This window comes from Pseudopipra pipra, chromosome 1 (assembly GCF_036250125.1).
Source record: "Pseudopipra pipra isolate bDixPip1 chromosome 1, bDixPip1.hap1, whole genome shotgun sequence".
NCBI classification, from domain to species: domain Eukaryota; kingdom Metazoa; phylum Chordata; class Aves; order Passeriformes; family Pipridae; genus Pseudopipra; species Pseudopipra pipra.
Window position 1 is genome coordinate 71,305,630 of NC_087549.1, and position 556,740 is coordinate 71,862,369.

Sequence of the window (556,740 nt, forward strand, 5' to 3'; positions counted from 1 at the left end):
ATTTGGCACCCTGTATAGAAACATGATTAAATTTGCATGTTAGTGAGGAAAAGATAACTTAACAGAAGGTCTTCACATCACTTTGTGGCATTTGATGTTGGGGTGTTCTTCACCTAAAGATTCCCTTGGGTTAGGGGCATGAATGCCCCACACCATTACCAACAGAGACTGGACACCAATGCAGTTCAGCCCATCCAAAATAAACTTATCCCATGTTGGAACCATTAGTTAAGAGATTCAAATTGAATGAAATCAATATGATTAAGGTACTTAAGCTATGAGCTAAGGCTTCCTAAGCAGTCATTAGAAAGGAATAGGCTTCCTCAGAGGAAGAGATTGCAGACCAAATTGAGATCACATGTCTACAAAGACAAGGAGGAAAGGCTCTTGGGCACTTGTAGTGAATGTATTTACCACATAATGAGAGTTTATTTTTTTCTTTACTTCCTCGCTGGAAGAAGTAATTTTCATCATGAAATACATCTGTCATATTTCTGAAAAAAGGTTGACTTTTGCTACACAGAAAAATATATCCGTGTGATCAGAAGACCACGAACACATGAAACTCAGATTTGGTTAAGGGAGAAATGTGTTCTTGACTCTTGTATGCAAGAGATTTTTACTTATCATTCCTGTGAGATTACATATGTCCTATCCTTACAAAATGAAGTACTAACTCCCTGGCAGCGAATGAATCATGCCCACAGACAGGCTTTACTCTCTATTGCTGTTCAATCAAAAGATGCAAAAACATAAAATCATATTATATTGAAAGGTTAATCCTTTCTCCTTCAAGAAGGATATGTGGGAGGTGATTAACAGGTTATAGTCACATGTGATAAAGGAAAAGAAGTAAACTGTTTGACTGACATATCTACTTAAAACAATGTAAAAGGTTAAATGAAGATTTTCTCAGCATCTGATTGACTAAGGTTTTTATGTTTAAATTATCATAAATAAAGCAATACAGTATCAGTTGTGACCAGTGAACAGCAGAAATATGGCAGGTTTTTTAACTATCTATACACTGATGTGAGATACATATCAAACTTAACTCAATTGTCCAAAGGACTTACTATAAAGAGGAAAAGGAGGGTAACAAACATGTAAATATTAGTTCAGTTGATTAATTAGTTAAAAAAGAATATTTCATCCCTGCAAGCCCCAGCAGTCATATTTAACACTGGTCTAAGATCATAATGTAAAGATCTGGCTGTTTGCCAGATGAACTATGAATGCTTCACTAATAATATCCACTTTACAGTTCTTCAACATACCTGATCAGTGCCTGTGAGAGTTACTTTATATGTGTATTCCATTCCTGCAACATTTTGTGTTTCTGGCTGTTCAGTGTATTTGGTCAAAAGTTGGACTTGATGATTTTGGATGTCTTTTCCAATCTTAACGATTCTATGATTTGATATGCAAACAGGAATAAACATGAGGTAGCCTGCTCATACAAGAGCAACACTAGGGGTGAGGGTTGGAGGGGATAGAGGAAAGATCTTTCTTTACTGTACACTGACAGAACAGTAGAAATGACAGGTTAAAATGCAAGTCTGACAAAAAGGGTCAGACCCTGTTTTTGCTCTCAGTGTTTGTGCTGTGGAAAACAGATATCTGAATATCTGTATTTGAAAATTTCCTCTAGCATATGAAATATAGTGCATTTAATTGTCAGCTCCTACCTAAGGCAAATTACTCTGAGTTCTCTTCAATTTTGTAGAAGAGAAATGCTAATTTACAGCAACTAGGGTGCCAGTGCAAAAAAATCTTAGTTACATGCTTGCTAGAGGAATCATGTTTTGTCTCTAGCTTGAAGGGTCTAGAACACACTTTTGATTCAAAAGTTCAAAGCTCAAGTATTATTCAATTATCTGTGCATTTAGAGTGACTTGTCATAAAAAAGAGAGCAGGCAGCATGAAAATAAAAAGAGAGCAAACCCAACATGAAGATGCAAGGCAAGGTAAATTGATACAAAGAGACTAAAAAGAGACCAGGAAAAAGATTAAATAAAAATACCCAAAAACTCTAACCAACAATAATGACAGACATGATACCAACTCCACTGTTCTACCGAGAGTTTAGGAGAAGGTAGGGCTTTATCTGCTAACATGAAAGAATAGCCCTAGATAAATAAAAATGAGTCCATAATGCACAAAAATAGGTATACCATCACTGAGAGCCTCATCCCACATAAAAGATTTTTGCTTTACAAAAGTCAATCATTCCTTAAACAAACACAGAAATACCACCACTGAAGTTACATTATGTCACTTTCTCATTTTAATATGGCTATTACTTGGAAAATGTTTAAGCTGCTAAGGTGCAAAATCTTTTTTTTTCCCCCTCTCAATCTGACTGGAAATAACTCACATGCAAGCTAAACTCTAAGGAAAGTGCTGAAGTTAGAGGACACTTTTCAATCACGATTTATCATACACACTGATCACCAACAGCGATGGAAAGGAAAATCTCTATAAAGAACTCTCTTGTCCTCCTGAGATTAAGACAGACAAATCACAACATTTATTTTTGTAGCCTTCAGGACCTAAACCACAGAAAAAATATTTTTCCATGGTTACAGAAAAGATGTCATATTTTGCCACAGTGGATTTTCCAGTAACAAACACTTCTACTGGTTTAGCCTTATCTTTAGAGAGCTAGTGTCCTCTACTCTTTCCTAGGCAAGTGTTATGGTCAGATGGAGGACATTGAGTTGCCTAAATCTTTCAGGCTAGTCCAGCATTGACAGTTTTACATTCTAACACCTTAGAAAGGCAAGAGGGGGCAGGGGCATTGATTCTAATCCAGTATGGGTGAAAACTTAAAAACGTGTAAAAAGTTAGATTCTTAATATTCATTGTTTCTCACAGATGCCAGAATTAGGCAGCAATCAAGGAAATGACCAGTCAGCAGGTTTGCAACAAAGGACAAGAAACATTTTCACAGGCTGTCTTTAACACGGCCATCATTTATTTAAATGCTGAAGTGTTCCAAATATTTCAGAGCAGATAAAGGCTTCAACTCACATTAATTTCTCATTACTTTCTTATGTCAATCAAGAGAACAGCTATTCTACACACAGCTTTTTGAGCAAGCTTGCAGTAGAAGAGTCTTTTTTTGATTTCCTGCTATTAGTGAGGGCAGAGGTCCTATTATTGGCACACAATCCATTTCATGTTCTTTCCCCTTTGGTACATGGTGAACAACTGGGACATTGACAGACAAAACGTTAAAATGGGTAATTATTCTAGAAAAAGTGTCACAGAAGAATGAAAAGGATCTGTGCTTGAGGCAGGTCATTATGAGGCATACTATCACTTAGATACTGTAAAAAGTTTCACAATTTCATACAAAATGGAAAGATAATTTATAAGCACAATTAGAATCCAGAAAAAGAATGCACACTGAATTGCAACATCTTTAGAACTACATTTTATGCCAGAAAATAATACACTTTCCATTTAACTGTAATTTCAAATGCAAATACCAATGTCCTTAGAATGAAGCAGATGTTGTGCTTTTTATTCAGTAGAATGAGCAGTTGTTCATCTCTGAATCCTTGTCTTCTGGGGAAATATTTCAATGCCTTAATGAATGAAAGACAGACATTGCAGGGTTTTGCAACACAGTCCCTGGAAGCCAATTTTAGCTCCATCTTTGGAGCAATTATTGAAAAGTTGTAGACTGTTACAGTGATAATTCCAGATTAGTGTCAAGTTAGGGAAGGGTTTGGGGGTTTTTTTATTGTTCTGGGAGAAGATTTTACTACACTTGACTGTAAATTGCTCTGACAGTGAATAGAGGAAAGACAGATGCTGCCACACATAAGTTGGAAGTTGCTTTGGCAAGTACCTGGAATATAAAGTCCTCTGGGGTGAAAATCCTACTTTATTAATCTAACTGTAAAGGCAGCTACTGGTTGGGTTTCAGGTACCACTGGAGAAAACAATACATGGCTGACAGAAAAATCCTACTCTCCTGCAGATCTAGGCTTTCTTTTCCATTCTCCCTCACCCTGCAGCACAAACACATGTATATATATTGTGTGTCCCCCACCAACAGGGAAAAACCAAGCAGGGCCAGGGAGATGGTAGCGACAGGGTTCATGTTAACAACAACTGAAAATACTCGGGAGTTCACATAATGCAGAGGGCCTGACATCCTGTTCTGTTTGTGATTTTTGCCATTTAGTTTGTTTTCTTCCCTAATACGACTGTAACACCACCTTATTTGCTAAAGGGTATTTCGTGGTATGGCACATCCTTTTCACTGTACCAGTTGGCACTTTGGGGTGAACATTGATTGGTTTCACCCTGGGAGATGTCACCAGTAGCATCCTGTGATGGGCACAACAGCCAGGGGAGGTGAGTTCCATACCAGGTGGTTTGGAGCAGCTGGAGCAGGTTGCAATGTCTGGAATGGAAAAGGCACAGAGAGACAAAGAAAGAAATGACTGAAGCATGAGTTTCTGGTAAGCAAGTAGTTATTTTAAAGACTTTTCATAGGGATTGAGTAGGAAGAGAGACTGCGTGGACTGTGTTGCAAAAACAAAGGAGGCTCAAAGACCATTTGAGCTGTGCATAGGTGGACCAAGACCTCACTCAAGAACACACAGCGCACAACTGTGCAGGTATGGAGCTCCATTTAGGGGGTAATTCTGCTTTACTGAACAGCAATGATTTTGCTGTCTTAATTAGAACTGAGGGCCAGTCTTTGATATTTGATTATAATAAAATTGTTTCCTCCCTTCCTTTTTGATCATTTAGAAAATCAACATAGAAAAAAAAACCCCAAACTCAAATTCCTCCTACCCAAATTCTCTCCTGAAATAAACTGACATGCATCACTTGAACCAGTGATTCTTCATCTGTTTGAATAATTGTAGAAATTGGCTCAGTGGGTTTTAAGAGATTTCAAAGAAAAGTTAAAATTATTTATGATAATCAAGCTATACAAAGTAGAAAATCAAAACACCAGAAAATGCCATGCACAATCTTGTTAGATGAAATGAAAGGACTTTTTCCAAAAGCTCTTTTACAAATACCAAAAACTGACCAAATATACATTTAATGATTTGTTTAATACAATGTATATACTATTTTTGGATTATATATCAGAATATAAAGCCAAGTGAAAACAAAAGAATATTAAACAAAACAAAATTCCTTGTAACTTTTCACTCTGCGATTGAGACGGATTACTCAATATATGAGCATCCAGACCCTCAGCAGCCATTTAGCAATGTCCCTTTCACTTCTGCAAAGTGAAAACAACATTGGCTTGAGGCAAGAAACGTAGAGTGAACCCTAGATTTGGAATAAATTTAGTACTAGGCTTCATGTTCTGGTCTTGAAATATGAATAATATTTAGGCTTTGAGCATTCAAAGAAATGCATTTCCTTTGCAGGTTTACAGATGTATTGTGTTTCCATGGCAAGGGGCTACAGGGCTGGCTTCTGTGAGAAGCTGCTTGATGCTTCCCCCATGTCTGACAGAGCCAATGCCAGCTGGCTCCAAAATAGAACTGCCACTGGCCAAAGCTGAGCACAGCAGTGACAGTGGCCACGCCTCTGGGATAACTTGTGAAGGGGGAAAAGAAAACTGTAAGGTAGCAGCAGTCAGAGAGAAGTGAGAATATGTGAGAAAAAACAGCTCTGCAGTGCAGAAGGAGGGTAAGGAGGTGCTCCAGGCACCAGAGTGGAGTTTCCCCTGCAGACCATGATGCAGACCATGGTGAGGCAGGCTATCCCCCTGCAGCCCATGGAGATCCATGGTGAAGCAGAGATACGCCTGCAGCCCATGGAGCAGGTGGATGCCCAAAGGAGGCTGTGACCGTGTGGGAAGCCTGCACTGGAGCAGGCTTGTGGCAGAACCTGCGACCCTGTTGAGAGAGGGTCATGAGCTCATGCTGGAGTAGGTTTGATGGCAGGACTCGTGACCCCGTGGGGGAGCCACACTGGAGAAGCCTGTTCCCGAAGGACTGTACTCCATGGAAGGGACCCACACTGGAGCAGTTTGGGAAGAACTGCAGCCTGTGGAAAGGGCTTGTGTTGGAGAAGTGTGTCTCTCATAGGAAGGAGCCCATGCAAGAGCAGGGGAGGAGTGTAAGGAGTCCTCCCCCCGAGGAGGAAGGAGCAGCAGACATGATGTATGATGAACTGACCACAGCCCCCATTCCTTGTCCCCCTGCACTGCTGGCAGCAAGGAGAGAGAGAAAATCGGTGGGAGTGAATTTCAGCCCAGGAAGAAGGGAGGGGTGGGGGGAAGGTGTTTTTAGGATTTGGTTTTATTTCCCAACTCTGATTTGATAATATAACATTAACTGATTTCTGCCAGTCAAGTCTGTTTTGTCCATAACAGTAACTGGTGAGTGATCTCTCCTTGACCTTATATCCCACTAACCTTTTGTTGTATTTTCTCTCCCCTGCCCAGCTGAGGAGGGAAGTGATAGAGTGGCTTTGCTGAACACATGGCATCCAGCCAGGGTCAGCCCCCAACAAAACATTGAACAATGTGCTGTTGTATCTTTTTGAAACATATCTTGGAGCTGTACAGTGACAATGCAGCTACACCTGTCAGGTTTGCATTCCTGAATAAAGTACTGCGAATTCTCTGCCCAGTCTATAAGCCAAAATTTTGATCATCAACCAACAGCAGATAGAAACAGTTTGATAACACAAACTATAATGTTATTCACTTAAAAAAAAAACAAAACCAAGGGCAAAACTTGGCTTCTGTACAAGAAAACTATTTTAAGGAACTCATGGACAAAGGTCCTGAACTTAAAAACTACTTTTAAACCTAAATTCACAAGAATTATTTCAGCTAACCTTGATATACTAAGAGAAGGATTTTTTGTATTTTGTTTCATTATCTAACTATAATAATATCTTTTTCTCCATGCTGTTTTGTAGCTGGTGTTTTTTATGAGAAATCCTTGAAAATAACAGTATCCTTTTTCATCACATAGTGTAGATGCATGACTGACAGTCCTCGTGGAAAGAGAGGACTTCATGGGAGATAGAAGGCAATACAATATAAATAAAATACATGAGTCAAGAATGCATTTTTGTCTCATTACAGCTGGGATAAGCCTGAATGTACAGAGCAAGAAATTTACATTCTTTATTTATGAAAAGAGCAAGTTTAGACTTGCTAGTCACAAGGCCTGGGAAGGAAAGTAAAACCTGGGACCAAAACCCACTTTCAGTCCTCTGTGCTCCTGCTACCATCATGGGAGAAAATGATAGATGCAAGAATGAGATACTTCCTGGGGAAAAAACCCTGTTGTTTCATAACCTAAAGGAAACCTCATGAAAGAATTTTCTCTGCATCTGGATTCTTGGAAGTGTCACTTATCATTTCCAAAGGGATAGATATTGCTGCTTGAATTGAGTGTGTGAAAGCACACACACATGCTTGTGTCTGCAGGTGTGGCAGGCATTGGATCAAGGCTGCATACTCACAGGTAACCTGTTTGTCTTGATTGGACCGGAAAGTGAACCAGAGGTCTCAGAAAAGAGGAAAATTTAGTATGCTTAATGCCAGACCTGCATAATGAGACAGGGCTGTGTTTCTTTCTTCCTGTTTATTTTTTTTTCTCTTTTTCTCAGTTTTGTCACAGTACTGACTGACACAATGCAGGGAAAGATTTTTTTAAAAAGAAAGGCCCTCTCCAATAAAAACCTCACAACAACTGTCAAAACTGGAGTGGGTGAACTTCAGTGGGAAAAATTTCCCTGTTTGCATAGTTTAACAAACAATTTTTAACATTGTGTGCATACACTACCACTCTCTATTCGCAAATACCTCACCATTTCTTAAACTAATAATCAACCTGTGTAACAGTCAAACACACAATCATGGCTTTAAGGAGACTGAGAGCCAAGTAATTTCATTGTGTTGTGGTAAAAGTGGTTTAAACCATCTTTGCTGGAGACTTAATTGCCTTTTTCCTGCACATTTTATTTTCTGGACCCATCCTACAGTTGACACCTACCTTTTTTCATAACTTCAGATAAGGCATGTGACTTACCTTTCCTTGGCAGTCAGTCCAGTACCTTCTGCTCCTGCCCTGTCAGTACTTGAGACACAAATAAGTGCGCTTCCAATACTGAGATGTTCCTGTATAAGTTCTTTAAGGAATCATGTATTGCTTCTTCTAATCAAAAATTGCTATAGTGATGGCATCAGACATTTTTTGTTATGATCCAAATTCTAATTTATGACTTTCACACCTTCTAGCACAAGAGCCCCACTTGTTGCCTTTGCCTATAAATTTTAACAAGTTTTGGAGATGGGCCTGAAGATTTTCCAGCTGAGTTTCCTCACTGAGGTCTTCTGAAACACTGGGAGTACTTGACAGCTCTCATGATCTTCATAAAATCCCCTAGTCCTTCATTATTCCTGATAATGATCTATTTCTGTGATCTGACATCATAGTACAAAATAATTTTATCTGTGGTGGTGTTAAGCTTTATATGAATAATATATTAACTCTGAAGACCCATACATAATTCACCTCTTTCTCTTCCACACAGTGGCGATGGCTAGATTGGTTTTGCTTTTGTTTTTTTTGTTGGTTTTTGTTTGTTTGTTTTAACATAGTCTTATTAATCACTTCTTCAGCAGCACAATATACCCTAAATTAGATCAAAGCTTTGTTGCATTAGCCCAACTTACTAACTACTTCCTAAATCTAACTAAAACCACTGTTATTAAACTATTCTTCCCTAGAAGTGTTTCACTTTGTCAATATCTTGCCAAATTATTTCTGATTTATTATTGGTGTTTAATTCCATGGTGTATCTAGGTCTCACACTTGGGCAACTCTTACCTCTCTTGCCTGATTCTCACACCAAACCTGTATCTTGTGGAAAGAATCTTGTTATAACAGCTTCAGCTTTGCTAGTGGAGACTGTAGTGATGATGCTGGCTTGTTTGGCTTCAGACTTGGCTATCCAAAGATGATTTCATTGCTTCCTTATGCTATGATGTAGGGCTACTTAGCCGTATGTATTCCCCAGGGGAATATGAAGGTAATGCTCTTATCTGTTATATTGGTAAAGATGTCTTCCTCTTCTCTCCTTGCAAGGGTCACTATATCTGTTAGTGTGGGGGCTGTATGAAGCCCTTCAGATACTCCTTGACATGCATCTTACAGTTCCTGGGATACCATTTGTAGCTGGATAGGTGTTATACTGCATTTTTCATCATTATCCTTGCTTGATTTGCAGATATATCCACCTCACATTGCTGCATCCCAGTCCTCAGCAGGAACTGCCACTCAGGCTTCCCAGACCTGTTCCCATGTGACTGGGTTTTTTTCCTGCACTGGCCTCTCATCTCAGCCTGCCAGGTTTTCCCAGCCTCAGTGCACTCAGCAGCTGCCTGTAAACATGTTCACTTTTCTTTATAGCCAGCCACACATCCCTTTGGCTGCCAAACTTCACCCTCCCCTTTTATAATTACCTCACTCCCCTCTGAGTGCAGCCAGCAATTGTCACACAAATAGCTACACTAAGCAGAAACAGTGAGTTTTCTCAGTGTTCTTTGCTTCAGCTAATTCAGGATGTAATTTTCTCCCTATCATACCATACAAGTCCTATTTGGTCCTTGTCCCAGGAACTGGGATTATGATTTTTCATGGTTACTTTAATTTGTCCCATGGCTGGGGCTAGCAGGAAGTCAGTGTTGACCCCTTATTCCCTCCTGCCTTGCTCTTCTACCATGTGCCATTCTGCTAACACACCAGAAGCACCAGTAATACAGCTATGCACATATTTTTTTTTACAAATTATTGGCCTAGAAGCCAGTAAGTACTTAAGTTCATGACCCAAACCTTTATTGATCCAAATCAGTTCAAGAGAATGCCTACTTTGTTCAGCAAAAATTTGCCACAAGGAAAAACCTTCGTAGTTCACATAGTTTAACCAAATCCGGATTGTGGTGGTTTATTGATTTATTAACTGCATTTAAAGCATTTTATTTTTTTACAGGTTGCCCAGAGAGGTGGTAGATTCCCCATCCCTGGAAACTTCAGGTTGGACAGGGCTCTGACCAACCTGATCTAGTGGAAGATATTTCCTGATCTAGTGGAAGATACTTCCAACCCAAACCAACATATGATTTGATGATAATTAACTGGCAATCAGTGAACTACAATTTATGTAATGCTAATAAACACAACTTTTGAAACAGCTTTCTAGGATCAATCACAAAAAGCTCTAATACCATATACACAGAGGTGCTCGCACTGCTGTGGCCACACACCCCATCTGCATGCACCTGCAGCTGTGGGTGGCAGGTTCCCATTCTTATGTTAGGGAGGATGAGTTGCCGCCCCATTTTTGCCCTCTCTCCTATGGCTGATGTGTGCCCTCCAGTCCTGCGTATGATCTGGCAGCTCCACACACTGTGAATGGTGAGAAAGTCCCCATGACCCCAGACAATTCAAAGTGGGGGTGCCATCTGCTGCCCCATACTGGCAGTCCCTGGCTGGATGTGACATTTACGGGGAGGCTACTCCATCAAGGATCTGCTGCCACTCCAAGGTTTCTCGCCCTCCGATACCATGCCTCTTTTTTATTTCTTTTTAGGCTAACTTCACTTTGTTTCAAAAGTTCTGTCTAATGCCCTGCAACTATTTCTGTGATGATATTGGCCCCAAATAATCATGAACATGCTTCTATGTTGCAAAAATCTTAAATCTTTGCTCTATCATATGCTTGACCTGTCTTTCTCATGCAGGTATAAAACTGAATTTGCTTTTCTAATGCCAAGAAGTATTAATTATTGTTGCTTATCAGGTTGCTCAGGAAAAAAGCTTCTGTTCTGTATTTCCAAATAATTTTCCGTATCATTACCAAGAACTTTACCCTGACATTTAACAACTGTAGCTCTTAGTATTTCCTGCAAGAGCCACAGGTTAAAGCATTTACATTTTTTTCTTTTCTGTTGATGGCAAGGGATTCACTGTCTTAACAGTGGGCCAAATATTGAATATCTCCTTTGGCTGCAATTCCTAATAAAATGTAAAACTCAAAATGATAGGCAATTTGGCTGGAGAAAAAACAGAAACAAACAAAGTTGCCAGCTGTCATTCTGACAAGAGACAATTTCTCTATGCCCGGACATTGGCTTATTTCTCTTGGTCAGAGCAATCATTTTTGTTTTCTCCAATTACTTGTATCTGTTTACGCTTCTGTAGCATCTGTTTGATTATTTCACTTAGGAATCTAACTTGAAATATTCTCCTTAGTAAACTCCATTCTTATTCATATGTTTTGTTGGCTAAACCTGCAAAGCCAGAATAAAATGCACTTTGAAAGATACAGAGAGCAGTATTTTCCTAATTTCTTCAAGAAAATTGCCTGTTTCTTCCTCTGCTAGCAAAATGAGGTACCTTGCTATAAAACATGAGTGATAGCTCTCTCAGATTTTGATTTGGTATCATATTATTATTGTATGTAAGGAGAAATATAGGATAGACTCTTCCTTGTTTGGAGAGTTGTGGTGGGGAAAAAAGGTGTATTTTTCCCTCGGAGTTAAAAAAATGGTAACCCCTGAGGGGGTGGTGTCTCTCTTGGTGTTGACTCAATCAGCACCCCTGCAAATTTTAAACATATCACACCAGACCGGAAAAGAAGGATGATGAGGTAGTTGGAGAAGAAGTGGCCATGTTCTGAAGCCGCGAGGAGAAGGGGCAGGAGCCCTGCTGGGGGGCTGCAGAAACTTGGATGTTTAGCAGTGTTAAACTGCGCCAAGTACTGTAGCTAAGAGCTGGGGGAAGTTTCTCCACTGCTAGCAGCAGCAGGAGATACTGAAAGCAGTGGCAGAGCAGCAGTGAACAGAGAGACTATGGCAGAAAGCCAAGGAGATAAGAAACAAGCATGCAGCTAAGCAGAGAGACAGAGGGATGTCTGAAGGAGAGAGAGAGCCAGCAACAGAGCAGGACTAAGCTCTACAGAGAGAGTTTTGGGGTAAGAACTGAATCAAACCCCCCAAACCCTTGTGAGACCCCTCCTAGGAGGAGGCGGTGGACCCCTACTTGAGGGGAGTCTTGGAATGCAGCAGTACCAGAGAGAGGAGCTGATAAGCTCAAGACGTCCTGGAAGCTGGACCGGGACAGCCAGACGGAATGCAGAGGGGGTAACCTTGCTCCCCCGCTGCTGCTGTCAGGCTGGCAGCCTGAGATAGAGCACAGGAGCTCTGGTAGAACTCTTGAGGCAAAGACTTTCAACTGAAAGCTGCCCGAGACGTTCTGACTCAGAGGTAAACCCCCTGAGGAAAGGGACCGTCATGAAGACCCCGGCACTTCGTGATATGACGTGGTGAGGCGAACCTTTGTCCCGGTTATCGCAGTCCACGGGAGAGAGACCTTCGCTGGAGTTGAAGGGCTGAGAAGGGGTGAGAGGAGACCCCCGCTTGTGTGTAGTGGAAGGAGATCCAGCTACAACTTCAGCTATGACTGCTGCATGGAAGAAGAGAGACGCTGTTGTTCTGAGAGTGGAAAGGATCTTTTCCTTCTTCCCTTCTGGACTTTTATTGGAGGGAGAAGAGATTTGATCCATTGTAAATACTGCTTTATCATAGGAAAGATAATTAGGATTGTATATATAATATATTATAATATTTATTTGTGTAGTGATTGTAATATAATTCCCTTCTCCCCATAGTGAGTCTTGTATTGTGCCTGGAAAACCCCTCTCACGCTGGAGTGAGTTTTGGGAGAGGGGCTTGGACTTGGGAATTGGATTTTGGGGGTCTCAAACCACTACAAGAGTTTTATTAACCTTTCAGGCAAAATTATGGAAAAAACCTGATGCCACTTTGGAAGGTGATAATAAAGGTTCTGATGCATTAAATGCTGCTGTTGTTTGGACTCTAACATTCTTAAGGTATGTATTTTATGTTTTTTACTCCTGACAAGATGCACCAAACCAGAACGTTATGATTATGGGAAGGTATTTTCTCTTAATAGATGTTTGATGTCCCACCATTTTTAGTCTCTCTTTTTAAGGCAGTTGCTCCACTTTCTTGACCATTTATTTGTCATTTCTGCACCTTCTTTTACTATCCTGTGTCCTTCAGATGCAGTACTTGAGAGACGGTGACTTGAGGTTCTTTACAGTGGCAAAATGATTGTTCCTGGGTTTTTTCCTTATACTGTCATAAAGATGTCCACAATTTTTCTGGCCTAATTTTGCACAATATGCTAAGAAAACACCAAGATCCTGAACTGTAATCATCAATACTGAGTTCAGCCACAGGTAAGCAGAGTTTAGATTACTTTCCCTTTGCCTTACATTTGACTACACTGAAGCTCATCTGACACTTCTTTCTTGATGGAATTCTACTTTATCAAAGAGGGATTTTCTGCAGCTCTTTTGAAGGAATTTGATTGCTTGAGAGATCTCTGCATCCTCTCAGATTCTGAGATTTCATTGCTGGTGTATTTTCCAGGTCACTAATGGTGCTTCAGTAATGGTAATTCAAGAAATCCACTTCCAGCACTGATCCTTCTGAACCCCATTTCTGATCCTTCACCACTGTGAAAGACAATGTTTAAGACCTACCTTTTGCTTCCTACCTGTTAATAAACTTTGGTCAATAAAACAATTTTTCTTCCAGTCCCATGGCAATTTAACAACCCTGAATAAAACTTGTGTTCAAAGGCTTTTTGAGAAGACAAATATATTAACTCCACTAGATCCCTTTTTGTCTCCATGCTCACTGACATCTATCAGGACACTGCCTGTGCGTGAGGCCTCTAAATTGTTGGGGAAGAGGAGGAGAAGGGAAGAATCCAGGGCCCTGACAGTAACCTCCTGGGACTCCTGTGGGTTAGCCAGGCAGCATTTCTCTCTACAGAAGCCTTGTGGACTCTTTCCTGACATACTGTGCTTATTCATGACCTCAGTTCTTGGAGATAAACTGGATCTTACCACCAGGGATGGAAGTCAGGCTCATGTGTAATGCCTAGCTTCTGGATATCATGTTTAATAACTGACTTTCAAAATGCTCACAAAATAAAAAGTCATTTTGAATTCAGCCTGCTCTAACATGCCTCTACCTGTATGACAAGTGAGACAAATTTTCCCTAAATATAGGAAAAAGGCAATTCCCTTGGGCACCTTCTAGAGACATTATGATATGTCTAGGACACAGTTTCTCAAGCTGTGCTTGAAGTTCGGTCTTTTTACCCCCTGCTCTTTGCTAATGTCACCCCTTTTGATTTGAGGTTGTCAGAAGTGCATCTCTTATCTGATTGTTCCAGGATTATCTTTCTTAAGCCTCTGTGTGCTTTATATATTGTGGCCAGAAGTGTTTTTGGTCACACTCAGTCTGAAGTCACTCTTACCTGGGTTTATCATTCACCTCAATTTATAGCTAGGGTCTATGACTCACAATGAGCTGAAATAACCTACTGCATGTCAAGCCCAGAATTTCAAATGCTGGGTAAAGAATCCAGATTTAGAATCACAGACTGGTTTGGTTTGAAAGGGACCTTGAAGATCATCTCATTCCAACCCCTCTGCCATGGAAAGGAACACCTTTCACTAGACCAGGTTGCTCAAAGCCCCATCCAACCTGGCCTTTGTGGTTTTTTCCCATGCTGATGCTTTGAAAAAAATGAAGCCAGATTACAAATTCTGAACATGGATGCTCCTCATGTATGACTTGCTACCTCCCCCTGAAAGGCCTGTTTGTTGTGCATCTCACCCACAAAGTGCTCCCAGCACCATGAAAGCATCATGCTTACAGTTTTGTCATATTGGACTACAGTATGTTACGAAAATTTTCTGGATAAAGGCTGACTCCCCTCAACCTAGAAGCTGGTTTTCCATCCTCCCCCAGATATATCTCTGACTATATAACAAAACCAAGAAGTGAGGTTGGAGGCTCATATATAAAGCAAGCCTATTAGAAAATTTCTGAAAGCAATGAAAATTTGTGACAACTTAGTGACTAAGCAGGCTATGCTTGCTGGTATGGATTCTTGTGCTTCCAGTTGTTAAATGGTTCCTGCCACAGGAAGCAATGATTCCCTCTGAGCTCTGCCACATCTCTGTACCTCACAGGGTTGTTTCATTTCTTTAGATAACATCATATCAAAGATATATTTGGGCAGAAAAGTCCCATTTGTCTCCCCTGTACTGGTGAGATCTTTCCAAATGCTTGAGTGGCAGACATGCAAAGGATCTGTATCCCTTAAATGCTTCTGTCATGGTTTCAGTAATAAAGTCCATTGTGTCCTCTCAGTATCTGGCCTATAATTGTGCATCCTTGCACACCAAACACCAGGCTCCTTAGTCATAACTGTTCCATCAGGTCACAATCCATTTAGTGTGTTTGCATTAACAGTTTTTGTTTCTGTTTTTCCACACTGAGGTATAGAACTCCTCATCTGTTTAGAACATACCAGGCAGTGTTTGTTTGCATGAAAGAACGAGATGATCTTTTAATCAATAATTTTACTTTATAGTTTTCCCCCTTAAGGTAGCCACTTTTGGACAATCAAAGTCTACAGAAAGTATCTGTCTTGCCACTTTCTTCCCATTTTAATTTCCAAATTTCTTGACACAGTCACAAAATCTTACACTTCCAAAGTCATTCATAGTTCATTTGCAGCTCCAAAGTTCTGATGCAAACTTTTATTCATCAGAAAGAAAATCTCACTGTAAAACTACTAGGGGCAACTACAGGTAATGTAGCGATACATCCTATCAACCCGCACATTCATTCTTCTTCTGCAATAAAGCTGTTGGGCAGGGGTTCAATTGCTCTACTGGATACCAGGGATGGAGTATGAGGAGATACAAAACTCCAACAAGAATGAAGCAAAATCTGTTTCAGGGTAAAAAACAATCAGTTTCAGTTAGCATAAAATGCCACAGACAGCCATGGGCAGAAATGTGCATTCCATAGAAATGTGTGGCTATTTTGTTTCTTTTTCTTTCCAGACTGAAAATGCTATTATCCATCCCTATTTCAGTGTCTGTTTTATTGATTATATTGTTTTTAGGCAGGCATTTTATAGATTTTACACAGCAAAGGCAAAGTATTACCCTCAGGAAAGTCTTCTCCTGAATCAAAGAAATTTATTATTCTGACTTTTGGGCACACTGCACGATCCAAAGTAAGCAATGACAAAAGACTATAGCAATAGAAAATCTCATGAAAAAATAGATTTTTCTTTTTTTTTTCTGGATGGAACAATATCATGGCTTGCCTAGTGCTACTTTATCCAGAAACAGAGTAATTATGAGTGAAATATATGCAAAGATTGTACATTAGAGGGATGTTAAACTTGTTGTAACTTGTAACTTGCTAACGTGCACATGAAGTGGGTTATTCTGTGACCCTGAGCAATTTCACATATTTCCCAGGCTAGATTATATTTCCATATAATTGAAATAAAAATTAATGTAGTGAATTACTTTAACTACTCTTCTCCTATCACTTCAAATTTGATATATCATATTACCTCTGGAAATCTGGCACCCAAGCACAAGTATCTATAAAACTGTCCAGAGATAAAAAGGAAGAAAGGATCTATTCAAATAAGCATTTATCTCATAAGAATGCATTGTCAATCTTGGGGGAAAAAAACCCACCCTGCTGTAGCTCATTCAACCAGCTCATATGCAGTATTACTACTACCTCGACTGGAATATATGCAACATTAACCCCATTTAATGGATTGTGTTTCAAAGCTGGTGACCTATACCTGAAAATTTATGCGGCAAATCAGATGAAGAAAACCTCACGAAAAACAAACAAACAAAAAAAAAGAGACTTTTCTTCAACTCCAAATGCAACTTGTTAAGAGATGTTCACACACGTTTTGTGGAAATCTTTCTCAGTAGCCATATGGTGGACATTGGAGTGATGCACTGTGAATTTTCCCTGAAAATGCACCAGAATAAGAATAATTTGTGAAGTTGGCAAGAGACAGGGTCAGCGTCAAAACTTACCATTCAAAATAATTTTTCTCAGCAGCTGATTACAGTATATAAACAAACCCTGAAGTTTTTATGCCTTGTTAGACTCACCTGCAGGTCTAACCTGCATGGAAATCAATGTGGATCTTTCCAGATATTTTTCAATACCCTGGAATATGAAGTATTGGAAAAGTAATTTTTCTTTTTATTTGCTAATCTTTACTACAAGGAAGCAAGAATTTGGAGCCAATCTGTTTAGATTTTCTTCAGGAGCTAACGGGTTAGCTTGTCCTCTAAGAAAAAATATTCACCTGTAGGATAGGGTCTAACTAGTAACTGCATCACACAGCTGACCACCTGTTAGATACATGATTGTTATCCAGAAAATTTATGATTATTTAGTCTGGTTCTTCCTCAGTGGTTTTAAGAAAGATTTAAAAAGCAGTCTCTATACATCTCTCATGTATTAGACACATTTTCTGACTATAGGCAAGTATGTTTCTAGAAGCAGAAATACCTAAGAGCTTTGATCTCTTTTAAAACCACTGAATGTGGTTTATCTGAAGTTGCACAAACATGGATAATCTTCCTGGCTTTAAATATGTTCCAGCTGAGATCCTTCTTATGTCTTTAATGGATGTCAGTAAGTCTTTATTAGCTAATGACTTAGTCCCCAAGAACATAGAAAAAAGATCAAGTAGCTCTGGAGCGATACTACAGTTCATAATTGTGTAACATGGTGGAAATAATCTTAAACCATGAACCTCAGTTAAGGAATGGAGCTACCAGCAGCTCTGCCATGCTGCCTTTTATTTACATATGCAGGAGGAGAAAAGAAGCAAATGTTTCTTAGGATGTCAAAATTTCTAAGTACCTACCAAGCTCCTGTCTATCTTCAAGACTGCTGACATACCCCGAACAAGGCTAGCAGAAACTTGCCTGTGAAGTAAGTTACACCTTCCATGTAGTCCTTTGTAGGCTCCTCCGTGAACACTTTGACCTGTGCTGCTCCAGGACTCTTCTCAGATTCAAGTGTTGTCGTAGTTTCCTGTATTGGTCCGTGTAAAAATAACTTTGGAGAAGAACAAGGAAATTAATATGGTACAAATCTAATACATTCTTTACTGTATTTGTGTCTTTGTTGCTCACCACTGTTGTATCTAAACATTTAATGCATTTATTCTCACAACCCCCCTGTATTATTTATGTGTCTCTTCTAGCAAACCACCAGGGAAATTAATGTACTGCAAAATTAAAGCTCCACATCCTGCCAAATACTAATGGAAAGCACACTGTGGGACAAAAGACCACAGAGAACCTGCAACCCTTCCCCTTGAGAAACTGTATAAGGCCAGGCAGGATTTCAGCCCCTAAACATGGTGATGATTTTCCCATTATTCATACTTGCAGCAGACTTTCTAAGGAGAGGGGAGGCAGCAGGCACTGCCTCTGCTTCTTCTTTCTCTCTCTGGGTCTTACCAGGCCACAAGGCACGAGCACTCGGCTCTTCAGATCCAGACAACTCTTCGTGGGCCGAAACTGTGGAGGGTTGAGGGAAGGCGGCATTCAAATATTGCCAAAGGCATTCAAGAACTGCATGCAGTGGAGCTCACCTCCTCTGCCCAGGGTGTTGGGCATTCAAAATGCCACAGCCTGGTACTGGAAAAATAAAAGATAAAGGAAAGGAAACAATGGCCTTTGGAGATCAGTGGACTGAAGTACCTCACAAAGAAGTCTAGTTCTGACTGACTAAAAGCACAGATATGTAACAGAATTTCTTGAAGTTTGAAGTAAAGATACACCACCCAGCGCAAGGTCATGGACACCATATGGCAGCTTACAGGTTGGTGTCTCTGAACCACTCTGAAACTATCAGGGTTGACAGCAGGTCTGTCAGCAGCCTGGCACCTATCAATGAAGCAATCGACATTGACCAGATTACAGCATACCCCTGAAAGAATACAACATGCAGAGGAATGTGGGCAACTTTCGGACAGGAAGAAAATGGAGGACAGAAATGGACTTCCTGTACTTTCTGCAAGTCAGGATGACTTGACAAAACCTGTGTTTACTAGTTTGCAACCAATCCTGGTGTGTGTATACATGAAAGTACCAATAGCAGGTTGATATGTGGATGGCCTGATGGCCTGATGTACATATACCAATAGCAGAACGACATGCATATAGCCTGATATATGTTTATATGAAGACACCAATAGAAAGTCAACATGTGTGATATGTGAAAAGTATAAATGTTTGCAACCTGTTACAATAAAGTGATTACAGCCTTCTTGTAATCCTACCCCTACTTTGGAAGAAGATTCTATGTCGCATTGGCCGTCCCCAGCTTTAACAGCGACATGAAACTGGAAACACCAGACTGGAAACACCAGAAGTGATTCTGGAAAGCAAATATTCATCTCCATAACAACAAAAATCAAAACTTTGCATGTCCAGGCAAGCCCTCAAGAAACAAACCTAGCAGGATGCTCCATTGGATATTGTACAATAAAAAACAATTTCCTATATGAGTTCTGCTTTCTGGAACTGCTCATCTGTTTGTGTGACATTTTCCGCTGTTTCCAAATGCACCAAGGGAACAATCTTCCTATGCTCTTTCACAACTGTTTCTGCAGTAGCTCTAGCTCAAACAAGCTAGTTCTTAACAACTTCTCAGAATGAATTACAGTGCAAAAGAGGAACATCTCTTGGAAAAATCATTGCAGTACATGTGAATTTAAAAAAGACTGTGTGAGCCCTTGCTGCCTAGTCCTGTAAAGGACCTCACTATCACAAATGATTCTCTTTGATGACTGAAAAGGAGAAAAACTCATGAACAATCAAGACTACCCTCTGTTTTTGCTGCGAGACTCCTTTTAGCTGTTTAATGACACAGCTGCTGAAGCATCTGGATTTGTTCTTTATTTCTTGCTTTTTAGTGATCCTTTCTGATTATCTCTTGATGTTATATTCTCTTTTAAATGTTTCTCTAAATCAGATTTACTATAATTTCTCTGCCTAAATACCAAGGTAGTCATGTTTCCTTTTCTGGAAATGAAAATACACAACATCCTGAGACAGCCTCTTACACTTTCCCGATGAACCTCTGCCTTCCCCCTCCACATACTCAATCTAAAACACTCCAGTCAAAAATCAAAAATTGTTTCTCCTAGTTCTCTTTAAGGAGACCTGTTACTAGTTTCTTATTAAAATTTGCCACATGGCTACCAAATTTATTAGTACTTTGACTTTCAATTTTTTTTTTAGTTCTGAGTATCGCATGCGTGACACACACAAAGTTACACAGATGTGAAATTATCAACAGAGAGAGTGATCTTAGTTTGGGGAAGTCCCACATTCAGCTTATGTAGTAATTAGAAGTGACTGATCATTACTTGAAAAGCATACTAGATTGTCATCGTAACATTTGACAAATAAAGTTTTAGTGGGTGGTTGAATAAGGAAAGAAATGTTAACTAGCGCATCTGAGGAGCAATGGAATTTGTTTTCCAAATGCATTATTGAGGAAGTAATTTTTTAGTCAGTGTTAGAGGTGATATTTGGCAAAGGACAGGAAAAAATATTGTTCATTGTTAAGGCATAGTTTGGTATTTTTGCTGTTTTGCAAATTTGTCATTCTGTTGTGTATTTGAAAAGTTCTGTGAACAGAGCCTGAGGCTGCCAAACTTTGTTTTTTAGAGCTGCTCATTTTTCATCCAGTCTGAGGATGGTTTTATAATTCAAAAAAATGCCGAGACTATTACCGTTCTGAAAAGGTTATTTGTACACCAGCCACAGAAATACCTTGTGTTTTGCTTGTTTCTGAAAACACTTTCAGTATCAGGTAAGGAAAAAAAAACCATGAATGTTTTGTGTTCATCCTAGTGTAAAATGTCAGAACAAAAGTCAAGAAGTGTGAGATGCTCCGCTAAAACATTCTGACATTAACAATTTTTGATTTTATGAATATATGCCCTATAGCTTATAGATTTTTTCCACTTCTTTGTTTTGTTGTACTTATTTTTTTCTCTTATTTAGCACTCATCCAGGTGAAGAGGAGTGCATTTGTAGTCAATTTTGTAAGCTGTTTTAATCAGAGAATTTGATTCTTAGAAGTTCTGGCAGTTATTTGGTGGTTGCTTGAAAAACACTGTGTCAGACCCCCTGTCAATCAGAGATTAAATGCTTGCTCTAAATGCTGATAACCAGCACATTCCTGATTTAGTTGCTGGCAGAGCTAGCTCTGGGCTTCTCAGCAGACAATGACATTTTGCTGCTCAAGGACCTGACAGTCCTAGGCATAAGACATATTGACTAAAAGAAGGGGTAGAGTTTAAACGGAAAAGCATTGCACAGTCTTGTCATCTTGACCACATTTGTGGGCACAGGAAAATTGAGGGATAAGGGACACTAGATAGAATGGCCCTCCCCTAGCAGTTACCACTGACCTAACCATCCCTCCTGGAACATTTTGTAAACAATAGCCATAGCTACACTGAGCATCCTAGGCTTTGACAAATTTAGGCAGTGGGACAGCAGATGACCTTCTTCCCACAGTTACATATTCCTCATGTCAAGAAGCAGTGCTGTTCAGTGCTGAGGCTGAAATACCCGATTTGGAAGAAGTACTTTCCTTTTGTGGTGCTTCTCTGCCTTTGACAGTTATAACCAACATGGATAGTTTTGATCTTCTTCCCTGAATCTATAAGCTTCTTCTACATACCACCTTATTTATGGCAGCCTTTGTTCCTTGATATAACAGCTTCTTGAATATCACTGCTACATCAAGTCTCAAGTTGTACTAAAAAACCTTAAAGAGTGCCCTTTGAAAACATAATCAAAGTGATTAACTGTATACAAGTGACTGAAGAAGACACAAACATTGAAAATGAGTGCTCAGCAGATAACATACTTCATCTTCTCTACGACAAATTACTTAACATGTATGTCTGACTGTTCTCCAGTTTAACTCCTGCCATTTCCCTATCCTAAGCTTCATTTCCTTCATATTAATACAGTAGTTGATACTGGACAGAGGATTTCCCTGGAAGGTCTGAGGCTTTTCACAAGGCAGAGGTATCACTTGCGACTTTCTGATTGCCATGGATGACATCCTTTAGGTGACAAGGGGTATGAAGGGATTGCTCCATGTATCATCGTTCCCAGCTGGAATGATCCGGAAACAGCAGTCCTGATCAACCACTTCCTCATATTGCCGAATTACTTCTTTGCTAAATGCAAATTGACAGAATTTAAAAGATGAGGCCTATTTGTTCTGGTCAGGTCAACATATATCATTTTAATCTAGCCCTTCTTCTGATGTTGGTCAAAATCTTGAGGCTGAAATACAATAGAGATGAACAGAAACTGTTCTGTGGTTTTAATATACACAGACATTTCTTAGCCAGAATATAATCAGAAATTTCACTGATTATTAAGATCTGGTTGATGTTTATATTATAGTCTGTATTATGTAATAATGAAGTAATTATTTAATAATACAGTTATGATTTTCTGATATATTATATTATAATAATGCTAATATATTTATATTAATTATATTATATTAATATCAGAGGGCTTGTATGATATAATAATATAAACAATATAATAACATATAATCGTTTTATAATAATAATAGAGTAATAATTTTGTCAGCAGCTCCCAGAATTGCAACTGATTGATTTGATGACATGATAAACTGCAGATGATAAGTAATATACACTCAGATTTCATGCAACCACAAATAAAACTATAAGCTATGATAAATTTGTGGTATCTTACATCACAGCTGGCTTTGCCTCACGTGAGCAGTTTAAAAGAATGAAAAAGTTCCTTATTTTGATCATGAGTTATAAACACACCAGTTTGAATTTACAGTTAGTTGGTAGTACCATTTTGATTTTGCTGATGCTCAGCAGGTCTCTACTTCGTATAAATTAAGTCAAAATAGAGATTATTTACAATGTTCTGACACTCTACAATATCTAATGTGAAAATACATCAATTCTCAGTAAACCTCCTTGCATATAAATATAAACATTATTATAACCAGCAAAATATATGAAAATTTTTTTTTCATCCTTGTTTCATCAGTCTGGTCCATCATTTAGTTCTGAATATTAATTATTTTGCACAATTTTTAGTACTTTGACCCTAGACTGTTATGATCAACAGTACTTCTTACTAAAATCAAATCCAGTTGAAAAATACTTAATGCCTTTTTGGAAATGTCAATTTCTTCAGTGATGCTAGGGCATGAAAGTCTTTGTATTTAAAAGGAATATTTCAGGTGTTTCTGGTTTCAAATAAAAATCTGAAAGATGAAAACTAAATAAGTATATGAGTTTGTATATGCAAGTCATATGTTTCCATTATACTAATTTATGACATCTGAATGCTACGCTTAAGGTAACCCACACAACCTGATTTCCCAGTAACACCATGTTCTCATTAAATCTGAATATATTTAACCATGTTTTGTGAATATCATTTATTTCACACAAAAACATCTTCTTGTTTCAATATAAACTATTTTGTGTCATTATTGCAATATGTTTTGTCATTAAAAAAGACCAAATGAAATTTCATTACAGTATCTGAAACATTATCATGTTTGCTTTCCTTCCCTTCACTTGATCTGCTAAACAGCCCTTTATCATCACTACTTGAAAAAGATTATTAAGAAGCATGAATAAGAATGGGTGCTTACCTTGAAAATGGACTCCAGCTGCTTTCCTGTGGTGACAACTTTTGTTATGTGTTCATGGTTTCTTGTTCAAACAACAAACAAATTGCTAGAACTCCTTCACTAGTACTTCCATTGTCACAGACTTGGGCAAAATGCATTTTGTACCATCCATGGTAAATTTTTATTGTAGCAATCTAGAGGTCTTGTACACAGATATGAAAGTTTAATAATGTAAAAATGTTTGAAGAATTGAAGATAACATCCAAGAAGAATGAGACTACTGCATTTCTGACTACTTCTACTGTGCACTGGCATTACAGTGGCTAGAAATGTTCTTATACTTGAGATGTGTGAAATGTCATTCCTGTGTCCATACAAGGTGGGTATAAAGCAAAGCCAAAGCAGACCAAAACTTCAGGTGTAGCTGCTCCCTAGAAAATATCTGAGTGCCTTACCACCCTTTCTTGTCCAGTTACAGATTGGAGATGCATCTCATTCTTTAGTTGTAACTCCTAAAATGTACAGATGAATAGCATCTGGGTACATCCAAAGAAGCAAGTGCAGGGCGAGATGAGAGAGATTCTTGAAGTGTCAAACATGCTGCCACTTCTGGAACACATAAGCTATAAAATGGGCTTGACTCAGTCATCATCCCAAAACATAGGTATAAACATACTAGTACCCTATATATAATATAGTAGTATATATGTAGTATATAAAATACTATAAATATACTAGTTTGTATGCCATTTATATAATAACCATCTTGATGTTTCAGGTGCTTATTTTGTATGGTTTGTAAATAAAGTTATCATGAGGTGCTCTGTGACAGCTGTCCTGTCATAGCTTTTTAGGGCAAATGTTTGCAGAGATGTCAAGTATCCTAGTATGAAGAAGTTATCAAGAGAACCGTTCTTATTTTTCTCTTGTTGTTCATTTTTTTCCTAGGTTAAACAAAACTAGTCAACTTAAAAAAATGCACCTGGTCTGGAAAGCTGTAATGTCATTAAATGCCTTATGTCTTGACACTGTGTGCAACAAATTGGCATAACTTTTTAGTCCCATATTTGGGTGTATTTCATTCCCATCTGCTTATTTTCTTTGATGTTCCCAGTAATAACTGACAGTCACTTGGGTCTCTTAGCTATCATCTGCACAAACAAAACCTGACACTGCTTTCATAATATAATGTCAGTAGTATATCAAATTCTCCAACATATTCCCCACACAGCTGCACCAAGTGACAGAAGCAAAAACTGCCTTCAAACATAATTCATAAAATCATAAAAGCAGCAAACTGTTCTTCTTTTAAAAGCAAAGCTTAGCTAACTTGTAAACAAGATGACAAATCATGAGGAGGTTGGTTTAGGTGTTTTTTTTCCAGAACAGGAAAGGTCATGAGAAACACTTTTTTTCTCATCTTGCACCTTCTTACCAGAGGCAGCAACATAAAAAGCATAAATAATCAGTGAAAAGACTCATCATTAAACACAAAAATATGTTTTTACGCCTCCCACAATTTAGAAACAAAGATACAGAAGCAGAGGGAGAGAGATCCAAGTGCTTTACAAATATGACAGGTTTTATTCTCTTTTCCATCTGGTATCTGCTGTTTCTGATTAAGTACAGACAAAACTTAGGCATCAGTTACAGTAGTATTTGGGATCTTCTAATGCTTAACATGTCCTCCCTATAGCTAGAGAACTGCCATATCAGTTTAGACTTCTTTTGTACCTTCTTTGCCCCGTACAAGGTCATGTTTTGGTAACACATGCAAAAAACCCAAACAAAAAAACCAACCAAACAAAAAACAATGAAGAAACCCAAACCAGAAAAACTTTGATTTCCTCACCTGTATTTCAGATGAAATACCATCATGCTCTAGCAGATAGTTTAGAATCAGTCTGGGTTCTGTCAGTCAGTTGTCTTCTCTAAGCCAAATTCTCTTTTATATAAAAAAAGATAAGAAATCTCTACACTTCCAAAGCAAGCATCATTAGCCTTTTACAAAAAACCAGCAATTAATTAAAGATCCATTAAATACAGCAAATGACTAGACTGTAAGCTAACATTTTTGAAACCTAAGAAATATTTTAATATATGTAAACTGAAGTAATTTTAAGCCATGAAAAAGTGAGCCAATTAGCTCACTAGAAAATATTAAATACTTGTAAAACTTTGAAAATTTTGATTTTTGACACACTTTAAGCAAAGATGGTACAGTAAAAGCATGCAACACAAAATCATAAGGATGACGTCCATTTGCTTTTACTCAAATTGTCAGCTATCAATTGGTATATTTTAAAGGAAGCTGAGAAACCAAAGGTTTCAAACGAGTTATTATTACAGAATATCAAAATCCACAGTTTAGTATTCATATATAGACCAGCATCACATGTTAGAAGTGGAGGTAAGGGAGCAGTGGCTGAATCTTTCTGTATCATTGCACTTGTAATGAAAAGAAACATTAAAATATTTTGGGCAAAACACTGGAAATGTCAATACTTTTTGAAAATTATATGTGTACGCTTATCTTGGAAGATCTATGTAGTTGTATAGACATATAAATTACTAAAAAGTCATGGAGTGGGACTCTTACAATGGTTGCTGAACCGCTACTCAAAGCAGTCTTGACTGTGGACCATGTGCTACAGCTATGCCTTAACAGTATTTATTTATTTTAAATAGAAAATCAAATTGCCTTTTTCTTTATGAGGTAAGAATTTCTAAAATGTTAAGAAAGGATGTAGGAAGACTAGAAGAACGTAGAAAAAGTACATCTGTGGTCACCTCAATGGTTTACACAAATAGCTAAATGCTAAGGGGACTGTGTCTTGCCTTCACCCAAGGATCCGAAGACATGATGGTTACATCCCTGGAATCTCCTAGAACATCCTTAATGTTGAGCAGTTCTGAACTCCCTCTTACAGTATGATTTCACCAGTCATAGTGAGACCCTGATCTTAGTTTGAGTTTCCATACTTCACTGAGATGCAAATAATTATTAGGAATAATAACAAGCAACTTGCTTACTGCTACTCATGACAAAGAGAGAATTGGAATTTAGATAAAAAAATAATATGCCAGCAGCCCATATGAGCCTTTAAGAGCAACATACATTTCACCTTTGATTTGTAAGACATGATTACTTACTTACATTGCAATGTGCCATATTTGTAAAGTCAACTGTTAAATAGTATGTACAGTGACTAATGTAGGAGTATACAAAGAATGCTTGTTTGTACAAGTGTCTTGCAATGTTAAGATTTATCGACAATTTGGAATTTTGAACACAAGGAAAATTAGAGAGGAACTGTGATGAACTATTTCTGTATGGACTGACAATTATGCTGAAGCTTCAGCAGATGTTCTTTAGCTCTTAAAAATACTTTATGAGGTAGCATAGCTCTTGGTTTGGTTTTTTTTATTGTTCTCTTTCTCCAAAACTGGGCAGAACACTGTTCACAGATTCCGTATTTCAACTATAAATTTGGCATCATGTTAATTTCTCAGTGTGAAGTGGTGGAATTACAGTGATCAATTACTTAGGAGTAATCTACATCCTGAGGCCCAGTAGATAGCATTAATCTTGACTGGTTGGCTCAGTTAGGGACTGTGACTCCAAAACTTATTACCTTCTCTCCCTTCAAGAGATGAAGTAATTTTGCATCCATTTTGAGCTGATGACATAATTTTTCTATGTAGCCAGTGAGTTTTGGCAGCCATTCTATGCGTTTCTGTTATCCTCTTGAGGAACAAAAGGTATAAGACAGCCTTGTTATTAACAGAATACACCAAAGAAGCTGGAGACGAAACCTTTGAATTGGGAAGGCAAAATCATACTTCAATATAACAGTTTAAAATGCTGCAGCTGGTGCTTTAAAATCTTTCTCTCTGAGGTGTGACTCTTTCAGATTTTTAAAACTAAAGAAGTATATAGTTACATTTTGCTGGTTTATATGGTACCTAATTGCAGCATGCTGATATTGTGGCACAGCGGATAAGTGACACTGAGGTATTTCTTCATCTCCACAGTCCCTTACCAGCTTCAGCATCCTGTGGTCCATGAGACAATATATCAGTAAAGGCTGTTAGGATAAGGCCTTTCTAGGTTCTACCATCTCTACAGATCGGCCAGACAAGCTCCTGTCAAGCATGGCATGAGAGAGGAGTAGCAGATTCTGTCTATGGGCAGAGAATAAGGACTTGATAACCCTCATTTCCACAAGCCTCTGGCTAGTATGACACTGTTGCTTGAATGGTATGATCTGTATTCACTTTTTAATCTTCAACATATTCTTTAGGCTTTTTTATGATAATAAATACCAATAAAACTTTCTAAGTCTTATTTGTTATGCCTGCCTTCCTCAAGAAAGCAACAGTAGTTCTCACAGATTAATAATGCAAGGAAAATAAGGAAAGACTGGAAATTTATATTAGATGAACTACTGTAATCACATATAAGATGGTTCATGACAGCTGGGCAAAGTTTAAACATCAAAAAAAAAAATAAATTTTCTGAGTACTACAGATTCACATGTTAGGTAGCAACTGGTGTGCATTCAATTAATATCTACCTGCTAGAACTGGACATGATTAGATGAATTAAAGTCCATGACACTAAAACTATCCTTTTAAGTTTTCAATATCTTTTTGTCCATACATTCTGACAATGTGCTTTAGTTGCTATGTTTCCTATCATAATATTTCCCTTGGCTACATGAAGAGTGGCTAGTCTTAAAAGGGTTTTTTGAATATTTGCCAAGTTAACACATTTCATCATTATTATTTCCATGATTTTAAGTCTAGCACAAAAGTCTCATATGGAGCTGCTGTTATTGGTTTTGAAATTCTTTTTTCCCCATAAATTGTCAAACATGGTCTGATTTTGCAAAAAGCTGAATGTCACAAACAGTCTCTGAGGGTTCAAATCTCCTTCTAGGCATCCAGTTGCATCCTTCAGAACATGGCTTAGCCAGTAGCAGATTGACCTATAAGCAAATTACTATAAATCATAGCATACTCATTGAACGTGCTTATTGATAGCTGTATAATTGTAAAATATCATCTTACATTAGATATAGAATTAAACTGTATACAGAACTTGGCTAGTATCCTAAAACAAAACAAAAAAGTGAAAAAGAATACAGATTCAGGGCACCTCAGTCAGACATAGAGAATATCCACTATACATTTATAAAACAACTTCTTTATACCCTGTGAAAAACAACTAGGCATCCAGGATAAATTGTGGCACAATAGCACATCTCATACTCATATTTAGCTGTACCCTAATTTCATCATCATCATCATGGCTAGGCTTTGTGAACAAAGATTTGGGAAGGGCTCTACCCACATTTGCTACAAGCGTGCTGGTGGCTAAAGAGGCCAATGTGAGATAGATAAGACCAGTTGCAAAAGGCACAGCAGAAAGACTCCTTGCATGGTATCAGCAAGACACAATTCTATCTGCGTTGTCTTTTCTCTTCAATGGTGATCCTGCGTGCGTTCTCAAAGGCAGCAGCGTTATGGGTAGTGTGTCTCCAGAATTCCTGATTGGAGGCCAGAGTAGACCAGTGATGAAGATCAATATGGCCAAGGCTGAGATGTTGTTTCAAGGAGTCCTTGTATCTTCTCTTCGGGGCTCCTCTCTTGTGGCAGCCAGTGGCAAGTTCATCATAGAGCACGATCATGGGGAGGCGGTGGTCCTTCATCCTTGAGATGTGCCCTGCCCAACACAGCTGTGTTCTCAGCAACATGGTCTCGATACTTGTAACTGCTGCCTGTTCTAGAACAGATGTGTTCGTTACATAATCTGACCAATGGATGTTTAGGATTGCGTGGAGACAGTGTTGATGGAAGTGTTCTAGGAGTTGAAGGCAGTGGAGGTAAATGACCTATGATTCGGACCCACATAAAAGAGTAGACAGCTACCGCCCTCTTAAAGATCATGTAGACTTTCTAGAATGTTTCATTTTACCTTATCCTTGTCTGTTACCATTACTGCATGTTTTTTAATCCTTCACTGCAGCCAGCTCCTTGCACTCTAAGCAACAACTGCTAATTACCCGAGGCAGAGCTTTTCAGTCCACTCAGTTACTAAGTTCTGTGGCTGTTCTCCTGTAAACATCCCCATTGTGTGCACTCCAGATAATTTCTCTGAGTTTCACTGATTTATGTAAATAAGTCAGATATTAAAATTAACCATCATTTATGTATTATTCTCTACATATACCTGCATAAATACATATTCCTAGGCTTAAAATACATCAGTTATTTCTTTAATATAACTGATGACATAACAGAGACCCATCACTCATCTTGAGCTCATAAGTTTAGCATACCTTAATTTAAAGTAATTATTTTTGCCCTCTACATTCTACCCTGTTATTATCTATTCATTGGAGATACCTCGTACAGTTGCCAGTATTGGAAATGTGTACTTTTTCCATGTATTTATATTCACTGGGTGTTTTCCAGAGAAAGATCTCCATGGTTTTTTCTCTTCCCTTTTTTTCTGTTCTCTGTTTTGACCCTGCTTCCTCCCCTGTCACAGTTGTGGGACTTACTGGAGTCCTCATCCCTCAAACCCAGACCGGATAAAGTTCTGAGTAACCACGTGTGATCTGAGCCCTGATCCTGCTTTGAGCAGGCGGCTAGATGAGATGACTTCAAGAGATCTTTTCCTGTAGGAGTCAGGTTACAGGAAAGATGCTAGATGAGGCATCCTGGGAAATGAAGTCCCAAGTACTCCCACACATGGGCAGTGAGATGCCCTTGGTAATTGGTCAAGGAAGTCACATGTTACTTTGAGGTGCATATAAAAGGTGTCGTTTCATTTGGATAAAGAGGATTTGGTGTTGACCCCCAACAAGCTAGCTGGGTCTATGTAATTCATTTACCTATTATATTAATACACCACACCTTCCAACCTGAATTATCATGTGATGTTATGATCCAAGTCACTTCAATCCTTCATGCAAAGAAAGCCATCCAACTTTTTAGTCAAGTTAAGGAGTTATAACATTACAGAGCACATGATCTAAATGACAGTAGCAGCAGGGACTGGAGAAGGCCTCCTCTGTGCCACCTGGCAGATGGCCTCTCAGCACTGCGTGGAACTGCAGTGTGATGTGCAACTATGCTGGGATACAGGATGTCATCCTTGATCGCTCTTTAATAAAATTCCCGTCTCATTCAGGGCCTTACACACAGAGGGCTCTCTGCATCTTGTCTTTCTTGCTATTATGCTGCATGTGACTCTAGCCTCAGTTTAAGCCTTCCTCTGGAGATAAAACAATTATTGTCTAAGCTTAAGCTTTTCTGTCTGTAGTGCTCAAATGTACACTATGTGCTAGAGACTGTAATGTAGCATAAATCTTATATGTGTATTTCTATAACATTCAACACTACATAGCCTGCTAAAGACAGCTTTGAGGCAATCCTTAGAACAAACATGACTGTGGCTTTTGTGCAGCATTCAACACTACAGTGTGCATTAATTCCCTCATAAGAAAGCCCTTTAGAATACATTCGTCTCCTATATAAGAAGAGAATACAGACAAGTAAATTCTTGAATGAGTATAAACACATGGTGCCTTCCACCATCCTGGCACCATAGGCTCTGCCCTATGTCACCTACACAGAGGAATAGAGGTGCCCTCCAGCTCTTCAACCCATATCAGAGGCCTCTTGTTTTCCCCGGTGTTTTCCAGAAGGCTGGTGATATCGATAAAAAAATGAGGCTATAATTTTGGTTGCAAGGCAAAAACGGGTTTATTAATGCTAACAAGCAAAAGCGGCCAGCCGGGCGACCGGGGGAAACCCTTGCTCCACCACAGTCAGCAAAATGGGGAACCGAAACAGCAACAATTATACCCTTGGTTGACACCACCCCCCTGAGTCATGTCAATAGTCCATTGGTTGGGGTTTCACAGGCTGCTCCCTGTTTGGTTCCTCTTTTGTGGGCAGATCTGTGGTTGGTTTTTCCAATCGCGGGGGTCGGCCATTGCTGAGGGGTTTCCACCAATAATGTTAAAGTCATTAGTCCCTATGAGGTCGTGGTTCTGGAACTTTCCATCCGGAGATGTCATCTAATCACAAGACTCCACATGACTCCTCGTGGCTTGCCCCTTTACATTAGTCCACATCAATATACCTATAACAAACAACTTCAAAAACACTGAATCACTCTGCATTGTGTTCTGCAGTAGACAAACTTGTAGTTAAGGATTTCATAATCACTCTACTCATGACTTTTAATAAAAAGTGGTTAGTAAAACATAGCAACTTCATTAACCCTTTTCTTGAGCAGCAAATTTCCTTGGTTTACCTATAACAGCTGGCATGCCCTTTTCTTCTCCTCACCCTTGTGCTACAGGAGAGCCAGATTAAACAGTACAATGCTGTTTAATCCCTTAGAAGACCTACCTCTCCATACACCACACAGGTAAGAGGGGTCCTTTCTTGTCTTTCTTCAGACAGGAACAGAAAAGGGAACCTTAACGAGGGAACGAATCCATTCAACCCCTTGCAGTTGCAGTTAGCTACGTTATCACTGTCATGGTTTGAGAGCCCCAAAATCCAATTCCCTAGTCCAAGCCCCCCTCCCACATCTTACCTCAGTGTGAGATGGGTTTTCCAGACACCACACAAGACTCAAAATGGGGGGAAGGGATTACATATTACAATGACTGTACAAAATAAATAGTATAATACATCATATACAATCTTAACTATCTCTACCATGATAGAACAGTATTTACAATGGATCAAATCTCTTCTCTCTCCAAATAAAAGTCCAGGAGGGAAGAAGGAAGAGATCCTTTCCACTCTTAGAGCAGCAGTGTCTCTAGGGCAGCAGGCTCTCTTCTTTCATGCAGCAGCTGTAGCTGTATCTCTGCCAGTACACACGAGGGGGGTATCCAAGCCCCTCGGCCCTTCGACTCCAAGCGAGGGTCTTCCTCTTCCATGGGCTGTGTTCACCCGGACAAAGGTCGCTTCACCACATCATATCAATGACGTGCAGAAGCCTTTGTGACGGTCCTTATCTTCAGGGGATTCAAGCCCCCTTTGCAGAGCTACCGTGCTCTGTCTCAAAGCAGTGGGGGGCAAAGCCCTCCTTCGCATTCCTTTGGCTGTCCCGGTTCAGCTCCGGGAAGCCCTGAGCTTTTCAGCTCCTTTCTGCAGTGCTGTAGCACTCCAAGACTCTTCTCAAGTAAGAGTCCATCATCCTCCTCTCTCTAGGAGGTCTCAGAGGGGTTTGGGGAGTTCTTACCCAAACTCTCTCTCTCTCTGTAGAGCTTAGTTCTGCTCTCTCTGCTGCTGGCTCTCTTTCTCTTCAGACAACTCTGTGTCTCTCTTCCTTGGCTGCAATGCCTGTTTGCTGCTCCTTATCTTCTGCTGGCTCTCTGCCACTGTTTCTCTGGTCAGTGCTGGTCTGCCGCTGCTTTCAGTATCTCTTGCTGCTGCTCACAGTGGAGAAACATCCCCCAGCTCTTAGGTACAGATACTTAGTCCAGCTTAACACTGTTCCAAGTCCCTGCAGTCCCCCAGCCGGGGGCTGGGGTGGGGGCAGAGCCCCAGTGGGACTCCGGGCTCCTCAGCTCATGGCTTCACAACATGGCCACCACTCTCCAACAACAACAACTACAACTACAACAATCACATAACACAATGCCTAAAAATATTTTTCATAACTGCCACTGTTCAATTTCATTAGCTACCAGTACTCAGAAATCTCTAGGTAATTTTCTTTAGTAGAAAGCTGAAAAGTCTTCAATCATTCTCATATATTGCAGCATGCTATTTTACAATTCTAAGGCTCTAACTTTAAAATATTGGCCTACAGAGCTTTGACACTAACACTTATAATACGTGCTGAAAACTCTGAAAGGAACACCACTTTCACAAGTAAAAAGAATGTTAACAAAAGGTTGTATTTTTATAATACATTTTAACCAGTTTAAGGGTTGGCTGGTGCTGGAAGAATTATACACCACAGCATATCTCTTGCCTTTGGCAAAAGAACTGGAACTTCTGCATCAAAGAGTGGAACCTCAAAAGATTTGGTTATGCTTAGATAATGATCATCTTAATGATTCAGTGGTTGCTCTACTTCAGGCATGGCCGTAGAGCTGGATCCCTTTGGATCCCAACTGGATCTACACGTTTACTTGTTCAGAAGGTGAGTTGAAAGAAACACTTCCTCCACCTTTAGAAACTTTCACTGGTGGTTTTTTTTTTTTTTTTGTTTTTTTTTTTTTTTTTTTTGTTTTTGTTTTTTTTTTTTGCTTTGTTTTGTTTTTAGGGTGAAAGAACAAGCTGAGGAGTAACCTATTGATTTCCAGGTAAACCTTTATGAGATATATTTCCCAGAACAGTTATTTTAGAATTCATTTCACGTAAATTGAACATCTGCACATCAGAAAACAAATAAGCCCTGAGTTAACACTTTCTTGTGAAAATCAAAGCAGCTATCTAGCAACTATCTTTACCATTTTCTACTTGGTAAGACAAGATTATTTTAAAGAAATCATCTTGGGAAGAAGCAGCTCTTACAAGTGTCTATTCATACCTACTTCACAGAGCCATTTTTTTCAGCTAAGGTTAGTCTAACACAGTTCAAAAGTTTTAGTCTCTGTTAAATGTTAGTTCTATAAAATGACAACAAATATACTCCAGAGATATTGACTAGATTTTGTTAATAACAGAGTTCAGCTTTTTAGGCACTAGGCACAGACACACCTACAATATTTAGTCTGTATACCTGCCAACTCAGAAAGCCAAAATATTTACATCTTTTATTCGCAGACTAGCACAAAGCTATACTTTTTTTTTTCTTTGATTAGCATAGCATTACATTAACATCTTCTAGTCAAAGAAAAACTACTATAAATCTTATACATGTTTAATAAACATTATAAAGTACATGTATTGCACATGAACTATGTAGCATGTATGACTTAAGGCATGGATGTGTAGTCTGCTTGTTATAGTGATTCAGGAAATAGACTGGAGGATTGTGTAAACATCCTTGTTGCCTATGCTTTGGTTTTCTCTTCATAAAAACTGTATGTGCTTGTGTGTTGAAGAGACGAGAAGACCACCAGTGTGCATCACTGGATCTCCTTCCAGGAAGACCCTGATTTTCATCAGAAAGATAGAAATTTGGGAAAAGTCTCTGGGTGCATAATGGTTAAAACTTTAAAAGAAGGAAAAGGTTTCTACAAAATCTCATGCCTTCCCTGGACTTCCGGTTGGATTGCTTAAAGAGAAATCAAAATTATTGACTAAGGGGGATGGGGGTGGGGAGGTGGGTGGGGTGTAAATCCTAATTTGATTTGATCTTGTCCACAAACTGAAATGGTCACCTCAGTCTGAAATCAAATGAGAGACGGGTATTTCCTAATTAGACAGTGTAAATTGTGAAAAGTCCTTCCAGGGGATATTTTCTTAGAAACTCAATCAAATGTACTTAGTAAGGCTGAGAAAACTTGGTTTGTTCAGCCTGGAAAAGAGAAGGCTTAAGGGTCACCTAACTGCAGCCTTCCAGTACCTGAAGGGAGCCTGCAAGAAAGATAGAGAGGGACTTTTTACAAGAGCATGCAGTGACAGGACAGGGTGGAATGGATTAATTCTAGAAGAGAGTAGGTTTGCTCAATGAACTTGTGGATGCCCCAGTCCTAGAATAATTCAAGGCCAGGTTGGATGGAGCTCTGAGAAACCTGGTCTAGTGAAAAGTGTCCCTGTGTATGGCAGGGGTTTGGAACTAGACGATCTTTAAGGTCCCTTCCAACTGAAACTATTCTACGATCTGTGAACAAATTATTTGGACATTTAAATTTTTTTTTTTTTTAAAAAGGCAACCTCTGGTTTTTGTTTTCTTTCAAAGAAAAACTGAAATGCATAATGATTAGAGCTGATCTGTGAATGATGATGTTCGTAATTATACATTTGCTGAACTCAACAACCTTTCAAGTAAGGATACAAGACTGTAATGTGATTGAACCAAAAGGTCAATAATGTCGAAGATCCTTTGCCCAGGGTTACTAGATCTAATGAGCCTGTAAGTACTAATAGATCAAAGTCTAGTTGTAGCTGGGCCTGAAAAGCTGAGGCAATTTACTTAATGAAACAACAGACATCCCTAGACTTACACTACAGCAGATGATAATATATCTGGCTCAAAATTTCAGCTAATTCCATGTATAAGACAACCTCCCACAAAAAAGCTAAACTGGGAGAAAATAGCAGTTAGCGTCTGATAAATGCAGATTGGTTAGGGTAACAAACAAACAAACTCATAAGAAGAAACTGAGTAACTTTTTTCTGCCTTGATTATCTGTGGGCTGTTGATGTGGTGAGACTTTCCCTTATGATTTGAATGACAAAAGTAGGTTCAGTGGAGCAATTTCTTCTAACCTTATGGTTTTAAATTCGTAACTTAACTTCTCATCACCCTTCTCAAGATGATCTTGTTCCCTGCCCATACGCAAAAGGCAGGAATTGAAAGCCATGTGTCTGGTCAAACCCACAGAATGCTTCACACTCCTACATAATACATGGTTTTCTCCAATACGTGTCCAGGTGGCTGCATCAGTATGTGCAGCACAGGAGAGTTGGTAGGAGTGACAGAGAAGATCATTCTCTCTTTCACACTTTCTCCTTTCAGACCAAGTACCAAAGCAGTGCAGGTTACTGCCAGCTGTCTCCACAGGGACTTCTGCAGCTTTTCCCCCGCTCCAGGAACTGCGGCAGTCCTGACACACCATCTTGTGAAACAGTCACTGAAGCTAATTGTCAAGAATAAGTAGATGGATCACAGAAGGAATTAAAGTTACTTATATCTCTTATAACACTTATTTCTGTTCAGTAGTCATTGATATGCTACTCCTTATATAACAAAATTGAAATTGGTCCCTCTTTAGGTGTACAGTTGCATTTTATTTCAAGACATGACAGAGTAATTTGAATAAGTTTCTTAAAATTATTTTCCTATTTCCCAGGTGAAAGTAATTCAAGGGACTTTCCTACTTAAAACCAAACTTTAAAGCATACTTCAACATTCTTGCCCCATAATCTGATGATTTAAAGTCTCTCAACACTACCACTCTCTAGTGGTAAAATATTTCCTCTAATAAACCTTATGCAAGGGGCAAAACAACAAAGAGCTCTTCAGAATCCACTGCTATCCCTAACTGAAGTTGAAATACACACATACAAACAAAAATTATCATGAGATAGTGAACAGTAATACTTACACGTCAAGAAACAAAACCTTCCTCTAATGTATCCCTTTTTATTGAAAGGCAGCTTGTAGTTATTATCCCTTAAAAATTACGAATGTCAATCACTAGCTTTCAGCTGAAATTATTTTAGCAGGTAAGGTTATTCTAGTCGTATGGGGTCAACAACAGCAGTTGAAAATCATTTACTGAAAGAACATCCAGTCTTTCATCCCTGAAGAAAACCCTAAAGGAAAAAAAAGCAACATTAAAAATGTAAGCACCAAAGGTAATGACAATAACAGTTTTCCCTTATAAATTAACATTTCTGGGACTTCTTAATATTAGTATGCTAAAGAAACAGATTTTATTAAGAAAAATCTGGTAAACTTTTTTTTAAAATTATATATTTAAGAAAGTTGTTCTTATTTTTTTGTTATCAGTCGGCACAGGGAGCTGCCAATGACAATTCCACATGGCTGTTGTTTCTTGACTTGTATGCTATTGCATGAAGCCAAAGCAGGTCAGGAGAAAAAAAAAGGAAAGAAAACATCAATCAAGAAAGAAGTAATTTTAGTACTTCTAAGGTAATTTTCCATTGTGAAAATCTAAAGTTGTCTCAATCAACATTTGACTTCTTTGAAAGGAAGCTGGTGTTGGCAGGCATGAATAAAAGGTCAACAGAAGCCACAGATCCAGAAGAATCAAAGAAATTGCAACTTGGAGGGAAGTGGGCCATGTAAAGATGAAAAAGCATAGACTACCATAGTTGGCATCCCCACTCCTTGTTCTTCTTTTGTCCAAAGTAAGAAATAACTTTACCGATTGTGCCACTAGAGATTGCTTCTTTATATCCACTGATTCAGTGGCACTGTATCATTCTCACCTGCATAAAAGAGGGAAAAAACACTTTATTCAGCTAGCTTTCATTTTATCACAAGTTTAATAATCGGTTGGACTAAATATATAAGGAATAATGACGATCACTTGTCTTAGTAGGCCTGAAAGAACGATCTGGAGCAGGACATCTTCTAAAACCATTCATGAGAAGTACTAGTCAGAGACTTAAATGGAATTTCTGCAATCTGAGTAGTCCAAGTTATCTTTCGCCATATCTTTCCCCTTATCACAATAGATCACTACATTTTCAAAACTGACTTTGGTTCTTGTGTGCTTTTCTTAGACTCATGCATCTGTGAATATTTAGAAGATTATTTAAGTAGGAGTTTGAGAGTTTGAATTTCTGTTTTGTTGATTAGTAATTTTAATATATGAACAGTCGAAATGTTGAATCTTGCATGACATCATTTCTGTAACTCCAAGATAGACAGGACTTATTTGAAGTTGAAAAGACTGTTATTTCATTTGGGAAAAGATAAATACCCAAGAAAGTGCTGAGCTATCAAAACAATTCTGAGATACAAATTACATCCTGAGCTAATCATTCGCATTCACTGCCAAAAGCATCTTCCTTCCTTGTTTGCTTACAGTATTAGAAGTAGCAGCTGCTGTTGAACTCTCCCCTGGAGATTGTTAGGATATCCATGAGGAGAAGCTTTTCAATGGTGCCCAATTTCAATAAGTCACAACTGCAAATTTATTGTAGGTGATAATTTGTAGATAATGATGCAGAAAGGTGGCACCTATTTGCATACATGTCAGCCAGTGTTGATCTTTCTCAGTAGATGTAACTACCCATCTATCATGGCAAATCACTGTATATTGTACTTCTGCACTAATGGCAAGCTCCATTTCTCCCACTCCCACAGGTTAGTACACCAGGGGCTCACTGCAAGACATAAGGTATTGACTGTAAGACATTATTACCCTTACAGCACTACTGCTGAGGTCAAATATCCTTCTAGATGACTTCAGAGACATACTTTGGTTCCCAGCAAAGTAAATGAGGAACTCTTAATTCAGGTCCATTTATGTGATTGTTTATAAATACACATTGCCTTTCCCAAGGCCACAAACTCTGTGAAAATAGATTGATGTGCATAAACCACAATGTACATAAACCTTGCACTGCAGGGGTTGAAGGAATGATTTTTATTGCTGTAAGATTTTTTCAAACAACCTTCATTCACTGAATGGCAGGGGAAATGCATTTTAGATGCAAATAGCACAAAAAATAAAGGAAGTGCAGAGGTTTCCATTGAAGGTTGTTTTCTGGTATCTTAGTCGATCTCCTAAAATCAAACATTTAAACAACAGCTTTGGAAAATGCTGCTCATACTTATGTTTGTGCAATTAAGGTCAGAGATGCTTTAATCATTGCTTGCTTTAAGCAGAGCATCCAAATAAACTTCTCTATGATAAATTAAATATTGACAAAGAATAGGGTATTTCTGAGCAGGCATCAGTAACAATAAGAAAAGTCTGTTTAAAAATAAAAAAGGTGGCCAATAGACCAGCTTAAAGAAGTCTGTTGTCTTTTAAAACCAGGTTATTTATGAAAGTTCCTGTGCTTTCTTTTTTGACTCTTATGTCCTTGTTTTGGCAGGTTTAATGAAGAGTAATAGCCAGTTTAACATATCTTATACTACTGATTTAAAATTTAAAGAAGGGTACAAAAACCTCAGTGTTTTCTTTTCCATCTCCAAACTGTTATCTGTGGAAACCACTCTGTATTATAAGAAGAACAGTTTATAGCTTCAGCAAATTTTTATGAAATGAGTAATTATTAATATACTGCTTGTTTTCCTTGCTTTGTATCTGATTATTATATATTCTACCTGGTCATCAATTCTTAAAGTATAGTAATGAGAAGAGGTAGTAAATATCTCTGAATTATGGAGTAGATAGGAAAATGTAGCTTAATTATAAAAATATATAAAGGGAAAATATTAATAACATCAAAATTACTGGTAATTTCTCATATCATTCAACACATAAAGAAATAGGAAATTTTCCACTTTTGTATTTATTCCTGAATACTGTATTTTTAATTAAAAAAAAACCTCACTGAAAATATAATTCCAGCGAAATATCTTTACAAAACCAAATATCATCAATTATCTAAACGTTAATATTAAAACACTGGAGAATCTACCATAGGTAGGAGATGGAATATATTTTATCTATTTCTTCTCCAATTACTGTATACTTTCTCTTACGTAAGTCCAAATCTTTGGATGACAAGATGAGCACCTGAAACTTCTCTTGTGGTGTGACTTCGATTCAGTTAGTTTTGCCCTCTTATGCCATGCATCTCCTGAGGGAGAACAGAAGTGCTGTTCTGGGAATTAAGCTATTCAGATCTCTGTCCATTGGCATTCAAAATTATCTACTCTACTTTCATTCTCTGAATATGTTACTTGAAAAGCAAAGCGACAGGAGTTAGAATTTACTGAAGAAAAACCTAAGTGGTTTGCCAGGATACTCTGTTTATATTGACTTAGTGAAAATATTCACATCCAGCACAATCCCCGCTTAGCTGTTAGCATAGGCTTCCCCATATTAATAACATCTTGTTTGAGCTTGCTACTCATCTCACATTAGTCAAAACCTGGATCAAAGCCAAATGAAGTTAACAGATTTACTCTAGTATAAATCTACTGTAAAAGAAATTATTTTTTCATGCAGATTGACTTGTCTTGCTTTTCAGATTTCTTTGCCCATGCATGTAAAACAAGCCACTTTATATGCTGCTCAAGGATAAAAACCTATCATGCAGAAATTGAAATTTACATCCAATTTCTTTTTACCCAGTAGATCCTATGTGTCAAAAAAGTAAAACATAAACAGTTCCTATTTCTTCCCAAATAGATCTTTTGAGTTCTGTATTCTTCTATGTCTGAAATGATTTTGTGCCTGCCTTTCCGTATGTCAACTTACTAGAAATTTTAGCTATATATCTGTTACAAACATAATACCTTATCATACAGAATTATAGGTCAACTTCTGTGTTTTAGCAAGCTGTGCTTTCCCAGTAAATAATGCTATCTGATACAAGAAATAAAAGAAAACAAATGCTACAAAATTATACCAATATAGTAGTGTAATATTCCTAAAAAAGTTGCAGTCACATACATTTTCCAAACCTATTTAAACGAACCATTTGGATTGATTCACTGGTGTCAGTATCAACAGAAGTGGAATCTTTCAGTAATATTTGAGAAAAAATATATTTTGATTGCTTTATATTTGAAATTACTATACAGAGGGTGAAAAAAAATCAAATTATTTGAAAAATAAAAAGTTAAAAATACTCTGTCACATAAAGAAAAAGTGAAATAATTTTCAAAGATTGAATTTGACAAACACTGATTCATGCCTATCCACCAGTGATAATGGATATTTAGTGTGGTAAGAGTGTAAATTTCTATGAAAGGAAGGAAAAGAAATGCAATTCCTTTATTAAAAGAATTTAATATGAAAGAATCTCAAAAGTTGCAAGTAATATACACTTCAGAATCCAATGCTTAAAAATTATATTGTGAAAAAATCTATTATGTTAATCTTGTACTTCCTAAATAAAAATCAGTTGGTTCAGTACAGTGATTTAGACACCCTGTGGATACTGTATCACTGCTTGCATTGTCTTAGCCCATATAATTCCTGGCTGCACCCATACAGAAAAGAACTGGATTTTTACTGTGCATAAAACCACTGGAAATGAAATCACGCCTTAGGTCAGCCAAAATTATTGCAGAAGCACACAACACTGTGTACGTGCTCTCAGTAAAATACAACTCCCTTTCCCAGTACCAGGGGATATTTTTAAATATTAGCATAAGTGCCTGGAGAGAGTTTACCATTACTGAAAAGCTCACACTTAAGTTAGATATGGAAAGTAGGAGAATTGCTCTTCAATTTCTCATGAACTTCAGTGTAGCCAACGTTTCACTTCATGTACTGGATACGCAAATGGCTCAGGATAGAAGGAAGACTGTGGCAAATCTGTTTGGTAAAATAATTTACTTGATAAATGGAACAATGCAACAAAGGAAGTGTTCAGATCATTACATGGTTACTCACTGGACTGAAAAAAAAAGATAATGCGATACAGTCAGAAGAACACTATATGCAACTAATAAAGTGGGACTGATTCCCAGATGACACCTGTTACAATTTCATTGTAGTTATAAGCTATGTGGAGCTTCATTGATTTATGACACCTGAAGGCATAGCTTAATTTCTGTATATTTCCAAAAAGAAATTATTCCTACCAAATTGCCAACAGTATTCTGAATTTTCAGGTACAGTGCTTTCAAAAATGGGAAGTTTGTGCCTCTATTAATTATGTCATGCATGCCTTAGAAATTTTAGATTGAAAAGGATGAGTTAACTTAAAAACAATGTCATAATAATAACAGTCTGAAGAGACTGATAGGTAGGTACCTAGATGCAGAAATAGGCTATCAATCATACGTGAATGAAAGATACCCTTAGTTATGACTTAAAATATTCCAAATATAAATTATGTATTTCTTAGGTAAATAATCTTGTTAAATTCATAATGAGCAGACATTTACTTAGCAACTACTGAATTCAGAGCATCATAGCTGAAAATATAGTGTCATAAAATAGTGTCATTCCACTTCATGACAGTCTGTGTATTTCTCTTATTAGTTATTTTGAAGCCAAGTACACTATAGAACATGCAGTTTCCATAGTCAATGTACCTTATGGACATGTACATGACAGGAAAAAAAGTAGGATAAACCAAGAAGACTAATAAAAATAACATTTTATATTTGATTTTTAAAAAATGTCCTTGCTTTTCTGCCTGTAGCAGATCCAGTGAAAATATATATAGAATACAGAATAAATTGTAGACTGCAAAAAAAGATGGAAGTTGTGAAAATAGAAAAACAAAAAGAAGAAAGAATGGAGGCAAAAGTGAAGCTAACAAACCCTTACAATTTGAAACTCAGAACTGAAAAATATGAGCATTTCTATCTAAATTTCAGTTTTCACTGACTGATTTTGCAAACTTACCTGTGCAAGACAGGCAACAGAAAACTTAATAGCTTGTACAGTTGTTTAAACAAAGTTATTTATACTATATTATGCTTCTGCAGGCCATTTCCCTGATGGCAATGCCTGCTTATGCTACTGCACTAATTGTTCACCGTTACTCTTATGGTATTAGGCTCCCACCATTTTCCTAGTTCTTTCATATTGCTGTAGAAGATCATCAACGGTGCTGTGCAACACTGCTGCTAATGAGGCCTGGTTCACATAAAACAAAATGAAGTTATTTGTAGTCAAGATCAGTTCCTCTATTTAACTTCTGGTGCATCATCATGAAACAAACAAACTGAAAAACCCAACAGGGCTGAGAAAAACAGAGATGGCAGCATAGGGGTGGCAACAGATGACTGACAAAGATGAGGAGACAGGTGTGAATTGCTTTAATCCAGAATCACTTCAAAGGAAATGGTTCTGCTCTCCAAGACTGCAAGAAACCGTAAATGACAAAAAAACCTCTGAAGCATAAGAAAAGAGAAAGCCAACACTGGGGAGATCAGAGGCAGAGTGGATTTGTAAACAGAAATAGCAAGTTTTGTGGGGAGGTGAAGCAATCTTATGAGTAAACAGCACTGTTCTTTCACAGTTCACCTGCTTCATGTGACTCAGGGAGTGCAGCAAAGTCTGCAGCAACTCTGCAGAAGGAGTGGGGGATGAGTAAGCAGCTTATACAACTCAGAGGAGGAGATGCAAATTAGTCGTCTGTGGGACAAATAAAGAAATAGCAGTCAAAGATCATAACCATAAAGCACAGAGCAAGACAAGAATTATAGGGTTAGTGGCTAGAATCAAATCCAACACAATGTGTAAAGGCAATAAGACAAGGAAAATATAATTCCAGGAAGTGAGAAGAGAAATGCTGAGCAATTTGCTGGATATTTATTCTTGACACTAAACAAGGGCACTAATGAGGCCATATTTGAAATGTTGCATTGATTTTCTGTCTGATTCATTATCCTATAGATAAATATGACTATGGAAAAGCTACAGCTTTGGCAGACAGCTACATACATATCTGTGAAGTAAACAAGACCAGGAAAGGCGTTGTAGCCTAGTGTTTGAATATCCACACTTTAACCCTTAGCTTGCTTTCTGGCACTGTACTGTCCAGGAATTCAGCTGACTAATTAAGGTCCAGCTTGACATTAGCACAGCTATTAGACTTTGCCACTGTTTCACTAAGAAAACTGGTAAAAACCTGTGATGGAGTCCATTAATTACAACAATGCAGATCAGAAAAGCAAAAATTCACAAGTTAAATAATTCAGGTGATGATGCTCATTGCCTCTTTCAAAGATCCATTTCAGCTTCCACCCATGCCAATTTATTTACTCTCTCCCAGTCTACATACATACTTGATTTCCTGGGCAACCTTTTAGTTATATGCAAGTTCCTTTCCGAGATCTCAAACCCCTTTAGAAACCTAGTAAACCTTGCTGTCCTAGGGAGCATGGAGTTAGCCTTCATGCAGCAAAAGTGAAGTATTGTTTGAGCATCTGGAAAACAGGTTGTGAATACGTGTACTGGCATAAATTCCTGAACTGTTGGTCCCTTAGTCAACAATAAATGACTGCAAAATGTACAGATAGACTTTTAGAGTCAGAAGCGGTTTTGGATGGATACATTTTAAAGAATATAAGAATATGCCATGGTCTTTTAAAGGCAATTCTGTGTTTGCACCAGGTATAAGAAGCTTGGCAGAAACAAACTAGAGAAACTTTGCAATTGCATTAAATGAAAGACCAGAGACCAAAGATTCAGACTACATAAAGAAAGGACACATAACAGTTTAGGAATGGACTTATTAAAATACTAATTCTCTCTTCAGTCTATATATTTGAATAATATTTCATTTGTATCATTTTTCTGAGAAGAAAATCATGTTTTGAAAACTTGAGAGTCTGTGTGATAGCACTGTAACATAGATCTTAAGTGGGTGATGTGAAATAGCCATAGTAAAAATGAAATGCATAAAATATTTGTCTATTGGCCATTCACCAGTGGACATGTGCTTTTAAAGGCCTTGTGACACTGAGGATAGAAAGAATATGGAGGGGGGGAAAAAAAACCCCGAGATCACACTTTGTAAAGTCTGCTTAGGAATTTCTTGAGCACAAGGATAATGAGATTTTCCCCTGTGGAAACAGCTTTCATGAAGGCATTTACACATTCTAGGTAAATTCTAATTAAATTCCACTTGCACATGCATGAACTAATGACCTCTACTGGGTAGATGTTATCCAAAGATGACTATAAAGAAAATATATTCAGATTATCCTATGCCTGGAATGACTGGTTTCCTATACTTTCTCTGAATTCACTGTCCATATCTGAATGACCCATACCCAAATGGCATATAACTTTTACTAATGGGAGACTAATTGAGTCTCTTTAATAAGAATATTAATGATTTCTAGAAAAGAAAAGGCAATGCAAAAAACCATTTTCCTCTATTTAAAACATTTTAAAATAATTGGAGATTTCCCTCTCTTACTACACAACAGCTCCTCCAGTAATTTAATGTCAGTCCTGTTTATCCTTGACAAGGTAACAAACCATGAAAGTCAGCATTATTACCTTGGTAAAGCCATGAAATCCTTCATCTGCTACCATGATCTGTACAAGCCAGTTTAAGGAAGAGTATTAGAGTAGTGGCAAGTCATTTGAAGCCCTGTGAACTTAGTTCCTGCATGCATAAAGAGGAGACCAAGTTTATTTATATCATCTGCCCAAAGGGTGTGTCCCAGGGTCCCTGCACCCAAATTTTAGCTCACTTTCTTCTATGGCCTTCACTGGTGATGGTAGGAAAACCATTTGTTTCAGTCAAGCAACACCTGAGGTTTCTGGATCAAATTAACCTTTTGAAGCTGCCAGCTACATCATTGGCCCTAATGTGTTTAACATGGCAATATATAGCACATAACCACACATTTTGTGGGAATAGCTCACAAGTCATCTATAAAATAAGTTCTGATAATCAATTGCAAGGCAAATTATTCTACCTGTGGTCAGCGCTTAACCAAAGAGGACCTCAGTTTCCAATTTCGTGCTCTCTGTTTTCTGTTAGCTCCCCTGCTTCAACCTCCACAGCATCAGAAGCAGTGAGGTAGTGTTGGTAATGTGATGACTCACTCCTAGAGCACCTTGTGCTTTTAAATAGGGCCACTTCATAGAAGTAGAGTAGAATGAAGCACAAACTCACAATCTTTTAAGTTCCTTTAAATTCTGACCACAGTTAAATTTGGTTGAAAAGGGAAAGAATCTACTAAAGGAAAAGAAAAAACCCTATTAAAGTACATGTGATTCTATGGAGGAAATATATATATAAACAATTCTAAAATAAAATGTTTCATCTTCTTTTCCTCAAGGATGAAAGACCTGGTCTCAACTTTTTAGCTATTATTTTCACATGAGAAATCCTACATATATGTTAGCTCTTATACAAGCTTTTCTTTGAGACTTGAACAAATTCTGAAAGCTTCATGACCTTTCTGCAGAAGCTTGATTTTTCACCTGTGACATTCATAAGCAAATGCAAGCTCTTGTTCTAAAAAAGATATAATTAAAGATGTCTTGTGTTTAGCCCCAGCCAGCAACCAAGTACCACGTAGCCACTCACTCACTCCCCCACCAGCAGGATCTGGAAGAGAGTCAGAAGAGGAAAAGTGAGAAAACTCGTGGGTTGAGATAAATACAGTTTAATAGGGAAAGCAAAAGTCATGCATGCAAGCAAAGCAAAACAAGGAATTAGTTCATTGCTTCCTATGGGCAGGGAGGTGTTCGCCACCCTCAGGAAAGCCAGGTTTCATCATGTGTAATGTGACTTGGGAAGACAAATGGCATAACTCTGAATGTCGCCCCATTCCTCCCACTTTATATACTAAGCATGATGATCTAGAATAAATATGATATAGAATATCCTTTGGGTCAGTTGGAGTCCCAGCTGTGTCTCCTCCCAGTTTCCCACAAACCCTCAGCCTCCTTGCCAACATGGCAGTATGAAAAGCACTGACTCTGTCATTTCTTACAGCAGACTGTAAGCACTGCTCAGCAATAACATAAACATCCCTGCATTATCAACGCTGTTTCCAGCACAAATCCAAAACACAGCCCAATACCAGCCACTGTGAAGAAAATTAACGCCACCCCACCAAAAACTAGTGCAATTGCCCGCAGTATTTATTAGGGTTTTTTCAACTGATGAGAACAATAAATAAACCGTGTACCACTTATTTTAAAATAATAGATATCATAGGTTCTTTTTCAAGAGGGATACAGTCGTTCTTTGTCATGTAATGGTGGTTTAAACTTTCATAAAAAGAGAATCATAGAAAGGCTTGTGTTGGAAGCGACCCTAAAGATCATTTATTTCCAACCCCTTGCTGCTCATCCACTGGATGAGGTTGCTCAGAGCTCCATCCAATTTGACCTTGAGCATTTCCAGGGATGGGGCATCCACAACTGCTCTGGGCAAACCATTGCCGTGCTTCATTAAGAGGGTTTATATCTCAATTTTCAACATGCTGCAGGGGTATAAAGTAGTATTACTAAGTATATTACAACAGCTACAAGTCACATACGCATATTTAGATGACAAACTAAACCAGCTGCATGTAATTTTTATCTGGTAGAAATAAAAACACCACCTGGCTCTTCCTCTCTGTTAAAAGCATTTCAGGAATAGACATATCATAGGGTATGTGACAAATTGATTTTTACAGCTTTTGGATTTATTGCTTGGTGTCCTTTATTCCATTATGAAGTCTTTTAAAGGCCTATGATTAACATAAAGCAACATATGAAGTATTATTTTATACAGAGGTTTGTTCAAAGACATTTGCTGGTCTAAACCCTATGTCCTGCACTGATTTGAGACTATGTAATCCTCAGGGCTGCTTGTGATTCTCTGCCTGCCTGCAACCATCTTCCTTCCCCACTTCCCCTGCCCCCCTTTACTAACTACCAGCAACTTCTCTCATTTACCTAATTCTGTTCATGACCCCAGAAGAGATCATTGGTCCCAAACTGGCAACACCCTTTGGGCTCCTGATAGTACTCTCCAGCTCCCCCAAGACCATTAGATTGGCTAGTGTTAGAAATGTTAGAAATGTTAGAAATCCACTATCTGCAGTATGTGCAATTCCCTGCTTGTCAGGAAAATAAACAGGAGGTGTGCCCTGTTCAGTGTGAGGGACCTGCAATAATAAAAGGTCTGTAACTAATAGCTTTTCCTAAAAATAAATAAAGAAAAAGGAGCAGCAAACTATGTTATCTAGACATTAGATAAAGGGGGCGAGGGGGCAGGGGACGAAGGGAATCCTAACAGATGCTCTCCCTTTGACTTAATTCGAAGTTTGAACTAAAGTGCAGACATGTTCGTGACTTATTCATATCAGGTCGTATGGGTGAAAGTAATGTCTTATTCCTGAAATCAAGATATTACGCAAATGTACCTCTTTACTTAACTCTTGTTAAAAAAGTTGATGTGACAATTCATAACTACAAACTAGATGATTTCGGTGTATACTTGCAGCTATCAAATCTAGATCTCTTTGAGCCTGAGATGCTGGTGGTGTTGAGAAAATAGCATTAACAGGAAAAACTAATTTTTTTTTTACAATTAATAACTTACAAATATGGACAGATACTTAGATGAACTTTTTTTTCATTTAATTTAGGAATAATAGCACCAAGTCTAAATCAAGGACATCTCCACTGCTCCAAGTGATTAAAATATCCAGTGCCAGAAAGACTAATTTATCAGTACAACTACTTTCAGCCATACTATAAGAGCTAATGCTTTTTTTAATATGCTATTGCTGTTATAAAAATTCAAACCACTCTTTAACTGTCTGTAACAATTTTTATGGATTTATTGCTTAATTAGGTTTGTACCTTTATTTGACAGAGGTTATTAAATACAGCATATACTCCTCTCAAGTCCATGTAAAAGCCCAAGTCAGTTTTTATGGGAACCTATATTAAAATGCAATTCAGTGGAAAAATAAAATCTCTTAATTCACTTCAGGGAGTCTTCTTATGGCCTATTATAACAAGTATCTATTTATTTACATGCTTTCATAATTTTTTTCTGACATTTTTTCTGATTAAAAAAAATATGTTTTTAAATACTAAATGATGATTTTTCTCCCTCAAACACCCATCTGCTCCTTCTCTGTGGTGCTGTGGTTAAACAATGTTGGATTTATGGTACCTTCCTCAGGGAAAGATGGTGGATACTATGAATGTCACAGTCCCATTTCTCTTAAGCCCAGGGAAGCTGTGCATGCCCCAACCCTGTGAGTGTTCAAGGCCAGATTAGATTGGGCTTTGAGCAACCTGATCAACTGGAAGGGGAGTTGGAACTAGATAACCTTTAATTTCCCTTGAAACTCAAACCATTATATAATTCTATGATTCTTCTGGGACAAGCAGGAAGGGAACACTCTTTGTCAGTGGACATCTAATCCAACTTCTGACTTCAAAAGGTAACCGTAATGGACCAAAATAAATATTTTCCCAAATGCGTACAAAGAGCAAAGAGAATCATCCAGAAAAATATCTGAAGGAAGCAAAATTAGTTGTGCTGATTTTGTTTTTGGTATGAGATTTAACTATGTCTTGATAATAAAATGTCAAGGAGAATTAGTAGTTAGACAAATTGACCTCAATTCTGCATGTCATGCTCAACATGTATTACTGCACTGAAGTGAACACGGTGTAGGTTTTACCTCCAGCAATGGCTGTCCTGTCCCACCTGTGCAAATAACCACTTGCCATGTGGGACAAGACCCTGTTATTCAATCTGTCCAAAGATCCTGCAGCTAGTTTAGTGTCAGCCCAGTGTATTGCCATGGAAGAGTCGCTGGCTTTTCTCACTTAGCAGACATGCCTGTAATGCGGGCACAGAAACAGAGGTCTCATAAGCATTTCCAAGTCTCATGGAATTATCCTAGCCAATATGATATTTCTGGCTGGCAAAATAGTGTACTTCTCACATGAATTTTATTGACCCTGGCATGTAGAAGGAGAAACACAGATAATAAAGTTACAGAGGATATGAAAACTATGAGGGAGAAACACAGGGATTAATGACAAACTGGCAAGCCTTCAAAGTGCTCTGAGGTCTCTGGTGCTTAGAATGAAATTCAGTCCTACTGAGGGCACAACAAAATGTCTATGCTTCACTGTAACTTTGTTTAGAAAGCTTAAAACTCTTTCTTATGCTTCCCCTAGCATGGGCATGAATTTCCAACTTCAATACATAGTCTGAAAAGACTTTTTTTAAAAAAAAAGCTGAGTGAGAAAAAAGAACCAAAGAAACTAATTTAAATAATTTTGCACTTTAAAAAACCCACTGAAAGTGCTTTGAAATCTCCAGTCTAAAAGAAAAGATTTATATAAAGCCAACAGAAGTGGCAAGCAGTTTCAGGGCAAAACAAATATGCATAGTTTTCAACACAGATCTAATATTTAGGAATAGGAATAGCTGAAAAGAGAGACTAATTGTCATAACTACGCCTAACAAATGTTTGTGGGAATATATTTATGGGCCTAAAAAAAAGGTAATAAGGTTGAAAACTCATCACATTTCAAAAAGATTGGTTTTTGTGTTTCTTTAGTCAGACAGAGGTCCTTGGGAAGCAGAAACATTTAGAAAATTGTTACTGGTGTGTAGACATTGGGGCTTCCAAAGCACAAAAGAAACAAGAATGTAAGAAGCCATACATTTCAACCTTAGAAACTATAAATAAATGAAAATACTGAATGATAAAAACTTACAGGTAACAAGGATTTCAGACGAACCTGTAACAGGCTAATGACAAGCAAACTCACCTACAACTGGACAAAAATATTTCCATTATTGTCCTACTGGACTGGGTGTTATGAAGTGGTATTTGACTGAAATTGTAACACCAGGCTAGACTGTCTCTCTCCTTGGAAACCAGGTTTGAGAGCAATATTTTCAGTAATCTGTTGGTAACATTTTTCCAAATGTAATCCAGAGAGATATGACAACAGCCTGTTAGGGCCTAGGCTGTATTTCTGTGTCCTCAAGGAGAGGATCTTGGAATTATGAATGCAAAGACCTGGCTGTTTCTCTCCCTTGTATGCTCCCCTCCTAAAAGCTCCTAGTTCTCTTCTCCTACAACTATAAGTAGCAGACAAGATATTTTTTTCTCTCCCATCCCAACTGCTGTTGCCTCCATGTCTGCCATACTCTGTTTTCTATTATCCACCTCAGACACAGGAAAGAAAGCATAAAGAAAGGAGAGATGTTGGCCGACACATGGGCAGCAGTGTCCCCGTGTGCACATGGGTTTTAGGGACAGAGGTTTTAGCCTATCATCTCTCCCTCGACTTGGAATCTGCTGTAACATAGACTGTCAGTTGCATTTAGTGAGATTATTCTAGTGCATGAATTTACTGCCACAAACACTGGTAAACATGAAACTGTGAAGGTATTGAAGTAAAAAATAAGTCATGTCAGTATAATGATGGTACAAACGAGGATGAGCCTAGAGTTGCTGCTAAAGGGGACTAACTCACACTTTGGTTTTATCAACATTTTTTTTTCCACCTTCCCAATCTGGTATTCAGTATCCTCTATCCTTTTGTGAGGAGCCCTTTAAAGATGCAATAGATTTCAGAGCCTAAAAATGCACTATGTCAGTTATGATTACATTTCCAAAAATAAAGTTCCAAAGGAATTTTTTTCCTAAATTTGGCACCATTACTTGATAATTTTGAAGGCTCTTACACAGAGATGATTAAGTTTTAGCCTACATAAGGGCATTACAAAGAAATCATACCTGCAGCTTACCTCTATCACTGACAGGGCATGGACTTGTAAGTCTATATCCACAGGACAGGATCACATCAAGACTAGCATCCTAACAAAAAAGGATTTTAAAATTTTAAAAGGCAAATGGCTTTAAAGAGAGAACAGTAGCAATTTGAAATAGGTGGAGCCTGCCTAGTATCCATTCAAACATAGAAACACTGCACAGCTTTCAAACCACTTCTTAGTTGCTTTTGCAGACATTCCTCATGTTATTTGCAACACTGAGGGAAAAAAAATATATAGAAGAATAATTAATGACATTAGCACATCTATTAGTAATGTTGATGAGCAAATAGTTATTCCTTAGAATTCTGTTCATTGGTACATACATAACATATTTTTTATTTTTAATTTACAGATTTTTGCCAGTCCACCACAATTTCTCAGGTAGATACATAAATAATAATACTTTTAGTCCTTGACTGGACAGGTGCAATTATAGAGCTGATGAACCACCAATTCCTTTAAATGGAGGAAACAGATAAATGGCATTAGAAATTGGAAAAAAAAAAAAAGTCTCTTTCCCATTGTGTTCATTGCTTGAGGCAAGATTCCTTGAAAAATTAGACTTTTGCAAAATTTATTGACTATGCTATGCTGGAATTTTAAATTTAATTTTGTCTCATCACATTCTTATAAAGTAATTCTTCATGTCTGGTCTTAACTGCAACAATGAAGCTAGATATTTGTGTGACTTATCTTGTCTAAACTGGCATAGAGAACAAAGGCTTCGGAGGCCTTCTGGCCCACATGTTTTATATTGTTTCAGTATGCATGAGCTTAAAATAAAGTATCAGTTGCACATGAAAGTTTAAAATTTACCCTCTATGATCATATATTTGTTTAAAATTTATTGGAATGCACATATAAATTTGGAGCAAATATACCTAAAGCACATGGATCATTTTTGTGAATTCTCCAGACTAGTTTTTATATCAGGAGCTCAACACTCATTTATTCTTTCAAAAATACCCTTTCTGACCTGTCAGACTCCAGCACTCTGCTTTCAAGACTCCCTCTGGATCTATTCTACACACTTGACCCAGCTTATTTGGGAAGCCATAATCTTTTATGCTCAACTCTTAGATCTCTTAAGGCCAGAAGGGACCTCTATGGCTGTGTCATCTGTCTGCCCAAATATAAGCACAGAAGCCTCCCCCCATAATTTCTGCCTTAAGCCCATCGCTTTCATCTGAATGGTAACTTCTCTTTTACAGAAGACACGTAATCCTGAAAGTCAAAATAGGCTGTAAAAGTGGGCATTGTCAAATCTCCCTGAAGCCTCTAGCAAACTATTTAATCAGAGGATTCCAGCACTGCAGCTGTTGTTTAGGAACAATTGCATTTTCTGCCACATACTACATGATCCAGAATTTGCTGTTCCTTCTCTCGCATTGCTTGAATAGTTTCCACTGGACACATTTTAGTTCATCTCAGAGCAAGCAATAAATGCCTTTGAACCACCTCTCATGATGGGTTCTGCATATCATGGCAGGAAGTAACGTATAAGAACTTTCTCTTAACAACACCTAACACTTTCTCACAGGACGGAAATTTTCTCCTGATCTTCTAATACTCCCTTCAGTGTCAAGGTGGGAAGGGATAGATGACTAGCAGGACTGCCCTTTGTATATATGTGGTGTGTTTCCACACAGTGTGATTATGTGGCTACTTTTTGTTTTGCTGCCTGACAGGAGCCTCTGTTCTGCCTTATGAAGCATCTCAGAATGAAGGGAAAGAGCAATGTCACCAGGGAAAGAGGCTGAAATTACAGTAAGGCAAGTGTACCTGGTTTGTCTATACTGTCAAGTAGCTGCTGCAAGAGAGAGAAGAGAGGTTTTAGTCTCCCATGTGCTGAATGCTCTAGCTTTTATGCTGGATTACTTTTAGACATGTTAAGCATCATCATAGCCTTCAAAAGGATAATGACTGTCCTAAAACTTTACCTTCCTCTTTTTTCCACTCATGAGGTTATTTACATGATTATGGCATTTAGCATTTGACCCAGTTATAAATTAAGGGTACATGTCTTTACTGTGTAATAGGAACAGAGAGAAAACAGAGCAGTCTAGAGAAGATTTTCACACTTGCCAGAATGAGAGCACATGCAAGCCTAGTAATGTGAATCTTCCTCACCCCACGGGTTGGGTTTATCTCACAACTTTTCTACAATTCACTTCACCTATGACTTCCCACACCATCCCTACAGACTTGAAAGGTATCAAAGACAATATTGTATAAGACATTTCTCTTCAGTTAGCATTTGTCATTCATGTAATGCACAAATTTTCCTTCTAGAAAGGACGTTTGTTGTCTATAAGGATAATTGTACTATAAATTTCACCTGTTATGTCATATACGAAGCCCATCTTCAATTTCTAAAACTCTACAAGGTTCAACCCAGAAGCAAGACCTACCTTTACCATGTTCCTTAAACATATCTAACAAACCCCTATCTACAAATAGCTCACAGATAGAAGGGGTTATAAATCTAAAGACAGGATGAAGAAGAAGAGCTATGAAATAGAGACCCATCAGGTAAAACAATGAAGTTTACTTGTAATATATCTACATTAGGCATTGCTAATTAATGAATTAATTTCCAAATATTTCTAGGGGTTTTTGATAAAATGGGCTATATCTTTAAGTTTTCATTGATGAGTGTTGAAAATTTGTAAGCAATAAAAAATATTGCCATCTACAAGATAAGCAATTTTTCCCTCATTAAAGGAAAAGTAGCTGAGCCTTATAAGCATAGAACAGATGTCTACTTTATTCTATGCCTTAGGAAGATTATTTGACAAATAATACAACTGGGAAAACCATCCCTTAGTGTTTACACTGCCTGTATACACTGCCTGTTAAGTACAGCACTGATGTTACCATTCCTTGCTTACAGCTGTTGACAAGTTTACACAGTACATTGTGATGTTCTGGATGATGTCTCAGAAAGCAAACTGAAGAGCTTAAGCAAATACACATCAGAGTCAAAGAAATTACAAGAACATTTAGTGGTTGTGTTTTGGGGGCTTGGGGGTTACTTTTCTGCAGGAGAAATAATCTGTTTTTTGTTAGATTTGTAATGAGCAGATTCATAGTAAGAATAGATAAAAATCTTTCTAATCTAACAACTACAGAATACCCTTGATAATAACTGAACAACTGTTAATGAATTCATTAGCATATAACAAAAGAAAATAATAGCCTCATTTAGCCATTTCGCACATTATTTCTGTGCAGTTTCAGCAACCTTTTAAAATGTGTGAAAATGAGGCAAATCTTGGATTTTAAGTAATATATTAATAATCTTCACTACATTAAAAAGTATTAAAATACACCCTTTTTCAAAAATATAACCAGCTATTCTCTTGGCTTGTTACCAAATAAATCAAAAGTGATGGAAGGAGAGTCCCAAAGAGCCCACAGTTTGAATTTGGAATACATTTTTTAAAAATCCAATTTTGTAGCTAAAACGTTTTAGGTCATGGCATGGACAGTATCTGATAGTTTTTTAAGATGTAAGACTGAGGGCCTCTTGTTACTGGAATAGAGATTCTGATGATGCTGTAATGGTATATCTAGAAAGGGAATGGGCAATACAGGCTAAAGAACACTTTGTTATTTGGATACCACTCACTCATGCAGTTAGTCTAAGCAGAGAACTCAAGAATCCCATTTCACTTCTTTCACATAGCAATGAAGAGTGAGTGGACAGTTTTGCCCTTTGTATTACACAACAAACTGCATTTCATGTCCACTTACTTTGTTTATCTTTCCCAAATTCTGTCACACGTGTCCTTCATTATTATTGCTTGTAATGTACTTATGAGAGGTAGGACCCCAGTTACCTAGAGTAGCTCATGAAACTCCTTTTGATTTTAAGTGTCTTGAGATATGCTGTTTTGTTGATGTTAATAAGGAAGTTCCAGTCTGTTCCTGATGATCTTATTAGCCGCATCCCATCAGTAGACACAATTATTTGGGATCTTTCCCCAGCCCTCAATGAAGCATCAATGTCAGGACTTTCCTAAATGCAGCAGCCAGCCATTATGATCAATAAAGAATGAAGAAAAATCGACTGCTTGTGAATGGCACATCTGAGCAATCTATGTGAAGGTTTAGAAGGTAAATAGAAGATAAAGTACTATGATTCTGACAAAGACCAGAAAATGTTTACACTTCACCTTTCACTCTACTTCATGAGCTTTAAAAGGTCAGCAGCCTGTTTACACAAGGGAAACACTTCTGGTTTGTGGGTATCTATGAAATATTGCAAACACTTAAAGTTGCTTTTTCCTATCAGTAAGGTGCTATTTTCCTTCTCCAATAAAGGACAAAATATGTGAAATTTTAGATTTAATTATAATTTAAACTCAAGGGGAAAACATGGTTCTCCTTTCAAATATGTCTGATTTTAAATATTAAAAATTATGTCTAATTAGGGATGATATTTAAGTAGAATTTACAAATGTATTTGTATATGCACCAATTTATACATATAAATATACGCATATGCACTCCAGATACAGGTGCTGTGCAAATTAAACAATGTTGTCTTGTAAGTATACACAAATATACATGACTTTGATTTGCCCGACAAAGAGTATTATAGAAATACAGGTATAAAGAGTGAAAGAGTATGCCTAGTCATGTGGCCAGCACACACCCATTGTTCAGTAATTCAAAGAGAAAAAAATATAAAAAATTTCTCCTTTCCTCCAGAATTAGCAATATAAATGGCTTGCCTTGAATGCAGAAACTTCGCAACACAAGGAAGCTGTAGAGGATGTATTCACTCTTCCAGAGGGCTTCAAAGCTTAGAGATATAGTAAATTCATCTGAATCAGCCAGTAGATAGGAAATGTGATCTCAGAATTGCCTTAAGTGGAGGAAACCGCAATTTAAAAAATCCCTTCTCCTCCACCGAGGTGTGTGTATGTACATAGCAAGTAAGGCATAGAATGAAGTGATAAACACTTTTTTTTTCCGTATTACATAACCATTGTCTTCTCTACTCTCCGGTGAGCAGTGACAGGACCTGAGGAAACGGCATGAAGCTGTGTCAGGGGAGGTTGTTTGAATATTAGGAAAAAGTTTTTCACCCAGAGGGTGGCTGAGCACTGAAACAGACTCCCGAGGGAAGTGGTCAAAACACCAAGCCTGACAGAGTTCAGAAAGTGTTTGGCCAATGCTCTCAGGCACATGTTATGATTCTTGGGGAGGTCCTGTGCAGGGCCAGGAATTGGACTTCCATGATCCTCTGCTGGACTGATTCTGTCACGAAGAAAGCTTACTATGGAAAAGTATTAGCCTTTTGTAACCTTTCATAATCTTGAATTGTGTTTCAGAAGCGATTATTCTGAAAGGGAAATTTCGATGAGAAAACCAAACTTTTACCCCATTTGAACTCAAGATAAGAAATGTGAAAGGTGGGAGAAGAAAAATCATCATGGCATAATATGCCCACTGAAATGCACAGTGGTTTTACCTCTGAGAGCACATTTGGAAAGCCTGACTACTTCTGCTGACTCTGGAAAATCTCACCCAAAATGCAGATTCTTGTAAAGCAAACCATCAGTCAAACAAGTGAGAAGATACTAATTCCCTTGTACCACTGAATGACTTCAATACAATTTTGTAGCAAAGTGCTACTGGTGAATCAGGCAGATTAGTTATATGTGTGTGTACACAGTTTATTGGCTAGAGAAAAAGAATTTCAAATTACTTGAAACACATGCTTTTGCTTTGTATCTGTGTGAAATACCAGTCTTCATGGAACTAAAATTTTGGATGTAAACTGCCAGAATTCTTCACATAAATTATTCACAGTTGATAATTTCACTGGCTCTGGTACCAAGAACAAATAACACACTTTAAATACACTGCAACATTATATGAGCCAAAAGAGTGATGCTTCCAGCAACAAAATCACTGACAGTCTTGTAAAGACTGTTTGACTAGCCCTTTAATGTTATTACCACCAGTACATCCTCTGAGAGCTTTGACTGGACAGGTCACCTGGCTGGTGACAAATTGTGGCACTTCAGCCCAATTTGCAGATTTTTATTCAACTCTGTTTTAAGCAGCCTTGTCCAGGAGGCCAGCACTGTCATGCAATATGTGCAGTGAAGCACATCAATAAAAGGATGGTATGACTGGACTGAGTGATGAATAGAGATCAGTTTGTATTGATGGACAGTATTTGTGCAGACACTGGAAGTTTGTCTCTATCCTTCAGGAAATCATAAGAGATGGCTGGAGGGACACAATATGGTTCTCAACACAAAGTTCCTATAGACAGTGAAAAGGTCACTTTTTCTCCATTCACTACTTTTTTTTTTGTATTTACTACAGTCCTTAAGATTTCAGTTCAGAAGTATGAAAATCTTGTCATTTTTTGCTTCCAAAAGTTCAAATCGCTACATTCCCATAAGTAATGCTTCTGATTTTATCTCATCTCTTGCTATCATTAGAAAGGACTTCCAGTTTGCAGCCACATCTTAGCAGAGGCCCAAACTGGGATCTTGGCCAGTAAAATGGTTTTTTATTACTATTTTCTAACACCAGATATACTTTAGGTCCAGAACAGAAACCTGTTTTAGCTTGTCAATCCTTCAAGATGTCTTCTGGTGAAATAAAATTTTGAAGTCAGTAATAAAACTCACACTTATTCTAATGGGACTATGATTTTCCTGATAATGAGGGCTGAAAGTATCAGAAGTAAATACATTCTTCTAAGGTTTCCCATCAACTCATCAGCACAGGAGGGTTAATCAGCTCAGATAAGTATCCAAAAGGAACTGGCTGCCTAGCTGAGTGAATTCTGAATGTTAATTCTCTGCAAGGAAAAAAAAATATAATAGGTTAAGTTCATAACCTCGTCTCTTGATTGAATTAGGTAAAATATTATGATGAGGTGATTTATAGCAATTGAAACTCTACTCCTATGGAGTGCAAGGATAGCAAAGATTGGTGAAGTAGCATGTTTTTAAGTATTAATCAAGGGTAATAAAACTGATTCCACTGTACAGATACAAATGATAAAGAAATTTAGGTAAAACATATTTTTTCTTCATTAGAGCACACATTAATCTCTACATGTTTTGGGGGAAAAATACTAAGATGTGTACGTCAAAAAACTAACTAAATAAATATGAACCAGAAGCAACTGCTCAGTGCGTTTTCAAAGACTCTTTTGCACAGTATTTATGTTTGGCAGATCACCAGACAGCACAGCCATCAACAAACACTGAGAAACTGCCAACATCAAGATTAAAGAATTAAACAGCCCAAATGCACCAAACTCTCTTCTTTGAAGGTTTATTAAACTTTAAATAAGTTCACTGGAAATTAGAAATCCCATTTGTTCTGAGCCTTTTTGTGTCATGCTCCCAGACAAATGCAACACACCATCTTTGAAAGGCAGGTATACTAGACAGCCCTGATCCACAAAGTTAGTTGCACTAATTTTGCTCTACCATGTGTCTTTGCAGCAATCATGACTGCCTTTGGTCCTGAAGAGCCCACCTATTCTTAAAGGCATGTCAGGGAGGTTCAACATGCTCTATATCTCACAGCATCAATCCTTTTCTCTCTCTTTCTGTCTCAATAACTTGACCTTCTCTAGAGCTATGTAAGCTCCCTCAGTCAGGGTGTAATTATCCACTTAGTGAGTGGATAATCTTCAATGAATTAATATCCTCTGTTGCATCTGTTTGTATACACTTATGATGTCTTGTCCCACGTTCCTCCTCAGGAGAAAAAAACAACTCTGAAAACCTAACTGGTGCATGATTCTAATACATTGAAATGAAAGCCTGTCATGACAGAACTCACCAAGAAATGCTGATCCCACTGAAATCAGCAGAATGTGCCCTGCAATGCAAAAGAAAATCATAAGGGGCGTTTTAGGTTAATACACAAACATCACTTTCTGCTGAGTTAAGGCTGTGTTTACCTTAAGGCAGGGCTGTCTGTAGGTAAACTGTACTCAGCCTGATAAGGCACCAGCAATTCTAAAGGCTCTTGCATTGCTGGAGAGCCTCCCGCGATTCTGCTTTTTCCTGTGAACTGTCAGACTGTAGTTGCAGAGCAATCGTGCCGCATTTCATGGATGAAAAGAGAGCATACAGAACTAAACCTGGCAATGCTAGAGGTGGCATCTTGCTTCCTACTGATCAGACTTCAGTAAAATTAGCAGATTTCCATCAAATCACCTTGTGTCCTCAGTTAAAGTTAATTGCAAACCCTTGTCAAAGAATGAAGATGCTATCATAATGGACCTGTACCAGCATCTAAAATTAATGATAATATACCCTGTTCAGTGCCAGAAAAAATTAATATTACTGTGGTAACAGTTAAAGGCTTTCTCAGAACCATTAATTTCTACATCTACATAGTTTATTATTTTTTCAATTGATTTTTTTCCCCAACATCTTGTAAACAGATCCTGAGATCTGATTGAAGTGCAAAATATTCTTTTCTGCATGTTTAGTCATTGAGAAGTCCCTCCTTTTGCTCCAGATGAAATCTTGTCGCTGCATAAGTGAGTGTCAAAATTAGCGTTGAGTTCATTGTGACTTTGAATTTCAGTGCTAGTCTAATTATGCACAAAATGCTGGCATTTATAAAATATGGCGTAAACTGTAGAGCTAAAAGTGATGACTGACAAGACTTTGCATGTGGGAAAAACAAAACGTAATATATCAGAAAGCAAATACAGTGCTTTGGAAGTTTATTTGTTTGGTCATTATAACCCAGAATTTATTTAATCACTTGTACCTTTGTATTTGTTGGTTATGCTAAAAAAAAAAAAGAAAACTTTTGGCTGTTTCTCAAATGAAGAGGTAATGTTCCAACATTCATTTTCAGCCAATTTGGTCTGGGTCTCTTGTTGGTACAGAGGTTAGCCAGGACTGTAAAATCTGTTTGCACTGAAGTAATATTCATATTAATGAGAATCAGTCGAATCTGTCTGGAGAAAATAACTTCTAAAATGTGCACAGGTTGGTACTATTAATTTCAGTAACAGCAAAGTAATACTGAAATACTTTCCTTGAGAAAAAATAGGTTAGATCTCATTAGAAAAATTAAGACTGTATAGAAGCATCTACATAATGTGAGCATTGTTTAATCTGTACTACCAGATGTGCAAACAATTTCACATAAGATGCTGCTCCTCCAAGCAGTTCAGATGTATGAGTGTATTAGAAATTTTAGACTTGCTGGCTTCAAGCCATCTATTGTTTTCAATAAATTGGATAGAAATGGAAGGCAGTTTCATCTTTCACTAACCTTTTACAGTGTTTCTCGCCCTCTTGCGAATTCAGTGAACCTTCAACTGGCTACTATAAATTATCCAACTTTCTGCATTCATTTTCAGAACTCTCAAAGATTGTACCTCTCATTTTCAGAAGAAAATGTACCTTTCATCTTAAAGCTCATACCTTTCATCAACTACTGCATCATCACACGTTATTTCAGTGATTAAGTACAGTTATGAACCAGGACATGTTACAAAAGGCCACCAGAGCATTTAAAAATTGAGCAACTTGAAGGAAATTTATAATAAGATAGTCACACAATAAAGGCTTTTATTAATTTAATCATAAAATTCCCTTATTTTGCATGTTATTGGGGTACAGAAAGCAGATTCAATTTGAAAGTAAGTTATAAGTAAAGTGATAAAGTAGTAATGAAAACAAAGCATTTCAAGTTACAATATGTAATAGCATTTTATCAGGTTGTTAGACAGACCTATGGATTTTATTACAGGTTATATTCCTAGCCACCGCTTGTCGTTGGAAATGCGATGGGCTTGTTCCGTTATTCTTACTATAATGTTTTGCTCTTTTCTTTTTTAATGCATTCTCAAGTTTTATCAACATATACAATAAATACAGTGGCTCTCCTAATTTCTTATCTAGTACTAAGTTTTTTTTTCTAAGGACCTCCAGGAAAGTTGTGTATTGTTTTCCGTGAACCTCAGACTTCTTAATTAGACTTACACTTAGAAAACAGTTTTTTATTTTTCACCTTCACAACAGTGTTGAAATTTGATAAAGATAGAATATGCTGATATAGAAATAAGAAATAGAAATTAGCCAATTACATGCTGATAATGGAAAAAGAAGGTACCTTCTATAGATATCAAATATTTAGCTTCTCCTCTCATTCTCATTGCATGGTCAACATCTTCTTATGCTAAAATTTTTGTAAGTAAAATGTCAAAAGTGTAACTTACATGTTTTATATCTGTGCATTACCACAAATGATTATTTTTAATGTATTATTTAATCAATTAAGTATTAATGAAAAAATAGATACCTGTGAAACAGTATGGTTACTTGGACAGATGTGATGGCAATTGAGAGAACATATAAAATTGAATGAAACACATGAAGCCTCCCTTAGAGTACACATGGAATCAAAGAGCATGACAAATCAAGCTGGGTGAGAAAACTAAAAACATTCGAGTTAGTCACCCATAGCTAAGAGCACACACTGTGTTGGACATATGAAAACAAGAAGGAAAGTAAATAGAATTAAAGAAAGGGAAGCAATTTCTGAAGGCACTCGTTTTGATGTCTAGAAGGTGCTGCTGAAGGACTGGTAATTTTCTATGACTGAAAATATGTTCGAGAAACTACAATTTGACATTTTCCACCCCACTCCATCTCACACATTTCTGCCTGTTGGTTCATATACCTGTAGCAGATTTCCTTTTGGCCTTGGAAACACTAATAATGCAAATACTTCAAAAAGAAGCACCCAGCACTAGAGGTTTCAGTAAGATCACCTCTCTATAAAAGTGGTTTCTTAATTTTTCTCCCCTCAAAATCATACCCAACATCCTGGCCATTCAGTAATCTAGTCCACCTCAATACTGTGCACAGAAGTTATGAATATATATTCAATTTGGTGTATAAAAATCACAACATGTTATGACCAAGTTGACTTTTGTCAAGCATTAGCGTAACCAGTGAGTTCTGCCTGTCTTCTCTCCAGAAGAAGAGTAGGTCTATTCTGTTTGGTCCACAAACATACAGGGATTTGTAAGACTTCTACCTTTTCCTCAAATTTGATAAAAACTAGTGAATAGGTCTCACAGTTTTTGGAAAGAGAGGGAAAGTTCATGAAGCTGGTTAATGAACGTCCTGCCAGCACTATCACAATAAATATTACTCCTTTAGGAAATCAGGTTAGAAGTACAAAAGGACACAAAATTTTGGAGGGAGAAATCGTCCCAGTGTTTACCCGCACCTGGTTTAAGGTTGTATGTGTTGCCTATCTTGTTTAATGGGTGGGGAATATGGAGCTGAAGAGAAACACTCCTCACACACACCACTGTCAGTCAGAATAACCTTAATGCTGAGTATGGCATTTTTTTCTTTACAGCTGCAATTTCTATTCCTGCTGGGTTAATTTGTTGTTTGGAAATGTCTTTTGCATGAACGAGCATTTTGCTAGTAGAGAATGATTGTGCCCTAGAGCTCTGCCTCTCTGCATTTCGTCATATTATGTAACTACTTCATGTCTATAAAAGCTATCTTCCCGTGCAGTGTGTACATACCTCTTCTTCCCCCCCGAGGAAACAATTCCCTCCTTTGCTGACAGCTTTTTACCATTTGCACCATGATTCCTTCCCTCTTTTCCATTTAAGCTGGATCTATCTCATCCTTCTAGTCTTGTCATCCCTTCAGAATGTGAGCAGGCCTACCTAGAAAATTTCCTTAAATTCATTTAGTAGTTCTGTTGCTTCTGCTGCCTTATCGAGAAATAGAGATTTTCTTGGCAAGACAAGTATTTTCAGGACTAGATATGAGTCATGAAGTTAATGAGCAAAAACAGCATAACGTCCTTATTATAAGGCATTACAAATAAAACAGTGGTCATCCTTCAAAAATTCTGGAAAACATATATAAATTTTATTTTTCCTTCTCTCAAAGTTAGACACCATGAAGTGAGAAAAGTGGATGTAGGAAGCTGATAAAATCTACCATTCAAAAGCAAGTGGAGATGCATATTCATTAAGAAAACATCATTGCCTGAAGTATTCAAGGAACTAGTAGCCATGATTCCCTTGATATTGCTGTCTCACAAATACATAAAGACAGTTAATGAATGAATTTGGCTGTCTGGTTTTAGGACATTTTTAACCACTAACTATTTGCTAATAACTCAGTGCTGGAAGAGATAACATTGCCAATGGCATAAATCAAAATCTAGTTATGAAGAATATTTCCAATATGCTACCCTTTATTTGAAATCAAAATTATTACTCTGCTTTCCTTAGGCTAAAGCTTGATATTCAGCCACAAGATAGAAACACAACCCAAAAGTAAATATTAAATGTATTGGAATGCCAACCTTCTATTTATGAAGACAGAATGAGAAGGAACAGCACCTGGGTTTTTGCCACGGTTGTATTTCTTGTTAGCCAAGGAGGAAGAACGTGGAAGAGAACAATATTCTTGAGTGAGTTTAATTCCTATGGAGCTGGGTGTTTTCCACAAACAGGGGTGGTGTTTGGATAATAATGGTAGTTTGTAACAGCAGATTGCTAATATATGACTGATACAGTATCTCCTTTGGGATGCTGGAGGCAGAAGTGCAATTTTAAGAGATTCTTTCATGCGGATTTAGGAAGAAAGCTGCTCTTAGCTCCTGGGATTTGGAAAATCTTAAACACAAACCTAACTCCTCTGTTTGAGCTCTTTTTAGGGGAAAGAGCAGGCATACAGATGTTATGTTTTTCCATGCCACTTATAGCTGATCATTAGGGTAGCAAATTTACTTATTTCCCTCCTTCCCCTGCGCAGCCATAAGTGGGTCACAGTCTGAGGAAAATGTTCCAGGGTGTGAATTCAGCCACTTGTATAAGATTTTGTCTATGCAGGGCAAAAATCTGAGCTTTATGTAATTCGTACAGGGAGTAAAAATTTGTTGCATTGGGAATATTTGTGAAGAACTCCAAAACCTCCTGGATTAACTGGCAATCTTATAACACTCTGTCTCTGCAGAAAAGCTTAATCATTAAAATCCTCAAAGCACAATCTATGTGAAAACACAAGCTGAGAGGGAAGGGGTTGATTGAAATGGAGACAGGCACACCTCAGCAGTCAAACTAGATTAGGACTCTAGCTAGTCTAGTAACATGCCTGCAGGAATAATCAACACTGGTGGCCTCCCATAACTCCCCCTACAACTATCCCTGGAAGATACCTCTTGGCAATGTGCAACAGTTCACGTTTGTCCTGGCATCCAACTGTCATTATTTTTGAAGACACTCATTTGCAAAGAATCCCAAGGGGCTGCTTGTGTCATGCTGGCACTGCAGCCCAAGTGCTGGCCTTCAGCATCAAGGTCCCTCCTAGCTGCACCATTAGGAGTTCTTTTCAAGATTACACAATGAAAAATTTTAAACACAAGAAAACAAGAAAAAAAGAGTAAAAGTGCTTTACTCTTTTCTGGCACTTTTGTGACTGCATCTTGTCTCCTCTGTCCCCTCCTGGTCTCCTCAGTCCAGGAAGGACACTGATGGGTGAGGTGTGGGCCTAGCTCAGTGCCTTTGGGATGGTGAGGGGCTGGGGCACACAATTACCAGAGGGTAGGCTGAGGAAGATGTCTCTAGGGCATCTCTAGGGCAGTGAGGAAGTGGAACAGGTTGCCTGGAAAAGTTGTGGATGCCCCATCTATTGAAGTGTTCGAGGCCAGGTTAGATGGGGCTCTGAGCAACCTGATCTAGTGGAATGTGTCTCTGCCTGTGGCAGGGGGTTGGAATTAGATGACTTTTAGGGTCCCTTCCAACCCTAACCTTTCTATGATTCTATGATTTTTATGTCAGGGATTTTTTTTTCTAGCCTAGATTATAATATCAGGAAGTGACTTCTGATGCTAATAGTCACATAATACTGATCTGTGCCTTGTTACAACATCTCTAGATGAAACTAAAGAAGGTCATTAGCCTCTTTCCAATGCTCGCCTGTGAAAATAAGCTTTTGAGGCAATAGATTTGGACTGATGCATAACCTAATGCGATTAATGTGCTGCACTGTGGATGCATTAGTGAATGTGGCACCAAGGGCAATGCATGCTGAAATTTTGTGAACCATAAGTCAGATTTGTTCAAGTTTCTCACTTCTGTTGCACTGCCTGAAATTGTCATGCTTCACTCAGGCATGGTAATGGCTAAGAGAGTTGTGCTGTAATGTTTTGAATAGCTGACATGAGTAATGGCCTTCAATATAATCACATGAGGTAAAGTACTTGCAGTTCTTTGTGATGTTATGGTATTGGTCTGCATCTCATTTATCTACAGCAAGCCAGGCTGCTTACAGGGAGCACTGCACTGCTCTTGACAAGAGCACCTCATAAGAGCTAATTTGCATGTCTATACACTTTTGCCATACATTAGCAGGAACTACGTAAAGCATTGTTCAGAGGTTTGCACACAGAAAGCCTTCGTATTGAAAGCCCTGGAATTGCATTGCTATTTCTCTTTTAATTTCTATAAATGAAACAAATGGAAGAACCTCTTCATGAACTCAAATGAACTAAAACTATATTTTTCTCACGTTATAAGAAATAAACAGTATCCTAATATAGATTGTTAAATCTTGCCATCAGACAAGCAATCATTAGCACATCTGACCGTTGTATTTCACAAGGATGATTCAAAATCAGAATCTGGGTGGAAAATTCCCACTTTAGAAACTCCAGATTTTTAATAAACTTTCAGTGTAAATTTGAATCGCTTGCAAAATCAGTGAGTTTAAAAAAGATTTAACAGTGGAGTCAAACTAGAGTTCTGCAAAACTAAAATTCAGGTGTGACCATAAAAGTTATGATGAAACTAGGATTTTAATACTAGAGTTAAAAGTCATACAGCCTTGGTTTTAACTGTTATTACTCAAGTCTTAATTCTGTGTTACTGACCAGCTGCTCAGAATATTGCAAGCACTAACAGCGTGCTTCTGATGTATATTTGTCTATTTGTCTTTCTTTTCCTAATTGTAATCCACATATTAAATTTGATTCGTCTTCTTTTAATCCAACTCCTCTTCAATGTGTGATCACAGATTTCCATACAGTTTATACTTAAATGTTTTGTTTGATTTGTTTGTCAATGGTCTTTATGCATTTAGTTGAGTAGAATAGAATAGAACAGAAGTCTTCTCTTGTATTAATTGTTCATGCTTGCATCATGCTTTCATTTTTGCATTTCTAAAGAAGGCATAATACAATGAATAATGTGCTTTTTGCTCTTATTGTCTTATGCCTTTAAATACTCATATTCTTAATAAGGCACATTATTTAATATAGAAATAATCTCTTTCATCTAAAAATATCACTTACTCATTGGTGCCATGCTAGAATTTTGTAGCTTTAATAACTACATAGCAAAATTAAATCAATAACCTAATCCAGCGATTCTCATTAAATATTTAATATGTCATAAAAAAGCTGATAAAAGCTGACTATGACAAGAATGTGATAAATAAACTTGAGAATATACCTCAAGATTTTTGGAGGGAAGGAGGTTGATTTTATTGAAGCTTTATGAAATTTCTTCCTTCATTTTGCTTTACAATCAAACCAACCCTTTAAGAAAAATATTTCTACCCTATCACTATGTCATAACTACCCTTTTCCAAAGATTAATATTTTCCAGTGATTAATGCTTAAATTCCTAGTGAGAAAGGGCAACAATTTCAACTATGATACTTACTTAAGAGGCCAGTCTTAATTCCTTCCTCTATTGAGAGCAGATACCACAGACTCAAACTTGAGTATTCCATATGCCAAGTAACTGTACCTGTCATTCAACTGCTTTTCTCCTTAAATTTTGACCACAAACAGCATCCTAGATCCTAGGATCTAGGATCTTTCTGTCAAATGGCATGTCTATCCTGCAGAGTAAGTTTTGACTGCAATAATTCAGCACTCAATGGAAGCAATGGCTAAAATTTCCAAATAGAGGATTTTTAGCAAAGTAAGTGGACACGATTTGTTTGGGTTTGGTTTGGAGGGGTTTTTAGGTTTTTTTTAAAAATGCTCCTTGATCCAATTCTGTGGTCATATGCATAGTGTCCCATAATGATATATTGGATTTTGTTCTCAATAATGTTAAAAAATAATGTTAAAAAATAATGTTGTCTAATACATAGTTGCTCTGATTTTTTGTTGTACCCTGGATCTACTTTGGAAACCCTTCATTTTTGGGGTAAATGTATACATCAGGCATAGCTTTTTGGTTTCTGAAATGCAACATAAACATACTTAGGGCAGTCACACGAATTTTAAAGCATTCTTTGAATGTGAACGGATTTTCCAGGTCAAGAATGGAGCGGATATTTTCTTAACAAAATTGAAATTGAAAATCACATTCCTTTGACTGGTTTGACTGCTATTATCAAGGCTTACCTCTTGAAATGTTACAGCACATGCCTTATGACATGCCTGTCATCTGGGCCCAAGTAATTTAAATAAATGATTGAATTTACAAACACACATTCGCATCTTTAAAAATATGAAGGCAGAAAAATATCTTCTGAATCTTTATCCAGATTGCAGCTAGTAGGATTTATCTGAAGGAAGTTTTTTGAGGCATGTTTGTTCATTTTTTTTAAGAAATTACCATCTCAGACAGAATTTTTTTACTTAACTTTTATCACATTGTTTCCTCAATTGGAGAGTGAAATTTCCAGCCAAATGAGAGGACAGTGCTTGTTGTGTCAGTATCATAGTAAAAAATCCAGCTCAGTTCCTGAAAATCTCAGGAAGGACATTTGGACAAAGTACTGTAGAACTACCTTTGTACATCATTCTCTGTTGAAATAGCTCCTCTGTATGCTAACAGGTAATTATGCATTGATAGGAGAATCAGTCTTAGAAGAAAAACTTCGCTTCATTCTCACTCAACACACAACAGCACCATAATCTTTTGGTTCTCAGTTCTTCTGCTGTTTGAAAGAGTCTCTGTCTGTGAGATTTGGTGAGGGAGAAGAATTGCAAAAGTTTCACTCACAGATTGATGTGGAACCAAAATGAACACAGAAACACTAAGACCCTTGCAAGTGGAATTCAGGGAACTGTTTGACTTGTTTGGGCTTTTGTAGAGGAGAAAATAATGATAACAGCAAGCAAACAAAAAAAATCAACCCAGCTTTTCCTCTAGCAAAAGGAAAGAGAACCTCTAGCTTAAGTGTCCTTGCAAATGCCAGCCCTCAACTTTTCATGTTCTCATACGAAAACCCCTTCATACTTTAAAAAATGCTCACCTAACAATTACATACTGTTTGTTTTTGCTGTTGTTAGTACTGTCAAAACAATGTAGACACAGATAATTTTCTTCCCCTGCAGCTTTTATTTCTACATGTCATTTGTTTATGATTTAGTTTACTAAATCTTTCTGAGAAGATATAAGAACATCCCAAGAACCATGTGGTGCTTCAACAGGTTTTAGACATGTTATTTTCAAATGTCACAAAATTCCCCTATAGTCAGTATTCAGCTATCCTTGCCTCTGTTAACATTCCTTAATCTGCCTTGGCATCCTGACCTTGCAATGTTTTGTCTGATAATTTTCAGCTTTTCTCTCTTTCAATCTTAATTGCCTCTGCTCTGTGAGTTTTCTTACACACCACTTCTTATAGCACTCGAGGCAGAACTGGCAGAGATGTCACTGCTACACAATAGGGGTTTCAGCTGCTTCTAATTTGCTCCCTCATATACAGAAGTGTTTTCCAGAGGCACTATTTCTCACCATTATGTAAAAATATGATTTGTCTAATGGAAATAAGCGAATGACAAACATTACTTTCCAACATTAGAATAGATAACTTGTAATAGTGAAATAATTAATTCCTTTGTAACATTTTATTTCTATATTCCAATTATAATGTTAAAAAAATCAATACTCAGCATTTATTTTACATTTAAAATGGAGTTATGAAGTAATACTTGATGTTCTCTAGAGCCAAGATTTGGAATACAGGGACCCTGTTTGATAGATGTCTTATCTCTGAGCTTTATACTTATAAATCTAAATAAAAAAATTGACCCATTGAACTAAAAGAAAGACAAAACCTTTTCAGGAAATGCAGCACTTTCTGTGGAAAAAAATATTGGAAAACTATTAAATTATAGTCAGGTTCAAGTCTTAGTTCCTCTGTCTATGATGTCACCATGTCTTTTAAGACTAGAGTGTTTTATTTTTTTGGAATACTTTTAATTGCATTTGCTTGACATTAAAGACATGCTTTTTGTAGATATCTGCAACAATTTGAAAATCAGCAAAAATTGTTGCTTTTTCCTCTTGTTTTTATTTACATAAGAGAAATGGGAGCTTTATGTCACACACATACTTATTAATTCTAAAAAAGAAAAACTAGGTTCCTTGTTACAAAGTCATGTATCAAGTATAACAATATGTCCTTCCACTGTTATTATTTGTGTGTTTATTTTCTGCATTATAACAATCAAAACTGGTGTTGCCATCAATAATAACACTGTTATTTACAATACATTGGATTTAAGAACATTGCTGAAATCTCATAAATAAATCAGATTGCCAGGAAAGCTCAAAAGAGAAAATTAGAACACACTGCATTGCAAAAGAGTAGCTGCCAGTTTAATGTTAAGATGTTAAGATGTATGGGGTATGAAAACAGGCCACAGAGAAGAGATTAGGACAAGCCAGAATCCATAGTCAGAATACTGAGTATCCTAGGAAACAAGTGATTTGTTAAGGTTGTAATCAGATCTGAACTCTGGGAAAACTGAGAGATTCTACATTAATTACTGAGAGGGTTAGTTGAAGGCAAATGTCATGTAAGGCTAAAGGTTAGAGAGGCAGAGAAACTAAGCAGTAGAGCATATTTTTTCAGAGGAAAAATAAGGCCAAAGACAAACACCAGTGCAGGGCCCTTGGACAGGTGCGAGGAATTGTAATAAGGTCAGAGCTGGCATCCAAGCTAAGACCAGAGCAAAGAAAACACAAAGAACAGGAATCTGACAAAGCCACAGCATTTAAACTACATCACGAAATTGGTAGAATTCCTTCATTTCTAGATAAGAAATAAAGGGAGTGATCCCTGTATTAATGAACATTGTGGAAAAAGATTGGAATATCATTGCCGAGGTGGGTCTGACACAGGCTGACAATCATGGCTCTGAAGTCTTTACTTTCAAAAAACTTGGGAGCAGCCATTCTGTTTTAATTTGAAATTCTAATCTGCTGCTCCACTTCTTGTAAACGGATGCAGATATTCCTTGCCACTCAGTCAGCAAATACTCGTCTAATTACATCCAGTTACCAACACAGATAAACTTTCTTCCATGCACAGACATTCCCCATGATGAAATGATCTCGTATTTTTCATAGCAATTAAAAGACCTCCAAGTTTCACAAACCGTCAACAAGAGACACAAAAGGGAAATAATAAAATGGATGAGAAATATATAATCTCTGTTAACTGTCGTGATTCCTACCTTCTGGAAGATGGACAAAGATATTCTTCCTTCTTACTTAGATAAAGCAAGGACCTTTGTAGCCCGGCTTGTCCCAAGAAGTTCTGAATAGAGAATTAAACCAACAGAAAATAATGAGCAAAAAACCAATTGAAGTTTGGTTGTATATTGATTTTAAGGGTTTTTGCTTCATCTATGAGCATCCCTGTGACAAGTCCAACCGTCTGAGTACTTTCTAAACCCTTCTGAATTATTAGCCCCCTCCTGGAGGTGGCATGTGCCTGAGTCACATAGTAACCAGCTGGGAAGAGGTGGCATGTGTTGTGATTATGCCAGGGGGTTGCAAGGATGCTAGTCTCTCTCCTTTATCCACCATCAATTTTCAACGATCTTAAGAAATTCAGTGTCTTTGATCGTGGTTGAACATGGCCAGCAGGCATAAACATCCCTGCAGGAGAAGTGGAAGATTGAAAAGCTGGCAGATGGACAGTACAATTCCACATGCCACATTTCCTTAGAAAAGAAGGCCAAAAAATATTCCAAATCCAACTCTGAAATGTTAATTGTGCAAACAAAATCTGCTCTTAAGAAGCTGAGTGTAGCTTGCTGTATTATTAAAAAAACCAAAGCAAAGCAAAGCAAAACAAAACAAATCCACAAAACCCCAAACTGTTACTTTTTGCCTGTCTCCCTTTATTCCTCTTTAGCTCTTGTAACTCACTCATATTTTGTACGGATCAAAAGAAAAGCTGAGTGTTTCACTTCAATTACAACTTGGGTCAGTACCCATATCAAGTCTAACAATAACTACACAATGGGAAAACAGCAATGGACTGAAAGAAAACTGCAACTGCAGAATACTTATGTACCTGTTTTCAATATTTTATGTAACGCTGCAATGTAAGGCTGCATATGTAACCTCCTATTTCCAGCTTCCTGATGATAAACTCTATGACATTCCTTTCAATGTTTTAATTATCTTATTTGTCCTATTCTATGATCATACAGGGGCTATACACATCCGCTTTTAGGCAGATGTTGATGTGGACAGAAAAGTTTTGTCACACACATGCAAAAAGACATATTTGTTTATAAATAATAATGGCATAAGATAATTTTTTTTAATCTTATTCATAGTGATAGCCTCTTTTCTAAAGTAAGAAGAGAGTGAAAGGGAAATATTTGAGAGTTCATTTCTCATGTTAGCAGAAAGTTTGCCTTATTCTGTTAATCAATCTAAGTGGTATTCTAAATGACTATTTGCAGCACTGGATGATTTCTCTAACCATTAAAAGAGACCCGTAGTTCTATCCTAAGCTGTGGAAATATCATCAGAAGCAAACAAACATTATTTGGCCTGATATCATCCCCATCTATTATTTGCTCAAATGTTGCTGCAGCTAGGGAAATAGGGGCTAACCTGACAGATATTAGGACAACATCATTGCTTAAAGGTCTTGTTTTTCAGTAGTTATTAATTCCATCTCATTTTGAGCTCTTTGGACAATGTAGGGGAAAGGTCACTCTGTAACCTTGTTTGGGAATAGATTTCCCAGAGCTAAGGGACTGACTGTTTTAAAAACTGTCCAATTTCAAAGATTATATTTTTCCAACTGTCAAGTTCAATACTTTCCTTCACAGAATAAATAATATTTTGTTCATTGTGGAGGAAAAAAAAGTTAAGTAAGTATATAGGCAAGGATATGCTCAAAACAAAGTTCCAAGGTAGCCTATAAAAAACCCCAAATTAATAAAGAAGTTCTCCTACCCTAAAATAAAGGTTCAAGCACTCCTTTTTCCAGGTGGCAGGTACATTTTTCTGGAAGTCACAATCGAAAAACCAGGTAAAACGCAGATGTCTAGTATGGTAATCCACAGAAATGCAGCTATAACATCACTGCAGGTTACTGCTATAACTTGCTTCCTTCTAGCCTTATGAGTGCAGAGTCAACGTGACTCATCTTGTTTATGCCTCCTTTACACCAGAGCTATGGCCTGTTAAAGGAGAGCACAAACATGCAAAGTACAAAGTGCTCTCTACCATGTGCAAGACGAGTCTGCACACTCGGTGCACAACATACAGATCTGTGTTAAGTAGCACCAATGTGCTTTGAGACGTAGAACCACTGGTGTGATATGAAGTCCCCCTGCCTGCTGAGTCATAACCTCCTTGGGAAGAAAAGGGAGTATCCACATGATGCTTTGCAACCAGCATGGTAGAGAGGTCATGCAACCACTTTTTATGAGGGAATGAGGGAAATATACTTAAATGGGTTAGCAGGAAGAAAGCAAAGGGAGAAAGTGGCCTATAGTCTCCTTTGCGCCCCTCAATGATGTCCATACCTGCAGGTACAAGATATGAAATCTGCCTTTAAATACTTTATTGCCAAGGTATTTATCTAACACTTGGCACCTGTATCCCAATCAGACTCTATTGTTCCATAAACCGTGAAGGCATCAGTAGGATTTTAGAGAGCTTTCATGTGTGTACATTATGTATTTTGCATATGAAGAATGACAGACTGGTTTAAGTGCTGGCTGGGATTTGGCCTATGTCAGGGAGCACTCTGTCAGCATGTAAGTAACCCTCCCCTGTGGTCTGTGCTTTGCCATAAAGAGACAACTTTCCAATCTGTGACAGGAGTTCATTCTCTTCTCTTGGACATAGGACAGTTGACTAAGGCTGAGTCTGTCAAAAGGTGTTGTTACCATTTATTAAACATCAATAAAAAGTCAGTTTAGTGGCCAGTGGCATCCTGGCACTTTCAGGAAAGGTTTAATTAAGGCTGTTATAATCATATATGTATCAATCCATTCCTCACAGCGTGAATGCTGATTTGACTTCCAAATTCTCACCCCCTCATGGCCAAAACCTGTTATTTTATCAAATAGTTCTCTATATGCTTCCTGCAGTTGTGTGTCTCAGAACTTTGTTCCACCTCACGGCAGATGATCCCATTCTCTTTTTGGAAATACCGGTGTTTAGAATCTTTAGGATCACTGTTTGCTTTAAAAGAAATTGAGGGCTAAAGTGGTATATGATAACAATAAAGACTTTTTTATGATAATTACCTCCACTCTAGATTTTCAGGAAGTGACTGCACACTCCCCCAAAAGGAAAGAAGGCACTCTGAAAAGAAGCTACCCTGTCTTCATCAGGAATTTTATCTGCAAGAAAAAAAAGTAGAGTTAGTCCTACAATGTCTCAGAATTCATTATATGCCTGGATAAGCTTCTAGAAGTCACTTTGTTAAATTATCAGTATTACACTCTCTTATTCAAAGTGATTAAATGTCAATAATGTAGAGATGGGATGCTATAAGGGAGAAGTCTGAAAGGGCTTCTAATAGGACAGGGACTGTCACTGCTATCAGACAAAATCAGTTGTTCAGTTGAAGTAGTTTTCATCTAGCAATTGTCTCTGTAATTAGAGAGATGACTTCTGTCAACTGAGATAAAGCTCATAGCACTGAGATGTATCTTTATTTCTTGTTCTGCTCAAATTCTCATCTCTTATTAAAATTCCTCCAGGTTCCAGATAAAATAGATATAATAACAATTCTTAGTTTGTTCCATGTTTGAACTTTCCAGCTTTCTCCTCACTCTGCTGTCACACTCTTCTTCTGCCTACTTTTTCCCTTGCAGTTCCTTGCAGATGGTACCTCCTAGCTGACAGATGCTTCATCCCTCTCCCAGAAGAAAAACAGGAAAACAAGAAGCATTTATAAAGAACTGGGCTGGATGTGTTGTTTTAGCCATGAAAAACAAACAAAAAACCAAAACAAATACCACAACCGAAGATCCTATACATCGCAGAAAAAAACCCCAAAAGACTTCAGTGAAGTTTCCTGAAGCTGAAAGGAGAGTTGCTAAAACAAGGCAGACCCTCAACTTTGGGAACTCTATTCCCAAACAAGGTTACACAGTGACCTTTTCCCCCAAACTGTCCAAAGAGCTCAAAATGAAACGGAATTAATAACTACAGAACAACAGGGCGTTTAAGCAATATAGAGCACAGGCTATATTATGTACTTGGTTATCATTTAATACATGTAGAATGTGCAAATGTCATCACTTAATGTAGATTGATGAAAAGTCTAAATCATACTAAGAAAACAGTTTTATAGCAACAGTAGGTTGCCTACAATTTGCTTCTATTGAACTAATGCTAACGGGAAACTGTAGACACCTGGTTCCTTGAAAACAGATGTATTTATTTGCAAATGTCTAAAAGGCATCCACCAAACTTAGGCTTTGGTAACTACGGCGGATTGGGGATATTTTGGGGGAGACCTCCAAGCCCTATGCTGCTTGCCCCATTACCTGCGAGGTGAATGCCCTTCCCCCCACCCCTGCACGTGGCCCGGTGACCCCGCAAGGAGCACACACAGACCACCTGGGAGGGACGGACGAAAGAGGAAGTTTATTGTGGGGTTTTGGTTTATAAGGCTTTTAGGAGGGTCAAAGGGGACCAATCACAAGTTCAGGGTCACACAAAAGAAACCATCAGGTAAGGGGTCAACAACCAATAGGAAGGGGTTAACAGGGGACCAATGGGACACCTCAGGACACCTTGGGTGGGAGACAATAGCTTCACAGGGGGGTGTTGGGAAGAGGGAGGCAGTGACACTGCAGAAAATACACAAACATGTTGAGACATGTTTAAACTACAGTAAAAGCTTCTGTTTCCATAGGGTTAGAGCTGTTTTCCTCACCAGTCCATCTCTGACAGGACTTTTTCCATACAGCATATGGCAAGTTCATTGCCACAGGTAACTGCTGGTAATAAATGGCAGCAGTTCTGAGATATTAGCTATCACAAGACTGAGCTTTTAGAAAGTGCCTGCATACTTTTGGACCAAGCTGGCTTAGCCACACAAATATCTCAGTAAAACCCTGGCCCTATATAGGCTGCATCTGAGCCCTAAGAATGGTGATTTCTCGTTTGTTTTATTCACTTTTCATCAAACTCGGCAATTTTCAGGAAACAACAAATTTGTTGAATCAGATCCCTGAACTTTCATTGGCTCTAACCAGGGGGTTGTTAACAACTAAATTAAGTTTGGCAACATAGCCAGCTTTAGTGTTTCTACCATTATCACTTGCTCTGTAACTGAGTGTAAACAGCTGTTTTGTGAACCCAGGAATTAAAAAAGAAAGAAAAATAAAATTAATAGAGCATATGCAGATAATTGGGACCCAATGTTTTAGCTACCCTTAACATTTAACATCCTCATACACACTGTGACAGATGACTGTTTTTACTGACTCAAGTGTCAAAATTGTGTGATGAGAAGATAATAAAGCAGAAAGTCATCAAGAGCACTCACTGTAAATTTGCAATACTTCTTTATAGATCTCTGAGCAACAGTATGATGAAGAAGATGGTCTTAAGTTGGAAATCAAGTTGCAAAACAGAAATGCCACATAAATGCCTACCAATTTTATCTTCTTATTTACAATAAAGTCATTCTGCCTGAGTCATTACAGTCAAAACTATCCTGCCAATTTATCACCTACTGAACCAGGATCAAAAAACTGTATTACTGTCTGCCTCTGTTCCCTGTGCAGCTCATTCCATATTGTACAAATGCACAGGAACATACAAAATACAAATCTGGCAAAAATACAATTTCAGGCTCCATTTAATTTTAAAAATATTGCAGTAGGAGCTTACCTCCTCTCTATAGAGTACTCTTTAAGGAAAACTGAGACTGGTTTTAGGCTTCCCAAAGAAACCAACCTCAGCTTTTTACCTGCAAAGAGGCAAACTGGCACCTCCTTCAGCCCAGCAGGGTGAAATAATAATCCAAATGAAGTTTACATTAAATTTTGTGGTGTTTTCTATCCAACAGTGCTCTTCCAAGATGTAACAAAGAACTGAAAACTCTGAACCAGGAAGGCAATATAACAGAGGACATAACTCAACTGAGACAGAGAAATCTTCCTTATAAAATATACAGTTTCTGCAGGTTATCTCAAGATAATATTTGTTCATAATATCTTCTTGCAGAAAAAGAATGAAACATTTTTTACTGTTTCCTGATTCAGTGCTGCAACTTTTAGACTGCAGCATACTAACAGAAATGGAGATAATCTACTCCAATGGCCTTTCTTTCTACTTCAGTTGTCAATTCAAGCCCTTAAAAATAAAAAGGAAATAACTGCCTTTCTGAGAGAGTTCAGGGCCATAGTAGGAGTGATACTAATTTCCTATATGAGTTTTCATAGGGGTAATATTCAGAGATAATTCCTCAACCTCGAGCTTTTATGCTATCTCACACCATATACCTCTACATACCACTATACACCAAGAGAGTTGACCAGGTGATACTCTACTGAATATGCTGCCTTTTGGGGGTCCCACTAGAGATATCCAAGTTTCCCAATATATAAGAGGCCTAAGAGATAACTTGGATTCTTCTGCTTCAGTCAGACATTTAAAAGAGTGGTGGTGTTTTATCTAACATTTACATTTAGCAATGCCCTCCAAGCCTGACCCAAAGGCCATAGGGTGCTCCTTCTCTCAGCAGCTCAGGTTCCAAATAATTCCCAATGAAGTCATTGGGTACAAAGACAAGAGAGTTGTGCTCTAGTTTTTCTGCACCTCATAAAATCTTCCCAGAACTTAGTCAATCTATGAACATCCAGAATTATCAGTCAAGGAAATAAAATCAATTGCTGTTTTTAAGACACACAAGTTTGTAAAGTGATTCTGGTTCCATTTGTACATGAGAGGGAAAGGAAGATGTTTAAAATGTTTAAAAGCATTCAGTTACTATCTATCTCATTATATGGAAAACTAAAGGTCTAATGACTTCCTCTGAGTTGCAATATTTGTATTGATTATTAGTTTCTGGATGGGTTATTTAATTGCACTGACATTAAACTGGGCATATCATCATATACAATGTATCTTAGATTTATCTATTAAAAAAGTCAGGAAATTATGATTCATGGGTGTTTTAATGTAACTCATCATACTTCAATCAGTTTTACATATAGTTGGAGAGATTTTGATAATCCTTTTCTCTTGATAGTCACTAATGAAATTCAGGACAAGCCCTCAATAAGACAGAATTATCTGTCTATAGCAACAAGAAATATTTCCTATCAAGTTGTTTTGGTGAACATTTCTGAGCTGCTCTAATTCTGAAGAGATCACCAGAAAGGAAAAGTTATGCTGCCAAACATAACTATTTGAGAGTTTAGGAAGGCAAAAGAGCAAAATTTAATCACAAGGATTAAATATGCAAGAATATATCCAAAAGACAATTTTGACAGGCTATCTGAATAAGTAAACAAAAGTGACTAAAACTGGAACAAACTGATAAACCAGCTCCCATTTTTTCATGGGTTGCATTAATAGGGCCATTAGTTCTAACACTCAACAAGCATTTCTCGTTGTTGAGAAAATGGTAGTTAGGATATAGCATTAAAATGGTGGCTGGAACCTGTGGTTTCAACAACTCCTAACTAGCTAGAGAGAGACTTCGTAGTTCCTAAAGTGAGCCTAATACTTTTTCTTTACCTCATTGATTCTGGGCCCCCATGGAAGATAGGAGTGAATAAAAATTAAAAGCCTTTCCATTCAAATCCCAAAGCTAACCTTAGCTAAATCCAGAGGATTAAGAGAACAGCCCTCCGCTTCTACGATGTCTTTTTCCCCATAAGGAGAAATAACACAGACCATCTGAAGGTTTGAAAATTCTAGGCTGAATATGCATGATAGAAAATCCCAGGACACCTGCTGTGCGTTTATGTATGGATGAAAAGTACAGGCTGTGAGTTGTGCAGTCATTTTCTTAGAGATATTAAGATCTGCTGCTAAAGAGCAGGAAAATGCACTCACAGAGCCCACAGACCACAGTTCTTCTATTGATGAAGAACTTGTTTTTTTTCAGAGGCTTGTTTTCTAGAAGGAAAGAAGCAGAAAGGAGGGAAGGGATTGACATGATGGCTCAGTTAGACTAGAACAAATTCATATCTGGGTGTTTGGGTTTTTTTTGGAGGGAGTGGTGATGAAGAAATAACGAGGTTTGTGATCATGAGGAGAGGATGAGACATTAAAACTGCCTGAGCTCTCTCTGGGTCAGCGTGGATGTCAGAGCAGTCTGCATGTCAGGAAGCAAAGGGATCTACAGGGAGCTGAAGTTATAACTGTTATAAGATAAAATTGTGATAGATATGTCAATGGAGATAAAATTGCATAATTCTACTTGTGTTTTGAGCCAAGACAGAGGGAGAGACTCAAAAATTTCAGTGGAGTCCCTCCTTGCATTCACCCAAGCAATTCAGTGTTGGAATCCGAAACTCTACTATCAGCAGAGAAGGAGCTGGTGAGATTATGTAGCAGACCATGGACAGCAGGATCTGAGAGAAACTCCTTACTCTGAGGAGCTTCATCACAAGACTTGTTAATATTTAGCTTTGTTGATTGTCCTGTCTCCTCCAGCAAGATATGGAAAGACTTTGTGATCATGTTATCAGACCATGTAGAAACCCCTTTGTTCTTTTCCCCCCATGTAATCCTTGATATGGGAAATATTAACCAATTGTGTAACTGTAGCAGAAATTTCTGTAATCCCCTAGTTATAATCCATCCCCTAGTTAGCATAACCTGTCCTCCTCATTAACAGGTCCTGCCCCCAAGACCCTTAAATTATGTTTCATGCGTTCAATACGGATTCCAGTTTTCACCCCCAAATCTGGGATCGGATAGTTATTGACCTCTTCAGTCCAGTGCAATTGCATCCCACATAGCTGATGACATAGCCATTCCCTTTGCTGGCTGAAACACCTTGGGCAAGTACAGTAGCATGTTTTCTGGTAAACACAGTATCAGAAATAAGGCCTAGGAGAAATGACAGAAAGCTTCACTGGTCTGTTAGATCTGTTCTCTTCGTGTTAAAAAATTGTTTCCTTTGATACTTCAAAAACCCAGTAGGAGAGTAGACATCAGTTGACTAGATACAAGCCAAGCGCAACTCTAGATGTACTCACGGAGGGACAGGAGGAAACTCTAAGCTGGGAGGGCATCACATCTCCCAGACAAAGAATTCTTGATTCCATGCCTCATATATTGTCCCCTCCAAAGTGAACTCGCTTTTCTCTCCTGCTCAGTGTCTGTCAGAACTTTAGATTTAATTTAGGCTACAATAGATCAAGAAAGGCTTCAAAATATTTGTGAAGCATTCATCGATTAACCAGAAACCAAAATGTCACACTCTTTAATTAATAATTCCAGGACAGAGCTGTCTGTTACTGGTGTAATTTAAATTTTCATTTAGTGTGACAGCACTTCTTCATACTCTTGTTTAATTTACCTTCAATTAGGATGTTCTTATAATTAAATTCCATCAGAATTATTGGATTATATCTCAGCCGAATACAGTGAGGGATTTATACAGCAAAAGCAGAAGGAAAAAAGATGTAAATAATTCACCTCACTTCTTTGCTTAAAAAAATTAGTATGTAAATAGCTTTGGCACAGGCACACGTTACATCTTCTAGGGAAGTGCATGTACACACAGAAATCATCATTGACTAAGGCTGCTGACAGCTCAGAATGTGCTGGCTGAGTCTTGTTTTATGACTTCTCATCCATGTTTGCTTCCTTCTCAGATTTAACCACCTGGGGTAGCTTTTCAGCAGAAAGGTAAGCCATGAAGCTTAGTTAATATGCTACTGGTGGCGCAGCTTTCTTTTCCTGGTGAACAATTTGTTGGACAACTGAAATATGCCTAAGTGGAGTGTCACTCAGGTACAAAATTATTACTTGTTTTTTTACTGTTTCATTTTGATTATTACATTCTTTCTGTATAGATCTTTTTAATCATTAATAGTCTGCTAAACACATTCTCCTCATTAATACCTAGGAAGCTCTGGAATGACTATAATCAGGTGGCTCTTGCAGAGACAGGTGATCTGATTAGCTGGAGAGAATCTCACCGCTGCAGAATCAACAGAGATTATAAAGTTCTTGTTAATTTAGCATGGATTTTGGATTACTCTCTCATATTGTTAGATATATTCAATGAATACAGGTCATTGTCCTACTGTGGGATTCAAACACAAATGTCTTTAAGCACCAGGATATACAATCAAAGTAAAGTGAAGCCTACTTTACATATTATAACTTGTTAAAAATGAGAGAAAGAGAAGAAAAACTATAATTTTAAGGTCAGAACCAGGATTTTAGTGTGGTGGTCCCTTATGTTCATTGGCAAGACCCACAGCTTATTCTCATACATCTATCTTCCAGAAATGTGAGGGACTGATTGCTAAAGGTTTAATTGGAAAAGTACTGTGAAATGGACTGCACTCATTTTTTTCTTCTACCACGTACTGCCAGGAGAGAACACAAGTGAATTGCACTTGCAGAATTGTGTCTCTAGCAAAACAATAGTTTAAACAGGACTAATGAATAAGACAGTGCAGTTGTTAAAAAAATAAATTTCTAACTCACTATAGGACAAAGCACTGAAGATCTTTTCAGATCATACAAATTATATATATGTGGTATCTGTGGCATCTCTGAATTGATGTATTTGGAAAAAAAAAAACAGAAGTAAGGAACTGCAAGGTAAGTCATGTAGCATTTAGCTAGTGCTAATGATATATAGCCTCCCTTTAATTTTCATGACCTAGTGGAAAATTTTAGGTTTGGATTTTTATGTGAAAGAAGTAGAAGTATTTTTCCCTTAATCTCATTCTGTTATGTTCAATAATTTATTACATTTTGTGAATTTGTCCAGCATTTTCTTATGTCAAAATTATTTCCAACAAATCACCCAACAAATACAGGTGAACTTGATGGTGGGTCTAATATTGTGTGGAAGCTATTCTATTAGTTGAAAAGCTTATATTGCTCTTTTTTACTGGGCAGAATGCAAAGAAACAATGTTTCTGTTAAAATAGAATATTTGTATTGGTTGCTAGGATAAATTTACTAGTAATCCATCTATAGCACTAAGTTTTAATAAAATTATGACTCATTGTGGTAAATAGTGCTTGTATAAATTCTATCTAAATATCAATACTTATTTCATCAGATATGTACTGCAGATTCTAAAAGTCTGGTTAAGAAATGCTTCATGTCTGAAAATGTACATCAGATTATAAATAGAAGGTATATTTAAGTTTACAATTCTTTGGAATTTTTCCTAGGGGGAGAAAAACTGCCCCAACAACGTGTCAGTCATCAGGCTAAAACAAAAAGTATAGCAGGTAATACACAAGAAAACAAGGGGTTTTTTTCTTTTTTTTTTTTTAATAACTAAGAATTCAATACTGATTTTTATTTTACAAATAACTTGTATTGGTTTCAGATCAGATAATAATAATAGAATAAAAGAATAATAGAATAATAGAATAAAAGACTAGAACATGTTTGCTATGTCTTATTTAAATCAAGCTCCTCTGGTAGGTGTGCATTTATTTGAGCTGCATGCGCCAACGAGAAACCTCAAGTCTTTTGGGTAGACCTCACTTCTGCATGTTACCATTAAATAAAGACCACTTTCAGAACCATCTAAATGTCACACTTCATAAGACCCCTCTCTCTCACACAAGTTTTGAAATCAGCAGGGACCAATTTGACAGAGGAAAGAAACCACACTGGGATCATAAGTCATTTATTTTTTCCCGATTCAAGTCTTTGCAGTTTTAATATGATTTATCAGAATATGGTTGATTAAGAATATGTGGCATATTTATTTATTACATTAATATTAGAATTTAGTGACCACAAATATCACATTTAATATTGATAATCATGATATATTCTGATGTTGCTTCTTTAATGTAAAAATGATAACTATTTTGGTCTACTTTGTAGTATGGACTTTCTTCTAGAGGCTAACTCTAAGTAATAGCAGATTTAGCAGATTCTTTTCATTACTTGTAGAAAAATGTGGATATTTGATCAGATAAAAATGCTTTTTCTGAATCCAAAGAATTTGTATTGGGACTTACAATGTGCCAAAGATAATTTGATACCATTCATATTTGATTGCTTTGTTAGCTTGAGTTTGAAAGGAAAACAACATCTGCCTGTTGCCGAAGTCCATTCCCTTTGAACCACGCTTGGATAAAGCCCACAGCTGAAGCAATTTACATAATGAAAAAAAAAATCCCTATTGTCTTACTTGTAGAATAGTTTTTTGTACCTTTCATAGTTTGTACTGTGCTTAAAATAGTGAAAACAATATTAGATTTCTCTCTGAGTATCAAGCTCTTCCTGTTTAAAAGTAACTTTATAATTGTAAGTTAATATTCAATATACTTGAACACTAATAGCATGGGAAGCCAAAACTGGTGCCTGAAAACTGTGTATGGCTCAACATCACAGGAAGGTCACAAAATTGCAGAGTCAGAGAATCACAGAATATGCTGAGTTTGAAGGGATGCACAAGAATCATTGAGTCTAACTCCCTACATAGGGCCATCCCCAAGAGTCCCACTATGTGCCTGAGAGCATTGTCCAAATGCTTCTTGAACTCTGTTAGTGCTGTGACCACTGCCCTGGGGAGCCTGTTGAAGTGCTTGACCACCCCTCTCCAAATAGAAAAAAATCTTAAACACAGCACAGTCTTTCTGTGGGGCACCCTTTCAGTAAGCATTAAAGATCATGGAAGCTTGGGATGATTTGTTTATCTCTGTGATTAACAAATTCATGACCTTCATTACTGTGCAGTGAATGTGTCACCTTATGACTGTTACTTCCCCATCTCGAACCTGTCTGCATTCAGATTGCACCTGCCTGACCCAAAGCTCCATGACTGTAACACCCTGAAAGGTCAGCCCATAGCTCTACTCCCATGTTTTCTTCCATTATGTTACCAATAAAGACGGCTACAGACAACAGCAAAATTATACTAAAGAGAGCCATAGTACCATATAGAGCTTCTTACCTTTAAATAATTCAGGTACTGATGACTGTGACCAAAATTCATAGCCATCTGTCAGTAAGTAGATTTAATTTAGTTAAACACAGTAATCCCTTCCTACTAGACAGCTGGCCACATAAACCATACCACCAGTTGGAAAATCTCAGCAAAAAGACCAGTAAGTGAATGAACATGGAGTTTTATCCCTATCCAGAAACAATTAAGAATACATACATTTCAATTTTTATGTAGATATATCTACTATATATATATATAATTAATATATATGTATACTGAACAAAATATTTTCTCATATTTTAGGAGCACATACTTCATGGAAATTATAGTTTAATAATTATGACCTAGTTTTTTATTATACCAATATCTCGAAATGCAGACATCACACATAGCTAGATTAATAAAAATCTCAACCCCCCTACATTTCCCAAAAATTACCAAAACTTTTGTATTTTCCATTCAAAACCAAGTTCTTTGAACAGCACAAATGACGGAGAGGAATTTGTCAGTTACAAGGACCTGATCAAAGCTATGTATGTTAAAAGCTATGTAAGTTTGACTGGATGGATACAACACAAATATTGAATAAAAAAAAAATATTTATTCTAACAACCTTTCAAGATATCTTTTAAATTTACATGAAGTTTGTTATCACTCTTGTGTGTTAATATCTCAGATCTGCAGAAGCAGAACAATCCATAGTCAATGGATAAAACAAGGTACTTTACTGAATACATTCAAATTACAACAGAGAGCAGAAAATCTCTTTTTGCTGGTAGTTGAGGAGAAGAGAGACTCAAGTTACTACTATAAATCACCATAATCACCCAAGCAACCTCTTCTCTTTAGCAGTATCAGTTTCATATTTGAACTTAGGGATTTGGTAAATGCCCTTCCTCTAGCAAAGAACCCTGAAGTTCATAGAATCATAGAATTACAGAATGGTTTGGGTTGGAAGGGACCTTACAGATCATCTAGTTCCAACTCCCCTGGCATGGGCAGGGTCACCTTTAACTAGATCACATTGCTCAATGCCCCAGTCAATCTGTCATTGAATGCTTCCAACAACGTTTCCAGCGATGGGGCAAAGCTTTTCGTGGCAGATTAAAAATTCTTGTCATTTTATATTTTCACACATAACCTTATGAATTCCATTACTCATACCATTTGCTTTGGAGTAATCCATAAAGTATTCAAAGAAGACAATGGTGTAAGTCTTATGGTTCATCAGGTATAGTTAAAGGATGACATAGACAGATCAACCTGACTGACTTGTAAATGCAAGTAACAAAGGAGGGAGGAAAAGAGCACACTGAAATGGAAATTCTTACTCCCTTTGACTTCTCAATTTATTGTCAATAAGCATCTGTGTTTGACCCTGGTCTTTACAAGGAAATAGGTTCTGAACTGAATGGCAGCATCAAACAAAAGCATGTAAAGATCATTGTCATTAGGAGGTGTTTTAAGGTGAAAAATTTTAAGTTAGTAATGCTGACAGCTAGCTAACAAATTATTGCATATATGTAGGTGAATGCACATACATAGCATGTGAATGAAAGAAAAGTGACATGATTCCAGTCTGCCAGTTGATTAAGAGGTGAGAACTGCCAACCAGGAGTCTCGTCACACATTGTGCTTTTGCACAGGGACTATTTCGATCAGGAAACTGAGGGTTTGAATTCTGGAAAGAAGAGCAGGTGTGAAAAAGAAGGGTTCCCAAAAAGAGGAAGCAGTCTTTGAAAGATGAAGGTGCAGGATCCTGGAGTTCAGACTATTGAGTGGAAATCCATGCCAGTTGAGCAATCAGAGACCTTGCCCACTAACACCCAAAACTGGTGACTGAGCAGTGGAGAGCATGAAGTGGCATGACTTTCTGCCCATTCTTCCTGGATTGACCTCCCTGCAGGGAAGGAAACTTGAGACCTCAGAATAAAGCCCAGGGTAAAGCAAGGGAATCAGTGTGTGGGACAAACAAGCAGGGTAAAAGATTTAGTCTTGCTGGTTCATAAATAAATGGCAGCATCCAGATCCATTATGGCTTGCAATTTGCTTTGTTTCACTTGCAACAGAAGAAAAATAATTTCTATAATTTATTTCTAGAAGTGTTTTTTATTATCCCAAGATGGCATAATTTTTTTTGGTTTAGGGTGGAAAAAATAAATTGCAGACATAACTTAGAAAATGTGATGCTTTGAGACAGACCCTCTCCTTCCTCACTCCTAAATGGCAAATTAAATTAACAGGAAAAGACCTTGGAATAGAAGTGCAGAAGGATTAAAAAACCCTTGTAGTGAGCTACTTTTTTTTAATTGCTGTTACACATCTTTTTACTTAATGGGAAATTGTTTGGGCTGGCTGTGTTTCAATTGCTTTGGGGAATAAGATGGATTACTCAGCAGAAAAAATAATCAAGTAGTGCACCACAATGTGACTTGTTAGCAACGAAAACTTACATTGGAGCAACCCCAGGAGCCCCTATGACCTAGAACAGGTCTCTGAGCAGGGTATATACTGCCTGCATGTAGCCACCTAACTTAGGGCTCTGAGCCATCTGTAAGAGACACCTGTTCTCTCCATTTGCTCTACAGGTAATTAATAACACCAGCATTAGATACCTAATAAACCTGACATAGATAGCTTGGAAAACTCTGTGCTTCCTTCCTGTCTCTTAGGAACAGTAAGATATGGCTTGCTTTTCCTCACAGACTTACTGCTGTACACAGTGACTGAAGTCCAAACCACAGGTACTCCAGCAGAACAAGGAAGGGAGCGTCTCTTTTCTCCAGTCTGACTGCCATGCATATCTGCCAGTTCAAGAACCAACCCCATCCACAGAAAAAATACATTAAAGGATTTTTTTAGACATCTTGGCCCATCTGTGCTGATTTTTGAGCTTGTAACATAAGCAGAATATCCCATATAAATATTTTGGCTATAGAAATATACCAAGCGGATACACTTTGTAACTTTACACCTCCTAACACAGGGTATAAAATTAAGATGTAAAAGTGCAACTGCTGTGTGAACAAAACCAGTGAAATTAAATAAGTAAAGAAACCACGTTTTTCTCTGCATTTATCTCTCTCAAGAGGAGAGAACGTGCTCTGAATTACTTCATGAGGATACACAATCTTGACAGTCAAGTTTTGTCAAGGATAATTCTTTTTGCTGTTAAAATAATGTGAATTCTTTCATGGATAAGTAGAAAAACAATGGTTCCTTTGTTAAATTATTTTGATTAAGCTTTTCATTCAATTAATTCCCCGTGTCTTGCAAACATAAGAAGGCAATTGTTACATGACTCGTAGCTTGAGAGGCAAAAATTGCTGTGTCCTTCTACCAGCTATCTGAGTAGCTCAGGGCAGTCTTATACACATCAACAAATAGCTATAAATGTACTCCCCTGCCCACACTCCGTAAAACTAGGCCATAGACTTCTGGAGCCAAGAAAGGTGATTATGGTTTAGAAACACTGCATTTAGAGTATAGAGAGCAGAGGAGGTTCAGTGCTTCATGGAAATTTCACTAGGATAAGAGTATCACATCATAAAATCCTAGATAACCTTTTGGAGTTTGCTGAATCTCCTCTCAACACACTATTGGGCAGACACAGAGCTGACTCTTTGCTGGGTACACTGCTCCAGTGGGAGCAACATGGACAAGAAAACTAGCCAGTTCTCACTCAGAGCCTGGCAATTCCTGAAGTGATTATATGGTGTAAGAAGGGACTGGAACAGTATAAGTTTCTCAAAGTCCTGTTTAAGCATCATAGCAATAAAAAAATTTTAAAAAAGGGAGTGGGGGGGAAGATAAAAATGTACTTATATTTAGCATGCAGACATATCTGAGACCACTGCCTCCCTGCTGTACTACAGTAATATTCTCACTCAAGCAGTGTGGTTTGGTTTAACACAGGCAATGCATATCACTTCCAGACAAGTCTGCTTGATCTTTTCTTTACAGTAGCAAGGGTAAGATCATAGGACATAAACAGAGTATGTGTGTTCAGCCTTCAGTGTAAGACAGAAAATATTTTTTGCTGATTACAGAATTCCAGCTAGGCCCCCATGTTTTTGCTTAGGTTTTCTTTAGAAGCAAAGAAGACTGTCAAAATATTTATTAAATACCCTCAACAAACCCACAATATTTTAGTGCTTTTAAAAGCTATTCACTTGTTCCTGAAATAAAGCAATAATTCCTGTCAGCCTTTTATCTTAAGCTCTTTTAGCTTTCAGTATGTAAAACTAGTCATAGACTTGGAACACAAATTTCTATGTGTATAAAAGCTCTTTGTATTAAATGCAGATAAGTATTGTTGCAGCTGTATGCCTACACTTGTTTAAAAAAAAAATCTTCAAACTGCATTAGCATTCACTAGTCAACTCACATTTTAATGTAAGTATACATGAGACTGTGTGTATACTTTTAAAAAAGATTACTTATAATGTTGGTACTGAAACAGACATAGAAAAATATATTAGACTGATGAGACAGTAAATTGAGAGTCTTAAATGCGTTTTTCATTTAGCATTAGAGATGCAAAAATTAATATTATAAACATTATTACAGGCATATTTTATAACAGATATGAATAAATTACCTCATAGCATTGCCTACTAAGAATGCGTAGTCTTATACAAAACTAAAACAAAATCCTCCCCTCCATTTTGATTAACCTAAGAAACAAGAAAACATTTATGTAGCTGCACTGATCTTGAACAGAACTTGCCTGAGTTGGAGCTTTAACAAATTTAAATTTCAAAACACAATGCTCAACTTTTAAGAAATAAAAAAATATTCAGAATGACATTACTTACCAAAAGCTTGATGAGTAAGTCATGCCTACTTCTGCTCTGGCCTTTGGAGCAATGTCCAGTCTTGAGAAACAACAGAGGTTAGAGGTAGGTCACACATTTTTTAGGCTTTCTGAAGCCATTCATGAAAGTTTCATATCACTGGACATTGCTGTTTCTTGAAGCTGTAAAACAGAAAGTAAATCAATGTGACTGAAAATTTCCCTACAGGAAAGAGGATGCCTACTAAGCAAAGAGCTTGGTAGTTTCAAAGTGACCATGAAGAGCAGGCATCAGAGTGAAAGGTCCTCAGGCCTTGCTCCTCTAGCACAGCATTGCCAATGCTTCTTCCTCATGCTAGGTTAGAAATGCATAATACATGATTCTCTTACTCCTAGCATAGGACTTATCATGCAGCCAGGCAGACCAATCTTTTTTTTTTTTTTTGGAAATGAGTCATCATGAATGTATTCTTCACTTTTATACATTCGTCAAGGCAGAGGTTATTTGCTAAAAAATTTCAAAACCCTTAAAAAAAATAAACTAAAAAAAAAAACTCCTGCTCCTTTGCATTGGAATGCAATCACTGTAAGGTGTGCAGCTTTGAGCCAAATCAAGGAGCAGGTCAAGCAATCAATTCTTCAGTAAAAATCCCCATTCACAGCACTAAGGATTTCTATAGGGAAAAAAAATCAATTCTTAACTATTGCCCCAGATTCTACTGAGTAATGTGTGCTGGCTACTGTAAGATGAGGCACTATTGTTAAGAAAATGTGGCTATTGCTTTCACAGGTTTGAAAATCCCCTGAGAGGAGAAGTTAGATAAAGGCCACAAAGGCAGAGAGGTAGAAAAATAAAAATAAAATAAAAAAAAAGAAAACAAAAGAAAATAAAGAAAAGAAACAAAATATGCTTTTAGAACTTCACCACTGGCAGGCATTTGACTGGTATAAATTTACAAAACTCCACTTGTGATGCTGGACCTGACATCAGCTGAGAATCAAAGCTGTGAAGAGGAGAGATTTTTTCCCATATTATGACTACTGAAATAGTATTCCCACTGTGTCTATCTGGTTTTGTGACACTATAATGTCCATGTCATGTCCATGCTGCAGCATAAAAATTGAATGGCTTTTTAGCTACAATATTAATTGGACTTTCATCCCACATAGTATATGCTCATTAATACTAAATAGACTAATTTTGATAAAAACCTTACCATAAATAATATAGAGATTAATAATTTAACATCTACAAAAGTATTCCCATTTTTCATAGAATCTTATACATAAAGCTTACCTAATCACCATTTGCATTGTCCAGAAAATTCCAGGCACAGTTACCCAGGGTTTGCAGTGCCCTTGTTTTGCACATTGAAAGCTCCTGTTACACTAATTTAGTTCCTAGGAATGTGACCAGCTCTGCCTGGTGCAGCCTTGCACCTGAAGATTACATAATCATTGAGAGGTTCCCACTGTAGGAAGTGACTCTATGATAGATTCGTTGTCGTTAGTAAATGTTTCATCTCCAAGTCACAATACAGGTTTCAATCCTGAATCTAGACCACGTCTAACTGTATGAGTGACTTTATGCATAGGAAAAGACTTTTTACATGAATGTCAGATATTCTCTGACACTGATATCTTACTGCTTATTTGGAAATGCCTAAGAGAAATTATTTTAGTTATTGGTTTGTATGCCTGGGTGAAATTGTCTATCTGTTTATTCCTCATTCTGTGAAAAACTAATGGCTATTAATTTTTCTTCCAGTCATCATCCATCTTCACTATTTAGAACATAAACTGAAAGCTGAGGAGGTAATGGGGAGGGATCTAGGCATGTCCTGTTGTCCTTCTTCTCCCTAAGCATCCTTTTCTGTTTGCTGTCATAGGGTGCAGGGTTCTGTGTAGCTTTGGTCTACCTAGTTTGGCCTTAAACTGAAAGAGGATGGGTTTAGATGAGATATTAGAAAGAAATTCTATACTGTGATGGTAGTGAGGCACTGGAACTGGTTGCCCAGAGAAGCTGTGGATGTCTCATTCCTGGAAATGTTCAAGGCCAGGTTGGATAGGGTTTTGAGCAACCTGGTCCAGTGGAAGTTATCCCTGCCCACTGCAGGGGGGTTGGAACAATATGATCCTTAAGATCACTTCCAACCCAAATGATTCTATGATTTTATGACTCTAGTACAAAGCTGCATGTCTGAAAAACACAAAATAAATATTGGCCTTGCATTCAAAGAAAGAAATGAAGGGAAAAAAAAGAATTTGGAAGATGAGGATCTGGGACTTTGTGCCACCTGGATTGAAAGCAAAACAAACCTGATGGAAATCAGAAATGAATTTTCCTCCCAGTGGTATACATGACATAGAGTTATTAGTTATAACAACATAGTTTTCCAGAAGTACATTCGCACAAAACCAGCAGGACTGGAGCTCAAGATAACACATGCACAAAATCCATTAGTAATTTGTAAGAGCTGAACCATGCTGACAGACTAATTTTTCTAAACAACAGTTCTGGGCTGAGCTGTACAGCATTTGCCACAGCATTTCACTGTGCAGCACTGGCAGACTTGGCACCACCTGCAACAAGCACCTCCAGAAATGTCAGTAAATAACACCCTTTTTTCTGCTGCTGCTGACAGAGCGCCCAAAGAGCTCAGACGGGAACAGGTCCTATGTGTATTATATACATCAACATTTAACATGTCAAAGGGTAAGGGAGGTGATGACTAGTGTCTTCCTATACATACTCAAGCACTACCTCTCTCTTTCCTTCTCTCTGGAGGGAATAATGCTCTCCACCTTGTGGCTCTGCCCCCGCTGCCAGGAACAACTAAGGCTGGAGACAGGTGTCCTCCTCATCCTATAGCCGGGCCAGCAGTGCTGTCCTCCCTGCTCCACAACCTGCAGGGGATGGAGGATGGAGAGCAGGGGATAACAGCAAGTCTGAGAGGCCAATGAATCAAAAATAATTTTAATGTTTTTGACAGAAACGCAACATAATTTTCTGACAAAAAACCCCATATGCTCTAGCCAGTTGAAATATACTAGTAATATCTCTGTAGGTGTACATTACAAAAATAGCATGGATTTCCTGTAGACATATGACAAGCAGTTTAGCTGAACTACACTGTTCAGCTAATGAGTGTGAAGGAAGATCCACAGATCCCAAAAAACAGCGGAAATTGACATAATGGCCAACGGTTTCAAAATCAAGGCACAAGTCAAGATTTGGTAAGAGATTTTGATTTCTTGATGTGCCAAGCATGTCTGAAAATCAAGCTCCTTCACAGTACTTCAAGCTGGGCAATAAGAATCAGAGGGCCCTAAAGTCAACCTAACTACAATTCATGTCAAATTTCACCTTTTTAGCCTAGCTGCTACCTAATTCATACAACTATCACTAGCACTACATTCACTGAGAGACAAGAAAAAGAAATTTAAAATACAGCAGTATTGTCTTTCTGCTTTGCTTTATTAGTCTCATAAAGTAATACTAATTTTTTATTATTCTCATATAAAAATCCAAAGGCTTTCTGTTACAAAGGTAATCTCCTTTTTAAAGCATAGATTATACTCCAATTAATATAGAATTACTGTGCTCTGATAAAATACGTGATGTGCAATATGTAATAAAAGAGGATTATTGCAAAGATAGTAGTAATAATAACCATACAATATGTCACAGTATTTTTCATTATTCTAAAAGAGTTGTTTTAGCTATTTTTTCAATAGCTAAAGTAAATCTTCTGAGACAGGCAACTAGAATGTGACTGCAGTTACACTGTTCTTGTTTGTGCAGGCGCATTAATTCATTATTGCAGAGTTGTTAGTGACCAGTAAGTTTGTAATACTACCCTTCCCCTTCCAATAAAGGAGAATTGGAACATTTTGTTTAAGCACCCTATATACCCAAATAATTATTCAAATATTGTGCCAAGACATAGGCCTCAGATACAGAGCTTAAGAAAGAAACAATGTTTTAAAGGTAAAAAACTTCTAAAATTTTCTGTAACTTTAATATCATTGTAGCTAAATCTTCAGTGAATTATGCAGCCGCAGTGTAACACAAACAGTAAAATAAAGATTTTATCTTGGACTGCGTGACAGAAAAAAAAAAAAAGAAATAGAGAAAAAAAGTGCTCACCTGCTTTACAAGAGAATATCCAAATCCTTAATAGTATTTCTATCAAATCTTTGAGCTTTTCTCACAGAATCACAGAATCAACTGGGTTGGAAAAGATCTCTGACATCACCAAGTCCAACCTTTGACCTAACTCCACCCTGTCTAATAGACCATGGCAGTAAGTGACTCTACCACCTCCCTGGGCAATCCATTCCAGTGCCCAATCACCCTTTCTTTGAAGAACTTCTTCCTAATGTCCAACCTAAACCTCCCCTGGCACATCTTAAGACTGTGCCCTCTTATCCTATTGCTAGCTGCTATGGAGAAGAGACTGATGCCCACCTGGCTACAACCTCCTGTCAGGTAGTTGTAGAGAGAGACAAGATCTGCCCTGTGCTTCCTCCCCTCCAGGCTGAACAACTCCAGCTCCCTTAGCCTCTCCTCACAGGACTTGTGAAAATCTAGAATATAAAATGTAGCTGTGTTTTGTGCAGTGCGAGTACAAAGACGGAATAGAGAGTTTGGAAGCAGATACATGAGATGGTCCTTTACCACATGCAACGTGGGATTTGGAAGCAAATGTTTCTAACAACACCAACAGAACAAGGCTACCTTACATTTCTCATTTTCTTTTCTTTTCCCAGGGAAATTTCCTGCGATTGTTGAATTGTCTGTTTTGAATATTAGTAAAATGAACTTAGAGGGTCAAAAAAATCTTTCATTCAGGGTTTTTTTTTATTCTTTTACTTTGTTAGATACCTCTAAGTAAATTAATTCTTCCCAAAATGTCCCGAATACCTTTTCAACTTAATGGTACATTCCTGTCATTATTTATTTTTGTTTCAGCTTTAATTCTGGTTTTGTAGGCTTTTTTGCTTCTCTTTCCCTCTCTTCTGAATAAGACTTTACTTTTATCTGTCAGACATTTATCCAGGTTAGGAAAATAGTTTCTCAAGTTTACTCTATTTGCTATTAAAAATATTTGTTTCACCTTTTATTTCAGGGTGCACAGAAAAAGTGTGAAATAAACCCCTATGAAACAGACATTTCTACACATTTTCTTACTAGATCCTAAGACAATGTAGTGTAAGAAGGGTATGTGCGCTTAGACCAAAATTTTTTAGCTCTTTTCTCAGCATTCCATAACTTAGAACTGAGGAAAATGCTACCATATACATGGCAGAGAAGATGAACTGCAATTCTTGTCTAGCAGTTCAAGGATACCTCTTTTGACTACAGAGAATGCAGATAACATTTTGAAGCTCTCAGAATTTAGAATATAGCAATGGAACTGCAAGTAGCAGGCAGGTGTCCATTGCACAGGTTTTAGAGCACATGACCATAAACACACATGACGTTTGTCTGTGTACATTATCTGAAGCAGGTGTAGAAAGGGCACTTTCTTGCAATGGACTGTATCAGGTTTGTGTGGCAAAGTTTTGGTCATGGAAACCCCGAAGCAAATATTCCCCTACAGCCTGTGGTGCAGACCACGGTGAGGCAGCTGTGCCCCTGCAGCCCATGGAGGTCCATGGGGGAGCAGAGATCAACCTTCAGCCCTTGGAGAACCCCATGCCAGAGTGGATGGATGCTTGAAGGAGGCTGTGACCTCGTGGGAAGGAGCAGGGTCTTGTCAGGACCTGTGGACTCATGGATAAAGGAGATCACACTGCAGCAGGTTTCCTGGCAGCATGTGTGACCCCACCAGGGGACCTACACTGGAGTAGCCTCTTCCTGAAGGACTGCAGCCCACGGAAGGGAACCATGCTGGAGCAGTTCACTGAGAACTGCAGCCTTTGGGAAGGACTCACACTGGAGAAGTTCATGGAGGACTGAATTCTGTGGGAGGGACCCCATGTTGGAGTAGGGGAAGAGTGTGAAGAGTCCTCCCCCTGAGAAGGAAGGAGTGGCAGAGACAACACATGATGAACTGTCCAAAGCCCCAATTCCCTCTTCTCCTGCTCTACTACAGGGGAGGAGGGAGAGGAATTGTGAGTGTCATTGAGCCCAGGAAGAGAGGAGGCATAGAGGGAAAGTGTAACTGGTGAGTGATCTCTACCTGCCCTTATCTTGTCCCACGAACCTGTCCTTATATTTTCTCTCCCCTGTCCAGCCGATGAGGGGAGTGACAGAGTGGCTTGGATGGGCACCTGGCATCCAGCCAGGGTCAACCCACCACAAGGGCTCTTTTTGGGACACCAAAGGCTGGTTCAACTCAGGAAAACAGGGAAAGTGCTGGGCTACAAAGCAAGGCTGGAGAATGAAGTGATCCTGCCCAGACACAGTGGACCTGGGGAAAATTTATTTTTACAGCTTCATTTAGCTTCTCTGTTTCCAGAATTATTTTGTTTTGGTAATATGTTTACGTCCTAATAAACCAACCTTTAATAATTAGGAAGCATTTTGTTGGGTTTGGTTGGCTCACTTTAGAAAAGCAAAGCATTTGTTTCACTTCAGGACCAGAGCTGTCTCCTGGCCCCTTTAAACAAACAGACAATAACCCCAGTCCACCTCGAGGGACACAGATAAATACTAAAGAGGGACTCATGGTTGTTTTAGAACAAAAGTAGAAATGAATGGAATATGTTACCTAGGCAACAAAACGTCTGAGCAGAGGTAAGCGATAGAAAAAGCTGGCCAGCAGGGAATGAGTCTGGTGACAATGTCAGAGAAAGAAGCAAGACTTCCTCTGTAAGAGAAACAGAAGAAAACAGAATATTCCAGAATTGAGCAAACATTTCAGAAACAACTCCCTGCTAATTTTATCTAGATGTAAAAAGGTATAAAGCTTACTTCCCCACATTGTTTTACAGCTGGATCTATAATGATGTGAGACTAGTTTTGAAGGACGCCCTTCTACATTTTTGTTTTCATCAACTCACAGTCCTTTCAGGATGCTCACCAGTGGTATGCATGGCTTCTGATACTGAGAGAGGTGTGTGCAGAAATAGTATAATCTAAATACTATGTTCCTGATGAAGTCAATGCTGAAGTTCACACTGATTTTAGTTAGGTGAAGGTATTGTTACTTTAAGACCAAATTTAAAGTCACGAAGCTGTGGGGAGGGTTTGCATTTGGGAAGGCTGGCTTTGCCAGTATTGATGTAGGCCATAGCTGAAAATAAGTTCCTTCCTATAATACCCTTTTACAGTATCAGGAGGGGTTAAATTAACATACAGACTTAACATAAATAAACTTCTGAATATTTTCTAAATTTATACCTTTCAAATGAGTACAGAAAAGCAGTTTTAAAACAACAACATCAAAACATCTCATTATGGAGGGGAAAAGGAGTTTCTATGGCTAAGAAATGAAAAGTTTTCATACATCAAGTCACTTGCATATATAATGAGACTGCAGAAAATAAAAAGGCAAAATTTATTTTACCTTGGCATTGAAGCTGAAGAACTACTTGAATAGAAGAGCAATGACATATTTAGTGTCACATTTGTTTATCTGTATGTGGTAATCTAAGGGGCTTGTCAGTGCTGTGTGTCAAGACTTTATATATGTGTGTTCGTGGATGTGTGGGTGAGGTGTGTATATATACAATAAGAATGATAAGAGGAACAGAAGAAGAGAACCAAAGAGCTTCAGATGCATAACATGGATAATGTGATTGACAAAGAATAAGATAACCAAAGGATAGAGAAATCAAATTGACATAATTTTTCTATTTACCACATTCAAAAATAACCCATTTTCATGTGAGAATGAGATTGTAGAAATGGAGACAGATAAAAAACAGCCTGTCACTTGATGGCATAGACAGGTAAGTTAAGAGTTTATGAATTTTAATAAATGTGTTGGCCTTGTACAAATTCTATTTAAGATAGTGACAAACTTTCTGAAAGGAAATAAGATGACATTTTTCATACTGATTATATTGCTTAGAATTAGGTATATGCCAACCCTCCCTTTCTTCATCACCCCCCCACCAGAACCCCAATCAAAACAAAATGAAATCTGGCATTATTCTGCATATAAAAATGTTCATTACTAGCAGGTAGGCAGAGATTACAGATGACTCTTTTGTCCTTTATGTCCACTTATAGTACTTCTTGTTAGGCTAGAGAGACCATTTTGAGGTGGTGTACAAAGTGACAGCTGAGAGGTTGTTAGTCACACTGAGCTCTTCAGTTGAATTTTTTGCAATAGCAGTATGGAAGCAAAATTGGTGCTGTGTCAGCTCACTGAATGTTAATCATACTGAAAGAAAGAAAGTGTTGTTATAATGCAACCCTTGGGAATAGAGAAGGTCAGAGAGGAGGCAAGAAAAAATTCTAACAAGTATGGAATGAGCCAACTTTCTAATCTTGCAGAATCTAAAGTGGCCTCCTTAATAAGTAACTCCTGTACTGTGTCATTCTTGGACAAATCCATGTGACCTGACTCTGAAGTCAAGGACATTTAGCTATTTTGTGGACCCTCTTTTTTTCCCTCCCTTTTCTGAGAGAGGACTTGGGTTTGGGGAAGGTGAGGAAGAAGGGGTTGACAGACAAGCATAAAATCATAAAGGTCTGCCTTTTTTTTTTTTTTTTTTATTGGGCAGATGGTATCTTTGTGAAAGAATTTGCCTGTTACTTTTTGACCCATTGACAGATAACTAAATGGATTCCTTGGCCATTTCCAAGACTATCCCATTCAGCAAAGAAATCATGTACCAAAATATGGATACTAAACACAGCTCAAAAATTGTTGAATACAGAGTAGGACTTTCTACTAAATCAGAGCTCTCCATATCTGGCCCAATATGACATAAGTAAATGAGTATTAAAAACTAGATGCAGTAATTATTCCTAAAAAAAGTAGTTGTCTAAATATCTACTTTATTGTTTATAAATGCTGTATGTCTCTCATAAGGTCCTGACCTCACTGGGAAACCTGTTTTCAAGGAGATGTGTGTAAATGACAAAGGATCTTGAATGAAGTGATTGTAAATACATTATTCATTTCTAGTCATTACTGATGACTTATGTATAACTTTTCAGTGACAGAGCTATGAATGACTGTTGTGAGATCATCAATCAAGGGCATCTTGATTATTAATTCTGCATTAATTCTGCACCTACAAGTACGTCATTGCAAATCTTGTTTAGTATAACCACACTCTTTCAATATTTATGATTTTTGTAATTCAGTATTTTTCTAAATTTAAGTATACTGCCTTGAGCAATGTGAGACAGAAAATATATCAACAGGTTTTCATCTAAGCATGTTCTTTATACCCAGAACCCTGAGACATCAGAGTGTTGTTGGTCTTCGTATTCTGGGAGGGGAGAGATTATGCCTATAGCAAACTGTATTTATGCTAATAGAAACTGTGACATTGAATTTTAAAAAAAGACAGTGTCTCTGAATTTAGAGTAATCCATGTATTTGGGAGCAGCTTTTAAAAACAAGTTTATGAAAAAAAGATCTTTTTTTTTATTTCTATAAGAAACACTATTAGAGAATTAAAATTATTATAGTATTTGATAATTTTTAATTTACTAACGTATAACTTAAATACTTTCTTAGTGCACCATGCAGTAAATTATTTCATATTAAGAAGTAATCTCTTGTGTATCAAGAAAAACCTGCTCTAACATTAATGATGAATTCCTGATGGAAGAAACACTTTTGCCCTTGAAAACTGCTTCAACCACAGATGAAGATTTGTCTGTACTAAAACTCAGAGAAGTTATTCAAAATAAAGAAAGCTCAATTGATTAGATAGATAGGTAGATAGACAGACAGATAGACAGAAAGAACCATACAAAATTAATGGAATTAATTGTCACTATGGACACAAGTTGAATCCCTTGCACATAGAAAGACTTCAAAAACTTAATTTATATTACCTAAAAAAAGACATAGTGCTAAGCAAGTAGAAGTAGATTATTTCAATCAAGTTGTACAAATATGAATACTCTAGGTAAGAACTCACATGGCTTATGGCAATATATTGAAGCCTTGTTCTGACTGAAGATATTTATGGAGAAATTTAATACAAATTCACTAATCAAGTAAAAGTATTTTTAATATATTTTACTGATACTCCTCCTAAAGGTAATGCTCCAGCTAAACCATATTGTGGTCAAGTTTTCCTTAAAATGCAATTGATGTCCTCTATAATTTAGATTTATCTGGATAGTATGTGTAAATCTTGATATGCACGCAGGTAATCCCAGGCACCAGGCTGAGGCTAAAGCTTTAAATAAAATTTATTTTAACAGTTGAGAACACTGCAATATATATCTAAATGATCAATACAGCTGGCTAAGAAGGTGAAAATGGAAACCTGTTTTGAAGCTTTTATAACAACACCTTTCGCATGCGCAATAAAACCCCAGGCTGAGTTCTCCCCCTGTGCTTTATGGCCTGCCTTGCCCCTCTGCAGGGGCTTCCATACATGTCTTTGAGAATTTTTTCACTTGTAGCAAGAAGTTACCTCTCGCCAGACAGATAAAGAGAACATACGCAGCATCCTGCATGAGAACGAATTCCTTCCCATGTTAAAGCTTTTCCCGGGCAGCAGAAGTTTCCTTGAATGGGTGCTAAGCTCTCCCTCCTCGCTACTTCTTTCAAAGGTCTTCTGCTCCTACAGTGTGTAAAGAAGGCTTTAATGTCCAGCCTGTTGAAAGTCTGGCTTCTAGACTGAGGCATTGTGCAGATTTCTCTTCTGCAGTTGTTCCTCTAGTGTCCTAGTGGAACTCGTACACATCTCAAGAAATTTTTCAGCTGAAGCTAATGATTTAAGTGGCTCAAAATATCCTCCACAAATTTCAGGTTGCAAAATCCTGTGTCAAGCAAAACTCAGATCCTCTGAGGCTTTATTAGGAAACTTGCAATTGAGAAAAGCTTACCAAAAGACATTTCAAATGAACTTAAGCTAAATAATGTAAAGATATGAAAGCATTTGACTTTCATACTCATAGCTGTGCAAAGCAGGGCTCAGCTGAAATGAGAGCTTGTTTGAGACGAACATTCAAAAAATCACAACTAGAGACAATGCTCACCCACGCCCTGGTGGAAAGAAGCTACTGCACACCAAGAACCTTGACTCAGCAGCAGTGGGTGCAGTCAGCTGCACTTCAGTGCCGGTAGCAAACTACCCTTTCGTTTCTACAGGACCAATGTTAAATATATAATAATTCATTACTGGAATTATTTAAAAAATATGAAAGTTTGTCTTTATATCTCATAATTTTTATTGATAAACCAAAACACATCAAGCAGTAAATAGGCAAACAAAATCTAAGAAAACTCATCACAGTATTCCAGTACTTAAAGGGCAGTTACAAAGAGGACAGAAGCCCTCTTTTCCTTCACAGGGGCAGACAAGGGGCAGTAGGTACAAGTTGCATGAGGAGAGGTTTCATCTTGGTATAAGAAAGAAAATTTTTACAGTGAGAACAATCTCCCACTGGAAAAACATCCCCAGAGATGTGGTGGAGTCCCCATCACTGAAGGCTTTCAAGATGTGATCGGACAGAGTGCCAGACAATCTCATCTAGGCTCTCTTTCCCACAAAATCTTGGACCAGATGATCTTCTGAAGTCCTTCAAACCTGGGCTAGACTCATTTTATTATTCTATCACTATCTCAACTCATCAGACAGAACTTCTTCAACCAATTTTCATTAACATTTAAAACCCCACCATAATTCCCCAATTCTTTGGTTTCTCAGAAAACTATCTAATAAACATTATTTTAAATGTATTTGGTTTTGTTTGTTATAATTTTTGGAGATTAAGGAAAGTAAATTTATAAGCAGTATTCCCCACAAAAACTCAATAAATAAAACTGCAAAGATATTTCTTGTCAAGTTGCTTTAATTTTTTGGTTTCTGGTCTCTATCTGTTCTTTTGTTTGTTATTTGGCTTAAAATGAAAATCAAAAAGTCAAAAAATACTTGGATTGGACTATTCAATTAACTACAGTAGCAGCATTTAAAACTGATTCTCTTGCCACAGAAGTTTAAGCAAGATTCTACCCAAAATCAGCTTTCTTTTTTTTTTTTTTTAATTTGAACTTTTTTAACCTGATTCCTGCACAATTCCCCTGTAACATCATCGGAATCACCCTTCTGTGCCCTGCTTCAAGTAGCTAGAATGATTTAGGTACCTCAGTTTGCCCATTAGGGTTGGCTTGTAGTGATCAGAGCCGTCTGGATTTGTTTCATGAGACATAGTTAATTTTCTATATATATTTTCAGAGGAAAAAGAAATTACAGATCCAAAAATCACACTTCAAAGTAGACAAAAAACCCATCCTGAAATAACTAAATTCTCTGTAAAACAAAAAGCACAGCTATTGCAGTGAGCAAGAATGTTTACTGAAACACCATTCTCATTGGTAGGTCTTTTTTGTATCCTTCTCTTTAAAACTTTTTTTCATTTTTTTTTCATTTTTTTTTTCTTAAGAACAATACATATAGTGACTTCTATATCTTTCATATTTAATTTGGAAAAGTAGTTTTGTTTCTCCATGTTTACAGAGAGCAGAGCAACCATACAGTTCAAAGCTTGGCACAACTTATTAGCAACTAGAAAATGCATATTGTACCACATCTCTCAATAGACACACTTCTCAGAGTCAATTCAAAGTGAAGACTGTGGCCTTTCCTTACTGAAACCCTAATGGGAAAAATCTTTTCATCATATGCAGCTGTAGCAGCTGCAGCAACAACAGTGGTGAAAATGTGCATTCATTCAAACTCCACCTACGAAACTTTGAGATTACAATTGTTCAGAAGCTTCACAAAATGTTCTTGTATTTAGATTAATCTGTGGAGGCCATCTCTGGATAAAAAGCAATCTCATCTTCAAATCCAGTGGGTACCACAACAAAAAGCGTAAACAAACAAATCGAAAACAGAATAAAGAGAGGGAAAGATATAAACTTCTGGAGATAAATCTGGCATTACACCAAAGGACTAAGAGTTTCAACATGAAATAGATCTACACAGTGAAACAACGATTGTTTCTTTTAGCTACTTCCTCCCCTTTTCATATTGAATATACTTCCTGGGGGAAAAAAAAACCCTCTTCCTGCTCTTCTGCTTCACTGAAGAACTCTATGTTGTCCAAGTAACACCTAAATCAAAAGCGAATAAGGCCTATATATAGCAAACTATGTCTCAATATGTAATGCATATACGCTCAAAATATGCATATACAGTTTTGTCATACTCTTGGTAAATACAAATGAGGGCTTAGAATAAAATATATATGGCCAGATACTCAAATTGAATAACAAGTATAACTCCACCAAAGTCAATTTGACACACGATGAGGAACGGGTTTGGTTTCTCAGAGTTCAGTAGGAATAGAAGCTAGGAGTAGTGAGGGGGTTTACTACAGCAGTTATTATGACTGCATTTTGATTATGGACACTGTACACAATATTAAATAGCTCCTAATATTTTCTCTTGTTAAAAAAACAAGACAAAACCAATACCCCAAAAAACAAACCCATAATCAAATTCAACTACCCCCATCCCACCCCCAAACAACAAAAACAGCAACACCTGTTTTGTTCTAGTACAGAAGCATTCAAAGTTTCATGAATTACTAAAGACTTTCTCTCTATAAAATCTTTGTCTGGTATCCTTATTTGAGAAGATGTCATACTGTCTCCTTTGGATGCAAATATCTTCTGGACTTGAGGGGTTTTTTCATTTTCTGCAGTGAAAATCTTAACAGTGGTAGAAAGCACAGGTAACCTGGGGGACTCACATCCTTTCTCAGACTTGTAACTGCCCTTCCAGATGTAAACTGGAGGGGGGGGGGGGGTGCAAAAGACTTCTTTGGTTTGTTTGGAAAGGTGAGCAAATTGCTCAGAGTGCAAGTGTCACTTGGAAGTCAGTTATCTGTGGAACACAGTAGCCGTGACTTATAAAGCTACTGAGTAAGTCAAGGTACACAACTGAGACTATAAAGTTCAGGACTAATGCCTTTTACTTGTCATACTTCTGCCTAATATGAATATTCTAGAATATTAACTTCTTTTTAAGACTTCAAATAATACTTTAACCATGGTCCTAGACATTCATGTTTTCATGTAAACTTTGTCAGTTTTGTCTTGTATGTACATGCATGAGTGCTGTCGACACTTAGTAAAATGGCAAGTATTGAAGTACCTTGATACCCCTCTAAGCTATCTGTTTACTTATTTGACAGAGGCAAAGGTAGAAAAACAAAAATCACCCTCACAAAGATGGTACAGTGATTACACATCAAGACACATTATTAAAATCCAGGTATTCTGTTGTTCAGTGTTTCACTCTTAACTAACAGTCCCCTCCCTTTCTGTCTGCATTATACTAATTCACTGCATTAGTATAATGTAATCATCCCAAAGTACTCATACAATTAGACACTTTTAACTTCATTATTACTGATGGAATTTGGACTAATTAATAATTCTCAAAAGAACACTTAGCATAGTCTACATTTTGACAATAGAGCATGAAAATTAAAAGAACAAATATATGCATATTTCCAGCCATCTTTGAATTTGATGGTGACATTAATAATTTGTTATATTCATTGCTCAGCATTTATCAAAACTGCTCATAGAGCAAGATAAACATAATTAAAATTAATGAAACCTAAAGAATACACAGAGGATCAGAAGTCAATGTCAATTGTATTTGCTGCTTGCAGAGAACTCTGAAGTAGAAAGTTTGCTTTTGAGATTTATATGATTGATAGTTGACTGGTGTATGATTAATTGATACAAGTCAGCTTTCTTATCTTACTGCTACTGAAATGCTACTAAGAGGTTACCAAAATGAAAGCAATTATTTATGAAACAATTCTGTGGTAACTTTTGCATGTACTCCAAAGTAGTTCTTGTCTGATGGAACATATAAAACTTTGATATCTTGCAATGAAATTCTCCTCACTGTTCTGACAACACTGTAACTTCAATTTTAATTAAAAGTAGAAAAGCTGGCATGTATATAATACATGATCATTTTAGCTGTATGTTTATTATGTAGTCTCTAAAATCAACTTTGGGTGCTTATCTTAGATATTTCAAAGGTTTTTTCTTAAATTACATTCTGTAACGTTAGTAAATTCCTTGGATATAGGTTTTGAATTCCAAGCTTAGAACAATATGCTTAAAGCTTGTGGCTTTAAATTTGTGCCTTGCCTATAACTGGAAAGTAGAAGACCATTATCTAAGAGTTTGCAGCACAATAGTATTTCCTCATGCTATAAAATGTATTATTTGGCTTCGACTTCACTTGAATTAATCGTTTCCAAGGACGGGCTTGTCAGATGTTATGGAAACCTTATACTGTTTACGGGAAAGGCTTAAATTTATGAAAAATGTTAGTTACATCACAAGATTTAAAAAGAATTATGCAGTAGAACTATGTCAAATCACTTCAGCTGAGATTATAGCCTAAATTAATCACTGGAGGCCAAGAATCAGGGCTGCTGATGTTTCACTACCAAGTTTAAACTTGCCAGTTCTAATACTGACCTTCGTCATTTGCTTTATAACTACCTACTGTCTGGAGAAGCAATTGAGCTGTTACATAAAACACACCCCAGTGAACAGAAGAAATATCTGGCTGATGTTATATGGTTTGCTTTTCTCCTCTTTTTTAACTGTTGTCCTTAGTTAACACCATAGTGCTGGATACAGATAAATAGGATCCTACAGAGCATCTAGCCCATGAAGTAGTTAATTGTACATGATTTTGCATAGAGGAAGTCCAGGTAACTTTTCAGTTTGTATGAACAGTTCTGGATACTCACTGATATTTCAGGGGGTGTTACCTGGCAAACCTGTGTCCCTTGATTCCACACTGAGAGTTTTAACTACGAATTTTTTTTCTCATTCAAATCTTTTTTTGCAATTTCAAAGAGCTAATGATGTTGCAATAAACAAACAGCATCTTCATAATTTTAACTGCCAATAGAGGCTTCTAAAATATTGTGTCTTGAATAGTTTTAATCTTGTTTCCCACTCATATTTCTGATTTCTTCCTATGAAATAACACAAGAAAAATTTAACTTTTTTTTCCTCAGGTGACCTCAGCAAAAAAGCAGCAGACTAGTAGGGTTACATGTCACATATGTTTCTTTGCTGATAAAACTCACCCAACTGTAGTATACCATATTAGCTGACAATTTGAAATGATATGCTCACCCTCCCAACCCTGTTCATTGGTAGTGGAGGACAACAAAACATGACATCTAGTCTACTTTGCACTGTTTTCTGGGATGGTAAACTTCCTTTTGGTCACCTTTTACCCTGCAGTTCTAATACATCACACTGAGCCTAACTCCTACCTGACTTGTGCTAGGCCAGCCCTGTATGATCCCAAACCAACATATCTTTTTCCGTTTTCTCTACAACCCTATGCAGTAGAAACTGAAAATAAAATGTAGACTATCTCTATCAGGCACTTTGGAAGTCTAGCTGATCTGGATGTAAATGATCACATTCTGAATGTAAGAGGCTTAAACTACCCAAAAATTCTATTTGACCTTAACTTGGATTCAGTTCATATACTGCATATGAAGAAGGCAGAGAGAGAGAGAATTGTTGTAGTATCGTTTTGAAAGATAAACATATATATGTATACATGAGAAAACAACTAACCACTGATAAGCAATGACAGAAAGATAGAAAACAAGGATGCAAAGAAGGAATTATATCGCTTCATCAGAGCTTTACTTTTTATCTCCTGTTTTTCCAAGTTCTGATCTAGGATGTCCTTTTCAGACTGTTTTGTCTCTTGGCATATATGTACGGCAGAATTTTATATAGCTCGGCAAAAAAAATTATGAAGTCAGAAAAAGTAGCTCCAAAAATAATCCACAAGTGGCTCCAAAAAAAGACTATCTTCCCATTTAGGAAATGGGTACATTAAGAACCATTTTAACTATGGTCTATTATTAAATTCAACTTTCATCTGAAGGGCTTGATTACTCTCATTGGCAACTTTTGAAATTACAATCCTGTATACAAAATTGCATTTGCAGAGGACTTGTTCTTTTATTTTTGAACACTTCCTTCCCCACGGTTGAGTGCAAATCAAACATGTTTTTCACCAAAATTTTGCCTTTCTTTTTTTTTTTTTTATAAGCAAGCAACAACAACAGCGTATGCAGATAAATCCTGAAGCTGTACACGCACCCTTCTAAAATCTGACTCACAAGTATAGGCAAGTAACATATTGATCTACATCAACACTGTATTTCTCTGGATTGTTAGCTGCTATTGCCTTCTTGAACAGCCACACATTTATCACATCAAACTGTATGAGAAAGAGACTTGCTGATATTGAATGATGGCTCAAAAATCAGCTGACATGCAGTCCTATGAGACCTCTGATGTTCATGGCAAGTATCATTTTCAACATGAATGGAAATGTAAGTATACGGCACATTACTTTAATCGATAATACACCAAGATGTGCTGCAGATTTAATAAAGAGATCACCACAGTTCATATAACTGAATAAATGGAGGTAATTTCTATGATTCTACAATTCCACACAATTCATTTATTGCTTGCAAATTTATGTGGTCTTGACTTAAATTGTCATTATTGTTTTGCTCAATTGCCCAATGTAAAGGACTCTTCATTTTGCTACCAGAGCTTTCATAAATAACGCCATAATGTTTTTTCCTAATGAATGGTGAAACTGTGCAAATCTAGATTTCAGTGAAATTGAAATTATCTTCTGGAAGCTACTTTACCTCATTTCTTCAAGCCAGTGAAGAAACTCATTATTCTATCTTAATAATCATATACTTTCACAAATGATTTTGCAAGCCCTCACATTTACAAGCTCGCTTTTCAAACTGGTTTCCCTGCAGTACTAACCACCCTGAACAACATCCTCTGCTTCACCCCTACCTGAAAGCCTAAGATTCTGAATACAACTCCAGATTGCTCTATAGTTCCTGCTGGAAAAACAAAGCAAAACAAAAACCGTAACAAAAAGGAAGCACTGAAAGTCCTCTAGATTCATAAATATTTAACAAATTTAAAAAGAAAAAAAAAAGTGAATGCTGTCACTGTTTCTCAAAAGGTTTTGAAATAAAAAGAAATACTAGAAAGAAGAGGAAGGAGCAGGGGAGGAGGGGACAGGGTGCAGAAGGGGTATGGGGGCAATGGATTGGAAGAGACAGGCAAAAAGAGAAAGAAAAGTTCTGCAGATAAAACTTGAACTGAGGCTCTCCTTCTTGAACTTGGGTTCTGTGATCCTCTATTTATTTTTAAATGCTCTGTCAGAACTAATACTACTCTGCTCATTAGAATTGCATTTTGTTTGTTAGTGATTTAGATATTGAGCCAAAATGCCAAGATACACATAGACAACAGCTGTAGAGAGAGTACTTCTCTTGACAAAGCAGTCACAGATAGATGCTTTTCTTGATGCTTTACTGTCAATCAACATAATGAATGAGCTAACCATCAATGGTTTCTGGAGCATGCCTGAATCCATATAAAGCCACTGACACAAGTACAAAGAGATTCTTAGTTCTGAATTGGGTCATTCATTTGTCTTGTTTTGAAAAGAATTGTGAAAAAAACATAGTAATTTCATTGCCTACAGGTGCAGAGATGCTTGAAAGAGAATACCTGTTGTTATCAGTGCATGTATAAATCATGAGTGATCTGCTCTGAAGTGTTACTTACTGACTTACTAAGAAAAAGCCTAGGTGCTGCCACAGGCAATACGTTGACCACAACAGAGTGGAATAGAGGATTCCATTCCTTGCTAAAGCTCATTCCATTTAGTGCTTCATTCTATGCAGACTACCTCTCAGAACTTACACCAGAAAATGTATGGTTTCTTTGCATGTCTTGAATCTCATGCAGAAGGAGAGTGGCCAGCAATTTTTGTGGTCTTCAGAGTAGAAAAATACTTCAATCAAGAAGTATACTTTTGTAACCAAGATACTGAACAATGTTTTTGTTAAAGGGCTCCTAGTTGTTTCACCAAGTCAAGTCTGTTTTGCCAATGACAATAATGGGTGAGTGATCTCTCCCTGTCTGTATGTCAACCCATGACCCTTTTTTCACATTTTCCTCCCCCTCTCCAGCTGGGGAGGGGAGTGACAGAGCAGCTTTGGTGGGCACCTGGCATACAATCAGTGTCAACTCACCACAAGGGCATAAAACTGACATTAAAAAACTGCCACAGTGCTTTTTACTTACTAAATTTTTATTTATAATAGGTCAAACAATGAGATCTCTGTAGGGGGAAATGGATGACATTACTCAGGATCTAATCAACATGAAAAGAAAAGTCAGCAAAGATTTCAAAATCTTTCTGCATGTTGTTGTTGGAGGGGTTTTTGTGTTGTTTTTTTTTTTTAAGAAAAAGGGAAGTTTCCTGTGACAATTCAATACTTCCAAAATGAAAATAACTGTTTAAGAGTCAAACTCTGACTGAACACAGTCCTGAGCAATCTCCTTTAGCTGCCCCTGCCTGAATAGAGAAGGTAAGCTGGACTAGATGACCTCCAGAGGTCTTTTCCAACCTCAGTGATTCAGTGAGTCTATGAATGTATTTTCTACTTTTCAAACAACTTCTGCAGAACCAATCTAACAAACTCTACTTTTGCACCAGTCTCTCACCAGTAGCGAAAGGAGAATATCATTAGATCTTATTTTGGGCTTTTTGACTCCATGTCCTTTAAGGAGAAACCAGGAATAACTAGAAACCTTATGACTGCGGGCTGTAACACCAATTATTCTTAAACATACAACTATGACAGAAAGAAAAAACAATGTAGATATCAGATGATTTGGAGCCCTGCTGTGTCCACATGCAAACTTCAAGAATTATTTTACAATCTCAAACTTCCTCCTGAAATGCTGTCAAGTTTGAACGGATTTTTCCTTTCTGGATGTTGTGAAGGGCTGGGAAGAAATGTAGAACTTTCAAAAAAACCACAGTTTTCTTTCAAAGTAGATTATGTTGTTTCTAAATGCTCTCACTTAGGAAAAGACTTTCTTGCAACTGTTGTTGGCGAAAGAAGACTGGTCTTTTCTGTATCATTTCAACCCATGTGAAGCAAAACCCCATGAGATGTAACAGGTGAACCAGCTACAAAAGGTATGATGTAAGATCAGGGCTCTAGATGAAAAACTTTGCCTTAGTTGGGCTGTCAAGAGAATTTAATTTTTTTCACATAAACCCTTTCTCCCATTTTAATATTTTTTAGTTTGCATCATGTAATAACAGTGATAAAATTCATCTCTCCTTAGGAGATATATACTCCAACAGTAAATCCAGAATGTGACTGAGCATTAAGCACTTAACAGTAGAATATATAATGTTCTTTAACTAATGGCATTTTTCTCCAATTTTATGCCACATGCTTATCATTGCAGTATGCAATATCATTACAGTAGTGAACTTGAGACCCAAAAAGAATATGTATAAATTAATTAGTAGATATTAAGATTATTAAGAACTCAAAAGCTGGTTTATATTTAAATTATATATTTTTAATTATTTAAATGTCGCAGGATATACATTATAAAATATACTAACTTAAAAAGATTCATAATTTAAGCAACAATTCCTATATGGTGGAAATGGGAAAATAATACTCAGCAAAAATAATATGACCATGGAACAGTTAAAATAATATTGCTTGACAAAGTTGTTTTTTTTTTTTTTTTACTTTGATGATATTTACAGGAGAAGTTTAACTTTATTAAAAAGTGAATCTGGGTGGATGTATGTGTGCATACATGAGAGAGGAATATTGACTAAAATAATCCCTACCTTGGGAAAAGCATTTGATTAATTAACATATAAGTAATTTATTTAAATAGTTTGAATTATTTCATATTTCTAAGTTAAGAGATAGTGTTTTATTAGACTGTCATGGAAACTGTCATATGTGATCTGATTAGTATTTAACAATGACTTATTATAAGAATATATAGTCCCTATACAGTAACAAAATCATAACACCAGAGGAGAGAATTAGAGATAATTATCTCATTTTTCGATGAGAGTGAATTGAATTATTAGGCATTAAGTCCTCCTGAAAATAAATCATGACTACTTGATTTTAAATTCCTACAGCTAGCGTTACTATTATCGGCATCCAGTCTCACACTGATTACTCTAATAGAATGTCTGACTTCCAAAGTTAATTTCTAGAAGTTCTGCTAAGCCTTGAAGTTTGGCTTATTTTGTGTTGCCAACTACACAAAACTTAAATATTTGACCTTTTGCTCTCCCATCACATACCTGTTAGAGACATAATGCTCTCTCAAAACCAGAGTATTTACTACATACAGTACCAGCTCTGGAGTCAGGGTGTGATTATAGGGGCAAAATGTGTAAATGGATACTGAAGGAAGGGCAATCTGCCTGCAGCCATAATCGGTCCGCTCCACAAAAGGTCTTACCAAATCCATGCAAAGTGCTTTGGGCTTGGTCCTGCTGCTATGCTTTTAGAAGCAAAAGATTAAATGGGGAGGGAGAACAAGGACAATTGTATGCTTCAGAGTTCAGAAGCAGCATCCAAGCATTGAGTGGTTGGGACTGGCAGGTCTCAGACAACCATGGCACTCCTCTCCAGTTAACACAGACAAGTCAGTTAAGAGAATAATTCTCACTCTCAGGCAGCTGAAGAAAGAGAATTAGCAACTCTCACTCCTGTTGCATAGTGCTGACTACCACAGTAGAGCTCAACTGCAGCACTACCAGAAAAAAAGAGTCCTAGATCCTAAGGACTGGCTAGGCAAACAGTCCTCCGGCATGGAATCCTTTTCTATAGCGACCCCCAGCCTGGGCCAATTAAAGCCTAATCTGCAAGCTGGACAAACTCCAGCCTGGCTTGACTAAAACAGAATATATTGTGCAGAAGGAAAGCACACCTAAACTCAGCAGAGAAGAGCATGGTCACCTCACTGGCATAACAATGCTTCTCTAAGTACAATTGCACAGTGCCATAACCACCCACTGCTATTTTCCAGGGAGTGAGGAAGGGGGAGAAGGAGTCTTAGAGGATGATAAGCTTATAGGAATAGGACAAATTCCTTCAAACTAGCACTGATTTCAAGCACCGGAGCACATTTCTGTGCTGTGTTCTGTAAAGGTGGGTGCAGTTGTCTACCAAGCAGGGAAAAAATAGTGCTAGAGGGTGAATGAGCATTAGCACAAACAACAAGGCCTAAAGTTCTAAGCATAGGAGAGTACTGATCAGCAGCAAAATGAGGAAGAAAAACCAGGACTCCCTGGACTTGAATATTCTCCATAAAACCATTTTCTCTATTTAACTTTATTGTCTTACAATTGACTCAATCATGAGATGTATGAAAAACTCAAAACTGGGCAAGTTCTGTCACTACCCTGTTTGATGAAAATGAACAAGTAATTTCTCTTATGTTCTTCCTTAGTTTTATGGCCCACAATATCGGCAAAATGATGCCTACTCTCTGTTTTGAGCATATTGAGTCCAACAGAGATCTACATTATTCATGTTTCCCATATTTTAAGGACTTCTTGTACCGATGGATGTTCTTAGCTCTATTTTTATAGAGTTCCATTTTTAATCTACACATTTCTCTCTCTTCATTGCCTGGGTGATCCTGATTTATAAGCACTGTAGGTCAACTATAAAAAAATGTTTTGATTTCCTGAGATCTCTTTGAAAATGAAATGGCTGTTTTGAGGAGTAAAATCTGGCATAGAGCAGAGAAAAAAGTGGAGCACATATAAATAAACACATCCTTGTAGTCATAGAGGGATGATGATGAGGGTTATCAAAACTATAAATGACCTTTATTCCCTCTGCTTCTGGCAATTTCTGAAAACTAGAAAACTTTGCTGCAGTTACAGTAGAAAACCCAAAGGCATATATATATATAACTATTATAGTGTTTCCATACTGAGATGTTCCAAAGCTAGGAAAGTTTTTATTGAACTGAAATTTTAGAATTAAACTAAAAAAAATTAATGTTTGCACACTGAAGAAGAATTTAAAGAAACATAACAGGTCTTGAAAATCAAAGATGAGGCAACTTGGGCAGATCTCATCTGCATGTGTGCATGGCACAATAAAACAACGATTCTGATTGCAAGATGTCTCAAAGCAAATAATGATTATGGTGCTACATGTGATTAGAAAAGAATGCATGCAATGACCATTTTAATATCATGCTGAGCCAGTAGGATATTGCCTGAACCTCTAACCTTCTTAAATATTTCCCAATTCCTCCAGCAATTTCCTCTTATTTTTTACTAGTTTTACTTTCACCTTCAATTAGGTCATTCTGATCAAAAGTAAAATTAAAATACTGAGTCTAAACAGCTTCTAAAATATTTGGAGAATTTCCGTAGTGAAAAAAATTAAAGACAGAATATATGCAATGGTCTTCATCAGACTTTGTTTTCCACATAAGTACAAAAATTAATAATATGTTATCTTAGATGACATGGAAATGATCTTTGCCAGAACTACTCATTTTAAAAGACTTTATTCTTTATTATGAATTACTGATCTGTTAATTGTAGATGTCCATCTTTAATGCTGAACTGGAGGCATATTCTGAAGCATAAACCTTATTAAATGTAACTGAGAGTGCTCAGAATCATTTACTTGTCTTCTTTCTATAATAAACCAGTTATTTTCTCAAAAGTGATTTTATGTTTTAATCTCCCACACATAGTAGAAAAGCTGTGAGTAGGTAAGGAAGTGCTCCCTCCCACTTTTGCTCTCCATTCCACAGGGACGCTATGACTAGCAAGGGAAAAGGAGAGGAAGAGCCACCATGCCAAAGGTCTGTGCATTTCAGCTGGGAAAATAAAAAGAGTTAAAAATGCAGTATATAAAAAGAGTCTTGTGACTTACATTGTTGTGTGGCTCAGTTACTGTCTTCTGAGAGGAGAAATGGAAAATTAGCCAGAAATCATTTTACTATGGTTAGATGGAATTTCATAAACTACATACAGAGATAACAATAAATATTTTAATAAGGAATTATTGAAAAACTACCTCAGCCTAACCCAAGAAGTTACCTTTATGAATCAAACACCTTTATGACTCCAGAAAGTATGCCAAAAGGTTAGATACTGTTGCATCTTTGGGTATATTGCACCAATTGATGATAAACTCTTGTCATTAGCTCAAAAACTTTTGATGGTTTAACTTAATATAAGCTGTTTCTAATCAAAATTGTTATCACCTCTCGGCACCAAATGATTTCACACCATATTAGGTATTTCTCATTTTCTTGACATGATTTGAAACAAAAATATAATTAATACAGGCAGCATGCTACATTTAAGCAAAGATTAAAGCAAAAAATATTAGTTTGGTCCATGTCTGCCTGGCCCAAACTAATACTGCTGCATTTTTTAGCACAGATTTAGTATTAATAGTCCTGGCACTACAACATCAGGAAAAATATTTATAAGTGCTAAAAGGAAGTATAAGCAAGGTGTACTTTATCTGTGTAAAGACTGCTGTAATATTTCAGTGTCCTACCTGTTGAATGTAAAGTTTGTTTTCTTGTTTACACAAAATAGTAAGAAAGGGTTTGGAAGAAATCAAAATCAAACAGACTATGTTGCAAAATAGACAATAATGCAGCAAGAAATTAAACAAAGAAAAACAAGAATGAAGATAAATCCAAGTTGTATCAGCTACAGTAGAAAAACAATACAGACATGAACTTTAGAAAGAACACACCTTTCATAGCACAATATAAGAAAAAGTCACAGTTCCACAGATAACTCAAAAAAGTAACAAAAATGTAATAGCTAATCACTGAAGACCTAGATCAAACAAAGTCCCAGTATATCTATTCTGAATCCAACCAGTAACAGTTTTACGGAAAAAGGTGTAGAAAAAATAGAGAAGTCTTGGCCTTCCAGGAAGTTATTGCATACATATGTATTATCCCTGCAACAAATGAGAATTCTCACCATTGGTTTCCTGCATTTTGTCCCCTTTGTGTTTGACCACTGATGCCAACAATTTTCTCCGACTCTACAGGTGCTGAACATATTCTCTCTTTGAAGTTGCTAGGATTTTGTGAGAAGTAGAATTTATACTTGTGCAAATTAAATAGATTCATTTTTCTTGATAAACGTACAACAAAAAATCAAACTCCAATTCTCTGTGTTTTAATGTAAAAATTTAACAAAATATCTGTAGCTAACTTTAAGAAAAACGAAAAGACAGAGCTATAATGATGTCTTGCCTTGTGTCTGCAGGTATCAGTTGTTCTCTGGAAAAAGATTCTCACATTTCACTAGAAAAGAGTGCAGTAAATTATAATTGGGAAAAAATTTATATCCCTTAATAGCGGTTTCATTGTGAAAAAGGAGGAGCATAGCATGCTGTACACATCCTACCACACATTATATGAATTGTCCAAAATGACTTATGAGCTTCTCTTATTGAGCTAAGGTAATGTGCAGGCACAGGACACTACGTATATTTGGAAGCAAAGCCCTTAAAAGAAACAATGCTGGGAACCAATCAGGAAAATTGGCTATAAGACAAGAAAAAAAAAAGATATAAAAAAGGAGCCTTTTCCTTCAGATGGGGTTCGGCATTCACAGTCTACAGCAATCTCTCCCTTTGTGTACCCAGGAGAACTGATGAGCCAGCCTACTCTGCTGGCAGTGAGAATCACTCTTGCTCTATATCGCAAATCAAACACACACACACACACACGTGGGCCATACTGAAGATGAAAACCAACATGCCTTAAAAGGAAACAGAAGTAATTAGTATATTAAAAATAATAATGCATAATAATTATACTCCTTAAACTCCTCAAGTTTGAGGAAGGCTTTTGCAATCTCAGTGGAATCTATGAATTTTTCTCTCCCAAATGTAAGTATAACCATTTGGTTTTGCATTGTGTAGAACTCACCCTTTTCATTTTTCCAGTTTAAAGACAAGAAAATGACTTTTTTCTTAGTAGTACAGAGAAGTGTAATCAGTACTTCCCTCCACAGTCTCAAATTCAGCTGAATGAAGGGAAGATTAATCACCAGTGGGAAAGAATCAGGGAATACACTCAAATTATCACAATCTCCACAGCCTTATTTTACAGTTATTCCTACTGAAGAACCTTTTCTAAGGATGCTAAACCAGACAGATTTGAGAACTCAAATCATTGCATGACACATGTAGTCAGCATCAGCTTGCAATGAACCCAGCACAAAGGACTTTGTGGTTACACAAACACTGAAAAAGTTGTTTTCAACCTCATGAGATTCAACTTTGTAAAGAACAAAAAAAGTAATTAAAAATGTTTTTATTAATTTAGACACTAAGGTAAAAGGAAAAAAACAGCAAACAAAACTCACAAAAAACACAGCTGCAGCTGCTTTAGGATGTGATATCTTTTTCCTTTGAAATAAGAAAAGGTAGAGAAAGAAAACTGTTTCAAATAGAACAGAATAGATACTGCTTCATTTTCACTGCTGCATTCAATAGGTCCTCACAAAGGAGGTTATAATTGTTCCAACATCAGCAGCTCCTTATTCTGCTTTTCATAGAGATTTATAAACATAACCAAGAGGAAGGCAATCTAGTATCTACACTGATCCTCATTAAGATCTTTGAAACACAATCAGAATCAAACTGCTACACAAGTGATGAAAACACCACTTGTGAAAATACTCACTGAAATTCTTTTAGCCCAGTTTGGATTCCTCTTGTTTCCAGGTTAATATTTGGTTCTGCAAAACAGTTTCTCCCTTTCCTCTGCTCTGCAATTACTGTTCTGCAACATGACACGAATTCATCATATGCCATGCATATTCTTTGTGGATGTTACTGAAAAAAGACTCTATCAATTGTCTGTAGATGGAGGCAGGTCCATGAAGGTAGGTCAGATATTAAGAAGATAAATGCTTTTCATCAGGAGCCACTTTCTCCCCATTGATTAGAAAGAGCATCTACAGTGACTACACACCTAACTGTGGTACTTCAGCTGTCCAGGGTTGATGTAGACTGCCTATTTACATACTTAAAATATAAGGCTCATTTCCGTGTATTAAAAAAAACATATATATACTAGGCTTAAATTGTTTTTATTAATTATTTTTCAAGTGGGAATGATAACTTTGGATGTATATTCTGGAGTGCTAAATTTGTGTAGGAAAAGAAGCAAGGCTATAGGAAATCAGGTTGTCAAGGATAAAACGCCACCATTAACTTTTGGTTAAGTTAACTCTGCAGTGCAAAGTTTCCTTTTTAGTACAAGTTATCACTAGCCTTATCAACACCTCAACATTTAAGTAACCAAAATTAAAAGCAGCTAAACTTCAGTTTTATTTGTCCTCATGCAACTGCTACCGACCTCAGTTTGACACAAACAAAATCGACACTGCCTTTTTATGAGGGCACAACCTTGCCTCTGTACCTCCAACTACCCCTTTACCTGTAACATGGCTTCGCAAAACATCAAAACTACGGCAAAATGCAATTTTCTCTGAACAGCAGCCTACAAAAGAAAAAAAGGATTTGATTAGGGGAGACAAAGAGATGAGCTGTCAGTTCCCATTTTGAAATGAGCTATCAAGAGACACCACTTGAGGAGAGAGATTGAATGAGCATATTTCAGTTCTAGCAGGTTTACTCCCTCCGATGCTACTAAACAATAATTATAACATATAGTAAGTGATCCAGGGAGGGACTGTATAAATAGAAAAAGCCCACAATTCAAAAGGGGCAGGAGCTAACGCCTCCTTCAGTTACTGTAATTTGTGTTAGTAGAGGGCCTCCTAACTTGTTTGTTAGGTAGCTCAGGCACCTGAAAATTAAACACATTGCACAAAGAGGATTAGATCATGCCAGATTTATTTGACAAATGCCCTGCCCTTGTTTTGCATATTTTTACAGTTTAAAAAATCGTATTATATACTGGCTTTCTTTTGTCACTTCATGGCACAGCTTTTATAGTGACAGATGTGCCATTTTGGCAAGCTGCAAACATGGCTCAGCCCTTTCATTATCAAGACCCATTTTAAGGGGGTTGTAACATAGCTTGGAATTAAAGCCTTTTCTGTATAAAGGAGTCAGTCTCAAGCACAGAAGGAAAACAAACAAAGAGAAAACCACAACACCCCCCCCCCCCCCCCCCCTCCGCCATATAACTCCTACAGAAGACAAAATATTTTCTTTTCCCAAGCTTTCAGAACTATGTGGTATAGAAGTGAATAGATGGTATGTTTCTCTGAAAGACTTCAGTCATGTCTTTGTTACTTCTACTGTCATGAAATCAATGCCTTCTGACCAGGAGAGAAACATCCCACCAGTGATTTTCGCTTGAACTCATGCACTGGGCTCCTGGACTTGTTATAGGCTAAACATTCACTTATATAAAAATGTGACCCTTGTCACTAACAAGTAATTCGCAAACTGATTTAGATAGTCATTTCTTCATCCTTTCTCCTTCTTGCAGAGAACAGTACCTTTTTCATCTATAATTTATGCTGAATCACAGTATGCAATTTAACTCATGACTGGAATTATGTTTTATTAAATATGCACAACTTTGTTTAGTGAAAAACAAATGAGAATTTTTTTACTGTAGTATTATAAGAAAGGACACTCCAGGAGATTTTTGTGCCCATTCATGTGTCTAATTTTGATTTATATGTTTCATTTTGTGCTTTTGAGCAGTCACATGCACTTCAAATTGCAGCCACTTTACTGTGGTACCTTGCAATTTTCCTGTTATGCACAAAGCAATCCAAGTGATGAGATTACTCGCACTTAGAAACCTTACATGATCATGGCTAGGCTTCGCAAACGAAGATTTAGGAAGGCTCTATCCACATTTATTACAGGCACGCTGGTGGCTAATGAGGCCAATACGAGATAGACATATTCGACTGCAAAAGGCACAGCAGAAAGACTCCTTAGATGGTGTATTCTGCAAGACTCAATTCTTTCTGCGTTGCCTTTTCTCCTCAAGAGTGATCCTGTGTGTGTTCCCAAAAGCATCAGCAGCGTTATAGATGGTGTGTCTCCAGGCCTCCCGATTGGAGGCCAGAGTAGACCAGTTATGTTGGTCAATATGGCCAAGGATGAGATGTTGTTTCAGGGAGTCCTTGTATCTTTTCTTCGGGGCTCCTCTCTTGCGGCAGCCAGTGGCAAGTTCACCATAAAGCAAGATCTTAGGGAGGCGGTGGTCCTTCATCCTGGAGACGTGCCCTGCCCAAGGCAGCTAACAGTCCATCAGAAATTAATCCTCTAGCTAAAATCTTCACATTTTTGAACAATTGGAGCATTATGGGTGATTATAAGGCATATTCAAATTTTGAAACCAAAAATTATATTAAGATTCCCTGGAAAATAAAAATAATAAAATTACTGAAATCTATTGCAATAATTATGTCAATGAGGGAAGGGAGAGTAAAACCCTGAGCAACTTGGTCTAATCTCACAGCTGCCCTTGCTTTGAACAAATTGTACCAGAGACCCTGAAGTCCCTTCCAACCTGAGGTTTTCTATGGTTCTATGGAGAAAGAAGTCATCACTTAAAATGCCAGCCAGGGTTTCACTTAGGAAACCCAGAAGGTATGGCATTAAAAATTAGAAACTGAAGATCCAAGAAAGAGAACAAGTTATTTCATAAGACCCACATTTGATATTCACAAAAACAAAAATCACACCCTAATACAACTTATGCCAATTAAAATCACCAGGGGAGAAACCTCTGTGGCCACACAGTTGGACTGCACTGAAATCTTGGTACAACCGATATCAGAAACAGTTGCAAGAATAATAATACTGAAGGTAATGGGCAAATCTAAGAAGACACAATGCACTGGATAAATTCCAAAGCAATAGAGCCTTTAGCAAGAGGAAAGGAGAAATGTCAGAGAAAGATAGATCTATTTGAAAACTAATGTTCTGTTTTGTAGAAATGTTCAATGATGTTCACTTTCAGATAGATCAGAAAATTTCTTATTTAAAAGCAAGCACAACACTTTCTTGGAGAAATGACAGGGTGCTTTTATTGGTATTTTAAAAAATGCTTTGTATTTCTTTACACAAGCTGGCAACAATAATAGATCTTTATATGAGAAGCACAAATAAGCACTGTGCAACCACATACTCCTATTCAGAACAATTTTTTTTTTTTTGCCTAATCAGACAGATGTGCCCCTCCTCCCAAAAATACACTCAAAATAAGAGAAAATTTCTGAGAAGGCAACACTTTGGTCCACTTTTCTATGCTCAGCTCCAGACAGTACTTTTCAGAGGACCACAAGTTCTTTAAACTGCAGTGGATTTAAGCATTCACAGCTTAATTTCAGTTGATTTCTATTACAATTGATTTCTATTTTCTTTTTGAAGTTCTAGGATGTTTGCAATTTCTTATGCTGACCTGCTGGTTTGGCTTCAGTAAATTTTTGTCACATCAACTCACACTGAATTTTCTTCAGTCCCACACTGAATTTTTGTACAACTAAATATGACATAAACTATACTATTTCAGCATTTCAAAAGGAACCAGGATTTTATTATTTGAAACATGGTCATTGCTCTTATTGAAGCATTTTCTAAAAATTACTTGTAATTGAACAAAGATAAAGGATTGAAGACCGTCACAGCATCTAAGTCTTGATTTCTTTCTTTAGACTCCAGACTAAAAGAAAATCTCAGTAACATTATAGTCTTTTGTATAACACTTACAAATAATGCTCAGTATGAATTTTTCCACTTTTCCCTTGTGTACTTTTTTGGCTTTGAGACTCTCATCAAATGCACTGAATGACTTTATTTTGAGAACTGGAACAAAAGTGATGTAACTATCAAAATTTCATGCATATATTTTCCCTTTATAGAATGGAACTTTCCATCTTAAATATTTCAGTTTAGCATTTGCGAGATCATTTTTCTCTCCCCTTTTTTATTTGGTTGGTTGTTTGGACCCATTCCCCTTAACATGGAAAACAAACTGTTTAAGTAGAGAGAATAGTGTCAGGCTGGTATACAGACAGCGATTTTGTTCCTGTGTTTAAAACATAGGACAATCATCTCCAGCATTCTCTTATTCCAGTCTTACATCAGTTATAGGAATGTTATTGCCAAACCAGCAAATGTGTAATAGAGTGGCAACTGAGAACAGGAGCGTATGGATGCCTCTGAATAGGCACATCCTTGCTCCTGAGGAAGGAAAGAAGTGGGAATTTGCTGATTACTACCAGTGAATTTGAGGCCTTCGCTTTCTATCCTTGTCTCTGTGTTGACACTCAACTACAGTTTGAGCTACCCAGATCTGCTCAAACTGCAGTACATTTAGAGCAAATTCTGCTGAAGAACGTTGCTGTATTTCCTACCAGGAAAAGAATACTAAATCTACACTCTTGCATGTGCCTAAACTTCTCCTTATGTGGACATGCTAAGATCAGTAGGAAAATCCAAAAAAAACAGAGTAATTTGCTGGCAATGATGAGAAGTTTACTTTTGTTCTCATCTATAATTCTGGGTCAATTAACTAAGGACATAAATATGTCATTATTTCATTGAATAAAATCTACCCAATTCAATACATCTGGCAAAATTTTGGAGCAATTTGTGACCATTTGGAAAAAAGAAAGGAATGTGTGATAACTAACACAATAATAAAGAATACATCTCAAGACAAACTATTTACTTATTTTGAAGATACAGTAGAGAAACCATAAATCTTAACTAAAGCTATTGAAACTGCCTCAAGGTGATTTTCTGAAAGATAATTTGGTTGATGAAATTTCTATATTGTGGATAAAAACTTCACAAAGTAGCTGAAGTGTAAGATAGACAAGGCAAATGGGCTGAGGCAGAAATACAGAGAGTCATGGAGGGACCCTTCTGCTTTACTCAGCATTGTCATGGCTTCAAGCATGGAGGTTTTATTTCAGGTCAGGTAGGAAGTGCTATGTTTGCATAACCAAAACAGAACTGAAAACAAAATCAGGAGAAGGGAAAGTATTGCATCAGTATTTTTGAAAGAGAAAATAATTATACAAGTCCTTTGATCTTCCATTATCTTGCTGTTTAGATTTCTGCTGTTGTAAAATTAACATTGGCATAAATCTCAACTTTTCAGTCATTATAAACAGGAGTATAGTTTTATTCTAAATTATATTTAAGAAGACATTGAAGATACAAGAAAATTACAGAAAAATCCAGAGATGTACAGCCTGAATTTGAACACCATTTTTAGTTAATTCGCAAGAGTTCACTCAGGTCTAGGGAAAGGTACTTAAAGATATTTCAGAAATAACCTTTCATTTTCTATCTCTGAGATACTTTAACAAACAAAAAGGGCTTAATACAAAATAAAGGTAGCAAGCTGCTATTAAACAGCTAATCATTTTCGAGAAGGGAGTATATTTGCTACTGGCATGGTAAAAGAACATTACTTAAATAGTAAGTGACTGATGAGAAAGTTAATAGGAGAGTAATATATTTTTACATGTTTTTCACAGGTTTTGTCTGAAGTTTATTGTTACAGTCTGTACATTTATGAGATATGATGAAAGACTTGTTAAAGATGATGTTTATGATGCAGAATATCTTGACATCTTGAAGAAAACTGGGAACACTATAGAAACATGATGCTAGACAAGAGACTCTGGTGTCCTTCCAGCCAAACCATAATAGTTACTAGCAGCTATAACTGTAAAGGTAGAAGAACTTGTTAGTGCTGTAACTCTTTTGTATATAGTAAAATGAGGGAGGACTGACAGAGTTGATACATTCAGGATACTTAGTTCTAAGAAAATGTATAGAATAGTTTTATACATTGCAAGAATAACAATGTGGATATACAATTTTTATATGGATATACAATAATATTACTGAAAATCTGAAAGCTTAGCAAGGAATATCTAAACTAGTGCTATGAATAGTCTTGCAAATAATGGGAGGAGACAGTTGCTGAATGCATGTCATTCTTTTTCAGTGCAGAAATTCCAAAATGTTTAGAGAAATGGGCCTGATGACTCAATAAATAGCACATTTCCTACTTTAGCTGGCAATAAATATGTAACTCGTTGATGTATCAGATTCCCTACAGTATTTTACATATATTTTATTAAAAGTCCCTTCAGAAAAAGTAAAATGTCAACATCGTTAACTACTCTACTGTTGATCATAGGTCTCTACTGACTGTACTCTCTAGAAGATATTTTCACCATAGACTGAGTTAAGATAGGGTATTACTTTTTTACATTCTGAGTCGTGTATGTGTTTGGATGAGGTTTCCATCCCTTCAAAGACAAAACCAGCCAAAGATGACTTACTGTTTGCATTTTGAGATACCTTGAGGCTAAAATAGCAGCTTAACAGGATATTCAAAAAATTGACACGAGGCTGTAAGTTTACTAGTAACTAATCTGTTCTAAAATTTAAACTACTACCTGCAACTACAGTCATATAATTACTGACTCCTTTCCACTTCTGTTTTACAGAAAACTCTGCATGGGGAAATTTTAAAGAACAAATTTTTTTTAAATGGTTAAAAAAAATAATTCGAACAAAAATTCAAACCAAAAAATTAAAACTCCAGGTTTAGAATTACCACAGCAACACTACAAATTACTTGGGTTGTGTGCAATAAAAACCAGAAGGACTATGTCATTTATATTAAGTACCTGGACTACTGTATGGCAAATGCAATTTTACTGCAGATGAATGTGTACCTATTTTAGAATAGTTACAATATCTTAATAAATCTATCTGCAAAGATTCAAGAGAGAGAAAATAAATTACACTAAATGGAAGAATGATACAGCATAATGACTTAAAAAGGGCCTCCAGCATCTCAATCAAGTATGCAATTTGTTTCATTTTCCCTGCCTGCAATTCCCCATGCAATTTCAAATGTCTGTGATATTTATCTTCACTTCTTCTCCTAAACACTTTCAACCAATATTTAGGAAATAGGCAATTCACACATTTCTAAGGACTGAACACCTCATGGGTGAACAAAGATTCCACCTAAAATATTTAATTATTAATCAACTACAGTTTTCTGCAATTAGGAAACAATTCAAAGCGTTAACACCGGTGGGGGAGACTGCAAGCCATAGGGGATACATTTTCCTTACAAATGCATTCTGTGCAAGACCAGAGAAACTAGTAGAATTCAGAGTCGGCAAAGCTTTGTAAGGCAGAGCATGGTGGAGACATATATGCCTAAGAATTCCCCACTATACACTGAATGGTGACAGTGGTTATCGTACAGCAGAAACTCATAAAATATTTAGGAGAAAGGGAAGTGAACTAACATTGAGCCTGCACCCCTCAGGCACCCAGGCACAGAAAGTGACAATGTACGCTCTCCTACATTGTCCACCGCAATGTCGAGCAGATCAGTCAGAAAAGCAGTAACTTGACCTAAAATGCTAAGCACTGGCTTCTGAAACTGCCTTTATCTTAAACCTCAGTGAAAGAGATTACAGTATACACATTTTACCTATGAATGTCATGTAAGTCATAAGAAAACAAGGCCTTCCTCTAGTTGTTCACTCCAAACTGTTAGGAAGCTAGGGTAAAATTGTCGATTTATCATATTTTAAGAGATATCACATGTAGCAGTTGCAGCTACACTCAAATCTTTCTATGAGACTTTTTATTTAATGAGAGATAAAAATGGAAATATTTACTGAATGGCATTCTCATCATTTATCATTGGTGCTTCTTTGGCAATGTGACTAGGCCTCCAATGTCCAGAGACAGGATGAAGAGTTGTTTATTTAGATAAAGAGTGTGACAGGAAATAGAATTACAATTAAATATAAATTTATTGAACATTAGTTAGGCATTTCAGAATAGATGGCATTGCTAGTACAACGAAATGTAAAAGGCTTAATGTAAAAAATATTGTGACCCTATCAGAACAGAGTGCTTTTTGTCCCTATGCACTCACAGAAATGCAGAAAAAATAAACAGTTTTCAAGTGTGCAAAATAGCATCCTGTACCTGGGTCTCTTGCCCATTGTTATTAGTTACTGCTATCAGGGCAAAGACGTGCTTGAAGGTAGGATTGTAAATCAATTTTTAGTCCCAAAGACATGATTACCATGGACACAAACTAATTACAAGAGAAAAAATTGGGGGGGCGCCAACCTGTATCCTACTTAGGAAAGCTAAAAATGTTTATGTCTTCAACCCATTCGCATTCCAGATAATCATCGGTAGTAATCATGACGGACACCCTAGTGACTTAATGGAAGTAATAAGATAAAATACAAGGCCCAGTGGTACTGTGTCTTTCTTTCCACATACATTTTCCTCCTAAGTTTGCTGCCTAATAGGTTTGGTTTTTACTCCAAGAAGTAATATTATGTATAAAACTAATTCAACTTTGGCTTGCCCGTGTCATTTGCCCTTTACAAAACATTGTATCACCAGAGTAGGAGGATCTTCAGCTTGACAGAACAAAATAAGCAATTTTTTTCTTTTGTTAATATTTTTTGTTACCTAAACATTTTGCTTCATTTCCTATTAGGCTGGATTTCTTCTACTTCCTCACTTCCATTTTGTATCAGACCAAAACCAAAATTTCAGCTGAAGTTCAAGTGTCACTGTCAGTTCATTATTAGGAACAGTGATTTTCTCATTCAATATCACGTTCATTATACTTATTGTCAATGAAACATATTCACATCATATTATAATGACATTCAAATAAAGAACTATGGGCAGTTCTTCAGTTCAAAAATAGATTATCAGATGGGAAACCAAGAGGTTCTCTCTGGTTCTGTGCCAGACTACTCAAGTGACCACAGGGAAATCACCTATGATGGATAGAAATCTTGTCTCTCATGCCACTCCATCGCTATTCCAGTCCATATGAACTTTCTGTGATTTTCATACAAGGAATTTCATTGTGCTGACCCCACTTCTGTTAAACACAAGTATTGCTCACCCACCTTTGAAAACTACAGATTAGCAATGCAGTATAAATATCCAAGCAAATCATTGTAATTCTCAGATTCTTGCAATATTTTCTTTTAAATCTCAGTTTCTTGCAATATTTTCTTTGCAAGAGTTATATTAATGCTTTATTTACATGGCTGTCTATCATCCAGGGACAGCTGACACGCAGTTTTCTTGGAAATGAGCACAAAACCTCAAGGATACATGCTTCTTTAAAAGGTAAGATGTACATTCTCTAGAACTACAGCCCAGAGAAAACTTACCTCCCTTAACAGAAAACCTGTTCTTTATGGCATAAGAAGGTTGTTTATGATATAAATTCAGTTGAAGAAGTATAAGGGAAGTGCCACGGTCCGAGGGGGGATAGGGCCGTGACACAGCAGGGATAGATCCGGAAACAAGGTAGGGTGCAGATGAGATGCTTTATTGAGGCGTGCACGGGATTTTTTATCAGTTCAGGCGGGGAAAGGACCAGAACATGCGGTGGAGCATGAGACAGACAAAAGGGGGAACAAATTGGGATAGGGATACAGGCAAAAGGGGGAAGAACGTGGGAGGAGCCGGGGAAGGAAAGGGCGAATGGTGTCTGTCTTCTCTCTGCAGCTTCTCCAGCCAATCAGAGAGGGGAGCAGGGAAGCAGGGAGCAGGGAAGCAGGCATGTCTGGGCACGCCCGGGAAATATAAATATGGGGCAACATACAAGGTATATATTTATAAGCACATAAAAACTGTAAAGTCCATATAATAAAGTCCTGTCAATTGCTGTATATCTTCCTCCATGCCTGGAACTGTTCCCATCCTGAATCTTGCTCCTTCACAGGGAAGCATATTTTTCTGAGTAGGAGTGGCTGTTTAAAACACATTTTAAGGCTTTTGAATTTTAAAACTATTGTATAGGAGCAGACAAACAATGAGCCCATGAAACAGCTGAACCATATTTGTTCCTAGGTTCTCATGAGGGACTGTCCTTTGGTCACAGTTGTATAGCATAAGGGAGCAGGACTCAGAGATACTAAGTTTGTGGTGATCAGTGTCATTACAGCACTTCAGTCTTGACAATACACTTTAATTCCAAATAGATCTGTGATCTGGTAAATCTATTAACCTATTCCTTATTTAGGAGAGTCTATATTAATGGTGTTTTCCTGTTGATGGGATCTGAATTGCTTTTCATTGTGTAGACTTCACAGCCTGATGGGCAGTACCTTGAACACTTCCAAGCCACCTAGGCAGGGTCTTTTATCAGTCTTCAATTGATGGAAATCTTTTTGCTAGGAGTAGCAACAAAGATCCTGTCTAATAACTCTCTCAGTGAATTAAAAGTCTTGTGCATTTCAGTTTCTGGATCTACAATATTTTCTCTTCTGCCTTCCAGTTCCTACAAGTCTCTTCATAATAAGTCTTGATCTTTTGTCTGGAAAAGGTGAAACATCTGTTCATATCACATAAGGAAAAAGTCTCAAGCAGTTGTAAATACAATAGGACCTTGTTTATTGACTCTACTTCCAGAACTCAGATATGATATCTCATTGCAAAACTCATGGGTCACAAATCCCCACTCAGAAAATACTTTAGTCATGACTAGAATGTGAGTTAATTCAAGAGCTGTGTTTTAAATTAGGTCATTTGCCATGACATGTGAATACTTTTATTAAAGTCTTGCTCCCCATTGTCCAATTACTATAGTGAAAAGTCATTTCTTTAATCTAAAAATATATTTCCCCACCAAAACTGCAAGACAAGTAATAGTAACCGCATCTGTATTGTTCTTGTTTTCAAAAAGCAATGTTTTATGATTCTTATAATGTCATCAATTATGCAAATATTATAAGGATTTTAGATCTCATGGGCTCAAAGCAACAGACAGTTATTTTGTATACAGTTCATAGAACAGAATACTTTAAGAGAAAGTATAGTTATTATTTTTATGATTTCAGCAATGAGTGGAGTTCTATGAAAGTGATGATATCTACTCTTAATAACATTTTAGTTTACTTTGTAAAATTATATCCCTTTTCAAATATTACTGCAGAGAAAAATGGCAAATGGATTTGATAATAAAAATATTATTATAGCTGAACTATCTCATCTTCTGTCATATACTTTCTGTGTACCAAAGCCGAGAGGAAATCAGAAGGAAAACGAGTGAGCAGTTCAGGGGAGGGGAAAATCTGGGGTTTTTTTTAAGTAGAGAGATAAAATATTCAATTAAAAATTACAATAATTTTCAATTATTATTCCAAACAGTCATGGAAAGGATTATTGCAAGTTGTGCCCTTTTGACTATAACAAGCAATATAATATACATAAACTACAAAAATTTTTGAGGATTCGTTCTACAAGTTGTCTATTTATATAATAAAATGTGAAATGCAGCTTGATTCTGTCAAAGAAAAATTGATATCAAAGTATAAGTAATTGGAATTAGAAAGAAACAAAATGTTTTTGGATTCTCGGATAAATGATTTATTGTTTTATAGTACTGAAGAGTAGGGCTGTGCTGCACATTTTCCAAATATCAGATTTCACTGTTCTGAAAAGAAAAATATTGATCAAGCAAGTTCCTTGAAAGACTTAGCAAGAGCAGGATAAAAAGTTGGGGTCATAAGAATTATTAAACTGGAGAGAAATTCTGCTTATTTTAACAGAATTATTTATTATTTAAATTCTGTTTATAAACACTTTATTACATATCAGTTTAGATGCTTTTTTTTTTAGAATTTACATGTAGTGTGTATTTTACCTCACGTTTTTAGTGTCATGTTTATATTAGTTTCTCTAAGAGTATCACCATATGATATAAAGAATATTTAGACATGCTGTTCATTTTTATTTATACACTCATGTGATTTTATATTAATTCTAAAAAAAAAAAAAAAAAAGCCGAGAGCATGTATGGTTTACATGGGAACAATCCTATAGATGCCTGAGTAACCACTAAAGCATACTGAGGGAAAGATTTTTCAGACAAGAGAAAATAATTGTTAGAGGGAAATTAGAGTGTAGTAAGATAACAAGATATTAATAAATCCTATCTAATAGATGCAAGGATTATCTGTTTTCATTGTAGTTCTATAATAAAATTAAAGATTATCTACTTTTAATTGCAATCCTCTTTTGAAAAGCAAAAACAAATCCTTCTTATTGGTTTCCTTGTTTATTACCTCTCAGCAATTGATTTCCCTACTGAGAAGTGCTCATTTCACATACAAAAGCATATTTCCTAACTTCAAACACTCTTCACATCCTGTCATTTTTTTTGTTCCAAATATTGCTGTTATTAGTGCAACTACAGGTCGAAGAGCAAACAACACTTGAGAAACTGCTGTGAATGTATGATTATTGGCTTTATACTTCTAACATCAGCATTCATTTCAATGCCTCTGTAGACAAGAGCAATAGGCTTGAGTGGTTAATCAGACAATGTTCCACTCCTAATCTAAGTAATAACCTAGAAGAGATTTTTTTCTCTTCATCATTTATAGCCTCAAAAAACTAGTTTTCTGGTACTAACTTGGTTAGACAATGAAAATAATACAATTAACAGTATTGGTAAGGATGTTGAAACCTGGTTCAGTTTCAACTTTGTTATTTTGGGGGTTTGTTTGTTGTGGGCTTTTTTTTAAAGTCAAAAAACTAACCATTAATTTCTGAGACATGACCCAACAGAAGACCCAATATAGTTTTGCAAATTCATTAAAGAGGGAAAAAACTGTTACCAGTAAAAGGGTGAGCAAAACATTTAGCTGGCACTTTCTCTACACTCCAGCTCACTGTCAAGATGTATAAAAGAGTGTCTTTTACAGAGAAGGCCGTTCAAATTGTCTGACTTGTGAAGGTTAAGAAATAGGCCTATAAAAAATAGGAGTGCTATTTAAATAGGATGCGAAGTGGACCAAAATGCATGCTTTAACACCAGTGTTAAAAATCTAAGAAATATAAGAGTGGAAAAAGGAAAATCTAGCTGAGAACGAATAAGTATACTTATCCAAGGACAAGAACTGAGAAGAAGCCAGCAGCCAGGTTCAAATCCAACAGAAAGAGGAAATGCTTCATGAGAGAGATGTTAGAGAGAGAATATGCAGGCTCAAGTTCACAGAAATAAATTATTGATAAGTACTGTATAGATATAGATAACAATGAGATAAGCAGTCTAAAGGACTATTAAATAAAGAATGTCTGCCGAATCTTACTTTTTCTCCATGCTCATAAACACTGTTAGAAACAGGGTACAGAGGGACACGATCCTTTGGTGCAATTTAGTGCAGTTCTTTTCCCAATTGTAATGTGAGGAATGTTTTATTCACAATTAGGTACTTGTTATGTGTTTTTGATCACTGTCCTCATAGGTCATTACCTCTGCTTTTCAGGTCAATCCCTGAAGGAATGAAAAATTAATCCCCATGAAGTCTGCTTCCAAGCTCAAGTTCAAATATGTTCTCCTAGATGGATCTAAATTTCTATAATCACAGGAAAGAAGAGATGTGAACAACTCTCCCATTTATTATTTTCTCATATTTTTCCTGAGTCTTTCTTTATAGGCTTCCTCAAATCTCCCTTTCATCATGGGCGATGGTCACCACAGATTCATAGTCATTGAGACTTTGATACAATTGTGATACCCTTCTGAATTTCAAAGAAAAATAGTAACTCCATCACGATAAGAGCCAAGCTTTCCATCACAGGACCACATATCTATATGCCCCCATGTTTGTATTTTTTTGATGATTGTAAACCACAGTTAACTTTGGTTTAACATCTATTCCCTTAGAAAACTGACTTTATGAAGATACTGCTGAAATACCAGAGAAACTGGTAAAACACTATGAATGGAAGGATTAAGATGGGGCACTGAAATATAAACTGTACTAATAATGCTATAAATCAAAATAATGCAATGCTGACTTCTGGTGGTGAGGTATTAAGAAGAGCAAATTCCCTCTAAGTCACTATAATAGGGCAAATGCATCAACATAATCTTGCTGGTACTGTACAATCAGCCACAGAAATAATTGCAGACAATTTAGTTCTCCAACCCTTCTATCTCCTCAGTACTACAAAAGCTCTGTGTTTTCACCCTTTTCAGACTCAGTTCTTGACTGCTGTTATACAGATGACTTATTCTCTCTCTCTAACATAATCTTTTATTTATATGCAAGAGACTCTATTACAACAACTTGGAACAAAGCCTGATTTCGTCAAGTAGTTGATTTAAAGGATTTGCATTTCTAAATATTCTGTATGCATTTTAATGCACATAAATAAGAAAACCATGTGTGCATTTCTTTCTTTATTTGAAACTATGCTTGGCAAACAATCATTACAATTATAAGTAGCATACCATTAAGCATATGGTTAAATGACAACGTATTTGCTTATTTCAAGATCAATCCTCTTGAAAACATTGCTTTGTTTAATATTAAAATTTATAAATCAAAGTTTTATAATAATAAAAGGCATCTATCCATAAAATAATGTTGCTTTACCTCAGGAGAAAATTCATGACCATTGTGTCTAGAGGTTTAGAGCTGTACATAAAGTTAGGTTCTTGGCACAGTTCAACATCCCGCTTGGCCTCTTGCTCAAGGGAACATTTGTTAAATTCTGACAATCTCAGACACTGTGCCTGGAAAATATTTACCACTTCTGTATGAACTTAAGGAGACCTCATCTGAGCTGCAATATGTATTACTGCAGTTCTTGCCAACCCATAATGAAATGTCACAGTCCTCAGACAAAAGATACTGTATGAATATATGCGATATCCCACTTCCTCCCAATCATCTTTTACTCCCAGGATACAAAACAAATAACACACAAGAGATCAGGCCTTATATAAAAAAGGAGCTTGTGTATAAAATTAAGCAATTTAGAGGCTTAGGTCCCCTTTAACATTCAATCCTTCTCACTGTTTTATGGAAGATGACAAAGTCTGCCTGTGAATGCCCAAAAAAAAAATTGTGCATTATTTCTCAAGTCTTGAAAAAAAATATGCTTTAATTTGAATTAAAAATATCATTTTATGAGGCTGGTTGACCTGTAAATTCAGCATGGGATTTGATATTTAGACTACACTTTTTTTTGCTCCAGGATCACTCCCAGGCTAATATTTTCTGTTAAATAATTGGATGAGTGATGCATGAGCTGAAAGTTTCCAACATACTGTCTCAACAACACATTTATTCAGCAGAATGAACATGAAAACATATGGAGGTAAGAGAAGAAAATGGATTTAATACTGTCTAGTCTCAGTTAACTGTATAAGGTAGTGTTGTGTTTTCTTGATTAAACTCTTTGTATGTAAAAATTATAATAAATTAACAGAAGTATATACAGACATTATTTCCTTTGGACAGAGCTGAACAAACTCCTCTATAAAACACCTCATTCTGCTTTACCAGTGAGGGTGTGTAGCAATGAACCACAAGGTGCCAGCTTCAACCTGGCAAGAAAATATGTATGGAAAAATAAAAACATTGGAAGGTCAAAGTATGAGAGGAAGTGATACATCTGAAATTTTTGGTCCTGAAACTCCAATTAGAAAGTATACACCTGCCACAATCATAAAAGCTGGAGGAAGACTATGGAGTTTTGAAAGGGCCATCTGGAGACATCAAGTAACATAAGCAATATGGTACTTGTTTATTAGTTACTAGGAACAAAAATAGATCAGATCATGTTCTCTTTTTGTGTAATTTTCCAGAGGAGACAAATGCACAGCTGATGTAAAGCAGAGGTAATACTTTGCATATTTAGGATTTAAAATCTACTCTGGTGAAGGGCACTTGCAGTTTTCCATCAACTCAGTGATGGGATAGGGCACAAGTGGATCTTCCCTCACGAGGTTTTTTGTACATAGAGAGCAAGAGAAAACATTTTTCAAGATCAATGCAGGAGAGCTTGAGCGAGTCAGCTCACTCAAGTAAATTGATACAGCTTTTTTCCTTTTACTTACTTTCTCCGTGCTTTTCAGTGGAAGAACAAGCCTTTCTGTGCTCTTTACTCTTGCTCTGATCAATCTTCTAAACTTAGCAAACCATATGGAAAATGGATTTTTTATTTGTGACAGCATGAAGGCAAGGTATCGACTAAATTTCTGCTCCTTTCCTGTCCTCTGAAAATGTATTTAATTTTATCAATCTTAGTAGGAGAATCCAAGAAGCCACCTTCAGGCTTTGCTATAGCTACCAGATGAGAGTGTTACTCTGGCATGCAAGTCATGAGTTTAGACCCTTATCAAATCCAGTAGACATCCTAACTCAAACAAAATTCCACTATGATGTTTGATTAGAGATCTATCTTATAAATACCTGCATAAGGACAACAAATAAAATGTACAATATTTGGCCTGTTTTTCCTGTAAATTAGTTCTCTTAACCCACTGTAGCCTCACAGTTGCTCTACGCTGCTTTTCACTGCCCTGCATATTTTTTCCGTAGCCTCCTTCGTAAAACCTTAGCAGAAATTCCATCTAGTTGTGGAGACTTGATAGTTTTCATTTGTGTTAAATTACTAAATGCTTTCGCCTCACTGGTCACAAAATCATTCAGAGTACTGAATCTGTGCATACACAAATTGGTGTGTCAGATGGCATATTTCTCCTGGTCTCTCAAGTAAATACACTGGAGAAGCATCCTTGTAATTGTATGCTTTATCATTCCATCTATCTTCTTTTCTAATCCCCTCCTCTGATATTTTAATTTCTTTCTTCAGTGAATTCTGGGGTTTTTTTACCTAAAAACAAGTCTTGTATATGTGTTTCTTCAGGTCTGCTTTTAGTTCTCCTGGCATTGCTAATGCATTCTTTTTATAGTATTCAGTATTTTGGTTAAATTCTTTTCATGATTTATGTTTTCTTCTGTTGTTGCTTACAGTTTTCACATAGTTAATGACTTGTATTCTTGTCTAAATTGGTCTAGTGATTTTATGCTGTAGTCTTATGCTGAATAGATATTTATATAAAATAGGATATTTGTTACTGAGTCCTTCATATTTCACTCAAGTTCATTTCAGTTCACTAGGAACTTTCAGATGTTTGTTTTGGTTAATGTTACAAATAATTATTGTGTCAAATTTAAGCCTGAAGTAAAGGAAAAATAGTAATGTCCTGAATCCTAGATGTGATCTAGAGGTCCCATCTTCCCTACACCAATTATGTTTCCTTAGTATTGACAAGTTCACTTTCTATTATAAACTAATTTAAAATTTTATTCGGCATTTATTGTTTCACCATCTCCAAGAGTGACAAATAGCAATATTGTGCCCTTTGGATGAGCCAGGCAGGACAAGTAGCCTTTAGGACTGTCTCTGTCACAAGCCCAATTTCCTAGTCTAGGATGCAGGAGGCAGGAGATTTGTAATATACAGCAACAATTCAGAAAATTCAATTCTGCCTTCTGTGCCACAGGCATCGTTGTGGAGAACTCAGAGGCAACAAAGATGCTCTGTGTCCAGAATTAGTCTTCTCTGCACAGCTAGGATAAAAGGTTTCTAAATGAACAATGGATCAGGCCTTGGGGGAAGATTTTATGTAAACTGTAAATTATAACAGTTTAGACTCCTTCAAGCTAATCTCTGATGTTGGCCATTAGTCCTTTTCTGCTATAATGTGAGCCATAATAGTTTCATTCACTTTGCTCTTTTAATTATACACATCTAATGAATATTACTAGGCTTTGTTTCCCCATTGTATTCTGTCTTTTTGAAATATTGTGTGACCTGAACTTACAACCTCAATGATGGATCTTTAATGATCTGTAGGCAATGAGCCTCATAACTTTCTCTTGCCAAATAAGCTTTCATTTCAGACAATTTTATTACTCCTTAGCAATATAAACACAAGTATGCCTGTTTTGTTTATGAGAGTTTCCATTCTTGGTGTTTTATCCATCCCTCATTCATTGCATTTCTGCAGTTATCATAGCTTTTTCAGTCTAAATACCCAAATAGAACACCCTTTAGAATGAACAATTGAACTGGCCAGCACACTGACTCATGTGGGGTATTCAAAAGCACATGTTATGTGGATGAAATTTTACAATGTTTAAAATTATCTTGCATTGCAATGAGAACATCAGTATCTGATCTTAGCTGGCATAAGGGTTTCTTGCTCCCAAAGAAGCATAAGGATCTTCATTTACCTCTGCATATTGCGTGCTTCTAAAGGACTTTCCCTTTCATGTCTCATACTGGGAAAGGCTAGTACCCTACAAAGGTCTCCTCCTTACAGTTAGTTTATTTCCTTTCCCATCCAAAGCACACACTGGGAACACAGGTCTTGGGATGTTTGCTTCACCCTATCACCCTCTGCTAACTGAGAAAAGTTTGTGATTACGACAGGCATAGCTGAAAAAAAAACAAATGGAAGTTTCCTGCTGACCCTAAGGCTGAATTAGGTAGAGAGGATGAAACACTATTAAGCACTTCTGTGTTGAGTCGTTGGACAATTTCTGTCAAGGCTGATAGCTATGTTGAAATAGCTATGTTAAAATCAGTGTTGCGGCCCCACTGCAAGTCATAGGGCTGGATATAATTCTATTATACTTGCAACAGGACTTACTCAGGCTGTTAATGATGCCAGATATTGGATCCAGGTGTTAGAATAGATGTTCCTAGAACCATAGAATAAAATCATAGAATCGTCAAGGTTGGAAGAGACCTTTGAAATCATCAGGTCTAACTTTCAACCCAGCACTGTCACTGTATCCCCTGAACTCCCAAATCATATTACCCAGTGCTAGACCCAGACAAGTCTTAAACACCTCCAGGGATGGTAACTCCACCACCTCCTTGGGAAATCTATTCCAATGCCTGATGGGCCTAAGAGTGAATTTTTTCTTTCCAATATGTAATCTGAAACTCCCCTGTCTCAGTTTAAGGCCGTTTCCTCTTGTCCTTTAACTATAGCCATGGTAGAAGGGATCAGTCCCCACAACAACCTCCTTTCAGGTAGTCACAGAAAGAAATGAGGTCCCCCCTAAGCCTCTTCTCAAGACTAAACAAATCCAGCTACCTCAGTCCTTCATCATAAGACATGTTCTATAGTCCTTTCATAAGCTTTGTTGCCCTTTGCTGGACATGCTTCCGCACCCCAATGTGCTTTTTACAGTGAGGGGACCAGAACTGGACTCAGTATTCAAGGTGTGGGCTCACCAATGCAAATACAGGAGGATGATCTCTTCCTTAGTGCTGCTGACTACACTTTTCTTCGCATAGGCCGAGATGCCATTGGCCTTCTTGGTCATCTGGGCACACTTAACCAGCAACCCCAAGTCCCTTTCTGCCAAACAGCTCTGGAGCCACTCCTCCTGAAGCCTCCTCTAGCACCCCTCCTGAGTGCTTTTAAGTAGGAACCTTCCTCACATTTCCTAGTATCCTTCAAGGGTGGAGATGAGAAGATGTCACTGATTATTCAAACCAGTAAGGTGGTGAGAGGGAAACACAAAGATACGGGAAACCATGCATCGTGTAAGATTTCAGAGCAGATTTTGTCTTCTGGAGAGGATGATTTTTTTCTGTATTTTCAGCATTAACTAAGCACACATGTGCACATTCTGGTCTAAGCTGAAATATTCCATCTCACCTGCTACAGGGTGTTGATTTGTATGGTTAATTTCTCCTACAACCAGCTGTACTACTGAAAAAATATAATATCATTACTCACAGAAGTTACCTTAGAATTTTTCTTTGGAGCTATTTACTATGCTCCTCTGTTATCATGCAAAAGAATTACAGGGTGTACTCATAGCTTCCTTTGATACCATCAAGAGGACAGCAAAGCTAATAACCAGGTATTCCTCTAAGCTCTAAAAACAGATCTTTGAAAGCCATAAAAGTCTGCCACAGTTCAATTACAGGAACAGACTTCACTAAAAATATCTGTCCACAGAAATCTAAGAAAATACATAAGAACATTTGCAACAACCCCTGCTGTCTTTTCAATGGATAATTGCAGTACCGACTTTCTTGAGCATCAATATATGAATAATACAGGATAAAAAGGAGTAACGAATGTAGAAATACTGCTGACTTGCTATTGCCAGATGTCAGATTTGTTCTACTAGATAGGGAACAAAGAAAATAAGCAGTAAAATGTCTTTGATATGTCTTGATTGTTTAACAGTTTGTTCCTGCCAGCAACCTCCTAGAAACTTCATTGCAGTGAAGTAGCTGTTCCCCAGAGATAGTTGATAATATGTTTGTTTGGTTGGGAATCACAAAGTTTTTTGTGCTGTAGGTATGCAATATCATCCAGCAGAGGAATCTATTTTTTTACTCTGATTACACCTGCAGCCCTGACTCCAGAATGCTCTGCAGTCTCTCCAACACAGCCTTCTTTGATCTGTGCTGATGTAGGAAGGCACAGTAGTATGGCAAAAATTTTCAACGAGAAGCACTATTCATTGTGATATCAATACCCATAAATAGAACTGTTGCCTTCTTTTGGTCAATGAATATCTGTTAGATTAAAGCTGTACCTGGATTTGTATATGCTAAGGGAGAACTTTTTTTACAAAAGAAAACACTAACTGAAAATTGTAGCAAATATAAATTGAAATCAGAGAGAAGAGAGGAAGACCATACATGGCTTTGAGGCACAATCATTTATCTAGAAGCACAATCATTTATCCAGAAATTATGGTCATAAATAAAACTAGGACTTTTCGTACTCCCATCATTGATGAATCCATCCAGTTTTACATATTTATCAGATAGTAATGAATTATGCATATACATGCAAGACTTTTAATTAAAGTACTCTTTTTAATATAAATAAAATGTTTATATATTTAGATAGAAATCTACTGCTGTATAGAGAAAGGCTAACTTTACCTGTGGGTGAAGAAGACCTATTTACTGTATTTTGTCTTCTTTTATAAAAAATGCAGAAACACAGAACTACTAGACTCAAACAGCAGGAGAGTAGGATGCACTATTACCTTTCTTTACAAGTTCACTAAAGTTTAAAGTCCTATACTACCTCTTCTGAATACCCCTGTTTACTATTTACTGCTTAATAATATTACTGGCACATTCTCATTCAAGGAGATTGCTGTCAAATGTCACTGTCAGATCACAGTAAAACAAACAAACAAACAAACGAACAAAAAAACCCTTGCAATTTGTGGTACCACAAAATAGTATATTCTGATATATTTTTAGTGAGATAAAAATGCTATATAATTTCTTACAGATCGCAGAAAGAAAGCAGCTTTTATTTAAAAGTTTTTTTAAAAAATTCTGTAACATGCACTCTGAAACCTTGATCAATAGTGTCTTCAAGAACGTAAGTCTAGAATTAACAATAATTTTATTTGAGCTTTCCAGTTCACTTTTATAAAATATTTTCGAACCAGCAATTAGTGGAGTACAACAGCTAGTCTGAGTACTCACAGATGTCATCTACTGGGAGATGTAATGATTTCAGTTAACATTGTCTCATGTGGAAAAGAGCATTCTTTTGACTGAACAGCCTCCTATGAAAATCTCATAAAAAACAACCCACAACAACAATTATTTATCGTGTATGGATAAATAGCACTTAAATTGTCTAGAAGAACATTTTACAACTACTACTAGTTGAATTATTTCTTGCAGGTAAAAATAAAGCCCTGGCCTGGATAATTTCACAGAATCATAGAATGTTAAGGGGTTGGAAGGGACCTTAAAGACCAACCAGTCCAAACTATCCCTGCCATGGGCAGGGACACCCTCCACTAGACCAGATTGCTCCAGGCCTTATCCAACCCAGCTTTGAACACTGACAGGGATGGGACATTCACAACCTCCTTGGGCAACCTGTTTCAGTGTCTCACCACCTTCACAGTAAAGAATTCCTTCCTTACAGCTAACTTCAATTTCACCTATTTGTACCCATTACTCCTTGTCCTATCCCTACAGTTCCTGAAGAAGAGTCTTTCTCTGGCTTCCCTGTAGGCTCCCTTCAGATACTGGAAGGTTGGTATGAGGTCTCCACACTGCCTTCTCTTCTCCAGGGTGAACAGCCCCAACTTTCTCAGCCCGTCTTCTTCGGGGAGGTGCTCTGGTCCTGCTATAAAATTTGTAGCCCTCCTCTGGACTTGTACCAACAGTTCCATGTTCTTCTCATGTTGGGGGGCATTTTTTTCAACTTTCTTGACTTTGCATAGAAAACCTCGCATTACATTACTATGCAATATTTTTCATAAACTGTGTTATACAAATCATGAGGCACAGTGACCAATTTAATATTTTTATTTTATCCCTAATAATGGGATATCCATAATAATGGGAAAAGCACTCATTCATAGTTGCTGCTAATAATTCAATGTTCAGTATATGTTTCTAGGCCACTGGTACCTAATGTTACACCTACAATAAGGTACTTGAAGACAACAGGGTCACTCAAGGGATTGGGAACAAAGCAGGACAGTAGCTTAAGGTGCAATTCTGCTGCCTTTAGTTGCAGCAAGCATTGAAAATCTGTACTTCCCCATAACCTCTATGTGTGCTATATGACATCCCTCAGAGGTTGTCTATCTTAAATCAATCAACAACTCATAAAGTTGTTCAAAAGAAACAGTTAGGCCGTCATTACAAACTGTTCACTGACTTCCATGAGAAACCAAAGAATCATCAAGGAAGCTTCCCAAATTCTTTTTAAGCTGTAGTCAGCTACGGTCAGACCTGCAGTGGAGGATAGAGAATATAATAAAACTCCTAGCAAATTATATGTAAATTTAGAATCCTGCAGACATATAAAGCACTATTTCACCAGAGGATGCAAATGAAAATCTTAGACATATAGATCTGCTCAGCTGTGCATGGAGTGGCATGTACTCATTGAAGATAAAACAATGGTGGGGAAAAAAGGATTAATAGTTACTGAAAGTTTTCAAGGCACTGAAGTAAAACCCATCTTGATGGAGTTGTCAAACCACACAATTGAAAGAGAAGTGGGTAGGTCAAATACAGGAGCCATATTCAGTTGTCAGTTTTTAAGTTCCCTATGATAACATTGGAATTTTCTTTATGTGCCCTCGGGAACTTGATGATAGTCGTTCAAGCACACATTCTTTTCTATATAACTCATTTATGCAGAAACACAGAATGTGAAAATGCTCTGAAAAAATCCTACTGCTTCACGAAGATTCTTTTAGATTTAAACATTTTGTTCATTCATCAAAGTTAAACTGAGGATCTCCGAAGTCCAAATTGCCCTTCAAAATTCTGAAAAACCAACAGTGATATTTGCTCCTGCTCAGAATAATTTCTCTGGAGCAACAATCTGTCTCACAGACCCTAAAGTCTATGTTAATAATGATCATAATTGCCAATAAGAAAACACAGGGGCTGTGAATTACTGACTTTCAGGCTTGAAACTCCTATTTTATTTTATGAAATATTAAAGTGCTGTTCAGACTGTGTAAAAACTAGAGAAACCTGTGGTGATGTATTTATAATGATTGCAGCTTGCCAATGCCTTTTAACTACTTCATTGCAAGAAAGATAAGTTGCGTAAAAATGCAAATTTCCCTTTTCTTGTTGCTTCTTAATGCACTGGAACATCTGTATCTAAGACATCAATCTAAAAACTAGATTATCAAAGACTAGATTTAATAAAAAATATTAGTTCAGGAACATAAACTTGAGATTATTGAGAAGGTTGTTTTGAACAGTCAGACCTGTGCTATGTCTGAATTCAAAGCTGTTTTGGCTGCAATGTGTACTGCTGTGAAATTGAAGCAGGTAGTATCTTCAGATAGAGATAAAAATAAATAAAAAGTGTTGAAAACTACAAATTGGAAAACTTATTTGTCATATAACATCCCCTATTACATCATCCCAAGAGACATGCAAGCCTGAAACTATTTCAGAGGTGGTAATGGCATAAACCATAATTCTGAGAGATGATTAACAAGAACATCTGATTTATGTTCTATATTTCACACATTACTCCTGATTCGATCACCAGTGGGGACATCCGTGTCTTCTCTATAACTGCATGGTCCTGGGATTTTCAATCTTTCTTAACACAAAGAATTTTCTCCTTTGTTTTGTTTGGTTTTTTTGTCTGTTTTCCAAGTTCCTGCATTCCTAACGTTTTTAAGAAGGACTATTACAGAAGGTAGCATCTGCAGGAGGGCATACTACTGATTTATATAAAGACAGCCTAACAGTTTGATTTTGATCTGTTACTTTATGTTACAGGCACCAAAATTCTACAAGTTGAGTTCAACTGCTTTGTCTACAACAGAGTATATATCCACTAGGCTGTCCAGGGTGGGACTGAAGCTTGTGTGTGTATAACACATCTGACCTACCTGTAGATGTGCTTCTTTGGGTAAGGAAGGTAGAGTGGTTCAGCATGGGCTATAAAGCCCTCCTGAGAAGCATACATACATACATACATACATACATACGTACGTTTATATATATATACACACACACATACATACATATATATATATATATATATATATATATATATATATATGTATTCAGGCAATTAGGTTGAGCATTGTTTTACCGTGACCACGCTGCCAGGAGTACCTGAACCAGCTTTTTTAAAATGAGCTTGGGCAACACACATGGGCTGGAGTTGCTGCAACCTTGCCAGGTAGCCCAGTCCAATCAAGACGGTGCAGAGAACAAAAGGGAGCAACCTCATCTCTGTGTCCTTTGTTATCTGTCCTGTAACATGCAGCTGGAAAATAGGAGGCTTTAATTTTTTCAAGTAGATTCTACCTAATTGGGCTTTCCGGAAACAGAAGCTTCCATACGTCAACAAGGGCAGTGCATGTACTCAACAGACAACACAGAGTATGTGTACGTAGCAGGATACACAAGGAATGTTATGCTTTATGTCCAGGTATCTGAAACTGCACTGTTTTTTTTGAAAATAAGGTCACACATATAGATATATAAATAAGGAAATGAAAACTTAATATTATCCATCCACTTTCTGTAATATTTTTATTTCAACTCTAGTCCTCATGACGGATGTTAAATTCTAAGTCCTGTGTCAGACTGAATGTCATGTTTGTTTTCTGAGATACATAATAAGGCTGAAGATAAACTCTGAAAAAAACTGTGTCAAGAGGAAAAGCTTAATTATGGGTGTTTCTGTGAAATATGACATTTAAGATATTCTTCCTCAGCATGTGTGATGAATTATTTACTGAGAGTCCAGTGTAAAAGTAATTTATTACCTGCATATCTTTGCTATAGAAAATTTTTAAAAATGCATGTTATGCAAGTGTAGCAATCTATTGTTTAATGATATCTTCTTCTGTGATTTAGATGTCTACAAGAATATAAACCTTAGAGGAAAGGGCACAAGGATTAATTCTGAGCAAAACATCAAAGTCTGAAATATCCAATTTAGATCCATACAGAGGAGAAAAGAAAAAAAAGGTGAAAATCCAAACCATTTCAAGTTATGTTTCCTAGGGTGTATAAAAGTGTCTCATATTTTAACTATCATGCAGGAGGAATACTTGGAATTATACTGTGATGTCAATAATTGTAGGGCAGAAGTTGTAATATACCTTGTTTTCAAGCATTATGAAAATGTTTACAGGGAGAAAGTCAAGTGGACATAGTACATAACTGAAAAATGAGAGGTGACAAGGATTGCATAATTGGATCCACAAAGGTGGGGTATTTACATAAGGATTCAGGTCAAGGATGGATGGAGATCGGCCATTTTGGGACTAATCAGCTATCTATAGTGGTAGCATGTAATGTTGAAATATCCATTCAGTCAGGAGGAAAAAAAAAACCTACCATCTGGTTTTGCTAAATTACCTGTTTATTCTGCTTCTACAAATACAGTAGTATGACTGTAAATATAAGGTTGGTGTGATACCTATTGATATAATTCTGAATATGACAGTAGTATCTAGAAACTGCAATTAAGAGGGAAGCAAGATTGTACTTGGATATTGCACAAACACTTTACACAACAGACTTCTGCCCAAGGAGCTCAGCTGTATACAGGAGAGAGAAAAGTTGGGAAGAAGCAAACACTGATGCCCCATTTTCTGAATGGGTAACATGTCAGACAAAAACTTAATGATTGCTATGTGCAGTGAATAATGTCAAAGGAACTTAGGTTTCAAATGACTTTGAAACTCTAGACTGAAATTCTGTGTCCTAGTCTGCAGCTAATTAAGGAACCAAATCCTAACCTGCTGAAAACTCGGTTGAGAGTTTTAGCTGAAATACATTCAAAATCTGTCAAAACCAAAAAACACCAAACATAGAATCATAAAATGGTTTGGTTTGGAAGGGACCATTATAGGTCATCTAGTTCCAAACCCCCTGCCATGGACAGGGTCATCTTAAACCAGATCAGGCTGCTCAAAGCCTCATCCGACCTGGGCTCGAATACTTCCTGGAACAGGGCATCCACAACTTCTTTGGCAGCCTCTTCCAGTACCTCATCACTCCTGTTGCAAAAAACTGCTTCCTTACATCTAATCTAGATCAATCCTTCTTCAGTTTAAAACCATTGCCTGTTGTCCTATCACAACAGACCCTGCCGAAATGCATGTCCTCATCTTTGTTATAGACTCCCTTCAGAAACGGGAAGGCTGCTATAAGGTCTCCCCAGAGCCTTCTCTTCCTCAGGCTGAATTATCCCAACTCTCTCAACCTGTCTTCATAGGAGAGGCGCTTCATCCCTCTGATCATCTTTGAGACCCTCCTCTGGACTGCTCTAACAGGTCCATGTCTTTCTTGTTCTGAGGCCCCAGAGCACTCCAAGTGGGGTCTCACCAGAGTAGAGGGACAGAATCCCCTCCCTTGACCAGCTGCCTACGTTGTCTGATTTCTGGCACCTGGAGATCACTGGTTTTTGTGCTCTATGGAAAGAGTCCCTAAAAATCTGCCAGTTCTGTTCTGCTCCCTTGTCACCAAAGGCAGTTTCCTAGGGCATCCTATTGACTAGCTCCTTGAAGAGCTGGAATTTTGAGTTCCTAAAATTCCTGTTCCTGACTTCACCCTTTGCCTGAACCATATCCCTCCAGACTGCAAACTCCACCAGGGCTTGATTAGTGCAGCCCAGGCTGCCTCCAGTCTTGACATCCCAAATTAAGTCATTTATGTTGGTGACTGTCGGGTACAACATTGCGTCCCCTTTGTTAGGGTTGTTTATTACCTGGCTTAGGATATTATCCTCCACGCATTTTAGGAGTGTTCTGGATTGTCTACAACTCACTCTGCTACCTTCTCAGCAGAAGTCTGAGTGGTTGAAGTCCCTCAGCAGGATGAGACCCTGTGAGCCTGTTGCCTCCTGTAGCTGGAGCAAGAAGACTTTGTCAATAGGTTCCCCTTTGTCAGGCAGCCCCTAGTGGACACCAACCACAAGGTTCCCTTTGTTGCCTCAGTCTCTGATTCTTAATCACAAGCTTTCAACCTGCTCATGGCCAGCCTTCAGACACATTGTCCCACCTGTTCATCCTCAAAACTCAGAAGAAACTCACCAGCACTTGTATTGGAATTTCATTGTCTCCTTTGTGTTTCAAAAGATAACACTAGCGACACACTGATTGATACAGTGCGTTTTTGTTTGTTTTGAATTCATTTGAGACAGGTAGTAAATGTTTGATTTTGGTTTTGTTTTGTATCTTTTGTATTCAAAGAGTAAGAGCTGTCATTTCCAAGAGGATCCACAATGGGGACATAATTTCTATTTTAAAAAATGTTTAAAACCCCCTTCTTATATATCATTGCTTTGAACTGCTGGTTTAGGAAGTCAGCCTTGATGATATAATAATAAACAAAGCCTTCAAGCTTAAAAGGTGTCTTCATCTTCTGTTGAACAGAGTACAGTCTGAATTTTAAATCCAAAGAGGTGGGGCTATGCAGTCGTATTGGCAACAAATCTAATTTTCAAACAGCCCTCTGGTGCCAAAACCAAGAATATTTGAAAGGACTATGCAGAGGATTACTGTCTGATCCCTGTTTCAAGCTCAGGATTTGCACTATCCTCCACTCCCTGTTGATAAACATCTCAAACATCTTTGTAGGCAAAGCCAGGCACTTTACCTTATGACTCCAAATGCCTTCCTGGAGATTAGGTGAGCTCGCAGGGACCAGGATGCAGCTCAGAGGATGTCAAGACATGAAAGGGACACAAAGAACAGTTGGAACACCATCTTCACTTTTATGCTATGATTTCTCTTTTTTTTTGTTATTAACTTTATTTCAACCAGAAGCACCAAGGAGATGAACATACAGTGTGAGAACAAAAGCAGGTCAGTTTGAAAATAGGAAAAATGTAATGAGGCTTAGAAGGAGTGTCTGAGACACAAAAGAAGGATAAGATTTATATCTTACTCCATGTATTTAGGAGCTATTTGATTTTGTACATTTTCTACTGTTAATACTATGTCTTCATTGCTTCCATGACACCAATAACATCCCTTTTGTATTTATCAGGAAATTAAATGTTTCCTCTCTCAAAATTGGTATAAAGGGAAGAGGAAGAAACAGGGAACAGGTCATCTTTGCACCATATAACACTGTTTTTTATGTAAAGTATTTCTTTAGTACTTCAAATTTAAATATTATGGGAGACAATGAGACTATTCTTAGACTATTCTGACTATTCTCAGACCAGGCTTGTGACAATAATTTACACAAGAGCAACATGAGTTACAGAAAAAAAAGAACATTAATGAAAAGTTAGGCCTATTAATATTCATATCCTATAGATCAACATTTTTTTTGAAAACTACACAAATGATCTTTCCTTTTTTCTGCTTATTTTTACCAGTGATTGTGTTTGGGATTTTTTTTATATATCTTAATTTTACATATAGCTTTGCTTTACACATAGTTGAGATCTAGATTAAAACAGCGTTGCTTCCTTACCTTAAGAAATAAATTTAAACAAGACCAATCAATTAATTGCATTTTGTTGATGATTATAATTGTTTCTGTAGATTATTCTAGCAATTACTTGTACTGCAATTTGAACTCAGAGACCTATGAATATTAAATCAAGATTTCAGGACTTAACATTTAAGAATGATAAGAAAAAATACACAGCGAATATTTTCTACCTTCCGTGTTACTGCTTATAATGGAAATATGTGAAATATGTGAATTGGTGAAAGAAGACCAAACTTGTCTGTAGTTCATCAAAATAAGTCTGATTATTAACTTTTGGCTACTTTTCAAGATTGTCATATTAAGTCAAAAACCTAAAAGCTGTCTCTTCTGTCTAGCAATATATGAACAGTTTTAATTTATATAATTTATATATACAAGCATGCACATATGTGCATACATCCACTGTAAGCATTATTGTTGGCTGGAAGACAGAAGGGGAAGAAAAGACTTTAAAGACTGTTTTCAAGCTCAACTCTAAAGAGACAAAATTCTCTCAGCAGCTGTTGCTATTCATTGAAAAATACTGTTCATAGCAGTCAAAAAATGTGCTGTTCTTCACTGGACATTCAAGAGAAATCCTTTGCAGAAAACACAGAATTGGCTATGACAAAAGGAGAAAGCTTATAGTGAGCAGAAATGGTAAGGGCTCAAGCAACATCTCAAGTAGCTTTCATAAGCTCTAATAAATAAAATTATTTAATAAGAAGCATACTTTCTTCTCCCTAGATGTTCTAGGTCCAGGAATTCTATTCTTACTGAGAAGACAAACTTCGTATTTTGTCTGTGAACATAATAGGATTCCTATAATCATTCAATTCCATGACAAACAGAGAAAAAAATTTGACTGGACAGAAAAATTGCCTATATAGAAGGACTTTTGAAGCTAAGACAACCCTCTCTACAAGAGTTACAAACTTCATTGGCAACCTAAAGTGACAGTCACTGTAATTAAAGAGACATAGGTTAGAATCAATGATTAAAATTTAAAGTGCTAATCAGAGCTATAGTGTTGATCGATCCTGAACAATTTTAACCCTACTTATCAAATGATCTGGACTGATAATTACTAAAGCATTAAAATAATGAGTTCAGGAAGAAACAAAGGGTATTGATCAGAAACAGGGAGGGGAAGCAAAGAAGAAAAGGCAGAATACATAAATTTCAGAATAAAAAATATTTCTTAGGTGAGGGAGACACAAGTTCATCACTGCCTAAACATGCATAATAAACAAAAGTTTAATCGGAAAAAAAAAAGCCCTATTAAGTTTAGATGAATGCTGCAATAGAATAGTGGCAATGGGAGTTATTCATGGTGAATAATGTATTCAGAACTAATAAATGTTTCTGGCTGAACATAAATTATCCAAACAGCATGCATATGCACAGATATTATCTAGACATTATTAGAAGCATGGTAGTCTTTGGAGTACTGCAGTGATATTTTCTGTGAGTTTACTGATGTCATTGGCCACCTCTCATTCAGTGCTCCTATTGGGCAAACACTATGTTTTCAACGTATTTCCTTGTGCAAAGGGAACTTGAGGGGCCCGAGATCTGCCCTACAAAAATTTATTGCCATTTGCCATCATTAAAGTAGCTCAAAGCAACTGCAAGCATAAGAAGAGGGAAGTGTCTTGATTTCCACTGCCCAAAAAAAGCATACGTATGTGAAGCAAACATCTATCAGAGACAAGACAAACAAGTAACGGCATCTGAATGCTCAAAGAGAGAAACTTAATTTAGAACCACTGAAACAGTTCAAGTAGGGAATGTGCACATTAGGACACTTTCCTTCAAACTGTTGTATGTCCACTCAATACGATGCCCTGACTGATGCTGTCATTTGAAACAATATGCTGTGAATACAAATAAACCCTAAATAGCAGCAGATCTGGATTCCTTCACAGACTTTGAGTGCTTACAAACTGAAGAGTGAGGTTTAAAAATACAGCCTTAAACCCAAATTACATCCATGAGTCATCCCTGTCTGTCCTACTAAAAACAGAAGTCATCAGCAGCTTTGAGGAAAAGATTTTCAAAATCTTCAGCAGCATTACCACACCATATGAATGACACCATCCTAAAAAAGACTCATTTTTCACAGGACCAGACCAGCTATTTGTGGGCAAACACCAATTCAACTACTCTTTCGTCATCATATATATTGGAAAGTGACTGACTAAGAAGAAGGGAACAAATAGTGTCCTACAAGCTATACACTGTAGCTTTCTTCTTTCAAACTCAACTGCAGACATACATTGCCCTCGTTTATATCTCTGTAATGCAAACAGGCTTCAAACCACTCAATGCTTCTTCCACTTTCAGATCTATTTTTTACTGGCTTTGTAGGAAAAAGCTCTTCATGGAAATGACAGAGCCTCTAGTACACGCATCAGTTATTCTCTGGCTGCATCAGTAGAATCATCTCTGACCTACTTTCCCTTATTTTTTCCATTTGCACTTTAGATTATGTTCCTATATACAGGGCTACCACTTGATGCCTTTCATTTCTTGTTTGAAAATATCTCATATATGGGAAATATTTTCTGCTACTGACTTTTCCATTCCATTACTTTGAGACTTCCCCACATGTTATTACAAATAATCATGCCATTTAAGTTAGTGATTAATAACAAACCCAGAACAGGACAGCCCTGTAACAGACTATCAAACAGAAAAGGAAAATGTACAACTGCCAAGTCTGAAGATTTAGATATCAAGCCACTGCTGAAATCATTCCCCTTAACATTCTATTTTAAAAAGAAAGGAGGAGACTATAGATTAACCAAATGCAATACTGTGGGCAAGTTGTTCAGATACACCTCAGATGGTGCAGAATGTTTTGAAGCATCTATAAAAAGAGATTAGCCAAAAGAACAGGAACTGGTGGTACAGGCTGAGTGCTACTTTTCATGAACTGATGGTAGATAACACTTTCAGAATGCATATCTTCTTTTTTTTTTTTTTTCTTTTGCATATCAGTGAGCTATAAAACCACAGAGTCCTTTTTCTGAGTTCAGAAGTCTCAATATGTGCTCAAAAAACCCCATTTGACAAAGTCAGTGAAGGTAGACAGTCACTACGGACACAATTTGGTTAAATCAATTTTCCCTCTCCAGTCTAAATTAATCATTTATGCTTCCTTTAGAGATGACAGAGACATTCTACACCTTTACAGACAATGATTAATCCTATCTGTTTTATGATGGAAAGCAAGCATCTTGAAAGAAATTTAGTACAAAGAAAAGTAGCATGACTAAAAGAATCTTACTCCTAATTTGCATATTCAGAAAATAAGGCAAATAAAGGAGAGAGATCCATAGATTATACTGGCTGAAACAACAAACAAACAAAAAATGTCCCAATGTAACAACACACATGGGAAAAATAAATAACTTTAAGAGCATTCTTGGGATACAGCATAGCCAATGGCAGCATCCCAATTTTCATTTACATATTTATCTAAGACATAATGCAAAATCCTCAGCTGCTATAAACTATCATTATTCCATTTAAGTCAATAAGACTTCATTAATTTACACTAGTAGGATGTTTGCTTAATAAAATTTACGGTCAAAGGAAAAATTAGAGCTTTGGGAGGCAGAAACTAAGGGCTTCTGTGAATTTAGCTAAAATAGAGAATGTGAAGAAAGAATGGCTTTATTCTTTGAAAAATAAACTAATGGACTTCATTCAGAAAATGAAGGAGTAGGGACAAATGCTTCAACATCATTTGAACCATTATCACATGAAAGAACCCAGGATAGAGAGCAAAATGTAAGGAAGCTTTAGTACTTAAAACCAGAAACATATACTTTCCTTCAGGGGACCATTTAAAAGACAAGTATATACTTGCACAAATCTATACAGACTTTTCTCCAGCTGGTTCTTGTATCCCCAACCCTACCTGTCCTTTTTGAATCCTCACACAACTGTGCTATTGTACTTTCACGGAACACTGGAATGTTAGCCTTAGTTTTCTTTCACAAATTAAAGATACTAACATAAATCACTCAAAACTGGGTGTCAAACTGCTGTGCCTTCACAGGTTTTCCTTGGGTCTCCTCCTCCTTCCTATCAGTTCTGCCTTCCTGAGTCTTCATGTCTTCTCAATTTCTTTGGCAAACAAGACAAGACAACACGGTATTTGTCTCTGTGGACAGGATATAACCTTTCAAATTCCCCTTCTGCCCAATGCCGATGTTGCCACTTAAAACACACTTTCAAGATGAAAAACCTATAGAAAGCCAGCACACACTACAGAATTTCTTTTCTGTTGCCGACTGCAAAATATAAAGCATCACAAGCAACAAACTGTATGCAGAAGTGCTGCAGTTACAGAGACACTTTCCCTTGTGATGTCATCTATCACAATAGTACTTTATGGATCCGATTAAATCCAGCCAATTATTGTCTATTCTGAACGTGCCAGCAGCTCCAAAGAGTATTCTTAAATGCCCAGAATTAATTGCCAATGGTTCTTACATGTGTGAAGAATGAAACTTACAAAACCCAGTTACTGATCACGTTAAGTTGTATTTTATGCTGACAAACAGAAAATCTGAAGTGGAAAACATCTCAATGCCTAAGAATTACTCATAGATCTTGCCAAAAAAAACCAATGCAGTAAAACTTGCCAGTTGTAGAATAGGATAGTTTGCAATTTAACAAAGTACTGAAGAAATGGTTTCAGAGAAGAGAAAGGCTCTCATTATTTGGAGAAAGACTTGCCACTAGACTGGAATAAAGAATTTTCCTCCTCCTGATATCTATAAGATTCCTTGAGAACATATGAAAATACCTAAACTGATAAGAAAGCTGTTGTCAGAACATGCATTTGTCAGAACATGCATTTGTCAGAACAGCCAGCAGGAGAAATAGACTATTCATGTATATTCTACAATATAGATGTAGAATTGTGGCCCAGCCTGGTGTCACTGGATTTTCAGAATGGTTCCTTCTCTTCTTTTCCATAATAGATTTTCAGAACCAGATGCTTAGGCAAAAAGGAATTGGCTATTTCCAATAATAGGTGCATCCCTCCAAGTCAGAGGTAGCAAAGAAGTAGAAATATTCCTGTTGGTGCAAAAGTATAGAGGGCAAGTACAGAATGATCTTAGAAGTAAAATCTTATCTGTGTAGCATCTCTTTCCCTGCCTCAGTATTCTCAAAGTTTCTAACTACGCTGACATTATTGGGATAAGGCCTTAAAATATTTTTTAAAAATCATTTATTTAACATCAGAATATAGCAGAAAAAGAGTTGCTTCCTCACACTGAATCACTTCAACGGGAAGAAATTACACAGTCTACTAGAGCAACTGAGGACTGAGGAACACACAGGCAAGTCTCAATGCCAGAGGCACAATTGTTGCTGCCAGCAGAGTTTTAATGAAAACACTTCCTGAGATTTTTCGCTCCTTAACATTGAGAGTTTCTTTAACTTCATTTAAAGGAATAAATGAGAAAAATACAACTATGTGTTAGTGTCACTTCCTTTCCTAAGTAAGCTGTAAAGAGAAAATAAAGAGCAATGTTTGAACATTAGCCCAGAGGGAGGATGATTAACTGAGTGAAAAAAATTACCACTACTAAAGTTAAGCTGAACTCGTTCAGTTTAAACCAAGAGACTTTCTTTGTCACACTGTAGGCATGCAGCCTGAGACCACTGATGCACTTTATGAGAAATATTATGCCTTCAAGTAGTGCCACAGAATTTGCTAAAATTTAGATATTTTTAGGCTTACCTTTGAGTTCAGATATAAAGAACTAATAATGCCCAGTGGTAGCTACTAGTGTGTTACAATTGCAAATATTTTTATGGATAGGTATCCTATGTGCACTAGGGGACAGCTGTTTGTATCATCTCTTGTGTTTTTCCAATAAGGAATAACACAAAAATTCTCTTAAGAAGATATTACTGCTGAAAGGACTAGTCATCAAGTATACTTGCAGTCTTGCACATTCTGATAATTCCTGGGGCTTATGCAATGAGGATTATGGGATTCTGCAAGGACCTGATTTTCTTTTGTTTTTTTGTCTAAATAATTCAGAGATGTGTGACATCAAATAGAGAAACAACATGTATGATGTTGGATTCACTTGTGTTCTACCAAAGCATAGGGCAGTGCCAAATCTTGTTCTGTGAAAAGAGTATTAATTTGTCTTTAGATGATAACAAAAGTTACACTATACTTACATATGGCAATTTACATTATAGCTTCAAATTAAACTAGCAAGAGGAGAAACAAGACTATTTGCTACATTTAATGTAACAGTTCCAAAAAGTATATTGTATATGGCACACAACATGCTCTTGCTTTCTTGAAATTTCATCAATTTTCTTTTGAATTCAGAAGCTCAGCTGACCAAGGCACTAGGATAGTTGGACAGGAAAAAACAATGGAATCAAACTAGCAAAAACACATCTTGCATTAGGTTGGGAAAAATTCACCATTAGGAGTTAAGAGATGCAGCATCTTAGAATGAAGGCTCAGAGCTGACCTCATAAATTCTCCTCATGCTTTTCTGCATGGGATTTATGTGGGATTTATCACAAACAGCCTAATATTGCTAGACTTTAACTCATGTACCATCAGTATCCTGAAAACAACAGAACTTCTTACCTCACAAAGTTGTTAGAACTGGATGCTGGGTGACAATGCACTGAAGTCTGGATGCTCTTTTACATCAGATCTACTGCTTCCCTTATTCCTACATCTGAATTGACCTACCCTGGCTATAATTATTTTGGAAACATCAAGTAACACCCAGAGGCTGCACTTTATATCAGCTTTGCACTTCTACGATGCACTAAGCATGAAAAGATGAGAGCACCTGCCATAGACCACTTTGTCAGTTCAAGAGAGATTTGCACCTCACCTAAAGCCTTCTCAGGCAAAACTTTTACACATATAAATCCTGTCTTTTTCCCTTACCCAAAGTAGGCTGTAAGACAACTTTCCTCTTTGCAGGTTTTCTCTTGAAGCTTTTCGTTTCAGCTGTATTCAATAGTCTTTTACAGTAAATATCAGTACTTACTCCCAGCTGTCACTGCTTCCTGCATTACCATGGCCACATAACTAGTAAGCATATACCTCTAAAAAAGGTCTATCTCTACAGAACAAAACTGTACCTTAAAGTCCATTGATGCACTTTTCCTGAGTTGTTATCTCTGTTTCCACTCAGTTCTGAAGCCCAAAGCAAGGGAATGGGAAGCCAAGGGAATGTGCTGAATTTAGTGTACTGAAGTGGTGTCTTGAGGGCTCCTGATATCCCCTTCTGGCCAATCACACCTGTGCAATAACTCTTGGGCTTGCACATTTTTGAGCTTCTTGAGCATTTAATGACTTCCAGTCAGAAATTAATTACAATAACAGAAAATTAAAAGCTGCTCAATGAATTTTTTGCCTATCAAAATATAACTTTTTTTCTCCCTACCCCCACACCCCGGCACCACATCTTTCAAGAATATACTAAAAGAAGCAGAAAAAAATCCTGAATCTTTCAAGGATCTGACAGAGATCTGAAATCATTTGTAACTCCCTATTTGCAACAATTATTGCCCAAGATTGAATGAAAACATGGACACGTTTACTTCAGTGAAACACCAGTATAGGAGCCTAACTATACCAAATTCACTATAATAGCAACAGACAGATAAAGAGAGATGAGCTGAATCATTCCTGAGATGTGCTTATCTCCTTGTACTGATTACAAGCCAGCCTAAGGTTACCACACCTCTAACTCAAGTTTTGCAGCTGTGTCAATTACATTAGATGAATCTGAGCCAGAGAAAGATGTCAAGTTTTCTAATATTACCAGATTAGCACATAATCAAGAGGCAGGTAGAAATCCATATGAAATGTCTCTGATGTGAGGGGTCATGTGGAGCATAGCCTCTGCTCCTTTTGGTCAAGTGATTTAAAGCTGTACCAGTTGTGGAACATGTAAGCATGTGTAGGATGCAGGTGATCTTTTGTGTGCACTAAAGATTATACAAAACTCCTTGATTATGCAGTGAAGAAAACACCTCTTTTTAGGAATGTGTTAGCCACACAGATTAAATTTAATTTGAAATAGCATGTGAGACTCAAATATAAGCAACAGGAGAAAAAACAACAACAAAACAACAAAAAGAAAAGATTACTTTATTGGTCAACAAAGCATGTATTTACCTTGCTGGTGTGACTCACTGTCTTTTTCTCTTACATTAGGCTATACAGTCTCAAATTCATTATTTAAGGACTGCAAATTTCAGTAAAACAAATATTGTAGTTTTGGTTAAATGGGAAGTATTTACAATTAATATTTCATATCACCACGTAATTTGGGAGCGTGGGGACCACCCCCATCCGAGCTGTCTCCGGGGGTCTCAAGACCTGCCAGAAAGGTGGTTCCCTGGAGTGAAGCACTACGGGAATTCAGGAGACAGGAGATAAAAAGCAGGCGCGGCCGAACCTGCTCTCTTTGTACCCGGCTTCTTTGCCCGCTGGAGCACCGTGGATTCTCCGAGCCTTTGCCGGGGCGCTCAGCCATTCCAGTCCAGCCAAGCCCAGACTCAGGGGAACTTTTTTTCGGAGCACTTTTGGAGCTATTTCGCAATAGCCCGGGAGCCGCTGCCGCAGCAGCTCCCCCTCGGGAGTCAGCACCGTGTCAGCCGCAGCTGTTTCGCTCTCTCTCCCGCACAGAGCGCTGCTGTCCCGCAGCCCGAGCTCGCTCGGCCCCGCTGGGCCCCAGCACCGCGCCGGGTCAGCTCCGGCCCCGCCACCAACACACTCACGGGGTTGCTACGCCGGAACCCACAACAGCATCTCAGAAGCATAAGACTTTTGGGCAAAATATCCTTCCAGGTTTTGTTTTAACCTAGGGGGAGGGGGATAGCTAGGTAATATTTTCTGATACTGTCGGGATTTTTTTTGGTTTCTTTCCCTTTTTAGTAAGACTGTTATATTTTCCTTCTCCGTTCAGACTCCTCGTAGTTTTTACCTTCTCTTTATTGAGGGGAGGGAAGTAGAAAAGGAGTGTTCGTCTCATAAGAGGGCCCATCTCCTGAATATATTGCCAATAAACCAAGACAACAAAAAAGACAGAAGAACTAAAAGTATACAATACCTTCAGTACTACTGCTGAAGGTATCTTGAAGGGCAGGCCATGTTTGACTCTCAAGTCATCTCCTACCTACTGAGTTCAAAACCCCTAGACTGAGTTCAAGACAGAGCTATAATCTTAACTATTGTGCACTCAAGGCAGGTACAGCAAAGATGAAAGAAATAACCCTAGTGTTCTTTATGGTTAGTTCCTAACACATTCGACTTGTTATGAACTTCAATTCAAAGAGTAGCTGGGTGAAGCAGCTCCCTGGGCAAGACATCATTCTTTATAATTGTTTGGCCTACAGGTTCTATCTAAAACCAGCCAAATAAGAAATCCTCTCCTCAGTCTTAAACTATGATTAACTCAGAAGGAGCATTTATTAACAAACAAACCCATTACTTGTTTATGGCTCTGAGTTGTTTCCACTGAAATAGCTGCTAAAAGAGTTAAATGTTTAAATGATCAGGATTAGAGAGCCATGGTTAATGGATCATATGCTGCCTGAAGGCCAGAAACAAGTGGAGTATCACAAGAATTTATCCTGGGACCTGTCCTTAATGACCTGGAGGAGGCAACAGACTGCACTCTCATAAGGTTTTGAGATGACACTATAGTGGAGGGACGACATGAAATGTTTGAGATCAGAGCTGTCATTAAGAGGGACCCAGAGAGGCTGGAGGAGTTGGCCAACAGAAACACCTTGCAATTCAACATTGTGGAAAAAATGCCCAGCCCCACATGAGGGAGAGAAGACCCTCTGCAACGACAGAGCCTGGCAATGAACTTGCTGGGGAGCAGCTGTGTGGAAAAGACCCTAGAGGTCATGGCAAATGGCAAGCTGCTCATGGGCCAGCAGCGTGCCCTGGCACTAAAGATGGCCAGCTGCATTCTAGGCTGTATGAACAGCAGTGTAGGCAGGGAATCACAGATAGGGATCATACCTCTTACTCATCCACAGCTAGATATTGCATCCAGTTTTTGTGCCTTCAGTCAGAACAAGAGAGGTAGGCAATGGTAAATTCAGGGAAGAGCCCCCAAGATGGCTGGGAGCTGGAGCACTTTACCTGGGAGAGGATGACTGACCAGGACTTATCTATTGTGGGGAAGAGATGGCTTCAGTGAGAGGGTACCTGATAGCAGTCCCCCAGTATCTACAGGGGAAACAAACCCAGGCTCTTGATGTCAGTGCATACTGCAAAGAAGAGGCAGATCAGGCACAAATTTAAGGAAGAAAGGTTCAAACCACATGTAAGGAAAAGCTTTTTCGTGGTGAGGACACTCAGATGTTAAAGTAAGGTGCCCAGAGAGGCTATTCATACTTCATCCTTGCAGGTTTTCAAATCCTAACTGAAACAGTCTTAAGTAACCTGGCCTGACCTAGCTGGTTCTGCTTTGATCAGGAGATTGGACTAGAGATGTCCTGAGGTCTTTTTCAACACAAATTAGGTCCTGAAATATAAGTGCAGAAAAATAAGAATAGACACAGCAGGATGGGAGGAACTGCATGTCAAAATAAAATGAATCTGGAGCAGTAAAAATGTAACCTAAAAGGCATTTAACAGACATTCTTTAGAAGTCAGGCATACAAGTCTCGTCTTCATAGGCTACATTTCAAAAGTTTCTCCCTTGCACACATGAAAGGCATCCTCCTCCCAAACCTTCCTTCTTCTATCACGAGGGATGCACCCTTGACAGTCAGAGGATTACAGAGAATTTAACAGCAATTATTCTTACTGACACATTGAGTCCTCTTACAGATATTCACAAATCAGTAATTTTATCACAAAATGAGTTTCTCGTTATAGTAGGAACTGTCTTTCCAAATATTTCATGATGCAATCCCTTAGTAACTATTTTGCAAGATCCCTGAACAGAACAGGCAGCTAATCAATTACACACAAAGCTACTATAAGAAAAAAGAGCTTTAAGGCATTAGACCTGAACAGTGCTTCCAAGCATTACCTTGTTGAGGTTTGATCTCTGTTAACTCGATTCACACATGTAAGTGAAATTGCTGTCACAAAGAAACCCTCCTTTAATTCCTCAGTGCTCAGCTTTGTAACGATAAAACTGTTTCAAACATGAAAGGTAAACAGATTCAAAGAATGGGTCAGGTTGGAAAGGAACACAGTGGGTCATCTGGTCCAACCTCCCTGCTTAAGCGGGGTTATCCTAGAGCATGTGGCACAGTATTGCATCCAGACAGTTCTTGAATATCTCCAGCGAGGGAGACTCCACAACCTCTCTGGGCAGCCTGATTCAGTGCATGGTCACCTGCACAGTAAAGAAGTTCTTCCTCATGTTCAGATGGAACTTCCTGTACATCAGTTTCTGCCTGTTGCCTCTTGTCCTGTTGCTTGGCATCACCAAGAAGAGCCTGGCTCCCTCCTCTTGACTCTCTCCCTTCAGATATATATAGACATTGATGAGGTCCCCCCTCAGTTGCCTCTTCTGGAGGCGAACATGCCCAGCTCCCTCAGCCTTTCCTTATTAGAGAAATGCTCCCATCCCTTAATCATCTTTTTTGCCCTCTGGTGGACTTGCTCCAGGAGCTCCACATCTCTCTTGTACTGAGGAGCCCAGAATTGGACGTGGCACTCCAGATGTGACCTCACTAGGGCTGAGTAGAGGGGAAGGACACCTCCCTCAACCTGCAGGAAATGCTCTTTCCAATGCACCCCAGTGCATGCAGAGTTGGGCTGTGCAGGAGCCAGTGAAGGTCCCAAGCAAAGGAATGGCCCTGGGAGGTCTTCCCTGATCAAGTCAGTCTCACACACTGGAAGACAGACAGACGATGCTATCAGACTTAATCCAGCAAGGACTCATGCAGCATCAGTCAGGCTTCATAGAATTGTTGTGATTGCTGTCTCTCTTAAAATACTTTGTTCATACAGAACTGCAATAACCATCTTGAAACTGACACAAGAGAGTGCCTCCAAGCCTGTCAGAATTGTTACTTTTCAGAGAGAACAGAAAATTATTCTTTTCTTAATGATCTTGTTCCATCATGGAGGCAAGCTACGTGAAAAACACTTTGACAGGCAAAGCAACTTTGTATCTTGCAAGTATCTTCATGTAATTGGATCATTTTGATATTATACTGCATTTTCCCTTTGATATGCTTAGATGGTTTCATTTCCAGTCTTTCCAAAGTTTATTTTTCCTTCTCAAACCACTTCTGCATAGAAACTCCTGCTAAAAAATCTCCACGATATTCTGTTTACTATAGAAACAGATATCTTTTTTAATTGAAATCATAATGGCTTACCCCAAAAAGCTCTTTCAGGCTCCCACTCCACCTTTCTTCAATTCCTCTCTGAGTTTTTTCAATTATTCTGTCTTGAAATTATGATCAATAAAATTCTGTTATAAAATGTTAGAATTTCACCTCTAAGGTTTCTTTTTTTATGATGACAAGAAGAAAAAAAATACTCCTTTAAAAGTAGAATTGTTTATTTAATAATTTCTGAGATCAGGGTGTTTTCTGTGTTTTTTGTACCAATGTTGTTCACTTAATTGTTCCTCAACTATTTTAGTATCATGTTCTTGATAAAGGTTTTATAGATGCAGCAAAAATATCTCCATCATATACACAGCATCATTGTTAAGCAGACGGCAAAGTTTCACAGATGCCAGTTAGCTGTTGCAAAATAAAACATCCTGGGGGATTTCCACACCATTCACTGTGAGTAACTTTGGCACAGTTCAGAATCTAAGATCTGAGTATTTGAAGAGAAAAGGTAGGTGCCTGGATAGAGTATGTAGGTACTCAGAATGCAGCATGTTTTAGTTGGAGGCCAGTGAAGCCATCTGAGTATTCCCACAATATCACAGAAGTGTTTCAAAACACCACTAATCCCAGAAAGGTTTTTTTTTCAAGACATGTCTAGGTGTGAGGATGACTTTTCTAGGAAATAAGGGTAATAAAAGTAAACGAACAACTCATGTCCTTTGTCCAGCTAATTCACACGTGGAGCTACAAAAAAGAATCTTGTCTTTAACTTTTGCAAATTAATTAACTGAGGATTCAATGTATCTTTACAAACTTGATGAGGAAGCTCTTTTAAAGGTATGTAGTTATTTTTTTTAATCTCTAAAACTCTAGGCACATGCAAGCAAAAATAAGTCAGAGCAAATTCGTTTTCACCTCTCCTATGTAGACCTGAATTCTTCATACCCCATACCTACTGGTGCCTAAATGCACCAAATCCACTAATTGTGTAAGTCCTTAACATTAACAGTAGTGAGCCAGAGACAGCTTATAGGAGACAAGTAGGCAGCTGCTCTTCTAACCTGGGCACTCCCTGGTACAGTACCCTTTTTAAGGTTGACTGAAATCCTGGGATATATTTAGTATCTTCAGACTGTGATGACCCTTGTCAGAATCATCAGGGGGTGATTCCCAAAATCAGCACTCCAGCCCATCTGAAAATTTTTTTCTGAGCATGATCGGTAGGAAGCAAGCTGATAGATAAGCATGTACTTAATCAACAAAATTCAAGATGCTCAGTTTAGCTTTAGTTAAGTCCCACATTTAATTGTAGCAGATGCATATGCATTGCCACTGGTCAACTAGGGAAACAAAGTGTTTCAGGTTTGCTCTGATCCGCTGGGTGCTGAGTCTGTTGGCATTTACCCCTCTAGTTACTCACAGGCCTTCAGTGCAACTCCTCCCACTCTCATTGTAATAACTGGAGAGAAGAAAGGGGAAGCTATTGGGAACTCCAGTTTCATTAACTAAACTACTGAAATAAAACTGAAAGTATGATTTCACTTCATAATGGAGGGCTGTCCACTACAAACTATGGTAAAAATATACACAAAATCAGTCTAAGAACACTGATGTGACTTTAAGCTATTTGCAAGCAATATTCTATGACTTCCTTTCTGCAAATTTGTAAAAGACACTCTTTCCCAATCACAACTAGACTGATGATCAGTTAAATGAAAAGCAAACTTTTATCTTCAAATAACTATAAACTTATGGTTCTAGATATCTCTTCATTTTTAAGACTGTTTTTTAAAATCATACATGAAAGTATTCAAAAAAACCCTAACATTCTAAGTTGTCATTTTCATTCAAAATTGTTAAAGTAAACTGAAATTTTGAAACGTTTCACTGATGGTTAAGTGTTATGTCATACTAATCTGATGAGCTTGAGGAACTGTGAGGAACATTAAGAGATCAAAGGTATTGGCAATCACCTTTAGCAAAAGTGGGGAAAAAAACCCACTAATGATCCTGCTCAAAATGAAACACTTTCTTTAGTGAAAACACTTCTTCAGATTGCACCTTCTTTGACGTCAAAATCAGAGTTCAGGATAAATTGCTACTTGCCTTTTATTGTCAAGGTAATTGGTACATATTGTTTACAGAATATTTATCAATGCTCCCATTGTATAGTGTACCATCATGAGAGAAAGCAAATACAAAATATAATACACATTACTAGCAATTTTGAGGATTTTTGCTGGCACTAGGTAAATAATAGGCTATTACACAACAGCAACAGTAAGTGTAATATATCAAAGTCTCTGCCTATGCTTAGAAGTCTTCATAGCTACAGGAAAAACACAGCACCCAGACCTGACTCACTCAGAGAGATCCAACTGTGGAGGCAAAGCTATTCTTTGTGCAGCTGAAACACTTCACCCCCACTTTGAAGAAGCTTTTCACCGGGGTACATGCATTTGCACTTGGGCCTTGAACATCTCATTCTGCTTGGGCGTACTGGCAGAGCTTAGAATTTAAAAGAGAGTATAAGATACCTGAAGTATAAGACAAATAAACCCAAAGCTTGACTATTTTCTATGACAAATAGTGCAAATCTGCAGTGATGGATGACACAGCATCTGAAAGCCAAGACAGTTCTGTGCTTTAAATTGTGGGTATTGTACAGAGAAATTGTGCTCTCAACACTTTGTGAACAGTTTAAGCACTGCAACCCGCTTTATCCTGGGACTGGCACAGATGAGCCACATGTTTAATTTCCATGAGCTGAGCTGAGTATAAAGGGCTCTGCATTTTAAATTAGCAGCAGTGCTGTCTCTCTGGGGTGCTGTGTGCTGCATATCTCAGCTTCTCACTCACTTCCATTCACTCCTTTCATATATCAAAGTGAGGCAGCAAGAAAAGTAAAATTTTTAAAAGACATACTCAACTATTGTCTCAAGCAACAAAAGGCAGCACCTAGAATACTTACTTTGTTAAAGTGAGGATCTTCTTTAAGTAAAAAGCTATCCATTTGCCAGCTTGCCAAAAGCAAGTGCCAGAGGAAGGAAACATTTCTGACAACAAATATTCAACAGAACTAAGCTAATCCTATCCATAGCTACCTATATACATACAAAAGAAATCAAGAGCCTTTCCTTTCTCTTTCAAAAATTCGAAAGAAGGGCACTGGGCTGGAATCTTTGAAGTCTGTTGCAAAACTTTATTCAATATCATGTAGAGGTAAAATGGCTGAGCATGTTTTAGATGAATTGCCTGACTTTAATAAGTGCTAAACACCTGCAGCTTTTATGCAAGTGGAGACTGTCTTTGACAATAGATATGTAATTATCAAAACAGCAGCCTATCTGGAATATCAATATGATAAGCTAAAATGTTGCCCATTTTTAAGAAGCCTTGTTCATTTAATCATTGCTCTTTGAGTGCATAAAAGGATTACACAAAACCATAAGTAATTTACCCAATAGATCCACTTCATTTATTGCTTCTGTGGCTCCTTGGTGCAAGTAGGGGAGCAATAAATTGAGGGCATGTGAGCAACTTTCCTAATTTCCATGAATTTCAATAAAAAGAAATTTCTCCCTAGCACAACTTTTATCTTCAGACTTTTCCAGCCTTCAACATTATGTAAATGTAGAATTACTCCAGAGTTAGCAACTGCTATGAGTTCATACCAGGACAATTGAAAAGTCTTCTGTTTTTCTTTTATAATCAAAACATCTGAAAGTAAAATGTGATTCCTTTTTCCTATATGAGAAATAGATAATTAAAAAAACCCATGCACTTGTGAAAAAATATGTAATTAAAATTATAATGAAAATGCATAAAGCAAATGTATTCTCTGGCTTTGAAAAAAGTATGAGAGTCTGTAAGTATATTCAAGTAGGGAGTCTTTTATTATTACCCTGGATAATATACAAATATTGAGACTTATTTCATTTAGGGCTTCTTGTCCAATGATTTCAAACACTTCATTTGGAAAACTGCGGGGAAGATAAGATCTGTTTCATAGAAAAACAGCATACAGTATACAAGTATTTCTAGAGGTTGCCTCTAAGAATAGTTGGAATTCCAGAAACCCTCAGAAAACAGAAGGGAAACTAAAAATATTAAAAAGGAAAGTTCTTATCATTTTAACTGCATCAAGACTTTGAAAGAGTGGAAGACAGCAAAGAAAAAGTAAAATAGCAGAAAAGTTAGAGACATTCACAGTCTGTGTTAAGCTGGTGCTGTGAACACAGAAGGTAATTAGAGACTGAGAGCTCACCCAACAGCTTGGCTGCTCATTCACTCCTAAGTGTGGGCCACTTAGGTGGCTTCTTTTCCCTGTGGTCTGCTCTGATTCAACATATTAAACGGGCTTGGTGTGAAAAGTTGAGCTCTGATTTTCGGAAGCCAGATGAGATGATCAAAACAGTTGTAAAACAGCCCACAGCCTGTGAACCTGGGGCAGCTTTGGCCTCTCACTGAAGAGAGTTTGGCTTCAGAAGAAGACAATGGATGGCAGTAAATGCCTCTGGAGTCTTGCATACAGCTAGATAACCATCCAAAGGTGGATTAAGGTCCTTCTCATTTGGGAAAACATTTTAAGCACGTTAGATTTCAGGCATGCATCAAATTCTCATTTATCTCAAAGAGATTTAAGTATTATGATTAAATATCCCTTTCAGTGTTGTCTTCAGGAGGATATTTTGCTAAACTGGGAAATGTAGTGACTAAGTGTCCTGGTTCTGGACAGGACAGGGTTAATTTTTGCAGTAGTCAGGAAGGGGCATGGCTAGGGGGAAACAGGGGAAGGAGTCATTTCCAGGTTGGGGTAGAGTGGTGGAAGGAGCAGTAGGAGAGTTTTGCGGTTTCCACAGGGTTTAGTAATTCTTTTCTTGTATACTCTGTCATTAGTATTGGCACTGCTACTATTAATTTTATTATCTCATTGCTGCTTCCAGAAAATTGTTCTTATCTCAACCTGTGATCTTTACCTTTTGTGCCTCCAATGATCCTCTCCAGAGCTCTGCAGGGGAGGCTAGGGGGAGAGTGAGCGAGTGGTGTATGGCTTAGAGTGGTTTCAGTAGGAATACTAATTTGGAGAATACCACTTCCAAACCACAACACTAAGTTAATCTTTAGGGGCAATCTTGTCTTGTTAGAGTACACTGGGGAGGAATATATTTCTGTACAAAACTTTTTATAAGTAATAACAGTACTGCTTCTGGCCTTACCTCCTCAAACACCTCTACTTCCTAAATAGTTTACGCCTCAAATTAAGCATCAAAAACTTTCTTAATATCTTACTTCCCAGAGATACCTCAGACTTGATTTTGAAATAAATTTTTGTTTTCATAAATAAGGATACTTAGAAATAAATATTTAAGTGCTATCAGAGGAAAGTGCTTAAGAATGTCCACCAAAGTTGTAAGCATCAGAAAGAGTCCTGCAGAGTGAATTTCCAGCTCAATGGAAGAACTCTGTTCACAGGGATGATCCTGTCACTGCAGTAGCTCTCACTCTGCAGCAGGAGTCACTGAGCACATGCCTGCAACCAGCTCAGCATATCATCTCTTCACCCCATCATGGGGTGGGTTACAGTAAAATCAGAGATTTGGTGTAAATTTACTTACTTTTGGTTACTGTAAAAATAGCAGCAAAGAAAACTGAGGTACAACAAAGATATCAGCAAATATAGTCAAGAAATAAACTGAACTTTATGCAAAGGGTTGGCACTTTTTTTAATCTTCAAGGGAAAACTTAATTGCAAGGCAGATGATATTACAACAAAATTACAAGTGCACAAATATTGAAGCAAAATGGGCTATCTGCATGCTATAGGGAACCATTAAAGAAAGCTCCACATCTCACTATGCACTGGTTTTCATGCCAACTGTGGGTGAGAGGTGCCATTGCTGCCTGATATATTGTTAGTATATTTAACAGAAATATTGCAAAAGCAGGGCCAATACATTCAACATGGAAGTCTTGAAGTGACTACTGCGTAAATGTATCAGATAAAGGAAAGCATGCAGTGAGTTTCTCCCCACTTCACCCATAAAAGAAGCAACTGCATATTGGAATCTGTCCTCTCTCTTGCTGACAGTGGTGTAGAGTGCAAACAAAGCATCTCTCAGCAAGCTGGGAAAGTCCAGTTCTCTGTACTGGGTACCGCCTGCTACAGATACTGCCTCTAACAGTATTCCTCTAGCAAGGGTTGCGGCCACCTGTCCATCCCCAGCTCCCCCTAAACTTAGGAGCTGGTGTCACCCTACACTGGCCTCAGGCTGTGCATGAGTAGGCAGATGTCCTAGACTAAGCAGCTCCAAAATTGTCCTGCTTTTCGTTTATCCAAAACACTGCTTTAAGATTCCTAGAAATATAGAGGAAAACAGGAAAGAGAGCATTTAAATTATTTACTGTCATAATGCTTGTGGTGCCACATGAAAAATGGACTTTTTCAGCATTGTAGAGTTGCATTTAAAATTCATTGTACTGGCAATGTTTACAAATCCCAGGAGGAATCAGCCAATAATATCCAACACACTAAGATGAGAATATTCCTCCAAATGTCTTTGACTCTCCAAGGCTACTGGCAGATTATTATTTAGAAGAACATGCAAGTAGGCTAATCCACTTAGGTAAAACATCTATTTATAGGCTCAGGGTCATTTCTGTGAATAATCACAATGAAATGCTGTGCTCGCCAGAATTTATTATCATATTCCAGAGATAGTTAATATCAGTGGGCAAGGGGAACATTAGAGAAAATATTCCCCTGTATGCAATAGCTCTCAGCGCATACTATTTTTTTCTTTTTCTTTTTTTTTTTTTCCTTGGCATAGAAAGATTTAGGTTGGAAAATATTGTTCATGGAAAACAACTAGTTCATTTGCAAATCCTCCTTGGAATGCACATGCTCTTGGCAGGTTAACATTTGCCTAAAGGAGTCTCTGATGAGGAGAAACAAGGACTTCTGTTTCCATCAGACCCAGCCTCTTAGCATTAGCCTAGATCAGCATACACTCAGCCATCAGAGACATGACAACAAAAGCATCCCCTTAAACAGTAAAAAAAATGGGAGGTGGGGAGGAAAGAATGCTTGTGTATGTGGGGGGAACAGCAATAACAACAAAAACACCACAAACAAAAAATCTCCAAAAAAACCATGTAAGATATCATTTTAGTTTTGGTTATGATTTGTGTTTTGTTGGGGTGTTTTAATGGTGTAATAGCCTCCTTTATTTACCTGCCTGGTAGGGCAAACTTCCTCTCTAAGGATTCAACCCCCGAAGAGGTAGCTGCTCTTTCAAGAACTTTACCTTCTTGCTCCCTCTAGTGCTCCGAGAAATCCTGCACAGTTTTACCTAGCCCTAACCAGAATGTTTTTCTCATTGTTTCCTTTCCCATCACATGTAACCAAACTAACTTGATAAGAAAGGACCAAGACTGAATATATTATGGTGATAATTTGAAATGTAAACCTTCACCTGGCATGCTGCCAAGCAATCCAAATTATTGTAAAGTCCTTTCCATTGCTCAGATTAGTCTTATCTTTTGCAGATGAAGCAATATTGGGATTTGAGAAAAGAAGTACAAATATATGCATTGCTACAACTGTTTTTGAACACTTTTTGAAATTTGTGTCATAGACCCAAGTTGTGATCAGCAATTAAACATTCCTATAAGCAAAGAAAAAATGTGTCTGCATGCTGTACTTAGCTGCTTGTCTGTATCATGGTGTAGACCCATAAAGCTAGCCCCTATCAGCTTTGAGAAAACAAGTTTCTAAGCTTAACAGAAAAGTCAACTTCCACTAGCTGTCACCATTAACACTTGCATCCCTACACCCTGCTATAGATGGCAACATGCCTGAGCTACTTGATTATACATGAGAAGCATCACTGCTATGTTTGCACAGGACAGCAAGTAGCAAACTCATACTATTCCCCAAACACCACTGTTTCTACATTTTAAGAAGTTAACCTTTTTTTTGAAAAAAAGCTGCAAAGCTTGTGTTTGAAACATGAACAGAGCACAACATACTGACTGCCCGTAACTGCAATCAACCTAAAGCAATGCTGCTCCCAGGCACCTCAGTGGAACAAGTTAAAGTCCAAAATGCCAAGTTAGCAAGACAAGACTGTGCTAATTAGCTTTCTGAGGATTAGAAGTACTTGCAGTATAGGCATCTGCAGAATCTACAGCAGAAAACATTATTCTGTGATACAAACATGGGCAGAACCTAGAAAACTAGTACTTGTAGTTTTTCCAGTATGACTTCTGATCATCGTGAATCAGAAAGATATTCAAATAAAACCTTTTCTTCTTTTTTTTTTTTTTAATATCTACAAATCACTGTATCAAGCTTGCCATGGGGAACACTGATTTTAATACATAAATATTATTTCAAGTTCCCATGTCCAATAGACTGTCATATTCTTTAATGATACATCGTGAGGACAACATTTTTCACTTGCAAACTTCAACTGAAATTCTGTCTACTTCACTATGCTATGTGCCTAAGTCCTGGGGGGAAGATTTAACTTCTATGCTATAACATCTATGTAGGAGGAAAAACTATAACATAACAACGAATACTGGAGAAAGTTTTAGCTACATGTCTAATGCTGATACAATGACAGATTTTTTGATACACACCTGTACTTTTTGAGAAATCATCTCCAAACATTTTAAACAGTCCACATAATTCTGTCTCAACAAACAAAGTCATATTCATTTCTTTAGAAAATCTATTCAATGTGAATCAAGAAAATGAGTCATCCTTTTTCCTTCAAGTCTTTAATGTTTCTGGTTGCTCGTGGTTTGGTTTCAGATCAAAGCAAGATAAAAGTGAATTAAAGATTCTTCTAATCTGTTATTCATATCTGATTAAAATATATTTCCTTTTACCTATTGCATAATATGTCATATTTTGTTTTATTGTGTTTTGGTAAGAAAATGAAATACAATATGTTTGATTTAGAAAATACTTTTAGATTTAGAAAATACTTTATCTGCATTTAGAAGGTGAAAACACAAAATCTCTACAGAGGTAAGTAAATAAGTTACAACAATCATTAATGTATCTGTCACCAAAATATGTAGTTGGTCATATTTTTATGGTAAAAAAGAAGAGCATTTTCAAAAGCATCTAAGGGACTAATTGTCATTTAGGAGACTAAAAAAAAGAGTATAGGCTTAACAGCCTTTTAAAAGATCTGCTTAACTGGTTTGAAAAACTTCAAAGGTATTTTCTTCATCCACTTCTGCACCCAACATTCTACTTTCCCACATGGAAAAAGAAGATAAAAAGCAACAAATTCTACACAAAACAAAACACATATACCACCCCTAAAAAAACCAAACCAAAACAAAAACAAGGACAAAAAATAGCAGGAAGGAGAATAACACAAAAACCCGAGAAGAATGGCTTATATTTTACTGGTTTCTTATCAAAGACTATTTGTTATTCTTTGTAACAGATAACTGTCAATGCTTTTCAGTAGATAACTTTCAATAATTGCAGACCAGATATGCCTTTAAAAAGAACATATTACAATATATTAGAAGTCCATGTAAGGATTTTTCCTTTCCCCAAATCAAATAATAGAGAAAAAAACTCTGTTGTATCCTCAACAGTCAGAGTACTGTCTTTGTAATGCCACTAGCTGACATAAATGCTTCTGCTGGAAGACACTGGATGAAACAACTGGTTCTTGGTTTCTTCATGCTTGCTGGTATACTGCCATTGTTCTCACGCATTTCTCTGTCTATTTTACATCTAGCATAGGGGCTTTTGTGGGTAGGTATTGTCCTTTTGAGATGGCTCTTGCCATCAGACTTTGCCTTCATAATATAATTGACTTAGACTGTTGCACCCACTCTGGGCTTCGTTAATGCCAAAGGGCAACATGTAAACATACTATTTGCTTGTACGTCACTTTATATTATTGTGATCTAAATCAGTGTCATGACTGTTTTATATGCTGCTTGGCAACAGAGGCAGAAACTTCAGCAGCTGGGGTCACCTGCAGCGTTTTGTACATGTCTGCATGTCCCATTCATTTCCGAAGGAAAGGGCTGACCCGAGGACACCAGTCAGACTGGCAACTGCAGCACTATGTATTCCAGCATCAGAAGATTCAAACATTGAACAGAAAAAAGTAATAGAAGATTTCCCAATTCTGCTCGGACTCACCAAAAAAGCCCTAAAAGCTGACTGTAACTTTGAGATTTACTATTTGGACTCTTGATTATGTCAACAAGGATCTCTCTGAGACATCCACATTTTTCAACCATTTTCAAAATTACATGAAGAAAGGCTGATAGTCAAACTGACATTTTTCGTCAGCTCATGAAACCAAATAAAACTCTAATTTCTAGAAGTGTCAATGAAAATTAGCTGCCAAAAGCCCTCCGCAATTTTCTGCAGTTATTGAAGAAGCATATTTGAACCCCAGTACTGATCCAGCACATAGATTAAATCACACTCTTACCTTGAATATTGAACGTTGGCACTAATAGACTCAAAACATTCTTTTTTGAATAATATCTAAAGTTTGTGAACAGCTGCTGTTCTTGTGAACACAGCTTCTAGGGAACATTCTCTAATAAATGGACCTCCACGTGCATATTTTTGAAAATAATACATAAGTGTCTGTTTTCTTTCAGGTCTTCCTGAACAAGGTGTTTTTTCACCTGACACCTACTGATGCACTCTCAGATGGAAGACATGGAATTGTTGGAGCAAGTCCAAATGAAGGGCACAAAGTTGATAAGGGAACTAGAGCACCTTCCCTATGAAGGCAAGCTGAGAAAGTTGAGGCTCTTTAGTCTGGAGAAGAGAAGGTTATGTGAAGACCTCATAGCAACCTTCCAGTATCTAAAAGAGGCTTACAAGGGCCTACAAGGAAGAGGGACTCTTCATCAGCAACTGTAGTAATGGGCCAAGGGGGAATTATTTCAAATAGAAAGATTAGATTAGATTTTACTGTGAGGGCAGTGAGGCACTGGAACAGGTTGCCCAGAGAAGTTTTGGATGCCCCATCCCCAGAAGTGTTTAAGGATGGATTGGATGGGGCTTTGAGCAACCTGATCTAGTGGAAGGTGTCCCTGCCCATGGCAGCAGGGCTTGAACTAGGTGATCTTTAAGGTTGCTTCCAACCCAAACCATTCTATGATTCTAAGATGCCAACTAAGATCAAGTGTGAGATCTGGTATTGAGCAGAGTAGAAGCAAGATGTCTGAAAGCAGTAAATCTATTTAGAGGAAATGCCATGATGATTTAGCAGAAGTGAAACAGAAAAAGTCCCAGCTCTTCAGTATTCCCTACAAAAACAACTTAGGGGAAGACTTTCACATCCAAGATCTGGCAACCTGTATAGTGAACAAATGGCAAAGCAGATACTAAGGGAAACATTTCCCTCAGATGCTGAGGCTATTTCAGTTGGAGTATATTTGAAGACCTGTGTAACATAAAGTACCAAAAAACCATGAAGTGAGTTATTGCTTGACAGCAGTGGGGTAAAAGATAACAGCCTACTAAAAGAATAATAATCTTAAGCAAAGTCCTAGCAAATGTAAATCTCATCCTTCCTGGAAACTTGTGGCAGCTTCTTTGCTACATCTATATATGTGCAGTCAAAGGTATTAATAAGAGAGCAAGACTCACAACAAGAAGCTTTTCAATTCTTCATACAGTCAATACCTTGAAGTGGTTAAAAAGAGGGCTCTTCACACTTTCTAGAGACATGCACCCTTCAGACACAGAGTAACATTAGATATCTGCTGTCAGACTCCGTCCCTGAGTTCAGACATGTAGCAGAAGCTCAGTGCTCCTGCTACTCTCAGCTGAAGGTGTGAGGTACAGAAGTCAAAGAAAGGAGAAAGTGCACAGAGGATGGGAAAAATCCAAGCTGAATCAGCTTACTGAACAAGCTCAAAGCCATGGTACTCTAATTCTTTCTCCTCTCAGACTTTTCATTTCTGACACCCTTGTTGAGAGTGTGCCTCAGAGAACCCATGTTTTATTGTTCTCATGAAGCTACTTCAGTGAACTGTAAATGCAAATGAATAATTGAGAGCTTGTTAGTGTTTGGGAAAGTTGGATGTTGCTAGTCTTTTTGCCCTCTATTCATTTCCACTATACCTTTTTTCATAACACAACCGTAGCATCTAGTTAGCTTTTAATAATAGCTGTGTAGTCAGTTCTTTCACGAAAAACAGATCACATTTCTTCATTCTTTTAAGGCAAAAAGTCACCTCCAAATTCAGGAACAGTATCACAATATAAATCAAATTTAACTGTCAGAATTCTCAAGTTGTGGAATTTAAAAAATGGAAATAGTTATGTTTTTCTTACGGTTATCATGAATTAGCTTGGATGAATGACAAAATGGTAGAATTAGAAGTGTCCAAATGGTTTCAAGCTAAATCTATCCATTTCATAATTAGAAACATATAATTACAGACATCTTTATTTGCACTTAGGTTTAAGATATAAGTCCATATAATATATGCACACAGTAACTCTTAAATTTCTATCACATTTCTGCAAATACTGTTCTCAAAATTTATTTAAAGCAAAATTTTATATATGGAAATACTTAAATACTTCTATGTTACTCAGTTGCTAGACATCTAGAAAATCTATTTTTAATTGCACAACTTGCAATGACTTCAAAATACAATTTTATGCATTAACCTTTTCTACTAGTTCATCTTAAACATGAAGTTAGGTAAAAAGAGATTACTAAGTGACCGGCACGTAAATAGTCTCAGCTCCGGGCCATCAATAAGAATTTTCAGTGACTAGTTGGCCACTGACAATTAGAAGTGCCACTTCTAATGACTTAGTTAACTTAGGGAAAATAAACCCCAGAAAGACAACACTCCAACATGCTGTGTATGACCTTTATTCTTACCTTTCACATACTGAGAATACTCTCTTAGGTAGATTCCACCTATTTTGTATTCACACATTGCTAACAGAATTATTCATAATAACAAAATTCTAAGAAAATAATTTCAGGTTCTTATGATTAGACAATTATCATTAGCTACAAAGTATTAGATGACTACAACTCCTCAGCTAGGTCACCACATGCATATTCCATTTGATTCAGCATAAATGTCACATGCTCCTTCACTCAAGATCTCAGCTATAATTTTAGTCTTAAGAATTAGCTCTGAATAAAATTAAAGAAAAAAACCAAACCAACAGCATGAGCTTTCACAATTTTAAGAAGCTAAATCACATTCCCCAAATATTTTAGTCTGAGAGAAACACTGTTTTTTTGGGAGGTCTAGTTATTACATATAGTGAGGTATGTAGATCAGGAAATAAGAATGGTGTCAAAATGATATATGGAATAAAGTTTGCAATTTCTGTGTCAGTACAAGATAAAGAAAAAAGTGATTTTGATACTTTTCTTGAATTATATGCATTACACTTAATTATTAACTAGCATTTATTGCCTCAATATGAGGGTGGAAGGACTCCTGTTTGATCTTACCTTATACTGCTGCACATTAGAAGATCCTGGCTTTTCCTGCCTCACAACCAGCTGAATCCCGAGGCACTTCTTTCAATTGCCCATGGCATACACAGGCAGCAAAATAATGTATGTATGGTGTTCTACAGCTGGAATAAATTAGTAGCACATGGAAATCTCACCTATTGACTTTTGCTTATATAGCTTATATTTCCTTTTTCTCCATTTGTACTTCGTGGGAAAGCCGATATGGATCTTGGTGCTTTGGTCTGCCTAAGCTAAAGATGTGCATACACCTCTACAGTGCAAAGTCTCTGATCACGACTTTTACAGGGTCATTGTGAAAGGAGTCAGAATTTATCCCTACACATAGTTTCATATAGCAATAGGTGTGAGAGCACTGCTGGAACAATATTCATTGTGATACAAAAATTTAATAAAGAAGAAAGGTGTTTTGATTTCTTTCAGTGATCCATATAATTATTCAGCATGAAGAATACATCTGTTAAAACATTCAGCAGTACCTGGCCTGTTGATAGCAGCAGACTGCTGCTTTCTTTGCAAGAATGAGACAACTGTGATTTCTGCTCTACCTGCTGCCCACCTCCATTGCACTTGCCACAGCATCGGTTTTATTAGTAATGTAAGTATCTAATACACAACTCAGGGAAGCATTTTCTCTTTAGCTGTTGTGGGTCTCAGGAAAGCTGTCTGAGCTAGTCAGCTCTCAATCACTTCAAGTGAGATCTAGCTTTGATCTCCCTATTCTTGAAAAAGAAAAATTGAAAGTGCTGACATAAAAAGATTAGATCATATTAAACTGAATCAAAGCAGTGTCAGCTTTACTACTTCCTAGAAAAAGGCCAGGAAAGCAATATTCTTACCTAAATTGGATTTAGACAGATCTAAGAGTTCAACAGTTCCAGTAAGAGTCAAATTCAACTCCCTAATTTATGAGATTTCAGACCCAGTGGTTCAGATTTCACAAGGACAAGCAAGCTCAAAAGGTGCCGAGTTCCTCTGCTGGAAATCCCATTATACATCTTCCACTACCCTTCATGGCTGAACCAAACCAGAGAAATAAGCTCTTTCTTTCCAGGAGAAAATTCTGTACAGAAATTTAATATGTAGACAGATTCAAAATGACAATTCATGAGGTTTGCCATCCTGTCCACTACTACAATTACCCCGTCACCTTCACCTGAATTTGTGATGTTTTGATTTAAGGTTCAAACCTACAGTTTATTTTTGTTCACATCATTTTGTAACTGTATGAAATTTAAAATAGGGCCTGAGACAATCTTCTGAAAGTTTAGTGTAAGCTCTTCTTTTGCCTTAGACCATGGAATAATCCCTTAAAAATATGAATATAATCTCCCCAGTTTTGGTGTTTAGCATTTCAGATATTCAGTTGATGTTGTAATTTTCAGCTTAACTCTAGTTTATCATGCAGGGTGAAGGGCACACTTTCATAGCCAGAGAAATTTCCAGTTGAAACAAAATTAAACTTTCCTAACAAAAATCTCACAAGAGAAGTTATTGGTTAGAGTCCTCAGTTGTGTTTCATTCCAAATCCAGAGATGTTAAGAGATATTTGTGTGACTTATGAATTCAAGGATTCTTGCATCATTAACATATAAATGATCATTCCCATCCAGACTCCTAAGTTTAGTAATTTATTTTGATAAATAAATAAAAGAAATCTTCAAAATACTTTTGTTGAAATTTGCATACTTACAGGAATGTTGCAAGTCAAGGAAAGGGAAAATATCCTCTGAGACAGAACCTAGTACACTGGCACTCAATTAGATTTTGACCTTCTTCACTCATTAAGGATTGGTAGACAAACATTGTTTGCTACTTGCTTGAATGAAATTGGGTCTCCTGAGATGCATATGAAGTAATTTAAAAAAAGAAAAACACTGTTAACTGAATCTACTCAACCATCACTCTGAAGAAAACCTTATTTACTGTATTAATCTATTAAACTAATATAATCTTTCATATTTTAATCAGAAAAAAATGACATTTAATTAGTGTTACACAGTCAAGTCTTAAAAAAGCTCCCCTATCTGAGCATTCAGCTAGGCTACCATTTTTCAGCCTCACCACCATGAGTCTTGTATGCTTTTATGCTTCCCTTGGTCTAAGCAAACTGCAGGACTGTTTTATTAATTCAACTCCCTGGTACACTTTCTCAGCAGGAATAGGCACTCTTCAGAATTTCACACAGATGAGACCTTTTGGCTCAGCTGCCTTACATACCAAGAACTGGCACCATCTCCTTTCCCAAAACCCCAAACTTCTTGTGTATATTTCAGTATTTTTTAAGGACTTGTGATGGTTGACATATTAATTTATAAAAACCAATCAAAAACCAAAGACAATCAATCATAATATCATCAATCTACAGACCTAGACATATCAACAAAAATAAAAGAAAAAAAGCCCAAATCCATATGCACATGTTCTTGCCATGCCTTCCCCCTTTTTTTTTTTTTCCCAACTAAGCAAGAGCTGCAGAAATATTCTCCTGTGGAGTGGTTTCAGACTAGGAATCAGAGATCCTTGGCTGTTCCTTGTATACACAGTTTCTCCCGCCCTGAGATTCTGACATTAAGCAGGATACTTCTATGCTGATGTACTCCTGTTTCTGCCCAAGTTTCCTGCATGTGCTTTCTTTTTTCTTTCACCTCCACTACTTCTCTTACACCTTCTCTTCTTCTCTGCTTTGTAATGTTGGCCCTTTTTTTGTTCTAAGAGGGGACCTTAGAAACTTTCCACTCCCAGCCTCATGCAGAAATTAAAGATAACTGTTTCCACATCAAACATGGTCATCTCATTGTGCTGGTATTTCTACCAGGATGGTGGCTGTTGGGGCTTAATGGTTCTTAGGTGCTTTGGATCTTGAGAAGCCTGGCAGAGTTCTGATGTTATGCAGCAGACTGTGTATACCAAGCCATTCTAATGATAAAGCAGTTTCATATGCTCACTAACTCTGACCCATATGTACATGCAGACAAAACCTGTAAATCTTCAGGTTTTAATTTATTTTTCAAGGATTTAATTTCATCTTTATAGAAATAGGCAAAATGAATTTCTGACTTTAAAAAGCATAATGGGCCAAAACCACAGCAACAAATCAAGCCTCAATAAACAGTCATCTGAGTGAGCTTGCAAAGCCTAAAACACAAATATGTGTTTTTTAATATTTCATCATTGTACAGCAGGGAATTATAGCAGCAGCACTGCAAAACTGGCCATTTAAAATCAAATTCTTCCATCTCCAAGTACACTTTCTTCTCCCCTGCCCACCGAAAATCGTATTGTAGCAATTAACTTCTAAGTCACTGGTTCTTCAATTTCAACTCTTTGACAGTGTAGTCCAATAAAAGTGGCATCAGCTAACTTCACAGGAGACTTAAAGGCTTGTTTTGGATGAGGCAGCCATTTACTACAAAAAAAATTTTATATTTTTTTTTCTTATAGCACAACATGCAAGGAGTTATTATGCATTAAGTGTTCACTTCTTTTACACAAGTATAGGTTGAAGGTTGTGCCCTTGTCTGAAGTATCCAGCATCATAATATATTTATTGAGAAGTTTATTGATCAATGTCTGAATGTTTATCTTATTTCCTTTAACATTCCCATTAAACATTCTTCTCTTTTTTACATTTTTTTTTTGAAAAAAAAATATGAGAAAAACAAAATAGGTCATTAAAATATATTTGAGAATACTTCCAGCAGCAACCCACAGGCATAAGGGAAAACTCATTGTCAAATATGATCTATAGAAACTTGTTAAATATACTTAAGATAACTGGGAGGCAGACTAGTACATTAATAACCTCTTTAACATAAAGCCTTATGGAATACAGTGCATCCTTTATACAATAAAAAGGCTAATTTAGCTTGTCACAACACAGAGCTGAATTAATAGGGAAGCCAAAAGGCTCTCGATTTGTGTTATTAAATACAAATATTGGGTGACAGTCTAGCTACTGCTATCATTCAATGGTTTTTTCTTGACTTGTCATGTAAAAATTAGATATTAAATGTGCATGCGAGAGAGTACTGTACCCAAATCAATGCAATCACCACAAAAAAAAATCTACTATGCACTGACATTTCAGATCATTTTTTTCCTCTGCATTAATTAGGCCATTTATATTTAAAAATTCCAGTTAATTTTTACCTTTTGGCAGATTTTTGGTCTGCATATAACCAGTTTCTTGTTTAACCAAGAACTGGTACCGTTCCTTCTGGCCTTCAAATGCAAATTCACCTCTGCTTCTATTATTTGTTTCTCATACACAAATTGTTCACAGCTGAAAAATTATTGCATGTAACTTGTGTGTATATGTACACGCAAACATACACACACATATATGTGCTGCTGAAGCTTTATCCTGTTCTGAGCCTAGAGTGCAAGGTGGTCATGATGCTCAACAGGAGATCCTGGTGAAGAATGTGAGACTCCTTGCTGCTGTGTAGCAAAATTAATGAATACCTGTAAGACATGAGAAAAAGTAGGATTTTCAAAATAATAGTACTCGAATTTAATCTTTGGGGACATAGGTGATGATATTTTTCAGTTGCTTTCCTAAGCTTTTGCTTATTAATTAATTGCTTATGTTGAGGGAACCCATCTAGAGATATGTTTTGTAAATTAGAAATAATCCCTCTTCACCTCTCCAGCTAAGACAAGGATTGTTAATTATAAAAATAGTGGTAAAATGTGTTATTGAGATATGAAAATTATTTTTTATTCCTGCACAAGTTAGTGTGAAACAATGGTTTTAATTGCCTTTGAAATGACATAGCTAAAGAAGCCAAATCGGTTGTTTCTGTCAATAACCATCACAGATAAGGGTCCAAATATTTCAAGGTGAAAACACACTTCTGAAAATTGCAGTGATGATTGAACAACTAATGTGTCTCCTTGAGTAGTGGTTGGTTTTTTTTTTTAAACAGATCTTACTATAGAAAGGCTTGTTTCCTTTTTATTCACACAATTATTTGACAGCAAGGAATGTAGAGGGAAAGGGCTATTTTTTATTCAAATGATCCTATTCATATGCAAACACACTCAGGGTGCATGTTTGTTACAGGGGAGGACTATTTTCCTGTTTAAAACTGATACTCAGTTAGTCCGGGAGAGAAAGCAAGGGTGGGTGACTGAGGTGATGCATCATCATGAATAATGGAGGAAGTAAGCTTGAGTGAACAATGCCTGAACAATCAACAGGCTGTAATTGCCAGTATATGCGTCCATTCAGTGAATAGATAATTTACAAGCAGTTAGTAGATCAGTACAGATAAGTTCTTCAATAAAGTACTTCAATAATGGTTTGTGCATGGGAAAAAGGAACAAGTTCACACCACCTATCCTAGAAAACCAGTATTTTGACTATATGTGACTCTCATGTAGTATGCATACCAAGAAGTTGTATGTGAAGATGCTGTAACACACCAGGATCACCCAGAAAACCCATCCTTGCCATCAATGTGTTGTTCTCTTTATCAAAATGGGGTTTCACTGTTTTTAGTGTGGAATCTCTTCTGTCTGCTTGTGCACTTAAAAGCCTCAAAGGAAAATGTACTGAAAATTTAAGGTATACCACGATTTACAGAGATTGGTTCAGCCTTTTCGAGGACACTGGTAAGATCCCAACTCTTGGATTGTGGAGGTGGCAGTTCACAGTCCCGCTTTCTCATGCCACACATCTAAATGTATCTAAGCACAGATTATGTTTGTGCACACTACATGTGATTTACTGTGATGCTATTACTGTGATCACCTCCAGTGCAAAAGAAATATAAAAGCAGAAATTACTGTGTGACCTGAGATGGCTTGGAACTGCTGGCTTATTGCATATATTTGGGTATCCTAGCAAATAACAGATTATTTTACTACATCAATAACTGCTGTATGCAGCATGTTTAGAACAAAAAAAAAAAGGGAGGCGGGGAGGGGGGCATGGGAAGAAAAGAAATAAAAATAATAAAATACCTGCTCTAATGTGGTTTGGCTAATGGAATAGTGTTTGATTTGGAGAAAAACTTTGTGATTCTCTAGGACTCTGAAGAGCTCTGCTAAACATCCCTGACTTCGTGGTACGTGGTACTCAAGCAGATTGAGATGTTGTCCCTGAAAACAAGTAAAAATTATAAAAACAGATAAAAGTGAATGCACATCATTGCTTATAATTGGTCTAGCTACAATGGGCTCTTATTGCAGATTAACAGAGAAAATATGATCTTTTAAAAAAGAACATATGCATTGGTAGCACAAAGAACTGCTCATACTCAAAGCACAAATTTTGTGCGTGTTCTGAGATGGCACTTTGTTAATCTCATAAAATATATAAAAATTTAGGACAATTTTAAGCTACAGGTTTTTCATCCAACAGACTACTGCTGTTACAATGCAGTCTGGGAAAAGGCTGAGCACAGAGCTGGCTGAGCACAGTACAGATTTATAAACATATACACAAACACGTTCGTATCTAAGATAGTTGTTGTTTTCCATGATTCTTGTCCTAAACACAGTTAAAGTTTAAAATAAAAAATAAGAATTAATGGCCTTTCAGAGTTTTTCTTGAAATGTAGTTGCTACAGATCTTCTGTAAGGCTTTGTATTAAGTCAAAGAATCTCAATAAAGGCTGAGACTTATCATTTCTGGACCATTTCAGAAAGCAATCAAAGCAAATACTCTTGGTAACTACACTGTAATCCTACTTCAGGAGAACACAAATGTGAGTTCAACTTCATCAATAATAAAAGCAAAAGGAAATTTTCACTCAGAGAAAGGGCCTTTTTTTTTACATTGCCTAAATGCCTGTTTGGAGTTAATTTAACCAGTATCACAACTCAGATTTTTGTGAAATGCTTAAAAGAAAAATAAAAGGGATATTCATATGTACTTTACCCAAGATGATCAATATAACCAATCATGTAAATATTCAAACATGGATATACTGTTCTTACCAGCCCAAACTTAATCCTGCCATATACTGCAACAGGGAGTTTTAGCTGTACCTTAAACTGTGTTCCAGGAAAGTGCAGTTGTAGGCAGTCCAAAATAATTCTTCGATAGCTTGTTTCTTTGCTAAGCCAAACCTTGACTGAATAACCATCTCCAAACCTGAGAATGAGACAAAAAACATAAGTTCATTTGTCTACACTGTGAGGACAGGAAGAACATTTAGTTTTATTGATTTTCCTATGATTATGTTAAATGACATCATGTATGCCTACTGCATTATAGTGATTTTAGCATTACACTATTGAATAGTAGAATTTCAATGAAAAATTGTTAAATTAATAAGTGAAACAAAAAAAGTGTTATGCCTACATTTTAGTTACTACGAGATATTTCACTGTCCAATACACCTGAATTTATATTAACTATGTTTTAATTGCTATACCGCTTTGAGTCGTCAGCAAAAAGTTATGATTACCAATCACATATACAGAAGAAAACAAACAAAAAAACTTTTCTAATGAGAAAAATGGGTATGTAGTTCTATTTTTCATATCTGTTAACAAAACTGCACATTCAAATTCAGATTTCATCAATGTGACTGCAACTATGTTTTACAGATAGGCAAAGGCTAGTATAGGGATATTTAGGAAGGTGGAAAAGTTAACAATTTTCTTTGGTTTTATGGCCATGCAATCTCTCAGAATATTTTAGGAAATAAACTTCTCTTTCTCAACACTCCCACATCTGTCACTCCAGGATGACTTCCTTTTTTTCATTCTCCAGCTTTGCGATTACTCATTGCCAAATCCTTTACTCCAGTTGTTTGGTTTCCAGTGAGTACCCTCTGTAAGAATCCCTTGTGCCAAAACCCTCCTCTCCCATGTCTTTTCTGTGTACAACTTGTGATTCAGGGCAGCAGCTGGGTTAATTGGGTCTGACCTGTGTGAGGCACATTTTCACATGATCAAAGCAGAAGGATGTATCACAGCACGCTATATGATTGTGCCCTATTCCTATATATAAAAAGAAAAAGCTACAGATTATCGATCAAAAGGTAATAAAAGATAGAACTATTCTGCTATATATGTCCAGTTTAACCAGTGCCTGAGTGGCTCCCAGCAAAATATTTCACACAAAACGCTACATGTTCCTCAGCTATAAAAAATATATAGCAGTGTAAGTGCTTTAACTTTTATCGTGTCGGATCAGAACCTCTGTTCTTATAAAGCAATAAAGTCTTCATTTATTTCAGAGCACTGCAAGTTTCCACGATGAAAAAGACTATACTGCAGATTTTATTCTATTAAGAATTTCACATGAGTTCAAAATATCTTTTCCAAAAATTTCAGGCATCAATCCTAATTTTTTGTGTAGAATAAAACAGTAGTTGCTACACTTCAGGTACGACAATGGCAGTTTCTGCATAAAAACTTGCACTGTATGAAAAGCCCCATTACAAATAAATTAGTGTAGGGTTTTTTAACCTTTGGTTGGGGTTTTTTGTTTATTTTTTATTGCAGTCAAATGCAACCACTGAACTGCTTGAAATTGATTAAGAAGGAGCATTCCTGACAGTGTCCTGTCTGTTGGTTCCTGAAGGATGCTACACGAATCAAATTGTATTGGGTCGAAGCTACAGGGTACAAAATATCTACTGGACAGTGTAGCCTGACAGATGAACAGTGTTGTTACATCAAAGAGATCCAGAATAAGGTGGAATCCAAAGCAGTGTCTGGTAGATTTGCTTTGCAATGATTTACTAAGACATAAATAGATCTTTAATTACATGTTTTAAATGCATAACATCATCCCTGAAAAAATACATGTGACGATAAAAAAAGTTGTTACAAAGATTGATATAGTTGACAAGGGTATTCAATTTAGTTGACAGCTAACCTGAGGCAACATTTTACAAGAGATCATTGATTCTAATCAGTTTTCTGGCGTTTCTATACAGCCACCATTGAATTATAGTTTGAAAAATGCTGGCTTATGGACATATTCAACAGTCTCATAAAATGAAATTGCTGTATGCAATGAAGTTTCCAAAGAAAATGAATCAAAATTCTGATTAACAAAGACAGAGAAGTCTGTGGAACTTTGGTTTAGTTCTAAATTGTGAATGACATAAACACCAGCATGGCGATGATAAAAAGCTTTAAAGGATTTTCCTCTTTTGGCTCGTCAAATTATGATGCTTCTATATCTAGATTTTATAACTCATTTTAATACAAGAGCTCCCCATATAAACTAAGTTGATCAGCAGTAAACATTTCCCCCTGCTATAATCAGCAAGCTGCTTTTGGTAGCACACTGAGGCAATGGAAATTGAGTTGACCATTTTTTTTTTTGCTCTGTTTTATTATATTCAGACAATATAATTAGTTCAGAAACCCGAAGTGGAATTACAGAGAAAAGCACAATCTGGTTTGATTAGCACTGTTAGGGTCAAACTTTTAGCATCTGATAGTTCAAGACTAAGGAGGAAAACATTATCATTAAAATGGCATGAGTTGAGCCAGGACACTCATTCAGTAGTCATCTGCTGCAAAATAATCATCGTCTTTTCAAAGCTATTAGACAAAGATATTTTCCACTCCCACGTTACTTTAAAAACACCTGCATTTGTGTACAAACACACACACAAAAACACATATTCTCACAAAATAAAATATTTTTCCTCTCTCAATCCTTCCTCTTTTTCCTCAGTCAAACCAGTTGTTCATGCTTGACTTTCCCCTTATTAGTGGGTCTGGGAGTATTACTTATTGAGTACCAGTTTTACCTGCTGAAAGGCCACCATGAGACTGAAACTAAAATCTAAATTCCCAAATTTGTTGTAAACTATTTAACATAAGTATTTAACAATAGCATCAGCTGCAGAAGCATCAGCTGCAGAAGTATGAGCTTAGCATGGACTACAAAAATACACTTTTAATTTACATAGGTCCTCAAGATACCTGAGCCACTCAGATAACAAGGGAACTAAAGGAACATAAAATGGCAACAAGGAATGGAACAATTTCCATACCAGGAATTAGTAAATAGGCTAAAACTTTTCAGCATCAAAGAAAGATGACGGGTGGTTGAAAGGTGTTTTTAACAAGCTCAGAATCATGACTAAGCAGTGTAACTAAGAAAGAATTCTTCACTCTCCTATGTTTCTCATGCAAGAGCAGGGAACATCAAATTAAATTATAGGAAACACAATGCCAAATCAGTAAGATGAAGTAATTTTCCTTACAGTACCTAGGGAAACTGCACACTCATCAACATGGGATGTGCTGGATGCCAGAACTTGACATGAGTTGAATAGGAGACTAGAGAAATTCATGATAGGGATGCACTAAAAGCACCTCTAGCTTAGGAAGCCTCTAAGAAAGAAATTGCTGAAGGTGATTGAGCAATGTGGAAAAGTAACTGCATGTGCTTATCTTGTTCTTGTACTTTTTCCTCCTGGCTGCTGTCAGAGAGAGAATAGTGTGCTAGATAGGTCTTTGATCTGACCTTAGTGTTGTTTTGATATAAATATCACAAAGAGGAGGTCAGCCTGTGCAGGTCACCCAAAAGGTTCCTCAGTTCTCAGAAGGGTTTTGCAGCCTGTGATAAAGTTCCACAGCCATACTGCCAGCAGTACAAAAATAGATTATGTAAATTTACGTCAGATATGTGTCTACACAAGCCACCGTCATGGAATAAAGTGTAGCCAGATCTATACTGATGAGGAAGACTCCTAGATGCTTCCCTGGTGCTCTTTCTGGCCTTGCAAAGGGAATGGAAATAGATTTAGTCGCCCAAAGTCTGAAAATTCTCATAAATATCAAGGAGAGCTGCCACTTGGGGCAGAGCAAATTTTCAATATTCCCTTCTGCCCATTTCTGGGAGATCCTGGTTCAGAGGCTTGAATGGGGACAAGAAGAGATGTTGCTGAAACACAAAGCCTTTTAGGCATACAGATAAGCCTAAACTGGGCTGGTCGCACAAGGGTCCCTAGGGGGGCTAACACAATGTTTTTTTGAAGCTTGACCCATGAAATCCTTTTTTTATGAAGGATAAAAAAGAAAGTACATTATCAGTGGACTTCTATTTGGAAAAAAAAATAAAAAAAAAATCTGTGGTTTCATTTAAAAGCCCTAGGAGTTAGCTTGTCTACAAATTAACAAAACCAAACCTAGAAACCACTGTTTTAACTTACAGCAGGTCCAGAATGACCAGCTCATCAAATCCCACTCTTCCCAAATCCAATTTACCAACTCTTCTTTCCCCCAGTCAAAATTGCTGAACGCAACCTCAGGAAATCAAGAACATGGCCCTATATCCTAAACTATGATGAATAAGAAAAGCATCTAATCACCCATATGCTTTTTTCCCACTAATCAAAGAGTATATTTCCTGGAGAATGTTGTGCTATATATATACATCCAAAAATTACAGCTCCCAGAAAGTTTACTGGTGGAAATATAATGTGCATACTTTGTGTATGTACTAGTTTGATCAAAAGATTACTTCAAAATTACGTTATTGGATAACAAAAAAGTAGTAAAGAGAACACTGGCACTTAATGTCTGCAAGAAACTGCATCTTTTAGAATATATGCCATAAATTCCCAAAGAGGGAATAATTTGCTACTGTGCTGTTTGTCCCTCTGCTTTGTTTTGCATTCATTTGCAGACAGATATAGTTCTACTTTCCCTAAGAGAACAGAATCATTATATTGTTTAGGTTGGAATAGGCCCCATCTAGGCAAGATAACTTGGTTATGCCAGTATGATTGCTGAAGCACAGGATCCAGATCCAGGTTATTCCTCTTACAGCCTTAGACACAAGCACAGTTTACAAACAGAACTAAGCTTGAACAACATTGAAAACAAAACACTTTGAAAAACACTGAAAAATAAACAAAAATTGAAATGAAATTATCAAAATGAACACATCACAATTTAAGACAATCTTATATCACACAATCTATTTAATTATTTCATCTATTAAGTAGCAGATAAAGGCAATACATAGGAATGAAAAAAGTTATTAATTTTTAAATACTCATGTTTTTTTTTAAAAAAAGCTAAAATCAAATGCAAATACACTGTCACATGCAAAATATGATTTCCTTCTACAATTATTCAGAATCTCAGCATTGCTGAAGAGACAAACTTGATTATTTGCAACAAACAAACAGACATAAATAAATTATAAAATCTCTCTTCTACCTACTAGCCATAGATTTTGTTTCATCATTTTTTAAGTGATCATTATTTTTCCAGGATAACGATAGGAACATGAAAACAATTATTAAAACAATGAGTAAACTTGTTCTGGTATATTATACATGCACTATTTATTCTTCACATACACTCCGGGCTTTCATATCAAACCATCTAAAGGTAATTTCTGTATTCAATAATATCATGGCCATAACAGTGACTGCCCCAGGTTATGAGCAGTGCAGGATACAACTTTGCTCTCTGAATGTAAGCTTCGAAGTTCTTAGCTATGATTTCCAAATATGTGGCAAAACCCTCAAAAAATCATGTTAATTGTTTATACATGCACACACAAAATCTCTCTGCATATGAGTTTTTATATATGCATAAAAATATACATATATATATATATGTATATCTGCAAATATAAGCAAGTACCAGGGATTTGTTACTCTTGCATTATTTACATATTATATTCCCAGAGAAAGAGGAGCAGCAACACTCTGGTTCTGTGCAAAGCTGATGGTGCTTATAAAGCCTACAAAGAGCCCAAAATATTTCTTCAAAGCACCTTCTGTGGCTCAACAGTGAAAAAAAGGAGTAAGTAACATTATTAATGGGTTGCTACCACTGGGTTTGGGTGTACTGCTTTTTAATAACATAACAATCAGGATATTACACACTAAAACTCTATTAAAAGGACCTTATCAACACGTCAAGGTCAAATTCTCAAGTTAAAAAGTGTTACCATGGAGACAAGCTGTGAAATTAAAATTTAAACCACATATTTACCTTATGTAATAAACTTTAAATACATGATCACATAACACCTAATCATGAATTCCCTATCATGAATGCCTTACAAGCTATAGTGGATGTACCCACTGAGACAAGTGGCTTTATTTACTGTAACACCTAGAAAATGTTGCAAATAAGATAGCAGATTGATGAGAAAAGGAAAGAAAAAGGAAAGAGCTTCCTAGTTCTGGTATCCTGGGGAACTGATTTCTATTCTTTGATCCCCACACACCTGTGTGGTCTGTGATAACTCACTTAGACCACATTTTTCATGGCTGTTTCCTGTCTTGTTAGAGGCCCATCTTGAGACCTAGGGCTCCAGTGGGCAGGAGGAATTCATAGTGCTTTCTGAAACACTAACAGAATTTAGCAGGCTCTTTGAATGCAATGTTGAAGAAATGGAAAATATTTAATCATACACTGCTCAGATGGACTACTCTAACCCTTTAAATGAAAAAGTACAGAGATACAATGCAGCATCCTGTGGAAAAAAATAGTCTACAATGACAAAAAAATGCATTGTAATGCACATGTGCAGTGGGGCTGAATTAACGTTGCACTAAGTTTTATGAGAGTGAAAAGATATTACTTATTTTTTAACTCTCAATCTGTGTGTTTTCAAAACTTTAAGAACTCTTTTCTTCAAACTTTCCTCTAAAGATAAACTAATAGCTATACTGCATGATTACAGATCCACTGCCTTAATAGATTTTTCATGTACAAAAGGAATGTGTTTTCTAGTTAAGAATAATAAACATTACATTAATGTCTATATTTTATAGCATGTAAGAAACTTGCTGCTAGTATAGCAGTTAATATGATAACACTGTGCCCACTGAAGGCTGAAACACTGACGAGATCTTTAAATTTAATCCTCTCTTTTCCATTTAAGAAATCTACATGTGTGAGTTTGAGGAAAGCAAAAAAATATTCTCAATCAACCTTTTAAAAAAAAAGATAAAATGTAAATAGTCTGCCAACATATTTTCCATTCTAACCCAGCTATAACAAATGGATTAATTGTTGTCTAATTTAATCAGATGGCTTGCTGATAAAATTTGAGCAAAGATTTGATGTGTGTCCAGCACCTGACAAATTGGTATGGGTTTTTCAAATATGAGAAGTCTGTCCAGATGGCCCTAGAATGAAGTATAGTATTCAAAATGTTGTTCCCAGAGAATTAGCCAGCTGTATCTAACATGAAAATGCTTCTCTGAATTTTTAAAAAAGCATTAAGTATAATGGAGAATACTGGAGAGAGCATTTAAATGTAATCCATTCACAATTTAGAGTAATTGACTCATTTGGCAGGAGTCATCTGAAATTAGGCTTTAATGGGCACAACTGTTCACACATCCATCTCAGACAAACTATGACTAGAACTAAGATGCTAACTTTTTGGAAATTGCCACTCAGTTTGTTCTTGTAGCTACCACCTTTCTTGACATTATTTTGAAATTTTCCACTGACAACAAAATACCTTTCTAAAGGAATCCAATTCTTATTATTTTACTGAGAAACATCTGAGGGTACCTTAAATCCATTTAAACATACATAAATATAATTAGGGCTCAACAGTTGGGAGCAGAAAGACAAACACCTATATTTGTATCAAGAAGATATTTTTGGATGAGTATTTTGTAAAAGGCTTGAACAAGGGCTGGAAAATATGGACAAGTCTTACACATTAGAGGCAGAGTCACTTTTTGTATCCCTAAGAAGCTTTTATGTTTCACATTACCATCTTCCTGGAGTTCACCCATACCCTTCATAGCAGAATTTTGTACTGCCATCTGACAAAGCTGTACTCAGCCCAAGATTATGATCTTTCCCATCTGCCAAGGGCTGAAAGTGTAGCCAGAGAGAGAGAATTGAATCCTTGAACTTCCCACCAGAGCAAAGAAGCAAATTTAGCAGGGCCCTAAAGAAGACCCATTAAGCCTTCGTCACATATCCATCAAAAAGATGATCATAATCTGCACTTTACATGTTGGAATGGTACTAAAGAATAAACAAATAAAACTATTTCCATTAAGACAGACAGAATTCACCAAGAGGGGAAGAAAGAATGTCATTTAGTGGATGTATCTACATTTAGAAGAGGAAAAAAATTCTTGAGATGTACTAATATAATCATATGTAATATCAAAATAGGCTTCTATTGTTATTTCTTACAATACAGGACTCATTCTATCATAAATGAAAGCTGTATGAAAGTTTTCTTTGCTTTAAGTGTTCATATGGTGTTTAGACTTCTTTCCTTCTTGCAATCTTCAAAAGTAGATCAGGTCACTAGTAATTGATTTTAAAATACTTGTTCAATTTGATTTGTAGAAACAAACTGAAGACAGATATCAAGGATATAAAGAGCTGCTTATATATAAGAACATATTTAAAAAAGCAAGCTGTAAAATCTAACAGAAAACCCCACAATAATCTACAACTGTGATCCCATTTAATTTACCTTAGTAATATACATATTGATTTTAGCAGGCAAGATAGGTACTAACCTAATTCATTTGCATACATAGCACACGAATACACCCTCCAAACCCCAGATTTTTAGGACATGCGTAATGTAGATTAAATCAGATGCAACAAAATCAGTTATGCTCTCCTTCACTTGTATTGCTTCATGACGCACTTGTTTTAAACAAAATGTAAAAAGTGATGGGGTTTTTACTGTGAGATGGTGCATGGGACAAATATACTAGACAGTACTAATTGCAGGAAACACTGAAACACCAGGAAAACGTTAGAGAATATATGAGTGGAGGTGGCTGTTAAGGAAAGCAGTCTTCTTCAGGTAGGTGTTTCCTAATAGGAGATTAGATTTAGTAATCCTTATGGTCTATCGCTTTAGAAGAAACAATGTTTTGCTCTGTATGGCAGTGAGAATGGTAGTGATATTAAAATGTAGGGAGGGAAGGAAAATGGGAAGGAAGGAGTAACCCAATATTCTCCAAAATCCTGGAAGTTTTTCAGGATGTTCACAAGTGGACTGCAAAGTGAGAAAATGAAAATATTAAAATAATTTAAAGCTTAATTATTTCAGTGGTTTTCTTTGGAGTAATAAGTAAAAAAATTCTGCTTCTCTACCCCTTTCCCATCTCATGTAGGTGCAGAAATCCTCCATAAGGTATACAGTAGCATATCTGTAAATTGTCTCCAAATAAGTCTGAAACATTAATAACAGAGAAGGTACAATGTTTTTTAATCTCATAACAGTTACTTTTATGTGTTAAGTGTGTGATAGCCTGGGGTTTATGATGAAGGGTCATATTGGCAAGTGTTGAAGGGAAGTTTGGAAGCAACAAAATAAGAGGAGTAGAGGAACAGGTTTTGGCTTCTCCCCAGCACTTGTCAAAATTTTCCAAAGAAAACATGGAAACATCTTTACTGTGTTCTTAATAAAAAATAAGAGTGGGAAAAAAAAAAACCCAAACAAATAAAACAAAACAACCAACCAACCAACCAACAAACGAACAAAAAAAGGCAATCTTTAACATTTGTGTGTATATGAGGTTTCAAAACTGTGCTCTCTACAGTGGCTTTGTTCCTGCCAGCCAACAAAATTAATTAGGCAGCCAGAGCAAATTCAGACAATTGCATGATTTTAAATAAATCCTTTGATAAAGTTAGTAGCTATTTTTTTACTAATAAAGTGTTCTAAAGTTTTAAAAAATTCAATGGATTCCTGAAAAATAAGTGTGGAAAATTTGGAGACCAAATCAACTAATAAGCTGGGAGTTAAAGGGATTTTAGTCCTACCTTAAATGAAAAGTCTTAGTGCAGCTTGAGCTGCACAGTTTCTGTGAAAAGTCTCACCAATATTGGTCTTCAGTGCACATATTACCCCACATGAATGTCACTGACATACAGTAAAGAACAGTCATCTGCTGATAGTATGAAAAATTCTTAATGTAGAGAAGGAGTGGTTTTAATAAAGTTACAATGATTCTAAACAAATAGTTGCTACAAATATGACTGACAAATATTCTTATTATGACCTTGCTTTAGAAAATTCAAAAGAGGTACCCATACTGCCTTGATTCTTGAACAGTAAATCTGTGAATGTCTCAATAACTTCAAAATTAATATGAAGGCACTTCCAGCATGATACTTCTGCATTGATATGCTAACTGTGATCTGAAAGAGGTGTATCTACAAAGGCAGTGCAGAAAATTGAGAAATAACTGTCCTATTTATATGAATATGGTGCATACTTATGAGTATGCTTATGATGTCTTGTTTCCTTAAGAAGGCAAATGAAAAGATGCTCTAAAGGAAACATCAGAAGAGGCAAAACAATGAAAAAGTCACTGAGAAGATAAAGAGGAAGGTAGCCTTTGTGAAATATCTTATTTTGCCCTCTCAAGGTCAAGCTGAAAAGACAGAGACAGGTACTCACTCCAGAGGATCTGAAACATAAAAAGGAGAAACACATTTTTCCCAGCTAACTTTGTACACTCAGCTGAAGTGCCTAATACTATTTTTTGTTATTAGGGGGCACACACATCTTCAAAAAGCAGTTTCACCTGTCCAAGATCTGCACTGTCCTCTACAGACATCTGTCTATCATATTACAAAAGGAATAAAGGATGCCTGCACACTCTCTAGTCTGCTCCAGCTCTATGCTATGAAACTTGGGAAGAGATAGGATGGCAAAGGCAAAGACCTAGATGCAAAAGAAGCAGAAACTGCTGAAGAGCAATTAACTTCTCATGCCTCCAGAAATTGTGGCAACTACTCCCTGAAAAGGTATACAAACATGAAAAGAAGGCCATGATCACACAGAACCATCAGAAATACAGATGCAGACCTCATTTTTTCACCATCCAGTTTGCAATGTCTTTAGATGAAAGTTTGTCTTGATGAAAAAAACTTGAAAGGAGAGAGCTTATTAAAGTAAATGTGAATCAGGCCCATCATGCCAATGCAACTGTGAAACGAGGGCCTATGGTTCTACCCAAAAGGAAGGGCAGAAAGCCAAAAGTGCCATCAAGGGACAAGAAGTAATCTACCCTATAAACAAGGCAGACAGCAATTCCAAAATAGTTCTGTAGAGCTTATTGCCATTGACAAATGCATCTGCACTTGAGTGCAAAGTGCTGAGCTAGTACAAAGCAGTGTAGCTTTGCTGCTTGTAAATGAGCTGTATCATCTTACACAGCTGACTGTCTGGATGTCCTAACAATTACACTTATTATGGAATGTAAATGTTCTAGCTATAAGTTGCAGCAACTTTCCCCTTAGCTTCTGATCCTCTTTCCTTTCTGTTCGTTTGAGCCCATCCTCTAAATTAAACATTAACAGGTATTAAATTAACTCATGAATAGAGTTCAAAGAGAAAAGAGGCTTATGCACACCAGGAAAAGGATGCACAAAATAGCATAAATATCTGCAATTGTCAGTGAATTTGGTAGGAAGCAATAGACGTTCTTATGGGCTGCTGACCTGTTAAAAATGCTTCTTCCTGTTACAAGAAATCCTCAGAAGGAGTCAAATTGTATTTTATCGCCGTGTTGAATTCTCACAACATATTCCTTAGGTTGCGTGCAGAAGTGCTTCATTTTAGATACTGTCTCTTTAGATCTATCTCTTTCAATTACCAATGCAGACTACAAAGCATTTTAGCAATGCCATATGTCAACTTAGCTTGCTAAGATATCCTAATTGGCTCTTTTTTAACTTCAGTGATGGCAGGAAAAGGAAGATGTGCTTAGCAGCCGTAAGTGTTTATACCTTAGCACTACTAAAGTGTCTAGTCAGTTCTTACATTGAATGCAGATGTAGAGGGTTTGATATTGACATATAATACCTGTTTTTAATATGCTGGGGAGAACCAAGACACTTGAAACTTCCATTGACCATAATAGCAAGCCGTGTGCAGAGAGCTTCACATTCTTCCATACTACAAAATGAAGTGAAAAAAGAAAATTAAATAAATAATAGTGAAAACAGAGAACATTATTTATATCTAACTTTAGTTAAAGTGGAAGGGATCTGGACAGCTGCAAAAACGACTACACAAAACCTTTGACTTTAAAGGGCAACAATCAAAGCTGTAACCCTAGTCAGTACATACCAAAAGTTACTACCACATGACAGCTAGAAGAGATCCCTAATCCACCATTTATGTTTTTAGCCCATAACTAATTAGACAGTTCTGGCAACAACGCAAAGGCATCAATACCGTACACAAATGCCTGATAAGCAGTCTCAGAAATGCCATGAGTGCGAGAGCCATGAATGCTGCTATTCCCTGTGATGCCTGTCTGTGGTTATTCTAAGCTAGAGGATAGAAGAAGAAAGCTTCCACAGATTGCCTTTTGCGCAGTATATACCCTTGAAAAAGAGTTACCCTAAGTCTGATTACAGGGTAGAAGAAGATCCAAAACACTACTATCCAAACAGAATTTAGGACATGGAAATGCAGTTGAATAGAAAAACAGGATCCTCCTCTAGATGTGACTACTTCGGATGATAATAACTTTGACTTGTAAATCTAAGGGCAGATGGTCTGCCACTCTACATATTATACAGAATTGTGTGAGCAGTTCTTCCAAAGCAGCACATCAGGGCATAGGCTGGGTCATACTCATCATTCCAAAGAGGAGTGAAAGATTGTTGACGTACTTCAAATTCATCATGTGTCCTACCCAACCCTTCTGAGACTGCTAAGCAAGAGATGTCTTTTGTGCCTCAGCCATGGTCCAGTCCAAATCAAAGTGCTTTGACTGAACAAGCACTGGCAATTAAGTAATCCCCAGAAACAATTCCCTTAAAATAGCACAGGGCTGTGGTGAGAACTACCAAACTGCTATATTTGAGAGACATGGGGAGAGGGCTTGCTAACACATCTTCCAACAAATCAGGAAATTCACTGACTAATTCCTGATGCTCCCCTTGGCATAACACTCCCTATCTGTGGTAAAATGGCATAATAATAGGACTGTAGGGACTGTTGATATAACCTCACTCCTCCCCCACTGAAACAAAAGTTTTGTCTCTGAAATTTTAGTAAAAAATTCTCTCTGAAAAGTAAATAGTCCTCAAAAACTAATTTTTACACAGGAAACCATGTCTATACCTTACAGATATGTTTTCTGATATGCATGAAGGTTCACTTCATAAGAAAAATTTCTGTACTTATACAAGTAAATAATCTCAAATAAATCTCCAATGGCCTTCAGCAAATAGTATTAGTATAGAATAATTTCTCTTTCTTCCACCCTGGGACAACAGTGTGTACACTGTCATTGTACTTATATCCTCCTCAAGTCATTCATTTGTAGAGCTATATGTGTAGTTAGTAACAATTTGATAGATTTTGCTAGTTTTTTTACAGCATATTAGTAATGAGACCACAAGTCTCTTCAGTTTAGCTGGTGTTTGCAAGTACAGATTCCTAACCTGGACTGAAAAATCAAAGCACACTCTTTCTTGAAAATCACTCAAGTGAATTCACAACACATAACTCATATTCCCTAAATGAGTGAGCTGGTAAGCACTTGGGCATCAAATACAACTATGTGATTTTCAAAATTCACCTTCTATAAATAATATACTACAATCTTTTTGGAGCACTTTTGCATCAATAATGTACTGGGACAACAGATACATTTTAAGAACATCTGAAAAAATTTGAATATATAAAATATTGAGGCACGTTTTCCTGCATTCCTTTATTAATTCATCTATGCTTCAAATCTCATTTGAACAAAATGTTACATTGCTGTTTTGATTTGTAAGCTCTGTCCTGTTTGCAAATGTTTTCATGATCTCTCCCTCATTTAAAGACATTTTATATATAGTTATACATACTATATGTATTCCCAAAGGGAACATCAATTTATTGCATTTTACTACAGATGTTACAAAACGGTATTGATGTTTCCTCTGTTAAACCAGACCATATCAGAGAACTGACAAGATATTTAATGTAGATGGACTCGTCTAAGAGGATGGGGTCACTCCTGCCATTTCCAGAGTGCATAGAGAGAGTAGCGCAAGAGAGGAGCTGACGCATCCCTCTTTAGGATACCATGGCATGCTCTTTTCATACAGTGATGCAAAACAGAAACTTAATAAAATCATAACTTTTTCACTCCCACCTCCCTTTGTAAGGACTTTTAAGGTGGGCAGCTGCAAAAAAATAACCTAATGTTCCAAGCAAGAAAAGACACCACAGCACTGAATAGAAAGAGCATAGAAAAGGAAGAATTAATTGCATCATTTTTCTGTGCCTGCAGCCCCTTAACCCACATTCTATTCCTTAAAAATCAAATATAGAAAATATTTGGGATTTACACAGGCTCAGCTTTCACAAGCAGGAAGGAATTGCCATAAAATCCAATACATATTCTCTATGTCACACGAGGGTGAGCATATCTTCAGAAAATAAAGAATATCCTCGGTTGACAGTGGGTGAGGAGACAGAACAAGAATATGCTGGCAGCTGAGGTAAGGGTTTTACCTGTGAGATGTCAGCACAGCTGCACAGCCATCCTGAACTTCCTTCAGGATGGTTTTCCAAAGGTGGCGTTTAGAGCAGGGATCCATCCCAGAGCTGGGTTCATCCTATGGGAAAAATGAAAATGACAACACAGTAGCATGGGAAAAACATACAGTGGGTCCTGCACAGTATGAAGAATTAACAGAACTCATAATAAAATCATATATTTTTCTCTTCAAATGTTACATTTTCATAAGGTTTCCTAACTGACACCCTGATCAATGGTTTGCTTTAACATATACAGTTTAATTTCTGCATTTATGGAAGGCACTTTTAAGTAAAGAAGTAGATATATAAATGATGTTTATATATATTATATATTAAAGATACATTTATAAATTATTTATAAATATATATATGTTTAGTAATCTATATACATGTACTCTTTTTGACAGGAGACACTTGCAGGTATTTTTTTCTCACTTTCTTGGAGGATTTGGTGACTGTTTCTCTGCTACATGCACATCTCCCATGATTGCAAACAAGTGGAGAAATCCTGTAGCTCCTAGCTGGCTGCACTGTCCATCCCATATCCAGGTGTTGCTAGTATGTTTGGATTTGGCATTCCCCACCAGTTATTCACACAGTCCCTTTGAGAGGAATTCTCACCCACGGTGGAGAGAATTCATAGGATTAAGGAACATTAACTCAGTGCAAACTGTCTATCAAAACCATTTCCCTCTCGGATGGCTTTCATGGAGAAAGTGATGCTAGAAAAACTATATTTCCCCTTCCTATCTAATCCTTCTTTCCTCACTAAATCAAATTTTTACCTCATTCACCCATAGCAGCAAAAGGAATGATATCTGCTTGTCAAATCTAGTCTCTGTCACTACAGAACTAGGGAGAAATAAATTCTTACAGTTGATCTTTAACCTATGGAATTCCATGAGGGGTGTCAGCACCTATTAGGGTGGTATGGCCTTGGCCAATGTATTTGTTGCAAGGATTTCAAGCTGAAACCTGGAAACAAAGTTTTCAAGGAACAAAGCAAACAAAACATCCAGTTTGATGCTGATTTTGGTGCTTGGCTACCAGTGGCAGAGGTGAAAAAATTCAGTTTAGTCTCCCATTGTCTGTGAGTTGCTAACAAAGAAAATGTAAAAAGCAATAAACATAAAGCAACCCACACTTTAACTCAAATTAATAGCCATGATCCTGGAAGCAATCTAGAAGCAGATTCAGTAGTTTATAGTGGTGTTTATAGTGCTTTCAGACAAAATGAAAAAAAAATCTTTTTAAAATACTGAATACCTCCTTAAAAATCTACTAGCTTTCTAAAGCCATCCCAATGTTTTAAAGCATTTGACATGTTTAGATATTTTTCTTTCCTCTTGTTGTTCTATATGCAATAGTTTGTGCCCTGCAGCAAGAAGGAGGCTGAAATGTATACTTGCAGTAGTATACTGTCATAAAGACACACAAAAACAATTGGAGCATTTTCTAAGATCAGGAAAAGCACTGATTTAAGATTATCTCCTCCTTTTACTAACTGAACCAAGGTCAGTTTAAGCATAAAATGTAAATAAAATAATTCAGCTTAGAAGTGAGGCAATGATAGTCAGTAGCAGCAAAATGTGTCTGATCTTCTGAAACACGAACTCCAAGAGATCAGTTTTGTCTGGTTCGTCTTAGCCTATGATCTGTTACTGGAAGCACTGGTTTCTCAACTCTGAGGAGCAGTTTTCTTGCCCCTGTCTGTTTTGAAAGGTTTATTCCACTGTTGAATGGGTTTAGCTCTTCTCAGCCAAGGCTTAAGAAAGGGATGTTCAATATTCTCTAGTGAAACAATAGGCAATGATAAGAAGGAGTATGTGGTAGCATAATGATGCAGTTCTCTGCAGATCTATTTTAGATTCCTGATCTTCAATACAAAAGGCATTATTTAAACTGGAGGGGCCAGTTTCAGGCCTAAATGAGCAGTACTATGCAAGCACCAAAACAATATGTGGTAAGTAATTCAAATTAATATAATTCAGGAGTATTAATTTGATTGTGTGACTTCTGAATCCAACAAAAATGTAAGAACTAGTCAGATTTATGAAAGATGACCTAGCAAGAAATAGGAATATTCTGAAAAAGACGAGTTGATAATTTATTATACTAGCTCCAAATTACTAATTAAAATAAGAGTCTTCCTCCTTTAAGAGGCCAATAGATTTGCTCATATGTAATTTTCTCATGTTATGTACAAAATAGAGAATACATAAACCATTAATATATTTTACATTACATTATTTTTTCTCCTTCTACCTGGGTAAATCTTAAAAAAATTGAATATGTGTCTGGGCCATGGGATGCTACAATTTATTTATGTTTAGGGCTTTTTTTTCCCTGCTCATCCAATTAAGCCAAGGAAAAAAAAAACCAAAACAATTTCACTTTCAATTTTTGTGAGCACTAGAGAATAAAATTAAAGGTATTCATAGAATAGAACAAAGAGTACAGTTGTACCTCCATGTATCAATTACTCCCTGACTGATCAGGAAACTACCTGATTTTCTTTAAAGCAACATACAAGAGAACAAAATTCAATGTAACCCATTTATCATAGGCACAGTGTTACCTTTACTCACCAGTAAAAGTATTTGGGGTTTACCAACTAAAGCCACAGCAGTAGAGAGCTTCCTCTTTGTGCCAGCACTGTATGTTCTCACCAGTTTGTCAGCATGGGCATTGAGGTGTAACCGGTTAACAAGGTCCTCTGCAACCTGTGGTTCAGAAATTTGAAGACCAACGAAGATGAGTCAGATCAGGTAGCATTTGTGCTTAGACTAAAACAATATTCTGTTCATAAATATAAAGCAAATGTACATGTTGTTTCCTTATTAATCCCCACTGGCTGCATATTATTATTTTGAATCTTAAACACATACAAAAAGCTTCTCTGGAACCCCTTAGTTCTCCAAAAAGGATAAGGATTTTCTCAAACAGAAAATCTGGCTTTGTCATTTCTTGGAACAGTCATTTGCATTCAGTTTGTGTCAATAGGTCAATGATCTAAAATTTCTCTCATTTCACTCATTCTCCAGTATTTATTTGATCAAACATCTTAAAGACTGAAAATTCAAGAGACAAAATTCTCCATTGGCCACAGAAAAAGATGAAAATGTCAGAAAAGCAAGGCACAGATGAAGGATTTACAGATTCTTAGACACAAAAGGTAACAGGGTTAAATTAACATATCTTTGTAATAACTGAGAGGGGTAAGTTGACCCTAGCTGGTTTGGGTTTAATTACTTAAAGAATGTGTGATTTGAGCAAGCAGACGAGCACATCTGGAGACAATGTTCATGCCATCCCCTACAGCCTTTCTTCTTCGCCTGTCAGACACAGTTCTAACATACAAGGGTCCCTCAAATACTGGTGCTAGAGAATTTTAAATGTAGCAATAGCCTTAGTCCATCTATATCAGCTGTCAGTGCTGGACCATCCAGGGAGACCTGCAAAAACATGAGGATCACAGCAGCAACTTTTCTACTCCTTAGTGCCAAATCCCTCCTGCAAAGAAAGCAGCAAGTGTTTAGTGGCATGTGTCTGGGGGGCTGTATCATCAAGAGGTGATCAACTTTGTAACAGAGCAGGTATGTCTTCAACCTGTATGTATGGATAGCTGGGAGATTCTTGTAAAACAAATAGTTGCATGGTTGCCCGAAATCAGCTGCCAGAGCACCCCAGTGGTTCATTCCCTCTGCACCCTCTGCATTGCCTTCAGCAGAAAGCAAGGAAGGATTGCAAGGATTAGTCACATCAGATGGACAGTCTCCAATTACTTCAGAAAATCCAATAGAAAAAAACAATTCAATAAACAATATTGTGAATTAATATTCACTATTCACCGCAAACAAATTGCCATGAGCATAATAATATTTTTATTAGACAGTTTTATGCAAACTCCTTTGGAAATGATCAAGATATTTGTGACCATTTTAGCAAGATTTTTGAAGTGCTAGTTATAAAAATAAGACACTTCTGAGAGAAAGTTCTCTCTATGCAGGAACAACACTGCAGTGGCAAGAATCTGCAGTATTCTAGTGATGATCCTCACACTGGTATTTATAGTCACTTGTGTTTGGTGTACCTGAATGTGGAACCTGACGGCAATGCATGTTCTCATATAAAAGCTACATTTCATAAATATTGCTCTGACTACATTAAATGAAGAAAAATTTTTAAAAAAAGTCTTAACAACTGTTAAACAACCCACAGGTAATTTTATACTGAAAAGTTCAAGTCTTCTGCTATTTTAGGGTTAGTTCACAGTGACTTATTTCCAGTTACAGTCTATTTTTGTATATCAGTAGAAGTGCTGCAAATTCAGATATTCTGTGGCTTTATAAATGATTAGTCACCTAAACTATATTCTAAGATATAACAGTTGAGCTTTCTTTTGTTTTGTGCGTTTTTTTCACTTCCAAATACACATCTCCTTATACACCAAAACAACCCATAAAGTGATGTCCTCTAAAGCATATGGGAGACAGCTTATCCTTTCCACTAAACTGACTTTGCTATCACTGAGAATGCATGAATGCTACTGACAGAAGGATTATCCTCCTACACATACACCAACAATCACAGAATTACACAGAAGAGCTTATAAAAAATTAGGATCAGAAGGTGAAAAGAATATGTCATTTCATGTTTACACCAAAATTAACACCTATTATTAGTAAACAATAAGCAAAAGAGGCCTATGTGTCACAACTGAAATGTAGTAAAAACTACCCTTTAGATATGACCAGAACAACTATTTCTAAGACTGCTCTGAAATATTATCAAAACTCTAAGTCAAACAAAATGCCATTCTTTTAAAGCAACAATGAATGCCTCATGGGGAAGAATTTAGAAGGTCAAGGAATAGTGCCAGAGAGAGAAGAAAAAAACATGCAAGTTAGATGGCTCTTATTGTAGTCTGTAGCCCCCAAGGAGACTCAATCATGTGTCAGGCATGAACATAATGCTCCTTATAGGGAGCAACATTAAAAAGAACTGACTTTGCAAGATTTACAATTCTACACATAGAATCCTCACCTCTCTGGTATGTACTCAAGCATTTAGTGCAGAAACACATGACTACACCATCTCCTGTTTAGTACAAGGAGAGAAAGACTAGCAAGTCTTCTGCTACAGGAATTTTTCAAGGCAAAGTCTCCTTAAGGTAAAAAGAAAGGGGTGGGAATCATTTCGTAGTACCCACGTTGCTGCTGCTTTAAATGTGTAGAGCTTACAAGATGAACCTTGCAGATTATCACAGTGCACACCACAATCTGGCTTGATATCTAGATATGCATTTTTGGTGCAAAACATATCAAATTAAAACAGATTTGGGGCTGAATCACAATAGCAACCTAAAGGCAGAAGGAATGGTCAGCTTCCTGATTCCTAATTTTTTCCCTGTTATTTACCTCTTATTCCTGCTACCCTCTTCAAAGGAGCATTGTAGAGTATGCTTCAGCAAATATTAGAATATAGAGTTTATTCTTCTTTCAAGAGATGACCTCAAAACTTTTTCTCTTTTCTTTAATACATATCATAAGATTTTCAGTAATGTCTCAGCTTCATCAATATGATCTAAACAACAGTGAAACACTGATTTGAATGAAATTAGAAATATTATATATTAGGTATATTGTAGAGGAGCCTGCACATCTCCATTTTTCTGTATAACCAGTTGTTTGTATCATAGTATCTTGTAAAATAAATACAAAAATACCTCTTAAACTATTTTAAATGAAAGTCAGAATTGAACATGTGACCAATCTTCAGATACAGATACACACAATTATGCCAGAGATTTACAATTCTAATGGTTTCCTTCCTTTAGTGACTGTGAGATATATACACAAGCACTTTCTATCCCTCCTTGTCATATTCATCATGGTGTTCTATTTATGGTTTCAATTACTTTCAGCAGTGAAGAATGAGGAGATACATCAATTTATTTAGCAAGTTGGTAACATTGAGGCCAAATTAAAAGACACAGAGTTATATGCAAATATATGCATTGTGAGCGCATTTGAACCATAAAGATATTTCACATCTAGTCATGGCTGTAGTAATGTATTTAAAGTCTTTCCTCCCTTCCTCCCTCCACTCTCAATGAAGACTATAACAGACTTTATATCTATCAGCTAACTATTCCTATTTTACAATATTCCTTAAAATTATTTACTTTTCTCTCATCAATTATAAAATCTTTAACAAAAGGTTTTTCCAAAATTAGTTTGGGTTAGTTCACCTAGCTTTGGTATAGTCAATCTATAACATCTAAACAAAACCCTCGAATACATTGTGGAGTTCCTAAAGACTACATTCATTTCAGAAGAAGCTGTAACGTAACTCGACTTTTTGCACACATGCAAAGGTTAAAGTAGGCATGGTGCCTTCTATCCAGTAGGGAACTAAGAGGCACGTCCGTTCCACTGAAAAGCAGTAAGTGATGAAAATTATGTAACCACTAATGCTAATGGGAACGCATGCGTGTGGTGGCACGGCCCCAACCAGCCCTGGAACATGTGTGCGTGGCGCAGCCCTGGTCCCGCCCTGGGCACTTGGGCCCAGCCCCGGGTGCGGAAAGGAGCAAGAGAGGGGGAGCTTCGCTGGCACGAACTGTACCCTCGTGGGAGATGAGAGGGGGAGCCCCGGAGCACACAGAGGAGATGGACAACTCTAAACCCAGGCAGATGGATCTCGATTAGCCCTGTAAGGCCAATCATCTAAGAGACGGTCACTCTAATTAAACCTACGTCCTGAGGACCTCGCTGCCACCATCCAAGCTCTCTCAGCCCCAGCAGATGAACTTTAGGATTAAAGGGTGGGTTCAGTTCTACCCATACTGCGTCTCACCTAAAAAATCCATTGCGCAGGCTCGAAGGCCTTACTCACGTTTGCAAAGCCCTGTAGCGACATCTTCTACAAATGCAGTCACACAAAGATCAAAAGACAAAGGCATATACACCTGCCTCCAAAGGTGTACCCAAATTAACTCTAGCATGCTGGAACATCAGAACCACACTTGATTCAGGGGATAGTGGACGTCCTGAGCATCGTTCTGCCCTAATTGCCTATGAACTGTCACGTCTCAACATCGACATTGCTGCTCTCAGTGTAGTTCGCCTTCACGAGGAAGGCAGCCTCAGAGAACATGGTGCTGGTTACGCACTCTTTTGGTCAGGTAAGCCCAGAACCGAAAAGCATCTCTCAGGAGTCGGCTTCATGATCAAAAACTCTATTGTTCCTAAACTCGAAAATCCGCCAACAGGGAGATAGACAACAGGTTATCAAAGGCATATAGTGCCTTCAGAAAGCTTCATAAAAGAGTTTGGCAAAACAAACACTTGAAGAAAAGTACAAAGATCAGTGTCTACAGAGCCATTGTGCTGTCTACTCTCTCATATGGATCTGAATCATGGGTCATCTACCGCCACCACCTGCGACTGCTAGAACACTTCCATCAACACTACCCCCGTACAATCCTAAACATCCACTGGTGAGATTATGTGACTAACACATCTGTTCTAGAACAAGCAGCAGTCACAAGCATTGAGGCCATGTTGCTGAGAACACAGCTGCGCTGGGCAGGACACATCTCAAGGATGAAGGACCACCACCTCCCTAAGATCTTGCTTTATGGTGAACTTGCCACCGGCTGCCGCAAGAGAGGAGCCCCGAAGAGAAGATACAAGGACTCCCTGAAACAACATCTCAACCTTGGCCGTATTGACCAACATAACTGGTCTACTCTGGCCTCCAGTTGAGAGGTCTGGAGACAAACTATTTATAACGCTGCTGATGCTTTTGAGAAAGCACGCAGGATCACTCTCAAGGAGAAAAGACAACACAGAAAGACTCATGCCTAGCAGAATATACCACCTAAGGAGTCTTTATGTTGTGTCTTTTGCAACCGGACGTGCCTGTCTCGTATTGGTCTTTTTAGCCACCAGCATGCTTGTGGCTGTGGCTAAACAAACGTGGGTAGAGCCCTCCTCAAATGTTCATTCACGAAGCCTAGCCATGGCTGGCTAGTGCTAATGGTTTTCCACTCTCTTTGAAAGTTACCTCTAATATTCAAGTAAAAAACTAAGTAGTACGGGAAGTTTTCAGTCTGTTTTATCCAGAAAAACTTGGAGTTAATGAAGACTCAATCTATTCAAAGACTAGAAACATTATAGCACATCTATCTTCACTCAGAAGGCTGTATCCATCGTTGTATTTGTTTTGCATCATTTCTGACACAGTAAATACAATGCATAACTGCTTGTTATTTTTTTTTAAGAAATCCTCATAACGCAAACCTGACCCAATACTAAAAATGTGTACCATATTCTGTACAAATGATAATAAACATGCATTGAATTCTAGAGTCATATGAAAAATAACTATACATGTCCAAAGCAGTAATTCAAAGTGTCAGGAACTGAGTGTAGTTTGAGCATCCTAAATAGAAATCATTCATCAATTCTACACCAAACAGTATTTATTTGATTGCAGATTAAGCTCAGAATTGTTTCTTACATTCATGGTCAAACTTCTGGAGGAAAATAATTCTTTATCCCAGAATCTCATAAAACTGTACACACTAATTCTGCTTGGGTCCAAAAAAAAGCAAACGTGCAAAGAGTAAATGAATTCACAAGCTCCCATTTCCAGCACCTACAGAATATAACATGTAATCAGTACAAAAATCTACCTGGAGACTTAATGTAAAGAGAAAGCATACTGACATTCTAAGAAGTTGCCTCAGAAGGCCTCTTGAAGCTTCTTTTAAAATTTGCAACACAAATTTTAATGCTAATGAGAGATGTCATTTAATGTTGTGCTAATAATTTTAATTTTTAACAAACTGTGTGATATCTTTTTGAACAATTTGAGATATAGAAAGTTAATCTATTAAAGAAATAAAAATAAGAATTAAAAGTACCATGTTAAATCAGTAGCTGTCTAAACAGCCCAAAATCTTACTCTAACTTTTCCAAATTTTGCAGCAAAAAGAAACTTGCAGAGTAGATTTGTGAAGTATAGCAAAACTTCACATTACATGTGAAACTTAATATTGATAGTAAATGACCCGTTTTTCTCCTCCTTTCCCATTGATTTAATTACTGTTTTGGAACATTAAGTGCACTCAACTTTACATCAGGCACTTAATTCCTGCTGCTGATAAATCTGTCTAGCAAAAGATTTGGTCCTTTCAGTGTTTCAATAGACAACTTCAACAGCAACACATCCTGTAAGTCACCTGCCTGTTCACCAAATTTATTAAAAAACAAAGTAAATTTATTTTTCTTTCCATATCAAACCAATGTACTCTCTGGAATATATATCTGTGCATATTAGCATGAACACTCACTGGTAAACACTGAGGCAAGCTTGGAGCACTCTATCATAGACAGGAGGGAATGATGAGAAAATAACAGCTTTCGTTTCCATACAGCTGCTATTCCAAAGCATTATCAGGCCTTATTTTTTTTATAGGCAACTAATAGGCCCACTTTCTCCAGGCACCAGCCATTTCTGAATTGAAGCACAGCAGCTGTTGAACACTTGACAGCAGTGCCATACAGTCCACAGGGCCCACTGACAAAAACATTTCCTCTGAGATAGCTGCATTTCAGTTTTGGATGAAGGTAAACAAGAACAGATAAATATTATTTTCAGTCTTTGATGCCTTGATCGTGAGCATATGGCAACAAAGTCTGCACTGCAATCTATGCAGACAGAAAATTAAGACAACTGAAAGGAAGAATGATCTCTGTATCACAAATGCGATACTAAGGAACAGAAGGCCACCTATAAAGAATAGTCTAAGCCTACATCCAGATCATGTAAGGTCCAGGATAATCAGATGATTAACATTTTTCTTCTCTCAGTACTCCACAGTAGCATAACTTATGTCTAAATGACTCATTTTCATACATTTGAAGCGTGACATGTACACGACTTAGTACACCACTTGAAGAACTCTTCCCCAAATGGTCTTGAGAACTGACATTGCAGTAGCTGTCTACTAATTGCCCAGAGAATAGCTGGATCTGATCACAAAGGGGAAGCTCTTAGGTACACAAATTATTCCTAATATTTTTGCATTTGAAATGGAATTCATGAATGCCAGATATTTCAGAGAGAGCACTATTCTCACACTGTCTACAGAGAAAGCATACAAAGCCAGGTTACCCTCCTGGCCCCTCACGGAATGCAGACAAGAAATAGCATTTGCAGTAGCATTCAATTACACACACACAAGCAGCAGGACACCCTGCATGCACAGCACAAAAATCTCTTGGTACTGCCCTTCATATCACAACCTGGAAACCTTCCCAGTCATTCAAGAAAAGTTTAGTGCTGCATGGAACAGTTTGCCATGAAATCCAGGCCCATAAGCACACCACAGATTTCTCTCCATTCTCAAGCTTCCACATAGCTCCTGACCTTGCTCTTCATTCTCCAAAACAGTTGCTGCTTGGAGGCCAGATGACCTGAAGGAGTCACAAATCAAGCAATGACAGCAGGATCTATGTGCAGATGCACACACAGACACACTCTCCTGATGTTGGCAGGGCTGCAGACAGTGTAGGATTCAAGAACTAACAGTCCATTGTAATGCACGACTCAGTTTACACTTCCCAAAGCCTGTCTCCAGTTGTGTGCAGATGAGGTATTACTAATAAGGACGTGTCTGCCAGTGCCACCTGAACAGCTCTTTCCTCACATCCATGAGTACTATAATAAAACAATAGCTAAGAGTCTGTGACTCCAGGAGCCAGGAAGGTAGCATAGCACTAGAGGCCTACTTAGCTCTCACTCAAAGACACCTCTCCTGGCAAATTGTGACAGAAAAGCTTAAAAGCCATGTTTATAACATTTTAAGAGCATGATTAAACTTTGATTCCTGTTTTAAATTACACCTAGGACCAAAAGAAGTCAGTAACATAGATCAATAAGATGTCTGGATATTTACTGCTTCCTTTTGAATGACTACAAAGTTCTAGAGGAGATGTTGACATTTTTCTGTCTATTAAAGTGTCATGACAATAGATGCTACTGATGATAGGGGTTTAGCCTAACTGCTAGAGAGAAACTGTCAGTTCACGAAGAAAACAGATAATTGTAGTTGAGGAGTTTAGTGAAATGGCAATTATCACTTAATATATTTCTTTTAGATCAAGGGAAACATATTCAAGTTTTCAGTACTCTGCTAGTAATAGAAAGTAAAAACTACCACAAAGAAGTCAGGAAAAGCAAACAACTAACCAAAAGACTATATGATTATTTCTATGCAGCCTGCAATAAATGTACTGTTAAAAAAGTCAGTTAAAAGTCCAGCCAGGATACTGCCCAAGACAGGGATCAAAGACTTCCAAGAATCTCTTATTTTCCCCAAGCTCTCATCCAGAAAAAACAAAATTATCAGCTTAAGAATTTTTAAACAAAAGTTCAAAGTATTGCCTTTCCTGATGCTATTACTAGGACACAATGGCAGCTGTTTCTGAATACTCAGTGTCCTATGCAGGAATCATATTTTTTTCTGGAACGATGTCTATCTGTTGAGGAAAAAAAAAAAAGCTGCAGAGAATGAGAAAGCAACCCTCACTCACATGCAATCAAAGAATTGATTGTAAATCACTTATCAGACCCTAAGGCAAGAGCCAGGAAAATGCTAGGTGGGTACAAAAAAAAAAAAGATATTTAAATTCATACAGTTTTACTTCTGGAAAAACAAAAGGAAGACAGCAGGCAGCATGCAGGAGGTTATCCAGGCAGTGCTAGAGCTGTTGCTACTACGTGGGACCCATCTATAGAACAGGAATTGAGAGATACCATTTCATATCATATTCCAGTTTTCTCATGTTAATAGAGATGCAATTAAGCAGAAAAGACTGAGCTGCTCAAGTCGGGTCAGATCATAAACTTTCATCTGCTGATACAGAAACACCTCCCCCCCATTCTACAATATATCTGTAGTTAATTTCTGTTATTGGCTGACTGGTTGCCTCATTACAGAAAAAGATCACAGTTTGCTTGTCAGCACGGCAACACCTGTATCTGTAAACTCAAAATCTCTCAGTGATATTCTCAGATATTGTCAACATCTGCTTTAGTAAGCTCTTAAAGCATTTCAGACACGGCTTTGGCCTCTTCTCCTTGGACAGCCCCAGGCCTATTATGGCAGCTGGAGCATTTAAGGGACTGCTCTCAGCATGAAGCTTGAATGCAGCTACCATCTTGTGAAATTTAAAATAGCAGAGTGCTGACAGCTCCCATCTCAGCACCCAGATGTTTCATTTATTTTTACAGAATCATTCAACAATTTTTAATTCCTTGTGAGTTTAATCGCATCTCTGAAGAAAAGAGTTTTTTGGAGGTACATGACTCAAAATACGTGGTGTACTCTCCCAGTTCTTCAAGTGTGATAGTGAAAGTGTTGAACCATTCATAAATTTATTTTCTTTAAGGTTTTGTGCCCAAGATTTTACTTGCATTAATGTCATTTTACTATCCTTGGTGATGTTATTGTGTTTTGAATTGGCATAAAAGTAAGAAAAATTCCACATTACTTAAATAAAATAGCAGTAATGAAAAACCTCATTACTAAAATTGTTAAAATGAAATATTATATAGTCTCTCCCGCTAAAAAAAGTACAATTGTTTTATAAACCCACAGCTCAACGTGATTTCAGCTCCATCTGCAAATCTGTTATGGATAGTTACCTTATGGATATGCTGCTTTGGAATTCCACGCAGTGTGCAGTAATAATAAAGATGCTCCCAACCCGTTAGAAGTTCATCCAGGGCATCTTGCTGTGGACAATAGCCAATGAGAATGCCCTCAGAGCTAGCAGACAGTATATCCATTTCAGACCTGTTTAAAGAAATAGACTTGAATGTTGCTTGAAAAAAGCCATGGCCCTGGCTTTCACCCTTGGGATACAAGACAAACACATAGGCTCAAGTCCATACGTAAATGAGTTTGAGTCTCTTCACCCTTCGCCATGACTACTTCCTGCAGTACCACCCACAGGCAAGGGGCCTGCTTTTTGTCCTTTTTGGGATAGGACAGCCACCTCTTCAGAGTCATCACTGTAACAGTGTGCACGTGCGTGCATGTGTGCATGCGTGTGTGTGCGTCAAGGTCAAGAGATCAACACAGAAGGAAGACAGCTCTATAACAATTAATCCTCACCAGGTTTACCTCCCTTATCTCTTTGGTAGAATCTTCTCTGAGGAGATATATTTCAAACCACATTGTGTTCCTGTTTGATACTATATCATATTCAATATTATATTCATACTGATTACATTCAGTACTGAAGGGGTAGGGCTTGAAAGAGAGGGAAATGTTGCTGTGTATTCTTTGTGTGTCTGTGCCCACATGTACACATGCATGCATTCTCTAAACTACAAGACTAAAACAAAACACAGGATATTAAGGCCTAGTAGCTTAAAAGATAATATAGGAGAAAGTATAAAATTATCCTGATTTAAAAGACTTTGGACTTCACTTTGTAGCCCTACAGCATTACTTGAAATTACATTCATTGCAAAGAAGCAAGCTTGATTGCAAGGGTGTCTCATTACCCATAATAACACTAAATCTATCCTATTTATTCCAACATCTAATTTAACACTCAATGATGTTGATTTACATGTACAGAAAAACCTGTCAAGATGAAGATACTTAACAATAAAAAAATCTGAGCTTTGAAAGAAAAAAGTTTTCAAAAGGTTCTGAGTAACAGATTGTTTTTCCCCTTAGTGGTTTTCCACATAATCTGATTAAGAGAACTAAATATATGATTAATCAGTTAAACACAAAGCAAATGTATTAACTTCAGGATATACAAATACCAGCACTAGTGAAAATATAAATATGTATCTCCCGTTAACAAGATTCAGAAGTCTGGAGAGAAAAAGAAAACACAAATTCTGCATTTTACATAAGGAACCTCAGCATCAAACTATATTTTAATGCTATTAAAAGATAAATTAACATGATTATGACAAGCCTTGCTGTGGACTAATTAGAATGGTCCTTTGCTTTTAATGGCAAAGATAAAAAATCTTAATATCTTTGTTGGTGTGGATGGTCCAAGGACTGTAAGTGCTTGTAGAGACCTCTCTAAACAAAGAGTTAGCAAAAAATAGAAGGATGATAGGGAAAAGAGGAAACCAGAAGTGTACTTCCTTATTAATTTATATCCATAATATAAAATATTATATAGATATTATATATTATATAGAATATTGTATTATAATATAAAATAATATATCTGTAATATAAAAATAACTTATAGGTTATTTTGAATGAAGTATATATAGAATTTTTACTGGCTCAGTTTTCAGCCATACCTAAATCAAATTAAATCATTTTTCTAAGGTAATTTTTATGTAAGATATGGATTGATTAATGGCAATCTATTTGCATAGCCAGTCAGAAGCAGTAGATTCCTTATTTAATGGACTCTAAGATAGTGAAAACTATCCACAGTGAAATGTTATCTAGATGCTGTGTCTGAGGTTTGTTTTACTAGGAAGATTCATGCACACTCACAAGGTTTTCTTTTGGTACAGTTGCTGTCTTTTGAGAAACAAGAGGCTGGGCTTTTGGTAATATGCCAAGTTCAGCCACAAGAGAACAAATCGCACTCAGAGATAATTTCAGGGACATTTACTTAGCATGAACCCTGTAGCTGGAAAGACACATCTAGTCTGATGTGGGTCCCTACCATGAAGAACAAAAAGTTAAGTAGGGACAGCTGCAAAAAAAGCCAGACATCTAATGTTCTTTAGCTAGAGCTGTAGACCATATTTACTCAGTTTGCATTAGGAAATAAAAATAGTGTCCCCACTGGTAATTGTACATATATGATTTTAGTGTTGTGCCTCCATAAAGCACCCAGTCTTAGGTGAACAATATCCCACCCGCTGACCATTAGCTTTCGTAAAGGAAGGGCACAGTGAGAATACATCATTTAATATTTTTACTCTGTTTGGTCCTTATCTTGCAACTTTATCCATTAGTGCTGACCTTGAACTCTTAAAGTTTCCATTAACACAGACATTCTACTGTGTTCACTAAAGAACTCAAGGACCATTCCATCCCCGTCCCCCCCCATATCTGCATCTGTCGATCTGACCAGAAGGAAAAAAAAGGTCTCTTATTCAGAGGGGTTTTTTGACTGTACACTATAATGCCTATTTTTCCCCCAGCAATATCACTGAGTAGATTTCCTAGTTAAAATGCTGGATGCCATCCTTCAGTTTTGTTTAGTCAGGTTTCTGAATACAGAATAATATATATTTATATATATATATATATATATAAATAATAGAGGAAGGAAAAACACATGATAAGTTTTAATATAATTAATGATGGCATGATACCAGAAAACATTTTGAGTAAATGATATATTGTAAACGCTTTTCCCTTTTCTTTTTTTTTAAATTTCTGATTCCATTCATTAAAGTAATTATAATCCTTTTATTCTTTGACACTTTCATATATGCTGTTATAAAAATCAAATTAGAAATACAATTTTAATATTTTCTGAAATATAGATTAACATGCAGCAAAATTATGATTTTGTTTTCTCAAGCTAGAGAAAAACACCTGTTTGTTTTCTGTCCTTTTATTATCAGCATGCCAGCATTTCTCATTAGGCTATCACATTAAACTAAAACATGCAGGAAGAAAAAATCAGCTCATTTTATAAATAGAGAGAAAGAACATATAAGTACAGATTCCAACCCCTCTCAGGCCTTTTGTCCATACCATAGTAGACACAATGAATTTCAGTGTAATATCTAAAAACTATAGGCAGGAAATCAGTCTTTTACACTAATAGAGAACTCTCTGTATCATTATAAAAACACTACATAATTGTTACTTTAAATTCAGTTAGTAACTTTGGTTACATCTCTTGGTCAAGATACGACACAAAACTAACATGGAACACAAGTTTCTCCTTCCTTTTTAGACTACCTTGTTATGTTCAATCAATAGTTTCACTTGCTATTTAATTTTTCCTTTAAGGTGGAACAGCTGCAACAGATGACACGAACAGAACATGTCCAGAAATCTTTACGTTTTAAAGATCATTTTAAAGTTGCAGAATTGCATTTCTAGAACCCCTTTGAAAAAGGTCAACAGAATATCTGGCATCCTCAAGAAAAATAACAGTCTAGCACTTGAAGCATGGAAGATTTTGTATTCCATATCTTTCTAAGTACTTTGGTGAGAATTATGACATTTTGGTGCAAATTATCCTGGAAAAAAGTCCAGGACTCAAAAAGACTTCCCCAAGTTTGGAGTGCTCATCTTAAAGTTTTGTACTATTGATGAAAGAAACTTGACAGACTTTCAAGGTACTGGGGATAATAAATTGAAATCTGATTGAATAAAAATTTTGATTCAAAATTGTTCCTCCACTGATCATTTCAAGGCTTTTTACATTAGTCCATTTCTTCCATACAATTAAAGGAATTCCTGCAATCTGATTGCAGCCCTGAAGGTGTGGGGCATTCCACTCAGGAAGGTTTTGCTGGCACTGAAAAGAAACCAAAACACTGGAATGAGAGAGAATGATCTTGGACAAAACCTGTTGCCTGCTGAATAAACTGGACCTCTTGTTTCCAGAAGGCTAGGCTGGTTATTGCAGAGACTAGATTTCCTTCTTGTTTGTTACAGTGGTTACAGGTAACATCATATATAGGTGGTTGTGTACTGTAGTTCAAAAGTAAACTTCAGTTTTCAGTTTCTAGAAACAACTAAGTAACCTTGATATCAGCCTTATGGCTGTTTTTGGAAAACATTGTTTCACTATTGACTCAACTGTGTACTTTGCTTCACTTTCGTATGCTTTTTCTACAGTTTTTGAATGCAGTTAAAGGCAGTGATATATATGGCACTTACAATGGCTTCTGCAGAGAGATAAATTCCATTAATTAGTCAAAATGAAATATAAATTTACAAATTGCAAAAGTACTTAGACATTACATTGTCCTTTTAACTGCATATTCAATTCAGTGCATACTAATGCTCAATTAACATTATAAAAAATCAAGGTTAAAATATAATTAATGTAACTATAGCTTCATTATAATTAAACTAATTATACTGATATACAGTGTAAAAACAGCCATCTCAGCCATTATATCAATGTAAATTTATTCTGCCTTTCAAGTTAAGCTATTTGAATCACATTTTTAATTATTTATCAAGCTGAACATCATACCTATCAAAAGAGTCCAAGTTCTAGCTATAAAGAAATACTTTACTTTTCCCTCCTTGGAGAGCCATTCTTTGGTCCTATGACTTTGTAATGCAGCAGCTGAGATGGCTGACACTTAGTTCAAATAGGATGGGGAGTTGCTGTCATGGAGGATCTCTGTGTGGTAGGAAGATGGAAATTCATGGGAGATAAATTAATTACATGAGGAAGACTGCCAAATGCTCCCATTCTCAGTGGGGCAACTTATGAACAAGATGACATCTTGTTTATGCATTTTTTTTCATTTTTTCACATATGCACCCCACTACATTTTAAGTACGAACTTAAAGTCAACCCTATGCAGGAAAGTACAACAGCAAAGACTGCGTAATAGAGAGCACCAAAAAGGCAGATAAACCACTGGTCACATTGTTCATTATTTTACATTGACCTTGACATGGCACTTGAAAGGGTTTTGACAATTTCTCTTCAAAGCTGTGTTTAGTGCTCCTCAATTGAGGGAGGTTTTATGACACTGAAGAAGGTTTAAACAAAAGTATAGAAAGGGGAAGAAAACAAAGAATGGCCAGCGTGTACTCACACACACAGAAAAAGTGGAACAGATGTACAGAATCTGCTGATACATCAGCCCAGCAGACATTCAAAGACTATGAAGACTCACTTTGTTCTCCTTTGTTTTGCTACTTTGTTAAGTGTCAGCTTTTCTTTGTACATATTTAATGCAGACCTTACTTCTTCAAGCTATTTGACAGAAAATGTAACTACAAAAATGTTTACAGTTTTATATGCTACCTTTCATTTAGCCAGCTCCCACATTGGTGGCAATCTAGTTATGACAGAAGAGCTAAGCATAAGCTAATTTGAGTCCACTTGTACTCTTAAAAAGGAACAGTTGTGATACAGAGAACACAAAAAACCCTTCTAAATGTCAAGCAGACCATGCAGTTAACTTTTACACATATCTAAGCTTCACAACTCTTTTGTATGTTGTTCAAAAGCCAGTAAGACTCCTAATGCCTTATAACACCATAATTTGTAGATGCAAGGAAACAAGTTTTATTAAAATACTCTCCTTTCTAGTAATTTTCACTTTTGTTTTTAATATTTCTGCCTTTTACAAAAGATACTGCTGGTACTTTGCTATCAGTACTTTATTTCCACATCTTCTAAAGTAACTGTTTCAACGCTGCTTGTTCCTTTGGAACTCTTTAATATTGAGGTTGCAAATATCCCTAATGTGGAGACACACTCGTGAGATGTTAATTATTTTTATGTTTCATTTGCACTGAAAATGGCAATGTTAATGAGGTACACAAAATAATAAAAAAGACAAAATCCCCTGTGAATGGCACTATCTCCACAAGATTGGCTGTGGTTGGTGATAAATTCCTTTTATTTCTCTTACTAGACTATGTTATGAGACTTTGTCTCATAACAGTTGCAGCCAGAATGGGTTTGCAAATGTTGTAAGTTGCCTAAAAACATTCTCACCATTTATCCAGAGGGATATGAAAATTAAAAAACCAAACAAACAGTTTTTTGATATACTGCTCAGCTTGTATAATATAAATGTGCATTTGCCACATAAATAATGAAATACAAAATTTAGACACATAGTGCATTTAAAATGTCTACTTAATTTGTAATGTATCAGAAAGAGAAAACCATGATGAAAGCAGATCAGAAGCCTTCCCTTCCTCAAAAGCCTGTCCCCATCAAGAAGAATGCCAGGAAACACTGATTTGCAGAAAAGATGAAGCTGGCTCTAGTATTTAATAAACATTCCCACTTAATAACACCCTGTCTTATGAACCTAGTGATACTGAAAACTGTTACATAACATCTAGCTTTTATGTATTTTACTAAGCTTTTGTTATGAAAACAGAGACAGTTTTCTCGCAGATTCTAGGAAAATGCTCCTTGGGTTATTTTAGTGGTATTAAACAACCAGCAAACAACCAACCTAGAGGCCAATAAATCTTTTAAAAGTACTTGCAGATGTTGTGAATCTGCTCTTAAAACAGTTGCTTCTAAAAAGTATATTTTTTCAATTTTCTTTGAGAACCTAGCAGGACTTCTCAACTCAAATTGATTTTCAGTGTGCAAGGCTCTTTCTATGTAATCCCATGCACTTCCAAAGTTTTAGGTTGACCTTCCAAAAATTTTACTTTGCATTCAACATGTACCTTTGACTAAGCTCATCCTCCATTTCTAGTCATCATGTTGTTCAAAGGAGCAATAGCTGTTAAATAAAATTCAAGGCTGTTTTCAGTGCACCTGCCTCAAAAAGACACTTCTGACTTAATTTAAAATTCAGTTAAGTGGTTACAACAGCAATCAGGAAAATGTACATATGGGTTTGTTTGGGTTTTCTGTTTATATGTTGGTTGGTTGGTTGGTTTTTAAACGAGGAACTTTCAAGCATAGTTATTCAAGGAAATGGGAACTGTTATGAATCAAGGATTTTCTGCATGGATTTAAACCATGCAAGTCTCCAATATTTATAATAATAATTTTGCACATTCATTTACTTATTTGATCATGAAGAATGTATCATGAAGGTAGGTTTAGTTTAGATAGGAAGAAATTCTTTACTGTGAGGGTGGTGAGGTACTTAAACAGGTTGTCCAGAAAAGTTGTGGAGCCCCATCCCTGTAAGTGTTTAAGGCCTGGTTGGACAGGGTTTTGATTAAGCTGGTCTAGTGGAAGGTGTCCCTGCCCATGGCAAGGGGCTTGGAACTAGGGGCTTGGAACAAGGGGCTTGGAACTTTAAGGTGCCTTCCAACCCAAACCATTCAATGATTCTTGGAAGGATCCATTAGATTACAGTATCTGATCCTTTCAGGATCACACGGGACAAAAGTTGTGTTCTTTCCATTCAAACTCAAAAGAGTGGGGATCTAGATCTAAGCTGCTGCCCAATTATTCATCAGAAATACTCGTCAGAGGTAATGTCTTTATGGAAACTCCTTCATGATGTAAATTTTGAACTAAGAAGTCCAGATCTGCTGACCAGCAAATTTTCTGTAGCTGTGATCAACAACTGCTTTCTTCAGCTCACTGTCCTCTCTTCTCTGTGCCAAGAACATCAGACTTTTGAGTACATTACAAGAGTAAGAAAAGGAGAAAACTTCTTACTGTAATATTCCCCTTCTTTCATTTATCTGAGGCCTAAATGTGAATAGTCCACCAAAAAGTCCCTGGGATGAGTAGCTTCAGTCATTCTTCAACTGCTGAAGAAGGGTACTCCAGACCTTGTGGTTACCATCTCAGCTATGGGAGAGCCAACAAACTTGTCCACTAGTGAATTTCAGTTGTACAGCAACACAGTGACCACGATCTGTTCAACAGCACTTAACAAAATATGCTGCAAGGAACAAAGTCAGGAGTGACATAAATTTCTTCTCATAGCCTCAAAGTTGTTTGTTTCCTCAGGTTTAGCTACTGTGTAACAACAGCTCTTGCTCTTGCCTTTTTGAGTTAGTGCTAAATTTTGAAAACTTGGGAATATGGGTTTTACACTCACTTCTGCCACTTCAAACACACAAAAAAATAATCCATAAACTTGATTGACACCACCATAATACAGAGTCATAATTAATGTTGTCAAGGATATTTTGTACACTGAAATGCAACTGTCTTAGGCTTTCTCTCAGGCCTTCTAAATGTGTCAAATTCCATTACCTATATTTTAGTATATGGTAAATAACATTGTATCTTAACATATGATTTCATGTTGGATTTATAAAAACAGTATGGAAAAATGAAACTGGCACACATAATGTCCAGGGAGAGTGTTTAACCTATTGTCAAGTGCCAGTAGCACAATAAAGTTGACCTCAGAAGAATTTTTATCTGTTTAGCCACAGGTAAATAACAAGACTGATAAGAGGAATACAAGCATTGTTAAATTGTTTTATAAGGTGGGTTTTTTTTAAATAATCTTACGGGTTCTAACAAAATAAGTTATGCAAACAGTCAGCAGTGTAAGTGCCAATATATGTGATGATGAATTATATTCTTATAACTTTATACCTGCTTTCAAGTGGATGTTAAAATTTTAGAATTGTCACACCAGATCACATCATTTGCCCAAATACAGACCTGGTACCATGTTGTACAGAAAAAGCCATATGCGATTCATAAATGCACATGTGGGACCAACCACAAATCCCATTAAAATCTACAGTAAAATACCTCTCAAAATCTTAACAAAACCTGGGAGCTTAAATACTGCCATGATGGCAACATTTTATAAAAAGAAATTATTACAGATTATTTTATTTTTCTAAATCTCAAATCCTCCTCAGACCTCCATCATATCCCAGTATAAAGCCTTCCACCAGTGCCAAAGAACATCAAATATTGATTTTTATCTAATTTTTAATCACTTTTGTTATAGTTGTTGTTGCTTCATATCTGAAAAGTTCTGTCTTCTGTTCTGGGAAATTATGAATGAAAACAACCATCTAAAATTCTCTCTAATCCTTGTAAGGTTCACTCACATAATTTCTTATTCTAAGAATAATTTTCCTAAAATCCCTTTTTTTTCCCTAAATCATTCCTGCTTTATGATTAACAATTTTTTGATGATTTGCTGTAAAAGACATGACAAAACACAGTGAAGTAAAATTATGTTTGGTAGTGGTGATGCTGTCCATTTCAAAATAAGTGTAAAACTTTCATAAAATGGAAGTTTGCAATGACTGAAACTATTTACTCTTTGAAGTTAAATCTGCTGATCATTATTTTTGTAGAGAAGTGAGAAAATACTGACCTATGAAAACACTGAATTTCTAAACAAAAATAACTTGTCATTTTAGAAACTGAAAAATTCTTCTTTTAAAAATTTCTTAATTAAACCCTTGACCTCTCCTTGTCCAAAAACAAATTTTGAAATGTACATCATCTAGGAAAAGAGAAGTTTTAAAACTGAACTAGCCCAAAATACATATTTATATATACATATACATTTTACTACTGACCAAAAAAAATAACTTTACTTCCCTTCCAATTTTGTTGGGGAAAATGATAAATATTGGTTACATCTAACCCAAAGTCCATTATTCATTTATCACTCCATCGAAGTTAGCCTCAATCTCACCAACACTGCTTCTTATCCTAATTACATAGTATATTGATCAAGTAATTAATTACAGTCTCTGAAGTGCATAAGTGTAAGAAAACATTTTAAAAGTACTCACTTGAAGCATTACTCATCAGACTAAGCCTGGAAACCTTTGGGGGCAGCACTACTATGGGGGATATATGTCCATGCATCTGAATATACTGTATGTTAAGATTTTTTTTTTTTTACAGTTTTAAAAGGATGTGTGTTAAGGCTTCTTAGAGTCTACTCTTTTGCTACCATGCAAGTTTGTTCTCAATTAACAGAGCATTCAAACAGAATTAAATAATGCTAAAATGCTTTTCTACAGAGACTTAACAAAGCAACAGACATTTAAAAAGGAACAAAACAGGTCCTTAGAGTACAGTATAAAGGACTGAAGATGTGCTGAGTCTTTAATCATTGGCATTATCAATTAGCACTATTCTGATCAAACTCTTGTTATTTACCCAGTAGGAGTCCGAATAACAGCACGTCCTGCAGATGGGATGATATCTCCAGTCAGCATCTTAAATGTTGTGCTTTTTCCAGCTCCATTTGTTCCCAGGAGTCCAAAACACTATCAGAGACAAAAAAATAGGAAAAAAACCCAACAAAACAAACCCAACAAAAACAAGGAGCAGAAGCAATTAATCTGCTATGCTGAAAAAGTAAGTAATATTAATTCTTCAACAGTTTCCCCTTTTCTCAGTTCATATCATATGTCTGTAAGATACTGCACATGGATATAGCATATGTGTAAACTCCCTTTCCCACAGAAAATCAGTTTAAAAAAACCCCATATATATAATATCTTGATTACCCCCTAATATCTAAAAGTGACTTATTTAGGATTATAGCCCTCCACTTAAAACCCTGCCCAGCAACTAAATGCATTATTTATCCATATTATTTGTAAATACTACATTTGTACCTGAGGATCTCGGGTCCTATTTGAGAGCCCTGATCACCAGTCCATAGAGTTAATAATTCTCAGCTTCTCATGAGGTACTTCACTCAGTACAAGTAAATAAATACAAGACAGCCAAGAGACACACTCTGAACGCTTATTTAAGGCCCCTATCTGCAACGAATTTATGCTTCAGCTGTCACAGAATTCATATTAAGTCTACATATAGCCCTTTATAACTTTTGAAATACTTGTTTCATAAACTTTCTTATTGATAGATAGGCTTTAATATCCTCCTGGTTAGCTCAGTTACCCAACAGCTGATCAATAACTAGTCAGATGTCACTGGACCTGGGCTGCCATACTCTAATTACTCATATCTTCTAATTTGCTATTAGCAACTAAGAAAGGTCTTTTCCTGCTCAGCAGTTTTGAAATTATTATCTGTAATTCCCATAAGCATAAACATAATGGAAAACCCCCCAAAACACAAACTCAAATGCTGTTTAATGCTAAATTTGAGTTTATTAAGATAGTATATTAGCATGTTATATGCTATATTAAAATATAGCGTGATGATTTCAGCATGGAAACTAAAAGTGTTCCTTGGTGACAAATTTAGGATTCAGTCCACAGTTTACAACTGAATTAGATATTCTTTGCTTTCTCTTTGAACATTGGGGTGTTGTGCTACCTACTCATTTTTTGTGTTAGCTGATAACACAGTAACTTAATAAAGACAAGAAGAAAAAATTAAGATTCGGATGAATTTGTAACCCAAAAAATAAGCAAACAGTTGCTTCTTAAACACCATCAGAGTTTCTACTTTTCTCCAGTAATTGATTTTCAGAAATTACTCCAATTGAAGTTGTTCTACTGTTATCTACAGATCTTTCACAGTAGACACACTGAGGATGTTCAAACAATTGTTCAGAATGAAGTGTTACTTTATACAAGGGAACAAAAAGACCTCTTTACCTCTCCCTTTGGTATTCCCAAGCTTATGTTTTCCACAGCTGTGTTCTTTTTACTGAAACCTCCATAACATTTCCTGAGGTTGTACAGAAGTAGCACATCATTACCAGTTCTTCCACCAAAGAGTCGCTGTCGCTCCATTTCTACATCAACATCTTCTGATGGGCTGACCATGTTGTTAATTGAACAATGACCCCTAAAACAGATGATAATAAATCACATATAGAAAATTGGCCACTGCTGCACTCTGAATAACTCTTAGTTCCCTGGTTACAATCCCTTACAGCTTTGTGATTAATTCTCATCAGAATTTGAGCGAAACAACAACTATTATAAGTATTTTTTTTGTAGTTTCCATTAATTTAGGTACACTATGTTATCAAAATTATTCACCTTCAGGTGTTCAAAGGAACCCACCACTTTCTTTCTGTAAAAATCAGTTCCATCTCCACTACAGCAGAATAATAATGGTAACACACCTTTGCTTCTGGAGGAGATCCCAATGAAGGAAAAGACGTAAAAGAAGTAGCAATGTTCCCTGAAGAGCCATTTCCACAAAAATCCAGCCCAGGAAATCCATCTCAAACGGGCTCACATATGAATCTATTCCAAAGTTACTGGTGAGGTCAAACTTGATCTGATTGTACGAAAGCTCTATTAAGCCTTGGCCTAAGCAGAATTGTGGGAATATGATGAATGCCCATTTGAGGATATTGTAGATGTTCTGAAAACTCTGTATTAAGATGCAGCAAGGATGGGTGGAGAGAAAACAAAACAAAACCAAAAAAAAAAAAAAAGAAAACCAACCAAAAAAACCAGAAATTTAGTTTTTTCCAATAGCACAATAAGCACACTTGCAAATAGCTGGATACAGCATTCAAATCTCAATCTCAGTCAAGGTGAACTGATTTCTAAAATGCATACTGTGAACCATTTTCTGGGCAGGGTTCATATCTTATTGTATTTTAGACCACCTGGGGATATGGGTTTCTAAACTTAGTTGAGGTTCAAGACAGTATCAAAACATGTGGCCATGATCATTCTATTTTCTTAAAATTTTAGTATTTGAATACTATCAAATATAAATCACCAACTTAAACCCAAATGAACAACAAATCTGCTGACAAACTTGAGTGACACATAATCCAGATCTGACTTCAAACATCAAGTTTTTGACCTGTACATGCATGAAGATTCATACACATTTGAGTTCTCCTCTCCATCAAGTTGTTTAAATACCATTACAACTAATGAAAATTTACATATATGGAATGAGAATGCATATTACTATTTATACAGGGCATTACTGATCCTAAGAATACGCGGCTTATCTCTTGTGTCAATATTATTCAAACACATTTTACAATGCATATAATCTATTTAATGGACCAGAACAGCTCCCGTTATGTGCCAATTACAACTTAATGGTCTAGAAAATGTCAAAGTTTCAATTAAAAACATTTTCCCGTTATTACAGCATGCTTTTTTTGGTTATAGAGAAGTTAAAATTCAAGATGGTAACAAGCAATGCAGTGTATACCAGAAGAGAAAAATCATAAATGTTTTAAAAAAACATATGTTTTTCTGCTGGAAAAATCTTATCTGTGCATATGTATAAACATACATATATACAAACTCAAAAAAACCCCATGCATGTATGTGTGTGCATACATCTCAGTTATGAAAAAGTTAAATCAAGGATTTTATACTGACCTGTACTTTGGAAATTATAGCTAACAGACGAGGTAAGAGAGTCACCAGCATGGTACACAGGCCAAACACAAAATTTAAGGAGACATAAGAAATAAAAGCTACATCTGAACTTGAGAAGAATCTGGATACAAGATACATCCATGGTAAAGTTGCATATCTGAAAGTTAAAGAAAAAAAATTGTCAAAAAATTTATTTTTTTGCCTCACCTCCCAGAAAAAAGTCAGTTATCACACTAGAAAAAACCACAATTTTTACTCCTTATTTTTAAGATATACAAACAAGTCTTCTGAACAATGGATAAAAAAAAAAAAAAAGGACAAATTTTGGATATATCTTCTTTATCAAAGTACCTTTTGGTTCCATAGATGTACACTGCCATGTGACGGGCAGATATGATCCATTTTTGCATATATCAACTGCAGATATTTACTTTTACTATTTCAGACAGCTCACAATCCTGATTTCTGAATGACTGCAAACCCATGCACGTTAACATAGAGATAGAATTAAAATCAAATACTTAAATCATGGATCCTGAGCAGTCAGGTTTCCTTAGAAGCTTTCATAAAAAGAAAAAAAGAATGAAAGAGGAAGAAGGGAGTGAGCAAAGAAAGAGGGTGGAAAAAAGAAGAAAAAAACAATAATCCTTGAACTGGAACTGTGCCAGTGATATCTGAGAACTGAAATATCCTACAGACCATGCTATTACCTAAACCAGGTTATCAGTTAATATAGCACAATGAGGATAAGACAGCACGTCCATGGCTACATTACCTTCAATGCAAATCTTTAAATGAGGAGGGAAGACACCCTCTCTCTATTCTGACAAATCAAATCACGCCTATCCAAAAGGAAGTATTTATATTTTTTATAAAGAGACTTTTATAAAGACTAAAACAATGCCCAGGCAATCTGATGAGCATGCATGTCATGTAAAGGAAATTTATTTTCCATTCAACATAGCACAAGACATATCTATCAAACCAGCAGTATATAGACTGCAGGAGTATAGGTACCAGTGCATAACATTGCATGATGATAAGTATATATGTAGTGTATATGTAAATACTTCTTATATAATATTAATATAACTGTTTTAATAGTGAGCTCAATGCAAGAGTAACTAGCCAAAAATCTGTGAATGGACTTCTTCATTGTATTAAACAGCATTTTAGATTACAAGCCATGAAAGATCCTTTTGAATTCAGTGTTCTGTACTTTATAGATGAACTTTTTGCATTGGAGAATGTAAAAATCCTTTCCCTTAAGAAACAAACTGGGAAGTAATAATGATGTTATCCTCAGTTTACAGGACAATAAAGGTTAAATTACTCAATGTTTGGATCTCAAATGAATATTGTAAGTGTTCAAGGTCACACTATACTTTTCAGTGTCCTGTTGCCAGTCTTAATAACACAATCTTTTGTTCACTTCATGCACATACCAAAATCACTGTTCTCAGTGTTGCTTTGAATTACAATATCATAAATACAAGTCCATCCTTGGAAACAGCTCAGGAAAGAGACATGATTTAGAGTGCTGTTACTCTGCTGTAAATTAAAGCAAAATTTGATTTGTTTGCTTATAGCTGCTAGGAAATGAGTAAGACTTTCAGAATACTAAAATTATATAATGTTCAAATGCAGCCTTCAAAGTATCTGCTGGTCACACCTACATTTCTATCCTCTTTTCCTTCAGCTTCAATTGCAATTTATTATTTTGTGATATCAAAGAGAGAACATTTTGGACAAAAGTGCTTAAGTGTTTGGACTATAAAACACATCTGCTATCATCTAAAAGAGAAAAAAATGCAGTTTATTTAAGAGATCATTATATTTTTAAAGAAAATCACTGTTAAGGTAGAACACTAGGAAACTTCTGATTACTCTTTCAAGCATACTCCCTTCTGGCACACCATTTACGTATTTTATATAACAGAGCTATTTTTATCTTTATTCTAGATCAAAACCTCTGCACAAATTTACATTGAAGAGACATTTTAAAAGGGAAAACAATGCATGATGGCATGTAGATGAATGAGAGTTACATGAGCAGTACTGGGGAAGGATAAAACTACCACAATGGGCTTCATCACCTTTACTGTGTCTTTAGGTTAAGTAAAGGGTAGAAGAGGAAGACTGGAAACTGAATTTTATCGTTGTCCTTGAGATGTGTTAAACTTACAACTGACAGCTATTGTATTTTTAATTCATGTTAATACACATTGAATACATAGACCTTCTTGTTAAAAATCACTGCAGTATCTGTTATGTCAGCCAAAGCTGATCAGTACAGGAGGGATTATACTGGGCTGATTAAGGAACATCAGCGGTCAACAAAAAAGGACAGTCCAGCTTTTCAGTCAATGCTTATTTCTCCTGAAATATCCAAACTTTAACTCAACATTTTGGTTAAAACAATGCCAGCATAATTGGCACTTGGTAGTACACTGTGGGCAAGACCAAAGCCTATATAACAGCACAGAAAACATCATGCTTTCAGTAGATGTACATCTGTATTGTATGTTTCATTCACTGCTTGGCTAAGATTTCTATAGATGCTTATTCTTCACTAGGGTGACAGCAACTGGATCACCAGAAGAATTCAACAGTTGTAATGATAATAAAAGAAATGATTAGATTTAATAGTGTAAATTTTTTGCAATAAGGCTGATTAGAATTTCTGCCTGTAATTTGAAGGAATCACTTTATCAAATGCAGAACAAAGGAAGTGAGAGTGGTACCTGAGATCGATATAGAGAGGAGAAAAATATGAACCTTAGATGTTTCATACAAGTTATTTACAAGATCATGACCTCTGATCATGACCTCTAGAATATTTCATACTAGTCTGGCCATTCATGCCCAGGAAATGAGCTCAAACTAGAGTTATAAGGAAAAATTATAAATAGAATTATCCAGGGAATTTGGAAGGCCTTTTACGAGAGAGGGTTTGGCTTGTTTGGGCTTGCAAAAGATGTTTGATGAAGGAGAATTATGAAGTATGGCTCTGAATAAACACAGGTTGGAATTTCAAATAATAGATCCAGTTTTGAGGATACCAAAACAGTTTTCCAAAGAATGAGTTACTGGAGGCACAAAACCTTGAAAACAGTTTTAAGATGCAATATAGTAAATCAGGATGTTTTTTGAAGTATTTATCTGAGACTCTTCCTGGAATAGAATATGTCATGATCTTGCAGAAGGTCCTTTCTACTATCTTTCCCTATCATTCTCTCATGAACTTGTTATTTTTCATTATCTAAACATCTGTCTTGTAAGATTAGCATTTCCCCTATAAGGATAGTCACAACTAGTTGCTTGAGATAAGGAAGGAACTTCTCAGAAGCCTTTTCCTGTAACTAGTAACCCTCAGCATTTCTCACATCACTTTGGACTATATGTAGGAAAAAATAAAGGAACAGAATAGACCATTAGTTTGATTGAACCCAGGGCTCAACAACCTTGTGTTAATAGATATATCAATCCCCTGTTTAATGAGTTATTTTCACTTTTTAGAAGTCTTTTTTTTTTTTTTTTTTTATGTGAAACTAAGCAAGTGGGTAGTATGGTATAACTTTCCAGTCTCACAGTACTATTTGGAGACAAAGCTCCAACCAGCCCGGTACTTCACATCGGACTTCTCATTGGAAATATAAACTCCAGGAGCTATGTTGAATTACAGAAAATGGTTAGAACTGTAATAAAAGACAGCCATTTCTTACCTTCTTGATGATATTCTTCAAAGCTAAGCACTGAAATTCTGACCTATGTTATTATTCCCACATTTTCTGGAAGATAATATACAATCAATTTCTAATAGCAAATGACTGTTATAAAGACCGAGTATTCTCTGAGACATTTCTAGTACGTTTATTTTTTAATTTTTTTTTTTTTTTAACTTGCGAGCAAATCTCCCTCCACTTTTTGAGTTTAACTTTCAAACTCTTGTTTCAGCTTGTTTTCTCACTATATTTTGCTGAATCATAATTATTTCTAAAGACAGAAAACCATGCATCCAGCAGCAGGCGCAAACTATGTTTAAAGATTTATGTTTGTTTCTCAGAAGTTATAATTCCACGGTAGCATTTCCAATCACATACCCAAAGAGTATCAGCAGGAGAACAGTGGCCACCAAGTTCTTCCGGAAAGTGAAGGCTGATAGCTGGAAGGCACTAATAACACCAATACACAGGGTGACTGGAACCATGTAAAATAGCTAGCAACAGAAGGAAGAAAAGACATTGAGCAGGCGAGCATCTCTTACTGGTTTCACTTAATTTGCATAGAAGGGCTATACAAATCAACTTTTCCATATTTGCAATATAATTACTCTATAAATTAGGAAGGAATAGGCAGAAGAGATCGGAGACTTCATAGTCCACACTTGCTGTGAAACTGCCCCCTGCACATGAAACAGCCTGACAAGATAAATCCAACTACAGAATATTCCCCTTAATTCTATTTCTATTGACCTTTCCAGTACATCCATTTAACAAGCTAACTCTTCCACATAATGAGTCCGTGTGGGGCTATTGCTCCAAAACATCAAATTATACTCTGAATACAGAGGCTTGGTTTCAGAAATAGCAGTTTCACTGATTAGTGCTTCAGTCACAGGATAATAGTAAGGATACAATTTTAAAAGGGACTTTAATCATAGAATCATAGAATCAACTGGGTTGGAAAAGACATCCGAGATCATAAAGTCCAACTCTTGATCCAATACTGTCGTGGTTACTAGACCATGGCACTAAGTGCCACATCCAGTCGCATCTTAAAAACTCCAGGGATGGTAAATCCACCACCTCCCTGGGAAGCCCATTCCAATGTCTGATTACTCTCTCTGTAAAAAATTTCTTCCTAATATCCAACCTAAACTTCCCCTGGCAGAGCTTAAGACCACGCCCTCTCGTCCTACTGCTGGCTGCCTGGGAGAAGAGACCAACCCCCACCCAGCTACAACCTTCTTTCAGGGAGTTGTAGAGAGTGATGAGGCCTCTCTTGAGCCTCCTCTTCTCCAGGCTGAACAACCCCAGCTCCCTCAGTGTTTTCTCATAGGACTTGTGCTCGAGTCCCTTCACCAGATTTGTTGCTCTTCTCTGGACCTGCTCCAGCACCTCAATATCCTTCCTGAACTGAGGGGCCCACAACTGCACACAGTACTCCAGGTGTGGCCTCACCAGCACTGAGTACAAGGGACGAATCACTTCCCTGGGCCTGTTGGCCACATGGTTCCTGATCCAGGCCAGGATGCCATTGGTCTTCTTGGCCACCTGGGCACACTGCTGGCTCACGTTCCGCTTTCTGTCAATCCAAACTCCCAGGTCCCTTTCTGCCTGGCTGCTCTCCAGCCACTCTGCCCCCAGCCTGTAGCACTGCATGGGGTTGTTGTGGTCAAAGTGCAGAATGCGGCACTTGGCCTTGTTCAACCTCATCCCGTTGGAATCAGCCCAACTCTCCAGTCTGTCCAGGTCCCTCTGCAGAGCCCTCCTGCCTTCCAGCAGATTAACACTCCCCCCACCAACTTGGTGTCATCTGCAAATTTGCTAATGGTGGACTCAATCCCCTCATCTACATCATTGATAAAGATATTAAACAGAACTGGGCCCAACACTGATCCCTGGGGAACACCACTAGTGACTGGCCACCAACTGGATGCAGCTCCGTTCACTGCCACTCTCTGGGCCCAGTTCTCCAGTCAGTTCTTAATCCAGCAGAAAGTGCCCCTGTCCAAGCCATGGGCTGCCAGCTTTTTCAGAAGAATGTTGTGGGAGGCAGTGTCAAAGGCTTTGCTGAAGTTGATAGATGACATCCACAGCCTTCGCCTCATCCACCAGGCGGGTCACTTGGTCATAAAAGGAGATCAGGTTGGTCAGGTAGGACCTGCCCTTCCTAAACCCAAGCTGGCTGGGTCTGATCCCTTGTCCATCCTGTAGGTGTTGTGTGATTGCACTTAGGATGAAGGACAATGTGTGCTGATGAAGCAAATGACAACTTTTATTGGGAATGGACACAGTATGTAGAAGAGTTACAGTCATAAGACAACAGGGAAAGAAGTTTGTTTAGTCTCTTGACATACTGGTAACCAAATACTTGGGGGGGCGGAACAAGACAGGATGGGATTGGTACAGGGGGTTCATACCAAACTATACAAGAGAGAGGGGTTCTGCTTCTGCTTGCAACTAACAATGTCAAGATGTGAAAATCTGTGCTCAGTTCTGTTCTCAGTGTCTGCCTGCTCTGTGCATTGAATCTGAGCTCATTAGGGCAATGACTGCCTGCATTTCTGCTTATATAATATTCAGTGTTATCCTAATATAACTTAGATTCTGAGATGCAACTGCAAGAGGAAACAAATCAATGTCTAGCTAAATATTCAGTGTAGAAGAACAACACCCTTACTGTTAAAATTGGGCTTTCATACTGAGGTACAATGAAAACCTGTTCCAAATTAAACCAGAGGCCATTACCTCTTTGCTACTGGGAAGACAGACTTTTTTTTAAGAGAAGGGCAATGGAATAAAATGTAGATGGATGCAATGTCCTCATCTAATTCACAGTGTACCTTTTAAATGCCATATACAAATATCATAATATATCACTCCACAGATTTATGTTTCAGTTATCCTGAAGCTGTTTAAAAAATAAGGTAGAGAAGTCACAAAGTATGTTTCAACAGACCTGGGACTTTTGTCTAGAAATAAAGAACTTTAAACCAAATTCTGTTAGAAATCTTACCCTGAAAGCATGGTGTATTACAGAAGTTGGGCATGTACAACAAAAAAACCCAAAACTTTAATTTTGCCTCTCTAGTGACACATGCTTAATCTGAAAAAAATCTCTCTGTCTGTAAATTTTCTTAGCACTTACACATTTTCCATTTGTTGAACACAGTAATGAATACCATTCACCTGTATAAATACAGTAAGAACACCCTGATTCTCATGAGAGCAATTTCATAAATCAAATACTTCTGCAGGCCTAGTAAAGATTGTGCTACCCATAATAGAGGAGACAGCCTGTAATACTTAAAATATGTAGAGGGATTTAAAATTTGACAGTTCATATATTCATGTGTTCAGTGTCCCTAAATGATCTGCAGCACAATTAGCATTTAAAGCAGTGTCTGTTCTTTCCCAGATCATGATTGATCATGCAGTACTGTTTGAATTTGTGAGAAGGTTTTGAGAGATTGGCAGAAAATAATGAGGAGTTGACTTTGCTGCACAAGGAGAAACTGAATGATGAAGGACTGAGGTTTTAACCAAGCCCTTTTATCTGAAACATCAGAAAAAAAGAATACCAAGATTGACTGGTCAAGTAAATAACATTTGAAGAAATGTGCTCTTACCTCAAGATTGCTCAAGTGTGAAAATTCTGATTTCAAGCATGGATGGGTGAAGATCTAATGTTTCAGAATTAGAATAATCTGAATGAAAACAGAGTGTTCCAAAAACCTCTGGGTACCATAGAATCATTTAATTTGGAAAGGACCTTAAGAACATCAAGTCCAATCATTAATCCAGCATTTCCAAATCCACCACTAAACCATGTCCCCAAGTGCCTCTTCTACATATCTTTTAAATACCTCCAAGGATGGTAACTCGACCACTTCCTTGGGCAGCCTGTTCCAATGCTTGCCAGAAATAAAAGATGCCGATTATAAGTACCTCTCATGCTATCCGCAACAACAGACAATATAATCATCCCTTAAAACAGTTGACTACAATCCTCGGTTTTCTCCACCAGTCTGAAAGATTTTGCCAAAAGCACAAAAACTCCTGCTATGAGCTGCTGTGTGGAAGATTCTCTCTGTCTAGGTTGATTAGCCAACTTACTTTTATTTGTAAAATAGTGTACATGCCTAAAGCTAGCAAATACTGTACAATTCAGCTTTGGGAAGCAAAGAATGTAATCCCTGCCCTGTATTAAAGCAGGAAAGGTGTCCCAATGCTTGTTAGCATGACAGCCAAGAGCTCTTACTCAGCACAATTCAAATCTTATTCATGTATCTTGTGATCATATCTCCTTTTGCTCATTTATGACAAACTAGTTAAAAATTTACACCTGAACACGTTGCCCCACACAATACATACCATATCACAGCAGAAGTTAGCAAGCCAATAAGTTTTGTAACCCAGGCCTGTGATGTGCTGCAAGCGTTTTGTGCCAGATACTCTGTCTTTCACTATGGTACTTCCAATGGATGCGGTAAGGATAGAAAACCCCAGCATAATACACAGTGCTACCCCACACTGACGAACATTCTCCATTCTAGATTAAAAAGGAAAATGGCACAATGAAAACACAACACAAAGGGGGAAAAAAACCTCAAATGCTAACATTTTCTAGGCCAACTTCTTACCAAAACAACAGTAGACATTAGGACCTTTAATTGTGTTTGCAAACACGATAGAGTCATAGAATGGTTTTGCTTGGAAGGGACCTTAAAGATCATTTGTTCCATCCCCCCTGCCGTGAGCAAGGACAAAATGTATGTGCACTGTCAACATCTAATTAGAGAACAGGGCACAAGATAAGTTACAAAACTATACAAGAGTTACACAGCAGAGTGTGTGTTTAGAGTCTGAATAAAACAAAGCTTTTGCTACAGAAAATTAAAATTTAAACACTTGACAATCATTTGAAGCAGTTAACCTGTTTAAAACTGTCCTGACACAGTCAGCATAAATTCAGTATTTTTCTCTACAAAATAATGTAACCATTTTTGATATAAACAGTGGACTTGACAGTCTGTACTAGAAAATACTTCACTCAGTGTAACAGAATTGTGTCTATAAAGTCACAGTATCTATTCCATGCAATGTATATTCTGATTTAATTGATAGTTTCAATTGTCTGCTCATTGCCGCTGTTATACATTTTAAGAGTTTGCTCACATTTTGTCCTCATCCAGCAAGGCTCCTCCATATGGTTGGCTGTAGAGTGTTATCCCTGCAAAAATAAAAATAAGACATTAAATAGTAAATGCTATGTCAGGACTTCAAATTCTGGAGTACACTGTTAACACCTTTTATATGTATGAATGAAAAAGCTAAATACTTAGTAGTCAACAGAAGGAGGTCAAGCACCAAGCTGCAAAACCAAATACTGCCTCCTGTTGAGTGATTTCCAGGGTTTGCATCCATCAAAAACTGATTCATGATTCACAATGTCATATATTGCTGCAGAATATACATCACATAGGAGATCGAAGACAAAATCTAAAGCAGAATTTGTTCATATACCTAATCTTCTGGAGCAAGACAGGCAATTTATACACTTGGTTTACATTATAGATCAGATTGTTTCAGCAATTTTTAGATTTGCAAAGAAAAATTATTTAGTTCACACACACACACACACAAAAAACTAAAAAGCACACCTCAGATAAAAACTGTAAACTTTTAAATTAAAAGCATACCCAGTTTGGGAAACCAAGAAAAATACTAAGTAGGCAATGCATTCTTAGGCTTATTTTAGTAGTTGGTGCAACCAAGTACTACCATGTAGCAATCTAGCAAAATGAGCTATATATTTTTGCTTTTTTCTTTTCAAGAAACAGAAGAAAAGCTGAGGGGGGGTAGAGGAGAAAGGTGAAACACAGTCATTGTGAAGGCTGCTGTTAACCTGGTCTTGATCCTGTTTGTGACTTATTTCTGCATGTGTGTCTGACAAGTGTGCCACCTGTGCTGATTTTGGGTGTGGTGGAGTTAATTTTCTTCACAGTATCTGGTATTGGGGGTATGTTTTGGATTTTTGGTGGAAACAGTGTTGGTAACACTGTTTGTTGGCAATAGCCAATGTTTTGACTATTGCTGAGCAGCACTTACAAAGAGCTAAGGCCTTTTCTGCTCCTCACCCCAACCCATCAGAGAGGGGACAGGGGGTACACAGGGAGTTGGAAGGGGACACAGCCAGGATAGCTGATCCCAACTGACCAAAGGGACATTCCATATAGCATCATGCTCAGCATATAAAATGGGGGGAAAAGGGGGAATAGGGGGATATTCAGAGTGATGGCATTAGCCCCAAGCCAGTGTCAGTCATGATGGAGTCCTGCTCTCCTGGGGATAGCTGAACACCTGCCAGCCCATGGGAAGAGATGAGTGAATTCCGTGGTTTTGCTTTGCTTATGTGCATGGTTTTTGCTTTACTTATTTAATTGTCTTTATATCAACCCATCAGTTTTCTCACTTCTAATATTCTCTCCCCCATCCAAACTGGGGGAAAGTGAGTGAGTGGCTGAGTGTGTGTGGCTTAGGTTAAGTCACAATGCCAGTACTATTTGATTAGAGTGTCTAAGTAAATCTATACTGTTCCAAATTAAAAAGAAACCTCCATCCTAACAGCAATTATAATCTTTCCAGTATCTTTGGTAAAGAAACAAATTGTTGGTAGCCTTAGATGGACTCTGAAGGGCACTACTTAATTGAACAGACTTTGTCATTTTTTGCTAGAGTCCGGCTATATAAAGACAAAAAATGTCTTCATTCTAGTAACAGGTGCAATTTGACTAACTACACATTTATTTTTGCCCCTTTAATATTTCATTCCTCATCTTCAAGCCAAAGTAATCTAAACATCACTAAATCACTGCATGGTAAAAAGCTGAACAGCAGAGGATGATGATTAACTTGCACACTAAACTAGTACAAGGTGAAGATTTTTCAAATAACAGCTAAACACTGTACACTGAAGCCCAATGGTAGTTGGAAAAACAGAAGAAGATTCAAGCCATTAAGGTTTGATTCATCACTAGTAGATACATCTGCTATTTGTAGAAGTCTTTCATGTCATTTGCCTAGAGGGGATGTTCAAAATTTTCCTTTGTTTTTCTTTTACACCATTAATTTTTTAAGTAATTGCTGCTATTTGTTCTGAAGCAAAACTGGCATATCAAAGAAAATTATTTTTTCCCACTGAAACCAAGTATTAGCTGAAATTCCATTTATGTAAAGGAAAAGTAGCATGATAGAAAAAAGCTTAGTTCCCAGAAAATTTTTCTAAGCTTTTCTGATGGTTGAATAAAAATGTGCACATTAGAAGAAATAATCATAGAATCATATCAGGATCATAGATTCCAACTCGTCTCCCTGTGCAGGACAGCCCAAGACTCACACCATGCTCCTGAGAGCATTGTTCAAATGCTTCTTGAACCCTGTCAGGCTTGGCGCTGTGACCACTTCCCTGAGGAGCCTGTTCCAGTGTCCAACCACCCTCTCGGTGAAAAACCATTTCCTAATACCTAACCTAGATGTCCCCTGACTCAGTTTCAGACCATTTCCTCAAGCTCTGTCACTGGTTGCCTCCTTTTCCCCTCACGAGGAAGTTGTAGACTGTGATGAGGTCTCCCCTCAGTCTCCTCTCCTCCAGGCTGAAGAGACCAAGTGACCTCAGCCGCTCTTCATACAGCTTCCTCTCCAGGCCCTTCACTATCTTTGTTGCCTTCCTTTGGACACTCTCTAATAGCTTAATATCTTTCTTGTATCATGGTGCCCAAAATGCACACAATATTCAAGCTGAGGCCGCACCAGTGCATAGCTGAGCGGAACAATCCCCTCCCTCGACCGGCTGGTGATGCTTTGCCTGATGCCCCCCAGGACACAGTTGGCCCTCCTGGCTGCCAGGGCACTACTGACTCATATTCACCTTGCCATCGAACAGGACTCCCAGCTCCCTTTCCGCAGCACTGCTCTCCAGCCTCTCATTCCTCAGACTATACACACAACCAGGGTTACCCTGTCCCAGGTGCATAATCCTGCACTTGCCCTTGTTAAACTTCATATTGTTGGTGATTGCCCAGCTCCCTAATTTGTTGAGGCCTCTCTGCCCTCAAAGGAGTCGACAGCTCTTCCCAATTTAGTGTCATCAGCAAACTTAGTGTTCTTGACTTTACAATGTCAGAAAGCTTTTGGAAAATGATCATTTCAGAAGCACTAAAATAAGAAGTTAACAAGATGAAATATACTTATTTTACTTAGTATTGCTCAGCTAAATTGGCAAAGAGCAAAATCATGTCTTCCAGGCCTTCTCTTTCATGAGGAGCCAAAAAACTACAGCCATAAAACTTGGCTATGAGCCAAGTTCTGGTTGCAGAGGATCTTCTCACATTTGTCAAGGTCTTGCCTTTGTAATCAAGAATTTGAATGTTCTGACCAAACTGTCTTACTCCAAGATTCAGATGCCAAAAATGTTACAGCAAAATCGCTTAAGGGGTAGCATTTTTAGAAATTGCAAATCTTAAAATGATGTTCATGATCAGGAATTATCAAGCCTGGGAGACCTATAGGCCCTACTGATTCACATCACTTTTCCCAAAATTATGGGACTGGTAAACCTCTCACAGGGTCTGTGGTAGAAAATTATTGCCCATAAAGTGTCCAGAACTTGGGGAGTTTAACACAAATTCAGGAAGGTTCTTCACTATATTCCACTAACTAATCAGGGCTCATCTGAATCATATCCAATTGCTCTATTGCTATTAACTATCTGCTGTATTCAGTGGGAAAAAATGCACTAGGAGAAACAGAGCCATGAATAGCCTGTGCTATTTTCTGTGCAAGTGAATTTATGCTCATAAACTTAGGTTTGCCCACTTGTATGTTTAGGGAACCTAGTCAATGAATTTAATAGAAGAAGATCATCTGCACTACTGAAACCTTTCTAGAAGACCCACAGGGAATTAATGAAACATACAATACATAACAATGACAAAAATACATAAAATACTTTACAAGGAATAATTTCTGCCCAGGAATATTTAATGTCTCTGAAAGTAATCTCTCTCCTGAAATCACCACGGCCTGTCCCTGTGAAGGGTGCAGATCTCAAGAGGAAAGTAACAAAACTTTCAGATTATTGCGTTGGTATTAAACAAAAGACCATACACAGAAATGCACTGCTATAACTCTCTAGTACAGAATAAACAGAGACTGTCAAAAAGAGATAATTGCAGAGGGAAATAAACCCCCGTGACATTAAATAGTATAACGTTTGCTGCAGTACTGTATCATATAATACCTATCAAAAGGCAAATTGAACTGAATGGAGGAGTCACAAAAACTAATCACGTCTTAAAAGTAGGAACCATTTTCTACAGTTAATTTCCACTCAAACTATGTAGTAGAAACAAAGGACTGCATTTTTTTTTTAAATTTACACACACAACTGAAATTAAATTTCCAGGGTTGCTGAATTACAAGTAACCAAAGTATGACTATGCTAAACTAAGTTCAGTTCTATTTAGAATTCAAAATTCTATCAATGCATTACATGTAATACTTGCCTTTCATTCATTATTTTAAACTGTATCAATTAGTCTGGAGCATGAGGGTTTCTGAATTTGCTACTTTTTAGTATAATGATTTCTTCCCTACACCCCCTTGTTAAAAAATAGACGGCTAAATAAAACCAATAAATTGGTTTGTAATTCACAGAAGAAAAAAGTTCCCTTGAACTTAAGAAGTGGGTTATGAACTACCTTCCAATAGCAGAATAAACCAACACAATTAATAATATATGTTATTTCCTAGTATGTGTATTTTTTTAATTAAAAAACTCCCTTCCATGTACTTTTATAACCTATCCTTTCCTAAATTTCTTCTACCCACCTAGACCATCTTTCTTTACATATATCTCTGTCCCAATACAGCTGTTAACATGATGTAAAATGTGCTTATTGATATTTTCTTGCCTTTATATGCCTTTTTACTATGTAAAGCTGCTATAATTAGACTCATTAAGTTGAAAACTAACCACCATCTCTGAGGACTTAAAAACCATAAATGACATATAAACCAAGAAGTTCTAAATTATAAAGCTCCTACTAAAAATATGCTTCTGGTGTTTATGCAAAGGGTTTTTTTTAAGAATTGTACTTGCAAGCCTTGTGTGAACAGCCCTTTGGGCAAATTTTACCAGATCAGTATTCATAAGGGAAAAGCAAGACAGTCAATAACAACAAACATGATATGGTTCAGCACTAACTCTGTCTCCTTCTTTTCATAAATTTCTCAGTAAAAGAGTTATTTCTTCCACATATACAGATTGCCATTATATTCTCCTGATTTAATCATGACCACAATTTTCTCTGATGTCCTACAACTTCCTTTGTCTATGTCCTCAGTATGCAATTGGCCACATTATTTTTACAGTGATCATTTAGGCTTCTTTATGGGCACAGGTGAAAAATTGTGATAGATACCTATTCCAGCCTTTCCTAAACTGTGCATAAGCAATTCAAGAACTAGTAAAATTGTGAATCTGAAGAATCTTATAGTATATTTGGGCTTTAATGTATTCAGAGAATATGTGAACACCATGATGTAAGACTTTCTTAGACCTTTTAACCTTCTCCAATATAAAAATGAAGATTTTCCAAAATGAGAGGCACTAATTCCTTGATTAGAGCAGGTGAAAGGGAGGACGTCTCAAAGAAAGAAACATGTCTGTATACATATTAGTTGATATATATGTGCATGTATAGTTCTGAAAAGGAATGAATTCACATGTAAATCCCAACAGCGAGCACAAGCAGTAAGTTATTTTGGCAATATATTTTCTTAGCTTCCTTTCAGCTATGAAATTTCTTTTCCTTTCTTTTCTCAGTTGTTTTGCCTACAGTTAATTTTAGTGTATTTTTTTTCTTTTTTTCTTCCTCTTTGTTTTTTTTCTTTCATTAAAGTAAAAAGCTCAGTTGTCCTGTCTTGTATTGCTCAATGAAAGATTTAACTTCACAAAACCAAGAACAAGGGCATTTTTACCAGTCCTGCAAGCCCCATTACTGCAGAAAAAAAGAGCAGGAAATAGTCAGTTTAACTATAAATTTCAGGAATAACCCACTTGGGGCCTGGCGGGGGGGGGAGTGTACTTACATCAGAAATGTCACTAGGAGCCCCATGCTATATGCTTAATAGTAGAAAAGGCAATAAATAATTAATTGTACCCTCTTCAGCTTCTCTATGATTTCCCCTTAGTATTCTCCCTTTCAGGCTGAATGATCCTCTTCCTTTCCTTACACTGTTCTTGATTAAACTAATTTTAGACTCTAATGTGTTAAAAAAGCATTCCTAATCTAGTGAAATAAGTTCTTCATAAAATTTTAGAAGCCTTTAGAACATTCTCTGGAATAGAATACTATACTTTTCCATTCTGGATAGAAAAGTTCACAGGAAAAAAGGCATCCACATTAGACATGCTTGATATGAACAACATCCTGCCCTGTTGCCATTCAGGAGCTACATAACCCAAGACAGCTTTCCCCATACCAAAATCTCATTAACTATCTGCAAACAGTACCTTCAAGGCAAACTGCTCTAGATCTTCTATTTCACATCTAAACCATTTGACCATTTTTCAGAAAAAAAAAAGGCACATACAATTTGGCATAACCTTAGAGACTTGGATGTTTCCATCCTGTATATAAAGAGCAGTAGGCATTGGTAGTCCAGTCCACCCCACCTGGGTGAAATTTTCTGCATAAACATGTTACAAAACCTGTGGTTTTTCAGTAAAAGTGATAGGAGCCCAGTAGTAATTTTTCAGTATAGGTTAGAGAGATCTAGAGGGAAAAATCTCAAAGGTCTTCAAGCTTGTATGCTATCACCATAAGTTAGTCATGTACATTTTGTGGTTCTGCACTGTTTTGGGTGTGTCTGAACTTGTCTCTTGGCACGTCTTTGTAAATGGTCTCTTCTGTCATGCTGAGTCTTGAGTATATAGATCAACTTGGATCTGTGCTACTACTTCCAAATATCATGATCACTACAGAATTGAACAGAAGATCAAGGTAAGTTCCTTCATGCCAGACATTTTATTTCAGATTAGAATAAAATATAATAGCATGTATAACGAAAATGGTGATAGTATATATATGTATATATATATATATATATATATATATATATGCTTTTTTACAAGATATTATTTGTGGGAATTTAATATTTATGACAATATTTCTATTTGTATAAAATCAGACATTACTATTTACTGAAAATTACAATTTATATTTTATGAAGAATTTCACAGGCAGCACCACCATTAATGGTTTCTATTTTACTTTCCCCCCACTAACCAGACATGGTTAAGAAGGTTCCACCCAAAGGCCACTTCACAGTCTTCTTTGAAAAGAGGTTTAAAGGTATAATTTGCAAAGCATTCAGGAAACTATATAGGCACTTTCCAACAAAACTCAGCTGAAAATGGGTCTCTTGATTCCTTCAGCTCTTTTGAAGAATTGAATCTGAAATAAATGAGGGTGCTATATGAAGCTTACAATGGGTCTTCGCATGAAAGGTTTCTAAAAAAAATGATGACTTCAATAGGAATACTGAGATGAGGCAGCTATATTGAGACATTTCTGTTCTTTAAGTAATGAAGTAAGAACATTTTTTTGACCACTGTACTTTACAGACACCATTATAGATGGCTACCACTCCTTTTTTCTTTATACTGCCTTACTCTAAGAGGTAGGTAATAGTCCTTCCCCTATACTCCAGTACGATAAACTGTATAAACACTGACTCAACTGTATACAGTTAGGTGTGAAAAATAACATAGTCTTACTTGATCAAAATTTCTGTCCTAGGATTAAAGCAAAAAATATTGCCTTTTAGTTTTATATTCCTCTTATTTCACTGTTCCTTTACCTAATTGTAAGAATGCAGCATTTCAGAAAGAGATTAAATAATACCATTTGTTTAAACTTGAAGACCAGATACAGGTGAAGAGTTTTGACAAAAAACCCAGTACATCTTACCTTTTCTGCTGAAGAGTCTTTCTCACTTTTTTAAAATTTATGAACATGTTCATTTTCATGATCTGCCACTGAATTTATAACCCACTAAAAAACAAAATGCATTTAGTTTCCTTTCCAGCAAAACAGATGAGTTTGATTTTCTTTTTCCCACAACAGAATCACAGACTTGATGATGAAGCTAGAGGTGGCTATCCACATAGTAGAGAAAATGAGATATTTTCATACAAGAAGTATTCCTGAATTGCTGTTCCAAAAGAAATGTCTGATCCATTAGCTGTCATAAACTAACATGAATCAATCTGGCTAACTTCTCTTGCTCCATCTAGTAAATGCACCTCCAGCTGGTGCACACATTTTCTTCAACAACCATACCAGTCTTTACATGAATATTACAAGAAGCAAATATTGTAGTTTTCCAAGCAGCCTCACAGAGAAGCTTCCCAATAATCCCATATAGGGGTGGGGAGAGAAGAGAAATCTCTTCACCTACATTTAAAGGATTTGAAGATTAGATTACGCAATAGGAAAAAGGAAGTATTTTTTATCACCAAATAACTATCACTTCCTGCTCTGCATGCTCAGTATGATCAAGAGTCAGTAACTTGGACTGACAAAACAAAAACAATAATCAAAATTTTTTCACCATTTTTTGAACAGATACAAATCCCTAGGGATATAAATCAGTGCAAGACAGCATATGTCCTCTGTATTTTTGGGTAAAACCTCTTCCTTCAAATTTTCATACAAAATCTTGTCTATATTCCTCCTCACTGCAGAAAAGATATTAGACAAAAGCATTTAGCCTTCTTCTCAGCTCCTTATTATCAAAAGCTATCACAAACTTGGACCAGTGCTACTGATCTCCTGCGAAAGTTACTGCATTTATCCCTCTTGGCAAAGCAGGTAGAACTGCTATAATGACAGAACTGCTATATAGAACATGGTCTATAATGACTCTTCTGTTCTCCAGAGATCTTGGGAGAATGCCTTCTGGGTTCATGTTCAAGAAATATAGACAGGATATAACTGCTAAGTGAAAGAGTTCCTTAGTATTTGTATGAGTATTTAAACAAGTTGTTGACCTCTTTCAAGGTTGCTTTAATGTCATAGCTTCATTGTTACTACTGTGTTTACATCCATGGCAATGCTCTACTCTATTGTAGCAAGCTTCTCGCAGCAAAGCAAGATTTATTTTTCTGTGAAGGAAGAAAAGACCATGTCCTAACAGTCCCTTTTCAGTGGTCAAATTATTTTTATGTTTTACTTAAAAGTAATTCAGAAGCTCTGGTTCTGTTGACAGGAAAAAGGTATTCTGTGAGATTACTTAGTACTAATGTGAGTCAGAACTACAAAGCTACTTTTCTGTAACATCCTAACAAGCTACCTTACAGCAATTTCCAACAATATTCTGGAACTGACCTTGCATATAAACAGAGTTTGGAAGAAGAAAAAAAAAATAAATAACAATAGATTTCAGTGTTGAGACATAGTATGTGGTCTTCTGACTTCTAATTTATGGGACTACATACAACAATCTTACTAACAAAAGCATATTAATAGTTCTTCTCCATCAGAGTAGTATCCTTAAATAAATGATAGCTAAAAGGCAAAGTGAACTGAGCTTAAGTGCCCCATATGGCACTGGAAAACTGTTGAGGTTTTGTTAGAAATAAAATATGCAAATGTATTTCTCTCTGCACAAAAAATACATATATATATACAGGTGTGTGTACACACACATGTATATAAATATATGTACACAAACATACACATACACACAGATAGATAGGTAGGTAATTTGACCTCTCTTCCTAAGATTTCTATGACAGGTCCCTCTGCATTATGCCTCAAAGGCATGATCAATCCATTTTTATTGCACTTCTCCAATAGATATACACATAAATAAACTGCTCTCTAGTTCTTCAACTCTACTTCCACAGACAACTAACATATTCTGCCACACGATTATATAATGAACCCATAGTAGTACAGATGCCAGTTCAAGACTTCAAATATTTCTTAAGCACTGTTTTGCTTACTGTGTTTCTGTGTTGTCTAACAACATAAAACTCTTCTGCAGTCCTTGGGACAACTATAATTTTCTCTGACTGTAATAAGGATGGCAAACCATGATTCTCCATGATAGATATAAAAGTGAGGGTACTTAAATATATAGGTCACAGAATGGGATACCTAATGCTACATTAAAAAAGCTAGGCATCAGTACTATGCATGAAGTGAAGGAAAAGTTGATTAAAAATTGATTTCTGTTAAAGATACTCATTAAAATACCTGATTTCACTTCATTCAAACTTTCTGTGGAAACACATTACCTTTGATCCGTTCTCATAATTCATTTTGAAAAATAAAACCGCAGTCATCTTGAAAGCAAGCAATTACTCTTTTTTTCATTGACATTCCGGAAAGTTTTCTTAATGAATTTCTATATTCAGATGCTCGAGATTCCTTCCCTATTTTCACTGATTTTGTTTTCTTTCTTCTTTCTTTATTATAAACACACTGAAAATCATTTTACCATTACAGACAGCCATCCTGCCTTTTCAAAAACTCTTAAAAATTGGACATAAGTTATTTTTAAATTTCTCTAAATCAAATTCCTCTTTAACAGAATCTTAAGAATGAAGGGAAATGAAATGAACAGAAGTTAACCTGAACTGTCCAACCCAGATTTCAAACTAGATTTCAACATCCTAAAAGTTCACTTGTGTTAGCAGTTGAGACTTTGGCTGCAGTCATTTTTTTAAAAGTCAGTTCATAAAATTTTTATTTTAACTAGTTCTTATAAAGTTCAGGCATATCTGAATCAGAGAATGTATATGTCGAATGTATTAATGGCTCTTTTGTTATGTACAATAATAAGATATAGCAGCCTCTCTTGTTCCTTGAGTAACAGGGTGTCTATGAAATATGATAATGCAGTGTAAATTTACAGAATAATCTAGATTTACCCAAGATATTTATATTGGGAGATAAAGTGTCAAAGAAGTTTTAAATCCATACTGTATTACATGTTAATCATCCAATTTAAGCAAGCTCTAGCAACAGTTTCACAGGTACTAACATCTCATGAGTAGCAAACCAATTTACACTTGTTCCACAGAAATGTCTTTGTAAAAAACTCATATGGCATATGAGCTTTAAAATCAAATTTTACCTTACTGTCTACTATATTCTTTACACAAACTTTCTGTGTAATTAAAATTTCCACTTTCCAATCCTTCCAAGAAATGGGACTCTGCAATCCCACTTTATACTGTGAAAAATTTTCATTCGTAAAATTATTTTAGTTTGGTTCTACCTTTTAAAACATATGAAAAAATACAAAGAAAAACTATTACCATACTCTCTCCAATCCACATTAGGAGGTAAATTCATCCACAGAATGAAGTTATTTAGTTCATTTAAGTAGGATGGCAGCAAATGGAAACCTTTTTGGTTATACCACACCTGGAAGCAAGAATGGAAATTGTAAATCAAAAATAAGTTGAATTTGAATGCTGATCGGAAAGCTCACATACCTTTAAGAATTGGATAAATATATTTAATTCTCCTGTTATGACATCTATTTATACAAGAAAGTGAACTAGGCAGAACAGAACGAGTTAATTTGCACAGATCTTTCAACAGGGTACCACAGTTTCTTTTGTATTGTTGGAGCTGTACACCACAGAATGTTTATTATAAATGGAGATTCTTTGATTTCGTGGAACACTGTGTCCTCCTTCCTTTACGTACATTTGAGTGAAAAAATAGAGGACGAGCAATGTGAAAATAACACTTGCCTGTTTAATTGTAAATACAAAAAAGATTAATAAAACCAGTGCTAAATGTGGAAAAATCATTGAAATTGAATTATCTAAATAATATCTGCACATGACACACAACATAGAACATCTAGAAACAGAATATCCCAGAAAATGAGGAAAGGAAAGAATCAAGAAGGCACCGTTTACGAGGTGAGTATGAAAGTATGCCATAAGGGACAAAGCTGCCTCCACCTTCAACAAGCAAGTATCAGTGGTTTGTTAAGCATGGAGGAAATTTATACAGACAAATTTTAAGGCAGATAAGGCAAGCAAGTATCTCTGAGGAACACAGGAAAACAATTCTTTTGTAATATATACTTTATCCTCAAATCATGCAGAACCATCCTGACTTGACAAATATACTCTTAATTCACACTTCTATGTGCTAGAATAATTGCTGAGAGCTTGATATGTCCCAAAAGTTTGAACTAAGGTTTGAACTTTCCTTTGCAGTTAGAAATCAATTCTATTTATGTCCCCCATTACTGTTAATCATAATGCCTTTGAACCTACATTATCCATACTGAAAACTAAGTCAAATTACTATGTATGTTTATTTTCAGTTTTAGTGATGTTTAAAACTATCTGATTATTATCCATTCTTCACAGCATAGCAACCTTTCATCTCCTCTTTTTGTTTATACAGTTGAAGAACTTTTAACCTTTCCGTCTGATATCAGCTATTTGTTCTCTGCATTTTTAACATCCTAAGTTGATGCTGAGCAATTCTCACTGTGTGTCTCAATTCCGAATCTTACTGCAAAGTGAACTGGATTTAATATAGGTTTTCATTGCCTTAACACTCCTATTCTAGGATTTGAGTTTCCTCAGATCCTTTCTAAAATTACTATCTACACAGTTACCTCTTGGAAACTTCCATAAAGATTCTTTTATCATCACTCTGATGATCTTCTCGTTTACTTGCAGATAATTCTGCCTTTTTTTTTTCCTTATACTATTCAACTACCACCCCTACTTGGACACTAGTTTGAGATTTTGCTTTTTTTTCTTACATGTTCTCCTCTATATTTCCTAGTAAAGGCTGTCTAATCTTCAGTCATGTTTGCCTTTCTTAATAATTATTGTCCTCTGATTTATTCTCTTGACTTGCTTGGATCTCCACATTTTTATGAGGTAAGGTTTACAATGCTCCAATTCTCCATTCTATTTTCTGACGTCTATCCTAGATCATGCTTCAAAGCACCACTCTGAGCTCCACTGTCATTTCTCCCATCTCTCACCCTTGAATCTTCTTTGCCAGAAGTGTTATTAGTCATTATCAAAAAATTTAGCAGCTTTGATCTGCCACTGCTCTTGCTTGCATTACCTTTCACATTTTCTACTCTTCTTTATGTTGTCTTCATAACTGCTTGAAATCTCAACAGCATCTTACAATCATAGAATTATAATATCATTGGGCTTGAAAGAGACCTTTAAGACCTAACAGTAACACTAAACCACATCACCCAGGACCAGATCCAGACTCCTCTTAAATACCTCCACTGCCTTCTTGGGGAACCTATGTCAATGCCTGACCACCCTAACAGTGAAAAAATTGTTCCTAATGTCTAGTCTGAGTCTCCTCTCTAACAGCTTAGGGTCATTATCTCTAGTCTTCTCACTGCAGGCATGGTGGAAGAGACCAGTCCCCCACCTCACTACAACCTCTTTTCAGGTAGTGTAGAGAGCGACGAAGTTCCCCCAGGCCTCCTCTTCTTGAGACTAAACAAACCCAGCTCTCTCAGTTATTTCTCATAGGACATGTTTTCTAGGCCTTTCACGAGCCTTGCTGCCCTTCACTGGACACACTCCAGCATCTCAATAACCTTTTTAAAGTGAGTGAAGCCAGGTAACACCTGAAAAGCGAAGTTAAGCAATATAAAGAGTTAAGCACAAAATGTAGAAGCAAGCTTTAGCAAGGCACATAGAATTTAGCATTAGGAAAGCGGAGATAATAAATTCACTGAGGTACAGGTCACTCTGACACATAAGAACATAAACATGAACAGAAAATGCTAGCACACACAAAAAGAGACATATGGGGAGGAAACCAAAGAGATAAAGAGAGGGACATGCCAAGAAATTAGGTATTGGTGCCAAATACCGAAACTCTCTGCCAAATTCATAAGGAAGCTACCCAAATTAGGGAAGGTTCAAAAGTTTAGGAGGATGATGATGAAAAGGACATGAGGTTCATGATGAAGGAAGACCGGAACTCCCACCGAAGTTCTCCCCAAATTAAGGACCACGCCTCTAACTCCGCCTCAACTCCACCTGTTATGAATATTAAAGGTAGATGTTGCAATGTAATGAATATTCATAATATATGATGTAATTGCTTAGCAAGAAGTGTATAAAAGTTGGATTGTGTGTTTCTCGAGTTGGAGCAGTTTGTCCAGGGCGACCTGGCTGCTCCCCGGCCGTGAAATAAATACCTCCTGCTTATAGACTGAAATTCTGTCTCTGAGCAGTTTCTCCGCGCCTTGTTTTGGGGCATAAAATTGGCATCATGAGGGACCCAGAACTGGACACAGCACTCAAGGTGTGGCCTCACCAATGCCAGGTACAGGGGGATGATCGCTATTCTTGATACAGGCCAAGATGCCGTTGGCCTTCTTGGCCACCTGAGCACACTGCTGGCTCATGTTGAGCTGGAGGTCAACTGCACCCCCAAGTCCCTTTCTGCCGAATGGATCTCAAGCCACTCCACCCATTCAAGCCGTGAGCAGCCACTTTTTCTAGGAGGATGCTGTGGGAGACGATGTTCAATCACTTTTTCATAAAAGGAGGTCAAGCTGGTCAAGTAGGACCTGTCTTTTGTAAATCCATTTGGCTGGGCTTGATCCCCTGGTCATCCTGCATGTATCATATAATGGCACTCAAATGTCTCAAACTCTTATGTCCCCACATTTAAAGAAAAGAAAAAAGAAACCCCAAAGTTTTTCCCCCTTTACAAAGTCATACAAAACTCCTTTGTTCTTCTCCAGTTCAGTTCCCACAAATTATTACACAAAATAGATCTCCCACTCATTAATGAAAAGGAGAGTTCTTTAAAAAAATTGTAGTGAAAGAAAACCTAAGTGTCCTGAGAAAAATTGAAAATCTTTGCACTGCAGAATCTCCTGTGCAAATAGCAACCAGAGCAAAGACACACAAACAAGTGACCAAGGGTAACCAGTCTTTTTCACACCCCCACATATCCATCTCTTTCTATCCTTTTAAAAAAGATTTATGCCAAATAGAAAGCTATATGTACGCACATAATGAAACTCCACTGCAATTGTGTTCATTGTATTGAAAAGAAAGACAATTAAGAAAACATTAAAGCAAAACTCTGACAACACATCCTCATTTAATTGAAGCAGGGGAAAGGTCTTGAGTATTCAGAGAACAACTTATAATAATGCAGCCAATATTCAAATGAATATTCAAAAAATACAATAGAGTATTGTGTGCAACAATACATTTCAATATCCAACATGTTAATTAGAATTCTTCCTTCAAGTTGCATTATGTAACTGAATCAAACCACCAGGAAATAACCAAATTGAAGCTGGATATTTAATTTATTATAATGTGGCAAAAGAGATATTTGAGGTTGTTCACTTCATCAGAAGATACATTTAAGCTCTTTCTTCTAAAGATTTGTGTCCTATTCAAAATTGTTCGCAAAGGTAAAATATAAAAAAATGGAAATATATTCATTTCAGCTGAAATATCTTTCATATTTCTTGTGTACCACGCAGGTGATTAATTATTACAGAAGGCAGAAAGGAGCTGAGCAATGAAAAAATATATATATCAAGGTAATTAATTTTTATTTTCACTATTCCCTATTCTATCCATGGCTGAGAAAATTCCTTCCCAAGGAAAAACACAACCCCTCACCACATCAGATAGAAGTTCTGTGAAGTTGTGTTTTAGATCATTATGTAACATTTTACTTGCCGTTAATATTCCAGCATAAAGCTAGACTGACATTTCAACCAACAAATGGCATATCAAGAAAAAAGGATGAGAAGGAGCAGAGAAATCCCTAAGCATTGCTGAACCAGATTCAGGACAGATATTAGACAGGAGAGATGTAACTTCCTCTGGACACTTATTCAATTACTGTACAGTAAAGCCTCAAGTCCTAACATTTGGGACTGGAAAAATACACTCTTCAGAATGCCACATGAACGGTACAAATAGCCTTTCAGGAGTGTTTAAAATTAATACATGTTCTTCCTATATTTTGTTATGTTATAAAAAATAGCGACTGAAATCATTAATGAATAATTTTTGCCCATATTACCAAAGGAAACCAAAGACTATGTAGTCATGAAAATACAAAAAATTTGAGGGGTTGTGCTTTTGCTACATAGCACTGACCATCAATAAATGCCAATAATCAATGGTTTTAATGAGCTACATTTGTTGTGTGCACATATACAGATTCTTTGTGTCCATGCATGTAGCATGTATGTAGTATATGCAGCATGGTATGGCTAGGTACAGTAAAATAGGTATTGAATAAGTGTTTATAATTTGAACAGGAAAAATTGTTGGCTTTTTGAGTAGAGGAAAACAATGTATATTCAGAAATTTTCTAAAATGAAGTGAATTTTACAGTAATTCTCTTCAAATGTAAATTTCTCATTTTCTTTCGTACCAGTCTATGTAAATGGTACATTTACTGTCTCATGAACAAGCCTGAAAGGTCAAAGTAAAAGTCTGGTCATTAATTACTGAAAGGTTAATACAATAGTTTGACATTGTATCATTTGAAAGACACTTCCAAGAGGTATTTTAGATAACACATTGCCCTTTATAAATTTACTCCACTATTTTCTTTGGATCTGAAATATGAAGCTTACTTACTAAGAGTGTAACTATAATTTATCCCTGTCCTGATGGCAGGTGGAGCTCTATGCCAAATACATTAAAAAAAAAAAAAAAAGGACCCTGACAAGAACCATTACAATTTACCAACAACCTGTAAAACTTCAAATTTTTAATGAAGGATTGATGGAACTGGAGTTCAAAGCTGTAAGAAATATGGGGTAGAAGAGAGATTACACATGATCAAAATGAAAATATATATATATATATTAGGGTATGTATGTAAAACAGGGAGATTTTTAACAAAATTACATGGTAAAGACATTGGAAACAGGCAGCAATTTTGCAAAACTAAATGTAAAATGATATTGGATTGGAAAATATTTGTATGTTGTTTCAACTCTTTGTCCCAAAATGGATTTTGGGACAGAGGTTATTTACACAGTACTATTTTTTTTTTCATAAGAGCATATACAATCTATATTCCCATAAAACATATTAAGGGCAGAAGAATCTTTCTTTCATATTCTAATCTGGAACTTGGAAAGTCCACAGCTTCCTCTTAACAAATCTTGTTTGCCTTGAATAAAAAAGTAGAAACCCCTCACCTACATGCATCAATATTCCTCCAAGACTGCTGTTCCTCTACTCTTAACGCATCTGCATTTGAGCGGATCTCAAAAGTCAGAAAAGAAGGATTACTCTAAGCACAATTGAAATAAAGAGTTTTTTCTTGAGGCCTTTTGGCATGCAGTGTAGAGCTACAGTATCTCCATACTGTGAAAGCTTGGGATGACACCTGGAGGCTAACAGGCACTTATCAATGCAGGAGATTCTGTTTTCCTTGGAATGCTTTAGAAAGCTTCTTTTGAGAAAAGGGTAGCATATTTGTTATGCAGAAGTAGCTACTCCTAGAAGACATCTTTACTGTCAGGAGGAGAGAGAAATGTGGGAAAGTATTCCTTGCAGGCATGGAAAAAGCACCAATAACAACTCATTTTCATGATGTTCAATGTACTTTTGTCAATTCTGACATAAGCTTTTTATAGAAAACAAACAAAAAGAAAAATCTGGGCTGACTACCTAAAAAAAGTTTTAAAGGTGAGCTAAGTTAGACTCTGAAATGAGTTCATGGGAAAAACAAACAAACAAACAAGTAAACAACAAAAGTTTGATCATTTGACTCATTTAAAAGTGTTTCTCAGAACACAGGAGAATACTTCAAGAATTATGAACAGAGATGTAGGCTGTCATAGACAGAGTGACTTTCTCCCAGTTTTTAAGTTCAAGGATTGTATGTAATGACTTATTATTTGTTAAGTACTGTGAAGTCTGGAGCCTGAATAAGTAAGCAATACATACATACAGATGTGCACATATACGTGCAAACCTTACCTTAGCCAGAGGCTGAGATCTGGTTTTATTCAGTTTCGTATCTTGAAGTTCAAGTGCCTTCCTCCCTCCAAAAGACCAACCACCATATCTAGTAGTAGAAAATAAAGTAACAAAAAGTTACCTGCGTTAAGCTTCCCAGTCTTTTCTTGCAAGGGTAAAGCGGGGATAGCTGCATTAGTGCTTTATTTTTCAACTGAAAATAAAACTTCACCCCCACAAACCCCTTCCCCGTTAAAAAGGAGGGGGTCAATATTCTCTTGAGTCAGGTGAACATTATTGTCTCATTTCCAACAAAGGGATTTCCTTAGATAAGAATTCGTGCTTTCTGAAAGCTGAATTCCCTGAGCAACAGAAGGGATCGTGAGTAAGGGAGGTATTACTGACTTCCAGAAGCATCGTATTAAGCTTGATTTCTTCCTATTTCATTCATATTCTAGCTCAGATCTTTCCTCCTAAGAGGTTTAACTCTATATCAAATCAGATGCACTCTTTTTTAGTGCATAAAGTGGCTAACACATTCTTCTCCTTGATAAAATCATACATGGTCTAGTATTTGCGCTTACATCATAGGCAGTGGTTGAGCTGTAAAGGCACATAAGTAAACTTCAAAATACAGTAGATAACCTGTGGCTGCTGTCACAGAATATGAAGTATTGCCAGCAGCATACCAGTCGTTTTTACTTCAAAGAAAATATTAAATGGAGCATATCCACCTCTATTGATTGAGTCTCTGAGGAATGGAAATTATATCGTTCACCTGATTTAGATATGCATCTCTGAGATGTTGAAATAAGTCTGTTATGTGGCAAGAAAAGCCAGAGTATGCCTAGAGGCCATCACCATGCAACTGCTGCAGGAAGTTCCGAGAATTGACCGTGGAGGGAGTTTCATCGTACCTTGAAAGGTAGCTTGACTCTATGCCTTGATAACAACCAACGGATAAAGGCAACTACCCCTTGTATTCTCAGTGATATAGGTCTATGCTTTGGATCAAGAAGGACTGTGGGGTTTATACACAAAGGATAAGAAAAGGCTAGATATTTTAAGGTTACCTTGTTTTGTTGGAAGGCCTCACTAAATACTCCTCCACAAGGAACCCTGAAAGATTATACAAAATATGTCCTTTCTTGTTCTTTACATAGGGAGCAGAGGTATTGAAACTCGGGCACATCTGAAAAACAGTATATATAAAATAAGTAAAGCACTCTTAAAAATCAGTGGCACTACATTTGGTCATAATTTTTGATTTTTGTGTAGATTTTACAGAATTTCTTTTCAACTGGATTTGCCTTTCTCAGTGTTGACAGCTTTTCAATAAATTATGTATAGTTTTATGTTTATAAGGTATCTCAAATGACTGTGTCGCCTATATGTTAGATCTACCTTTGATTTCTCTTACAACCCTGTCAGTCAGTTTTGTTTTGAAAACATCAAAACTTGTATGTGTTTAGAAAGGTTTACAGCAATGGAAAAGGCAAGACTGCTACTTATTTGTTGTGCCTGAGAAGAAACATAAAAAAGGCACCAGGTAAGTATGAGATGAAAGTAAAATTATAATTAGTGTTATATGTTTCTAAAAATTTCATTGATGGACTGCAGAAAAGAATAAAGGAAGATGTCTTCTAATGATTCAGTGGGATACTCTCAAAACCAAAGAAAAGGAGGCAGATAATATGATCAGTTATCTTGGAAGCCTTATAAAGTGTATTATGTATATCAAACAAAAGTTTTTAATGCTTATTTGACATCTCAACCCTACAGAAATTAAAAACTCACTCTCAGAGATTGCTCTTCCATAGGTCCTAGATACAGGTTCTGCCTCCACTCTCAAGTGACTTCTCTCCTTTGAGCTTTCATGGTTAATAGGCCTCTCCCTATGTGAGTTCCCATTCTTATTTTATTCAATCTTCTTGTATGTTAAGTATACATCTCATTAGTATTAGAGGCAAAGTTATTCCTTGTCCAGAAAAGCAAAAAATTAGTTCCCTTCTTCCACTTTTCTCAAAATTCTATTGCTATAGTTCATACACAACTCTAAATAGTTATATCTTTATGAGAGAAAGAAGTTATTTGATAGGATGGTCCCATTCAGAGAAATACATTTGTCACCTCAGACACAGCTTAACATTCTTGTTCATTACTCAACTCAGAACAAGTCAGGAGGAAAACTCACCAGTCAAGAAGGTAAGAAATTAATTATATTTTTTTAAAAAATCCTTTATTTTCTTGAAGGCTGTTTTATTTTCAAATACAAAACCCAATACAAAACTAAATTCTAAATATTAATCTCATTCATGTATAAATTGCCTGGTGCATTCAAGCAGATAGGATCACCCTCATTTCCCTTGGAAGTACGTAGTCTTCCTATTATTATGGAAGTGTTATGTTTTAACCTTGTTTTACAAGTTTTTGGTTTTTTGCAATGTCTTATAATGTACTTAAAGTGAAGTTGCATCTTCCGAAAATAGTTCAGCCATCTCTGATCCTGGTTTTTCAGATACATATATATAAACAAGAAAATTATGTGAGCTCTTTCCCTGAAGGCTTCAGAACATGTAGCTCAAACATTAGATGAAATAGAGGGAAATCTCCTATCATAACAAAGCAGGGTTCTGAGGCTTTATTGCTTCATTCTTTTCTCTAGCCCTTCTCAGCAGCCAAGGATTAGAAATAATATCCACTTACATATTTTTTACATACATAAGTAAATATAAAATGACCTACCTCCTGTCCAGCTACACATCCACATGAGTCCTGGGGTGGCGTATTTTCCATCTGCCAACATGAATTATTTTTTCTAATGCAAATAAATATAAAAAAAGAACAACCATTAAATGAAAGGAATAGATTACTTAACAGGAGAAACCCACAGAGTAATGAGAAGATCTGGCATCCTGAAAACCTTCTTAGTATTTTATCACAGTGGTAGCTGTATCTAAGTGATGTAAATTGTACTCATTTGTATCAAAGTGGATTTACTAAAAATATTTCATTTGTATCAAAGTGGATTCACTTAAAATATTATATAAGCATCAAATGAGCTGCATGCCTTGTATTTGTAGCAATAACAAAAGCATGGTCAACACTGCATTCCTAAATTTGGAAATCTAGAATACTCCCTAAAAGATATTCTCCTTATTGTCTAATCTTCCTTCTTATGGACACTACACTTGATCAAAATCCTCCTGAAATCAATCAGAAAGCTGTCACTGACTTTTAAGCTATTGGGATCAGACCTTTAGCAATGAAACCTACTTGTACTCTGTACCTGGATACTGGTTACTTCATCAGAACAGATTTGTCATTAACCCCATGCTGCCAAGAAAAGTTTAAGGTAATCCACATTGCACAGAAAAAAAATATTGAATTTACAATATTTACAATTAAGGAAGTAGTTACGTTATTCACAAGTACCGTTGTTGTGAATGCATGCACGTGTGGTTCCAATCAGAGAAATAACCCAGTAGAACTTGAGAAAGGTTTTCTAAGTTATCATCTTCAGTGCTGCTCAAAGTGGGCCGTGGGGGTAAGGAATAGAGGAGAAGGGAAAAAAAAAAGAAAAAGAAATAAAGGCATGTCAATACGTCTAACTCTATTATAAAATCCATGCATAGGAAACATACCAGAATTATATAATTTCAAACCACTGTATGTGAACATGTAAAGAAAATCCAATAACAATTATGGCTAAACAAATAAGGTCTCCCCATGACCATCTTTCTCTTTATAAACATGCATTCCTAACAGCTAGCATGGTTTAAGTGCTTTTATGTTTCATTCATTTGTTTAAATGCAAACGGTATCATGTTATGTTTATCTGTATATTTGCCCAGTAGAAAAAGTGATCTACTTGTGATATGCACTCAATATAGATTAGTTCAGAGCTGAGCTATAGATACTATACCTTAAAAATAAATAAATAATCTAATTGGTTTCAAAGCTGAACATATAGAAACTAGATTGAGTAAGAAGGGCATCAGGCTTTGCTAATACTGTGTTATAATGAAGCATGCAAAGGCTTGTTCAAATACACATGTGCATTCACATATAAATGGTCATGGCTGGTATTGATTTGAGTTCAAACTTGTCCAAAGTCTTTGCCCTTTCCTACAGAAAATCCTTTGCCTTTCTATTGTAATAAACTATAAAAGTGTAAGTCATGGCTAGGTTTCACGAACGAAGATTTAGGAGAAGTGTAAGTAAACACCTGAAAAAAACCCGCACAACTATTGTAAAAAGTAACCTATCATTCTTTCTAGAATACAAATAGTCTTTAAAATACGAGAACTCAAGGTCACAGAACCCTGGACACTGAAGGTGCCAGATAAGCCCCTTACCTAAAGAAGGATTCTGCATTGTCATAAAGGTTTGGTGTCATCTTGAGAGAAGGATAATCAATAGCCAGCGGCTTCACATTAAACAAGGCCATTGCCAGTGCAACAAAGAGGACAGGCAGCAGCACATTTGAGAGGTTTCCTCTCCAGTCACGCCTAATGTGGTGAAACCTCTTCATCAGAAGAGCAACACTCTGTGGGAGAACAAGATGGGCTCCACACACACTTGCAGCCCTTGTAAGTGAGATATCTGAGACAAAAAAAGAAGAAAAGGCAATAAAGCAACCTTTTGACAAACAAGGAAAATCAAATTAAACTTTCCTGTTCTACATTTTCAAATATAGAACACAACAGTCTTTTTGATAGAATAAAACAAAATTACATAAACCAACGATGTTATCCTGGAATGAATACCATATCCCCATCACCCCCCACCCCCAAGTATAACTAATTAACACATTAACTATTCCTATAAGGGAAGACAGATATTCAGTGAACACATCTCTACAGCTCCTTGTACACAGCCAAAAGTGGACTGAACACCTATTTTCCCTAGGACCTATGGTCCTTGCACTGGCACAACTGTTCCTTGTGCATTGCCACCTTTGCTCCCAGACAAATTACTCTGACAAACATGGCCTGTATTAGCTCTAAGGTCTTGATACACCCTGATCTGAATCAGTAGTAACTTTTCCACAGAAATTTCAGTAGTCATCTTCAGAGTAGGTAATGGAGTACAACAGATGACCATGTATTCTCATAAAAGCATTCCTTCTATTTCTTTGGTCATATTGGACTGATAAAATTTTCTTGTTAGTCAATGCAGTTTTCACAATTCCAGCTCATGGGCTGTCCTTCACGTTCTCATGGGAGTGTGTCCACAGCTTATTACAATCTCAGCAGTCAATCACTTTCCTGATAGACACTCCCTTAATTTCATTTTATCATTCTTTGTTAGATAATCGTGAATCACACCAATCAGTTTGCCTCCATTTTAGTCCCTAAAGCCTTCTAGATATGTGCAGGCTATTACCAAATTCTCTTGCTTATGGCCTTGCCCGACTGAATGTCCTTCAGCCTCTTTCCTTCCTCACAGCATAACAGTGTCTGGTAGATTTACTAGCACAAGTATCTGCACAGTAGCAAGACTGAATAGCCTCTTTATCATAGTGTTCAAAGTCATTCTATAGTTTATGAGCCGTTGTGATTTGCCTCTTACTACCTTCCCTTCTATATGTATTGAGACCACTCTAACCAGCATTGCCATGTTCCATGTTGGAACAACCACTCTCAAGTAACCTCAAATTAATTCTCCTTCCCTTAGCACACTTTTTTTGCCGATTTACTTGAATTTTAATCCCAGACCCTTTATATTGTTTTAACAGAGAAGTTTTAGCCAAACAGGGGCAAACAGGATAAAATAACCATGGACATTGATCAAAACTGCTAAAATTCTGTATTCATTTCTCCAGGTAAATACAGGTTAATCATCCTCAGTCTCTGGGAAGGTTACAGCTCAAATTCTCCAGAAAATAACATCCAGGATATGAAAAATAAAAAATATCTGGGAATAAGCATGGTAAGTTTGAACTGTGTCACCTGAGAGCTCAGCATGAATACCAGAATGGTTCAAGTGAATGAAGTAAGAGCAGTATTTATTCTTTTAATTCTGCAACCAAATTATGTTTCCTTTTTTTTCCCCAGAAAATCCCATAGAACAGGAACTCTCTTTAAGCAGTTCTAACCATGGCCATATCTTGCTAATTTGACAGCTAACACAAATGGGATTTAAGATTTTGAATCTCTGTGGAGATAAAAAGCAGCTACAGAATTCAAATTCTGGTTCAACATTCAAGTGCCATAATCAAGAAGGGTTACATTTTAGGCTTGGAACTTGTTTGTTCTGTAAGTTGGACTAGTAGGAGGAGACACTCTTATTAAAAGAAGTATTTTTTTGAAGCAAACTTCTTATGAATGTAGTAAGTTCTTCACATTAGTATGGTAAGACTCCACACAGTTGCCAAAAGAGAGAAATTGAGACAACTTGGAGGCAAAACGATTTTCAAGATATGAGAGCTTTTAGAATAAAACACATCCAGTAAGTGTTTCCAACTGAGCATCCCTGAAATTGTAAAGTATACCATATCTTATTTATCAAAGTAGCAAAATGCCAGAAAAGAAGCACAGAATGAGACACTTTCTGTAGTCCCAGACCTGTTCATAGAACATGAGCATGAAATGTAAAGGAAAGATGCTTCCAAATATTTGACCCCTTGAATCTCTGAAAGACAACTATGACAGCTACTTGCTGGGGGCAGAAAGGGAAATCAGAACTGCCATTCATTCTTTTTTCTTGACAAACAGAGGAGAGAGAAATTATAACAAATTAATTCAGATTGCAATCTGAAGGGAAACTCTCATCATGAATATAAATAATTGTCCATTTTGTCCAGTATCCTGACTTTTACTCAATATTCATAATGCAAACAAGCCAAGACACGTCCCAGTATGTTGCAATAAACTATTACAGTGGAAGTATATGTTTGTTTCAGGCCCTTCTTTTTTTAAAAGTGATTTGTCTCTTCTAAAACCTCATATGTTTGTTGTTTAAAAATCGGATTGAAAAAGGTGACAAATGTCTTCCTGAATTATCTTAAATTTCCATCTTTGTGACCTTGAATTCTGTCATATCTTTCTGTTTCAGGTAAAAACCAAAAGTCTTGTTTATCTGTTTTGAATTTATTCTATTTGATGACACTGGATGGGCTCTTAAATCTTGCTTTAGGAGACAGGTTATAGAAGTTTCCAATCCATCTTCTGCATAAATAATCTCAACCTTTCAGTCTCCTCTTATAAAAATCTTTACAGTTCTAATCAACCTCACCACTTGTCTCAAGCCCTCTTATATTACTACTGTATCAGTCTCAAGATATATTGCATTCAATACTGATGTCTATCCAATGTGGAAACTCTACTGATTTGATAGCATTATGCATTCTTGTACTGACCCGCTTGTTTTCTTTATGCATTACACCATTTTTCCCTGACTGCAGCCACACTGTGAAAAGTAGCACTGGATTTTTCATAACTGACTCAATATGGTTTTTAACATTCCCAAGGTATTAAATCACTCTTTCAACTAGAACCTACAGAATTAATTTTTGCTTCATAAAGCTTGTAAGTATTTCACTACCTACATTTGGTGTGTATGTCAGGATGCATAAAAACAGCATACATTTATTGGAAAACAGTTTCTGATTATCACTGATAATCACAAAGGTGAGAAGACAAGACCAGCTGACCTCTCTGTTATGAAGTCAATTTTTATGCAGAAAGCTTATGAAAATATCCTCATTAATAATTTAGATCATAGAATTAAAAATCTGACCCAACTTTTAGAAGCTGTCTTGCTTGACTTACAATTGCAATTATCCACTAGAAATGCAATTATGTTCACAATTAAGTTGTACTTCCTAACTCATCCAGACTCTCCTTTGTATTATGGAAGAGATTTTTGCTGTTTTCTGATTCATATAGGTTAATATCAGGTACAGGGAAACAGAACAAGTCCTAAAATCTAGAAACCGAGATTTTAAAAATCCTTACGTATAGACTGCTCTAGAATTAGGAGCAGAACCAGTTATTGTAAAAGTCTCTAACTGGGTATTAGATGGTCCTGTTCTCCTGCTTTTTGCACTTCTAGAAAGCAATGTAATTATAATCTTTTTTTTCATGATGCATTAGGAAAAATGGGCTATGCAATGGTCATGTTAGCAGCTGGGAGTAAATATTTTCAATTCTACTTCTGTCATTTTGGCATTTAGACATGTCATTTAGAGGAAGTCTAAATTTTGGGAAGATAATCCTGGAACTGAAATACCCTGGTGAAACAGCTGAGCTAGCTCACATGAAACTGGTTACATTAGGATGTAATACATATTTATTAGCTTTCCAGAAGTTTTGCGCCAACAAGTAGTTCTAAGATGAGCTAGTGATCTGACATCTTTCTGCACTTCAGCATATGCTATACTGACATAGAGTCAGTGCTAGCCCATCAATTTGTGCACAACATTCCATTAGAAGGTATAAAAGTGTCCTTTCTCTTCTTATACATTTGTCTACGCTTTATAAGAATTACCATAATATTGATTTTGTTTACAGGAGGATTTTGTACAGTTTACTAGGTAAACTTGATCGGAGTCCATATCTGAATCTACTTTTTCTACAGCCATTCAACATCAGAGTATGCTGCTGCAAAGATCTACAAAACAGGACAGATTTTTAGTGTAAGAAAAAAATCTAAATCAAGGTCTTTACTTTCTTTCCAGGCATAACATAGCCTCGTTCACATTATGAATATCATCCTTTAATTCAAGAACTTGCATTTTCTCAAAATTAGAACATACTATAGGTATGAACAATAGAAAAATAGATGAGCACCACTGAATGCAAGGTAAATGTTTCTTAAAAATGATATAAACTTGATTAAAACTAAAAGAATTAGAATCTAATTTTCCCTTCCTTTACATGTTCACAGACATTCACAACTACTTACAGCAGACATTATAATTCTATTAATGAAGTATCAATTTAGGTATCTGAAATGCCCAAATAAGACATAAAGAAGGTAAGCCAGACACTTGAATTCACATATAGATAGTACTGAAGCATATGCAGATTTTCCTGACTGTTTTACCTGTCTACTTAATTCAAGAATACTCAGTCTCATACCAGTGCAAAAAGCCATTAAGCTTTGTCATCACTTATATCAAAATAACAGAAAATATTCTAAAAATATAAATGCCACATCATGCAATGGCACCTCATGAGTGGTAGTAAATAAGAATTTTAGAACAGATGTGCACCACAGTCACATTTTAAGTGTAAATTTGGGGAAGCAAGAGAGTCCAAATGGCATTTAGCAAGTAAATAAAATAGTTAGAAAGACAGTGAACCAAGACTTCTGCTTTTAATTTATGGACCTGTTTTATAACCTTACCTTCCCTAATCTATTTGTCTGTTTTATCTACTCATTGCATTCAACCTTAAAACTAGACTGCAAGCTGTCAAAGGTAGTGAGGATTTGGGTTTTTTATCCTTACTATTAGTCTGTAGGGTGCCTGAAACAACAGGGCTCAACTTTAGATTGGGTTTCCAAGGTACTGTGGCTAGTATAATAAACTATAATAGCTACTGCAGTGGCTAGGAAAAAACAACCTTGCTGCTGCTGAAGTGTTAGCTGATGTCAAAACACCCCTTGTTGTTTTTACTAGTATGGAAGTGGGTAGGCATGTAGCCATAACAGACACTTGACTGAGCATATATTTTTTTCAGAATGTAACATTTCTAGGTTATAAAACCACTGTAATAACTTTCAATGAAGGAAATTAATTTTCTATTACAAAATAGTCTGTTTTCTTGCCTTCTTCAGTCATAAGCACACAAATAGTGCATGACCATAAAGAAATAGGCAAAAATGGTGCTGCCTTCCTACCCATGACCCTACAGACACCACGGAGAACCAAATAGGGTTGTTACGCTGACACCCAAGCTGATCAGATGAATGGTCACCTAACCTAGTCTGGGCCTGATGGAAGAGGAGGATACATTGCTGAATGCACTGTTCCCATAATTCATAAATAGAAGGTTTCAAATATTTCTATAGCTGTGATGCATAAAACAATCTCTGTTGTTACATTTCCATGTTTTCTTCCACTTTGCCCTGATTTATATCTCATCTCTACATTTTAGTTGGGATTTTTGCCAACTTAAACTGAAAAAGAAGCTGGAACTAAACACCAAGATTTGTGTGGTGAACTCTGCTATGGCCAGGGCACCTTCATCATTATGAGATGGGCATATTCTTTGGAAACAAACAAACAAAAAAAAAGGCAAATATTCAGCCAGGTGGACAGATTCGTATCATGCCTTGGAAAGGAAAATTGCTGCAGTGTTGGGAACCCTAAGTTTTTGATTCTAAGCTTCTGCATTATTAACTTGCAACATTTACAACTATGCTAATTTAATTTCACAGGAGATAATTTTCCAAACAGATATCCTTTTATTGTAGTACTATCTCCCCTGCAGGGATGCACCTGCAATGAATTGCTACATATAGGAGGGGGCAAGTGAAGGAAGAATTGAAAAATAGTCACGAAATGGTGGCTACAAAATGGAAGCCTATTTGCATCTTCTGTCTGTATTCTTTAAAAGTATAAAAGTAGAGGAGAAACACAGTCTATCAGAATTGCAAAAAAAAAATCCCAACTGATTTCATATATATCTATATGCTGATCTCAGACTTGGCCAAGAGAAAGAATACATTTGTGTATGCACAGGCAAACAACCATCATACATCTCCTGCACTAAAATAAACCCTCTCATTACAATAAGCAGCACACTTACTGAGGTTGGTTCCTTTTCTTTCTAGAAGTGTAAATCAATACTCAGAAAGCTGTTAGATTTCAACCCACTGAATTCAACCTGTAGATTCAGGTTACAACATTTAAAGATTGAATCCAATGCAGACAATAGGGCTACAATCCTCAGCGCTTTTCCTGTGTTTGGTGAAAAATGAGTGAAAGAGCAGAACAACAATAAAATCTAAATGTTCTCTCTATCACAGCCCATAACATTACATGTGAGACAATGCAAGGAAGCATTTTCAAACTAGACAGATTACATGTAGCAAGGGTCAAAAGAACTATAGATTCAAACCAGGTGTTCTCAAGTACTTCCCACTGGTAACTTGCTTCTCGGAAAGGGGACTTGTAAGTAGCAGCTGTCCAGTTTTGTACTGCAGATGACTTCTGTCATGCAGCTGCTCAGTTTGGAGTGAGTGGCCTTTGGAGACACTGTATACAGCACTCTGGAACAAGCCTCCTGGAATCACTCAGAGAAAACTCAGAGAGCAAATGGAGCAAACCCTTTCAGCAGGGCACAGATTTCACCCTGATAGACAAGGACATTCTGAGCCACTGTAATTTTTAGAATTTGTGCAAGTATTACCTTAACACGAACAAAGTACTTTGTCTAAAATATTGCAGTTTCTGTAATAAAGAATATTTTTAGACTAATAATAATCAAGAGTATTTTGATGCTACCTCTACTGGAGTTATTCTATTAATAATAAAATCATATCAAAGTTTGTGCAGGGAAACAATTCAAAACTGAAAGTTCTGCAGGAGGCATGTTTTATTCAAACCTGCAACTATAGCAAGCAATTGAAAAATGCGTTTGATGAATAATCTCTTTCCTCAGGCATTCTGTATCTCATAAATAGTGGTATTAAACAGCTTCAAGGATCTTGATTAACAGAGCCAACTGCTTCATTTTTTCTAATGCTTCCAATGGATATGGTAACCTAAATAAACTGCAGAATAGATCAAGAGATAGATAGAAAGAGAAAAATGTGGCTAAAAATTCCCATCTATACAAAAGTCCAACAACACGTCTATTCATCATGAAGTCCCACTTATATTTCAAATCAGGAATTAACCAGCAACAGTGTAATATACAAGTCTTATCAAGGTATCACCTTGTGACTGGCATAAGTTTGTCGTATGAAGGGCTGGCAAAAAGAAGTGCAGTCCTAAGTGCTGGTTGCTCAGTATACTGCCCTTCATACTGAATCTACTTTGGATGTTGTCCCTGTAACTCCTATACCAGCTTTTTTGTTAGTTTTGAGAAATGAAAAAAATGTAGTCCTGCAGAATGTTGCTAGTATTGAGAAAACAGATGTGTGAATATTGATAAAGTCTTTGTGGGATTTTGTAACACAAAAGAAATATTTTAGTTACAGAGCAGAGAGAACAATTTCACAAAAGGAGATACTTTTGAGTACTCACCAGACAGGTGAAAATCTAGATTCAAGCAGAAGCACCAGTCTCAAAGAGAGTCTTACTAGCACAACTAAGATGTGTAACACACCTTCTACATTCATATGGTATTTACTCATTAAATGAAGCAAGGTGTTAAGAAGATTCCTTGAAGCCCCTTCCCTAAGCTGTGTTCCATTTCAGAATGAAAAGTAAGTATCCTTACCCTTGAAAAGCATTTCTTAAAAAAAATTGTCATTTACATTACTTACAAAATTGAAGCTAAAGTATCTGTATTTGCTGGTGCCACAGCACTAATAAAGCAAAACTAGGTTATAAAGAGGTTTATGTGCATGTGTGTAAATACACACATGCTATTTACATCTGTAAAAATATGTAAACATACGCAGACCCAGACACACCTTGAAAAAACCCTATAAAATAGGTACTCGACCTGTAAGCTAAAGCAAGGCAAGAGAACAGCAAAATTTACTTTGCATATAAAACCTAAAGACTAGTTATTAGCAACAAACATTTTCTAACATCCTACGTGTGACTTTGTATTAATTACCTAAAAGTGAATATTTTCTCCAGCACATGGGCCCCATATGTTGGGAGAGAAATAATTAATTTATCCAGAACATGAGGTGTAAATGCTATCTTTGGAAAACTCCTACAGCTGAGCAGCAGAAAGAGCATAAACAAAAAAGAAGTTCACTGTATAAGCTAGGAAAAAAGTATTATTACAGGTTCAGCAAAAGTCACATTAGTGTTATACCAGGCAATCCATTGCTGTTTAAACTTCAGTTGTTTTTCAGAGAATAGATGATCTCATAAGCCATATACTGAATACAGATTTTTGAAGATGTTGCAAATGTGAAAAAAAAATGGAATACCTGCAAAATAATGCTTTCAGATCATTCTCAAAAGCAGTAAATGAACACAGGAATACTGTCTGCCAGATTTCATTCATCCTCTGAGGAAGAGTTCTTTTAAATTATTAAGGAATCATTATAACATGAAATGGAAGACAAACAGTCCTTTGGAATGGAGAACGAGACTTCTGGATATTTCATTAAAAGACAAGATTTTAAAAATACCGTGAAAGATCGTATAGGTTGTCAATATCTTTTTTCAGTCTACAGCTGTTGTAACTGCCTCAACAAAATACAAGAACTGAAAGAAAATAACAGGAAGTCCTGGAGTGCAAAGGAAAGGTTGGAGAGGGAGAGACACACACGGAAGGGAGCACTAGCAAGTCTGAGGGAAAACAAACTCTGTATGAAGAAATATGCTGTCAAGAACAAATCAAAGAAGAGCTTATAGGCAAGACATAAGAGTTACTCAAGTGAGATTATTTGATCACTTATTTTTCAAGATGTTGAGGGTGCTCACATTCTGACATTACCTTTGGATACATAAAGCATTCCCAATGCACCTACATCTGTATTCTTTATCTCAGAAATATCTGAGCTCAGAAATATCTGAGCAAAGTGGTTGAGCTTCCAAGCTGTTTCATTTCTGAAGCAAGCACTATTAATAACTAACATAAAAACATTCTAGATTATGACAAAGGCAAGGAAGCAGATTGTTGGAAAAAAAGCAAGTTCAAAATATTCTCATATTCTCATACATCTACATTAGGCAGTAAGAGTTCAGAGACATTAATATCAAATAAAATTTTCTGCTTAGAAGGCCTTTGAGATTTGTAGAAATTCAATATATAGTCATCATCATCAGAAGTTCCATGCATACCAGTTGTGGTGACCCACAACTTAAATAAAGTCTCTCTGAAGATTCTGTTTCTTCTAGGCAGGATAGAAGAGGCATCGTGTCTTCCATTATAAGATGGGAAAATGCACCTTTCCTCAGTCATTTTCAGTGCTCTAGAGCTTACTGACTATTTCCAGTTTCTAACTAATTGAAGCCTGAAGGTATATCTATAGCACAATGTACTGCTTCAAGTGTATCTTCCACTCAAAACGAGATGTTTTAAGAACAAGCAAAACCACCAAATTACAGGAAAGGAACTACTAAGTCACAGAAAATCACTTTTTTGAAACCAGCTCAATTACAACAATAGAACACTTTCATGAGCAAAAAATATGACTTTCAAAATACAAAGTTTAGAAGAGACTATTGTCTTGTTCTCTGGTGCTTTAGCCATTGCAGCAATCTAGGGTTTTTTTCAATGTAGCCCCCCCTTTTGTCAGGTGCTTTACTGACTGTTTTCTTCTCTAGAGTTGAAGGTAACAAGAGACCTCTGTGAGGAAGGCAGGCAGGGTTCACTTCTTTCATGTGTCAGAAGTAAGGAGATAAATATGAGAACAAGGAGGTGGAGAACAGGACATGGATGAGCTTCTTGGCATTGTAAGAGTAGCACCCTTTACTAGAAAACAGCTGTATTCCATTGTTTTTCTAACTGTCCTCTGATGTCTGAGTCTGTCTAACAGAGAATCCAAGATGCCCATACTGTGGATGAAAAGTGGAAAAGGACCAAGCAGCAATCATGAAGAAAACAACTGATAGGGAAAATATTTGGATGAGAGAAGAAAGTAGTGGGTGAAAAGAGTGAAATACATTTGAAGAAAATGGAAGAAACTGACCATTTATTTTCAGAAGGATAAAATGAATTACACACTTACTGAGAAAACAAATTTATATAAACCTTAAACAAGTTAAATTGTCTCATTTTTGAGATCAGGTATCTTTTTATGACAACTAATAGGTAATACTATAAAGATGCTCTGTATCTCTATGCTTGAGATAATCCTGAAAGACTGAAGGAAGCAAGATTTGAGGTTGAGGAATATAAAGCTAAATTTTTGAAGGGGCAAAATTAGGTTTTCAATATATACTTGAATCATGAGATTTCCTTCAAGAAACTAATTAAAACATTAGTAAAAAAAGCTGAAGGAAAATATAATGTATCCAAGATTTTTAGGTCAGCTATTTTGACACTTCTTTTTCAGGGTCTGGTGCTGAATTTAAGTGGTAGTGTTATCTATACTGTTAGACTACCAGAAGACTGAAATGTATGATGCATCTTATCCTTATCAGTAGGTAGCAAAAGTTTGAAAATTTTAATATCAGTCTTCATGTCAGCAGCCATTTCTGAAGAGAGACACTGATGCTTTATGTCCACAGTTTTCTTCTCAGAAATTGTTATACTTTGCAAGGTGGAGCATTGAAATAATTTTAGGTCTTTTTATGCAAATTTTACAGGGAATCGAAAGAAGGGGGTTCTGTTTAAAAGGTGATGCTAAAATATAACTTCAAACACACTATAACAAAAACTCTGACAACCCTTATTTTGCAGTTACAGGGAACTCAATTTGTTATACTAGATTAAAAAATACTCTGTAAGAATAGAAGAAACCACTTGACCACCTATCCACAGACATCAAATTCTACTCTGCTACCCATGTGCAGAAATCAACAACACACTTTACTGTAGCATATTTTCTGCAAAGGCCCCAGGAGATGCAACACACTTCCCTGGGTAGACTAACTCTAATTATTAATTAACCTCTAGGAGAAGTACCTGCCTTGAGATTCCAGTTATTTGTTTACTTACTTCTTCCTTTATCCCATTTATGACCTCTGCCTGCATAAAAGTTAGATCTATACCTTAACAGGCAGCATTCTACATGCATTAAAAAAAATTAGGCTTTTTAAACAAACCACTTCTCTATCTTCTTTTTGATAAACTATTCTAACTGAGCCCTGATGGTGTCTTTATAAGGACTTCACTGCCAACCTACAATATTAATTCTTCTCTGCTCACTTTCCAAGTTCTCAGTTTCTCCTTAAAGACATTCAAACTTAAAAATGTGTCCAAAAATTGTAGAGAGTAGTGTATCATTGGTCTCATCAATTTTGAACTGATAGTCAAAATGACCTCTTTGTGTCCTTTTGTACATTAAACTCATATATAAATCATCTTAGCTGTCTTAAAGTGCTTCTCCACCAAGATTAGTAGATAACTCAGAGTCAGTGTTTTCCAGGATATTACTCCCCATTACACATATTTGCCCATGATTTGGCTTCATTAAAACAGACTTTATTTAGAATGGATTCAACTTTTCAAGTGATCTAACTGTCTTTAGGACTGGTCTTATCACCTTTTCACAGTTGTCTTTTTTTTTCATCAGCAAGGTTATGTTTACTGCTGCTATGAAGGAATTTAATTAATTCCAGTCAGACACAATACATAAAGACACTGTAAAATATAACTAGAAATTATCAAAGCTCTGACTTCAGTGAGATACTGTCATATTTTGCTGAAATGATGTCTCTCGCCTGTTTCTGCGGTTTCATTAAGAAGAACATACATGCCTCTCGACAACATCTCCTAGTCTGGGAGACAAGAGATAATGTTTTGGTTTTTACACAATGCTGAAATCTCAAGGGCTCAGCAACAGTAAAGGATAGCTAACACCCCCACTTGTGCTCAGATCTGTGCTTTGTCAAAGCATCTCTCAGGTCCAAATTCCTTTACAAATAAAATAGCAGCATCCTCTGATCTCCTCAATAATCCCAGCTGTTTGCTCTAGGGGGTTTTGAAAATTCATTTGACTACTTTGACAACAGAAAGTTTGACTGCCTTTGAATCTGCTTTCAAAGACAAAGTTATACAGGTCAAGCTATTGCCCATGGAGTATTCTGGTTAGTTTGACAATGACGGATACCCTTCATGACCATTTCCCAGATCCCTTATGCCTATACTTCACAACTGTCCTTAATGATGAATGACACTCATCTGCAATGAATGACAATTTTTCAGTACTCTCATCCCCAAAGAAATGGCATTATCATCACATTTTCTTGGTATAATTTATCAGACTGAAAAAAAACAGTCTCTGATTACTGGGTTCTTTATTAATGTAATAACTTAAACAAATACCATTTTATGTGCTTTGAAATACAGACTGGAAGTATATCAAGTTCTTAGGTAGAATATACTCTGTCTTCATTACTTTAGGAACTGTAAATCTTACTCTTTAATGAAAATTCAATGAGGAGAAGACAGACTGTTTTAATTTGAAATTAGTTCAGATGTCCTAGCTGTGCCTAGAAGAAATAAACAAACAATTGTTATAAAAGAAAGGAATATTCAAAATTATTTTGAATGTAAGTCTCATTCTCGCCACTGACAGGAGTGGCAATTTCATTTGCTTAGTGAGGTTTTGTTTTAGTTTGATGCAGTTATATCTTCACTGATTCAACAGGGACTGAAGTAGCCCAGCGAAAAGACTCTCCAAAAAAGTCATCCAGTCAAATTTGCACTTTGTGAGAAAAGGTGTCACCTTAGGCCATGATTCTTGGCAATGATTACTTATTACTGGCAGATCCAATTGAATTTATCTTAACAAATAATGCAAGCTTGGCTCAAAATTTTTATTTCTGTTACTACAACATTGAAGTTTCACAGAACAGGATTTCTCTATGCCTATGCCTGTGTTCTCTAGAAAGAAAACAAAAAGGACTGCATATAGAACAGAATGTGTGACATCTAACGAAAGAAAACTATAATCTAGACATTGATCTTCAAGTGGAAAGAAATATGATGAGTACAGAAGCATGAAAACCCCATGAAGGATAAGAAAATATTCAGCAGCTTGATGGGTACTGACATAAGAGAACATGAGTCTTGTGCTGAGCAATGGCATCACATTAGTGACTTATAGAAGAGTTTTTAAAGGAGAACAAACTTCCTGATTGTTCAGAAATGTTAGCAAGGACCTCCTCCCAGGCTTGCAGGGCAGGAAAATAGAATGAAGGAATTTGTTTTAAAACAAACACATATGGGAACCTAAAATAGCACGCCACTGGAGAGGACAAATGATCTTCTGCTATACAGGAACCAGCTCTTGTGTTTTTTTTTCATTTGCATGCAGATGAACACAAATGCACCTTTCTAGTAGCTTACAGATTTTATATCTGTGGTATATCTCAGCAATGTTTATCCATTGTCAGTATGAAACAAAGAGAGTAATTAATTGCCAGGGACTGGTATGAAGCCGTAAGTTAATGCTGATGTAGTGAAGAAACGCTAGTGTTCATGTGTACACAGAAGGGTAGAAAGATGACTGTGAAGTGAAAGAGGTAAATCACAGCAGATGTATAAAAAACCTACTACCCAAGGCAGGTCACACACACAAAAATGGAACTACCATATGGTAGCAGGCAGTATTCTCCATTTGCTTGTGCATTCCTCAACTTTAGGAAAGTCGTGCATGTTTATATTTGCATTTGTGATCTTTTTAAATGCAGTTGCTTCAGAAGTAATTTTTTACTTACAGACTGATTCAATACCATTTTTATGGTCCTGGTGTGCTGCCTGTGGAATGTAGGGCATCTTCTCTGAGTCTTGCAGAAGCTTCAGAAACACCTTCCATGAAACAAGAAAGAAGTCATTTAGAATCCATTTTCTAAAAACTATTTTCCCTATATATATATATAAATCCCAAACCATCCAGACTGTCAGAAATTCGTAGTGACTGCTCTAGCCACCCTGATGGAATATGACTAGTCAAGCTGGAGATCCTGGGGATAAGGGGAATGAAATAAATGCCAATAGATACAAAAGCTCCTATGCAAAGAATTGCTGACCCATACGCACTATTATCTGCAAAGATTTTTCAATAGGCTATCTGCCCTTGATTTACTTTTTATGTTCCTAATCTGTGGTATGTCTTAGAACTCAGTTACTGCAGTTTTTACCAAGGACATATCAACAGCTTCAACTCTCTTCTGATGCTCCAGCTAGAAATCTGTGGGCACAACCAGAACTCCTACCGTAGAGTTCTAATTATGATAGTACAACTAAATCTAATGTACAAAATCCTACAGAAGTGAGAATCTACAGAACCTGGGGAAGACGTAGTGTCTAGGGACACTCACAAGCACATGGGCAATAATGTTATTGAAAGACATTTAAAGGACAATACAATCATCGGGCACAGCTAACATGAACAAAGTCCTGTAAAACTAATACTATGGAGAGGATTGGTCAACAATGTGTGTTTTGTAGCAAAACAATAAGCATGCATACCCCAAACTGGGTGAAGATGATACAATCCTGTTAACTAAAATCACCATGGAAAAAACTGAAATTGTTTTTTTATGAAAGCAACAATCTAAAAATCTGCACTATATTAAAATTCAATGGATTGAATCTTCCTAAGCAGGGGAACACACATCAGAAGGCAGTCATAGTTGACATTATAAAAACCCAGCAGAATTCACCAACTTTATAATCATGAGATCTATTTAAATGGTATATATACTTTGCCAAACAGATTTGTGTTCTAGCTACTATTTCTTGCCTAATCCTATTTCACAGTTCTGTCCACTTAAAGCCCTTTGAACTGCATAGACAGACATTTCATTTTCAGTCCCTTAGCCTTACAGAAACTTAGAACAGCTTTCAGAGTGAGCCTTATTCACACACCCCCACTTCTTGTAAGCTCAAATGAAAAACAAAATTAAACTTTTCTCATCTTAACTTGAACTGCAATTTAAATAGTGAACTAAAAATTTCATATAAAAAGAAAGAAAAGAAAAATTAACAGAAAGTTACAGGTACCATGAGCATCTCCAATTGAACAGCAAAAGCACAACCAAGTTTTTCTTTGTCTTGATGAAAGTCTTGCTTTTTCTCTCTGTTTGAGTTGAGCTGCAAGACTTAGATTATACCCACAGTGCAACTTTCAGAAATCATTAAGAAACCATTTATTTCTTCCCACAAAAGAACCTGATATCAGCTATAACAAAATACTCCTTGTTTCCAAGGAGCTCACACAATAGACAATAAAAACCAGTCAATGTGAAGTACTTTATAGCTGTTGAAAGATATTTCTTGGCTTGCTAAGGTCTGACTGTTACATAAACCACATTTTGCTTAGTCAATATAATTGCCATTTAACAGTGGTTATTGATTGTGTTTGTTACTTGTGAACTTTCAGGGCACACTTTTGGCCATTAACAACTGCAAGGCCAGAAATTTCTGGACCGACATTTCTGTATTAGACCCTAGAGGCAGATCCTGACAACCTAAAGCCACATTCTAATTTGTTGCCTTGGAGCCATTTGCTGATGGCTCTGCAGACCAATTCTGTCAAGCAAACCAATCCAAACTGAACCAACTGAATCACAGAATATGAATCACTGAATAGCCTGGGTTGGAAGGGACCTTAAAGACCATATAATTTCAACACCACTACCATGGACAAGTATAGCTTTCACTAGACCAGGCTGCTCAGAGCTCCATCCAGCCTAGCCTTGAACATTTCCTAGGATAGGGCATTCACAACCTTTCTAGGTAACCCATTCCAGTGCCTCACCACCCGCACAGAATAGAATTTCTTCCTAATATCCAATCTAAACCTACTCTCTTTCAGTTAGAAGACATTCCCCCTTGTTCTGTCACTATATGCTCTTGTAAAAAGTCCCTCTCCCTCTTTCTTGTAGGCTCCCTTCAGGCAGTGGAAGGTCACAGTTCGGTCACCTCAAACTCTTCTCTGCAGGCTGAAAAAATCCAACTCTCTCAGCCTTTCCTCACAGGAGAGGTGCTCCATCCCCCTAATCATCTTGGTGTGCCTCCTCTGGACTCGCTCCAACACACTGATGTCCTTCCTGTGCTGAGGACCCGAGAGCTGGATACAGTACCCTAGGTGGGGTCTGACCAGAGAAGAGTAGAGCAGCAGAATCCCCTCCCTCAACCTCCTGCCTATGTTGCTTTTGATGCAGCCCAAGGGTACAATTGGCTTTCTGGGCTGCAGGCACACACTGATGGATCATGTCCAGCCTCTCATCCACCAGCACGCCAAAGTTCTTCTCAGCAGGGCAGAAATATTTCAAGGAGGTATATGGCTTTCTCTGGAAAGTTTTGAGGCAAACTCTAAAGTCATTTCAAAGAAAAGAAATTAAAGTAGTACTCAGTTAACAAATTTTAACGCATCTTATTTTGCGAAGATATTCAATCATTTTGTTCTCTCCTCAAAGAAAAGCAAGAAAGCAATAACCTTCGAAATCTCCAGAGCTGCCAGAAAGTGAAACAGCATCCTCCAGACAGCTCTTAATGTGCACTTAATTTAATTATCCACCCCTCTATGCTTCTTTTGGTTCTGTTAACATTTTGGATTACAAACATTATAAAATACACAGATACAAATGGTTGGAAAAGATATCTAAAGCCTAAAATGAAGCAAATATAATACTAGTGAGATTTGAAAGTGTCAGAACTGATTCTTTTGAAATATGAATGGAAGTCCAGTTTCCCTTGGAGAGTATGATTTTTAGAGAGTGTGAGTGTCCCTTAGACTGAAAAAGAATAATGGTGAGTGCATAAAAGAACAAAAAAAAAGGATAAAATAAAATTTATAACATATTTCTTCCTTTGAAGTCAGGGTTCTTTTTTTCCAGATTGAATTCCTTGAATAGAATGAATAGTGCTATTATATGCCATCCATTTAGTTCCCAACGCAAAGAGGCTTTTGATAAGGGAATGGAGAATTGAGGTTGTAACAACTAATGATGAGATACAAAGATGACAGAAATCAACCCAAACTAATTCATTAAATCTTCAAGCTGAAGAGTGATACATTAATATCTAATACAACATTTAAAGCAGTTTTTAAATGTCCCCTTCACAAGACAGCTGAAAGCAAGCTCTCAACTGAGCAATAGATAGAGCACACTTGGAAGCTTCCTCATATCAATGACAATTTCATATTTACTTTATACGTGTCTGTAGCACTAAGTCTGATGAGAAACTTGTTTGAACATGTTTTAGGATGGCTCTTTGTGGTCCCTTTGTAAACACATGTTTCTTCTTCCCAACACCCCCCACAGCAACTGTTATCTCCCATGCAGGAATGTCCTGGGAAAGGTGTCCTGAGGTGTCCCATTGGTCCTTGTTAACCCCTTCCTGTGATTGGGTGTTCCTGTAAGCCCCTTGAGACTTCTAATTGGTTAACCTGTGATTCTCCCTAACCCTATAAATGTGACATCCCCAACAATAAACTCTCTCTTGCCTCCTCTCCACGCCCGGTGTGCTGTCTCTGTGCCTGCCATGGGGCCACGTGGGTGCTGGGGGGAGGGGGGAGCACCTCTCCCCTCCAGGCTCGGGGCCTGAAAAACCCCTGCGCTGGAGTCCCCTTTCCCCGTCCCTCAAGACGTCGGAATGGTTCTTCAGATGGAGAAGGAACCACAACTGGGCTCCCCCACGTCGAGGGTGGGGAAAGGGATCCAGACGTGTCAGTTCTGGAAAGTCCTATGTTATTGCATGGAAATGTAATCCAAAAGTATTCTCAGTATCTACATTGTCTCCAAATCTATAAAGTTTGGCAGTGAACAGCATTCTTTCTTACTGCATGTTAATCACCCTATATAAGAAAATAACAACTTTTCGATAAACTTTTGACTTTCCCCATAGAATTGTATAGCAGGAATGTATTTTACTTCATAGCATTATGTAAAATGTTTATTAAACTTGTAAACTATGAAAACTGACATTAGTCTCCTATCATCACATGAATAAGTGATTTTTTTTTTACAGATCTGTAATAGAGTACTTGAACAGCTGTTGTTTAGGGAATCTCGATATTTAGAAGTTACAGATGATGGGATAAATACAGTCCAAGGGAAATAACCTCACACTGATGTGGTAATTTACACAGGGGTAAATCCAGAAGTGATAAAGATGTATAACAGAGTCTCTTCATCTGTGCATTTGATACACATACACACACATACATGTGTATAATATGTAAGTATGTATATATGTTCATGTATACATATGTGAAAGTCTCTATCTCTCAGTACACACAGAAAATATTCTCTGGATATTTCACCACAGTTTGGCTAAGTCCTAAGCTTTAAAACTTGTAAACCAGAAACTATTCTTAGCAATGTTTTTTCTGCCCAAAGAGCCACCTGAACTGAACTGATGCTACAGGCTTAGGACAACAGTTTTTCTCATTAAATCAATGACACTTGAAATTTCCTTTAGGTTAATGCAGAAACAAACATTTAAGAGTTACACAGGTTACATCAGTCTTCAAATCAGATTCTTGAAATAAGAAATATGTCATAGTAGAGTCGGTGCTGAAATTAATAGCAAAGCAAAACTATAAAGTATAGATTTTGCTTGATTTGTGGGTTTTTTTTTTTTGTGTTTACTTGCTTGGTTTTTTTTTTATAAAACATGCTTCTCACAAGAAATTGCTGTGGAATATGAAAGATACAATCAAGAGTAGCTGGAAGCTATCACAAAATTCTCTAAGCAAGAAAATATGATTACACAGAAAAACTACAAGTACCTCTTCCAAAGTTGTGTCAGAAATGCCATAGCCAGTCACATGTAGATGCTGAAGGCTTTGATCTAAAGCTTGAAAAAGACCTTTAAAAGAGGCCTTATCTGCCCTTTCTGGAATCACATAGGTCAGCTCAGTCCCACTGTTCTCTTTCAAGAAGGCTTCTGGAATATGGGTCTGTACCAGAGATGTGACCCGAACAATATGCTTAGGATCCTGGATTTCAAACATGGAGGGCTATGAGAGAAAAAAAGATAATTGTGCATAAAAAATATTATCAGAATTATTGGACTTGATAGTAGAATTCATGCAGGAAAATTTCCACTGAGGAAACTGTGTCACACCTGGGATGCAGAGACTATTTCCCATGAATGAAGAACAGTGAGACAAAACCCTTTTCAACTAATTACTGATATTCATCATTTTCAAAGATGTTATTATGTTCATCTAAATAACAATAATAATAATAACACCCACCCAAAACAACCAAGAAAGCCAATAAAACCAGGTTTTGCTGGCTCTCTCATAATCTATATCATGTATTACTTCCCAGCAGAGACATACACCTCCCTTAGAATATGCACAGCTGTTACTTGGCAGGCACGGTTAAATTCTGTATACTACATTTTTAATATACCTTTTTTATGAGCGTTAGACTGTGTCCCTGGCCGTATGTTTCTCTCAGATAAGAGGGAGAACCACAGCACCTTAGCTGGCCACACTGCAGAATGGCAATGTGATCACTGAGCACCTCTGCCTCATCGAGGTGGTGAGTGGTAAAGATCAGTGTGCAACCTGCATCAGAAAGATTGGTACATGTTTACAAAACCTGTTTTCTAGAGAAACACCTCTTGCTTTCACAAGGGTCTTTAACGTTAAGGGAACGTGTTTTAGGAGTTTTCAAAACAGGACACAAAAAAAACCTGCAGTCAGATTTACGATTTGAGTTAGATTCAGCTCTAAACATCCCTTGCCCTGTATTATACATAGCAAGCAGTATCAAGCCATTAAGAGCTCCAGCTGTTTTAAGAGCATAAGAAATTCCTTAAAACGACATAACGTTAGCATCTGTTTCAATAGATCATTCACTGTTAATTATTACAGCCAATTGAGTGCTCACTAGCTGAAGAGTTTGCTTCCCACAATCAATTTTTGACTTTTTGGCACCTAAAAAATTAATGTGGCAGACTTACTGATGAGTCTATTTTCATTAGAAGTGTATATGCACTATATACCAATATATGCAAAATGGAAGTGCATCTATATACAGATATATGCAAGATGGGAAATGGAAATCAGAAAGTAATTTTGAGAAGCTGGAGAGAGGGGAAAAACTTCAGGACAGGTCTTAGAACTAGGTTCAATCTTCTTTTAGATTGGGCATCTTTCTGTGTGATAACAAATAATTCTTGTAATCTCATTTGGCTGCCTTTAAGTTTTCAAATTCAATTAAGTGTTTCCTCAGAAATTAATGTATTTAATTTCTGATAATATTTCGGCTATATTTTGGCTATCCAGTTTAAATTGAGACAAAATTCCAGAAAGGAAAATAGGAAGCAAATTATGTGCATAAACTTTGTACCAGCTTTGTACTTCAGAAGAACATCCCAGATACCACGGCGAGAACATGGATCTACTCCACTGGTGGGCTCATCTAGAACAACTGTCTTTGAGTTTCCAATAAAGGAGATGGCAATTGACAGTCTCCTTTTCATTCCCCCAGAAAGAGCTCCAACAGGTTTGTACTGATGTTGGGATAAATTCACATCTTCCAGAGCTCTGAAACAGAAGCACAGAAACAAGACTAACTTTGAGAAAGTTTTTTCTGGTCACATCATGTCCAGTTAAAGAATTACTGAAAAGTCACTGCAAATGGAAAGTGATAAAATTACTATGTCTGATTGATTATACACTTTGGTGTCAAAAACAAATAGGAAAACAAATATCTCTTTACCTACAAAGCATAAATGCTTTTGCATCATCTGATGCAAAAATTCTGGATAAGTATTTTGTAAGATAAGAACCAACAATTTTTTCAATTAAGGTCAATAAAATAAGTACCAATTTGTCCAAAAACTTCAGCAAACTCCAGATTATAGCCCCTTTAAATGACAGTAAAGACTGTTAGTTTCATAACTCAAGCAGCGCTTCAGATTTTGCAACTACATGAAGAACCATAGAGAATGCCTGAGTTTTTAGGAAATGTGTAGTTATTTGAGGTAAATAAGGTAACACTGCAGCTTTTTTTCTTTTTCTCTTAGAAGATACGTTTCTGTGAAATAAAGAGATTAGTGATCCCTAGGTAGATAAAACTACCTAATCTAACCTAATCTAATTCCTGTTAAGGACTGGGAGATACTTTACAAGATGTTGCCAATTCAGCCCTTGCCCTCTGATGATGATCTGGCATCTGTGTGGAAATATTCTAAATAAAGGCAGCACTATAACACCATTAATTTATCATTCATCACTCTGAACATCTAGTCACTGACCTAAGAGCTTTCAGCTGCTATCAGCCTGGCAAACAAGACATAAAAGGCTCAACAGTGCTAAACTAATCTCCTGAATCATTTGAGTGAATATGTAGTCTGTAAGCCATGCCATTTACCCTTAGAGATTTTCTCATCTTTAAGACAACAGGTTTCTATAATTATTCTATAGATATATATCGAGGAAAATTAATCTCTTTAGAAGCCCGCTTCTTTTGCTAATAAAAGGAGAATTTTGTTTCATTCTTTTGTTGCTTTTCTAGTTTCTCTGAAGTCTTTTAAAGCACTTGTTGCCTTTAAAAATAATGCAATTTTTCTTAGTAGCAAGGCCTGCAGAGTCCTGAGTGTTCTTATGTGCCGTTAGTATGACAGACTGCTGCTGAAATTACAATTCAGCAGTCTAAGTACCGTAAAATATAGAATATTATTTTACATAAATTTTGAACCAAGTACTGGGTTTGGTTTTTCTCTGTTATTCTAAAGAAATGTTTCTATTTTTTCTAGAGAGAATGTAGTGTCCCACATCAGAGTTTGTCCAGATCAAAATTTTCAAATAACAGGTTTTTATGATAGCTACCAAAAAGGAAAGCTACTTTGCCACAAATGCCTCTGCACATGCCTAATTGTACACTTAAGGAGTCCCATCAACTTGGCATTTATTTGCGTTGAAGCATGGAAGCTTCACAGCACTTCATAGAGTCTATCATGAATTAGAAGGTAAAAAAGAAAGTATCTGTGCTGCCACACTGTTAGAAAAGCTCCATTTCATTCCTGAGGTAGAGAAAATGCAGTTTGCTACTAGTTAACAAGATCTCAGCTTGTACAGTTTACAAGTAGTTTAATATACATGATGCAAAAATAAGATTTAGTCCTATATCAAAGAAGTATTAGCACAAAAACACTAGAAAACATTTTCAACCTGAGAAGTGACAAATCCTCTGAGGTAATGTAAGAGCTCTGATTTGGTTTTTCTATTGGATTGGTTGATTTTAAACCTCTTGATTTACTAAAAACATTTCAAGGCTGGATTTGGCAATGGAAAACATGGTCTATTTAGAAAGATTGTAATAAAGACTGCCCTTGCCTACCTTTTCTTGTTTTCTAACCTTCCTTCCACTGCAGGTGAGGGAATACAGGATAATAAATATATAAAGCCAGTGTTGATTTATGTAAAAATTTGGGCAAGCACAGCAGTTTACTTTCTACCCTCCTCTCCAGCAAGGGGGGAGGCAAGGCAGACAGTATGAGGCAGGAACCACTGCAGCTGCTACAATCCTAACCATTCACTCCAGTCAAAACATCATTATTTGATGGTCCTGTATACCAGGTTTTTAAACATTGACAGTTCCACTACAAATATATTCAAGTAAGGGTTAGACACTAGGAAATATACTTTCAAGGCATGACTTCAGAACACGAAATGTGATTAAAAGTTCACAAATCCCTGAGGTTTCCATTAGCTTTTGCTCATAATTTTTGCATTTGCACTTTTTCATTTGAGTGGTTTGCAATTGCCATTACTGATTTACTTGGCATATTTCAACAAATGAAAGAAAAACTTACCCACTGACTTGCTCATTCAACTGTTCTTTCGTCCATCTGGGTGCCTTCACTGATCCGTAAAGCAGTAGATGCTCTCGCACCGTAAGTGTGTTAAACAGCACATCATACTGTGGGCAAACACCCAGCTCTGTCCTGATGGCAGCCAAATCAGTACGTATGTCCTTTCCATCAATAATAATGGTACCAGAGCTCGGTGGATACAGACCAGTTAACAGTGATCTAAGAAAAAAAAATTATTCCTCAAGATAATATGCAATGACTGTATTACATAGCTCATTCCTTGGATTTCCTGAGGCATGTCCTGGCATCCTTAGAGCAACACCAACTCAGTTGAGTACAGTTATAGATACATCACTAATGTTTTGGGTTTCAATTTTATTGTTTTGGTTTTGGGGGTTTTTGGGGAGGGAGGTTTTTTGGGGGTTTTTTTTGGTTGGTTGGTTGCTTTTTTCTTTATTTTGTTTTTTATGGTCTCAACAGTCCTTCATTTCCCTTCTTCCAGAACAAAATCCATTTTTTCCCAAACAAAAATAACAGGTGATTGTTTCTCTTTTCACAAGGGTATTCTGTGAAGAGTATTTCTCAATTAGGTCCCACGCTGCATGGCTAGTTTGACAAAAGCTGATCATAGCTAACACAAATGTAGAAATGTAGACTTCTTACTTGAGACATTTTTAAAGGTCATTTTCATTTCATTATTTTCATTTCTGGTCAACTGCCAAGAAAAAAAGAAGACCCTTACAGCCTCTAGGGGCAAAGCACAAAACCCCATAAAACTCTGCACTCTCTATGTGATGAGTACATATAGAATGCCAGAAAAGAATACTCCCCCAAGGTGTGCTCAACTCCACAGCCAGACATTCCCAGCTCCTACTTAAGCTGCTCCTGAACTATTACATTATGGTTTAAGTGACACAGAAGACCCAGTTCTCTACTCATTACATTGCCTGTGTCATAGATATACAGCCTTCACTTCCCATGTGCTTTGGGGAGTATTTGGGGTGAGGGAAAGGCATAGCAAAGAATTCACAACATTTTGAAGTGAAAAAGTATAGCAGAGATCAGAGGGAAGAGTAATAGCATTAAATGTCAGACTTACATAACTGTTGTCTTGCCAGCTCCATTAGGTCCCAAGAGCGCTGTTATCTGCCCTCTGTGGAAAGTGAGGCTGAGATCTTTAACAGCCGCCTCCTGGCCATCCATGTGCTCTTTGGTGAGAGACAGCAGCACAACACCAATGGTGGCTCCTTCAGTGCAAGGGCCTTTCCAATTTTGAGGTGCTGGTTCTGTGTGGGAAAGGGCAGCAAAACAAGCACGGTTGCTGAATCTAAACATATGTGCGTGTGTACAAAGAGAATAACAAACTAATTTAATCCCTGCTGCCATTTACCAAAGCCTGGAACAGATGTTCAGATGGTTTGAACTGACACAAGCTCCACTGAAATCAAAGATACAAGGCCAGTTAACATTTGCTGAGAATTTGGCCTATTTGTAGTTATGCCAAGTTATGTCTCCATAAGGCCATAAAACAGTGGTTATATTTTATTTCTAGCAGAAAAAACTACTTATAATAACATTATTTGAATAATTGTTTTATGCCCCTAAGTATGAGAAAATTCTAACTGTGTGAGCTACTTCATATAAGCTGTTCAGTTTCAGGCAAACAACATTGACATACCATTCACAGGCATAGCTAGTTAATCTTCTCAATTCTCCTCAGTCGACAAAGCAAAGCAGATCTCTGGGAAGTGATTCAGAGCAGCAGCCTAGTCTAAACATGATTCAAGGTGCTCAAAGCAAGTAGATATCCAGCAGTTTTCTGACTGTGTTAACCAATTGAGGAAACTGAGATGACCATATGACTCTAATAAAGTTACTTTCCCTTCTTTGTCAGGAGGAAGGGTTTCCAAACAGAGGCACAGTCAATCAGCAGCCCCAGAAATACATTATTAGCATGTATTATCGACTCATTACAACTGAGAAATCTGTTAGTGGAATTTTATTTTTTTTTTTAAAAAGGGCAAGCCAAAGTAGAATGCCCAAAAAAAGAAGCTGCTATGGATGAGAATTATGAGAAGAGAGAATTATCCTTTTGAATATATATGAAATATACATTTACATAAAATATTTATTGTTTATATTTGCATTGTATTTAATACTTTTAAATAAATAAAATGTAAACATTGCAATAACAGAGAATTATGCTTTATATAAGAACCAGATTACATAAATCAAATTATAAATAAAAAATTATATAATTTTTTCAACGATAGGTTTGTTTATGTTGTGAATGAAAAAGCTGTTTTGCTCTTTTCACAATCAATTTTAAGCTTCTGGCAAAAGTTCTTTCTAAACTTGAGGTCATCTTCAAGAAAGGCACTACCAGCTATTGTGACATTTCTGAGGTCTTCCTACCCACGAACCTCTCCCAGTTACCTTCTCTGTCTTACGGTCTGCAGACTAAAGCCATCAACAAACATTCTTTATGCCCTTTCCACTGTTTCCTAAATTTGCATCCTGGATCTTAACAAAAAAACATTGAAGTGCAGAGTGAGCCTCAGGCGATGTCTCTCAGGTAAGACTCAGAGAAGAGCTTCAAGTTACTTGCAACCACTAAACTGATCACCTTAGGACTTCTCCGAAGAAGAATTCCAAGCAGATACTCAGCACCCAGGTCTCTGCCAGCCCTGCTCTAGTTGTATTTCCAACTGGTAGGACTTACATGCCAGCCATTCCCTGACACACCTCTGATTTCCTAAGTGCTCTCCACCCCCATGGAACCACCCCTTACCTGGGTTGTATGGAACAAGTACAGAAATCACCAGGGAGCAAGTTCCAAGAAAGTTCTCCATGAATGCATTTACCCCATATTTGGTACAGTGACACCCAATTCTTATGGAAGACAGCAAGCTCCTTTGCTGCATGGCAGCTTTAGCATTCACAGAAAGGGGATTCGCTATCAGCCACATGACATGAATCAGTCAAACAGAGGAGAAGCAATACACCAAGTGTAGGCAATGTGGTGAAATCAGAGAGAAATACTGGAAATCTTTGTTTCAGGTAAGGACCAAAGGCAATCATCTCAACAAAATGGACTTGTTCCAAATTGCAGAAATTCCAACAAAATTCATACAAATAGTTTTCCCACAAGTGTTTAAATGAACCTCAAGACATTCTGAAGTCTGCCCTTCTCCAGGAGATACCAGTATGTAAAACTGCTGAGTTGTTAAGCTTCTTCACCTGTGCTACAGACAAATGGATCATTTCCAAGCTATTATAACTTTCAAAAAAGCACAACCCACAATGTTATTCTAAGGCGCAAGATGGAATATAGGTGAGAGTGACTTATTCCTTCATTCCAAAAATCTAAATTAAATGTCCTCACAGAGAACTGAGAGGCAGAGGGGAAAAAAAAGAACAAACAATAAAACAAACAAACAAACAAAAACCCCAAAACAAAAACAAACAAACAAACAAAAAAACCACAAAAAAACCTGCCTAAATTAATTGTAAGCAAGTAAACACAGAGAAGAGAAGTGAAAGTATCTGGAAGCAGATAAAAATTAGTTATAACAGGTGCTTTTCAAACAAAAGGCTAAGAAGCAGAGACAGAAAGAGCAGTGATTACAGAAGAGAAAAATAAGAAATAGAAGGGGAAAAAATGAACAAATTAATTTTTTCACTGAAATAAGAAGCCAATTTTAAAAAAAGTTAATAAAGCCCAACACTCTTCAGATTCAGTAAGAGTACAAAAGGCTTCACTGAACTCCAAAAGCTCCTAACCAAGCAGAGAGGCAATACACTGGGACACAATGAACCAGAGATACTTATTTTACAACTTTAAAGAGTTTTCTTAAATATTTGTGTACAATAGTTTTCACTGAATGAATCAAGCATTACAGGTGACAGCACAATATAAGTTAGTATATAACGTTCATAGTATATACTATATAATGAAAGAGAGAAAGTGACAAGATCAAAACACATAATATAGGGCCAGCCAAGCAATGATAAAAGCAGATTGATCACAATCAGCCCACCTTTCAGAAAAAAAACCCCATTATTAAAATTCTATTACTACAGACCTTTTTCTTGGAAGTTTTCATTGAAGAAAAACATATTAGAATTCAAATAATGTCTCTTCCTTCTCTCTGCACCACACAGGTTCTTCCAGTAGGAAACAGTAAAGGGAAAGTACCATCGGTGTTTTGATCCAAATTTTCCTAGATTAGAATTATGATATAAACTGTTGAAAAATTTATGGTCATCTTGTATCTGTTTATAGACTACTAATGTCCTATCACTACTTACAAAGACCTGGTTAGACCATTTAATTAGCTCAAATACTTGGCTGCACTCAACAAACTTTATTATAAATTCCAAAAAAAGTCATTTGTTCATAACACCAGGTACTGCCCTAGAATAATCAAACTTCAGTGATACTGTGCTTTACCCTGTCTCCAAATCAGCTTCAAAGTGTAACAGGATCATAGACTTAACAGTATGTAGGCACAGCCTAACATAATCTAACCTACAGGAAAGAAAATGTACCAAATGGCCTGCCAAGGTAAAGAATCTTATTTTTTGTTATAAACATAATCCATAGCATCAGTCAATAAATATTATTCTGAAATTACTATCCACACAATGTAAACAAATCAACTACCATAAGAAACATTTATAGTGGCACACAAACAGAAAGGGCAAAAACATGCTTCCATACACAACCTAAACTTTGGCATTGCCCAGTCTTTCCAGGCATCACTTACCCATCACACAGTACACACTCTGTGTGTTTAGAGTTACATTTCATTGACACCAAAGGGCAGGTGTCAATTTAAGATAAAGTTTTTTTAAATTCAGTTGTATATTCCACCCAGCCCTATCTTTCAAGGCAAAATTTATTTTTTTTCTAAACAAATACAAAGTGACTGGAAGAAAAATGTGACATATCCAAATCAGAGGAAAGGTAAATTTAAACAGCTAGTGAGGCATGAGGCTATGATTGAAAATACATCGACCAATTCAATAATACTCATAAAACTTGGTTAAGGAAAAAAAAATTAAAACCCCAAACCACTGCCTTCTGAAAATATACTTGAAAGTTAGTTTTCTTTATGCATTGAACTGTGGATTGAATGGGAGCAAGATACAGTTACCAGGCTGTCTGAAGCCTTTATGATCTGAAAACATGCTGTTATTCATGTTTCAGCCTAAGTACTGACTCAGAAAACTTGTCATTTTCACAGGAAGTTTTGCTATTAGACTGAGCTCTGTTACTGTGAATTTCCAATAAATTTCTAATTCTATCAGATATTAGTCATCCCTATGAGCAAATAAAACATATTTCATGCCTTGCTACAAATTATATTCCATGTATTAGCATTACTCAATATTTGTGTATGTTGGAAAACTTTATTTCCCAGTCCCTAAAGGCAGTCAGACAGTTTGTCACATCAAAACCCTAACTCAGAAAAAGACATACTTTTGTTTTAGTTGCATAAAATGAGGAAACCCTATTCTATGTATTTTATTCAATAACTTCTTCAAAAACACAAAATAAGAACAAGTCCAAGATCTTACCAGGAATAATATTGCTGAAATACCAGCCACCTATAGAATACAAAATGGAGTCAAAGAACATCATCCAGCACATCCATCCAAAGGTCATGCATCCTCCTTGTGCCATTGACTGGTGCATATTATTCCACTGAATTCCTGGGAGTAATAATAACAATTTTTTAAAGGTCAAAGCTAAATCAGTACAGCATTAAAGATCACAAATACATCAACACCACACACTTCTGTGTATCTAAGCACTAGTACAAAACAAATCATAGTTAATAACAGTAATCCTAATGAATAGAAATGAATTTCTATGCCTCTACGTGCCTCTGTTTAGAACAGCAGGTAAAACTGCTTTTGGGAAAATTCAGGGAAGTTGTTCTAGAAAGGGCTGTTTATTTGGCAAAAGAAAAAGAACTACAACGCTGACAAAATGGGGCACTGACAAATGAATCAGGCTTTAAGCCATTCTGCTGATATAAAGAAAATGATTACGCAAAGTTTAATGTCATTTCTATAATGCTAAATCTGAAAATTTAAATCTGTGAATTCTAACTTAGAAGCATTTGTGTGCATCGACTGCATTCAGAGATAACCATGTGTCGTGGTTTGGACCTTGTTTTCCCCCAGAGGCTGAGAAAAGTGGTAGACCCCAAGGGGTGGAAACCCCTAGAAGTTTTGAAATTCTGCCCAATGGGCGCTCCTGCAGAAATGTCAACATCTCACAAACTCACCGGAAGAGAAGAGTTGTAGTTTTGGTTGTTGAGAAGTGGTGGCCATGTTGTGAGCCACGAGGTAGGGGCTCTGTGCCCCTTGGGGCTTCTGGCCCCCTCCCAGCCCCGGCTGGGGGGCTGCAGGGACCTGGAACAGCATAAAGCTGGGCTAGGTGCCTGTAGTTATGCCGGGAGAATGTTTTCTCCATGGGCACAGAACAGCAGCCGGGACTGACCAGAGAAACAGTGGCAGAGAGCCAGGACTGATAAGGACCTGAACTGAAGGAGCAACAGAAACATGCAGCACTGCAGAGAAGACTCCTGGAAGACAGAGCCAGGAGAAAGAGAGCCAGCAGCTGAGAGACAGAGTTTGGGGTAAGACTGATACCAGATTCCCCAAAACTCCCTTGGAGACCCTCTTGGAGAAGAGGGACATGGACTCCTATTTTAGAGGAGCCTTGGAGTATGCAGCACTAGAGAGAGAGAGAAGAGCTGAGAAGCTCAGAGAGTCCCGGGTGCTGGACCGGGACGGCCAGATGGAATGCGAGGGGAGTTGACCTTGGCTCCCCCCCTTGCACTGCTGCCACGGTGGCAGCCTGAGAGACAGGGCACAAAGACCCTGCAAGCAAGGAGCTGAGTCTCCTGAAGATACCAGACCTTCACGAAGACCCCCCTGTGTCTTCGTGATATGACGTGGTGATACGACCTTGTCTGGGGTTACGAAGCCCACGGAAGACCCCTCGGTTGAGGCGATGGGGCCGGGGGAGTTTGATACCTCCCTCGTTGAGTGCTGGCAGAAAGCCAGCTATCAGCTGCTGCATGTGGAGAAGACAGACAGACTGCTGCCTCAGAAGATGCTGCTGCTCAGAGACTGGAAGGGATCTGTCCTTCTTTCCCTCCTGGACTTTTATTTGGAGGGGAGAGGAGACCTGATCCACTGTAAATACTATATGTCATGGTAGAGATAGTTGTGATCATGTGTATAATGTGATGTTATATTTATTTGTACAGTCATTGTAATATATTCCCTTTCCCCCCACTTTGAGTCTGGTGTGTTTTGTCTGGAAAAGCCCATCTCACATTAGGTTGAGATGTGGGAGGGGGGATGGAGCTAGGGAATTGGATTTGGGGACTATCTCAAACCATGACACCATGAGCAAACTCACTGAATAACTGCATCATAAATTTATTATATTGCAGAAGACATGAAAGGAAGAAAGAAGGTGCAAAACACTAGTTCTACAGAAAGCTACCATATTACTAAATGGAAAACAAAAGTAACCAAGTTGTAGATTTATTGAAAGCATTGTATTTTTTTACTGAAAATGCTACCTTTTTTTGCAGTAAAGTTGGTCATGATATTGCTTCTACATTTCTTTTTCTATGATTGTTAAAAAAGTAGTTTTTCCCAAAACGCATTTTGCCATTCCTTCAGTAAAGATGAGTCCTTTTGACGAAGTGTCTGGTTACAATTTTAAGTAATGTTTTCTGAAACTATCTCTTCCACTCTTACCAACTTTTGTACCACTATGATACTTTTTCAATACCTAGTAGTTTAAAACATCCACTGTTATTAATACTGATCTTGCCATATTAGTAAAAAAAAAAGGATTACATCCATTTACATACCTGGACTTGATTTTTCCTATTAACTCATTAGAGATTTTTTTCAAAACAAAGTGAAAAACATTTCCAACGTTAGTTTTGGAAATAATTACAATGCTTCTTCTTCTGGAGAGCTTACCTATTTCTTGGCCCTCAAAGTGTGTAATGAAAAATATTCCTTGCCCAAAGGCAGTTGTAGAAAGAAGACACTACAATACCAGAGGAGAAAGAGGATGTGAACATCAAATAAAAACATGTTATCAACAAGTTCCATGAAATAAAATCAATTGCGATAATGAAAGCAAGCATAAAATAAACAAACTTTTTTTTCTTTTCACTTAGGCTAATGATAGCTATTTCTTTTTATGTTTTAAGAACACTCCCCCACAAACTTCAGTAGTATTTGCTCCACCTTAAAGGGCTGCACTGACCCAGTTATTAATATTGAGAAGTGTTATTTAATTTTATAAGAGGACCTAGACTATCATAAATCTACCACGTACTGATATAAAAGTATGCAAAGGAATTTACTTTTTGTGATAAGAGCAGTGGTCCTACTCAATTTTGCAAGACCAGAACTCAAGAAAAGACAAAAGCAAAAAGAACATGCACATTAGGTACTATATGCTGAGACAGCATTTTTGTGCAAGGAAATAACATTTGAATTTCAAGAAGAAACGCAGTTGTGCTGTATCACGAATGTATGAAATGGAGAATAGCAAGTTAGTGATGTAGTATAGCAAGAAAGTGTGATGGAACCCATCCTGACAGCTCTCTAAAGAAAGAAGTATGATATAGGCTGTTTCTTAGGAAAAAAAAATCAAAATCATCACTGGTATGGTTTATGTATTTGTACAGAGAATTTCATGCTAATTGCCATCACCTGAGTTCCTGTCTCTTACATTTCCAGGGTTTCACCACATGATGGGCCCTCTCTTCTGTTAATAATTACTGCTTTTTTCACATGCTGCTGTCTCTGATTTTCAGCAAAGGCAAGTGTCAGAGACTGAAATGGTTAATGGCTTAAACGTTGTAAAATCACCAAAACACTTTTGGCCACTGTAGCAAACTGAAAAGAAGCAGCTGTTCACCCAGCAAAGCCTGCCCCTCCCTGAACATGCCCACTGTGAAAGGACCTTCAGGTTAGATAAGTTAGATAACTATCCCAGGTGCAGAAGGGCATGCACACCTGAAGCTACAACCTGGATTTCCTGCAAATCCTGCAAAGTGGGATAATCCTTCTTATCATGCCAATGTCCTCCCTTATATGATGACTCTGCTGTGAAGACCCCTCTGGGGAGCATCAAAGGCTTGAAGATTCATGACGTGTCCCGTGACATTATCCATTGAAAAACCACTGCCCCAGGAGAGGTACAAAGAGTTCCCACCTTCCCACAAGGAGTTCCTGAGTTTGAAGTGTATAATCTTTGAGTTTTGGGGGGGACTTCCCCCAGTCTCAACAGATCAAGACCATAACTTAGACAGAACTATAATCACCACTTCAACCAACAGACATGGAAGCTGCAACTATGAAGTTTCATTGCTGGATCCAGCGGGTGGTGACTATATATATATCTTAGGACTCTTATCCTTTCTTTCCCTTTCTCTCCCTTATACATTTCCTTAAGTGTTATTTTTACAATTTAAAATTGCTATGCTTTAATATTGCTGTATTGCTGTAGATGATAACAACCACAATGGCAACATTTTGTTTACCTGTTTACCTTTGAAACAAAATTGTTCTAAAATAAACCCTATATATATTTATTTATAAACACTGATTATTCAATGTTGTTTGACTCTGATCCACCCCAAGGGATTTATTAACAAGAACAAGGGTTACCCTCTCCTTCTGGAGCCGGTTGTAACAGCAGGATATCTGAAACATTGTTTTGAAATAACTGATTTTAAGGTGTGCAAGTTCTCTGATGCACATAAAAAAAGCAACAGAAAACAAAAAATCCACTTTGCCTATTTATGCCTGAATTCTGCAGTCTTACATCCATGTTTACTTGTGTGCAAAGAACTTGTGTATTTTATCTGACTGGTTGACACTGAAAAAGTGAGCTTTTTTTTTTAATAGTGTATGAATTATTCCACTAGTTTAATTTGATACATGAGTTATTCTGAAAGACTCAAGCCATAATGTGTGAAATATGGTTTGCAATGGATGATGATGATATTTGATGTCACATTCGGGGATATAGTACGTTAAGACAGTACAAAGACATGAAGCATCCTGTGGCATACACAAAACAGGAAAGGACCCTGAAGAACCTACGTCAAAGAATCATATACCTCAGACTGTGTAGCTAGACAAATTTCTGATCTAATCTCCAATTTTACTCAACAGAGAATCAATCACTAGTTTTCCTCCAAACAAATAATGACTTTCAGAATTGGCATGTCATCAGCTGATCTAACATTACAAATATTTTGAGGTCAAAATATTAAGAGAACTCATGGGCATGAGGAATGCAACTTCCTGATACTTTCTGTAGGTTTACAAAATTTCCCTGACAATTTATTTTTGGTTCCTTTCTACATTCTAAATATTTTCTCAATTGGATAGTTATTAATGTGATTTATTTCTAGTGAACACAAAAGCAAACAGAAACCTAGGAAAAAATAAGTGAATGATAATGTAAAGTTTCTAAACTACGGAAATTCACAGCAAGGTTGGAGGAGAAAAATTAGAAAAAGAAAACAAATATTTACCATTATAATCTTGCTGATGAAACTCAGCTGGTTCTGCAAGACCAACAAAACTATGTAGGGTAAAAAACTGATCATATAGACAAGGCTGGCACACAGAGCTGCTGTATCGGCACTGCTAAAAAACACTCCCAAGAAATAGCTTAGCATAATAACTGTGACTCCAAATTCCAGGAGAAAAAGGAAGATGAGGAAGCCATTGCTATAAGCAAAGATACCACTTGCTTTTAAAATGATGGCCAGAGCACAGCTGCTTATTGTGAGTACAATGACATTCTCAAGAAACCAAGCAAAGAAATGAATGGCTGGATGTACACCCATTGTCTTCATATACTGCAAGAAAACACAGCAAAGATAGTTAAAGTTAGGAAACAAATTTTCTTTTTTTTTTTCTTTTTTAAACAAAACATTGCCACCAAGACACTAGCACCTCCCCAAAGGAAGTCATCTTCTCCTGAAATTACTTGTTTCTTTTCCCTTTTCCTGTGCTATCTCCAGGATCAAACACGGTATTGAACAGGGTATTCTCTGGGATTACATACAAAACACAAGAGATTATAATGCTCAGCACAACTCTCTTTTGCAAAGGGTTGCAGGACCAGATGTCAGATTACTGACTCCTCCAGTGAGTTTGCCATTTATACACTAAAAATTCGGAGGATATGCACAGCATTGTATAAACAAATGGGTTTTTTTGCAGCCTCTTGCTCTACTAAAAGTACCATACAGATATGTCTGTAAACCTTTACATACTGACATAATAACGATACCTGGCAAATAATAATTTAGTATCACCCATCTTTTTTTAAAAAATGCTCTTGGATACAATCTAATACAACCTCTGAAACATTTTTCCTAAGAGGATCAAAATTAACTTTGATATTATATGATATGAAAATAATTTAATATTTTGAAGCATTAAAAAATCTATCTTACAATACAAAGAGTAGAGAAATTAGATAAGTTTCCTGTAATTCCACAAATTAAAAAGCTTACTCAAGCAGTGATTCTGCTGATCACTGAGACCAGCATAATTCTTAAATTCTATGTAAAATTATATTTTACATAGAAAATGTACCACAAAACCCCCTGTCCTTCCATATGATTAGCACCTGTAAAGACTAGCTGCTGATATAAGCAAATAATTGTCTCTTTTCTTATGTGTTGTCTTTCGTAATATTTCTGATAATTACGCAATGCATGACAAATTTTTAAATCGGTTAAGTTAGTGTTATCATTACAGACCATAGAGCAAAACATGAAAAAGAATCCAAAAAAACCCCATTCTATTCACAAGGACCTTTTCCAAATAACAATTTCCAGCTTCAACTTTTATGGTTCTTTTGCTTTTTGTTTTTTTTTGTCTCAGGGATAATATTTGCATGCTAGTGCTCAAACAATGTTGTGAATCTGAGTTAGAAGCTAGAATTAGAACCTACTGCCCAGAGGAAACAAATGTAAACAAATGAAATCAAACCATCTGAGTACAACATTATGAGTACTTAAAAGGTCTTCGTAACTTTTGCATTTCAGTGCACCATAATGAATGAACTTTCTTTTCAGAGATTAATCTGCCTCTTACCTCTTCAAGATGAATTTCTCTTTCATAAACCAGCTTGCGAACCATACCAGCAACTGAAACCATCCATGTTAGCATCATCATAAGTGGGAAGAAAAACCCTATATTGTTCAAGAATCTATGAGAAAACATAGATGCAGAATTGTCAGCCCTCAAAGGTAAAATATTTTCTAGCGGAATGTTACTAGGTTAATATTGGGACTATTCTCAATGTATGCACAAAATAAGATCTGATATGAACTCTAAGACTTATTCCTGTTCTGGTTAGAACTACTTATTTTTTATGTAACGGGCTAAATATACATATTGGTACTACATTATTATATTAGCATTTCCAAAAATACAACTATATAATTACTCTTTAGGATTCCATTTGAAGTCCGACAGAATTCAGATTTGTGTCTATGGCAAAGTAACATATTTGGACAGTAAGGAATAACATGACTCAGTCAACTTTTACTCCACTTTAATAGATTTATTACCACTGACTAATTTTAAAATCTAATAGTCAGGATGTTTTCATACTTTTACAAACAATAACCCTACACTTTTTCTTTTCCTTCATCAACTTCACACTGTATTTCAACACACACGAGGGAACAATTTACAGTTTGTGTACAGGACAACTAAGGATAGAAAAGGGATCTCTTAGAATACTCTGAGTTAGTTGCACAGCATATTGACACAGCCTCTGTCCAGCAGACTACTCCACAGTATACCTGGAAACAGCTTGTGAGGGGTCATTTGCCAGGCAGATGTTAGATAACACGTTATATTAAACACAGCTGCTGGACAACATTTGCTATGCTGTAATATTGGAGTAGTATTGGATATACTGGTTCAACCCTGTGCCAAGATACACCTTCACCCACTAAAAAGTGGGAACCTAGTAGGTTCTGAAGTTCTCTAGTTCTAATAAGGATAATGCATTGAATTAAAAAGACGACAGTTTACTTACAGATCACTGGTATGACAAGGGTAAGGCATGGCTTGCACCTGAATGGCTGTCTCTGAGGTATCTATCCCAGTCTGTGCTGAAATAATTGCCCTTTCAATCATGTCTTGAAGAGGAATAAAGACATGGTTGTATTTAAACCCATCAGCTGGTAACTTCTGGGGATGGGATTTCCATGTTGGATTTTTAATCAAATCCGTTCTCATGCTATAGAGAACACTGGTTCTAATTGTATATGAAATGTGTCTTGGAAGGCCATTACTAGAATCTTGCCTCTTGTTCTTTGGTGTATCGAAGATGATACCTGGCACAGGAAGAAAGGAAGCTTCATAACCAAGCTTATATGATCTATGCTATTTCTATAGCTAACTCATGGCTAATTACCATACAATATGGGATACATTCACCTGTCAGGGCAGGTCTCTAAACTTTCTTGACATCCAACACAATAATGGTAGTTTTCATTTTTTGCGTTCATGAATTTGAAATGTAAAAAATTATTCACATGATACACGAGTTTGAAACAATCGTTTTCATCTGAGAAAATTTATTCTGTGATTTTCCTTTTTAAACTGCAATTTCTCTTTGCATCCAGACTTAACTCTTTTTTGGGAATTGTTCTCAATTCCACAGTGAAAGTAGCAGCCATAAAATTTGTCCATCAAAAGATAGCAACCTCTGGAAGTGGGTGAAAAATTAAACAGTACCAACTCACTAAAATTTACCCTGATATTAATTTTCAACTCAATTACAAAACTTCTACTTTAGTGCAGCAGAATTTTTATGTTTATTTTCTCTAGCTCTGTATAAAAAAAAAAAAAGGCAGATGAAATCTTAATACGAGATGTAAAGATGAAGCCACATATATGGAAATGGTTGTATTTTCAGTCTGGATGACCCAGACTTTTTAGGACTTTTTGATGAATGTGAAATGTTGCCCTTTTTTTCCTTAGGAAAGGGGAAAGGTGTCTTACCTACCATCTGATTTTCTGAAAGAGACTAAGATATAAAATAGTCTGCTGCAAAGCTTATTTCTTTCAACTGGTCAATCTCATTTTCCCATTTATGCAAACAGTTGATTTCCTAAGACATTCCATGAGGCAATGAAGGCTCTGAAGACTACAAATGGAGCAAGGAAAATTCCACTCTAGTTTAATATCTTGCTTTGGAAAGGAATGTATGCCTACGTCTGAGCATGTAACATTGACATGTTGGACACATTAGGTCCCTTTCTCTCTCTAATAGTTTGAAGTAATTATAAGGCCAGAGTACCGAAAAAAAAAAAAACTCTCAAGAAATGTCTTGGCTTATGGTACCATATGACCTTTCCCCAGGTAAGTGGAAGAAAAAAATTGATCTAGAATTTGACAATTCAATTTTCTGAGCGCCAAGATTTATCTGTCCGTTTCATCCCTTGAAGGGACAAACAATTTTGCTCATATAAAGTACTCTTTAGCAATTCTCCTTATCTCATGGTATGACCTGTTAGTCTCATATTGATGGAGTGTAGCCACTGACATTCTGTAAATGGGGGGTACTGTGCAGGTTACAGAACAAGCATAGGATTCCAGATTGAGTAGTTTCAGTCTCTACAACTTCTTTCTTATGCCTTCTGTTGTATACTTACAGGAGTCCAAGGAGACAATAAAAACCAAAACAACAGTGGGAAAATGTTGTGGCACACTTCATGTAGACTTAAATGGGTCTCTTTTTTGGAAAGGCTACATGCAACTTACAGCATTTTCTGAGAGATGAGAAAGTGTGTGTATTAAAAAAAACACGCTTGCCTTTTAAACTTTTTTGTACAATTAATTGATTCTCTAAGCATATAATGTGGGGAAAGGATAGAGAGTGTAATCCCAAGGAAAACAAAAAATATACCCATTTCTTAAGAATTTATTTACTCTGAATAAACAAGAGAATTTCTCTGAGATGTTGCTTTAAGAATAAACCTTACCAAAACCCATTTCTTTCCTCCTTTTTACAAAGTCAAGAATATAATAATTAAATTTTGAAAGGATGTAAACTAGATTAACTAGATGATTTTGTCATAATAAGTAGTCAGTTTCCTCAGTATTCTACATTTTTTCAGTTTTTTCTACTTTAAACATTTATGACCATTCTTTTAAATATTTTGTTATAAATAACAGCTACAAGTATTCATTTGGCTATTCTACAGTTAAAACAATATAGTTTTTCTTTACAGCATATATTACTTTATTTTGCCTGTATTATATGTGTTTTAATACACATTTTGAAACTGCATAAGCTTAACCTATCTTATCGATAAACATAGACAACAACTACAAACTCTGAACTATTCTGTCAATATGCCTTTTACATAATGGACTTACTAGCCAAAAGATTATTTTGCTGCATGAGTTCATGAGCCTTCTCCTGCAATTTTTCCACAGAGTCAAAAGGCTGGAAACGGTCCAGTAACACACAGGAAGAGATATTTACTACAAGCTGTGACAACAGGTCAATCTGTTTACTTGCTGAGCTGTTAAGCATCTTGTTCATCATGGTTTCTAAAATGAGGAAACAAATTGGACTCCTTAGTTTTAATGATTGGAACAGAAGGTGTGTCGTCACTTGCACATCCTGTAAGAGTAAATACCCTTTGTTTTAAAAAGCATAAAAAGGAATTTTAGTGTGAGCTTGTGGAAGTGCCATTCATGTTTCAGTGGCTTTTACAAGCCTGAGCTACATTTTCCTTCAATTTCAAAGGAACAAAAATGTAACAAACTAGAGCAAAGTTTTAGAAAGACATCAGGTCTTTGAAGCTGTCGGACTTCTAACATTTTCTTGTCTCCATAACTCCTCCCACAAATATAAAGGGAATTGCTGTACTTCAAACATCACAGTAGAGACTAATCTGTCATTTAATAATGTTTTGGCCCATTCGTTTCTACCTGACGCTGTGAATATTTCAAGAACTTTAAATATAGAGCATAAGTATTTTGACTGGAGCCCCACATTTAAAAACATCTGAAAAAAAGCCTACAACCCCTGTATTTTTACTTTGATTTTATCTATGGATCCAGGATGAATGTATACCTCCAGCAAAGCCTCATTTCCAAAAAAACTGAACCTTTGGAGAAATTCAAATCTTCATCCATTGGTATAGAATGTAGGGATAGTGCTATATCCTTATATTTGAGAAAATAAATAGAAGGATAGCAGGATCTAGAAACAACCTTAACTCATCTCGATTTAATGAAAACATTTGAATTTCTCAGGGAAAAAATAATGTTGTAAAACATCCAACACAGTTTTCCATCTTAAAATTTTTAAGGTTCACTTGAGGATATAGGCTTTAAAAAGGATAGGTGATGACATCATTTGATAACAGTGGTGACAGACAAATTCTGGAGCATAGATATTATTTAGCATCAGCACAGGAAATATTACAATAGGAAGGCAGATAAGTAAAAAAATGTATGAAGCAATCTGAAGAAGAGACATGATTAACAGTGAGAAAGGATAAGGAGCACACGGAGAAAAAGTAGAGGAACTGACAGTCTAGAATTCATAAGATAGGCAAACAATGACAAGGTGAATTCATAGGTTGAGAGAAACCAGTACCAAATATAGATCCTATATGTCTTATTTATGACTATCCTTGAGGAGGACAATAAAGGAAACACTTTTGGTGCTACTTTTTTATGGCATTAGAAAGAACAGAATATTCCTAACATTAAGCCCTAGGGTTAAGCTTTCATATATATCTTTATATATGTTTATGTTATCATATATAGTCCTATATATATTCTCCCCTAAGAGAGAATAAGAGAGAGACAAGCTAAGAGTATTGGGGTTGTTCAGCCTGGAGAAGAGAAGGCTCCAGGGAGACCTTATAGAAGCCTTCCAGACCTTTTTGTGGCCTTCCAGTACCTGAAAGGGGCCTACAGAAATACTGGAAAGAGACTTTTTAAAACGGCACAGGACAAGAAGGAATGGCTTTAAAGTGAAAGAGGATAGGTTTAGATGGGATATTAGGAGGAAATTCTTTACTGTGAGGGTGGTGAGACACTGGAACAGGTTGCCCAGAGAAGCTGTATTCGCAGCTTCATCCCTAAAGTGAGCAACCCAGCCTAGTGGAAGGTGGTCCCATGGCAGAAGAGTTGGAACTAGATGATCTTTAAAGCCCCTTCCTACCCAAACCACTCTATCATTCTGTGAAATGTACACACACAAGACCTTAATTAGAAATCAATAATTAACTGAAAAAAGCTTCTCTTGTTAATTAAGTTATTGAATATTTTAGCATAAGAAACATCTTCTAGCTTGCTGTTTCCTTGGAGTATGGCATACTTTAAGTTTTCTGGAAGAATATATTTTCTTTCGCAACGTGCATGAACTTCTGTATTCCATCACAGAAATAAGACATATATATGAACAGATACAATCCACAGGAAAGGTTTAGAATTGAGATCTACAGAGTTGCCAATCTTGTATTTTTCCATTTATAAATGTAGCAATTATGAATAAAAAGCTTGGTGAATCTGTGTTTGCTGTTATCTTCATCCTTTGTTACAAACCAAGTCAGCCTTCATCTTCCATTCAGCTTGTTTAACCTGTCCCTGATTTTTGTAAATCCACTCATACAAGTGCTATTTAAGATTAAAAAATGATAGAAGAATAAATTGGAATAAATCAGGCATAAATAAATTGAGGTCAGAAATTGGAAGAAAGTTTCTAGTTTTCAGGAAATTTGGGTGGTGGTACAGTTTTCAGTGATGACATTAGAGCTGCTTGTTTCCAGCTTTCTAAATACACATAAAACTTCATTACAATGAAGACAGCAGAGGGGTAGCATGAAGGAAAGCTGGCTGTTTTGTTTTTTGTTTTTTTTTTATCACCCAGGCTGTTACATTATGAGTCACGTGTAGCCCTGTGTAAGGGAGATTCCTTAATAGCAAAAAAACACATCTGGGAGAAATAACAGAAGATGGACAAGAGAGAGACTCAGCAAGCAAGAATTTAAAAGAGGAGCCTGCAGCACAACTGCCTCCCAATGCCTCCTGAGAGGTTTGTAAGGACTGTGCCCAGCAAGGAACTCACAAGTTCTAATGGGACAGGGTTTATATATAATTGGTAGGAAATTATTGCAAATTGATGGGCTGGAAAGCAAGTATAGAGGAAAACAGTCGCCTTGCCCACACACACCTAGCTTAGAAAGTAACAAAGGGTTTATAAAGAAAACCATCATCTTTTCAGCACTCAGCTTAATACTTACTTTGATCCAGGTGAGTAAATCTGACTCAACGACTGCGTAAAACAGCTTTAGAAATTGATAACTTTGTAGGGTCTTACAGGATGATGATTTTATAGAGAGGTTGGAAGAGTTCTATGTCTATCCACTCTGTACACAACACTTTCCAGCAGGAATAGCAAGGTGAATAACTTGTCACTAAGTCTGTTAACAATTTTTATAGCATTGTAGAGAAGTAAGAAAAGATACAAACACAAGCAAAGCAAATCTCTTGGATTTGAGAATAACTAAAAGTCATCTGAATGACTCTCACACAGAGAGTAGGTGTGATAAAACAAGGGAATATTTGCTTTAGTTAGAAGACAAAATACATAATCGCACAGATAGGTGATTTTAGAAAACTTGAGCTTTGGATGGAAAAAGAACAGATTGTGAGTGGTACAACCAGTAACATATATGGATACATTTAAGGCTTTAATTGGATCAAGTAAGGTAATTACAGGTCTAAATAGCTGATACAATGTAAGATTAATGACATTTTAAAAAACAAACATAAGAATAGAGATTTACAGTAACAGTTACACAGGATTTTGGACTAATAAAATAAACAAAAAATACACAAGCTGCCATAAAAATCAGAGTGCATAGTCATTTTTCAAGAAGTAAAATGACAAAGTGAATCTGTAAAAAGAAGTGTAATCAAAGTGTAAATGCAGAAGAGGAGAGAGGAGTTTCACAAAGGCATAAATGCTCTTGTGATCTATAGCCCATATTTATTTTCACTTTTTATATGATGTCAATTTTATCAACTATATTCCCTTAAAATAAAGAAATTCTACTTTCATAAACTACTTTACTTAAATCATATTCTGTATTGAGCATCCAAGACTATTAACCATTTATCAAATGTCCTTAGTTCTGTTAAAAAGCTACATCTTGAGAAACACAGGCAGAGATTTCCATGATATTGTCTACAGTGGTGAAGGTGGATCTGATGACTACAGAGATCATAATATCTATTTAATGAAGTATTGTTTGTCCATAACCTATCATGTAGTTCCCAGAGTTGCACCCAAACAAACAAACTCCATCTGTTACTCAACAAATATATTGAGACAGCTAAATTTCCAGCAGGCCCTGAGCTTAAGAGACTTATTCTTTCCTCCCTTCTATCTTTCCAATAGTGGAAATGATCCTGTGGGCTTGTATTATGATCCATCTTCACCACGGGGGTTAGGTGTGCACAGACTAGGCAGTAGTTCACTGGTTAAGAAAATCATTCCGAGAGAGAGCAGATTCAAATTTGAGTCTCTCACTTAAGGGGGACACAGAGCCCACATTCTTTCTGGATTGAATTCTGGACATTGTTTGCCATTTTTCTTAGTAAAAGTGTGCGCAGCCAGTCCTAGTCCTCAAACACAGCCTTCAAACCAAGGCCAATTTCCATTAAACCTCACATTCTGTGTGCAAAGGAAAAGCCACACCAGCTCACACAAACTATAACTGTACCAGATCAGGGCAGTAGTACAACTTAAGACTGAGAACACACTTAATTTATGAGCTCTCAGGAGCCTCTGTGGATTTTGTCCATCTCCTGCCTAGAGGCAGGTACTGAATTCCAATAGAAGTTGCACTTCAGGTACATTTATTTATTTTAGGTCTATTCTTAATTTTTTCCTATAAAGTAGACTTAATAACCTGTATTGCTGTAAAGTCCATTTTTTTTGAAGCAAGGAGGGCCTCAGCATCATCCTGGTGGCCCCACTGGGCCATCCCAGGGCTGGGACTGACCTTGATTACTCTCTACTGACATTGCAGCTCCCCGATTGTTACCCTATCTCAGGCTTTTCCAAGGTGCAAGGAGATCACGCAACTGATTCTCCATAAACAGATTTTAAAAAAATGCAGGCAATTCTTGATCAAACACACTATGTCAAATTTAATTTTCTATTTATTTCCTTCCAACTTTACAACAAAAATCTACTTCTACCTAATGGAACTGGGGTTACTGGGTTTATGCCTCCCTTCACTCCTTTTAAGTATAGGTCTTATGTTTGTTACTCTCCCACGACACTTTGCCACTTCTGATTTGTTACCAATATTGTTTCAATATTTTGAAATTCAAATTATCCACGCAAAAGAAAAAAGACAATTAGAAAGATTTGAGACTAACTCAAGGGAGTAAAATCTCTTATTACATTACTTTAGTATCATTGAAGTAGGTAGAACATTCAATTTCAACTTAATGTAGTTCTAAGTTGAAGTTCAAGTCTGATAAGGCTAATCAGTACATGCACTTTTATGTACATACCATATGTTTGCATTTTTTTTAGCAGTTTTTCCATGTCAATATCCAAATTACTTTCTATGAAGTGCTTTATGAAATTGCTTTGCAGTGCTTCCTAAAATAAAAAGTGATAGCTGTTACATCGGGTTTATCTGCTCTAAGGAAATACAAAGTATAAATATGCATTTATGTTCAATTCCATTACCAAGATTTCCTGCATAACACTGGAGAAGTCATTTAGCCTCTCCATGGCTTTAATCTTGCCCTCTTAACAGGTTAACTCCACACATAATTAGAGGAGTAGGGGAGGGGACAAAAGGGGGAAGAGGAGGTGACAGGGGAAGACAAATACATAGAATGAAAAAATCCCAGTAACAAGAATGCTTTTTTTTTTTTTAAGTCAATATTTCCCCCATCAGTTTTTTCATCAGTTCCACATTTTGCTGGGAAATGCAAGGAGGTTCAAAAAATATTTTATTTCCCTTATTGTTCAGTGATACTGTAGTGATATTGGAAATAGTGAGGTAACATCGCTTTTAAGTATTTTCACTTCAGAAGTTTCTCAGCATCAGACTGTAGGCTCATAACCTAAAGCTAGTCTGCATCTTTCTCAGCTCTTTTTAAATCTGAAGTCATATATGGACAGTTTTACATGTTTAGAAATACTGTATAGATCACACAGCAAAAAATAGAAAAATAGAAACTTCTCCACAGTTTACCAACCTGCAGTCGTGAGACTGTGAGGACATTTCCACTGGTTTTAAAAATCTCAGACATCCTAAGCCATGTCTCAGAATAAGTCTTCAAGTGTTCCACAAAACCAAAAGTGAAATTAGCCTGGGAAAAAGAATACATGGAAACAAATGAAGCTAAAAATGTGCACAGTAAATCTTAAGAAACAGGAAAAACTGCCATGCTTCAGAGCCTCTGCAATTCCTTTTCATTTCACTTTGATAGTCAGCAGTAAGAACATCCATGTTTTCTTTTTTTCTACTTAAGAAATCAAAAGTATTTTTTCGCAATACCAAGCAAATCAAAGAAAGGTTTTCCTGCACTGTGTTTTCCTGTCTCCCACCTGATGTATCATAAAGACCTCTTTATTTTTATAATGTCTCTTTCATACAGAGTATCATGGAGGTGCTTCAGAAAGACAGAGAAAGAAATACAGTCAGGACATATTCAAAAGGAAGCCTTCGCAGTTGCAGGTCTTTTATTCAAACTATTCACCAGATAATAAAAATGAAAGCTGGAAGCATGGTCTGGACCATAAATTCAACTAGAAACATAAAATCAGTCTATTTCAACATACTCCCGCAGGGAACGTCTTGAGTAAAGCCAAATATTTTCTGTCCCAGTCAAACATAGGCTGCAATTTCTCTCTTAGCAAACAACCAGCAATTTTTTTCCACCCTGTTTTAAACAGATCCAAGTGTACTCAAGATCAGAAAATATTGCAGTATCTGTTTGTTTAAATTGGTGTTATCAGTCACAGAAGTGCATTTAAGAACAATCCAGCACTGTTGTTATGGTAGAAATTGTGACATTTCCCAGCAAAGAGTGTCTGCAGTGAGTTGTAAACTCCAATTTGGGACCACATTTTTACAATAATTCCTATTGAAAGTATACAATTTCTACATTGTATTTTAAGTGCCTTTTTCAAAATCCCACTTTTAGCACAACATGAGAAAACAATTTGTTGTGGCTCTTTCTTCCTCTTTTTAGCACAGAAGGCCTCAAAGAGACCCTTACATGTAATTTTGTTTTCCAAAAAAACATTATGCATCTAACTTCTATGAGAATCCCTATTTCACTTGAAAGAACCATCATTCATTAGGATTAAAGTGAAAGTGATCCTGAATGGTAAACTAAATCTGGTGTCAAATGAACTAAACAAGTTCTTCTGACCAGAAGCAACACAGAAACCTCATGGACTGAAATCCCAGACCAGGCACAACGGTGACAAGATGAAGACCAGCAAGGTTCCAAGGGTGAAAAACAGTCAATATGGGTGTCTACTATCTCCTCAGGACAGAACAACCACAGGTCACACCATAATACAAGGAGATCAAATTTTCAGACATCACTAGAGATTTTTATATCAAGCAACTTGTAAGATCTGGGCTCGGTTCTTCTTGACTTGATTCTGAACAGCACAAAGGATTAATTTTTGTGCTGAAATTGCTTTCAAAGGGCTACAGTAACTATAATGTGCTTGCATTCAACCTCCTTATACAAACAATAAAATGTCCCAAATTACTGCAGCAGCATGGATTTTTGGAAAAGATGACCTTTATATAATGCAGGTACTCATTTGAAAGAAATTAAAAGACCAAAGCGGTAAGTTGTGTGCAGGAGCTATGGAGACTAAGGCAGTATCCAAGAAACTGAACAAAAACCTATTGCCTATCAAAAAAAGATTTGAGAAAGACCTTATGCGTACATACACACACACTACAAAGCAGGAAGCTATTAGAAAACTTCCTTTAAAAAGAAGGTTACATCCAAATAAGAAACAAACAAAAGAAGTCTAGAGAATAAAAAAAGGTGTTAGTTTAACAATGTTTTTGCTTATTCATTCACCACAGTAGGTCTTTGGGAAGTGCCTTGTGTCAAAAGCCTTCTACATGTGGAACATTTTGGAGAATCTGTTTCAAATTAAAGCAGCAGTAGAAAAAAAAAATCATACAATTTAACAAAATGAACAATAGGTAGTTTCTGGAACAAGATAATGTCCAGTCAAGAATTCCAAAAGCACTCAAGGATTAAATAATTGAAGTACTCACTGTAGTGTAACCTCCTGATTAAAATTCCCTTGTTATCAGGGAAGTGGAAAATAACAATGCAAATGCATAAAGATGCTAAGAGAGGACTGCAAACTAATAATTCTGAAATCTAAATAAGTTTAAATTTTTTTATACTAGTAATAAATTACAATAAAGAGTACTAGTAAATAGAGAATATAAATAAATACAGCTGGGAGATAAAAACACAGAATTTTGAAATAGAAGTTGTCTGAGATTGAAGTGGAAGAACAAGGAAGTGAGGAAGAGGCGGTTGATGCAGAACAACTGAACACAGGTACAATGAATACTAAGAGATTATATAACCCAGAAAGCAAGTGTACATTTGTACATCTGTACAATTACAGCAGTAAAGTCCTGGCAAGACTGACCCCAAAGTTTTGGGAAATAGCAGAGTTCTTCTAATGTGATTGCCTGAATATAAGATCACCTTTAAGAAATTCTGAAATAAGAAATACCTCCATAAGATCACTTCATCAATGGCAAAAAGTTTAGTTGTGAAAGTAAAGATCGAAAAACATCACATGTAGCCTTTGAACTCCTGGATGCCAGCTGGCACAGAACTGTTTTGCCCTCAGTCAGCACCACATCCTGTGTCTCTGACAGTCACTATTATTCTAAACAATAGAACTGTTGATTTCTCTGAAGATAAAAAGCAATAACCCCACAATTTATGGAAGACTGATCAATTACATGGTCTTGGAACTAAATAGTTCATGTGGAAAAATTACAGAGTATATCCTAGTATACAAACATCAATGTTCTTTGAAGCTTTAATCCTCTACTTTTTTATTCTAGTAAATAGCTGTCATGTGGTCACGCACTCTAAAGGAAATTAAAGCTTCTATTCCAATTTCAGTAGGAGATGAGGCTGTATAAGGTCTACAGGGTTGGTTTTTAGTAGCTATATTTGAGACACCTGAGACAATATTTTGCATTTAAATTTTCTTTCTGTTCAAGCAGTAGCTGATAGACTTCTGTAACAAAACCAAAGACAAAGTTGTTGAAGAAACTTTCCCATTATATTCATATTTACAGATAAACAGGTACACATTCATAACTGCTTGTTAAAGGATTGGGGAAAGGAACATGTGTGTATTTACACAGATATCTGAATAAGCTGATGGAACTTTTGTGAGCCTAAGAATATACAATGAGAAGGAGAGCTTGTGCTACAGGTGTCTACCAGAATCTTTGTATTGTTCCATAGCACCAACCTCCCACAAAAAAACCCCAACCAACCAACCCAAAAAACAAACCCACAAACAAACTTCTTTCTGAACTGTATTACTCAGTCAAGATTTCACTCAAAGATATCTAGGGGAACATACTGTATGTCAAGATATTTATCTTTCTTACAGATGCTTTTAAGAATGGAGGTTTGGCATAATCATTGGCAAAATAATGTGGAAATATATTAAGTGCATTATTCTAAATGTCTTTGTAACATAGAATATAATTAAGTATTCAAAAAATTTTGTAATTTTATCACTTACAGTTCATTCTTAATAGAATTTCCATCTATGAACATCAAGAGCAACTTCATTTTTAACTGACTAAAATTTTTAAATTAATTATGCTGAGGTCCAAACCAATAGCCTGTTCCCCAAATAAAGTTACTTAACTACGAAATATGAAATGGCTAAATCTTTTTTTTCAATTCAGAACAGAAACTATAAAGTTACCTAGTATCTGCTATCTAGAATGGGCTTTTTGACTTAGATTTTTTATTATCTTTTTAAAGCACAACTCAGAATACCACAAAGTGTTCATTTACGGAGAATATAGTTACCATCACATTTAAAGTCATCACTTAAAAACAGCAATTATTTTTTTCCAGATTTTAAATTAAGACAAATTGCTGGTTTTGAAAAACTAATATTGCAGGATAAAAATCATATCTTTGGAAGGTCAGTGTAAAATTTGCACAGAAATCTAATGCATACTTAAAAAAGTCAACCTTTCTTTTACAGAGATGCTTCTAAGCTAGTTATGAAGAAACATGTTATTGTCAATAATCATGCTCCAGACAGAGCACTGACCATACCAGAACTGCAGAGACAATAAAACTGTTGAATGATACCAACTCATCAGCATCCACACATACAGCACCTCAGCTACGACTGGTCATTCATGCTACTGGTGTTAGAAATATAATCAGGAAGGATGCACTGTAGGTATCTTGGGGTTTTGTTTAGAAATGCAGCTCAGTGACTCCCTCAGAACAGGCTTTTGTTCCTGGGGCCTCCCTTCCCACAGCTCTCTATGCTGCCTCGTTGGAGTTCCCATCACAAGAAAATGTTGAAGGCAAAATCTGCTCTAGAATACATGAATCCTACACCTTGATTCAGCATGATTCACATGACAGTTCTCCTAATGTGTTCTTTTTAACCTTTCTGTACAAGGTTTAAAGGACTTCGAAAAAAATTCTGCTTTTCACACTGAGGTGAAACCACTATAACAAGTAGAATAAAAGTTAAGGGAAGCATTAAGCTTAAAGTGGGAAACAGGTGAGACCTCAGGGGGCAAGGTGGATCTAATTTTCTGAAGGGCAATTATACGACTGCAACTACCTACCCTGAAAGAACCGGACCTTTAAAATGAATTACAAAGACAAAAATCAATAAACAGAAATGGTAGGATTTTTTGATACTCACCTTCTCTATCACCAGGTCAATCATGTTGATATTTGAATTGTATAGTAACTTCCCATGTAACAAAGGTTTCAGGAAAGTCCATAGCAAAGCCCCATTAGGAGACTGCAAAATCTCTTGATAAAGCTTCAAGCAAAAAGGAGCTGCGAAAAGAAAGACAAACTTGCACTTAAGACAGACAACACAGGTGCCTGTGGGTTTTTTTTATTCAAACAAAAGCTAGAGTCATATTTTGAGTCTGCCACAGCACCATGCTAAACACTATTCAACTGCCACTAAGCAATCAGTATAGGTCTCTGAATAGAAATTGTTTAACCACAGTCTATGATAGTGTTGAGGATGCAGAACTCTGAATGCTAAATATGAAAAAAATAATCAGAATCCAAAGAGCTCCTAACGTTTGTGAAAAGCAGCCTGTGAACCCTATCTATACTACAAGTTACATTAGTGTATTTAGAGCAGAAGGACATATGCAAAACCTCTTCCCACAAAATGAATGCAGAGGGAACCCCCCTCCACAACCTTCGTTGTTCTGCAGCTCTGTATTCCTACATAAGAAAGAAGTAGGAATACACAAATTCCTTCACAAATACAGATTTTTCTATTTGTATAATATCAGAAGAACCTACCAAAAAGATCAGAAAAAAATTCTCATGACACTTAACTTCTTGATTTGAAAAATCTATCAATTCACTTTTCCATTCCTTAATTAAAAAGACATATTCCTACATCACATGGGGCTACCAATACATCCTTCAAAACTAGGATGTAAGGAATAGTTTCCAAGATCCACCACTGCATTTGTACTCATGTTAAGGCAAGGAGTTTTCTATGAGAAGCATATAGATTTTTATGCCCAGTTCATGTGTTTTGAGGGTTTTATTATTTATTATGAGTGGATTTAGAAATGTGTCTTTTCTAGTACTATGAATAAATATTAAATAATGTCATTAACTCCTCAAGGAAGACAAATCATTCTACATAATAAAAAACTAGGCCAAAAACTTTTAAACTCCTGACAAAAGTTAAAGAAAGAAGTGTCAGAAATGTTAGATTAGGAACAGCCAGTTCTATGCCCAAATTTTTACTTTCTTGAGTGAAACAATCATTAGTAAACACAGTCATTGCTAAATAACAGCAAAGGATTAAGAGACTGCAAGTTGGCCAGTCAGAAACATCAATATGCTAAAGGCACAAAAGATTTGCCGATATGAGTTTGCTGTCATTTTCAGGAAGTCCTTAGGAAGTGTTTGGTATACACGAAACACATACAAGGTAATCACTGTGGAGGAGTATGAATCAAATTTCTGTGGCCTCAATTTTTTTTAAATTTTCATTTTCCATTGCCTCATTTGCAAATTTGCAAAATATAGGCAACAGTATTAATTCACTTATAGGAAGCTGAAACTAACCGATGTTTTAAAGATATTTCAGGGTCCTATGATAAAAGGTCTCGCAACACTCCAGAGCTGTGACACCTTGCAAAAAAAATATCATCAAGAAACAGTGCTTCTGACCTACGGAGCTTTGAAAGAGACTAAGCTCTAAACAATCTGTCTAATCAGCCATCCTGCTAAATTCATTCTTCAGAGAGGAAAAAAAAGCAGAGCTGCTTTCTTACCACTATATCCCACACACATAAGTGAGAAGGCCAGGGCAGAGCTCTGACTCCCTCCCAAGGGTCCCAGCCCAGCCAGGGGCAATTTCTAGCTGTAGAAACCAACAGACAACAGAATCTTCCCTAGTGGCACTCTGTCACTGTATTCTTCTCTTGCACAGAGTCACTGAGGCACTAACAAGGTTATTAACAATATTAAAATTAATCAGGGTAAGTCAAATGTGTACTCAGGAAAGAGAGCAAAGGTGAAATTACTTAAGAGCCAAGAGATTTTTCTGAGCACTTGACAAAGAGAATAGAAATATCAGCTACTAAAAAACTCATTTTATTCAGAAGGTTTGCATATTTTACTGCATAGAGAGTTTGCATTCACAGAAGAGAAGCAAGGAGTAATGCATTCTCAGTCTTGTATCTCAAAGATATATTTTTAATAACAAGTGCTTTAAAAATTGTAATAAATATGTCTCAAAGACAGGAATATTCCTATTTATTATTTGCAAAGATAGAAAACAACCAGAATCATTTTTGTCTCATCCACAATTATCTCATAGCCATAAAACTTCTATTGATCAATGCCTTGTGTTCAAGATGACAGTGTCAACTAAGATGTCAGCTGGTATATAAATATTTCTGTTTAAGAGGGAAAAACTTCTCTAAACTCTGAGTGCATACTGCAACTTGTGATTGATATTTTTTCTTACTTGAATCTTCAGGAATGCCATATTTTGCCATATTGTCCTCCAAGAGTCCCATGTCTCTGGGCATGTCAATGAACAGTTTTGCATTGCTGAAAAATGAAGATTCTTCTTTACACACTGCCTTGATTACAGACTCCAGGGATCCAACAGCTGAACTTCTGAACTGCCCACCTTGCAAAAACTAGAACAAATGAACAGAAATACAAATGTATCAAACTAGCTTTTAGTAGCTTCAGGGAGTAGCTCTGGTGTTCTGTCAATATTGGCACCCAAGGAGATTGACAAAATCAGGCTGTTGAAACTGCTTTTAAGAATGAGGGCCTGCTGTGCTCTTCTGTTCTTCTAATCACCTTTATCATGGTGAAAGGTAACGTAGTTTTAATTATTAGGATACTCAATGAAAGACAGTAATACATTAAACTTTGAAAAATTCTATATATCAGTTAGGCAGAAAAGGAATGAAAATATCAAGACAACTGGGCTACAGATACCCTGATTCCATTGTTAGTTTTCACAGAGTGTGCTCTTCTGGTAGATTACTCCTGTGTCGCTAAGGCAGCAGAAACAACCAAATCCATTTTGCAATGAATGTTTGCAGTGAAGACAGTTGCTAAGAAGAAAAAAAAGTATTCAAGTGCACATGCCCTAAAAGCCTATTTTTCAAGTACATCTTTTAACTTGTTAGATGTGCTTCTAGTTTTTGCACATCTTGAGTCATACCAGCATTTATTATTGCCATTTGCTCATAACTAGCATACATCTAATGAGGAAAGAGAGCAATCCGACTGCTCTTATGGCTTAAGCACCATATTCGCCACATTAAAAAAAAAAAAAATATCCACAGCCTCATCCTCTGTGCAGTTTCACTTTTCAAGTAATGTGCTCAGTTTTAACTGGTATCTGTGGAAGGCTGTACAGGCACACAGTTCTAAGAGGATACAACTGCAAGGCAGCATGCTGCTAGAGTATAACTGAGGGGTGCACTGGCTCACCTCATACCCATTATTTTTGCAGATGCGTGTCAGGAGAGACATAACTAGACTATCAGACATCATTTGAAGACTCTATAACTGGCAAATAGAAAAAACATTGTGATATGTCAAACACACACATTCAACACCGAAATAAATTAGCATTTTATCATTGGATTTTTTTAAACAGAAGAGTCAATTTTCAAAGTAGTACAGCACTTTACATAAAGATTTAATCACAGACAGTTTAGAGATTGAGCCATTAGAAACAGTTTATCCTGATCAATACATTTACTGAAGTGCCAGGTGCTTCTTTAGTAATCCTGGAGGAATATTAGTAAGTGTTGTTTGAAACTTAGTGTTAGCTGCTCCCAAAATCTTACTTTTAGCACACAATTTCAGCACAGAGCATAGTAAATAAATGGTATCCAGATTTCATAAAACCATCATCTACAGCCCTTGAATGAATCTGCTGGCATGGATTTCACTGGAGAAATAAACTTTATGCACAATGCTGTATAAAAGTGGTTTTGAATCTTTATTAGTGATTATTTGAGCTAGAGGGATAAATGAGGCTTATTTCAGTCAAAGAGCACAAACTTGCTAATTAATTCCAGTTCCAATCAAAATGACTTGGAATTCAAATAATGAATATTTATGCAGTAAGCTGCCACTAACAGGCTGAATCTACTTACTGTCTTTCAGCTAAATATCCACTGACTCAGAAAGATATGTTTCCTAAAATTTGGCTTTGAAGAAATAGGAGAACTATATAGGATGGATGTTCACCAAAAAAAGTTATCTTTGATCCAGTTGTTCTACTTTAAACTACATAAAGTAGGACTGCAATCAAGACTGATGAATCCAAACAACCAGCTTCCTACCGGTTCCTACAGACAAGCAAGTCACTCTAACAAATTCATGGAAGAGGAAAGCTAGTATTGAAGATCAAAAGGTATCTGGAACTGGATTATCAAATGGAGGCAAAAACCTCACAGAACAGAGGCTTCTGAACTAACTGAACAGCCGTATACCTAAAAAAATATTATGAATAAAAACAAATTCATATGGAATACAAATATCAGCTATTCAACAAAAGAACCTGAAAGTCAAATTGGGCTACAGTTTGCACATAAAACTAAAACACATTCAGAAGCATTACATTAAAAAGGGAAAAACGAATACAATTTTCCTGGAAAACTACGAGGAGGTTGAAGATAATTCAAAATTTGATGAATCAGAGGGACTAAAGGAATCAAATGCAGACAAATAGATATTCTTAATTCTGGGAAAAAATATAAAGAGAACAAAGTCTTTATTGTCCTGAAATTGACAGAATCACAAGGAAAACAGCAAAATTGATGATTTGATTAAACAGTTTTTCAGAAGCCTATCAAATTTAGATGGCACTATTTGAAAAGAAGAAAAATCATTTATACTCAAGAATGAGTGGCATAATGCTCCGGGAAATAATGGATAGACACTGATTATTTTAATCCTCAACAAATTATTAGGTAACCAAAAAAACCAGCAATTTCTCAAGACAAAGGGATTTAACAAGATGTTACAAAATAAAGATTTTGTCAAAAAGAGTGATCAAAAAAGGTAAGATCTAAAAACAGACAAAAATTCCAAGGTTAAATCTATGGTATATTACAGGATAGTGGGGGTGGCCATGAAGCAAAGTTTACAACCGTGAGTACATGGCCCTCTGCTGTTCCATTTGTTTCTTTGCAAATTTTTTTAAAACCTTTTGAGAACATTCTTCTATCAAATAAGCAACTTTGGAATTTCAGTCTGAAAGGAATATTTCATTTGTTGGAAAGAAAGTCTGACACAAACAGAACTAGTTTCAGGAAAGCAGAAAAGATCCAATGAAAGTCGCCATTCAGTGTGACAGCCAAAGAGCTGCCCCAGAAAGAGAGGCTCAAAACTAAAACTAATATGCACTAGAAAAACATTTTTCAACATGTCTCTATCACACAGATTAGAAGATCTTCAAAAAGATTCATATCACTAAGGAAAATAGTCCTTAAGGCAGCGTTTACTCTGTACTGTAGTAATAAACAAGATTGCTCGGTTTACCACTGAGGGATCTTTTAGAGGTTTGCAATTTTAGAACCAGATTCAATCCTCAAGTTTCCACACAGGATAGTAAACCCATAAGGTAATGTCATAGGGATCAGCAGGTCTTCCTATGGAACCTGCTTAGAAATAGAAATCCTTTTTCTGATTTATTTAATACTAGGCTCACCACTTTGCTAGCTGTGTAGATGTGCATACAGCAACTGCCCTTAAAAGCAGGGGCAAAGAAAATATCCTCACTCACACCTCATGTCCCTTTTTTTTGAATGTTGAGCAGAACTATCACACAAACCCCTCACATGACTCAAACAGAAACACATGGCAAATAAAAGAACTGCACGTGCTATCTTAAAATCTTATCCTTTAAAAAAGCAAAGTTATTTCTTATAAACTTATAATGGTCTCCTCATAAAAAAAAATACAGCATTAGCAGAAAAGGCGTGGCTATCTCCAAATCACAGATAATACATAGTGGTGTTAATTGGTAGACTAACACTGTAGTAACTTAGCCTATGATCTCATAAGTTAACCGAAAAAGAGATGACAGAAACAACACATCAAAAGTCTCAGAATTACCAGAGTGCTTGAAAGAGACCAAGTGAATCTTCCTAGGGTCTGTGGACTCTCTTCTCTAAGTTCCCAACTTTCTAGGATACCATTTCTATTAGTGTGCCTCCTTACTAAGCATATATCCCTAAGTAAGCACCTCATAATGGGAATTAATTTGGCGTATTGAAATCATACACATACCTGCTGCAGTGCAGAGATGTCAAGCACACCAATATTTTTAATTCCTTGGAGGAACACTGGAAGCTTTTCCATGACATGGTGGACTTTATCAAGAAGTGAGATGATACTAGAAACCACATCCAGTAGCATATTTAGCACATTGCCTATCTCAGGTGGTATCTGGATCTTGGACAAGAAGGAAAAAAATCACAGCCATAAATTCCCGTTAGAAACAAATTTTAACCTTTCAATGAAACATTCAAAATTATTTACCTTTTTTCTAAAACTGACTATATAATATTCCTACAAACCATGTTTAACGAAACTCCTTTTATTATAACTCCCCAGTCACTCTCAAATTAAGCTGAAGAAAAGTTCCCTGGTAATGTTAGAAGTGGCCTATGACAAATCATGAATTAAAATTCAGAGAACATGTTTACACTTGCCAGGCTGAAGAGAGCTCTCCAACCCAAGATGCTAATGGGATCTGCAACATTCTGTCCCCTTGGAATTCAGTGTAAATTAGAACTTTTCTTTTACCAGGTTAAAGATGTTCAATGCAGGAATTTAATGTTTCAAAAATAATTTGTAAGTTAAATTAAGTCTAGCAACCACTTTTATTGTGTAATATGACTCCTAAAGCAACTAACTTTCATTTCGCACTTCTCCTGCCTTTGCATTTTTCATACCCAAAATGATTGCATGCACTTCATTCCCTACTTGACCTAAGTTCAATTGGCTGTTTGCTGTTTCCATCATGCAAATTTTGGCATTATGGATTTTCTCTCTGTTCCCTTTGCTTTTGTGGTTTATTTAGCTGATACAATAACACAAAACAACTCATTGTTACCTGTCTATGCAAAATACTAAAAATACTATCATCTCATCACATGCTTTTATTTGCGTCTTCTGATTACTTTATGCACCTTTATTGGACTTGCTATTATAATGTCTGTGCTTAATTTTCATCTCAGCCTTCACCTGCTTTTACACAGTTTAAAAAAAAGAAGAAGGAGAAACTGTAGAAAAATCTTATTCAGCCAAAAAATTAGCAGAACTTCCATTATAATTTAGGATGAGCTGACAACATTGTTTATTCTTTGCTAGGAATTCCTTGTTTCAATAGGGTTTAGTACAAATACCCATCAGAATAAGCGCTGGTTTCTTTTCTTCTTTTTTTTTTCCCTCTAGGTTTGCAGATAATTCAGGAAGTAGACATCTTTTCTTTTATCTCTGGTATCTTTACCTATTCTGGGAAGTGGTCTTGATTTTAAAAGTCTGTAGTTGACCTGTTTTACCGAGCATGCAGCATCCAGAATATAACCTGGCTTTAGAACAAAATATTCTTTCTCCTGATGTTATAACTTTATTTCAGCTATTCATACTTACAACACTTTATGTTCTGTCAATCAATTACCCCATAACAACTGAAATTAATGTTTTTTAACTATCAGAAATCACACTCAATAATTTTGCTCTTATAAGTAAAAACATTATCTCACTGAATACCCACACCAGATTGCAGATTATCTACACTTCTACATATTATCTACATATAATACAGGCATGCTACAGAGTTTTGCATACTTAGTGCTGTGAATTCTTCCTAAAAAATAATTTTGTCATTCTTGTGATTTGAGCTTTTATGGTTGTTATAATTCCCATGATGCCAGCTCAGTCTCCCACACTTACACATAAAGAAGTGACTAATTGCATGAAGTGCAGACTCTGCTAAAGAGTAATAAAACTATGTCTTTGACTTCCTATATTTTCTGTAAAGCTTTCATAACTAACTCCCAAGCGATAATCTTTCTGAGGAAGCATGAAATGGAATGCAGTAGCATCTATCAACCCCATTCTTCAACTGTGTTTGTTCTGTGGAGCTAAATGAAGACAAAAAACACCATATGTCCACTGTTTAATTCCACAGAGAAAGAACATCTGAAGAAATAATAGAATTATCAATCTATCTACCTGTGTTCTTTACACCACCTTCAGAAGAAAAACATAGGAATCAAATGGGTTTTTTCCATCTTACCTTGTAAATGATGTGACGTAAGTTTAAATTCTGTATAATCAGCACAAACATGGTATACAAGTCCAGTGCTGGTAAGGAACATAATTCTTCCACTACCAGGGAAGTTTTACTGTTTTCAGGCAGCTTTAGCAGCAGGCTAAGTACTTCTTCATCACATCTTCCAGTTAAAGCTACCACAAAGGCACTGTAAAAAACCTATCAGAATGTATGTGTATTAAATTTTTTTCTCCCTGAACTGCACCATCTTTTTTTATAGTCAATAAGGTGAAAATTTTTGTCACAGTAACATGACTATTTGCAGTCACCAACAGACCTGAAATAATACACTATACAGCTTTATATCAGATTGGTGTGTTTTTACTTTATACTCTACGTACATATAAAAAGATGAAATATATTTCTTATAAAGATTTACTTTCATTTGTTCACAGATAGATCATTCATTCTATGAGCATTCATTCCATAAGCAGGCATATTTACAATGTTGAACACACTCCTTCTAGCAGATACACACCTTTGTTACAGCAACATCTAAAGATCAAAATCCAAGTGTTATGAATCACTAAAATCAAACAATGTGATACTTCCTTATTTCAAAGGACACACAAGATTAACACTTGGTGATGCCTATATGGCACAATGTTCACTCTGAGTCAGCTCACATTTCTCACTTAAACAGTCCTTTAAAATATCATTTCATAGTGGGTGAAGGGACAAATAAATGACTAAGCAGACCTCAGGTGAGACTAGAGTAAAACCTTGGATAATGATGGTTTGTTTCTTCCTACAAAAATGTCATGTCAAAAGACAAGTGCTTGTAGTCCAGATATCTCAGGAGTTCTTAGCTACCAAATCTTGACAAGCCCAGAAAACTTACAAGTTTTTGTAGGAGACTATAAGAGTCAACATATAGGGCTCCATTGTCCTGCCTAGAACCCACCTCTACTGCCTCCACTGAATGCATCTGTTGCTGGTAACAGTACCCAGCAAGGGAGAGAATCCGCAAGAAAATCCAATTAGGAGCCAAAATTGGTCAGGATATGCGATTTAACTCTTTAATTCCTATAAATATTTTGTTTTCCAACTCATAATTTGACTTTTCAAATTTTGTTCCAGAACAGAATTTTGCCCTTGTGATTCTACAGGATTTCCTATATATTTAAATATTCACTTTTTGTGTGTGCATACAAGGAATGGTATATGAATATACTGATCTGGACTTCTTTCTGTGGAGGAAAATTGAGCATGATACAATTTGAAATTTATTTCCTCGTGCCCCACATGAATATCACCATTTCAGTGCAGCTGTAACCCATTCTGGGTTTTATCCACTAGGGTAAGTTTCTCTGAACTTTCCTTCCAGCTTTGTGAGTACCAGACCTAATCCAAACTCTTATAGTCAGTAAATGAATGCTTATAGTCTTCAGCTTATAGGTGTTGAGCTATTTCAAATCACTTAATCACATGTCAATGAGCATGGCCAGCATACAATATCGTGGCACAAATTATGGGTAAATGCAATAAGCACAAATAATTCTCAGGCTTACTCTTACCATTACAGAGGCAAACACAGTACAGTATACAATCACAGAAATACAGGACTACAATGGGCCTGCAGCAATCATTAGGGCTATCAGACAGTGGCTACATAGACCATAAACATAACAGGCATGCCTAAATTATGGCTTTAAAAAGTACTTGTGCAGCTTGCATAATCAGTAGGAAACACAGACATTTTAATGCTCCAGTTGGATTGGGGGAGGATTTAAATACTTAAGCAAAAAAAATTCTATATAAATATGTGAATGTGAGACGTGTATATATCTAAGCTCTATATGACTGGCAAAAAGTAAGGATGGAAAGTAATTTGACATTTCAGTCAATTAGCATTATTATTTCAAAGGATCAAAGGTGCACCGAATCCCATTTAACTGAATTGCTTTCAGATGACTTCTCTCATTATCATTTACTGGTATCACAATAACAAGCTAACAATAAAGGCAGTCACAATGCCAGAGAAGCAGAAGAACAAATCATCTATAAGTAGTTATGATGGTCTGAACTGCCTTTTTAATAGCTGCACTTTTCATGAAAAGACTTGTGACTGTTTCTACAAGTGGAGCATCACTGACACCCGGTGGCTGCTTGATTGACCTGAAGAGTTTACACCAAATGCATCCACAACTCTTACCAGTCATGCAAACACTAACCAGAGAGAGAATCTGTTAAGTAGGTGGCATTTTTCATGATTTCTACTGATCACAGGGACCACAGAAAACAGCAATGATAACACAAAGTCTTACACTCAGAAAACTTACAATACTCAAGAGACAACAGATAAAGTGAAAGTAAAGTAAGATACTGGTAATATAGTGTAAGAAGAGTGAGGAACACACAAAGAAATAAAAAAAAATGCAGAAGACAACCCTCTACTGCAAGGAGTAGAGATGGTAAGATACCAAATGATATCTTCAGAAATCCCCATCTTTTCTACAATACCAAGACAGCAAAGCTCAATTTCTGTATCAGTACAAGGGGTAAAACATTGCTGAAAGTAATGAAGCACTGCCATTTGGACCAGAAGATAAGTGCTAATATAAATTGATCTCTTAATGCATCACATTATTAAGTCCTAAAATTCACATAGATATTCCACATAGAAATGATAAGTGAAAATATAAGATTCCACACAAACAATATGGCTTGTTTTGTTTCAGCTGGCGCATCAGGCTATAGGTTGACCTATTAATCTGACACTTTTTTTTGATCTTTTACCTTTGAATGAGAGACACTGGCTTCCAAGATGGTGTTGACAGTTTCTTCTGAAATATTGACAGAAGAACCAATGTCTAGCCTCAGCTGAGTAAGATTCTGCACATACTCTTTGACTTTCACATCTGGAAGAAAAGGGAAATAGTGCCAAAAGTACAAATCTGCTTAATTAGATTTCTCACAGATTGTATCCTTTTCATTCAATTTACTGTGAACAGTGATAAAGGACAAAAACTTCATATCATGTAATTCACTTCAAATTTAAAGGTCACTCTTCTGGCAGACTTAAAAGGCTTCTGCATCTGTTTGCGTTATTCTACAAAAGCACTTGTTATCCCACATCCCTGTACTACAAAAATGTCTGAAATTAGTATAACAGCTTTTAGTCCGCTCTGGTTTTCTCCTTACACTAATTTAAGTCCTCTCTTCTTTCTAATTAATCCCTACATCTTACTGGAAATGTTCTAGCTGAATGTACTATGCTGTCCTGTGCCAACTCAAGGTGCATGTATGGGCATGTGTGTACAATTAAAATATATCGCATTACGTCAGTGGTCTACATAGGCAGTGTACCTTTGAATTTTGAAGAATAAAGAAACAGTTATTGTCCTACAAAATTACATAACAGTAGTTTACAAAAAAGTGAAGAAAACTGGAACCCACCATTCAAGAGATTTAAATTGCTGAGAAGAGCAGCTGCTGGATTTTCTGACAATTGTAGCTCCAAATTTTCAGCCAACCTGAAATGATAGGCTTAATTTCACAAGTTATCAGAACAAAGTCATTGGTATTTCTATGCATAAAGAAATCCAAACACGAATAGTGAAACGGCCACTAAATGAGGCAAAAAGGTCACATTATTCTCTATGTGCACACACTAGCACCTCTACAAACCTTCTCACACTGTATTTATATGGTGCAGGGATTATTTATATTCTGTGACTAGATGAGACTGCAAATGTAGGGTCTTCCCATAATGGCTAAGTGCTTTAGCAAACAGTAGTTTATGTAGAAAGACAGATTTAGCAATGTCTCACCTCCAGGTTTCTTACTGAACACACATTTTTAAAACCTAGAGATAAAAATCACTGAAGTTCAGGATGAATAAAGTCTATCTAATTATAATTTAAGTAAGAAGGAGCATGCACACATCAGATATTATTTATTCTTCAAAAACTGGACATTAGTCCATGGCTTAGAGCAGCATCTAAGCTCAAGTTCTTTTGTATTATTACCGTAATTCACAGACACAATTCAAGCTCTTTATGAAAACAACCCAACAGCCAAACTAGTATAGCAACAATTATAACCATGACCGGTTCTAGGCGATAGCAAGTTTGAAATACTCTGTAGTAGCAGTTTTATTCATTTACTATTTTTCTTCAAGTGAATAGAAAATATCAGAAGTTATTTGGAGTTTAATCCCATCAGTTTACAAACACCATCCCACATTTCTGACTGTTTGAACTGGTGAACTGATGTGAATGCTTTCCATTTTGCAAAAAGATATCCAGCTACTGAGAGGACAAGTCATATCAAAACAGCTTTAAACAAAAAATTTAGATATCAAAATTTTGACCTAACTCAAGTCATAGGAAACTGAAAACTTTCTTAGTTGCGACTCAAAGCATTTACCTGATGAAGCAGCAAGATTTTCTGCAAGTGCTCAGCAAAAATTTAAGGGCTTTTAGAAATATTCAGAATTTTTCTAATTTACTTAAATAATTTGTACATTTTATCCACTCAATTTTCAGTCAAATGAACAAAGCTTAAAATTACAATATTTCCCCTGCAATTACATAATTTAGAACACAGATGTGTACAGAATAACATTGCTAAAAATACAGAACTGTTTGGGGTACCAAAATGTAAAAAGTTTTACATTTGCAGTTGTCTCTGTATGTTCCCCAACATTAGCTGACATTCACAGCTGTCATTTCTGGTATTCTGCAAGGCTTCCTGGAAGGTCTCCAAAGTATGGGAAAGTTTTTGGTTTATATATGCCATACTCTTGCAATCCCCCTTGTTGAAAGTAGGCCACAATCTTTCAACATCCTGCAAAACGCAGTGGTCATACAGTTAGTAAATTCATGAGATTGTGTTATTGTTTGAAGTAGCAGCTCTACTAGATGATACAGATTTTCAAATGAGAATACGGGTAAAGTAATACTCTCTTACTGATTGTATGAGTAATTGAAAGTGGGTGAGAAGTTTTCAAGAACCAAGGAATTTTCAAATATTTGAGTTTTGGAAACAGCCAAATTGGGAATTGGAACTAGCCTGTCAAGGAGATTCATCCACTACTATAAATGCAAACATTTTAATTTCAAATTTATTTCAAAATGAAATAAGCTTTTCTTTCTTTTTTTTTTTTTTTATTTATTTATTTTAGGTTGACAATTTTTATCTTTTTCCCAAAAAATTGTTTTGAACATCAATTTCCATTCAACAAACCAAAATATCTGGATACTCATATCCAAAATTTTTCATGCATTATGCTCTGTCTAATATGCACTTTTATATTTTCAACGGAATATGCATGTTTTTGATTTTGCAAGGCTGTTTTAATATTTGCAGGAGTAGGTCATAGAATGGTAGTGACTACAGAAATGCATTTGGTCCTCAAAATTCTACTTTGACATATTAATGATATGTCATCTGTTTGTTTTAAAACGTTGGTGTTCATATCAGCAAAGTGTCCAGGTGAATAAAGTAGCAGAGCTATTTCATAAAAAGGAGCCTAATTCCTTTTCATTACTTCAGTATTGGGTATGTGTGTGCTATCAAAAGACCTGCTTCCAGCTTTGGATGAGTTTCTATATGTCAAATATTACTTTCTCCAGCTGTTAATTTCATGTACAGTTAAAGAAAAAGAGACTGACCCCAACTGGTAATCACAACTACTATTTTATCTGGAATTAATCTGCCTAAGAAGTGTATTCGTATCTAGTTTGATTTCACAACTGTTCCTGTGAAGATTTAAAAGTATAAATGTACTCTAATTCATTAAATCATCAGTATGACATAATTTAAAGAAATTAAAAATGAGCTGCTGTTTGATATTGATTGACAATCCAGTTATTCTAGTTGTAGGAATTCTAATAATTTTAGTCATACTTACAGCTTGCAAAGTTCACCATTGTTTACTTAAGGAATTTCTCCTGAATATCACTATCAAAATCATCAGAGCTATACCCATACAAACCTCAGCTTTCTATAGTCATCAAGGGGACTCGTCATTCAGAGTGGGGGAAAAAAGGAAACTCCCATTAGTTTCCAGAGTTTAACGCATGTTGTAAAGCACACTGGTAGTGTGGGAACCACTCAAACCTGATAATGATCTTGAACCACAGTGATCCCTTCAATGATAGCAGGGAGCAAGTGACTTGTTAATCCATCTTTACACTTTGTAATGACACAGAAAATATTGCCAAAGACAACTGGTTCTTCTGTAAGAGAAAATGTCCAGGTTTAATCAGTTAAAAACCTCATAAAAATGCTGGACTCAAATTAAAAGTTAGCCAACTAATAAAGGACAACAAAGTTTTTAAAAGCAAAGAAAATCTGATGAGTTAAAGGCATAAAGAAATATGTTCTAGCTAAATTTAGGTATCATTGCAGAGGGCAAGAAAGGCTGACTTGATTCAATTTCAATTACTCTTCTCCATTACACTTTCCTGGTCAATAATAAGAACATCAATACTTGCTACAGAACTAGAGAAGAAAAATTTCATATCTGGTCTTCGTGAGCATAACTGTGAGAAACTGAGTATATCAGACGCATCCACCTTCTCCTCAGTCAGGCTCCCCTGATCCTGTTTCCCCATAGAGACATCAGGATGTTACTAACCCTTCAGTGCACAGTAACTTTCAAACCCTAACTGCAAGGAGATGGAAACAGCATTACATGGACATTTTCCATATCTAGGGATAATGAATCCCTATAGGGAAATTTACCACCTGATCATCCATGGAGGCAGTTTCTACCCAACATTGCAGCCCCCATGTCCTTGGAAAAAAGCTCCATTCCCCTGTCTGTAGTGGGTTTGTAAATGGGATAGCAGTGAAGGAATTTGGCTTGACTGCTGAATTCTGATTTATAACCAGGATTGAGTTAGTTTTTTCAGCCATGTGGGTTGGGGTCTTTTCCCTTATGTTTGGTTCATAAGTCAAGTAGGAAGAATAATAAACATTCCCCACTGCTTCCAAAACAAGGAAATCTTGATCTTGCTCATAGGAGTAATACAGTATAACTCAGCAAATCAAACCAAGTCAAGCAGTTTTCATCTTTTCTCATTAGGTTTCAATGTTTTCTGTAACAAATGAAACATTATGAAACACTCTAACAACCAGAGTATTGAAATAAAAATTACAAGAATGTAGTTGCTGAATCTCGGTTCTCTCAATAGTCTGCTCTTCAGAGGTCAGATACAGAACCCAAGTACTTTCAGTATCACCTATTCACAACACACAACATCACACTGTTTTACTCTTTGAAACTACATCGGTCACAGGAGAGTGGAGAAGACAGTCAGAACTGGGTGACAATCACATAATCACATTTTATGGGTTTTTTGGAAATTAATTGGGCATAAAACATTACAAGCAATTCTGGGCATGGCTAGTTAAAATGTGATGTTTGAAAAGCACAGGCTTTTGTTTTCCAAAGAAAACATGATATGAAACAATTCTCAGGTCAATATAGAACCTTTATTAAAGTGCACGACTTGGGGGTCTATACATAAAGAATAAAATGTTAAAATTGAGCAATATGTTGAAGATAAAGTCATTCAGCTACAGGTAGCCAATTCACTGGTTCAACATGGCCAGAAGTGGGAGGTGCTACTTCCTTTAAATACTTCCCCCATTTTTCCTTACTGTCAGCTACATGCTGCCTTGCAGCAACTCTGGCTCATTAAAAAAAAACCCCTGTGACTTGACTCTGCTCACCAGCTGAAGAGGAGCAGCAAGACCTCCTGCTTCCACAGAGATTTGAATCAGCATGAACACTCCAGAAAGAAATCATCCCTTTGTTTGATCTGCATCAATTTTTTTCATGTGCCTTTGTTGGTTTAATTTCCAGGCATCAATATGCTTACCTTTCTTGGCATCACCCAGATTAACTTATTTGTACACAAGTTTGTTTAAAGTAAAACCTTAACTTTACAGTACTAACACATATGGTGACCTACGGAGTCACTACTGGGTAACCAACCTGAAAAGATTTTGAGAATACTCAAAATGGTAAACTGCAATTTTTGCAATAGTAGAACACTATCAGGGTATAAATGTTCCTGAAGAATCTTGCAGATTTTGGATGCTCTGTAGAAACATTAATAAGAAAATATTATTTTCATAACAAGAGTACCACAGAAAAATTTTAACAGGTGACTGTGCACAATTGCACAGTTCAGTGAACCACTTAAGGGTTTCAATACTATCACATTTGTCCAAACTATTTCAAAAACAGAACATAATATTTCCACATTAAAAAAATACCTTAGGAGTGCTAGAAAGTACCTTTGCAAAGTAAGCGAAATTGTAATAGCTTCAGAAATACTGAGAACTCACAGAATACGCTGACTTAAAGGCAAAGAGCAGAATATACAAAACTCTGATAATCATCATGTGGGGAAAATAAACCACTTTTCTAGTATTTGCTTTTGAGTTTTCAACAGATTTGGCTAATACCTGGCCCTGCTGACCACTGGTTTCACATATTTGCATAAAATCAACCATAAAGGTCCTAATACCGCATTAGAGCCATGCATCAACTTCAGTATGCCATTTCTCAGCTGGTCTATGTCAGTAGACCAGTAGCTCCACCAGCAAGACACCCTAGAGCTGTGTGGAGCAATCATCTTGTGGGCTCATTCAGTATTGTTCAAATGCAGCAACTCCAATCAAAGAGCACTTTCATATAAGTGTCAGTAAACATTTTCCTGAAGAAGAGTTTCCTCTGCTGCTGGATTGCATTTGATCTGAGTAATCAGACAAAAAATTATTTGGGCTCAAGATTTTTTCAGAAACTGCATTTGTTAAACTGAACAACTTACACTATAACCATAGCATAAGACACCAACAAATTTAAGCTGAAGAAATTTCATATAAATACATTTGGATATAGGAAAAAAAAAAAGAACTCACACACCACAAAGCATTAGTTCCAAGCATTCCTTAATATTTAGTACCATAGCCAAAAATGGCTGTTGCCCACCAATAACTGTGGGTTCAATATTCAGACCTGTAAGAATTTTAAAATACAAGTATCTTCAAATATTTGCTTTTATAATAATTTTAAAGAAACCAATTTAAGTAACAATATAGATGACTAACCACATCGATAATGTGGTCCACACAATATAATTTGATACTCAGTACTACTGGTTTCAACAATATAAGCTGGCAAAAATCTGAAATGAAACAGTAATTAATTTAATAAAATTTTTGACTGAGCTGTTCATAAACAGAGAGCCCTTCTGTCGTCAGTGCACTTGTGAAAATGAGTATGTAGAAAACTCTCACCTCATTTCTGCCATTAAATCCTTATGCAAATCCTTTAGTAATAGTCTTATTTTGTTCCTGTCATGCTTCGCAGTAGACTGAAATATCACTTGCAAAATCTCTTGCATGATCTCCAGAGTTCTGTTTTGGGACTGAGTAGAAGCTTCTCCATATTGTGCGTTATAAAAAAATGAGTCAATGAAGTCAACTATCTGAAGCTCAGTATTGTTTGTATGCGAGGCTTCTTCTTTTATAACAGCAAGATCAGCAATCATATGAAGGAGACCATTTAACAAAACTGAAGTAGCAGAGTGACTATGATTCAGTTTTTCTCCACTGAGATGACCGTCACCAAACAACATACCAGTGTAGTCTTCCTTAGACTTATTTTGGAAAAGTTCCAGAAAGTGAATAATGTCTTTGACAGCCAGCAGTAGGTCATTTGATGAACTTTCATTAGTCATAAGCAGAATTAGAGCATGTATTATTTTAGTATAATTTTTATTGTTACACTCGCATAGAAAGCTCTTCACAATGCCTTGCATATCTTCAAAATTTCTTAATATAGCATCTGCAGATGATGTCTTAAACCACTGTATTAAAACATCAGGAGCCACTGAAGAGGACCGTCCAGTTGCTAACTTTAGTAATTGAAACCCTTGGTCTACCACCACAAGTAACTGTTTAACGCTAAAATTCACCAATAAATTTTCTATGCTTGTAACTATAGGAAACCAGAAGTTCTCAAAGTTATCAGATATATTGCTATTTTCATTTAAAGCAGATATTATCATGAGCATTGAGTATGTCTGGTTTCCAACAGATGACAGTGTCATTAGAGGCTGAATTACAGAAAGAAAAGAAATGACAGAATCTGTATTCAGGAGTCGAGAAACTTCACTGGTCATATTCTTAACATTAGTAAGAACACCCTTAAGTGATGTTCTTGAATGTCTGTTCCAACTTAGGCCACCATAAAGATGTTCCAGAAGATCTTTGGCCATCTCCATTTCTACCACTGAAACACTGCCCAGTATTTCAATGATTTGTAAAGCTACTTGGCTCTTTGGTGTGGAGGAACAATTGATTGTATACGTATTATTCACGTGCAGTGGCACAGCATAGAGGGATAGCTTGTTCCAAAAATCTAGCAGCTCTTTGAGAACTGAGCCATTTACATGGTGGAGCTCAGAAAACTTCAAAAGAATAGAGTTCCACTCTTTGATCTGATGAAAAAAGCAAGTCAGATTGAGAGAAATATCCATCAGAAAGTCTTCCCTAGAGCAAGAGAAACTGTCTTCCAGAGTGATGAGTTTAAGCTCCTTAATGACTTCAGTGACTGCATTATAACTAAGAGTAGAATTGCTATGCACAAAGTCACAAGGTTTGACAGTGGGATCATTCTGAGGTGCTGCTGTTGTCAGAGTCCAGCAGAATGCTGCAGAAAAACAATCAGAGACCTCTGCAGGTTTATCAGATATGTCTGTCAGTGTCTCCAATAACATTAGAAGACCTTCTACTTGATTAAAGAACTCCTCATCAGTAAACATTTGCATTTTTTCTTCCTGAGTCAGTATGAAAGCATATATTTCAGGTAGTGCTTCTGTAGTGTTTTCATGGGCTAATCTTTCCATAAGGCTGATGACATCAAAGAAGAGGTTGAACACATCTTCTACATCATAGAGCTCATCCTGTTCAAAAAATTGTGTTATTTGCCATAAGCCAGTCAGGTTCAAATGACAGGAAATGTTCTCAAATGCATCCCACCAGTCTGTTAAAGTTCCTAACTCAGAGTTCTCAATATAAAAAGGTTTGATATTTTTAAGGAAACTATCTATATTCCTCTGGACTTGTTTGAATCTACTTGTCAGGAACTCAACATCCATGTTTCTCATGTTTTGCACCAAGACTACCATATGCTTTAGAAAGTCCTTTTCATCTCTTAATGGAAAGTCAGTAAAAGTGAGAGACTTGAAAATTTTAAGTGCCTTTCTTACCAGCTCAATATTTAGAGCTGCTGTTTCTATCAGTTTCTGCGGAAATGTTTTGTGTTCACTCTGCAAGTTTGAGTCAAGTTTTCTAATCACATTTTGAAAGAACTCCATCACCAAATTGATATTTTTCTCATGTAAGAAAGGTTCAATCTCAATGTCTGAATGAGAGGAGCTGTTTTCTTGAACTTCAGAAGTTCTATTTTTCAGAAGAGTTTGAATTTCTGACAAAAGTTCCACTGATAAACGCTGAATGCGATGAAAAGGATTAAGGAGCATTCTCGAAGTACTGTTAAATCCATGGATTGACTGACTGAAATCGGTCTTATTTGACATATACAATGAGCGCCCCACTAAACCCCTGATAGCCATTTGCATTTGCCCCCCAGATTTATTTAAAAGTCTAAAAATAAATTCAAGTCTACTAATTTCATCTTTTACATAAAAATCAGGGAGAATAAATTTTAAAGGTTGTGCTATGACATTGAAATAAACATTTACACAAATAACATCATAACCGGATAGGGAACATTCAGGAAGTATCAAATTAAAAATGAAATTAACAAAGTCCATCACATTCATTAGCTTAGCATCTGTCTCAGTGTTTCCCAGAGATTGCAGAAGAAATAAAATATGTTTTGCACTTTCAAGGTGGGAAGATGACTTGTATTTTTCACTGAGATTACTTAATCCATGTATCCAACTGTTACAATCCTCTGCTTCATCCACTGTACTATAGAAGTTTAGAAAGGAATTAAGATGAGGTGAAAAATTTGTTTGCAAATAGCTTACATTTTTCAGACTACTATTCAAAATTAGTTTGGTAATATTCTGGAAAATGCTGATACAAACTATATATTTGTCTTGAGGTACACTTTTAAAAAAAGCAGCTGTGTCATTTATCTCAGTAAGAATAATTTCAAGTTCCTTTTGTGAGAGCTTGAGAATAGTAGAAAGGGAATTTCCAATGGAAACTACACCAACACCCTTATCTTCACCCTCAGATTCTCCTGAGATGAAAATATCAAGCCAAGAATTCAAAAACTCTCCATTAACAACCTTCAGTATAGATTTCTGTAATTCAGTTATCACAACTCCCATCATTTCTAAAACACTTTCTAAACTGTTGCCTTTAAGCAAGCTTGTGACATCAAATGCATTGTTAAATACACTTTGAAGACTAGCAAGGAAAGCCTCAAAATCTTTCCAGTCGTTTAAATTGCCACCTTCTTGAAATACAACTTTTAATATCTTCATTGCTTCTCTTGTAGACTCAAGAATATCCATAGCTGTATTATTGCATAGCTTGTCATGAGTTGCATTTAGAAAACTTTGGGAGAGATTTGCCAAATCATTTCTTAGACACACAAAAAAGGTTGAATTCAAATTTAAGATTTTAGATGCTTCTTCAAAAATCTCTGTCCACATTTGAAGCCATGTAAAAGTGCAGTGCAAAGCAGAAGGCACACTTATGTTATCTCCCAAGTTTGTTAGATTAGACAGGACACTGTCCAATGGAAGCAGAAGTAAGTCATAAACCTCTGCTGAATGATCTGCAGAAGTAATATTTGCTAGATAAAAATCAGTGCACCCATTATTGACCAGGCATTCTTGAGAGATATCAAGAAACTCAGCCAAATAACAAAAGGCCACTGTTTGGAGCTCTTCATCTATAAATAACATTTTAAGGCTGCTCAGAGTGCCATAGACCACTTGCATCTCTTTTTTTCCATTCTGTGCAACAAACTGGGCCTGAAACTCTGTGTAGTTGTAAAATAATAGTAACTTTTCACACAGAGACTTACTGGTGAGGTTCCAGAGAAGGTCAAAAGTTTCAGACAGAAAATCAAAAACTAGATCCTTATTTTGGAAATCATGCCATGCTTGAAAAGATAACATATTTTTTGAAGTCTCATAAAGAAATGTTAACAGAGTGCTATTGTTATGAATATTTAAGACCATCTCATCATTCTGATACAGAGAGAAAATTATTGGAACAAGTGAGGCCACATTAGTATTGTTTAACTTTTGGATGTTTTTGAGGAAATCATGCACAATATCTCCTAATTCTTGTATCTTAGACATAAAAGTTGCATTTGAGAGAAATAAAGAGGAGGTATTACTCAATCCAGGAATTGTGGTAAAAGACACATTGACATGATCACTAGACAATGATCCAACTTCATAGAGATTTCTTAGGAAGTTTTCACTTAAATGTTTTAAATGGTTCAAAGCAGTAACATTAAACTCTGACCAGTCAGTCAGGATATTTTGTAGCGACACCATACTTCTACTATGGATTTTATTTTCTGCAATGGAAGATATAATTCTAGATAAGTTCTCAATTACCTCCTCCTCTTCCACTTGACTCATATGAGAAAGCCTAGAACCAAGTTCAGAGAAGAAAATTTCAACTATATGCCACAAAACTTCTGTCTTCTTTTTTGACCAGAACCTCTGAAGAGGCTGGAATTCTTTTTGTAGCTCATTATGGAGTTCAGCAACTGCAAGTGAGAAATTGGTGACAGATTCCTCCCCCTGAGCAAAATTTTTCATCCATATTATTACGTTATTCAAGGTGTTTTCAATTAGAGACTGGTTTGAAGAAGCTGAGAAATCAAACATTATAATTTCTTCTATGACTTCTACAAGATGAAAAAGATGATCTGTTTCCTTTTCACCAGAAATCCTTAAGTTTTCTTCTCTCTTCAAAAACTCTTTGAAAGATGTCAAAGTCCTGAAAAATTAATCATAAGTTTTTTTCTTGTTAGTTACCTAATAGACAGACAGGAATTGGTTATATATATAATTTATAATTTTTGAATCTAGGTCTCTTTATTTAACTTGAAGAAATTCCAAATATAATTTAAATAGCAGTCACAAATTAACCACCACAAAATCTGAAATAGCACAAATTGACAATTGCTTTGGTTTTCAAAAACGTGAAAAAAACTCACTGAAAACTCACAACTTCATTCAAATCAAAACCTGAATGTAGGCAGCTAGGTTAAGGAAATGTGCATTTACCAGTAATTATAATCAAGCTTGTGAGACACAAAGAGTCAAACACCTTTGAGTATGTCACATTTTCAGCTGCTGAAAAGAGCAAAGCTTTTATGTTCCACAGACTAATTATTTTACAGAAAGGAATATATCAATGTAATTGATCAAAACCTCTGATTTTCTATGAATTCTGAAGAATTTTTTGTTTTCCCATAATTATTGAATGCTAAAATATTCCTACTGACTAGGTGATACCTGAAGAATGCTATTTTAATACCTACCAAAAAACCCCCCAAACATGAAATCATAGTGAAAATTAGAATGCTCCAATGGACATTTCCATTATGTCTGTGTATTTATCAAAATAAAAACCATTTACTAGCTCTGTAAGATTGGTCAAGAGGAGGTGCACAGCGAAAAACAGCCTTCCAATGCAAGGGTCTCAAAGTTAAAGATACCTTATCCTTAAATATATTTTCTTTCTCTCCAGATTCAGGACTCTGCAGTCAAAGAGGTAAAGCACAAAACATTGTGCAGTGCAAACAAAAAAGTAAAACTGCTGAAAAAATATGGTTTTTTTCTTGTGCAGTCACTATATCATCTACTTTGTAGTTTCATTACAACAGCAGTTTCCTTCTATAAATAAGAACCGAATTCCAAAATGCACTACTAAATTATTGAATAACTTGACTGTAATCTCTCTCTTATCAGTATATAATGGATTGTATCTTTCAGATTTATCCTCAGATGTTGATTTGTATAGCATGAATCATATGTCCTCCAGTGGTAGTGCTTTATATGAACAAGTAGAGTTATTACAAGCAATGGCAAATTGAAGCCAACATTATAGCTCCCAGAAGCAATGCAAGTCATCCAGCGTGCATTTAGAAAGAGGAAAGTATCAGATCCTGTGCTGTGCTGTATACCTTTCTTGAGGCTTGCCAATTCTGACAAACGTTAACTCCTTTCATCTACAACTCAAGTCCTCTGTAGAACCTTCCGCATCAGGAATATTTCAATAGCTTGACAAAACGTATCATTCATAGTATGGAACTTACAGCCATATCTTCATATAAACTGCTTACATTTGCCTTGAGTGATAAACCAAATGGAGAACTTGGAATAGTAAGAAAAGTTTAAAAACATCAAAAGAAACCATAGCCTCAGGGTGCCCTAGATGAGATTGGAAACTACATACATAAAATTAATGCTAAGTGTTTAAAATTCTGTAGCAGGCTTCTGCTACAAGATCCTCTGCACAATTAACATGAGTTCGACTTCTACAATAAAAATCCAAAATGTTTCAGATGCACTGGACTTGCTGTACATAAGAAGCATTACTGAGTCACAGCAACTCTTTATGGGAATTAAACTTTGTTTGCAGAACAAGATAAAGAATTCAGGTTCTAATTCAAAATGCCCAAATGCTGATTCCTGTGAGTCCTGATCGTGTAGTAGCCAGGTCCTCTGCTGAACCTGTAAGTAGCTATACTCTGAAGCACAGACTTAATTTCTTTTTTCAGAATGAGTAAGCATCAGCACAATTATTTGACTGTATATGAGGTTTTGAATTACAGAATAAAAAATAACACCACAAAACAGAAATTAATTAAATGCAATGTGAAAAGGAATATTCAGGTTGATTTGAACTTCATAAAACAAGTTGCAGAAAGATAAGTATAACTTACCAATCATGAGATGCAGTATATCCTTCTGAAAAGTAGGCATCTGATTTCTCATTCCATTGCTGGATCAGGGTATTTATGAATGAAAAAAGTTTCCTGGCTTCCCTTTCATCTAGAAACTGAGATACTAAATCAGCTATGAGTCTTCTAAGTTCCAAAAGGAGATTCTGAGGGAGACTGCTGCTGCTAAGCCATTGCTCAATTATCTGGCAGATTGAATGCAAAATAGAACACCTAGTTACAGAATCAAAGCTTTCCTATTCATACAGTACACAGAATTTGCATGTCTTTTAAAAAAATCACACAATTAACAGTGACAGTAAAATTTCTCCCTAACAACCCTCTAGACTCTGAAATGACTGACCTTACGAAGGTTGATTTTCAGTACAGTTTTGACTGACCTGCAAATTGGCAATGCTTGTTCATACAGAGAACTAACCTCCTATGTATTGGTGTCCCTGTCCAAAGACCCAAGAACTGTAAAAAGATGGCCTGAGACTGAAACCAATCAAAAGCTGACCTCCACAGTCTCAGGCTTCCTATACCAGCATTCTGCCTATACTGCCAACACAGTGGAAGCCAGCAACCCTAACATTTTTTAGGGTCCATCTCACAGAGAGATGGAAAAAAGCCCCATATTTTAGTATAAAAACAAACATCAATGTTAAGGTAACTAGGTGTTTTTCTTAGGAAACATCTGGGTGTTTTATCTTTTCCTCCATGCAACTACACACATGTCATTATAGAGACTGTATGCCAAGCTGTTCTGCTAGATCAGAATGCTGCAGTGGAGGTTTGCTTTCATCTCTTTCAACCTTCTTTTGCTGCTATTGCCAGAGCTAGTGAAGGGGAATTAAAAATAAATTAATTATTCATTAATTATAAGTGGAGGCCTCCAGTCATCTTTTAGTTTTGCCCAACATTCGGTCTCAGGTGGGAGAGATCTTCCCTCTGACAGGTCTCTGCAGTGCAGTATATTTCACTATATTCCCTGTAAGATTGCAAATCTGAATCTCAGTTAATGAGAAAATTTGACTAAGCGGACACACGGTGATAGATTATACTTCCACTGTAATGATTCTTTATAAGGATTACTTCATCTTATTAGCAAGATGATAAGAATTCATGAAAATAACAGATCTTTTAACTAAGTTACTGCTGACAGCCTACATGCAAAAATTACAGATTCAATCTATTATCTTATTAAAATGTACCTGTGTATAAAGTCTGAGCTTGCTGACAGCATGAACAAGATACAGTTTGGCCTCATGCCGTGCAGAAATGCAGCCCTGTCCATTATTCTCTTTGTTTGCTTCATCTTCTGGCACACTGGACAGAGCAGAGCGTACAAACTGCTCCAGTGTCTCTCCTGTGGGAATCTGGCAGGGACATATGAAATTAATGAGTATCTCAAGAGAGCTGCTGAGTGTTATCTCTGCTATCAACTTACTTATCTAGCAAAAATAAGAATATCACATAGCCTTCTTCAGTGAGAACAAAGCCCCCTCATATTCTGGAGGCATATACTTCAAAGTACTCCACATGCAGCAAACTGTTGTACAAAATATCAGTGGCCCCATAAAATAGGCAGAATGAGGGGACTTTTATATGCAAGGAATTTTCACCGTGTAGCTACACCAGTGTTGCTACTTCTACAGTAATTTGCAGACTGGTGCTGAACTAACTTGACCATGATACAGTACACCTACAGTAGAATAACTATATTGGAACAACTTTACAAATATAAAAATTATGGATATAAAAAGCATTTAGTACAATGATACATCTCAGCCGAAGACTACATGCAGCAGAGTAGTTTTAAATTGAAGTTGGTGTGTTTCAACAGAGTGGTCAAGAGATCAGAATTTTTTCCCCATGGACTGATTTTTAAATTCTGTGATGAAATATTTATTATTCCCAATCATATAAATATTATTAAAGCATACAAAAATAGGTCCATACATTTTAATTATTATTATCATTGTCATTCTGAGGTATTTCATCCTAACTCCTTTCAATTTTGACCAGAGAATTTATAAAAGTTTTCATGGATGTTTCGACACCAAACAAAATGGGGCATTAGATGCAGAATTGAAGTGCTCAAAACGGACATTGTCCAGACTTCCACCTTTCCCTTCATACTTTTTGATGGTCTTCAATGCTCTAACACAAGGACAAAATATTAAGATATTAGCTTAAATAGCTAGTAAGTGAGTAGCCTGGAATTTCACAGTCAATCATGGCTACCAAGCTGCAGTTGAATTCAGTTCAGTTGATCAAATAAACCATCACTGATATTTCATTCAAAGGCCATTCAAAAGTCAAGGAATTTTTATAATTTATTCTTTTGTTTAAATCTACTACTTTTACAATAAGCTCTTTTGGAATATAACTCTAAGCTCTATCTCGCAAAGAACAAACAGATTTCACATAAATATTAACATGTTTTATTAGAAAAAACTGCGGACTTAAGTAGAATTGCAAAAGAAGTTTCAAGATTTCTGCAGTTCAAAAACCAGACTACCACAACAGTTCACTTTAGTCTAGAAGATAAGTTAGAAACTCCTCTCTGCGGAAAGAGATTTTCTTCTAAGTTTGATACATAACCAGTATATTTGATTAAGGCCCACTGAGCAATAAGCAGATAAAGCTTCTTGATTAAGCCCCACTGAGACAAATCAATCAAGTATATTCATATCAAGACTGCACAGCTGAGAAGAAAAGATTTTTTATATGCTTTAATTTATGCACAGAAGACACAGGTATTCTTTGTTCAGCAAACCAGACGAAAAATGCAACTAGCCAAGGTAATCCTGGTAGATTCAAATCTAGAATTTGGTTTGAAAGCTTAGTGGAGCAACCCTCGGAATTCTCTACGGGATTGGGTAATAAACCTGGGACTCTGCCATACTCAGCTGTGACTTTAGAGAAGTATAAATTAACTAATGTAAACAACTAGACCTATCAGCATATTCATGGCAGAAATTTCAGCTGAAGCTAAATACATTTCTTTTGATGGGAATGAAGCCAGAATACTTAACAGTCTTGTAGCTGCTTCACAAATCTAAGATATGAGCACAGCTTCTGAAAGGCATGTAAAACCCCTTTAGGGTACAAATAAAACAAAATATTAAAGAGAAGGACACCAAAATTTTCAACCAATTTACCTTTGTTAATTGTGCTGTATAACTTAGCAGCTTCTCAACATGAGGACCGTCAAAACCAAACCTGGATTCAAGTTCTGCTTTCACCGCAAGTGGATTCCACAAAACATCTCCAAAAGAAAGATTGTATTGAAAACCTGAAAGAAAGGAAACCTTCTATTTACATAATTCCTTCTTTTTGTTCATGTTGTTTCTTGATGATTCATACTTGATGAGATTCAAGTACCAGCTTTTCAGTGGCTTGGGGGCAGAAAACATGTATCTGAACACCAATTTCACTGGGATAAAATCCGTGATTGCACTAGTGGTAAGGTCATTTAATCTGATGGTATTTCAATAGTTGATATGATGATGGTGAGATGTCCTTGCACAGTGATTGCTAGCAGACCCGGCAGGGTGCCATTCTAAACTGCACATAGTCATGCAAATGTGTATGTATGGACTGGATATGAATCTTTGCCAAGAAGGAGAGCACCGGAGCAATACCAGAAGTCCCAGAGAATTCAAGTTCATCCTCTGTGCAAGGGCTCCAGCACATCACCCTTATACCACTTCAGCCTTTGTTTTGGCAGGTGAAGTGGGATTTAGACAGCATATTACTCTTAGCCTGACCTTCAGTGCTGAGAATACAGCTGCACCTAGAATCTAATTGTGTGCTCCAGTTTGCCAGTGAAACTTGTTCCTGACCTTTTCTTGAGGAGTTGTCCTGGGGCCAGCCTACCTCCTCCAATTAAACTCATCTCCCATAGTGAAGCAGCAGATGGAGATATGTAGCCCTTCAGCTGAGAGCAGAAGTTATGAGAACAGAAGAATGAAGTTGAAAGTAAGCCAGTCATAATGCTTAACATGCATGTCCAAAACAAGATGCTATCTCTCTATCAAATGAAAGAAATTGTCCTTTGTATTGATTTATTTTTTCTCTGAAATTCACCACTGAAAGACCATTCTAAACATGATGTATTAGACTAATGTGCTTTGTTTATCAAATAGTTGCCAGAGTCTGGTAAAATTTAGTTATTAGCACTTTAAAAGCAGATCAATAAAGAAATGAGCTACTTCAGTTCTTAGACACCAGAAACTGAGCAGAGGATCTGACAGTTACTAATTTTGCATATTCCCAGCATGCTAACTAGATACTACAAAGAAAATCTTCAGCAAATGTCTTACCTTCTAAGCTCCTATCTTGTACTGATGCAACAGTTAAATTCAGTGCTATTTTCACCACTTCATAGAAATTTTGGCCTAACGGCATCATAGCTAAATCCTTCAATGATGCTAAGGTACTGAAAGAGAAAAATAAAACAAAAATCAATCTCTCTATACAACCAAAAAACCTGAAAGGACTTGCTAGAAAGAGATGGCCTTCAAGCAAGTGAAAAATGAAACACTTTTTTTACTATTGAAAAAACACTGTTGTTTTATCAAATTAGACTTTTCATGAACAAAACACAAGTTGAGATTTTACAGTTAGAGTTTCACTCAACATTCATCAAAGAAATGTCACCTAGGAGACTAATGTCCTCTAAAAAAAAGAGAGAGAGAGAGAGAGAGAGAGAGAAAACATGAGCATGTGAGCAAAAATAAAAGCAAAACCACCACAGTCTCCCAGTTATCCCCACAACAAGGCAGGATCAGCACAGAATACTTAGATTTTACTTCCAGTCAATCTGCAAGGAAACAAAAAGTATTTTTAAAGCAACAGAACATTTATACTCACAAGAAGTTAAAGCACAATAACAGAATGCATTGATAAAAATATATCTATTGAATTTCTTACAAGTTCCAGTCTCAGTCAACTTATTTGTGAAACACATTCTTTGTTAATGTAGCTGTAGCTGTAATTTACTGCTTAAAGTTTATGTCAAATTTACTAGTTATTTCCTACAGACTTATCCTTTCTCATTATGCAAATAAGAATCCAGTTTTCCAGAGTGGATCAGCAGTTTCCAACATATTCAAGAGAAGGAAAAAAAAAAGAAAAAAAATAACCTGGTCACATAGGTGTGAAAAGTCTCTTTTATGTACCTCTGAGAGACACAGCAAGCATGGTACAGCTCAGAACATGGGAGATATAAATTTAGGAACCTTTCTGCTGGCTAAATCCTGCCTTAGATAAGAATGTAAGATAGCAATACAAAACTAGTCACAAAGTAAGCATTGGGGTTTGTGGCTTGCTTTCCAAATTGCATTAGTGATGGAAAATTTGGTCATTGAAGGGAACCAGAGTCTTAAAAAAAAAAACCCAAATGAACAAGGCACAAAGACCCATATGTAAACATCTGAGTTGCCTTGTATTAATCACTCACGTAGCCAAGCACCTACACAGCTGCTCATTTACTCCCTTCTCCCACAGGACAGGAAGAAAATAAAAGGAAGGCATAAAGACTCATGGGTCAACCGAGAAATAGTTTAATAAGTGATGCAAAAGCTGTGCATGCAAGTGACACAAAACCAAAAATTCATTCTCCACTTTTCATCAACAGCCAGATGTTTTCCAGGAATCAGGGTCTCCACATGCCTAGCAGTTACATGGGAAGACAAACACCATAACCATGAACACCCTTCACTTTTGTCCTCTTGTCCCTCTCTCCATGCTAGAGGCTCAGGGTAGAGAATTTTCTACTGAGATTGTATTTACAGATTCATAACTTCACTCAGCACAGCAACCAGTGGTTACTGTAGTCTGTGCATACGGTTGCTGAAGAAGAAAAGAAGTAACCATAAACTTACAATCAAGTTCCTGTTTTATCTCATGAATACTCGGATGCTGGAAGTTGTTTATTTTATTAAGTAGCCAGTGAGAAGAACAAGAATTGCCAATAAAATTTTAAAACTGAGGACTTTCAAGAACATAAAAGTACTTACTTTTGAATAATCTTTAGAAACTCTGCTATGGAAGCTAACTCATCTTCTGTAAAAAAGCTGTTCAGTTCAAGACGAGGGAGTGAATGCAGAAAGTTCCAGAAATATGGTTGCTTGTACAGATTTTCTGCTCTAGAAATCATTTTCTCTGCTTCATTCAAATCCATCTTAAGGTGAAAAAAAAAAAAAAACCAAACAATTACATGCAACACTTCCATTAACAGGAAAAAAAAATTAAAAAAACGAGTGCCTGTTATTTCCCCAACCGTCTTGCATTTTAAACCATTCGAATATTTTTCCTGAGTGGAAACATACTTCTAGCTTTGGTAATATACCACATCATTTTGGTCGTACTTTGAACTTATGGCAGCTATGTTTCAGATGTGTTTCTTTGCTCTGATGGAAAAATGGACCTGGGAGAACAGCTAAGGAATCTCTTTCTTTTCAGAAGTAACTCTTCCCCAATGAGAAGGATTGTCTTTTAGATCTCAAGCACAAGGAACTCTTTAGCCCTGCAATGAATTTCTAAGTCTAGGGTATAAAGACCGGGGGACTGCCCAGGACAAGCCATCCTTGCAGGGTTGGCAGGGGTCTCAAATAATGATTTTTAAAAATTAAAGATTAACTAAGATAAAAACCCTTCTTTTATAGGACTACACAATCAGATGGCTCTGCAAAACAGGGTTTATCACACTTGTTTACTATGATGTCTTTGCTTATCTAAATTAATATTTCAATAGGGCTTTTTCGGATAATGGTGGCATGAACATAGTTTATACAAAAAAGAAGCTTGTGCATACAAACTCTGTTACTAGTAGTGATTGGCTGCTGTTAACTAAATATTTTCTTAATGTTGAGGAATACATTCTCTCTGTTTTATATTCCCAAAATGAAATTTGATATTGATATGTCTCCTTTCAGTCAAGTATCTTATGAGCAATTAAAAATGTTACTATAAAAATGCCATCTAATTTCAAGTTATAAACTGGAAATCCAGGTTTCATGAAGTAGCTGTTACAGTCAATCAAATATGGGGGAAAAAAAATTTAAATATTTTTAAAGGAAACCAATGATCTACAAAAAGGTAGAAAATTGACAGTAATGGAGATCTATTACAGTGTCCATTCAGCCTTCCTTTAGTTGTTGAGAATGCAAGGGTGAAGGCCTAATGCATTAGGGACAGCACAAAGACCAAATTCATTTCACATTAACTGCCAAAGAGATTCTGGAAGGAATTATGTTTCGTCTTGCACATCTCTCCTTCTTCATCCCCGGCTTGAGTCTGATTTATTGGATGACAAACCTGAATTCAAAGTAATCCCATCCAAGCAAGAGCCTCATCTCTTCAATCTCACTCAGTCCTTTTTTACATTTTGGATTGGATTTCTATTGTTATGCTTTTTTTGTTTGGTTTGCTTGTTTGTTTCTTAAATATTTAGGATAAGAGTTCCTTGCAAGACATTTTGTAAAATTATTTTATACAGCTGCACATGGTCTGGTAGATGCACTTTTAAATTGCTCCTAATGAATGGTTAGTCTTCAAATAGTTGTGGATTTTAGCTACTAACAACCTAGACTGGCTTAAACCAGTAATTTAGAATCCACCAAACCTCTATCAAATTTCAAGATGTTATTGTTTCCTTCAGCCATATGTCAACTTCTTTTAAGGATAGCTTACTTAAATTTGACAGAACACAAATTTCTAACCATTATAATAAAGATACCTCAAAACCCAGAACTGTAATTTAGAAATAGATTGTAAAAATACTTACAGAAAAAAAAGTGGTGATGTTATGGAGCCCTGTAAAATCAAATATTTTCCTTTACAGAGAGGCATTATTAACTTCAGAAGAATCAATATTATAAACAACAGCAAGCAGTGCAAAAAGGGTATTTCTACAGAAGTAAAGGCATGTGAAGCAACTAATATCCCAGAAAGGTAGTGATCCATTGGATTTTCTGTGCTTCCCAATACTTATACTATTATCACAAAAACAATTTAAAAGACATTGCTTACCATTCACTTTTCAGTGAGACGAAATCGTCACATCAGCTCTAGATGGATGTACTAGCTGCCAGACAGCCAGGCATGAAAATTACCATTTCATCTAAATCTAACTGCTTGAAAACCAGCCAGAAAGGCAAGATAGTGTTAGGTCTTAAATGCCCGCCTGCTACAGCAGCCATGCTGCACAGTATGGGTGGGAATAGAACAGGAGCATCATACCCTGGTATTTCCAGTTTCACTGTTTCAATACAAGACTGAAGGTCACCGAGGATCACCAGGTGTGAGCTACTGAGGTTCTCCATCCCTATACTATTTAGTATAATAGAAATATAGCCTAATAAACTACTTTTCAATACAGTTAGACCAAGTAACCTTGTACTCGGATTATTAATCCTTATCTTTAAGCCTTTCCCCTCACACTATTTTCTTAACTTTCAAGTAGTACAAGGACATAATTTTAGAAAGTTAACTTTTTTTTCTGATAATTTTGATGGCCACAATTATATCAATGATAAAAGTGTGTGTGTGGGGGGGGGGTTCAGACCAGCTAATTAGTTTGCTAATTTTATTTTTAATATAACAGTATTTTTTTTTTGACAGTTTACCTGGTAGGAAAAGAAATTAATTTTTAGAAGGATTACACCTTACCTGAAAACCTTGAGTTTTCTTCCCACAGTTTTTCTAAAGCCATGGCTTTCTCTGTAGTATCAATAAATTCCTTTGCAAGTTCTTCTATCTCTCTCATGAAGTCTAGATCAGGTCCAGTGACTTTCCCTGGACCACTTTGAGTGCTTGCAGTAGTTTTTGACAGAAAGAAGAGGGATAGGTGAGATAATCACAAACTGAAAGCAAGTAGCTGATAAATGTGTATACAATCACAGCAGTATTCTGATTTTTTAAACTCTTATGCATTTATACAACTTCTATTTAGTTTGATTCATTAGCATGCAAGTTGCTGTAGTGAGTCTCAAAACCTCAGGAAAGAGGGCAATGAAAAATTGCTGAGGTCACTTATGCCAGTAATCCAATTCTGACAGCAGCCAAGGACAGACACATACAAAGAAGCCTTTAATGTTTCTGAACACGCTCAACTTTTCTTCTCTAGTTTGTCACACTTCCAGGTGATGGTTCTCTGAAGAGAAAGTTCAAGCTTTCCTATTGCATCTAAGACAACAATTTTTTTTTTCAAATATATACAGCAAGCTATAAAAACAGCAACTTATTCTCACTGTTGGCTTTTCCCTGATTTTAGCTTACAGCCATAGTCCTGGTAAATGTTATCTCTGCCACACTACTATCTGGTGGCTAACTTCATAGCACAACTTTCTAACAATACTTTCAAATGAAATCAGACGTCAGAGTCTTTTAAACACCTCTTTACGGGACAAAATTACTTAGACTGTCCTAAGACACCATAAAAAATGGAATAATTATATTTAGCCACTTGCTAGGGAGTTGAATTCTGTATTCTCTTATAGGAAATTCAAATAATTTCAAGAGTTAAATCCTGTCTAGCAAAAATATTGCTATTTTTCATTAGAAGTACTATTACACAGAATGGGTAAGGTTGGAAAGGACCACAGTGGGTCATCTGGTCCAACCTCCCTGCTCATGCACGTGGCACAGGATTGTGTCCAGTCAGTTCGTGAATATCACCAGTGAGGGAGACTCCACAGCATCTCTGGGCAATCTGCTCCAGCACTTGATCACCCACACAGTAAGAGTTCTTCCTCATATTCAGGTGGAACTTCTTGTGCCTCAGTTTCTGCCCATTGCCTCTTGTCCTACTCCACTTACAAAAATATAATGAAGACTTACATTCCTTTCTTGTAAAGCTTGTATGTCAACATTTGCTTTCAGCACAACTTTTACTTACTGAAAGAAAAGCCTAATGAGATAGATTCACAAACCAAAGCAAACTATCAGCAACAACTTTCTGATTCTCTCATCTCTCTTTCTTTCTTTTCTTGATCTTCATTTGATCAGACACCCACAGAAGTGTCTGTAACTTTAGACTACGGAATACAAAGAAAAATTAATCTTAAAACAATCAAGTTCTTGATTGTTTCAGTACAGCTTATTTTTATCCCAACTTGACTGACAGCCAGTAGGGTTTTGGAAAATAGTTTCAGCATCCTCAAATTTCAGTGGATTAAAGGCAAAACAATTCTTTACTACATTTTTTTTCCCTTTTAAATTGAGTTTTAAAAAGCAGGTTTCTTCAGTCCAGAAGGTGGCTGTTATGGTGATTAAAAGCTGCACTTTAGCTATTGCTTTCAAAAACTACCATATAAATTGCAATATTACTAACAATCCCACTGCCTGAAATTTTAGACAGTTAAGAACAGTGATGTTTAGCAAAGAGCTGGAACATTAACTGTATACTGAAAATTTCCTAGCACTCTACTTTTTGAGCATGAACAGGTGGCCAGCACTTGATCAGAATAACAACAACCAGTCAGAACTTCAAAAAACCAGAACTCTAGCTCAGTTTCCACAGAATTTTCCACAAGTTTTGGTTGAGGGTTTTTTGTGGGGTTTGGGGCAGGAGGAGGTGTGTTGCAGTTTGTTTGTGGGGTTTTTTATACTTGCTGAACTTGAAATTGACAACTAAACTCTCTTAACAAGGTCATCTAAAATAAAGTATTCAGAGAAGTGAAGCATAACAGCAGCATTTCAAACCACATTGTTCTCCCTCCAAGCTAGACACAAGCCTTGTATCCCTATCTACAAATCTCCCTGTTTTAGAAGCATTGCAAACAACAATGCTCTGGGGGAAAAAGGCCACCTTACGTAGGAACACACAGCTGAACTCAATGCTGTCTCCAGGGTTGCTGGTGCTGCCGGCCTCCCTTTCAGCAGCAAGGGGGCATAGATAGCAGTGACAGAGGAGTTAAAAACTCCCTTCCCCCACCTCCATTCTTCAATCACTGACTCTGCTGCACATTGGATCTGCAATTCTTGGTTTGATAAAGATCAGGGAAACAAAAAAACCCATCCTCTTGGCATCTAATTCTATGTACTTTAGCCACCTGTTTGAGACATAGCAGAACACAACAGACACACCTGCTGAACCGACAGTCAGCTGGGCTGTCCTTTCAGTGTTCCCAGGCTTGAGGACTAGGAAAACAAGCTACTGCCCTGTGAGAGGTCCCATGGAGTACATGGGGCAAGGGAAATCAGACTGAGGAAGATACACAGTCTAGGAACATGAAAAAAAACAGGTGGCAGCACTTGGTGGCTCTGAAGAGTTACAGGGTGAAATGCAAGGAAAAGCAAGTTGATGGTGAAACTGGAGAGGGATCTAGGAAACAGTAGGGGGCTGTAGATATCTAGGGTATGGCAGAAGGACCAAACCCCAGGCATAAGAACCGGCTATTACAGAAGAGGATGCGCAGGCTAAAAGATCCATAGAAACACCACACTCCCAAGCACAAGCCTCTCAGCAGGACAAGAGCAGCTGTTACTGAGCTATTAGCTTCATGGGGATTTACAGGGCAGCAGCGATGTCAGCAGCTGCCATGCCCCTCTTTTGCAGTCATTGCCACAGCTCTTCCTCTGGTTACCCTTGGAGATGACCACAACTCCTTTGGAAGGGGAATTGGCAAAGGGCATAATATCGGTTATCAGGCTCAGTTTTATGAAACAGATGAAAATATTACAGAGATTTTTATTTCACCATCTTGCCAGAAAGATAAGAAATTAGACTTCAAGACCAGATGCAGGGGCTGTCAAGGCAAACAATTTTCAGAGACTGTGTCAACAAAAATACTTAATTGTTGTACTGCTGCTCTCCCAAAGAGTCTTCAATGTGTGCTTTCTGGAGCAGAAGGCGACATTTACTCCCTTGTGTGTCCATGTGTAAAGGAAGTTAAGCAGCAGTTCCCAGGAAGTTCCTAGCAGCAGTTGCTAGGAATGATAAAGAGGAGAAGCAAGGGATGACAAAAAGAACAAAAGGAGGAAGCCCGTAATTTGTATAAGAGGACATACATAGTTAGAAGTGAGATGTTAGGAGAAAATGTGTGTATATATATAATTTCGTTATCGTTCATTCTAACTCTTCCCTTAATTGTGCATTTCTGCAAATTTCATGAGTACAGAAATCAAAGACATACATTGGTACAAGTTTTGAACATGACAAAATACTGCAAAAGAGTAAAAAGACTCTGCAATCTCTTTGAGCATGTAAGAGCAACTGTCATTTCCAAAAGCCATGACTCAGAAATGCTAATTCTGTCCAAATTACTAAATTACTCAGGATAACAATAAGAACTTTTCAGAGATTATCTGAAATCTCAGCTATGATATGAAATGCCATTTAGACTGATGATTTTCATAAGCCTCTCAGCAAACTCTTGTCTCAACCTCATCCCTGTCACCACATTAAAAATTCCTCTCAAATTGCAAAGCCCCAGCTGTGCCATTCTGCACCATCTCAGAACAGCCTGGAGACATGACATCTCCATCAACACCAATACACACGCTGGACAATGACAAACTGCATGTCTGTCACAGAAAGATCTTTCCCCTCCATGTTGCGTACAGTTACAACCTTTGTAAAATGCAGTGGACCAAAATATATAAAGAAACAAAAAAAAAGTGTTCTTCTTAATTGGCTACAAAACAGAGAAAATTCATGTTTAAGTTTCCTTTTCTCCCCAACTCTCTGACAGTCTTTAAGAAAGATCACAAAATTTTCTTCTGTTTCTGTTTTCCAGTTACACAGCCCAAGACTACAAAAGCTGGCCCAGACCACATAGAGCTACTATTCTAATAAGTTGCTGCAGTCATACAGCTATCTTGCAGAATTATTTATTTTCTCATTGGAAGATACAAATCATTAAGTAAAAATCTGACCCTTTAAGCAAGTCTTACGTGAATACTATCACTGATGCTTAGACTTTCCTTGATTTTGTTTTCCCACACTGGTTCTCGTACATGAGGTCTTCTAATGCTACTCCACTGAAGAACCACAGTAGACTGGGTATTGATCAAATTAAAGTTTTAGACCAGTAAGAAGAAAGGGTCTGGTGTAAGCAGGGCTGCTTCAGGATGGGGGGCCAAGCTGAGGCAACTCTGGAAGAGTCCATGCCCTCACCAACAGGGCACCCTTCCCCAGCACCGCAGCCAGCAGGCAGACCTGGGAGTGTGTTACAGACTCCAGAGACAGCCCCAACACAGCAGGATGAGCCCAGGAGCCCAGTCTGGTGCAAAAAGAGATAGAGCTACCATGTAGTTATGAGTGGCCCATCCAGCAGAAGAGCCAGAGACAGACCCAGGGCTCCACCACACCTATTGGGTGAGCCTGCTCAGGCTGCTGCTACTTGTAGCTAAATAAGGAGAAATAAAATTAATTCTAGATTGCTCAGAAATAATATTTTAGAGTCTTGTTTTCATGATCTTTGTACTTCTAAGTCTGAGAAAGCATGAGCTTAATCTTCTTTTGGGTATTGAGAAGTCTAACAAACATAGATCTAGGAGTTCTTGATGCAGGGACAAAGCCCCACCACGTTCTTCAAGATTTGCAGTGGAATTCAGAGTACTAGGAAGACATTATGTTTCCATGCACACGCACAGAAACGTGGGTGTACAGCCATAGGATTCTGTGCTGCATGGCTTTTATCTTATTTGCATTTTCTCAGTTTTATACTGTGCTCCACTAAGATGAGGTGGGGAGTCAAACATTCTGGAAAGAGCAGGGGAAAAAAGTCCTTTGCCATGACAGCTCCTAATAGTTCCTTACTCCTCTGCTCTGAGGTACCACTGGATGTATCAGGCTAGGGAATCACATCAGTGAGCTGCCAGTCAGCAGCCTTTTCAGCGGCTTAAGAGAGGAGCAAAGAGCAAAGCCACGGAACTGTTGAAAAATGGATGCCTTCTGAGGTATCAGAGGAGGTGGCAGAACTTTCTGCAAATCAGAGTTAATGAGGTAGTTGTAGCCTTCATCTGGCTCATCTTTTCACCACATCACAGGCTGTTTCTTGAAGGGACAATGAGGGCATGGCCTGCACCACGATGACTTTACCCCTGGCCTCAGCCACCCTCTTGGAGCAGCCCTGCTCAGGTTTCTCACTGACAAATAGTTATTTTGGTGGTTTATGGCTTCCTTGGAGGTTCCAACAGTAGTCACAGAACTACTTTCTCCCAAAGACAACTACTGCATTTCAAATTGATAGCACCAATGTGGTACACATTGTGAAAACAAATGGGTTAAGTGTCCCCGCAAACTATGCACAGTCTTTGATTTACCCTTAATAAACACAACATTGTTGACACAAAAAAGGCCCTATATAAAATTTATTGTTTGATATAAATCCTCAAAGGGAAGATAATTGATATTACTGTTCCTATGCCATCCCATCTTTCCAGTCAACAGAGGCATTGTAGGATTCGGCTGATCAAGCTGACAGTCTGTTTTCCTAAGGCTGTCGGCAGCCAGCATAAGTCAGAGCAGCCCTGAGGTTGATTTAATTTATACTGATGGACCTGGTGGAACAGACTGACCTCAGAATGAACTTCATCCTACCTTTTAGCCTTACCTAGCCTATGTGCTACTCAGTGTAGCTTATTGAGTGTATAAATATGGATACACGCATGCATTTTATTTTTCAGTTGAAAAATTGAAAGCCACTGAATAATTTCCCCAATTCTTAAGTAGGTCTAAGACTGCCCCCAGGAAATTCTTTCCTGCTTTTCTTTTGAGCTGAAATATAATTTGGGCAGTTCAGTCAAAGCACTGTAAATAATCATGCAGAGCAGTCAATATAGTTCATAGTTTCCAGAGGTTTAACACACTTAGATGGCATCTGGACCACTGATATAAATAAAAAGTATCCTTTCAAGAAACTATTTTTTAAAAGGCCAACAATTTTTGTAACTCCATAACCCAGTAATATAGTGCTGCCACTACAAGTAACAGGCTCTAGGCTTAGTACTGAGTTTGCAGGACCATGGCACAGAGTTTTGCCACCTTTGCTTTGTCTAAACTTGTCTTAATAAGCCTTCAGTTTTGTTTTTGACTTGGATTAGTTTTACCTTTTCTTTTTGGTTTTGTTTTTTTTTTCTGGTCATAAGACTACGGCTATTTGCTTTACTTTCATTTGTCATTGTATAGTGCCACTATAGTTTTACACAGATAGAAGTAACAAGTGACCATTTAGTGCAGAATGAGATATTTATGATTAACAAAACAGTGCAGAAGAACACAGGCTCAGTATAATAGCAAACGCCTTGAGAAGCGGGGACATGGAATGCACTGTACTGGAATACTAGTCTGGGATGATAAGAAAAGGGGCACAGGCTGGTTCTGAGAACCCCATGACTATAAACAATTCACCAGTGCTCATTTAAAATGCAGAACTGTAACTGGACAACACAAATTTATACTTATCAAGTAAAAAAAGCCAAGGTAGCTAACAAATGCAAAAGATACCACACACATTCAGGTGTACCACATAAATTTAGATGTATCATAGAGATGAAAACAAATGGAGAACAAGCAAGGTATAAAAGCACATCAGCAAAAATAAGTGACCCCAAATACACCCTAGAGGGAAAAAGAAACCATCAACACCACATTCCTCCAAGCAAAGGACTACAGACTTGCCATAACAACCATATCACCACCCAGCTGCGGCCACCGACATTATGACCCAGAGCTGCAGTGGAAAGGTAAGCATAACCCCAGGGAAAGAACTAGAAACTAAGTGGTCGTGTAACAATTTTAACTGTATTACTATTATTATTAGGAAAATTTTTGGCAAGGGGTATTACCATAATACTGGTATTTCTGTCCGAAAGTATTTTGTGTAATAACACGTCTTGACTAATGGTGATTTGTGGCTTAAACTGTTAAGATTTCAATTCTACTAACAAATTATTGCTTTATGCAAAAGGTGTTTGCCCATAAGCAGGATTTATTTTGCCCAGTCTTATGCTAAATCAACAGTTCTCTACATAAACAAATAACTAGAACACATCATTGAGATCAACCTATAAGTATTATGGCCTATTACTGAGATACTGAAGCTTTCCAACTTGCTGCATGCTGAATTTATTGCTACCTATAAACCTCTACAATAATAAACCATAAATATTTAATGGTCTCACATGCTTACCTGGCTCAGACCTCCAAGACCTTTTGGTAGATATTCTCAATTTTCTAAGAATAATATACATATAAAAATGCACATATTCTGATTAGCTCACCCTAAATTAACTTTATTGTTATATATTTTGAAAGGTTGTTTGTGACTACATCCTTCAGAAAATTTGCCTAAATGTCTTTGTATTTTAATGTTTTTCGACATTTCTGAAGTGAATAAAATCACTGAATAAAATTTTTCTTAAAGAAAAATTCCAAATTCAAATTAATTTCTTTTCTTTCTGCATTCTGGGATCCTTGTTTGAGGATATGGATAACTTTTTTCAAGTTCTTTTTTATTACAGAGCTTCTGCTGTTCCTTTTTGGTTCTTTGTGAGTATTGCTTGAAAGTTGTCCTTGTTTTGTTTTTCTGTGTTCACTTCTCCCACCATGTATGCTCCCAAACTATCCAAAGTTTAAATCCACATATGATATACTTTTGGTGCTCGTGTAATAAAGGACTTTCTAAGGAAGGATAAAAGTACGCTTTCCTACAGCAGCAGTGAAGGGCAAGAATATGACAAGGTACCGCTACAATTTTACCCCAAAACAGTGTTCATTATTCAGTAAGACCATCTAATGCCTCACATCTTTTGCATTAAGACACTGAAGGAAATTTTTAGCACAGAGTAACAATGTTCCTATTTTCCCTGTCTATGAGGCGGGAACAACCTTTGCCGCAGAAAAAGACGCACTGTGATACCTACAGCTCTGTCGAATTCATGTAACTTACCGAAAGTGGTTGTTTTCCTGTGCTGTGTAACTAGTATTCTTGCATCTTGAACCAACATTACAGAAAAGGGTTCGCATGAAAGGATAAAGGCCCCGACCTGGTAAATCACGAGCTTCTAAGTAACCTAAAACCAAGCAGAGGCAGAATCAAGGCCAGTGACATGGCAGTTGCAGACTGTGCCACCACACTGTGTTCCCTTCTCCTAAATAGCATCTTTGTCACCTGAAAGTGATGAAGTTGTATCAATGGTAGGTGTCCCACTTAAGAAAAACTCTGTCACCACAGAAACCACAGAGTAACCTCTATGTCAGACTGTGACAACAGGGTATATATGACATTTAAGAGCGATCTTTGAAAAGCTGAATTTCCTGGTAGTAACACTATTGCAATATCATATACTTGCTAGCCCAAAATCATCTGTGACTTGGAAAAGAATATAGACTTCTTCACAAAACAGTATCTTCTCACAGGCTTTCATAAGATGAAGGAACTGGTATTCAGCAATGTCTGAACATATATCCATTGAGACGGTCTAAACAGCAGCTTTTCCACATCTCTGGAATTATCCACATTTCTCCATAAAGAACATACAGGCTATGTTCTCTCCAGCTATTTCACTCTACAGATCTAGAATTGTTTTACCAAATTGATTTTTAATGTAGCTAAAGATGGTTTATCTTGTCTAATTGTTAATATCTACTGGAGAATTATCTACCTCTGAACCAGTCATCTAAAATCCATTACTCAATTGAAAGAAATAAATACAACTAAAACCCAAGTAATCCACCTTATATCCAAAATTGATCTCTAAAACTGTTCTGAAAAATCAGAGCTTAAACTTTGTATCTCTCCCACCTAAAAACAGCTTGCTCGGGTCCACAGCTAGACAAGACTGAACCCCACTTTAGGACTCTTTCCAGTGACTCCACTACATTTAAGTCCCCCATTTTAGGATATCATTAGTATTTGCTAAATCTTTTTACAAGCAGAGGCAACCAAAATAGAACACAAGTGAAACAAAACATACAGTTTTCCTTGTATTTTGGGGGCTCCTGGAAGCGGATTGCAGCTAGAATCAAGAACAGCACACATGGCCACAGTATTTCAGCGAGAGATAGGACCTGAAAAGGCAAATCAAAACATCATAAGTCTATAGAAAGCAGGATTTGGGAACAAATCACTAAAAATTATATATCTTTTAATAATAAAAAAATTAAATATCTCTTTTACAACTACTTAAGGGAAAGCAAGATCATTGAAGTAAATTAATAATAGATACTTCTATTTAAAATCCTTATAACTTTGTGAAATACACTGGTCACAGAATGAAAAAGTAGTTTCTCTTCTATTTATAGTGTTAGTAGGACACAAACGCCCAAATAGACTGAACAGAAATAAAAAGCACAGAGACCAATTGTCTCTATTTTCAGCAACAGAAACGAAGAAACTGCCATTTAGCCAAGTTTTGAAAGACTTCTAGACTCACTGATAACAGTGTTAGGAAAGTGCAAACAGCAAACTTGGTAACAGAAACACAGTCGAAATGACAGCCAGGCTGAAGATCTCCCATTAGAGGCTGTTAACTTCCCTGATTTTATTTCTAAACTGTCAGAGTTGAACCAAATCCCATGGAGGAAGTGATTCCTGAACTTGGGTATGTTGGAAAAATGCCTGAGAACAGTAACATAATGCTTAAGAACAAAATCCAGTGTCAGAGTCTTCCTTGTGGAGAAGGACTTCTCTGCTGAACATGGGGCAAGAAGACAACAAAAGAAAAACAAGGCTGGTGCTTAAAAATTTTTAGGGATCAGCAAGAGCTGACTGCTCCCCAAGGGGCAGGGATCCAGGGGCTGGCAATACCAGCCAGTGGGGCAAGGCACCCCCCCCAGGAACTCCCAAGGGGAGCAGGGCAGACCCCACCATTGCAGCCAGCCTCCACCAGAGTCCAGATCCTCAGTCAATGTCATGGCAGAGCCATGGTCAAGCCAGAAACACAGTGCCCAAGCGCAAGGGCTGAGCTGGAAAGCAGTGTTCCTCCAGCTTCAGCCAGGTGGGAGCAGAGGGCACAGAAACCTCACTTTGTCTGGATCCTGGGCCCTGGTGAGGCTGCTTACGACCACTAAAGCTTAGCAGAGCTGCAGGGCCCCAGTGGCATCCTCCCCTCCTTGGCATGTTCATCCCTTGCTGTGGAACGGAGCCATGGCTGTAGGGTATCCATGGGCTGTCTGTGGGGAATGGAGCCAGGTGCAGCAGCTGAGGAAAGGGGCACTGCAGAAGAGATTTGGAGGGAATGTCACCAGGCTGCCCAGGAGGGGCTGGAAAGGGAGCAGACTGCCCCTGGGGGCACACACCAGCACAGCCAGTGCTGCGGGAAGGTCCCATGAGAAGTTCAGGTGGGGGATCAGGGCAGTGGGAGACCAGAGCTTGGGGGAGCTTATAGGGGGGGCCCTGGACAGTCACAGGCTGGGCTCCCTCAGGAAGCTCACCTCAGGGCTCAGGGCGATCCCAGATGGCAGCCAGGACAGAGCACCAGGCAGCTGCTCCCTGAAGGGCAGGGAGCCAGAGGGGATGCTGGGACAGCAGGGCCCTTGTCAGGGAGGTCCTGCCCTGCTGTGCCCAGGCAGGGCAACAAGCTCTACTGGGAGCCTGGATCACCAGGTGAGCCAGGACTATAGCTGAGCCAGGAAGCCAGCCTGTAGTGACAGCATTCAGCATCAAACACAGCCCTGCCATCTCTGACAGAGTCAATGGGAGGATGGGACAGCTAGGACAGAGACTGCTGCGTCTGCTGACAGGAATTTGGGATAAATATAAGAACCAAGAAGGCAGCTGCAGAGGCAACAACAACAGGTTGGAGGACTCAATGAATCATCAGCATGCTGCAGACATTAAGCATGCAAAATTGATCTCAATGAGTAAGTTATTTGTGGCATACGTGGGAAAGTAATGCCACTGTATAAGATATATTTGTGCTTGAATGAGAAAAGCATCCACAGAAGGTCCAAAGAAAGGCATTTGTGAGATTGCAGGATTGCAGTCCTTGCACAGCTGCTTTGCCCAGGCACTGGGAGGAACTGGAGTCTGAGAGCTCATGTTATTCTGAGGAGCTGTACCTGGGAGGAATAGTGAGTTTTGGTAATGGAGCCTTAGGGCCTAGCCGATAAAAGCAGACAACTTTGTAATTGTTCACTCAGGGTTTTGGAGGTTTGTGTGTGTATGTGGTTTTTTGTTTTGTTTTAGGTTTTTTTTCAGGGATGCAAAAACATACGTGTACAAAACAGAGGACACTCATCGGTAAGCAACTCTCAGGGGATGTTTATAACTCTTAAAGTGTGGAAGAAATAAAGGAGTATGAACTATAAAAGACAGGAGGGCAAAGATGACTCTCGGTGTAGGGGCAGATAAAGAGCAAGAATTATACCTGCATTTTCTGCCATGCTTAACATTAATCCAAAATGAAAACTACTACTAATAACAACTTTTTTAAAAAGGCATAGTTTTAGAGTAGGCTATGCTTCTGTTTTGTTCTAATAACCATATCAGTGACTACACACTCCAAGGATTTCACAGTCTGATTTTAAATTCCAAGGGTACTCTAAATTAGGGTATCAGAACAAGAGAATTTAGGAACCACCTTTCATCCTTTACCTCGATACAAATTTGGATGGTAATAGATTATTTATTATTTATTATAACTATTTAAACAATAGTTAAGAAATGCATAGATAGAAAACTAAAGTAGTACATTTGCCTGGTAGTGCGTATCTCCTGAGCTTCTAAAATCTGTAATTCTGAAGCAAAAGTTTCTGAAACAGAAATGAGAACGTGTCTTCAGCACAACTGCAATTTCAAGCTCCGGCTGATGCCCAAATATACATAATAACTTGTGCTGTCTTTGAACCATGTTAATAGGAGGTGCTGATGCCAATCTGCATTTCATTCAAAACACCTGTTCCTAATAGAACGCTTATATCTGTCACACACCTTTCATCTTTCACTGTGTAATATCAACTAATGCCACATGATATTCATGACACATTGTTAATTCAACAGAGCTCACTTGTCTTCTAGCCCTAACTATTGATAAATAACCATGAGGAGACTATTGCTTTATACAGACAGTTCTACATGATATGAAACAGAGCTGAAGCACATCAGATCTTTCTCTACTTTTCAGATTCTCAAGGGTCTGACCTGCCCTTTGCACAGGTGGATGATCCACCTGGATTTCTCCTCAGGTAACTGCAGATGGAACACCTTCACAGCTCAATGGTTGCACAACAGGCACATAAAGAGGGTTTGCAAGTTCCCCCAGGGCAGGTCTTGGCTCTCAATAGGTAGAATTAAGTTTGCTTTGGGTTTGCAATTCTTGGTTTGGAGAAGTCTGCATCTCAGTGAGCTCTCTATTCAGGAAAGCTACCAATTAGGCAAACTTAAAACTTACATGAGAGAAAACTACACAGAAGAAGACAAATAGATCCACATGGAGGAGAGCAGGAGATACTGAGGAGCCAATTGATGCACACTGATTGAACATACAGAAGTGTTTAGAAATGAAGAAGAATATGATCAACAGCATTCTTCCCCCAAAAAAGTCTTTTATATTAAAAGACATCACTTGTAATAATTTGGTGAAGAAATTTTCTCTAAATCACAATTTTATTTAACATAAATATTTCTGGAACTAAAAACTGTATGTTTATTTAATTGAGATAATCTTATCCAAACACCCAACATGCTTCATTGTAAAGCCCCAGATCATCACAGACAAGTGAAATCAATGTCAAACTATTAATTGAAGTGACCCTTTTTTTTCCCCAAAAAATGTTGTTTCACTTGAGAAAATTCACTTCCTTCTATCTTAAATTAAAAAAATCATTTCAATCACAGTAAAGGTGAATGACATCTCATATTTAGGTATCATTTTAACTTTGATTGCTGTAGAAGTGGCTGTCACATTCTTCAGCATATTGGAATTTGAAAGGTTCAATTAAGCTTTGTAGAGTGGACAAAAAAGGAAATTTAGAAGTATATGCAATTTTAATGCACATTCCCTGCATTCGCTGTATCTAGATTTTGATCACAGTCATGCAAGCTTTCTTATATTACCAGTGAGTACCTGTAAGGTGAAGAAAATTGATTTTCACCCTCGCCACTACTACCAGCACTGCTAGTATCTAATGTTAATTAAAAGATAAGCTGTGGCTCTTAGAAACTTCTATGAGAATTTCTATCGCATTTGCAAAGTGGAGTGCATTGCTGTATTCAGCCATTTTAGAACTAAAACAACCCATTGTTGTGCTCTACTTGTATTTTCAACAATTAGATGACCAAAGGCAAAACAAGAACCACTTGCAGCCACCCTGTCCATAGCAATCTGCAGTAAAAAGGGAAAATTGAAACATACGCTTTTTCCAACAGATACTAAAAGATTTAAAATATTCCTTTTTTAATCATTTTCAAGCACTCACCGGTTGTCTCACACGGCAGAGCCAATTTTTCCAAAACAGAGCCTTGAATTGGTGTACAATGTGCCCCATATTCTCTTTTCTTTCCTTCATCCACTTGCTGAGTGGCTTCTTAGGGACTTTCTAACTCAGAATCGTCTCACAAAGCAGTCCAAACGTATTATTCAGAAGCTGATTAATTCCAGCACTAGAGAACAGTGCAAGAGATTTGCCTGCTTCCTGAGAAAAGATGATATTATGTTTCTGCCTCTTGTTTTTCATTCGTTGAGGAATCTCATCTTTCTGTTTGCTTCTCCGTGCAATGAACAGTAAGGGGACGGGTTTGTATAAATACCCTCGGGGTGCTTTACTCCAGCATACATTCGGCACTTGTTTCGACTTTTCTGGAATAAAATAAATGCAAATGACAGGGGAAAAAAAAGAATATGTAACATACATTTGTCTTTTTCTAAAGTTGGGTGACTTTCTGTCACTTCAGTGTTTATGTCACTTTGTTTGCATATGCTTAGATTTTGGAAAAAAAAAGAACAGTAGAAAAATAAGTACACCGTTTAACCACATAGTCCTAAAAATGTCAGTATGCTTCTTGAACACCCTTATGAGCACACATCTAGCACTGCAGTGGACCCATTGCATCATCATATGACTGTTGAATTTTTTCTTGTAAAGGATGTATGTTTGACATTCTCTTTCTCCACTATACAAAACCTACATAGAGGCAGAATATTCTGAGAAGTCAGAAAACTATGTTAATTAACTGCCAGATGCCACCCAGGATGAAAATCAGTTTTACAGCAGCAGTTCCTTTAGCAAAGAGGATGGTGGGCTATTCCTGGAGCTGTGTGAGGGGATCTTCAGGAGGGGAGCCTATGCAGATCCATGGTAGCAGGGCCACGGGGAGACACAGCAGGAGTTTGATGGTGCAGAGGATGGCTACCTTACCCATCAGGAGTGCCATTGTGAACAGAGCAGTAAACTTTCTGTATGTTTTGGTCTACCCAAATGAATTGCCTGAGGTAGAATCTGATGCCCAAAAGTTCTCTCTGTGGTCAATAGAGACACCTAACACAGCCATTATAGAAGGTAATTCAGACTGCCTAGAATCTGAATCATGAATCACACAGACATAGGACAGCATGATGCCTGAACAAATATTTTTTATTTGTCATTATTGACAAGTAAATTGCATCATTACACTTTTTGCAAAATGTATTACTATTGAATGAAAGACACATCTTACATTCACAGCTGTTTTTCCACATTAAGAGTAAAATCCCCCCAAAATGTAAAAAGTTTTTGGATACCGAGACACCACAGAGTAACTCAACTTCCATAAGCCAAGGCAGCAATTTAAAAAGTTAATAAGCCTGATATTTCTGCAATGAACAACTGCACATCTGCAGGTCTGTTGAGTTATGCCAGTTTCCATATAGGATGAGGATCAGCTAGTGTCCAGTGCCTTAGCTTGCCTTTCCCAAGCTCTGGGTTTGGGTCACCCAGCAGCAGTTTTTGGCCCTCCAGAGCGCATTGAGAAGTTTTGTTGCTCCACTTCATGGTAAACTGACTGATTAGTCTGTTAAAATCTTTGTATTTTAAATCGTGCAAGCTACTGTTTTAATTTTTACCTTTGCCATGGGTTCAAGGAGTAGAGAAAAAACAGACTAAGTAGGTGTCATGAATTCATAAATTTTTACAAATTGGTCAAAATCATCTCCTAGCAAAGCAGAAATCACAGATGCAGCCATGGCAGAACACAACTAGTTAAACACCTTTATTCCTCAAATATGGTGGGATTTCCTTTTATTCTCTTTACTCTGAGACTGAAAAAATACTGAAGTAATCATTTAGCTTTAAATAGAAATGTGAAAGTCCTCAGGACATACTAAAAAACTAAGTAGTTTAGTGTTTACCTGACTGTTGTTAAGCATATCTGTACCTCTGAGGCAGGATTAATTAATACCTCACCAAGGAATTCCACTTCACACCTGGAAGGTACTTCTGCTTTTAGTCAAGTAATACTAAAATCTCTGCTATTTCAGAGTATGGACAGAAATTTTTCTCACTAGGATCAAAGGCAAAATTCTGAGATAGCTCAGATGAAAATTCTGCACACAGTTGAAGTATGCATTTTTAAACAAATATTTTTCAATAACTGAAATTGAAATGTGTGTTTTAATTTGTGTGGTTTCACACACCCTTTATGGAAAGCTGGGAAGAAGAATCTATAGCATGTGATTTGAAGAAAATTATAAACTACTCAACATAATGAATTACAAAAAGTTACTTAACAAAGCAACTGATATGGAAGAGACTTCCTGACTGTGTGAGCCAAAACAGCTCACATGAACCGTTTGCCAAATGGTTTTGAACAAGTCATTCTGCAAAATCTCTGCTCATCTGACTGTGTGATCTGTAAAATTTATTACGCTCTATATAATTACATACTCATAAATGTGTTATTCTATTTTTAAATGCTAAACAGCTTTTCATGGATACAGGAAACAATTATTTTGTATGGAATTAGTGTCCAGTACTAATGAACTACTGACTCCTCATTTTACTATATAAAGCACTCAACAGACAAACACCTTTCACCATTCAGTTCTGTTGACTTCATTTGTCCTCCTATCTCATAGTCCTTTCCTATAGAAATTCCTTCTTGCCTAGTATGGTGTCCTCCAGTAGCAGACTCGTTTTTTCTAGAACAAAATTTAGGAAAGTAAAAGGTACCCCATGAACATTCCACCAAGAACAATCCCTGCACTGACATTCTGAGACATTACTTCTAAAAGTTGTATGAGCTTGATTGTATTATTTTCAATGTCATAGAAATATGACAATTATTGAATCAAATGATCACCACCTGCCTCACTCCCCTGCCAAACCAAACCCTTGGCACAGAAAACATGTTAATAATAAAAATAATGCACATAGGCAGGAAAAGTAAATATGTTCGGAATATTTTTGGAGAGATGTGTCACCTATATTGCTGCCATCCTGGAAGCTCATTTGAATGCCCTAGGTTTCATCAGTACAGCATCAAGCAGTATCCTGTGCAAGTACCAGCCTTAAATAGCTATATTAACTATATAATTATTTCATTATAAGGAACAGCTAATAGCTATATTAACTGTATGTTTTCAGAGCTTATTAACAGAGTGTCTGTAATCAACAGCAGCATCTTGAATATTGCAGGGCAAATTAGAAAGGGATTTCATCATGTGCTCCACTCCTTATGGAATGAAAAAAAACCAAACAGGGTTAGAATTGGATCCTACAGTAAGGAAAAGACAGAGTGACCTGCCCTTTTCTGCTTTTGCTTAGCTTTGGCAGGCTTTGTCTCAGTTTTAACTTAAAACTTTACTCTAATAATATGCAAGTTATTCAAAACCACTGGTGCAGAAAAGGCAGAAAACCTCCTGCAAGCATTCAGCTCTGGTTTTAAAACTTGACTGCATCATAATAGCATACCATCAACACTCTACGTCTAGCCTACAGTTTTAATACAATGTAATTAGAGTAGGCTGGCAAGCGCATTCAAAGAAACATAATTTCATGTGTTAAATAGGTTAAAGCCCAGGAGCCAAAAATACTGTTTGGTAGACAAGAATGCAGTCAAATCATGTGAGAATATGGATGGAAATCTGGCAAACTAGCCTATTTTCCTATCACCACCCACCATTTCTTTCACAAGGTTTATTGAGTGATCACAAGGCTTTTACTCTAACATTAATAGGAGTACTACTTGTAGTACTCCCAGACCTGTGTCCCAGACAAAGGGCCTGCAGGTTGACATCAATAGTAGCATCTTTCCTTGGAGACACTTCCCGGGTGCAAAGTTAGGGCATGATGAAAAATGTTAGTTGTGGGCAAGGTTAAATAATAGGGCTGATTAAAATGGAGATATATGTTAACTGACTAAACAGACCCAGTCTCTCAAGGAGGATGGTGCTTTGTTTGAGCTTCTGGGAAGCACTAGGAATTTTACTCTTGTGAAATGACATACAAATACTAAGCCATTAAACTGAAAATTTTTCTCATAAGCTCAGCACCAACAAGAAGCATCTGGAATCAGGTTTCTGTGTTGTGCAAACAGACTCTGTCTTTTGCTGCTGCTTCACTTTGTTTGTAGCCTGAGCAAAAGCACTGTCCCTGTCAGCATTACTCTTTCTTCCATTATTGTACCATGGAGTTTCAGATTTAATGTTGCTCTGTTCAGTGACCTCCTTTCTCTTCAAGCAGAAGATTTTTTGAACTGTAATTTAATCCATACTCTGGAGTATAATATTTAATGGCAATTATTTTAAAGATAAAACATGCATTTTAGTCACTCAAAGACTGATAAACTTTCAGGGAAACCAAACCTCAGCATCTTGTATCAAACTGTAACAATGTCATCAAATCACACTGCTGTGCTTTTTTCTACTCAGTTGTTGCGTGCAGATTCAGTTCCCAAAGCCCAGTTTGCTGCTTGCACTACTGTGCACTGCAGTCAGAATATAGCTGGCTGCTGATGGGCAGGTCTGAAAGCATTCACCTGTCACTTGTCAATGGAAATGAAAAACATCCCTGATTCAACCATATAAGCATTTTATTTAGGAATATATATTGAGATCCAGACTTGAGATGAAAACCCAGTTCCGTAACTTAATTCACTGAAATTTGTTTTCAAGGAATAATGCTAAAAAAAAAAAAAAAGAAATATATTTTCAAGAAATACTGAAATTACTGAATTATTTTGCTTGGGCTTTTAAAGGACAGATAAGAAAATTTGCAGTCTAACCATTCTGAACATAGGTCATTCCAAAATGTTCCTTTTCAGGATTTCTCATACCTTCCATTAAAAAAAAATGCAAAAGTAAAATGCCAGAAGTAAAAATATACTCCTTCAAGTCACTAACTGAATTACTCCACTTTCTCAGTCTCTTGCAAATGTGAAACCACTGCATTATAGCATGTCTTCATTATAGTCTCAGGCATTTCTTTAACAAAATGGTAGGAATGGGTCAGAAAACCATGAATCACAGAACAAACCATTGATAGAAACCACTGTTTCCTCCCTTCACTCTTCCACCCTATTTGTACCTTCTACCTTTCTTTGCTTTTATTCCTTCTGATCCCTGGATTAAATTGATTCTGTAGTGTATTGGTAGGGGCAGGGTGGCACATAGAACTATAGCAGGCTCTTGATTTGAAACAGAGGTTTCTGGTGTTTGAAAGATTTTTAAACCTACCACAAGACACTACACTGTGTAATATTGAACATATATGTAATATCGCATATGTTTTTTTAAAAATATCACCACTTCAAATCCTGATTTATGTTCTACAGAAAGAATGTGAATGGCTAATATTAAATAACTAAATTGCTTGTAAAATCTGTAACTATTATATAACTCTGTATGGATGTCTCTGTAAAACCTACAGGAATGTAACTTCACAGCCGGATGCACACAGCTGACTCATTTCTTTATCTTCCTGTCCAGTTGCAGTCACAAGGGGAAACACAATTGTTCTTATCAGGGTAACACTCTGGCAAGTTTCCTCTGAATCTAGGAGAGGTATTTTATTGCATGCCAGATGTGTTTGTAGAGCTGCTTCTTGCATTAGGATAACAGCATCAGAGGACGGTGATCACAGGAAGCAGGAGGATACTTGGTCTCTTTTGAATTCTAATTTTAAGCTGTCATAAACCCCTTTATTCCACTTGGTAGGAAGCACAGAAGAAAAATATTTTAGCAGAAAAAAATGTACAGTGTCCTAAGGAACAGTGAGAAGGAGAAAGGACATATTGACAAAAGGTGAATGGATCATCTTCAAGGGACTTCTGCCAGGGTCATGGGCATTGATTTAATACAGTAGTTGCATCACCCCACGAATGCCTGACCCTTAGCTCCAGCTCAGCCAGGCCACAAGACCATCAGCATGCAGCACGTAAGAGTTTTCATATTAGTCCTCAAGATGGAAGTGCTTACTTTATATGACTGTAAATACAAAAGCTTTGTAGTTTCAATTGACAGCACATGCTGTCAAAATGACTCAAGAATCTCTTTTTAACCTGTTTCTAGATTCTTGTTGTCCTTCTTTTAAAAAGACAGTCACACCATTTCAGATTCATACTCCCAGGACAACTGCAGTAATATGCTTCCCCAGCCAAAGAGCCGCATTAGGTGTTTGTTTTCTAGGTAAAGCATTTTTACTTCTCTTTAGGTGCTTCTTAGTAACTATTTCTTGTACAACAGCAAACTGTCTCCTCCAAACCCATACTGGTCAATTTGGTATAAGCTTTTCTTCACACTAGAGTGTAGCACACTGTTTCCAGTGATATCCTTTTTATCTCGTTACTGTTTTGAGAACAGGACGTTCCAGAGAAAAGATGTGCTTCATTGCAGGTTTCCCAAAGGACCTCACAAGCTTTGTCAATGACTAGGTAAGCACTAGGCATGGTTAAACACAGATTTTTTTTTTTGTTAATTATTATAATTTTTTTAAAACAAGGCATAAACAGTTTAAACAAAATGTGGAGCCATTTCCACCTATCTCCTTCCTTTAAGCTTAGGGAAAAAAGGTTTGCTGTGAAAACTTACATGCACTGTACATACTCATCCTAAATGAGAAAGTGTGGTTTTAAAATTAAAAGAAGATTAAATCAGTAACATTTAAAAAGTTACTAATCTGTTCTCCAGCTGAAAATTCATCAAATTTAAGGAGGTTGATTCTCATTGGCAGTTTTCTGTTCATGAGAGTTACCATTCCTTTTTGAATGTTTCCATCACATTGCTTCCGGTCTCTGTCACTTGCTGAACGTGCTGACTACAAACATCACACCCTCATAGTTCTAACTCTTGTGCTTGTTAATAGTGTGCAGACTACAATCCTCAAAAAGCAAATCTCATTTTGCTGGATCAGTAACAGCTGTTCTGAGAGCTTATTCAGACCCTTTTGACCTGTGACCTTTTCTAGGACTGAACACCCCACGCCAGTAGAAAGAAGAAAATAAAAAACTCCAACACATTTTCTTTAGCTGACCACATATTTATATTCTAATCAGAGCAGCAAAGTAGCAATGAGTATGATTTCTAAAAAAATTCCAAACACTTAGGTCAATAATAATGGAAAAAACTGCAACTGCAGAAGGGGTTTTGATGGTATGTACAGTCAATAGATATTCTCCAGTTCTTCAGAAGAACTAGAAACCATTGCAACAGTGAATGTTTTGTCCTGAAAACATGGAGATGAAAACCAATTAAAAAAGAAAAGAAAAAGCTACCATAATACAGGCCTGTGAACATGCTGTACATCTGAATGCCGATTCCTCTTCATAAGCAGAAGGAGCCTTGCTTCAGCAAAAGATTGCAAGTTCTTCAATGTATAAATGTTTCCTGGATATTGATTTAATTGTATAGTTAAAGTATGGTTGGATGAACATCTAAGAAGTACAGATATTCAGCAGCTCAGTGTCAAGTCCTTCAGGCTTAGAAAATTCAGTCCCAACACTTTGCAATTTCATTTAATTTTAATATAGGAAAATAGTATTGTTTATTTGTCAAAGTTTGCAAAAAAAATAAACTGCGTTCACTTTAAGTTTTCTTTACAAGTGAAGCAACAAAGACAATTATAACTTACATAATTTTTATAACAATGAGGAAGGGATTAACATTTTTAAGTTAATTTGGTGGTTTGCAAGTATTTGGCAATAAAGTTTGATTTCTTTCCTAGTTTTTTCTCTTACAGGAGGGATAAATAAAGCTTTTTTATATATTATAGCAGGCTTGTCCTTTACAACAGATCCACTTTCCAATTCATGGAAAAGTGAGTTTTATATCCAGCAACACATAACTAAGCAAAGCTTAACTGAAGTCCATTCAGCACATTCAGTTCCCAAAGAACAGTGACATAAATGATTAACTTCCACAGACACACGGAATGCTGTAAGTCATCCTGAGGCAAAAGACTTGTAATGCACAGAAGTTGTAACCGTGAGTTCATCTGTACAAACACCTTCTCCTTCTTGAAAACAAAGATGGATATTTCATGCTTTCCCAAGACATTTCTTAATGAAATATCCCACTAACTTCTGCGGCCTCTGCTGATACTCCACAAGGACATCATGTGAGCTGCTGATTTGATCTCCTTCGAGCCGATTCAGAAGAGTGACACACACTACAGCAGCTAGAAATTAAAAGACAGGATTAGTTAGGAATAATATTCTGGAACTCGTACAGTCCAAAAGCATAAGCATTTGAATGAACAGCTAGAAGACAAGAATTACAAGAGAAAACAAACCCCAAAAAAGGGTGTGCAGTACCATAAGATGCTAGTGTACTAGCATGCTGTGAAGGATATAAGTTAGAAATAGCTTAAGAGATTGCTACATTAATGAAGCCAGAGCTCTCAGGCAGCTGTAGACACTTATTGTTATATCATGATTCTTATGTTTTTCTGGATAGGAAGGATATTTCACAAGTACCCAGCACTTGACTGTTAGGAAGTGACTAGACACACTGTTCTAGCAGATGTAGTTACAGCCATCTCCCTTAACCCCAGCCCAAGTGCCTGTGCTGTAGGTGCCATCCCTCAGGAAGCAGCAGATAAGCCCCTTCCACATTCATAGACAGGGAGCACTGCAAGCACATGAAGACCCCATGGACCATCTCAGGTTCATCTACTGCCTTTCAGCCCCAAAGGCAAAATCCCTCCTTTCACTCCAGCTGAGCTCTATCACTCAACCCTATCACTGTGCTCTGTTTGGGGTTTCTGACAGTGGGAATTTGCAGAGCACGAGCAGTAAATACACATTACAGACCTACAAGGTAGAGACAGCAAAAAGGACCAGGCTCCCTAATGGCTCAAGGATACCACTGGTTGGTTTTTTAATCACTCAAATCAGTAAGAACTAAGGATATTTGATATAATTGTTGGTCTTTTTGTTTATACTTCTTCATTTCATCCTCCTTAAGTTTAAGAACTTTGAGAAACATCAGTGTTTTAAATTGGCAAATCCCTTGCTAAGGAAACTGAGAGAAGACAGTTTAGACAGTAAGAAGAAAGACACTGTATGACATTATTTGTAATTGCTTTTTTTTCCCCTGATCTTTGCCGAAAATTAGTTAGCTTGTGTAAAATATTTGAAAATTCATTTTATGATTGGGAATGGTTTATTCATGATGCTACTAAAACTCCTGAACTGTTTAAGAATCAAACTCTTACATCTACACAGAATACTTATATTTTCAACTTGATATAGAAAGTTAGTATAGTTCTATATATATGAGAATCACCTGATTGCTTAAACTAACCAGTTGTTCTCTGTAAACTTCAAAAGCTAACCGAAGATAACAAATGAATGATAGGGGTAATTAGGCATTTAAATGATTTACATGGTTGCCAGCGGCTGGAATAGCGAATGTCAGTAGCAAACTCTGTAAAAACTATGTGAAGAAGTTTGATAAGTTGTGACACATCTGATACAAATCAAGCAATCACAGCAACAAAATTATAAGCAGAACCGTTGGGGTTTTTTTTTATATGCAGAAGGTACGTTAACACTTCATTTGCAGTTTTTAACCACAAACTCCCTGCAGAAAAATTCCTGTAGGTTGGATAAAGTGACTAAGTTGGTTTACCTTTGACACCGCTGAGATTACACATTGCAGCAAATACGGAAGACTCCATCTCAATGTTTCTGACACCAGAATCATAAGCTTTCTTCAAATATTGGAGTTTTTCTTCTTCATCATATAAGCAGACTGCACCATCCAACCTGCCCTGTCCTAGAAAGTAATTTTGTGGAAAATTTCAGAGTGATGAAGTCACAGAGCAAATTCAGTTTCGAAAACACCCAGTTATTACAGTTTCCCCTGTGCAGTGTTCAGCTTCTACTACTACTACTCTCTATTTTTGCGCACAAGACAAATAGGAAAAAATGATTCTTAGCTATTGCTAGAGGTTCCACATAATAGTTGTATTTTTTACAGTGTGAATCATGGCAATTTTACTGGTCTTCTTCAGCTTAAATTCTCAAATTCATAAACAGGAAACTGTACATAGTAGATTCCCATATGTGCAGCAAGCATCAAAATTCAGCAACAAATCTTAAGTTGTATGGAAGTGCTGCATTTTTAATATGTTTAATCACTCTCTAGAAAAACTGCCAGGTTTGAAAATGTTTTTGTGTTTCTACTTTGAAAGGATGAATACTTTATTAGTTACAGATTCTCTAAGGTAAGAGATGAAGAGTCTCTTAAGCTAACTAGGCAACATTATTATAATTTTTTGAGAAAGTGGGATCAGGTGCCATTTATAAATATCTAGATTTAGGAGATCAGAAGAACACCTGAATGTCTGTATGTTTATCCAAAGTAAGCCTCGGAGGTTTGTGCCTCCTACGAAGCAGCACTGACACAACTCGGCAAAATATTGTCTTCAATTGTCTGATCACTGCTTTGCTCAAAATGAAACAAGTTACAACAATTCTTTTAGAAAATATTTACTTTAGGTATTTAATCAGTGCAAAGAAAACCAACTCCAAACCAGTCACAAATAATTCTCATTCCTCTATTTGTGACAAATATACCTGACAAGTACATGAGAAGTGTATAGTAGACTATATGTACTTCAGAGAATCTATTAAAGCTGGAGGAGCATCTCCACAAAATTAAAAGTTTAATACACCAAACTCGTAAGTACAATGCTTAATTTTATGTAGATGAAGAACTGGTTCATTACAATTGGTGAGACAACCCACAGTAAGGAATGCGTTCTGTTCAGTGAACTGGAAGCTCAATGTTAATATATTATCCAATATTTATCTCTTGCTTCTTACCAATAATTTTTCTGTTAGTCTGTCACCAGCCTTACCTTCATAGAAATCCAAAGTGCACATGGTGTTCCCAATGACTGTGTTGAACTGTCCGATTTCTTTACTGCACTGCATCAGCTCCTTAGCCAGCTGTTCATCTAGGTTAGTACTGCGAATTACTGTCTTTCCCAGAACAACCTGTTCCAACTGAGGTTTGAAGGTGGCATCTACAGACTGCCTAGTTATAACCACTGAGCCTGGCTCCAGACCTGCAGTAAAAAGAAATAGATATAACTTCACAATGCAGTTAACACTTTGTTTCCACACACATAAAACATACATCTTGACTCAATGCTGTTTCTTTTATAGGTGGTAATTTTGCCCCTGAATTCATCAGGAGAATTTTCTGCCCATGCCTATCTGCTTTCATTTATTATTACAAATAATTTCTGAAATAATTGAATTTTTTCTTTTTCACTACATGTTCTTTCTTATATCATATTTACATAGAGGACAAGAAGGTCCTTCTCACATCCAGATCTCTTAAGTGCATCTTCTCTATCAAAAGGCAGGTTTTGCCTTTACTTTCAAAATTACAGAAGAAAAATTATTCATCTCCTGTGGAAAACTGTTCTGACCATCAATCACTTACACAAAGAGAGATGCCCAACTTTCCTACAAAGATACTTATGTTTACAGAAATAAAACAGAAATCAAGAGGGAAAATACCTATTCCACCAGAGGTGCCAATGCGAATGATGGTTATGTTGGAACACTTGGCATGATACAACAATTTGATCAGCTCATGCAACATGATTGAAATAGAAGGAATGCCCATACCATGCTGAAAAAAAAGCAGAAATTCATACTCCACACTCATATAGATAATGCAAAATATATATGGAAAAAGGAGCTGAACATTTTCTCCTTTCTGGTATTTTTTTCCAAATGCCACTTAACTCACTCCCACAAAATCCCCAATCTCTGGGCCTACTGAGAGGCTATTACAGATAAACAGAGAGACTCCCACTGGCTTTGGTAGATTGTGGATGAAATACAATATTTCTAAAAATCATGACTTATTTTTAGAAATTTTACATTTCTAAATGTAAAATTTTCAAGAGTACAATCAGTGTCCTTTCCCAATCACTGACTAATGCACTTCATCATGGAACATTTCCTAAACACAAGAAAAACCCCACTCTGACTTTTTCACCAACCTGAAGTGCTAGTGAATAGTTAAGCTAAATTATTTTCAAAAAAAAGACATCATGGATTAGTCTCAATGTTCAGCAAATAGAAGTCCACCTTAACTTGCACAACACTATGATAATTACAGATTGAAAGAAAGGGTGCAGAGTAATATTACAGTTTTGCAATTGCAATTGAAATATGTAATTGTATTTACAAATTAAAGGTATGAAGTTTTAAAATGCATATATGAGTTGGCAGCACCAGTCCCATGACATGCTAGTCTTAAGCTATAGTAGCGTATTTGACAGTGCCATTGCAGAGATGCAGCTCTGGATGTGATACAGCCATTTTCTCCAGTACCCCACATATCTCAAGTGACATTTTTCCCCCATTACATAGAGTACAGAACAGGGATGAGGCAACAGTAAGTCTTCTTAAAAAATCGATAACACCATTCCTGCAACACCTCAGCGGTTCACTGAGAAAAAAGGATGCAAGAAGGAAGGAAGGTGCTGGAGGCTTTCCCTCTTATGAGAAAGGGCTGAAAAGGAAGTCTTAATTAGCTGGCTGCATTATTTTGATCATGGTTGATACAAACTTAACAGCCTTAGTCTATTAAGTGTTTAAAAGAAACGTGCATTCATATTTTCTCCTTTGAACAGCATCGCTGAACTGTGTCCCGTATCAGATGACATGAGGTACTTACACTGACAGACAGAACAGGTCCCACTTTGTACATGGCGTAGCGGTCAGTGCCCGCGCAGATGTTGGGGTAGTCACAGCCAGTGCTTCCAAGCCCCAGCTCCTCCGCTATGTAAGCAATAAAAGCCTTCATCCGTGAAGGGCTTCCTCCAACACACACAAACTGCGGTGGACAGTATTCAACAAAGCAAAACCAGTTGCATAATTCAGTATGTCACAGAACATCCAAAGAACAACATGAGTATATGCGAACACTTTCAGGAAACACTAAGTTATTCCCAGATATAGTTCTTCTCGTAATCATTCTAAAACATCATGAAGAAAAATCATGGAAAAAACCCTCACCTGTCTACATAGCACTCAAATGCCTTCATCCTGTTTAAACTAGTAAAAGACAAATATTGGCATGAAGACCCAATAAACAGGAGTTCTAACTGAATAGAATGCCTACAGCATTTGCCTTTTTACTGAATGGAAAGAGACAGTCAAAAACGATTATCCCCAAATTTTTTAGATACAGAAAGTGACAAGAACCCACAAAAACTTTTCCACTTTGCATTCACTCCTCAATCAGTGGTACGCTGACACATTTAGTCCTATTTTGAAGACAGCTACTCTTTCATTTTCTGCAGAAAAGATGAGGCTTGCTGCACAGAGCAAAGCATCTTACCTTTACATCTCCAAACAGTGCCGGAAAATCATGGGTACCAGTCCCAAGAGCAAAATGGTACAGGATATCTTCTTTCATTTTCTCCAGGTGAGGGTTGCACAGATGAATAAAATTCTCTCTGCCAAGACAGCAGCATTGTGAAACATATAGAGTGTATACAAACCCACATGTTGAACAGATGCCAATTCTTCAAAGTCAACCAGTCAGAGTTGGGAAATACCACACCCATATGTATGCCTGTACTACGTTATTTTGGTTCCTCATGCATTGCGTTAAGGAAATCCGAAATTTTGTAACTGCCATACATCTTGTAATAAGTCACATCTGACATTTAATATTCCATTCATTGCACAGAATGAATTTGCTGAAGAAAAATCCAGCTGCTACGATGCATTTGCAACTGTGCAACATTCACCTTAAACAACATTAAAGCTGTGAACCACAGTGGGTCTTTATGGTGAACAGAACAATAGGAGCAGGACCAGGGAATATTCAATAGACTACCTTACTACAAAGACAATCTATAGTAAAGCTGAAAAGCAAACAACCTGTTTTGACTGAAACTCCCCATCACCACCACCAGCTACTTGAGAAGGAGGAGATAATTTGGGCTTTATAGACAGGCATGAAGTGGATTTCTGTCAATTTGTCTCCCTGTGTCATAAACGCAGGAGGAAAAATATCCTACAGCATGAGACTGATAAGAGTACAGAGAATCTGAAATAGGAGAGGAAAGAGGAAAATGGAAATCTGAAGCAAAGAAAAAACCATAAGAGGGGAAAAAAATCAACAAAAAGGGAAAAGAGAGGAAGAGGTAAAAAGAATTAATTTCTTCTTAAGTTGCTTCTTGTAAGGAAGTGATACAGCTTAAAAGAAAAATAAAAATTGATCTGTCTGAAGAGCCAGGAAATGACAGGCCAAAGAGGGAAACCTGAACTACTTGGCATATGGGATCACCTTCGTGGAAAATTCAACAGTGGACTACCTAAACAAGCTGCATGATTCATAAAGTGTCTGCCTTCTGTGCTTGATGTTTTAAGTTCAATTGAAACAGGTAGGAAAGACTAGTCAATAATCACAAGCTTAAGCAGAACCCTGGCCAGTACTTCAAAGTAATTTCTGAGAGATGGAATCAAGTAGTAAATAGCTTTCAGACACAAGAAGATGGGTTAGCTTAATTAATGGCTTAATGGAGGCTCACTTCAGGCACAACACAGCTCAGCAAATTCAAACTGCTTTGTCAGAGGAGACAAACAAAACGTTCACCTGAATTTTATGCAAAAAAGCATTAAGACTTTGCAGGAACAACTCTGAACAGAGGCATCTAGTGCTATTTTTGATGGTTTAGGTTATCTTGTCTGCCTTCTAATGCCTCCCTAGAAAAGCTTTCCTGTAGGTCCTACGTAGGTCCTATCTGCCAGTCCTGCACAGGATGTATGGGTTACCTTAGAAAGCCTACAGCGGCCAAGATGAGGTCACTGAACTATTCCTCAGAAAGCAAATAGTTACAACCCAAACATTCTGAGTACAGCAATTGCTTCTGTTTTTGGCATTCTCTTTGCAATATCACTAACTATCCAGTAACAACTGCACAACCAAGGAAAGCGGTGTCATCCCAACCCACTCTATCTGTTCTTGCCCACCACAGACAACCACCTTCAGCAACTGAAGGAGCTGCCCACTCAGGCAGCTGGTCCATTCACCCCTTCAGTAGGAATTCGCTTCCATCTCTGACAGGCCCCATTTGCCTCTCTTCATACAAATCCTGCCTGAGGTGGAACCAAAGACTGGCTGCCTTTGTTCTTCCTTCCAAGAGACCTGTTTGACTCTGGAAGAACTAAAGAGCAGGTTTATGGCTCATCAGGAAGGCAAAGACAGCCTTGGAGTCTGCCAGCTCATGTGAGCAGAATTCCCAGGCTGCCTTCCCTGAATTATTCCTGTTCATTTTTGTGGGACTCCCTACCCTTATTTACTGGGTCACTCACTAATGCAGATCCAATATCCAGCTGTGCTGATGTTCATTGGAATGGCTTTTACATACAAATAGGATATGATTTGAAATCACTTTACAATTTGTTCTCAGGCAAGCAAAAAAGAAATATTTCCTTCTTTATGAGAACACCAGCAATAAAAGCTTCTCTTCAGGAAATAAACTGGGAAAAGGCGAGGCCTCTATTGAAACTACAGGGAAACTCATGTGGTGTGTGCCAACACCACTGTCCTCATGCCTGGCAAAACACAGCCTCCTTCCTCAGCCATGGCTGTATTCCACCTTTTTCATCTCACAGTCCACCAACAACACTCTCCGAGCCCCCACCTCACTGCAGCGCTGGGCCATTACCAATTTGCACAGCTTATCTGCACATCCAATTGTAGACTTGGACCCTAAGGTAAAATGGGCAATAAAAACAAGCATATTTTTATGTGTACATAGGACCAATGCCATGGATTTACAGGAGAGGCACAGTTTGCTTGATAAAAATCTTTGGCATGAAAATCTCAGGAGAAGAAAATTTATTTCCCTCCAGCTATTGTAAAGCATCTACAACTTCTGAGGTTTTAAGCAAAATACAAGTATCTGAAGACTAAACACACATGTATGGTATTAGTAAAATAAGCTTACAGTAAGGATTAGAGAAACACATTGAAATATTTGTTTCAACTCTTGAAGCAGGTAGGTCTGGCCATATGCAGTAACCAAAGTCAATATTTCAGTAGCTCACCGGATTAAAATAAATTAATAAATAAAAACATCACTCAGGCTTGGAAAAAATCACTGTTCAGATAAAGGAAAATGGCTTGCTCTGTGTAGGTGTGGTAAAGCAATAAAGCATCCATTTGTCAAAACAGCTCCTATTGGATACTTGATATTATAATCAATATTTGCATCGTACCTTAACTTAATGAGTGTGTAATGAGTTTGGGGAGGAAGGTTAAGTGTAAACTTGGACAAAGTAATTAATTTCTGAGTCTTACTTTGAAGCCTGTTCATCATCAGTTTTCTTCTCATTTGAGGCACCAGGAGCCATGTGTGTTTATACCTAGAATTGTATTAAAAAAATAGATATAAGCACATCAGAATAGTCTCATCTATAAACCTAGAAGCATTAACAGTGAGAGAACCCTTCTGTATCTATAACTTTCATGAATATTAAATCACCCAAATAATCCAGCCACGCTACAGCTTTTATAACTGTAGCAAAAAGAGCATCTACAATTTTTATGGCTGAGCATCACCATAATTCATCACCACTTTCAAAACCCTCAAGCCTAAACTAATCCCTTGCTAACATAACCCCCACCTCACAACTGCCTCTGTCCTGTGCTATGAGCAGCAGCAGGCTCATGGGACAGAGAGAGGCAAGTCTCATTGCTAACTAACCCTCTTTTTTCCGTACCTCCCACAGCAACAGGAACTTCTGAACCAGCTTCAGCCCCCTTCCACGTCTGGCTCCAGAAAGTCTACAGAGTTCAGCTCTAACTGTCAGACGCCCGAAACCCAAGTCCAGGAAGCATCTTACTCATAATATCCTCTTCATTAAACTCTTCCTACTGACCTTAAGAACCCTTTTGTCTGCCACAGCGTAAAGGCAAGGAACACGAAAGTAAAACATGACTCCAAAAAGGCACAGCGCTTCAGCTTATCATCCATCCTGAAAATCTCTTTTGCTGATCCACTGCCCTAACCTATACCCAAAATCTTCTCCTTTCTGCATTCTTCTTTAAAAAGGCAAATGCATCACTAAGGCTTTGGTGCTGATACAAAGACAGAATTATAATTATAGAACGACTCATTTGTTATTATTTTCAGAAGTGACTAAGGCTACGTGCCGAAGTTGATACTTTCTGGGAATGCCCTTCTGGGAAGTACTGAATCACAAAGTTTTGCTCTATCCTTCCCTAAGAAGGGCGTGACAGCACAAAGATTATAATAGAGGTAGGACCTGTAATCCTTAAAAATGCCAGGATCACAAGGAAACAGAAAGAAATTGGTCTTGCAATAGAATTACATCATATGTGAATTTTGAGAGAAGTGAAAAAACAAACAAAATAAACCACAGGCTTGCCTGTTAAAAGCCACTGAATAATGGAAATGTATTAAAAATTATATAGACAATTAGTTTTCTTCATTTAAAATATTAAGCTTTATTAAACAGACCTAAACTTCACATGTACTAGATATACTAACTGTGTACAACCACCTGTGCTCAAGGACGTAGAGCATAAAAGTTGCATTCAGAATCAATCACCCATCCTTACAGTGGTATGATTAGAGTCAGCTACTACAGGAAATTACAGGAAAAATGCATCATTTCTTCCAAGAAAATTACAGTGCCATGAGCCCAACTAAAGAGGAGTTGGAAGTTATATGGAGGAGTTGGAAGTTAAGAAGAAGAAACAGCAAAGTGATTTTTATGTACTGGGATGACATAGGGTTGCAAACAAACTGAGGATATTAATTCAGCTGTTGTTCACAGTATTTAGCATCCATGTGATTTTTAACAGTGTTCTTCATTCTGTGATCCCTTAAATAATGATACACTTCAAAAAACTGAGAGCAAAGTTCTGATGGTCCAAAGGTCCAGCATACCCTCTCCAACAGAACTTGGCTGCAGGTGTCTTGGCAAGAATGGAAAGTAAGGAGCAAACATAAAGCAGCTTTCCCATGGCAGACCTTGCCAGCAATCAGGTAGTAGCTGACAAGCAGCGAGTTAATGTAAAGCCACAAAACTCTCACACTGTCTGAACAAATGGAAATTTTTACAGCCACGTCGAAAGTTTCTGTAGTCTGCCTCAGCCTAAGTTAAAATTGACATTCGACAACATGCTCCTGATTCAGCTCAAGAAAGGGCATGGTCTGCTTTAACACGTATGCACATCATAGGATGGTTTGGGTCAGAAGGCACCCTAAAGATCATCTAGTTCCAACCCCTCCTCCACGGGCAGGGACACCTTTCACTAAACCAGAGTGCTCAGAGCTCCATCCACCCTGGACTTGAACACTTCCAGGGACGGGGCATCACACAACTTCTCTGGGCAACCTACTCCAGTGTCTCACCACCCTCATAGTGAAAATTCCTAGTATCCTCAAGAGTGAAGAATTCTTATCTCATCTAAACCTCTAAATCCTCAGACTGGTGTTTTAAAACCATGCAGGATTCATTACAATTGCCATCTTTCACATCCTCCCCACACCCGTCATTTTTGAAGAAAGCCAACAGCTTCTGTACGGAAAAGCTCTGGTTCGGTGTTGATCCATCATCAGGAAAAGATGAAGTCGCTGCAAAACTGATTTTACCCCGCGGGTCCCCTCCGGAGGCCGCCCCGCCGCTTCTCGCTGCTGCCGGAGCGCTGCCCCGGCCCCGCAGACAAGGCAACCGGCCCCGTCCGCCCGGACAGCGCCGAAAACAGTGCTCGCCGGGACCGACCCCTGCGCCCGCCACCCCGCCCTTTCCCACGCGCTCCCCGCCACCGCCCCCCTGAAGGTTGAGGGACACCCCGAGCACCCCCAACCCCGCCGCTCCTGCTGCGCGGCGCCCGGTGGGACGTGGCTCTCACCGGGGGCGACGGGAGCCGCCGCTGGGAAACGAGGAGAGCCGCTCGCTGCTGCCGGGAGAGGTGCGGGGCACTCGGCTGAGCCACCTCCCGCTGGCGGCGGCACCGCCCCACCCAGGGCCCGGTTAACCCCCTGCTCACCGTGCGGGAGGGCGGCCCGACCGTGCGGGAACCGTCGTGTTCCGGGGCGGGCACAGCGAGCGGGAGCAACGCAGCCGGTGTGCGGGAAGAGTGGAGCTCTGCCGCCCGGAGAGCTGCTGCCAGGGCGCGGGGGTTCGGAAGGACCTTATCCCAGAGATACAGATATGCACGCAGGTGTGGGCACGCCAGGGATGGTGGAGTCGGGTCGGGCTGTGCGGGCGTCGGTGCCTGTGTCCGCCCGTGTGTCGGTACGTACCGGCTGTAACCGCGCCGGCCGCTTTCACGGCAGGGATGGCTTCGGCTGCTTGGAACTGACTATTGAGTTGGAAGGGACCTACAACTGATAGCTGAGTTTTGAGTTGTCACAAGAACTAATAGTTTTTGCAGCGGAATGTGCCCTAGAAGCTGCATATAGCTGAGCCAAATTATTTAAAAGGACTAACCAAGTAAGGAAACAGCGAAGAAGGGAACTGAGGCAGCCAGCCAAACAGCACCAAGTTACTTTATAACCAAGGGTATTGTCTTAAAGAAGTTCATAAGGCAGTTGCTTAGAACTTTGGGGCCTCCAGACATAGATGACCACCAGAGACCCCCAATGAAGCCCCTCAGACACATTATAAGGATACGTATATATGCTAATAAGTCTTAGAAATGTCATGAATATGTAACAGGAATACGGGGAACAAAGAATGAATAAGCAAGTAATGCTGACATATAAGCTGCAGAGGAGCTACCTTTGTGTGCACTTCGGTGAGCTGATTCCCAGGGCACCCAGTGTGCTGTGATCATGCAGCACATCATAATAAAGAATGCCTACCTGCTAAAATTCACAAACTGAATCTCAGAGGTTTCTCTATTTTAGGTAACACAGTGACCATTTAGTCCAGCTGCCTGACCACTTCAGGGTTGATCAAAGGTTAACATAGCAAAAAAAAAAAATCATAAATCACACTGTAAGTGTAAATTTAATGTTATTCATACAGTAACTGAAGACACAAAACCCACAATTCTACAACACAATTTTAAAAATACTTTTTTATACCAGAACCACTCTGTAGTTTGTCACAGTAGGGAATTCTTGGGATACAGAGCAACTAAAACCTGTTTGGTGCAGAATCTTCTGTGCCTGAGGATGGTAAAAACATTGGGCACAAGGCATTGCTGGGATGTATTTATTGCAAAATCACATACGGTGCATTTAGAGTAAAATTTAATATTCTGTTTCACACCAAAGGACTTCGTATGGGAATACAAAAGAGAGAAATCCCCTGCACACAGATGCATTTCTAGGCATGAACAACATGCAAGAGGAATTGCTCAACAAAGTCAGAAAAACGTAACCTGTTCAACTTGTTTATATTTCCAGTGGGTAAAACAGAAGCAAAGCCTTCTAATCCATCTTCAATTTTCCCGTTCCTTGAATATATGTCAAGACTTTCAAGCTATGGTAATGGACAAGCACCTTAGAAGAGTGTTTTAATTTTGTGGAAGAAACCTTTCCTTTAAACAGGAATATTTCCTACCCTTTCATCTCAGGGTCCACTGAAAAACCTGCTTTAGCTTTAAGGACGTTTTCCATTTAGCTATATATCAAGAGAATAAACAATGTAAATGGCTTCTTTTGTAAATAATCAGGTTACTATAGTTATCTTGTGTGAAACATTCAATAAATTATGCATTTCGATGAGTCTAATAATTGATAGTAACCTTTGCTCTCAGTCACCTCTAGAAAACTTTAAATGTCCTTTTAGTCTCCTGGTTTTTGTAGTGTTTAGGTTTTCATTCTATTTAGATTTAGTGGGAAAGATACCTCCTAAGTACAAATACAATATGTTAATGTTGTTTTAGAAGGGTGAAAAATACACAGCTACGTGCTGGGGTTATAACAACAATATGTAATTGGCCTCAGATTTTTATATTGCATGATGAAAATTTGCATCTTTGGAAAGTAAGGCTGTCTGTCCTTTAATTATCAAACATATTCTCCTTTCTGCCTACCATATACCATTTTTATAGTCAATTTGTCAAATAATTCAGTGCAGCTGTTTTATTCACTGCATTTTGATTCCTCAGTCACTCTGTGTCATGGTTTGTATCCTTAAAACTATTAATAGGAGGAAAAAATGTGCCAAGACTGAACTTTTGTATTTCTATTTCTAGCTTTTTTTTTTCCAGACTGTAGCATAATATGTAATTACATTCTGAAAAATTATCTGCAGAGAACAGCAAAAGCAGAATATTAAGCTATTTGTTTACAAAAATAAATTGGGCTTCATCCTACATCTTTTACAACTAAGTCTGCGTATTCAGCACGGATACAAGCATTTAAGAAATAGATATGCTGAAGACAATGGAATTTGACATGCTTGAGAAGCATGAGTCAATTGAATTTTTGTTTGTATTGCAAAGTTAATGCATACATACCCTTGATCTCTGAAATACGTTTATATTTTACTCTAGTTTAAAAAGACAGTAGCAGTAAGATTTATATATTAGGTATATATCAGGACTCATTAAAATGAAAACAGCCATTAGACTTCATTACAGTGAAATGGTAGTATATAAAAGGAAAATTACTCTGCAGTTGCTAAACTGCCAAGTTACTGTTAAATCTTTATCTGGAATTCTCTTTTAAAACCATTCACATACTCATTATGCTTGGGTGCAATTAATAAAATGTAACTGCACTTTTATCTTTGGGCTTGCAAAGCAATCAGTATTCCAAAAAAAATTCTCTCTTTTGCTACTTAGAGGCATTCAGGGCAGAGATGGAGCACAGCACAAAGAAACAAATGTTTCAGCATTTAAAACAACAAGACTAGATTTTGTAATAAGCACCCAGCTTTTGACTTTGGTGTTTCTCTGAAAAACAAACATGGAAAACCAGAACCTTCCACTGCTTCTACATGGAACTGCTGATGACTTTGAAAACTGCCAGCTGCATGACTGCATTGACTCAGAAGTAAATCGAACAACGTGATTACTGCGATAAGGTGAACTCACTTCCATCCTTGTGTTCAGCTGGAGCTTAATGTTACACCACTTTGATTTCATGTCCCTTGGAGAACAGGAAGGTTATGATTCTGCTGCAGCTCTCTATTATTCTAAATGCACAAACACGTATTCCAGGATTGTCCTCCTGTTATGAAGAAAAATCTCAGGCTGTTAATATTCTAACCCATGGTATTCACACTGTGATCCATCCAGACTCAGTTGACCAACAATTCAGGTCAAAATCTCCTTAGGTTGACTAAGGAAAGCTGAATATATATTAATGGTACATTAGCAAACTTCTAACAATCATAGAATCACAAAGGCAAGACCTTAGGAGGGGACACAAGCAGGTCAGCTGACCCAAAATGACCATATGATGTCAGCTTGGATATAAAAGCTAAGAAAAGGAGGAGGAAGTGGAGGCATTCTTTATTTACAACACTTGCCTTCTGGAGCAGCCGCTACACGTGCTGGAGCTCTGCTTCCTGGGAAGTGGCCGGACATCACTTGCTGATGTGAAGCAGAGAATAAAATTAATTTTTTTTCCCCTTTTGCTTGCACACACAAACTTTCACTTTTGCTGTAGTAAAATGCCTTATCTCAACCTAGAGATCTTATTTTGCCCATCTGAGAAAGGGGAGTGATAGAGAGAGGGGGTGGGAACATGGCATCCAGCCAGGATCAACCCACCACAACTGGTCAGGTTTGAATGCTATGAGCTCTGGGTCTGGCAACCCCTGATACTCTAGCCTAGAAAAGGAGATTTCCCCAAAAGCTCTATTGTCACAGCAGAATTAATGGTTTCAATATATCTGGATGTAATCCACAACACAAATTGTAAGTGAAAATAGACACAAGGGAAGTAATTCCAAACACACACACCCCCCCCCCCCAGTTACAGCTTGATGTAAGCTTTTCTATCTTCAGAAAAATTTTCTGACTAGCCAATAACCATACATTTAGGCATTTGCATATGTTTTAGCCTTTTATTTTTGTAAATACAACTTGGACAGTTGAATTGCAAATGAACAGTAAAGATGGACTTGAGTGCTGGATCTAGCAACATCAACAGCAAAACTTCCACCTATGTTTGCTGAAAATTTTGAGGGTTCAGATTAGCAATAGTTTTACCTATTTCCAATCAACTTTCACATCAAAGTTCTAAAGAAAAGCAATATTAAGCCAACTCCTCTAAACATTCTGTTCGAAGAAATGTATATTTAGTAATACATTTTGGAATCTTCAGCCCTTGGATTCAAGGGTGTCAAATGTACTGAATGTACTCTGAAGAGGAAATTCGGAAAATTATCGGTTTATTAAAAATTCCACTTTTCGCAGTACTAGCAAAAAATATGAAAATAAAATTGCATCCTTTCTAATGGACTTTATAATAAATATTTAATTATTAATAAGATTTCAGGGATATATCCTAATCCAAGTAGATAAAAAAGCAAGTGTTAAAATACCAGTGTGTCTTAACTTTTTCAGAATATTCAAATACAACTTCTATACATTGTTATTTCAAAGTACTAGTGTGAATAAACATGGAGATCTAGCATATAATATTTTTGTTGCAGTCAAGACTTCAGGATAAATAATTTTTTTATTTAACAGCTGAAAGTGCAGATACCATATTTGCTGAATCCACATCACTGTTAACCAATGATTCAGCTTCTATAAAACAAGACTATAACAAAAAATGCCATCAGGTCTTAACTTAATTATGTGTTTGAACACTATGATCACCTAGTTCTGCAGCAGGCATAGCAACAGAATTGTCATAGAAAGCTGAGTACCTGGACTAAAAAAATGCATTTTGGGGATTAAGAAGCAGTCTTTCCAATGAAGCTTTGACTTTTTTACTGCAAGTATCCATACCAGTTCAGTTCTTTCTATTTACATTTCATCCCATACCACACAGTTGCCCTTCACCTTTCTTTGTGGCATAAATCATAAGTATACTAAAGAAACTTGATGATTTGTAAACATCGATAGCACACCTGTGTCTGTTCAAGTCAGCAGCAATATGGTAATCTTATTTGACATCAGCAAAGCAGCCCGAGTTGTGTAGGACAAAAATGCAGTTTTGCTTTTTTTATTATATTAACAAAAGGTCTAGGAATAAGCACTAACAGCTGTTGCTTGTACTTTAAAATTTGCTGTAATCAAGCACAATGAAGTTCATCCATCTTATAAACGAAATGAACTTCTCAATCAGGAATGAGTTCAACCACAAAAGTAATCTAACAGACATGTAAATAGTGCACTACATAGGCCATACAAGGGTTTACTTTCCCTAACAGTCTTTCAAGTTACTTATTACATCCCTGAAGTGGTGGCTTTAAGTCGTTGCTTGCAGGTGGTGGCTCAGACTGAGATGGCTCTGAATCTGAAATAGAAAAAAAGATTAATGTTCACAGAATAACTTCAACCATAAGAATAAAAAAGTCAACTAAAACTTTTTTTTCTCCCTCACACCAAAATGCATTAAAATTACAGTAGTTTTAATTTTGAATTAACAAGATAGACAAGCTACCTGTGAAATTTGCAGTATGATGCAAATCTATAACCTAACACAAAGAATAGAACACGTATAGAATGGGTTGTATCTCCTGCCTGATGTGTCTAGGACTTATTCTGTGTAAGTGAAAACAGAGAAAGCTCTGTCTCAAAAGGGAGTTGCAAGGTGCTCATGCTGACAATTGTTTTGGATGAGCAGACAAAAGTACACAAGAGGGAAAAAAATACAAGTCTACCTTAAGCTATCACCTAAAAGAATAAAAAGGACAAGGTCAAAACTGAATCAAGGTACATGTCTGCACAAAACTGTTAAAAGCGTTAAAAAATATCTCCTTTTACACTGAAATACAGAATCAACTGGAATAGCTATGATTGCAAAGGAGGGTAATGCAAAGCAGGTGTAATGTTATCTAAAAACTGGAAAAAGGAACTAAAAAATAATATGTATCTATATATCAATCTGTGCAGCACACTGACTTTTCAGCAGCCTTTATGGTGTACCCATAATTTTTTTCTCTATGCATGTGGTATAACCAAATCAATGTCATGATTACTCTGAAAAATCTTCAGCTTTCTTTATATCGCAAATGTCTCATTAGAGGCACACATTAAAGAAATCAACTATCACCAAATTAATGACTTTGAGATTTTGAAATCCAAAATCCTTTCATTTTACTCACAGTAACGGGAAAGAAAAATGTCAGTGCACAAGAAAGTTAAAGAGAATCTGAAAAAGAAAATAATATTCGAGGCTCTCTTTCAGGCTGAGGAAGAGCACTTTTAGACTCCACAGTTGAATTGTTGGGTCACTGTGCCTCCCAAAGCAGCATCCTCTGCGTGATCAGAGTTTAGATAGGTAAGTTGACTTTGAAGAGTGGCTTCTCAGGTTATGCACCCTCCTTCAGGTCCAGACTGAGATCTGGCTTCATCCCTTAGTTTTATAGCAGTTTTTATTCTGAACAAAACCACACAACTTCTAGTTCTCTGTTTGCCCGCTTTATTCTGATATTCACCTGGAGGAAGAGGTTCTGCACACAAAAATAAAAAACAAATAAACAAAAAAAATTACTGTAAATATTTTAATAGAAGACACAAAGATGAATTTAGAAAGATAAAAAATGTCAGAGATATTAAAATACTTGGCCTCTAAGACTTTCACACATTAAAATATCAAGGTCAAGGGAATCAAGGGAATCATGATAATTCCCACTGTATATAAAATGAATCCCCGATACTAATAAAAAAAAAATTCTGGTGCATGCGATGTGTATGTTCAATAGCATTTCAAAAGACTGCTATACAAAAGTGATACAGCAACCATGGTTACCAAGTCAGTGTAAAAAGTGTAAGTAAAAGGTCTTTGACAGAAGTAATGGGAATTTTCCTCCCCTTTAACCTTTATATACATAACCTTTATATATGTGTCTTCAAGTGATGTCTTTCATAGCTGTTATCACTGTGCTTGACAAAGTAAGGTTTGAAATCATAGGTAAGTATTGGATAACTTTTTTCTCTTAAACTGTTGCAATTCCACTCTCTTCAACAATGTGCATATATTTATTTTGACAAATTTTTATGAACAGTGATCTATTTCTTAAACACGAGTATTAATGATACTTGTGACAGAAGTTTTCAGAAAAATATTAGGGGCAAAAGAATATTCATAACAAATAGGCAACAAATATTTTACAGTCTGCTTAAATTTAGACAGGATGGCTTTGTCCCTGCAGCATTTTACAGAAACACATCACACAGAATCCCCTGTATCAGTACACAGAAACCCCTGGATTGGAACAGAGCAAACTGCAATTGTAGAGGTGAAAAAACTCCATGAAAGCACCTGCCTTCGCTGACTACAAACAGGAGCACTCTTTCTTTAGCTGGTCATAGGGTATTGTAAAGTAAGCACAGCAATTCAGTGCGTCTCACCACATCCAGAGAACCGCACAAATTATTCAGGCTGCCCCCTGCTGTTACCTTGAGAGCCCAACTCATTTTAAAAGAAATAGCTTTCAATAATGTTACCTTTGGACTGTTCACTATTTTTTGATGGTTCTTGAATCTTTTTTTCCCATCCAGTACACTGCTGAAACCAGTCAGTCCCATAACCATTGTTAATTAATTTGCTAAAGTTTACTGCTTCAATTTTTCTCTGAGCAGGCCTGTAAATACAAATATATTAAAGGAAAACAAAAGCATAAGTAAACAAAAGTGGTAATTAGGTGGAAAAAATTTATTTTGCACAGAAAAGGCCTTATAACATAATTTATTTCTAATTATAACATTATTTCAAAAATTATAACCATTTATAGCCTTATCATTTGTATCTAAATAACAAAACATATAGTCTACGTGTAATCATCTAAGAAAAAAACCAAAACCAACCAAACAAACAAAAAAAACATACAACCGTGCCTGATTAAGTGCTGTATAACTTTACATGAGAAGACCTATCTATTTTATTGGAATTTTACATGTATAATACTGGTTGTAGAGACAAAGACATGCAAAAGGGAAATCCCACAAAGAATGTGTAAGTAAAAAGGCTGACAATACTCATTCTGTGCTGCACAACAGTGGAATTTTGTCACAGATTTGCTCTTAAATTCATTTGATGGTTTAATTACTTATTTTGATTCAATAACATAGTTCTAAAACATACTGGGATTACTGATGACCAAGTAATAAATTTCTAAGACAAAGTATGCCAAAACAATTCAGCTGCACACACAGCTGATGATTTTATTACATCACATCACATCACATATGATAGAATAATTTGGTTAAAACAGCTCTTCTATGAGTTCATGACAGTATTTTTGCTGTGTCTGACCTTGCATAGACTGCAGTTTATGTCTTTCCTTAATATGTCAGTCCTACTTGTGTCTGTAACCTGTGCTTACAAAACTAACAACGTGCATTATTGTTTTCATCTGTTCACTGGTATTGTGAAAAAAATGCAGACAATTTAGAATACCATAAAAGTGTGCTACATAAAGACATGCAACTGTATGCTTCGTTTTCCTAAAGCAAAGTTACATTGAATAACTTTCCTATATTAGTTAAAGTACTATTATTTTAGTTGCTTTTAAACTATTTTAGCACCACATATGATGGCAAATTTAGTAGCAGCAAGGATCCACAATGTCTGTACACATATCCACTAATCTCTGCAATTTCATGAGAAGTAATATTACTTGCATACATAAATAGTTGCAGGCTTAGGTGTTTAATGAATTTCCTAAGTGTACTACTTACACAGGTGGAAAGGAAAGCTTATTTGCCCCACTAAATTTCTTGCTTGTAGAAACATTCGGCATTCTGCTTGGATATTCAGGGTTTATAGCTGGGAGCTTCACCTGTGTTAGAGAAATCTTAGCTTAACAAAAGGAGTTATGAAAAAAATAACCAAGAAGATTGTATGATAGTACAGCATTTAAAAGTGAGGGTGATATTAACAGCCTCTAAATATCTTCATATTTCAATGTCTTATCTACATTATTTCCATAAGTAATAGTAACGGAGAATAGAGGAACAGCAGAAGATAAAGCAGTCTCTTAGTTAGTTATTCTACAAGATTAGCTGTTTGTTCTCTCCATAATGTGCTCTACACAACCCTTTCCCTCACAGTACATTTCCATGCAAAATTAAGCTTCAAATTCAAACGTACCCATTGCAACCTCTCATTTTGGTCCATTTCTCTGTATGCAGTGTATGAAAACAGCCCAGTTTTACTAATGGCAGGGGGACCAGCAACTAACTTCCAGCTTAATTACTAATTTTTTTTAAAATTAATAAAAAGCATAAAACATCCCATATAATAAGAAAACTCTTTTGGTACATTAATTAGAGGTTTGAAATTCAAACAAATGCACATATATGGGGGAAAGCCTACAACAGAAAAGTGTATTTTACTTTTATCATCTTTCGATTGCCAGTGACAGTTAAAGAAACTCAGTCTTGATTGAAAAGACAGAAAGATAAGATGACATCTAGAAAGCCAGTGAAAAGACTTCACATACTCTAGAACTGAAAGTGGGAAAACCGAAAAGAAATGGAAAAACATTAGCAACACATATCAAAGCTGTTTATTTTTATCTTAGATCAAAATCAACAGCTTCTAAAGGGTCAACTTACTTCCCTCAGGGAGCCTGTGCACACGGAGTATGGAAAATGCAAAGAAAAGTATAAATGCATTTGAATACATCTAATCAATGAACTAATTAAGAAGCCTCTAAAAAAACCAGCAGATCCAAATGTTCAGAGAGTGTAAGTTTTCTTAGTATCCGAAGGAAGTGAAGCTAGGACAGACAGTTCCACTGATTCTGAACAAGGACATCAGTGCAAATACATGTGTAAAGTCAGTGCTGATACCCCTACAGACTTCAGTGGAGTCAGAGTTTCACTAGAAGAAGTTTCAGAATCTGATAAGTGGACGGGCTACTAGATTTCAGCCTGAACGATGTTATGTTGAACCTTAAAGAGATGAAAAACTGGGATATTTGTCAAAGAAGAGATGATACTACTAGCAAGAGCATGCAGTGACATCAGGGGCAGCTACGTGAGATGAAAAGGGGGGGGGGAGTCTGTGGTCCAGCCTAGAGGCTAAAAAATGCATTAGCTGCTTAGAACTGATTTTCAAGTCCATTAACACTATTCTCTGCTGAAGCAGCCTATTTGTGCTTTACATTATAAAAATGCTATCCTATTGTGCAAAAATGCTAGTGCTGTCTTCTGTTATCATTAGACTGGACCATTTCAGACCTGGCATGCAATGGAAGTTTCAGATCCTGGACACAATTACCCACAGTTTCAACAAAACAACCAAAAACAATCTCAGGTGACATTTGTCACATACTGAAGGCAGAATGGCACACAGGGCATCAGAGAAACATAACTCAGTTTGAGAGTCAGGATATACAAATAGCAGATGGAAAGAGATGAGACTTTCCTCTTAGCATTGAAGAGAAGCACTAGGAAAGGAAGTCTAGTAATTAAAGAGTTAATTAAAGGACAGGGGGAGCCAGGAAGCCTAGGGAGATTTTGACTGGAGGCAAACAAAGGGTCAAGCTGTCAAAACTAAAGTCAAGGAAAAAAAGGGGGAAAGGAAAGGCAAAGAGAAAAGTCGTGAAGGCTGCGAGCAAGTCTTGTGCATTGTTTCAAATGTTGTCTTTCTTGGCATTAAAGGAGACAGGCTAGCATAAACTCCAGATATCAAAACATTCCCTACTGTTCAAGTGAACTAACTAATGACAGAAGTAGCAAGCAAACCAGAACTTGTTTTTGGAGGGCACCTGCTATCCTGTCAGGTGCCATTTGTTACTTTGCTGGGAAAATTCAGCATTAAAAGCAGACCTTTGTGCCACTACACCCCAATGGTTACAGCTGAGGGAGCATTTTCCCTTTGACAAGCCTCTATGTAGCAGCCATCGATTTTCACAGATAAAACAAACTACGTAGGGCGGCTTTTTTTACATGTTCTTGGTTTAAAGTGTTTTCTTCCTTTACGAAGAGATAGCAACAACATACTTTACAAATTACTGTGTTTATTATACATACACATTTATTAGTCTCAGGTTCAAGAAACATGAAATGTAGTATGTATTGTGCCTGGCTGGTATATGAAGAACAATGGATACCTGCAGCCAGCATGGAAAGGTAAAAGCTCACAGATGAAATCCTGGCTTCCCTGTGATCAAGGACAAAATTCTAGATTAGATTTCAAATCTCTCCCTGAGGTAAAATCCTGACCTCAGATGAGCGATCCTTTTGCTACAGCACACACACCCCTATATATGTATGCATATATACACAGACATTTCAGGTAAGTGCCTGAAACACCTCCTTCATAGATGTAGTAGTAATCTTACCAGTGCTGCAGGGAGATCGCCTGCAACAACGCAAATGCAAACCCTGATACCACCTCCAACTGATCTCCCACCCATATACAGGCCTCCTTCCTTCTTAAGGTCACAGCATTTTCAACCCAACCCAGCTGGGACAGATGATGCACAGGCAAAAGGACCACAGAATCACAGAATGGTTTCGGTTGGAAGGGACCTTAAAAATCATCTAATTCCAAACACCCTCGGCCATAGGCAGGGAGACTTTTCTCTAGACCAGGTTGCTCAGAGCTCCATCCAGCCTGGCCTTGAACACTTCCAAGGACTGGGCATACACAACTTCTTTGGGCAACCTATTCCAGTGCCTCACCACCCTCATAATAAAGAATTTCTTCCCAAAATCTAATCTAAACCTATTTTCTTTCAGTTTGAAGCCATTGCCCCTTGTCCTGTCACTGCATGCTCTTGTAAAAGTCCCTCTCCGTCTTTCTTTCATCCTTCAGGTACTAGAAGGATGCAATTAGGTCACCCTGAACCCTTCTCTTTTCCAGGCTGAACAATCACAATTCTTTCAGCCTGTCCTCATAGGAAAGGTGCTCCATTCCTCTAATTATGTTGATGGGCTCCTCTGGACTCACTCCAAGAGGTCGATGTCCTTCCTGTCCTTCCGGAGCTGGATGCAGTGCTCCAGGTGGGATCTCACCAGAGCGGAGTAGAGGGGCAGAATCACCTCCCTTGACTTGCTGGCTATGCTGCTTTTGATGCAGCCCAGGATACAATTGACTTTCTGGGCTGTGAGCACACATTGTTGGGTCATGTCCAGCCTCTCATCCAGCAGCACTCCCAAGTCCTTCTCAGCAGGGCGGCTCTCAATCTGTTCATCCCCCAGCCTGTGTTGATACCAGGGTTGCCCCAACTCAGATGCAGGACCTTGCACTTGGTCTTATTAAACTCCATGAGATTCCCATGGGCTGCTTCTTCCTGGGCCAGAAGTCCATCACTTTGCCATGAGCACAAAGGCTAAATCCTTCATGCACTAGCACATCTTTGCTGCTTTGCAAAATTCCCAGCAGAATGAAAATTACCACTGTGATTAAGGTGTTAAGGAGGAACTACAAGATCCATCCCGAGGCAGGGAGAACCATGTAATAGTCCCCCTGATCTCCAGTCTCTACACAGCAACAACTATGAGGAACACTGGAGATATTAATACTTCATAACAAAGCATCATAAAGGCTTAAATCTCCAGAGCAGGGACCCACTTGGGAACAATGTTTCCATTGTTTTCCTCTTCCAGCTGAAGAGGTACCTTCAGAGGTTAAAATGGTTCTGCACTTGTCCCTAAGGCCATCCTTTGGGATTTAACTCCATGATTGCATCATGTATCTCTCTTTTGAATAAATACTTAGTCAGACTGGACTGAGAAACATTTTCAATACATTCAATCTCAATATTTGAGTTAGTTTGCTGCTGCACTATCATCATGTAGTCAAATAAATAAATTGAATATTCCTTAAAAATTTGCCTGTGTTTTGGAATACATCTCTTACAAGATGTATAGTGAAAAAACTAAAATTGAGACTGTTTGGGAGGGCTTGTTTCATTGCCTCACTTGGAAGACTCTTTGGGAAGGTACTCTAAGAGCACAGGATAGAAACCTCCCAAAAGAGGATATACAAGAAATAGATGTGAAAGAAGCACCATGTGATGTTTCAAGATACACGATACACTTTTCAGGGTACAACAAAGATTCTGTGAAGGACAGCCATATCAGAGATGGTGGTGTGAAGGCAGAGCTAAACCTAGCAACACAGAATCTGATTCTCAGGCACCTAACCTTAAACAGAAACATTTGGTAGATTTAGAACTTTAGACAAAACTCAACTTCAGCTTTTGGAAGAATAGTGTAAATTATATATCAAGGCCTCAGCAGATTTGGAATCTGAGCTGAATATACAACATATACTCACTTTGTATTTAGTGACAAATAAAACACACGGGAACTTTCAATCGCATGAGTGAATAAAACTGGATCTCAGTCAAGCTCCATCCAAACTGAAATGGACCTCAGTCTCACTTACAAGTCAACACATGGATTTTAATTACTCTTACTGTTATCAAAGTTAAGTTTGACCCTTAAAACACTTAAGATAATTGGTTCTTAAGTAAGGGAGTGAGAGACAGCACTTTCTGTCTGTCCTAATTCAATCCTTTAAGAGGCTCTGCAGCAGGCCAAGTTTTTATTTTCAGTGCCTTAAATCTATGACTGAAAAAAAGCTTCACCAACAAGAATCAGGCAAATTACAGTTTAAACATACATTGCTTGTTTGCCTATTGACACAGATTAAGTAAACATTCCTGAGCCTATTCAGTAATGAGGTGGTCCCATTTACACAAGTCATCATTCTGAACTTGCACTAATTACTCATCTCAGCAAAGGCTCAGGACTTTTTTTTTCCTCATTCTGAACTTGCACTAATTACTCATCTCAGCAAAGGCTCAAGACTTTTTTTTCCTAAAATGTGCAAAATCTGCCCTTCTGTTCAAGAAGAGAGGTACTCGTGTCCAAGTACATCAAATGCCTTTCCATGTATACCCCAAAGACCTATGGAAATGTGGCAACCAAGATTATGGAGGATATTTAAAAAACATAAGGCTTCAGCATCTAAAATGGACAGGGGCAGGGAGGATGAAAGAGGGAGGATGGCAGAGAGGTTTCCAGGACAAAATACAAATATCAGCACAGAAATGTTTGTTCTGGACATAGCTATGCCTGCTTTGTCTTGGATACATCCTTCATTCAAAGACAGCTAGTGCAGTATCTTTGGGCACTCTCTTGCATTTTAAACTAAACCAAGCTCCTTTTTTTTCAGAACAATCTTCTGTTCTTATCTCCTTCTTCTTTCTTCTTCACTCAAGATTACTTAACAAGAAGTCTCTTCACCAAGAATGAATTGCAGGGGCAATAAAGCATAAGAAGATAGAAACTAACTAGTGGCTTTCATTCATACTCAAGTATATGCACCATATAATGTGATTGGACACTGTGTTTCTGGTTCTTATGCTACATCTGCAGCATTTAAGAGAAACATGGCTTTCTTCTCATTCTCTAACTGCAATACAAAAATTGCTTCTGGAATACAGAAACTTGTGTAGATTACAGCTTCGCTTCTAGAAGAAGCAACAGGCCCAGACAGAGCTATGTTCACAATCTCTACAAAGCATCGTCATAGAGTGCCTCTCGATCCTACCTTCTTTTTCTCTGCATTTTCTTTGTCCTCAGCATCCCGCTGCCAAACACTTTTTGTATCAAAATCAAAAGGCCCTCTTATGAGGCAAGCCTCATAAGCGTTACCACGATGGTCATCAGCCTTAAACTCTCTGTGAATCATATATTCTGGTAGAGAGGAAACAGAGCTCCTGCAGGCAAAGATTTAACACCTGTTTACGCCAGGGATACAAATCTTGCACTTTAGTACAGAAGTATTCTGAAATGTTAATAAGTGAAGACAGAACCCAAGATGCCATGTGGGGCTTCAGCAGGCTTACCATGGCTCATCCATCGCTGGGGGACTGGTGTGGTGTAAGTACCAGTCGGGTGCAGCATATGCTGCTGAAGGGGACTTCATTATCACGGGAGTGTAGTGCTTCAGTAGGTCTGGAGAGAAAAAGACAAAAGTCGCTACTTTTCTGACTTCTTCTCTGGTTGCAAAAGCATTACCTTTGTTTTCAGGTTGCTGTTTTGTCAAGCAGAAATGCTTGCTTTCTTCAGTAAGGAGCATTTGTGTCCCTTGATAATACAGACAGAACCTTACAGCACTGTGTTCCAACTGTACCTTGTTTGTCTTGCTCTAAATGCTTTGACATGTTTCTGCTGCTCAGTTAATTCATATTTCTGAATTTGTTTCTCTGAATGTGCTCAAGTTCCTCAAGCTTCCTTCTTCAATAAAAAGGAAATAACAAACCCACACATCACCCTGGTACAAGAACAGAATATGTACAGCACTGTAACAAAATGAAGTAATTACAAAAAAACGCTTTATTAACCTCTACTAAGTTTTCTGATGATGGTTTTTTGTGAAATTATTTTCACTAGGCCACTATTTAAATAGCCCAAGCATAAATTGCAGAGACCTCACTCAAATGCAGCCAGACCATCATCATCCATTTAGACCAAACACAGGTCAAGACCGTATGTTTTGCTAAAGGGTGCCCATACACAACAGATAGCAAGGACCTCTACATTTTCATTCACTCATTTTTTCCACAGGTTAATTTCAAAAATCCAGAGGATCCTTCTGTAGCATCTACAAGTACTTTATACGACACTCAAGCAAAGCCAAAGAAAATAAAGACCAAAGAAGCAAGACAGATGCTCACCAGACTGGCCTCCTTGCTTTGCCAGCCTCACATAAGCTGAATCAGTATCTTTGATCCACTTCTTGAGGCACCCAGAAGGTGGCAATTCACGGGGAGCTTTTGAAAGGTCACTGAGACTCTGGGATATTGGGGGAAGTGGGCTCTTCTCTGGTTGTTTTGGTGGCATTGGGGTATTACCGTCCTATGATAATGGAAAAGAAAATATTTATAGTAAAAATTAACTACTAGCATCCCTTTTTCAGGCAACTGACAAATTGAGCCCACCTGGAACATGAATGAGGTGCTACATTTCAGCTTGTAGACAAAAGACCAGGCTTGCTTATTCCAGGGGATATAGCATTTTTGTTTCAGTTTTGAAACAGCATTCAAGTTTTCCTGTAAAATGTTCTAATTCACTTCAATCAGAAAACTATTTCCAAGGGCACCAAAAGCAGCAAGAGGCACCGGAGACAGCAAAAAACACTAAAGCCTTTGGTTTCCTTTCCTTTTCATGCATTAACAAAAACAGCACCTGTCCGTTTGCAGGTCTTTATGTGTAAAACAACCAAACCCGATCCTCAAATAAAAATCATTTTAAAAACCAACACTCAACACCCTTCGTCTCCATACATTACTTTCTCAACTTCTAGTGAGCAAAAGAAAATATAAATAAATCCTTCATAATGGTAAAATGGACAGAAAGCAAACAAGAAAAAGACAGTCGAAGGCACTGTGCCACGGAAGGTTAATAGGCACTTACCGAAGCTATTCCAGGTGCAGCTGATGCCGTTCCGTCGGTAAGGCGACCACTTCCAGGCTGCAGCCCGCTGAGCAGCCCCTGGGCACACACACGTGTTGCCTGTGCCCAAACTCAGCCCCAAGGAACAACAACAACCCAAAGCGCTGCCTCTCGCCGGCGTCAGGGGCGCGGAGGCACCAGCCGACGCCCGCTGCCGGCCCCACGGCAGGTCTGTCCAAGGCTGCGCGACCCCGTCGCCCCGGCGCTCTCCCGCTGGTGCTGCCCAGGATCCCCCTGCTACCGCAGCTCAGAGACCGAACCGCGGTTACCCGACCGGGGACCGACATCCCCCAGGGAACGGGCGGGACGGGCCCCGAGGGTGAGTCGCGGGAGAAGTCGGACCCCGCCGAGACGAGAGCCCTTCCTTTCCTCCCTTCCTTCCTCCCTCCCTCCGCGGGCGGCCGAGGGCGGTGCGATGCTCGCTACTCGCGGCAGTAGCAGCCCGGAGACGACGCGAGAGGCGCCCACCCGGATCGCGCCGCTACTGGGAAGAAAAAGAAATTAACTCCATCCCAGCTGAAACCCGTACAAAATCCACCCCCTTTTCCATGCCATTTACCATTCTATACTGTTTAGTCTTTGCTTTCTGGACGGTTCGTGATCGCTTCCAGGATTCCTGGACGACTGGGGGTTTCCTATTGGAGCTCTGTGTCTGATCAGTCCGACCCACTTACTCCATGTAGCATCGGTTGCAGCTGTGTAGAGGAGACCCTCCCTTAGAACAGCCAACCCAACTCGAGTAACCGGGATGCCAGGACCTATGCTTCAGTACAAATCGCTTCCAAAGCAGCTCAGACCCCTTCATAAGCTACCAATATCTCTTTTTAAGTTGGAGTAGAGTGGACTTCAGATCCTCTGTATCCCCAACTCCAGAAACCTAGGGGGAGACCCCAAGTGTCCGCTGGTACTTTCTGCCAGAGGCTCCAGGTAGGACCATTCTCCCCGGCTGCAGTAGAGAGCACATTTTTTAAGTCTTGCCCTGCCTGGACTGGCCCAAGGGTGACTACATGAACTGTTTCCTGTTTGATTTGTTCAAAGGCTTGTTGTTACTCAGGGCTATTTGCATCATGCTGTGGGGCGTGCCAGGTTGCACACTGGTTGGTATGTTCCATGTATCTTCTGTGCCGTGTGGCAATCTCACCCTTCACAAACAAACCCATCCCCACACAAACTGCTGCTGCTTAATACTTTTTATTGGTTGACCAAGCTTGGGGGGCTAGAAGCAGGGGTGGGGCTCTTGGGAGTGTACAGGGGACAGCTGGGAGTTCAGATGGGATGGCTGGGAGTCCAGAGCTTCACTCCTCATTGAGTCCTTTCTGATAGAGAAGGAGAGAAAGGGAGTGTGAGCATGGGGCAGTGGTCAGATGGCCGTGGGGCAGCTGTGGGGCAGGGAGAGATCCCACCTTGGCTCCAATGTCACGGCTCTTGGCCCGCAACTTGTTGACCTGGGACTCAGCGATGTCGGCACGCTCCTCTGCCTCGTCCAGCTCATGCTGTGCCTTGCGGAACTTGGCCAGGTTGGTGTTGGCCTGTTCCTCCTGGGAGACAGGAACGTCAGCAGGGCTGCCCCACAGCTTCATCTGTCCTCCTGCCACCCCCCCTGCTCTCTGTCCATTCAAAATTCTAATTGCTCCATCTGGTCCACAATGGACCCACCTGTCCCTCCAGCAATCCCATCTTCCAGCCATCCAACCATCTACTCAACCATCCATTCATCCTTCCATCCATCCATCCATCCAACCTGCTTAAACTTCCAACCACTTCTCCAGCCATCCAGTTAGTCATCCTTCTGTCTCACCTTTTTTCCAACCTTCTTTCCATCCGTCCATTATTCCAACCTTCACACGTCCCACCATGGTCTCTCCATCCCATTACCACCCACCTTCCTCAGCCTCTGACACCCCACCTCTTGACCCCCTCATTCTGAGGTCACCTGCTACTCCCTACATCCTGTCCCACACCTCAACCTGATGCCATTCCCTCCTGGGGGTGGTCCCAAAGCTGCCCCCCCACTGCTCACCGCCTCCTCTGCCTGTCGCTTGTAGGCCTTGACCTTCAGCTGGAGCTTGTCCACCAGGTCCTGGAGCCGGACCATATTCTTGCGGTCCTCCTCTGTCTGTGGGGTGAGACACGTGTGTGTCACCGCCAAAGCAGTGAGGGTCAGGAGACAGAGATAATCTTGGGGAGTGGAGCCCCTCTAGATCTGTGAGTGGCCTCAGCTGTGGGACAGAAGGTATGATGTCTCCCTGGGTGAAGGTGTCTTTTTTGCCCTGATGAGGTCCCACCTGAGGTTCTGGGTCATGCAAAGACCCCATTTATACTGGAACAGTGGGAAGTGGCTTGGGTGGCTTGTAGCCACTGGGCCTACCATGTTCTGGGTCCCACCACAGTATTGGACATAGAGGCAGTGGGTGGTCTAGTTCCCCAGTGTCTCCCTGGCTACCAGGTCAGCCATGTTATATGTCATGTACAGCATCAGACATAAGGCCCTGTGGACAAAGGGCCAGCCCAGGTGCCCTACCTGGTAGCTGAGCTCCTTGACACGACGCTCAGACTTGCGGAGACCCTTAATGCTCTCAGCGTTGCGCTTCTGCTCACCCTCCAGCTCATTCTCCAGCTCCCTCACACGGGCCTCCAGCTTCTGCAGCTGCTTCTTGCCCCCTTTGAGGGCCAACTGCTCAGCCTCATCCAACCTCATCTGCAGGTCCTTGATGGTCTGCTCCATGTTCTTCTTCATTCGCTCCAGGTGGGCGCTGGTGTCCTGCTCCTTCTTCAGCTCCTCTGCCATCATGGCTGCCTACTCAAGGAGAGAAGCAAGCAGAAAAAGGAGGTTCATTACCCTCCACTGGAAGATATCCTAGCTGTTGTTCTCACCACGGCACTCACATCAGTGATGGCCTTCTTGGCCTTCTCCTCAGCATTTCTGCACTCCTGGATGGCCTCTTCCACCTCCGTCTGCAGCTGGGAGATGTCAGCCTCCATCTTCTTCTTTTGGTTGATGAGGCTGGTGTTCTGGAGATGGAGAAGAGGATCTCATGAGGTGTCTATGGAACTACTGACCCATCCTTCTTCAGTACTTAATGCCCCCACCCCTGCCAACTCTGGAGACTTCAAGGATCTGGACATCTTGGTAACTCAACTCATTAGAATCCCACACCTGTGGATGCAGGTGACCTCTTTCCTTGAAAGTGCATGAGGTCTCACCTGTGAGTGGAGAAGCTGGACCCTCTCGCTGGCCTCAATCAGCTCCTGCTCGGCCAATTTGCGGGCTCTCTCAGTCTGCTCCACCACCGCCTGCAGCTCCTCCAGCTCAGACTGGAGGAGGTTGTTCCTCCTCTCCACGATGGCAATGTTCTCCTTCAGGTCCTCATTGGCCCTGACCACATCATCCAACTGCAGTTGGGTGTCCTGTTGGGACAAATGGGATGGATGTCAGCCAGCACTTCCAAGGGGCTGGGAGGATCTCCTTAGAGGTCAGTGATCCCACCTTGAGATGAGCCTGGGCTGCCTTCAAGTGGGACTGGGCTTCAGCAGCCACACGGTTGGCATGGCTGAGCTGGATCTCCATCTCATTGAGGTCACCTTCCATCTTCTTCTTCAGCCGCAGGGCCTCATTGCGACTCCGGGTCTCAGCATCCAGTGAGGTCTGCAGCGAGTCCACCACCCGCAGATGGTTGCGCTTGGCCTGCTCCATCTCCTCGTCCTTCTCGGCCAGCTTGCGCTCGTAGTCTGCCTTGACTTGGTTGAACTCCAGTTGGGCCCTCAGGATCTTTCCCTCTTCGTGCTCCAGAGAGGCCTGGAAGAGACAGAGGGAAAATTGAGAACCTCAAAGGAGACCAGGAGAACATGGGGATGCACAGCAACGTGGCTTGTCACACCTCAGCCTCCTCCAGCGCTGCTTGAAGTTCCAGCTTCTCAGCATCCAGCTGCTTCCGGACCTTCTCCAGCTCATGGATGGTCTTGTGGCTGCCACCCAGCTGCTCCGTGAGGTCCGAAATCTCCTCTGCTCAGGTGAGATCCCGTCAGACTTTGTAAAGATGTTGGAGAACAAGTTGGGCATGGGGAGGACCATGGTCTTACCTTGGAGGTTCTTGTTCTCCCTTTTGAAGGTCTCCAGATGCTCAAGCGACTCCTCGTAGGCATTCTTCAGTTTGAAGAGCTCAGTGCTGAGGGATCTGGCCTCTTTCTGCGATGCCTCCAGCTCCATCTGTGACTCTTCAAACTTTTGCTTCCACTCAGCCAAGATCTGGGCCCAAGCAAGTGGTCACCCTCTGTCTCCATGTCCCCCATCTGCTGTGTCTCACCACCATGTCCTCTCACCTTGTCGAAGTTCCTCTGCTTCTTGTCCAAGGCAGCAGCTGCTGCATTCGACCGCTCCACATCTGCCATCAGGTCCTCAATCTCATTCTGCAGCCGGTGCTTGGTCTTCTCTAGAGAGGAACACTTGGCATTGACTGCCTCCACCGCCTCTTCAGCCTCCTGCAGCCGTTGGGCCAGCTTCTTCCTGTCCCAGGGGACAACCTGGCTGTGGTGACCCGTGGACCAAGTGGACCAACTCAAACCTTCTTCCACCCATCAGTTGGCCAAGGCTCTGCTCTGGATCTCCTCTGCTATCTCCAGGTCCCTCTGCCTTCTCCAGATCCTTCTCCAGTGGAAGAGTCTCTGCTCTCCCCTGCCCCCAGAAGCTCCCTTCATGGGGGGATGACTTACTTGGCTTCCTCGAGTTCCTCAGTGCGCTGGATGGCATCTGTCTCATACTTGGTCCTCCATTGTGCCACCTCAGAGTTGGCCTTGGAGAGCGAGCGCTGGAGCTCAGCCTTGGCTTCTGTCTCCTCCTCATACTGCTCCCGCAGCAGATCACAGTCATGCCGGGCCGACTGGAGGGTGTGGGCCAGTGCATTCTTGGCCTGGGAGAGAGAAGTGAGGAGAAAGTGAGCTTGAGCTACATCTAGGTCCTCAAACTGTGTAAGCAGTGGTTTTTCTCAGTCCAACCTTCTCTAGACCATCCCAACCAAATTCAGCACCTCTAGGCCCATAGAGATCTAAAGATGGGTATCTCTAGTTTGGCCCCATTCAACTTTACCTGGTCCAATGGCACCCAACCACCCATAGACCAACCCAGGTGCCTCACAATTGGCATGCTCAGTCCACCCTATCAGCTATTAGAACAAATGTAACCCAACTCAACCATGGTACCATAGATGGAACCACCCAACTGAACCAGCCTGAACTTGCTTTTTTTTGGTGCTACCACCATGAGGGTGAAGGACATCTTGTCTTGTCACCCTCCTGGAGACCCTCTCAGCCACCCCACAAACCTCACCTTCATCTCCTCCTCCAGCTGCCTCTTCAGGTCCTCCAGCTGCTGGGTGTATGACTGCTTGCCCCTGGTTAATTGGGAGACAAGGGCCTCCTTCTCCTCCAGTTGGCGGGACAGCTCTCCTGCAGAGGTAGGGGAGGTTTTCAGGTGTGTGGAAGGGAGTGAAGATGCAAGTCAGGGGCTGAAGATGTGGGATGGGTGGTGTGGTGGGTCAGGGTTCCCACCATTCTCGGTCTGGAGCTTAGCCCGTTGGGTGCTGGTGTCATTGAGGACTCGTTGGGTCTCCTCCAGCTTGGCCCGGTGTTCAGCTGCCTGGTCCTCCATGGTGCGAGAGACCTTCTCCATACCCACCTTGGAGAAGGAAAGGATGGAGGGGAGTGATGAAGCAGGAGGATGATGCCCAGGGTGGAGATGAGGTGTCCACCTTGGCCTCCTTCTACCTTGGCCTTGATCAGCTGCTCCATGTTGGAGCTGAGGTCATCCAGCTCCAGCTTGAGCTCACTCTTCTCCTTCTCCAGCTTCTGCTTGACACGCTGTAGGTTGTCGATCTGCTCGCTGAGTTCGGCCACGCTGTCAGCGTGCTTCTTGCGCAGCGCAGCAGCCGTGGCCTCATGCTGCAGTGTGGCCTCCTCCAGGTCCCTCCGCATCTTCTGGAATTCTGCCTCCCGCTTCTTGTTGAGCTCAATCTGCACTGAGGTGACACCACCTGCCTCCTCCAGACGCTCACTGATCTCCTCCAACTCCCGTGACAGGTCTGAGCGCAGCTTCTCCACCTTGGCCCTGCCCGTTCGCTCTGCCTCCAGCTCCTCCTCCAGCTCCTCAATCCGTGCCTGTGCTCAGGGGATGGACATGCTGTCAGCAGACTTGGTTCCACCTGGCTTCTCCACTCAACCAATCCAGCTGGAGTGCCTTTAACTCAACTCAACCCAACAAGCTGAAAAGTCTTTAACTCAACCCAACCAGCTGGAGACTTGTCAACTCAGATCAACCAGCTGGGAGCTCCTTACCTCAACCCAACCAGATGTAGACTCTTCACCTCAACACAACCAGCTGGAGGCTCTCCAGCCCAACGCAACTAAGTAGAGAATAGATCCCTCACCTGCAGCTCTTTCAACTTCTTCTGGAGCTGCAGGGCCAGTGCCTGCTCATCCTCAACCTTGCTGTTCTGCTGGTTGATCTCAAACTCTTTCCTGCAGATGAAGACAGTTAGCAGTGAGGTCCTTGCCTTCTCCCCCTGACCAGTTTAAACTGGGGAAGGAGGTTCAGCCTTACTTCTTGAGCTTCTCCTCCAACTGCTGCTTGTCATTCTCCAGGTCCATTATGTTCTCCTGGGTCAGCTTCAAGTCGCCTTCCAGCTTCCTTTTGGCCCGTTCCAGGTCCATCCGGATCTTTTTCTCCTGTTCCAGGGAGCCTTCAAGCTGTGTGGAAACATGGAAATGGGGAGAGACCTCAGTTTTTCATCATCTCTTCCCCAGTAACCTCTTCAGCAGTACCCATGTTGGGAGCAGCCCATGCTCACATCATCCACTTGTTGTTCCATCTTGAGTTTGGCCTTCGTCAAGGTGTTGACCTTGTCTTCCTCCGCCTGCAGGTCATCAAGTGTTTGTTGGTGAGATTCTTGCAGTGCCTTCTTCTCCTTTGTTAACTTGGCAATGGTCTCATCCAGCCCAGCCATCTCCTCTGTGAGGTTCTTGACCTGCAGAAGAAACATCAGGCCTCCAGCTTGGTACCAAGAGTAAAATAAGAGCTGGGGGACGTTGCTGTTGTCCTTGGCTAATGAGACCACTTCAGTGGTGGAGAACCCAAAGAACACTGAGTCTTGATGTAGCCCAGATCAACTAGCCTTGGGTCTCTTCAACTGAACACAACCAGGCTGAGTTGACTCAAATCCCCACAGCTTGAAGTCAAGGCCCCTCCCCACCTTACCTTGTTTTCTGTGGCATGTTTCTCCTTCTCCACCTTGGCCAGAGTCAGCTCTAGATCATCAATGTCCTTTTTCAGCTCTGAGCACTCATCCTCCAGCTTCCTCTTTTTAGCTGTCAGTTCTGCATTCATCTCTTCCTCATCCTCCAGTCTCTCTGTCAGCTCCTTCACCTTGGCCTCTAGCTGGATCTTGTTCTTGATCAGCTGGTCACAGCGTTCTTCAGCATCATTGAGGTTGTCCTGCTCCTGTATTGGAGTGGCAGGTGAAGTAGAATGGCCATGGGAGGGTGGTAGGCACACACCTGACATGGTTTTGGGGGGCAGCCTCACTCACAGCCTGCACTTGGAGCTGGAGGTCATTCTTCTCCTGCAGCATGGAGACCATCTTCTCCTCCAACTCCTTCCGCCGGGTCTCTGACTTCTCCAGAGCCTCCTTCAGCCGCCCAAACTCCTCCTTCATGTTCTGAAGGAGGCACAAAGCCCAGGAGACCAATAGCATGTCCAATCCCCTCCCTCCATCAACCCCACCCAATGCATGTTGGGTCCCAACCCGTCTGCCTCACCACCTCCTCCCACCTGCATCTCCTTCTCTGTTTCAGCACTCTTCAACAAGGGCTTGATCTTGAAGTAGAGCTTCATCCAAGGCCAGTTCTTCACCCCCATGAAGGCCCTGATGTTCCACTGGATAACCAGCAGTGAGTCCCTAGAATGGGGAGACCGATGCCACCACACCACAAGCCTGGTGACCCGCCAGTTTCCTCCTCAAGGAGAGAGACCCTTCCCCTCTCACCGACGCTCCAGGATCTTCTTGAACTCAATGCGCATGAGCTGACCTCGGGCCTGAGCCTGGATGCGGGTGATGATGCGGGAGAGACGCTCATCCCTCATCTCCTCCAGGAGCCCCAGCAGCCCAGCCTTGAAGAAGACCTGGTGGAGGAATGAGGCAAGTGAGAGGGTGGGTTGGTTGGGAAGGGTTGGTGGAAGAGGTGGTAGACAGATGGATGGGTTGATGAGTTGATGAGTTGATGAGTGGACAGAGGGATGGATGGTGGGGTGGACGGGCAGGTAGACACATCGATGGTGGGACCATGGGTCCACGTGACCTCATGGGTCATGGAACCATGGAAAGACCATCTCACCTTGGTGTGTCCAAACTTATACTGGTTGTGGTCAATGTCGATGGATCCCAGGAGCTTCTCAGCACCCTTGCGGCTGTCGATGAACTGCCCCTCAGGGATGGCAGCGGGGTTCAGGATGCGGTACCTGGTGGTCAGAGAGGAGAGGAAAACCCTGAGATCAGCCCTAGTGGGGTTGTCCATCCCCTCCCCACATCTTCTCTTCTGTGCGTACCGCTGGCGGAAGTCCCCATAGAGGATGCGGTTTGGGAAGCCCTTGCGGCAGATGCGGATGCCCTCCAGCACCCCATTGCAGCGGAGCTGGTGCATTACCAGGGGATTGTCCATCACACCTGGTGATGGGTTAGAGAGGTGAGGTCAGCCACAAACCATACCTACCACCCCTTTCCCTGCCCTCAGCCCCACTCTTTGTTCACCTGGTTCCTTCCGCTCATTGGGGATGATGCAGCGAACAAAATGAGGGTGGGTGGTCTTAAGGTTGGCCATCAGCTTGTTAAGGTTCTCCTGGTGAGAAGGGAGGAGAGAAGAGGCTGACCAATGGGAGAGCAGGGGAGAAGCTGGAGTGCTGGAGGGGTGATCCACCATGTGGGAGCTTGTCCTTGCGTTGCCCCACATTGGGTCCACTATGTAGATTCCTCACCCGGTGCAGGGCTGAGACAGTCTGAAAGGAGGAACCTTTCTTCTTGGCTCCTTTCCCCTTCCCTCCATCACCACCTGGGGAGAAGAAGGGTGGGGTGAGACAGGAAACAGGGCAACTCTGATGGACAATGGTCTTCTCTGTCCACCTATCCCTCCATCACCCAACCATCCATCCACCCACCAGCATCTGCCCCAGCATAGTTGGAGAAGAGGTTGGCCAAGAGCTTCAGGGCTGATTTCTGGTAGAGTCCCACCACTGTCTCATTGAGAGGGTCCTTGTTCTTCTCCAGCCATCCAATGATATTGTAGTCTACCGTGCCAGCGTAGTGGATGAGGGAGAAGTGGGCCTCTGGCTTCCCTTTGACATTGCGTGGCTTCCCAAAGTTGGCTGACTTGCCCAAGTGATTATCAAAGAGCTTAGCCTTGAAGGTCATATCCGAGGCCTTGGGGAACATGCATTCCTCCTCCAGGATGGACATGATCCCCATGGGCTGGGAAGAGAAGACCTTGTTGGTCATAGTGAACACCAAGCACAACCCAACTGCCCAACTTTGGGGTCCCTGGCAAGCTCTTCCCCAGCAGCCCCTTCTGCCCCCAGAAGCCCTGGGGGGAGGTGGCACCTTCTCAATGAGGTCAATGCAGGCCTGGAGGTCCATGCCAAAGTCAATGAACTCCCACTCAATCCCCTCCTTCTTGTACTCCTCCTGCTCCAGCACGAACATGTGGTGGTTGAAGAACTGCTGCAACTTCTCATTGGTGAAGTTAATGCAGAGCTGCTCAAAGCTGTTGAACTGGGGAAGGAAAGAGGAGATGGCCAACGGGGTCAGCTGGGTCAGCTCAACACCCAACAGGGTCAATAGAACACCCAAGATTAGTGGGTCAACCTGAGACTCAACAGGATCAACACAATGCCCAGTAGTATCAATGAAGTCAACTCAACACCCAGCAGGGTCAAAACAAGGCCCAAAGAGGGTAAATCTCCACCAGAGTTCCCCCTGAAGCTTCAGAAGATCAGCTCAACACCCAGTTGGATCAACCCAACCCCCAAGAGGAACAATGCCACTGCCCTGCCACCCCCTCAGTCCTCACATCAAAAATCTCGAAGCCAGCAATGTCCAGCACACCAATGAAGTACTGCCGTGGCTGCTTGGTGTCCAGAGAGTTGTTGATCCTCACCACCATCCAGTTGAACATCTTCTCATACACAGCCTTGGCCAAAGCCCCGATGGAGTAATACACCTGCTGGACATTCTGCCCCTTGGTGACGTACTCATTGCCCACCTTCACACGGGGGTGACACAACCCCTTGAGAAGATCAGCCGAGTTCAGCCCCATCAGGTAGGCTGACTTGTCGGCATCTGCAGAGTGTGAAGAAAACATGCTGTCAGGTCCCACCTCACTTGGTGACCCCAAAACCTATGTCATTCCCCCCACCTGCTTCACCTTCAGTGCCATCTGGTTCTGCCTGCTCTTCCCTTTGCTTCTGCTTGAACTTCATGTTGCCAAAGTGCATGATGGCACCTGTCAGTTTGTAGACACCGGCCTTCTCCTCAGCAGTGAAGCCCAAGACATCAAAAGCGCTCTGGTAGGCGGGTGGAGGCAGGTTGGAGAGGGCCTTGTCACCCACTCTGTCCAGCTGAGGTCACAGCCGTCTGCTGGCCAGCATTTGTGTGTCCCTCTGCCCTTCCAACTTGTCAGTCTGTCCATCCAAGGACTCATCCATCCATGGACTCATCCATCCACCCATCTGAGTACTGCATCCATCCATCCACCCACCCATCCACAGACTCATCCATCCATGGACTCATCCATCCACCATGAACTCCATCCATCCATTCATGGGCTTATCCATCCATTTGAGGACTTGTCCACCTGTGGACTCATCTGTCCACCCAAGGACTCTCCCACCTGTTTTTATCTCCACCCACAACCTCCTCCACCCACACCACTCTCCTCTCCTACCTTCTGTCCCTCATCCTGCATCATCCCATGTGACCAACCCACCATCTCCCTTGCCCTCCACCCTTCCCATCCTCCACCTCTTATCCCTACATCCCTCCTCTCCTCCATCCATCCCTCTTCTACCATCTCAACCATCCACCTGGCACTTCGCCTTCTCCTCAGCCAGGGGATGTCCACCTGCCCGCCCCACCACTTACATCGGTTGCCAATAGCTCTTCAGAGTCATCAATGGAGGCCACAGTCACCTCTCCTTGGGAGACGTAACTGTAGTCATAGGGGTTGTTGGTGATGAGAAGCATCTCTGCTCCATGGTGGCCCAGGATGGAGACAAAAAATTGAGCACTTCCAGTGACCAAACAGCCCCAAATCACCCTCAATTGCCCCAAGAAGGAGCAGAGAAATTTAGGAGGGGAGGAAGGAGAAGACCCAAGGCCAAGCGCCCAACTCACCCAGCAGCTCTGGCTTCTTGTTGGAGAGGATCTGGTAGAAGATGTGGTAGTTCCTCTCAGCCTTCAGTTGGAAAATTACACGGGACTTTTCCAGGAGATCTGGGGTGGGAATGGAGAGAAAGACAGTAGAGGTTGGGATTAGGAGATGATGGATTGAGACATGGAGAGATGGATGGAGACATGGAGAGATGGATGGTAGAATGAGGAGATGGAGAAGAAGGGATGGCTGGATGGTAGGATGAGGAGACAGAGGGATGAGGAGGTGGAGGTGAAAGGTCAGATGGATGGTGGGATGAAAAGATAGATGGATGGATGGACAACAGGACAATGTCTCACGAATCCATCAAGAGAGGGCATCCATCAAGGGACATGTGGAGAAGGAGGGAAGGAAGGAGAGAGGGAGACACAAGATGGAAGGACAAAAAAATGGGAGACAGAGGATCCGATGGATGGTGGGTTGAAGAGTTGGAGATGGAGAGCTGACTGGATGGAGTGAGGGATGGATGGATGGATGAGTCCATAGATGGATAAGTCCTAGCATGGATGAATAAATCCATGAATAGATGAGTCCATGGAGGGATGGATGAAGGACTGCCAGACGTTCTTTCATGGAGCCTCTCAACCCACTCACAGGTCTCAATGTCAGCTGATGCCAATTTCCCGGTGGCCCCAAAATGGATTCGGATGAACTTCCCCTGGAAAAGCAGTGGCAGGAAGTGGAAGCCTCCCAGCAGACCCCACACTATAGACCCCATCCCACAGACTCTGCCCCATAGATCCCACCCCCAACACTCACGAATCGAGATGAGTTGTCATTGCGGAGGGTCTTGGCATTGCCAAAGGCCTCCAAGGCAGGGTTGGCCTGGATGATCTGGTCCTCCAGGGTGCCCTGGTGGGATGGAACAATCCTGGGTGTGCATGCCATTGGGGGGCACTCAATGCTGGGGGTGCGTGACCTGAGGCCCCACCTTGCTGCTGTTGGTTGCCTCCTTCTTGCGGTCGCCGATGGCAGCAATGCTGGCAAAGTACTGGATGACCCTCTTGGTGTTGACTGTTTTCCCCGCCCCAGATTCTCCACTAGGGTGGCAACAGTGAGATGTTGGAGAATATCATGGTGGCTCCTTTATCACACCCCAGCACTATGGGGCAGCATCAGGCGGGGACAGACTTACGTGATGAGGATGGACTGGTTCTCTCGATCTGCCAAGAGATGAAAGGAGTCAGGTGGGAAGAAGTTAGGAGGCATCTTTGGGGTCTTGGGGTTGGGATTGAGATTCTCCATCCTCCCAGGTGAGGGCGAGGTCTAGGTCAGGATCCAGTGTTTGGGGTGGGGTCTTCTAGTTTGAGGTCCCCAGAGGAGGTCCCTACCTGTCAGCATGTTCTGGTAGGCATTGTCAGAGATGGAGAAGATGTGGGGTGGAGCTTCACTCCGCTTCTTTCCCCGATAGGCAGCCACCACCTCAGCGTTGTAAACAGGCAACCACTTGTAGGGGTTGACCGTCACGCAGAAGAGTCCTGAGTAGGTCTGGAGAAGGGTCAGGTGGGTCAGAGCCTGGAGGTGCCACCCCACCAGATGAGGACATCCTAGGTCTAGGTGGCCCAAGGGATGTGGGGAAGGGGCATCATGATTTTGGGGGGCCAAAAGGGGATGGAGATGGGACATCTTGGGTCTGGGTGGCCCACAATATCCAGAGATGGGACATCTTGTGTGGACCAAAGGATCCAGGGGTGGGACATCTTGTGTGTCACATCGAGGGGGCTATTGAAGGGATATCTTGGATCTAGATCAGGGGATGGGACATCTCAGGTCTAGGTGGCCAAAATGGTTCAGGAGTGCAACATCTTGGGTCTGGGTGGCCCAAGGGGGCTGGAGAAGGTTCACCAGGTTCTTGGTGTCCCAAAGTCCATGGAGAAGCTACACCACCAGGCTCTAGGTGGCCCATAGGCTCTCTGGAAAGCCCACCTGGTTCTAGGTACCCCAAGAGTTTTAGGGAAGGGTCACTAGCTTCCATCCACACCTTAGGCTGTGGGGAAGACCATGCCCAGTTCCCAGGTGCCCCAGGTGCTTGTGGGCTCCCAACTCACATAGATCAACCAAGAGGCATAGCGCTCCTTCAGGTTGTAGAGGACGGCAGGCTCATGGAGGAAGGTCAGCATGGCCATGTCCTCGATCTTGTCGAACTTGGGAGGATTCTGCTGGTGGACGTCGGCCTCCTTGACCGTCATCGTCTAGGGGGGATGGGAGGACAAGGGGGTCGGAGTTGTGGGATGTCCCATGGTTTGGGGGGCACCCTGTAGGTTGGGGATGCTCTGTGGGTGAGGGGTCTTCCATGGGTTGTGGGGGAATCTTCTATGGGTTTTGGGGCACCTCTCATGAGTTGGAAGGTCTTCAATGGGCCTAGTCTCCCCCTCCTTGCTTTACACCCCCAAAAACCTTCAACCCCCCTCCCTCCTTTAACCCATTCCTCATTAACTTCACCCCATTAACCCCTCCCTCCTTAACCCTTCGCCCCCCAGCTTCCCACCAATCCCTCACCCTCCATGAAGCCCAACCCCTTTTCATCCCCCACCACCGATCACCCCTCATGCCTGCACCCCCATCAAACCCTCCCATCCTTAACTTCATTATCCCCTCACCCCGATTAACCCTTTGTTCCCTGTGACCCCTTGTCCCCCTGCCCTCACCCTCCTCTACCCTCTCAGTTGCCCACCTCTCCCAGCTCGGTCTGGACGGTGACCTCCCCGCCTTGGCGCCCCATCACCCGCCCCCGCACAAACTCCTCACGGGGGTGGGGGACGAAGCACTCGCTGCGAGGGTCGAAGGGCCTGGTCTGCGATGCCAGCCGCTCCCGCTCCCCTGGCCGCAGGAAAGGAGCTGCCGCCCCCAGTGCCGCCAGCACTGCATCTCCCATCCTGCCCCACACAGACAGGGGCCTCACATCACCTGAGGGGCTGTGGGACTCTGGCTGCGGGGTCTCACCCCTCACCCCGTGGCCCCACACAACTCCATTGACCACAGCCCCATTGCCATGCATGGACTCCCATACCTGTGCCCAGATCTCTATAGCTGTGGCAGACACTATAGCCAGACACAAAGCCCTATGGCTGTGCACAGCCCCATGTGTTGGACCCTACAGATGTGCAGTGAGCCATGTAGCCCACTGCAGACCCATATAGTCACACACTGCCCCATGCACAGACCACTGTAGTAATTCAGGAACCCCTATAGCCATGCAGGGACCCTAATAGCAAAGTACAGACCGTCATAGTGGTGTATGGCCCCATGCACAGAACCCTGTAGCCATGCATCTCCCCATGTATTGAGCCCTATGGCAGTGCACAGACCCCCTATAGCTATGGGCAGACCCCTACAATCATGCAAGGACCCCAGTACCCATGCACCCCGCATGTACAGACTCCTATAGTGATGCAGGGGTCTCCACAGCCACCCACCAACCCCTGTAGTGATGCACAGACACCCGTAGCAAGGCACAGACTCCTATAGCCACGCACAGAGCCCTGCAGTGATTCAGGGATCCCTATGGTGATGCACAGAGACACATAGCAGTGCAGGGACCCCTATAACAATACAGGGAGCTCTACAGTCATGCACAGCCCCCCATGCAGAACCCCATAGCAATGCATGGACCCCCTGCAGTGATGCACAGACCCTATAGGGACACATGCACCCTATAGCAACACCCCCCCAAAACGCCAATCCCCATACTGCGCCAGGACACCACCCTCACCTGGAGTCCGTGGATCTAGCAGGTACGATGAAAGGAGCTGGAGGGACATGCAGAGAGTGAGGGGCTGCACTCCATAGATCCCTGAACCCCATAGCCCCTATAGACACTCTTTGCCCCATAGACCCGTTTATGCCCCATAGATCCCTTTGCCACATAGACAATCCCATGTGTCCCATAGCTCTGCTGTGTTCCACATAGGCCCCCTGGGTGCCCCGTAGACCACTGGTGTCCTATAGATCCCTGTGCCCCCATAGATCTCTGTGCCTCACAGTTCCTCTTGGTGCTTCTTAGATAGTCTGTGCCCCATAACCCTGCATGTATCCCACATATCCCCGCACCCCAAAGAAACCCCGTGTGCCACATAGCCCCCCTGTGCCACATAGCCCCCAGAGATTCCTGTGCCCCATAGATCCCCATGTGCCCCACAGCCATCCTGTGCACCCCATAGCTCCCCATACCCCCCTTCAACCCCTCATATCCACATCCCACATCCCTTCTGTGCCCCACACCAGCTCGCTCTCTATCCCACGCCAACACCTATGCCAGCCCCGCAGCCCCACAGCCTTTATAGGCCATAATGGGGTGGGGAGGGGAGGAGCATTCCTGGGGAGGGGGTGGCTGATAAGGGAGAGGGAGTGGGCAGCTCCCCCCCTTCCCCAGCCCCACAGTGGTATCTCTCCAGTGACCAAGACGACCAGGACCCCACATTTACCCCACAGGATGATCTATGGGTCAGAGCTATTAAGGAAGAGCAAGGGCTGCCCGGATCCCTTGTGGGGTGGGGGGAATGTGGGGTGATCTATGGGGCATGAATGCCTGGGTCCCTTGTGTAGGAGGTGTCTATGGAGCCCAAACACATGGGTACCTTCTGTGTGGGGGGAAACTATGGAGCCCAGGTGCCTGGGTCCCTTGTGTGTGTGGGTGATCTATGGGGACTGGATGCCTGGGTCCCTTGGTGGGGGATGTGGTGATTCTATGGGGCCCAGACTCCCGGTCACCTGTTAGGGGGGGATCTATGGAGCCCAGACCCCTGGGTCCCTTGTACATGGAGGGGATCTGTGGGGCTAGGATGCCCAGGTCCTTTGTGTAGGGGTTGTCTATGGGGCCTGGATGCCTGGGTCCCTGGCCAATGTCCTGTCACCCATGGGGTGGTGACAGCTCAGCCCTGCCAGGTCTATATCTGGACACGGCAGGGAGGGAGGGCAGATTGTTATCTCGTCCCCCCCTGTGAGGCACCGTTGGGCCGGCAGGGGTCTTGGGGGTAGGGGGGGTCTGGCAACAGTCCTCGAACACGATGTCCACTTTGTTATCGAGGAGGTGACAAGAGTCCCTGCGAGGTGACACATTCCTACGGGTGGGAAGGTCCCCACCTCCCCATTGTGCCCCACAGATCCCCTTCCCTGCCCCACAGATCCTTTCCTCTGCCCTATAGATCTCCTATAGAGCCCCACAGGAACCCCTCAGAGCTGCAGAGAGTCTCCACAGAGCCCCACAGAGTCCCTATAGAGCCCCACAGACTCCACATAAAGCCCCATAGAGACACGCCTCCTCCTCCTTGGCCCGAGTTTGGCGGGGGAGGGGAGCCACCCGGACGCCAGGGTCCCCTGGGGTCCATCACGCGGCGCCACCAGGACTGGAGGAGGGATGGGGCGACAGATGGACGGGGAAGGCAGGGCGGGGGGGAGGAGAGGGGGAGGGCAGTGGGACAGAGGATTTGAGAAGGGGAGGAACAGGCAGGGGAGAGAGGGACAGCGGGACCTTGTGGGACATTGAGAACCTGGAGGGACTAGGAGGCCATAGAGGAGGTGGAGGGACCGTGGGAGATAGGGCTGGTGGGCCAGGAGGTTGTGGGATGATGGATGGAAAGGACAGAGGGATGGAGGGACACGGGACAGAGTCTCAGCAGGGCATGGGGGATGGTGGGACATGGTGTGCAGTGGGACAGAGTAGCTGGTGGCCAGGGGAACACTGATGCCAAGTTGGAGGGACATCAGCACCTGCAGCAGGAGAAGCTGCAGCCTCAGGAGCCAAGACATCTTGAGGGGTTCACTCAGGCTCTGCTCCATATGTGGGGGACTCAGATGCTTCCCCCCACCTCCTGGGCCCCTCCCTCCCCAGCCCCACATCTGCCCCTGGACATGTCTCCTCCCACATGGACAGGGGTTGGTGTGCGGCAGGTTGAGGTTGCGGAGCACCATGGGGCAGGCTGAGTTACACTGTGGGGCAGGTTGAGGTTAAGGTGCACCCCATCAGTCACATCATGTTGCACTGTGCATCTGGTTGCATCATGCTGTGGGGTGTGCTATGTTGCACACTAGTGGGTGATCTTGTGGGCTGCATCCACCTTGTGGGTGCCATGTCATGAGACAACTCCACCCTCCCCACACAAACCCAGCCCCACACAAACTGCTGCTGCTCAATGCTTTTTATTGGCTGACCAAGGTTAGGGGGCTGGGAGCAGGGGTGGGGCATTTAGAGGTCCAGGGAATACAGCTGGGAATCCAGAGCTTCACTCCTCGTTGAGTCCCTTCTGATAGAGAATGAAAAAAATTGGAGTGTAAACATGAGGGAGTTGTGGGGGCAGCCATGGGGCAGCCATGGGGCAGCTGTGGGGCAGGGAGAGATCCCACCTTGGCTCCAATGTCACGGCTCTTGGCCCGCAACTTGTTGACCTGGGACTCAGCGATGTCGGCACGCTCCTCTGCCTCGTCCAGCTCATGCTGTGCCTTGCGGAACTTGGCCAGGTTGGAGTTGGCTTGTTCCTCCTGGGGGACAGGGGCATCAGTGGGGCTCCACCTCAATTCCATGTGGCCTCCTGCCACCCTGCCAGCTGTCCCTCCATCTGACTTTCTTATTGCTCCATCTGGCCTACCATGGACTCACCTGTCCCTCCAGCAATTCCATCTCCAGCTACCCAATCATCTACTCAACCAACCAGCCCTCTAATATCCCATCCATGCAACCTTCCACCCACTAAACCTACCTTCCTTCCTTTCATCCTTTCATCTTTTCATCCTTTCATCCTTTCATCCATCCATCCATCCATCCATCCATCCATCCATCCATCCATCCATCCAACATTCCACCATTTAGCCTTCCTTCTGTACATCCATTCAGTCAGCCAGCCAACATTTCATCCATCCTTCCACCATTCGACCTTCCATCCACCCAACCAACCTTCCACCCACCTGTCCAACCTTTCATCTATGCAATCATTCCACCTTCCAGCCAGCCAGCCATTCAACCCACCATCATCTATCCAACCTTCCATCCATCCAAACATCCACTCAACTTTCTAGTCACCTGTCCCACAGCCATTCCACCCCCCCCACCTCTCCCTTTGCCCACCTTCCTCAGCCCCTGACACCCCACTCCTTAACGACACTAAGGTTCCCTGCTACTCCCTACATCCTGTCTCACACCCCAACCCCACACTGGTTCCTCCTGGGGGTGGTCCCAAAGCTGCCCTCCACTGCTCACCGCCTCCTCCGCCTGTCGCTTGTAGGCCTTGACCTTCAGCTGGAGCTTGTCCACCAGGTCCTGGAGCCGGACCAGGTTCTTGCGGTCTTCCTCTGTCTGTGGGGCGAGACACGTGTGAATCAGGACCTGACCCCATCCATGCTTGGGATCATCACCAGAGCCACGAGGGTCAGGAGACAGTTAGAGATGATCTTGGGGAGTGGAGGCTCTCTGGTGGCCTCAGCTGTGGGGCAGAAGGTGGGATGTCCTCTTGGGTGAAGGTGTCTTTTTGTCCTTGATAAGGTTTCACCTGAGATTCTGGGTCATGCAAAGACCCCATGGATGCTGGATGACTGGGTGGCTCATGACCACCAGGCCTACCATGTTCTGGGTCCCACTACAGTACTGGACATAGAGGCAGTGGGTGGTCTAGTTCACCTGTGTTTCTCTGGCTACCAGGTCAGCCATGTTGCAAGTCACATACAGCATCAGACATAAGGCCCTGTGGACACAGGGCCAGTGGATAACATCCAGGGCCACCTCAGGCAACCCACCTGGTAGCTGAGCTCCTTGACACGACGCTCGGACTTGCGGAGACCCTTGACACTCTCAGCATGGCGCTTCTGCTCACCCTCCAGCTCATTCTCCAGCTCCCTCACACGGGCCTCCAGCTTCTGCAGCTGCTTCTTGCCCCCTTTGAGGGCCAACTGCTCAGCCTCATCCAACCTCATCTGCAGGTCCTTGATGGTCTGCTCCATGTTCTTCTTCATCCGCTCCAGGTGGGCGCTGGTGTCCTGCTCCTTCTTCAGCTCCTCTGCCATCATGGCTGCCTACTCAAGGAGAGAAGCAAGCAGAAAAAGGAGGTTCATTACCCTCCACTGGAAGATATCCTAGCTGTTGTTCCCACCACGGCACTCACGTCAGTGATGGCCTTCTTGGCCTTCTCCTCAGCATTTCTGCACTCCTGGATGGCCTCTTCCACCTCCGTCTGCAGCTGGGAGATGTCAGCCTCCATCTTCTTCTTTTGGTTGATGAGGCTGGTGTTCTGGAGATGGAGAAGAGGATCTCATGAGGTGTCTGTGGAACTGCTGACCCATCCTTCTTCAGTACTTAATGCCCCCACCCCTGCCAACTCTGGAGGCTTCAAGGATCTGGACATCTTGGTAACTCAACTCATTAGAATCCCACACCTATGGATGCAGGTGACCTCTTTCCTTGAAAGTGCATGAGGTCTCACCTGTGAGTGGAGAAGCTGGACCCTCTCGCTGGCCTCAATCAGCTCCTGCTCGGCCAATTTGCGGGCTCTCTCAGTCTGCTCCACCACCGCCCGCAGCTCCTCCAGCTCAGACTGAAGGAGGTTGTTCCTCCTCTCCACGATGGCAATGTTCTCCTTCAGGTCCTCATTGGCCCTGACCACGTCATCTAGCTGCAGTTGAGTGTCCTACAAGACGGCATAGGGGAACAGGGTGAATGTGGATGGGGGGGAAGGGGCTGAAGGTCCACTCTTCTTCTACTGTGGGGTGGTGTAATCTACTACATCTCAACATTCTTATGAAACAGAAGTTTTATTGGTACCTTGAGGTAGCCCTGCAATGTCTTGACTTGCTTCTGGGCCTCAGCGGCTATGCGGTTGGCATGGCTGAGCTGGATCTCCATCTCATTGAGGTCACCCTCCATCTTCTTCTTCAGCCGCAGGGCCTCATTGCGACTCCGGGTCTCAGCATCCAGTGAGGTCTGCAGCGAGTCCACCACCCGCAGATGGTTGCGCTTGGCCTGCTCCATCTCCTCATCCTTCTCAGCCAGCTTGCGCTCGTAGTCTGCCTTGACTTGGTTGAACTCCAGTTGGGCCCTCAGGATCTTTCCCTCTTCGTGCTCCAGAGAGGCCTGGAAGAGACAGAGGGAAAACTGAGAACCACAAAGAAGACCAGAACAACATGGAGATTCATGGGGATGGGATTTGGCTCACCTCAGCCTCCTCCAGCGCTGCTTGAAGTTCCAGCTTCTCAGCATCCAGCTGCTTTCGGACCTTCTCCAACTCATGGATGGTCTTGTGGCTGCCACCCAGCTGCTCCGTGAGGTCCGAAATCTCCTCTGCTCAGGTGAGAACACATCAGAATATGTGGAAGGTAGTGGAAAACATGGTGGGTAGACAAAGGACCATGGTCTCACCTTGGAGGTTCTTGTTTTCCCTCTTTAAGGTCTCCAGGTGATCAAGTGACTCCTCGTAGGCATTCTTCAGTTTGAAGAGCTCAGTGCTGAGGGATCTGGCCTCTTTCTGCGATGCCTCCAGCTCCATCTGTGACTCTTCAAACTTCTGCTTCCACTCAGACAAGATCTATGGGGACATAACCTGCTCAGAAGCTGCTTTGCCCACAAAAAACTCTCTTTTCATTGTCCTCCTCCTCTCTCCAACACTCTTTTGGCAGGGACTTGAAGCTCTGGCAAGGTCTGAAACCTAGACCTTGACAGTTGTTCACATTTCTTCTGGACTTTTTCTCCTGCCTTTCTGTGATTGTTGGGACCCACATCTCTCCACCCTCTTCCCACTATTCTCCTTCCACCATTTCTTGGTTCTCTCACCTTGTCAAAGTTCCTCTGCTTCTTGTCCAAGGCAGCAGCTGCTGCGTTCGACCGCTCAAGGTCAGCCATGAGATCTTCAATCTCATTCTGCAGCCGGTGCTTGGTCTTCTCTAGAGAGGAACATTTGGCATTGACTGCCTCCACCGCCTCTTCAGCCTCCTGCAGCCGTTGGGCCAGCTTCTTCCTGTCCCAGGGGACAACCTGGCTGTGGTGACCCGTGGACCAAGTGGACCAACTCAAACCTTCTTCCACCCATCAGTTGGCCAAGGCTCTGCTCTGGATCTCCTCTGCTATCTCCAGGTCCCTCTACCTTCTCCAGATCCTTCTCCAGTGGAAGAGTCTCTGCTCTCCCCTGCCCCCTAGAAGCTCCCTTCATGGGGGGATGACTTACTTGGCCTCCTCGAGTTCCTCAGTGCGCTGGATGGCATCTGTCTCATACTTGGTCCTCCATTGTGCCACCTCAGAGTTGGCCTTGGAGAGCGAGCGCTGGAGCTCAGCCTTGGCTTCTGTCTCCTCCTCATATTGCTCCCGCAGCAGGTCACAGTCATGCCGGGCCGACTGGAGGGCGTGGGCCAGTGCGTTCTTGGCCTGGGAGGGTGGAGAGAGAGCAAGTGAAGGAAAAGGTGAACCATTGGGTCCACATCAACTTGAGCTTAGAGTTCTCCAACTCAGCAAGACTTTGTTTTCATCACTGCAAGCTGACCAGAACTCCTGTAGACCAATCCAACCTGTCCCAACCTCCTCTAGACCAACCCAACCAACATCCTTACTACCAATCCAACCCAACCTCCTTGACACCCACCAACCCTACTGAACTCCCTGAAGACCCTCAACTCATTTTCTCCAACTGCCCCTCTGAGTCCCAAATCAACTTCACCCTTGACACTGGAGGTGTTTTTTAGCCCCACTGACCTCCCAAACAAAGCCCTACCTTGGCCTCTTCCTCTAGCTGCCTCTTGAGGTCCTCCAGCTGCTGGGTGTAGGTGAGTTTCCCTCGCGTCATCTGGTTGATAAAGGCTTCCTTTTCCTCCAGCTGCCTGGAGAGCTCACCTGTGGGGTGGAATGGTGGACAGTGACTCGCTGGACACACCACAAAGCCACCTCACTGGGCAAGGGATAGTCAATTGGGTTAGGGAAGAACAAGCCCCTCACCATTTTCTGTTTGGAGCTTCGCTCGCTGAGTGGTGAGGTCGTTGACCATGCGTTGAGCCTCCTCGGACTTGGTCCGGTGCTCATTCATCTGATCTTCCATGGTACGGCACATCTTCTCCAGGTTGGCCTGGAGACAGGAAGGGCAGAAAATTGAAAGAGAACCTTGAGAGGGCAATGGAAGAGTTGTTCTTTAATGGCTGGAGACCTATTTCCTACCTTGGCCTTGATCAGCTGCTCCATGTTGGAGCCAACATCATCTAACTCCAGCTTGAGCTCACTCTTCTCCTTCTCCAGCTTCTGCTTGACACGCTGTAGGTTGTCGATCTGCTCACTGAGTTCGGCCACGCTGTCGGCGTGCTTCTTGCGCAGCGCAGCAGCCGTAGCCTCATGCTGCAGTGTGGCCTCCTCCAGGTCCCTCCGCATCTTCTGGAATTCTGCCTCCCGCTTCTTGTTGAGCTCAATCTGCACTGAGGTGGCCCCACCTGCCTCCTCCAGACGCTCACTGATCTCCTCCAACTCCCGTGACAGGTCTGAGCGCAGCTTCTCCACCTTGGCCCTGCCCGTTCGCTCTGCCTCCAGCTCCTCCTCCAGCTCCTCAATCCGTGCCTGTGCTCAGGGGATGGACATGCTGTCAGCGGACTTGGTTTCACCCAGCTCCTCCACTCAATTCAACCAATCCAGCTGGAGAGTCTTTAAGTCAATTCAAGTCAACCCAACCACATGTGGACTCTTCAGCTCAACCCAGACAACTAGAGATCCTTCGTCTCAATCAGACTTGATCTCATTCAGTTCTCTTCAACCCAATCAAGATTCGAGTTCTCCAGATCAACCCAACCTTATCTGAAGACACTCCACCTTCTCAAATTACCTTGAGATTCTTCAACTCGCTGGTCTTGAAGACATTCAGCTCAACCAACCCTAGAGCTGCCTGGATCAGACAGCTCCACACAACCTTCTCTAAGGACATCGGAGATAACATGATCCAAAACAGATGGTCTGCTCAGCTCAGATGATCCTACCCAAGGTGCCCCCACTGCCTTGAGTACTCCAGACCCACTGGTTCAGCTTAAGCTACCCCAAAGCCAACCTGCCCAGGAGCCCATGAGTCATTTCCAGGTGATAAGTGACAGGGAGGTTCTAGGCCAAGGGACAGGCCATGGGCTTCAGGCCTCAGGTTTGTGGCATGCTGGTCTAGGTCCTTCTCAAAAAGGTGTGAAATAAATGAGGAGAACCAGTTCCTCTTCCTAGTTGAACCCCAAGCTGAAGTCCACCTCACCTGAAGCTCTTTGAGCTTCTTCTGGAGCTGGGCTGCAATTGCTTGTTCATCCTCAATTCTTGCATTGAGTGCGTTGAGCTCAAAGTCCTTCCTGGGTGTGGGGAGAAATGCCAGGCAATCATATTCCTGCCTGCTCAGCAGAGAGGGTCATTATAGGTAAAGCACAAGCAGGTGGATGGGCCCCTACTTTTTCAGCCTCTCATCCAGTTGCTGCTTGTCATTCTCCAGGTCCATAATATTCTCCTGAGCCAGCTTCAAGTCACCTTCCAGCTTCCTTTTGGCCCGTTCCAGGTCCATCCGGATCTTCTTCTCCTGCTCCAGTGAGCTCTCCAGCTGTGAGTGAGGCAGAGATACACCCATCAGCCCCCCCCAAACACCAACCCCAGAAGGACCTTCGCACCCCAAGGCACCAGCTATGTGCCCGTGGCAGGACTGACCCACACTCACATCATCCACTTGCTGTTCCAGCTTGACTTTGGCCTTCGTCAGGGTGTTGACCTTGTCTTCCTCCGCCTGCAGGTCATCCAGCGCTTGCTGGTGAGATTCTTGCAGAGCCTTCTTCTCCTTTGTTAGCTTGACAATAATCTCATCCAGCCCGGCCATCTCCTCTGTGAGGTTCTTGACCTGCAGGAAGAGAAATATCAAGCCTCTGGTTTGGTACCAGAGGTAGGACAAGAGACAGGAGGTTGTTCTTGCTCTTGGTTGAGCTGGGCCTAAGTCAGGGGACACAGGAGAACACAACCAGCCTTGGGTTGTCAAAACCTGACCAAAGCGGTTTTGGGTCTTCATGACCCAACTCAACCACCCTTGAATTTTAGCAGCCTAAACAGCTTTGGGTTTTGGCAACTCAACCCAACCACCCTTGGGTCTTCTCAAAACGTATTCACTTTGGCTCGAGACATCTCAAGTCCCCACAGTTTGAAATCAAGATCTCTCCCCACCCTTACCTTGTTCTCTGTGGCGTGTTTCTCCTTCTCCACCTTGGCCAAAGACAACTCCAGGTCATCAATGTCCTTCTTCAGCTCTGAGCACTCATCCTCCAGCTTTCTCTTCTTAGCCGTCAGCTCAGCATTCATCTCTTCCTCATCCTCCATTCGCTCTGTCATCTCCTTCACCTTGGCCTCCAGCTGGATCTTGTTCTTGATCAGCTGGTCACAACGCTCCTCAGCATCAGCAAGATTATCTTGCTCCTGGAAGAGGGAAGATTGGTGGGAGGGTGAAGGAAAAAGGAGGGAGGGGCCGAGGCATCTAGGTCACTTACAGCCTGCACTTGGAGCTGAAGGTCATTCTTCTCCTGCAGCATGGAGACCATCTTCTCCTCCAGCTCCTTCCTCCGGGCCTCTGACTTCTCCAGGGCCTCCTTCAGCCGCCCAAACTCTTCCTTCATGTTCTGCAGGAGGCACGAAGGTCACCTGTAAGTCTCATTGCTTCCTCTATGTCCCCACATACCCTTCCCTCTCCCCATCCACCCATCCACCTGCCCCACCTATGGCTTTGTCCTACCTGCATCTCCTTCTCAGTCTCAGCGCTCTTCAACAAGGGCTTGATCTTGAAGTAGAGCTTCATCCAAGGCCAGTTTTTCACCCCCATGAAGGCCCTGATGTTCCACTGGATCACCAGCAGCGAGTCCCTGGAGAAGGCACAGCAGGATGCAGGTCACCAGGAACTTCAACTCAACCTAGACTCAACACCATTCCGATCTCTACCCACCTCCGCTCCAGGATCTTCTTGAACTCCTGACGGGAGAGGAAACCACGAACTTGGGCCTGCAAGCGGGTCATGATCCTGGCCAAGCGCTCATCCCGCATTTCCTCAAGTAGCCCCAGCAGCCCAGCCTTGAAGAAGACCTACAAGGGGAGATGAAGCTAAGTGCTGTTGGGGTCTGGAGGCTTGGTGGAGGAATGGGTGGTAGGGTGGATGGGGTGAGCTCAGATGTGCAGGTGAACGAGTAGATGGTGGGACCATGGAGTCAACCTGGTCCCACCATGGAGGCCTTGTGGATGATGGGACCACGGGGAATGGAAACCATGTGACCTCACCTTGGTGTGCCCAAACTTGTATTGGTTGTGGTCAATATCAAGGGATCCCAGGAGCTTCTCAGCACCCTTGCGGCTGTCGATGAACTGCCCCTCAGGGATGGCAGCGGGGTTCAGGATGCGATACCTAGTAGTCAGAGAGGACAGGAAAATCCTGATATCAGACCCAGTGGAGTTGTCAACCCCCTCCCCACATCTCATCCTCTGTGCCTACCTCTGGCGGAAGTCCCCATAAAGGATGCGGTTTGGGAAGCCCTTGCGGCAGATGCGGATGCCCTCCAGCACCCCGTTACAGCGGAGCTGGTGCATTACCAGGGGGTTGTTCATCACACCTGGTGGGTCATCATGACTGGTGGGTCAAGGCCTGCCCCACAGCACTGCTCCCCACCACCTTTGGCCAGGGACCACCACTGTTCCCTGGATAAACCCTCATGAATTGGCTCACCAGGAGACTTGGTCTCATTGGGGATGATGCAGCGGACAAAATGAGGGTGGGTAGACCGCAGGTTGGTCATCAACTTGTTGAGGTTCTCCTGGAGGATGGAGGAGAAGATGATGAAGAAAAGAAAGACCCCCCCAACCTGTCCCAGCAAGGATCACTACCTGCCCTCGGACATGATTTCAATGCCCAAACACCCTAGGTTCTACCACTAACCCCTGAACTCTTACCCGATGCAGTGCAGAGACAGTCTGAAAGGAGGAACCTTTCTTCTTGGCTCCTTTCCCCTTCTCCACAGCTGTTGGAGAAGAAGTTATGAGATAGGTGATGGGCAGGGTGGGGAGAGCCCCAGATGTTCAGGAAGGGGGTGCCCCTTACGTGCATCAGCTCCAGCATAGTTGGCGAAGAGGTTGGCCAAGAGCTTCAGGGCTGATTTCTGGTAGAGCCCCACCACTGTCTCATTGAGAGGGTCTTTGTTCTTCTGCAGCCATCCAATGATATTGTAGTCTACCGTGCCAGCGTAGTGGATGAGGGCAAAGTGGGCCTCTTGCTTCCCTTTGACATTGCGTGGCTTCCCGAAGTTGGCTGACTTGCCCAAGTGATTATCAAAGAGCTTAGCCTTGAAGGTCATGTCTGTGGCCTTGGGGAACATGCATTCCTCCTCCAGGATGGACATGATCCCCATGGGCTGGGAAGAGAAGACCTTGTTGGTCATAGTGAACACCAAGCACAACCCAACTGCCCAACTTTGGGGTCCCTGGCAAGCTCCAACTGGAAGGGCCCTTCCCCAGCAGCCCCTTCAGCCCCCAGAAGCCCTGGGGGGAGGTGGCACCTTCTCAATGAGGTCAATGCAGGCCTGGAGGTCCATGCCGAAGTCAATGAACTCCCACTCAATCCCCTCCTTCTTGTACTCCTCCTGCTCCAGCACGAACATGTGGTGGTTGAAGAACTGCTGCAACTTCTCATTGGTGAAGTTAATGCAGAGCTGCTCAAAGCTGTTGAACTGGGGAAGGAGAGAGGAGATGGCCAATGGGGTCAACAGAACACCTAATAAGATCTGCGGGGTCAACCTGAGACCCAATGAACTTAACAGAACAACCAGTGAAAACAGGGCCACCTGACCATCCAATAGGATTAACTCAACACCCGATGGGGTCAACGCAACAGGGTCAACCAAGGCTCACATCAAAGATCTCAAAGCCAGCGATGTCCAGCACACCGATGAAGTACTGCCGTGGCTGCTTGGTCTCCAGCGAGTTGTTGATCCTGGTCACCATCCAGTTGAACATCTTCTCATACACAGCCTTGGCCAAGGCCCCAACAGCGTAAATCACCTGGAAGAGGAATGTTCCACCGGTGAGAGGGGGCTCTCAGTGCTCTCCTCCTTGCTGGAGATGGCACCATGCCACCCCAAAGGGAGGAGGTTTTGGGGATGTCCTACTCACCTGCTGGACATTCTGCCCCTTGGTGACGTACTCATTGCCCACCTTGACCCGAGGGTGGCACAACCCCTTGAGAAGATCAGCTGAGTTCAGCCCCATTAGGTAAGCTGACTTGTCTGCCTCTGAGGATGCAGAGGAGAAAACATGAACCTGGAAGGACCATGGGGTTCACCCTAGTTCCCACCTTGACCTTGATTGGACCCAACCTTCAGTGCCATCTGGTTCTGCCTGCTCTTCCCGTTGCTTCTGCTTGAACTTCATGTTGCCAAAGTGCATAATGGCACCCGTCAGTTTGTAGATGGAGTTCTTCTCCTCTTGGGTGAAGCCCAAGACATCAAAAGCACTCTGTGGGGCAAAAATGTGGATGAAGGTCTTCTTCAGCCCACACAGAAACACACACACACACTGCCTAGTGGCCCCTCATCTCACATCTGTAGCCAGGAGCTCTTCTCCATCATCAATGGATGGCACTGTGGTCTCTCCTTGGGAGATGAAGGCATAGTCGTAGGGGTTGTTGGTCACCAGCATCATATCTGCAAGGAGAAGATGGGGTTGGGACAGGCAGGAGTCCTTCAGAAAGGAGTTGGGGTCAGGTGTTTGTAGGTGGGTTGGGAGCATGGCTTACCCAGCAGCTCTGGCTTCTTATTGGAGAGGATCTGGTAGTAGATGTGGTAGTTTCTTTCAGCCTTCAGCTGGAAGATGACACGGGATTTCTCCAGAAGGTCTAAGATGGGAATGGAGAGAAGATGAGTGAAAGTTGGGATGACGAGATGGAGGGTCAGATGGATGGACGGATGGATGGAGGTTTGAGGAGATGGAAGTGTAGATGGATGGTAGGATGACGAGAAGGATGGGCATGTGGGTGGAGGAATGGATGGATGGATGGATGGATGGGTGATGGACAACCAGATGTCCTCTCATGAAGCCCACAACCTACTCACAGGTCTCGATGTCAGCTGATGCTAATTTCCCAGTGGCTCCAAAATGGATCCGGATGAACTTCCCCTAGGAAAGCAGTGGCAGGAGGTGGAGGTGGCCACCTTTTCCCAGATAACCCTAACCCACAGACCCTACTCCATAGGCTTCAGCCCAACACTCACGAATCGCGATGAGTTGTCATTGCGAACAGTCTTAGCGTTGCCAAAGGCCTCCAAGGCAGGGTTGGCCTGGATGATCTGGTCTTCCAGAGTGCCCTGGTAGAGTAGGACAATGTGGAGGGACTGTCACAGGGAGGGGCAGGAGCTGGGGTTGTGAGGTTGAGATGGATGGATGGGAGAACACAGAGGTCCATGTAGGTTTGCATAGGCAAGGAGGTGGGTTGATGCCATGGGTGGAGGGATGGAACTGGGGCAGATGAATGGAAGGTTGGATAGATGGTTGCTTGGCTGGATGGTTGGTTGGATTGTTTGGGTGGTTGGTAGGGTGATTGGTTGGGTGATACATTGTGTTGTTGGTTGGACAGACAGGCAGCAAAATGTTGGCCAGACATTGTCATCCCCCATCCAGTGTCCTCACCTTGCCTGGGGCCCCTGTCTCCTTCTTGCCACGGTCACCGATGGCAGCAATGACGGCGAAGTACTGGATGACCCTCTTGGTGTTCACTGTCTTCCCCGCCCCAGATTCTCCGCTGAGGGCAGCCAAGGAAAGCAAGGGCTGAGTGCTGTGGGCAGGGCTATGGTGCTAGGGGTGGGGACTCACTGGGGGAGTGGCACTTGCAGTAGGTGGATGATGGATATCCACAGGCAAGCCCAGGTGGTGAGAAAGGGTTGGCCGTGCCAGTGGGCATGGCTTCAGAGGGAGAAGGAGAGGGGCTATGTGCCAGGTGAGCAGGGCTAAGAACGTGTTTAGATATGAGGTCACTTACGTGATGAGGATGGACTGGTTCTCCCGATCTGTTGGAACAAGGAGAAGAAGCATGAGGTTCTGAAGTCCACCTTGGCTCTGCCCCACATCTGCCCCACATCTTCTGCTCCCCAAAAAGGATCAGTGGATATGGTCTTGGGGTCCCTGCAGGAAGTCCCTACCTGTCAGCATGTTCTGGTAGGCATTGTCAGAGATGGAGAAGATGTGGGGTGGAGCTTCACTCCGCTTCTTTCCCCGGTAGGCAGCCACCACCTCAGCATTGTAGACAGGCAACCACTTGTAGGGGTTGACTGTCACACAGAAGAGTCCTGAGTAGGTCTGGAGAAAGAAGTAGGTGGGTCAGAGTCCTCAGGTGCCACCCCACCAGGTGGTCCAAGGGGTCTGCAGAAGTGATATCTTGTATCTAGGTGGCCCAAGGGGTCTGGAGAAGGGATGTCTTGGGTTTAGATGGCCCATGTGATCTGGAGATGGGACATCTTGGGTCTGAGTGACCCAAGAAGCCTGGAGAGAGGATATCCCAGTTCTGGATGGCCCACAGAATCTGGAGAAGGGACATCCTGGTTTCAAGTGTCCCAAAGGGTTTGGGACATCTTGGTCTGGGCGCCTCAAGAGGTGTGAAAAAGGGACATCCCATTTATGGGTGGCCCATGAGATCTGGAGAAAGGGTATCCTAGGTCTATTTGGCCCAAGGGGTCTAGAGAAGGGTTGCCCAAGTTCCAGATGGGGTCTGGAGAACCTCATGGGCTCCCAACTCACATAGATCATCCAAGAGGCGTAGCGGTCCTTGAGGTTGTAGAGGACGGCAGGCTCATGGAGGAAGGTCAGCATGGCCATGTCCTCGATCTTGTCGAACTTGGGAGGGTTCTGCTGCATGATCTGGTCCTCCTTGACCGTCACTGTCTGCTCAAGGTAAGGAGAACACCATGGGTTGGGAGGACAGGACAAGGAGTTGCCCCAGATTTTTCCTCCCGTAGGGCTGGGACCTGGTCATCCGGGTATTGCCTTGGGAGCTGGAGAAGGTGTAGGTGTCCCTCAAGTGATAGAGAAGATAGTTTGGGGTCTGGGTGTCCCTTGGTTGATGAAGAGGGTAGGAGGGAGTCTAGGTGTCCAGTGGGTGCTGGGGAAGGGGGGTCAGGGTCTAGATATTTCCTGGGTTCTAGAGAAGATGTTGTGGGGTCTGAGAATCCAGTGGGTGCTGGTGAAGGTATGTTGAGGTCTAGATGTTTCTTGGGTTCTAGTGAAGGTGAGTTGGGTTCTTTGTGTCCCATGTGGGATGGAGTTACTATTTTGAGGTCCTGATGTCCCGTGTGTGGCTGGGGTCCCCCCACCTTGCCATGCTCGGTCTCAGCAGTGATCTTGGAGCCCTCACGGCTGACAATGGTGGCCTTAACATATTCCTCCTTCTCATCAGGAACAAAGATGTCCTTCTTCAGGTCAAAGGGGCGGGTCTGGGCGGCCACTCTCTCCTTCTCCGACTTGCGGAGATAGGGGGCGGCCTCCCCAAATTCAGCCATCTCCACGTCAGGCATGGTGGCGCTGGATGAGGCTGTGTGGGGCAGAAGGGATCAGACCCTCCCACTGCTGCCAGTTCCTCCCAGTAGACCCCATCCCAACTCCTTCCTTGTTTCATCATCCACTGTTCTCCAGATGCCCCAGTTCCTCATGGTTGATCTGACTCCTCTGTTCCTCCCCAGTGCTCCCAGTTCCTCTACAGAGCTCCCAGTCCTCCCAGTCAGCCCCATCTGAGGTCCATCCTTGGTGGTCTCATCCTCCCCCATTCTTCTCCACTGCTCCCAGTTACTTTTGTAGTGCTCCCAGTTCCTCCCAGTTGTCCCTAACTCCATCCCAATTCCTCCTTGGCAGTCCTAGTGCCCACCCTAGTGCTCCCAGTTCCTTTCAGTTAAGCTGAGTTTCCCCAGTGCCTCACACTGCCTACCCTTTACCCCACCCCAGCACCTCCCAGTATGCCCCAGTACTTCTCCATCCCTCCCAGTCCCTCCCAGTTCCTCCAGACACCCCTCAGTTCCTTCCAGTGCTCCCAGTGCCCAGTCCCACCTCTCTCAGTGGTCTCCGAGTCAGGGGATGATAGTGCAGACTCAGGGGGGCTCTGGTCCTGGTCCAGAACACAGCAACCCCCCCTCAGTATGTATTAGTATGTCCCAGTACATCCCAGCATCCCCCCAAGCCCCACCAATAATTCTCCAGTACACCAGCACACACCACCCCACTAACCCCCCCCCCCTCGCCCCCCCCCCCAGTACTGCTTAGTAAGTTTCAATATCCCCCTAGGATTTATCCAGTACTCTCCCCCAGCATCATCCCAGTCCCTCCCAGTTCCCCTGCAGACTGTCCCAGTATCATCCCAGTCCCTCCCAGTTCCCCCATAGACCCTCCCAGTTTCCCCATAGATCCTCCCAGTCCCTCCCAGTTCCCCTATAGACCCTCCCAGTATCATCCCAGTCCCTCCCAGTTTCCCCATAGACCCTCCCAGTTCTCCTATAGACCCTCCCAGTCCCTCCCAGTTCCCCCATAGACCCTCCCAGTTTCCTCCCAGTCCCTCCCAGTTCCCACATTGGCCCAGTTCTTTCCCAGTCCCTTACAATTGGCACCAGTCCCCCTATAGCCCCCTCCCAGACCCTCACAGTGCTCCCGGTGCCCCCTGCCCCACCTGCCCCTGGATCTGCAGGCACTGGCTGGGGGATCCCCCTTATATCCCCCCTCCCCCCCCAGCTGCGTCACCGGGAAGGGGGGAGGGCGGGCATGGACAGACAGGTGACCTCAAGGCCACCCTACTGCCCCATGGGGACACGGTGACCCCTATGGATCTACAGGGCACTCCCCACTTCCATAGGGCCCCCCCCTCTGCTTTGTCATCCTATAGGACCCTCACTGCCCCAAAGGGTCCAGTGACCCCTTTGGACCTATAGAGCTCCTCCAGCCCCACAGAAGCCCCCACATATCTCACCCCTACATATCTCATCCCCACAGTTTCCCCTTACCTCACAGGACACACTTTCAGCTCCATAGGTCTCCCCCAGTCCCACAGGACACCCCTTTAGCACTATAAGAAGTCCATAGGACTCTCCTCAGGGTTCCCATATTTCTCTCCATTTGACCCCTGTAACTCCCTCCAGCCTCATAGGGCTCACTCTCAGTCCTATTGGACACCCCCGCCCCCAGTTCCATGGTCCTATAGGACCCACTCCCAGCCCCATAGGACCCCTATATGTTCCCCTATAGAATCCTTATAGCTTCCCCCATAACACCCACTTCCAGCCCCACAGAATCACCATAGGGCTTCCCCAAACCCATAGGACACCCCCCTCTCAGCCCTGTAGGGGCCCCCTGTAGCCCCCCCCCCCGTGGTTTATTATGGGATGAATGAGGCAAACCAAAAGGCTTGCCCAGATGCCTGAGTCCCCCCTGGGTGGAGGAGGGGACAGACAGACAAAGGACAGGTGTGACCCCCCTTCCCCCTCGAGGGAACTCAAGAATCTGGGCCCCTCCTCCCATCCCTTTGTTCCCTCCCCCTCCCCCCACAATGGGATATTTTTGGGACATTCCCCCCCCAACCCCTGACATCTGATCAGTTTGTGACGCCAATGGGGCTGTGGGGCACCTTCACCTCATAACCATATATGGGGCTGACCCTATAGGTCCCCCTTCCCCCCCTCTCGACCCCCATAACTCACCTAAGAATAGCTAGGGGAACCCAGACATCCAGGCCCCATAGATGCCATTAGACCCCATATAGGGGACTCAGGTGTCTGCATTTCCCCTAATTTTCCCAATTTCCCCCAAAGTTTTTTGATTTTTCCCCAGATTTCCTTGTTTTCCTTTGATTTTCCTAAATGTCCCCCAATCTGCCACAAATTTCCTTGATTTCCCCCTGTTTTCCCCAAATTTTCATCAATTTGCCATAAATTTCCTTGGTGTCCCCTGAGGTTTCTCCAAATTTCCTCATTTTTCCTGCAATTTGCTCCAAATTTCCTTGTCTTCCCCCTGATTTTCCTAAATTTCCTGTTTCCCCCTGATTTCCTCAAGTTTCCACCAAACTTGTTTAACCCAACTTCCCTCTAATTTCCCCTATTTTGCTAACTTTCCCTCAATTTCCCCTAATTTCTCCTAATTATCCCCAGATTTCCCCAAATTTTTCTTACTCTGCCCTTTTTTCACCTAAATTTCCCCTTATTCTCCCTCAGTTTGCCCCAGTTTCCCTAATTTTTCCGTTAATTCCCCTACACTTCCCTAAATTTTTATACATTTTCTGATTCCCCTAAAGTATCTTATTTCCCCAAATTTGCCCCAATTCACTCTAATTTTCCCCAAAATCCCCAATTTCTCCTTATTTTCCCTGAATATGTTTCTAATTCCCCCTAACTGAAATTTATTTCCCCAATTTACCCAATTTTTTATCTTTTTCCCATCATTTGTACTACTTTACCCAAATTTCCTCTTATTCCACCAATAATTTGCCCCAATATCCCTTAATTTTCCCCAATTTCCCTGATTTTTCCCATTATTTCCTCTATTTCACCCTAATTCCCCCTGATTTTCCCCAGTATTTCCACAAATTTTCTTATTTTCTCCAAATTTTTCATAATTCGCTCCAATTCTTTATTGGATGGGGGGAAAACATAGTGACAAGGATGAGAAAAAGGCTGAGTTACTTCATGCCTCCTTGGCCTCAGTGTTAATAGTAAGACCAGTTTTTCCCAGGATACCCAGGACCATTAGCTGGAAGACAGGGGTGGGAAGCAGAACAAAGTCCCCATAACCCAAGGGCTGTGCCGCCCAGGCACTTTGCTCCCAGCTATCTCCTTCCCTGGAATGTGCTCCTGGTCTTGCAGAAGCTCCTCAATCTCCTGGGACAGGCAAGGTCAGCCACTGCTTCTCCCTTGGCTGAAGAGCGCTTGAATTGAGCTTGGTTTTGACTGACGGAGCTGGAACTTCCCTTGACTTTACTTTTGACAATTGGGCTTTTCGTGTCTCTCCAGACAAAACCTCTCTGGGCTTCCAACCCCCTCTCGCCCCCACCCACTCTGTAATGACCTTCCTCTGTAATGAGCTTCCTTTCCTGGTGCTTCTCTTTGGTGCCAAGAGCACTCTCATCTCTTCCCTTTGACTATTTGTGTTCCTGACCATCATACCAAGCTGTTTCTGTGCTGCTGCATCTGCCATCCTGCCTTCCATACGTGCTTCCCTCCAAGTGCTGCCAGCTGCCATCAGAGCCACCTCCCACCCACCCCAGCCGTGCTCCCCTGCCTGTTTGCATCCCAGGCACAAAAGGCTCACACTCAATCTGGGGAAAATAAATAGGATTTATTGCCAGATAAAACTGACCTGACCCCTTCCCCCCCTTCTTTGGCAGGATCCCTATGGGATCTGACTCGATACAGGCAGGAACCATGGCTCAGGTTCCACAATGGCCCAGCACCTGCAGCCTGAGGTAGTTCCGGAACCCAGAGGGCTCCTTCTGAAACAAGAAGATGAGATGAATGGCTTTTTCCTCTCTGCCATGAGGCTCCTGACAGGGCACTGCTGCAGAGACCAGATCTGCAGTAGCAGGTGTAAATACAGACTGCTGAGACAGTTCTTTCTTTACATTACACCCTTGAGGAGAGCCCAAGACCTGGATGGAGAGAAAGGTATGACTAAGGCAACTCTAATTCCTGCCACAGTACTCTCTTCCCCTACCAGGAAGTGTGAGACAACAGGAAAAGGAAGTGTGGCCATACACAGGGCCTATTCTAGCAGCACCAGCCTTTTGGATGGCTGTGACAGAGAACTGGAGGACGATACACGATCGAGGGAGGAGAGAAATCTCTGTGTCAAGCCTTCTGCAGTGTGCCCTTCCTTACACCTCCAGTAATGCCTGGGACCTCAGCTTCCTGGAGGGCACGCTTGGCAATGGCCTTTATGCTGCCATCATGGATGGAGTCCTATACTTCACTCTCCAAAGAAGGGACAATGGATTTTATTGATACAAGAATGAGTTAACAAAGTTCAATGGCAAGCGTGACAGTGACTTAACAAAAAAACACTCAGTACTCTTGAGTGTTTACTGCAGAGAGGACAGACAAAATTTCTTTGACCTTGAGGAGTCCCCTTTAGAGCTGTCCCTACTCAAGGGAAGATCCTGGCATGCAGCCCACCGCTGCGCAGGAGAGCTCAACAGGCCCAGGGCTGCCCACTATTTATGGAATAGGATGACTCATGGTCATATCTGCACACCGACTACAGATGTTTTTTCTTCCAGCCTTGGTGCAGTCAGACCTGGAGCGGCACTGTGGTTAGGGCGGTGTGTTGTTCAGATTGGCCGCTGGCCATGGTGTTGTTCTCTATCTCCCTTGAATCCACTTTGGGTGGATACAGCCATCACCACCAGATGTGTCCATGACAACCAACTGCCACTTGTGTCACTGGTTTACTCCCCCTTCTCACTGGGAAATAAAGGTCAGGTTGTGGCAGGGGGAGCACGCCTCACAGCTCCATCACAGGTGACAAGACTCTTCCTGGAGCTGACGCAGTTCTCTGCCAGCTGTGCAACACCACGGGCTGTGGAGACACTGGTGCTGGGTCCAGCTGACCTTCACCTGAATGTTTAGGGTGGCCACTGTACCCAGCCCTGGCCACAGGCTGTGAATGAGCGGCACTGTGTGCTCTGGAGTTATGCTGGCAGAACCAGCCTTGACCTGAAGAAACCCCAACATCCTCTACTGTTGGAGGAGTTGAACACAGGAGGATACACATACTGCTGCTGTCCTCTGGAGGTTTTCTCCACCAAGTTGTCCCACGTGGTAAACACCTGTCAGACACATGCCAAAGCTCTCATTATGCTTGGAACTCAGTCTAAGACAGGGTCAGGCCTCAGGGTGCCCGCTCCCCTTTCTGTACTCAGGGTGCTGCTACAGATGCTGCAGAAGACATTCCTCTCCCTGCAACATGCTCCTGGTCCTGCAGAAGCTCCTCAACTCCCTGGGGCAGGTGAGGTTGGCCATTGCTTCTCCTTCAGCTTCAGAGAAGGCTTAGCCCTCCTGGGGAAGGTAAGTCCCCCCTTTGTTGCCCCACACCCACTTCCTCTGAGGCACTGGAATACCCCTGCCAGCAGCTTTCTGCTCTTGTCTGGGCTCCTCTGGCCACAGCAGGGGAAGTGGGCCAAGGCAGAACAGAGCCCTGGGGATCTCCTAAAGCACACCCCCAGGTGTGAGCTGTAGAGAGAAACATGAAAAGAGAACAGACTGACAAACAGCACCAGGGTCTCTGTCTTGAGAGCCTGTTTTCCTACAGCACAGCAAGGAGGAAAAGGATGTTGAAGCTGGCTGTACCTGTGCAGTTCAGCAGCAGATTCAAGAGCAGCAGCCAGGACTGCAGGTCTTGAACATGGCATTCCTGGCTAGAGGATCAGCTTGGTCCTGCACAAGCTTGAGTTGGTTGTAGAGTTTTCGCCAAGTGCACCAGGGGTCACCTGGAAGGGCAGCATTTGGCACCATTTTGTTAGGCACAAAGGGCTCTGGCTCCAGAGCCGGATAAGGAGCTGCAACAAAAGCTGTGTCCAGACCTCAGATCTGTGGGAGTGGAGAGGAATTCTTTGGAAGTGGAAGGGACATAATGAATGCCCATTCCTCCTGTCCACCATCTCATTGGTACTTGTGCTAATGTTGTTCTTTACTCCCTCTCGAGAGAAGGTTCAGCCTGTGCCCTTACAGTTCAACAGCCAGTAAGCCACAGAGATTGTGTATCTCCCCTCCAGAAGCATTTCTTTATCCCATTGAATTTTGCCAATGACACCAAACTGAGTGGGGAAGTGGACCCTTTGGAATGGAGATGCCCTGGAAGAACACCTGGGTAGGCTGGAAAAATGGGCTACCAAGAACCTTATGAAGTTTAACAAGGACAAGTGTAAGGTCTTGCATCTGGGAAAACATAATCCAGAAGTGCAGCTAGAATCTACCCGAACAGGGAGCAGCTCTGTGGAAAGAGATCTGGGGTTCCTGGTGGACAAGCAGCTCAATCTGAGGGAATAGTGTGCTGCTGCAGCAGAGAAAGCCAACAGGATGCTGGATTACATCAAGAAGGACATCACCAGCAGAGACGGTCATTATCCCATTCTATTCAGCACTCATCAGGCCACATCTGGAATACTGTGTTCAATTTTGGTCCCCAATATGCAAAAATGAGTTGGTGAGAGTCTGGAGAAGGGCCACAAAGATGACCCAAGGTCTGGGAAGCCTGACATATGAGGAAAGTCTGAGAGAAGTGTGTGAGAGAAGCCTTGCGAAAAAAAGGCTTAGAGGACACTTTATCACCATGTTCTAGTATCTAAAGGATGGCCACAAAGAAGATGAAGAGTCTGTTTTTACAAGGAATCACATGGAAAAGATGAGGGATAATGGGTACAAGTTACTCCTGGGGAGATTGTGGTTCACCCCAAGAGGAACATTTTTCCCAGTGAGAACAATTGGAATCATCTCTCTAGGAAAGTGGTGGATTCTCCAACACTGGACACTTTTAAGATGGGCAGAGTGCCTGGGCCCTCTTGTCTATACTGTGCTTTTGCCAAGAAAGGTTGGACCAGGTGATTCTTGAGGTCCCTTCCAGCCTGATATTCTCTGGTTCTATGATTCTATGATATGTACCAGAAGCAGATAGGGACCTATTTGCTTCCACCTGGCAGATACTCCACTATATACATTTACTCCCTTAGTGCTCATTTTAATCAACCTGACCATCGCTGTATTGTCTAAAGAACTAGAGACATTTCCATTGCCACACGAGGTCACTGTTGGGCAGTATATGTGTGCATGTGGCAGTGATAAGCACTATCATTTCACTTTTGAAAAGCTGTTACCAGCTTAGCTTGCAAAGGAGTGGCAGTGACTGAACCTTTGACCCAGGGAAGGAACATAAAATTACACTGCCAATACCTGTTCTTAAAGCTATGCTTGCAGGTAAACCAGTACCTTTGGATGTGGCATGTAAGACCCCTGTAGAGAGGTGAGGACTGGATGTCTATCATTGTGAAACTATAGCTGGCTTAGCTAAGGAAAGTAAAGTTACTGAAAATGTGGTGCATATAGGAATGCCCATGGAATACATGGAGCCTGTGGCGTGGGCCCGGGCCGGCCCCGGGTGCATGTGCGGCAGCCTGACCCCGGGTGTGGAAAGGAGTGAGAGAATGGGAGCTTCGCCTGTGCGGACAGTGCCATCGTGGGAGATGAGAGGGAAGCCCCGGAACACACAGAAGAGAAGGACAACTCTAAACCCAGGCAGATGGAGCTCATTCAGCCCTGTAAGGCCATCCATCTAAGAGAAGGTCACTCTAAACAAACCTACATCCTGAGGACCTCGCTGCCACCGTCCAAGCTCGCTCGGCCCTGGCAGATGAACCTTAGGATTAAAGGGTGGGCTCAGTTCAGTGCATACTGTGTCTCACCTAAAAAATCCATTGTGCAGGCTTGAAGGCCTTACCCGCATTTGCAAAGCCCTGTATCAGCAGCGCGCTTGTAACAAACGTGGGTAGAGACCTTTCCCAAATCTTCGTTCGTGAAGACTGGCCTTGATACATACATGGAGCCTCCTCGCACTTCTGTCCAGGATGTCCCTGACTTCAACTCCAGTCACCCAGATGATGTCTGGTTTACTGAAAGGAACTAAACATAGTGTGAATGGTAAGGAATGGCTGCTGCTGTATTTAGAGCTGAAGAACCTGTAGTAACTGAGCAAATAAAAGGTTGTTGGTTTTTTTTCAATTAGCAGAGCTCTATACTCCTGTATTAAGTCTCAGAAATGGTGAACAGGCCATATACACCGATTCCTATGCTGTATGGGCTAGTACTACACAATGGTTAGGAAATTGGGTAAACTATCCTCATATCTCAATATATAGGGAAACAAATATTGGCAGCAAATATAAGGCATTGCCAACTGTGATCCTATTACTATAGGTCATATAGCAGCCCACCAGAAAATGATGGTGTTCATGTAACCATTCGGCACTCAAGGCGTTTCTTCCGCACCAGAATGCCAGAAGATGAGGGTGTCTGATTAATAAGAAACAAGCAGCTCATATAGTGACAACTAGTAAATTTGATGTTGAAAATAAGGTTTCTATTGTCCAAGGTCAACAACAAGCAAACCTTAAGGAAGGAAAGGTCCTGTGGAAATATTGGGCAAGTAGACTGTGTCATACTCAAACATGTACCTCCATGGGGTGGAAAGTTATTACAATCACAACTGAAGTAGTGAGCAGTTTGGATGATGTTTACCTCGCATGGGCTGCATCCACAGTCAATGTCACAACAGGTACAATCAGGTAACAGGGCACATTTTTAAAATAAGTTAGTTACAGGAATGGTGTCTTGTCCATGGTGTTAAGTGGACTTTGCAGTGACTCCAAGTTATGGTATAGGAGAAAGATAAAGCACACTGCTTAAAAAATCAAATGGCACAATGGTGGCACTAATTGTGGAAGTGGCCATGCAATTCTTAAAATCCTGACAGACAGCAACTGGTAGCCCACTGTTTAAAAGTTTTGAACAATCTTCTGTACTGAACCAGCACCAGCAGGATGCTTTGAACACCTCAGTGTGGCATCCAGGGATCAGGTGAGAATTCAACATCCATCAGCTGGGAAACTCTGGGTTACTTTGCAGTGCTTTTGAGAGAATGGAACATAGGAAACAGCAATGGAAACTATTATGGGAGTGAAATTTATCATCGTGGAGGCTTGGATACAGTCCAAGTAATAAGTTTTCTTACTCACTCCATAGGAACCACTGACATCCTGGACAAATGAGTGAAAGATGCCATTTGACATGCATGCTATGGAAAGTGTCCCTCTAGCAGGTAGACCAAATATTCCCTTGACCTTCGTTAAGATTCCCTGTGGTAAGGTTTTATCACCGAGAGAATGTTGAAATGTATAAAGTCAGGATGCTTTATACATCAAACAACCCTGACCCTTGCATTGGGAATTCTGGGATACTGTTTGATAAATGATACACTGTGTGAAAATCAAGCACATCTCTGGATGATGGTGAACTCTTCCATGACTTGGGGATATAATAAATTGAAAGGATGCAACTTTTGACACCTTGATAATTAGCCTAAACTCTTGGACAAAACTCCAGAAGATTTTCAAGGACATGTATGCTGGTGTTCAAAAATTGGTTTTAAATACCAGCAGTGCCACTGCTGATGTTACCATGCAAACCTTTATTATAAATGAATATGAACTGCAAGCCCATTGGATCCACAGTGGGAATCCTGCGATGTTCGGGATGCAGTTATTTGGATTGGTGCAAGTATCATAAACTCCATTCATGAAAAGTTAAGGATAGCAGGCAAAAGTAGTCTGTTGGGTGGATCTGTTTATCACTGCAGTATAAATAGGGAAAGCCAAAAGGAACTCATTTACCAATACAACCCACTCCCCACTATTGTAGCTAATATGACTGCTAGTTCAAGGGACCAAATGCATGGATAACAAAGGTAACCTAATCATGGATGTAGAATGAGGAAACCACAAACAGTACTGCCCTGAACATTTAGTAATTCAAGGCCTTTGTATGAGTGATATGATTTCAGGTGCCTGCTATTTAGGCTAACTGTGTGGTAACTGCATAGTTGTACTTCAGTGAAAACTGGGTTGTACATGTATTTGGTTTGATCTGTGATGTTCTCTGTAATGACAAAATAACTTCAGAGAAGCTAAAAATCTAATTAATTTTTTTGCTGATGGAATATTGGCTTACAACTTGGACAGGACCCTTAGGACCATTATGGGACACAGTTCATTCTCAAACTGAAGAAGCAGAAATTTTAATCAACAAGTATAAGAAAGCAATTTCTTGTCAAAAGCAGATGACTTTTGCTATCAGGCATGATACTGACCAGACTGTCAAGATTGTAACAGGAATTGAACAAACTGCTAGACATTTTTATGGATTATGCACCATCTGCAACTGGCATATTGCATCTTAGGTTACAACTCAGGATCGTTGTATTGTTTTTCTATATTTTATTTGTTTTCCATTAACATGTTTATACATCCAGATCTAGTGCTAACATCTCCACACTGAAAGCATGTTGCCTAATAATAAACTGTGATGCTAAACTTTCCCATGGAAGCGCTCAAAACTTTCCTGTACCTTCACTCATAGTGAGGCAGGAAGAGTAACAGTACCTCCCTGCACTGTGGGACTTACTAGACTTGTAGCCTATACCAAGTGGTGGAGTGTGGGTGACCACTTGACTCCTGCCCAGGTTTTGGCCTATGGAACAGCTCACACTAAATCCTGTTCAGTGGTAGCAGAACAATTAAGCTAAAGTGAGAGCAACATGTACACTGGCTGATAGTGTGATTTCGTGAGTTACTGCCTTTGTCAGCTAATGAATTTGTGAATTAATGAAGGTACGAATTAGGGAGTTATCAACTAGACCAGTCTGCTGAGAGAGGATTGAGCCCTTGTTTGATTTTTACCTAATGAGGTAATGAAATACAGACTAGTACACAGAGTGCATTGTCCTTTAAATTTGAGAGATCCAAATGAACTGTGGCATGCATGTCATCCAGAATCTGCTACGTGACATTGCTGGCACTCCACTGACTGTTTGTTCCTTTAGCAAGGGATAGGTTTTCATTCAATTGCTTTCTGACCCCGAAGTATTGCATAGCTATAATAGGACAGAAGTATTTACAGGGAGCTGATACCTGAAATAGTACTGTGAAAATTGTCATTGTACGTTGACAGCAAAAGAAAACTTATTTCTAGTTTTGTCAAGCTCTGATGACAAGCTATGGCTTGTTTTCTCCTCTCTATACTCCCATAAAATTAAAGATAATAATTTATTGATGCAGGGAGAAAAGATGAGAGGAATGGAAGAGCTTTGCATTTCTTAACTTCATTTCCTATTTTTGTGCTGGGTGGCTCACTGAGGTATCAGCTTTCACTGAACAAAAAAATTCCTTCCTCTGAGAGACTGGAGTCATGCCATCATACTGCTTCTTGCTTGACAAGAGTATATTAACTTAAATGGTTTGTTTCATCTTCTCCTTATGGTGCCTTTGTATTAACACCAAGTGATGATTAAGAAAGGCCTCTTTTCTATTTTATGCCAGCTTTAAAAGTCATGATCACAGACATATTGTATGGTAATAAGGTATATAATTTCTACACTTTTTTTCTCTACCAAAAGAATGAGTTAGTCATATGCTAACCAGCATACTTCATCTCAATAGAAACACTGCAGAAAAGCAAACTCTTCACTTCCCATAAGTGTATATCTTTTTTTTCTGCAATAGCCTAAGCCATTCATAATTAATGTTTCTCTTCTTAAAAAAATGGGGTTTTTTTTTTACAGTTAGGTGAATGAAAGCATGTCAGTTTTCTGTGTAGAATAATTTTTCTGAGAGAAATTATATAACTTATCACCTTATTTGCAACAAGCATTTTTTTTTCTTAGAGTTAATTCCAGAGTATCACTGGGGTTTGTGCCAGGACATGATTGCTCCTGAGCCAGTTTTTCTTCCTATTATTCATTGCCGGAGTAAACAGTACAGCCATACTGGACACAGCTGGGAGGGAGCCCTGGATTGGTACCTCTGCAACAGCCCTATGGCTGTTCTGATGTGAATAATCTAAACCATATGAAAGAGTGACCTTGAAACCTATTAACTGGCATTACCAGAAGTGTTCAGGGCCAGGTTGGAGGGGGGTTTGAGCAATCTGGTCTAGTGGAAGGTACCCTGCCCCGGTATTGGGGTCAGAACTAGAGGTCCCTTCAACCCAAGCCATTCTATGGTTCTGTGATTCTATGATTTGACTTTGGTCTACATTCTGTGTTAACTGTAACTGATATTAACTCTTTACTAATGTTACAGTATTTCCCTTCCTACCGCTTGGAAATTGTCACTGGAAATTTCCCATTCTCCACAAAAGGAAGGCCACAGCATTTCAGCATGCTGCCTCTGATGTAGCCCTTCAGAATGATGCCAAGAGGCCTGCCATGCTCTCATACCATCCCTGAGAGTCATGCCGATCTCATTACCTGCATTATGGTGAAAAAATTACACACCTGGGGCAAGTGAAGCAGCAACGTAATTCTTTCCAGTGTCTTCTCATGCAAGAAATGGTTGACAGCTCAAAAGGAACCACCTACAGACTTGAGGAAACAGCCGCCCTCATTGCCATTGTTGGTGAGGTGTCTAGGGCTGTGTGATTGTGCGTGAGTTCAGTTCTGCTCTTAAAGGGAGCCTCAGAGTTACAGAATAAGTGTTAGTCTATCAAACATATAAAAAATTGGTGAAGTTTTGCTGCAATCCGAAGGGGGGATGGGACCGTGGCAGAGCACGGGTCCGGTACACAAGGGAGGGTGCACGTAGAATCCTCTATTCACGCGTGCACCCGGTCTTTTATCAGTTCGGGAGGGGAAAGGGCCAGAACATAGGGCGGAGCATGAGACAGACAAGCAGGGGGACAAACCAGGATAGGGACACGGGCAAAAGGGGGAGGAGCAGGGGAAGCAGGGAGCAGGCAAACTCATGGCAAGCCTGGGCATGTCCAGGCTGTGCACTGTGTAGTGTGAATGCAATGAAACCACATAATAATAGTAAAGTCCATATAATAACTGTAAGGTCCATATAATAAAATCCTGTCAATTGCTGTATGTTTTTCTCCACGCCTGGAACTGTTCCCATCACAAAATTTCACTTGGCAAAGTGCCCCAGTCAGGGGTGACTTCTCTGGGGGAGCAACCTCCACCATGGCTTTGCCTACCATAGATTTTGTGACCAGGACACATCAGGGGGCAGAAGACTCCAAAGTAAGACGCAGCAGCACAGCACTCCACACCAGCTCTCCTTCCTTGCTCAGGTACAGCCACCCCCATTTCAGAAATATCCCTCCCCATGCGAACCCTGTGTACATGCTGAGTGTGGTCCCACCATAAGGTGTTGCTGTTCCAGGAACCCTGAGGTCAATAAGGAGGGGAAGAAGAAATCTGATTGGTGCACAGGACTTTCAAGGCCTGATAAGGAGGGAAAAGGTGACTGATACTTGACCATCTTGATCACAGAGGATGGCTCTTGGTTCTATAAAAATGTGTTAGTTATGCCAACCATACTACAGGGGGTGCTGGTCACGAAAGTCTATGCCACTTTTGAAAAAAGGTTTGGAAATAATTAAGCCCCACATCATAAGCACCTCTCACACTGCAAAATGTGACCACATATCTGACCACATTGTGGTCAGACACTTTTTTCAGATCATCCTGGACAAGTCAGAAATGCTGACAGGGCAGGAGGACTGTGTCTTTATTCAAAGAAAAGGCTTTTAATAGACTATAAACACATTGCCTTCACAGAGGCAAGGTTCTCCCCCCCCCCTCACAGCCCTTTGAAAGAGAAATGAAGGATGGCATAGGACAGCAGCCTGGTCAGGACAGGATGAACAACAACAATCTGTGCTAAGAAGTGCAAAAGAAATGGAAAACACAGAAAAAAGGTGACGTGTTCCATTCATCACCCCAGGTAGTATTTCCCTTATATTGTAAACTGAAACTATAGTCAAGGAGTAGGAAAAGTGGGGAAGAAGGGGTAATTCTCACACTGGTGGCAACCATTTTCCATGAGAACCCACCATAACAATGTTATTAGATTTTACAGACACAAGGCCGTGCCCACAGCAGCATTAGAGCGACAGCATGAGGGTGACAGCATGAAAGTGGCAGCATGAGGAATGCAAGGGGAAGTATTACCTGAGCAGCTGAGCAAAGGATTCCAGAGCTCTGAATGTCAAAAGGCCACCAACTCACAGATAGAAGTCATAGCAATACAACTTGCTAAGGTGTTGGCAGCCTGTGGTGGTACACCTACAGGCCGTGTCACAGGTTTTTTTCTCCAAAGGCACACCTGGGCATGAGGAAGATCACACTGAACAGTATTGGTGATCAAGGATTAGGCAATGCTCAGCTGTGATGGCCCAGAGTGTGAGGACTGAACAGTTGGGACCCCTCCACCGTGACCACGTTTTTCAAGACAACTTTGTTGAGTAGTGTGGATGTTGAAATTAAGCTAACACAGAGCAGAGGCAGCTTTTGCTGGGTGAGCTCCCTGGTAGCAGCTGCTTGTAAGCACTTTGTTATCTGTAAAGAAGTTGCAGATGGTACCTGAAACACTACAATGCTTGTCAGTATTCAGATTATACCTCAACTACACTTTTTGTGACCCAAGATTAATTGCATTCTGCTTCATTTTTTTCTTTAAATGAAGGTGCTCCATCACTCCTTTGTTTCAGCTGCTGCAGATTTTCATTTGTACAAATGAAATCATCTGGAAAAAGTCTACTGCTCTTTGGTTAAAAGATTCAAGCACAAAAGTTTCAGCTGACATAGCAAAATTATCAGGTATAAGGATATATTTATTTTTGGTTTGAGCAAGAGCAAGAACTCAGCTTTCTCTTCAGCTTTAAAACCTGTGCCTTCTGTTCAATACACACAGTTTCTGTATATTAACATTTTCCTATTTTTTCTGTCTATGTAAGTTAGTCTAATAAAAAATAAACTACCTTCTCTTAGTTGTCTGGAACTGTTCAGTTTTTCGACCAACACCCAACTAACAAATTCCCTGGGAATTGTGTTTGGGTTGCATTTACAAAACACATACGGTCTTTAGTTGCCAGCTCTAAAAGCTTGGGGGAAATGGACATAAATCCAAAATTTCTCAAAATTATCTCACAGTAAGGTAGGAATTAGGAAGACTATAAAGCTTTCTTGAAGCTGCTGTTGCCCACTCTTTTTTTGGTGAAACTGAGCCTGCCCACACCAGAAGATCTGGATCATGGGATTCTATCCAGGAAACACATTTATAAAAGCTTTAATGATAACTGCTGTCAGAGTTCTGAAATATTTGTAATGAATCATTCAGTGCTACATATTGGCCTCCTCTTCTCTCACTGAGTCATAATTTTCAGTAGGAGTAAGCATGGGCAAAAATGAAATTTTATGAGCTCCTTTCTCCTTTCTCTGATGATTGGTCTACTGAACATGAGAACTAATTAAAGGGCTGCTAACAGGAACTGAATTTGGCGATAAGAAAAGGGTAACTATCATCAGCTCCAGTGGTAATTGCAATAATGAGAACATAGAGTAAAGGCCCTCAGTGCCAGGTACAATATAAGGATAAATCTCAGGTGTCAGGGTTCAAAATTACAGATGAGAAAACATCTGCTCAGTTGCTAACTGAACTTGAAAACATTTGAAATTCACTAGTCATCTCCCAGAGACACTTGTAAGTTCTATATATGCTACAACTGAAGTTCTGCGTGTGCTAAAATATATCTTTTCTGAACTGGGATGTTGAAACTGGACATAACAGCAGTGAAGTCCCAAGCTATACCCAGTTTCCCTTGGACAGAGATGTCGGTGTCCATCCCTCTCTTATGAGGGGGACACTCATTTGGTCTTGCACACTTGCACACTCATTTGGTCTGTTGAGGGTTCATTTTGTCCGTAAAAGTAGCTACATATAGATTACCCTGTGTAATCTTTAAAGCAACCAGGAGGGCCAACCGTGTCCTGGGGGGCATCACGCAAAGCATCACCAGCTGTTTGAGGGATGGGATTGTCCTGCTCTGCTCTTCACTGGTGTGGCTTCACCTTGAATATTGTGTGCAGTTTTGGGCACCACAATATAAAAAAGATATTAAATTATAAGAGACCATCTAAAGGAGGTTAATGAAGATGGTGAAAGGCCTTGAGGAGAAGCCGTATGAGGAATGGCTGAGGTCACTTGTTCTGTTCAGCCTGGAGAAGAGGAAACTGAGGGGAGGCCTTCTTGCAGTCCTCAACATCCTCACAGGGAGAAGCAGAGGGTCAGGTATTAATCTCTTCACTCTCATGACCAGTGACAGGACCCAAGGGAATGGCACAAAGCTGACTCAGGGGAGGTTAGATTAAATTACAGGAAAAGGTTTTTCACCCAGAGGGTGGTTGGGCACTGGAACAGGCTCCCCAGGGAAGTGGTCACATCACTAAGTCTGAGTTCAAAAAGCATTTGGACAACACTCTTAGGCACATAGTGTGATTCTTGGGGTGTCCTGTACAAGGCCAGGAGTTGAACTCGACGATCCTGATGGGTCATTTCCAACTCAGCATATTCTAGGAGTCTATAATTCTACCAGACAACAATGCCAAATTCATGGAGACAAGAGAACAACGCGTAAGAATAGCACTGATTCTGCGGATCTCTAAGATAATTTTATTTCTGCTTTAGCAGAGATCAGAATCGAGAAGTCCCACTAATGGGCAAACGACCTTGGGAGGAAGTTACAGGCCTTCAGCCTTGTTTGTTTCAGGCCCACTGAATCAATGCTCTAACTGCAGCTACGGAAGAGGTGTGCAGGAGCAGTGCTGGCATTTTGAGTAAATCCTCTGGAAAAAAAAATGGGGAAAAAAATGCATTGCTCTTCTGCAACCAGACAGGTGCCTTATGCTATTCATGGAGAAAGATAAGTTGTTCATTCTGTCATTAACTTCAGTTTCCTGGTCAGTGTGCTTGATTTGGGGCTATTTTGTGAAGTGTCTAATTGCCCTCATGCAATGCACAGTAATTACACGTATGCAAGTGTGGCAGTTTATATTCCTAGGGAGGTTTATTGCATCTAAAGCCAAACTCCTATAGCCATAGTCTCTTTTTGTTGCCTTTTTGTAACCTTGAGAGTATGGAATGCATCATTTAGTAACATTAAAGATCTGAGTATACAGCATCCCTGTATTATCTTCAAAATGTTTGTGTACTCCCAGGCAAACAAGAAGGGGAAATAAAACACATTGTAAAATGTCCAACTGCTTCTAAAATAGCATCCTGTAAGAGCTGGTAAAAAAAATGAAGAACAAAAAGATGCCAGTAAATTCTCTGTGGTGACTCACAATTGGGAAGGTTTTTAGAAATTCTTCAGATCCTGCTTTTCTTTTATCATGTTCAAGTAAAATATTTTCAATAAAATGATTGCACTGACTCCAAAAAATGAAAATCTGTACTTTACCTTTTCCACACAGCCCTGGAGCCTTGATTAAGGACGGCCTCTGATACATCAGCATAGTTTAGATCCATGGACAGGAGCTAAGGAAACGGCTGTGTTGAGATGTTGAATAAACATGCATGTTCTGTTTCTCATATTTAGGCAGTGCTGTTCCTGCTTTGGCCTGAAGGAATAAGCATGATATATATGGCAAAGTCTGAAAGATTGAACCTCAGACTTATGAAATTGTCATTCATCTGTGGTACTGTACAAGTGTTTTACAATAAACTAGAATTGTATTGAAAGACCACCTCCTGTGCAAAGTACTGATTGGGTTACATCAGCTGCATCTGTCAAAAACAGATACACAATTGGAACAGATTGCTCAAAGGGGATGTGGAATTTCCAATTTTGAAAATATTCAAAACATAACTGGAGAAGATCCTGAGCAACTTGATCTAAGCTGGCCCAACTTGGGGAGGCTAGCAGTGGAGAAATAGATGACCTCCAGACATCCCTTCCAGGAATTATTGTTTTATTCTCGACCAGCATAACAACCTGGTGGAACAGAAGAATAGGCAAGAGATTTTGTACCAGTGAGAACAAAGTGATGGTCCTGAGCTCCTTCTGGATCACTTTAAGCTATCTTAAGATAATACTCCTGGATGGCAACTAGTTTCTATGAAGGCAGCTGGGTGGGCAGGAGCAAGACCTGAGGCCTGTCTGCTGCTGCTGGTGTTGATGCATTATATCTGCAAAACTTTGAGCATCATATCAGAATGATTCCACTCATATAAGTGGTGAAACCAGACATTTGGAGGGTACATCTGAAATTCATCTTGCCCCAAGCCCTGCTGTGAGCAGAAGAATTTCAGAGTTAAGTTTCATGTAACTTCAATGTGTTTTATATGAAGGAGATCCTCAAATTAAATGGCAGAAAATCAGAAGCAGTATTCATCTCTTATCTTTAAATGTTGCAATGAAATTTAGAATGGCTCCACGTATTTTGCTACTTACCCTAGCACACTGAAATTGTCACAGCACCAAGCCTGCCAGAGTTCAAGAAGCATTTGGACAATACTCTCAGGCACATGGTGTGACTCTTGGGGATGGTCCTGTGCAGGACCAGGAGCTTGATGATCCTTGAGGGTTCCTTGCAACTCAGCATATTCCGTGATTCTGTGAAAAAATACAAATAAATATTGAGTAACAGACTAGAAATCACTCTCTGTGACTAATGACATAATAGATCATATCTAAGTTATTACTGACATTTGATAGGTCTCATTTCTAGTTCGATTAATGGAATGTATCTATATCAGGAATGATCAATTCTAATGGAAATATGGGCCAACAAAGAAGCTGAAATATTTCAGCTGAGTCTAAGTATTAGAGACATTATAAATTAAGAATACTTAATATTAACTACCAAGAACTACAGATAAAAGTCTAGCTAAAAATGGAATGTTGAAATAATGAAGAAACTTCTGGGATTATGAGCTATAAATCTAAGATTAATATATTATTTGAATAATTTTGTACCTGAATTAATTTCAAAAATATTCTTTTGGAACAAAATCTGCATTTGGGAACAAATAAGACTCTAGTTCTGGGTAAGTTAAAACCTCTGTGAGTTCTAATGTTACTATTTAACAGCTGTTCAGTAATTTATAGAATGACATCTTCTTTGTTTACATCTAAAAATAGTACTAGTAATGCAATAGCCAGTATAACTATTTTCATTCAAAATATCAATTATGCCCTTTCTGCGAAGGAACCTTATCTGTCTTTGTACTTGAACAGTAGAAGAAGTATCTAGACAGTCTCTTTGGGTGTAGAAGTCAGAGAAAGGGTCTTTCAGATGGACTTTGGGGAGCCAAGAGCCTAAGAAGTACACCCAGTCCTGTGCTGGGTTTCCTTCCATTAGAAAAGAAACTGATTATAGAATCACTTCTTTCATACACTCCTCTTTTTCAGTAAAGACAGTTCAAAAGCTAAACTTTTCCCGAATATACTGAGAACTAACACTAAGAGTTTCCTTGTTTATTATACAAAATATTCTTGTTCAGTGCCACTGAAAGAGCTCTTTCCCCACAGTTCCAGCAGTTTGTTGGCTATTGCCTTAGCTTTGTCCTTGCTGATGAGAAGTGCTCATGGCTGTTTGGTACTGCACTGGGACACTTTTGGGGCAGCTGATTGAGAGCATTCTTCCTGCTGACCATGCTGATGGAAAGGATGGTTAGATTGCTCTGCACATTGCTGGTCAGTGCAGGACACAGGAAACCGTAACCAAGCAGGTTTCCAAGTATCTGGAGAATGGAAATTATAAGTACTTTATGTACTACTATGCTTCAAGGAAACTTCTTTACTTCTGTCATTAATTTTTTACATCTTTTGCTAGTATGACTCTTGTTTTCATTTTTATGTTCTTGATGAATACCCTTTTGCCCTATAACAGATAAAGTTAGGGAACTTAATATAGCAAAATTCTATGAAATTTCTTTAAAGCAAATTTTCATTGGTCTGGTACAATATTGGTACAGTACAAGTTTCTCTTCTGTGGTTCAGAAGCTCATGTGAGTCATCCATTATTTCAAAGGCAGTCCCAAGGGCTCAGTCAAGGAAATATTTGGGCATCATTTAGTGCTGCTCCATCCTTTGAGTCCTAGATGAGACAAAACCAGTAAAAAGGAACAAAGCAAATGAGTGCCCTTGGAATGAATAAAATGGCATGCATTTATGTATTTTCTTTATTATCTTGAATTTTAATGATACTACTGAGAATGAGATTCCCTCTACATTTGTAATTATAAAGGAGAGCAGATGGTGAAGGCTTAGCTTAAAGTGTTAATTAAAATAGCTTACACAGCCAAGCCTCTGCTTGAATAAAGTACATCAGGAAGATATAAGACATGAGTGAGTGCCCTATTCTAGTGAATTATTCTTAAATAAAGCTATCTTGAAGCAAACACATCAGAGATACTTATACATCATGTCAGTGAAATCTCTTCCTCTCAAGTTCATGAAACAAGTACTAGATAACATGTTCTAAGTGTATGTTTCTGGAAGTGAAGTCTAGATTTATAGGTGGATTTGTATATCTGACTGCCTTAGTATTCAAAGTAGTATTCAAATAAAACAAATGGATCTTCCTCACTCTCTATACATTTGTTGGCAGGCACGTGCAGGATCACTTGTGTATGGGCTGTGCAAAACTGGAGGAATGCCAATACACCTTTGGGATTCATCTTGTTAATTCATACAGGTGACTCAACACAAGAAAATTGGTTCAGAGATAGTGCCAAAGCCTCCCACCTTTATAAAAACCAGTCTGAGGGGGGTTGCTGTCAGTCTGCAATACGCCGCTGTTAGAAGACCTGAGCTTGGTTACAGAACACACAGTTTTAGATGCCTTTTTTTCTTGATTTTGGACAGAGGTCCATTAAGTCCTCAGCAGCAGCACATCATACCCATATAGATATTTTGTAATGAAATATGAAGTCGTTCACTGGAGCAAGGATAGAAGCCAGTTGCCTATATATCCTTTGAACTGATCACTGGACTAGTCATACATAAAAACTTTTTTCTCATTTTGGTCTACATTTTATTTGAGCTGTAAAAAAAATCAAAGGCAGAGAGAGGAATAACATTTCTGCTTCTCCCTCCTCCATTGGCATTCTGACTGCTAAACTAGTCACATTGGAAATTATGAAGATTGTGACTGGACTGCCCTCTTCAGTTCATTTTTGTACTGTAAACAGTTTTGAGCTGTGGGTTAAGAGTATGGAAAATGTATAGTAACGTTGATGTGTGCCATCTTTAGTGTGACATCTCAAGGGGAAAATTCTTGACCAACCAGATACTGTAAACCTATGTACAGAGTTCTGCTTTTTAAATTATAAAAGGTGGGGAAGAACAGTATCTCTGTCAATTTTTTACATCACTTATATTTGGTAGGTCTTGGCAGTAAGACAGAAAATGTTCTTTAAATCATCTTAAAATCATCTGTTATGAAAACACAATGTCAAATGCTTTGACTGCCTTTCCTTAAGAGCTCAAGCTCCCAGACCCTTTTCGTTCCTGAAAGATTACAGAAAAGCTTGTAGTTTGTCCTTCCAGTTGCAAAATGGTTCTTATACCTTGGCTTCCTTAAAAATAGAGTTGGGTACAGTCTGAAAATGTAACCAGTTAAATAGCTTCATAAATATAGGTGTTTACTGACCCATACGTGAAATACTCATCTCTTTGATTGTTTCTTCCCTATCCTTTTCTCATTGTTTGCACAAAAGATTGCTGTTATTGTTACTGAATGTCCAGTTACTGAATGTCATATGTCAAAGAGATTTCTCCTTTCTGAGCAGGGTTCTCCTGTCATCCGCCCTTTTTACTTGATGGCATTGAATGCTCATTTGTCCTGAAGTGCTGAAAAATTCAGGATGATTGAAATGCTAAATGCTAAATGCCTCCATTTGGCCCCTGAGCACAAGACAGCCAAGGAGTCAACAAATTCAAGGACAGAATCTTCAATGACTTGTGGCATTATGGTAGATCCCAAATGCATCTTGGCCTCATGGAAGATGGAAGGTAATATGGAAGAGGTGGCTGTGGCTCATAGTGGAAGATAAGTAGGAGAAGCACAAGAGGGGAAGCATTTTTTCTGACTAAGCACTGCAAAGCAATTTTGTTGTTTGAAAACAGTCTACCTGAATTTTCTTGTGAAAAGATACTATTCAGAGTGTATGCAAGATGGAGAGTTGCATTTTCCCTCCAGGCTCTTTTCTTTTGCCCCACGTGCTCTGTCCAAGTGCTTTCATGTTGCTGTTATTAGTGTTCACCCTCCTGTAACAAGTTACAGTTAGGAATAGCTTATGCTGGATTTTGTCTGAACTCTAAGAATGCCTTTTAGATGCTGCAACAACTCTCAGAAAGTAGTCTAGATTTCAGATTTTGATAGGGTTTCATAATGAATGAGTAGAAATTGGAAGCCTCTTCTATTTTAAAAAATCTCCCTACCAGACTCAAAGTTTAAACAATGCATTTTTGAAATGAAGTCAACTATCCATCAGGAGCAGAATATTCTGCCTTGAGCATTTTAGATACTGAAAGGAGGCTATTTGTCCTCTGTCAGTTCCTACTGCATCCTCTCATACCCAAAAGACAGTCCCTACTGCCTCTTTCAATTGTAAGCAGGAATTTAACTACTACAATTCTAGTAGCTTCTAAGTTTAAACAAATCTGTCCTACCTGGTATTCTGAACATTCAAGACTGCTCAGAGAAAATTAAGTGTCACAAGGAAAAAATCTGAGATAACTTGATATGAATACATTTTGTACACTGTGTGATTTTTTTTCTCCCTGTTCTACAGAAATAAATAAGCTAACAAAAAGTCACTTCAGACCACTACTACATAGAAAAATTGATGTGTGAACCAGCTGTTAAGCAAATTTTTCCTATATTTCACTGCACATTTCAGTTTCACTTTATAATGGGAAGTATACAGTATTTAAAATTGCTTTATAAATTACGGTTCATTGCAGAGCTTATTCAATTTTTATTCCATGCCATTAGTTAACACCCAGTGATAGCATGGTTCATGCAGGCTTAACGTGGAAAGGGTTCTTCCTCCTCCTTTGTTCAGTGAGAACCTAAACCTGCACAATGCTCTGACTTCTCCATTTGATCTCTGCAATGTCAGTGCAAGTCTAGGATGACACAAAGAAACAAAAGTCCCCTCCATAGCCCTTGTCTCCTCACTCTGTCCAAAGCAGACATCAGAATCAAGTCATCTTGTTATGAATGAAAGTAAAAATTAAAATCTAATTGTAGAGTTTGGCTTAAATCACACACAGTCTGTCTCTATGTATATCCCACTAAGAGACCCTCCTGCTCAGCCAGAGAGGGCAGGAGCATGAGGCTGTTGGTGCCATTTGTGTTTGTGTGTGTGCTGAGTGTTTGTGCTGATTTGTTTGGCAGCCGTGTATGTATGTACAGAAGTACATACTCTCTGCATATGTGTGTGTGTGTGTGTGTGTGTGTGCGCGCGCACTTGTTGGGAATACATGCTGGATTCAGCCACTCTAATTTCTGAATTCCAAGTGGAATTGGGAAAATTATTCAAATTTTATGATAAAATAGCAAAGTGATATTACCACACATTATGTCCCACAAAACAGAGAACAGATAGTAAGCTGTTCAGAGGAGCAGGGTTTGGCTTATTTAGACAGATAATTGGGTACAGAGGTTCTTTCAAAATACGTCATAAGAGCAGGCTATTACATAGGAGGAAAAAGGAAGGGAGAAAAAAGAGAAAAGTATAATAATGCCAAAAGAATGAATTAATCTGAACAGGTCAGAAGTCATTTTGGACCAAACCTCCAACCTAAACCCCAACTAAGTTTAGTTTTTGTGTAGCTTAAAGAGACTATCTGGTGGGCACATTCTTTAAGGTCAGGTGTTGGGAAATACCTATGTTGACCAGAAGGAGAGGATAACATACATATCATGAGAGAATCCTGCTTTTAGTTAGAGAGGAAATAAGGAATATGAACCTACCAAAGGGGTGTGTTTCTAGAATGAGATTGTTAGTGCTAACATTATAATGCAAGAGATACCTTGCATGATGATGAGTGGGTGCTCTTTTTTTTCTCTTGGAAGACACGCTATAGGCAAGTATTACATTATTCCCCATTTGTATTAAAACCATGCTGCCTTTTAATGATCTCTGTGTTATTATTAGCGTGGATCGTCATCACTTTATGGTCTTTGACTGGCCAGTAGGGGAACCGATGCCTACTTCAATGCCTTGCAATAAAATTAGGCAGTGCTATGCAGAATTTCATTACATTTTCTGATTAACATTTATTAGAGTAATTTTGCCAGACTAACATAAGGTGTGTCACAGTTTGATAGGTCTCCTTTCCTTTCAATGATAATTGTGCGAGAGAACACTTTGAGGACTTACATAATCACACTTCTCAAGGGATTCTAAAGATTATTTTGCTTCCTCTGATCTCAGAAAATCCTTACCAAAAGTAACAACTGTCCACATAACTAGCACTTCTTTCTTCTCGTCCACAGCCCTAATTTAATACCATTCCAGAAAATCTATGCTTTTGAAACTCATATCTTCAGTCATTAGAAAACTTTTGTATTCCATATGTTAATTACTTTCAATAAGCCACAAAATACTTGCTTACTGAGATACTTTAATGCCTGCTAATAGCTTGAACATGAAAACAAGTAGTTTTTGTGGGTGAGCATTTGGGGTTCTAAATTTTCCCACCATGTTCCTGTCAATATATTTCAGTGCAACACTTCAACAGAGTATATTGACTGTAGCATGTACATTCAAACATACTGACTTCTGCAGTGAAGAATTCCTCATCTCTCTAGTTGGTTGTAATATGTCTGATAACTATATTCTCCAGGGCATGTTTAGAACTTCTTAATCTCTAATATTTGAAAGGGAAAGTCCTTCACCAAAGCAGTAGTCTATAGAGCTTATAGACAACTAACTGAACTCAGGTTGGGATATCCCTCTAGCTTCTGGTAGAATTGTGAATCTGAAGTTTATATTCAAAGTATAATGGATATTGATAATTATTTCCTTAATTTACATTCTTTCTTTTTTTTTCTTTTATCCAAGATCAACAGCCCTGTGGAGAAGGTTTGGAAATTTCTATCCTTACTGAGAGCTTTCTCTCAAGCAGACCAGGAATTTATCTGGAACTTCTTTGGTTCAAAGCATTTTTTTTTTCAACCTGTGATTATTTCTATTAGATAACTGTTTGCATAATCAAGTCATCTTGATATTAACTTTGGATTTTTAGCCTGTGTCCACATGATTTTGATATATACCACTCATTAGTATTTATACCCTAGACTGAGTCTACAGAATCATGGCTGGGGATAGGGGAAGGGGAAATGAGAGTTTCTGTTTGATTAGTAAACCTAAGGTCAAAAAGAGCTCTGCCTGGAAAGTGTGTGACATAAATGTGATGAATTCAAGACATCCTGGATCTTAAGAAGGGAGAATATCCATTAGGATATGTCAGCTTTTCAGGAGTCCTTGCTAGGTCTTTGGCAGGGTGCAGTGGTGTGGGGAGGGATATATGTGAAAGTTTGCAGGACTGTGATGTGATTGATACTTTGCACTTTGAATGGAGGAACTGGGGTTATCTGTCTGCCAATGACTACATTTTAAATCAGTTCAGTCATCTGGACCTTTTCCTCCTGAAGTATGTGTGCAAATGCCAGAGCCCTGGCCTGAGCTGAAGGTAGCTGAACTGAATGTGGTAAACTGCTGAAAGTGAGGTGGGCTTAATAAGTATCAGAGTGAGAAGCAGACAAAAGTTGCAGATAGCACTGTGAGGGACAGAGTACATGAGGGGACTTATATGAAAGGTTTTTGGGCTGTGGGGGCTCTCTGGGTCTGTATTGAGAACTTGCACCCAACCTTGCAATGAGGTCCACTTATAAAGAGTGAACCACCTCGGTCCAGCAACACCACCTAGGGCAGGAGGAACACCCAGGGTCCCTGCCCTCACAAGGCAGGAAGGAGGATTGTCCTGAATCCCATATCACAGAATCACAGAATGGTTTGGGTAGGAAAGGATCTTGAAGATATCCAGTTCCAACTCCCTTGTCATGGGCAGGGGCACCTTCCACTAAACCAGGTCACTCAAAGCCCATCCAATTTGGCCTTGAACACTTCCAGGGATAGAGCACCTACAGCCTCTCTGGGCAATCTGTTCCAGTGCCTCACCACACTCACAGTGCAGAATTTCTTCCTAATATGTAATCTAAACCCACTCTCTTTCCATTTAAAGTCATTACACCTTGTCCTATCACTACATACCCTTGTAAAAAGTCCCTGTCCAGGCTTCTTGTTTAGAATCCATTTTTTTCCCTCTCTGGTTCCTATAGCAAACCCATGTAGATACAGTGGGCATGCAGTTAAGCTACACAGGCTAGAGGTGTGCATATTTATAATTTTAGGTGAGGATGATGTAGGCAATAACGTGTTCTGCAATTAACTTCATGCCCACTGGGGACTGCACAGATGCAAAACTATTAGCAGGGGCAAAACCCAAGGTCTGACCAAATGGTTTTCAAAAAACTTTTGCTGGTTATTACTCAGGGGCTTCCAGGCAGCGAAAAAAGTCTGAGATGTGTTCAAGATGGATGACACCCCAATGTATTCCGCTATATCTTGCCTTGCTACAGGTTTGTGTTGTCATGGTGTTCTGGATGTGAATAACTTGCCAGAGAGAGAAATTTCTGGCTAGACATCAGGTGGTCATAGCCCCTTGCTGGTCTCTGTGTTGTTTATTTGAGTGCAATATGTGCAGATGACTTCCGGTGAGTGGTCTTTGAATTGGCCTAATTGTAGTATATTTGTTCAGAAAAGCACTTAAACACACAGGCAGCTGTGGATCAGTAAGAACTATGCTGAGTGCCAATTTAAAACGCGGTGTGTGTGCTAATGCCACTGATATGGGCAGGAACCACAAAGGCAAAATAAAGCATTGTTATTTCCTACTCTTTGGCATGAAAGATCTTTTGTGTGTCAGTCTCTAAATTACAGACCTGGAAGACTCGAGAAAATAACTTTTGTAATGATTCTAAATGCATGTTTGAGACAGGAAGGCATATAACCAAATGCAGTTCTGGAATAAGCTGGGAGCTGGAGAAATCTTAAGAATTTAACACTAGAGAAAAGCCTGTTAAGAGACCTATGGGCACAAAATGTGGGAATGCAGGAAACATTTTCAAAGGTTGAAAAGACTATTTTATAACAAGTAGCTGCTGAAGGAAAAGGTAAATCTGATCACTCAGAATCTGATGTGTGTAAAAGTGAAGCTTCTGGATTAACAGTTTCTTTGCAGTTTTGTTTACTTTAAGATTTAAGAAACTCCAGCAGGCTATGGGATTTAAATGCTCTAAAGAGTTTTTTCTTTTCTTTTTTTTCTTTTTTTATAGTATGCTTTAAAATATGCATTTTGTTGACCTTTCCATAAGACATTGATGGAATGAAGTCCAAGGACAAGCTGGAGTTTTAAATAAAAAACATCAGAACATGACAAAGATTTTTACCCTTCAGAAGAAATGTTTATGCTTATTGCTGATGAGATACTAAAATTTTAAGGTCAACCTGAACTCTCCATGGGAAAAAGATGGCAGAGCAGCCCACTGTCACAAAAAGGGAATAGAACTGAGAGAGGAAAATGGTGTACAGGCCTTTCCCAGGCAGTAACCCTACCAGCTGTATGGCTGTATAGAGGTTTGTGTTATTAAGGCACAAGGCACAGGGTTGCTCCCTCCAGGCAGGTGTTACAGTCAAGGAGACATCCCGTCCCATTGATAGAGTGGTGGACAGATATCTTGCAAGAGAAACCTTGAGATTTGTTGTAGATCGTGGAAAGGAAATTAAGAGGTTCTTACTCTTTTGAAGTTACTCAGTTGTTGACTATACACCTCTGAATATCAGGACTGTTTTTCCAAGATTTTGCTGTTGTGAAACACAGAGGAGTGCCTAATAAGAAAAAATATACTTTTTTCTTTATTACCAGATATGAAACAAGATTTAATATCTTAATTAGATATGAAGGATCCATTTGGAATACAACAGAAAGGCTGTGCTGGAGCTGGGTGGAGAGCTTTGCTTAATGTATATCAGCTCTCCCAGGCATGATGCTCTGTGCCACTCAGGTGGGAAAAGTTGTTAGGAGGGGATGTACAGCCACACTGCCCAGAGAGGCTTATTGTCTTGGGGCACAGATCATGCCCCAAGATCATAAAAGGGGAGAAGAGTGAGCATAGTCAGCACCACTTAGAAAGAAAGTTGTCCTTCATTTTTCTGACTAGGTAAAATTACATCTTGGACAGGAAAAAGGGAGTTTGGAATTTCCTGTATGATACAGTGCTTATGATGATAGGAGAAGAGTAAGTCCACCAAAAGTGAGGTGTGCATTTACATGGCACAGGATATATACAGAATAGTAGCACGTAGTACAGGAGCAATCCTGTGCTTATGCTCATTGCAGCACATAGCACTGAGGAGCCAATTGCAGAAATGCTAAATCTGTGTGTGGCAAACTTATTGAAAGAACAAACCTTTACCATCTCAGTGCCATGAGGGATCCTGAATTATTTTTTTTTTTTACCGTCACTTTTTCTCACAGAACAACTGATTTCATCTTCTGACTTAATCAGTAGTGATGGCACTTTGGAAATACACCAAAGACTGTTATGCCTTTGTCAGGAATATGAATGTTTTAGGAGGCTATTTTCCACTGCTTGTATTTGTTTAGAATTATACAAACTTTTCTCAGCTTCTGTGGCATTTCTGATGCAGGGGGTGTTGGAACCTTCCTCAGAAGATGTTTTAAGAGACACCCCTATGCTAGCACCTGCCGTCACCAGTGCATCATGGTTTTGTTCACATACACAAAAAATTTCATCTTCGTGGGGGGACGGGAGGCCTGCATGAGAGTCAAAGGGATTCTTCTAAATGCTACGAACTGAAGAGGTAAATACATATGTTTTGACTGTATAAAAAGATCTGTTTGTCCCCAGCCATGCTGTGGCTGTGGAAAATTATCTTAGAAGAAGAGAGGCACAAAGTGTATCCATGATGTAGAAGAAAAAAAGAGGGGAAAATGAGGAAAATAACCCTTAAATACCATAACCAGAAAGGTTGATTACGACAGAAAAGGATTCCTCCCTGGCTGTTTTAGAAAAGAGATATATATTAGAAATGCCTGTCCTCTGTTTCACTTCTAAAACTTAAAAAGTGTGATAACAGTGGACTTCAGAAAAAAAACAAAAAGGAAAGAAGAACATGGTGAGGATGTTGTCTGCTGTGCTGTCATGCTCAAAAATACTGTGAGGTATTGTAGTTGCTTGCAACTTCTGTACAAAAGATTGCTTAGCAGCTTCTTGTTCATTTTTTTTCTGTGGAAGGATAATTTGCAGATACCAGAAAATATGGTTATTTTTAGATAATTTGATACGCTCTGCTATCAAATGGGATGAAGATGAAAAACCATGAGTAAGTGTGGAAAAAATGGAATCTGAGGATCACAGGAATCTTGCTATCATGCACACAGTGCAAGTTTTCTTCCATCAAGGAAAAACACAATTAGTCAGAACACGAAGCTTGTGTTAACCAATGCTCTTCATCCCCACCATGCAGAAGCTGCCAGCTACAGCTTTCACAAAGCAGGCATAATCAGGACAGCTGACATTCTTTCTAGTATTTTTTTTAGGCCGATGTCAAAATGTCTTTCACACTTTGCAGGAATCAATACTTATTTGACTCCTGGGCATCATCTTTCACCCCCTAATAAAACCTGTTTCATCCTCTGTAAATGTTAGGCTGCCTATTTTCTTTTATTTCCTCATTTTGGGCGTCTTGTAGCTGGAGTCTGTCTTCCTGTTGGAATATTAGGATGACGAAAGGCACAACTTGTATGCTGTAACTATGCAGTCATCCTTCTGCTGTCAGAGTGCAGGTCTTCTGCTGTAGTCTGTGCTGTGCTGTAGTCTTGGTGCATTTTTCCTCTGAAAACTGGGTCTTTGTGCTCAAATTTTTAGCCTTCTCTCAGATAGCCTAACATAAATACTTATTTTTGTAAATATATTTCCTGAGACCCTTGAGGAAGCTTTGTCATTTCAGCATCATATGCATTTCAGCATCATCCTGAACTCAAAGAATCTTCTTGTCTCAGTTGCTGCTTCTGTGAACAAAGAAGGCCAGAACAACTTTATAAGGTGGATAATATACCATTTAGTTTAGCCTGATGATTTATAACATCTGCTTATGGTCTTTATGGCCAACAGTGTGTGAAGTTACAACACAGCTGGAGAGAGTACAAAGCCTTGTGGGTTTCCCTGGCTGGGAATTTCTGGGGCAGAAATTGCAGCCTCATCTCTTTTTCTTCAGGGGCCAATCTTGGATCACGACTCATGGAAGCATGACTCTGCATCATGACTCATTGTCCAGACCAGTACAGTTTTGGCTCTGTTTGTCCTACGGGACAGTACTCTCAACTTTCTGTCTTGTGGCCTTGTAAGACTTTAAAGCAGTGTGGGATCACATTTTTGCTCTTCACCTTTTCTATAAATTTTCTCACATAAAAGATGTTGTGGGGAGTTATTTCCTAATATTCTCCTGTGATCCCCATTTCAGTTCCCCATCCCATCAGTTAGTAAGTTTGTAGAGAGCTATTGTGCTCAGGCATCACTGAGCTAAGATGTATTTAACTTCAAAACTTCCTGAGGCCCCTTTAGATTTTCAAAGTTTTCTCTTGCTCATTTCTTCAGTTTTCTCAGTTTTTTTCTTCTGTCATAATGATGAAATGCCTGGTATTAGAAGTCTGCTATTAGTGCATTAGTGTCCAAATGAAAGGAGATAGAAAATGGTTTTAACTTTTGAAAAGAGATTTGTTCTCCTTTCAGCCTTGAGTTTATGTCCTTCCATTTTAAATATGTGCTTTTTTAATCCTTTGTGGTTACTGATATATGCTACCTGCATTTATCAGTGCAATATCCCACCAGTCATTACCCATTTTGCCCTTTACCTAATTCTTTAGTTTCCAGATTCTGAAATATCAGTGATTTCTGCAGTTCCTCATGAGACTTTTTTTTTTTGCTTCTTCTCTCCTGTTATATTAGGCTTCTGTCATACAATGGAATCAAGAGAGCTCTCTGATGTTTGTGTGTCTGCAAACTGTGCTACTGCTAAGTTAGTAACACTAATGCTTCTTTACGGATGCGAGTACAATCTTTGTTCTTGTACTGGTTCAAAGCAGGTATAGGAATTAAGTGACATTGAAGGGAAAAACATGACACAACAAGCCAGTGAGAGCCCCCATCCTACCCGATTGCTCCATATGAGTAATGTGTTCGGAACTCTGGAGCAAAACAGTAAGGAGAAAAAGAGAGGAGAAATGGAGCGTGGATAGAGAAATAGGTAAATTAAAAATGAGACAACAGTTTAAAAGAAGATGACAGATGCACATAAAACACGGATGTAAAAGATTATATTAGATTTAATATCAATCAATATTACTTGTCCTACCTTTTCATCTGTGTTTCTCTTGAGAACATGAGAAAGTTAATACTATGAATTACTTAACCATTTGTGCTTGTCATCTGAAAAAATCTCACACCACAGCATAAAGAGGTAAATGTTTTATGATTATAGGATCAATAAAGACCATTTGCATTCATAAGGGAAGAAATGCTATGGCTAAATTACTTCTAAGATCTGGAAATGATTGGTTTGTACCAGTCTTTAAGTCATTACAGTATATTCCAAGTGAATGGTCACATAAAATTTAATAGCTGAAGATTAAAAAGAGCAAAACCTTTCATTTGCATTATCTGATATAATGATTTTAAATTATAATTTAGCTGTGGATTCAAAATTCTGCAATCAGTCTCAGTCAGTAAGGACTCGGTGTTTAAATGCATAAATGATTACATAGTATCACAGCAGCTGTAGGTACTGTCCAAATTCTGTAATTTCAAATCAAATGATGAACACCCAGCCCAATGCTTTACAAACTCAGACATGCTACTGATGAATGCACTATTTCTGCTATTGTCTTTTCCTTCGGCAGTTTGGCACTTTTTTCTTTTTTTGAGCTTCTGCAGGAAGTATAACTTCAATAAACCCATATTGATTTGATGCAATATTGATACAACAAGGCTGTGGGTACCCTGATGATCCCATTCTCACAAACTATGGAATCATTTTAGTTCATGACTATGAGGTGTCTGTGCTCAAACTACACTGGAGCAAGGGCTTCCTGAATTTTGTTTGTTTCTGTTTTCTGCACTAAAAATGTTCTCTTCTCTCTACAAGGCCTTTTTTCCCTTTCCTGCCTTCTGTGTAAGCAGTGCCAAAAGAGTAAACTACAGTATTGCGGTTCTTCTTTGTACTCTCTTCTGCAGGTCATGGATAACTTTTCCACTCTACAATCCACAAAGAAAAATCTGTGCAAGGCTGAGAGGTATAAGATGCCAACAACAGACCTCAAAGATGTAAAGGAAAGAAATCTCAGAGACTAGAGAATTAAAAGCAATCAAAATTATATTAAAAACCCTGGTGGTTGTCAACCATCAGACTTTATTATAAAGGGATAGGATAGACTCACAGTCCTGACTCTTGTTAGGTTCAGTTTCTGATTTAACATTAAAATTCTTGCAGAAAATCAAAGGCTCACTTAAGTAGGTATCAAGAAACAGAGTTAACATCTCTTGACTATGCCTGCATTAAGAAATAATACACCTAGGGAGAGTGAAATACCTACTGCTGAGAAAGCAATATCCAGGCTAGATATTTTTTTGGGAGTTTTATTTTGATCAAGCCGTGGCCTGGTCTCATTAAAATTGGCTTGATCTCTCTGATTACAAAGATTTGAAAAAGATCTTAGCGTTTGAAAATGGCAAAGGGAGTTCAGTGTTACTAACCACCGAGCTGTAGGAAAGTCAACAGGAAACAGTCCTGACTGCCCAGGTACAGCAATGAGCTGTTGGTGCTCCTGAAAGGAATCTTGGAGCTGTTGACAATCATTCTTGTTGCCCAAGGGAAATAAAAAAAAATTAAATTATGATTTAGAGAAGAAAAACTTTATTTACACATCCACAGTTCAACCAAAGTACTGTCTGCGGTTTTGGTTGCACAGTCATAAAAAGATGAGTCATATCTTAAAGGTACAGAGGAATAAACAACAGTGATCAGAAAAACAGAAAAAAAGAGAATCGGAAAATAGAAAATCCCATGGTCTCAAAAAAAGTGAAAAATTTAGAGTTCAGTGTAATATTCCTTTCCCATGCTGTCTTTTAACTGATTTCCACTGGGAACTCTTGCTGCTGTTTCTTCTGTAATCTTTGTTCTCTGTGTGAAGTCCTTCCGACCATGAATGACTCTGCCTTTGTGCAGACGGCCTGCTCTCTGCCTGTGTACTTGCTGTCTAGGCACAATCTGTCCTGACTAAATTCTGAGGGTAAGTCTCTATGGCCCTGACTCAGTGCTGCTTGGGACCTCCACCTAACACCCTGCCCCAAGGACCAAGAGCTCAGCTCTGGATGTTCAGTCCCTTCCCTAGCCAAGTCACTGGAGTGTTGGTGTCCAGTTTAGCATTAGTCCACACCAGCCCAGTCCCTGTCCTGCAGATTAACCCTCTGGCTTGACCTGGGACCTGCTTTACCAACATGAATGTACCTGGGGGTCTGGATGCTTGGTTGAACCCACTATACCTGATCCTGCCCTGCTCCCCTTGCATAGGAGCTGTGGGGCTGGGCTCTGTCTGGTGAGACCTCTGCCCCGTCAGCTGAGCTATTGCTCTTAATTCTTGTCTCTCTGTCCTTCAGAAAGCAGCTACCCATTGCTGCTCTTTGATGTGTCCTATCTGCCCCCTTTTCCAAAAAATAATTGTTTCTTGCAATTATGATTACTGTGACCAAGAACAGGACCCTGTTGCTATATGGTTTTGCTTCAGAGGGGAAAATGTTTCTATACGACTTGTGAAGTCAGTCTTCATTTGTGTTATGCAGGATAATTGCACAGCATTTTCACTCTGTTTCTGCATGAAAATTTGTTAGCTTGGTAGATCCCCTCTACTGTCTCTTCTGTAATCTTCTGGCCAGTGTTAACATAGTCCATGCAGTCTGGGGCTATCTGACATAACATGAATCAAACAGTGCTAAGCACATAATCTAATAGCGATACAGAATTCTCCAGGCTGGTTAACATTTGATAAGCCCCTGTGGCAGGTGTTTAGGCTCTCCACACTCATCAGCTATGCCTGGGCATGGTCTGAATGTGGGAACAATCCTAGCAGGTAGTATGGACAGTGTACGCCCCTCTCTCATCTTTACTCTGGCAGTCTTACAGCCCTATCCCAGCTGACCTTGACACTGCATCTCTCTTCCATGTTTATATTTTGTAGAATAATAGAATCACAGAATAATTTGGGTTGGAAGAGACCTTAAAATTCCAAGCCTCCTGCCATAGCAAGGGACACCTTCCACTAGACCAGGATCCTCAGAGTTCCATCCAGCCTGGCCTGGAACATCTCTAGGGATAGGGCACCCAAAACTACTATGGGCAATCTGTTTAAAGAATTTTTTCCTAATATCTAATCTAAACCTACTCGCAGTTTGAAGCCATTCCCCCTTGTTCTGTCACTACATGCTTTTGTAAAAGTCCCTATCAGTCTTTCTTGTTGGCTCCCTTCAGGCACTAGAAGAGTGCAATTAGGTCATCCCTAAAACATCTCTTTTCCAAGCTGAACAACCCCAATTGTCTCAGCCTGTTCTCATCCAAGAAGTGCTCCATCAGTCTGATCACCTTTGTGGCCCTGTACTTGCTCCAACAGATCAATGTCCTTCCTGGATGCGGCACTCCAGGTCAGGTCTCACTAGAGCAGAATAGAGGGCAGAATCCCCTCCCTCAACCTGTTGGCCACACTGCTTTGTATGCAGCCCAAGATACAAGTGGTTTTCAGGGCTGTGAGCGCACATTGTTGGCTCATGTCCAGACTCTCATCCATCAGCACCCCCAAGTCCTTCTCGACAGGGTTGTTCTCAATCTGTTCATCTCCCAGCCTGTGTTGATACCAGGAGTTGTCCCCTAAGGCCACATCAAACACAGTCATAGCCCTTTTTCTACTACAAGAGAAACACCTCTTTTTCTTCCTTCCTGGAATATTCACTCAAGGAAGGAGAGTTTCTTAGTTCTCATTATAGTCAAAGGACAACAAAGGTCTATGTACACCAAGGAGATGGCAACCATTGCCTCTCTTTGTTAAGATCTCCCATAGGACTGAGGGTTTGGAGAAAGATTTGGATACTAGTTGTTGTGTCTCTTGCTACCGTAAGAGAGAGAGAGCACAGCAGCTGAGGCAGATAAGTTACACACAGATGGGAAGCCATGAAAAAACCCAAATGTTTAAGACAGGGCATACACAGGATCAAGATTGCAGCCCAGGTTCTGGCATAGCTCAGCATGAATCCCAGTTCTTTGATAATATGGAACCTTTGGTCATTGGCAACCCAGGCTGGAATCCAGTGGCTCCTTTTCAGGGTCCCATTTCTCAGCTGAGCCTCTTGGTCCACTGTTCTGGAAGGGGAAAAAAGAGTCTGAGAATGCCATAAAAAGGCTATGACCACTCAATTTACCTCTCCCAGAGGGCTTGTACTGTTCACTCAAGCGCCAGTGATTGTATGCAGGGCACTATTTTATTCTTGAGGCAGATGAAGGGCCCTCCCTTCAGCCAAGAAAACTAATTGTGTGTGTCCATCTGCAACCCTGAAAATGTTTCACCTCAACAAATCATTCTGTGAGTCAAAAAGTACCGGTCTTGCAACCCCTCACCAGATGATGGATCAAGCAGGGGATATTTGTGTGGCTCTGCCCAATACCTGGCTATTTAACAAACAAACACCACCTTGAAAACCTCACAGGATGAAACGGATCTGAGTGTTATTCTCCACATATTATTCTCTGGTGGCTAGGGATGCCTGATGTGATGGCAAGTGAGTATATAGAAGCAAGTAACATGTCAAAGAATATTTGTAAATAGTATCTTAAATTAGAATACTAATATCATCAAGTTTCAGCTTTGAGTAAATAAAGCCTTAACTCTTTCCTGTAGGTGAAGGATGGAGGTAGCTCAGCGGAGCTGACAAGGGCTGTGTCTCTGGGCCACCCCTCTATTCTTTGTCCATGGCAGAATCAAGTCAGCTTGGTTTCCATGGTTTCCAGCAGGGGAGAAGGAAGAAAGCAGGGATAGATTTTTGCTGGGATCAGATGCTTGGTATGCAGCGTACACAAAGCTAGGCAAAATGCCACTGAGAGTGAGGGAAGAAATCTTTCATCAGCTCATTTGATAGTCTCCTATAGCAACTGCAGCAGTAAAAGCAGTAGCTGCAGAGGCAGACAGCTGCATAGCAACCAGCTATGTCATACCAAAGGGTCCCACACCCCCTCCCCATTCGTGCGTGGTACTATTACAGAACAATTTGATTAGGTACATGCGTCTCCCAGACAAGATCAAGCTTGGTAGACACAAGTCCCAAGGGATTCTACTTCCCTGCCCTGGAAGAGGATGGAATATTATGCATGATGATCTCAGAAAGGTTCTCTGGAAAGCAACAAATGCTGCTGGATTTGCACAGTGCCACTCGGGTGAAACAGCGATTGTGGCAACAGCTCCTTGCCCACACCCTTGGAAATGGGGGAAGGTTTTACCCATTTGCTGTGGGCATAGTTGCACAATGTCGGTGTCTGGGCAGACCTAGGAGTGGGCCAGCAAAGGGTGCAGTGGTGGCCACTGGCTGCCCTCCTTAGGGCACCAACACCAGAGTTCCTCCTGCAAGAAGTACATCTCATCCCAGTGGAGAGTCTGGACACTATGCTGTGCTCCAAGAGATACCCAAAATCCTGAAGAGTGATTTTTTTTTTTAGTCCTATTTACTGTTGAAAGAGATTCCTCCTCCTGCCATCTAGGGCCATGTTTCGTTTTTCCTTTCCTAGGCAGGTAGAGGAAGTGCCACCTCTGTCCTTAGACCTCCTTGGCATGTCAGGGGCCCACTGGGCTCTGCTCAGGTTGGTCTGGGGCAACCACTGTGGGTGGCTGGAGATGGAGGGACATTGGGAGCAGGAGGAGGAACTGAGCATTGTGAACACCGATGAATGTTGCTCCAGAGCTGATCCTTGTCAGGAAACGTGTGTGCCCTGCTGTGCTAGCTGCATCCATCTTCCTTGTACTTGAAAGACAGCAGTCCATCTGATAGGGATGCTGGCCATGCAAGTCTGCTCTCCAGTGACTGATTCTTTGGTTTGTTTTCATGGCAGGCTGTCAGCTGAAAGGATGACAGATGGCTCACACTGCAGACCTCTGTGTTTGCTGCCCAGTACCATGAAGGATCTGATCCCAGCACCAAGTCCAAGTTTTCTCCTCTTCCCTCCCTGATACTTCTCATATCTGCCTCTGTTCTCAAGGCAGATGCTACTGGTGATGGTGGTGGAGCAGGAGATCTCTGACTAATCTGGCATCAAATGCAGACCACCCAGGAATGGCCTCAAAAGAGGTAGCCTGTGATGCTGCAGGCCAGGATTCTGACCAAGGATCATGGCAGCTGAGGAGGATAGGAAGTGTTGTAGGCCCTTAGTACCCAGATGCAGGGTACAATGTCACAACCAAATATCTGGTGAGATTAGCAGAATGGGGTCAGCCATGACCGGTTACACCAGCTCAGCCATTCAGGTCTCTAGTCTGCCTGAAGCTCTTATGGACTTCTTAAATCTACCCTGGCACTGCCTCATGGTCTGTACTCCTCACTCTTGTCACACTGTGTCCCTGCAGGCAGGAAGGGAGATGAAAAAAAGGCAAACTCTTTCCCTCTCCTGTTTTTTCTTCACAGGGAACTGCTAGAAGTGGAGGGAATGCAAATTCCCTCCATACCAGAACGCCACTTTTCAGCTCACCAAAATGGAGGTTCATGCTACCCCGGGGGTCAGATTCCCTTAAGCACATAAATGAATTTTTTTCATGCTCTCTCCCCAGATAGATTGTTCAATAACCTTCTCGTTTGGCCATTCATGGGCTCCAGTGATCAGCCTTGCTTTCCTGTCTGGAGTAGCAGCATTTGCAAGGCTCCTTGGAGATAAGGCAAGGTACAAGCAAAAAAATCAAACATCTGCTGCAGAGTTCTGCAACAAGAGAGTACTGAGAATGATGAAAGAATAAACTGAAGAGGGAAATCATACATATAAATGAGGCAGAAAAATCTTGGACATCTGGAGGTAGTGACGTCTGAAGACAAGAAGGAAAAAGTGAGCTGAAAGGGATCAGCAAAACAACCAAGTACTTAACTGTAGGAGGGCTGAAGTCTGGCTCTAAAGCAAAACAGCAGGTGCAGCATATATTCTGCCCTGACAAGGTTAATTCATCAAAAAATCTTTGCTAATTGGATTTGGCACAATGATTTTGTAATAGAACCGGGCATTGTATATTGTGAGGCATGACATTCTTAATGCAATAATAATAAGTCTTAAAGTTGAACTCTGAACTCTGGTCAAATAAACACAAATAAGGGAGAGTGAAAACTGTAGCTCTTATTAGCAATATCAGCATAATAAAAATCAAAATATAAACACATCTTATAGCAAGTACATAAATGAAAATTAGCTGCTGGTTCTAATTATGCAGCCAGAACACTTGTCTGCAATAAAGATAACTTGCTGTAATCTTCTTGAAGATAATATCTATTTAATGTGCCCCAAGAGCAATAGCATCTCGAGACTGACAAAGAAGTAAAACCACGATTTTAAAATAATTGCAAAACATGTTAGGCCCTCTCTTGCATGTGGGCCATTTCTACCAGCATTTAAGTCTTTCTCTTCCACAGGAGGAGTAGCCTAAGCCTACCAGGTTTTTGAAAGCTTCACAGTCTTCTTGTGGATTTGCCATGACCATGAGATGGTGGAGTTCAGGATCGTGAGAGGAGAAAACAAGACAAATTGTCAGATAATGACCCTTCGCTTCAAGCTCAAGAGTTTATCCCGACATGCAGAAATTCAAGCAAAAGTAGCCAGCAGCTTTTGTGGAGCTTCCGACTAGAATAGGAATGTAGCACCAGGAGTTCCTAACTAAAGTCAGATCTGAAAAAATAGCAGGCAAGAGGTGGAAGCAGGGAGATGTCGTGCAGGAAGAACACAAAAACACAGTCTGAGCCCACAAGGGTGGGGCTGGGAAAGCCAAAGCCCCAGGTGACACAAGAAGACAGGGCTCAGTACTGCATGGGGAAAGTCAGAGGATGCAGAAAAGAAGGAAGTGCTCAATGCATCTTGCCTCAGATTTACCAGGAAGACCAGCCTTCAGGAGAGCACCAGGCTCCTTAGAGCAGTGGGACAGTCTAGATCGAGGAAGAATTCACCATCATTTGAGTTATTAAGTCAGGGAACGTTTAAAGAAACTGGACAGATACAAGTCCATGTGACCTGATGGGATGCATCCACTAGTGCTGAGGTTGATAGCTCAGGTGATATTCTTGTGACCTTATATAACCTTATCCTCTGGTCAGATAAGGGTATGCTTACTTTGGCATACAGCTAAGACCACCAGAGACTGATATGATTTATTTACATGAAAAAGTAAAGAAAAAATATTAAGCGCTACAGTTCTCAGATCAAAGGCATCTGAAACATCAGGTAGAAACTCAGTCTTTTGCAGAAAATCAATGCATTGATTTGCTTGGCTTCTTTTTGTTAAACAAAGACAAGGAGAGAGCAGAGAAAGAGACAAACGTAAAATGAAGGCCCAAACAAGAAATCAGATGTTTGGTTTGGAGCCAGGAGATCAGAAGCACTAAAAGAAGAGAAGAAAAAAAGGAGCAATCTTTTCAGTAGGCATATATGAAAATTCAATTTAATTGAAGATACTGTAATTTCTTTTTCAATCTACTGGTGTAGTGATGGCTTGATCAAAATAATGCAATTGACAGTGCATAGGGTGATGGCATTTTAATTTCCACACAGCTCATCAGACAGACACTCATTTTTTGGTTTTATTCCTACTTTCTTTAGCCATCCATGACCATTTGCATATCTGGTCACCAATCTTTAAAAGACTTAGCGTACCACAGGAAATTGCCCACATTTCAGTTTTCATTACCTTTGTAGAAAGGAATACTTTTTATTAATGAAAGAAAAAAAAAGCAAACCAAAAAACCACTAAAGCTCAAATTACTTGCCCATGAGCAGCAATTGCTCAAGGCTGTTGTCTTATTTAGAGAAATAATACTATTATAGTAACTATTATGTAACATATGATGTCTGAAACATGTAGTGTTACAGTTAATTTATCACTATGCCTAATAGAAGGCTTTAACTTTGTGGTTCTGTTCTAGAAAGGAATGAAAATAGATTTATTTATTAATAAATATTTGAGAATATAATATTTTCTCTGGTAATATGAAAAATATTTAAAAATACATTTTTAAAATATAAACATGCATCCTGTAAAGAACATCAGTAAAGAAAGGCAGAGGGAAGAAACAATTAAGAAATCACTGGATCTGCTGCCACTTGCCATGCAAAGTCAGGACAGGTGAGATTTACTAAAAATAAAAAAGACAGCAAATAAGTATGAGATGAAAAAATTGAATGTAGAAAACCAGTGGAAATTAATAATAGGACCTACAGGTAATGACACATATTTGGTGATACAAAAGGCAGACCAAAATAAAAGTAAGACATTTAAAACCATCAAGAGAGTGAAAAGATTGACATCTCTTGTGAGCAACATATTGAGAAAATTTGTCCCTTATACCAGGGATTCTGAGGAGAGTATAATGCAGGTATCAATGCTTCTGTACAGCTAGAATTGTTTCTTCTATAAAAATCCAACATTCAGAAATCGATACATTCTAGAACTTCTAAGTTCTAGCCAAATATTCTCCTATTAGAGAAGAAGGAAACAAAGACCTATAAAAATGCACTGAAAATTGCCTATTTGTTATTTTTAAAATTTAGCCTGCTTTGTGGGAAGAAATGCATTGATAATAGGCTTTAACTTCCACTGCCATAAAAGTCAGTCAATTGGAGTTCCATTGCAGCCAGGCCTCATTTATGTAATAACACCTCTACATAAGGTGCTATACATAAGCCATCCATAATGTGTGCAGCCTGATGGATTTCATCCAGACTGTACTGAAGTGGTTGTTTTGAAAGAATAGATTTTGAAGTTCTGATCTGACAAACCTAATTCACACAGTGGTTTTGCAGAATCAGAGGTTTACTCTTGACATTATGAGCCCTGTAAGGGCAAGAGTGCAAAAGCCAGTCAACATTTACTTTTGTCACTTTAAAAAAGTGCTTAGTTTTTCTATTGAGGCTGTTAACATATCATAGAAATACATTTCTTTACTGAATTTTACTTCATCTGTCTCTTTGATTTGCCTATACTTCATGTTCTAATAGTTCAAAAGACAGATGCAATCCATCTTATCCATCTTTAGATCTCTGAAGCATAACCAAAATGTAGTCAGGATCATACATATACCATTACCAAAAAAGCCTAGAAAACAATTATTTAATTTTAACAAAAACACAGCTTCTAAGTGACTAAAGCAAGATTGAAATTGAAAAAAATAATTGAATACACAAATGTATCTGAAATGAATGAGAAGTTAGCTGCTTTAATCTTTTGGTTCAAGGTAGTTTTCTTTCAAATGGCTAGGACTTTCACAAAAAATTATAGTCCTTGTGTCAACAGAGTAAGAGAAATGCATGAGAGTCTTACATAACTACAGAGAGATTTTTACTACAAATCCAATGTAATTTTATATGTACACACCAATTCACTTTAACAATAACCTAATTTTTACTACTGATAATTAATATTACTGATTAGTAATACTTCATATACCCAATCATAGATAAATGCATACACTTATTCTGCCATACCATTGCTTAGAGTTGATACATAGGAAACAGCTAAACCACAGTGGAGCAGATATCCCCACTGTAGCCCATGGAGGACCCCATGCCACAAGTGGACAGACCCTGAAGGAGCTGGGGACCATGAACGACCAATATAGGAGCAGGCTTATCCTGAAGGACTGGAGCCTGCAGGAAAAACTCATGCTTGACCAGTTTGTGAAGTCCTGCAGCCTGGGAAGGACTTAGGTGACAAAAGGAGAACAGGACAATGAGAAAGGATAAGCAGAGAAGAGCTGTTTTGGACTGATGACAAGTCCCTATTCCCCATCTCCTTGTCCCACTCTGGTGAGAGGAGCCAAGATTAGAGGAGTGAAGCTGAGCCTGGGAAAGGGGAGATAAAAGGTGTTGTTTTAATGGTTGTCCTGTTGTCACCCTTTACAAAATCAGTAATTATATGTGTATTTTAACTGGCCAGAAATTAAACTAATTTTCCAGAAATCAAGTCTAGTCTGCCCATGAAGGTAGTTAGTAAGTGATCTCCCTGTCTACTTCTCCACCCACAAGCTTTCTCATTCCTGTTCTTCCCACTTCTCCCCTGCCCCCCTTCGCTGTGGGGGGAGCGAGTGGCTGGGTGGGAGTTTGGCTGCAGGCCAAGGCTAACCCACCACACTCTGCTTTCACAAAACCTTCAAGCAACAAAGGCATTCCTTCAACAAAAAAAATAACGTCAAGGAAATTATTGAAATGGTAAGAAATATTACCATGTAATACAGCAGCCAAAAAAAAATCCTACTAATTTTTAAACTTGTAAAGTGATAATAAATCTGAAAGGGATTTCCCATAACATTAAATTAATCTGATAGGATCTTGTCTTGTTTAACAGGAATTTATGCTAATGCTGGTTTGTGGCTGGATTAAACAGGAACCAGCTTTAAAAGAAAAGTCAATTTGTTGAAATTCAATCACAGATTTTCTTCACAGCTCTTAGCTAAGAAATCCTGATTTAGTATAGATGAAGAAATCTTTTGTGATATTCTTAAACAAAGCAAACCCAGAAAATATATAGAAAATAATTGAGAATACTTATTTGTGCGGCTCTTTAAAATGTATTTTTCACCAAACTTAGAAAATCTTTTGTGCCACCTTCGAAATTTTATATTTTCCTTTAGAAATAATAAGCCAAATCCTGCGGTGGTTGCCTGCATGTAAAACCTCATGAAAATCAAGGATTGTTTGGTACAGCTACAAAAAGTGAGCAACAATTCAAAGCCCGTGTTCTTGTTTCAGCATTACATGTAGCTCAATGCCTTTGTATTTCTTTTTTTATTCTAATAAATTATAATCTGGGTTAGGGTCTGTGTTTGAAATTGTTTCTTGTTCAAGCACATGAAAAATTAGACTTTCTTCACCTATGTGAGGGGAACAAATTCTAACTTTCCTTTTTCTAATGTTATCTCATGAACGAGAAGGCATATATAATGCCTGTGTAGGAGTTTTTGCTTCCCCAGCAACAGTCTCAGCACTATAAATGCAGTCCAGCTCCCCTGACTGTAAATACACAAATCCATCAGACTTCTGTGGGAGATGAACTCAATTCCAATTGCCTAAGATTCATATTTTATGAGCTGGTCTCTGCTGTGTGTTGTAAATATAAAGTGGCTTATTGACTGTTATTGTGAACCAATGTTCTTGGGTGGGGGGCACAGGGAAAGGTTGCACAGGAAAATGGTTTTGTTGAAGGTAAGAGAAAATAAAAAGGTATTTCTTTGCAGTTTTATTACAGCTTTTTAGGTTCATATTATTCCCAGGGAACTCATGTTAAGCGAAGGAGAAATTCCCGAGTATTCTTCCTATTGAAAACATTATGTTCTTTTCAGTTATAATACTGAAAATGTGCCTTCTATGTCACAAAGGGGGATGAAAGGATATTTTAACAAAAGGACGACCCTCTCAGTAAAAATGTCTATTTTCCCCATGTGCAGCACGTAACACCTGCTGTATCCCTATAAAACAAATGATTGATTCTGAGTTACTTTATATGGCAGAGTTACCTTGGGAACAAAATCATATACCAGCTGTGTCACAGACATCAATCAACAATTAGCTGAACTGGTCCTCAAGCACAAACAATGTCACTTTATCTTACAGGTCAGAGATTTCAGGTCAAAAGAACATAGCTCTGTATTTAATTTTGTAATTCTAAGTCAGTCCGCAAAATGCTGCAAAGAGACTTATGGGGAAAACTCAGAGAAAATCTTATTCTGTTGCACGCAGATATAATAAACTGAAACTGGCCAAAATGAAATATTGCACTTGTTCTCTGAAAAGTATATTTTACGTTCAAAACAAAAGAAACAGACCTTTCCATAAAATGTTATCTATCTGCTGGGTGAATCGTGATAATTGTGATAACTGTCGACTTCATGATCTTAGAGGTCCTTTCCAACCCAAACGAATCTATGATTCCATAAAATGCAGTTTTATTCTTATAAGATAAAGACAAAAGGCTTGCTTAGTTCTTGAGTATTTGGTATTTTTTTAAAAAAAAGTTAATTAAATCAATTATTTGTGAAACTAATACTGCTAAGACAGCTCAAGTGGTGACTTTACAACATGACTTTACAATATTTGCTGTATTGAACTCAAACTTCCAAAAGCACTATGGTTTAGCTAATATGCTCATAAAAACAGCCTGAATGGTGGGACCTCAGTTCCCTATAAAGACTTCCATTCTACTGAAAGCTTATAGGTCTACAGTCATTCTATGACATTACACCTTCCCTTTTGAATCTTGATGCCTTAGCATGGCTGCAGAACAAGGGTGCTGGGGGTGCAGTTGAAATGGCTTCTTTTCAACCCTATCACTTACTTCTCTCTCTTTCACACACACCAGGGCAGCAGTGACAGGAGTAACTACTTGAATTTTAAAAGATTTATTAAAAAAAAAAAAAAAGGCAGTATCATGCCAGCCCTAATGGTAATACCACCCAGACTATTATGAGTGACAGGTTGCAGCAAGTTTAGTCTGGAGCCCTGCCCTGAGCTTGCTCTTTGAAATACTTTTTCACTAGGAAGAATTTTGCTAGAAGGGACCTCTGGAGGTCTAGCACAGTCCCCTGACCTAAGCAGACCATGTTGCTAGCTCCCATCCTTAACCACTTTTTTAACACACCCTCCCCACCACTATGGTTTTTTGCAAATGACAAAAGGAATCAATAAAGGTGATGCAGCACAAAGTGGAGATGGGTACAAAACACAAGAGTGTGAATAAGAAAATAGGTAGCTGGCAAGTTTTAATCATTCACCAACCTCAATGACAGAAGAGTGGAGTGTGTGAAAACCTCCTAATCAGCTGGCTTTCTAGCAGCCTTCAAACAGGTGCATGGCAGCTAGACATGGGGAGCAAGGTTTCTTTCCTTTCTAACTCCAGCTTTCCAACGTCAAGCAGTGGTCTGAAGTCACTGTCAGAAGTCACATTCTGCTTTACAATCATCACAGATAGTTCCATGCGGTGCAGATGTACTCATTCTTGAAATATGATTTTGTCTGAAAGTGGATTATCTCAAATGAGGAAAACAGTCACCTGAGGCATTTTATACTATTTTGGGGGGGCTTCTGGAGGAGTAGGAAATATCAAAAGAGACTTTTGCAAGTGGAAAAGAAACAATTATTTGTTGTTCCTTTAAAATGAGAGTATTATGAAAAATGATTTTTTTTTTAATAATCAGATACAGAGCAGAATTTCAATGATCTTTATCAGATTTAAGTGTTAATACTATCCTCTGTCTTTCTAAATACCTCTGGATTTGTATGTTTGGGTTCCTAAGAAACATTCACATGTAAAATAGTATCCACAGTCTGTTGCATGATAGAAAATATTGCTAAATATTGCCTAATATTTATAATGAAGGAAGCAAATTATCTATTTCTAGAGAGATAAAGCTCCAACAAAACTAAGGGCTAGTCAAGGTTCTAAGGGCTGGGTTAGGAAAGGGTTGTGACTAACAGTAAAAAATGTTAGAGGGAAGTATTCCTCTTAATGAAGGCTTTTTCCAGTGAAGAAAAAGCCTCCATTTAAGATAAAGGCACAACTTTTGTGTTATTCTAACTTGAAATAGTTAATATTCTTTTAAAAATCCTGGACATTTTGAAATATCTGACAGACATGAAAGAAGTAACATGTAGAGGTAAATTTTTATCTTTGATGACCTGTCATGAAATGTATTGAGTACCAGCTGCTGTGAATTTAATTTCAAAGTTGTTTTTGACAGCTTGTTCCAATTATATCCTTATTGAAAGGCTAGATTTTTGGTAGATTGACAAGTTTCCTTTTTATTTTTACCTTCTAATGAGCAAAACAACCTGTTACACTATATTGATCCAGCTTATTTATTTCTGGATACTTAAAATATGGTCTGTTGTCCTTCTCTTCAGATGCTCTTACCACCTGCAGTACATCAATAAATACACTTGCATTTGCAAAAATAGGGGGGTGAAGGTCACTTGTAAGGAATTACCGCTTTTTCTGTGAGATGAAACTATTTTAAATAAAAGATATAGGCTTGTATTACTTAAAGGCAGGATTAAATTGTCAGAATATGTATTTACATAGGCACCCTAAGAGTCATTAGCTCCCTACAGAAACACAACAGACCACACAGTCTACTTAAATGACATGGATTATAACTAATATTTAGATACCATCAGCATCTGTTGGCCTGGTTCTGAGCAGCACACAAAGACCTGATTGAGAATATTACTGTTGAAGAGTCATTCTGTGAGAGTGATCATAACATATCCAGAGTGTGAGAGCAACAAAGACAGCCCCTGCATTCATTCAGTTGCAAGGATACCATCAACAGAAGAGAACTTCTCAGAGTGCATCAAAAGGATAGGAGACAACAGCCACAACTAGTAGCATTTTTATTGGGGGAAATAAATCGTTACTAATAGCAGGTTTAAACACTGACTGGAGAAGTGACAGAATCACCGTCCTTGGAAGTTTTAAAAACTGCCCAGAACAAGGCCTTGGCTGATACAGCTTTGTAGTTAGCTTCACTAGGAGCAGGCGACTACAAGATGAGCTTCCAGCCTAAACCCTTCTCTAAATCTATGATTTTTTAAAAAGAAACTATCAATGAAATAAACCACCCTCTCAGGCAGCAGGGAGAGTGTTCTGAGCATCCATTGTACTGGAAATCCAGAATGCATTCCACTTACTGGAGATAACTTCAGAAAGGCCAGAAAGGAACTAGCATGGCTGAACAGTGGTGTGAAAGAAACAATAAAGAACAAGGATCACTATGATCCTTCAGTGATGGGAAAAGGAAGAAAGATGATCAATACTGCTGGGTTAAGTGTAGAAGTATCCTGTCTGTGCAGTGTATGAGTGTTACCTTTTAAAAGGCATGAAAACTTACTATAAATCCTCTTTGAATGCTTCAGGAGATGGAAGGCAGAGAGAAAATCAGAAGAAATAATAAAAGATGAGGATACAGGAGAGACAAATTAAAAATAATGCAACCATAGAAAAAATACCACCAATTGATTATTTCTTTACCATTTCCAGCTTAGTACACAGAGTATCAATAAATCGTAACATGAATCCAATTCAGGGATATAAAACTGTTCTAAAATTCAAGACAGGAATGCTGCAACTGAACCAGCAGAAAAATTCCCAGAATAAAAATCCATGAGATTATAAGAAGGACCTAGTCTTGAGATAACAAAACAAAAAATGTTCCAGACTGTGATTAATGGTAAAATTGACGGAGTAGAGATGATCTAGATAATTCAGCAATGGGGGTTGGGTCTCAACTGTGTTGATATTAATTACTTTATATTTTCATATAACTTGCTTTTCCGGTTAATTTAATAGTGGCCTACGATATTAACGCTATTACAGCTAAAGCAGTATCCTAATCAGATGAATTAGATTGTATCCATAATAGGAATTTCCACCTGTGTGGAAATTTGAATTTCCATTCTGTGAAACAAGAAGGCAGATTTCAAACATACACCTGTGGCTTTTCATATCACACAGAAATATGTGCACATGCACACAGAACATCATTAATACTCCAAGATTGCATTGCTTAACATTCTTGTCATATTTCTACAGTAATTGTGTCCTTGTTTGTTTATCTTGTAGTCTGCATGTTAAAAAGGGAATAATTCAGCCTTTTTTTTTTTCTTGTAAGCTTAATAGAGCATTTACTTCCCATTTTCAAAGATCAAAAGAAGGACAGAATAATGTAGTCACTCTGATAAGGTAGCAAAGATTCCTGAGGAGTCAGAAAGACCAAAACAGCAGCAATACATAGGAAGTAAATTCTGTATGCAAGGTAAAAGCACTTTTTTGTTTATTCTGATGGTATAATGTGCATTCAAAGCTTAGTAGTATATAATATAGATTAGATTTATTGATAATTCTTAAAAGCATGCAATATTTTCCACCTGTTCATGTAATGAGACAGAGAATTAGAAAAGCATAAGGACTTCACCATATGATTTGATCCTGGGAAATGCTGAACACATCCAATTCCCATGTAAGTTTAGGATGGTTGGTAAGAGGTTAAAAACTTTTTCCTATGAACAACGAGACAACAACATTAAAGTAGTTAAAGTTGATTCGAGGAAAAAAATAGTATGGCTTCACCCACCCAATGTAACACCCCCCCAACCTTTAAAACTTTATGAACTTTTACCCATGTCTTCAAAAATTATTGGGTACAGACAAATCAGATAATATAATTGTCAAATTAAGTAAAAATCAGGTGAGGTTTTTGGTGGTTTTTTTATTGATATGCATAAATATTTCTGACAAATTTATGGTTGTTCAGCTTGATATAGTTCCTAGTAACTTCTCTATATGTGGTAGAAGATTTTATCATCAGTTACCCATCATTTATTTATGATTTTTAGTATTCAAAGATGAACAGAGAAATTCCAGATTATATTTCCTTTTTTTTCTATTTATTATTCTAAATGTTTTTATTTTGCTTTCTGAGAAAAAAATATTACTATGACTAAGCTCAGGCATTCTCTTTTCATAAAGTAATTCTGTTATTTTTGAAGAAGCAAAAGAGTGCACACAGACCCCTATTAAAGGAGATGGAATATTGAGTATTTTGCAGTTCATTGTTTGAAGAGAGTGCACTAAAAATCAATTTGGCTAATTGAATCTAGTTTTAGAAAGCAGTTAAATGGCTCTAGGCCCCTTCCAATGAAAAAAGCAACTCTGGTTATATACTTATTCAAATTCTGACAGAGTTAAAATATGGCAGCCAATACTACATCTCACTGCTAGAAAGGTTTTCTGCACTGAAATCTAAATTTATCTTCTTTTGTTGTGATTTCATCTTCTTTATCCTTGTTAATGTTTCTCTTTTGTTTTGTGTTAATGTGTTTCAACTATTTGCAGAATAAAGTCATGGCTTTTAAATAAAAGATATAAGCTGTTATTGCTTTATTTTGTCATGTATCTTCTCAGAGTTGAGATCATTTTGACTTTTTTGCTTTCAAATCTCTCCAGGATGTCAATACTTGGTAACAAGAACAGCCAAACAACCTAGCATTGTGTTGCTTAACAATCATTTGGAGTGCCTATTCTTTTCCTGATGTGAGATGTTGTTCCTCTTCATGTGCTAAACTAAACTTGGCAAATCATGCTGCATGCTTTCCAATCTATTGTCATTCTCTAGTTTCTTTCAGACTTTGTATTGCTAAAAGACAAGGATAACTGGGCAAACCCAATTTAACCCTCTTGTCTTCTTATTGTTGTATTAAATAGAGTTGCAAAAGTTTGGATGGGGAGGGACCTCTAAGCAGAGGTAACTTCAAAGCTAAATCATAGAATCATAGAATCAACTGGGTTGGAAAAGACCTCTGAGATCATCAAGTCCGTTGGGTTGTTCACCTTCTGCTAATGAGTTTAGAATACATCTAAGGATGAAGACAGTGTTACTTTCCTGGACAATCTCATCACAGGCTAAGCTGGACTCCCTTTGAAGATTTTCTTCCCTACGTCCAACCCAAATGCTTCCTGTTGCAATTTGTGACTGATAATCTGCCTGTGGGCACTCTAAGAAGAGCCTAGTTCCATACTCCATGCCATCTCCTTAGGTAGGGGAAGACTGCAAGATGGCTTCCTCCTTCAGGCCTCCAGTTCAGAATAACTTTCCAATCATGTAAATGAAAAAACAGCTTTTCCTTTTCTTCCACTGGTAGCTGACAACACAGACTCACACTGAGAAACAAATTGTAGGAACATAAGATGCAATTCAAATGTATTTTTTCCCTTTTTTTAACTTGGGAAAGTATATAAATATTTGTAATTTTTATTTCTTTATAATATATTCACTATTAGAATCAATGTGTGTATATAGGAATCAAGAGACTACCACTTTACCAGCTTTACTTGTTGTAGTATTACTATGTATTGCAAACCATGGTTGTTAAACAGCTTTGAAAGATTCCTATTCTTTTTCGTTAGGTCTCATTTTCCATTCTGTCAAGCCTTCCTCTCTTTCATGAATATTTGGAAACATGCCTTAAAATAAGATAGCTGAGTTGGTCTGAGTAAAATAATAGGCAGTGAAATCCTTTCTTAGACAAAAAGTTTTCTAGAAAAAAACTGGTTCTAAAGCCCAGTAGTATCCTAAGATCAGACTGTTGTATCCCTGATTACCTTCCTTTTCACAAGCAAAAGTGTGAGTGTTCCCCACTCAGGGGAGAAAGAAAGCTCTGCTAAGAGAAAACTGCAAATCAGGGCTGACCTCTATGAAAGACTGATTTTTTTCCACAAAGAACTGGTATCAGCTCCATCCCAAATGTCTGTGACCCATACAGAACTTACAGGAGCTGGCAGTATTTGTTTCTCCTTTTGTACTTAGTGTCACACTGTTTACTGAGTCCCCTCCAACCAGATTTTGCTCATAGCTTGCCAGTATAACCAAGAAAAGGTCCTACCAAAGATCTTATATGTGACAGGGTATCAGTTGCAGTCTTGAGAGTCTATACCAAAAGTTTATGTTACTACAGACCAGCTTAGAAATTAAAGCTTAGGTGACTAGACTCTGTTGCTCTGAGCACTTTGTGCTGATAAAACTGCACCCTTAAGTATATGAAGCACAACAGACCCAAAAATGGCATGCGGCAACAAAATCATTAAGAGCAATTTATAGATTCAGTTCATGAGGGTGCATTGCAACTGGCACTGTAACAGAAGAGAGGCAGAACATCTAAAACAACTCCATTTTCTTTAGTATGCTAAGGAGTTCACTTCCTTAGCATCACTTCTGATGCAGGTCAGGAGAAAATAAACATCTGCAGGGGCAACTTGGAAAGACTCCTGGTGTGCCAAAATGTGAATAGTAGTTGTTTGTGAACAGCCATAGTGCCTCACTATAATTTTTATTCACCACTCAGTCAGATAGCATTCTAAAAGTTTTTTTTAAATAGGCAACTCTCATTTGAGGACAGATAAGAGTATTCTCTAAGCATGTGCTATCTGCCACCATCCTTATTGTGTCTTTCCCTTATTTATAACAAGTTCCATCCTCCCCCCATCTCCAAAAGGAAAAATATGCAAAAGAAAAAGAGCCTGAGGAGAGAAAAATATAACAACTAAACAAATGAAATTAGCATGAGGGAAAGAAAATGAAAGCAAAGGAAGGAAGAGAGGGTCAAAAAAGTAAAGCTGGAAAAAGAGCAGGAGAGTGTAACATCCTCGTCCTAAAAATCTTGCATTCTCTTGAATTGGCTTTAATATCATTTATTGAGCTTGCCATCTGTTCATAGATACCAGTGAGTGCTTCTGCCAGCTCTCAGGCAACATTACTCAAGATGTTTCTTCCTTGTTCCCACTAAATTGTAGTATTAATGGATCAAAGAGAAATTGTTGACTGCACAGATTCAAAGCATTGACCAAACTCTAGTTAGTACATTTTCAAAATAACCATATGAATCACATACTTGTGACATATTTGTGATTAACCTGCTTCTGAAACAAGAAGTACTAATAGTTTTCCAGATTGCAGGTAAAATGAGAAGCAGCAGAGGGTCCATCATTCTTGGTAGACATTTTACCTGTCCTGAGCTCTGGTGGTGGCCCTCTACATGCAACTCATGGTGCTTTTTCAGGATCAGCACCATTCATTGTCTTGCTTGCAGTGGTTCTGGTACCTTGCCCAAACAACTGTTCTTCTAGCCCTCTCCATCTCCTTCCAAATTGCCCCAATCTCTTCCATGTCAATTTGTTGTGATGCCTTTGGGGATGTAGGTACGACAGTGGAGAGCAGGGAGATTGACTGTTCCGATTCACTGAGCTGCCACAGCAGGAGATAAACCTTTACCTAGTTCTACCGTACTACACGTATTGGACAAGTGATTTCAGTCATTAAATTGAATTTCTTATCTCCCTGAAAACAATACCTAAAGGGTTTCCCTATGAAAAATCTAATAATGGTTTTATGATTTCCCTCTGGCAAGAGCTCACTGTGTGCCAGTAAATCCCTTCTCTTGCAAGTGCATTTCAAGGCATAATTTGCTCAATGCCCTGGAATGATGTACAGTGGTGCTCTTCATAGACATGAAGAGTGCATTGGTTCTCGGCAGTGCTATGGACAGCTAAGGAGTGCGTTCAGCTGAGCACTGAGGCAGTGTTGCTTTGGGGAGAATCTACATTTGGACAATGCTCTCAAGCACGAGGTGTGATTCTTGAGGTGTCCTGTGCAGGGCCAGGAGTTGGACTCAGTGATCCTGATGGATCCCTTGCAACTCAGCACATTCTATTCTGTGATTCTGTGATATGTCTGCATCAGAGGTCTCATTTTACCTGATATGGAATGCCTGTAGAATGCCTCTGTGGACCTGTCAAGGAAAAGCATTAATTACACTGAGATGAATAGCAATTATGACATTATCTAGTGGGGAGCAGGTACCAAATCCTGTCTGCTTTAGGTAAATCTACGCATAACTGTAGAAGGCAGAGTCTGAAGTTACTTCTTTCCACATCTCTTTTGCCAAGACCTTCTAAAACAGACTAAGATATTCCTCTCCTTGATACAAGAAATATTGAATTTATTTAGGTATGTGTTCAACTCTTCTTAAAATTTTTAAATGACTGTTTGTCTGGTTCTTTTCACTTAAGCTTCTATGATAGACAATGGATTTTTTGTCAAGACAAAAATCATTCATGGGAAATACCCAGTGGACAGTACTAACCCTTGTTGGTTTGGCTGTTTAATCTCATAATAATTAATGCTGTTAATTTTGCAATAGGAAAGGCCAAGAAATGTTGAATCGATATCTTCACTCCCCAGTGTAAAATACTTCATTCATAAAGTTATGGCTTTTCTCTCTGACTGATGATACAAAATTTTTCTGTTTCCCATCTGTATCTGTTTTATCTGTTAGAGACTGCTCCTAGACTTCTAAATCATTTCATAGTTCATAGGAAGGAGATGTGCAATAAAGGCACATTTCAATGGTAATAAAAATAGCATCTAATATGGAACAATGTATTACAAGTCAAGACATCTGTTCACATTATTATGAGAGACTCAGTCCAATTACATTCACCAAAAATTATTGGAGGAACAATGGAGATAAAAATGTGCATATTATTGTTTCAGAGCTTCAGGCTGAGTTGAAGATTAGATTTTCATGCCTTCTGAATTCTGAAGGCATTTTCTGAGATATTGCAATCCAGACTTACTGCAACAACATAAGAAATTATACTCAAAAGGAGGTTAAACACAACTTTCCAATACATTTAAACCTTGATTGGCCAAAAAATCCAGTAAATACATCTAGGGCTTAAACAAGGAACTGTGGTGTGTCATACTGTCCTAGACAGATATTCTTCCAACATAATATTTATCTGCTTTTAAAACTGATACTTGATTTACAGAGAATTCAGGAACATTCAGTACAATTCCATTCGCTGATGCAGCCATATCACTGGAGAATTTAACCTACTGTTTTTAAAAAATTGATTCTAAATAGTCTGTCCATGTTGAGGTGAGAAAGGATTTTATTTTTTCTGCAGGCATCGGCAGGATCGTAGGATTTAGAATTTTATAGGTTGAAAGGGACCAATAAGGATGATCTGGCCCAAACTCTGCCTTAAAGCAGAATCAACTTAAATCCCACTATTCAGGGCATTGACCAGTTAAGTTTTAAATAATTCTGAAGCTTGAAATTTAATTAATTCTCTCAGCAGTCTCATTACTTGTAATTTTTGTCCCCTAATAATTAATTAGAATTTCACACTTTGCAATGTGTGTCCATTTCCTCTCACCCTATAATTTTTATCCCTAAGAAGCATCTGTCTCCATTTTTTCTAAACCTTCACTTGGAGTAGTTGAAGAAAGAAACAAGATCCTTCTCTTATTCTTACCTCTTAAAGGCAACATAAATAGGAGTGGAGTGGCGAAACTGGACACACTCTCTTGATAAAATTACTCAGAGGAGATGATTTTACACCTAACAAATGCCTTAAGGGAAAGGGCTGGCCAGCTGCTTCCAGGCTCCAGCCTCAAAGGGACAGTGCTCAATAAAGCACAAGAGGGGGGCTGCAATAGTACTTATTTGTAGCCTGCAACACAGGCAGGGTCTTATCCGCTCCTCACCATGATTGGCAGTGTACTGGTGTGTACTCATCAAGCTTTCATATTGTTTAATGTTTTGAAGGCAGGGATTTATCCATTCACAGCAATGCTCCTTCTTCAGCTTGCCTTAATCATTGAAAATTCCTTACAAGCTTCAGTTACCACAAGGAAGAGTATTTTTCATATAAAGGCTGTAAACAACATATAATGTGAACATTTTCACAGCAACACACCCCACCTACCAAGAAAGCATTTTAGCTGGAAGCTAAGTTTAGTTTACATTTTTAGCTCCTAAATATGGCAGTTGTAAATCTGTATATTATTAATTGTTGTGGCATACAAAGCAGTCAATTTATCAATTTGGCAAATGCAGTCTCATAAAGTATGCAGAATATGCATTTTCTTTGCTGAGTATTAATAAGGAACTCCACACTTCTCATTAACAGTATTTTCCTTATTATCATCATTACTGTGATAGTAAGATTACCTTGTGCAATGGTCTGTTTCATTGGTGCATTTCTCTTGAGAGTTCCTAATGGTACAATCACATGTGTGCAGTTCAGCTGCTGAATTTTTTTATATGACATTTCTTACACTGAGGAGTAGCATCATGACAAATTTTTTGAGATAAATTGCTATCCTCATTGGAAAAAAAAAATTGGAATGAATGTAAGAGACGGCTGGTTTATACAGGGGCATCTTGACCTACAAAAGTTTCTATGCACATTTGTTCTTGAGTTACAAATTTAGGAGTGTACTAGTGCACAACAGACAAAAACAAAGTAAAGTGAAGATTGTGGAGAGTCAAAAGATACCAAGAAGCAAACACCATTTATTGATTATGTCCCTTTTTTCTTCTTCTAAGCCTAAGTGCTGCAGTCCATTAGACCTTGTTAGAGCTTCACCTGAACAACACATACTTAAAAGTGGACTCAAATGGCTTTGTCCTTTTGGGTATACCAGCTGTAATGCCAAGAAATACTGACTATCTCTGTTAGCTGTAAACAAGACAAATTTGTCATCTACAAAACAGAGTCAGATATCTGGATAAAGTGGAACCAGAGAACTCTTGAAGCTGCTGTAGGGACCTGCTGCTGTCACCTGATTTGGCTGGTTTATATTTGTGTTTGTCCTGCATGCAGACAAGTGCTGGGAGAAGGAGAAGCCGGTTTGTATTAGGCTGTAAGAGCATTTGGACATATTAGACATGATTCTGACTCAATACATCCTCATATAGAAAAATGTCATATTTTTTACTCTTTTCCAGGGATCAAAAACCTGCACTGCACTCTGTTCAGAGAGCTAGCTTCAGAAGAGACAGACCCCTGTCTCACACCTGCTCATGGCTGGTGGATGAGAGGAAGGCTGTGGATGTGGTCTATCTGGACTTCAGCAAAGCCCTTGACACCATCTCCCACAGCACACTCCTGAAAAAGCTGGCAGCCCACAGCTTGGACAGGGGCACTCTGTGCTGGGTTAGGAACTGGCTGGAGGGCCGGGCCCAGAGAGTGGTGGTGAACGGTGCTGCATCCAGTTGGTGGCCGGTCACTAGTGGTGTTCCCCAGGGATCAGTGTTGGGCCCAGTTCTATTTAGTATCTTTGTTGATGATTTAGATGAGGGGATTGAGTCCGCCATCATAAAATTTGCAGATGACACTAAGTTGGGGGGGAGTGTCAATCAGCTGGAAGGCAGGAGGTCTCTGCAGAGGGACTTGGACAGGCTGGAGAGTTGGGCTGATTCCAACGGAATGAGGTTCAACAAGGCCAAGTGCCAGGTCCTGCACTTCGACCACAACAACCCCGGGTAGTGCTACAGGCTGGGGACAGAGTGGCTGGAGAGCAGCCAGGCAGAAAGGGACCTGGGAGTTTGGATTGACAGGAAGCTGAACATGAGCCAGCAGTGTGCCCAGGTGGCCAAGAAGGCCAATGGCATCCTGGCCTGGATCAGGAACAGTGTGGCCAACAGGCCCAGGGAAGTGATTCTTCCCCTGTACTCAGTGCTGGTGAGGCCACACCCGGAGTACTGTTCAGGAAGGATATTGAAGTGCTGGAGCAGGTCCAGAGAAGAGCAACAAGGCTGGTCAAGGGACCTGAGCACAAGTCCTATGAGGAGAGGCTAAGGAAGCTGGGGTTGTTTAGCCTGGAGAAGAGGAGGCTCAGGGGAGACCTCCTCACTCTCTACAACTTCCTGAATGGAGGTTGTAGCCAGGTGGGGGTTGGTCTCTTCTCCCAGACAACTATCAGTAAGACAAGAGGGCATGGTCTTAAGCTGTGCCAGGGGAGGTTTAGGTTAGATATTAGGAAGAAATTCTTTACAGAGAGGGTAATCAGGCATTGGAATGGGCTGCCCAGGGAAGTGGTGGATTCTCTGTCCCTGGAGGTGTTTAAGGTGAGACTGGATGTGGCACTTAGTGCCATGGTCTAGTAACCACGGCAGTGTTGGATAATGGGTTGGACTTGATGATCTCGGAAGTCCCTTCCAACCCGGCTGATTCTATGATTCTATGGGGCTCAGCTCTTCTGTTTGTGACATTTTTTCTGTTCCCTATCTACTGTTACTTTAAAGCCTTCAGAGTAATTATTTTACTTCTTAAGGTGCTTATAAGTGGTCTCCTAAGTTCTTTTTTCCTGGCTAAACGATAGTATAGATTCACTTTGACACCTGCTACTGTTGACAGTGTTGGTAAAGACTTCAAGTTTCATTTTTACTTGCTTACTAAATGGTAGCCTGATCTGACCAACAGATCAGTTTATGAGAATGGTTGTAGTAGATTGCAGTCCTTTCTGCTGTCTAGCTCTTTCACACAGAAAACATCTTTGCAGCTACTAAGATAAAAAAAATGTACTAGGAAATGTACTAGGGTCCCTTCTGTGAAAATAAATGAAGAAAAAAATTCTGGAAGGTTCTATGAAAGTCTTATACAGTTTCAGCCTTAGGTATGCTATAAATCCCTGAAATCACACAGATTATAATGAAGATGCTGGCTCATCCCTAACAATACAGAGAGTGTGCAATGCTGTGTACTTTTCTGATTTTGATCTAGTACACTGATGCACTTTATTTCATGCAGATTGATCAAAATCAACGTCTAGCTCACAGATTCTTCATTTCACTCTGTTGTTCTAAATACCTGTCCTCAGCTGAATCACTATGCAAGATAATGTATGAGAAAGAAATAAAGGGACTATGATCTAGATATTGCTTCAGTCGCAAAATCTATGTTATTCCCTTTGAATAAACTCACTGTGTATTGGGTGATTACCTTTTTCCTTCTGCTTTAGTTGGCTGCTTAATTAAGGTCCTGTTTTACAATACTGAATAATGCATATCGATTCATAGCTTTCACTAAAACTGCAAGAGTAAGATTGGCATCTGGTGGACTTGACAGATGCACGAGGCACTCACAATGCTTTTCTGTCAGGCAATTTAGTCCCTAGAAAAGGAGACTGCATGACTAATGAGTTTTGCACCTCCTCTTCATGTGCTCATCTGCTTTCCCATTGATGTAATTTATGAGGCACTTCTGTGAGTCACGGTTTGCACACTGAAGTGGCAGCGGTTGGTGGCAGCCATTATAACAACCATTAAGCAAATAAAACAGAAATCAGGAAAGTGGGAAATGAAGTCTGAGCAGCAGAGAACACCTGTTTTCTGTTTATGCCTGTGCTAAATAGTTGCAATTCATTAAATAGTCACAATCAGAGTTTGATAATATACTTACACTCACAATTGTTTTTACAAACCAGAATCTTTGCATCATTGCTGGACTTCTGAAGAGCAGGGTTTGTGCATCTCTACTAAATGAAAACTTTCATAACAGTTCACTATATGAACTGAATGGTTTATGTGACATTACTTTAGGAAAACTTTTGACACTTATATGACCATCTGCTAAACAGAACAGAGAAGATATTCCTAAATTGTCACAGGGAGCCACTTCTGTGGCCCCTACAGACACAACCAATCAAGTAGCAGATGGGGCTCAAAATAAACTTGATGTGTTTAAAATGCAGTTGTGCCATGAACACACTCTTTGAACAAAGGACAGAAAGTCTTTGATAACCATCAGAAAACTGCTGCTGTCTACAAGGGTCAATAGGGAGCTGTTTAGTTGGTTCTTTGGAAACATATCAGTACAGGTGCAGTACATCACAGTTTTTTCTGCTTAGGCTATTGGTGTTTGAAATGAACAGGAACATTGTGTTTCAAGTGAATAAAATAAACTAGGGAAGAGACTCCCTATTCAGGAACACAGATTTGAACTAGCTCAAGACAAATAGTGATGTGATTGTACACAGGATTTATTCTGGCAGAATATAGAAGTAGGGTTGTCCAGGATGTCTTAGGTGCAAGCCAATAGGACAAGTCATGAACTTCTATTAACACCTCAAAAGCTTTATTGCTAGAAGTCCAGAAAGCTGAAGATGCTTGTATGCATGTCATAAAAGAGGGCATAATAAAGTGAATGTGTTCAGCAAGTCGTCAGATATTTTTATAAAAGCAGATTTTTGCTGACTGTGACAAATGTCTAGCAACTCAACACTGAACTAATCATTAGGGAGAACAGAGACATGAAGTTCAATAAGAAGTGCAAAATACTGAATCAGCATTGAAACTGACTGCATGAACAGCAGTCCTGCTGAAGAGAGTGGGGAGACAGTAGGGAATGGCAGGCCGAATACAAGCTGACAGTGTGGCGCTGTTGTAAATAAAGCAGATTATGGACTGTGCCACATTAAGATGATGGCGAGCAGTCTGAGGGAAGTTCTTAGCTTCCTTCACTCAGTATTATTGATGAATCCCCATCAATGTGCAAATATGGGTCCTTGAATTAAATAGGACCATGGAGAAACTGGAAAGGGTCCAGCAGAGAACAGCTAAGATAGTTTGGGACTCGGAATGTATGTGAGGAGCTAGACTTCAGTCTTGTGAAAAGGTGATCAGAGGAGCTGGTCTTGCAAAGAGGTGATCTAGCATCAGTGTACAGCTGTGTAAATTGCAGCTAAAAGCTGATGGGCCTCACTCATCTTTGCAGAAGCTGGTGATGGACTTGAGTTGCAGCTTGGGAGGCTTAAGGTGGATATTAGAAAAAGATATATTCACCAAGAAGGTAGTGCAGCACAGAAACAGGTTATTCATGGGACAGCTGGAATCTATGATTTTGGAGATTTTCAAGACTTCTTAAACATAAACATGACTGATCTAATATGCTGCAGTCACAGCCCTGTTTCAACGAGAAGGCTGGAGCAGAGAATTTCCTTACAAACAGTATTTTTTACAGTTTTAGGATAGTATCGTGGTTTAAACCCCAGTCAGCAACCAAGTACCATACATCCACTTGCTCACTTCCCCACCAGCAAGATCAGGGAGAGAACTGAAAGGGCAAAAGTAAGGAAATTCATGGGTTGAGATAAAAACAGTTTAACAGGTAAAGCAAAAGCCATACACATAAGCAAAGCAAAACAAGGAATTCATTCACCCCTTCCCATGGACAGGTAAGTGTTCAACCATCCCCAGGAAAGCAGGGTGTAAATGTATAAATGGTGACTTGGGAAGACAAATGCCATCATTTCAAACATCTCTTCATTCCTCCTTCTTGCCCCAGCTTTATATACTGAGCATGATGGCACACGGAATGGAATATCCCTTTGGCCAGTTGGGGTCAGCTATTCTGGCTGTGTCTCCTCCCAGTCTCCCATGCATCCCCACTCTCCTCACCTGTGTGGCAATACAAGAAGGAAAAAAGGCCTTGGTTCTGTGTAAGCACTGCTCAGCAGTAACAAAAACATCTCTATATATCAACCCTGTGTTCAGCACAACACCAAAGTACAGCCCCATACCAGCCACCGTGAAGAAAATCAACTCTACCCCAGTCCAAATCAGCTCGGGTGGTTTTCCTGTCCAGGTTTCCCCAGGCGATCCAGTTGTAAGCAGTCTGAAAGCAGTTGGGAAGACTGAAGCTGACTGTATCAGCTGCCCCCGAGTTAAAATGCTGTCTTGAAACTGAGGTCAAGGACTGGGACAGGTTGCTTGCAAAGGCATGAAGAGAGAGCACAGAACATAATTTACAACCCTGAGGTAAGGCAATCTGCCATGAATAGAGCTCATGCTGAAAAGAAGTGTTGCAAGGTAAGAGCACTCTAAGCCCATTTTTGAAGGTTAAGAAGGTGAGTTGGTATACTACAGCATTGAAGTGAAAAGTTACATTTCTAACACCATTTGCACAGGAATATCACTACTTTACAAAAATAGACATTGGCCCTCAAAGAAGAAACAAACATCCTGCAGAAGAAAAGTAGCTTTCTCCCTCTTCCTCACAGACTTACAAAGCCTCAATATTTCCCTGCCTGTGGAAGCCTGGCGAAGAAAGATGAGATGAAAGACTTGAGTTATCAAAGAGACCACTTGAACAACCAGAAGCTCATCAAGGCAGAGCATCCTGACTCCCTTAAAGTCTGTGGTGAAGTACTTTCCTCTTGTTGAAGGCACTAAATTAAAAGTAGAGGGATGTCATGGAATTTCGCAATTTTCTAAAGGTAAATTTGGTGTTTGAAAAGTCAATGCAGCCATTGATTCAAAAGCAGTTTTGTTTGAAAGCTGTTTCAGTGGATTATGTGTGCAGAAACTAATCATTTCTTGAAGGCTAGTGCAGAAAGTGCAGGGCTGTGATGATAAGAACATGAAGATGAGCAGAGGACTGGAGCACCTCTTCTATGAAGACAGGCTGAGAGAGTTGGAATTGTTCAGGCTGCAGAAAGAAGGCTCCTGGGAGACCTTAGAGCAGCTTTTCAGTACTTAAAAGGGACCTATAAGAAAGAAGGGAAAAGGCTTTTTACAAGGGGTAAAAAGCATGTAGCAATAGGACAAGGGGTAATGCTTTTAAACTAAATTTTGGATCTGGATCAATTGCAAATCTGAACATTTTTCAACCTTAAGTGTTTCTGTCTCAGTACTCACATTTAAACCTGAATGTCTTAAATTTGAAGGGTTCAAGGAGTTGGATTCAATTCAGCATATTCTATGATTCTATAAAAGAGAGTAGATTTAGAAAATTTTTACAATAAGGGTAATGAGGCACTGGAACAGGTTGCCCAGAGAGATGGTAGATGCCCTATCCCTGGAAACAGCCAAGGTCAGATTGGATGGGGCTCTGAGTAACCTGCTATAGTGGAAGGTATCCCTGCTTATTGCAGGAGTGTTGAACTGGTTGAGCTTTAAAGGTCCCTTCCAACCTAAACCATTCTATGATTCTGTTCTTTGACTATATCCTATACCCACCATGATTTCAGAAGTGGAGGAAAGTGAGCCAAACACTTTTGAAAGTAGCACAGTTATTTACTGACATAAACCAGCCAAGACACCATGCCTAGATACTGAAAGAAATCTACCTGTAATTACCCAAGACAAGATCTGCACACTTCGATCTCAGTGGTTCAGAGGTCGAGTCAATTGTTTGCTGCATTTGTATGGTGTTCAATTAACTGAAACTGCTGATTCATGGATTATATTTAAATTTTAACCTGAACTTGGTTATTTTGCTTATTAATGCATTGGCATTTTAGTAAAATCATACTAACTCAGCTTAGCATATGCTCAATTAAGTAAATATTGATCCATCGAGTTGCATGGAATGAACATTGAGACCTCAAGTAACCTTAGATGAGAAATTCATAACTCAGCTGTCTCTCTGCAGGTTCTTTTCCTCTCAGCAGCAATTCAAAAAAGAATTAATCCACTGCAGAATTAGCTTTCTACAGAAATGCAAATCTGCTTTAGCAGAGCAGCATTATTTAAGCAGTTTTATTGCTCAAGCAATTGGGGGTGGCACCTTCTTGGAGAAGCTTACAGGATTTGTACAGTGTGAAAGTTACAGCAATGTGCAACCACAGTACAGACACAGAGGGAGATGCAAGAAGACAGGAATCTGAACTCTATGGGAAGAAGCCAATCTTATACTTGATTATGATTTTATGTATAACCTTCTCAGCCACTGCCTCTGTTCCACTTCTGTTATTAAAAACTTGAAGTTATTCGTGTTCTTTGCATTTACATTTTCTCCATACTTTTGAATCATTACATTCGCTTGAAACTCAAGGTTAAAGAGACAAGGTCTATAGCCAAATAACCTGCTCTGTTGCAAACAATCTTATGGCATAATATTTTGAAAACTTAGTTTAAAAACATCAAAAGATGTTTTCTTGCCTTCCTACATGGAAATGCATAAATTGTAAAGTCAAGGACTTTTCTGAAGAAGCAGCAGAATATCTTCCTCCACAGCTACATATATACCAGAAAACAGCATACATATATATAGATTTGCTCCATTCACCTCCTTCAACACTGGAGAGCAATCACAACTGGAAACTGAATTATTTTGGGGGTAGGCAGGGGGAGGAGGGAAAAGGGAAAGAGAAGATGGAAGAGAAATCACTTCAGCAGCATGATATGATGTTTTTCTAATTGTTAGACAAGAATTACTTGAATATTACAGGCCAAAGAGTGATTCTCTGGTCTGCTATTCAAAGCACAACTGTAACATTTGAGTTTTTCACAGCCTTGAATATTTTCACACATTCTATCTTCCCAAACATAACATGAGTGACACCAGCCTGCTTTCAGAACACAAAGGCATGAGTAAATTCCCCAAAGTAGTTGCGCAAGTCTAATAAAAGTATCTAATTTCCAAAGTGGAGCCAAAGAGCATGGTTTGAGCTGTCCAGGCTCCCTACAGAGAAAACGCAGAGAGTTAAGGTGCATCCAAACGTGACCCTATAAACAGTCAGCTCAGACAGATAACCTCCTGTAAATATTTACTTCAAACTAAAGTGAATCCATCTCTCTGCTGGTTAGACAAGGAGCCTGATGTGGTTAACTCAGGTGTAAATACGTAAATTGTAAACCTCTTCTTTTAGTTAAATGAATCCTACCTGGAATAGCTTGAAGTCTGCTTAGAGTAAGCAGGAGAATATTCAGTACACATATGACTCTTAAGTCTGAGTCTTTTCAGATACTTCTCTAGAGGGTTCCAGGAGAGATCTTCAGCCAATGAAAAGTATTCCATCATTCTTCTGTAACAGTGTGTAGAAAATTTGCCTCATAATTTAGCACTCAGGCTCATTCCTTCTTCTGCCTGAGAGTGCAAGAATGGGGATTGTAGCTTCTTGTCTCCTCAGAATGTTTCCTAATCATTAGGCCACAGGCTGTTTGGGACATAACCTCTGGGAGACAGGGACAAGGAAGAAAGGTTTGAACATCCCCTCTTTACCTCTTGGAAACACGCGCTGTTTGAAGTGGAATTGCAGACTGCCTGGAAGGCAGCTGGAAGGGAGTATACTGACACCTGTTCTTGTTTGCTGAGTTGCTGCCCCACGTACACAGGGGGCCCCTGTGATCCCCAGCTGTACCCCAGCTGCTGCACACAGACACCCATGCATGCTCACACACAGAGCAAGGAGCCTCACACCCAGGAAAAGAGTTAGAAATGGAGTTTCATGGGAAAACAAGATGGACTGTGTTGGTGATGCACTGGGTATGGCTTTATCACAAAACCTAATGCATTGTTTGTTATCTCAGGTCTCTTGGAAAAAATGTAATTATAATGCTAGCTGCTGCATCTGTAGGTTGCCAGAAACAGAGCTGGATGTCGCTGCTGTGCACGGGGCATGATTGTACCCACCCCCCTTCCTAACATAAAAAAGCATGCCTGCTCCATTGGGGAGAGAACTGGTTAGGGGTTTGTATGCTTTGTTTTCACTATCAGGCATTAGTTGTGTTTAAGGTCCATAAATCTAGTCTTGTGGGTTTAAAGATAGTAAAACACTCTGTACAAGCTATGTAGAATGGGATTGGGTTTTTTGTTCATGTGGTATTACAAAATGGGAAGAACTGTGTAACAAGCCAGGAAGTTTCAGGTACACATCTACTTGCTCTAAGTTTCTCCCATGTTTTTCCAGTTTCAAAGGATTTTCTTGCAAGACTTATTCATGGCCAGCCCCGCACCCTGGGATCCAAATTAAAATCTTCCCATCTTATTCATTTAGCGAAGAACATAAATGTGGGAAAAGCTTCTAAAAGTGGGTATAGCAGAGAAAATGAATGCAGTAGTCCACAGATATTTCAATTTGGAGAATATTATGCAATTAGCTTATAGCAACTAACTTACAAACAGGTAAACAAGAAAAATAATCCCCAAACTTTACAAACTGATTTTAATGGAAAAGTACAGTTGCAAGAGCAACCAGATTCTAAGCATGCTATGCAGTATCCCTAGCATTTTTGGTTTACTAATCCTTAAGATGATTCCTTGCATTCTGTCAAGTATTCAGAGCCTTCTTACTGCAGGAGAGAACAAACCATCAGCTTTAGACCCTGTATTATCTGGAATAATCTTCCTCCTCCACCACCACCATTCTAATGCTGGAGACGGCAAAACATTCAGCTATTCAAGGATTCGCATGCGTTTTTGGAAGCAGTGACGCATAAATGCATGAGTTTAGTCTTTGCAATGTGAAACATCAAAGGGAAGGCTAATTAAAAAATAATCTTTACTGAATTAAATATAATTAATTCGCCTACTCTAACTTCTGGCACATAGAACATGGCTCCCTCTCCACTTGCAGGTCTACAGTTGCACAGCAGGTTTGGTGCCCTGATAGCATGTGAGAAGCAGAATGTCGTACCTGTGGAAGCATCAGAGTTGTCCAAGCATGAACCGCATACTACTGACAGGACGCAGTGGCAGGGGACAGCAGTGGTAGGTTTCCATTTGTGGTGGACACTAGCTCCCATCTGTCTCCTTGGCTTGCTATCTAGATCGATGCATGGCTTGCCAGGGGCTCAGATCCAAGATGCTGTAGAGGAACCGCCAAGGTTCTTAGGCTAACTCTCCCTGCTGCTTATCCACATGGGCATCAATGACACTGCTAGGGGAGACCACTGGGATCAAGAGTCAAGGTCAAGGCCATTGGGGTCAAAGATCTGAGAGCAAGGATCAGGAACTAAAGGCTGGCCAGCCTGCAAAAACCCTGGACCAAAGCACCTCGGAGCACATTTCTGGGCCCATGCAGGGGACAGTGACTAGAAAGAATCAGCATGGGTTTACCAGGGGTCAGTCATACCTGAACAATCTGATTGCTGTCTATGATGAAATGACTGGATCTGTGGACAAAGGAAGAGCAGTGGATAACTTTGACCTTGCCTTTAGCACTTGCCAGTCCCTTTTAAAACATTCTGCCTTCTCTTGACTTAAAAAATAAGAATTACATCCAATAAAGTTCTTCAGTATTTCTACCAGTTAACACTTGGATTCTCAGCAGCTTCTGACCCCAGTGACTTGAAGTGGAAGAAGAATCCACACAGTTATATATGTTAACTTATGGTTTTGTCATGCTGCAGATATAGGGAAGATATCCTATAGAGGATGGACTCACCAAGTACACAGACAAGAGCTGAAGACAAAGGAGAACACAGTGAGTAGAGAAAACAGTGCTGTCATGTCTTTTATTAAAGAGTCCTAGGGTTGAAATAAGAGACAATGCTGCTCTCTCAAACACCAGAGATGGTGTTTCTCTGCCTGTGGAAATCAGGATCTAAAGCTCTTTTTGAACACTCTTACCATGAAACTCTATTCAGTTTCTCAAGTGGCAGCTCACGGCCTAATTTGAACGGCAAGCAACCAACAAGTATCCTGTTGATAGCAGGAGACTTTCTCTGCACCAAACACTTCACAGGATGTGATAAACGTGTGTGAATGAGGAAAGGGCCAGAGATTATTTTAGACTTTTGCAGTGAGAGTAGAGAAATTAGAACTCAAATACCACTACTCATTCCTTGCTCACTCAAACCAGCCCTTTGCATGTGTGTATTCATCTTCCTTTAGTTTGCCAGACCTTACCCCCCCCAAATAAAAGGGTGGAACAGCCTTTTATTGATATCAGGTATTCTGATATGATAAGCCCTCAGTATCTCAGCCTGTTCTACTTTGTCTGGAATAATTACTGATTATTGAGTCAGCGATTTATGGCAACTGTAGCTTAAGTTTTAGAACACTTGCCCAGAAGCTACTGAATACCTAATATGACAGTGATATATTCAAAAAAAACAAGGACTGGAACCATTTCAAAGTAAGGTAATGAAAATCAATACAAGACCCTATGAGAAAGGAAGGTGATATTAATTTTAAGTAAAACTTACTCTCCACCCATCCTATCATTCTTTCCTCAGTTTTAGCCAAATAAACATGTGCATTAGTAGTTTGGGATGGATCACTTATGCATAACATGGAGAATGAGAGGTGCCAGCTGTTGAATCCCTGCTATGTATTCTGAAATCTCTTTGCTGGTAACAACTGCTTTGGGGCAATTATTTTGCACCCCTCAGGAGTCACCACTTATTGAAGTATAATCTTTTGCCTCAGAAGTTCCCTTCCCAAAAATTTCAGGCAAGGTGGCTGCCCATTTTCTTTCATTTCCTCATTTTCTGTGTCTTGTGGCTGCAGTCTGCCTTTGTGTTCAAATATCAGGATGAGATATAGCACCCATGTGCTATAGCTATGCAGCCATCCTCCTGCTGTCAGAGTGCAGGTCTTCTGCTGTCAAGTTAGTTCTAATGGTGTCTTAGTGCAGCAGCACCTTCCTCAGTTGCTACTGATTTTATTTCTGTCACATTGGCTATTGATGTCAGCCAGTCTTCCAACCTGTGCTCTATGCTTCTTGGGGTGCTTTCATGTAAATCCGTTTCTGTTCATGCCATCATCTCAGTCTGTTTGTTTCTGTTACAAATCCTTGCATGTCCCATATCATAGCAGAGTGCTTTAACTGCAACACTGGCCAAACCTGGTATCTTTCTCAACAAATGAAGGTTGAGTTCACCAATTCATCAGCTTCCATTTCAGTGGGAAGGAGAGCACTGCTGTCAGAAAGGGCTGGATACTTTGGTATCCTGATGGTATAGTATAGGTTTGACATGGTGTTCAGGTTTCCTCAAGAAGACAAGGAGAGCCAGAAGAGGTCCTATACACCCCAAAGGTAGTTTTGTATTTCCTAAGAAAATCTTGGCCAGAGGTGATTCAAAGTTATGAATCTTGACTGAGGGTTAGATGTTCTCCTTCAACCTGGGTGAAGTCATAACAGACTTTGAGAGAAAAGTTTAAAGTATGTGCCTCTCCTCAACATTTCTTATGAGCTGGAGAGGCTCTCAAGGTGATGGGCTTTCTTCTCTCTTATCTGTATGGAACAGAATGCATGGAGGGAACAGGGACGTCTGTGGTTTTATTAAGCCATGCTCGGGCCAGTCTCCAAAAGGAGTATATTCCTATTAAGACGTCCAGAGGCACTAAGCCAAACAAGAACAGATGTAGATATATATCTATACGTGCAGACATACTCCTCCTAGCTGTGGAACCAGACCAGAGATGTCAAGTGTAGATATCCTCCTGCTGGAAGAGTTCTCTATGGAAAGAAGAATCAAATATCAAATAAAACGTCATTAATATGCCACCATCTCCCCTTTTTGCTCAGCTGCTTAAACCTTACTGAAATAGAAGAAAAAAACACTGAATGAAGCCCATAGAATTAAATAAATTATTATTACAACACACATAAAATTCCCGTTCTCCAAGCCTCATTTCAAAATCTCAGATATAGAGAGCCAGCTCTTGGCCTCAAGCCCTGTGCTTTCTGAAGTTTTCTTTTTCTCTTGGAGGACAATACAGTTTGTAGATGTGAGAATTCAGAATTCCTAAATTTGATCTCTCCTGAAATACTTTATTTTTAAGGCTTAATAAATATACACAGTGCTATAGAACGGCATGTGCAGGAATAAGAGTAGTTCCTCTTGGTATCTGCGCTATGCTTATCTCCATGGCAGCCAAGCAATTTGGAAAAGAATAAGCAAACATCTACTGCTGCATACTTATCTCCTTCATCCCTCTTCCTGGTTTTCTCTTGTTTGCTAGCAATATATACCATGATGTCTGGATCAGAAATGTCAAGGTTAAAAGAGTCATGTTACTGAACAGGGCAAAACACTTTATCTCCAGTCCTTCAAAGTTCTGTTCCTGCTGAAGCTTTTCAGCCTGATCCTGTCCCACCTGAAATGAGGAGTGACTGCTGTAATGAGCAGGTATCAGCTAACAGCTCTGCTAAGTCTTCCACTTCACACTGGCAGCTCACAGGCCCCAGCCCTAATCTCCTTTCCCTCATCACAGAGGGATGTCTGCATCCTGTGCTGTCTTGTTGTTGGCCCTTTTGAGCCATGGCCCCTTCTCCGACTGCTGACACTTAGACCTCTCCACACAAGCATGGGTTCAAGAGTGAGATTGCACAGGAAAAAATAGTAAAGAACAAGATTTAGTAAGAAGATAAGAGAGACTGCAGTTGAGGCAGGACTTGATCAGACAGCCATATCAACCAGTAGCTCACTTACGTGACTGTCTTCTTTTATCCCCACTTCTCTCCATTTTCCATAGCTTATAATTCCTACCCTCACCTTGATCTCCCTCTTTTTCTACCCTTGTCTCCTGCCAAATAAACAAATTACGTTAGCTACTTTTCCCCCATTGGTTCCAGTTTTGTATATCCATAACCAGATTTGGCATTTCTGATACTGTTACCTATATCTCATTCTTTTATGATACAGAATCATTTAGGTTGGAAAAGACCTCTAAGACCATCAAGTCCAACTGTTAACCCCGCACTGCCAAGTCCACCACTAAACCATGTCCCCAAGGGCCACACACATTTTTTAAATATCTCCATGGACTCTTTCTGTGAAGAAGTTTTTCTCTTACAGTTACTTGTGGAGCTTGTCCTTCTCTCATATAGTTCGCCATAGCCAGCTGTGAAATCCAGCTATTTCTCATGGTGTTATGCTGTAATGTTTGCCAGCTGCTCACCCTGCTGTTTGTTATGTTTGGCAGTTTCTCTTGTTATGTTCAGTACTTTCTCATGGTCTGTTACATTATCTAAGCCTCACAATGGGGCCTAGTCATCTTCCTGTGTATTTCAGTGAGGAATGGAATCCATAATGTGTCCCGGTGCAGAAATCACAGAAAAATACAAATAACATGTCCCTGAGAAGGAATCACAGAAAACACAATTGGAAGCCATCCAGGTGAGTCTTGAGAACTGCTAAGGAAGGAAATTCACTACCTCTTTGGGTAACCTCTTTCACTGCTTAACTACCATGCAAGTTCTTCCTTACACATCTGGCATTTCTCGTTGTACCACGTTGCGGGAAAAGTTTCGTCCTTTCATGTCACTGTGCACATCCGACCAGAGTCTGGTGCAAAGTTCTCTATAAATCAGATGTAGTTACTCTAAGACAGCAGTTAGACTCCTCTTTTTAACCACGATAAGCCAGGTCCTTCCCTCTGGCCAGCCCCAGCATCATGGCCATCCTGGTGGCCTTCCAGCAGGCTCACTCTGTGTGGCTTCAGATCTTCCTGGAACCCTGCATGAAAGGGAAGTTTGCTCCTGTACCCTATGAAGTCTGGTTTTCCATTTATCCCCATCACATCAGCAACGTGTTTGTTTCAGGACAAAGATCAGGTTAAAAAAAAATATCAATGCAAATTAACCAAATTACTTAATGAAAAAAAAATTCATCTTCATTTCCTCATAAATGGTTCTAAGAGACTATGGGGTCATAGAGATGTATCAAATACATCAAATACATCACACCTTTCAATTCTGTGGAATCACTTCCCCTAAATCAAGGCTAACTCTTGTGCAGAGAAAAGGAAGGGAATGGCCTTGGGTTTAGGGCATAAGAGGTAGGGAAGCTATTCCAAGGCTTTACATGAATGGAAAGATACTGTCAGAAATTCAGAAAAGGAACTCAATCCTACCTGGCTAAGGATGTTAGTATTGTCTGAGTTGCTAAGCAACTATGTAATGGTTACTAACTTTGAGATTAAGTAAATTCTGTTATTTCAAGAATGAATTACAGTCTACTCTGTAGAATTTAGGGGAACCCAAAATTTACTCTCTAGTGAAACAGTACTTCTCAGTCTTTCACTTTACAGCAGCCTGCCACTAACATGTTCATACACTAGTTAAAAAATATAAAACCCTTAATCCAAATTGGGATACCCAGATAGAAGCAGCCTTCTTTGCTCAGTTTTTTCCCCCTCTTTGAGATGTTTTAATATCACCAAACCTAAAGCTGATCTCTACCACTCAAGTCCTTCTAATTTTTTGAATCTGCATCTCTGTCAGTACATGACATAAAGACGTATTATAGTAATCAGGGTTCTGCTGAAGGTACAGTATCTTGTTTGACACTTATGAGATTTATGAGCTAAAATAAGTCCCGGTCAGCATAGATGTTAACTACTTAAAAAAATGCTGTTGAAATCATCCCAGAATACTTTTTATTTTTTTTTAATGACTTGTTAAAATAATTTACAATTTCCAGTTTGTTGTGCTGGAATAAGTGGCAAAGCGTGTTCAGCCATTTTGGTTGTTTAACACCTCAGGGGAAACAAAAAAATTCAGTGACATGAAAAGAGATGCCATACAGAAAGCCACACAGGATAAGAGGAGAAATTATTCAAAAGATCAGCCACTTAATACACTTGCAGATGTAAGCATTCATTTATGACCTTTTGTGATTTGTATCATTTAAGAAGTCTGTACCACATACTTAAAAGGAGTACATAGACCACTGCATAATACTCATCAGTTAGAATGATTCTGCTTTTGATTGTACCATGAATGCAACGTGCCAAATGATAATTGTCACCTAGTGAAAATTGGAGAGGTTCTACGGATCTCAACAGACTGATTTACACTGGTCAAGCACCTGATTCATCGTTCTTTGTACACCAACCTCCTCACTTGGCAGTTCCCAACTGCTGTTTGGGGAAGGAAGCTGATTTCACATTTGCAGTCTGTCTGGGAATTTGTTTACTTTTTAATAAGGAAAGGTTTCTTCTAGGTGTTATTTGAGGGTGAACAATAGCCCTAGAACTTAATTCAAAAAGCAGCTCTTAAGCACACAGTTGCATCATAAGTATTTATCTGGCCGCGTGAAAAAGCTCTAAGCATCTTGGCTCTGTTGTTCTCCTTCTGCATGAGACCCCCCTTTGTTGGGAGAGTGCTGCCATCACAACCAAGGGCAGCAGAAGGCGAGGGGGCTGGCAGGCAGGGATAGAAAGCAGGTTGGGTTTTCAGGCTAATTACAAGGTTTTGTGTTCTGGGTCACCTTGTAAATGAGATACGATGCTCAGAAAGCTGCAGCCAAAGCTGCTAGGCAGAAAGTGGAGCAAATGCACAAAGGTTCTGCTGGGTTTTACCCTTTCTTGAACACAACCTGCAATTTTCATGGTGAGCAATTGCAATGGCTCCAGAAAATTGGTTCCTGGGGCATCTTGCTAAATAGGCAAAAGTTGTTTTTATGATCCAGGCAGTAAAACCATTCAGTTTGGATCTGGCGAGTGACCTGTATTAACAGACTTCTCCCCTCACAATTCTTTTGTCACACTTGCTAAAATGCATTAAAATTAATTTTAACACAGCCTGAAAAAAAAACAGATTTGAGCAGCTTTGCAAGCTAATGCTGCTTCAAAATATTTTGTCATATTGATTAGTTCAGCACTCTTTCAGTTTAAGGTTGGCACATTTTCTGATTATCTGTACTGCACATGTAAAGCACTTCTAGTCTACCTGAGGAACAGGTCTGGAGGCAGCTGGAGCTTGGTTCCTACATCTTCTCTGCCTGTAGCCTGTGTTTATGGTTCTCATTCAATTCATAATTCTGCAACTTGAACCACACTTGCCAGAGGAACATTGTGAAAATTAGTATTTGCTCTGCTCTTTGGAGATGCCTCAGTCTCACTCCTATTATTTTCTCGATGACAGTCTGCCAGTAGTTTATTTACACAGTAGGATTCAGTTTTGAAACCCTGCTTCACATAAATGAGCACCAAGGAGACTTTCAGTCTTAAAAAAACCATGCAAAGTGTATATATGGTAGACTCAGACCACACCAGGGCCGATTCCTGGTAGAGGGTATGGATGTTGTGGGGACATGGAGCTGCAGACAGGACTGTAAGAGCACTACAGGGCCCCCCAGGTAATGTATCGCCCAATGTGTCTGCACACTGCACCTCAGCTTTACCTGTGCACCTCTGCAAGGAGACAACTTTGCTGCTGAATATTTGCAGCCCTAGGGGTATTTAAAAGATGTATAGATGTGGCACTTATGGACATGGTTTAGTGGTGGACTTGGCAGTGCTGGGTTATGGTCTTAGATGTCTTTTCCAACCAAAACAATTCTACGATCGTGTTTACCCAGGATGCTGTGAAGGACACCAGGATGGATCTCTGTCCCTCACAGGCTATTCCCAGCATGCCATTACAAGACCTATTCTCTTACAATTTTGGCTTGGTTCCTGCCTGCCTTGAGCAACATGGATCGGGTACTTGCAGAGAGAAAAACAAGGGATACGGTGAATCATCACTTTGATAACATTGATCAGGCACATAACTGCTAGAGCTTGCTCATAAATTTGGGGGTCACAAGGTTTACTGTACATCAGAACCATCGTGTCTAAGACATACGCTTGGACTTTGCCTGGCTTTTAGTGAAATATTTTAACTGGCATAGCTCAACGTTTATAACTTAGTCAAAGAATGCCCGAGTGAAAATTTACGGTCTCCCAATATTAAGAATTTCTCAGGAATGTAAGAGGGCTGGTAATATGATCTTGTCTCTTCTACCTTTATAGATAAGCATTTTTTTAAGCTTCTTTATCTTCTTTCGAATTCTTTGTATGTAACGTTTAGAGTCATTGGTTTTGCAATTTTAACATAGTTGCAATAATATCAAAGGTTGCTGTTGTATAAGAGCTTCAACTGTATAAAAAAATCCAGTCAATTTTGCATATTCCCTCTGCAGCAACGGAGCAGCATCTTCCTTTAAGACACGTCCTTTCAAATTAGCAACAGTTTGTTGTTCAGTGCACCTAAACGTGAAAGAGGCAGTAAATCAATGCCTGCCCTCAGGTCCCTAGGTTCCAAAAGCCGCAAAATTAAACAAGATTTTTATTCTAGTGAACAGAGCCAATTCAGACCAATGGAAGAATGGGAGAATATTGTCAATTCCTCAGGCAAATCTAAATCTTTCATCCCAACCTTACTGGGGCTACCTCAGAACTGTTGCAAAGACAACTACTATAAAAATGGATCAGAGTAGCCTTTATGTCTCATCATCACATCTCCCAAAATACTGCTGCCTCTGCAATACTTTTTCTGTTGCTATGCCCAGGAGATAAACTAGCTTCAATAATTTGCAGCAATTTATAATTATTGATGAATCTTGAGGATGCCTTCTTCGAAGGGAGTACATATCCCATTAACCATGTATTTGATTATTGGGACCCGCTTCAACTGCTTCTTATTCTACTGACAACTGGACAAGATCGTATGGAAAGTGTTCTGCAGTTTTCTAGCTCTGCAGTTTATAAGATCACTTGCAGAAAACAGGCCAGCAAAATTGTTATAATTCCCTTCAATTTTTAATAGCTCTCTTGTGCTGTGGCTTTAATCTGTATGAAATTGTTAAAGCACTGAGTAAATAAAGCAGCTGTTACAGCTCAAGGAGCTACAATATGGCCACAACTTTCTGAAGAACAGTCAATACTACTGCACAAAGTACATATATTCACTTAGAAAAATATAAGTTACTAGAGAATACAAAATTATAGTTCAAAAAAAGGCTCCTGGATTCTTATATGAGAAAATGTCAGTAGGTTATGGTATGTACAGTGTAGTATGGTGGTCAATTCATCAGAACCTGAAAAATGCACAATTCCTGGTTGTGTAGAGCTGGATGACTCCATATCTGTACATTTAAATACCATTTTTATATGTATTTATTTATTATTGCTAACATGTATCCCTGGTTATTTAAATGATTGTACAACCGCAGGCTATGACAGTTTGAACTTTCACATGTTCTTTTAAATGCATCTGTGTTTACTTGACCAGCTGAAGAGTGCAGATAAGAAGATAAGAAATGCCAAAGCTGTGAGATAAAAATTCCTTTTTCTATATTTTCAAAATGCATTTGTTCTATTTCCCAGATGGTTTACAGGGGTGAGTTAACATGTTACAATATTAAAACTCAGTCTACTAAGCTGTTTTGAAAGTAAATTTAATTTTATATATAAGAGGACTTAAAGCAATCTAATTTTATTCTGTGCAAAGGAGGACGTCTCTATAAGTTTCAGTTGAATATTTACTCTTAAAAAGCACATGTACCTGATGCAGCAAATGCACATGTTGCTAAGGTCCTTGTCCTTTGCCATCATTTAGAAAAGAGGATTTCAAAATATTCCATCAAAGTTGACAAATCCTCTGAAAAAAATACTGGAGGATTTTATATATAAACATAAACTGACATATACTTTATGCAAGTGTTTGCTTAAAAGCTGAGCATACTGTCTTTTCCTCAGATGGCATGGTTCTGGATAAATAAAGTCTGTGCAGATATCTTTGTAGGCCAAGAATCTGACTTGCCCAACTACTTTTGTAATCCTGAAATTATAAAGAAGAACACTTCAATCACCCAGGAACAGTAAAAGCAAGATTATATATCAGGGAAAGTATGTATTAGGGAAAAGCTAACACAGCTTTTGGTGCAGGGAAGGCTTTACATAGATACAGGGAAAGCTGTTGGAGCTCCCTAAAAGTATGTGTGAGTTTTGGGAAGCAGTGATGCATAGATGAACTCTGTTTGGATTCCCTGATGGCTTTCAACAACATTCCTTGTAATGAATCTTAGAGCACTCAGGTTTTAAAAAGACAGAAATGAAGATTGGCAACAGTTCAGAAAAGAGTGGCAAGTATGACCTAAAGTACTAAAAGGCTTCCGTATGAGGAATAGTGATTAGCCTGCAGCCTGGAAAAAAGATTATTGGGAAGGGAATATTGCAGTATTCTATACAGTCACAAGTGAAGTGAACAGGAGAGGAGATGCCTCCTCCATGTATCTTCTAATGCAAGTACTAAGAATTAAATTAGTGGGTGGCTGATTCAAAACAAATGGAAGAAACTTCTTCACATAATGCAAATATGGACTGTGGAATTCCTCACTATGAGAATATAGATGTTACAGTTTAAAGGGGTTCAGAGGGCAGCCCAACAAATTCATGGAGGAGAAAAAAATTCCATGGAGACTTATAAAGCTCAAAGGTAATATACATCAGGATGACAGGATGAGCATGTCATTGAATCATAAAATTGTTAAGGTTACAAAAGACCCTCAAGATCATCGAGCCCAACCATTAACCCAGCACTGCCAAGTCCACCACTAGACCATGCACCTAAGTGCCACATCTACACATCATTAATCAGAGACTAGGGAAGTGTACCAGGCAGTCACCTGTGTACTGCTACATTGTTGAGGCACAATTTTCTCTGCCTGTGAATCCTCTCTTCATACGTCTATCAGGCTGTTTGCATTCCTTAATTAATGATAAAGGTAACAGCAACAAAAATATTTCCATGGCAAGCTTTGTAACTGAGTCTATGATGAATTTTGGAGAAAAAAAAAAGAGAGAAAGGAGTTTTACTAATGGCTTCCTCAGTGAGTTCCAACATGGACTCCTAATGGTTCTTTCCTTTCCACATGATCTAAATAGACCATCATTGCTGAGCAGCAAGTCAGATTTTTCTTGAAATCTTAATGCTCTGCAACTTCTAGAGATCACAGAGGTTACACGTACATGGGACAGCCTCAGGAAGTCCACTTATATAAAAGCAGAAAGTCTGCCCAAGGAAAAAGTGCATCTATGAAGCTCTGCGTCTTCTGCATTGTGTTGTGTAAGAGGAGAAGTTCCCAGGTTGAGTAAAAAGCAATAAAGTAGCTGTCCTACAATTTATGCTTAAGATTGTTAAAAGAAGAAATGTTGTTGATTTTTTTTAACATACTTCTCTTAAATGAGATTTGCTGTATCACTGAATCCATCTTTTGTTTTATTGAGTACCAGATGCGTATTCAATTATTCATGTACGTATTGTAACCTAATATGTGATGACCAGAAATTATATTAAATAGTCTTAGACCGAGTGACATCTACTGTTTGATTAGAGATCTATTTATAGCCATTTTTATCTGCTAAAACTTTGGTCTTGGGTTTTGACCATATAAGAGAATCTTTCAAAACAGTATAGGTCAAATGTAATAAAATAATAGATAACAGACTATTATGGAAAAAGAAGTAATACTTTGAAACAAATAATAAGCTGGAGGATGGAATTTCTCATATATTCAAATGATAATCTCTTACTTCATCAGTGCATTTCTAAGGTGCCTAAGGGTAAAATATTTTCCCTACAAAAATGGCACCTACCAGTGATTTTGGTAACAGACAATTATAAACTTCTCTTTGTTTACTGACTAGGACTGAAAATTTCCATGATGGTAGAGAAGTGGCTTGGTATATATCATTACATTTATATCATCCCAGGAATTTTGAATCCTTAGCAGCATTCCAAATAAAAGTTTATGAATGTCAACAATTAACATGAAGATTAAATGCTATTTTTTGCAGCAGAAATTATATAAATATGACCCGAGTGACTTGTTAAATAACAAAGCTTAACACTAGTTTTGAATAACCTTTTCCCAAAATATATAAAAAAGTAGCCTTGTCTTCCTTCAAGGAATATTTGGATAAATTTGTTTAATGTAATGACCAAATTGCCAACAGCAAGTAAAGTAGATTCAGGTCAGCACTTTAGGAATGGAAATTTTAAGTGCCATTTCCTAGCACATTAAGGGGACTTTTTTTTCAGAAGAAGAGAAGGAATTGTTTTAAAAATTATCATACTGTGCAGAAAGATGTTTCTTTTTTACTGTCTGCATTACATCTTGTTGAGACTAAATACAACCTAGTACTCAGTATGAAATATATCACAATACAGAAAATACAGATTCCTGATTTGAATTAACAAGAGCTGTTACAGAAGTATCCTGTAATGTGTGCTCCTCCATTATTTTAATTAAGAAAATATACAAGAGGATCTTCACCATATGGAAGTAATTGAAATACATGCAGCAAGCACAGAGCAGGGCAGACATTCGTGTCACCTTGGCTCTCTGCTTTGCAGAGCTGGAGGACATCTGGCACCTGCCCAGAAACACTGCTGCTATTAATCATAGTAGAGTAAGAAATTACTTTGCGTTGAAACATGAGTATCCCGAAATATTCTTGGCAAGGATATTTCTCCATTATGAACTTGCTGTTAAGCTATTTGGAACACTTCTTACACATTTTTTAAGGCTTTATATATATAATTCACCTTTTGAATACATTGATTTAGAGAGGTTTCAGCAAACCAGCAAGTTCAGTTACCAGTTTCTAACTGATCTGATTAAAATCTCAAAATCATTTAGGGCAAAAATAAGTGGACTGTAGGGTTTATCTGCTCTATTTCTATGATCAGAGGAGAGTCAGAGATGAAATTATAAAGTACCTGGGGTAACTACTGGAATCATAAGCACTTTCAATTACTTGGGAATTGCACTCATTGAAGAAAGAAATTTATAAAAACATCACAATATCAAATATTTGTGAAATCATCAAACCATTCCCAGCACTTAGCAGTTCATCCAACTAAATTAGAAAGCTCAATCAGGGAAACCCAAACTGCTCTGCCTAGAATGACTAGAGAGTCAAGAAACTCTCTTCTGAATGGTGTAAGAGTAACAGATTGCCTCAGGCATACTGGTGCTTCATCTTATGCTGACAACTGGCTAACGACAGTGCCTTGATCTGCATGAAAAAAAAACCCAAAGAGGTTAGATATACCAACAGCTGAGCAGCTGCAGCATCCAACTCCTGTAACAGGTACGTCTATTCTTGTCAGACTTCACAGCTCTGCATTAGGTTTTCTTCATGAGAAGGTTTAAGCATAAAAGAGTAAAAAGTGGTTTCAAGGACAGGGGAAGGCTGGGCACCCAACTACTTCTCCTTCCAGTAGGAAAAGGGACAGAGAGGATGCTGAGGCTTAACAGGTTGCAGTAAAATCCTTTGCACTTTCTTGATCTATTTCTTTCCATGTCTGAGCAAAAGAATTTTATATTGACTTTGTTTATTCTAAATGGAGCATAGGGGCACACGCTCCATCCTAAAGATCTGTGTACCCAGCAGCATTATCTAGTATCTCCTAATTTTATGTAATAAGGATATAAGTAATTACTTGCTGTTACATATTCCCAGTTATTTCCAAAATCGTACTAAAAATTCAAGGACACATTTGAAACCTGAATGGTTTTATACTTTCCTTTGAGATAGATTTGCATTGCCCTTTAATTATTTTAGGCTATTTGTTGCCTGACTGATGTTATTTTGATGTTACCTTTAAATAAAATTCCAGCTCACTTCCAACCATGCAATCCAGGTAGCAGAGTGGAAAAGAGGAGAGATGGAAGTCTCCTTTAACAAATGTCTTGAAGGTTATTATCTAACCAGAGCATACATCAGGGTGATTCATACATATGCTCCTTTTCAGAGAACCAATTAACAAACTAGAGAAAAATTAGGTTGGATTTTTCTGTTCCATATGCAACTGGAGATAGAAGACATGGTTGTTTCTAGCAATTTTTCATTCTACACTATAAACTCAAAGGCACTTATTCTGGCCACCTTTTCTTCTCTAAAATACACATGAATTACAACAGTTACCTCTCTTCTATATTATGCTAAATATGGACAGTTGCAGCAATAGCAATATTTTGCATGGCTAGCCCAGAAACAGTAAGTGAAGCAAGGACAAAATGATAGGATAAGAAAGCGTCAAAAAGCTGGAACTGAAGCTGAGCAAAACGTGAAACCTGATGATTTAGCAGAGGTTTTTTTCTGGGGTTATTTATTTATTTATATTCTTGATATATGTATCCCTCAAGCCAAAAAAAATGTTTTCTTACACAGACTCCTCACAAAACACAGGCTGCTGGGATCTCATGATTAGGTGTCCTTTAAGGAATGTTATTCCCTAATTCTCCACCTCCACTAACTATCCCAATGACCATGTTTACCATGACGACCTAGGTATCCAGGGAAAGTGTGCGTTCCATGTGCTGGCTGTAAATCATCTCTCTGAGCTGGGGAAGCTTTGGACCTTCCTCCCTTCAGCAAGCACAGGTGCCAGTGTTATGGGGGTAACCATCTTCACTGTGGCCAGAGTTGGGTACTTAATTTATTAACTAATGACAACAATAACAAACTATACACTTACAGAGCAGACATTTCACACATTTTCAGGGCCTCAGGGCTGAGGAAATGCTTGCGCCTCCATGGCTCTCTGACTCCATGGCAGGACAAAGGTGATGGCTTTAAACTGAAAGACGGTGGGTTTAGATTAGATATTAGGAAGAAATTCTTCACTGTCAGTGTGGTGAGGCACTGGCAAAGGTTTTCCTGAGAAGCTGTGGATGCCCCATCCCTGGAAGTGTTCAAGGCCAGGTTGGAGAGAGCTTTGACCAACTCCCCCATGGCAGGGGGATTGGAACTAGATGATCTTTTAGATCCAGTGCAAACCATTCCGTGATTCTATGAATCTAAGAGATAAAAACAAGACTCCTTGGAAGCTCTAGTTTTTAAGTGTCCTACTCCACCAAATCTGACACACAAACTGCTGTCAGTGCTAGGAGCCAGAATACTCCAGTATCCAGACCAGCATCCACAAGCCTTTTGCCCCCTACATGTTCTCTTTGAACTACCATGTAAACAGTTTCACCTACCTGCTGTTGACTGTTTTGCTCTCAAGCTTTTTCCCACATTATACCCTCTTGTGTCCTATATACATCCCACCTGCCAGTCACAGGACTGACTTCAACAGCCTTAGGGACCTAGGGCAATCTGGGCTGAGTAAAACACGCTTTAAGTTCATACAGTAAAACTGTGAAGGAAAAAGTGATTACTGGTGGAACAAAGACCAAACAAGAAAGGAAGTGTGCAGGATAGTATCAGGCAGCAATTGAATCCATTTAGACTGCCAAGTAATAAGTTTTAAAAGGAACACCTAGTTTTCTGTTTTTCTTTTGCTGTGTCAAAGTTTGGTCAGGCACAGTGGTGCTTGGCATCATGGATGGGCTCTGCTTCAGGCAGGTAACAGCACAGACGGTGCTTCAGGTAAGCAAAATACGGCACCAACAACTCAAAACATACCTAAATCCCTGTTAAGGTCTTTAGCAGGCTATACAGGTCTGCTACAGAGCACATGCATATAGTGCTATTTTGGAGCTCCTGCCCAAAACCACTCTGTTTAGCAACTAGAAAAAGTTAAAGTAATAATTTGCTGTTGCAAAAAAAAGGTAAATCTGGAAGAACAAACGTAAGCACAAACAGTTCCAGCTTCACAAATGCCCAAAACTAAAAGAGCTCCTCTTGCTCCCACTGCAAACCCAGTGTTCTGCACACACACAAGAGCCCTGGGTGAGGTGCCCAGTGTGCTGTTGAGACCACCTTACATATCAACAGATCCCACAGATGACCTTGCAGCTAACCAGAAAGACTTCAGGTGACAACTGCTGATCCCCAAAATCTCCTGCTTCAGGTACTAAGACGGAAGTTTTCACTACAAAACCAAAATACCAAATTGACATTACCTTCAGATGTAAAATTTTAACAGCCAAGTTTTGATATACATTTTATTTCTAAAATCATGGAACTGAGGAATATGCTATTTTTTCACAGCTTTCAGTTCACACTCCAAAGAGTAGCATACAACAGAAAAACTCAGGATTTAGATTTTTTCAAATTTTTATTCAACAATGTGTTTGCAGAATATGAATAAACAGAAGCTTACATTAAATACTGTACAAAACATATAGTTGCTGAGGAGACAGTCCCCAGGTATGCTCACTTACTCTATCCTCAGCCACTTGCACTGCAGCTCACAGAACAAAACAAAACATCTGAAGGTTTTCCTGGCTGCAACTAATTATGACACATGAAAACTGCAGCCCTTGACAGGCTCCTGCTCAACAGAATTTGGCAAGACAAAAGCAGCCAACTGTTTGTACTGCAATTAAAAAAACCCCAAAGTTTACAAATGAAAAATAATCAAGTGTAATAAATGTATTTCTCTTAAAAACAGACAAGTGCACAATCCTGAGGCACAGTTTTCAGAGGCCAAAAAAACGTGTTTTTCTGCTCCGGAAATGCACTTTGTGGGAAATGCTCTGTATTGAGACCTGTAGGCATTTACAAATCTCCAAAACCTTTCAGGAAAGAAAAGCAGATTACCACAGGAAGTTTCAACTACAGTGTCTGAGTAGAAGTCTTCAGAAAGATAAAGCAGCTTCAGACCACAACCATCAACAATCATTAAGCTCCTTTACAGTCCATCACTGCCATTTTTAGTACAGTTGTTATGAGGGCCTGGATTCCCCCTCTCTCCAATCAATGTTTTTATAAGGTGGTGTATTTTTAAAGCTATAAAAGGCCAACTTAGGGAGGAGGATCTTCTCCTCGAATAGCTTTGTACTTTGCCATGTCTTCTGGGAACACCTTTGTCAGTTCTTGAATTAACAGGCTTTTAAATTTCTGGAAAGAGAAGAAAATGTATATACATCATCTGAACAATTTATTTAGATTTCATCAAGCAATGTTATCTGATGAACAGAAATGTTTGTATACAACACAGCCTCACATTTCAGTGACCTAAGATAACAGTACCCAAAAAACTCTCAAAACCACACAAACACAGAAAGTTATGCTTACAAAATCCACAGAAAATGCTCAAGTGAAATCCACTAGCAATGCACTAGGCAGACTAAAATGCTCTTAAATTCCCAGAAACTAACTAGCATTTTCTCCTAAGAAATACTAAGAAGCTGGGCTTCTCCAGTAAACTCTGGTGCAGCAATATCTGCCTAATCTTATTAAGAAAAACTGATAAAGGATATGTCCTCTTGATCTGATATGGAACCCACTCCACCTTCAAAAATAAACTCACACTTGGTTTAGAAATACATAATTCTTCCCACAACATTTACAGGCACAGAGCATATCAAAAGAAAGAGAAGCTAGGGAATAGGGAGATATGTCTACACTGTGCAGTACAATTTGTCGTACTCCACACTAATTAAGTTCAGCCAAAGAACATCCTGAAACACAAACAGCCCTTTCTCAAAATTCACTAAGCTCCCTTCTCTGTGCTTTTCTGCAGTAGTTCCAGCAGTTAAACAGTATCAAAGAATGCTTAAGTTCATACCAGATGAAAGTACAAGCTCAGAAAACCCCAAACACTGGCATTTTCATTACTTTTATAAAGATTAAATCACGCTTACAGTGCATATTTGACATTTTAACTCTCTAAGATCCATTCAAGACGGGAAAAATACCCCTTTTCTTTTGCTTATTTCTAAATTTACACACATCAGAATTACAGACCTGCAAAAAACCCTAAATAAAACATCCATACTGGTAATACAACTGCAACCAAAATAAAATCATAGTGGCATCTGCATCCCCAACTGTGGGATGAACTACAAGTTTCCCTTCCTGAACAGGCTATATTAGTATCAACTAAGATTCATGGATGCAGAGCAATTTCTGATACAAATCATATAATAACAGAATTTAATAAAGGCACAAGTGAAAAATACCTACATAATTACAGAAAAGTAATTATCAAATACTTATCAAATACATTATTGCATCAATAATTTTATTAATTCTAGTTTACCTTCATTGTGTCAATTTTTCCTTTTACTTGCTCATTTTTAGCCAAAGCTCGCTCCAGACACTCTTTAGTGTAGAGCTGAGGGTTGCGGCCTTGATCGATGTATCTGAAAATAGAAAAGATACTGCCTAAATGATCAAATTCCTACTAGGATGCTCTCTAATGTACAGCATTATTTACCTTACTTTTTCTTTCCACTACTATCTGAAATGTGCATTTAAAAAACCACAGTTTAACTCAGCCATTTCCAAAAGACAGCTCAAGAAGGACGAGGCTATGGCCAGCAAACAGGTTCTTCAAAACTCTGTTTCCAGAAAACCTGGACAGCTTTGAAGAAAGTATTAAAAGCAAACAAAAATATGTATCTACCAGCTCCTCACAGGCAGGAAGTATAGATGAATGAAGAAAGATGGTCTTTTTCCAAGCAACTGAAAGGGCAGTAACCATGAAGTAGCTTAGGACACGGTGAGTAATAAGCACAACAGAAATACAGCACCCGGCAATTCAAGGATGAGGAGGCACATACTATAGTAAAGAGTAAAAATCAACACAACTGTATCAGCAAACCTATGTGTATTTCTGCTTTGCAATACAAGGGCCTGGCAAAGGGAAATTCCATCACTCAATAAAGAAAACAACATTTAAGATTGTCACGACAAATTCACAGCTGAAGTGAAAGCCCAACTCAAAAAAGACCTGTACAGCCAGTAACACACTAGAATACAGCAGACCAGTGACATCTAGACTTACAAGACACACCAGTAAATTGTCAGCTACATCACTGAACTTCTCGTGTCTAGCTCTTCCTCTACACTTATGATTTTTCTTTTAATGTTTTAATTCTCTGCCAGTCCTGCAACTAAACACCTGAGTACTGGCTTTATTTTCACCTCCAACTTTAAATCTTGACTCTATTCCACTGTAAAAGTATATTTCCCAAATAAAAGCTTGCTTACTAAATTGGTGTCCCTGCCCATGACAGGGGGGTTGGAACTAGATGTTCTTTAAGGTCTCTTCCAACCTAACCCATTCTGTGATGTTATGAAATCACTAGATTCGGCAAAATCTGTGTTACTCCTTACATATGTAAAAGTCATATTGATCACCATAACTGGTCTACTCTGGCCTCAAATCAGGAGGCCTGGAGACACACCATCTATAACGCAGCTGTCTCCTTTGAGAACACACGCAGGATCACTCTCGAGGAGAAAAGGTAACGCAGAAAGAACCGTGTTTTGCAGAATATACCATCCAAAGAGTCTTTCTGCTGTGCCTTTTGCAATTGGATATGTCTGTCTCGTATTGGCCTCATAAGTCACCAACGTGCCTGTAACAAATGTGGATAGAGCCTTCCCAAATCTTCGTTCACGAAGCCTAGCCATGATGTAAAAGTCAACATGAGAAAAAAAAAATAAAAAAAAAAGATCTGAAAAGCCAGGTTGGACGGGGCCCTGAGCAACTCATCTAGCAGGTGGCATCCCTGCCTGTGGGGGGGGTGTTGGAACTAGATGAGCTTTAAGGTCCCTTCCAATCCAAACCGTCTCGTGATTCTGTGAAAACACTTGTCTAATTTATCACTTCTCTTACCCTCTTCTGCCTGCTCATGTTCTCGTGAGGCATTCAGAAGAATCGGGCTTAAGAGACAAGCAGCCCACAGGGAAAATACTCAGGCTGCAAAAACACGCTACCTCGGGTCACCCGACAGCAGCAGCTCCCCTTCCAGGCGCAGCGCGACTTACTCAAAGACTTCCAAAGGCACGCTGATATCGTGAAGCTGCTGCCGGCATTTGTCGATATCCTGCAAGCCCGTCACCATGAAATTCCTGTTAGGTAGAAAAATGGGTCGTTGTTAGCCGACTGAGGGGACACTGCACGAGTGCGAGGCCAGGGACACGACACCCCAGCCAGGGAGAGCCTGAGGCTCGGGAGGGTGGGAGGGGAAAAGGCCCCGCGGCCCGGCCTGGCAACGGCCCCTCACAATTTCTGATTGAGCCCCGTCTGGCTGCTGGGCTGGAAGTCGCTGACGATGATGCCGAGCTGCCGGATGTTCTCCACGAACTTCTCCAGGTGCTCCTCCAGGGAGTCGAACTTCTCCGCCATTGCCATGGCCGCCCCTGCCCCACCCCGCCCTGCTTCCGGCCACGGGCGCATGCGCAGGAGGGAGGCGGGGAGGTGGCTGTGACCGCGCGCCTCCGGCACAAACCACGCCCCCTCTGGCACAAACCACGCCCCCTCTGGCACAAACCACGCCCCCTCTGGCACAAACCACGCCCCCTCTGGCACAAACCACGCCCCCTCTGGCACAAACCACGCCCCCTCTGGCACAAACCACGCCCCCTCTGGCACAAACCACGCCCCCTCTGGCACAGGCCGCGCCCCCGCCCCCCCTCAGGGCGGGTGTGGTGCTGCCTGAGCAGCGTCGCGTCCGTCTGGGCGTGCTCGAAGCTGTGCTGTGTCTGCTGGTCCTGGGTGTTTTTGTAGTCTGTGTAGGAAATAGAAGCACGTTCTGCTTCATAATAAAAGCCTACACTGGAATCGTCTGGGTAGTGACAAAATGTAGAAACGCAGGATCGCAGAGCGGTTTGGGTTGCAAGAGACCTTGAAAATCATGTAGTTCCAACCCCTCTGCCGCGGGCAGGAACACCTTCCACCAGACCAGGTTGCTCAAAGCTCCATCCAGCCTGGCCTTGAACACTTGCCAGGGGTGGGGCATCCACAGGTTCTCTGGGCAACCTGTTCCTGTGCCTCACCACCCTCACAGGGAAGAATTTCTTTGTAATACCCAATCTCAATCCACCCTCTTTCAGTTTGAACCCGTTACTCCTTGTCCTATCTCGTATCAGTTTATAGTAAGTAATCTAGCTGTCATTTATCCCTGTGGAAAGGTTATTTGACATGCTTAAGATCCCATGGCACTTCACAATAACTGTATCTTTTATGAATAGCTTGTTTCCAGCATGCCTGGTTTTGGTTGAATCTGAGCAGATCAGTCCAGTAGTGTCAGGAGATAACTCGTCCAGCTCTGGAGTTCCCAGCACAGGAAGGATATGGACCTGTTGGAGCGAGACCAGAGGAGGGCCACCAAGGTCATAAGACTTATGGAGCACCTCTCCTATGAGGAAAGGCCGAGAGAATTGGGATCGTTCAGCCTGGAAAAGAGAAGGCTTCGGGGTGACCTGACTGCACCCTTCCAGTTCCTGAAGAGGCCTATAAGGAAGAGGGAGAGGGACTTTTTAAAAGGTAATGGCTTTGAATCGAAAGAGGAGCGATTTAGATAAGATATAGGGAAAAATTCTTTACTGGGAGAGTGGCACTGGAGCAGGTTGCCCAGAGAAGCTGTGGATGTCCCAGCCCTGGAAGTGTTCAAGGCCAGGCTGGATGGAGCTTTGAGCAACCTGGTCTAGTGGAAGGTGTCCCTGCCCATGGCAGGGGAGTTGGAACTAGATGATCTTTAAAGTCCCTTCCAACCTAAATCATTCCGTGAATCTATGATTCTATGATGATGGTTTGATTCACAATGAAGGGTTTAAATGAACGTTTGAATCAAATATAGACTAACTAGAACAGATATTCTAATCAATCAACAGATTTAATGTATTTTATGCATTTTGTAGCTATAACTTGCAGCCGTTTCTGTTCCACAGTGAGAACCATCAAAATCAGCAGTTCCTTATTTCTTGGATGTATCTTTTTTTTTCCATTTATGGTATCAATAACAACACCACCACCCTCAAATGGTCAGTTTCTGTTCTGGGTTACCATGCTAGATCAGTAGCAGAAAGTTGGGTCTTTGAAAAATATAAACCACTATTTAGGAGTTCATAAGATTAAGTATGCAAAAAAGTATGCCTAAAATTAAAAAGCAAGTGACTGTAAAGAGCACTGAATATTAAAGAAGATATAGTACTCTGCAAATGTGAAATAAAAAAACAATCCTAGGATGCTGAAATCAATTTATCAAATCTAGGCCTTGACAATATTGTCATCCTGTTAATGAATTTTGTTAGATAAATGTATGCAGTGCTTTTAAGGTTAAGGATTGCTATAAATATATTACCAGTTTTTAAATTTTTCTCGTGATCACCAACTTGGGCAGTGTTTTCATGTTCTGGGGATAAAAAATAAAAAAGTGAAACCTGTATTTCAATATGTGAGAGAGAGAGAGAGAGAAAGAAAGAAAGAAAGGAAGAAAGAAAGAAAGAAAAAGTCCGACCAATAAATGAATTGATCAATACATACATAGAGACAGAAAGATTTAGAAAGAAAATGTCATAGCTCATGATGTAAATAACCATATTGCACTCAAACCCTCATTTCCATACAGAGAGTGGGCAATTAGTAGCTTGTAAGCTGGACATCTGCACTAGCAGTTAAGCAGGGTTTGTGATAAAGGATGGAATGAGAGACCATATGGATCAATATGACCCATTTGGGAAGAGTAGCACAGATTACATAAAAGAAAATCCTATTTTGCAAACCTCTAATGAGTTTTTCAAGGGGTCAGCAAGCATGTAGATAAGAGCCATCTAAATGATACAATCTACTTGATTTTCCATCAGCTTTTAGTGAAATCCTTGACCAAAATCTTTTAAGGAACTGTCCTGGTTTTAGCTAGGGAAGAGTTAATTTCTTCTCTGTAGCTGTTACAGTGCTGTGTTTTGGATTTGGAATGAGAACGGTGTTGATAACACACTGATGTGTTGGATTTTTTGCTAAGTTGTGTTTATCCTAAGTCAAGGACTTTTTTTTTTGTCTCATGCTCTGTCAGCGGGAGAGATCATAGCTGGGACAGGTGACCCAAACTGACCAAAGGGATATTCCACACTATAGAATGTCATGCCTGGTATATAAACTGGGGGGAGTTACCCAGAAGCACGGCCAGTCTGGCTTTGGGAAGGGGGTCTGGCATCGTTCAGCAGGGGGTGAGCAATTGCATTGTGCAAAACTTCTTGTTTCCTTTTTATTATCATTATTATTATTTACCATTACTATTGTATTTTACTTTATTATTAAACTGTTCTTAACATACAAGTTTTACCTTGATTCTCCTCCCCAGGGAAGGGAGGAGGGGGAGTTGAGTGAGTGGCTGCGTAGTGCTTAATTTCCATCTGTGCTTAAACCACGACAGGAACTAAAGCAATGGAATAAGGGGAGAAGTCTTTGACTAAATAAAGAACTGAAGGCCAGATAGGAAATGCAGGATAGGAGTAAACATTTAATTCTTTCGGGGGAGAATTAATCCCAGAGGAGTTCAACAGGGAACTAGGCTGAAAATTGTGCCATTTAATATGTTCACAGATGACCCAGAAAAAAGATCAGATGGTACAATGAGAAAATTGGCTTCTGAGAAAGTTATTTGGCAGACTAAAGATGAATACAGGTTGTAGGAAATTGTAGAAGGACCTAAAAAGGCTTTAAGACAGATCGTGTAAAGCAATGCACGTAGCGAGCAAAAACCTCCTAGTTTCACGTGAAGATTCGAGACCTCTTGACCGTTACCACACAGGAGCGAGGCTTGAGGATCACAGTAGAAAGTTCTGTGAAAACATCAGCTCAGAGCTCAGCAGTGATCAGAAGTCCTGTGGAGAGTTAGGAATGGTTAGGAAAAGAATGCGAGAACAAAGCAGAAAATGTCATTGTGCTACTGCATAAATCCACAGTTTGCCCCAACCTTGAATACTGCATGCAGTTCGGGTTCCCTGGAGTAGACCTGGAAAGGAGTCAGAGCAGGGCTGCCAAGATGGCTGTAGATATGAAATGGCTTCTGTAATAGGAAAGCATGAACCGACAGGGACTCTTCAGCTTGAGAGAGAGCCCACGGCCAATATTTTACTGGATCTACAAAGCCATGAGTGCTCTGGAGTCTAAACTGTCTTTCAGCACAAAAACTAGGGGCCATCAAATTAAAGACAAGAAGAAACAGCTTCAAAACATGCAAAAAAGCAGTGATTTTTGTCATGCAAAGTTCATCAGCCTTGTAGGAGTATTTGCCAATGGATATAGCAAAAGCTTAGCTGGGATGAAGGGAAAATGGGACAAATGCTTGGTAGGCAGAGAGAGGTATGTAAACCACACCTGGCTCAGGAAATTCCATGAACCAAAGGTAGCCGAAGGCCAAGAGGGTAGTCAGGAGAGGTCTTATAGATGTTTTTCTTGTCTTTGCTCTTCAGCATTTGCTTCTGGTTACTTCTGAGCAGGAGAATCTGGGGAGTTATTGTTATGAGGTCCTGCCTGCCTGGAACATCAAAGGATGGCCTGTGCTGTGTAGGATGCAGACAGATTGCATAGTGGTTTCTTATCAAGTGGAGCATAAGAAGGTTGATTTGAGACTGTTTAAACAGCCTTCAGGTCTGGAAAAAGATCAACTCACTGTTTTTTTATTTAGTGGTGTATATACTCCAGATAAATGACTTGTGTTTAAGATTCATTGCTGAAAGTGCTGATACAATCAACTTCTCAGAAATACAAAAAGTGACAAATAATTAATCTGTTTGTCCATCTCTAGAATTGTGACTCTCCTCTGAGCTCCTGTATTCTATTGCTAGCCAGTAAAGTGGAGGAAAATGAGTAAAGAAAGCAAAACACATCAAGGTCCAGTCACTCATGTTTTCCCTCCTTCTGTCTTTCTCACTTTTCTTCTGCATGATTGTATCTAATGCACCAATCACTTCTTCCTCATTCTGCAGACCAAGAAATGGAGGTTGAAATTTTAGCCCATTAACTGAGAGCATCACCTATCTAAGAATTCCATTTTGGGAGCCATCTACCCTTCACTGTTTTAATTACAACAGGTAATAAGCAGAAGAGAAGCAGGGGAGATAGATGTGAAGAGCACAGACGATACCATTTGCTTGCTCTTGATATGCCAGGCTTATGGTATTTTTGTTTAGAATGTTTTTCAACTGACTCAGAAGCATGTGGTATTTTCGCATTTTACTGCACAAAAATAATGTGATACAATAAACAATTTTTTAAAGTCAATTATGCAGCTGAATAAGAGCTGTAATTACAGTTTCCATACAGGTTTGGTGTTTAGTAATATGCTCATTAATGACTTGAAATAATATGTCTTACCACAAGTTAGCAGGATGATGCATTTATGCATCATGGTTGGATCTCAATCTTATTGAAATCATCTAAATTTATTTATCTAAGAAGTAGCAGGATCAGAATTTTGTTCATAAGACAGTTTTTGGTCTTCTAAGTCCTGCAGATGTGGGGATTTTCTGGGACCTGATCCAAAGACAACTGAGACCCATGAGACTCTTTCTATTGATGGTAGAGGACATTGGATGACAGTCTGTTCTCACAACGCTGGAGGTCAGCAACACAGCGAAGGACTTACATATATGTTTCAGGACAGGAATATTATTACCACAGTGTAATGATAATTCATCTAGATCTGCAATACTGAAAACTTTTATTTCATAGTACCTTTATTATCCCATAAAGAATTGATTCTTAATTTTGTTTTTCAAAAATATGCTGAGAAATCAGTAGAATTATCTATGGTTTTTTGCGCTCCGTTTATGTTGCAGTTTTTCAGACTCAGTTTCTGTTGCATCCATATTGCTGCCATAGGACATTTAAAGCAAAATTAAGATCCATTCCTCTGAAGCACAGAGTTGCTTTTAATATTCGTCAAGCAGCTTCACGTGATTTTTTTTTTCACAGGTGTGAGAAATACATATATATATATTACTTTTAGAAAAATACTCTTCTGATTATACAATACTAACAAGTAAGGCTGATTTGCCTATTGCTGTGGTTTTTGTTGAGTTTTTTCAATTTTTTTTCCCTGTAGATCAGAATAACTAGGGCCATGCATTTAAAACTAGTACTACTTTTCATTACCAAAAATGTAGGAAAGAAGGCATAGGAATATCCCAGGCAGTAACATTTACTAAGACTCCCAGACCACATGTGTGGTAGCAAATGAAAGGACTTGGGACCATTTTCCAGCACTGAGTCCAGCTGGCATGGAGCAGCCCTTATTTGTATTCCAGGTCCTGAAAGGTACCTTAAAGCAATTCTGGAAGAATATGGGTGGTCCGGATAAAAAAGCCAGCTGGGTACCTTTGTCACTGTTAAACAGTGTGGATACCTGTGCTCCTGTGTTTGTGTCACTTCTCATTCTTATAAGGTAGATCTATTACTCATGGTATACAAGAAAAATGAAGTAATGGCCACATGGGCTCAAAACAGGACAAATCAGAAAATAAGAAGAATTACTTAGCATTCAGGGTTATGCCCCTGAAAAGCATTTAAATAAACAAGTTGTGCAGAGCCCTGGTCACAGCTGGTATGGAGTTACTGGCACTGCTGACTTTGGGCTAGAGTATCATAGAAGGATAGAATAGAGAAAAGGACAGAATGGTTTGGGTTGGAAGGAATCTTAAAGACCATCTAGTTCCAACCCCCCTGCCATGCATAGAGACAACTTTCACTAAAGCAGGTTGCACAAAGTCCCATCCAACCTGGCCTTGAACACTTCCAGGGATGGGGCATCTACAGCTTCTCTGGGCAACCGGTTCCAGTGTCTTATCACACTCACAGTGAAGAATTTCTTCCTAACACATAATCTGATTCTCTCCTCTTTTAGTTTAAAACCATTCCCCTTTGTCCTGTCACTATCTGTCTGTGTAAAAATGTTGCTCTCCCTTTTTTTTACAGTCCTGGGCTTTATGTGGATGTCCTGTAGGAGAGGCTGGAATCAACGAGCACAACAGGATTCAGGCTGATCAACACAAAGTGTCTCATGTTCAGCAGAACTGCCCACAAGCTACCTCTAGTTCAAACTGGGACTACCATGTCTTCCAAGCTATTTCTGAACTGCCCAGGTTCAAACCAATAATGATGTATGAATGAGTGGGCAACTGTAGGCTCTGGGTGACTTCAGAACACGGTGGGGCAAAAGGCTTGAGTATATGGCTACTTCAGTCCATCCTGTCACATGGACTCTTTGGACACAGTCCTAGCCAGCTGGCTGTCTGGCATACCTTATCATGTCGGTAGGCATTCCTTCCTGAAAGGCACCGTGAAACAGGCAGGCAGTGAGCTAAAGACTGTCTTTCTACTATTATAGGCGGGAGGAGTTCAAGTAATTCTTTAATTTTAAACTTACTCTTCACACTCTTATGTGTTGATATCCCACTCTCTTTACATTCTGCTCGCATCACTGGGAAAGACACTTTACTGTTCATGTCCAGCATCCAGTCTTTAAATAGGTTTTATTTAAAGAAGTCGCCTGAGGAACACTCTAATTTATAGCTATCGATTCTTTCCACACCTCTGTCTATCTGATGAAGAAATGCTTTATTGTCCAGTTAGTTTTGTTCTCAGATATCTATTCTGTGCTTTAATCAAATAATTGAATCATCTCCCAGGTTTCTATATGATAAATTAAACACACTTGAATTCTTTACACCATTTTCTTTAATGAATTTCAGCTTTTTTAGTGGTTCTGTTTTTTCAATATCAGCAGAAAAGGGAAGATGACCTGCACATCGCAATCTGGTATTGGTCTCTGCAGAGGTATTGGTCCCTGTTCACCCATGCCTTGTGCTGCTCCTTCCCATTTATGCACTGCAGGACTGCAAAATTCCTACACATGAGAAGATTCCATGGGAAGCTTGTGATGATCCTGTACATTGTGACCACTAATTTCCTTTAGAGTTTCCCTCTACCGGGAATATAGTCTGCAGTTACAGGAACTTGTATGATTTGCTCCTAGTAAGATGACTTTGCAATTTGTTTTTATTAAAATGCATTTATTTCACAAACACAACTATTCAATTTAGTTTGCCTCCACACTATTTGTCACTTTGCTGGCCTTTCTGTGTGCTCTTTTTTTTATTTGCAATTTCTTAATTTACCTCCAGATCATCAATACAACTATTAAATTATGGCAGTAGCAGTCCCCTGGGCACTCTACTGGCAATATTGCCAAATAAAGTCCTACTTGGGAGCAGATCACCTTGTCTGTCACACTGCTCCCAAAACTGATTTTGGATTGATTGGACCAGCCTAATGTGAGGCAAATTCCAAGTGAAGTCTGGCATAAGGGATTGCTCCAGGGTCCTCTTTTTACAAACTGTATGGATGAGTTTGTGTCAGATTTGCCTTGTTCAGGCCACTAGTCCAACGCTATCCCAACCAGCATCATGTCCCTACATGTCTCCACAAGCCCTGGCTCAGGCTATACCATCTACATCCTTGTCATCATATCATTAAAACACTATTTTCAGGTCCTTCAGTGTCCCTGACTTTCTTTAATTAGTAGCACAGGCTCCTCCTTTGAAAAGCTAGAACAGGAAAAGCCCTCTCTCACAGTGATCACCTCACAGACCACATAGCTTGGCTCTTCTCTGTTCCTTTTGCCTCCTTTCTGCTCCCCAGCACAGGTCTTCAGACAAAACCTCAGAGCACCACTCTGGGGAATGCCAGCTGGCCCTCCTGACCCAGCAGTTCTTCTGGGATGTGGTTTCCCTAAGTTCAGGAAAAACACCTCTGGAACAAAATGTGAGATGGAGATGTCACGAGAAAATCCATATGAGCAACAGTTCACCGTGGTGTGTCGTGGCTGGGGACCTGTGTATCTTCCCTGATTCCCACCTTGGCAGGCATCTACTGTCTGCCAGAGGGTGGAGGAACAGAAGACACTGCATGTCCTAGGGACCATGACACAGAAGACTGATCATGCACAGGTAGGGAACAGCCTGCCCTGGTGCCAGAAAAAGGCTGATGGAAGAGGAAGGGACCATCTGTTCTCAGAACAGGAGGAAATCAAATAAGATAAACTGATTCAGGAAATGTTTGGTTCCCCGCCTGCTCAAGGCCCTGGTACTACTGGGTTGACAGCAGCCCTTCCACTCTCTGTCTTCCCTTGGCCACCAGAACCACAGTGTCAGACCTGCTTACAGCCTCCTTGGATGAGTACCACAGGTAAAGGGATAAGTCCTTGGCCAAGCCTCATGAGACGTAAAAATAAACACACCTCTGCTTCCAGTTTTCACATATTTTTCTGCTTTTGCATTTCATTTACAAATGCCACCACTGGCTCAGAGTCCAAGAATATATATGAATCTTGTGGCAAGATTTTTAAGGTTGAGTGCAGGTAAATGAAGACCCAGTTTAAACCACTATCTACCTGTGACTGACTATATGCCATGAAGGTGACATAAACACCCTGCACTTGGCAACCCTCCTCCCCATTGCAAAATATCTGTGTTTGGCAGCAGGTGAGAGGAGACCGAGCTGGGGAGCTGGTAGAGAGGTTGAGACTTGGGAGAAGGAAAGAAGGGATCTTCAGGGTGCAGCCCCTTTTCTCCTTCCCCTGATCTCCTGTGGTTGCAGCGAGAATGACGTTTGAACATCCAGCTCACCCATGGATTCACAAGGGTGCTGGACCTGCCATGTCCCTCCCGGATCTCCTATTGAGCCAACCAACCACTAAACCAAGTCTCTAAATGCCACATCTGCACATAATACAGGGGTTTTGTCATAGTCCGAAATGTACTTTGGACTCGAGCAATGTGTCTGTAACTTTCTGTAGATATGACTTCCTTCATGCCTACCTGTCTCCAACTTCTTCGAGTAAGCTATGTATTCATCTCTCCAGTCAAGAACCGGGGAACTACCAGCTGGTGGCAGCAGCAGCTTCTCCAAGATCAGGTTGTGAGGACTTGATCTCAGTTCCTGGTGACACTGCATGACACAAACTGAGCCATTGTCAGTAATCTTGCAACTAATCTATTTTTAAAAGAATTTAGCTTCTCTAATCCTTTGTCACCCCTTTTGAATTTTTTGCATAGTAGTTTGGGATTTATACTTGGCATTGCAAAACAGAAATCTAAAACATTTCTGTTACTGTTGTGATGGCAAGGCTGACATTAAGATCTTAAGATAAAGGAGGAAGAGTTCATTACCCGTAAATGTGTTGCAATTGACCTTTCTTATGGCTGTGTGCTGTAAAGAAGATGAGAGAATACAGTGGGAACATGAAGGTAAAGGATTGACCAGAGTCAAAGAAAAAGTGTTAAGCGGGCATCAAAGATGAGTATGTGTTGTTCTGGGATCCAAATGTGATCTTATTATCATCTTATACAAAGTTTCTAATACTTCCCCATCTTCACTAAAAACACCTCACTTAGTGCCATCTTCAGTCACATCAGCCTGTTCTTTTAAAGCTGCATCACTCTGACAGCACATGGGTTTTACCCACGTTGTTCTTTCTTTATCGCTTCTTTGCTTCTCCAGATTTATGTAAAAACTCATTACCGTTGGCCCCTCAGTACATTACTTTGGACTTTGTACTATTGAACTTTATCCTATTCCTGTCACCTCAGGTGAGCAAGAGGTCTGCGATGCAGTTTTAAAACTTCAGAAGCCAAAAATTATTTGATGGCATATAAGGTATTGGAGGCTAAGTTATTGAATTCCAGCATTCTGCCTTAAAGGTTTAACTAAAGTTGGTCTCCCTGCGTTAATTTTGTGTGGATCACATCGACATCCCTCTGTCAATTAGATGATCTACAGTGCCTTTGCTGAGCCAGGGGTTCATCTGGCACTCTGAGTGGGTAATAACAGACATTTGTGTGTTACTTTGGTGCTGTGCACCACAGTACTGGAGTACCTGGAGTGCTGGTTTCAAGCTCAGCCACTGGGCACTGACAAATGAAATGGGTCTGGAAGCAGTCCTCAGCTTCATGTGGACTGCAGCTGAGGCAGGACACCACTCAGACTCTCCTTGGGGTAAAAAGCCATCTATCATGAGCAGGATACTCTGAAAAAAAAAGGGTACCTAGGGCTCAAATGCATATTCTTGCCCCCAGTTAAAAGCAGGAGAGCTGTAAGGCCTCACCAATAGCCCTGGCTCTCTGGTTATATGTGGGAGCCTAGAAAAGTTCATGATCTCAGACCCTGTAAAATTTCTAGAAGAAAATTCCGAGAGTCACACAAACAAAAATTTTTGCATCCAGAGTACAGGGCCCATCCTATAGTTCCCATTCCTCCAACCATTCCATGGGATAGAGCTTCCTCACTGAGCAGCTACAGAATGACTTTAAAGGTGATATTGTAGGACAAAAATGTGGCCAGAGAATGCCAAGGCTAAAAGTGGAACAAGATAAAGGATGCACTGTACCTCTATTTTGCGAGAAATTTATAAGTGATTCTGCTCTTTGCAGTACTGGTCCCATCTTGCATTTGTGTATGAGTGCAAAAATTTAAAAATACCTTTGTGTTTATGAGATGGTCACATCTGACACAGAGTTTCGTGGTTCAGGATTCCTGGATGCAAATCTCTTTTAGTCAGTAAGTAGCAATACATGAAGGTGAACACCATAAAAAGCTTCTCTTGAGCATTTCCAGTGATGTGCAAACTTAAAAATCTCAGAATCACAGAATGGTTTGGATTGGAAGAGACCTTGAACATCATCTAGATATAACCCCCTGCTATGGGCAGGAACAGATCCCACTAGACCAGGTTACTCATACCCAGTGCTGAAGAGACTCTGACTGCTGCTTCAGTTACACAAAAGGGGTTACTCAGTAAAAAGAAAAGAAAAACAAGGACATTAATAACATCCAATGGAGAGTTAATTGAAACATGCTCTTTGAAAGGAAAAGAAGCAGATAAAATCTGCCAAGTTGTGCAGCACCTGAATTAGTGAAGGTCCTAGAAAAGATGGCAGCAGCTCACTGGATGGAGTGCCAACTGAAAGTTCAGAACTTACTGGTAGTGCCAGTCAGACAGCCATATTCTCCAGCAATATTGTTTACCTTGCTCATTCCCAAAAGCTATCACTGTGATATAATGCCTATTCATTTACCTCATTAATTCATTTACCCAGGTATCCTTTGCATTTACATGGGATTAGTATGTCTGTTGAGCGGCGGTCACCTCAAGAATTTTGTTTATCTAAGTCAGTGAAAGAGATTAGAATTGCCATACAGAATTCCGACACAGAGAAGAAGGCGACTGTGGAGGATGTGTCAACAGGAACACAGGAACCACATGTGCACCTCTATAGGTTTGAACGTTCCAGAATGAACATTTTTGTGTCTGTCTTCATTCTTGCTGTTTGTTGCTGAGAATGCCTTTCCTCAGAATATTCTTTTAAAAATAAATTATGCTGTCACTTTGGAGTATGAAAGGAGGCAGAAAAAAAGGAATAATCAAATGTGCCCAGTGAGATACTAGTAAGTATTGGGACACTCAGACAGGCAAAGAAGGGAGAGATTAATAAAAAACTTGCTTGCTAAAAAGATGTGTATTTGCAGATTTTGCAAAGACTTAGCTAAATAAAACTTCATTTGGTTCTAGGAAGGAGCATGCTGTGGCCCATGCTATAAATGAAACCAATGGAGCCTGCCAAGCTGACTTAGGTATATAACTTTTTTTAAAAAGTTCCAGGCCTAGAGGCTGACCTATCCCTGAGTATATCAGCAAGACACATAAACCCCAGGATTTTAATGCCACCTATAACAATCTATCTTCAGACCTGGAGAGGAAGGCACAAAAAGAGCAGTAGAGGACAAGTCATGCATCAGGAAGAATAAAATAAAATCTTTCCCAACTCCAGTGAAAGCCCTGAGGCATGGAATTATTATAAGTATAATGCAAATTGACAGTGATCTAATCTATTTTCTCACACATTAGGGGATACTGACACATCAGATACCCAGGGATTCATACTATAAACTTAATTTTCTATCTTCAGGCATTTTCCTGTTCTACAATTATGTCAATAAAGTTCTCAGGCTCCATCCTACAAGACTGCAAGCTACTCCTTCCAGTGCTTGGGAGAGTATTTGAGGTCTTCATTCATCATATAACTGGAAACCTTTAGATTTCCAGTGCAGATGTATTCAGAATTACTCACTGTACTGCCATTTGATCATGTGATGAAGTCAATATTCCTCTCTGACATTTACTTCTCAAATATATTTATAAAGTCTTATCACAGCCTTGCTCAGTCTTTGCTGGGCTATACTAAACAAGACAAGATCTTCTAATTCTCCTATGAAGATATGACTTTTGTTACCCTAATCATGCTAGAAATGCTTCTTCGCACTTGTTCAATTTAAGTAATAGTTTCTACCCACTCAGACCCTAAAATTCTGCTGCATTTAAGTGGAAGTAAACAATACACATATGAACTTTTTGCTGAGCCCCAGGTAACTCCTTTTTTGCAAACTCAGTAAAAACAAGAAAATCACTGGCCAGTATTATCCTTCTAGAAAAAACCCCCACCTTCCTGGCAGGCCCAAACAATACCAAATTGGTACTGCAATGGGAGTTCAGAGTTCTGAATCTCCAGCTAGTGGCAGATGCTTCTCTACCACAAAAAGAGTATGAGATACTCTTCATCAGCTGCATCCTGCTCCATGTGGAGCTGAGGGCTGCTGCTGGACTTGAGCTTTGAATGCTGTTCTGTGTCACTAATAAGTGGCTGAGCCTGAAAGCGACTCTCCAGATGAAAATGTAGGAAAAATATTTGCAAGAGGTCAGTCTGTTTTTCATACTCAGATGCCTTCCTGATTTGAAAGTCATTGCATCACTCTAGAATGTCTTAATGCACTGTAAGTGGGTCAACCAGTCCTGCTCCAAGGCAAGGACAGGAGAGCTGAGGAAGCCCGGGTATGAAAAAGAAGAGTTAACTCCATCACTTCAGCTTTTTAACCCTGCACACAGTATGGACACAGATTGTGCCAGATTTCACTGCTTCCAACACCACTAGAGCAGTCCCTGTCAGAACACAGCAGAACACTGTTTGGTCAGACACACTTATCACACCTTCCACGTCACTGAAACAGCTTTCTCATCAGTTCCATCATTAATCTTGTACCATTTCACAGAGCAATGGCACAAGGCCACAGAGGGGCTGCTTGGCTCTGGTCTCCCTTGGCAGAGACCTTGCTCTTTTTTTATGGCTTCACCACTGGGTAGATACTCAGTTATATGAGACAGGTAAATAACTTCCATAATGTTAAATTAACGATCACAGCTCCTGCTGCCACCTGCCACAGGAGCGCCATGCAGAGACCTTTCAGTTTAAAACATTAATGTAGGCAACACAAAGGCTCAAGTTGCTAGCTGGCATTCTGGTTCAGTTCAGCATACGTGCCCCACCACCCTGCCTTATGCTAGGTATTCATCCAGAGATGACCATTAAATGCCTTCTTCCCCTGGGCAGTCCATGGGGACTGAAGCTGCAGGTGAAGTTTCTGTGACTTCCAGCTTTTGCACCAGGGCAGAAGCAGCCTCCCAGTCATCACGTTTCTCTGTGCCCTGCTTCATCTGCTAATGAGAAATTTCCTTGTGTGCCTCAGCCTCTCTCCCTGCAAGTCTTGCTGGAGTCATTTGCCCAGTGAAGCACAGATTATTTGTCTCCTGGAAGTGTTACACACCATGAAATGTCTGGGTGCAGTTTGTCTGCACTCCAGAAATTTCCCAGCTCCATGGATGTGCCATCAGTAGTTCAGGGGAATAGTTCAGTGTGTCTGGCACCCCAGAAGGCTGCTAGGGGAAGGCTTGGACACACTTTCCAATATCCTGTAAACTGCAGGTTCCTCAACTGCTCAGGCAAAAGTAGGAGGTAGGAGGTGAACGTGGGATGGACAGAACACTCCCTGACACTTCAGCCCACACCCACTTCAGATTCCCCAGGACATCTGACTTTCCGCAAAACACTCTGTCAACAGTATTTCACATGCAGATCTTCTCAGGATAGGGAATTTAGCAAACACTTCCTGCAACAGACCCAGGTATCTGCACTCGGGGAAGGATCAAAGCAACCCCAGTTATCTCACTGACAGGCAGTTGGACCAGGAAGGTCAAGAGCATGGAGAGCAAGAGGAAACAAGGACAGCGTTGTGGCACCTGGGCCTCCCAGGGCCATTACTGACAGGTCACAGCTCTTTCAAAGCAGGTTAACGAAGTGCGTGGGTCAACTCTGCCAGTGTCTTCTGACTTTGCTCTATGGAGTCTTGTGGGAGCAATGGGGCCTCCACCTCCAGATCCCCCAATAGGAAAGGTGTTATAGAATATAATGCTGCTATATGTACACATTGCCTATTGCTTTACATTCTCCACGCAACGGACGTAATCCCATTTTGGGCCCTGCCTTCACTATTCCCCAATTCAAAGCATTTATTGTACTTTTTTTTTTCTCTTCAAGTCTCTGACGGTAAAGAAGGTGGTGGGGACAGAGATTTTGGGAATCAGCTGTTCCTTCCTGTGCTGCACAGAGTCCCACAAAGACAGACCTACCTGGCCTGGAGGTGAGCAGGTGTGAGAGGGATGGGATATATATACCTGCTGTGCTGAAGAAACCCAGATTGTCACATCATTCCCAACACAACAAATACCAAAATGTGCACGCACACACATATATACATGCATGTTATGTACTTACAACTATTTTCCAACTGTGTTTATATATAGATTTTTCATGGAATCATCATTGAATTATAGAATGGTTTGGGTTGGAAGGGAATCTTGAAGATCACCTAGTTCCAAGCCCCTTGGTATGGGCAGGGACATCTTCAACTAGAACAGGTTGCTCAGAGCCAACCCAGTCTTGAACACTTCCAGGGATGGGGCATCCACAACTTCCCTGGGTAACCTGTTCCAGTGCCTCAACACCTCTATAGTAAAGGGTTTTTTCCTAATACCTGATCTAAGCCTACTCTCTCTTTCTATTTGAACATATACCCCCTTGTCCTGTCACTACACTCTCTCATAAACAGTCTTGCCCCATCTTTTCTGTAAGTTCCCTTTTATAGATAAGTTCCCATTTTTATGGGCAGATGCTTTACATATGTGATTAGATCTGTTTAGGTGTGTAGGTGTGAATACACATACGCTGATGCACTTAAATGCCACATGACCACAGAGAGCTGTTATGTCTCTGCATTACGTGCGGGCTCTGTCCATGTGCACACACGTGCACTGAGCTGCCAAGGTATCATTTCCCGGGCTTGCTAGGGACGCCACGCACACACACAAACACACATACGATACATACGTGTGCAACACCTGCCCACGCACCCGCGGGTCTCCCCCGGCGCCCCTCCCCGCCGTCGCCGCCCCCGGCCCGCCCGGCCGGCGGGGCCGCTGCCGCAGCGCGGGGCGGAGCGGGACTCTGCCCGCGCTGCCCGCCGGCCGCCGCCCCGCCGAGCCCCGCAGCGGCGGTGCCGCCAGGCGCGCAGGCGGCGCGGCGAGGCTGCGGCGGCGCTGCCCGGGCGAGCGGCCCCGCTCCCCGAACAAAGGGCCGGGCGCGCTGCGGGCCAGCGCGGGCACAGCAGGGGCTGCGCGGGCGGGCTCCCAATCCCCCCGCCGCCCGCCCCGGGGGGAGGCGCCCGGCGCGGCGCGGGGCCCGGCCCGCCGGGAGCCGCCGGGGATTGGCTCGGCCGGGCGCGATCCGAAGGTGCCGGGGAAGCCATCTGCAGCGCAGGCGGCTTCGCCGCCGCTGTGCGGGGGGAGGGAGCGGGCTCTCCCGTGCGGGCGGCTGGGGGATTTTTTTTTTTTCCTTCCTACCTTTTTTTTTTCCTCTCCCCCCTCCCCCGATCCTCCTTCCTTTTCACGAGATCATGGCCACGGCGGCGCGGCCGTGATGTCCGCGGGAGCAGCCCCGCTGCGGCAATGCTGCCCGCCGCAGCCCTAGCCAGGGGAGGCGTTTGAGGGGCGGCCGCACATCCTCCGGCACCGCGGCGGCACCGCCGCCTCTCCGCCACCCGGACCGGCGGAGAGGGGTTTTGCCGCCCGCCAGCAGCAAACCCGCCGAGCCGGGCTTTAAATTGATCATAACCGCACTAGAGCCCCACCGGTGCAGAGAGGCGGGAGGGAGCGCAGAGCCGCGCACAACATGGCCACTCTGCTGCGGAAAATCGGGCTGATCCGGCTCCACAGCCGGGACACGGAGGACCCCAAGCACCACCACCACCACCGCAGCAGCAGCAGCCAGCAGGGCTCCTCGCTCCGCGGCAGGGGCAACCAGAAAAACAGCAGCAACAAGCCGCAGCCGCAGGGCCCCCCCGGGGGCGGCTGCAGCAGCAGCAGCAGCGAGGGCAGCCCCGGGGGCCACAAGAACAAGAAGGCGCCGGAGCCGGCCAAGCAGCCCCCGCAGCCGGCGCGCTCGGGAGTCGGCCGGGAGAAGGCGCGGGAGGTGGTCAGGGAGCCCGGCGCCGGCAAGGAGGCGGCACAGCGGCCCGGTCCCGGCTCCGGCCCCGGGTGCGGGTCGGGGCCGGCGGCGCTGGTGCCCGCGGGCCGGCAGCAGCACTGCACGCAGGTGCGGACCCGGCGGCTGATGAAGGAGCTGCAGGACATCGCGCGGCTCAGCGACCGCTTCATCTCGGTGGAGCTGGTGGACGAGAGCCTCTTCGACTGGAACGTGAAGCTGCACCAGGTGGACAAGGACTCGGTGCTGTGGCAGGACATGAAGGAGACCAACACGGAGTACATCCTGCTCAACCTCACCTTCCCCGACAACTTCCCCTTCTCGCCGCCCTTCATGAGGGTGCTCAGCCCCCGCCTAGAGAACGGCTACGTCCTGGACGGCGGGGCCATCTGCATGGAGCTGCTCACCCCCCGCGGCTGGTCCAGCGCCTACACCGTGGAGGCCGTCATGAGGCAGTTCGCCGCCAGCCTGGTCAAGGGGCAGGTAGGGCTCCCTGCTCGGGGAGGAGCATATGCAACCCTCGCTCGGGAAGCGGGTCCGTGCGGGTGTTCGGGTGGGAACCCCAAAGGCGGCCAGCCCGCGGCTGACCTTGGCCAGGCCCGGGTGACAGGTCTCCCTGAGGACCTGGTGTCACCGGTGAGGCAGGGACACACGTGTTCGGCTCCGGGGTCCTTTCTCGGGCAGGTGCAGCAGAGGTGCGGGGCAGCTTGGAGGGGCGAGGAGCACATGCATCCATCGCGTCCTCTCGCCCGGCTTTTGTTCCTCTGCTTTGCTCTGCCGCCTGTGGCACACCAGGATATCATGCCCTCGAGGGGGGCACCTCCTTCGCCCCAAAGCAGAAGGGGCTCTCCGGGCTCCAGTGGGGTTTGGGATTGGAGCTTCCCGTCTCCTGCCCTCCACTAACTAGTCGGCCATACTCGCTGGTCTATTGCGTGCAGTGCTGCCGCTGGCGGAGCTGGAGCTGCTGCCCCCAGGTCTTTGTCTGTGCTGTCCCGCATAGCATCCCTAGGGAAAGAAAGGGCGACCCGGCTTTGGGGCTTGGCACACCGGGCTGAGCTGTGTCGCGGGGTCACACCAGGAATCTCTGCCTGAACTGCTGGAAAAAGTTGTGCCGGTTTCAAATCGTCCGGCCTGAAAGGAGCAAGTAATTTCGGGTATGTACTGCAGCTGCAGCAGCTTGACGATTCCTGCCATCTCTCCTCTTCAAAGGAGGTGATCGGGTCCCCTCGGCAGAGGATCTCGTCTGAGCTGAATCGATGCGTTTTATGTGCTTTTTTTTTCTTCTTTCTCTCCTGCAGAATATCTTTAGAAGAGAAGTATTCCATAAGCCGTTTTTAATAAATGGGTAAACATTGCTGGTGAAGCTCGTAGGCAGTCCTTCTTTATGGTTATTGTACTGGGCAATGTACACGTATCTGTGACAGAATGGTTTTCCTGTTTGTGAGTGCCCTTGAATTCAGGGGACATGCACAGCTCCGTGTCTCTCAGTAAATGATACTAAGTAACTTATTAAATTTGTATCTTTGCAAGTAGGTGGAAAAAGAGTAAATAATAACGTATGTTTCATTTGCTTAAAAGTGAGATTACTACTGTTTCTTTCTATGGAACTGTTTGCATGAGCAGAATTAAAGGCTTGGTTTTTCTTAAGACTGAAAATTAATTTTGATTTTTCAACAGGCTCTTTTGTAAGTGGCTTTTCCTCCTTTTTTCTATTTGATTTGGGCCTACTGCTCCTTTTTTTAATCAGATAGTATTTTTCTCTGCACTTCATTTGAAGAGGTCAAGTTTCCTAGGTCACCTTGGGATATAAAAACATCTACTGGAAAAAAAAAAAAAAGAATTTTGATTAACACTGAGCTTGGTGTATGTTGAAGTTCTGTAGCTACTCTTACTGCACCTTACTGTTAACCCATCTCTTTTTAGAGAGGCCATAGTTCTTGTTATTTTTAACACTAATTTAGAAGGACAGTGCTAAATTCTCTCAGTTTTTTGAACAATTCACCCCTTTCTGCAGTGTTGAATGCTAAAGGGGTTAAATTAAGATTCACTGGGATCATAAAATGGCTCAGTGAAGATAAGCACTGAATTGTTTTATTAGTAATAAATTCTCAGCTATATAATCTGACAATTTTCTTCCCTAAACCACTTAAGAGATTTTCAGAAAGTAGTAACAGTTTTTGATAACAGAAGCTGTTTATGTGTGCATCATTAATGAACACATTTAAAAAGCAAGGGTTCCAATAACATTCTGCCAGAAGTTTACAAAGTCAATTATAATGAAAAGAAAATGTGTGTGGGAAAAAAAAGTCAGAAATAAATTGCTCAAAGTAAATTAGTAGTTAAATAGATATAACATGCATGTTTCAACCTTTCGTATTGTTCATTCCAATTGCAAAGGTTATTAGGCAATACTGTCAATAAATTTATTTTCTGGGTTAGAGAGGTGTCGCCTGTGATGGGTTGCTGGCCTGTCACCATAGCCGGGCTCTGTGTCATGGGAGCCACGTTTCTGTAATTGCACTCCCCTCGTTATGTAATCCCCACTCCATTGCATAATAGGGCTCAAAATACGACTGGTGCTCCCCTATCCTCGTTTCATTTTACAGGTGATCTACTTTTGACCATTTAGTTTTTGAAAATGAGAATGGAGCTGATGGAGTGTCGGGGGCCAGGGTGTGCATTCCCCAGCACTGCAGGGCCAGGTTTGGGTGACTCCTGCCATGCCGTGGGCAGTCCTGGTGCCTGCAAGGAGCTGTCCTGAACAAATAGCGATGGCTGTCACCAGCCAAATTCTGTAATTTTTGTAAGCAGCCTGCACTCTGGAATAGCATAAAATATTCAAGATGCTCACTGTTAATCAGCAAGGTTGGAAGGGTGAGGTCCACTCTCCACCACCTCAGAAATGGCAGTGGCCTGAGGCTGAGTGGGAGATGAGGCACTGCCACCGCTGGTGGGTCAATGGGACCTTCCAGAGAAATGTCACCGGTTCGCAGCACCATGATTTAGCATGAAATCACTGTGAATACTCCAGCCTGTGACGCATCCAAAAGTGCGCCTCGCTGGCATAGGCACCAGCGTGAGCAGGGTTGAATGTCTCACCAGCACACCTTCCTCCTTCTGGTGATTCAAGTGATAAAACTAAGGTGATTGATTTCATGCAATGTTTCTCATCAGTCCCATTTTGCTGAACTAATTGTAACACTGCAGTTCTCTGCTGATTCTTCAGAGAGAAACACAGCACTTCTTGGTCTGTTATTAGAGCTAATAGTAACTATGAACATGTATGACCTTCTGCTTCTTGACAAAATGATCAAAAAGCAGATAAAACTAGCATTGAAAATACATTTTCAGACAGTCAAGATTCTTGACAAATGCAGATGTTTTTAATGGATTTCACAGAACTTTTACCAGAGTAAAAGAGAAATTGAGATAAGTTGTTCTGCCATCTCATGGGATGTCACTCAGAAGTTGTGTCTGTAAGGAGACATAAGCATGCAATAGAGAAGTTAAGTTAGCACTTTTTCAATACTTTTCAGCATTGCCCTCATATGTGGGGAAACATGAGTCCAGGTTCCCAAACCTGAGCATGTCTCCCAGGGACTGGATTTAAAGCAGAGCATCTCTTTCTCTAGATTTAACCAAGAAGGAACCATATGCCTCAGGTGACCTTGCTTAAGAGATGTCCTACCTTATGGGATGCACACCCTTGCTTCCTATCATGAATCTAGTATTGCATTTTTAGATTTTTTTTTCCATAAAGAGAAATGTTTAAAATGAGAGATTATTTTTCTTTCAATATAACAATTAAACCATCCGAAATTTAACTTTTCTTTTTCCCAGTTTTCAAGGAAAAAAATGTTAATTAACAAACAAGTTGGGGTTTGTTTGGTTGGTTGCTTCAGCTATTCAGCTGAGAAAATCAATTATTCACACAGCTCTAGTCAGTATCTTGAGGGGAATTCTCAGTACATCAAAGGCCGAAGACTGTTTATCTGTCTGGGATCCAGAATCTTATTTTAAAAAACTTGGTGTTGTCCTTAACTCAACTGTAGCCTTGCTTTTAAAGGGGTGACTTTGTACTTGCTTCCTGAACAGTCAGCTGCTCGCTGGCTCCTGTCATCACAGGCAAAAGCTTGGCCCTGCTGAACCAGTGATGCAGTCGCTTCAAGCTGCTGCTTCGGAGCCAGGGTGCCAGCCAAGGAGGTGGGGTGATGCTAATGAAGTAATTTAAATACCAGTTGTTTGTTGTCCTGAGGGCAACTGTTCAACATGCCTGTCTAGGCAGAGCTTTCCATATCTTGTCTGTCTGTCATCCGGGCCGTGGAAGTGGCCCATTGAGTGTTATTCCTTTTTTAGCCCTTTAAAATGGTTTATTGATAATTTAAGAGAGAGGTTTAAAAATTAGCCCATTGGTCTCCACTTCCTCATAATGGTGTAATTGTTACAACAAAATCGATAATTGAAGGAAGGAAGGGGGAACAGCGTGGGTCACGGGAGAGGACTGAAACAGCAGGAAGTTCATCAAGGCTCTCCTTGAGTGACAACACACATGGCTGAGACCAGTGCCCATGTTTCAGGGAGGAGCTGTCTGTCTCCTTTGAAAACATGGTGGATGATGTGGTCCCAAAGGAAAAGGAGCAGACTGTTCAGAAGTGGGAGAAGATTTTGTGTCTTCTAGTAGACATATTGTTTCTCACTGGAGAAGAACGATTTGATGCTGGTTTGGTGGAAGTTTAAAAGAGGACAAAGCTATGTATGCCAGTGTCCAAATAATGCATCAGGAATTTTTTTCTTTTTTCGAGAGCAACAAACAGAGCTGCACCTGATGCCTTGGGGACTTTTGACTTAAGCTTGCAGTAGTGCTGACCAGTGCCTTCTCCTTTTTTTACGAGTCCCTTGTTCTCTCTGTGGAGGCTGGAGACAGAACTGCCAGCCAAAAGTAGCTGTCAGGTAACTGGTGACTCTGCAGATTATGTCATGGAAAAAGGTCTTCATTTTGAGGGAAGTACTCTCTTATTCTTCCAGTGAATAGAAGGAGCATAAAAATTTTACCAGGATTCTTCCAGGGAATAGAAGTACCATAAAAATTTTGCTAGGCCATACTAAAAGAGGAACAAGGAACCCCTAGTTCTGAGTATTTTTGCTATTGTGGGCTTCTGTATAATGATTTAAATAAAAATCAAAAGATAGTTTGTAGTTAAGCTTTAATTCTGTATCGGAAAAGTTCCTGAATTCAAATAAAAGTTGCTGGTATCGAGTACTTTGATCCCTCACATTGTAGCATTAGAACTACCACAGTGGAATCGTGTTCATTTGCCTCAAATGGTATATGCCTTTTATTACTATTGAATGGATTTATCTTTTAATTTTAAAGATACGAATATCCCAGCTGACTTCTACAAGATTGAAACAGGAGAAATGGGCTTATTTTATGAAAATCAGCTACAGAAGGTAGCTGTTAATCATAGTCTAAATTACTCCCTCTTCATCCTTTTCAAACAAAAGTGTGAGCGAACAGATTGCAGATGGGACTTGCACAGTGTCCAGGAGGTCAGCAGACTCTAGGTCTTTCAAATATGTATAGCAGAAATTAATTGCAAATCCATGGGTTTTCATACTCCAGATGCTGGGTCTGAGGACTGTAGCCATGAATAAATCAGCTAATCTCAAAAGCTGCAGAAAGGTACAGAGAACACAGTGCTTTCTGAATTATTTGGAGCCATTGTATCCTATTAGGGCCTTAAAAAATAAAACTGGTTTGGTTTTTGCTTTTGATTAGTTGCCTGAGCAAATGATGACGGTTATCATCAAGGGAAGAAATGTTGCTTTAGGTCCATAGGTGAAAAACACATTGACTTGTATACCAAGATGACAGAGGGGACAAAGATTGTGCTAAGGGGCTTGTTCCCCATTAAAAGGTATAAATGCTGGGCCAGAGAGGTAACAGAGTATTGTTTCGCTACAGAGGAAAAACAGATCTATTGGCCTTCTAGATGTCTCTTTTATTTCAATTGAGAAACCTAGGGTTGTCAAGCTGAAATTTAAGTGGGAGCATATATATTTGCTATGTTAAATGCTGGGCCTGATGAACAGGCTTGAAAAAATATTCTTCATGTGTACTCTGATATATTGCTGTTCTGACCATCCACTATTATTATGCAAATAAACGCTACTGAGAGGAATGAAGACACACAGATTCCAACTCATTGAAATAAGAAGCTATTTTAATTCTTTTAAAAAGCAAGGGGGACATAATCTCCATTTTCTTCCTTTGAAGCATAAAAATGAAAATTTTAAAATACTTTCAACTATCATCCTTAATGTTAAAATAGTCGTCAAATAAATTAAATCCCTAAATTGAAAAAAAACCTACTTATTTTAAAACATGCTTTTATGGAGGGAGAACTACTTCTTCCTGGCAATACTTGGCTGATCTCCTAAATAAGAATTTGAAAGAATTGCAGCTTTGGATTGTAAGAAAATTGCTCAAAAGAGCAAGGTTCTTCTTCCCTGAGTTATAAAAGAAGTGCTCATTTTCTTCAGTGGAAGTGTTCAGGCAGAGAGAACCATGTAGCATTGGGATGTTTTGTCAGATACTGTATTGAACCTGAAGGGTGATATCCTGGAGGAGTAACATAAGTAACCCACTTTCTATTGTGAGGAAGATTTACTCTTCCTTATACAGGCTAGCCTTGAAAATATGCAGCTTTCCTAGCATCTACACAATGCCCAGGGATTTCCATGCGTGACTGGAGACTTCCAGATTGAAGATTTGTAACTCCACAGTAATTCAGCTTCTCATATCCTGGGAGTGTCTTATTGCTAGGCATGATCCGAGGCATGTCCCCGTGTGGGCATCTGCTCTCACAAAGTGGGATGTTGGTTAAGTAACACGATATTGGCTGTGTTTCTTTTTCCCATCTAAGCTCCTTTGGGGTAGTGAGAGTCAGTGAAGAGCTCTTCTTTTCCTTGACATATTCAGTCCTTCACATACAGTTTCCAGTTTTCTCCTGTAAATGTCAAAAAAGGTAGCACTGATGTTCAGTGCAAAGGGAGATGGGCGGTGGAAGGATTGCTGGGTGCAATTCCTCCGTGGTTAAACAGGGAGAACCTCAGAGACTGCAGTAGTTATGCTGACTAAATGGCTTAAAATGTGCCTTAAATTCAAGGTGCGCAGGATCCAGTTGTTGCACTTGTAAATGGAATAGCAGGTTTCATTGTGTTTTTTGAAAGCATGGGGGCTGGTCTGAGTTGTATTCCATTGGTCATTTCTGGAGGGTGCTGAGCACTCCATGGTGTTGGTCTTTAACTCAGTCTGCAAACAGCAATAACTGAGTAGATCCTGGAAGTCACAGGACAAGCTACACAGGAAGGATGTGGCACTGTTACCTAACCTGGCTGGCTGGTGAAACCAGCACTGCACTGGGAATTGAAAAAGCCTAAGCTAGGGAGAAGTGTGGGTGTACTTTGATGAAAATTAATTTGCAGTCCCTATCAGTCTGCACAGAACAGGTAAGTGGGCACCACACTTCAGATGTTCAGGTGATTCCTCTTCTGAAACAAGATCAAGGTACCAGTCTGATTTGCCCCATTCCAGTTAAAAGTCACACTGGGGAAGGATACATGAGGCATGCCTGTCCTCAGCCTCGTGTGGCAGATACATGCCTGCGTCATGCATTTGTGGAGTCTGTCCTTGGAATATGTCTTTTTTTATGTACTTCACATTTTTGTGTGTGTTGTTAAAATCGTTGATCCTCAGTGATTTAATCCCCAGGCTCTCCAAAACCCCTGGAACTTCTGCAGTGACTCCTTGGTAGACTTACAAGTCAGTTACATCCCCAAACCTGCATTCAAAGGTGAATGAAAATAAACCCGAGGAAGGAAGACATAAGCCTGCATTATGAAATGGCTCGGAGCTCAGATGCTTGTCACAGTCAGGCTTTATGAGCTGTGGAATGACTACATATTTCTCCTGTTTCTAGGTTTGAGTTACAAATGGTAACAAACCCTCAGCTGCAGTAAGAAGTGTAGGACTTGTTTCCATAATACATGTCCATATAAAAACCCTAAAGCATTGCAAAACAGAGGAAATTGATGTTACTAGTTTTACAAATTTTCTATGAATTTCTATAAATATAAAATTTTCTGTAAATTTGATAATATTATTTCAATTAAAATATATCTAGGATTCTAAAAGTATTGGGGGGAGGAGGTTATTTCACAGTTAGAGCATTTGGTCTGAGAAAAGGTGATCCAAGTTAAGCTTCCAGATTTTGCCACTGACTTCAGGTGCAGCCATGGGCAAGTCATATAACTTCACTATATTCCTCTTTCCCACCTGTAAAATACAGATAACCCTCTTCCCAAAGGTCATTTGAGGATATGTACTTAAAGCACTTAAAAGTGAGGGCTCTTTGAGTAGATATCCATGTGCATCAGTATGAAACATACCGCAGTCAATAGATTGACACATTTGTATAAATAGCAAGGGAAAAGCACGTCAGCTTGTGACTCGGATCTTACTAAATTTGAGTTTAACTTGATTAAATGTTCCCAGAGGCAGCCTGCTTTTTACTACTGTTTTGTTCTTTTTTTGTTTTAGCATTGTAAAACTTTGGGAAATGTGGAGATAGACATTGTTGTCTGGACTGTGGTGCCTTTACCTTTACAGCTTGTCACAAAGGATGATTTGCTTTGCTTTGGTTGGGTTTATAACCATGACTGTGTTTGGCTTGGGTAACTTCAGGTTCGTGAGTGGAAGACTTGTGGACTTATGTGAAGAGTTGCTGTCATGTTCCCAGACTTCTCACCTGGACTGGCTCTCAGGAACTCTGCTGGTACATGATTCCACAGAAAGTTAGTCCAGGGAGCTCAGCAAAAGACTCAAAGAGAAAACATCCTGCTGTCACCTAGATTAGCAGGTGCCCATCTGGTGGCAGGGGACAGGGACTCTCTCTTTTGACAGAAGCCCACCATGTTGTAAGCCCTGGCACCTTCAGCTTGAGGCACCTTCTAAGAATGTAGCCAGCCACCCATAATTTCTTGTTCTTTTGCCAATGCAGAGTTTGTTCCACCCATAAAATGCCGGAAGGGAGTTTCTTAACCCTTATCTGTGCTGAAGTCATGCTGCCAGCTCAGTGCTGAGACTTAGGGAAAGGTGAAGAAGAGCAGCGCAGTGCTCTGTGACTGTCAAACACAGATTGGGGCTGTAAGCATTTGTATCGATTAAGAGCTGTTGGCACTAGGCTGCACACAGACAAATGAGCATTAATGATTATTCAGCTGGAACTTGGATTTCGTTTTCCTGGACAAAGAACAGTTATACTCCCAGAAGGCGCAATTTATAGGATGCTTTAAAGCCGGAACTCGCTAAGTTTTCACTTCTTTTTATGGATTATTCTTAAAAAGGAGAACAAAAAAGGCATGGAAATACTGCTTCAGAAATTACACATTTGAAGTAAAACATCCCATTTTTAATTCGCTTATGCTGTGACAGTAACGGTATTTGTCTGTATCAGTTTCTATACTGCTTTGTTTTAGCTATAGCTAATAATTATATATAGTGCAATATAAATTGTATGCAGTTTTTGAGACAGGATTAACTGTGCCACATCAGTACGTGAAGGAAAAAAATTATAAACCATGTAATTGGGGGGAGAGACTGTGTGTATTGCACTCTAACAGTGATGTTGTGACACATTGCAATCATTGCACTGAGAGCATGACAGTAGCTCACTTTAGCATCGCTCTATGTTTGAATGCTTCTCTCAAGCCAGTGGAAATATTTTTCTCTGTAAACTTGTTTAAATATTCTAGGATAAGACTGCTTAAGCACTGGGTTCCTCTGTTACTTATCAGAAAAGATTTGAGTATGTTTGCATAGTATGTGGCTTTGAACAGTTGGGGCCCAAAGTCATTAGTCACTGGCACGTTACGGAACATGTTACGTACCCAAAATTCATAGCATGCTTCAGTACATAGAAATCCGCAGTTTTTACATCATCCATGGAGAAGCCTGGAACAACAGACTTGGAAAATGGGCATGTCTTTGTGGATCTCTTTCCTGTCCTTGGGGGGATCACCACAGATGCTGTGTGTGGCACAGTGACTTCCTGCAGTCTTTTGTGTATTTCTCTCAACCTTTGCTTGTTTTCTGTCTCTTGACTTCTACCTAGAGGTAGGTCAGTAGAGCCTACTGTAGAGATCTGCTAAGAGATGGAGGCAGAAAATGGAGACTGTATCCATGCATCCTTAAGCTGGCTTACATGATGGGCCAAGTTTAGCCCCATGTTCAGAAGGCAGGTATGATTTGCCCTTGGGAGACTAGCCTTGAGTTATTTGCATTGCCAGGATTAATGAAAGGTACACAGGGCTGAGGAGTTTGCATTAAGAGCTGTGCTAGTAACGTGAAGGCTTGCCTGCTTCTGAGTCTCTTAGCTGTGCACTTGAAATGTATGCAGCTTTTTGTTAACTGGTCCAAGAAAAAAGGTCTGGATCTGCCTAAAGGGTTGCTGTGACATCTGAGAGACATGTAGCACAGGGGCTTATGTGGTTTCCGTGATAACATCAGTCCTGTAAGGGCTGATAGCTGTGTACAATAAATCTCTGAAAATTTGGGACCTAGTATAACAGGGAGTGGCATGAGGAGAGGATTGAACACAACCTGAAAGGGTTCAGGACCTGACTGTGCACTGCCACAGCTGACCTGTGTTGGCAGTTCAGATCCAAGTGTCTAAGGTGGACTTAGAGACCACCATAGGCTCCTTCCAGCCAGCACTTTGGTGATTGTATTATCCTGTGAAAGGCTGACTTCCATTATATAGTCCTGTCCTTCCGGGTAGTCCCAACAGGACACGCATGGAAGCACACCTGGTGCTGTGTGCTGTGCTAAAATTGTTGGGTTTTGGTCTGGGAGCTACTATCGTTGATTTGACAAGAGAGCAAAATCCCTTTGTTACTGCCAAAGAAATCCTCCTGAGGCTGTCTATACTCTGGAAAGACAGGTAGAAATGTTAGGACTGTTTTTCATGACACACAGGCCAGACATGGGCAGATACGTGGTCGTAGTGGGATTACAGGGCTCGAGAGTTTCAGGTTTCATATTTGGTATCTCTGTACAGGACTTAACTCTGTCTTTGGACTGCCTTGTGACCTGGCGGTGTTGGGGAACAATCAACATGGCATGTTGCTGATAATGGTACTGATACACTTAAAAGAGCTAGTGGATGTTGAGTTGAATATTTTTGTGGATGTGCTTCAGTGCCACAGAGTGTTCTGAAGGGGAGATGTGTTCATGATTGTGCAAAAATGTAGAGACTACTGCAGCATCACTTAGAAGTAGAAAAGCTCCCAGATTTGCCCACAGTGGTCCATATATGTAGATGTGTTGTGGTTTAACCGCAGCAGGCAACCAAGTGCCACACAGCCACTTGCTTACCCCATCCCCTACTTGGCCACGCTCCCTCCCAGCTTCTTGTGCACCTGCTCACTGGTTGAGCACAAGGCACTGAAAAGCCCTTGACTCAGCATCAACTAAAACATCAACTAAACATCAGTATGTTATCAACGTTATTCTCATACTAAATCCAAACCACTACTTCTGCTAGGAAGAAGATGAACTGTATTGCAGCTGAAACCAGGACAGAGGGACAAATCATATGTGAGATTCACATTGGGTCTTTTGCTGAACATGGCAGGAGGGAGCGGTTGGTCTCTTGGTATGATCAGGATCCTGAGAAGGCTGCCCACAGCAGACTGTGTTCCAGGAGGTCTTTCTGCCCGCTATTATCAGGGTTATAGACTAGATCCTTATCAGCTGTTTGTTCAAGCTCATTAGTTTGGGCAAAGCCTGGATGAGTGGCATGCGATTGCTCACTGTGCCACACAGACTGGGCGCAGCAAGAGCATGAGCGAGGGAGGAGGCTGAGTGCAGCACACGTCCCCCTGCATTTCAGCACGGCTGCATAAACCAGTTGGATGCTGTGGCATTGCTTTCACCTTTCATATGTTTCTAGCTTGTTAAAATTATATCTTGAAAAGTACATGAAGTCACAGCAGATGGCAAAATCTGAAATGTTCTCTCCAACTCTTTAATTAGGTTTTCAGTTATTCCTTTATGAAAGGCACTCTGTGAGTGCCTGAAGTATTGCAAGTATTTAAATAAGCTCCTGGTGCGACTTCTCAGAGCTGAAGTCGACATTGATATCTTTATGAAAGGCTTTCTTAGGTTTTCTCTGTTGTTTTTAATCTCTTGTGGAATGTTTTGATCTTGTTCTGATATCATTTTGCTATCTTTCCTTGATATGGTGCTGGACACATCAAAACACTGGCCATGAAAATTATCTGTATTCCTTACCCCGACAGTAGTGACGTATGAGGTTTGGGCATTGGTCAAAATGCAGTTGTGTGCAACAGAGCTGTGGCCAGCACTATATTTACATACTGTATTTACCATTGTTATTGTGTTTGCAGAATGCAGCAGCTCGCAGGCTCCTGACCTGAGTTAAAATGACTGCATATTTAAGTAGCAGTCTGAAAATAAACTGTAGTCAGAGCTGGTAACAGTGCCTGTTAAAAGGTTTGACACTTTCTTTTATAATTGCATCCAAAATGACATTTTTTTACTTAAAGAGTTTTGTAGGAATGGCGAAAAGCTAAAATTCAGTAAGAGAGTAGATACCACCCAAGTATAGACTCAACAGCATCTGAATTCTGTCAGCTGAAATTCCACACTTCTTTCTTTTTACCCCAGGTTTACTTGAGGCACCAAATAGGGAAACTTTCAGTCCAGGAGGTTAAATATTATCCAAATTATAAACAGCTGGTAGGATATTGGTTAATAAGAGACAGTGCTGACCATGCCACCCATAGTTTCTGTATAAACATAGAAATACATGGATTACAGCAGGGTAGAATTAGCTGGTCTTTGATGGTGCAGTTTACATACAACCTGCATATGGTACCAGAATGGAAGCGGGTTTAATGATCCGTTGCATCAACAACAAAAAAGTATCAGAATAAACTCATGAAACAATGCCCATTTCATCTGCCATGGCTCCAGTAACATTTTAGATAATGTAATGATATTCCCCACATTATTGCAACACCAGAGAATTCTTACTGTCCTTCTTTGAAAGCTGTACGTAGCTGACACCAAACAAGAGCAATAGCTGTTCACAATGCAAAGATCCCTTTTCTAGGTACAGCTTAATATTAATACTTTGTTAAATCTGGGGAATATGTAGATCATACTGTCCTAGGTGCTATGCACATAATTCAGAAAGGCATCAGAACTTTAAATGATTAATAATGTGTAAAACATAGGAGATGGCAAATGGATCTGATCCAGAAATTTAGTAGAGTAAGTTTATATTTACTTTCAAAAGTATTTCTTTGTTGAGATTTTGAGGACAGCATTTCCTGTGCTGATTTAGTCTTCTGTTGCACTTTATCTTTTCCTATGTTTTTCTAAGTGTGCTTCCAACAAAACCTCAGATTGGGAAGAAAATACAAAATGTGTTTTGTAACAACAAAAATACTTCTGCAGGATAATTATGATTGATAATTATACATTATATAATTATGTATGATAATTATTCAGTAAGATTTAAAAAATACGTTACTCAGTCTTATTTAATTATTCCATTTGTCACAACTAAAAATGAGCATTTTCTAAGAAACTTTATGGTTGGGGTTATTGAGAACCATTCAGATCTTCCTTATTTGGGACATATTAATTGCCAAATGAGTATGGGATGGAGAAAGTGTCTCGCTGTTTAGTCTATCAAAGAGAAAATACATTTCTAGTCTGTAAATGGGAAATAGAGAGAAAGGTGAGAAAAAGCATTGACAGGTAAAATAGCTATTTTTGAGAAAACTGGGTGGGTATAAGTTGACTGTGAATCAATTGAGGTGGGAATTAGAGGCTGTTCCTAATCTTTGGTTAAGGTAGGCTCTAAAGGAGAACTCAAACTGCACTGAAAAATGATTTGTTAAAACAGGAGCAGGAAACAGCCTTTTTTCTCTCACGTATCCATAGTTTTGTTATAATAGAAGCGGCACTGAACACAAAAGAGCCTCTGTAATATTGTGACAGCTTTCTAGAAAGAAAGAGTTTGTCCACAATGCAGACTTATCTTACTCATTTTAGTCTGTAAAAATAACTTTGATGCTCCAAAGATGGATTTTGTTTTCTTTTTTCCAATTTTCCCCCTTTTTTTCCCTCCATATACCTGATTATTTTCTCAGTATTTGTTGCATGCAATTGCAAATGAAGAATTTTTGGTTTAAATTCCGATTTGACAGTAAAATCAGAGAGGCAAAAGATGCCCCCCTAATGCATCATTTTGAGCTATAGAACGGAAAAAAATGACAACATGCTAACTTGGTTCTTAATAATTATAACACTGCAATGTGATATCTGCTCATCAAATACCATTCATTATTGAAAAGGCTTTTGGTGCAGTCTGTCAAACAATTACTAAAATTATTAGACCAGTGAGTTTAATAAACTTCTATTTTGTGATAAATCCAATAGGCATAAATACTTTCAAGGTATTTATTTAATTTTATTTATTTTAAGATATTTACTTTTGTTGAGTGGTATTAATCTGCAAATATAATTCTTTCTTGTATCTCAGTTGGTAATTGACATAGACCAATATGAAAAATAAGGTAAGCTGTTAATAACTCAGTAAAAGTCTCTATTGCCAAACAAGGATTTGAAATTTTATACTGCTGTGCATTTAGAAGTAATATCTAATTGCAGAATAATAAAAATGCAGTGTATGTAAATGGATATATTTTCATTTATTATCAAACTTGTCATGAAGGGGTAACAAACGAATCAGAATTTTTGATGTAAGTTGGAAGCAAGTTGGTTTAAGGCACTTCTGCTGTTCATTTCTCACGGGTCAGATTGGAGGAAGAAGAATGGAGTGTGTTTCGTAGGATGGATGTAATTTTTAGTGACAACTGTGCGTTGGCAGCGAGGGGTGAATACGGGCAGCCCTGAGACGCAGCTATGTCAAGGCACCAGTTCTGTGGAGTAGCGGTGTGTGCCTCGCAGTCCCTGCCTGCACGGAAGTTCCCCCCGGCCCTGCAGGGTGGGCATGGGGGTCCTCATGCCAAATACTTAATGGCAGAGGTCCCAGTGCAGCAGAGAGGGAGGCGAGCCCCTGGCACAGCCACAGCAGCCGCTGCCGGTTGCTGCATGGAGGGCAGCACGCCAGCACAGGGGCTCGCCGGGAAGAAGTAGTCCAGCAGCTGTCTTTTCTTCTTTTTTTTTTTTTTAATTTTCCCCTTCACTGAATATACTTTTTAATCATCTCTAATAATGCATTTGTCTGCTCGCGTTTGGGAACTCTGCTTTCTGGTACCCGTAAGTGAATGCCTCTTGGCCTGATGCATTGAAAAGTTGAGCTGTGGTTTCCAGATGCGTGTTCACGTCTTTAATGAAGGTTTTCTTTTTTGTTTGGCGCAGGGCCGTATCTGCAGAAAAGCTGGCAAATCAAAAAAGTCATTCAGTCGAAAGGAAGCTGAAGCAACATTTAAGAGTTTGGTGAAGACCCATGAAAAATATGGGTGGGTCACCCCGCCCGTCTCTGATGGCTGATGTTAGCAACCTGCACTTGACAAAAATGCTGAAAAAAAGTACTGTGACATCTCCTCAGTGCTGTACACCGCCCATCCTTTTCTACTTCAGCTTCAGTTACATACCATGAATGTCAAGGAGACATCTAAGTTATTTATGAACAGATGTGTTTACAGAGGGAGAGAAAAAAAAAATTGCTGTGTAGGATTATGTTTCAAGACTGGAGAATGGTCATCATTGAAGTCACTTGAGCGGATGCTGAAATTGCGTCATTTGCCCCCATACAGCCCACATTGTCTTCAGCTTCTTTCCATGACAGCAGCACCAAACGGCAGTACTGGAAAGTCTATCCATTACTGCTCAGTTCATTTAAATGTAAATGAAACAGTTAATATTTAATAGGGAAGCAGTGCATTGCAGGTACATGTTTGCTGTGCTGTTTATCTTTGTCTCCTAGCAGGTCAACATAACTTGAAGATTTGTCTTTATGTGGAACTGTGGTCTGCTGTGACTAAATTTAGACCTCATTTGTGCTCTATATATGACCTTTAATTCATAAAATGAAACCAGAATTAAAATGCTGAAAGGTCCTAGTGTTGAAAAATTATTAAGTGGAATCACCCAACCGGTTACAATGTGCTCTCTGTGCTGATATTGTGATGTGCTGTTCAGAAATAAACCAGTGCAGTTAGCTGAAGGTTAGGTGGTTTTTTAAAACACATCCGCACCAGGGCTCGAAGGGGTTGGTTGGTGGTAGCAGAACAATTATTACCCTGCCAGTACCTTCTGCAGTAGCATGTGGCCTGTCAGTTCTTCAAAACAGCAAAACAAACAAATGGAAATGGACAAAGCAACCTTAAAATTTTATCTGTTTAATTTTGAAATGATATGCCAGTAACAGTAAAAATTTTCAAGTCAAACGGAACATGGTTTGTAAGATGATTTGCATGACTGGAATTTTTCTTTTTTATTTTCACTCAATAGACATTGTATGTACTTAGAGCCCAGTATCTGAGAAAACCCACTGATGTATATAAATGTCCTATTATTTAATCATTAAAATTTAAGTTTTCTGGTAAACAAATTGAAAAAAACCAACTTTCTAAGGGACTCCATAAAAGCTGAAGGTAATGTTAAGAATGGTATAGAAAAGTATTAAAAAATGTGGATTCCGAATGGAAAATCGTATTGGACACGTGCTGAATAAAATCACCAGTATCGTTTCTGTTGCCTCAGGAATTCAGTCATTTTGGTCAGCTCTTGTATTTAAAGTTACAGGTTTTCTTTTGTGAGATTCTAAGCACCATATAGATATATCTGTTGTGATACTTTAATTGAAAGTAGGACAGTATCGATTGTAAGACTGATTTGGAGGAGAAGAGCAGTGTGTGTTTGGAAACACCATTGTATAGCGAACACAAGAACAAATCGAAATGGTTTACCAGTTTCTGTTTGTATTACAGCAACAGTGGGGACTATACTCTAGGGAGTTTGGGGGTCTGGAGTTTGATTTAAAACTACACATAGCATAGGAGAACAAAAGAGTCACAAAGGACAATGGAGTTCAAACACAAGCGAAGAAGCAGCAGAGCAGATATTCGTGCAGTACTAGTACAAAACGACTGCTCAGTTAACCTACCAATGCTTTGTCAGCTAGATACAGAGAAAAATAATCAAAGCCTTCATGAAAACGAATATGCAAGTCAGAGCCACTCAGGTTTGTGGACATACCTGATTTCTTGCACTTCTAATCTCCCATCAGTAGTCTCTTCTCATTCTCCTCTGATCATTTGTGGTGCCCACCTGGTGTGCTTTCACTCAGTTATAAAGGGAAATGCTTTGTACCACAAATCTACCCAGATCTTGCTGTCATTTATCTCACCCTTTTATACAGGGAGACAATGCTATAATCTGTATATGTATACCGTTCCCCTCAAACAGCATATCAGTTCTGTACATCCAGCACCAGAGTGTGTCTTTTGAGTGAGAAATAGCATTTCAAGTAATTTACTTACTCAATTTTTATAAACTTTTTTTTTCTATCCCTTATGAAAGAGGAAACTAGGTATGTTTAGTTAAGCATCAAATAATTTGCAATTCCTAGTGTGACTCCCTGGAGAACAAAGAGAGTGATCTAGCACTGGAAAGCATAAGGTTTGTTATTTCCTTTTGGAAGAGCTCTTCTCTCATCAGCACAGTGAAATTATGTTAAAACCAGCATGAAGGTGTGGTAAGTCTTTAGGGGGAATTATTTCTTTTTCTGCTGTTTTTTAACCTGTCTCTTTTTTCTGTCAGTGGGTTATTTTAAATCTTCCTGAGAACCATATCTTTAATATTTAATTAAAGGGTTAGCTAAAAGGAACGTAGTGGGTGGATTGCTACCACTTCCCTCAAACCTACTTATTATGTGTCTTCTTAAGTGTGCTTTAAATAGTTAGAGCAAACATCATCGCTAAAAATCACAGTTACTTTCTGGCTGTAGGAGGTTCTCTGCATCACTCAGCGTCTTGGAGCAGTAGGAGAGGCAAATCAAAAAATCTGGAGTGCTTTGAAGCAGTAGCAGAAGGGGAGCAGAACGCGTGTGATGATAAGCTGCGGCAACAAATCATGCAAGGAAGAAAGAAGGCAAAGTACACTGCATGAACTAGGGCAGGATGAAGTTCCTGCTGCACCAAAAATAATACTGCTCCTATTGAAAAGACGATGGCTTATGGCAGGAGCAGCCTGTGCTGGGGGGGTGCGGGAAAAAGGGGACAGCAGGGAGTGCAGAAGCATTGTGCTTCTGAGAAGGGAGGGAGGGAGATGGCTAGGAATGTGGTTACTTAAGAGATCTATAAAGAGGGTTGATCTATTTTAGGGAAAATTAGTTCATGGTTTTTATTGTAACTGTATGCTAGACAGGTTCTACTTTCTTTGCAACAGACAAGCCTAAAATAAATGAAGGAGAAAATTGGGAAAGGTGTATGAGAGAGGAAGGAAGAGAGGAAGACCTGAGAGAGAGAGAGAGAAGTATGAGCTAAAGAAGGTATAACTGGACAGGTAAAACACAGGACAAAAAAAGGCTGATGATGGAAGGGTATAAAATAAGGGGTCAGAGGAGAACAGCACAGCACCAGAAAAAGCAGTTTAGGTAGGACCTACTGTAGGAACTGATTGCAGAGCTGCTTCAGGTGCCTTTCTCTTGGGGGAGATACCATAAAAGAGATCCTATAATGTCCTTTTGGCTTGTATCACAGAAAGTGAGAAGTACTTCCTCCTTTTTCTGTCCTCTTTCTGGCAGCTCAGAAGAAAGATGCTAGGATTTGGAGCTGTGGTGCGGAACTCAAATCAGGCCGTCACCTCGCTTCTATGACTGAGAAATAAAGCCAAGTGTCATTCCCAAATCCTAAATTCAAGGAGGCCAAAATTAAAACAGATTGGACAGTCATCTGCTTGGTCAGAGTTCGTCGGTATCAGAGAAGTGGGAGGATTTTTTTTTGCAGACAGTAAACGTCAATATTTCCCATTTATCCAATCAAAAATCTCTTTAGGACTTCTTGTAAAATTAGCAGTCAGTATGGTTCCTCCAGCTCTCATTAGACCCATTTTATCAGGAACGTTATTTTCCATCTGCTGTCCCCAGAACAGATGATTAATTTGAAACTAGCATCTGGGGAGGTGTGAAGCTGTATTGGGAACTTACTTTCAGGCTTCTTTAGAATATATCCTTTTGGAGTACCTTCTTTGAGCCTGAAAAAGCTACTTGACTGAATACAAGCGTTGAACAAAGAATGATAAAGGAAGAAAACTCTCTCTAAATACCTAAATGCTGGAAGATTTCCACAAAGAACAGAACTGATGATTTATACAGGGGTATATTTTTGTGTCATTAGAAATTGGTCCTAAAAGTTCAACAGTCAGAAACTCACTCATCAGTCAAAAAGACCTTTTGAACTTGCATTGTTTTCTTTCCCAAACACAGCATGTCTCCTTCATTCCAGCCTAAACTTCAGTCCTGAGCCTAGAGAAAAATCATAGGCAAGGTCTGTTTATTTGTGCTATGACACTGTATTATATTTTTAAAAAGACTCACTTCATTATCCTTGTCCAAAGCAGTACCTAAGATCCTAAAACTAAACTTTTTGCCTAAATAGCAGGGTTGGGAAAAGCCTTTCTAGTATAACAAATACATGTGATATGACAATGTAATATATATATACTTTCCGAAAACTCATTTAGAAAGACATTCAGAATCACAACTGTCAGCCAGTGACAGCTGTGATGGCCAGTGCTCTGATGTGCGTGCACTTTCCATTCCACAGGAACTTGCAATAGAGAGAAATCTATTCTTGATAGGCTGACTGTACGGAGAAAAATATCACAGAACTGAATAGCTTTGGGATTTAAATCTCACAGTTTTCTTCACCACATTTTAATTCATTTTTTTTTCCAAGATTTTCAGACACCCACATGGAGCCACAGTGTCTTCATTTTACACTGGGAGTATGACCAGCATGGTTGCTTACATGACTCCAGTAAGGTGGTCTATTACAAACACACTTCTTGATGAAGTTTTTAGAGGATAACTGTGTTCCAGCTGAATGCCTGGGTGTGGAGCTTGGCGGATGTACTGAGGATTTACTTGGTAGTGTTACGTGGGCAGATGTGACGCATGCATAGGCATCCCAAAGCTTAGCTGAAATTACATGGGGAAGCATTTGCATGGAGTCAGTGTGAAAAGTTTGTCTCTTCCATGCAGTAGGTACCTTCTGGTGGAGAAGGTTCCTCTCAAACTGTACTATGATCTGTATAGTAGAATTAAGCGGGCCAACCTGCTGGTACAATATAATTTTCCAGTTATGTTTTCCCTCTCTGACAAGCACCAACCTATGCCTGCTACAGACATTACATGTCAGAAGATGATCAGTAATGATGCTGAAGTAAGACTTCTGGATATGTATCTCCTCTAGCCTTCCCAATGCATTCCTGAGAGGAAGATTTAGCCCTAAGTGAATGAGAGAGACGGAGAGGACTGTGCACAGGCACTGAGAGCATGTGCTGCCCTGCAAAATGCCAGCTTTGGGAGGATGGGGGCAACAAGCCTCTGAGCTTACCTAGGCAATGTGCATCCTGTCTTGTTTTCATCAAATACTGACCTTGCAAATACTTTACAAACATGCATATTGCTTGGATTAAATCAAAGGGTTCAGTACACCTCTGACCTGAGTTCTTGTTTGCAGAGCAGATGGGTTACTAAATACACACTGTGGGTTTTTGTGTAAGTTAGCAACACATTTAAAGTTTTGCTTTGCTGGCTCCAAAGAATAAAGTGGCTGTCAAACTAGGTCTGAGGACAAGTAGGTTGGAAGTGAGTCACATGCTATTATCAGAACAGTTGGACTGGAGAAGTAGTTTCATCCTTACATCAGAGGATAGAGGTGAGGTACTGCAGTGAGAGCCACCAGAAGGAGAAACACATGAAACACATGAAGTTTTACAGACAACCTGCCTCTGTTGTGTGTATGTATGTGTGTATTGCATATTACTTAATTGCATCCTCTTAAATGTATGTTGCTCTTCTTTGTAAATTTTACCCCTTTCATATCACTTCAAAGTTTTGCTGACATGCTAAGAAAACATTAAGCGAGTCATGTAAATTTACGTTTAAAGCCTTCATTTCAATCTGGAAGCATGCAAATGCCATGCTGACACCTGTCAAATTTCACCAGTAGCTTCCTCACAGAAGTCATGGACAAATCAGTGATGACGGTAGTTAAAACAAAAATAGAAACTCCGTAATTTGGATGTTTGACTTAGTCTTTTCCCTGATTACTTTGTCTTTCAGTTTGACTGACTGCAGATGAGAATGTCAAGCTAACAGCAGCAAAACTGTCATAGTGTTGTTTATTTATAACAGTTCCTTTTGTTCATGCTGCTAAATAAGGTGGCAATAAGTATTCATTGCAGTTGTGTTTCACCAAATGGGAATTCAGAGATAACTCCTCACACTCTGAAAACTTTGCATTTTATACTTAGTGTTTGCCACCACACACAGCATTCGTTATCTTTTGCTGTCAAATATTCTTGTATTTTCTTATTCAGCGACTTCCTGTGTTTTAAATTATTTGTGGTTCACTAACAGAGATATGCCAAGTATGTTGCAGGTCCTCTTGGCAAAATCAGTGAAATGTAACTGAACCAAATCTTGTTGCCTAGGTGATTTAGAGGAGTTCTCCACTTGCCAGTTGCATTATTGAGATCTGCAAATTTTTACTAAATATTCCCCTTCTGAACTTCCTCAACAAAACTAAGACTTCAAATTCGGCACAAAATCCATGCTGATATGGATTAGCGTGTGTGTCAGGAATGAAAACAGATTTCCTTATGAGAAATTTAAACCATTTCTTCATTAACACCAGCATCATTTAGTTCTGAAAATGCATGGAAACAATACAAGCACAAGAAATGCCTTACACTGGATGAGGGGTTTATTATTTAAATAAATTAATTATTTAATTTTTTATTATGCATTTTTATTTGATGGCATTTCTGACAGGGACTTTCCCCTGGAATATGTCACAGCACGCTTCTTCTGCTCTGCATTTGATGTCCACACTGCTGCACAACAGATCCCAGTTTGGCCAATACATGTGCTTCCCCTGCCCACCTTGTAGGGTCAAAGACTTTACAGGCAAGTGTGAGCACCTGGATTTGCCTTTCCTTCCCTGCTCCCTGGTATGCTTTACGTCACTGCACCTGAATAGGAAAGCCTTCTCTGATTGCACTTACTTTGACCCCATTTCTGAGATAAAATTGTATCGTCAAGTACCACTCCCTCACAAGGGCAGTCAGAGCACTTGGAAAAACAAAGAGATGGAACAAAGGACTCATGTATTCCAAGTGAGTAGCCCTACAGCACAGCTGGTAAGTTGCCACAGTGAATAGTGATGTGATTCAGCTCCCTTATCCTCTGCATCGTGCAAAATGGAGTCTTACTGGAAGTGTCTTCAGTTTGAATGTTAAGCATTGCAAGAGCAGTTTTGCTGCTCTCAGCAAGCAATAGTGGTGCCCAGTCTTAGTAGGGGTGTGCCAATAAGTGTATCTGTGTTGAGTTGCTGCTCCCCTCTCCTCTATCATCAAGGAAAAAAAAAATTACCCTCGTCCTGGCCTTCTGAACAGTTACTCTACAGGCACTCAGTTATTCCTGATGTATTTTTAAATTTTATATGCATTTTATTTTATATTTAAAAATTGTTTTCTATATTATATATATTAAAATATTATTTATATTAAAATATACATATATATATAAATACATAGAGGATAAACTTGGACCCAAATCAAGACTAAGGCTGAAAAAGACTATTCTGGTATTCTTTCCACCGTTACATCCATAAGGTTTCCAAAAGCTGGAGCGCAACTGCTTAGACATCTTCTGCAGGACTTGGGGTATAAATAACAGCTTTATCTCAAGGCCATTTCTGCTCTTCTTTCTGTACTGGCAGTAATAAATGTAAAGGTCCCTGCCCATTGGAAATGACTTGAAGAGTCCATGTATTTCTTGACATGAATTTCACTGACAGGTGACATGATCCATTCATGGCTAGCTGGAGCTATCTACAATTCATGCACCAGCTCTCAGAAAGGGACAGCTGGATGCTTCCCCGAGTACCCATGGTAAATTCTTTATGGGAAAAGCATAAATATAACTAGGCAAACTGGGGTACGAGTGGTGAGGACCCACCGTGGTGAAGGTGGCAAAGGAGGAGGCAGAAACAGTCTCAACCAGTACAACTGCTGACTGTGTTCCTGGAAGAGCTTACAGGTTCTTTGGAAGGAAAAGAACCAGAAGTTATTGCAGCCTCCTGAAGGAGAAGTTCCAGTTTATGCTGTTGATTTCTCTTGAAATCTTCTTTTGACAGAGAAGACCATTATTTTTCTGCCAGTAAACAAAGCCAAACAAGGATGGATGAGAAGTCAAAGGTTTGACTTTTGAAAATTAAAACGATAAAGGTTTGACTTGGAAATTTGAAAGACTACCAAAAATTTCTTCTTTATACCTCTTTCTCCTACAATACTTTGTATGCCCTGAGCAGCTATTCAGTTAAATATACCTTTCCACCTTCCCAGTGTTTTTCCAAGTGATTTGGAGTACATGTGGATCATACCTAAGGAGTCTCGTCAGTGACACCATCATGGGCCAGTACAGACTCCTTTTAAATATAAAAGTGCAAGTGCTGGTAGGAGGAAGAGCACTCACAACTGTTGGTGTATTCTCTCCCTCCTCAGCTAGCAGGCATCTGTAACTGCAGAGCTGTACTTGATTTCATGTGTTTTTAAGTAAGTTCTGTGCAATGTACCACCTGGAATGAGAGTGGGAAGTTGTCTTTAACAAGTAAATTGAACTATTTGAAGTGTGTGTTTAGCTTAATGACCATAAATAAACATGCTGCAGCCTTTGTGTGGTTTAAAGTTACGATCTGCTGGATCAGGGCAATAGTAGAGAGCTAATGTATGAATCTGAGAGTAGACAGTCCTGGTTTATAACAAGGTCATCTCATCTCTGTCACTGAAATTAATTTCAATAAATAGATTGTCTCTTCGGGACACTTTTTCAAGTGATCTGAGATTTTGCCACATGACATATAACAATAGCTCTAATGTAATAGAGAAATTGAAGGACCATTTTGTTTCTCAATACCTACATCCCTTTGTCCTCTAATGCTGATGATGTTAAACAAATGGTGAAAGCTTAAGGATACCCATTAATTCATGAAAGTAAACAGCTGGCATATCCAGCTTAAACTACATGGGCAAAGTACCAAAGGTTTTTTAAACATTTGGCCAGATTTTTCTCTACGTAAGTAGAAACTAGTAAAAGGATAGGACCTCCCTGTTTCTAATTAAAAAAAAATGTCTCCAAAGAATCCTTAGGAATGTCCTTAACTTCTTAAGGAGGCTAGGTTCACACTAAGGGCAAACAGCCTTTTTTAAACAGACCCGCCTGCCACTGTACATTACCTCCAGCTCCACAGACCTGTCCTGCCCCTGGTTCCCTGATAGACTCTGCCAAATCAAGAATACCATTGCTCAGTAGATGGCAACACTGGCAAAGTTTAGTCAACATCAGTAACACAAAGAGATTATCCTCTGTGATTCAAGCAGCTAGTCAAAATGTAATACTTTGTAGTCAAATATTTCAAATAAATTAAGTTCTTTCAATCCGGAAGATAAGCATTTAGGTATCATCTCTAATTGAGTCATCTGCTGGTGCCTAAGGATAAATCTACCAGATTCCTTGTGGTGAGGTAGAAATGGAGGGAGGAGAGCAGGGCAGGGTAAGGGGAGAGGAAAGAAAGGAAAGTTAACATCAACCAACCTGCAAAGATGTTACTAAGCTAGGTAAAGGGAGCAAATTCAGAGGATCAGCTACAAGAAAATTAATTCATCTGAGACAGAGAACCACGTGCATGTCACTCCTTCTGTACTCTCACTTTCTGTCACTCTATCAGTAAGGCAAACATCCATAAAAGGGAATCACACAATTAAATTTCAGTTCCTAGGAAATACCTTGCCTTCCCTTCATGCACCAGTTCCTTCCTTCCTGAGCAAGGTAACATTTTGCATTGAACCTGAGAAATAACTTCAAAGGAAGTTTCACCTTTTCAGAGACAATAGTAATTAAAGAAAAACCCAAACAAAACCCCATCCATTTTATCAACACTAGTCAGAAGCATGCTTTTTACTCAAATAAAAAATAACCTTTAACTTAGTGTTTAGGGACCCAGCTGTTTCAGAAAGTGGAAAGCGGCCTTGTGGAAATTGGTAAGAGTCGATGTCAACTTCAGTGTGATCCGTGTGTCATTTGGAGGATGTGATGGCTTCTCCAGGTTTCTCTGGATGCCACAGCACTAGGTGTTGCATTGAAGGATGCCAGAAGGCAGCAGCACTGCCTCAGAGATGTGTACACCTGTAGGGAGCAACTGAAAAGGATAGTAATCACAAAATGGTGTGCATTAGAAGGGACCTTTAATAGGTCAGCTAGTCCAAGCCCCCTGCAATGAGCAGGGTCATCTTCAACTTGGTCAGGTTACTCAAAATCCAACCTGTCCTTCAGTGTTTCCAGGGATAGGGCATCCACAGCTTCTCTGGGCAACCTGTGCCAATGTTTCACCACCTTCATCATGAAAACATTTCTTTGTTATATCTAGTCTGAATCAACTCTCAGTTCGAAGCCATTCCCCTGTGTCCTATCACTTTATGCTCTTGTGAAAAGTCCCTCTCCAGCTTTCTTGTTGGTACCCTTCAGGCACTGGAAAGCTGCCCTAAGGTCTCCCTGGAGCCTCCTCTTCTCTTAGCCTTTCCTCACTGGAGAGGTGCTCCAGCCCTCTAATCATCTTGGTGGCCCTCCTCTGAACTAGCTTCAACAACTAGCTTCCACATGGTTCTTGTGCTGAGAACCCCAGAGCTGGATGCAGTACTCCAGGTGGGGTCTGACCAGAACAGAGTTGCAGAATCACCTCTCTCACCCTGCTGGCCACGCTGCTTTTGATGCAGCCCAGTACACAACTGGCTTTTTGGGCTGTGAACACACCTTGCCGGGTCATGTCCAGCTTTACATTCATCAAATCCTCTCAGTTTGCAGTTAGATTTTGTCTATTACTGCACCTGCTCAAAGCTGATCAAAAAGGAACCTTAGTTTTCATATTGCTACTTGTGGGGCAGCTTTGGCTACTTTAAGTTTAGTAACTTTATTGCCAGGATATTTGAAGACTCAGAACATGCTCTAGAAATATACAGGCTTTTCCTAAAAAATGACTGACAATATTTATCTTTTGTATCTCATAATCTTTCAATACTACTTGCAAATTTCCAGTTCATGTGGAAAGTTCACTTGCAAAGTCCAGTTCATGACATGCAATAAAAACAACTGGGTTATGTTGCACTAGGCAAGATTTGAACCAGGCATCTGGTTTGTATTTTTGATATAATATAGAAATGTTGAGATCAGTACAAATGAATTGTCCAGCCAAATGAGAAAGTCAGCTAATTCTGTATCCTGATGGCTCAGAAGGGAGAGTCAGAATCTTGTCCTGGGGATCAGAATGATTCAGGCTGGAATGGAGATGATCTCATTCAACCCCTTGCTCCAAAAAAGACCAACTGGGACGTTAGATCATATTGCTCATATCTGAATCTCAGATATGAGGTGGATACCTCACCACCCCTCTGGGCAGCCTGTTCCAGTGCTTAGTCACCCTCTGGGGGGTTCACCTTTTCTTCCTGTCCGACTAGAAGGATGGCTTCTGGCTCTTGTCTTCTTTCATGAGAACCTCTGAGAGGGGCCTGCATTTGTGAGAAGCAAATAAAACCAGTTCAAAAAGAGAGAAAGGAATAGTTACATTTTCCCAGTTAGTGTCTCAAGGTGACATCTCAGTGTTTTAGTCTCCCGGAATCACTCACCAAGCAGAGGTCTCCCAAGACCTGCCTACAGCAGTGCCCAAATCTCACCACCATGGTATTCTCCATCTAAAATGCAAGTGTTTGAAGAGTTTTATCTTTTCCCTTCAGTTCTCTTTCCTTTGTATTGACTGTGGAGGGCCATTTGTCACGGTATCCTTCATTTACTTGTCTCTAATTAGGTTCTTCCTTCCTTGTTCAACTTGCCTTGTAATAGTCTCAGGTTTTTAACTAAAACAAATAGCCTTATAGTCTCCACAAATTTTGTTAAATCACTGTTCACATCCCTTTCCAAATGTCCAAGTATTTAATATGTTATACAGATCAACTGCCGAAGCTTAATGTTTTTAAACATTTTGACATTTCTGATCTCTTGCCACCCTGAAAATTAATTTCTCAGTCTACTCTGCGCAATCATGGGCAGATTTGTAGCCATAAGAAGATTCTGCATTTTTATAGCTGCTAAGAAAGGACTTAATCCAAGTTTTTTTAGTTATTAATTACATTAAGTTGTCCTTTCTTTTTTTTTTAATTTTTAAATTTTTTTTATTTCAAATGATCATTTAAACCTACTTGCCAGCTGCAGGCATAAGGTTTACTAACTCTTGATTCTGAGAATCACTCTGAAAGCTTTTTTTTTTACCTTAAAAAAAAAAAGCCAACCAGAACAAACAGACACTCAGCATTTTGTGGCTCTGTAACCCTCTAGCACAAAATCAAGATTCAGTGAGAAATTAATTTTAATATGTAACAGATATTATTTTATAAATTATGTAATATTATTTATATAGACTGTATAATGCAATATTATACACATATTTTATACAATCTATAATGTAAACAGGAAAACTGTTTACATTGTATTATACAATAAAACATAATAATTCAAAAAGGCTTCAGGGTGGCCAAATTGTGGCCTTCCAGTACATGAAGGGAGCCTACAAGAAAGACTGAGAGCAGGACAGGGTGACATGGCTTCAAACTGAAAGAAAGGTTAGGTTTAGGTAAGATATTAGGAAGAAATTCTTTACTGTGAGGGTTGTGAGACACTGGAATAGGTGAACAGCCTAGAGAAGTTGTGGATGTCCCATCCCTAGAAGTGTTCAAGGCCAGGTTGGATGGAGCTCTGAGCAGCCTGGTCTAGTGAAAGGTGTCCCTGCCCAGAGCAGGGTTGTTGGAAGTAGATGGTCTTTGGGGTGCCTTCCAACCCAGGCCATTCCATGATTCCCTGAATAATATGTGACATGGTATTATGTAATGTAATATGACATAACATATTAACATATAATTATATCCCATATGCATATTTTATATGTTTATATATAAAAATATATAGAGCATATAGTGAATGTAATATAATTTATAACATAAAATGCATATAACCAATAATCAGTAAAATTTAAAAATAATAAAGTATAAATTAAGCAGAAACATTTAACATAAATTTAAACCACTAAAAGTAATCTCAGTATATATATTTAATAAACATTGAATATAGGGTATGCATTTTCACCATGGGTTATACACTATAACATAATTTCACTTGCAGCCATTCAGCATGAGGCTTATATCCCTTCCAAACTCTTGAACACAAACCGACTGAGCCTATTGGAACAGGCTGCTCTTTTATGTGCCATTTTGGTTTGGTACCTACTATTTTGTTCACCAGTTTGTTCTGGTACTCCCTGTCCTCACAAGAGTTCATCATCATTCCCAAGCCCAGAACTGGCGTGTCTTCAATATTGTCTGCAGAGGCGGTTGCTGTTAAGAACGAACATCACTTGCTAGCAATGGCCTTAATTGCTCCCTTCAAGCACTAGAGAGAGCTGCTCTTGCGTGGACACATTTCCCTCAGGAGCCGGAACCAGTAAGTGCATTGGTGCTTTATCGTTTTGCTCATTCCTGGAAAGCTGCAGTTCCAGCTCTGAGCATACACACAATGCCCCAGGGACACTTTTTCCTTTTAATGTTGGATATTGGACATTCAAAATCTTTTTAACATCCCTCTGACCCACAGCCAGCTGCAATATCTTAATTTGCTTATTATTCCAAATGTTGCAGGATTCCTCTGTTTCCCAGCAGTCTTTCCTAGCTTCCTAAGTTTCAAATAGCACTCATCCTTTGCCCTCCCACTTGCCACTCCGTTCATCCCTTCTCCCTAAAGCTTCCCCTGTCTCAGAGCCTCTCCAGGGGTTGCTGCCCATTTCATTTCTCTGCTGGGAAGCACAGAGCCCTTTGTGAAGGAAAGGAAGAAGCAGACATGCAACATTTAAGAGCATATCCATGGCCAGGCCCCACAAGCTTTTCCCCTCTGCCAGGAAAGCACTGCAGGGGTGCAGGGCATATTGGAAAGAGTGGCTTTTATTTGGCATTTGCACAGGTTCGGCTTGCCTACCTCTGACAAAATATTGCTCAGGCACTGTTCTCAGTATCCTGGGCTCCTCCAGACCCAGCCTACACCCTTCAGGGGTAGGGAGACAGAGGTTTTGAACAGTTTACTGAACAAGGTGACCCCCCTCCGAAGAACACTGACATAACAGGATCTTGTGAAGCTGCTATCACAGGCTGCATTTGCTTTGCCTTCTTTTGACAGGTTGTTTCTGGGTGTCCCTTACCCGTGCCATAATGTGAGAGCAATTTGTTGCTGGTAGCACACATCTTCCAGGTCTAAGGGAGTGAGCAGGTCCAGAGCCAGAGCCAGCCTTTCCACTGGTGATCTTCAAGCCCACTCGGGTCTGGAGGCAAATGGAGTGATTTCCAGTAAACATGATGCATTCATTAGATTCCTGTTCTCAGATCTTGCTTAGAAACAATAGCTGGCATCTTTGCTTGGTGCCACCAGCCATAAACTCAGGTGTAGTCCTTACCAGCTGTTTGAGACTTTTTATAATCCTTTTATGATCAGCATCTGCTGTGCACGGTACGGCTCCTCCATTGGCAGTTTCAGCAGTAAGCCTGATAAAAGTTATTGTCTGTATACATCTCTCTACATTCCCTCTGTAAATCAATGGTAATCTGTTGGTAATCACTCATCTCTGACTGAGACCTCTCTGTTGTCCCACGGACTGTAATTTTTCTTTTTTGTGTGTTAAACACATATACTGTATTTCAGGAAAATACAGTATTTCAGTACAGCTATATAAAAGCATTACTCCATGCAACACCCCAGATTTGGGGCAGAGTGGCTGGAAAGTGGCCCTGTGAAAAAGGACCAGGGGCTGTTGAACAGCCAGCCGAACATGAGCCAGCAGTGTGCCCAGGTGGCCAAAAAGATCAATGGCATCCTGGTCTGTATCAGAAGTAGTGTGGCCAGCGATAGTCCCCCTGTACTCGGCACTGGTGAGGTCGCACCTCCAGTACTGCGGAGGTGCCCTCACTGGGGCCCTCACTACAAGAAGGTGCTGGAGAGTGTCCAGAGAAGGGCAATGAAGCTGGTGGAAAAACAGTAGAGCACAAGTCTTATGGGGAGCAGCTGAGGGAGCTGCATTTGTTTAGCCTGAAGAAAAGGAGGCTCAAGAGAGGCCTTATCGCTTTCTACAACACCTGAAAGGAGATTGTAGCCAGGTGGGGGTCAGTCTCCTCTCCCAAGTAGCAAGCAATAGGGCAAGAGGAAATGGCCTTAAGTTGTTCCAGGGAAGGTTTAAAATCCCCAAAGAGCTGGCTGGTGTCATCACAAAACCTCTCTTGATGATTTTTGAGCAGTCTTGGGAATTCAGGGAGCTCCGAGATGATTGGAAGCTGGTAAAAGTTGTTCTGATTATCAAGAAGGGCAAGAAGGAGGACCCCAAAAACTACAGGCCTGTCAGTCTCATTTCACTGCCTGGTAAAGTTATGCAGAAGATTATTCTGGGAGGTATTGAAAAACACCCAAAAGACAACCCAGTCACTGGTCACAGCCAGCATGGCTTCATGGGGGGAAAGTCCTGCTTATCAAACCTGATTTCCTTCTATGACAAGGTAACCAACCCAGTTGATTAAGGGAAGCCAAGTGATGTAATCTTTTTGGATCTCAAGTAAAGCTTTTGATACTGTTACAGGATCCTTCTGGACAAAATGTCCAGCACATAGCTGGATAAAGACATCATGAGATGGGTGAGCAATTGGCTCACGGGTCAAGCACAGAGGGTAATAGTGAATGGGGTAACATCAGACTGGCAACCCATCACTAGTGGGGTTCCACAGGGCTCCATCGTGGGCCTTGTGCTCTTCAACGTCTTCATAAATTACTTGGATGCAGGACTGGAAGGGATACTAAGCAAGTTTTCAGGTGACGCAAAACTGGGAGGAGCTGTTGACTCCCTCAAAGGCAGGGAGGCCCTGCAGAGAGACCTTGACAAATCAGAGGACCGGGCAATCAGCAACCATATGAAGTGCAACAAGGAAAAGTGCTGGATTCTGCACCTGGGACAGGGAAACCCTGGATGTACTTACAGACTGAGGAATGAGATTCTGGAAAGCAGTCCCACAGAAAGGGATCTAGGGGTCCTGGTCAATGGCAAGTTGAATATGTCTGCAGTGCCCTGGCAGCCAGGAGGGCCAACCATGTCCTGGGGGGACATCAGGCAAAGCATCGCCAGCCAGTTGAGGGAGAGCATTGTCTTGCTCTGGTCTGCAGTGGTGTGGCCTCATTGTGTCCAGTTTTGGGCACCACAACATAAAAAAGACATTAAGCTGTTAGAGATTGTCCAATGGAGGGTAATGAAGATGGTGAAGGGCTTTGAGGGGAAGCCGCATGAGAAGCAGCTGAGGGCACTTGGTCTGTTCAGCCTGGAGAAGTGGAGACTGGAGACCTCATTGCAGTCTACAACTTCCTTGTGAGGGGAAGAGGGGCAGGCACTGATCTCTTCTCTGTGGTGACCAGTGACAGAACCTGAGGGAATGGCCTGAAATTGTGTCAGGGGAGGTTTAGGTTCCTCACCCAGAGGGTGCCTGGATGCTAGAACAGGCTCCCAAGGGAAGTGATCACAGCACCAAGCTTGACAGAGTTCAAGAAACATTTGGACAATGCTCTCAGGCACATGGTGTGATTCTCGGGGATGGCAAGGAGTTGGACTTGATGATTCTTGTGGGTCCCTTTCAACTTGGCATATTCTGTGATTCTGTGAAATTTCTTCACTGAAAGAGTTGTCAAACATTGGAAAGAGCTGCCCAGGGAAGTGGTGGAGTCACTGTCCCTGGAAGCGTTCAAAAAGTATGTGAATGTAGCACCTGGGGATATGGTTTAGTGGTGAACACAGTGGAGCTTATGTTGACAGTTGGACTCAATGATATTAGTGGTCTTTTCCAACTTGAATGATTTCATGATTCTATGAAAGGGCCAGCTGCCTTTTTTTTTTTTTTTTGCCATATTTTGCTGCATGCCCTCCCTGCAGGAGCAGATTAAGCACTGGAGCAGCTGCTCAGCAAGACAGTGGACTATCTGCCCTGGGACGTTCACAAGATGCACCTGGACCCTGAAGAACCAGGGAAGTTGGTCCTTCATGGTGCAGGGGGCTCACTGCACAACCTCCCCAAGTCCCTTCCAACCCAATCGGTTCTACTCTTTCCATGGTCCCACACGCTTGGTTTAGAGGACAGAGTTGATTTGAAACACAGCCTTTCTTGCCTCAGAGCACAGCCCGGAAATTAATCTAGAGAGATGGAAAATGACATCATTTTTTGTAGAACACTTGCATGCTACGAAGAATATATCAGGAAAATACCCTGTTTCATTATGTTTACCTTTTCAGATTAAATCTGATTTAATGTGCTTTTCTATAAACTTCAGGAAAGAATTGGGCTGAGTTCAGGTCTCCTTTCAATGTAGTTCACAGAGGTCAACAGCATTACCCTGTTATCGCAGCACTGTACCAAGGCAACCTGGAGCACAAAATGTTAATGTTATTTCCTGTGCTTAGACTCACCATTTGTATTACATTATCCCTCGTATTTCTTCTCCAAGGGAACAGCAGTCTCTGTAATAGCATGATCAGAGATCTCGTATTATTTTAACCTGGCAAATCCTTTTGTATGACATCAGTTCTTAACAAAGCATGTCACTTCCATGATCTGTTGCAATTTGTCATAGGAAAACATTAAAGAGTTAGTTCTTACTTGAGGGTTTTGAGTGAGGTATTATGTGAGTTTTCTCAAACAGTGGATGTAGATCCAAATCCTATTTGGACGTGAAAAGCAGAATAACTGGATTCTCCATAGGAAGCAAATAAATTGTTCATCAGTTGTGATGTCTGCTTTTGTTATTTGACACACTTTTTCTAGGTTTTTCTTTATCTCACCTTTTTTTTCCAGTGTTGCTTGAAAAGGCTTTGCTTAAAAAAAAAAAAAAATCAAACAACTTTTTTATCAGAAAGAAAAGATTGGCTAATACCAGAAGCCATTCAATTAAACACTGAAGTCCCATCCAGAGGGAAGTAAAGATCAGTTGGCTTCATGTTGTCTCTGACTGTCTTAAAGATGTTCTAGAGCATCAGAAATATCTCCATGGGATGGGATGACCTTCTGTGGGACATACTGGCAGCCCATCAGCACATGCACGCATTACTTCTCTTCACAGAACATTTCTTTTTGAGATGGTCTCATAAGCCATCTAGAACAAAGCAAACCACTTGCCTGCTATCAACACCTTCCCCTAGTATTTTTTCCTTAGAGAGGAACTTCCCAACTTCCTTGGAACATACTGTAGTCCCACCAGGACAAGTGTCTCACAGGTATCATTCCATTCATATTGTCACTTCCTTTCTGAGACAACAGAGAAACTGAATCTCCTGCACCCCCTGATTTTGCCACATACCAATTAGCACCGTCTTAACATACCCCCCTGGTCAAAGTTCAGGCCTGGGCACAGTACTGGGCTGGGGCTTATTTGGGGGGGTGGCCACCTCTTGGCCAAAGGTAAAGGGACCATGGGTTTTCCTGTGCTGTCCAGTAACCAGATAATCCTGCCCTAATATAATTTTGTTATTTTTCTTTTAGGAAATGAAAATGTTCTAAAACTGCTCAGATCTGCCCTTTTCTATCTGAAATTCACAGTCATTATGTACAACTCATCCTCTGCCTCCAGAGACAATGTAACATTTACAGCTGAACGTATGACTTAATGGAAATGGGAACAACTCAGATCTGTAGATGCCTCACATTACTCATGTACTGCAGTGGCTTTCAGCCAGGAATACAGCATTTTGAAACACAGGACACAATTCAGCAGCCTTGTACCTTCTGTAGTGTTCATTAAGTAATGGTGTGGCACAGTGGTACAAAACGCCAAGGTGGAGGGAGGCTTGTTTCTGCTACAGCAATCTAACATTAACAACTTCATCAGCAGTTTCAACTCTTTTATCCTCTAATTTATGATACAGTTGAATTAACAATGAAGTTATTCCTACCTCATTTGGGTAGATTCCACTGAACTAACTAGAATTACAGAAAATGAAAAGCACTAGCAATACTAATCTGCTGAACATAGTCAGCAGGGGATCCAGTAACTGTGTTGTTAGACCATTGCAGGCTCATTTTAACTCGAGTCAGACATGTACGTGTGCTTCCATATTAGCTAAATGCAATACTTCCATGTCTGGGTAGCCAGAGGGTGGGTGAAGGTGTACTAAGCAAAAGATTCTTGGGGGGTCTGTGGTTGTCTGTACATCACTGACATCACCCAGGAAGTTATCCTAGAATCAGAAAAAGACTAAGGTTTGAATCTGCTCTGGAGGTGAGCTAGTCCAACTCCCTCCTCAAAGCAGAGCCTGCTTCCTGCCTAGATCAGCTTGCTCAGGGCCTCACTCAGACTAAGTTTTGAAGATCTCTCTGGGCCACTGGCCACAGTGCTCAGCTCTTTTTGTGGGAAATAGTTTTTTCCTTATGTCCCACTGGAGCCTCCCCTGCTGCATCTTTGTATCCTTTGCTGTGAGTCCCATCACTTTGCCCTGAAAAGTAGCTTTGTCTTTTCTAAGCCACCTGTTATTTACTGGAAGAGAGCAATTAGATGTCACCTACCACTTCTCCAGGCTCAACTAACCCATTTCTCCCAACCTCTTCTTGCAGGCCATGTGCTCCAGCCTCCTAGCCACATCAGTGATCCTTCACTGTGGACTTCTAAGCAATAAAAGGACTCATAAAAATTACTGTAAACTTTTCCTGTTTCCTAAAGTAAGCATAAAAGAATACACAGATATAAGGAAGAAATACGTGCAAAATGAGATTCAACTGCACAAGAGAATCTCAGGATAACAAGATATCATTCTCTGCACCTTCTTTTGAATGCCCAAAGAAAACACTGATAAATACATTAAAGAAAAAAGATTCAGCAGATGACTTTAAGCTTAATTACTTGTTATTTCTTTTGAACCTGTGTTCTCTATACTGTAATTAATGTATCTAAACCGATGACCTGACCCTTTAAAAAAAAAGGAGGCTGTTCATGCACATAATATCAATGAAAAAAAGGTCTCAGGGACAAGAGCAAAAACAGAGTAATGAAGTAAGTTGCACCTAACAAAATAAATTAGACATCTTCAAATTAGACAAGCCTGATAAACATCATCTAAGGATACCCAGAGAAGTGGCTTTCACTGTCCCAGAAGACTTAGCAGTCATCTGAGAAACTGAGTTATGGGAGATTAGAAAAGAGCAGATGTCTTTAAAAGGCTGAGAGATGCTGGGAAATAATGGGACAATCAGATTAACTTCAAGGTTGTCAATCTGCCACCTTTCACAAGCTCTAAATTATTTTCACCAATAAAAAATATAAATCCAGATAACCTAAGTTGATTTTGCAGCAACCAATTTAAATTCTGCTGTACCCCACCATGAAATATATCACTAAGGTTTAAAAGAACAATATTTCTAAGGTGAAGACCATTTCAGATCAGCTGAGTGCACTTGTCTCTCTACACTCAGATTCAGAGCTATGAAATAAGACATAGAAATATATAAAAAATAAGCATACTATAAACTCCCCTATGCAAATGACAAGTTTAAAAACCAGAACAGACTGACTGAGACTGCAAAACTCAAGATGGAATTAAAACATCCATAGGAGCAATTAAAGCTACAGAAGAGAAGTAGGAATGTCCAATCCTTTTGAAAAATGGGGGATTGGTTTCTCTTTGTTCTTGTACACAGTCATCCGAGAAGGTGTCAGCTCACTGTTTAAGTGGATTCTTGCTTAAATCCTATAAGCACTAAGAATCACAGAATGGTTTGGGTTGGACGGGACCTTAAAGATCATCTACTTCAAATGCCCCTTCCAAAGGTAGGGATACCTTCCAGTAGACCAGGTTGATCAAAGCCCTGTCCAACCTGGCCTTGAACACTTCCAGGGATGGGAATCCACAACTTCTCTGGAAAACCTGTTCCTGTGCCTCACCATCCTCACAGTGAGGAATTTTTTTCTAATATCCAATCTAAACCCACCATCTCTCAGTTTGAAGCCATTCCTGCTTGTCCTATTACTACATGCCCTTATAAAAAGTCCCTCTCCAAGCCCTCTTTAGGTACTGGAAGGTGCTCTAAGGTCTCCCTGAAGCTTTCTCTTCTCCAGGCTGCAACCCCTGCTCTCTCTGCCTCTCTTCATAGGAGAGGTGCTCCAGCCCTCTGATCATTTTCATGGCCCTCCTCCGGACTCACTCCAACAGGTTCACGTCCTTCTTGGGTTGGGGACCCCAGAGCTGGATGCAGAACTTCAGGTGGGGTCTCACAAGAGCAGAGTAGAGTAGAGGAGGAGAATCACCTCCCTGGACCTGCTGGTCACATTAAAGACAGAAGGTTTCTTCAGAAAAGGTGGAGATCTGATTACAGGCCAGTAACATGCAGTTCTGGGAGAAGGTGAAAGCTCAAATATCTCCTCTTTCTCCACAGTTTAGAGAGGTTTTTCATCAGTGATAGGTACCCTGTTGCAGAGACCTGTTAGAATTACGAGGGCCTTACACTGAATGGTGCTCAAACTCTGGCCACGATGGCCATCCAGAGGCCTCAGCAACAGAACAAACCTAAGAAAACATATCTTCACCCATCCCTCTATCATAGTTATTCTTTCAATTAGTAATTTTTTTTCTACGTTGGATTCAACCCTCCTTCAGATCAGAAACTCCATTACCTGAAATCCTAACCTGCAGGTTTAAGAGGATTTCAAGCTATGGCAAAGAACTCCCCATGGGAAACCTAGACAAGACCTCAGAGGGGGGGATGAGCAGGAGTTTGCACTGCTGTGTCACCAGTACTCTGATAGTGTCCCCAGAAGTGGACTCATTATACACCAACCCAGACAGCAGGATTCAATGCACTCCAGCACTCCTTCCCTGCAGGACATATGTGCGTAGGCAGTGGACAAAGCTTGGTGCTTCAGGCTGTTTCTTTTTGTACCATGATGCAGTTTCTGCCCTTTGGGTCCCTTCTGTACTGCCAGCAGAGCTAAGAAACATGTTGTCTGTCTCCATAGCCCGAATTCCTAAACCAACGTAAGTATTGGTTCACTGAGGCATTCCTATAAGCTGCAGTCCTCTTCCACATGAAGCAGTTTGTATTTTTGGTCCAAAAAGAAGGTACATATTTTTGCATTAAAGACCATCCCATATTAAACATGATATTTTTTAAATCACCATTCAAAGTACTTCACATTACCATCACGAGTGTGTCACCACATAAAAAGCCCTTAAGCAATGATTACTGAAAAATCTTAGCATTTTATTTTCTTTCTTAATTCACAGGATCTTTGCACAGAGCTAGTTGTATCTTCTTGTTCGGTAAATCTGCACATTTTGCACAGCTGCACAGATTTTGTTTTTTTTAAACATCAAGAGAAAGGCTATTTGAAAAATTAGGGTATGAAAATTAATTTACAAGGCAGAGAAACCCACCAAGATTATTCTAGACTAAATACAGCGCCATAAACTTCTTGAAATTCAAAACTGTCATGAAGCACCCAGGGGGTTAAGGGTGGTAGTTATTCCCCTCCATTTGTTGCTTGTGAGACTGTATCTGCAGTATTGAGTCCAGTCTGGGTTCCCCATTAGAAGATCTGCCAACAAACTGGAGAGGCCCACCAAGATGCTTAGGAAGCCCAGAGTATGACCAGTGAGGAGGGGAAGAGACAGCTGGGTTTGGGTAGCTGAGAGAGAAGACTGTTAGGGGGGTTTCATCTGTGCTCCTCAGCACTGGTTGCAGAGAAGATGAAGCCAAACTGTTCTCAAGGGTACATAGTGGTAGGGCAAGAGGCAACTGGCAGCAGTTGAAGCAGGGAATACTCCATCTGGACATATGGAAGAATTTCTTCCCCATGAGAACGGTTAAGGATAAGCTTGTCCAGAGCAGTGGTTGAAGTGCCATCCTCAAAAGACTTTCAAGGCTGATCTGGACAAACCTTGGAACAAACTGGCCTAGCCTTGAACTTAGCCCTGCTTTGAGGAGTTTGGATTAGGTGACCTCCAAAGGCCCCTTCCAACCTAAATCCTTCTGGTTTCTGTGCTTTTATAATCAGAAAAACTCTCAGTGACTGTCTCCTGATGCGCTCTGTCCTCAGCTGCTCTGTCTTGTAGGTCTTCATCTACAAGCTCAGACTGCCTCACTTCTCAGTGGCAAGGGTGGAACCTACAAGACTGCCTAATTAAACATACATTCCTGCAACATTTCAAAAACAGCTGCTGAAAACCATCCTTCAGTTAGCTCACCTTGAGTCATTTGAGTTACCCACCACGTGGCTTTACATGCCATGCATCTGCATCCAGCACCAGGGGTGTTACTGAACAGCTTCTGCCCTGTCCTCCCTTACTTCTGTCTTTTCCTTTGGGTTTCTTTGGTGAAGAAACTAACCAAATGCTGATATATTAGCAAGTGGGTTTTAAAAGAATTTTAGGAAACTTTAATTATGCTAGTTGTCATTACATTCGTATTTCTTATTTACCACGTTACAGCAGTGTTAAGTTCACAGTGCTGTTTGCTACCATGTAGGACCTGGAATTTCGTTCCCCAGGAGATTTTGCATTTGTAAAAATTCAGATGGTGGAGAATGAAGAGTTGAAAATGCAAAGTTTCCTACAGGGGTAAAATGGCTTTAAAAAATCACTTGGAACAACTGAAACAGATGTTTTTACAATTTCAGGCTGTTTCCAACTCCCTCTTCACTGCCCTAAAGTATCTAGCTGAAAATATGGGCACACAGCTGGACAGTGTACCAGACTAACAGCTGGTGAAGGAGACATTCAGACCTACAAGGCCGGGAAATCCCGGTAACACAATGTTCAGGGTATCACCTTGTTGCACAAGTTAGTTGGTGAATTTGAAGCCTAAAAAGCCACAGAAAATAGGAGTTCAGGGGGTGGTTTTCAGATAGATAGATTTCTAGGTTGATGAGTCCTGGAAAAGATTCAGGGGAGGCTGCCAGAAGTCTGATTGCTGTGTTCCTAAGGACACTTTTTTCCCCTCCCATAAGCTGGTATTTTCCAGGCAACAGGCATTCTGTAAGAGCATTTCGTGGACAGATATTTAATTATTTAAATATTAGAAATAAAATGCTGTTCTCTCTTTGGTGCTCGGTCATCCTGCTCATCAGCATTTTGACATGAAATTCCTCTCCCATGACCTAGTCATAATGACACAACTAGCTCAGGGTCCCTTCAGAGCGGCCAAGGACTTGCAGACTCCTAGAAAACTAACTGAGGTAGGATACAATTCAACCTGGTAGCTACCGGTTTAGGTCGAACTGAAAAAAAGAATTGCAGAAGGACCTTACAAGACTGAGCAACTGGATGATAAAACAGCAAATGAAACTCAATGCAGATAAAAGTGATTAATGTGGGGAAAAATAATGTTAGCATCATATGTAAAACAACAGGTTCTCAATTGCCACTCGGAACATAATAATGAGTTTATGACAGGCAATTCCACTGAAACATCAGCTCGATATTTAGTAGCATTAAAAAACATCAACCAGAGGACTTGGAGGACAGAACAGCGAGCACACGCTTCCACAAATGCCACATCCTAAGCATCATGTGCAGTTCTGGTTCCTCTCCCTGGAAGAGGACATAAAAACTGAGAAAGCTCAGAAACACGTGGTAAAGATCATGAAAAGTCTGGAGTAATCTCCATAGAGGGAACAAAAAAGTAAGCTAGGACCCTCCAGCCTGGAAAAAAGATGACTGGTAAAGGATATGACAGAAGATAAAACCACGAGGGTCCTGACCAAGCTAGTCAGCAATCTGTTGCTTGTTGTCAGTTTCAATGCAAGAAATGGGGATCATTGAACAAAACTATCAGGAGCTAAAATAATACTTCATACGACAGGTAGGATTTTCAGGATCCCTGTGATAGGACGTTATGAGTTCTTAAAATTCACTTGGTCTCAAGGAGCAAATTAATAGAGGAGAAATACAAAAGCGACCATTAAATCCAAAAACTTCATCTCTGGTCCAACAAGTCCCTGAGGTATGGAAGAATATTCTGAGCAAGGATTGTTGTACATTTATCCCATTCTTACATAAAGTGGCCCATTGTTTTGGCCACTGTTCATATCTGTTCTCCCTGTGAGAACAGGCAAGAGTCCATTGCTAACATACCTGAAAGCCTTTGAGCTACACAAAAAGAGAACTAGGGAGAAGTCTGTAATTTCAAAGGATGACAAACAGAAAATGGAAGAGGCAAAACATCAGAAATATAAGGAGGTACTAAGGTGAGGCAGGAGTGTACAGGTACATTCCCAAGTGATGGTTCGGTGACAAAGCGCCTGGAATTACCCATCCTGCCAAAGCCACACACGGATAACTCTTTTAAAGAAAAAATTTGGCTACACAGGCAAACACCTATGTAGCCAATCGTTTGCTTAAATTGTAACTGAATAGAAATACCACGCAAGAAACTTAAAACTGTAACTTGAGCAGCCACACCCTAAGAAGAAAACCAGATTTTGGTCAAAAACAGTACTAAGATTTAAGAAACACAGAGCAACAAATTAAATAATAATTAAATACAACCATGTATTTGGTACACGGATGAGTGGTAGATGTGCAAAATCCACCTGGAGGGGAAAAGGTGCAGGGTACATACCTAGGTGAGCATTTGATGCAGCAAGGTACATGCAGTGTGGGTCCCTCCAAAAGGGGCCTGTGCTGGGCACGGGCAGCGTGGTGCCTCCCACCCCTGTGCCGGCTGCAGATCACCCTGCAACACGTGCCAACAAACCTTCCTGAGCGCCAGCTGTGAAGCTGACTGGCAAGAACATGCGGTGGCGCGAGCATGCCAGCCAACTTTATTGGGACATTTGTTGGGGATAACAGAACTGCTGTTGTATCTGCGCCGCTTTGCTGGGGGTTGTTTACAAGACTTGTCCTGGAGGGAGAGAGCAGGGAGAGACAGTGTGCAGGGTTCAGCTCTGGCAGCAATGCAGCACGAGCATGCCACTGATTGTTTTCTGGGCTGGAGTTTTCCCACTGGAAGAAAGAAATGCACTGATTTCCCTTTGCTGCAGCCTCGAAAAGGGGTTGTTACATGCGCTATATTGCTTTCTTTTAATGCTAAATCTAAATTTGAAATTCATAGGCAGGAATTTTTCAAGGTGTCTGTATACTTTGAGAAGCTTCACTGACATTTAATAGGATTTAGACATCATCAGACTATTCATTTAGAAGCATGAGTTTTTTTCAATTTTCCCCTCTATCACAGATAAACCCCTCTGCCATCAGCGCACCAGTTTAGAAACGTCCTGTGTTTCTAAAAACCAGCGATGTTAACTAGAGAAATCTCACAACATTTAACAGGGACTACTTACAAGGATGCACTGCATAATAACTTTAAACTTAAGACTTTTGCATTTTCAGACTTACCATGACTGCACATCACTTCTGTCTTCCTTTTAAATTATTTGCAGCAATCCACATTCAAAATCACCAGAGCAGAAATTCAGCCACCTGAGCATCAGACTTGCAGTAGCACAGAGCTCAGCAGAGACAAACAAAACACACTCCATTTCATCAGGCTCCCAGCCTGGGAAGCTAGAACAGTGTTTTCAGCCACTACCCAGACAGATTTGGGCATCTTCCTTTCTGGCTATCAAGGTAAGAGTAACTAGGACAGAGCAACTGATGCAAGCAAACTCACACTATTAAAAAAATCCCAAACCAATAAATCTGCAATCCCTGCATTTGGTTGGAGATACAGAGTAAAACTGCTGAATAGCACAAGAAAATTAGACCCTGAGTTTCTTGGCTGAAATCTCCCTCCTGCACTTGACAGGAAAAAAAAACCTCCAAGAAGCCAAGAGCAAAGCAAAATTTTATGGATAAGGAAGGAAAATGGAACTACTCAGAAGATTTAAAATGATGCAGATGTGGAATCTTAGTCTATTACAAGTCTAAGTTATACCCAATTTCAGTCAGTTTATGATCAAAGAACCTACTTTTCTTTAGCACCCAGATAAAAGCTTCCTACTCTCATTTTAGTCTGCCAGTGGTAAACTCAGTCAAAAATAATGATCAGGACTGTTAATTTTCTAGTTTGCTTTCTGCTGATTTAATTGTTTGGATTGTCTGTATCAACAAGTATTCTTATCAGCTTAACTTGTAATAAACTCATATTAGCCAAGTCACTGACTGAAAGGAAGCTTAAACTGCTGCTCAGGAACATCAGTTGATACAGTAACAGCAAGCATAATTAAAACCAAATTTTAGTTTCTTCACATAAGTTTTACTACTTGACCTTTTGATAATTTATACAGATCATCAGAGCATAAAGATCAGATGGATTCAAAACATCCTCAGGGCTGAGCACTGCAGACTACAATGAGGACTTAAAAAAAATGACA

At 39.2% G+C, this 556,740-nt stretch overlaps 7 protein-coding genes and 1 long non-coding RNA gene across 13 annotated transcripts; 1 reads left to right on the forward strand and 7 right to left on the reverse strand.

The window, feature by feature from the left end:
- Positions 1 to 34,537: 34,537 nt before the first annotated feature.
- On the reverse strand, positions 34,538 to 74,379 carry LOC135417109 (uncharacterized). Of its 2 annotated transcripts, XR_010431896.1 has the most exons (10): positions 74,240 to 74,379; positions 71,189 to 71,271; positions 59,531 to 59,569; positions 51,674 to 51,743; positions 49,581 to 49,741; positions 45,427 to 46,489; positions 44,205 to 44,345; positions 37,635 to 43,551; positions 36,907 to 37,117; positions 34,538 to 36,438 (listed from the first exon to the last, which is right to left on the reverse strand). It is a non-coding gene; the product is annotated as an uncharacterized LOC135417109 (long non-coding RNA). The 2 variants fall into 2 exon arrangements; XR_010431898.1 differs by lacking the exons at positions 59,531 to 59,569; positions 71,189 to 71,271; positions 74,240 to 74,379 and adding an exon at positions 58,360 to 58,542 and having other exon boundaries at positions 37,635 to 44,345.
- Positions 74,380 to 173,619: 99,240 nt separating this feature from the next.
- On the reverse strand, positions 173,620 to 345,039 carry ABCA13 (ATP binding cassette subfamily A member 13). The gene is made up of 55 exons (XM_064660769.1): positions 344,937 to 345,039; positions 340,493 to 340,586; positions 339,466 to 339,589; positions 331,238 to 331,380; positions 330,354 to 330,382; positions 328,585 to 328,748; positions 326,887 to 327,002; positions 325,723 to 325,856; positions 323,770 to 323,934; positions 322,559 to 322,761; positions 315,898 to 320,604; positions 314,588 to 314,694; positions 312,703 to 312,821; positions 311,255 to 311,427; positions 310,036 to 310,112; positions 309,376 to 309,497; positions 306,601 to 306,795; positions 304,584 to 304,748; positions 300,781 to 300,958; positions 298,465 to 298,604; positions 293,730 to 293,843; positions 293,031 to 293,121; positions 287,856 to 288,032; positions 285,505 to 285,805; positions 284,550 to 284,664; positions 282,971 to 283,300; positions 280,392 to 280,461; positions 277,953 to 278,087; positions 276,455 to 276,592; positions 273,469 to 273,655; positions 272,370 to 272,588; positions 269,900 to 270,096; positions 268,955 to 269,112; positions 268,324 to 268,554; positions 263,300 to 263,390; positions 249,183 to 249,429; positions 248,260 to 248,349; positions 247,570 to 247,642; positions 245,898 to 246,016; positions 244,846 to 244,933; positions 238,159 to 238,267; positions 226,941 to 226,995; positions 226,137 to 226,314; positions 222,141 to 222,256; positions 218,038 to 218,194; positions 216,804 to 217,057; positions 216,328 to 216,520; positions 214,910 to 215,019; positions 204,813 to 204,963; positions 194,678 to 194,812; positions 192,063 to 192,166; positions 189,405 to 189,497; positions 177,635 to 177,740; positions 176,606 to 176,743; positions 173,620 to 175,102 (listed from the first exon to the last, which is right to left on the reverse strand). Exons 1-55 carry the CDS (start codon positions 345,024 to 345,026, stop codon positions 175,013 to 175,015), a joined length of 12,405 nt encoding a protein of 4,134 aa, XP_064516839.1. The 5' UTR covers positions 345,027 to 345,039; the 3' UTR covers positions 173,620 to 175,012.
- Positions 345,040 to 352,430: 7,391 nt separating this feature from the next.
- UPP1 (uridine phosphorylase 1) lies at positions 352,431 to 364,084 on the reverse strand. Of its 2 annotated transcripts, none has more exons than XM_064660813.1 (8): positions 363,998 to 364,084; positions 361,277 to 361,341; positions 358,301 to 358,418; positions 357,635 to 357,793; positions 356,464 to 356,578; positions 355,794 to 356,003; positions 354,560 to 354,706; positions 352,431 to 353,105 (listed from the first exon to the last, which is right to left on the reverse strand). In XM_064660813.1, exons 2-8 carry the CDS (start codon positions 361,327 to 361,329, stop codon positions 352,966 to 352,968), a joined length of 942 nt encoding a protein of 313 aa, XP_064516883.1. In that variant the 5' UTR covers positions 361,330 to 361,341; positions 363,998 to 364,084; the 3' UTR covers positions 352,431 to 352,965. The 2 variants fall into 2 exon arrangements, with proteins under 2 accessions (XP_064516883.1, XP_064516881.1); XM_064660811.1 differs by lacking the exon at positions 363,998 to 364,084 and adding an exon at positions 363,860 to 363,970.
- Positions 364,085 to 367,963: 3,879 nt separating this feature from the next.
- Positions 367,964 to 381,131, reverse strand: C1H7orf57 (chromosome 1 C7orf57 homolog). Of its 3 annotated transcripts, XM_064660824.1 has the most exons (8): positions 380,474 to 381,129; positions 379,735 to 379,915; positions 378,904 to 379,012; positions 378,606 to 378,774; positions 372,770 to 372,870; positions 371,537 to 371,673; positions 370,525 to 370,539; positions 367,964 to 369,380 (listed from the first exon to the last, which is right to left on the reverse strand). In XM_064660824.1, the coding sequence occupies exons 2-8, from the start codon at positions 379,898 to 379,900 to the stop codon at positions 369,304 to 369,306; spliced, it is 774 nt and encodes a 257-aa protein (XP_064516894.1). In that variant the 5' UTR covers positions 379,901 to 379,915; positions 380,474 to 381,129; the 3' UTR covers positions 367,964 to 369,303. The 3 variants fall into 3 exon arrangements, with proteins under 3 accessions (XP_064516894.1, XP_064516902.1, XP_064516911.1); XM_064660832.1 differs by lacking the exon at positions 370,525 to 370,539 and having other exon boundaries at positions 380,474 to 381,131; XM_064660841.1 differs by lacking the exons at positions 379,735 to 379,915; positions 380,474 to 381,129 and adding an exon at positions 379,191 to 379,291.
- Positions 381,132 to 381,687: 556 nt separating this feature from the next.
- Positions 381,688 to 395,727, reverse strand: LOC135417123 (myosin-6). 2 transcript variants are annotated; one of them, XM_064660781.1, is made up of 39 exons: positions 395,691 to 395,727; positions 394,653 to 394,854; positions 394,027 to 394,170; positions 393,310 to 393,466; positions 393,114 to 393,141; positions 392,910 to 393,018; positions 392,738 to 392,830; positions 392,573 to 392,636; positions 391,942 to 392,040; positions 391,690 to 391,793; positions 390,974 to 391,112; positions 390,620 to 390,888; positions 390,151 to 390,321; positions 389,712 to 390,021; positions 389,532 to 389,605; positions 389,308 to 389,395; positions 389,106 to 389,223; positions 388,895 to 389,018; positions 388,546 to 388,682; positions 388,332 to 388,458; positions 388,090 to 388,218; positions 387,759 to 388,001; positions 387,352 to 387,528; positions 387,105 to 387,250; positions 386,932 to 387,022; positions 386,273 to 386,662; positions 386,057 to 386,183; positions 385,836 to 385,954; positions 385,223 to 385,419; positions 384,833 to 385,016; positions 384,593 to 384,758; positions 384,391 to 384,515; positions 384,000 to 384,308; positions 383,717 to 383,920; positions 383,399 to 383,524; positions 383,034 to 383,309; positions 382,533 to 382,628; positions 381,916 to 382,050; positions 381,688 to 381,828 (listed from the first exon to the last, which is right to left on the reverse strand). In XM_064660781.1, exons 2-39 carry the CDS (start codon positions 394,851 to 394,853, stop codon positions 381,808 to 381,810), a joined length of 5,817 nt encoding a protein of 1,938 aa, XP_064516851.1. In that variant the 5' UTR covers position 394,854; positions 395,691 to 395,727; the 3' UTR covers positions 381,688 to 381,807. The 2 variants fall into 2 exon arrangements, with proteins under 2 accessions (XP_064516851.1, XP_064516860.1); XM_064660790.1 differs by lacking the exons at positions 383,717 to 383,920; positions 395,691 to 395,727 and having other exon boundaries at positions 383,399 to 383,506; positions 384,114 to 384,308.
- A 2,373-nt stretch (positions 395,728 to 398,100) lies between these two features.
- On the reverse strand, positions 398,101 to 412,110 carry LOC135417133 (myosin-7). Its single transcript, XM_064660801.1, has 40 exons — positions 411,993 to 412,110; positions 411,266 to 411,483; positions 410,694 to 410,837; positions 410,099 to 410,255; positions 409,939 to 409,966; positions 409,590 to 409,701; positions 409,175 to 409,267; positions 409,016 to 409,079; positions 408,700 to 408,798; positions 408,504 to 408,607; positions 408,281 to 408,419; positions 408,078 to 408,196; positions 407,817 to 407,966; positions 407,465 to 407,635; positions 407,011 to 407,320; positions 406,863 to 406,930; positions 406,639 to 406,726; positions 406,408 to 406,525; positions 406,197 to 406,320; positions 405,868 to 406,004; positions 405,661 to 405,787; positions 405,419 to 405,547; positions 405,105 to 405,347; positions 404,605 to 404,781; positions 404,345 to 404,490; positions 404,158 to 404,248; positions 403,098 to 403,487; positions 402,882 to 403,008; positions 402,661 to 402,779; positions 402,121 to 402,317; positions 401,730 to 401,913; positions 401,319 to 401,484; positions 401,116 to 401,240; positions 400,725 to 401,033; positions 400,387 to 400,590; positions 400,069 to 400,194; positions 399,704 to 399,979; positions 399,171 to 399,266; positions 398,321 to 398,455; positions 398,101 to 398,220 (listed from the first exon to the last, which is right to left on the reverse strand). The coding sequence occupies exons 2-40, from the start codon at positions 411,464 to 411,466 to the stop codon at positions 398,200 to 398,202; spliced, it is 5,814 nt and encodes a 1,937-aa protein (XP_064516871.1). The 5' UTR covers positions 411,467 to 411,483; positions 411,993 to 412,110; the 3' UTR covers positions 398,101 to 398,199.
- Positions 412,111 to 492,790: 80,680 nt separating this feature from the next.
- Positions 492,791 to 496,897, reverse strand: MED10 (mediator complex subunit 10). The gene is made up of 4 exons (XM_064660850.1): positions 496,714 to 496,897; positions 496,475 to 496,558; positions 494,739 to 494,841; positions 492,791 to 493,594 (listed from the first exon to the last, which is right to left on the reverse strand). The coding sequence occupies exons 1-4, from the start codon at positions 496,884 to 496,886 to the stop codon at positions 493,499 to 493,501; spliced, it is 456 nt and encodes a 151-aa protein (XP_064516920.1). The 5' UTR covers positions 496,887 to 496,897; the 3' UTR covers positions 492,791 to 493,498.
- A 16,014-nt stretch (positions 496,898 to 512,911) lies between these two features.
- UBE2QL1 (ubiquitin conjugating enzyme E2 QL1) lies at positions 512,912 to 530,734 on the forward strand. Its single transcript, XM_064661033.1, has 2 exons — positions 512,912 to 514,402; positions 529,401 to 530,734. Exons 1-2 carry the CDS (start codon positions 513,608 to 513,610, stop codon positions 529,530 to 529,532), a joined length of 927 nt encoding a protein of 308 aa, XP_064517103.1. The 5' UTR covers positions 512,912 to 513,607; the 3' UTR covers positions 529,533 to 530,734.
- The last annotated feature ends 26,006 nt before the right edge of the window (positions 530,735 to 556,740 follow it).

What these genes read in the sequence shown, in the direction of transcription:
- MED10 (XM_064660850.1), bottom strand. Translation starts at nt 496,886, where the DNA reads ATGCGCCCGTGGCCGGAAGCAGGGCGGGGTGGGGCAGGGGCGGCCATG. An exon ending in ACGGGGCTCAATCAGAAATT is followed by an intron (nt 496,559 to 496,713) that starts GTGAGGGGCCGT and finishes TCTACCTAACAG; the next exon opens with GAATTTCATGGTGACGGGCT. An exon ending in GAAAAATTGACACAATGAAG is followed by an intron (nt 493,595 to 494,738) that starts GTAAACTAGAAT and finishes TTCTCTTTCCAG; the next exon opens with AAATTTAAAAGCCTGTTAAT.
- ABCA13 (XM_064660769.1), bottom strand. Translation starts at nt 345,026, where the DNA reads ATGAAGGAAAGAAAAGAGAATATGGGGCACATTGTACACCAATTCAAG. An exon ending in TGGCATTCCTGAAGATTCAA is followed by an intron (nt 298,605 to 300,780) that starts GTAAGAAAAAAT and finishes TTCTTTTCGCAG; the next exon opens with CTCCTTTTTGCTTGAAGCTT. An exon ending in AGGCCTTCCAACAAAACAAG is followed by an intron (nt 244,934 to 245,897) that starts GTAACCTTAAAA and finishes TTCTACTACTAG; the next exon opens with ATATGGTGGTTGGTCTTTTG.
- LOC135417123 (XM_064660781.1), bottom strand. Translation starts at nt 394,853, where the DNA reads ATGGGAGATGCAGTGCTGGCGGCACTGGGGGCGGCAGCTCCTTTCCTG. An exon ending in TCCAGACCGAGCTGGGAGAG is followed by an intron (nt 394,171 to 394,652) that starts GTGGGCAACTGA and finishes CATCCCCCCTAG; the next exon opens with ACGATGACGGTCAAGGAGGC. An exon ending in CTATGCTGGGGCAGATGCTG is followed by an intron (nt 389,606 to 389,711) that starts GTGGGTGGATGG and finishes TCTTCTCCCCAG; the next exon opens with GTGGTGATGGAGGGAAGGGG.
- C1H7orf57 (XM_064660824.1), bottom strand. Translation starts at nt 379,900, where the DNA reads ATGCCACCAAAACAACCAGAGAAGAGCCCACTTCCCCCAATATCCCAG. An exon ending in AAAGCAAGGAGGCCAGTCTG is followed by an intron (nt 379,013 to 379,734) that starts GTGAGCATCTGT and finishes TTTTCTCTCCAG; the next exon opens with ACCTACTGAAGCACTACACT. An exon ending in CCAGCGATGGATGAGCCATG is followed by an intron (nt 378,775 to 378,903) that starts GTAAGCCTGCTG and finishes CTTTGCCTGCAG; the next exon opens with GAGCTCTGTTTCCTCTCTAC.
- UBE2QL1 (XM_064661033.1), top strand. Translation starts at nt 513,608, where the DNA reads ATGGCCACTCTGCTGCGGAAAATCGGGCTGATCCGGCTCCACAGCCGG. An exon ending in CCAGCCTGGTCAAGGGGCAG is followed by an intron (nt 514,403 to 529,400) that starts GTAGGGCTCCCT and finishes TGTTTGGCGCAG; the next exon opens with GGCCGTATCTGCAGAAAAGC.
- LOC135417133 (XM_064660801.1), bottom strand. Translation starts at nt 411,466, where the DNA reads ATGCCTGACGTGGAGATGGCTGAATTTGGGGAGGCCGCCCCCTATCTC. An exon ending in CTATGCTGGAGCTGATGCAC is followed by an intron (nt 406,931 to 407,010) that starts GTAAGGGGCACC and finishes CTTCTCCAACAG; the next exon opens with CTGTGGAGAAGGGGAAAGGA. An exon ending in AGACTGAGAAGGAGATGCAG is followed by an intron (nt 405,548 to 405,660) that starts GTAGGACAAAGC and finishes TGCCTCCTGCAG; the next exon opens with AACATGAAGGAAGAGTTTGG.
- UPP1 (XM_064660813.1), bottom strand. Translation starts at nt 361,329, where the DNA reads ATGGCTCCTGGTGCCTCAAATGAGAAGAAAACTGATGATGAACAGGCT. An exon ending in GACCTGTTCTGTCTGTCAGT is followed by an intron (nt 356,579 to 357,634) that starts GTAAGTACCTCA and finishes CTTTTTTTTCAG; the next exon opens with CATGGTATGGGCATTCCTTC. An exon ending in TGGCACCTCTGGTGGAATAG is followed by an intron (nt 356,004 to 356,463) that starts GTATTTTCCCTC and finishes TTTTTACTGCAG; the next exon opens with GTCTGGAGCCAGGCTCAGTG.